This window comes from Lithobates pipiens, unplaced genomic scaffold (genome assembly GCF_037356315.1).
Source record: "Lithobates pipiens isolate NorthernLeopardFrog02 unplaced genomic scaffold, aLitPip1_a1.2 Scaffold_18, whole genome shotgun sequence".
Lineage (NCBI taxonomy): Eukaryota > Metazoa > Chordata > Amphibia > Anura > Ranidae > Lithobates > Lithobates pipiens.
This window is the reverse complement of record NW_027507758.1, coordinates 488,543,023-489,119,738: the sequence shown is the minus strand read 5'-3', so window position 1 is coordinate 489,119,738 and position 576,716 is coordinate 488,543,023. Positions and strand designations below refer to the sequence as shown.

At 43.8% G+C, this 576,716-nt stretch overlaps 2 protein-coding genes across 12 annotated transcripts in view; both read left to right on the top strand.

Annotated features, from left to right (window-relative positions):
- Positions 1–95,621, top strand: part of TRIP12 (thyroid hormone receptor interactor 12) — a 200,965-nt gene extending 105,344 nt beyond the window's left edge. For 2 of the 11 annotated variants that reach the window (XM_077488552.1, XM_077488550.1), the window contains 37 exons: positions 783–916; positions 3,344–3,427; positions 5,961–6,056; positions 19,226–19,374; positions 19,564–19,599; positions 27,690–27,785; positions 27,888–27,980; positions 28,088–28,249; positions 30,090–30,158; positions 31,257–31,422; positions 33,590–33,707; positions 33,892–34,048; positions 41,375–41,447; positions 43,665–43,893; positions 46,279–46,397; positions 46,606–46,810; positions 47,022–47,122; positions 51,992–52,166; positions 52,297–52,438; positions 53,219–53,410; positions 53,838–53,989; positions 56,127–56,284; positions 56,960–57,033; positions 60,592–60,791; positions 60,980–61,107; positions 62,130–62,281; positions 64,087–64,229; positions 65,305–65,461; positions 69,159–69,257; positions 69,493–69,607; positions 71,917–72,071; positions 73,682–73,846; positions 77,362–77,526; positions 83,623–83,736; positions 84,344–84,438; positions 85,729–85,832; positions 94,209–95,621. In XM_077488552.1, coding sequence (XP_077344678.1) covers positions 783–916; positions 3,344–3,427; positions 5,961–6,056; positions 19,226–19,374; positions 19,564–19,599; positions 27,690–27,785; positions 27,888–27,980; positions 28,088–28,249; positions 30,090–30,158; positions 31,257–31,422; positions 33,590–33,707; positions 33,892–34,048; positions 41,375–41,447; positions 43,665–43,893; positions 46,279–46,397; positions 46,606–46,810; positions 47,022–47,122; positions 51,992–52,166; positions 52,297–52,438; positions 53,219–53,410; positions 53,838–53,989; positions 56,127–56,284; positions 56,960–57,033; positions 60,592–60,791; positions 60,980–61,107; positions 62,130–62,281; positions 64,087–64,229; positions 65,305–65,461; positions 69,159–69,257; positions 69,493–69,607; positions 71,917–72,071; positions 73,682–73,846; positions 77,362–77,526; positions 83,623–83,736; positions 84,344–84,438; positions 85,729–85,832; positions 94,209–94,405 — 4,969 coding nt within the window. In that variant the 3' untranslated portion in view covers positions 94,406–95,621. Of the gene's footprint in view, positions 1–782; positions 917–3,301; positions 3,428–5,960; positions 6,057–19,225; positions 19,375–19,563; positions 19,600–27,689; positions 27,786–27,887; positions 27,981–28,087; positions 28,250–30,089; positions 30,159–31,256; positions 31,423–33,589; positions 33,708–33,891; positions 34,049–41,293; positions 41,448–43,631; positions 43,894–46,278; positions 46,398–46,605; positions 46,811–47,021; positions 47,123–51,991; positions 52,167–52,296; positions 52,439–53,218; positions 53,411–53,837; positions 53,990–56,126; positions 56,285–56,959; positions 57,034–60,591; positions 60,792–60,979; positions 61,108–62,129; positions 62,282–64,086; positions 64,230–65,304; positions 65,462–69,158; positions 69,258–69,492; positions 69,608–71,916; positions 72,072–73,681; positions 73,847–77,361; positions 77,527–83,622; positions 83,737–84,343; positions 84,439–85,728; positions 85,833–94,208 lie in introns of all 11 variants that reach the window. The other 9 variants (XM_077488551.1, XM_077488545.1, XM_077488549.1 and 6 more) reach the window with 7 other exon arrangements.
- A 62,792-nt stretch (positions 95,622–158,413) lies between these two features.
- DNER (delta/notch like EGF repeat containing) lies at positions 158,414–512,413 on the top strand. The gene is made up of 13 exons (XM_077488540.1): positions 158,414–158,667; positions 355,593–355,874; positions 384,625–384,719; positions 388,389–388,555; positions 397,485–397,630; positions 417,409–417,562; positions 418,143–418,256; positions 427,078–427,302; positions 477,805–477,927; positions 489,736–489,849; positions 495,934–496,065; positions 496,302–496,548; positions 511,412–512,413. The coding sequence occupies exons 1-13, from the start codon at positions 158,536–158,538 to the stop codon at positions 511,521–511,523; spliced, it is 2,043 nt and encodes a 680-aa protein (XP_077344666.1). The 5' UTR covers positions 158,414–158,535; the 3' UTR covers positions 511,524–512,413.
- Positions 512,414–576,716: the final 64,303 nt, after the last annotated feature.

The following is a 576,716-nucleotide window of genomic DNA, read 5'->3' as shown; positions in this document are numbered from 1 at the left end:
TACTCCCCACGCTAGCGGCCGAGAAAGGGTTAAAACCGCCAGAAATATGCCGCAATAGCGGCGTTTTGCCGTTGGTATTACAGCGCTGCCCCATTGATTTCAATGGGGAGCAGCGGTGGAGGAGCGGTAAACAAAGAAGCTGCTGGCAGGACTTTTCCCTGACGTTCTGCCAGCGCACTGCTGCAGTGTGAAAGCCCTCGGGGCTTTCACACTACAGACAATGGTGCAGCTTTTTTAGGGCGGATTGCAGGCTCTATTTCTAACGCTATAGCGCCTGCAAAACGCCCTGGCGTGAAAGGGGTCTAAGGAGCAGGGCTCTCTGATTCCTACTGTTTTAAAGTGTATTGTAGTTGTACTGTCTACCCTCAAGTTGTAAAACGCTGCATAAACTATCGGAGCTATATAAATCCCGCATCATAATTATGATTAGCTGTCATTGGAATTCAGTATTCATTGAATGACATCACAATTGTGTGCCGCATTCTGCACCAATCCGAATTGTGAATGCAGCGTTATACATTCCCATCAGCATTATGGTCCCCTAACTTCACAGCATATCTTTGAAAGCACAGAATAACATTGTATATGTATTTGTGTGGAAGCTCTGAATAGGGTTTATTTAATTTTTTTTAATGCTCAATTGACACCACTTTGTGTAACCAACTAAGTTTTAGCTTCTGCTTACGTCCCACTACAGTAGTAAACATGTTGTTTTTGACCTTAAAGTACAATTCTGGGTAGAAATAATATCTACCCCCACCCCCCCCTTACTTTTCCCTTAGTCGGCGAGGCTCTGGCCCGACCAAGCGAGCTGCAGCTGAAGCTCGCCGACAGGAGAAGATGGCTGATCCTGATAACCAAGAGGGTGCTAATTCTTCGGCTGCACGTACAGATGATACCACCCAGGGAGCTGCAGGTACAATGTCAAGTGTGTCGGTTCTGTAATGATCTGATGTTTTTTCTAAATATTAACAAGTGAAAAATTGCTACACCCTATATGTGAAGTTATCTGGTGCAAGATAATAAGTATAGCTAGAGAGCACACTATCAAAATAGAATTCTGACATTCCTGTTCTACATGAAAACATTTCTGCTAGAAAACTGCTTCAAACCCCCAAACAGTGTATAATTTTTTTTTTTTTTTTTAAGCAGAGGACCTAGAGAATAAAATAGTGGGTGTTACATGTTTTTATGCTTGGTTAGGTTTTTTTCCTGGCTGTTTTAGCAGTTACAGCAACTCCCCCCCCCCCCCCCCCCCTCCTTCTTTTTTTTTTTTTTTTTTTTTTTTTTCCTTTTTAGTTAAAAGGTTTTACGTAGAAGCTGATAATTTTAAGCACCCCTCTCATTGTTGAATGGTTTGTCTCAACTCTCTAAGGCTATGTTTAGCTATGCAGCAAGGTTTCCACACCCCCCAAAAAATCTATTTTTGGCAAGCTTCGCTGATGTGTTTGAAAGGCAGTGAGGAGTAGATATCATTCTTCCTCACCTCCTGTTTAAACCCCATAAGTGGCACACACACACACCGCACCTACGTGCATTGCATGTGGTTGTAGGGTGTTGGTGGCACTTTCGCATTCCCTTGAATGGGTCAGTTAGCAGTGGTTCTGTCCGCTAAATGTTGAATAGGTCATTAATAAAAAAATATATAATCTAATACAGTTCCGATACAGCCAACAAGATAGTAAACAGAGCTCGTGATCAAAGAGTTTTACATAGCAGCCTGCATGAAGCTGTCACTTATAACAGATGTGTAAAGGTGGTAGTAAGATGTGGGTGATGCATACAGGTTACAAAGCATCTAAGTAACCTAACCAGCATTCTCATATGCAATTAAATGTGTGCATAGCATTACATAAGAGATACATTTGCTTTCCGTAAGCAATGCACATGTTCAATTCCTGTAACCTCTCTGCTGTTGTAGTTGGTAAGTTGAGATCCATTTAACAGGAACTGCATGTTTTTAATGTGCCAACAGCAAGTCTAAATGAGCCCTTACTGCCACTTTTGCCTGACAGCTTGGTCTGGTAAAGCAAGTAGAAAAAACCAGGCTGGACCAACAGATGAAAGTTAAAGTGGTTGTAAACCTCTGAAATGAAAAATTATCAGTGCATATCCCTCCAAGTATGCACTTGCCTCAATCCAAAGCACAGAGTGTGACTTGATTCCTCTATCTGCATGACTTACTTCTGACGATTCATGCCGACGCCACAGAATATCTGGAGATGGGGGGGGGGGGCCCAGTACACAGTGACAGCCTCTGCTGTGCATGGTTCCCCATGCAACTGTATAGTTTTGGGGGGGTCTTTTTCCTCCACTCAGGTCTCATGATACACTCGGCTCTCCTCTCTGTGCTGTGTGATAGCAGATCACTGCCCACTTCCTGCTGGAAGTTGAAAAATTGCTTTTGATCTGTGTGTTTTTAGGAGGCTGAAAAGAGGGGCCACAGATACAACCTAGATAGGATTGGTTTCATTTGTGTATTACCTGAAGCTAGTCAGTTTTAAAGGTTTTCAACCACTTTAAAGAAAAAGCTTAAAGAAACCATACAGCCAACACATCTAAGAACTGGTAAGCCGTAATGCATAATTTTTTATTTTTTGGTTTTAGGACAGTTTCACAGTAAGTGGTCGTTTTTTTTTCTAGTTGACCATACTTTAATGTATGTTTTAGTTCCAAATCACACTATTACGGTGCAGGAAGCCACATGTGATTCGGACAAGAAACACTGTTAAAATCTCATGCGATTCTTTACATTATGATTTTAGCTATTCATTATTTTTTTTTAGGCTCAAATCGCACTGCACCCGCATGAAAGGTGCGGGCACTTTTTTTTTTTTTTTTTTCTTCCTGTAGTGAAATCGGATCGCAAGGGTGTTTTGGGGTGTCATTAACATAGATACCCGCAGCTGTTCCCATGAACAGAGTATGACTAATGTGGTATGGGAAATGCACCAGAATCACTTCAAATTCCGCACCACATCAGTGTGAACCAGCACTTATCCTGTTTTGCTGGAAAAAAAATGAAGTCCTATGCTCTTGTGACCCAAGACTGTAAACTTTCAGTGTTCTAACTAGATTGACCAGAAATTTGCTGCACAAACAGCATTACAAGTGTCAGGTGTGATGTTACCTACCAAAGGTTTTCGTGTTACTACAAGACTTGGATGCCTTACATTTCAGACCTTTCATTCATAGTGTGTGTTTGTGCGTGTGTGTGTGTGTGTGAGATATATGTATTATAAAGGACAAGCTAAATTAGCTTTTAATTATATTGTAATAGCATGACTTACAACTTTAACAGGAGCAACAGGCGAAAGGTCTTCATCTCTTCTCTCCCCTCCAGCCTCTAGCTCTGTAGCTGGTGCTGTGGGGATGACTACATCTGGAGAAAGTGAGAGCGATGACTCTGAAATGGGGCGGCTACAAGGTAACCACACACAATGCATTCCTATACCCAGCCACACATTTAAATATAAATGCAGATAATAGGCAATGTTAACACTATGGCGGAAATTCAGTAACACCCTAACACCTACTTTTCTGGTGGCCCTTTTAAAATGGCATGCGCCAGATTAAAAAAAAATCTTACCATCGGTTTTGATCGCTTTACTGGCACAATGTGATGTAATCTGGTAGTTCTTAATGGAACTAAAATTTTAAAAAGAATAACTACCAATTTGTATGTAACAAATGCAGAGGTACAATGAAATTCTAGAGTGCCTTGGACACTCCTTATGAATTCCCCTGCATGTGTGTTTTCTGTGGTTTATGGTTTTGTCAACAATTAACATAATTTTTTTTGTGGAAAGGGAGTCCTAACTCCCGAGTGTCTTGCACAAGTACTTTAAGTAACACCACATTTCACCTAATAAAGCACTTTGCTCAAAAATTCCTTGCAAATAAAATGCCTTAGAATGGTGTTAAGTACACCTACCCTGTCATTGATTTAGTAATCCACACACAGATGTATTTATATTACAGCACAGTCAACCCACTGATTACGCCTATGTACATATGGAAACAGAAGGTGCAGTGGGGTACACCCCCCCCCCCCAAAGCAAGCTCAGAGAATAGTATGGCTGCATACACATGGCACGCTATTCTTGTATGACAGAGCAAAGCATTGTTTTTTTTTGATCATATAAGGGTAATGATCAACCTAGAACTAGCACACTTACAAATTTAGTTTGCTGTTTTTCTGGCATGTTTGGAAATCTGACTGTATGAAGTTGTTCCCCATAGGGTTGGGAGTGATGTTTTTTTTTTTTTTTTTACCAGCTTTTACTCTATTGGCCTTAACCTGAGAAGTTTTACAGTAAAGCTAAAACATCTTCAAGGGTAAGGTCACCTTTGGGAACATGTTCCCACTCCTGAAGCATTTCGTATCTAGTGACAGCAAGCGGTGGATCTTCTCCCCCCAGCTCACTGTCACGATTTTAAAAAAAAACAAAACAAAAAACACAGCTGTGCAGGACTCTGCTCGCCCAGCTGCGTCATTCATTCAGCGTTTTTAGAATAGGAAACTACAAATACAAAAGGCTTTTTGTGGCTGTAGGCTTGTAGTTCTCAATGAACTACTAGAGTGCTATTGAGCTCATTGTTTACCGGCCTGCTAGTATGAGGTACGAGCAGACAGATAAACTGACATGTCTGCAGGAGTCTTGCATGGGACCCATAATCTTCTGATTGTGGGTGCAATGCTTTCCAGGCTCCTAGTGTTTAAATTTTTTATTTTTTTTTAAATACACATTTTTGTGCCTGCAAAAAGATAGATATATATATATATATATATATATATATCTATCAAAAATTTAGTTATTGCAGGTTACCAATCATTGGATGTGCTGGCTGCATTAGTTTTCTTTTTTGACCTTTTGTCAATTAGTTTTCACCTGGTGATCTGGCCAGTAAAACACCTCTTGCATTGGCAGGCCTACACTCTGGATAAATAGACAGAGACGCCTTTTGGACAACAGAATTCAGTCTGGAGGAAGTGTTAGATGTATGACCAGATTTAGATGCATTAAAAACCAAGCTCTGGCTAGGCAGTTACAGTAGCAGCTTTTTTTGTTCCCCTTTTGCTATAAAGGTTTTACAAAAATAAATAAGTGTTGACAGCGGAATCCCTCTCCTACAGAGCCATTGTGTTCTCTTGGTGGGGAGGGGGAGCCATACCTGCCGGGAGAAGTCTATGATTGTTGTTAGCGGCTATACCAACCACTAGCAATAATGTGCAACGTCTAGCAGGCTGGTTGTACCCAAGTTGATACATTTAGCCTGCCCGTACATGGTTCGAATGTTCAGCAATAACTGTCCAAGATTCAAACAGTCTATGGCCAGCTTTAGATATTTGAGACAAACCACATCTGCAGGATAGCTTGTTCCGTTGAAAATCGGACTCACTGGCTGGATTACCAGGTAAAAATAAAACCCTAAGGAAAACTAATACAGCCATCACATCTAAGAATTGCCAATCTGCAATATGTCTGCTTTTTGGTTTAATCCTGCTTTAAAATCACTACAATGGTTATACAACTTGGTCATATGAGCAGCCTAAATTTCTTATCAATGAGCTACAGTTAACACTTGCTAGTAATTTTCAGATCGTTAGGGTAGTCAGATCAGTGAGTAATTTGTTGTTCTATCATTGTCTAAATCATTGCACAAAAACATGGTCATTTAAATAAAGTTCAGCTCCTGTTGATTTGATTTATAAAGTAATAATTTAGTTAAAGGTTTCATTATAGCAGCAACCAGCACCATAGTTCTTACATTCAAGGAAAACGGACAATTTAGGTGTTTTAAGTTCTAAATATTGAATCTGATCAGTTTCAGAAGTCCCTTTTTTGTAATTCTTATAAATTAATGTTTAAGCTATACACTGCATTGGACTGTATCTTCAATGCTTCCAGGTTGATTACCTTCAAATGTTAACTATATCAATATCCTCAATCTTGCAGCTCTTCTGGAGGCACGTGGTCTCCCACCTCATTTGTTTGGCCCCCTTGGACCTCGCATGTCTCAGCTCTTCCATCGGACAATTGGAAGTGGTGCAAGTAAGTTTTCGATCATATTTCTAGAGAGATTATAGGGAATTCAATAAAGCAGTTACGACAGGTTCTATTTTATTTTTTTATTTTTTTGTATGACCAGTTTAAAACCTAATTAACCAGTTGCCGACCGCCGCACGACGATGTACGTCGACAGCATGGCACGGGCAGGCATATTGGCGTACATGTACGTCCCTTGCCTCCCGCGGGTCGGGGGCCCGATCGGGCCCCCGCCCGGTGCCTGCGGCGGTCGGTTTTCGTCCGGGAGCGATCCGGGACGAGGGGGCAGCCATTCATTCATGGCCACCCCCACGCGATCGCTCCCGACGAATAGGAATCCCCCGTGACATCACTTCCTCTCCTGTAATGTAAACACAGGAGAGGAAGTGATGTATTCTCTCCTCCGTGTCGGTATTTTTCGTTCCGACACGGAGGAGAGCGGATCGGTGAGTTGCACCAACACTCTACACACACACAGTAGAACATGCCAGGCACACTCACACCCCCCCTTTACCCCCCGATCACCCCCCCAATTACCCCTGCCCCCCAGTCACAGTGACACCAATGTCATTTTTTTTTTTTTTTTTGCATTGGTGTCATTTGTGACTGTAATAACTGTTAGGGCAGTTAGGGTTAGCCCCCTTTAGTTCTAATGTACCCCCCTAACCCCCCCAATAAAGGTTTAACCCCGTGATCACCCCCCGTCGCCAGTGTCACTAAGGCTGGGTTCACATTGCAGCGGTTTATGAGAACGAATGTGATTCGCACCGCACTGCAGTGCAAATCACATCCGATCTCTGTGCGATTCGAGTTCAGCCATTCGCCGCACCCGCCGCAAATTCGCACGGGACCCTTTTTTTGGCCCGCAGCAGAATCGGATCGCATGGGTGTTCACACCATGCGATCCGAGTTTGCAGATCGCACTGCGATATGCGAACTGATCTGGGGGTGTCAGTAACATTTCACTGACACTCCCAGCAGTCCGCATAGGGCAGTGTGAACTGCCGCCGGGAGGCATGCGATGCGGGAACCCGCCGCGGATTCGCGGCGTTTCCGCATCGCTCCAGTGTGAACCCAGCCTAATAAGCGATCATTTTTCTGATCGCCGTATTAGTGTCACAGGTGACGCTAGTTAGGCAGGTAGGTATTTAGGTTCGCCGCAGCTTTTTATAGCGCCAGGGACCCCCATATACTACCGCATAAAGCCCCCTGATTGCCCCCTAGTTAACCCTTTCACCAGTGATCACCATATAACTGTTACAGGTGACGCTGGTTGGTTAGTTATTTTTTTATAGTTTCAGGGCACCCGCCATTTATTACCTAATAAAGGTTTAACCCCCTGATCACCCGGCGGGTGTCATTTGTGACTAATAACTGTTAGGGCAGTTAGGGTTAGCCCCCTTTAGTTCTAAGGTACCCCCCTAACCCCCCCAATAAAGGTTTAACCCCGTGATCACCCCCCGTCGCCAGTGTCACTAAGGCTGGGTTCACATTGCAGCGGTTTATGAGAACGGATGTGATTCGCACCGCACTGCAGTGCAAATCACATCCGATCTCTGTGCGATTCGAGTTCAGCTATACAGATAGTATGGCTGAATTCGTGTCGCACCCGCCGCACCCTCGCACGGGACCCTTTTTTTGGTCCGCAGCAGAATCGGATCGCATGGGTGTTCACACCATGCGATCCAAGTTTGCAGATCGCACTGCGATATGCGAACTGATCTGGGGGTGTCATTAACATTTCACTGACACTCCCAGCAGTTCGCATAGGGCAGTGTGAACTGCCGCCGGGAGGCATGCGATGCGGGAACCCGCCGCGCATTCGTGGCGTTCCCGCATCGCTCCAGTGTGAACCCAGCCTAATAAGCGATCGTTTTTCTGATCGCTGTATTAGTGTCACAGGTGACGCTAGTTAGGCAGGTAGGTATTTAGGTTCGCCGCAGCTTTTTATAGCGCCAGGGACCCCCATATACTACCGCATAAAGCCCCCTGATTGCCCCCTAGTTAACCCTTTCACCAGTGATCACCATATAACTGTTACAGGTGACGCTGGTTGGTTAGTTATTTTTTTATAGTTTCAGGGCACCCGCCATTTATTACCTAGTCTCACTAGTGTACCCCTAAATTTAGGGGTGTCTACTTTCCAAAATGGGGTCATTTGGGGGGGTTTGTGCCATCTTGGCATTTTATGGCCTTCAAAACTGTAACGCCCTTAGAAAGCCTGAAGGCGGTGCTTGGTTTTCGGGGCCCCGTACGCGGCTAGGCTCCCAAAAAGTCCCACATATGTGGTATCCCCGTACTCAGGAGAAGCAGCAGAATTTATTTTGGGGTGTCATTTCACATATGCCCATGGCATGCGTGAGCAATATATCATTTAGTGACAACTTTGTGAGAAAAAAAAAAAAAAAAAAAGTTTGTAATTTTCCCGCAACTTGTGGCAAAATATAAAATATTCCATGAACTCAACATGCCTCTCAGCAAATAGCTTGGGGTGTCTACTTTCTAAAATGGGGTCATTTGTGGGGGTTTTGTGCCATCTTGGCATTTTATGGCCTTCAAAACTGTAATAGGTAGTGAGAAGTGAACTCAAAAATTTACGCCCTTAGAAAGCCTGAAGGCGGTGCTTGGTTTTCGGGGCCCCGTACGCGGCTAGGCTCCCAAAAAGTCCCACATATGTGGTATCCCCGTACTCAGGAGAAGCAGCAGAATTTATTTTGGGGTGTCATTTCACATATGCCCATAGCATGTGTGAGCAATATATCATTTAGTGACAACTTTGTGTAAAAAAAAAAAAAAAAATTTTTTTTTGTCATTATTCAATCGCTTGAGGCAAAAAAATAAAATATTCAATGGGCTCAACATGCCTCTTATCAATTTCCTTAGGGGGTCTACTTTCCAAAATGGGGTCATTTGGGGGGGTTTTGTACTGCCCTGCCAATTTAGCACCTCAAGAAATGAGATAGGCAGTCGTAAACTAAAAGCTGTGTAAATTCCAGAAAACGTACCTTAGTTTGTAGATGTGACAACTTTTGCGCAAACCAATAAATATACAATTATTGACTTTTTTTTTACCAAAGACATGTGGCTGAATACATTTTGGCCTAAATGTATGACTAAAATTGAGTTTATTGGATTTTTCTAATAACAAAAAGTAGAAAATATCATTTTTTTTCAAAATTTGCGGTCTTTTTACGTTTATATCGCAAAAAATAAAAATCGCAGAGGCAATCAAATACCATCAAAAGAAAGCTCTATTTGTGGGAAGAAAAGGACGCAAATTTTGTTTGGGTACAACATTGCATGACCGCGCAATTACCAGTTAAAGCAGCGCAGTGCCAAAGTGTAAAAAGACCTCTGGTCATTTACCAGCAAAATGGTCCGGTCTGAAAGTGGTTAAAGAGAAGTCATGTGCGCTTTCATTGGGGCATCCTGCTCTGGTTAGCCTAATGGCAACTCCTTTGGCTCCCCCAATGGCAGATGTTTATGACTGATTCTCATTTGGGCATAAACCCATATACAAAATCCATGTAAGAAGGAAAAAGATGCTCCAATAGTATAAAACCTTATAAACTGCTTTATTAGTAATTAAAATTACACTTACATTCTGACGATTAAAAAGCAATTGGAAACAATCGCTGCTGCAAATGGCAACCGCGCTTACGGGAATTTCATCACTCATGACGTCTTCCAGGGTTGTGAACATGACTGCTTCTCACACAGGTCTTCCTGATTGTAATGATTTCAGCTTCATAGAAAGCGACGAGTGAGTACCAGCCCCATTCAACTACCGGACTTGAGATTCGCCTTTCGTGCTCACAGTAGCTGCTGAGCTTCGATCTGTGAAAGCGTGCACTTTGTATGCTTGGGTAGGGAATGAAGCTGAGTGCTCATGCGTGAGATGCTGGGGCAGCTTGAAAAGCCTCATTTTGTAATGACTACATAATATACTGGGGAAGCTGTAATGTATAGGGGTTTTAGTTGCAAATGTCATTGAAGGTGACCTAACCTTTTCACAGGACCGGTAATATGTCATTTGTTGCTATAATGCTCTCTTCTGACAGTGTACTAGCTAGCAAGGAGCTGAACATGCACCGAGGACAGAGTACCTGTGATATGGAGACTCCAACCTCGGTTGCCATGCGAGAGCTTTATGTACACACTCACAAAAGTCTACAGAGTGTCTGAGCACATCTATGATTTCAGGGGCATTTGTTCCTACCTTTTTATTTTTTTATATCTTTTTATTAGAAACTTTTGTCATACAATAGCACAGTCAACTAGCAAAAAAAATAACAAAGTACAAAATATCAACACTTTAGGTGTTACAGTTGTCACACGACAACATGCGGCCTAAACTACACCAAACTCTCCAAGGTATCCGCATAGACAGCAAATAAACTATTTAGTGAGGAGTAGGCATCAGAAGAGTTCACGAGCAGCCGAGTTGTGCGCCCTGGGTAAACGCCACCCAGTGCACAAAGTAGCAATGGGGAGCATGACTATCCCTCTTGTGATAACGCTAGGAGGGACCTCAGCATAACAGGCACTGGGCCCTGCCAGAATGGACCCTCCAGTTTGATTGGAACACCCACCAGTCTCGGGTTTAAATCAGCAGTGTTGCTGTTCTGCATAAGAGCAGTCCAAACACCCATTCCCCACCAAACAATGGGGTGAAATGGTTGGCAAGTATAAGGCCTCGTTCACTCAAAGCGGATGCGCACAGAGGAGTCCACCAGCTCAGCAGGAGATCTCTCCATTGATCTCTGCTGAGCTGGTGGATAACGGGTCCGTCTCTGCCCACTGAGGGGGCCTGTCAGAGTGCCGCTCATTCCTATGGAGGGATCGGGTGAAAACTGACAGCATGTCTGTTTTCATCAGATCTCATCCGATCCGCCAGGACGGATGCACACTTATCGCCATACGTCTGATTTTAGCGGATCGGATTTCAGCGGACATGGTCACCGCTGACATCTGTCACTCCATAGACCTGCATGGAGTGTCCGTTGAGGTCCGCCTAAAAAAACTGACAGGCAGACCTGAATGGTATGTGTGAAAGGGGTCTTTAAAGTGAAAGAAACCAAAATAGACAATATAAAACAAGGAAGAATAAAATAAAATAGAGTTCAGATATGAATTCACTCTTGACAGCCTAGGTTACAAGAAGCAATCCCACCAATTAAGAAAAAAGGGGGTCTCTCACGGCAAGACCTGTGAAGACGAATTACCCAGTTGGCATCGCTCAATCCATTTCCTGTCAGAGGGGTGAAGGGGCACGCATGATGGAGAGGCTCGGGATCCTGAAATGTCCAAGTGGCCCAAATAGAGTAGAATCTATCATATTTATCTTTGCATGTAGCCATCCATTCCTCTGCCTTGATGATGTTCGTCGCCACCCGTACCCAGTCCGAGTGCCTAGGGACCTGAGCCCTAATTATATGGGAATTAGATAGGAATCTGCAGCATTGAGAAGGTGCAGCAAGATGCTTTTCTTATAATGGCTAAGAGGAATTGACGAGAAATACATCAGTGAATCTGGAACATCAATGTCCAAAATTTTAATTTGAGCTCGAATCTCTATCCAAAAAGGGTGCAATTTAGGACACCTGCACCAGTTGTTTAGGAAGTTGCCATGCTGATCACAAGTCCTTCAACGGGTGTCCAGCATGGAATAGATGAGCCAACTTAGAGAGGACTCTAAGGCCGCGTACACACGGGCGGACTGTTCGCCCAACTTTGTCCGCTGAACAGTGTTTGGGCGGACAGTCCGCTCGTGTGTGGGCTTTCAGCGGACAGTTTCAGCGGACAGTTTGACGGACAAAGTCTTTCGGAAATTCCGAAAAACTGTCCGCTGAAACTTTGTTTGAGCGAACAGTCCGCCCGTGTGTAGGCTACTTTCGAAATGAGCAAACTGTTCCCGCTCGGAGGGAAGTCTGCTCATTACGAGCGCGTGTGCAGGTAGGCGGGGCCCGCGACGGAGACGTTGCGGGCTCCGCCGCCTGGAATGGACTTAAAGGGGAACCCCAACGCCAAAAAAAATCGGCGTGGGGGTCCCCCCAAAGTCCACAACAGACCCTTGTCCGAGCACGCTACCCGGCCGGCCAGGAAAGGGGGGCGAGCGAGCGCGCCCCCCCTCCTGAGCCGTACCAGGCCGCGTGCCCTCAACATGGGGGGTGCCTTGGGGAAGGGGGGGCCACGCCCCATGGTATATGTCACATGGGTTGGTCACATGGGTTGATGTCACATGGTGACCCCGCCCCCATACGATGTCATAGTCCCCATGTGACATCAACCCATGTGACCAACCCATGTGACATATACCATGTGACACCGCCCCATTGTCACTATATAAGTGGCAGCGCAGGGCGGCTCTGGCATTCCGGCCGGAGAGAGCGTCGTGTCAACATCTCCTGGAGAAGAAGAACAACAAGAAGAAGAAGAAGAACGGAAGGTGGCGACGGCGACAGAAGACCGGGCCACCGCCTGCAAAAGAGCTATAAGAAGGCGCGGTGGCCCGGCAGAAGAACGGAAGGCGGCGGCGACAGAAGACCGGGCCACCGCCTGTAAAAGAGCTACAAGAAGGCGCGGTGGCCCGGCAGAAGAACCGAAGAGGGGGACAAGACCCCCGAAGTCGGGAGAAGAGGCCGGCGGCGGGGAGGAAGAAAGCCGGACTCCTCCGCTAGTAAAAGAGCTACAAGAAGATAGCGGAGGAGTCCGGCGAGAAGACCCCCGAAGACGGAAGACCCCCGGAGCTGTGCAATAAAATATTTTTTCTCGTGTGTTGTTTTTTTTTTGGGGTACTTTTATTTTACAGGTGAATGGGTAGGGGTACATTGTACCCCATACTCATTCACATAGGGTGGGGGGCCGGTATCCGGGGGCCCCCTTCTTAAAGGGGGCTCCCGGATTCCGATAAGCCCCCCCGCCCGCAGACCCCGACAACCAACGGCCAGGGTTGTCGGGAAGAGGCCCTTGTCCTCATCAACATGGGGACAAGGTGCTTTGGGGTGGGGGGCCGCGTGGCCCCCCCTTCCCCAAGGCACCCCCCATGTTGAGGGCACGCGGCCTGGTACGGCTCAGGAGGGGGGGCGCGCTCGCTCGCCCCCCTTTCCTGGCCGGCCGGGTAGCATGCTCGGACAAGGGTCTGTTGTGGACTTTGGGGGGACCCCCACGCCGATTTTTTTCGGCGTTGGGGTTCCCCTTTAAGTCCATTCCAGGCGGCGGAGCCCGCGACGTCTCCGTCGCGGGCCCCGCCTACCTGCACACGCGCTCGAAATGGGCGGACTTGCCTCCGCCTTACGTGGGCGAGTCCGTTCATTTCAAAAGTTGAGCGAACTGTTTGGCAAACAGTTCGCTGAAACAGTCCGCTCGTGTGTGGGCAAGTCCGCTCATGCAAATTTTGAGCGGACTGTTTGCCGAAACTGTTTGACGAACAAGGTTGGGCGAACAGTCCGCGCGTGTGTACGCGGCCTAAGAGGACATGTGAGCTGTTTATAGCTATTTTTCCACCATCTTAATATCATCAGAGCTGGAATGAGTTAAGTGGTATAAGTGGTCAAGTTACTTTTCAGAAAAATCATGCTGCACGTCTCACTCCCATTCTCGTATGCATAAAGGCTTCCTGGGATTCTCCTCAGACTGGAGCAGTTTATAAAGCACTGAAATAGAATGCGGGACAGTGGCATTCGTAGCGCACAACTTCTCGGAGGGTGTAACTGAGCATGGGAGTTATCGGACCATGAACAAAGTGATGGAGTTGCTTGTATTGCCAAGCATCCACAGAAAATCTGCCATATTGCTCTCACAGAGAAGGGTTAGGGGAACATCAATGGTGTACCCCCCTTTGCATTAACCCCAGGAGGTCCCGCAATAACTGTTTTCTGTTACTGATATATTGATTTTTCTATGTCTGTTTGACAGGGCTCAGCCCCCCCCCCCCCCCCCCCCCCCCCCATCGTGTTGGGTCTGTAAACCTGAAAGTTGAGCACACGTTCATTTTAAAAATGATGGTGGGGGGGTGGCTTTTTCCGAAGAGGCCGGGCTCTAAGTGCAGCGCCATGAACGTCCAGGAGGACACACGGCAGGCAAAGACAAGAAAACCACAGCTGGGACAGTCTCTCCTCCTGATGATGAGGCGGGAACAAACAATTTGCACACAGGGACACAGGAACTGTGGGATAAATGAGGGTTGCAAGCTGGCATTCCCAGTACAGGAAGGACACTTCCCCCCCCCCCCCCCCCCCCAGCACTAGGCTGAACTTTTATAGCGGCTTTTAATGTCATGACTATATTCAGCTATTAAGTGCAATTGTATAGTGCCTCTGTTTTTGTGCTTAGGACTATGCCTGCTAAAAGACACCACAAAGACCAAAAAGGTACTAAAGATTTCACTCCCAGGCGCTACAATCTCGAGTCGTGCTTCCACGCTGTCATCCTTGCCTGAATTACCAATTATGGCAAGCCAGGGTGAGCCATTGGAACAAATTGATGGTGCAACTGCTTCTCACATCTCAGCCCCTGTATACTTGACTGAAGATGTCCTTTCCTCCACCCTATAGGGTCTGGAAGGAAGATTAGTGGCATTAATCGCATCCTCCATTCAAATGGATAGGAAGCGTGCTAGATCCCCCCCTCCCCCACTTCAGACCCCTTGCAGTGGACACAGGATGAGTTGTTACCCTCAGGCGATCCGAAGGAAAAACCAGAGGAAACAATGGTAGATGAACCTTTCAGCCTCACAATCTGAGAAGTTGCTGATACAATCTTAAGGGGATGGTTTGTTCTACTTTCATGCTATCCCTTACGGAGTCTCCTGTAAGTTCGGTTTTTTTTCCTTGGGTTCCTTGAAACTTTCTCAGCCTTTACATGCGTTTCCTGTCCATGCATTATTAGAACAGCTTATTTTTGCTGAATGGAATCACCCGGATAAGCATTTTCTCCCTCCTAAGATTTTCAGTTCTCGATCCCCTGGAGGAGAAATTATCCAAAAAATTGAAAGTACCGGCAGTTTCCAGTGTAGACAATGCACAAATGCTTAAGGATCCAGCAGATAAAACGTGGGAATCCCTGTAAAAATCTTTTTCCATGGCAGATGCCATTACTCAGCCTGCAGTCGCTGCAATAGACGTCTGTCAATCCCTAAAGGACCAATTTAGACAGGCCCTTAAAGTGGCTGTAAACCCTTACAAACCACTTTGACCTACAGGTAAGCCTAGATTAAGGTTTACCTGTAGGTCCAAGAAATATCTCCCAAACCTATACGGTTTAGGAGATATTTGCTCGAAGACGGGCACTGCTATCTACGGCGCATGCGCCGTAGACAGCGGTGCACTGAGCAGGGCATCGTCGATGACGAAGATGCCTGTGCAATGCCGCGCGTCTCTGCTCCCGTGCGCGGGAGTGACGTCATCGCTGCTCCGGCGAATCACAGCGCCGGAGCAGCGAGACCCAACAAGAAGATGGACGCTCAGAACTACAGGGGACAGCAGTGACTTCGCTGGCTCCTGTGTCAGGTAAGTGACACATAATGGAATACTATGCAATGCATAGTAGTCCATTATGCTTTGCCTTTGCAGGGAATGAAAGAGGAAGTAAACTCGTCAGGGTTTACTTCCTCTTTAAAGAGGTTCCTGCACAACAAGCCCGGGGATTGGCTGAACTACCAAAGGCATTATGCTTTGCCATAGATGCCATTAAAGATTCTATTTATTAGGCATCCCACCTTACACTTATCCTTGTACATATGCGTAGAATCCTGTAGTTAAAAAAAATTGGTCAGCCAAAGCACCATGTAAAAACCTCCTAACTGGGTTCCCCTTTCATGGGGAGCGGCTTTTTGGAGAAGATTTGGACAAATATATCCAAACAATTTCTAGTGGGAAAAGTACTCTCTTGCCAATCAAAAGAAAGTCTAAACGCCCTTCATTTAAACAGGCTCTTTCCCCTGCACCAGGGGCTACACACTATAGGCAGTGGCAACGGCTTCTGCCGTCAGACTCTAGAAGAGAAGAACCTAAGGGTCAGACACAGGCTCAAAAGAAGTCCTGGGGTCAGAAACCTGCAAAGCAGAATCCTAAAGCCTCATCATGAAGAGGCAAACCCCCTCACCAAGGTGGGGGGGGGGTGTAAGACTTCTGCAGTTTTCAGAAGTCTGGCAAGAAAGAGGAAATTCAGGACAGATGTGTCATCTCCACGGTAACGCTGGAATTTCAGGACTTTCCACCGCCTCGTTTCCTGAGGTCAAGTGTTCCCAAAGATCCAGAGAAAAGACCATCTCTGTTTCAGGTACTAGACTATTTAATATCTCAAGGGGTGCTCATAGAGATCCCCACAAAAGAGCAAGGTTTGGGGTTTTATGTAAATCTTTTTATGGTACCAAAACCAAATTGAGATGTCAGACCCATTCTAGATATAAAAAATCTAAATCCGTTCCTAAAGATACGCACCTTTTGCATGGAGGCAATCGGGTCAGTCGTTTCTATCCTTCTAGGAGAACTTCTGTCATCTATCGACATCAGGGATGTATAGCTGCATGTTCCTATATTTCCTGCTCACCAAAAGTTTCTGCTGTTCGAGTTGGAACAGCAGCATTTCCATTTTGTAGCCCTGCCCTTCGGGCTAGCCACAGCACCCCGGGTGTTCACAAAAATGCTGGCCCCAACTCTAGCCAGGTTAAGGGCATAGGGCATAACAGTTGTAGTGTACCTAGATGATCTATTGCTAATAGACCAGTTGGCTCTTTGGAGCAAAGCATACGCATTACAACCAGTTACCTGAAACGTTTGGGTTGGATTCTCAACCTAGAGGAATCTTCCTTAATACAAATAAAGACTGGAGTACTTTGGTCTGATCATGGACATGGCACAGGAAAAGGTGTTCTTGCCTCAGACAAAGATCAACTCTATAAGAGAGCTGGTGCGGATGGTCAGGTCAAAAGGCGATCCCTTAATTTGCCTTTGCATGAGGTTGCTAGGAACCATGGTGGCTTCATTCAAAGCGGTTCCCTATGCCCAGTTCCATTCAAGAGTGTTGCAAAACAGTATCCTGTACGCTTGGAACAAAACAATTCAAGCTTTAGACTTGCCAATGCGGCTGTCCCCAAGCCTGTCACAAAGCCTCAGTTAGTCGTTACTAACTCAGAATCTGCTGAAAGGAAAATCTTTCAGACCAGTTATCTGGAAAGTGGTAATGACAGATGCCAGCCTTTAAAGCTGGGGAGCAGTACTAGAAAAGACAACTGTCCGAAAGAACCTTTCCCATCAATATCCTAGAGATTCGGGCAGTGCGTCTGGCTCTGGAGGCCTGGACGTCCAGGTTACGGGATTGTCCTGTCAGGATCCAATCCGACAATGCCACAGCTGTGGCCTATATCAATCACCAAGGGGGCACCAAGAGTCTCTCAGCACAGAGAGAGGTGAAACACATTCTAACTTGGTACTCTGCTCAGTTTATGAATGAACAGGAGCCTCTGTCTCCTGTTCATTCATCTTTAGTGCTGAGAAAGGCAATGGGGAATGTGTCCTCAGTCCTTTTCTCTCAAAGGGGGGATGTCAGGCTTCTGTTTAGACCCGTAAACATCTCACCAAAGCCCCCAAAAAATATTTTAAAAAGTGGTGCAAAGTGCCATCTTCCTGGAAATGTAAAGGTTGGCATATCTGGGGTGTCGTGGGCTTTTCAGCACTTTTTGTAACTTTGCAAAGATGTCATCTGGTTTTCTGTACATTCTTATTGGCTCTCGTGTGTACTAACAATCAGATTATCGTATTATCGATTAGAAAGCAGTATTTTTCATCTGATTTTAGGGATGCACCGAATTGGTTTTTTGGTGCCGAAACCGATACCGAAAATGAAAAATACACTAGACCGAAAACCAATACCGAAACTGCACCGATACCGAAAATGACTGTTTTAAAAAAATATTTTTATACAGGAGATGGTCAGAGATTGGGGACATGGTACAGGAGGTGGTCAGAGGCTGGGGACATGGTACAGGAGGTGGTCAGAGGCTGGGGACATGGTACAGGAGGTGGTCAGAGGCTGGGGACATGGTACAGGAGGTGGTCAGAGGCTGGGGACACGGTACAGGAGGTGGTCAGAGGCTGGGGACACGGTACAGGAGGTGGTCAGAGGCTGGGGACACGGTACAGGAGGTGGTCAGAGGCTGGGGACACGGTACAGGAGGTGGTCAGAGGCTGGGGACACGGTACAGGAGGTGGTCAGAGGCTGGCGACACGGTACAGGAGGTGGTCAGAGACTGGCGACACGGTACAGGAGGTGGTCAGAGACTGGCGACACGGTACAGGAGGTGGTCAGAGACTGGCGACACGGTACAGGAGGTGGTCAGAGACTGGCGACACGGTACAGGAGGTGGTCAGAGACTGGCGACACGGTACAGGAGGTGGTCAGAGACTGGCGACACGGTACAGGAGGTGGTCAGAGACTGGCGACACGGTACAGGAGGTGGTCAGAGACTGGCGACACGGTACAGGAGGTGGTCAGAGACTGGCGACACGATAAAAGAGATAAGTGCAGCCAGTGTTTCCCCCAGTGATGCAGCCAGCTATGCCCCTCTGCAGTGAAGAGAGCCGTCTGGTTGAATAGAGCGCCGGGAACATCACAGCTTTAATTTCAATAGCTGTGTGTTCCCCGTCGCGCGCCGTCACACACAGCCCCTCCCCCTTGTCCAGGCACTTTGATAGACAGATCACCCGTCCAATCTGGACAGGTGATCTGTCTATCAAAGTAACCCCGGACAAGGGGGAGGGGCTGTGTGTGACGGCGCGCGACGGGGAACACACAGCTATTGAAATTAAAGCTGTGATGTTCCCGGCACTCTATTCAACCAGACGGCTCTCTTCACTGCAGAGGGGCATCGCTGGCTGCATCAGTCCTGCGCTATTCACTCCCATCATGGGAGGCACCAGGGGCGGGGCGGGGGCGGAGTTCCGCCCCAGGCCCCGCCCCATTTTCCGCTCAATTATCGGCCGTTTTTTCCTTTCGGCAAATTGCCGAAAAGGGCATTTTCGGCCGATATGTTTCGGCCGCCGAAATTTCGGTGCATCCCTGTCTGATTTTCTGATTGTGTGTATGTGCCTTAAGTTGCTGCTGTTTAATGGGTTTTGGAGGGTGGTGCAGGTTTATAGGCACATTGAGGAAATTGGTTTTTCATTTTCTTGCAGGCTCCAAGGCTCAACAACTGCTACAAGGTCTTCAAGCCACAGATGAGAGTCAACAGCTTCAAGCAGTCATTGAGATGTGCCAACTGCTGGTGATGGGAAATGAAGAGACTCTTGGAGGGTTCCCAGTAAAGAATGTAGTGCCCGCACTGGTAAGATGGAAATTTAATTTTAAGCCGCGCACCTTTTTTAATTTTACATTTTTATATTTTCTATGGGATGTTCATTTCCCCTATTTGAATCCTTGCACAAGATTTGTCTGGGAGGAGAAGTGGGACTTGCATACATTTGTTGCAAAACCAGTGCTGCTGATATTTGAATGCGGTTTTCTGTCCTTTCAGATCACTTTGCTGCAGATGGAGCACAACTTTGACATTGTAAGTACTGTAATGCCAGACCTGCTGAAGCAGGTACCTTTTTGTAAGTTTTACACCCCTTTCACACTGAGGTGGTTTTCAGGTGTTTTGGCGCTAGAAATAGCACCTATAAAGCACCTGAAAAGCGCTTCTCATTCAATTCAGTGTGACTCTTCACACTGGGGCAGTGCACTTGTGGATGTTAGGGAAAAGTCCTGCAAGCAGCATCTTTGGGGCAATTTGGGAGCGCTGCATTTAGCTCTCCCTAAACTCCCTGACCATTGAAATGAATGGAAAGCGCCACAACACGGGTGCTTTTAACTCCTTTGGGGTGAAAAGCTCTGTTTTGCTAAAGCGCCGCTAAAAAGAGCGGTGCTGCTGCCGCCCCAGTGTGAAAAGGGGTCTTGGGTTTTGGTGTACTTTATATTGACAAAGCTTGTGCACTTGGAAATAAAATAGCTTGCGTCACTAAATGCAGATTTCATTTCATGTTGCACAAACATCAATGCAGATTGCAACGTTTAGGCCTCATGCACACTGGACGTTATAAAAAAAAAAAAACAGCAGTAGCATTGGCTGTAGAAAGTTGTAGCTGTAGAATGATTGATTTTTTCAGTGTTTTTTTTTGGAAAACTATACTCCCACTAAAGCTTAGAAAAAAAACAAAAACGCTCGTAAACACTGATTTGCCACTTGTTCTGGGGTGTTTTTTTTTCCCTTTTTTTGCTGTGTCAAAGCAATAAGTGCAACAAGATCCTGATGTATGTTTGACCTTTATTAGCTAATATTTGAGCACAAAATGAGAAATGGTTAACAGTATGATGCAAAGGATTTGGCGTGCCATCAATATATTTTAAGGGATATTGACACAACCGATATTAACATCAGTAAACCATACATGAGACAGGAACACCTAGGAACAGTCCAAGCCAGTTTGGTCTGCTCTTTTACTAAGCAAGACTGCAAACCGTTTCAGTGCAGTGGGCTTTGTACAGCAACCCCATAGTGTAAAAAAACCCATCTCCTTGTCCCTGCAGAATAGTTCAAACAAACTATCACTAGAGTCTGCTGGGCCTCAGCTACATCCAGTATACAGCACTGTATTCCGGGTGTGGGACAAGACCTTCCTGCCTCAGACACAGAACAAAATGGCGTTGGCTGTGTGGCTTTTAGCCATTTGTGGGCAGTTTTGTATTTTATCAATTAATACAAAGCTTCCTCAGATTGGCAGAGTCGGAAAGGCAGGCTAATGATGTCATAATCTCCGGCCACACATGTTGGGGAAGGAAATTTGGGCTAAGTTGGTCCACATTAAATATTTTAAAGTGAAAGTAAAGATGCAGATCAACTTTCACACTAAAGATGTGGGGTTGAGGCTTCATTCTATGCAAAGCTCAAGGCTCTGGGAGCCAAACCAGAGCTTATTTAAAACTGATTTTTCTCAACATCGAACACAAACCTTGGAGCCCCTAGCCACGTTTAGGTGAGAAGCCTAGGTGACACACATACACCATCCATGTTCCTACCAGCTAGTGCCTCAAAAAAAAATTCCATCCAATTTGCGGTGGTTGCATGCGATACCAGAAAGGGAAACCTTCCTCCAAGAATTTGTAATGGACGTCATTTTTTTATCTATGAGCAGAACAGATGCAGCATTATCCCATAAAAACATATACATAGACTATAAAATGGAACACTATATTTACCCTTGAAACTTTTTAGCATCTGTATAAAATACTTTTATTGTATTAGCTTTTAGTTCAGTGAATGCCCCAACTCTAGCGCTATTTTACTTGACTTCTGCAGTTTATAGATGACACTGTCTACTAGAAGATGAGGAGTGAAGTGTGTCCCTTTTGAGTCAGCTGTGTGTGTAATCTGAGATACCAGTATTCAGATCTTAGCACAGTAGGCAACTGACTTTTTGAAATTCTAGAGTACTGGATGTGCACTTGCTGTTCCAACTTTTGGCTGAAGAATTTATATGTACATTTTCATATCCCCCTTTACTACAAAGAAGAAGAAAATAAACTGTTATGTTGCTTTTTACAAAATTGTTGTTAAATAATATCTTTAACAAATTGTAAGTGTGTTTGTTTTTTTTTTTTGTTTTTTTTTATTACCCCAACACTTCATATTCTTGATATGTGCCTGCTGTATCATGTACTTGTATGAGAGAGTATCCTGTTCTTTTTGTATTGCTTCCTTTGTGTGAAATCCCTAGTGTTCCTGTTAGTGCCTATGCTTTCCCTTTTTCAAAAACTGACTACATGAAGCAGGAGAGCACACAGTGGTCAGTTCTCTAGCTATGCTGGAAACTGTACTCTCCTCCATTGATCAGGCTTGCAAGCTTGTTTTACAAGGTGATCATTTACAATCACTTTAAGGTTAAAAGAATAAACGTTTGCCTTACATTTGTACGAGGTCTGAAAGCATTATTAAAGCAGAACCAAACTATCTCAATCAGCGTTAAGTATATTTAATTATAATGTTCCAGCCTTAGTAAATAGGAAGGTATTTTATATACACTTGTTTTAGGGCTAAAACAACTAATCGACATAATCACATATAAAAAGAATTGTCAAATATTTTCATAATCGGTCAGTTGTCTTGCATATAGAATGCATTTATTTGTTTACACAACCAGAAATACAGTTCAGCACACATACAGCTCAGTACACCATCCATACGTGTCAATAATGGCCCAAGACTTTGTGAACGTGTGGGGAGCAATGCCTCATGGAACATGTAGTTCTAGGCAGAAGGAGAAAGTGATTCTAGCTCTCTCCCCCTTGTATCATTACCTGATCCAGATCTTGATCTAGCGCTGTATCTGTGCAGCAGCAGCACTGCTTTGTCTCTTCTCACAGGACTCTGCTGCTGTCAATCACAGCCTGCGAGTAGGTAGCAGGGGGGCGGATCCAAAACTCGCTGTGTCTCAACAGAAGCACACAATGTGGCTAGGTATTGAGCCTGCACAAGTAACCCCATAGCAAGCAGCTTGCTGTAGGGGCATTCTGAAGGCAGGAGGAGCCAGAAGCGTTGGGGATCCCAGAAAAGGAGAAACGGGGCTGCTCTGTGCAAAACTATTGCAGAGAGCAGGTAAGTATGGCATGTTTGTTTAACCACTTGCCGACCGCCTCACGCCGATGTACGTCATCAGAATGGCACGGGCAGGCATAAGCACATATATGTACGTCCTTTGCCTCCCGCGGGTCGGGGGCCCGATCGGGCCCCCGCCCGGTGCCTGCGGCGGTCGGTTTTCGTTCGGGAGCGATCCCGGACGAGGGGACGGCCATTCATTCATGGCCACCCCCTCGCGATCGCTCCCGACGAATGGAAATCCCCGGTGACATCACTTCCTCTCCTGTAATGTAAACACAGGAGAGGAAGTGATGTATTCTCTCCTCCGTGTCGGTATTTTTCGTTCCGACACGGAGGAGAGCGGATCAGTGAGTTGCACCAACACATCCCACACACAGTAGAACATGCCAGGCACACTCACACCCCCCCTTTACCCCCCGATCACCCCCCCAATTACCCCTGCCCCCCAGTCACAGTGACACCAATGTCATTTTTTTTTTTTTTTTTTTTTTTTTTGCATTGGTGTCATTTGTGACTGTAATAACTGTTAGGGCAGTTAGGGTTAGCCCCCTTTAGTTCTAATGTACCCCCCTAACCCCCCCAATAAAGGTTTAACCCCGTGATCACCCCCCGTCGCCAGTGTCACTAAGGCTGGGTTCACATTGCAGCGGTTTATGAGAACGAATGTGATTCGCACCGCACTGCAGTGCAAATCACATCCGATCTCTGTGCGATTCGAGTTCAGCCATTCGCCGCACCCGCCGCACCCGCCACACCCGCCGCACCCGCCGCAAATTCGCACGGGACCCTTTTTTTGGCCCGCAGCAGAATCGGATCGCATGGGTGTTCACACCATGCGATCCGAGTTTGCAGATCGCACTGCGATATGCGAACTGATCTGGGGGTGTCAGTAACATTTCACTGACACTCCCAGCAGTTCGCATAGGGCAGTGTGAACTGCCGCCGGGAGGCATGCGATGCGGGAACCCGCCGCGGATTCGCGGCGTTTCCGCATCGCTCCAGTGTGAACCCAGCCTAATAAGCGATCATTTTTCTGATCGCCGTATTAGTGTCACAGGTGACGCTAGTTAGGCAGGTAGGTATTTAGGTTCGCCGCAGCTTTTTATAGCGCTAGGGACCCCCATATACTACCGCATAAAGCCCCCTGATTGCCCCCTAGTTAACCCTTTCACCAGTGATCACCATATAACTGTTACAGGTGACGCTGGTTGGTTAGTTATTTTTTTATAGTTTCAGGGCACCCGCCATTTATTACCTAATAAAGGTTTAACCCCCTGATCACCCGGCAGGTGTCATTTGTGACTAATAACTGTTAGGGCAGTTAGGGTTAGCCCCCTTTAGTTCTAAGGTACCCCCCTAACCCCCCAATAAAGGTTTAACCCCGTGATCACCCCCCGTCGCCAGTGTCACTAAGGCTGGGTTCACATTGCAGCGGTTTATGAGAACGGATGTGATTCGCACCGCACTGCAGTGCAAATCACATCCGATCTCTGTGCGATTCGAGTTCAGCTATACAGATAGTATGGCTGAATTCGTGTCGCACCCGCCGCAAACTCGCACGGGACCCTTTTTTTGGTCCGCAGCAGAATCGGATCGCATGGGTGTTCACACCATGCGATCCAAGTTTGCAGATCGCACTGCGATATGCGAACTGATCTGGGGGTGTCATTAACATTTCACTGACACTCCCAGCAGTTCGCATAGGGCAGTGTGAACTGCCGCCGGGAGGCATGCGATGCGGGAACCCGCCGGCATTCGTGGCGTTCCCGCATCGCTCCAGTGTGAACCCAGCCTAATAAGCGATCGTTTTTCTGATCGCTGTATTAGTGTCACAGGTGACGCTAGTTAGGCAGGTAGGTATTTAGGTTCGCCGCAGCTTTTTATAGCGCCAGGGACCCCCATATACTACCGCATAAAGCCCCCTGATTGCCCCCTAGTTAACCCTTTCACCAGTGATCACCATATAACTGTTACAGGTGACGCTGGTTGGTTAGTTATTTTTTTATAGTTTCAGGGCACCCGCCATTTATTACCTAGTCTCACTAGTGTACCCCTAAATTTAGGGGTGTCTACTTTCTAAAATGGGGTCATTTGGGGGGGGGGGGTTTGTGCCATCTTGGCATTTTATGGCCTTCAAAACTGTAACGCCCTTAGAAAGCCTGAAGGCGGTGCTTGGTTTTTGGGGCCCCGTACGCGGCTAGGCTCCCAAAAAGTCCCACATATGTGGTATCCCCGTACTCAGGAGAAGCAGCAGAATTTATTTTGGGGTGTCATTTCACATATGCCCATGGCATGCGTGAGCAATATATCATTTAGTGACAACTTTGTGAAAAAAAAAAAAAGTTTGTAATTTTCCCGCAACTTGTGGCAAAATATAAAATATTCCATGGACTCAACATGCCTCTCAGCAAATAGCTTGGGGTGTCTACTTTCTAAAATGGGGTCATTTGTGGGGGTTTTGTGCCATCTTGGCATTTTATGGCCTTCAAAACTGTAATAGGTAGTGAGAAGTGAACTCAAAAAATTACGCCCTTAGAAAGCCTGAAGGCGGTGCTTGGTTTTCGGGGCCCCGTACGCGGCTAGGCTCCCAAAAAGTCCCACATATGTGGTATCCCCGTACTCAGGAGAAGCAGCAGAATTTATTTTGGGGTGTCATTTCACATATGCCCATGGCATGCATGAGCAATATATCATTTAGTGACAACTTTGTGAAAAAAAAAAAAAAAAAAAAAAGTTTGTAATTTTCCCGCAACTTGTGGCAAAATATAAAATATTCCATGGACTCAACATGCCTCTCAGCAAATAGCTTGGGGTGTCTACTTTCTAAAATGGGGTCATTTGTGGGGGTTTTGTGCCATCTTGGCATTTTATGGCCTTCAAAACTGTAATAGGTAGTGAGGCGTGAAATCAAAAATTGACGCCCTTAGAAAGCCTGAAGGCGGTGCTTGGTTTTCGGGGCCCTGTACGCGGCTAGGCTCCCAAAAAGTCCCACATATGTGGTATCCCCGTACTCAGGAGAAGCAGCAGAATTTATTTTGGGGTGTCATTTCACATACGCCCATAGCATGTGTGAGCAATATATCATTTAGTGACAACTTTGTGTAAAAAAAAAAAAAAAATTTTTTTTTTGTCATTATTCAATCGCTTGAGGCAAAAAAATAAAATATTCAATGGGCTCAACATGCCTCTTATCAATTTCCTTAGGGGGTCTACTTTCCAAAATGGGGTCATTTGGGGGGGTTTTGTACTGCCCTGTCATTTTAGCACCTCAAGAAATGAGATAGGCAGTCGTAAACTAAAAGCTGCGTAAATTCCAGAAAACGTACCTTAGTTTGTAGATGTGACAACTTTTGCGCAAACCAATAAATATACAATTATTGACTTTTTTTTTACCAAAGACGTGGCTGAATACATTTTGTCCTAAATGTATGACTAAAATTGAGTTTATTGGATTTTTCTAATAACAAAAAGTAGAAAATATCATTTTTTTTCAAAATTTGCGGTCTTTTTACGTTTATATCGCAAAAAATAAAAATCGCAGAGGCAATCAAATACCATCAAAAGAAAGCTCTATTTGTGGGAAGAAAAGGACGCAAATTTTGTTTGGGTACAACATTGCATGACCGCGCAATTACCAGTTAAAGCAGCGCAGTGCCAAAGTGTAAAAAGACCTCTGGTCATTTACCAGCAAAATGGTCCGGTCTGAAAGTGGTTAAAAGAAAAAAAAAAATCCAATGTTTACCATAACTTTAAGGGCTCTGTGCAGGGATGATCAGCATCTGAACCCAGAGAGGCTGGAAGATGATAGACTGGAGGTAATATAAGGCATTACAATCAAATTTTTAAGTAAAAGTTTACCAGTATTGTGCATATTTAAAATGATTATATTCATAAAAAAAAGCCTCAGACTTTTAATACAAGTTATATCCCCCTCCACCCTTCATTTAGCTTCATGGTTGACTCTGAGTTTAAATACCCATATATCCTATATTGGGGTATACTTATTTATACATATGATATAAGATATACATATATATATATATATATGATTACGTTCTCTTTTTCACAGTATAAATTAAATTAAATTGTCCCCCCTATGGTAGTTATCTGCTGTGTGTTTGTTTTTGTTTTTTTTACTATAAAGGGCTAGTTTTTGTTTGACTCCATCATGACCGATCCAAAAAGCATGATCCTGCTACTAAATGTTTTAGTGACCACAGGCACAGGGTAGCCTGTATAAAGCTACCTGCCTAATGATACAGGAGTCTGTCTTGCATAATATTATAATGCATGCATTTCTTAAAATCTCGGTTAAAATTTCGGTTATTAAAGGTTGCGTCTGGTACATATCCGATCAAAATTTTTATAGTGTGTGTGTGTGTGCGCATTTATATATTATCTTTTCTGTTCTCAGAGAAGACTGGATATTTTGTTCCTCAACCATATAGCTGGTTATATGTACCAAACCATTTATTTTTTTAAACATTACATAATGACTAATTCTTACACCACACTAACTGGTCAAGAAATCGATTTGTTTTCTGGTTTGTGGCCTAGGCTAAAATGTCATGCATCCCATGAGTCCTCATTGTGTTTTTGTTTTTTCTCCTTTCCTCTGGAGGAGGGTAGTGGGGGGTTTTCTCACCCTGTCTGCATGCTTGAACGAAGGGTAGATGGCTTCCAGGAATTAAATGCTACATGGATCATCTGCTCTTACTCACTCAAGGTGGCCATGACTTGAAATGCTCGGGGGGGGGGGGGGGGGGTCGTTAGGTGTTCAGTGTTTGCGTGATTTCTCAACAATATAATGAATGGAGTCAGGGCAGGGTAAGTTTGCTTTGAATATTAAAGTGAATTAATAACCATTTCAGTTTGTGGTGCTCAAATACAGTTAAGTTCCACTTTAAAGCAATTGTAGACTAATTGTACGTAGAATGTCGTTTGGGCTGTATCCATTTTGTTCCATCTAGAAATAAGACATGTGTCTGGTATTATTTTATTTTTAGATGAACCATGCATGTCGAGCCTTAACCTATATGATGGAGGCACTGCCAAGGTCCTCTGCAGTGGTGGTTGATGCGATCCCTGTGTTTTTAGAGAAGGTAGGGGTTTATCTGTCCTTCCATATCTGGAATAGACTGCATTGGGCCTGACATAAATGGCTAGATTACACTTTTTTTTTTTCTTTTTTCAATGTGTTAAAGTTGCAGGTCATTCAGTGTATAGATGTAGCAGAACAGGCTCTCACTGCTCTGGAAATGTTATCCCGTAGGCACAGTAAAGCCATCCTACAAGCTGTAAGTATGACTCTCTGCTACTTACAATTTTGTGCTGCCTTAGCGGTCATCTGGGCTTGTATTTGTATACCAAAATGTGCACATATTAATGGGCTTTTCATTTACAGGGAGGACTTGCTGATTGCCTCCTTTATCTAGAGTTCTTCAGCATCAATGCTCAGAGGAATGCTTTAGCCATAGCAGCCAACTGCTGCCAGAGCATCAGTCCAGATGAGTTCCACTTTGTTGCTGACTCTTTGCCACTGCTAACACAGAGATTGACCCATCAGGTGAGAAACTGTAATGTTGCTACTGTGTAATAATTGTGTTTTGACTATAAGCCAGCAGTAAAATATACATATTAACAAAAGTCAAATTATTAAACTGCCAATAGGTTGTTTTAATAAAGTGTTTAATTCGGAGATCCTATAATATGTCCAGCACCCAAAAAGGAAATGTTTAATTTAAATGAAAAGTTGTTCAAAATTAAAAAAAAAAAATAATTCTTCCTTGAAATCTTTGCCTGGTCGTATTTCAGTTTCATCATCTTTGGACATCTTGATTGCTAGGCTTGGGTAGATTTAACTCCTATTGCATGTGCACAGGGCTAAGTCCTTTCCGCACCAAGGCATGCAGAGAAAGTACACCAAGTCTGGCATGTGCCGCTAAGTGTACATTTAGTTAAAAAAGTAACTTTTATTGCAAAAAAAGACATCATATATACGAACGCCCACCCACCAGCAAACTTCAACACTTTACTATAGTTTAATATAGAACTTCGTCATGGGATGGAACTTCCCACTGCTGACTTTATGAAGTTCTCAAACTGGGACTCAGTTGCCTCCTCATCATTGGGGAAGCATGTGGCATTGTAATAGTATAAGGGTGCCTGCTGTATAAACTAGGTGGGTGTTTTTGTTTCTTTTTTCAGAAGTAGGTTCTTTCACTTCGTGAGCCTGTTGTGGGTCATAAAAAGTATTTAAGTGAACAATATTCCCAAAGCTTCTTTTGGTATCTGCAGGTGCATTTTTTTTTTTTTTTTTTTTTTTAATCGTTCTTTTCTTCTGATTAAGGAGACCATTGGTTTTAGGCTGGCCATACACACTTCGAATCTCTGCCAAGATTTGAATAATGGGCAGGCTGAATGTACCAAGTTGATCTATCGACCAGCCTGCCAGTTTCATTTGCGTCTATCGCAAGCGGCCGCTAGTGATAATTGGGCTTCTCACAATGTAAACGACTTCCCCTGCCCTTCACCCCACCACCACCCACCCATGGTTACAGGAAAGAAATTTGCTCCATGTATGGCCCGCCTTACAAACCACATCTCGGTTTCCCTCTTTGCCTATGTCCTGTACTGTATTCCAAGATCTGGAATTCACAGGCAAGTTGAAATTAATCTTTTTGTGTGGAGAGCAGACAGTAACCATAGTTTGTCTTTTCTATGTGGTAGGGCACTTTCAAACTAAACTTTTTTGTTACAGAACGAAAGTAATTGACAAAGTTGGCGTTTGGTTGCTGTCATTCATTCCATGTCTACCATGGTATATTTATAAACGTTCTGGTATTTAAGTGGTTGAAGCAAGTTTACAGCTTCTTCTGTAGCAGTGAACCAATGGTATTGATTCTTAGAGCAAGTGAAAGGCGTTCAGGTAAAAGTAGTCCAATCGGCTCTAGAACCACCTAATCACACTTGTGGTGCTATGAAGGTGCATAATGGTTCCTAGACTCTTCCATTCCTCCAGGTAGCCTGGGACGGTGGTAAAGTGCTGCAACATTCAAAGCAGTTTATTGGGGAGCATCCTATCCCCCCTGCGATTAAATGAACCTAAAAGCCTTGTGTATTGCGTCTCTTCTAAGTTCAGAGCTGTCATTCCCCTGCTGCTGTAGCTAGGGTTTAAAAAAAAAAGGCTGTGCAAGCTGTGTTTTCAAACTCTGTGTGCATTAGATTAGGCCTTATGTGTTTAAAGAATTGCTAACCGTTAACTGTTACATAATTCCTAAAAAATTTGGTAAGAAGAACCCTTTACTGTGACATCTATTTTGTTTATGCTGATCTTTCTGCTATTTCATGAAGTCATTTTCAAGTACTGCCTAATAAAGGATCTTTTCCTATTCTTTCTGTTGTAGGATAAGAAATCTGTGGAAAGCACTTGCCTATGTTTTGCACGTCTGGTAGATAACTTCCAGCATGAAGAGGTAATGGCACCAAGGCAGTAACTAAATATTTATTTTTTCTAAGACGTATGCAACATTTTGAGAAAAATGTTTTCAAAGAAATTGAGCGTGCCGATTTTTGGAACAAAAAGTCAACTTCACACTCGATCACAAAAAGGATTTTTTATAAAGTAAATGCTGTAAACTGGTTTAGTAGCGAGAAACTAACATCCTGCACTCGCACCTCAGATCAGCCTCAATTCCTGCAAACTATACTGCCCTGCTCGCCTGCCCCCGCGGCTGTACCGCGCCCTGCTCGCCTGCCCCCGCGGCTGTACCGCGCCCTGCTCGCCTGCCCCCGCGGCTGTACCGCGCCCTGCTCGCCTGCCCCAACAAAGTTCACAGAAGCTTTAACAGTAAAGCCTTTTTTTCTGAGACTGGTAGTGGCAATCAAGTGAGTCATCTTCCTCCAGATGGTGGGCGGGGCTAGCAGGACTGTAATTGGCTTTATCAGTGGCCAAGACAGTCCTCCTCCTGGTAACAGGGAGCACATCCCCCCCACCCACCTCAGCACAAATGTACCAAATCTCTTCCCCATCACAAAAGCTGATGATCGCAGCTACAGCGAAGTTAAAGAACCAATGTTTCCTATCTTTTACAATGTGTGGGGGTGCAGTGCCCCTCTCGCTGCAGGTGCGGTGTCGGGAATTCTGAAATTAGAATGCATTAGTGTCTCACTGACACTTCCCTCTGGTTATGAGGAAGGAGTCAAGTGCTAGCAAAAGAGACTTTGCGTGCTGCCACTTGCCGGGGGTTGCCTACCCTTGATCTAAGAAATACTACCATCTTGTATTAAAATCCTAATGCTCTTAGTCTCTGCTATCCACTGCAAGGATTTTGTTTCCTTTTGCATACTTTGTGGGAATATGTCCATAGAGCACAGTGTCAATACAGAGTGACTATGTGTAACATAGCTGGTTTCATTGTTGCTACTTTACATGTTGTGCACTATTCGTTGCAGCAGATTTTTTCACATGCAAAAAAATGTGGGTGATAATTTCTATAGAGGCTTGCTGCTTTATACATTGATATATCATTAAAGCATTTATGAGACTCTACTGTTGTCACCTTTTTATCCAGAATCTGCTCCAACAAGTGGCTTCCAGAGATCTGCTCACCAACATCCAGCAGCTTCTAGTAGTAACACCTCCGATCCTGAGCTCGGGCATGTTCATCATGGTGGTCCGAATGTTCTCTTTGATGTGTTCCAACTGCCCCACGCTGGCCGTGCAGCTTATGAAGCAGAGTAGGTTTCTTTTGACCTCAATGCATTCTTGTAGTTTTTATTTATTTTTATGAAACATGTATACATGGGGTATATATTGGTTTATTCTGTTTTTTTGGTTGCGGAAATCTTACAGCCCAAGAAAAATGTAAAAACTTCATCCTTGCACTAGGGCCACTCCACAGCATACCACGCGGGTTAATTTTTTTTTTTTTTTTTTAGTCTTGTGGCAGAGCCTTAAGGAGTAAAAATCTTAGCTTCCCCCAGCACTGCATATGGTTCCCTGCATCTGCTCTGTAAGCTGTAGCTGCCTACAGTCACAAGGCAGCCTCCTCTATTGGTGAATTCTACATGATGATGCTGAGGCTTTTTCCAGACTGTAGCTTTTGGGCTGAAGGAGGAGTACTGGAGCGAGGGATCAATTAAGTTATACTGTATGGCCTGTTTTGAACCCCCCTAGAAATAATGAGCAATAAACCCATGCAGTGTAGATTGGAGAATCCACTGCAAGGGTGGATTTTTAAAATTTTCCTGGAGGTTGGTTTTAAAGCTGAAATTAAAGACTCTTCCCCTGAACCCATATACAGCTGCTTGGGCTTACTGTGCCGCCATCTTCACCTGTGACATCATTGGGCGACAGATGTGTTCAATTGCAGTCCGTCTCCCCCCCCCCCCCCCCCCCCCCCACACTTTGAATAGAATTATGTGCAGTGCTCCTGTTGCCTCCTGGACTATGCATGTAACTTGTACCAAGGGCACAATGATGTTATTCGCCTAGCCAATCACAGGGGAACACAATCACAGGGGAACAAAAACTTTTCTAAGTAAAAGACAAGAAAAGGCAACAAAGACAACAAAAAAATGTATTTAAGTAGCTGAGGAGCCGAGCGGGGTTGGGATCAAGAGGATAAAAGTTTAATTACGAGGATGAAAATTCACTTTAAGGCAGATTTAAAATACGCAATTGAATGCAGCTTACAGCAGAGTTCAGTGAGAGAGGGAGAACATCACATCACAAAGAACCATTCAGTTGTGTTGACATGCTCATGTGCTTACCAGGGATCTGCTGATAGGAGGAAAGAGCAGATTGACAGATGAGATCATCGGGACTATATTTCTCCTTTTTGTTTTCCAATCACATGCTGGGGGAAGGGGGGTACTGTAAGTGCTCAAAGTGGTGTTCCAGCTGGACCCATGTTTATTAAAAGTCAGCAGCTGCAAAAAGTGTAGCTGCTGACTTTTAATACACACATTCACCTGACCCACGGTCCACCGATGCGGCTGCCCAAAGCCTCCATTCTCTCCCCCGCCTGTCCGTGGAACACTCATTGCAAGTGCGGGCACCCAGGTGCGCACTGCACATTTGCAAGTCACACTGCGCATACTGAATGGCCCGGGCAATCTTCGGTGACCCGTCCCAGAAGATTGCAGGGAGAGAGGAGGAGTCGCCTGGATGGCACGGGCCGAAGTGGGAGCTGGGTACTTGTCAAAAAAGACATGCCAGATGTGGTATGTCAGGATATCTTAAAGCGGAAGTTCCACTTTTGGGGAAGAGAAAAATCCAGTCTGGGAGACTGAAGTGTTGTGCAACAAAATACAGGACAGGATTGACAGAAATACCAATTTTGAGTAGGTATGTATTTCATTTTTAGTTTGCCTGCAGTTCAGCTTTCATAAAGCGAATGCTATGGCATATTTTGTGAGTAGTGTTTAAAGGGTTTTTATAGTTGAAATGAGTTTGGACCCTACATTTTGAGTAAATATTTTCTGACATATAGCAGTTTATTTTTTTCCTAAATGATGATTTTAGCTTTGTAGCAGAGTAGGCAGCTTTTCTTTTCCTACTGATTTGGAGCTGTGATGGTCTCTTGGGCATTCACCAGTGGTATTCAGCTTCATTTTATTTATCTGAAATAAAAAAAAAAAAACCTGTCTTATTAATGAGTATTATGACCTCACTAACATTCTACTGTCAGTCTAATTTAAGCACAACTTGTAAAATCCATGGACTTGTTCAATTAAGCTTTGGCAATTAAACCTGGAAGCTGATTGGTTTCTGTGCACAACTGCACCATATTTTGCACTCTGCAGTTTTGGTAAATCTCCCCCAATATGTGTCTAGTAAAAGCTCAGTAGCTGCAGATTGTCTGCATATTCTGAATGAAAACCCCTTGTTTTCTCTTTTCAGATATAGCAGAAACTCTGCACTTCCTTTTATGCGGGGCCTCAAATGGTAGTTGCCTGGAGCAAATTGACCTGGTCCCCCGAAGCCCCCAGGAGCTGTATGAACTCACCTCCCTCATATGGTAAGTTCTGCTTGTTTCATTGCCTGCTATTGAATCATTAAGTTTATAGGATTGCTTTTGTGTTGTACTGTCAACTGTGAGGCTTTAGTAGCTGAGCTCCTGGTGTGTTTGCTGGAGTCAAGATGCAAGATTTTAATAGGCACTTCTTGTCTTGACTGATACCATTATTGATATATTTTTTCAGTGAGTTGATGCCATGCTTGCCGAAGGAAGGAATATTTGCAGTTGACACAATGTTAAAGAAAGGAAGTGCCCAAAATACAGATGGAGCAATTTGGCAGTGGCGGGATGACCGCGGTCTCTGGCACCCATACAGCCGAATTGATAGTCGCATCATTGAGGTAATACGATTTCTGTGTCTCATAGTCAGTAATGTTGCTGTTTTACCCCCAGTCAACACCCCTAAATGTCTGTCATGTCTAGTTTTGCATGAATTTGCATGACCAATTTCATGTACGCTGTGTGTGTATAGATAGATAATTATTTATTATAATCTGTGTGTGTAATATATATTAATATGTATATATGGATATAAATAAAATATCCTTGTTGAATGTACTGGGTATATTTTTATATAGCCATTTAAGTAGTGAATCTGCTGTAATTTGTTTAAAGGTTATGGCTGCTGCTGTTTTACCTTATTTGTTTAACCTTTTTCTTTTCTTTGTTTTTAACCTTGTACTTTTCTCTGAGCTCTCGCATGGATGAATGCATGTTAGAAACATATATAAAGACTCTGCAATAAGTTTATGAAAACTGGTGTGTTTATATAACAGCTATAGGATATTTGTCACAGCATTAACTCTACAAGAAGCCTGTGATAGAAGCTGCTATTCTGACACAGGTTTGTTTGCTAGGTCTGGATGTGACATTACATCAATGCTGAATAGGCTCAGCTTCACTGTACCAGGATTTCCATTCTGCCCAGGAGACAAAATGGCATCTCTCCTCATCCGAGAGATAAACCAAGTAATAGTTGGGCTGACATGTATAAACCAGTATATGTTTTCCCCCAGTAACCTTTTCAAGTTCCCACTTTGGGCAATTTCAATCAATTCAAATATTTTTTTTTAACCACCTCCAGCTCTTTGGACACATCTGTACAAAATCAGTAGCAAATGGTTATACCAGAATCATTGCTACAGCAGCCCCTCCCTAACTGGGGAGCCTGGAAGTGACTAGAGTTTCATTACTTCCGGTTTAGATTCTTTGCTTTACTGGCCAGGGAGGCAGCCAATCTGTGTTTGATTGGCTTCCTTAAAGGGCGAAGAAGGGATCATGGGTCTAACAGACCCCAGATCTCTCAATAAAGAGTACCTATCGCTGCTCAAGCAAATGTTCATCTATTGTTATGGCAGTTAAGTGAATTTTTTTTCAAAAAAGTAAATATTTTTATGAGTGCAGTAATTCTAGGGCCTGAGCTCATGTTTAACTCTAAAGTGGTAACCTGTAAAAGGCTTTTTATTTTTTATTTTTGGTATCATATTTTGTCGACGTTTTTGTAGGGGTGTGTAATTTTAAATCTTAACATGTTTGGTACTTTTTTTTTTTTTTTTTTTTTTTTACTTGGCATAACAATCTTATATATTACCAAGAATTTAGTTGGGGGTTCTATTGTGTTTTTGTGTGCACTGAAATGCATTTAAGTGTATTTTTTTTTTTTTTTACTGAAAATTTGCATGTGATAAAATATTGTAGCAACCACCATTTTTTTTTTTTCTCCAGGCCCTCTGCTTTCAGTAAATGTTTGGGGGTTCTAAGTAATTTTCTTGCAAAGAAATGCACATTTTATTTATTTTTATGCATGTATATGAAAAATGTCGTCATTGCCCTGGGCAGCAAGTTCTTAGTGTAAAAAAAAAAAAAAGTCTGCTGTGGCCTCCTTATAACTGTACACCACTTTTCATAAGCCAAGTAGAGTGCTGTAGTTTTTATGTGAGAGTTTGGAAGACATTTTTAACTATTCTTGTTTAGGATGTGTGAAGGCTTGTTACTCTGTTATGACATTGGGTGATGTATTGTCCTCTTTGGGTGCTGATGGAGACTTCTGCACATGTTTAACCCTCTTCCTTCTTTTATTTTTTTTATTTTTTTTCTGCCACTTCACGATTCAGCTGAAAATGTATCCTAGGAAAGGCAGCAGCTATAAATACTGTAACTGACTTTTATCCAGTGTCCAGTGTCCTTACCAGGGCTTGTGCATCACTAGCCTACAGGTTTCCATTGCAGGCATCCTAACTGGGCAGCTGGCTATGCTGCTTTCGGCTTCACAATCAGCTGCTAACCAAGCATACAGAAGATGCGCTGCTCTTTGTGAAAGTCCTGCTGTCTTCTGGGACCTGTCCCAGAAGACTGCAGGAGGGGGACATTTTCTGGGGAAAACGCCTAGGCGATCCAGCGGAAGTGGGAGCCGTTACCTGTGCAAACTAGGCATGATCTTCTGATAGCCGAATATGGCGGGGTGGAGGGATGCGTTTAGTAAAGCGGAACTTCCCCTTTTGGGTGGCTTTCTGCTTTTAAAGCAGAAGCTTAGAGGAAAACTTGATTGTACGGTACAGGGCACAGGCTGACAATTCATAAATCCTGGGTTATAGGCTGGCACCTTCAGGTAATTGGACTGTCACAAAGCTTTTGAAAAAGATGTCACCATCCCCAACATATCCTGTCACCTCTTGCTCTGGGGAAAACTCTTGGAATGTTACATTTCAATTCACTTTCAGTACTAATGGAGTGGTAAAATGGGGACAATTAAAGTGTATCCTACTCCAATATTTCATATTCCTGATGTGTCTGTTTTGGCATGTACTTCTATGAAAAATTCCATGAAGGGTCGTGTTCTTTTTTTGTATTGCTTCCTGCCAGTCCCCCTGCTTTCCTATTTCAAACTGACAGCCTAAAGGCAGTGACGGAACTACCAGGGTCGCAGAGGTCACACTTGCAACCGGGCCCTGGAGTTCCATCACTGTTGCCAACCTCCCATTATCTTTGTTACGGGGGGGGGAGAGAGAAACAGCCAGATTTTCCATTCCGTAGGACAGGAGAATCGGCCTGTAGAGACTGGTGGCTGCAGCTCAGGCAATTGTCTGTGGCAGCCCAGCGAGCTACTCCCCCCTCCCCGCACAGACTGGAGAGGAGTACAACCTCAACCTCCCCCTGCATCTCCTATCCCTGGCGTGCAGCTGTGAGAGGATGTGTGGGCAGGAAATATGAAAAACAGCAGCCGGCTACATATTCCTGGCTATGTCAGATGCCTGAGCCACAATCTACCTGCCTCGGCCCTGTTGTGTGAGTGAGCAGTGCAATATGCTGTGATCTGCCCCCATCTCCCCCCTCAGTTTCACATCCATCCGGAAGATAGGATGACAAACTGACAGGCGGTCCATTTCCATTCGACTTCCCCACAAAGAACTGGGCTGTGTCCTTGTTAGCTCTGCATAGCGACACAGACCTGTCATCCACCTGCTCAGTAGTGGTGATGCTGCATAGCCTTCTCTGTTGACATGCCGGTCAGGATTCTATCCAGGTGATGCCTCCCAGTTGATCAAAGCCCCCACCTTACTGGCAAGGAGTCCACATGGCTGCTGAACATATGGTTGATTATAAATGTGATTGTGCTCTTGATTCCATTACTGTGTTTTTAGATCTGGCTGGATCACATCGCCTGGATCACATCCCAATTTGCGTATTAACAGAGAAGGCTATGCAGCATTACCACTGCTAGGTGACCGTTTGGGGCTCAGCTGTCTTCAACCAATAGTGCCAGCCTTCCCTTGCATGCACCCATCAGCTCCATAATGTAACTGGCACTGAGTCTTAATAGACAGCCACCGCTGCTGTAGAGGCAGACACCAGACCAGCGCTGTCAATGGCTGGGGACCTCCACAAGTGCAACCCTTGGTAGTTCTGACACTGCATCAGACCCTTATATGGCATTTCCTGGTGACATATCTCTTGCTTTCTGCCACCTTAGAGGGGTCCCACGATGGTAGGAAGTGGGCCCATTGCCAGAGCATGTTAAAGAATCCTCCTGCAAGACTGTAAAAAGTGGCCCCGGGATCAGTGGTTGGGGGGTGGGGGTGCTGCGGCACCGTGTATTGGTCTTTCAAGGTTTCTTGCACCACAGTGCCCCGAGGGTTCTGGTTACGCCTCTGCCCCAAAGCATAAAAGCACATCCATTTCAGCATGCTCAGTTTACTTGTTTGCCTTTTACCTGGGAGCTTAGCGTATTCTGTTTCTTCCTCCTGTTTACCGGCCCCCCTGCAATCTCCACCCCAAGCTCTCTAAGTGGCAAACTAAATGGGTTGTTTTACAAGGTGAGGGTTCACATACTGTGCTGAGTGCTGTGCACAGTACGGTGCTGATAAGTATTGCATCTTACCAAGAAAAAATTGAGCAAGCAAGCTGTAACTTGCAGGATGTACTGGCCAATTGGTCTGTAGTCAGTGGTACAAAAATCAACTACCTATGATTTTAACTAACTTTTTCAGGTCCAAAATGAACATGGCAGCACCTAGAGAGAAATGTAATGTGAAAGAGCATAGGGCATAATTGACCACTTCCCGACCGGCACACGCCGATGTACGTCGGCAGAATGGCACAGGCAGGCAAATTGACGTACATGTACGTCCATTTGAAATTGCCGCTCTGCCATCGTGTGCACGGCAGCGGCACGCGCCGGTCGGGACCCCCGTGAGTCCGGTCGCGGGTCCCGCGGACTCTATCGCCGCGGGGATACCCGTGATCGGCTCACGAGGAGGCTGAACGGGGAGATGCGGATGTAAACAGCATCTCCCTGTTCTGCCTAGCAACAAGTGACACTGATCTCTGCTTCCTGTGATTGGAGCAGAGATCCGTGTTCACTAACACACAGCCACGCCCCCACAGTTAATAACACGCCCCTAGGACACACTTAACCCCTACACTGCCACCCCCTAGTTAACCCCTTCACTGCCAATGTCATTTACACAGGAATTCTGTGCATTTGTATAGCACTGATTGCTGTATAAATGACAATGGTCCCAAAAATGTCCACTGTGTCCTCCATAATGTCGCAGTCACAAAAGTAATTATTAATAAAAATGCCACAAACGCTGTAAATTTTGCGCAAACCAATGATCGCTTATTGCGATTTTTTTTTAATTTTTTTTTTTGCGCAAAAGATAAAAACTGATGGGGTGATCAAATGCCACCAAAAGAAAGCTCTAATTTGTGGGCGGAAAAAGGATGCCAATTTTGTTTGGGAGCCACGTTGCACAACCGTACAATTGTCGGTTAAAGCGACGCAGTGTCGCAAAAAGTGCACTGGTCTTAAGCCAGCAAAATGGTCCGGTCTGAAAGTGGTTAACCACTTGCTTACTGGGCACTTAAACCCCCCTCAGTCCCAGACCAATTTTCAGCTTTCAGCCCTGATGCACTTTGAATGACAATTGCGCGGTCATACAACACTGTACCCAAATGAAATTTTTATCATTTTTTTTCCCACAAATAGAGCTTTCTTTTGGTGGTATTTAATTACAGCTCGGAGTTTTATTTTTTGCTAAACAAACAAAAAAAGATGCAAAAAAAAAATCATGTTTAATAGTTTGTTATAAAATTTTGCAAACAGGTCATTTTTCTCCTTCATTGAAGTGCGCTGATGAGGCGGCACTGATGGGCTGCATTGGTGGGCTCTGATGGGCTGCATTGGTGGGCACTGATGGGCTGCATTGGTGGGCACTGATAAGGTGGCACAGATAAGGTGGCACGGATGAGTGGCACGGATGGGTGGCACTAAGGGGCACTGATAGGTACCACTGATAGATGGGACTGATGGGCGGCACTGCTGGGCACTGGTAGATGACACTGATGGGCACGGATATGTGGCACTGGGGTGCAGCACCGTTGAGGCAGATTGTGGGCACTGCTGGGTGGCACTGTGGGCACTGCTGGGTGGCACTGCTGGGCACTGGTAGATGACACTGATGGGCACGGATATGTGGCACGGGGTGCAGCACAGTTGAGGCAGATTGTGGGCACTGCTGGGTGGCACTGTGGGCACTGCTGGGTGGCACTTATATTTTATTAAAGTAGCACTGGCAGGGGGCAGGTGGGCACTGGCAGGAGGCAGGTGGGCACTGGCAGGGCTGGCCGTGATCGGGACTGATGCCGGCTCCGTTGCATCACATGATCAGCTGTCATTGGCTGACAGGTGATCACGTAATAAGGGGTCGGGATCGACCCCTTGCTCGGATCAGTGATCACGCGAGTCTCATAGACTCGCCGATCACAGAGCGCGCCGCGCGCGCCCCTCAAGGGGCGTGCAGGCCGCTCATGCACGGGACGACGTCAATAGACGTAGTCCCGGCAAAGGAGGTCCGCGCTGTAGCCGTCATTCGGCTATAGCGCGGATCTCAAGTGGTTAAGTTCCTGTTTCTCCAAGGGAAAAGTGCAAAACGGATCCATGATGAAATTTCACAAACTTTGGGTAACAGTGGCCCTTCATATGCAACATTGGGTCGTCCATTTTAGAACTGCCCATTTCGGTGTTGAAAGTGAGAAACCCAGTAGAAGGCCTGTTTGTCCCTGTGCCTGCAAAATACAAAAGCTTTGTGATCCACTTTGCTGCAAGCTTTCTAATTTCCAAGTTGTTGTGGATAATGGCACCAACTCTCACGTGATATTCCCAGATAAGTAGCAATATTTTTGGCTGATATTTGGCCGTCCTCCATGATCTGACTTTCACATTTACTGGCACAGAAACAAACAGGCCTTGCACTGGGTTTCTCACTTTCAACACTAAAATTACCAGTTTTAAAATTGGCAACCCAACGTTTAACTGTTGCATTTGAAGAGTCACTGTCACACAAAGTTTGTGACATTTCATCATTTGCTTTGCACCTTTCCCTTGAAGAAACTGGAGCTAGATTATGGTCCTATGCTCTTCACCATTGAATTTTCCTGGAGGTGTTGCCATGTTCCCTTTGAACCTGAATAAGAAAGAAGTTAAAATCATAGTTGATTTTTGCAACACTGAATATAGACAAATTGGCCAGTACACCCTGCAGTTTACAGCTTCCTTGCTAAAAAAAAATTCTGGGTAAGGGTCGGTTCACACTGCAGGCGATGCGAGGCGACACCGACTTGCCTCGCCGCGACCTCAGCGGCAACTTGCAGATGACTTCTGTATAGAAGTCAATGCAAGTCGCCCGAAAGTAGTACAGGAACCTTTTTTCTGAGTCGGAGCGACTCGAGTCGCTCCTCTCATAACGGTTCCATTGTACAGAACGGGGGGCGACTTGTCAGATCGAGGCAAGTCGTGTCGCCTCGCATCGCCCGCAGTGTGAACCGGCTCTTAGGCTCAGTACTTATCAGCACTCTCTCTCGTATACTGTTAAAGCTTGAAAGAAGATCCAAAGAGAAATTTCCTTGAGATACTTCAAATAAACCGTACTGTGCTGTAATTCAGTGGAATTGCATTCTTTTACTTAAGCTGAACTATGGAGCTATGAGCACCCAAAGGGGACAAAGCGGATCCTAACATTGTGCGTGATGAAGTTTTGTGTTTTCTATTCAAGGATTATCTCTCTGTTTTATATCTGTGTTCTCAGGCAGCCCATCAGGTTGGTGAGGATGAGATAAGTTTGTCTACACTGGGGCGTGTTTATACTATTGATTTTAATTCTATGCAGCAAATCAACGAGGATACCGGAACAGCACGCGCCATTCAGAGAAAACCTAACCCCCTAGCCAATGCAAACACTAGTAAGTATCTACCAAGTCTTTCATTTCTATTTGTTTAGTTATAAAATTGTATTTTTGAAATTCTTTGTCAATCTGATCTTCTTTTAATGTCAAACACACCTTTGGTTAGAAGTGCAGCACAGTAATAAGACATATTGCCTTGATGAGTGGTCTAGTTTTTTTTTATACCGCTAAACCCATACGCCAAGTTCCCCTTTTTCTATACTTCTAATTGGCTGGCTGCTTTGTCATGAGAGCAGACCATCCAAACATTCTCCTATGGAAAGTATGTACATCAGCATGGAACCCCCATGCATTCTGATAGCTGTAGAGTAAGAGTTCCTCTGTTGCTTAGAAAGTACATGGTTTGGAAGGAATGCCTTTTAAAAAAAAAAAATAATAATAATAATAATTCCAGTTTTGCAGTCAAGTTTTAGAAAACCCCACATTGTTTGTGTTCCCATTTACACAGTATACCTAAACAAACTAACAAAATTATGGGTTTAGGGATTTTTAAACTGAAGACTGTTTGGAGGACTGCAAAGATTTGACAATTTCTGTGATTCTGTCCCCACATTGACTGTGGACATACTCTTCCTCATTACCATACAGCTGACAATGAGATATGCTAGCAGAGTACAGAATGATTTATGGCAAATTAAGCTCCCTAGCCCACTCGTAGACCATCCTTTTTAAATAGGATTTTTCAGTGCTGGAGTTAATGTTAAGCTACAAGATTGTTGTAAAGGAGAACATGTAATAAATATAAGGTGGGTTTCCCAATTTTGCTGCAAAAGTGGAAATACACTTTATTGTTTTAGTCTTTAACATGAATTTTGTTTCTTTGTTAGTAAACTTTAAACCCCCATTCATCATGAGCTTTTTTTTTCTGCTTCAAAATCACTTTGCTCACTTGTAGATGCAGGCTAAAAAAGGGACCAAGTTAACAGTGCTACTCTAATGCCTCGTACACACGAGCGGAATGTCCGACAGAAAAAGTCAGACGGAAGCTTTTCATCGTATATTCCGATCGTGTGTATGCTTCATCAGACATTTTTTTTTTTTTTTTCAAAAATTCTGATGGACCTAGAAATAGAACACGTTCTAAATATTTCTGATGGAACCAATTCCCATCGGGAAAACCTCTGTCTGTATGCTGTTCCGATGGACCAAAAACAACGCATGCTCTGAAGCAAGTACGAGACAGAAGCTATTGGTTGCTTACTATTGAACTTCCTTTTTCTAGTCCCGTTGTACGTCACCGTGTTCTTGATGGTCGGACTTTGGTGTGATTGTGTGTAGGCAAGACAGTTTCAGCGCAATTCCATCGGAAAAATCAATTTATTCCGATGAGAAAACCGGTTGTGTGTATAGGGCATAGGGGCCTGTTCACACCTGCAGGGGCACCTTATGGTCAATGTAGAGTGTGCTCACTGGTGTGCGTTGTGTAGGAGGAGTGTGATTGTTATTCTCCAGTGTTTAACTTTAGGTTGCTTTCACACTGCTCCATGCCTTGCTTCTGGTGCATTTTGTCCTGTGAAAAAAGGACATGTGACTCAAAAGGCGAAAGTGCCTTTTTAATGCATTTTGTTTACTGCGTCTAAATGCAGCATGCAGGACTTTTAAAAACACAACTGACCCGCAACTGACTGGTATGAATAGTTCCATAGGATTTTAATGGTCATGCATTTTTCTTCAGCTTTTGGTAAGGCAAAAATGGAAGTAAAACTGATTAGTAAGAAACGGGCCTTACTGAAATGTCACAAAATTACACTTGAATTTTTTGCAGTGCATTGACACGTGTTTGCTCATTGTTCTGCAAAAAATTAGCAGACATGCTGCATTTTTTAGACCACACAGACCCGGCACTTAAACCTGTGTTGGTCAACACTGTTCAGTACAACTCAGTGTACTTGGTGTGATAGAGTCCAAAAGGAAGATCAAGCTGCCATCAAAGTGCAGTAAAAAAATATTTGCTTCTTTCATTATTCATTTAGCCAGAACTGATAGCTTGGTTGTTGGTGAGCTACTGAGGTTCAGTGGCGTGTTCTATCCTCCAAAGGTATGGTTTTCTTACCTTCACTGTACACCCATACAGCAGGGGTGCATTAATGTCAACATAATGTATGTATAGATTTTGTGTGTGTATATATATATAATATAATCTCTGTGTGTGTATATTATGAGATATTATTTTTGCTGCAGTGGGCTTTCCTGACGGAGTAGCTTTGCTTCCAGGTGGACATTCTGAGCTAAAAAGAGATGACGCCAGAGCGCAGCTGATGAAAGAAGACCCAGAGCTGGCCAAATCTTTTATTAAGACCTTGTTTGGAGTGCTTTATGAAGTGTACAGCTCCTCTGCGGGGCCTGCTGTCAGACACAAGTGCCTTAGAGCAATCCTTAGGATCATTTATTTTGCTGATGCTGAACTCCTAAAAGATGTTTTAAAGAACCACGCTGTGTCCAGGTAGGAAGCAAAATTTCAGTAGACTTTTTTTTTATTTTTTATTTTTTTGTGGTAAATTCATGTTCATTCCTGTTTCTTTTAGCACTGATGGCGTGTTTGTTTCTATAAACTATTGGCTCTTAAGAGCTCATTCACACAGGCATCTAATATGTATGGCCTCTTTGTTTCAAATGGTCCTACATGGAGAATCAAAGGGGCCACACACACAGCTATACCTACAAATGAAAATGTGTGCCTAGTTTAGCAGTGTACAAAAAAGACACAGCTTTTTCTAGAACTGCACATATAAGTATACGAACTTGTGTGTGCATACAACTGTAAAGTCATTGTAAAGATTTGTACATGTCTAAATGCATGTAGACGCAAGTACTTTAGGTATGTATTTTATAGGGTTGCACCGATATTATCAGTATCTGTGCCGATACCGAGTATTTGCACAAGTATCGGTACTTGTGCAAATGCTCCAATACCTGAAATGGATGCTTTCAGGCTCGGTTCGTTGAGCCGTCAGTGAGTCTCACCAGTGTTGAAATGGTATGGTAATTGTAGCTGTCAACAAACCAACCAAAAAAAAAAGCAGCCGCAATGTTTATTAAAGAGGAGCTGCACCTTTCAAAATTTTAATCAGCAGCTACAAATACTGCAGCTGCTGACTTTTAATAAATGAACACTTACCTGTTACAGGGTCCAGCGATGTCGGCAACAGATGACGAGCAATCGCTCGTCTCTCAGCTGCCCATGCTGCCATCCTCTGTCAGGGAGTCCGGAACTGAAGTGTTGCGGCTTCACTGCTCTGTTCCCTACTGCGCATGCGTGAGTCACGCTGCACATCTCCAATGGTCCCCACTGTGTGTTTCCCAGAACACAATGGGGGGGGGGGGGGGGGCGGCGGCATCTGTGGCTAGCTTGTCCCAGAAGTAGGTGCAGATACCTGGATTATGCATGTATCTGCAGCCCCCTCCCCCCTGAAAGGTGCCAGTTGTGGCACCGGTGGGGGGGGGGGGGTTCCGATGAGCAGACCTTCCACTTTATGGTGGAGATCCGCTTTAACATTGCTCAGCCCTGAAATGCTAAAATAAAAAAACATTGTCTTTTTGTGTAATTCTGTTTCTTCATCTGTAGATCAAAGGGATGGACACATTTTCTTCTGATTAACCCCTTAATAACCCTTAATTTACTCTAATTGGCCTCAACTCCCTATTCTCCTCCATTTAATTGTTTTCCTGCTTTTTTTTTTTTTTTTTTTTTTTCTTTGTGTCCATTTTATAAACGATAAGCCATTGGGCGGCACAGTGGTGTAATGGTTGGCAGTCTCGCCTAGCAGTAAAAAGGGTCGCTGGTTCAAATCCCAACCAGGACACTACCTGCCTGGAGTTTGCATGTTCTCCCTGTGCCTGCTTGGTTTTTCCAGTTTCCTCCCACTCTCCAAAGACATGCAGGTAGGTTAATTGGCTTCTGTCCAAAATTGTCCCTAGTATATGAATGGGAACCTTGGATTGTGGGCTCCTTCAGGGTAAGGACCAATGAGAGTGTGCAATGTACAGGGATAGGGGCAATTGTAGACACCCACTCAAGTTCAACTGGATGGACTGGTGTCTTTATTCTACCTTACTAACTATGTAATTAAAACTTTTTTGTTTTGTTTGCGTATTTACCGAATATATATACACTTACACATGTCACATTGAAAAAGTGCTTAATTAAAAAAAAAAATGAATTTGTAAATAACTTTTCAATGCTTTGTACCATTGACAGCTCAAGTTAAAACAAAGCAGTTGCAGTAGATATTGGCGTGTACTAAAAATATAGGTAGTTGTACTCATTGTGAAAAAAAAAAAAATGGTATAGGTGCATCCCTAGTATTTTATGCAGTATCTACTACTAAATCTGCCAGCAAGAAACTGCAGAAAATACTCGCGTCAGTGTGAATGAAACCTAAAAATGGTAGTTCTGTGTTGCCTACCACTTTCACATCTGTCCGCTGTCCTTTAAAAATTTGGATTGCTATTTGTTTCACAGCCTTTGCTATATAGATTCTTTCCATGTATTGGCAATTTTTTTTTTACCATTTTTTTTTTTTTATTGTTTTTAATGTTCTAATTGTGCAATTACCCACCTGGATATTCCTTTTGAGAAAAGTAGGACAACTAAACCAATAGAGTGTGTGTGCTCTAATATTGATCCTTGATGTCAAATATCTGTGTTGGCTGTATGAATTAGCCCTGTTCCTGCTGCTGTATTTCTAGTGCAGAATATTACAATCCCCCCCATTTTTAAAACTTATTTTGAACCTAGAGATGTGCAGTATGAGAATGAGCCCTATTTAGATTTTTTTCTGGTTGTGTTTAACAGGTGTTTTTTTTTTTTTTTTTCCTTCCTTTTCAGTCATATTGCTTCTATGTTGTCAAGCCAAGACCTCAAAATTGTGGTGCGAGCTCTTCAGATGGCAGAGATATTAATGCAGAAATTGCCAGACATATTCAGTGTGTATTTCAGGAGAGAAGGTATAAAAATTATCTGCTCAGTTTGTGGGTGGGCGGTGGATATTGTCTTTCTTTCTAATTCGGTTTGTGTAATGCTAAGATCATGAGATCTATATAGAGATGGATATCTCAATTTTTTTTTTTTTATAAATTCTTTTTAACTCCAGTGTAACTGTAGGTCTTCTGTATGTCTTGCATATTTTTGTACTTAACACTGTCTCTCTCCCAGGTGTGATGCACCAAGTGAAGAATTTGGCTGAATCTGAGACGCTGCTAACAAGCCCTCCAAAGGTCTGCACCAATGGCTCTGGCTCTCTAGCCGGTGCTGCCATCATCAATACTGGAACTGGTAGTGCAGCTGGGAATGCAGCTGCTGACCTTGGTTCACCCAGCCTCCAGCACCGAGATGACTCGCTAGACCTCAGTCCACAAGGGTAAGGGAAGCTTGTCAATCGCCTTTCCAACTAGCAAATTCAGCTAATGAAAGTTTTAAGCTAATAGTTTTATTTGTACTCATTCGATATGTAAGAAACCGATCTACATTGGTATTTCCCACCATCTAGGCAAGGGATTGAGAAATTACATATGGAAAAAACACGCTTTTTTTTTTTTCTTTGTATATTAAATACTTGTTATCTCCTATAGGCGACTTAGTGATGTCTTAAAAAGAAAAAGACTGCCTAAACGTGGGCCAAGGAGGCCTAAGTACTCCCCTCCTCGAGATGAAGATAAAGCTGACAATCAAGGTACACATTTATTCGATTTTTTTACTACTGTACTGGTTTTAAGATGTCTTATTTGTGCTCCTCTCCGAGGTCCGAGCTGATTGCCCAGCAAGTCACCTCACGCATGCGCAGTGCGTGCCCGGCTGTGAAGCCACAGCCGGGTGCCCACAGTGCCAATGCTGGCACCACAGAGGAGGGGGAGACTAGACGAGTGAGGCTTTGTTCCCCGCATTACTGGACCCTGGGACAGGTAAGTGTTAGATTATTAAAAGTCAGCAGCTGCAGTATTTGTAGCTGCTGACTTTTAATTTTTTTTTTTTTATTGGAACTCTAAGCCCAGCATTTAGAGGACAAAAAAAAAAACCACCTGGTTTGCATTTTTGAGAGGAGTTTTCTGGCAGAAAAAAACGCTAAACGGCTGTACATAAACGCTCCTATATAAGCTTTTTTTCCTGCTAAGGGAACTTGCGTACTTTTTTTTTTTTTTTTTAAGCCCAGTGTGCATGGACCTTTTTTTTAAAGGTGTTTTTTTTTTTTTTTTTTTCTCCTATTCATTCGGTGCTGGCTTTACACCGATTAGCCACTGATTGACCATTAGGCAGCATTTGCTTTGTTTTTGACTGCAGAAGTAATATAATGTAATGAAGTGCGATTATATAATTTCTTCCCTCAGCTCATTTTCATGCAAATTATCTAATTTTGGCTCCCAGTTTTGCCCACCCTGATTTGAGTACAGCTGTACAAAAGATTGCCAAGGGTTGAAGTCAAATTTTGGGTACTTGCATAAAAAAGTACTGCAGCTGCTGACTTTTACACCCGAAGCTGACCCGTGTCTCAGCTCCGAGTGGAGGCGCCGGCATTGCTAATAAGGGAATCGGGAAGTTAATCCTTCAGGTTCCCTACTGCGCCATGCGCAAGTCGTGCTGTGTGTTCTGAGTGGTCCCTGCAATCTTCTGGGACCCATGTGTCTCCCAGAAGATCTGACTGCCTATTGCCCTAGCAGTTTCCGCATTCGCAACCCTCAGTGTGTACATTGCAACCAGGCCACACTTTGTGAGGTTGTCCTGTAACGTTGCTTCGAGCACTGGATCCTGTGTTGGGAGGCTCACTTTGGCATGAAGTGCATGCTTTACAGTTCCAGGGCTGTGGTCTATCTCTCTAGTTCCCAGACCCTGAAGACCCATTTGGAGGTATGCCCGCTGTGATGCGTGAAGCCTGAACCTCTAGTAGGGCCAGTGTTATGGATAAGGCAAGACAGGCTTTCCCTTTCAGCCTTTTGGCTGACCTATTCCCACCCACCTTTTTAGCTGAAAACTCAAAGCATGTTGCTCTCCTGCTGCCGTCTATAGAGACAGCTACAGGGTCAGTGCCTTGGTTATAGCCGTTCCTGTATCTGGACATGCCAAGCCCCATCCAGTCTGAACTGCACTCTGTGAATACTCCACTGGAGATCCCCTAAATTGGCAGTGACAAATCAGACGCAAGGTATTTGGGGAAAAAAGGGCCACTTAACGTGCTTCCTGCAGATGGCCTATAGGAGTTTCTAAACCTTGCTCAGTGACGATAGCTGCTCATTTGTCCTGGTATTTATTATTACCATTTGTATGTATAATTATAGGACATTCGGGAGTTTGGTGAGATTGTAAGATATGACATGTTTATTTATGTAAAAGGCTTACCATGTTATCTTGTATAAATTTAAATTTATATTGCAGTTACGACTTCAACGTATTATAACTAAATTCTTTGTGATATCGGGCAATCGCAGTGCATATAATCAATTAGCTCAAACCATTACATTGTCTTGTGCCGAACCTCTCTCGGTATGACTTGAGGGGAACAAGGGAGTAGTTTGCAAGTAGAGGGTTAACATTTTGAGAGAGTCTGTGCTGACAAAACTCATGACATGCAGGGTCTAGTGTTGGTGTACCTGTCTGTGTATTGGAGATCCTTGTGCTGAATAGGAGACTAGCTTGTATATCAGGTAGTTTGCAAGCTTTCTGCCTAGCATGTGGTTACATGTTAAATGCTGATTGTTTACCTAGGTCTGTAAGTATATATCCACTTCAGTATTAAACATATTACGTCTGTTATAGCCGCTAGCAATAATCACTGTGTTCTCCCGGTGGAGATGGTTTCCAGTACCCCTGCTGGGAGAACACAATGAGATTCCCCTGTCAACACTGTGATGGGGAAATTAACTCAATTTCTTTACTGCAACCCGTGGTTTGCTCCATCTATGGCCAGTTTTGGAGAAGATAAGACTGTTTGAGTGTCTTTCCAGTTGTTGGTGGGGGAACGTTTAAGCCTTGAGTGGAGTACTGGTGTAAAAAATTGAGGTTTGAAACACTACACTGGATGGTGTCTTTCCTGCAGGATTTGATTGACATTTTGATTTATAGAGTGTATTATAAGTCACTACTTCACAAACATTATTTCATACAGCGTGGCTTCTGATTTAGTTATCTGTTTTATTTGAGGGTGAAAGTTATTACAGCAGTAGTGTAATATTTCATCATCTAGAATATTGTGACAGAGTACTTTTTTTGTAGTGTGGAGTTGGGTTTATATGTCTGTTGGCAGTTCTGTTTGCTGCATTCTTACCCACCCCTCAATTTGTTTGTGGACATCCCAATCTATAAATAAGTCCTGTACAGTACAATTATGACATTAAATGAGATCCTTATTCTCCAAAAATAATCCATGCCCATACACTGCTTAATGGCTCCTGTAATTCATTTTCCATGAAATTGATTCTTACTGTTTATCTGCCTCCTTGTAACGTCCTCCACAAGCGGTCAAACCTCTCCCTTTCCCCCCTTTTGTTTCTTAGAAGCAAGCAGCGGCCATTAGTTGCGATTGCATTAACTGTTCTATGCATGCTACGAAGTCCCTAGTTCTTACAAGCAAGAGACGGTGGCTACTTTCCTACATACAGCTAGACTATGGAGAAGGAATGTAGCCACCCTCTAAGAGGAAGTTGGCTGGCTTGCAAGGGGTCAAGTCCAACGAGGGGCATGCCACCTCAAGGACATTTTGATTTTAGTTACCATTTATATTTTTGCTCCACAAGGGAGTAGCTATCGCTATCTTCCTGGTGCTCTGACAGGAGGAGTGTGCTCTGCTACACAGCAGCTATGCTGCACACCCCTCACATTTGCTTTCTATTCACAGAATACATTGAATAGGTTCATATGCTACAAAGCCTTTCCTGATTGGGCGAGAGGAGTAGCAGACAGTGGCTGCAAACAATGGTCCAGTGTCGGTATGGCAGAAGTATAGCGACAACAATACGCTCTGTAAAATAATGTAAATAGTAAATGGATAGTAGCGTGCAGTGGCATTTTAATTCAATTCCTAGATTAACTATTTCTGCAGATTCAACCCCCCCCCCAGTTCAGCAGAATTAATTTTTAAAAGTGATGCTTGTCACATTGACAGTTCCTCTGTAAGGGGTGTTCAGTTTATTTAAATTTGTTTCATGCAAGTCAAGCAGGGTGCCTGAACATTGTGTTGAAATGATACATTGGACATTTTTGTAGCTGAAAGTATATTGACCTATATGTAGAGCTGCACGATTAATCATTAAAAAATCGCAATCTCAATTCAACCCACCCAGGTGCGTGTTATATGCCGATAAATACGGTATATCCAAATAACACGCCGGAGCTCATGTCCACCTCACACAGCCACAAAGGCAAGATAATTCTTGTTGGGCAGTGTATTTAGTGTTTGGACAAACACTTAAGCCTCGTACACACGGTTTGATTGTTGGCAGGGGATTGTCTGTTGGCAGACTGTTGTCCTAAAATCTTACCGTTGGTACACTCCTTTTGACAATTGTCCAATTTTCTGCCAACAAATGTTGGCTGACAGGCTAGTAAATTTTTGGCAGACAACGGTTTGACTTCAGATTTTCGTATGGTCGGTACACAAATCTGTCACATTGGAGTGCACCGCTGCAAAGTAATCACTTCTCCTAAGAACAGCTGTCTCCGCAGTCAGGCAGGGTGCTGGCTCTGTTTGCAACAGAGATAATGGAAGAAATAGAATGCTGGATAGATAAAAATGGATATCAAAGCATCACAGGGCAATACAGACTGACTGCACAGCTGCTGACACATTTCACGCCAGATATGGTGCTTGGTCATCCGTCACACTAGTTGAAAGTACAGACACGCATGCTCGGAATCAACAAACACGAAAAATAGCAGAAGGGGCCAAAAGGGTGGCACTTGAGCTGAAATTCCTCGTAGTACGTCACTGTGTTCCATGCACAACAATTGTATACAATTAGTATGCAAGACAAGATCCTGACACACTCCCTTTTGAGAAAAATCGGACACTCGGTTGGCCAACAATCGTACGAGTGTGTACGAGGCTTTAGACTGAATTTTAATGTTTCAAAGAATGACAGGCAAAATGGTCAGCATGTTCACTTCATCAAATCTGGCCCTCTTTGAAAAAAGTTTGGACACCCCTGCCCTAGAGAATAAAATGGCAGTCCTTGAAATATTTTATGTTCAACGGTATTTGCGCAGCGGTCTTTCAAACGCAATTTTTTGGGGAAAAAATACACTTCAACTAATTAAAAAACGAAACAGTGAAGTTAGCCCAATTTTTTTGTATAATATGAAAGATGTTACGCAGAGGTTCGCGATCTAAGTAAAAAATTGTGATTCTCGTTTTATCCAGAATCATGTAGCTCTATCTATATGTAAACTACCAAATAATTATGATGTGATCGGTGCTAGAGAATAAAGCTGCACACTATGTTCCAGATGCAGGATACATATTTTGTTAACACGTGTAGCACATTTTTGGCTTAATTTATTTTCTATTTTTTTTTTCTTTTTAACTTTTTTCATTTTTGTTCCATATTTTTTTCAGCAAAAAGCCCAACAGCCACACAGTCTCCAAAATCCTCATTTTTGGCCAGCTTAAACCCTAAAACCTGGGGTAGGTTGAGCGCACAGTCAAATAGCAACAATATTGAGCCAGCGAGAACAGCAGGTGTAAGCGGGTTGGCAAGAACGGCTTCCAAAGACACCATCTCAAATAACAGGTACAGCAGACCTATAATACATCCTTAGATGTTGTACAGTGGCATCCTTTTTTCGACATCTAGATTTGTCATGTTCGTTCATTTTGAAACCTAATATGTTCTCGACCCTTGCATTTCTCTTTCTACCCAGAGAGAGAATACGTAGCTGGATAAAGGAGCAGGCACATAAGTTTGTGGAAAGCTATTTTAGTTCTGAAAATATGGATGGCAGCAACCCTGCACTTAATGTACTACAGAGACTTTGCAACGCCACAGAACAGCTCAATCTTCAGGTACTTAAATGCCACTAACAAGAATATGACATATTTTAATCATTTCAAGTTGTTTGCCTAAGAGTCAAGTGTTTAATATTGCTGTTTCCAGCCTGTAAAGGGATGAATATTTCTTGTTTACCAAGTAGTCACTCCTAATATGTTCAGCTTTAACTTCTATCCTGCCAGTGCACCGATCGCATGACTGAATAGGAAATATATATGTACTGACCAGGCTAAATAAACATCCCAATTGTGACAGTCTGTGGGCCACTGCACCTTTATGTGACTAGTGTGTGGAAACCTATGGAAAACCAATGAAATTGGGGATGTAGATACCAAAGACTTGACGCAGGCTGTAGTTTGTAAATAGTTTATTCCATGCATTTGGGTGAGGCCAATAAAAAAAAAAATAATCCTATTGCCTTTTTTGTTGGATTTAGGACAGTCTCCAGTTCAGTTATTAGCGTTAAAAGTGTAAGAACTGGAAAAAATGTAACTTAAAATCAAATGTGCACCATATACATTTCAGGGGTCCTGTAAAGAATACCAAGCTTGTAGTGGATCTTTAAATGGGAAAAGTCACTCATTAATTATTGAGGGTAACAAATGTTATATTAAAATATTGCAAATATTGTTTTTTGTACCAGTGACAAAGGCTTGTACTCTCAATTTTTGCTGCCACAACATTGTATATTTTTTTATCTTTTAATGTTCTGTATTTTTTTTTTTTTTTGTGCTTGTTCATGGTTTCTGTTAAGTCCCCCCACACTAACGTTTTATTTTTACACGGAATTTCAGGTGGACGGTGGTGTTGAGTGCCTTGTAGAAATCCGTAGCATAGTCTCTGAGTCTGATGTTTCCTCATTTGAAATCCAGCACAGTGGGTTTGTGAAACAGCTACTCTTGTATCTGACATCCAAAAGTGAAAAGGATATTGTAAGCAGAGATATCCGGCTGAAGAGGTTCCTGCACGTTTTTTTTGGTTCCCCGGTAAGTAACCAAATCACCATTTGACTTCACTGCGGTATATATGTGCAGGACCAGCTATGTGGTGAAGACCAGCACTTCACCACGGGTCTGTATAATTAACTTTTTATTGACTACAGGATAAATAAATATGGTGCAACTCCACTAACTCGTTTCAGCCAGTAGAGGTCTTTGCTTTGTGTTTTACCAATTCAATACTCTGCAAAAAAAAATAAAAAATTGACCCTGGCTAACAATTCACGTTAAAAACACATTATGGAAGCATCACTACCTCGCTAAGGCTCTTCTGTAGGGCAGAAATACCTGGAGGAGCTGAACTTGGCAGGATCTTAGAGGCTGCAACAGAGTATGAGATTGTTCAGTAAAATGATTTCTTAGTACATTTAGATAGAACTAAAGAAATAATGTGTAATTACGTCGTCTTTTCCAGCTTCCTGGAGAAGAACAAATTGGAAGAGTAGATCCAACAGAAAGTGGCCATTTGCTGGCACTAGTGCACAAGATGAACAACTGCCTCAGTCAGATGGAGCAATTCCCAGTCAAAGTGCATGATTTTCCCAGTGGAAATGGGACGGGGAGCAGGTACGTGTATCTGTAAAATATAAACCTCACCCTACTCATGAAATGAAAGCTCCCCTAGGGGGCTGCTGTGATAGTCTCCAGCTCCCTGTTTCAAATCTATTTCCATGTGTTTTGCCTGTATTGTTAGACTTAAAGCGGTTGTTACCCTAAAAAAAACAAATGGATCCTGTTTTGTTTTCTTTTTTTTTTTTTTTTAAAGCTTGAATAACACCACAGTACTTGCGCTGTCTAATTTCGCCCCTTGTATAATCTAAATGACCTGGCTGATCCTGCCTGGTGCTGCCTTCCCTTCTGGAAACTGACCACGGTTTATCATGGCCGCTGAGCCCTGACACCGTAGTCAGTTTACGTGCCTCCATCATCCACTGTCCACCTCTCCCTCTCCTTGCCTGTTAGCTTTTGTCAGTGCCTGCCCCTCCCCTCCAACTAAAATTAGCTAATTTAATACAATCCCCTATGTTCCATAATATTATGTGCCCACTCTGTGTTAGTAAAAAAAAGCCACTTTATACCTTATTTCAGAGTGCTGCTCGGTGCTCATGTGACCATCCACTGCTCTCTTCCACTCCTCCTGGCTGACGTCAGTGGGGGATTCTCAGCCCCTCCTGCTGTAGCTGTAAGATCAGGGAGGAGAGCAGCAGGCAGTCTTGTAAGTGCTGAGCAGCTATCAGAAATGAGGTAAAACTTAATTATTATTTTTTTTATAAAATGCATACACTGGGCACATAGTGTTATAGAACATAGGGGATTGTATGAAGAGAACAAAGTGGCTTTACAAACACTTTAAGATTTCATTAGTGGATTACCTTGAGTAGCACAGATATGTTTCATAACTCTTCATAAATGCTGGTTGAGGAGGGGAGGCAAGAGGGCAATGCACATGGCAAACAATCAAAATTCATTATATACTCCCCTGACTTCAGGAAAATGAAATCTTATTGGATGTTCTGAGTTACTGCATTTTTGTATTACTGTTATACATGCATTTTATGTCACTAACAGTTTGTACAGTGCCTTACAAAGTACAGTTAGGCTTCATGTACACGAGACATTTTTGCAAGCTTTCCTGAACATTTTTACGCAACCGATAGTAACCCATGTTTAAAACGTCCGTTTTGGCGCATTTCTATGCGTCGTATTGCATTTAGAAATGTTGTGGGGTTCTTTTTTATTTTTTTTTAATTTATTTTTTTACCCAAAAATGAAAAACTCCTGTAAACGAAAGGTGGCTAAACGCGAGTTACCGCATTTACAAGCATTTGGCGTTTCAAATGCCTCTGAACATCTGTCCTGAACACACTTTTTTTTTTTTTTCAAAGAAATGCTTCTAAATTCAACTGACTATAAACGACCCTGTGTGCATGTACTGATAAGATAACATCCGTTTGCCAGCAGCAGTGTACATGAGGCCTTATAATACAATTCAATGTGAGAGCTTACAATCTAATAGAGATAGCCAAGCGATACAAAGGTAATACATGTGAGGAATGAGCTGATGGAGGCAGTAGTGGTATTTGTTTTAGTATTATTTTTGTAAAATAAATGTTACTATTCATAATCCCTTTCCTACTCATTGTTCTGGAAATGTTATCAATAGGCAACTCCTATTCTATTGATTAGTGGTTCCAAATGAAAGTCTTACTAATCCCACAACAGTAAAAATCAGTCTGTTTTTATCCTGCAATCACGCTTACTATATTCAATGTGGAACCAAAGGGGTTAATCCTATGCATTGTGTAAAAAGGCCTTTTGAGCCTGTCTTCTCTGATCCTCCCATTTCATTGTCCCCAGTCCATCTGTTGATAGAACAGAGCCCTAGGCGGCGCTCTGAACATACTCAGTTTGTTGTGTATTGCTAGAGAATTTGTTTTTTTTGTGAGGGTGCATGTTATATAGGCGTTCTATAGACAGGCTAATTTCTAATCGCGACTTGAAAGAATGCAAACGTAATCAAAACCTTATTAGTGCTGTGTGCACAATGAGTTTAGTGTACAATTCATAGGCAAAGCATACAAAATAGAATACAGTTATATACAGAAGATGCTATTTATTTTACATCATATTGGTGAACAGAGAAAACAGGGACTGTTGAGGTAAGGTAATATTCAGCAGTGCTAACATTTTAAAATCTTTTCAGGGGGTCACAGGCTCTGAAGTTTTTCAATACACACCAGCTGAAATGTCAGCTTCAGAGACATCCTGACTGTACCAATGTAAAGCAATGGAAAGGTGGACCTGTAAAAATTGACCCTCTGGCTCTTGTGCAAGCAATAGAAAGATATCTTGTGGTCAGAGGTGAGTCTTCAATTTACATGTTTTTTTTTTTTTTTTATATAAATCTATAAACATTGCATGATTTATAATAAGTGTCATGAGTGAACAGGAAAAAAAAATTAAGTATTGGGCTTCATGCACACAGCAATACAGTGTGCAGGAACCCATGTAATGACAATCCAGGGACCCACAGCCGCCACATACAGCAGCCTCATCTTATGTGTCTCAAAATGTAGCGACAGCCAGTTCTGGAAAATTTAATTTAGCAGGTCGTGTGCTGGGAGTTGTGCAAATCACCTGCTTGTGTACGGATTTATGCTCCAAATGCAGATAGCGTGCTTTTTGAACATACGTTGGTGTGCATTCTAGCACACAGCTGCCTCATCTAATCCACCTCAGTGGGACAATGTATGCAGCAGCAGCGGGTCCCAGCAATGTCATTACATGGGCTCTGCACACTGTACAGCCGTGTGCATGATACTCGAGTGATTGTTTTGCATTATGTACTTTTCAAGACTTTTTGTATATTTAAGTCTCTAAGCTTATCAAAAATGTGCCCCCCCCCCCCCCCCCCCCCCAAATTATTTCAGGTTTATTTTAAAAGGGCATAGTTGTGGAAAGGTTCAAATTTGTTTTATGACTGTATACAATATAAAGCTTGCAAGTTATATTGTTTCAATTGTACTCGTTTTTTAGGCTATGGCAGAGTGCGGGAGGATGATGAGGACAGTGATGATGATGGCTCAGATGAAGAGATCGATGAGTCCTTGGTAAAAAAAAATATAAATATCTTATTTTCATGGTAGATGATGGTAGCAATTTTTTTTTTCCTGCCTGTGTATGAATAAAGTAAAAAATATATATTTTATTCATTGAGGAACACCTAAGTTAATCGGATTCTTAAACTGTTGGGTTATACTGCGGCCTACAGGAAAAATGGACACGTGCAACAAAACAGTTGCTGACCGCATATGAACATTCTGTTCAAAGCTGTCTTTTTTTTTTTTTTTTTTTTTTGCTAGTGTCTTCAGGAAATTGGATGCTTTTTTTTTTTTTCCCCCAGCTCTGCTGTTCTCTGTTCATTTGAAAAATGTTCTGCTATAAACAGCCGCTGGTTGATTCATGTCGGATAAGTTAAATCCTGGAAGTCTCTCCAGTAAGTTAACAAGTGCAGAAGTTTCCTTTTATGCTCTTGGTACGACTTTTCTACAAAGCTAAGGCATTGAGGGTTTTGGGCAGGGTTATCCTGCACTTGCCAATGGCTTTTTTGTTGCCACTTTTCCTGTAGGTGGCAGTAAAACCTGAGTCTAAAAATTCCTCTCTCTCTCAAACTCCGAAGAAAGGGATTCGGCTGTGAATAGAAAAAATCCTATTGTATATTCTTGGCTTATTATAATGGTGCCTCCACTGGCAAAATCATTGAATCAGCTAGAATGTGGTTTTTAAATAGAATTATAAACTGTTTCGTTGTGTGTGTATAAAAACAGTCACCCTGATGTAGGTATTGTCCTCATGTGTTAATATTTAAAAAGCAATCTCTTTCTGTTTCATTTTAATCCTATAGTGTGCAAGGGGGGCAGTCATATTTGCTCATTACAGTTCTCTAATAATATAGGTCTTGGCTAGCTTACTGAAAGCAATTCATTTTCTGTTTGGTTGTTACCTGGTGCAGTTAAACAGGGAGGCTGAATGAGTTGGAGTCAAAGGACTTCTTCAAATCTCTATACTTATTGCAGTAACAAATATGGAATCGAAAGACCACTAATAGGATTATTAAGCCTTGGCATTGTGCATGTTTACGTTGCTCTGTTTCACCATTCCCCTTTGGATTTTCACTTATCCCAAAAAGATTCTCTAACTCTACTAGGTGGGAAAAGTTTGCAAAAAAAGTGGGCTATTCCTGTGGTTGATGCTGCTGTCTGTCCTAAAGAAACATTTTGCTGTACCTATTGAAGATGTTCCATCTGAGATGAACTTAAAGGTTTTGTTTACCATGTTAAGCTCCGCCCTACAAACGGCTCTCACTGCCATTTCAACTCGCAGCAACTGCCTCCTGCTCTGCTTTTCTGTGTAGATGTCTTGATACATGCCATGAGTCAAATATCCAGAATGGCTCTAATCTTAAGTCATATGTGCAGAATCCTATGGCTAAGGACTTGCCTCCTCAGGAGCACCTAGATCCTCAATGTAGAGCACCTCCAACTTTGAAGCCTAAGTTCAGCCGTTCCTTTCGGCACAAGGCTTGGCCAACAAAGGCCACCAAGCCCTCTTGCCAATGAAGGGATGTCTTCATGCCTAAGAGTGGGAGGACATCTGTTACAGTTTGTGTAATTTAAGGGTCACAGATGTCCCAGGCGTGGGTTCATTCAGCAGTTTTAAGAGTACAAGATAAGCGTTCAGAACTCTACTGCCTCATTGCTTTATTTGTAAATCGCCAAAAACTGCCCAATGGCAGTCAGTTTTTACTGAAGGCTCTGAACCAGGTCTTGTCCCAGGAAGTGTTTGGTACCATGAACAGGTTTGTTGTAGCAGTACTGGTACAAAGGCCAGCGGAGGTATTTGCCCTATTCTGAACCTAAAATTCCTTCACATTCTTCTGCATACCAAAATGTTGTATGCAGTCTACAGTGTGAGTAATCGCCTCTTGGAGACGAGGGGAACACGTGGCATCTGTGGACAACCAAGATGCCTATCTGCATGATCCCATTTACCTCATCTCGCCAGCAATTTTCTAGGCTTTGCAGTGGCAAAAGACCACTTCCAGTTTGTTGCAAAGAAAAAGAACTGCTGCTCTAGGTACATATATTGAGCCTGAATATAACCTCTGAGTGCCAGCCCGGCCTGCCTCTGTGGTAAACTTGAAGAAAAAAAACTGATGCACATCCAGAAGTACCGATTTTGCCTTTTTATTGATCACTGTGGTAACACCATAGATGCCAACCTAGTCACATAGATGCGTTTCACACATTCATTCTGTGCTTAATCATAACCTACGTGACTCTGTTGGTGTCTTTGGTGTTACCACGTTGATCAATAAAAAGGCAATTGGTACCCCTGGATGTGCAGCTGTTTTTTTTTTTTCTTCCAGTTTATTGCTGTGCCCTTCAGCCTGTCCCCTGCTCCTGGGGTGTTCATTTGATTGCCCTTCTCAGAACTCGGGACATCCAGGTGACAGACTATCTAGCTGACCAACGCCTGAAAGATTCATCTTCATTACAACTCTTAGCAAATATCCAAAAGACAATTTAGCGGTTTTAGGCTTTCAGGTGGGTGATCAACTTTGAAAAATCTGTTCTCCAGCTTTTGCTATGCCTAGAATGTGAGAGTCCTGATCCTGGATACTTCTCAGACAAAGGTGCTTCTTTAGCAGAAAATAAAAATCTTTCTCTAAAAGCTCATGCTACTCTCGCAGTGAGTTGCCATGAGAGTTCTGGGTATAATAATGCCGAGCTTCTAGGCAGTACCTTTTTAGCCCAATTCCAATCAAGAACTCTCCAGCTTAACATTGTCAGAATTGAAAATATATATATTTTTTTTTTCTTGGATCTATCAATGCTCCTATCCTCCCAAACAAGAAACTTGTTGGCCCGGTGGATCACCACTTCAACTCTAATGGGTGGAAAATCATTCCTTCCTTTCAATTAGACTGATTCCCTGATTGTTCTTTCCTCAGTACCCTGCTTCACAATCTACCACTGTACGGTGGATAAGGAATTTGACTATTGGAGTTTATGCTTAAAAAAAATCAATCCTCTGTCCATTCCACCAGATCTGTTTGAGTATCCTGCAACCTTAGGCACCAAGCCTCTGTCGTTCAACGCTGTAAGGACACCACCTGTTCATACTCTTTCAAAGTGGTGGATGTCCAATCCTCTGTGAATGCAGCTTTTCGCTCCACAAGGTACTTGCAGCAACACTCTTAACCAAGGTCTTTTACTCATAGTTCAGTTGCTGCCCAACCTTGAATTCATTGCTTTAAGACATTGCTTGATGTATGAATACGTTTCCTGTGTCCTGTACTGGACTCTAACATATGGAATTTACAATTCCTGTTTAAAGCGGAGTTCCAGCCTGAAATTTTTTTTTCTTTTTACATTTTCCCAGTCCTGTGCCGCCTGTTCATAAGATACACACTGTAGTAATTACTCAAGATATAATATTGTAGATGGTATTAAATTCTATTTAAATATACGCTTTTGGTTGTAATTTGATAATCCTGAATGTGTTAACAAAATATCAAAATGTTTTCTTTAAGAGGGTCATTGAAGTGTGTGTTTGTTTGTTTTTGTTTTTTTTATGGTTAACCCTTTCAGTGTTCTGATTTACAGGCTGCTCAGTTCTTAAATTCAGGAAATGTAAGGCACAGACTCCAGTTTTATATTGGAGATCACCCGCTGCCTTACAACATGACTGTTTACCAAGCTGTGAGACAGTATAGCATTCAAACTGAAGAGGAGAGGGAATCGACAGATGATGAAAGTAATCCATTAGGAAGAGCTGGCATCTGGACCAAGACACACACTATTTGGTATGTAATTCTGCAACATGCATTGCTAAATAAAGACTGCTGACTGCTTACCCTGAGAATAAGGTGTAAAGGGTAGACATTAATGTTACTGTTGTAAGAAAAAAAATATGTATTTTCTGTGCTTTATAGAAAAAAGTATGCTTGCATTTCTTCAATAGAAACAAAGCTTATATCTTTATTGCTTGCAGGTACAAACCAGTAAGGGAGGAGGAAGAGAGCACAAAAGACACCGTAGGGGGCAAGAGGGGTCGTGCCCAAACTGCACCAACCAAAACATCCCCTAGGAATTCAAAGAAACATGATGAATTGTGGCATGGTAATGTTAAGCTTTAGTGTGAGACTTGAGGGGGTTGATTACACTTCTAGAGTAAAGTCGGGTACACACAGAGTGTTTTTTTTTTTTTTTTTTTTTTTTTTTTTTTTGAACAATCCAGCGGGTTGCATGGAAAAAGTTTTCAGCTTCGGTCGGAGCTGCTGAGTCTAGCGATCTCCCCTGCTCAGTTGTTGTGTTCTGTCAGAACACTATGATCAATGAGCTCTGCCATTGGCTGAAGATCGCTGATTGGGAGTTGGTCGGATGCTGGTTTTCCAGCACGCACACGCACGTCCGACAGATGCTGTCCAAACAGCCAGCTTCTGTCAGGCAGATTGTCGGACAGTTTTTTTTTGTTTTTTAACAGAAAAATGTCTCCCGACATTCTGTCCATGTGTACAGGCCTTAAGTTTGCCTAATTCTAAAGATTAACTTTATTTTTTTAAAGTGGATAGGGTAAAGCATGTTTTGTTCTGGAAGTGTTTTGTTCTTAAAAGCACCTGAGTTGTTTATCAATTTAAACTAGGTTTTCTTTGTGTCCTTGAAAGTAGCTTTACCTTTTTATTTTATTTTTTCATTTTGAATAGAGCAGGGGAGAATTATAACCCCTGTCAGTTTTTTGCCATCTGTGTCCCTTTGGGGAGATTTTTCCTTCACTTCCTGTTCCATAGCCAAAATAGGAAGTGAGAGGAAATCCCTGATTGCCACCAGAACGAGCGTCTCTGATGGAAGGTTTCCCTTTCTTTTTTTTCTTTTTTTTTACTGTTCTGCTGACAACCCAGAATTTGTGGTGTTTTTATTTTATTTTTTTTTTCACTTTCAGTGACAACGGTAAACGTGACAAATATAAGAGTGAATCTCCCAATTGAAACAGACAACCATAAAAACCTGACAGGTGTTCTAATCCCTCTCCACTGTCCAAAACGAGAAATAATGTTTTGCCTTTTAGTTGGCCTTTAGTTATACTATAGTTATGCTGCTAACTTTTAATTTTTTTAGTTATTTTTATTTTTTTTACTTTTCAGATGGAATTTGTCCAAAAGTGTCTAACCCTTTAGATAATTACCTCATACCTACCCCTCCTGAAAATATCACCTTTGATGACCCATCCCTTGATGTGGTGATCCTTCTACGAGTTCTACATGCCATTAGCCGATACTGGTATTATTTGTATGATGTAAGTTTTGTATATTACCAAAAATGCATATATTTTTTGTCTGTCAGATAATTTAAATCCATCAAACTTTGCGCTGTGGTCTTCCTTACATTGTATTGCTTGTGTAAGCTCGTTCACAGAAATGGTGTATTGGTTTGTTGCATCTGTAAGAATTCTGTGTAGGAAATAGACCCTTTTAGCCAATTTATTGAAACTGAAGAAATATGTAACAAAAGTAGTAAAGTCTATGGTGTCCAGTCAGATTTCCTTTTATTAAAATTAAATAAGAAGAAATCTCATTCGGTCGTGATAGGCTGCCACTTTTGTGCCCTGCTTCCTGTTTACCAGCTTACCTTGCTAGGTCCTAAGCCTTCCATTATATTTTTGTTTTGCATAGAAAACAGTCCTGATCATGCGTAGCTTTAAATTGCAGACTTAAAAAAGGTTATCCATGGAGAAGTAAAAAGTATGTGGACTATAAAAAGAAGCTTATATTAAAGAGGAAGTAAACCCTTCCAAACAACTTGGACCTATAGGTAAGCCTAGATTAAGGCTTACCTGTAGGTCCAAGCAATATCTCCTAAACCTATATGGTTTAGGAGATATTTGCCCGAAAATGGGCACCGCTGTCTACGGCGCATGCGCCGTAGACAGCGGCGCGCATGCGCACTAAGGCCGGGTTCACACCGCTGCGATGCGGGAACGCCGCGAATCCGCAGCGTTTTCCCGCATCGCACGACTCCCGCCGGCAGTTCACACTGCCCTATGCGAACGGCTGGGAGTGTCAATGATATGTTAATGACACCCCCAGATCCGATCGCATATCGCAGTGCGATCCGCCGACTCGCACAAGAATCGGATCGCATGGTGTGAACGCCCATGCGATCCGATTCTGTTGCGGACGAAAAAAAGGGTCCCGTGCGAGTTTGCTGCGGGACCGCTGCGAGTTCAGCCATACTATCTGTATGGCTGAACTCGCAGCGCTACGGAGATCGGATGTGATTTGCGGTGCGAATCACATCCGGATCTCCCCCCGCAGCAGTGTGAACCCAGCCTTAATGCGGCAAATCCAAGAATGGATTTGCCAAATTTGTCGACTCCCGTGCGCATGCGCGGGAGTGACGTCTTCGCGGCTTCGCCGTATGACAGCGGCGGAGCTGCGAGGCGCGACTCCCGTGCGCATGCGCGGGAGTGACGTCATCGCGGTTGCGCCGCTGTGATTCGTCGGAGCTGCGAGACGCCACAAGCAACATGGATGCGGCGGACTACAGGGGACAGCGGCGACTTCGCTGGCTCCTGTGTCAGGTAAGTGACACATAATGAGCTACTATGCGATGCATAGTAGTCCATTATGCTTTACCTTTGCAGGGAAAAAAAGAGGAAGTAAACCCATTAGGGTTTACTTCCTCTTTAAGGAAATATGGAGGATGCTATTTCCATTCTTAGACTGTTATGCTGATCTGGTGGCTTTAATAAGGTACAAACCTGAAACAAGTATACATATCGGGTGTTCTAAATTTATTGAAACCAGGCAGACAGACTAGTATTCTAAGGAGAAGATTAATTTTAAGGTGGTTTTAAAGAGAACTTTAGCATCCCTTTTGTAAACAGAGCAGTTATGTGTAATTTACAGATTGCAAAAAGGAGAAAATGTGCCATTGCTGGCCAGTAAGTTGTTGCATCACTCATAAAACACAAGTAAAACGGAATGTTTGGAAATCACAGCACAAAAATAAGCTGTGTAGATGGATGATTGAGGCATTGTCATCCATTATGTAGTTACATCGTTTTAATGTTATTGTATTTGTTCTAACTTTGCTTTCCAGAATGCCCTTTGTAAAGAGATAATCCCCACAGCTGAATTTATCAATAGTAAACTGACTGCAAAGGCGAACAGGCAGCTGCAGGATCCTCTGGTCATTATGACGGGAAACATTCCCACCTGGTTAACAGAGCTGGGGAAAAGTTGGTAAGAAAACGCCCTGCAGATTTTTTGTTTTCTGCTGCTTCGGACACAGTACCACCACACACTCTCTTCTGAATGAGGTACCAGGAAGAGATCCAGTGTCCTGGCATAATTATAAAAACCCTTTATGGTAATGTAAGCTAAGATTTTTGTATCCCTATAGCTTGCAAAGTTCTAAGAAATTGTGTAAGGCCACAAGCAGTATTATATATTGGGTAACGCTCTAAATTTATCCCCAGTTAAAGGGAGGCATAGAAAAATTCTGTAGAAATTGTCTCAATGATATTGAATACAGCCCTTGCATTTAGCCGTTCAATTTGGCCATGTATGATAACTAGGTAAAGTGTCCCCCTTCCACATAAAGGATAGTTTTTTTGTGGTTATTGAGGGGTTGTTTGTTTAGGATGGAGTTAATATAGATTGTGGTGCAGAACTGAGATGATATTGGAGGAGTTGTGAGCTGCAATTAGGGCAGCATTGTCTGTATCGGGGTGGTGAATTCAAACTGGTTCATGGATGTATGTCAGCATTGGGGTGAAGGTGTACAAGGAAGAAAGAATGTAACCCTTAGTTAGGAAGGGGACTGTCCAGGAAAGGACTGCTTCCCTGCCCAGTCCACCCCTGGATGTATGTCATCAGGGAGCTTGGAGGAGATGTGTGGTCGTATGAAGGCATTCCGGACGGTGCTTAGAGGTACATGTGTTGGTAGGGAGTGGAAATAAAGGTGCTGGGTCAGGGGAAGTCGTGTGGGACAGTTTTTTTGAGTTGTGAACGGGTGTTAGAGCATGAAAATGGCACGTTAAGCATGCTATCTTTTTTTGGGAATTGGGGTGAAAGTGGCTGAGGGTCAAACAAATAAAGTAAGCCCTACTGGAGGCAGTAGGGCTTGCCTGGTAAATTAGGGATTTGCATATTCTATTAAAACCAATGTTTCTATTCTGTACCAATGTGTTTTAGGTTAGTAGGCCTTACATTTTCATATGTCTGAACAGCAGCTTTTACTGCATGACATTTTAACTAAGAATTAAAGGAAGCTAAGTGATCAAGTGAATTAAATATTGTGTATTTTTATTTTTAGTCCGTTTTTCTTTCCATTCGATACGAGGCAAATGTTGTTCTACGTGACTGCATTTGACAGAGATCGTGCAATGCAGAGGCTGCTGGACACAAACCCTGAGATAAACCAATCAGATTCTCAGGACAGCAGAGTGGCCCCAAGACTGGACAGGAAAAAAGTAGGTTAAGGGTGTTTGGTTTTGGGTTGTAACCTCTTAACATCCTGGGGGCTGGGAAAAATCTCAAAGGGTCTGAGTATGTCCTGAGTTCAAATTTTTATTTTATATCTGATTAACAAAAAAGAAACTATCTGGGCTGCAATTGGTGTCCTCCTAAAAAATTGTATTTGTGTATAATAAATACATTTTCCTGAACTGTGGACACAGCTTTGAGACACAACTCGGGACTATCCTGCTGCCTACAGGAGAAATGCATGTCAGGCATGTAGAAAATTGAAGGCCAGTCCCTTGTGGCTATAACCCCCACATCACACCAGCTGTGGTGTAGCTAGTGGTTCAAAAATAAAGCCATGACATATGATGGGAGGGGAGTTATGTCCTTCAGTGGACAAGAAAAGGATTTTACGAGTACAGACTAAATTTGTTTATTTCTATTTTCCATTGAGAAACACAGCTTTTATAATGGGAAACCTATTGGACACAACTCCTTGAGGTTAATCAGTACCAGTACCAAAAAAAAAAAAGGTTGTTGGTCTCAAAGCAACTTTGTCTTTATGTAAAATAAAATGCAGAATCTCACAAGACAATGCAGGTAATTCAGAGGCACATCTAGCTGGAGTGATAGGCACAAGAAAAGCTATGAGATTACAAAGTCAAGAAAATGTTCCCAATGGGTTCAAATTTGGGGCATTTGTAACACTGAATTCACTATATTTAAATCCCACGGTTGGAATGGGAACGGACTTTTGCTATTAGCACGTAAAAAAATGGACAGAACAGACCCCTGAATTTCGCTGGTGCTAATTTCCAATTGTTCTACCACCCATCAAGTAAAGAGTTAAAGCTGGAGGATGTAGGCAAAACTATCTTGTAATCTTTGAATACTACCTACTGCATCCATGCATTGAATATGTGAGCTTTTCTCCACGAAAACCAGACATGTTGAAATTTTTTGACAAAATCCTCTGAAAGGATAATGTTATAAAATGTTTGGGGTTAATAAATACATCAAAGGATGATGAAATGCCCACACGGAACGTGTTTAGGCTTAAAAGAAGCTAGTACAGACACCGTGGCAGAGGAGGGAACCATTAAGTCATCTAACTTTAAATTAGAACATGCAGTGTCAATTAGAAAGAGAATTTTCTTTGTTTTGGTGAAACTGCTGATTTAAATTAAGCATGATGGTTCTTCTGCTCTAAGGAAGGAAGGGGCTCCATGTCTGACAATGTGTTCTCTGTAGGATCCCACAAAATCAGAAATATTGGGCTGGGGAAGGTGGCAGGTAATGGAGTAATTCCTTGCAGGACAGTGGAAAATATATTGTAAATAACTGCAGACAGAGCAGATTCTAACTGAGGTTTGTGAGAATTATAAAAGTCACATTTGCCTGTGCCAAGCACAACCTAGAAAGTATCATTTTTTTTTTTTATATATTTAATACCGCAGACCTGAGCATTTTATACATAATTAGATTGATTTAGTGATTCATATACCATATCTGACTGATGCCCTTGGTAGCTGGAAATCGCTGAAATAGACACCGCTTCTCCAGTGATCTCCATTTGTTTCTGGGTCCTGCACTAAGCTGCTGTACTTCTAAATTCTGAACACAGGAGCTCGGTCACTTTTTTCACTTGTACTATGATTGGACAAGGTGGAGAGACAGGGCGGTGACATTACTTTTGTGTGGCTACCCTAGAATCTCAAGAGATACATTTCCAAAATTGTCCGGATTTCCTTTTACATGCACAGAATCGTGTGGCAAAAAGCGCTTCACACACATTCCTTTTCAATGAATACATCTGGAGAGTCACTTGACCAATTCTTCCTCTGTGGAAGTTAAAAGGGAAGGGTTTACTTCCACAGAGGAAGCTCTCAAAATCCTCCCTCGGGAGCCTATAGCTCTGCACAATGCAGAGCTCCTATTTACCCAGGAATTGGTTTTCCAAATCTAAGTTCAACCCTTCTTTTTAGCGCAAGACTTGGGCCACAGAGCCCACCAAATCTTCCCCAAAGCCCTCTTCCTAATGAAGAGGCACCCTTACTCCTAAGAGTGGGCTATGTCTGTTTGTTTGCTTCTCTGAATCGCGGAGGATCCAGACAGGTTCAAAACTCTAACCCCGCACCGCTTTCTTTCAAAGAAACCAAAGCCCAACAGGGATTTTTAGACTTAAAATCCCTCAACAAATACCTTCAAATTCCAAAATTTGCATGGAATCTGCTGGGCTGGTAATTGCCATGTATTACCCAGTTTTTAGAGTGGTATCTGTAGACATCCAAGATGCTTATGTTCATGTCCCATTTTTTTCACCTCATCTGTGCTTTGCAGTGGCACACAATTGCTTCAGTTTCGTCACATTGCCTTTTGAATGGTTATCTGCTCTCGGAGTTTTCACAAAAGTCCTACCACCTCTTCTTAGCCTTCCCCCCGAACTCAGGACATCCAGATCACGGGTCATCTAGAAGACCTTCTTTTCTTGTTGTTAACTGTCCATACAACACCTACCAGGACCTTTCCTCAGCATTGCTCTTCCATAAGGTAGCCTTTATTGTGGCCATCACTTTGAAAAGATTTGAGTTACCAGCATTGTCCTGTGTTTTTTTTTTTTTATTTATTTATTTATTTATTTATTTTTTTCTCCTAAAGTTGTCTTTGCTTTTTACGTTGGTATCCTGTTACCTTCCCTTTGTCCCACACAGTTCTCTCCGACACTGTTCTTACATCATTACCTGAATGTGGTGAGGGACTTTCAGTCTGCCTTGCACCTGCTGCATTTTTTAGGAAGACTTAAATTTTTGTTATTCTAGACGACTATTCCTAAACGAGATTTTGCGGCTTCCAGATACACCTTGTTGGAGGCGATTTTCACAGGTTGCTGTGCAAACCTTTTCTTTCTTTCTTTCTTTCTTTCTTTCTTTCTTTCTTTCTTTCTTTCTTTCTTTCTTTCTTTCTTTCTTTCTTTCTTTCTTTTTTTCTTTTTTTTTTCTCCTCAAATTCCATTCTCCACTGGTCGGCTAATGCCAAATAAATGCTTTTCATCATCGGGCCTCTTTGGTGGGACGATTCCAGGCTGTGACCTGGTCTTCTGTATATACAAATTCTAAGTTCTACAAGACAGATGTCTCTGCATCACTAAAGTTCATAGGTTCCGCAAGAAGCTATTTAATGGCATTTTCCCTTTTTTTTTTTTTTTTTTTTTTTTTTTTTTTAAGATAGATGATGGTGAAAAAAAACGTCTTTACTCTCTGTGTAAATCCTTTTGTGGGAGTCCACTGAGGCACACAGTTCCCTCCCCTCATATGCTATCATTCTGTGTTTGAAATGTTTGCTACAATTGATAAAATGTGAGGGGTTAAAGCTTCTAGGGGACTGGCCTTCAGTTTGTGCCTAGTGTCCATTTCTCCTATAGACAGAAGTATAAACCTAGGTTTCTTATACTCAAGCTGTGTGCCACAATGGATTTTAAGAGAGTTTTTTACAGTCGGTTCAAAAATCCAGTTTTACATCAGGTTTCTTGACATTTCTCGACCCACTGATTTTGACAAGACTTTTTTTTTTTTTTTTTAAACCTTCTTAACAAAGCCTAGTCTTAAATTTCATATTGGGTGAAGGCCATTTTATTTTAATTTCCTTAAAATTGGTTCTCTGTCAAAGTATTTTTATTGTGTTTTTTTTTTTTTTTTTTTTTTTTAGCGCACTGTGAATAGAGATGAGCTCCTAAAGCAGGCAGAATCTGTTATGCAAGATTTGGGTAGCTCCCGAGCCATGCTGGAGATTCAGTATGAGAATGAAGTAAGTATCATTTTATCATAAGGAATCTTCTTGCATTTATGGTAAATAGGGGACATTAACTGCCTTAATTGTGCTGCAAGCCTACTGTCAGCATTGTGTCTTAACCCCTTAACGTTCTGCTCCACCGTTTGGTAGCACACATTTTGAGTCACGCTAACTCATTGAGAAATGTGGACTTTAAAGGGTTAATATCTGGATTCAGCATGTTGCAATTTACACTGTATATCCTTTTTAGGTTGGGACTGGACTGGGACCCACTTTGGAGTTTTATGCACTTGTATCTCAGGAATTACAAAGAGCTGACCTCGGTCTATGGAGAGGAGAAGAGGTTACACTTCCCAATCCTAAAGGTAAACCAGTCATGTACTGCTTGTCTTAAATCACATTTTATACAGTCCTAAATAAAATCCTCTCTCCATTTAAAAAAAAAAAGCAAAGATGGCCAGAAAGGAGGACATCCAATAAGTGCATACCATTGTCACTCCGACCACCACCCCCCCAATGAAAATGTGCACCACCTTAACCACTTAAAGACCAGCCTCATTTTGAGATTTTGGTGTTTACATGTTTGTTTTGTTTTTTGCTAGAAAATTACTTAGAACCCTCAAAAATTATATATTTTTTTCTAACACCCTAGAGAATAAAATGGCAGTTATTGCAATACTTTTTTTCACACCGTATTTGTGCAGTGGTCTTACATGCGCACTTTTTTGGGGGAAAAATCTTTTTTGAAAGAAAAAAAAAACAGTAAAATTAAGCAAATTTTTTTTATATTAAAGCTAATGTTACACCGATTAAATTGATACCCAACATGTCTTGCTTCAAAATTGCGCCCGCTCGTGGAATGGCGTCAAACTTTTACCCTCAAAAATCTCCATAGGCGATTTTTAAAAAATTCTGCAGGTTGCATGTTTTGAGTTACAGAGGAGGTCTAGGGCTGACCACCACTTTCATCTGCAAGCATTACTCACGTATGTGTTCACTTCTGCGAGCGAACTTGACGGGGCGTTTTCATTTTTTATTTTTTTTCTTATTTATTTTCCTTGTTTTTATTTATTTTTACACTGTTTTAAAAAAAAATCTATTTGGGTCACTTTTATTCCTATCACAATGAATGTAAACATCCCTTGTAATGTGAAAAAGCATGAACGGTCCTCTTAAATATGAGATCTGGTGTCAGTCCTCAGATCTCATATTTGGACTTAAATGCAATAAAAAAAAAAGTTATTTGAAAAAATGACATTGGAAAAAAAATGTGCCTTTTAAGAGGTAGGGGTCGAACTGACGTTTTGACATCGCTTCCACCCTGCTATGGTATGGAGACAGGTGGGGGGCCATCTTGCCCTCACTTGTATCCATACCAAGCAGGAGACAGGACCCGATCACCTCCACCGCTACCAATGGCTCCGGTAAGCAGCGGAGGGGGGTGGCGCCTCTCCCGCCACCGATTAATGATGATCTCGTGGCGAATCCACCGCAGAGACCACAGTTATCGTAAACACGACCGGCGCCTTTTATCTAGATGGCAGCTCACCTCCTCATAGAATGTTTTATAGATTGGTTTGGCAAGAACAATTCTTCATGAATCTATGCTGAGGAGAAGAATAAATACACATGTGCACAACAGAATTTGATTGCATACAAATTGAAACTCCTAAGGCTTGACCTCATATTATATGGTTTTGGTAAATCTGCAGGAAAAAAATCAGCAGAAAATCTGATAGTGTGTATAGGGCTTAATAAATCATTGGGACCAGATGGTTTGCACCCGAGGGTACTTGGGGAACTCAAGTAATTGTCAGACCGTTGTTCCTCATTTTTAGTGACAGTCTACTGAATGGAATGGTACCAGCTGATTGGAGAAAAGCCAATGTAGCACCAATATAAAAAGGGCCCAAAACACATCCCTGGAAATTAGACCAGTTAACCTCACATCAATAGTATGCAAGCTCTTGGAGGGGATGATAAGGAACTATATAAAAGATTTTAGTAATGAAAACAGTATCATTAGCACTAATCGGCATGGATTCATGAAGAATTGTTCTTGCCAAACCAATCTATAACATTCTATGAGGAGGTGGGCTGCCATCTAGATAAAAGAAGGCATGTAGACGTGGTGTATCTGGACTTTTCAAAAGCATTTGACACAGTTCCCCATTAATGTTTACTGTACAATGTAAGGTCCGTTGGCATGGACCATAGGGTGAGTACATTAATTGAAAACTGGCTTACAAGGGTGACTTCAGGGGGTGGTGATAAATGGGGAGTACTCAAAATGGTCAGGGGTTGCTAGTGGGGTCCCCCAGTGTTCTGTGCTGGGACCAATCCTACTTTTTCACAGAAGGGAGTTTAATAAGACACTCATTAAAATTGGAAGGAAAGCGGTTTAACCTTGAACTGCGTAGAGGGTTCTTTACTGTAAGAGTGGCAAGAATGTGGCATTCCCATCCACAGGCGGTGGTTTCAGTGGGGGGCATCGATAGTTTCAAAAAACTATTAGATAAGCACTTGAACGACCATAACATACAGGATATACAATGAAATACTGACATCACACACATGGGTTGGACGTGTTTTTTTTTTTTTTTTTTCCCCAACCTCACTATGTAACTATGTAACATGGTTTCCTTTTAACACCACTAAGACCTCTTGTTTTCAGGAAGCCAAGACGGGACCAAGTACATTCACAACCTGCAGGGTCTGTTTGCTCTGCCCTTTGGTCGGACAGCTAAGCCAGCACATATCGCCAAGGTGAAAATGAAGTTCCGGTTTCTTGGCAAATTAATGGCTAAAGCCATCATGGACTTCAGACTAGTAAGTATCTCATTTGTATTCAGCATGTGGGATACAGGATGGCTAGAAAGTAGGGCAAAAAAAAATTGATAATTGAATTTCCTAATTGTATGTAGAGCACCCAGAAATGCTTGCCAATGGGGGGCCTGACAGTCACTGCTCTCCGTAGTCTGAGAAATGAGTGATTGGTGGCCATGTGACTCCTCAGTTCTGGGGGGGGCAGGCAGGAGATGTGATGGGGAAAGAAAATCCATCACACCCTCTAGTAAAAGCACCACACAAAGTACGCAAAAACACTGGCTAGGAACACATTTACTCTTTTGATCACCCTAGATGTTTAACCCCTTCCCAGCCAGTGTCAGTACAGTGACTGCGCATATTTTTAGCACTGATCACTGTATTAGTATTATACTGGTTCCGACAAGGTCTAAAGTGTCAGTGTCCGATTTGTCTGCCGCAATATCGCAGTCCCGCTATAAGTGGCTAATCGCCGCTGTTACTATTAAAATTGTATTTCTTCCTAAACTTAAGCCAATATGCATTCTGCTACATATTTTTGTTATAGCATCTAGAAATGGAGGGATATACTGAAATTTTAATTTAAAATAAATAAATAAAATTAATTGGATATGTTATAGCAAAAAGTGAAAAATAGTGTTTTGTTTTGTTTTTTCAAAATAGTCTAGTTTTTTTTTAATAGCCCAAAAAATAAAAATGCAGTGGTGATCAAATGCCACCAAAAAAAGCTCTATTTATGGAGGAAAAAAAATTACGTTTTACTTGGGCATAGTGTTGCATGACCACGCAATTGTCAGTTAAAATAAAGCTGTGCCGTATTGAAAAAAAATGACCTGGTCTACAAAATAGGGGATACATTTATAGCATTTTTATTTAGGGTTTTTTTTGGCGGTGAGCAACAATTTTCTTTTCTTTTTTTTCTTTTTTTTTTCTTTTTTTATCATGACTGCAGCGGACAGATCAGACACTTTTGACACTTTTTTTTTTTTTTTTTTTTGGGGGGACCAGTGACATTTATACAGCAATCGGAGCTAAAATTATCCATTGATTACTGTATAAATGTCACTGGCAGGGAAGGGGTTAACACTAGGGGGCAATCAAGGAGTTAACTGTTCCCTAGGTGTGTTCTAACTGGGGGGGGGGGGGGGAGAGAGATTGGACTGACTAGGGGAGGAGACCATGTGCTCCTACTAAGTAGGAACAATAATCGATCTGTTTCTACTCCCCTGAAAGAACTGGGACTTGTGTGTTTTCAATACACAGATCCCGGTTCTTGCTCTGTCACGTGCGATCAGGGGTGCCCGGCAGTTATCGTGCCCACCAGGCACGCGCATCGGCTCCAGGGACACGCTGCGGGCGCATGACGGCTAAAGCGCCTTAAAGAGCCGATGTACAGCTATGACGGCTCGTGCAGGGGAGCCAACCTGCCGCAGTATAACTGCAAAATGGTTAAAGACAAATGTAGAAATATTCTTCTGTCGTTAATATTTTTTGACTGTCCCATTCACTGCCCGTTAACTTTAGTTATCCTGGTGTTTTTTCCTATGCCACTTGTCATACACTGTCCTGGTTTATATGTCATTTAAATGACTGAGTTGACACATTTCTTATAGGTGGACATTCCTCTTGGACTCCCATTCTATAAGTGGATGTTACGGCAGGAATCATCCTTGGCCTCCCATGATTTGTCACACGTGGATCCAATTGTTGCAAAATCTGTTTACCACCTGGAAGAAATAGTGAGGCAAAAGAAGAGACTGGAACTAGACAAGTCACAGGTAACTAACTAGACCATTAGGGCCTATAGCGTCCTGTAGATTTATTGAGCATAGTTAAAAATAGGATAAGAAATCAATGTCCCCTGGCTCAACATGGTTTACAATGAGTGGATTTTACAGCCTGGACATTCAGGCCACAGGGTGGAAAAGTATACACTGAGAATAGTAATCAAATTATGGTAGGTCAACTTTGGGGTAGGGGCGTGGTTTTTGGTCAATCGTTAGAGGGGTAGTTTTTGTCTTGTTGTGATATCCAGAACTAAATAAAAATAAACTTCTTTTGGATAGAATGAGCTAAGTGTTTTTTTTTTTTTTGTTTTTTTTTTTTAAACTCCAGTCGTGTTTGTGGTCTATTTTTATTTTTTTTAATTTTATTTTTTTTGCCATCTGTGTCCCCATTAGAAGATTTTCCCTCTGTCTCTCTTCTGGGGAAAGCTCAATTTCTTTATTTTATTATTTTTTTTTCCACTTTCGATGATCATGGTAAACATGACAAGTGGAGAGGGACAATTTTTCCGATGGAGGCACAGATAGCAAAATAAAAACCTGACGGGTGTTCTAATCTCCACTCGCTCTAAAAGTTTTGTCTTTTAATCATTTACTTAATGTTACTCAAGAGCCTACATGTTTTGCTGTTCAGTTAATGCTTAAATCTGGTTTTCCTTCTACCTGTAAGTTAACTGCTACTTCATATTTCAGTACAGGTTTCCTTTACCTTGATTAATTGAAAAAAAAAAAAAAAATCTGTTCTCCCGATTGTACAGTACTGGTAGCCATAGCGGGTGGGTTACATGCCACTAACTTCAGGTTACTGGGCACTGGGGGGAAAAAAAAATCTTTGCTCATACAACCTCAACCACTCCATGGGTCTTTAGTGTTTTGCTAGTGTGTCTAGGTGATGAACCTCCTCTACTATTCAAGCTTCTAAACTATTTATTTTTATATTATTATTTTTTTTCTTCACTACTTCAACTGACTCTTATCAGGATCCAACTGCTCTGGGTTTCTCACTGGAGTTGATACTCCTTATCAACATTCTGGAACGGAGAGCCATAAGACTGACTGTCCTATACATTCACCCAGTTAGGATGTAGTTGGACATCAGCTGTGGCCGACATAAACCACCAAGGGGCTACCAGAAGTCATGCAGCCCTGAAGGAAACAGGCCCAATTCTCTCCTGGGCAAGGACCACATTACAACTCTGTTAATTACCTATGGGTAAGGGAAAATTGGCAAGCGGACTTCTGAGTTGCTAACACCCGGACTCAGGGGTGTGGTCCCTCTATCTGGAGATCCTCTGTCAGAAATAGGGAAAACCAGATGTGGATATCATGGCCTCCAAATTCAACAATAAACTTTATAGGTTTATTGCCAGTTCCAGAGATCCCCAGGTTCTTGGAGTGGAAGCCCTGGTGATTCCTTGGTCCACGTTTTGGACTTGTGTGTATTCCCTTTTTAGTGAGGATTCTTTTTTGATACTCCGCAGCATAGAGGAAGAACAAATTCCAGTCAAATCTCATCACTTACAATTGGCCCAGGAGAACTTGGTACACCGACATAGACTTGTTTTGCACTTGGCCTCTTCAAAATGGGTAAGACTTTTTGTCACAAGGCACTTTTCCAATCTGCTTATGGCAGGTCTGTTGAAACAAAGGTCCTAAAAGATAGGGACATCTTTCCCACGTAAGGCAAGAAAAACTACCTCTTGTCAGCTCTACCATCGCACCTGAAAGGCATACTTTGGTGCAAAATCAGTCCCTGGGAATAGTTTATCCTTCGCATTCTATTCTTACTCCAGCCTGGCCTGGATCAGCACCTGGCCCTTAGTACTCCTAAAGGGACAGGTTTTTGCCTTATCCGTTCTATTCCAGAAACCTTGGGTTTCGATCTGTCTTGTCGAGACCTTTGTACAGGGACTTGTTCACATCAACCCACCACTTGGACCACCTGTTTCTCCCTGGTGTCATAATCCTGGTAATTTCAGTTCTTCAATGACTTCCTTTTGAGACAATCTGGGATATCCCGCCACTGGGGGATCTCACAAGAAATGTTTCCTTTATGGTGGTCATTACCTCCATAAGGTGCATCTTTGAGTTGACGGCTCCCTCCTGGAAGGAACCTCTACTTGTCTTTCATAGGGACAAGATTATCCAGAAACCCAGACCAACCTTCCTTTCCCTTCATTTCACTTTGAGTGTAATCTACTTACCCATGTCCTGCCCTGTAGCATGCAAGTGCGTTTTCACTCCACTGCCTGGATGTGGTTAGAGTAGTTAGGATCCATCTAGGTGCAACATCTTTCTTCAGAATTCCTTCCCTTTTTGGCCTCACCTGAATGTCCCCAAGAAGGTATACCCTGCTCCTCCATTGCTAAGTGGCCCAGGCAGCTAATTTTTATAGCTTATGCCCTCAAAGTTCTTCCTTCCATATCTGGGCCCATTCTAACAGACCTGTTAATTCGTGGGCTTTTCAATATCGCGCATCTATTAGGTTTGAACGGCTGCCACCTAGTCTTCTGTTCATACCTTCTCAAAGGTTTACCAGGCAGATACCCAGACCAATGCTGAATTGAGCTTTGGCCACATGGTGCTTTAAACTGTCATCTTGAGTGTTTTGGTCTGCTGACATATTTTCTGTGGGCCTGTTTGCTATGTTGCACATCCCACAGTTTTTTGCTTGGGGACATCAAATGGCTACTAAAAGGACTAAGTTCTGTACTGTACAATTAGGATAATAGGAATTTTGACTTCCTTTATTTCATATCTTGGAGTACAGGACACTGGTCCCCAATCTCTGGCTCTCCTTATTGCTTGCTACAAAACTTGAAGTCTCATGGAGTGTGTAAAGTTATGAGGATACACTCTTGGCGTATCCAGTTACCTGACGGTAGCAGCTTATAACCCATGGTCTGACTACACGTTTTTTACTGTACTTTTCCTAAATATGGCATTTACACCTAAGTCCAAATTTAAATTTTTCTGCTCACGCGCTGACTGACTTTTTTTTTTTTTTTTTTTTTCCAACTTTTTTAAAATTGAGATCAGAATGACAAACCTGCAGCCAGAAGTGTTCTATAAGTCAGCAGTGGAAGCACCCTGTATTAAATTATTATTATTTTTTTTTTTTGAGGGGGGGGGGGTTATTTTTTTGTAAATTTAAATGGCAATATAGCAGACCAGTAATGGCTATAGAGAACAAATCAACAGGTTCCTTTTAAAGGAACCCTATCTTCTCATACTCCTTTCCTTCACTCTGCTGCTGCAACCACTAAGAGCAATAAAAATGTTCTAGCATAGAGGAGTATGGGATCAGTGTTGACCTTACACAGGGCAGTCTGCCATGGCTCCCTGTTGCTGTAAAGAGTGATGATGGAATAAAAGGTAGGTGCAGGCTGGTTCATGTTAGACTACATAGCACTAGGTGGCACTTGTGTTTTGATGAATTATTTGCTTTGGCACAAGTTCATTTAATGTGTTGTGTGTTTTTTTTTGTTTTTTTTGTTAAATATATATAGACCAAAGAGAGTCTGCAGTTTGCACTAGAAAATTTGAATATGAATGGCTGCTCTGTGGAAGATCTGGGACTGGATTTTACACTGCCAGGCTTTCCCAATATTGAACTGAAGAAAGGAGGAAAAGACATACCTGTCACAATTCACAACCTGGATGAGTATGTACGGGTAAGTAAAAAGGACATGAGAACGGTCTAAGGTAAATCTGAAGCAAATTAGCCGACACAGCAGTAAAAGTTATTTTCTGATCATTAAAATGTGACCTTAAAGGCGTGGTAAATGGAAGTTATTAAAACAGAACTATACTCCTCTCCGGCGATGCTACCTTGTTTCCACCAGCATCTTCACCTGGTCATTTTCTGGTTTTGGGATTTTGGCCCATCTTTGGCTGTGCCAGGATGATGCAACTCTCTCATACGTACACACGTTTATTCATCCTGTCAGGTGCCAAAGTTGTACAAAGCTGTGCATGCACTGTAAACCAATGATACACAAATAATCGCCCTCACACCTGCGTACCACCACTGTGCTCGTGTATGAATAAAAACTATAGGTGAATTTAATAACTACAGCTGCCACTATAAACTAAATGTGCAATCAATATTCCTCTTAAATAGAATGGAAATAGTGGCGCTAAGAAAATCAGTGTGTGCACCACTGACTGTAAAGTGCAAAGTGCTTTGAAATATAAATTATCTGACAATAAATAGATAAGGCATATGCAATAAATGAATCAGAAAAAATATATAAACACCCCCTCTTAAATGATGAGTAAACAAACCGTTCATATCAGTAAACTTTTCAATGGATGAAGGCAAATCAATCAAAAGGTGATGATGATCTTCCAAAAACACTTCCACCACATCACAGTGCTTGTGACTCCACTCCCCTTATGCTCTCGCACTCACCTTACACTTTTGTGTTTGGCTAAAAGCGCTTTGACCCTCTTTTCATGGGGGTTTGAAATAAGGGTTTCCAAATTCCAATCGTAAACAGATGCGTATCTCTTTGGCCATCCTTGTAATAAACTCCACATGCAAATAAAATAAATGCTTCCGATAGTGTAATAAAGCAGCATCTTCACCTGGTCATTTTCTGAGTTTGGGATTTTGGCCCATCTTGTTTGGCTGTGCTAAGTCAGGTGCCAAAGTTGTTCAAAGCTGTGCATGCATTGTACATTGTGAAATTTGCAAACAAGCGGGTAAGAATCCTATCTTATTACAGTACATGACTAAAGGCTTGTATTGATAGACTTTGCATTATAAAATGGCTACCTTCAGGTGAATGGACCTTCAGGTGAATGGACACTGGAAAATTTTACAAGGGTCTTACCTAGTGCATGTTCCTGCAACTCCACGCTATCTGAGACTCCATTATTTTTTTTTATTTTTTATTTTGCCAGTGTCCTTAGGTGATTGTGAGAAGCTAGACTGTAATGGGCACTGGATCCTGCCATAGATGCTAAACTTGTCACATAGTTGCAATGGCTATATTTGGCTGCAGGGTACTATACCAGGCAAGGGCTATGGTCCATCTCCATGGTCCTCAGAACCTTAAGAAACTTTCAAGGGTATGCCCCATCCTGACAGGTGAAGTCTGGACTCTTAACAGGCCCTGAATAAGGGAAAACATAACAGTGTTTCCCTGTAATTTGGACTGTTCCTGACTATAGATAATTGACTGTCTTTTCCCATCCCGACTTGGTTTCTGGCATGTTCACTGAAGTTCCTCCAGTATTCGGCTACAGAAATACAGCCAAGGAACACAGTTAGCACCTGGATTATAGCAGCTCCTGTAGTCCAGACATGTAAACTTCATGTCATCCTGATCCATTCTGTGAGCACTCCAATGGGTTACCTTAGCAATGGTGGATCACTGGTGCAAGGGAGCCAGAACAGAGGGGTAGAATAACGCATGGCCTGCTGATGTTCTACAGCATTGGTGCCCAACATTTTGAAGATAGAGGGCCACTTAAGCGACATGGTAACCAGTCGTGGGCCACAATGAGCGGAGCGGGCATTTGACAGGTCCGTGTCCACTCCACATATGCAGAATGGACACAATCCGCTCTATTCTATGGGCCCGCTGATCCAATCAGATGGACGGGGACGGATTTCCTTTGTTTTTTTTGTTTTTTTTTAAGCGGATTAAATTGGAGGTAGGCGGGTGTAAATGAACAATACACCCTGCTGCTCCGTAGAGGTGAAAGGAGTGGGACCGATCATGTGAAAGGGGCCCAAGGCTGCTTTCACATTAATTTGCTGCAGTTTACCAGCACCGTGGGTGCGGCGTAGTGAGACTGTGGCTTTCCTGTGGGTTACCTGCACTTTTCCATAGAATCCTATTATATCCTGCAGGTACGATGCACTTTCTTGAATGCGCACCAAACCTGTAGATAATAACAGAAGCCTATGGCTCGGTGCAGGTCACCAGCCTGCGCACTATGCGGCACCTGTTGATCAGTTTGAAAGTAGACCAGTAACCACTGCAGACAGATATGCCCATAAATATACTGTGATTTTAGTAATAAAATTACTTTTAATAACAGTCTTTCATTCAGGTATTGCTGGCTGTTGCTGTCCCAGGCGGATGCATTTGGTCACTCCATCACTCCACCTGTGACAGGAGCCAGTGCTATACAGGAAGCATCAGCTTATGCGGCTCTGCTCTGCAGCCGCTTGCTTCCTCTACTGCCAGCTTCATTCAAAACACAGATGCTTTGGGATGGCGGATTGGCAAAGCTACGCTCTGGGCTTGCCAACCCGCCATCCCAGAACATGAGGTCGCCAGGCAACATCGGAGGGCTCTGTGGGCCATATACTGGTTGGGAACCCCTGTTCTACATAAAACACAAAACATTGCTCAGGTTGATAGCTGCTCCCTTGTTCTCTCTCCACCCACCCAACTCTGTTACTGAATCAGAGATTGACCCTCCAAACTATAGATAAAACCACCACTGTAAGGCAAGCATTCTTCACATTTTTCACCAATCTAAGAAGCTGAGTTTCCAGTGACCCCCCCACACCCCCAAATTAGCAGGGGTTCCTTGAGGCCTGTAACTTCAAAAGTTCCTCTGGGGTAATGAGGTCTAGAGCATGTCATTTACCAAGTCTCTAAAATGTCTTGTATCCTTGTGCATATGCTCAGAACTTTGTGGTTAAAAGCTTGATCTGCTGTACTTGAAAGAGGCACCTTTTACCCATGCTTTGACAATAAATGCCTAAATTAATCAAGGAAGTCACTAGGAGAAAAGTGCTATTAATGACGGGCCATTTTTTGCAATGCCGAACTGCGTTACTTTGACAATTGCACGGTCGTATGCCACTATACCCTAATAAAATTGATGTCCTCTATTTCCCACCAATAGAGCTTTCTTTTGGTGGTATTTGATCACCTCTGCGGTTTTTATTTTTTGCTCTTTGAACAAAGACCAACCATTTTGAAATAAAACCTTTATTATTTTCTGCTATGAGACATTCCTAATAAATTAAAAAAATCAAATTTCTTCATCCGTTTATGCCAGTATGTATTCTGCTGCATATATTTAATTTAAAAAATCCCAATAAGCGTGTAATGGTTTGCACAAAAGTTATAGCGTGTACAGAATAGGGGATTTATGGGATTTTTATTTTATTTTTTTTACTATTCATGATGGTGATCAGCGATTTTATTTATTTATTTTTCTTCCCCCGTTTGTGTAGCGCCACGAGTATGCGCTATGTATTCAAATTTAGTTTTTGCTCAAAACTATAGTGAGTTTTGGGGCTAATTGTGCTAAATTGTACTTTGGCATCAGTTTGGCTGGGCTGTATAGAAGTTCTGCCTGGTCATAGGTAGGGTTGTACACCTGTGGGAGGCTTTAGAACGCAGTCTGGTTGGACGCATTGGGTACCAATCTCTATCTCGGCGCCAATCGGTGGGCGCGTTTGTCTCGCTGCGTAATCCGGGAAAGGGTACTTAAGGTGCCGAAGTCATGTGGTTCTGGGTTCCGGTCCAGAAGTTGTTGCTAACTCAGTGGTCCTGGTCCTCCTGACCAGCCCCCAGGGGCCCTCATGGCCTGTGGTGTGGATCCATCCGTTTCTGAGCCTCGGAACTGGCTAATCCGAGGCGCAGTAACTGGAAGGAGCATTCTAAGGTGTTCCGGTGCCGTTTTGGAGAGGCCCAGCAACTACACGCGACCAGGGGAGGACTCTTGAGTAAGAGAGCCATGCACAATGCTGGCTGCTTGGTAAGAGCCTGGAAGCTGAGCTGCCATGGACATTGATGGAATCCACAATTCTTACAGTATCTCTGGACCGGCTGAAAGATTCTGGTACGGTAAGAAAAGTTCCTACTTCTACCCTTCCAGTTGTAACTAAGTTTCCAACCAAGTCTGTGTGAGAGACTTTGAAAAGCTAGAATTACCTGTTTGCTGCTAAACCCAAACTTAAGGATTTATCCAACAGTTAAAGAATCCAGTTGCCAGTGGCTATTCCCTGGATTGTGTACAGAGAGAGACATTTTTTTTTTTTTTTTTTTAAGTCAGCAGTTCCAATCACCTGAGCTAAACTTTACCCTGATACCCTCTATTCCCAACTTGGAGACTGGGTTTGTTCAACCATTTTATGCAAAATAAAAATCCTAACAAGGAATTCAAGTGTTGGTCTCTACAGTTACTGGGTCATCAACCCTGGGAACCCCTAGACAAGAACGAGTACGAGCTGGAGGAGGTAATCGGTAAGCCCAGAAAAATTCAGCAGCTCCTTCGGGGGTTAGTGCTACATTTGCTAAGACCATTTTTGTTTTTATTTGGTCTTGGCTAATAACTGCCATTAGGGATTATGGAAGAAACCGGGAGGGCCAAGCTAGGACTGAACTAAGTAGCCCAGAAGGGAAAACGGGGGAAGAAAAACAGTTGCTTAGTAAATAAGTTGTAGAGGTTGAAAACCACCACTAGACTGCAAAACATTGATAGCCTGGTGCAGTTCAATACAACACATAAAAGTGAAACGGAACAAGTTTGATTTTTTTTTTTTTTTTCCTTTTTTTTTTATTACTTTATGTTGTGCACGTTTGACAGTTCCCATCTTCTTTTGTGTATGCTGTGTTCGGTGTATAATCTTGGATGCAGACCCAAGCTAGATTCTTCATTCCTCCTGAAGATTGCCTATTTAAGGTCCCACATGAGTAACCTTAGATCCAAAAGGACCCCTCAGCTGCTTGCTTCTGCTTGAGCATTTTGGCCTCATGATAGCCTCCTTTTGAGGCATTTCCCTTTGCCTAGTTTCACTTCAGGTCCCTTAAGCTAGACATCCTTACGTGAAACAAATATATTCACACACTGCACAAACAACAGATGCCAATCTTAATTGATGTTGGAGTTTATACCTGGTCTTCAGCAGAGCCGGGTTTCCCCATCAGCGTTATGAAACGGAGAGCCATTAGTCTATCCCTACAACACCGGTGCCCCCTTCTACAAGGTCACCCTGTTCCTCTGCTGTCCACATGCCTTGTGTGTACAGCTGATAGGTAGACTTCCTAAACCCAACAATGTCTAGACCCAGGGGGGATGGCCTTTGCTCCCCAAGATCTTCAAGCAACTCTGTAAAAGGTGAGGCAACCAAGATGTGGACATCATGACCACCAGATTTAACAGACTGAAAAGATTTGTAGCCAGTACCAGGGATACTTTGGCATTTTGAGGTAGATGTCCTGGTGATTCCTTGGGCTCCATGCCGGCTGAGATATGCTTTCCCTCAATGATTCTTCCTAAACAAAAATAAATAAATTAAGATTCCTGCTTCCATACAAGAGTTGTGAATGCAGGACTCTCCCTGCTGCACTATTGTATTCTGACAGCGGGGACCAGCTAATGACTGACTTGGGTCAGAGGTGTGCATTCACCTAAAGGCAATGCTAAAGCGTTGAGGCAGTTTGTGAGACCGGTTGTTTACAAGGTTAAAGATTGGGTCGTACATTTCTTTTTTGGCTGCACTAAAGTAGTGCTGGGACAGATTAAGACCTGATGCTGGTCACTTCTCAATTCTTTGTTTAGAGGGAAGAGCTGTCTCCTCTTTATCAATACATTTGTCTCAGATCTTTGTAAACGGTGACACTTGGCTTCCCCAGGAATACAGATGCACTTCTGTTGCAGAGACTTGGCTAAAGGGGAGGCAGCTCTATTTATGATATATTGTCGCTAATTTGCTTGAATGTCACATTTTAATTTCTCTGTCAAGTCACAGCTTTCAGATTGGTTCCATTAATCTCTCAATTTGTTTTCAGCTTGTTATTTATTGGGCGCTGAATGAAGGAGTTTCCCGACAGTTTGACTCGTTCAGAGATGGTTTTGAATCAGTCTTCCCACTTAACCACCTGCAGTATTTTTACCCAGAGGAGGTTTGTAATTTTTTCTTTTACTTGTGGTTCAGTACGTTAGCCTGGTTTGTGCTTGTCACTTTTAACACACAGCAGGATCAACAGACTAAAAGTGGTTTTGCGCCTCTTATTTGTTTGACATGCATAAAGTGTGTTTGTTTGTTTTTTTTTGTTATAAAAAAAGTAATTTCTGCAATATAAATGTGAATATTATGTGTGATATTTCCATATTAGAATAACAGTATAAGCTGTACTTTTTTTTTAAATTGCTAGCAAAATTCCATTCTAACCCTAGTAAGGGAGTATGAAAGCTTTTGGCAGTGTAATAAGATTATGTAAATGTAGTGTTGCAGTGATGATTCATCGTTCCATAAACCATAATTTTGTTTTCCCCAAAAAAGAAAAATGGTTTGCGGTGTCGTTTTAAACCTCCCCCTTACTCGGTATTAGTGTAAATAAAAGTATTTGCTTAATTTTCTTATGTCAATGAAATTTGTCATATCTCTTACATATTGCATTGTCTGAGACATTGTTAACTAATGGTAAATGTTGAGTGCATGTTTACATTTTGGGTAATGACCATAGAACTGTCAAACACCTTTTTTTTTTTTTCTCTTTTTTTTTAAAGTTGGATCAGCTGTTATGTGGCAGCAAGTCTGATCCTTGGGATGTTAAAACTCTGATGGAGTGCTGTAGGCCGGACCATGGATATACGCATGACAGGTCAGTAGCAAAACTTCGTACTCGTCACATTTGGTGTAAACATAATTATGAAGTGAAAGGAAAATGATTAAATCATTTTCAAAAGTTTTTACAAATATCTGAAAAGTGTGGCGTGCATTTGTATTTAGCCCCTTTACGCTCTACCTAAACTCACAACGGGCAAGGAGTGCATTAATCGGAAGCCACAGACTCCTGTAGTAACTGGAGGAGCTGCAGAGATCCACAGCTCAGGTGGGAGAATATGTCCACAGGACAACAGAGTCGCCTACTCCACAAATCTGGCCTTTATGGAAGAGGTGGCAAAAAAGCCATAAGAACAGTTGCAGTTTGCAAGAAGCCATGCAGGGGACACTGCAAACATGTGGAAGAAGGTGCTCTGGTCAGATGAGATCAAAAGAGAACTTTTTGGCCTAAAAGCAAAACACTGTGTGGTGGGAATCTAACACTGCACATCCTCCTAACACACCATCCTCACAATGTAACATGTTGGTGGCAGCATCATGTTGTGGAGATTCCTTTCTTTAGCAGGGACAAAGCTATACTGGGCAATCTTAGAAGAAAACCTGTTGGAGTCTGCAAAAGGCTTGAGACTGGGGTGCAGGTTTCCCTTCCAGCAGGACAACGACCCTAAACCTATAGCCAGAGCTACAATGGACCATTTAGCTCAAAGCATATTCATGTGTTAGAATAGCCCAGTCAAAGTCCAGACCTAAATCCAATTGAGAATCCGTGGCAAGACTTAAAAATTGCTATTCAGACGCTCGCTCTCCATCTAATCTGACAGAGCTTGAGCTATTTTGCAAAGAATGGGCAAAAATTCACTCTCTAGATGTGCAAAGCTGGTAGAGACATCCCCAAAAATACCTGCAGCTGTACGGTTCGGGTCAACGGAACATCTGAATCTATTTTGTCTACTACTTTCACTGTTGGACATTCTACAATCATTGGTTCAGAGACTGACTGCTATTATTTTGCCATTTTTTTTTTTTACATATAATTTTTTTTTCTTTTTTCACTTATTTTTATTTGGCAGCATGATATACGTTGTGCATGCTGTCATCGAGTAGTTCTTTCCACTACTAACCTTATTGGGCTAACAAGTCATTTAAATTTGTCACTTCACATTTGTTTTTCTAGCGCTGCATTTTTGGTTACACATAGTTATTTGACTTGGTTTGTTTGTATGCCAGCTACTGGTTTGTGCCATTCACTGTAATTATTACATTGTAAGTTTGTTAGGTAGCGCAGTGTTTTCCCACTTTTCCTCTAATACAAATTTTTGTTTTGCAGTCGAGCTGTGAAATTCCTGTTTGAAATTCTCAGTAGTTTTGATAAGGAGCAGCAGAGGTTATTCCTGCAGTTTGTCACAGGGAGTCCAAGACTGCCAGTTGGAGGTAAGACCTGATCTGTTGTGTTGTCTGTATCATTAATATTTAACAGATTCGAGAGAATCTGCCTGCATTCATATTTCTGTGTGTCTGTACTTAATAAGTATGTTTGTGTGCAAGGGCGTTTTTAGATCTGCACATTTTACTGTTCATTAAAAGAAAGCTTCTACCCCATTTTTCTGCAAAAAATATGCCTTGAAGAGTTTATGAAAGATCTGGTAGTTCTTTATAACATATTTTTGTTTTTATTTTTACTATGTATTAAAGGTACAGTTTGTGGTTTGTTTGTTTTTTTTGTTAATTTTTGTATTTATTTTTTCTTGACTCTTAAGGCAATCTTTAGCAAAACCCACTTTGATTATTTTTTAGAACACATGAGAGTACTTGAAAGAATGTGCACATGAACGACATATGTTCTATGTTGCCTGCACTGTAACTCTGTATTCATGCTGCTGTGGGTTTTTCCTTATCTTTACATTATCTCGGCAGGAACCATATAATCAACTAATATATACACCAAGCTTGTTCATGTTTTTTATGGACAGGGAAAGCTTTAGCTTTATTTTTATATACTGTTACAGTAGCTATTTTTACACATTTCTAAACGTTTCATCATTTTCTTTCTGAACACCTCTCCACAGCTGGACAGACGAGGCAAAAAAAAAATGCTGTTCCCAAATTTCATCCATTTAACCTCTTTGCACTGAGCTCTCCCAAATATGTGGGCTTTTGGCGGCTGGGCCTTGGCGTCGAGCAGCAGCATATTTGCGTGCATTAGCACAGTGACCGTCTCACGGACAGTTCCCAATCGCCGTTTGCAATCTGCACTTTTCCAATCATGTGACAGCCAGTCACGGTGGTCACTTGGCCATAAGTCACGCCACAGCAAACCCCTCAAAGGGCCAGCAGTAGCTGGCACTAAGTGTTTAAGAGACCCTGCAAGTACAGAAAAAATTACCAGTTACACTTACAGGTAACAGTGTTTCTGGTAAGTCTTCCAGGATGGCACCCTGAGAAATGACTGGTCCCACCTGACAGGAAACACAACAAAAAGGTTAAAACCCCCGCCCCTCCCTGAGCTTCTCAGTTGTGAAAAAGTATTGACCCCCACCAGTGCACGAGAGTGAAACGCCTCAAACCTCCACACACAACCAACATACCAAAAGAGCCGGTGAGTAGTAGGCCTGCCGTCCCGGAAGACTTCCCAGAAACACCATTACCAGTAAGTGTAACTGGTCATTTTCTCAAGACGTCCAGAACGGCACCCTGAGTGAACAGCAAGTAGCTCAGGCCTACCTTAGGGCAGGACAACAGCTTGTAGAACCATCCTATCAAATGCCAGATCCTGAGGTGACAGCAACTCTACCCTGTAATGTCTCAGGAAGGTGCTCTGGCTTGTCAATGTAACTGTTCTGCATATTTGCTCCACGATGCTCCAGCCCTTTCTGCCCAAGTGGTCGCCAGAGACCAAGTGGAATGTGCTTTAAGATCATTCGAGGCTGCCCTACCAGCCTGATCATAGGCTAAAGTAATAGTCTGCTTGATATATCTTTCTATGGAGGCTTTAGACACTTGCTGACCCTTCTTCTGGCCTGAAAAATTAACGAATGGCTGGACCTTCTAAACTTTTACGTTGTCAAAATAAGTCAGACAATGTCTGACCTCTAATCAATAAAAGGAACTTTCTCTCTTGTTCTGAGGTTTGGTGCAAATAGAAGGAAGGACAATCTCTTGAGTTCCATGGCACTTTGAGGCTACCTTCGGGAGATACAGGGGGTCCTTCCCAAGTACAACCATGTCATTAAATAATAGAAAAAAGGGCTCTTTTATTGACAGTCTGAATGTCACTTATCCTCCTGGCTGTTGAAACCATCAGCAGGAAGGCTGTCTTTAGGGTAAGCAACCTAAGAGGGATAAGAGCCAACAGTGCCCTGGTTAGGGCTTTCGAGACTAACGTAAGGTTCCAGGGCAGACACTTGCTTATCTGCACTGGGGACGATCTATCTCTAGCGGACAAGAACCTTTTTAATCATCTTGGTCGCCAGCCCCTGATCCGCACCATCCTGAATAAAGTGCAGGATGGCAGGGATCTCTTGTTGCCTGTTAGCAGCGCGAGAAGACTCCTCTGGCTTTTGCATAAATATGCCTGGTAACCAGCTTCCTACTTAAAAGAAGGGTGTCTATTTCTCTCTCGGAACACCCCCTTTTTCGCAGGCTTGCCCTTTAAAGAGCCAAGCCATCAGCCTGAAGAAGCTGGGATCTGGGTGGCAGACTGGGCCCTGAAGGAGAAGGTCCTGCCTTCTGAGGGGGAGCTATGGACCAATTTCCCAGGGAAGGGAACTGGGTCCACGTGGGCCACCATGGGGGTGACCTCTGAGAGACTTGGCTTCTGCAGTATCTTCGGTATCAGAACTAAGGGGGGAAATGCATATGCCAAGCGGAAGTTCCAAACCTGGGCCAGCGCGTCTGCCCCCTCTGAACCCCTTGAGAGAGAGAGAGTGTGAGAAGTTCCTTCTGGGGGCAAATATCGATCTCTGGTTTGCTGAAGTGCCAGCACATAAAGGAGAACACTTTTGAGGTTCAATTCCCACCCCCCCAGTGAATCAGCTGCTGAGCTGAGGTTGTCTGCTTCAACATTGTATGCCCCCTTTTATATGTACTGCTGAAATTGTGGGGATTCACTGCTCTGCCCACACTAAGACTTCCAGAGCCAGGGTCTGAAGAGCACGAGATCTGGAACCTCCTTGACAATTCAGGAATGCTACCGCGGTTTCGTTGTCGGAAAGGATCTGGACCTCTCGGCCCGTGATTCTTTCCTCAAAAGCCTTTAAGGCCTCTCTGACAGCGAAGAGTTCTCGGAAGTTGGAGGAAGCACTCCTGACTCTGGTTCCAGGCGCCGTGGGCCCCCCCCCCCAGGCACTTGCATCCGTTGTTATCCTGAGGGTTTGGAGTTGGGCCCAAAGATGGCCCTCCTGCAGCCTCTGAGGATGGAGCCACCACACCTCTGCCAGGATCTTTGTAAACGCTCTCGGACTGGCTGCCAGTCCAAAGGGTAGGGCAGAGGACTGCCAGTGCTGCACTCCCTGCTCCGAGGGGATCGTGAACCTTAGAAAAATCTGGTGCTCTGGGAAGATAGGGATGTGAAGATGGGCATCCTTCAAGTGTTTTGTTACCATAAATGCGTTCTTCAGAAGGTGCTTTCTGAGAGTATAGACGCTTTCTATGCAGAAGCTTTTGTAGCGCAGGAACGTATTTAGCCTTCTTTGTATTATAATGTGGCGGTATTTTCCCGAGGGCTTTGGGACTATGAAGATGTGGGAGTAAAATCCCTGTCTGCACTGTCCTGCTCAGACTGGTACTTTGACCTCCTGGTCTGCCAGCTGTCTGACACTGCAAGATACCCACTGCTTTCTGAGGGTCCCTGGGTTAAAAGGAAACTTGGGAGGAGAGAAACTCCAATCTGTATCCCTCTTGCAATTGGGAGGATGTTACTTGGAGTAATCCTTTCCCATTGAGAAAGTGGAAAAGTAATCCCCCTACCCATTACATCACTTGGTATCCTTGTCAGCAGAGAGGAGAAGACCTCCCTTCTGCTTGCCCTTGCTGACCCCCCCCCCCAAAAAAAACCTATGAACAGTAGTTTTTTTTTTTTTTTTTTTTAAATCTCCAAACCGGGTTTTAGCCTGGGGGTCTCAAAAACTTTCCTCTATCCCTTTTAGGTTTAATGTGAAATTTCTTGACTTTCTCTGTAGACCTAGAAAGGGCCTGATCCAACCCAGTCCTGAAGAGCAGGGAACCCCCAAATGGAAGACCACACAGCCGAGTCTTAGAGTTTTCTTCATCCCAGGTCTTGACCCACAAGGCTCTCCTTGCAGAATTCAAAAGGGCATCAGTCTTGGCGGTTGTACGCACCATCTCGACTGCTGCATCTGTCAGATAGGCTACTGCCCCCTACCAATCCCCTTTAAGCGTCCAAGATCTGTTTGGACTTAGAGATTCGTGACACATGATCCATTCGTTTGGCGATCCACTTGGCTGTTCCTCGCCACACAAGCCGAAGCCAAGGCATGACTCAGCCGCTGCGTTGGCTTCCCAGGCCCTCCGCAGGAGGGTCTCGGCTCGTCAATCTGTCTGGTCCATGATGGTTGCCTGCATTTTCAAATGAGGTCAGGCTGCTTGGACACCTGAGACAGGGAAGCATCTAATCTAGGTGTCTTTAAAGAACCTTTCTTCCTCTTCCTGCTTGAAGGGGCACCTACGTTTCCATGTTTTAAACTTCAAAAGTTTTCTTTCAGGCTCCTTCCACTTCCTCGTGAGAATATCTTTAAGGGCTTGGTGACCTGGGAGAACCTTGGACTGGGGCTTAACCAAGCCTCTCTACATTCTGTCCTGGGAAGACACTTGGGCTTGCAGGTTCCTGCATCTCCTCTGACGCATATGATGCCCTAAGGAGGCCCTCCATATCGTCGGCCGAAAAAAAGTCTGCCGGTTCTGGAGTCCTCCTCCTGCTGTCTACTAAGCCCTTGTCAGAAAAACTGACCAGGAGCTTCAGCCTTTTGCCTCCTCAGAGTCCTGAGAGGGAAGAGAAAAATCCTACCGGACCCAAAAAGCATGGGGAAACAGTCAAGAACTGAGGAGCGCAGGGATTTTAATCTTTGATTGTGTTTCCTGTCAGGTGGGACCAGTCCTCTCTCAGGGTGCCGTCCTGGAAGACGACTTATCTTTTCTCATCTTTTCAGAAATGTACTCTGCTCCTGGCTTTTAACACTATTTTTTGTTCATCCCTGCACCTTCTTTGAGTTAACTTTTCAAACATGGGAATGCCGAGCCTAGCCATTGTGTTCTTGGATACATTCAGCCTGCCCATACCTGGTTTGAATCTCGGACAGTTTCTGCTGAGCCGGCTGAGATTGGAACAGTCTATGGCTGGCTTAAAGGGGTTTTAAAGGTAAACGTTTTTTCACCTTAATGCCTTCTATGCATTAACCACTTCAGGACCGCCGTATTGCCATTGTACGTCAGCACAATGGCACAGGCAGGCACAATCACGTACATCTACGTGATTGCCTTCCAGCGGGTGGGGGGTCCGATCGGACCCCCTCCCGCTGTTTACGGCGGTCCGATTCGGTCCAGGAGCGCTCCGTGATGAGGGGATGGCCGTTGGTTTTCGGCCACCCCCTCTGGATCGCTCCTGGCCAATGAGAAGCTTCCTCCCCTGTGTATTGTTTACACAGGAAGGAGGAAGTGATGTCATTCTCCTCGGGGCGGTCTTTTTGACCGGACTACGAGGAGAAGACTAAAAGTAAGTGTGCACCAACACTACACTGACATGTAGGTACACACAGGCACACAAACCCCCCCCGATCCCCCCCCGCCCCCCCTCCCCCCCCAGTCACAGTGTCACTGATTGCATTGATCATTTCTTTACTGATCAATGCATTCAGTGTCAGTTGTGACAGTAAAAACTGTCAGGACAGTTAGTGTTAGGTCCAGGGTAGCCCCCTATCACCCCCCAATAAAGATTTAACCCCCTGATTGCCCCTAGAGTTAACCCTTTCACCCCCTTTTGCCAGTGTCACTAAGCGATCATTTTTCTGATCGCTGCATGTGTCGCTAGGTAGCTAGTTATTTTTTTAGGTTCACCGCCAGGTTTTTATATCGCTAGGTACCCCGATATACTACCCAATAATGTTTTTAACCCCCTGATTGCCGCTAGTTAACCCTTTCACCCCCTTTTGCCAGTGTCACTAAGCGATCGTTTTTCTGATCGCTGCATTAGTGTCGCTACAGTCGCTAGGTAGCTAGTTATTTTTTTAGGTTCACCGCCAGGTTTTTATAGCGCTAGGTACCCCGATATACTACCCAATAATGGTTTTAACCCCCTGATTGCCGCTAGTTAACCCTTTCACCCCCTTTTGCCAGTGTCACTAAGCGATCATTTTTCTGATCGCTGCATGTGTCGCTAGGTAGCTAGTTATTTTTTTAGGTTCACCGCCAGGTTTTTATATCGCTAGGTACCCCGATATACTACCCAATAATGGTTTTAACCCCCTGATTGCCGCTAGTTAACCCTTTCACCCCCTTTTGCCAGTGTCACTAAGCGATCGTTTTTCTGATCGCTGCATTAGTGTCGCTACAGTCGCTAGGTAGCTAGTTATTTTTTTAGGTTCACCGCCAGGATTTTATAGCGCTAGGTACCCCGATATTCTACCCAATAATGGTTTTAACCCCCTGATTTCCGCTAGTTAACCCTTTCACCCCCTTTTGCCAGTGTCACTAAGCGATAATTTTTCTGAGCGCTGCATCAGTGTCGCTAGTGTCGCTAGGTAGCTAGTTATTTTTTTAGGTTCACCGCCAGGTTTTTATAGCGCTAGGTACCCCAATAATGGTTTTAACCCCCTGATTGCTGCTAGTTAACCCTTTCACCCCCTTTCACCAGCGATCACAGTATAAGTGTCACTGGTGACGCTGGTTAGCCAGTTAGTTATTTAGGTTCCCCGTCAGGATTTTATATAGCGCCAGGGACCCCCATATACTACCTAATAAAAATTTGAACCCCCTGATTGCCCCTAGTTAACCCTTTCACCACTGATCACCGTATAAGTGTTACGGGTGACTCTGGTTAGTTTGTTTTTTATAGCATTTTATATTCAAATCCGGAAGGCAGTGCTTGGTTTTCGGGGTCCCGTACGTGGCTAGGCTCCCAAAAAGTCCCCCACATGTGGTATCCCCGTACTCGGGAGAAGCAGCAGAATTTATTTTGGGGTGTAATTTGACTTCTGCCCATAGCATGTGTGAGAAATATATCATTTAGTGACAACTTTGTGCAAAAAAAAAAAAAGTTTGTAATATTCCCGCAACTTTTGGCAAAATATAAAATATTCCATGGACTCAACATGCCTCTCAGTAAATAGCTTGGGGTGTCTACTTTCCAAAATGGGGTCATTTGGGGGGGTTTTGTGCTATTTTGGCATTTTATGGCCTTCGAAACTGTGATAGGTAGTGAGGAGTTAAATCAAAAATTTGCACCCTTAGAAATCCTGAAGGTGGTGATTGGTTTTCGGGGTGCCGTGCGCGACTAGACTCCCAAAAAGTCCCACACATGTGGTATCCCCATACTCGGGAGAAGTAGCGGAATATATTTTGGGGTGCAATTCCACATATAACCATGGCATGTGTGAGCAATATATCATTTAGTGACAACTTTTTGTAAAAAAAATATATATTTTTTTTTTTTGTCATTATTCAATCCCTTAGGACAAAAAAAATAAATATTCAATGGGCTCAACATACCCATCAGCAATTTCCTTGGGGTGTCTACTTTCCAAAATGGGGTCATTTGGGGGGGATTTGTACTGCCCTGCCATTTTAGCACCTCAAGAAATGAGATCGGCAGTCATAAATTAAAAGCTGTGTAAATTCCAGAAAATGTACTCTAGTTTGTAGACGCTATAACTTTTGCGCAAACCAAAAAATATCCGCTTATTGACATTTTTTTTACTAAAGACATGTGGCTGAATAAATTTTGCCCTCAATGTATGACTAAAATTTAGTTTATTCGATTTTTCTTATAACAAAAAGAAGAAAATATCTTTTTTTTTCAAAATTTTCGCTCTTTTTCCATTTATATCGCAAAAAAAAAAAATCGCAGAGGCAATCAAATACCATCAAAAGAAAGCTCTATTTGTGGGAAGAAAAGGACGCAAATTTCGTTTGGGTGCAATATTGCATGACCGCGCAATTACCAGTTAAAGCAGCGCAGTGCGAAATTGCAAAAAGACCTCTGGTCCTTAAGGTGTTTATTGGTCCGGAGCTGAAGTGGTTAAGGTGAAAAAACATCTGACAATACCGACTCCCCAGACCCCTCGAAAGTCCCGAGCTTGCCCCTGACATCCTCTTCGCCATTGATTGGCTAGAGTGGATGGACTGAAAGCAGCGCAGCCATTGGCTCGCACTGCTGTCAATCACATCCAATGACACGGCGCCCGGGGCCGAGTGATACAGTGAGCGCCTACGGCCGCTAGCTGTATCACGGGAGCGCGCCCGAAAGCACTCCACACTATGCGAGGGAGCTCGCATGAAGTTGTGGAGTCCTTGCGGGAGGGAGCCGAGACATCTGCCGAGGGACCCCAGAAGAGCAGGTTCGGGGCCACTCTGTGCAAAACGAGCTGCACAGTGGAGGTAAGTATAACATGTTATTTAAAAAAAAAATTGCCTTTAGTGATCCTTTAAGTTTTATAAATGCATTCAAAAGTATATCTAACAGACCAAAAGTTATTAAATGGAAGATGTTAATTTAAGATTTCCTTACACTTTAAGCATTTCAGGTTGATGTTGTGGTAACCTGTCCTAACCAACTTGTTCTTCCTGTTTCATTCGTAGGCTTCCGGGCCTTGAACCCTCCTCTCACCATAGTCCGCAAGACCTTCGAATCTACCGAAAACCCAGACGATTTCCTGCCCTCTGTTATGACCTGCGTCAACTACCTTAAGTTGCCAGACTATTCTAGCATTGATATTATGCGCGAGAAACTGTTAATCGCTGCACGTGAAGGGCAACAGTCATTCCATCTTTCCTGATCCACAAACTTACCATGGAGCCCACTACAAAGGAAAATACATCACGAGTACTTTTTTTCTAAAAGTATCAGCAGAGTCAAGGCGGCAAAGCCCTCCTTGCTGTAGAGAAAACTGATGCAGATTATTACAAGCTCATCCAAAAATTACAAAAAAAATAAAAATAAAAAAAGACAAAAGATGTGCTAGCTCCATTAAATTACCCCTGGACGCCTAAACTGATCAGGCTTGAAAATCCATGACATGTTTGTTTAGAAAGTTTTTCTTCTGCTTAAATTATCCTTTATTTGAAGAGTGAAGTTTTTAAATTGCTTTGCCGTGTGACTTTAAAAGAGGAGGGATGTTGAAAACAATATCCAAAAAAAGGAAGGGATGTTTTTGAAGCTGGAAAAAAATAAATATTGCTGTGCAGTTTAAAAATCCCCGTCTGTGTGTATCCATCTAGCTAAATACACAAGATCTCACCCTCCACCAGTTGTACCCATTGCAATGCAGATTCTGCCTACAAGTACATGGGAGTGGGGGGGTGGGGGACGCAAAGCCTGTTCTTTAAAGAAAAAAAGTCTAGTTATTTAGTTGGGTGTTTTTCTCACTTGACGCAGCTTCCCTGATAACTTTTTTTTATGTGCAATTTTGTTTCCTGCGTCTGCAGATTTGATGGCAAGAAGCCTCATTGTTAGTTTTCATGAAGCCCCGCCTCTAAAGACTAGTTGGAGACTTGAGGTGGTTGTTAGCTGGCGCTCTCCAGAAGTGCATGGTGCTGCTGGTCAGTGTGGCAGCAGAGAGTCCATGGTTTATACTGGCCTTTTTACAGGATCCATTAAACTGTTTACACAGTATATACAGAACTGAGTGTTTGTTTTTTTGTTTTCTTTGATTTGTTTCAAATGTAAAACTTAAAGGAAACGTGGCTGGCCTGTATTTATTGTAATACAGCCATAGCATTTCAATTTAATGTACATTTTAAAAAAAATATAAAAAATACAGTTAAATGCCCTGTTTAATTTTCTTTCTTCTTCAGATTATTATTATTATATTTTTTTTAAGATTTTTTTTTTCCTGGTTCTTTGGGAAGGGGGGGATGGAAAATATTTTGACAAATGAAAGCAAATGTTCTCAATGTCCTGTTCTATGTGCTGATTTCTCAGATCTGCAATAATCTTCATCAGGTTCATGTTTTTACCTGAATATAAATAAAGCAGAAAAAAAGTTTGCTTCACGCATGTTTCTTCCTGAATTTAAATACCATTCTACTGTACTTGTGCATTGTCCAGGTTCATATTTAAAAAGAAATCCAGCTGAAAAGTAACCTTTTGTTTGTCTACTAAATTCAACCAGAGTGCTTCAAGGTTTGAGTTGGTTGTTTCCAGGGTGCTTTAAACATGCTTCCTGTCTGTGTTCACACTAGAAGACAACATATGGTTTTATTAAGAGAACACTGTTATACCTTGTGACAGTTTGCTTATGTACATAGGACACCATAGAATACAAGTGAAGCTGGCCATAGATGATTCGTTTTTACTTTTTTCATTCAACCAGTGGGCTGAGGGGAAAAAAAAAAACGAATGGATTCCTCCATCCGCACAAGCAAAGTAGATGAAGGCATCTTCCATCACTGAGAACATTCTCTTATGACCGTGGGACTTACCGCTATCAGAATACACTAATCAATGGCTGATCGAAAAAGGTTTTCCAACATTCCAATTCAACAGAAGTCAGTCTATCGATCAGTTTTTGGATCAAAATTTGACAGGTCTGTGCTGAACCGGGCAAATTTTGATCCATCTATGGCCAACTTAAATCTTGCTTGAAGTTTTTTGATTTTTTTTTTCAGGATCCATTCGAAATGTTTTCTTTGGGTACAGTTCTCTAATCTGTCCATTATGTGGACTTAACTCCATTTTGTTGAGAAAAAAAACAGTCCCCTCCGGGTGATCTATGTACATTGCAAGGATTTTAACAAATTTTGTACCAGATTCTTACTTTTGTTTTGGAAAAATGGCAGTTTGTATGTGAGTCTGTGTGGAAGTGATTTTTTTTTTTTTAATATAAATTGACTGCCTCTGCGAGTCTGTGAGGAAAGCTGCAGGGTCTGCATCCCTTTAGACTTGATTTCCTTTTGGGAGTATTTCACCAAAAACATTTTTGTTGCAGGGGGTGCTCAAAATCTGATTTGTATCTTAGTGTAGACTTCTGGGAAAATCAGTAAGCAAATCGCACAAGCCGGACATTTCTGGGGGAATGCCTCCCAGGTAGCCATATTGGATTGCATTTTACAGAAAATTGCAGAGCTGCAGATTAAAAGGTAAAGGTATTTTTATTAACATTTGGTTACACTATGACTTGGTATAATTGTATATGCATTTATTTATTTCATGTGCTAACTTTTTTCATTTGCTATTTTTTTTTTTTTTTCTCCAATAAAACCGGGTAGCGCTTTAAAAATTAGAACATGCATTTAATTTTTACAAATTGCTACCCCCTATTTTGTAGGGTGTACCTACCTAGCACATGTAGGAGCTCCTTTTACCATCAGAACAGTAAGAGGCTATATGCATTCCTTAGAGATTTTAGTCGACATTGACTTCATAGCATCATACTTCTATAGATTTTTATTGGCAAATTCAGGCATGTTATTCTGACTCTTATCTGCATGTTACTGCAGGAATTGAAGATGGTTCACAGTGGGCAATATTCTTTCAATCATCAATTGTTCAGTTTTGGTGTTCACATGCCTTTTGTAACCTACTTTTACCTTGTCTCAGCTGGTGTGATCTTCTGCCCATCCTGTTCATGTGCATTTAGTGATGCCATTCCTACACGAGCCTATAAAGATTTTCACCCAGAAAACGTCAATTCACTGGATGTACTTGTTTCTGGCTTTTCACTGTATCCAAAACTTTGGTTTTGGATAGAGTGGAGAGGGATTAGAACACTGTTCAGTTTTTATTGCTGTCTGTACCCATGTTAAGAAGATTCACCCTCTCAATTTGTCCTGTTTACCATTGAATGTAAAAGTAACACAATTCCAAATTTTGGCCTTTCCCCAGAAAAATAGTGGAGATCTTCCAATGGGGACACTAGTTCTGGTGACCTGGGGGGGGGGGGGGGGCTCAGGAATTCCTTTTACATTCACTTCCTGTCCCATAGCCAAATAGGAAGTGAGAGAGAGTCCCTGCAAATGAAATCTCCACAATGGAACACCAATAAAGAAGAAAAATCTGCCAGCGGTTATTGCCTATGGTTCTACTTTAAATCGTACCTCTCGCAGAACAAATCGTAGTCATAGACTTTGGTTTTTGGCTGTTTGCAGGTGTTTCTAATACAGTGGCTATATATAGTGCAGCATTTTATGAGCTACATTACATTACATTAAATTAAAGTTGACAAATTGGTTGGTACTATTCCACAAAAAATAACCCACATTTCTCTGAAATATCTTGAAACGGACCAAAATAATTGGCATCCATCATTGTTTGTTTGTTCCATATTTAATAAGAATGACTGACTGCTTTTGAGTTTTAATTCATCAGAATATTTAAAACAAATGAAAATGGCATGAACATAAATGAGACCCTTAACCTAATATTTTGCTGCACAACTTTTCGAGACAATCACTGGCAATTGCTGTTGCTCTCAATGAGACATTTTGTGCCGATCGGATTGTGTTGTTGGAAAATCTGATCATGTGTGGGCTCCATCAGACTTTTTCCGTTGGAATTTCTGACACACAGTTTGAAAGCTGGATCTAAAATTTTCTGATAACAAAATCCGCTTGTTTACATTCCGATTGTGTGTAGACAATTCCGGCGGACAAAGTGCCACACATGCTCAGAATAAATTACGAGACTAAAGCTATTTGCTACTAGCACATTTATAGTCCCCTCGCACGTGTTCTATGTCACCGCGTTCAGAACAATTGGATTTTCCAACAACTTTGTGCGACCATGTGTATGAAAGGCAAGTTTGGGTCAAAATGGGTCGGAAAAAAATCTGACAGATTTTGTTGTCGGAAAGTCCATCCGTGTGTATGGGGGCATTAGTTTGGGCCACACTTAAGCTAGCGATTTCAGTGATCTCAACTTTGAAGGATGCCTTCTGCAGACTGCATGTTTCAGCTCTTTCCATAGATTTTTGATAGGCTACAGATATCAGAGCTTCCATAAGGTCATGTTAGAATAGTCCTATGTTTTTTTGTTTTTTGTTTAACGGTTTGTTTTGCAAATTGTCCTGTTTTTAAAACGGTTGTATAGTCTTTTTTTATAAGTTTAACCTACAGGTGTTTTATTTTTATTTATTTTTTTACCTGTAGGTAAAAAAAAAACCTAAACCTGTACAGTTTAGGAGATATTACCCTCGCGATGCGCACAGGGGATTCTCGGCTGAAAGTCCGGCAGACGCCGGACCCTGCCGGAAGGAAATCTCCCGCGCGCATGCACTGGAGTGACGATATCGCGGCTCTGGCCACTCACAGCACCGGAGCCGCGATACCCAGAAGGCACGCCGAGGGAACATGTTGGCTCATTTGGCGTGGATTGGGCCAAAGGTTGGGGCCTCGTTCTAAGGTAAGTGTTTCATAATGACTTTCCCTTGCAGGTCAGAAAAAGTCAGGTCTTACTCCCGCTTTAAGGACCCTTGGCAAGTAAATAAAACTGAGCTTTCTGACACTGGCGCTATGTTTCACTTTAAAATTCTTTGATAGTTTGGATTTTACTGTATCCTGCACAGATGCGAAGGACACTGCCAGATGCAGTAAAGCCAGCCCAAAGCTTAACTGAGACTCCCTCTAGTAAATTCGGTGTTCTTTGCTTTAAAAGCTTTGTTTTTTGTTTTCATTTTCATCTGTAAACAGCTGACATGAAAGCTTAAAAAAAAAAAAAAAAAATATCCAGTTTTGTTTCATCTGTCCTGAGTGCATTCTCCCAGAAGCATTGCATTTCCATGTGCATTTTGGCAATTTCCAGTCTGGCTTTGTTTTCTTTCAACAGTGGAGTCCTCCTGGTTCTTCATCGTTTGAGCCCATTTACTCTGCACTGGATGGTGCAATCAGACACTGATGTACCTTCATGTTGGATTTCCGCTTGTATCTCTGTTGGACGTTTTTCTGATCTACCGTTGTCTATATTTCTGTTCAATCTGGGGATTTAGCTTTTGTGGTCATGTCCAGGGAGGTTGGCTACATTTCCATGAACTTATAACTACTTCATATTTTGCAACCGTATTCACAAAACCGTTAAGCTGCTTGGCTGGAGATGGTATTACCTTTTGATCTCCTCCTTTTTCCTGGTCCATTGGGGTGCACACAATATCAGACAGCAAAGTATCTATTTTTCTCTATTTAAATAGGCTTAATGACTGATTACAAGATTGAAGACATGTATGATTAATTGTAGAAAACTGTTTCAATTGTCACTATAGTCCAGTTATTTATGATCTTTTCTAGGGATACCAACAAATCTACCCAGGCCTTTTCACCATATCTTTTTACAATAAGCCAAAGTTTATCTTTTTTCAGACTTTTATTTTTTGCTGTAAACATGCAGCTATAAATGAAATGATCCCTTTTAATTTCATAACCTTTCAGGAGGAAAGAAGATTTGTTTCAATAAGCTGTACGAGGAGTACTAACAAATCTGTCCACGTCTATCTGCAATGCTGAAAAGTTTGTATGATAGTTGGATATACGGTACACTCATTAAAAAAAAAAAAGATTATCACGATGTGGCCTTTCGGTTCTCTGTTGCTTTAGAATTCACAAACAATACATGAGCATGTAGTCTTAAAGTGGTTGTAAAATCAGGTTTTTTATCTTAATGCATTCTTTACATTAAGATAAAAAGCCTTCTGTGTGCAGCAGCTCCACTAATACTTACCTGAGCCCTCTCTAGCTCCAGCGATGTTGTAGGAATGTCCAGGCCGTCTGGCGCTCCCCTCCCTGGCTGAGAGAGCAGCACAGCGCTATTGGCTCCCACTGTTGTCAAAGTATGTCAGCCAATGTGAATAAAAAGGGGGCAGGGCCAGGCCAGAGCGCACCTCTGTGTCTGAATGGATACAGGGAGCTGTGACTCGGCACGGGTGCCCCCATAGCAAGCTGCTTGCTGTGGGGGCACCCAACAAGAGGGAGGGACCAGGACAACCACAGAGGGACCTGAGAAGAGGAGGATCTGGGCTGCTCTGTGAAAATTCACTGCAGTTTTTTTTTTTTTAAACATGTTTTGTATTTTTTTTTATTAAAAAAAGTCTTTACGGTCACTTTAACGTGTGTTCAAGAGTGGTCTTTCAACTTCTATGTCGTTTCCAAACTATAGACTTAGGATGGCTCTAGAATCAGTATGGTGTTTTTACTGGAAGCATCTTGGATATGAGGGTGGACATTACCAGAAATTCAAGTATAACTCAAGTTAAAACTTTTTTTTTTTTTTTCCTTTTGTATAGAGGAGGGGGAGGGGGGAGTAGAACACTGTACATTTTTATTGCTGTCTGGGCCCCCGTTAAGGAAATGCTTTCTCCATTTATCTCGTTTACCATTATTGAAAGTAAAAGGAAAATACCAATGTTTGGGTTGTCCCCAGAAAAGTAATAGCGGTGAAATCTTCCAAAGGGACACTAGTTCTGGTGACCGGGGGGGCAAGGAATTCCCTCAATTTGTAGGGATTGCTGCACATGCTGTTTGGTTATGAGACAGGAAGTGGGGGGTGGTGGTAATCTGATGGGGTTTATAACCCTCCCTTACTCTAACCAAAATGGGAAGAAAAAAAAGTTAGAACTATAGGCAAAATTTAACTAAATTCCAGCTGATTACCTGCTCTCAAGGCAGTTATCCTGTGATGTTTGGGCAATGAACATCTCACATCTATAGGTGTCTTTAAAGAGACACTATTCTCAATTAGTTTATATTTTTGTACAAATATCATTGTTCATTTGATAATGCATTTTACTCTTTTCACCCATCTATAAAATGTGTGGGCAGACCTTTTATTTACGGTTTCTCTAGCCCCGGAATGCAAGAAGAAAGCACTGTTCACAATGTTTCTCTTGCAGAGCTGCTATGTTCAGATTTGCAACATTATACAGTATTACCATACTTGTATGTAACAAATATCGCATAAGATACTCATCCAATGATGCATTTGACTTGGTCCACCAGCCATTCCTCCTATGCATTGACCAACATATAGATGCCGAAAAAAGTAGACGACCCTCATGATCAGTAAGAAGATGAGTAGCATCCTTTACGATTCTCATAATTTCTCAAGGTGTTGGCTCCGTAGGGGTTTTATGCTCTCCCTCCTCTGCATCCGACCAGCCTAGGCCTGCCTAATTGACCCCACTCTTTTTATTTTATTTTTATTTTAATTGACCTCCCTTTCTTTTCCTTTTCCACCATCTTATCTTTTTCACCTGCCCCTTGGACCCCCCTTTCAAATACCCAGTCTAAGGCTTGTTTCCATCAATTCTTTGCGGTTCATTCCACATCTCTGCCCCTTATGCCTAGGCACCCTGTGTTGACCCCCAACTTTGGTCGGAGAGCCCCAGCTGATCAATAGTACTTTCCTTTAAAATGTATTGCATGTTTGTACCTGTTCATGCTGCTTCACTAAGCCTACTTTTGGTATCCCCTTGGTGGGAATGTTCCTTTTGTATTTTTCTACATTCCAATAAAAATATTGTTCCAGAAGTCTTTACAGCCAAAGATGTTGCTAAGCAGATACTCTAGAAAAGCTTCAAACTCACAGCTATTCCATTGCAGCTGCTTTTCGGTGTCCATTATACAGTCTGTCATTTTCTGACTGTCTAATAGCAGGAGACATCTGTCTTAACTACATCAATTTTTAGGATTTCGTGAATTGGCAGGACTCTAACATTTTAGTTCTCACTGCTGTGTCAGGGTTTGTAGATTTTAATGGTGCTATTAGCATTTTTATGTAGGCAATTTGCTGGGTCAACATTGATTTTGGGTGTTCTCTTCATATGGCAAAAGTGGAGGAGATATTTTCAGGCACAAATTTTGATTTTACTGGCCAAAAATCAGCTGCTACACAAATTACACTTTGCTAAAGTGCACCTAAGCAAATATAAAAATTCAGAATAAACAGTGTACATGAAAACCAATGCTAGAGAGTCTCACTACTGCCCAGTGTGTAGGTCTACTGCCTCTCCCTTCTCCTGCAGGTCATGTTGCAATATATTTTAGTGTCAAGGATGACTAGATGTAATCCTGTGTGAACAGTGAGGCTCCATGCCAGTTCCCTTGGCAGAAAAAAATGCTCATATAGAGCATTTTTATACTCCTGCTTTTTGTTTGTTCTTTTGTCGGAAAGCTCCAATCAAAAGCGTGTTTTTTTTTTTTTTTTGTTTTTTTGGGGGTTTGTGTTGTTGTTTTTTTTTTTGTTGTTTTTTTTTTTCTGCTTCTAAAGGCTGAGCTTAAAGTAGACCTGTAAATGTCATGTGCATGGACACATATGATAACACTGAGCTGCTTATACAGGCAAAACTCCTGTAGAAGCAGCCATTTTTAGGCCAGTGTGCATGGATCCTTATAATGGTCACTTGTGCATAGAACACTTCGGGCCATAATGATAAACTTTAATAGTCTCTAGATTGTGTTTTTTATATATATCTTTCATAACCATTTGGTTTAGTTACCTTATGGAATTAAATATGTCCTATTATCTTTGCTTTAATGTGGTCTGAAATGTATAACATTTTTAAGGTCCACGTCAGTGTAGTGATAATTCACTGATGTGTAAGGGTATGTAAATATGGGTGTTTGTACCTCCTGGTCACTGTGAAGCTGTAGTTGCTACACTTTTATTGTAAAAGTAGACAACATGGATGGCTGTTGGTATGAAAGCATTTGAAGACGAAGGCATAATTCACACTGGCACTGTGACGCTTGCGTTTAGAGGACGTTTTTATGTCCTGTATTTTTCAGCTGCGCCGGTCACATTTTGTCATTTTACAACCAAAAACATGTATTTTATTGGGATTTTATGTGATGAACTAACCCAAAGTGGCACATAATTAAGTGGAAGGAAAATTATAAAAGGTTTTCCAAATAACTGAAAAGTGTGGCATGCATTTGTATTCAGCCCCCTTTCAATCTAGTGGAACCAATTGCCTTCAGAAGTTACCTAATTTGTAAATAGAGTCCTCCCATGTGTAATTTAATCGAAGTATAAATACAGCTGTTCTGTGAAGCCCTCAGAGGTTTGTTGGAGAAAACCACATCATGAAGGCAAAGGAACTCATCAGACAGGTCAGGATCAAGTTGTGGAGAAGTTTAAGGCTGAGTTCACCTTTATGTTAATTGGATACGGGTTTCTCTGCATCCAATTTGCATAGCAGGAGATTGTCTCAGTGGAGCAGATGCAAATTGCACAGGAGCCCTGTGCATCTTGGTCCGTTTCAGGTCTGACTTCAGCCCAAAAATTCTGGCTGAAACGGTGAGTGGAGATGCACCAGACTTCTGCTGTGAGCCACTGGGATCTCCAGTGTGAACCCAGCCGTAAGCAGGGTTGGGTTATTAAAAAAAAATAAAAAAAAAATTCCAAGATTTGAATATCTCGCAGAGCACTGTTCAATCCATCTGAAAATGGTATGGTACAATTGCAAACCTACCAAGACATGGCCATCCACCTCAACTGACAGGCCAGGAAAGAAGAGCATTAATCAGAGAAGTAGCCAAGTGGCCCATGGTAACTCTGGAGGAGCTGCAGAGATCCACAGTTCAGGTGGGGTAATCGGTCTGCAGGACAACTATTAGTTGCGCACTCCACAGATCTGGCCTTTATGGAAAAGTGGCAAGAAGAAAGCCATAAAAAGACCTGTTTACAGTTTGCGAGAAGCCACGTGGGGGACACAGAAAACGTGGAAAAGGGTGCTCTGGTCAGATGAGTCCAAACTTGAACTTTTTAGGCCAAAAGCAAAAGGCTATGTGTGGCGGAAAACGAACACACCATGTTGTGGAGATGCTTCTCTTCAACAGGGACAGGGGAGCTGGTCAGAGTTGTTGGGAATATGGATGGAGCCCAATACAGGGCAATCTTAGAAGAAAACCTGTTATGCCCCATAAATTCTGCCACCAAAAGTCCGATGTGAGCATTTGGTCGGAAATTCCGACCGTGTGTATGTTCCTACAGCCAGAGCTACAATGGAGTAGTTTAGATTAAAGTATATTCAGGTGTTGGAAGGGCCCAGTCAAAGTCCAGACCTAAATCCAATTGAGAATCTGTGGCAAGACTTGAAAATTACTGTTCAGATTCTCTCCATCCGACAGCTTCAGCTCCAGAGGTGGTCGTGAGCTTCAATGCTCCAGGGTATACATATGACCAGGCTACTGCTGTCTGGATCACAGTATAATGGGCCAACAGCTACCCTGTAACTGCGCAGGAGTAGGTCTGTGTTGGAATGTCTCCCAGCTCTTCAGGACTGGTAAATATGGCTCTCCCTGCCTCAGTGGGGTGAGTGACTGGGCATTCCCCGGGGGGTCGATTTGGGGGCCACCTCACCTCCCTATCTTCTCTCCCAAGTCCCTATCACCCCTCCTTCCCCCCTCTGAGGGGGGTGGCTGCGGGCGGTGTGTGTGTTCGCTGGTTTCTCACCTGTGGGGGTCCCGGTCTGGGGGGTTCCAAAAGTGTTTGTGGAGGGTGTTCTGGCTGTAGGCAGGCAACACATTTCTAGTTTTGTTCTGTCACCGCATGGCGGTGTCCGGTGGCCATCTTGGATGTGGGAAAGCCTGTATTCCCCTGGTGAGCTTCAGCAGCCATCTTCTTTAGGATCTCCCATTTAGTTTAGTTGGCGGCCATTTTCTTGAAGCCTTGAGCGCTCTTTTCTCCGCAGTCCTCTTGTGGCAGCATAACATGTGCTCTCACTTGCTGTTTCCTGTGTCCACTGTGTACAGGACGCTGGATGGCTCCTTGCTGAACGCTGAAGCTAGCTCTGCAGAATGTTTTACCGCTGTTACAAGCAGCTGCTGCTGACAGTTTTCTCCTCTCTGCAACTGGGAACCTCCTAGGGACTACAGGCACTGCTAGTGGCATTCACAGAACACCCCAGGGTGGTGAGTCTAGCGCTAAGTAGCCCCCCCACGCGGTGGCAGCAGGAGGGTGGGACCTTCACTGTCCTAAGTCCCCTTGCAGGTAGCAGAGAGGCTAGGGTCAGCATGGCTTCAGAAACTGGTGTTTCTTCCCCCAAAATCGAGGCTATAGCAACCTGGTCACCTGCTGTTAGCTCGGTGCGCATGGACACCCTGACGGCGGTCCTTGACTCCTATGTTGCTAAGATAGAGGTGGCACATGGAAGGAAAGGTGCATGTAAGAGGCCCCTGCCCCCCCCCCCCCGTCCTCTGGGGAGAGCTCTGATGCAGACTCTGGCCCTGCTGCAGCTGGTGGCACCTGCTCTGACCTATCAGATGTGGCTGACCAGGACCATTCAGACAGTGAGGATGATTCCCCATCCGGGTGCGAGAAAGCGCTTGTTGGAGCACTTATCACAGCTATGCATGATACCCTGAAGATCCAGGAGCCAGTGGATCCCTCTGCTGATGTACCGGTCCCTTTTGGGTCCCGCAAGCCAGCACGTTCACCTAAGGCGTTCTTGTATTTGACTTATTTTGACAAATTCATCTACAGGGAATGGGGTCACCCGCAACTGACCTTTTCGGTCCCCAAAAATTTGGCGGTGAGTTACCCCTTTGAGGAAAGCCTTCTCAAAAAGTGGTCGGCTCCTCCGGTCGTGGACCCCCTAGTATCTAGGTTAAATAAAGTAACCACGATCCCGGTTGAGGGGACTCCTGCATTCAAGGATCCCGCCGATAGGAAGACCGAGGCCGTGGCTCGTTCCTTATTTACGGTTGTGGGGTCAGCTGTGCAACCTGTATTGGCATCCGCACTGGTGTCGCAGACACTGACTGAGTGGACAAAACTTTTGCACAGCGAATTGGGAGAGCAGAACGCCTCCCCCGTCTGCGTGGAGCAAGCTGACCAACTAGTGCAAGGCCTTAAGTATGTTTGTGACGCGGCCCTGGATACTCTCCCCCTTATCCAGGGCTTCAGTGTCAGTTGTTGTGCTGCGGCGCCTAATTTGGCTGAAATGCTGGTCTGCTGACCAGGCATCCAAGAAAGCCCTGACGGGATCTCCCCTTCCTTGGCGAGCGGATCTTTGGAGCCTCGTTGGATGACATTATTAAGAATGCCACTGGTGGTAAGAGTACACTACTCCCACAGGCCAAGGAGCCTCGCCGCAAGCAAGGGCCCTCTTTTTCTGCTAACAATCGGCTTTTTCGTCCGCCCGGTGCTTCAGCAAAACGCCCCCAGCCTGACAGGACGTCCACGGACGGTCAGAAGCATCCCTGGAACCACAAGCCTGCGGCCAAAAGTAAGGGACTTGCTGAATCAGGGGGTAATTGTACCTGTTCCGGAATCGGAATGCTTCCAGGGGTTCTACTCAAATCTGTTTGTGGTTCCCAAGGAGGAGGGGGTACGTCCAATCTTGGAGTTAAAAGCCCTCAAGCACTTTGTAAAGGTGCAGAGGTTCAGAATGGAATCAGTTCGCTCAGTTGTTGCTGCACCCTATCAAGGGCACTTTCTGGCGTCCTTGGACATCCAGGATGCCTACCTGCACATACCCATTTGCCTTCGGCATCAAAAATGTTTGCGTTTGGCAGTAGGGGAAGCCCACTACCAGTTTGTGGCTCTTCCTTTTGGCCTGGCATCAGCCCCCCCGAGTCTTTACCAAAGTACTGGCTCCAGTACTGGCGTTGCTGCGACAACACGGGATCGCTATCGTGGGTTACCTAGACGATCTCCTCCTGAGAGCATCTTCTGCCTCAGAATTAGAGGAGGATGTGGCGATCACCATGCAGACTCTGCGAGAACTTTGGTGGCTGTTGAACCTAAAGAAGTCGGTGGTTGCACCGACCCAGCGTCTGGACTATTGGACTCCAGGGAAGCGAGGGTCTTCCTCCCCTTGGACAAATTGCAGACTCTCAGATCTGCGGTTAAACTATTGATGAACCACAAGTGGTCGTTGATCTGCTTTTGCAGGCGAGTGCTGGGGCTCATGGTAGCCTCCTTCGAGGCGGTACCTTATACCCAGTTCCACACCAGAGTCCTGTAAAAGGAGATATTGACAAATTGGGACAAATCTCCATTGTCCCTGGATCGGCAGATCCAGGTGAGCCAGCCAGTCAGGGACTCCCTGATCTGGTGGTTGAGGTCCCCGGTGATTCAGTCCGGAAAATCGTTTCTTCCTCTGAAATGGACGGTGATCACTATGGATGCCAGTCTATCCAGCTGGGGTGGAGTGACGGGGATTCAGTCAGCTCAGGGCCTCTGGTCGACGGAAGAGTCCAAGTTGCCGATCAATCTGCTTTAATTGAGAGCGATCAGGCTGTGTCTTCACACATGGTCTATGTGTCTTCTGGGGCGTCTGACCAGGATACAGTCAGACAACGCCACGGCTGTGGCGTACATAAATCACCAAGGGGGAACAAGAAGCTCAGCCGCTGCTCGGGAGGTCGCTCACATACTTCGGTGGGCAGAGCAATACGTTCCGGCCCTGTCGGCCATTTACATCCTTGGGGTGGAAAATTGGCAGGCGGACTGAGTTGACAGATGCTAGACCCAGGAGAATGGGCATTGCATATTCAGGCTGCTGTGCTTGAAGTGGGGCACACCAGATGTGGATCTATTGGCCTCCCGTCTCAATCGGAAGGTGCCAAGATTCGTGTCCAGGACAAGAGATCCATGGGCGGATGTGTTGGTGGCTCCGTGGGATCGGTACCAGCTGATCTACGCCTTTCCTCCACTGAAACTGTTGCCATGTCTGCTTCGCAGAGTGGAAGTCGAGGGGATTCCAGTAATCCTGGTTGCCCCGGATTGGTCTCAGCGGCCCTAGTACGCAGACCTGGTGCGCCTGATGGCAGACACTCCCTGGCGACTGCCACTGCGAGAGGACCTCCTATCTCAAGGTCCAATCTTTCACCCTGCTTTACCATCGCTGGCTTTAACGGCATGGCTATTGAGAGCCAGGTGCTGAGGAACCAGGGTCTGTCGGACTCGGTGATTCCAACTATGTTGAGGGCACGGAAATCTTCTTCACGGAAGATATACCATCGTACCTGGAAGGCCTACATCTCCATATGTGAGGAGAAAGGATGGCATCTGCGCTCCTTTTCTATATCCAGGATCCTGCTGTTTCTTCAGCAAGGAGTAGACCAGAGGTTGGCATTAAGCACCATTTAAGGGACACATTTCAGCCTTGGTTGTCTTTTTTTTTTTTTTCTCCAACAACCACTGGCGTCTCACTCATTAGTGAGTACCTTTTGTTCATGGGGTACGACATGCGTCCACCGTTACCCCCATGGAATTTGAACCTGGTGTTGCCGGCGCTTCAGAAGCCACCGTTTGAGAATATCGGGGAGATTCCCCTGTTGACCCTTTCACAGAAGGTGGTCTTTCTAGTGGCCATCACATCGGCCAGGAGGGTTTCGAAATTGTCCTGCAAGTCGCTTTATCTGGTCATCCACGGGGATAAGGTGGTGTTGTGTCCGCAACCGTCCTTTCTACCAAAGGTGGTTTCGGCTTTTCATATCAATGAGGACATTGTATTACCATCGTTGTGTCCTAAGCTGAAGCACCCCAAGGAGGTGGCCCTTCACGCTCTCGACCTGGTTAGGGCTCTGAAGGTGTACTTATCTGCCACGGCTCCCTTTTGGCTGTTTGTTTCGGTGGCTGGTCCAAAGAAAGGCATGGCGGTCTTTTCGGCCAACATTTCCAAGTTGATCAGACAAATTGTAGTCCAAGCCTATGCCTTGAAGGGGCAGGTGCCCCCCTTTCCAGTCATGGCCCACTCTACAAGAGCAATTGGAACGTCTTGGGCCTTCCGACACCAATCGTCTGTCGCTCAGGGGTGTAAGGTGGCGACCTGATCGTCTGTCCATACGTTTACCAAGTTCTACAAGGTAGACGTCAGTGCATCGGCGGCTGCCTGTTTTGGCCCGCAAAGTTTTGCGTGCGGCCATGTAGTTGCAATTGAGGTGTGTTTTTTTTTTTTTTTTTTCTGGTTTTTCGATAAAAAAAAAACGCAGTACTGTTTGGTTAATGCACTATTGCATTACTTCTGCAACATGCGGTCTTGGGGATCACTCCTGTTGAGGATACCCGGTTATGTGGTGGAATTTTTCCACACACTGCCGTTTTTTTTTATTTTTTTGTGGTTCAGTTTCACTAGTTCCCATTTGCCATGGTGGATGAAGTTTTTTATGCTGTTTTTTCCCCACCCCTCGTTTGGCACTGCTTGGCGACATCCCATTTAGTTACAGAGAGGAGCTGTGTCAGTCTGTGAATATAAGAGAAAATAGGATTTTTTTGTACTCGCCGTAAAATACTTTTCTCTCTAATTCACCTACACAGCACCCACCCCCTCCTTTTGTTTTCTACGTTATACTGCTTGTTGATGTACTGAGGCTGCTGGGAGAAGTGAGGAGGGTTGACAGCACAGGGTCCCGCCCGCCTGGGGTGGGATTTAAAGTTCTGTGTATTGTATTGTGTAACAATTTTGCCTAGTTCTCCTAATGGCAGGCTATACAACCCATTTAGTTACAGAGGAGCTGTGTCGGTCGGTGAATTACAGAGAAAAGGATTTTACGGTGAGTACAAAAAAAAAAATCCTATATTTATTTATTTTTTTAGACCTAAAGTCTGTTCTCATCCATTGGAATGCACAGGGATTCTCCAGGTATAAAAAAAAAAAACGTTTTCATAGTTGAACTCTTTTATCTAATAAAAACTGCAGCAACCTTAGAGAATACAGACCCTTTAAAGAGGAAGTAAACCCTGATGGGTTTACTTCCTCTTTCATTCCCTGCAAAGGCAAAGCATAATGGACTACTGTGCATCGCATAGTAGTCCCATTATGTGTCACTTACCTGACACAGGAACCAGCGAAGTCACCGCTGTCCCCTGTAGTCCGGCGCATCCATGTTGTCGGTGGGGTCTCGCAGCTCCGCCGCTGTCATTTGGCGAAGCCGCGATGACGTCACTCCCGCGCATGCGCCCGGGAGCCGACACGTGCGGCAGCTCCGTTCTTGGAAATGCCGCGCTCAGTGCGACTGCGTGCCGCTGTCTACGGCGCATGCGCCGTAGACAGCGGTGCCTGTCTTCGGGGCAAATATCTCCTAATCCGTATAGGTTTAGGAGATATTTCTTGGATCTACAGGTAAGCCTTAATCTAGGCTTACCTGTAGGTCAAAGTGTGTTGTAAGGGTTTACAACAACTTTAAATTGTGTTGCTGTGGTGGCCTGGCACAGATAGAATGATGATGAGAATAACAAGTATGAGGTCTAGTAGCTTTTCTTTAATTTAATACTAAAAGGAAACCAAGAGAAGTATGGGAATGGTAATTGACCTGTTTTTCAAGGGCTGTTATCCAGTTACTTGTTTTCACTACTTGGTTATTCACTTGACAAGTGTGTATATCAGGTGTCCTAATACTCCAATGACTACACATTTCAGGGCTGCCATCCCAAACCTAATAAACATGTATGTGTAAACACAACAATGTCTGCACGTCAACAATGACAGATCCTATATTTCTATCATGACAGGGTCGCTTCAGGGTGAACTCCAGCCAAAACCTACAGTTGTCCTCATAAGTTTACATACCTTGGCAGAATTCAATTTCTTGGCCATTTTTCAGAGAATATGAATGATGAAACAAAAAACATTTTTTTTTTTTTTTTTTAGCTCATGGTTAGTGTTGGCTGAAGCCGTTTATTATCAATCAACTGTGTTTACTCTTTTTTTAAATCATAATGACAACAGAAACTACCCAAATCACCCTGATCAAAAGTTTACACACCCTGGTGATTTTGGCCTGATGACATGCATATAAGTTGACACAAATGGGGTTTGCATGGCTAATAAAGGTAACCATCCTTGCCTGTGATCTGTTTGCTTGTAATTAGTGTGTGTGTGTGTGTGTGTGTGTGTGTGTGTGTGTGTGTGTGTGTGTGTGTGTATATATATATATATATATATATATATATATATAATTAGTCAATGAGTTTCTGGACTCCTGAAAGCCCCTTGCCTCTTTCATCCAGTGCTGCACTGACGTTTCTGGATTCTAAATCATGGGGAAAGAAAAAGAATTGTCAAAGGATCTGGGTGGGAAAGGTAGCTGAACTGTATAAAACATGAAAAGTATATAAAAAGATATACAGGGGGCATGGCCTGGCACCGGACTAAGATGGCTGCCTGATCAGCGTGGTCTGACATCTAGGGCTAGCAGTTCAGCTTGCATAAGCAAAACAGCGGTGATCTAGCAACAAGGAGATGGCACGAGAGGAGTAGCTCCACCACCCGCTCTCAGGCGGAACAAACCACGCAGCTAACCTGGACTCCATTCCGGAGATGTTCTGGTCCCAACATGCATGCACACAGGCCTACACACAGACCTGTACGCAGGCCTTGACTCCGCTTCTGAGTCGTGATGCAGTGAGTCACCTCACCCAGCCCAGTACCCTCAATCCTGGGACCTCCCGAACAGCACCAGGTATGCTGCACAGCCGTCCCCACTCCTTAGCATGCCAGACCTTTAACTAGTAGCGCTAGACATTAAAAACATCTTGACCGCCACCATTTCAGACCTCAAGACTGACCTTAAAGCAGTAGCCTCCCGTCTAGAGACTGGAATCTGCCACCTTGACACATGGCACAGCCACAAGGCAAGTACAGCAGGTCACAGACTCCCATGCACAGCACCTCATTGAGATGCACCGCCACATGGAGGACTTGGACAATAGGGGGAGCAGATGCAATTTGCGCATCAGGGGGATCCTGAAATCTATAGATACCCCCCCAATTGCAACCAACAGTGTGGGAAATCTGTAATACTCTCCTTGGCAGACCCCCTGATGCCCCCATAGAAATGTAGAGGTGCCACAGGGTCCAGAGGTCGAGATGGGACCCTCCCAGGGACACAGTATGCTGCTTAGTGAGCTACACCTAGAAAAAGGACATATTACGCCTAGCCTGTAACCACGGGCAACTGCAGCATGGAGGCTTGACGATTCAAATATTCCAGGATCTATCGGCCATTATGCTACAGCACAGACGAGAGCTCCTCCCCCTTCTCCACGTTCTGCGAGACAGCTGTATTATATATCGCTGGAAATACTCATTCTGTCTGGCTGTGACAGTGGGAAACCGCACAGCTCTCCTACGTACGCCAATGGATCTACGCGCTTTTTGTGACATCCTGGGTATCCCGGTGGTTGCTATGCCCGAATGGTACAGTTCATTTATGCAACCTGAACCCTGGATCTCCACAAACCAAGGAGCGCCCCCCCCCCACGCTCGCAATCGCCAGAGATGCCGCAGATCCTCCAACTTGCCAAGGAGACACGCAGATGAAATCACGGACCGTGATCTGAGATCCTCGCCCTCCTTGGCTTATCAGAAGACAGCACATTGAACTCATGCCGCAGACTTTGTGAGTAGCTTCACCCTCTACACCTTAATGCACCCCCTGTTGGCATGTTTGTCACCACCTCAGTTCCTACGTTTATCCCGTTATGTTGGCTCTTTACTGGGACCCCTGCTGATGATCAACTGTTTCTGATGCCCTGCAGACAGCTTCAGGGCCGGGCTCTGAATTTATGCACGTTACCTACTGACATACCGCTCACTGCCCCTGAACTGGTACACATTTACATCCTGAAGAATGTTTTTTTTTTTTTTTTTTTTCATTGGCCTGTTGCATGTTTTTAGCCCCAAAAGGCCCATCTGTCATTGATGCATTATGTTTTGTTGTTTGCCTTTTTTTTTTTTTTTTTTTTTCCTTTTCGTTTTGCTCTCCTTCAGGCCTGGACTGCAAGATGAAGAACCACATGGGAAACTTCCTCAGTTGAAGGGATAGATCTCTGGCTCATGGGCCTCTTGCAAGGTTTTCTTTTTCTAATTCTTTTTGAAACCCTTTTACTAGTTGAACCCAAACTAAAGAATGTAGTTTAAAGGTGCAGATTTTGTGCTCTGCAGTTATGCCTCACCAATTTCTAGATATGATGAGTATCGCTTAAATTCCTTGCAACGTTGATGTGTAACGTATGGTTCAAAGTATCTCATAATGTTGTGATTATGTTTCTGACATGCAGGATTTGTAACTACTGACTGCTTTTGGTGGTATGCGACAATTCACACATCACAGGAACCAACCACTGGAGAGAGGGGATCCCTGTGTGAATAGGCAATTTGACAGGGCCCTGCGGGAGGGAATGTCGGGGCCTTACATAAAGACTGTCTTTGGCCCCCAGCTGTCCACCCCTGATTACAGGGCGATGGATTGCGAGAGGGACAATTGACCCATCATGCTCCTGGGGGCGCTGGAATCCCTAACTGCGAAGTCCTCATAACGATGCCCTGATGGGTGAGCTCAACTTTGGGTCCCCTCGAGTCCAATTTAATACTAGACTATGTAAAGTGTTAGTCATGCAAGTCACGGGTGAATAGAAGCGGTAATTCAGACAACCAAAGGATCATTCACTTAGACCATGGCCTGCGGGCACTGAGGTCATTATGTTTTAACATATACCTCCCATTTGAGGAATCCCAACGGGATCCTAACGCAGTCCAAAACTTCATGTCTATTGTAGCTACAGAACGCTCTTTTTTGCCCTCAAACCTAAACTTGGAAGCCTGACAACAAGTCCGATACTTACTAAGGAGGTCACCTCTCGTACACTATTTTACAAGTTGTTTTATTGTGTGTTAGCCCTAGTTTTTTGATATTGCTTATATTCTGGTGCTAGACTCTTACCCCAACTTTGAGCAGCAGGTACCCCTTTGAAGTGGTGATCCTATCACCTCGCACTCACCCTCCCCCCCCTTTTTTTTTTTTTTTCTCTTTTTTTCCTCTTCTTTTCCCTCCCTTTTTCCTTCCCTCCCTCACCTCCTTCACTGCCCTCTCCAGCTCCACGTATCCTTGGTTATCCATGGATAAGATTATCTCAACGTAGCCACTCTACAAAGTAGAACACATCGATCAACCCAACACGCTCAGCTCCCCTCTCTTAAAATGTATTCTATTAACGCTAAAGGATTGAACATCCCGGAAAAATGCAGCAGTGTCCTTGCAGAAGCACACAGACTTAGGGCTCAAATCCTTTTTATCCAAGAAACACACTTTAAAGCTAATTCAACACCACGCTTCCATAAAGACCCGTATCCCACGGCATATCACGCTGTCTGCCCGGACTCTAAGATTAAGGGAGTCTCTATATTGCTCTCTAAATCCTTACTGTTTGACATCAAAGACCAGATACTAGGCCCAGGGGGCAGATTCGTTTTCCTGAAGGGTCTATGGACAAACAGACCAGTGACATTAGCCAACATCTACTGCCCTAACATCGGGCAAGTCATATTTATGCGGGAGGTCGTTATGAAAGTCACACTTTTTCACACAAGCCTGCTAATTTTAGGGGGCGATTTCAAGATACCTCAACTGATACCTCCTCTCTCCCATACTCTGCCCTACGCCAAATTAAGCTCCAACTTGCATCCCTGACATTGTATGATACCTGGATAACTATCTCCAAGACGAGGACTACGCCTTCCCCCCTCCACACAATAAGTACTCATGATTGGACTACCTATTTGCGACACAAGCGGACCTTTCGTACCTTCATAGCGCTATTGAGAGCATTACGTTATCGGACCATCACCCTATCCCTGCCACCCTGCGATTTCCTGAAGTAGTGACCTCCACCAACACTTGGAACCTGGATGCATCTTCTTGTGGACCCTGGAGACTTGGCAAATCTTAGACAGGAGCTGGGGGCCTTCTTCACAATGACACACTGGATACTTCCCCTTTGATACAATGGGAGGCTCATACGTGCATCATTAGAGGCCATTTGCTTTCGGCCTCAGCACAGAGAAAGAAAGCACGACAAGCTCTGGTAAAAGCACTTTCCGACAAAGTACGTACTCTGGAGGCCCAGCAAAACGCACATTAGCACTTGCAACATCGCAGGAATTAATAAGCACGTTCCTTTCTACTAGAAGAACTCTTCAAAAGGGCGCCGACATATTCTCTTGACTCAAAAACTGTAACAAGCCAGATAGGCTATTGGCTAGAGCCACTCAACAACGCAAATTAGCCTCCACGATCCATCACATTGTGGACTCCTTAGGCAGGTCATATACTAAAAACGAAGACGTTGCTCGCCAATTCAATTCCTTTTACAGCAAGCTATACAACCTAAGTTTGGGAGAGACAGACCAAACTGCGCGGTTGAACTGGCAGGAATTGATTGAGCAGATCACTCACTGGCCCTAGAGCAATGATGGCGAACCTTGGCACCCCAGATGTTTTGGAACTACATTTCCCATGATGCTCCACTACACTGCAAAGTGCAGGAGCATCATGGGAAATGTAGTTCCAAAACATCTGGGGTGCCAAGGTTCGCCATCACTGCCCTAGAGGCTCCTCTGACTCTAGAGGAATTTCTAGAGGCACTTAAATCCACAAAACCAGCAAAAGCCCAGGCCTGGAACGGCTTTACAGCCCTATATTATAAGACCTTCCCAGACATTCTGGTGTCACATTTTCTCAAAGCATTCAATTCACTCCCCACCACTCCCTGCAACTCAAACAGACTCCTGGAAGCTTATATTGCTGTCATCCCCAAAGAAGGGAAAGACCCTGCCAATGTTACTAGCTATCGCCCAATCGCTCTCCTTAACGTGGACATCAAGCTCTTTGCAAGAATTCTGGCAAACCGCTTGTTTCACCACATCACGGCTTGGGTGGGCCTGGACCAGGTAGGCTTTGTCCCTGGAAGAGAAGCCAGGGACAATGCCATTAAGGCCATGAACCTGCATGCCTGGCTTACCGCCTCTCAACAGGAGGGCTTCTTTCTGGCAATGGACGCAGAGAAAGGGTTTGACAGAGTGTCGTGGGACTACATAGATGCTGTCGTGACCTCGCTGGGGCTTAGACCCCATATGCAGGCGTTGATCTTATCATTATATGCTACTCCCAGAGCTCGGGTCAAGGTTAATTGCCATCTGTCGGGTGCCTTCGCCATCCATAATGGAACCAGATGGGTGCCTCCTTTCCCCCTTGCTTTATATACTAACATTAGAGCCCCTATTACATTGCATACGAGCCAACCCAGATATCAAGGGTGTCCAGATACAGGAACGGTAATTTTAAGATCGCAGCTTTTGCGGACGAAGTCCTGCTTTTTATTTCCTCACCGCTGACATCCCTGCCCAATCTCCTACATACGCTGGAACACTTCAAACTCCTAATCTTAAGATAAACTATTCTAAATCCTTTGCGTTAAATATATCCCTATCCACGGAAATGGCCAAGCAATGTCAACTTAATTTCCCCTTTCATTGAAAAACGGATGCCATAACCTACCTGGGCATCAAACTTCCTGTCGATTTAACAGAACTTTACAGTATAAAGTTCCAGCAGGAACTACATAATATACGACAAGATCTCCAAAAATGGCATAAACTGACCATCTCCTGGTTTGGAAGAGCGTCCATTCTTAAAATGACGATCCTGCCCCGGCTGCTATATAAAATGCAAACAGTACATGTTCGCTTACCACCCTCCTTCTTTAAACTTTATAAGTCAATATGTAGGACCTTCCTTTGGTGTAAGAAACCCCCACAGATAAGCTGGGAGAAATTGGTGCTTCCCAAAGCGAGTGGAGGAATTGGGCTTCCTGATCTCCAATGCTATTACGGTATGGGCGGTCCATTTAGTGCGAATCGTCGATTGACGTCTACATAACAGATGTAAAGACTGGGTCACTCTAGAATACCTGGTGATGAATTCAGATCTATGTCATACTCCCTGGCTCTCTAAAAGACATGTCTCGACACAAGCCTTAGCCCATCCCTTGGTAGGAGCCACCTTACACAAATTTGTTAGGGTATGCATGGTACATGCAGTCTCAGCTAACCTTTGCCCCATCACTCCAGTCAGAAGTAACCCAGACTTTCCCTCAGTATTACCAGGCTCTTTTTTGAAAGCTGAATGGTCACACGAGGAAATGTTAGATAAATATTTCTTTAAAAGAGGCTGCTTCTTACGACAAACTGACCACGCTAAGCTCTCTAATACGGGTACATTCCTGGTCTGGTCCCACCTCCAGCTTAAACATTACTTAGCTGACCCGACCCGCAAACAAAGTTTTACAAAACTACCCACAACCATGGAATCGCTCTGCACTTGTTCATCCCCCACAATGCTTTGTCATCTCCATGCTCTATCTGTCGTTATTCGAAGAACCCTCCACACTCCTGCGCTCGGAACACTCCTACTGTGAATCTGCGCTGGGCTCTGAGATAGTCGAAGAGAGCTGGGGCTGCATTTACCTGTACATTCATAAAGGGTCCCTGAATGTGTCTGTTCAGGAGAATGGCTATAAACTGAAAACCCAATGGTATAGAACACTGGAACTGATAGACAAATTCTCCCCCTCTGTCTCTGACCTCCACTGGCGGTGTGGTACAGAGACGGGCACATTCCTCCATATTTGGGCCTGCCCATCACTCCAACCATTCTGGCGTAGAGTACACGACCTGACAAAACAAGTGTCACTACTCCCACTGGACTTCAGCCCTGCGCAATATCTCTTGCATCTAACTAAACTTCCTAAAAAACTTTACTATAAGTCTGTTGTCATGCACATGATTAACGCTGCAAGGATGTGTATACTGACCCACTGGCGGTCCACAGCTCTGCCTCCCGTCCCTGAATGGCTTAACAGAATAAACCGTGTCGCCAAGATGGAGGACCTGATTGCATCTCCAAATTCACGACCACCTGAGAAACCTGGATATCCTTCAAAAGTTCCCAATCATACCAAGATCTTAAAGTGGAGGGCCACCCTGAAAAAAAAAGAGCATTAATATTAAAAAAAGAAGAAAAAAAACATAAAAAAAAAGAAATTTTTTACCTGGTCAGAAATCGCTGTTGCTAGGTAGTCTTCCTAATCTGTCTGTCTTCCTGCTCCTCGGTGATCTCCGGTCTTCTAGGTAATGGGGCGCACTGTGTTCTGGGAACTGTGTGTTCCCTAACACAGCGCGTCCCATTCACAAAGCACCGCGTGACTCGCGCATGCGCAGTAGGAAATGGGCAGTGAAGCCACAAGGCTCCACTGCCTGTTTCTCTTAGTACGAATGGCGGTGCTGGGACCCGAGAGCCGAGGGACATGTCTGCCTCAGCGGCCGACATTGCGGGTGCCCTGGAGAGGTAAGTCTCCTTATTAAAAGTCAGCAGCTACTTTTTTATTTTTTTTATTTTTTTAGCTGCTGATTTAAAAAAAAAATTTTTTTTTATAGCTGAAGCACCGCTTTAAGACAGCTTTGACTTAAAGGGGTTGTAAAGGTAAAAGTTTTTTTTCACCTTAATGCATTCTATGCATTAAGGTGAAAAACATCTGACAGTACTAGCGCCCCGTTATACTTACCTGACCCCTCGAAAGTCCTGCGCTCGTCCCCGACATCCTCTTCGCCGATCAGCCTGTCCGCTGATTAGGTACAGTGGATGTATTGAAAGCAGTGCAGCCATTGGCTCGCGCTGCTGTCAATCACATCCAATGATGTGGCGCGCCAGGGGGCGGGGCTGAGTGATACAGCGAGCTGCTATAGCCGCCGGCTGTATCGCGGGAGCGCACCCGCAAGGACTCCACACCATGCGAGGGAGCTTGCATGAAGGTGAGAAGTACTTGCGGAGGGGGAGCCGAGACAGCTGCCGAGGGACCCCAGAAGACCAGGTTCGGGGCCACTCTGTGCAAAACGAGCTGCAACAGTGGAGGTAAGTATAACATGTTTGTTATTTAAAAAAAATAAAAAAGAATTCCTTTACAACCCCTTTAACTCCTAATTGGGGTGAACCCACCCTTGTTATTGAAGCAAAATCTAAATTCAAACCCAGTTGTGACATATTTAAGGGTAATGAGCACTATAAGTTGGAGAGAGTGGTTGGTGTGGACCTCTCCTCATCCGCACTCCCCTTTTTTCTTTTTTTTTTTGCTCTTACCCCATTGTCTCCCCCCCTACCCACATTCCCCAACCTCTCTCCCTTTTCCTCCTTACTCTCCTCCCCTCCCTACCTCCTCTGTTTAAACTCTATAACCAAGAAGTGGAAAAATGAGGGGTTCCGTTGAAACCAAACCGTGATCGCATCCTCGCTCGCAGTAGCAGCATAATCCAACAATGTAAAACTGCCATGCAGCAATGTAAAAAAATAAAATAAAAAAAATCAAGCACCTCATGAACGCCTGTCAGCTGCTGCTATACCACTCGTTGAAAAGTAATCCACCACAGATCACTTTTCAGAGGGCAGTAAGCATTACCGCAAATGTGAAAGAAACTTGAAACACATCATCCATTTCACACTCATTACCATCCAGGTCCCTTCAAATTATATCACAGGTGACCATTTCCCAACTTGCAGATGAAAGACCCTACTCCAAAAGATATCACTGCCAGTTACTCCCCCCACCTGCTGATTGATATCCCTCCATGAAAACCCTCACACCCCCTTGCTGACAGACCTCTCCCCACCCTGTCCCCACACACCCTCTCTCCTGCTGACCTATGGATGGAGGAATCACTCCTGCAGTGTTTGTGTTCTGCCAGTGGGGAGCCTTCCCTACCCACACAATACAATGTTCAGTGTTGCTAACTATAGCTGGCAGCACTGACTGTTTTGGGAAAAACCTGACAGGCTGGTTGTGCTCAATTCGATTAATAGATTGACTTGTGTACAAACAGCTAGCCCAGACATAGATCGACTATGCCTGGTCTCTGCTTAATTGGCTTAATTTCAATCCATGTATGGTCCGCTTAACCACCACGCTGTCCCTAAACATCCTTCCATGAACCTTTACATTCTTCCTTCCCAAATTCCTTCATCCTCCTCACCTATACATAGTGCCCGCTGTCATACCCTCCACACTTCTCTCCTATACATAGTTCTCACTGTCATACCCTCCACACTCCACTCATACATACTGCTCACTGTCATACCATCCACACTCCTCTCCTGTATGTACTGCTCACTGTCATACCCACCACACTCCTTTCCTGTATGTACTGCTCACTGTCATACCCTCCACACTCCTCTCCTGTATGCACTGCTCACTGTCATACCCTCCACACTCCTCTCCTGTATGCACTGCTCACTGTCATACCCTCCACACTCTTCTCCTATACATAGTACCCACTGTTATACCCTCCACATTCCTCTCCCTCACCTGCGCATACTTCCCACTTTTATACCATCCATACTCCACCCCTATACCTCTTACCCACAAAAACAGTTCTTATTAGTACTCATTTAATTTTGTGATTACTACTGTGATGTATAGAGGAACACAGGGGATGTCAGCTACTCTAAATATACCACTTGTAAAAAAAATTGTCCCTGAAAATATTTTTTAAATGTTGGCAACTACACACTTGGGCACTGCCCAATAGCCACCGGGTCAGTAGGGGGCCCCTTGAGAGGCTCCTGTGATAATAAACTTTGCTAACATTACTACTTTTTAGAGGCCCTGAGGTAGGTTATGCCATAATGTACTAGTATGCACAGTGGCGTAACTAGAACCCTCAGGGCCCCGATGCAAGAAACCACGGTGCCCCCCCCCCCCCCCCCCCCACCACCACCTCCGGACCAAAGCTCTTTTCTCCAAGCCTGGTGGCGGAACACCAGGGCCCAGTCACAAGTGGGTGGCTGCATATAAAAGGAACAGATTTCTCCATTTCCCCCCACTTCTGCTCCTCTCCCACCCATAGGCATTCAGCAGCTGCAGGAGGAAAATGGAGAGATCGTTGCCTCTATGTCAGTGTTTCACAATCTTTTTCCAGTCAGGGCACCCTTGAAATATACCCCTAGGTGAATGGGGCGGCACTCCAACCCCCCTGCAACTGTGTGCATTGCATGCAGTTGCAGCATAGTGATGATGCATTTAAGGGGTTAAAACAGGTGGTCAGTAGGCAACATATTGCCTCTCTACCGGCTGTCAAATGCCTCTGAAAAGCTATCTGAGCATGGATCGATTTTCGGAGGAACAGCATTTTACATAAAATGTGCATACATACATGTAAACATACACACACACATGCATAATACGCACACATATACTATACTATAATATATATATATATATATATATATATATATATATATATATATATATATATATATTAGGGCTGTTACTGATTAAAATTTTCGTGTTCGATTAATCGATTTTTTTAATCGACTAATTTTGATTAATTATAATGCACATACAGATCCAACTACTTTTAGCTGATCTCCTTGCTTTGCAACTCTGCATTAGTCAGTGGTAAATGTGGTATACACTATATACAATCACCCGACACTAGTTTGTTTCTACAATCCATGACTTAACATCACAGTTTACACTAATACTTTTTAAATTCAAACTGTAAGTCATTTTTTTTTCACAGTAGCATGACAATCCCTCCACCTCTGGTCTAACTAATCACTCTCACCTTATGGCATGGACCCCTGTGCAAACAGGTGGTCATGTAAGCGGGTATCAAAAGGGTTAACACGGACCATAAACTTCTCTCATGTCTCCTTAGATCTCAGCAAGGACGCCAGGTCATGGGTAGAAAGAAAAGATCGAAGTGCTCACCGCTTAAGTATAAGATTCAATTTTTGTGTTCAAACACAAACTACTCACATAAAGATGATAAAAACACAGCATGTAAAGCCGTCAACCGTGTTAGTTCTGTAGGGCAGCAGTGGGTGACGTCATGCGTAGCTCCTCCCCCATACGTGTTACGTTCAATCAGAACTTCGATATCACCGGATTCCTCCCCCCTTCCCTTCGTTAGCAGACGGAGGCACTTGGGGAAGGGGGGAGGAGTCCGGTGACGTTGATGTGCGTGACATCACCGAATCTCAGACGGAACTCCTTGAAGAACCGGAAGCCAGCGGAGAGAGGAGAGTATTTTGATCGATTTTTAATCTTTAATTTCCACAGCCCTAATATATATTATAATCAGGTGTTTCAAACCCCCCCTCCCCCCGCTGTAATTCAGGGGCCCGGTGCCCCAAAAGGGACCAGACACCTAAATATGGGAGTGGCCATGGATAGATTCATGCTATGCTATGCATAAATCTATCCATTGGTCATAGAGGGGGTGGCTGGAGAGAGGGCGCACCCGTGTGCCCTTTTGGACGCACCACCACTGATAAACACATGCACATTCACATACATACATACATACATACATACATACATACATGCACACTCACATGCATGAATGCATACATGCATATATGAACACACCCACCCACATACATGCGCACACACACATGCGCACCCACACACATATATACACATCCACACATGCATGCACACACACACATGCACACACATACATGCGCACACATACATGCGCACACACATACATGCACACACACACATATCAACACAAATACAGGAGTAGATAGTCTTATAAAAAAACGACAGTGCTTTACCTTGGCTCTTCCTGCCGGGTACTGCACTGTAGGGGGAGACAAAGAGCACACACTGTGCTTTCACTTTAGCCTAACGTGAGGAGCTCCCTGCACAGTGCCGATTTCAGTTTGGCTGATGATTGGGGAGCTCCTCTCAGCCTCCCCCCTATGGAAGAGTAAAGGGGGCCCTCAAGGGCCCCCTGCAGCAAGGGGCCCGGTCACCATGGGGATCTCGGCGACCCCTATAATTCCGCCACTGAGTATGCACAACATATTAGCACATTAGGGTACACTTACCTGTCAGACTGAGCCCTCCAGCGCTGCAATCAATCTGATGGTCCCGGCTGCTTCCAACTTCACTCGGTCTTCCTTCCGGGTTCTGTGCCTTTAGTCACTTGCCTTGGCCGGGCTGCGTTGCTGTCACTCCCACACATACTTGTGTGCATCCTCTCCCTCTCCCTCTCCCTCCCTCTCTCTCTCTCATATCCTCCCTCTCTCTCTCTCATATCCTCCCTCTCTCTCTCTCATATCCTCCCTCTCTCTCTCTCATATCCTCCCTCTCTCTCTCTCTCATATCCTCCCTCTCTCTCATCCTCCCTCCCTTATTTTTATAAAAAGTCCCACCAAAATCCTCAGCACCAGGCCCATGATGTTCATAATCCGGCCCTGGAAGCAGACAGCAACTAGTCAAGTCAAGTCTCTGCATGTCTCACAGAGAGCACACAAGTATCAACATTATGTTTTGTAACATGAGCTGTGTGAGCCAGAAGCATGGCTCCTGAAAGTATGAGTGACTCATCAGAGCACATTAGGTTCATGAGTTGTGTGTGAGTTAGAGCAGTATAACTCCTAATCTATGAGTGACTCATCAGAGCACATTAGGTTCATGAGTTGTGTGCGTTAGCAGAGCAGTATAACTCCTGAATCTATGAGTGACTCACCAGGTCACATTAGATTCATGAGCTGCTGTGAGAAGTCTTTGAATGAGGCTTGGTTCACATTGGTGCGATTATTTGGGAAACCCTGCAGTTCAAGCATCGCACCTGACACACAGGCAGTTCACACTGCCCTATGCGATTGCGAACTGCTGGAAGTGACAATACAAGGTTAATGACACCCCCAGATCGGTTTGCATATCATAGTGCAAACTGTCAATTTGGGCAGGAATCAAGTCACATGGGTGTGTGAACACCCATGCGATTCGATTCTGGTGTGGACCAAAAAAAGGGTCCTGCATGACCCTGATCCAAATGTGAGGCAAATTCAGCCATACAAATCTGTATGGCTGAATTTGCATTGCACAGATATCGCATGCGATTTTCACAGATGTCGCACAGCACACTGAACACAGCACTGTGTGAATGCAGCCTAAATTAGAGAGCACACAATCCTTCTGTATTTTAAAATGTGCTGTGCATATATGAGCCAGCAGCATGATTCTTGAATCTATGAATGACTCAGTCTAGAGAGCTCAAATTCAGTCTAATGAATCATTAGCTGTGTGCGAGTCAGCAAGACTCTTTGAATGACTCACAGGTATACAATACAATAGCAAATGTTAACAATTATTGTATACAACAGGTATCTTTTTTTTTTTTTTTTTTTTTTTTTTTTTGCTGTATTGCAGAGTTTATAGAATAGTTATTGCAGCAAAATAAAGTTACTTAACATCTAATATGCTTACTCTACTGACTGAGTATATCAGAGGACTGTCATTATCCAATCATATATCCTTAATCTTAGGTTTGAAGAAATGAGTCGTGAGTCGATTCAGTGATTCAATTCATTTCACTGAACTGAGCCAAATGAATCGACTCACTAAAATGAATCACTCTGCCCAAGTCTAAGCCCACGTACACGCGGTCGGAGATTTCCACAACCAAATCCGTCGGATTTTGCCTGTCGGATTTTGTCCGTCGGATATTGTCCGAAACTGTTGCATACACACGGTCGGGCCAATTTGGCAAAAAATCCGATCTTTCAGAACGTGATGACGTAATTTCATTATGGGACTACGTTCAGGCTAGTATCCAATAGCTTTGATGTAGGAATTTGATCTGAGCATGCGTGGCACTTGGTCCGATCAAAATTCTCTACACATGATCGGAATATGTCCGACCGGCCCAGTTGGTCGGGAAATATTTCCAACATGTTGGAAAATTGGGTCTGACGGAGATTCGGACGGAATCAATCCGATGCATACCACACACAGTCGGATTATCTGATGACACGGTCCGATAAGACGCATTCCAACGGATTCTCCGACCGTGTGTACGCGGCATAAGACACTTGAACTGGAAATGATATCTGGCCACTGCACATCTCACATGCCTCTGGTGCTCCGTACATGGAAGTATGAGTGGGCCGGTCGATTGATACCAACTGGTCCTCCTGCTGAACTGTCCCTGGGACTGTCTGCATGGACTTCATCTTAAACCTTTTGATGTGTATGAACACATTAGATTCCTTCAAACTGAAACAGGCCAGAAGGCTCCTGCCTTAAGTACTAGAAACTGGGGAGAAAAGCCCCCAGATGATTCTATGTTTCCGGCATTACTGGCATAGTGGCCTTGTAGCAGTTTAAAAATCTTGCAAACAATTTCTCTTCTGAGATCTGTTGAATCGATTGTCATCCAAACCCTCCAGAAGGAGGCTACAAACAACTTCACTCAGGCTCCCTGGTCCCAACTGGAAGAGACTGGTTAGATGCACCTTCAAAAAGACTTTCCAGCCATCTTAGCAGCTTGCTCTGGTCTTGAATTCATGTCAAAACACCACTGTGATCTGTTAAATCTGCAGCCTGTCCTATAAGATTTGGCCTTCTGCACCTTCTGAAGTTCAGTAGGCTTGAGTGAAAGATGGCGGCTTCCTCGTACTAGTCTGTGGCCACCGTCCAGACTTTTCCTCCTGTCACTCCCTTAATTGTGCTGTTCAGCGTTTGGCCAAACAATAACCTCCCATTATAGGAAATGTCAAAGGTTTGTGTAGAAGTTCTGTCTGCCCTCCAGTGGCCGGAACCACAATGCTTTAATAGCTGTGAGTGCAGTGAGTGCGACAGCGCTTGTACTAGGTCTATCAAGAGCATCAACCAAAAGTCAGTTGCCAGGTTCCACACTTTCCTACTGTGCCAAATCTTGCAGTTTCCAGTGTTGAATATAAAGTTAACTCTATTGCTGGTTGGTAGGGAAAATCTGTCACTGTATAGATTCTGTGCAAGCCTGATGGCCAGATCACCACAATTTCGGTTCCAGGTGTGTTTCTGCATGAGTGTTTTTGATGCATTCTCAATGCGTTTTGCCACTTTCCAGATGTGTTCCATTCAGAAACAATGCAACATTCTACTTTTGTTGACTGCACTAGAATGCGCTGTACTGGTGTGAACTAGGTAATTGGAATCAAAGTTAGACACTTTCCATGTGTTATTGATGCAGAATAAAAACGCACTGGACTGCATCTGGTGTGAACAAGTCCACTTTCTCATCCATAGGATCTCTGAAGGTAATAGAGTTATAAAAAGGCAAAGACACTTGCTGCATCCACCCCTGGAAGTGCAGTGCACAAACATACATCAGCCATCCTATTTGGATAAAGCTTAGAGAACTTGTTACTGTAAATTGGTCTTCTGATGAGGTCTGTGTCATCCTTCATCAACGAGCGCTTTATGCTCTATCGTGGGAAAAGACCATCCTCCATCAATGTCGCGTACACGCGATCGGAATTCTCGTCAAAAAATGTGCTTATGGTTTTTCCGTCAGATTTCCGATGGAATTCCGCTCAAACTGTCTTGCCTACACATGGTCACACCAAATTCCGACCGCCAAGAACTCGGTGACATACAACACATACAACGGGACTAGAAAAAGGAATTTCAATACCTAGTAGCCACTAGCTTCCATCTCGTAGTTGAATCTGAGCATGCGTGAGTTTTTACGCATTGGAATTGCATACACACGATCGGAATTTCCAATAGAAAGTTTTTCCATCGGGAAAATTGAGAACATGCTATCAAATTTCTCCTGCCGGGAATTCAGCCAGCTAAATTCCGATGGAGCATACACACGGTCGCATTTTCCGATGAAAAACTCTCATCGGTCTTTCGCTGGCTGAAATTCTGATCGTGTGTACGTGGCATTAGAATTTTGCACAAACCACATCCTTGTGAGACAACCTGTGCAATTTCATTTCTCTGCCACTACAGATTGCATGCCTGCCCAAAATGCACCTTGAGCTTGGCAAGGCATTTTCTATCATGCTGGCATAAACGTACAGTGCCTTGCGAAAGTATTCGGCCCCCTTGAACTTTTCAACCTTTTGCCACATTTCAGGCTTCAAACATAAAGATATAAAATTTTAATTTTTTGTGAAGAATCACCAACAAGTGGGACACAATTGTGAAGTGGAACAAAATCTATTGGATATTTTAAACTTTTTTAGCAAATAAAAAACGGAAAAGTGGTGCGTGCAAAATTATTCGGCCCCTTTACTTTCAGTGCAGCAAACTCACTCCAGAAGTTCAGCGAGGATCTCTGAATGATCCAATGTTGTCCTAAATGACTGATGGTGATAAATAGAATCCACCTGTGTGTAATCAAGTCTCTGTATAAATGCACCTGCTCTGTATAAATGCACACTTTTTTTTTTTTTTTTTTTTTTTTGGAGGGAGGGTTAAAGAAATTAGGGAGTATAAGTAATTTTTTTGTAATGTATTTATATGTGCTTAAATGTAAAACTGTTTATTAAAGCTAATGAAAAGAAAAACAAAAATTTGCCATAATGATGTCAAAAGGAGCTAGCGGAGATATGAACATTGAGTTGATTACACCCCGCGAGGATAAAGTAACAGACTGAGATGGCAAGAAAAAAATAAATAAATAAAAAATAAATAAATAAATGCACCTGCTCTGTGATAGTCTCAGGGTTCTGTTGAAAGTGCAGAGAGCGTCATGAAGACCAAGGAACACACCAGGCAGGTCCGTAATACTGTTGTGGAGAAGTTTAAAGCCGGATTTGGATACAAAAAGATTTCCCAAGCTTTAAACATCCCAAGGAGCACTGTGCAAGTGATCATTTTGAAATGGAAGGAGTATCAGACCACTGCAAATCTACCAAGACCTGGCTGTCCCTCTAAACTTTCAGCTCAGACAAGGAGAAGACTGATCAGAGATGCAGCCAAGAGGCCCATGATCACTCTGGATGAACTGCAGAGAGCTACAGCTGAGGTGGGAGAGTCTGTCCATAGGACAACAATCAGTCGCACACTGCACAATTCTGGCCTTTATGGAAGAGCGGCAAGAAGAAAGCCATTTCTCAAAGATATCCATAAAATGTCTCGTCTAAAGTTTGCCACAAGCCACCTGGGAGACACACCAAACATGTGGAAGAAGGTGCTCTGGTCAGATGAAACCAAAATCGAACTTTTTGCCCACAATGCAAAACGATATGTTTGGCGTAAAAGCAACACAGCTCATCACCCTCAACACACCATCCCTACTGTCAAACATGGTGGTAGCAGCATCATGGTTTGGGCCTGCTTTTCTTCAGCAGGGACAGGGAAGATGGTTAAAATTGTGGGGAAGATGGATGCAGCCAAATACAGGACCATTCTGGATGAAAACCTGTTGGAGTCTGCAGAAGACCTGAAACTGGGACGGAGATTTATCTTCCAACAAGACAATGATCCCAAACATACAGCAAAATCTACAAAGGAATGGTTCACAAATAAACGTATCCAGGTGTTAGAATGGCCAAGTCAAAGTCCAGACCTGAATCCAATCGAGAATCTGTGGAAAGAGCTGAAAACTGCTGTCCACAAACGCTCTCCATCCAACCTCACTGAGCTCGAGCTGTTTTGCAAGGAAGAATGGGCAAGAATTTCAGTCTCTCGATGTGCAAAACTGATAGAGACATACCCCAAGCGACTTGCAGCTGTAATCGCAGCAAAAGGTGGCTCTACAAAGTATTAACGCAAGGGGGCCGAATAATTTTGCACGCCCCACTTTTCATTTTTTTATTAATTAAAAAAGTTTCAAAAATCCAATAGATTTCGTTCCACTTCACAATTGTGTCCCACTTGTTGGTGATTCTTCACAAAAAATAAAAATTTTATATCTTTATGTTTGAAGCCTGAAATGTGGCAAAAGGTTGAAAAGTTCAAGGGGGCCGAATACTTTCGCAAGGCACTGTATGTGGCAATTTGCTGGATCCTGTTCTTTCACAGGGTAAGTGGAACCAACGCCTTTAGAGTGTATTGACCACATGCTTAATGAATGTGACAACCTGTTAGGTGTCGTCATCCATTGATCATTGGCGGGTCTTATGTTTTTTGGAGCATTTGCGTTCAGGGTTTCTGCTCCTAAAATAATGCAAAACACCTTAATTTGCATATTTTCATTGGGCACTCTTTTAAGAGCCATGTCCCACGTCGCCCCCTCCTACCTTTGCCAATCTTCAGTGCCACTAACAGGTGTGACAAGCTCATATTTGCACAAAATATAAGGAGAAAAACATATTACCTCTCATCAAAAACCAGGTACCCTGTCTCTTTAAGACCCATCTGCCTTCATCCACTCACTTTAAAGTATCAGCAGGTGAGCTTCAGGCACCATTTACAAAGGCAGACAACAGACACAGTTAGAGTCTGAGACAAAAAACAGAAGTACAAAGCAAGCTAGGGCAGCACATCCAGAGAAAGACAGGAGACTCAGTCAGAATCTGAGGTAAGTCCTTTACCTGTCAGGACTGTAGAGAGAGAGAGGGAGAGAAGCCCTGCCAACTGCAGATCTCCAAGATCATTGCATGACGTCTGGCAGTTCCCATCCTGTGCTGCCCATCTCCCTGCCCCCTGTGACACCATTCACAGCCTCTCTCAGACTGACAATAAAGCCAGGAGAGCAGTGTGCTGCATATAAAAACACAGGAAAAAAAAAAACAAGAGATAGGCAATGATGACATTGCAGAGCTCTTATAATACCACACCTGTACAAAATCAATGCTGTTTAAGCATAATTTTGCCCACAAGCTTGGCACAAGGCACCCAGTTTTTAGAGGGATTTACCTTCGGCATTCAGGGTCTTCCAACTCCATGAGAGGTTGAACATGGAGGGGCAGGTTTGGAAGGGTGGATGCAGCAAACAAATGACTTATCAACTGCAATCAACAGGTAGCCTGGAGCATACCAAAAAAGAACATCTTAGTTGGGAGAGAGGCTGCCTCTTATTTAGCTAGATACGGGTGGTCATGTGGAACTCCGGAGGAGGTGTTAACACATTGTGTGCTGACGTGAGGTGGGCCAGGAAGAAGTGTTTAATTCAGGGCAAGGCAGAAAAATGCTTAAAAAATACTGATGCACATGCAGCTGCCCCTCTGCCAACACTGGTTGGGGGGGAGGGGGGACACTCGCTGTCACTTCTATGTGAACATTTAAATATTTACAGATCCTTGACATGCAGCACATGAGCTTTGAAACAAGCCACCATTGATCTCTGTGGCTGCAGGGACTACTGTGGAGAAATTCATTCTCAAAACTCTCACAACATCTTAGCCTAAACCAGGCATGTCCAAAGTCCGGCCCGCGGGCCAATCGCGGCCCGCGTTCCGGTTTCGGACGGCCCGTCTGGTCATGTTCACATATCTATCTTTTGTGGCCCCCAACGAATCCCCGATCGCCGGGGGCCACAAAAGATAGATATGCTGGCTGCCATGGAGGGGGCAGGACGAGTGCCGTGGATACAGGACAGCGTCCTGTGTAAAAGGAAGTCCCGTCCTGTGCTGCCATTGGACAACCGTTTTGTCCATCACAGGAGGCGGGACTTTCAATTAAAGAGGCCGTCATAGAAACAGGAGTTTCTCCTGTATGTCTGTCGGTGCTCGTCCCGCCCCCCTCCCTGTCTCCTCCAACGCTGCAGAGGGACATGAATCAGGCTGCACTGATCGCAATGGTGAGTCTGCATTCATGGAAATGTGTGGGCTGCATTCATGGAAATGTGTGGGCTGCATTCATGGAAATGTGTGGGCTGCATTCATGGAAATGTGTGGGCTGCATTCATGGAAATGTGTGGGCTGCATTCATGGCAATATGGGGGCTGCATTCATGGCAATATGGGGGCTGCATTCATGGCAATATGGGGGCTGCATTCATGGCAATATGGGGGCTGCATTCATGGCAATGTGAGGGCTGCATTCATGGCAATGTGGGGGCTGCATTCATGGCAATGTGGGGGCTGCATTCATGGCAATGTGGGGGGCTGCATTCATGGCAATACGGGGGAGGCTGCATTCATGACAATACGCTGGGGGCTGCATTTATGGCAATACGCTGGGGGCTGCATTTATGGCAATACGCTGGGGGCTGCATTCATGGCAATACGCTGGGGGCTGCATTCATGGCAATACGCTGGGGGCTGCATTCATGGCAATACGCTGGGGGCTGCATTCATGGCAATACGCTGGGGGCTGCATTCATGGCAATGTGGGGGCTGCATTCATGGCAATGTGGGGGCTGCATTCATGGCAATGTGGGGGCTGCATTCATGGCAATGTGGGGGCTGCATTCATGGCAATGTGGGGGGCTGCATTCATGGCAATGTGGGGGGCTGCATTCATGGCAATGTGGGGGGCTGCATTCATGGCAATGTGGGGGGCTGCATTCATGGCAATACGCTGGGGGCTGCATTCATGGCAATGTGGGGGCTGCATTCATGGCAATGTGGGGGCTGCATTCATGGCAATGTGGGGGCTGCATTCATGGCAATGTGGGGGGCTGCATTCATGGCAATACGGGGGAGGCTGCATTCATGACAATACGCTGGGGGCTGCATTCATGGCAATACGCTGGGGGCTGCATTCATGGCAATACGCTGGGGGCTGCATTCATGGCAATACGCTGGGGGCTGAATTCATGGCAATACGCTGGGGGCTGCATTCATGGCAATACGCTGGGGGCTGCATTCATGGCAATACGCTGGGGGCTGCATTCATGGCAATACGCTGGGGGCTGAATTCATGGCAATACGCTGGGGGCTGAATTCATGGCAATACGCTGGGGGCTGCATTCATGGCAATACGCTGGGGGCTGCAGATGGGCACTGACCCTTATTTTGCTTCACATGTCTATTTAAAATGTAAAATTTTTTATTTTTTTTCCTGAGACTTCCTTTTTAAAGTTAAGGTGTGTGGTATAAGCCGATTAAATACAGTATATCCAAATAACACACCCGAGCTCATCTGTTCACCACACACAGCACAAAGGCAAGAGAATTCTTGTTGGGCCGTGTATTAGTGCTCGGATGAACACACTTAGACAGAATTTTAATGGTTTAAAGAATGTCAAGCAAAATGGTCGGCCCTCGAGCATGTTCACTTCATCAAATCTGGCCCTCTTTGAAAAAAGTTTGGACACCCCTGGCCTAAACCCTCTCAGCAGTGACTATGGAGTCTTCCACCTTTTTAATGTTATGTAAACATGGCATAGGAGGGAGGGGAAACCAAGCTGAGCTGCTAAGAACTTGGAGGATGAACTGCTCTACAGTACTGCTGCTTCAGAGGTTAGTGAGTGCTTGTTTTAAAGCTCATTTACTGCTTGTTAATATTATGTAAAAAATTTGAATGTTCACAGCCTGGTCATTGGTTTGCTGTAAGCTTTTGAAAACAAGTATGCAGCACAAGGGCCTACCTAACATTATTTATATCCAAGCAGGTTTTTAAATATAAAAAAAATCAGAAAACTCTAAAACTCTAAGACATTGGATATATTTTCCCCCTCCTTTTAAGCACAACGTAATCTATAACTAGCTTTCTGGGTTACGGCAATACATACAAATTATTGATATACAAGCAGAAATTTTTTTTTTGTTTATACTTTCCTTATCTATAATTATGTATATCAGCAGCCTAGTTATATGTTAAACTGTGAAGACAGAGACAGGCAAAAAGGGTGGCTATTTCCTCCAAACTGCAAAGGAACACTGACAGCTGCTGGAGTGCTCTTTATTCTGCTTTCATCTTGGTGTGATGGTAGAATGGAAAGAGCCCATCTGTATACATTGTCCTAAAACAGATGAACAGTTTTTTAACTGGGATTACTTTGTATTCATAGTTTAGCTCTGCAGGAAATGCAAGAGCAACCTAATGTGGTTTATTCTTGGATTTGCTGAGCAGTCCACCACACCAGCATGACATCCTGCCAAACGGAACTGTCTGCTTAGAAATCAATAAGTGAAATTATAGGGATGTCTTAATGCATGCCACCAGTGTAAAGGGCAAAGGTATATAAATGAAAGGCATGTGCAATGCTGTCAAGGAGAATATATACACCTATGTTTATTGCTTTTATTAAAAAAAAAAAAAAACCTCCCTGAACTTAAAAAAAAAACATAATCCAACATATGACACTATAAAACAAGATTATTGTAATATATGTATGGTGGGTATATAAATGATTATATTCTTCAATAAAGAAGTCCTATAATTAACCACTTTAAGACCGCCCGCCGTCATTTGACGGCAGCAGATTGGCACTTCTGGGTGAATCACCGTAGCCACAGTGCCCGCTGCGGTCGGATTCGTTACAGAACCGATCAGTCTTCAAGTCCAGGCCAATGATTTCTGGCCTGGACCTGCTGATCAGTTCTGGCGAATGAAATGCCTCCCCTGCCTGTAAGTGTAAGGCAGGGGAGGCACCAGTACAGTGATCAGTGAAAAATCTGAAAACTGCACTTGGTGACACTGTGACAGGGAGTGAAGGGGTGAACGGGGGGGGGGGGGGGGGAATCAGGAGGGTGGAAAGTGTGCCTACATGTACTGGTGTTAGTGTAGTGTTGTGAAACTCACTGTGAGGCCGCGTACACACGCGGGGACTATTCGCTCAACTTTGTCCGCTGAACAGTGTTTCGGCAGACAGTCCGCTCGTGTGTGGGCTTTCAGCGGACAGTTTCAGCGGACAGTCTGCTGAACAAAGTTTTTCGGAAATTCCGAAAAACTGTCCAGTTTCAGCGAACAGTCCCCTCGTGTGTAGGCTTGTTCGTCAAACTAAGTTCCGCGCATGCTCAGAAAGGATTTACACGCCGAAGTTTGCATTGCAGTGTATAGGACGTCGTTTTCTAGTCCCATCGTACGTGCCGTTCACGTCATCGCGCACGGTTTCAGCGGACTGTTCGTTCGTCGTGTGTGGGCAAGTCCGTCCAGGCTAATTTTGAGCGGACTGTCCGCTGAAACTGTTTGACGGACAAAGTTGAGCGAACAGTCCCCGCGTGTGTACGCGGCCTTAGAAGTCCTCTCTCTTCTCTCTTGAAAGGAAAAGAGTTCCACGAGGGGAGATGACGTTGCTTCCCCTTCCTGGGCATGCCCTCCGATCAATCTCTTTTTTTCGTTCAGCCCACAGGCTGCATGAAAAAAAAGAACATTACAATATATGCCCAACAAGGACCAGCAATGTACTGATATGTCTGTTTATATCGCAAAAAATAAAAACCCCAGAGGTGATCAAATACCACCAAAAGAAAGCTCTATTTGTGGGGAAAAAAAGTACGCAAATTTAGTTTGGGTACAGCATTGCATGACCATGCAATTACCAGTTAAAGCAGCGCAGTGCCAAATCGTAAAAAGTGCTCTGGTCAGGAAGGGGGTAAAACCTTCTGGGGCTGAAGGGGTTAAGTGTAGTAAGCCACACATGTTCCATGTATCTGCCTGCAGGCAGTCCCATTTATGTCTATTGGGACACAGCTACTGCTTTCAATCTGACATGCATGCAGGTGTGGGTACATTGCCTTCAAAATCACATTGTTTGTTTTGCACCCGCATGCATGTTAAATTGGGAGCAGTGACTGTGTCCCAATAGAAATGAATGGGACATCTGTGCATCCCATGTGGGCAAATGTGGCTCTTCACATGGATGAATGCCTACACTTAAACCATGCTCTAAATCATGCACTGCAATGTCCTGGAGCTCTCCAGCGAACACTGACATCTTTAGCCCAGTAGCTTACAGATACTATTGATCCTGTGGGCAGAGCACGGCGTACAGGGGTGGACAGGCAGAGTAGGTAACATTAAGCCCTCCTTCACAACAATGCGATTTGACAGTTCAAAATCGCATGACAAGTTGCACCCTATTTTCGGCAATGAAACCATTCAAATCATTGTGACTGAAAACGGTTCCTGCACTAATTTTCTGTGGTTTTAGTGTGACTTGCATTGGCTTCTGTTAAATGAAGTCACAAGCCACAATTTAATCGGAGATCCAAATTGCACTGATCTGCGGCTTTGAAATCTCGTTGGTATAGCGCAATTTTAAAACTGCACTGGTGTGGACCACGGCTAATGCAGAAGAAACTGTTGCTGGCCATGCACTATACGAAAAATCGTGCAAACCCAATTTTGAAAAACGAACGGTCGGCCGTGAGCGCAAACGATGCTGCCATCATGTAATGACCAATAAATAGTTCAGTGGACATAAATAAATGTGTTGTATGTTCGTTTTTTTACATATACCTAGTGCAGACATTAACCCAAAAACATTAACCTTTCAATTTATCGTTCGTTCGGCAGAAAATTTCCAAACTTGTCCTTCGTTTTTTTTCGGCTCAAAAACTTCCAAACGATCATCAATTTTGTGCCCATTAACTGGCCAAAAAAATGAACAAACAGTCTAATGACCGAATTTCGGACGATTTTTGGTATAGTGTATGGCCAGCGTTAGAATGTCTCTTCTGCATTAAAGATCCTGCCTGTTTGCATTTTTTTATTTTTTTTATTTTAAGCACAAAAGTTCTTTAATAAGTATGCCCATGTAAACGAGGCCTAGAAATTAGCAATTAAGAATATGAACTCCAATACAGTAGAACTCCTGCCAAAAATATCAAGACAAAATGAAGAGCCTAATAAAAATAAATACAATAAAACCAGTTCTTGCTACACTATTCACCTTCAACCCAGAGATTGTTCCTGCAGTACTTTTTTGTGGCATTGGGTGTCCTCAGTCCGATCACCAGCATCAATCAACCCACTTCCTCTAAACCCAGGTTGTGCTGGACCCGCCACAGTCTGTAAATAGACAATCAAAGAAGAAGCAGCGGAGCGTTGATATCATCTCTTTATCATTCATCTTTCTATTACTCTGTCTGCTTTTTGCCGGCACATGAACTTATTGGCTCTTTGTACTGTTTTCTCCTCACAGCCCCTATTTACACCTGAGAGTTTTGTTGCGTGACAATGCTAAGGCTAAAGAATCCCATTATTTTCCAGTGTGCCAGTTTACATCTATGTGTTCTGTCACTTTCCGCTTATTACGTGAAGCTCAAAAAAGTACATGAGCTTTTTTGGGGGCAGAATTGTGTTTTTGGCCCTAGACTTGAATGGGAACACCTGGAAAACATGCTTTTCCAGCACTCCCCTTTCAAATCCAAGGCACAAAAAAAAAACCCTTGCACTGGGGCCCCAAAGACTGCAAGGGTTAAATGTCCAATAAGTTTAGGAAGTAGAATGCTCCAGCATTGGCCTCTTCTCAACCACTGTGCTGTGGGAGCAATTCCTTGATATCATTATGTACATTGCAGGGCTATTATGTGGAGCCCATGAGTTTGTGACAGCAGCAGAGAACCGCTTAGTGAGTAGGTTGCAGGTGACCAGTCGAGTAGATCAAGGGAGCCTGCTCGAGCAAGTAAACAGTGTGTAATACAACCTCTTCCACAACCCCTTGGGCTTAAAGGATAACGAAACCCAAGAGCAAAAATTTAATCCGTTGCAGCTTCCAGTCCTTAGATCTGGTGGCCTGTTGATCTTGCCAGAAATGCTGTATCCTTGTCATTTCTTGTGAACCATACAATATCTTCCTTACTATCTTCTGTAAGCTACCAATTGTCCTGCCCCAGTGTAATAAAGCTGAAGCGATACAGACATATTTCTTGTCCACATCAGGTCCTGAGGAAGGTCACGTGCTCAGTGAGCGAAACATGTAGACATGATTACAGCACTCTGCCTGGGGTCAGCCACCGATGGTAATCTTTCCATCATGCCGCTCCTCCAAAAGCCGCTACGGCCACACTAGAGCTGAGAGGAGAAATGCAGCTGGGAAGGACGGCACTATATTTCTAAGGAGTATGACAGCTGAGCCCACACAGGATACTGAATCTCTACAGGAGTGGTGAGCTTGAAATTTAAAACCATGACTGGAGTGTTCCATGTAGCAGTATGTCTAGAAGAGAAAGAACAGAACAAAAAATATAGCTTTAAACAGTGGTCATGAGAAACTGATACGGAGTGTAGTATCCAAGCCTACAGGTTATCAGAAGCCACTGGACTACATTGAAAAAACAGCAGATGTAAGAAAAAAAGGTATGTACCAAGAAGGATACCAAACAATAATATCTGCTTCAACTAGGGACACCATAACTGGGTTAGCAGGCAACAAAATAAGGTCAGCTTTCAAATTAAAGATAAAAGAAAAATGGTATTGATTGTTAAAAGAGGGAAGAGTAAAAGAGAAGCCGAGGAGGGAGAAGGAGGAAATAAAAAGGGAGGGGGACTAAAATAAAAAGATACTTCTTCATTGGAAGATCCCGGACTTGATTGGGATCTCAGACATTAGTAGAAATAAAGGAGTCAAAGTCAGAAGAATACTGTCCTCATACATTTGTGTGAGTCAGATTTGTCCTCATCCCATGCAATCAGACGTTCTAGGAACTCAATCTTGTCCAACTCACAAGCCCATTCAGCCATCGATGGAGCCTTGGTCTGGCGCCAATGCCTGGCTATTACTGAGTGAGCCGCTGTGATAAAGTGCCTAAGTTTCTTTTAATTGGTCTATAAGAGCCTGATAACATGGACAGCACTGTAATCTGAGGTTCATTTGGGATTTTATCTCCAACTAATTTACCAAACAAGTGTAATATTTTATGCCAAAATGGGAGAAATTTTCGGACAGGTGCCCCAAATATGGATCATGGTGCCAGGCTCCTGCAAACCTCGCCAGCAAGTATTTTGTCCCAATCCATATAATCCAATGATACTTGCAGTTCCTGTTCCCATTTTGAAAGAAATGGCAGCGGGTTAGGGTAGGACTCCCTCAAGAAGATCTGGTATAACTTCCGAAAAGTGTGTGGTCCGGTCTAGAAGATTGAGATTTAAAAGCAATGCAAGGTCTATAAAGGGCCTTGTACTAATGTTTCAGCTGTGTACACTCTAGCCATGCGCGCAATGAGCTATGGCAAGAGGACAGTATCTGGTAAAGGGAAAGAGAACAAGAGTCCGACCACAAAGGGTATGACTTTAAAAGAGGACAGTTTTGGTGATGCCAGTGGAGAAAGTTAGAGCTAGTCTGACCAACGCTCCTGGAAGTAGATACCACTACTTAAAGAGGAAGTAAACCCTGATGAGTTTACTTCCTCTTTCATTCCCTGCAAAGGTAAAGCATATCGGACTACTATGCATCACATAGTAGTCCATTATGTGTCACTTACCTTACTCAGGAGCCAGCGATGTCACTGCTGTCCCCTGTAGTCCGGGGCATCCATTTTCTCGGTGGGTCTCGCTGCTCCGCCGCTGTCATTCGGCGATGACGTCACTCCCGCGCATGTGCACACGGGAGCCGCCACGCGCAGCATGCGCCGTAGACAGCGGTGCCTGTCTTTCGGCAAATATCTCCTAAACCGTGTAGGTTTAGGAGATATTTCTTGGACCTACAGGTAAGCCTTAATCTAGGGTTTACAACCACTTTAAGTGATCTTGCTTCTGGGTCCTGTGGTAAGTGACTGGCCTGTTGCATGCTAAACACAGGAAATTGGCCATTTAGAGAATGCTTTGTGATTTTTTTTAAATGAATGCAAAGTGTTCTCTGGATGAGGGGGAGTGGTCAGGGTGGTGAGATCACGCAAGTGAGATCACGCACTCCACTTCATCCAATTGAAACGCATTAATTCAGAAAATGCAAAGCATTCTCTGAATAGTGCAGTGCTGAGGGCCAACCTCCTGCCTTCACAATGCTGAAGGCCAGCCACTCAGCATGGGCCCTGAAAGCAAGTGACCACTGGATAAACTGTTACTGTTTCAGAAATGTCGATCTTCCAGGGCCAGGTATGGTAAATATATAGTTACATTGGTCCAAGCTGGACCAATGTAACGATGTAAAAATATACCATGCCTGCAATTCTTCTTTAATGTATCAATGAATACAGAGCTACAATAACTGATGTCGTTGTAACTTGATAAAAGACTGATTACTTAGACTATGAATAGTGATTGCTGATTGGCACCTAAAACTGAAGCTATCACTGTTTATTGTGGGTGATATCAATCTGTCAATGACATCTATCATGTCTTTGTTAGAATAATGCATGCAGTTTTACATCATGAAGGAAACTGACAATACAAGTCTGGCCAAAGTTCCACGTGGAAATAATTGTGTTAAAATAAGAGCTTGTTAAGGGAAAAAAAATCAATTGTGCAGGGTTGCACAGTTCAGCAGATTTAAATCATACCATGTGGTGTTTTCATTAGTTAAGCTTTCAACTCTTCTGCTCCTGCCACCCACATCAACCAGCACTGGTTGGTGGAGCACACACACCAGCGATCATATATCAAACCTCTTCCAGGAAAGGAGACATTTGCAAAGCTTGATTATCCTGCAGGAAAGCAAGACTTCCGGCTTGAGTTGCTGCCTCTGCACTTCATCCTAGCTCATTGACATGTACATGTGAAGGAGTGCCCAGCACACACAGCTCTGTTTATCATTGGTGGGCCTGGGGCAGCACAGCAAAAGGGACTGCGCTCTGCTTGAGGTTATGTGTTTCTTTGTTAGTTCCATCCAGTGACCACTGAATACTTGTGTCTGAACCCAGAAACAGAAGGGAAAGAGGGGGTTATTGCATTCTCTGACATTTTGATAAAATATTTGTAAAAAAATGTTAGTAAACAGAAGTTGCATATATCCAATATAAATGGAATTTACACATCACTATCCAGGCGCTTCTGCAAGTAAAGTTTCTACTGTATTGTAAAGCTGGCCAACAACTACATTATGTAGGGTCTGTCATATATACATTAGAAGGAAGGCCATCATTTTACATTGTTTTGGTAAATATTAAGTAGGTTATACAGTACAATCTGATTGTAACATGTGGCCAACCTGAGGGGCTCATGCACGTTGGTGTATCGGGGCAACTATTAAAGCTCATGATGCCCCATATAGGAAATTAGGTGAAAATTTCACCCTCTCAAACTATAGATTAAAAAAAAAAAAAAAAGAAAAAAGGAAGCATACTTGGGCACTCAGAGGAGAAGAATGGATTGCAGATAGCCATTTATGCCAGGTGTCCTTTGTTGCTAGAGCATAGACGGCTATTGCCCGCAGCTATCCTCCATTGCTAGGGATGCAGGTAGCTATTGCTGCCAGGCATTCTTCATTGTTAGGATGCAGGTAGCTATTGCTACCAGGAGTCCTTTTTTTGGTAGGACACCGATGGCTATTGCCTCCTGGTATCCTCCTTTGCTAAGCCACTGGTTGCAGGCATTCTTCGTTGCTAGGATACAGGCAGCTATTCCCTCCTACTGTCCTTCATTGCTAACACAAATATGTTTGTACAGTACATACTGTATACTGTAAAATACAGCCACTACATAGGACCATGGAAGCAGATTTTTCTATTTTTATTTTACAAATCTGAATGCAGTGAAACTTTACTGATTTAAAGGCTAAGTTCAACTTTAGGGAAAAAATAATAAATGCACTTTTTTCGCAGGGAATAAATGTGCATTTGTTTTTTTTTCCACGGGAACCTGAAAAACATTTCAACTGTGATTAGTGGATTGTCAGGCTCCTGAACACTCTCCTTCCAACTTTCTGCTCGTACATCCGTATGGAGTTTCAGTTAAAAAGCTGGAGGAAGTGTGAATGGGCTACGAGTGTGCTGATCTATTGAGAATTACAAGTCCGTCTGCTGCGGTGGAAGATGGAACTTGTAGTTTAGTCATTCACAGATCTCTGTGAATGAATAACATGGTTGTGTGAGTGAAGCCCCATACAGCCGCTCTGATTTTAAATGTGACAGTCGCTGCAGGGGGGGAAAGAACCCCCGCTCCCTGTCACAGGAATCAGGCTTAGGAGGTGAGAGAAAGGGATGGGTGTTGGAACATGTTACAGTCCACATTCTAAATACTGGCGTAAGGCCCCTTACACATGGATGATCCAATCAGGTCCACTTGTCAGTTTTTCAGATGGATATGATCAGATGGTCCATTCATCCCTATGGACAGGTGGCTGTAAGTTGCCTTGTGCCCATTTAAACCTGCCTATCTCCAGGTCCGCAAAAAAAAAAAAAAAGAATGGGGATCTGTTCTCTCCTGTTTGGACAGATCAGATTGGGGTAGTCCGGTATAAGTCTATATACTCCTGAGGGCCCATAGAGCAGAATGGGCTTTGTTCATGTCCTCTCTGCAGAAACTGAGCGGACATGGATGCGTCATCTGCCCACTCTGTGTATTTTTACTTGAATCTTGGTGCACTTTGTATATTTCCTCCAGATCTGAGCAGTAATCCAGTGTGCATGTTGCCTCTGTGCAGGAGCTTCCTGTAATAAAGACCAGTCACTGCTGCTCTCTCTCTTTGAGCAGGGGGACTGGTCTTGTCTCGGCCTTCTCCTTTAGTTTTTTTGCAGGCAGCCTGTAGTTGGTGGGGCCCAGATCTGCTCTCTGCAAAGTCCATGTACTGTACAGCACAGTGATGATGTCACTGCTACATTTACAAGTTAATATCTGGGTTTGCAAAGACAATTGGTGCACACAAAGTGGATTTATATCCTTTGTGGCTGTTGGGGAATATATTTAGAGTGAAGTTTTTTTCAATGTCATGAGTTCAGCTTTAATACATTTCAGCTTATCGGTCCTTGGATATGGTGGCTGTATTTGTTGAACATTTTCAGCAAATACAGGAAATACCTGTTGATTTTGCCAGAAATGCAGTCCTTGTAACCTTCTTGAAAACTGCAAGCAAAAAATGTGTAAGTTCTGTATATAATTGTATTCTGTTTTATATGTATTGCACTATGCCCTCACGGTGCACACAGCACTAATAATGTTTTCAGTACATGTTTTGCATTCTTTCGAGTCCTGATTAGAATTAGCCTGCCTATGTAAAGCCCTTTGTTACCATAAATGTACAATTGTAATATTAATGTGATACCTACGTAATCATGTGTATAAAACCCTTCAAATGCGTCATAATAAAGGAGAACAGTTATTTGGAAAGATGCTGAGCGTATCTTTTGTGTCTGTTCCCTACTGCAGTAGTTATTATTAATTTGGAACCACTAATCAATAAGAGGATAGGAGTTGCCTAGCTATAAAATATCCATTTCATTTATCATTGGTTATTCTTCTGTAAACTACTAATCTCTTCACAACCCATGTAATTGTAGCGCTACCTGGTTAGCTGGTTAAAATGGTTTTTCAGTTCTTTGCCTCAAACTCTTCAAGGGCCTCAACATCTCTGACACACCAGGTTGAGCAGAAAAAACAAGCAAATAATTCCTATCACCCAATAATAGTACTATCTTGAAAACAGGAGCTAAAGCAGTTAACGGGGGTAAATTTAGGCTGTTCATACATTATATAATTTTCCTTTAGATTTACCAAAACCATATAATGAAGTCAAACCTAGTCACTTTCAATTTGTATGAAATCAGATTGGCCCTTGCACTACATAGTTGAAGGTAGATCTAAAGGATATTGAATAAGAAAATTGTATAATATATTGCCGGTTTAATATAATATTTGTAGCACTGACCCCCGAAGGAGATGCTGGTTTGATTAGGCTTACCGTTACCTTCTTGACCTCTTCTCCATCTAGGGGTTCCCGTGGAAGATGGCCCAAAGAAATGTGGAAACTGACACTGAATCTTCTTTTGGGTTATTTATTTGAACCATAAAAAGAGTCTTTAGACAAGGGTAGAGGGTTAGAAATAAGCTCAGGTACTTTAGACTGCAAAAATGGAAAGTCTCTTCTAGGAAAAATCCAGAGAGTAGCAACCGTTTCACAGCTGGATTTTACAACCCCAGGATAGACCTTCTCTCACTAGGCCTAGCAGCCGATAGGATGTTAAGTAAAGTCTCTGCCACAGACTTGAGCGTAGAATATTTGAGAAAAGTCTCTGCCACAGACTTGAGCGTTACTGAGGGACATAGACAAATTTAAAGAGCTATCATACGGTACCAGTATCTCTCAGCCGATCCAGCGATACTGTATGAGTGTAGATCCATGTAGTGTCCTTCAACTAAGCCTCCAGGCTCCTTCAGAGAAGCCAGCCTTGCGCATGGCCTTCTCCTGAAGAGTCCTCCCCTGGGATTTCTCCAGTTGCTGGGCCTCTCCCTTTGGATGAGACAGCACTGGACCACCTTTGGATCAATAGGCCCTGAAATCCATTCAGGCCTGTCCCTGCAGTTGCGCTGCCTCAGGCTAGCCAGCCCCGAGACTCGAATTGCATGGTTCCGCACCATAGGCCAGGAGGGCCATGGGGGCTGGTCAGGAGGACCAGAACCAAACAGACAGAAAATATTCTCTTGACAGAACCCCTGGCCCACGTGATGTCAGTACCTTAAATACCACCTCCCGGAATGCACAGCAGGAAAACACGCCCAGTGGGCTGGTTCCGAAAGAACAGTGGCATTCAATACACCCAGCTAGACTGCGTTCTCAACCTTGGCGGCAGTGACAGACACCTGCGGTCAAGGAGAACCCAGTGCAACCCAGCTGGACTGGTACTGAAACCAGAAATTTAGAAAATTAGCCCCAGTTAACTGTGAAAAAACCATAGTGCCTGCTCGTTAGAATCCAGCGCCACATATTACTCAGTAAAAGTGATAGCGAAGCAATTACAAATACGTTGGCAGTTCTGGCAACATGGTTTAGAATGTAGAATGGCTAACCATGAGGGCTAGGCATAAATGGCATAAGACACTCAGATCGGCATCAACAGTAGCAGTGTCACCTAAAGTACAGCAGAGGGCAGTAATGAGACTTGATCTAACAATACTGGAGCTATACTGCGAGTGTGCACTGATGGAGGCTGTGCTATGCCTAAACCATTTTGGTATACATGGTCAAGACTGAACAGCATAAACATAGAAGAGAAAATGAGGGAAACCTGCAAGATGGATGATAGGGGCAGTCCTTAAAGTTGATCTTCTGCGGGTTAATGTTGGCATCCTTTTAGGTGTGGTATGGACTTGAAGGTAACGAGGTACAGAACTGCTACAGAGGGGTGTGGATTAGATGCTATAATTGTTCTGCTCGTAGTTGCTTGGATACTGTTAACAGTACAAAGTGGGCCAGTGGCCCTCTCACTAACTCCCAGAGGTAGTAGTAGGTTCTTGCAATGGAAGAGGCTCCTTCAGTCCTATTCTGGTGCAACTGCAACTCAAACAGCCAGAGTGGGGAATCTGGTGGACACTCCGGTTTCTCGGCAGAAATCCTGCAAGGTGAACAAGTCTGCTGATTCCTCGGTGATCTTGTTCTAAACATCAGGCACTTTAGGCCCAGCTCTGGCTCCTGCTTACACAGATATGCCTGGATGCATGGACTTCAATGGTGCCAAGAGAGCTGGCTTTCTCGAGCAATTCAAAAATTATCTTTATGTACCTCCTCCTACTTGCAGTCTACTGGGGCCTGTAGTTCAGAGAGTCAGCTATACCAATGCATGGCTGCAACCTCAGACTACATCTCCCAGGATTCCAGGCGCTCTGCATTGGGGTCTGTGGGTTCACTAGATTTAGATTCCCCCTGCTGGCTGGAGGAGGGTCATGCAATGCAACGCTAACATCACAAAGGGGAAGAAAAACAATAAGGGCCAGTTCACATCAGATGCAGTTCCGTGCAGTTCCGTTTTTTTCTGCACCAATACAGTCAATTCTGGTCAGTTTCTGCACCAGAAACTGACCGGAAGCTGACCAAAAACTGACTGCATGGTGTGAACTAGAGCCATTGGAATACATGGAAAACGCTGTGCATGCATTTTTAGTACAGAAAAAAAGAACACGGAACTGAATTGAACTGTATCTGGTGTGAACTGGCCCTAAATGAGAGCACTGTTTCCTTCTCCATGCTGTTGTAGCCTGGTACCTGGCTACATAATGGAAGTGAACAAAGACATGTTGGAAGTCCAGCCTGGGTGGCAATCATGGCTCCCCCCATTGATACATTGGAGGGGTAGATGTAACCACCCAGGAACAGGAGATGTATTATTTGTATTTTTACCAGACAATAATAAATATATATATACCGTGTATATATAAGCATACATACAGGGGTTCTTAAAAAGGTTTCTGCACTTTTTTAAACTAGGTTAGAGCACTTTTTTTTTTAAACTAAGTTACATTTATAAAAGTGAGGAAACTTTTTGAAGACTCCTCGTATATGCACTTTTCTTTGTGGATTTTGATCTGCTTTATCAATGCATAAGAAGCACATGATAGACTATTCACTATGGTGGCGACTGTTCTTCCCACATAAAGCTATGCTACTCAGAACAGTTTACTATAAGGATATCCTATCTATAATGTATCTGTTTTCAGGACCTACTGGGGCACACATCTGAAATGGCACCCCTGAATTACTATGTAATACTTATGCCGTGTACACACGATCAAACAATCCGGTGGAAAAGTCCAGGGTGTGTAGGCTCCGGCGGACTTTTTTTTACCCAAAAGTCCGGCGGACTAAGATTGGAGTTTTGCACATCAATCTGTCCGCCAGACTCGCATTTCGGCAGACAGTACGGCCGTGTGTGTGCCAGTCCGCCGTACTTTTGAAATGAACGGACTTTTCCCGCCCGGAGAAAAGTCTGCTCATTTTGAGCGCGGCTCCAGGTAGCTGGGACCAGCGAAGGAAGTGTCGCTGGCCCCGTCACCTGGTATGGACTTAAAGGGGAATCCCTACGCCAAAAAAAACGGCGTGGGGGTCCCCCCCTAGGTCCATATCAGACCCTTATCCGAGCACGCTACCCGCCCCCCCCTCCTGAGCCATACCAGGCCGCGTGCCCTCAACATGGGGGGTGCCTTGGGGAAGGGGGGGGGCACAGCCCCCCACCTCAAAGCACCTTGTCCCCATGTTGATGAGGACAAGGGCCTCTTCCCAACAACCCTGGCCGTTGGTTGTCGGGGTCTGCGGGCGGGGGGGCTTATCGGAATCCGCAAGCCTCCTTTAATAAGGGGGCCCCCAGATACCGGCCCCCCCCCACCCTATGTGAATGATTATAGGGTACAATGTACCCCTACCCATTCACCTGTGAAAAAAAAAAAAAAAACACAACACACAAGGGTTAAAATAGTTTATTGCACAGCTCCGGGGGTCTTCTTCCGTCTTCAGGGGTCTTCTCACCGGACTCCTCCGCTATCTTCAGCTAGCTCTTTTACTAGCGGAGGAGCCTGGCTTTCTTCTTCGCCGCTGCCCTCTTCTTCCGACTTCGGGGGTCTTGTCCCCCTCTTCGGGGGGTCTTGTCCCCCTCTTCGGTTCTTCTTGCCGGACCACCGCACCTTCTTCTAGCTCTTTCACAAGCGGTGGCCCAGTCTTCTGTCGCTGTCGCCGTCTTCTGTTCTTCTCTTCTGGAGCTGTTGCCTCGTCGCTGTCTCTGGTCACTATGACAGGACACGTGGCATGCGGCGGCTTATATAAGGACATCGCCGGATGATGTCCCCGCCCATTATGTTGTCACAGTCCCAGAGGATGCTGGGACTGTGACATCATCCAGCGATGTCCCTATATAAGTCGCCGCACGCCGCGTGTCCTGTCATAGTGACCAGAGACAGCGACGAGGCAACATCTCCAGAAGAGAAGAACAGAAGACGACGACAGCGGCAACGGCGACAGAAGACCGGGCCACCGCTTGTAAAAGAGCTAGAAGGCGCGGTAGCCCGGCAAGAAGAACCGAAGAGGGGGACAAGACCCCCGAAGTCGGAAGAAGAGGGCGGCGGCGAAGAAGAAAGCCGGGCTCCTCCGCTAGTAAAAGAGCTAGCAGAAGATAGCGGAGGAGTCTGGCGAGAAGACAACCGAAGACGGAAGAAGACCCTTGGAGCTGTGCAATAAACTATTTTAACCCTTGTGTGTTGTGTTTTTTTACATTTTTTTCACAGGTGAATGGGTAGGGGTACATTGTGCCCCATACTCATTTACATAGGGTGGGGGGCCGGTATCCGGGGTCCCCCTTATTAAAGGGGGATTCCGATAAGCCCCCCACCCGCATACCCCGACAACCAACGGCCAGGGTTGTCGGGAAGAGTCCCTTGTCCTCATCAACATGGGGACAAGATGCTTTGGGGTGGGGGGGCCGTATGGCCCCCCTTCCCCAAGGCACGCCCCCATGTTGAGGGCACACGGCCTGGCACGGCTCAGGAGGGGGGGCACTCGCTCGTCCCCACTCCCTTTCCTGGCCGGCTCGGTAGCGTGCTTGGATAAGGGTCTGACATGGACCTATGGGAGGACCCCCACGCCGTTTTTTCGGTGTAGGGATTCCCCTTTAAGTCCATACCAGGTGATGGGGCCAGCGACGCCTCCTTCACTGGTTCCGGCTACCTGGAGCCATGCTCAAAATTAATGGACTTTCCTCCGTGTATGTGGGCGAGTCCATTCATTTTAAAAGTACGGCGGACTTAGTCCGCAGGACCTAGTCCGCCGCAAAAGTGCCGTGTGTGGGCAGGTAGCTAGTTCGGAAAGTCCGTCGGACAGTCCGGCGGTTTGTTCGCCAGACTAAGTCCGTCGGATAGTCTGATACGTGTGTACGAGGCATAAGAATACCACATTTGTCCTATATGTCTGTTATGGTGGAGGGCTCTTTTATGTCTGTCAGTGTCATGTGACATGTTGAAGGAGGGGGGGATGTTGACTTAAAACTGAATTAAATTATCCTATCCTTTACAGCCAAGGAAACTGCCATCTTAGCCTCTGCAGTTGCCATAGTGTTGCACATGTGATCAGTTATGACACTAGCCAAATGGCTTGACAATTCAGTTGAGAGCTCAGATAACTGTGACAGTTATCATTCACGGCATTACTTTCTAAGGATTACATATCCAGTGGTACCTTGCTGCCAGTAAGTAGCAACTCCTGTACTGAGTCCGCCTCCTGAAGATCCTCTTCTGAGCGCCTCTGAAGTTCAGAAGGCAGGCTCTGTGAAAGGTGTGACATAGCAGTGCCAATTCACAGGACATGGTGAATATGTACAGTATCACGGAATTCAAGAAAGTAAATATGTGGGGATGTTCACGAACTTCAAGATTGTTCAGAATAATATAAGTAGGCTGCAAATAATGGAAATACATAATGAAAAATGAATGTATGATTTTACATTTTGGTCATAAATGTACTTTGGGGTTCTTTGGTAGTACAGCTTGTTTTAGTATGCCACCCTAAGCAATAACCCGTAGGTGGGTTCTCTATAGTAATAACCGCTCTGGTGTAAGATGGGTTTGCTGGGCCCTTCCACATTCCTATACAGATGGCAAGAATCGGGGTGTACTCTTTTTATGATCTCCCCTACCCAAATCAAATATTGGGAATCTTAGCAGGCATTCCATGGATACATGACAGAATAAACTTCACTACACTTTCTGAGTTTTTTGGGTGATACTTATTCTAGACATGAACATGTTGGTGCCTTGAAAAAGCTTGTTTTACCCTTGGTGTAGTTTTAATTAAGGGGTACCTTCCATGAGGATGGATGGGTTGCATTTTGCAGGTTGTTGGCTGACATTCAGTGTTCTTGATTATTGAACATCGAGGCAGTACAGTGGCATAGTGGTTAGCACCTCTGCCTTACACCACTAGGGTGCTCCATTTCAATCTCGCCAGAACACTATCTGCATTGATTTTGAATGTTCTCTCTGTGCTTACTTGGGTTCACTCCCACACTCCAATGACATGCTGGTAAGTGTATTGGCCCCTTAGTATGTGGGTACAAATTGGCCGGACACACATTTTCACATGCTGCATGTCAGTCCCAAACTGAGAAATCAGGATTGAATAAAGACCTGGCCATCTACCTCCTATAAAATTGTTCAAGAATGTTCTATAGAAAAAGGGTTTCCAGTGTTTTAGACATGGCCCACAGAATCACTGAGAGTCATATATGACTGCATGGATATTGTACAGAAAGTCAGAAATAGGTTCTAGATGTAAGGTATCTTTTGTTTGGGTTGTGTTCCCCTAAGGGGGTCACAAAAAGCTGTTGTAAGTACTTGGGGATTCTCACATATGCAGAGTGAGGGATTTTGGGGTGATCTGGTTAAAGGGAAAAACTGACAGTTTCCCCATGAATATTAAGTCATTATATGGCACTCAGAATCCAGATGCTCAAATAGATCTTGGTTGGGAAAGAACCTTCAACCCTGACTACGAATACTGTGGCTCTGAACAGGGGCGGATCCAGAGCCTAGTCTCGGGAGGGGCGCTGCCAGAAAATATGTTTTTTTGGGGTAAATTTATCAGGGAAATGGCTGGTGTTAGTCAATCATCACGGCACCATGGTTGTTATGGTGTCAGGATGATTGAAGCGCATTACTATTATTACATTGTTATAAAAAATTAAATGGCTCAACTCACCATAATGCGGAATCAGTGGGAGCCCCGAGCGTGTCACCTGCCACACATTGCGGATTGTCACTTGCCACGTCGCCTGTCACCAGATGCAGATTGTCACTTACCACGTCCCATGCCACACGATGCAGATTGTCACTTGCCATGTCACCTGTCATCAGATGCAGATTGTCACTTGCCACGTCCCATGCCACAAGTTGCAGATTGTAACTTGCCATGTCCCATGCCACACGATGCAAATTGTCACTTGCAACGTCCCATGCCACACAATGCAGATTGTCACTTGCCACATCCCATGCCACACGATGCAGATTGTCATTTGCCTTGTCCCATGCCGCATGATGCAGATTGTCACTTGCCACGTCCCATGCCACATGATGCAGATTGTCACTTGCCTGCTATAATTATCTCTTGCTCTGTCCCAGGCAGCAGATTACCAGTCAAGCAGCAGAGAGATGAATTAATCTCTCTGCTGCCGCGGCTGCCTGCACAGTGAGGGCGGAACTGCAGGGATGCAGGATGGGCGTTGGGCGGTGAGAGATGATGTAATCTCTCTGCTCCCCTGCCCGCCGGCTCCCTGATTGGCCAGCAGTCGCTCACACACTGTCACAGAGCCAGGCTGCCCGCGGAGCCACCCGCCTAACCCACCTGCAAAAGAGGGGTGAAAAAAGCAGGAAGCAGCCAGCAGGTGTCCATGAGTTGTTCTTGTGAAACAGGACACGCTTGTTACATAGAAAATATGGTTGAAAAAAAGACATTAGTCTATCCAGTTCAACCAACATATAAAAAAAAACACACACAAATAAAAAAAAAACCCCATATAAACTATCCCATACTCACAGTTGATCCAGAGGAAGGCAAAAAAAATCCCACTAAAGCATGATCCAATTTTCTCCAGCTGGGGGAAAACTATTCCTTCCTGATCCCCAAGAGGCAGTCAGATATTCCTGGATCAACCTTACCTACAGTATAAATGTTAGTATGCAGTTATATTTTGTGCATTTAGGAAAGAATCTAGGCCTTAAAGCAATCTGCTGAGCTGGACAGAGTCAGCTCTAGAGGGAGTCTGTTCCACATTTTCATTCCTCATTTTCACAGCTCTTACTGTGAAGAAGCCTTTCTGTATTTGGAGATGGAATCTCTTTTCCTACAGTTGTAAAGATTGGCCCCTTGTCCTCTGTAATGACTTTAAAGTTAATAAGGGATATGGTAAAGTATGTGGTCAAGTCCAGGATTAACCAATATTCAAATTATGGCACCAACGTCCTCTAAAAATGGATACAAAGAACAATAGGTAGGAGATACAGGACTTTATAGGTGCATTTAGTAGAGATCCATATGGTACAATCAGTTAAAAAAGAGTATTTATTAAATCACATAGAAAAAAATAAAAACATTTCATAGAGTACATCAGCATCCATTGAACATAAAGGACACAACTTTTTGAGTTACATTGCTGTCTGTTTCCACCGTCTTAATTCAACATGTTTCGCCATGGGGCTTTTTCAGGAAAAGGCGTGGTGTCATAGCTATTGAATGAATAAGCAAACACATATCAAAAGCTATACATAAATACATGTGTATAAACAATAAGTACATCTTTAACTAAATAGAGAAATATATACCAATGCATACCCCCAATCCTGGCAAGGGTTCTCCAGAAAACGGGTTCCTACTTCAAATGCAAACAAACATAGAGGAGGAGTCTGTTCAAGTGGCCCTGCGTGCCCAACTGACTAATTTCTGATTGCCTACATATTCCAGATCTCCTGCAGGGAGGGTGTATCATCATAAAAAATATGATGGGTACAAGAAAATAGTGCTCCAGGCGATCCAGCCAGGCTGCAAACCATGAAACAAATGATCAGATGGGGTGCACGCCCTGTCACTGCTGCAGGAACATGTGAAGAGAAGACGAAAGGAATGGCTGCACTCCCGATTCAATGCAATAAATGTATTTTCCAGGAGATCATAAAAACAGGCACCTTTTTCTGCCTTGCCATATGCCTGTATATCTGTTTTTATGATCTGGAAATACATTTATTGCATCGAATTGGGAGTGCAGCTATTCCTTTCGCCTTCGCTACACAAAAACTCCTGTGCTTCGGAGTGGGCCCAAAGACATTGATATGCTATAATATCATCCTGGCTTGCGTGGATAAGTCTAATTTTCTGCCCGCATAAGACTGGAGAAGTCTGCAAAAACTCAAACCACAAAACAAAAGAGAGAGGGCGCACCGACCTAGTGCATTATCCTAAAACCATAATTTTATTATAAAGGTGGTAAGGATTATACTCACAGTATAAGAATTGCATCAAAGCTCATCCAGTCCACAGTACATCATAACATGTGACAGGAGACAGTGCAGATCGAGTAGGCTAACACGTGTCAAGGGCTAGGACTGGATGCTGGAGTGAGAGGACGTGTGTGGGCTTACTCCCTTCTCTATCCCTGAAGCATCTGTTTGCTGTGACCTATGATGCGAGCGGTGGCAGCCGCTGATAGCAGGTGAAGCCACCGGTTTCTTGGCTCCGTGCAGGGGGAGACGAAGCTGCATCCAAACAATCCCGAGTGCAGCGGTGGGAAGTTTGGCGAGAATTGGTGTGTCACGTGCACAACGATGCCAGACCTGTACAGCGGGTGGTGGCTCACCGACGTGGCTTTCAAAAGTGCATAAGACAAATGGACCGCTGAGGAAGAGACCCAACGAACAAGGTGTAGGCCAGGCTTGGCACTATTAGGATACTGGCCATGACAAGAAAAAGAAGAGAGGAACAACCACATCAGGAGAACTCGGGGTCACAAGCACAGTGCATTGCTGAAGATAAAAGGATCCAGGCGGCACTAGCGGCTAAGTTAAAGCAGTTTGCTCATACCCCTGTTCAGACACCAACAAAAGGAGGATAGCAGACACAAGCCAGAGCACAGCTGGGAGCTCCTTCAGATAGAAAGAGCCAAGGACAAACAATAGAAGCATCAGGGACAAAAACTGTAAGTAACAGGGGGATGGAAGGAGAAATCCCTGAGCCTATGTCTGAGCCAACCCCTGATCTCGGCCCGTTGCTAGAGGAAGAACCGACATTAAAAGACATCTTATAAGCAGTCAATGCATGTAAATTTTCTTATTATCATTGGTGAGTCATGGCTTGCAAAAGACATCTGAAAGGACAACAGCTCTAGAGGGGAGGCTTAGTGCAGAAGAGGATGACTTGTACCGTTAAAAAAGGAGAAAAAAGCCATGAGAGAACAAATGGGTATACATGTGTCAAAAATGGAAGAGATGGAAAATAGACTGCGCAGGAACATGTGAGGGTGGTGGATCTCTCGGAACAAGGGTCTCAATCCCATATTGTTCTCAGAGAAATGGTTAATGGAAATATTTGCGAAAGACACTTTTTCAACACCTTTCTCAATAGAGCACACAGAGTCCCTTTTAGAGCACCGCCACTGGGAGGATACCCTAGGTCACTACTTCTGAAGCTTCTCAATTACAAAGATAAGGTTACCCTGCTGCAAAAAAACTGAGAAATGGGGAACATCCTCTATAATGGAGTAAGGATCTCTATGTATCCAGATTTACAGAAGCGAAGGGCCGAGTTCATAGAAATTAAACATAGCCTACAAAAGTTCAAAGTCACATATGCTTTTCTGTACCCAGCACGACTACGAGTAACAGCTCTGGGGGGACCCAGTTTTTTGATTTGACAGCTGGAGCAGCATTTTGGCTGGAAGACAATAAGAAGAGGCTTCAGGCAAATTGAAATATAGATATTTGGACTGTATTTGTTGTTTATTGATAAGCTTAATGCACTCAATAGGCGGTGGAGTAGGGAGCCACACTTGAGAAGAAGGAATCAATGAATGAGTGGGGTTTTTCTTCTAAAAAGCTTTCTTTTTATATATTTTTTGGAAGTTTGGGGGGGGGGGGGGGCAGGAGGGGGGAGAGTTAGAGGATTAGTAAAACAACAAAACTGTGTGTATCACCGGGCTGGTACGGGAAGTATGGGATGGTCACAAGAAAAGCCCCCAGGGCAAACCTAGATAGGTGTTGGGTGGGATTGGGAGGGAGGAGGGGTGGGGGGGTAGTGGAGAGTAGAGTCACAATTCACTCACTAAGTATGGAAAAGTGTAAAATGGGTGTAAGTTTGATAATATTGCAAATTCTGGAGGGCGTCACATCAAAAGGGGATTTACCAGTGGTGGCTGGTGCTCAAATTTTTTTTTTTTGGGGGGGGGCGCAAACAAACTGAAAAAAAAAAACATCAATTGCAGCCTCACTGTGCCCATCAAACGCAGCCACTGTGCCATCAATTGCCGCCCCCGTGCCCATCAATTACCGACACCGTGCCCATCAATAGCCGCCACTGTGCCCATCAAATGCAGCCACTGTGCCATCAAATGCTCCCACTGTGCCCATTGAATGCTGCCACTGTGCCCCCCCCCCCCACTCGCCATCTGCCCGACACTTACCCTGTCTCGGTGGGGCAGCAGGTGACGGGCGGTGTGACATGCTCCCCCAAGTCCTTAATGTCTTCTTCTTCTCCCGTCCTCTCCTATGATTGGACGCCTGATAGGGACTGGATCTCTTGTTTGGTAGACCCATCGTTGCAGGCATCGGATCTCTGAACAGACGCCTAGGTCAATGGGTGGACGATCAAATACAACCCCTAGTGAGTGATCTACAAGGGTATATTAGAGACACTAAACATCTCCTTATAAAATTGAACAATTTCACATGAAAGCCAAATTATAAGTGAGTTACATATGATGTATCTAGCCTGTACTCATCCATCCACCATTCCCTGGGCATACAAGCGGTTTCATTTTTTTTTTAAAAGATCAGGCCAGTTTTCTCTCATACTGCAGGATTTAATGTACCCATGGGCATAGCATAAGGGGTTGCAGGGGTCACAATCGCAACCCCGCCCCTAGCTCCAGGGGGCCCCTGCAGCCTGCAGCAGGTTTAGGAGTGTGTCTATGGGAATGTTTGACTATTCTTCGAGAAACGCATTTGTGAGGTCAGGCACTGATGTTGAACGAGAAGGCCTAGCTCGCAGTCTCCACTCTAATTCATCCTAAGGGTGTTCTATTGGGTTGAGGTCAGGACTCTATGCAGGCAAGTCAAGTTTCTCCACCCCAAAGTCGCTCATCCATGTCTTTATGGACCTTGATTTTGTGCACTGGTCCAAATGATGTGGGGTTGCTTTTCAAGGGTTGGGCTTGGCCCCTTAGTTCCAGTGAACGGATAAGGCATCAGCATACCAAGACATTCTGGAAAATGTCATGCTCTCAACTTTGTGGGAACAGTTTGGGTATGGCCCCTTCCTGTTCCAAAATGATTGCGCACCCATGGGCGTAGCATAAGGGGTTGCAAGGGTCACAATCGCAACCACGCTTCTAGCTCCAGGGGGCCCCTGCAGCCTCCCTGTCATATTATCATATCCTCCACAAAATCCAGCTCCGATCTGCCTTAGGGCCCCACAGCCACGGTCCAATACTGGGCTTCCACTTTGCCTTCCACAGTCCACACCCCTCTGTTCTCATTGGCTGGGGAGAAGCTGTGAGACATTTTCTGAATGGAGAGGAGCATGAGGTGAGAACAACCCAGGATGGGGAAGTGTCTGTGTTGTGGGCTGGCAACATGGAATGGTAACCAAGCTCAGCGAGTTAAGAGGAGGAGAGTGCCGTACTGTAGCCACGATGGGACTGATGTCACTGGTGAGGTAAGATACCGCTCAGTGTATTCTAGTCACTAGTTGGGATTCTCTGTAACCCCCCCACCCGGGGATGTTTGCTTACCCCACTTCCCTGACAACGGGGGAAAAGACACGCACCTCCAGGAGGTGACCATCCCCCAAAACCTGCCAATACTGATGGAGAAACCTTCAGAAAGTGCTAAAACCCCGGAAGGGTTGCAGGCTCCAGATTTCATGTCTTGTGGCTTTGCCCCCCCCAGATCTAAGTCCCCCCCCCAAAAGCCCCCTTACCACCCCCTCCACCCTGGATGCTATGTCCGGCTGCTGAGCTCCTTTCCCATTACAGCACTCTATACTGGTTCTCCTCCGTAGGGCTGAAATCACATTCCTTTACAACACAGCCAGTCAGCCATGATCTGCATAGGGTGTATTTGCCTACTGCAACTACACTGCCATACCAACCATATAATTTCACAGGTCAGAACGGCAACATAAAAGCCAGATACGCCCTATGAAGACTGATAGGCTGCGTGTAAAGGAATGTGATTTCAGCCCTGTGTATTGTGGGAGGGAGCTGTTTACAGTGCTGGAATGGGAAAGGAGCTCTGCCAAATGACCTGCCGGGGTCCCTGCCCTCTGATTCTCCAGGGGTGATCCCTGTCCTCTAATATAAGGAGGAACTCTGAGAACTCTAAACTCTTAAGCCACTTTGGGTATCTTGGCGTGTGGTGGGTGTATCTGCAAACATGGCTGAAGTGGTGGGTAGAGTGGGGGGGGGGGGCAGGCAACTTTTGCATCGGGGCTCACAAGCTTCAAGCTACACCTGTGAATGTACCTATCAGAGGAACACTCTGCAAAAGAGAAGTGTTTTCGATATTCCATCTCAATACTAGAAAACTGGAGGAGGACTTAAATTTGAGTGGGATGTGTCCCACTTTTATGATTGAAGTATTTACTAACCCAGGGGTCTTTTCAGTTCCATTTAACCTTTCCCCGATAAATTCCACTCTTGCATATTCTGCACATCGAGTGCATACACATATATTTTTAACTCAGTTTCTTACACTGCGTCACAGAGCATGAGGATAGTCCTCAAAATACTTTAGCCTATTGGATCTGCACTTTCTCATGTCACATGTTTTGATGTACTGTGGACTTTGATGCAATTGTCATTCTGTGAGCATAGTACCTACCACTTTTACATAATAAAGTTATGGTTTTGGGATAATGCACTAGGTTGGTGTGCCCTCTCTCGTTTGTGGACGGCACACTGTCCATTGGGAGCGCAATGCGCATGCACCGTTGTCATCACCGGCACTGCTAAACTAAATATCTCCTAAATGGTGCATGTTTAGGAGATATTTACTGTACCTACAGGTAATCCTTATTATAGGCCTACCTGTAGGCATAAATAAAAAAAAGCCTTTACTACCACTTTAATCGCCTCTTCTAATCAGTTCAGCGTGTGAGAGAGAGCTGAGGGCTGTTAGACACTGGTGAGCTGTGGTGATCTCTTCTTTTGACCCCTTGGAGCAGGTAGTTTGTGATATGTTTCAGACATTGAATAAGTTGTGCTCTTTCTAACAAAATATGTTTTTGTTTGCCTTTTAGAAAAAGAAAAAGACAGTTAGTGCGGCAGTGTCAGGAAGATCCTGCCAGCAACAGAGGATCCAGACCTGCTGGTGCACGATCACGGGTGACAATGCGCATGCACGTGCACATGCCCATTAGTGCCAGGCGGGCTATTTAAACCTGACTGACACATGTGAACTTTGCTAACTGCTCTACAGCATTCTGTGTGTTTCTTGCTTATCTGAAATATGTTCCTGTGTTTATCTGGCTTGCCTGTGACCACCATGCTTATCAGCCTGTACCTGACCCCCGGCCTGTCTGAGTACTCTTCTGTCTGCTCCTCTGGTCCTTCTGCTGCCCGCCTGATAACTGACCCGGCTTGCCTGACCTTCCTAAGACCCCTTTCACACTGGGGGCACTTTGCAGGCGGTAGAGTGCTAAAAATAGCGCCTGCAAAGTGCCCTGAAAGAGCCGCTCCTCACACTCTAGGGCTTTCACACTGGAGCGGTGCACTGGCAGGACGGTAAAAAAAAGTCCTGCTAGCAGCATCTTTGGAGCGGTGAAGGAGCAGTGTGTATACCGCTCCTGCCCATTGAAATGAATGGGGGAGCACGGCTATACCGCTGGCAAAGCGCAGCTGGAAAAGTGCCGCTGCAGCAGCGATTTGTCTGTCTGCTTATCCAGCTTCTTCCAGGTTCCTGTTCCTGCCCGCACCGGGTACCAGTCTGCTGTGCCTGTCTGCTTATCCAGCTTGTTCCAGGTTCTTGTTCCTGCCCGCTCCGGGTACCAGCCTGTTGTGCCTGTCTGCTGATCCAGCTTGTTCCAGGTTCTTGTTTCTGCCCGCTCCGGGTACCAGCCTGCTGTGCCTGTCTGCTTATCCAGCTTGTTTCAGGTTCTTGTTCCTGCCCGTTCCAGGTACCAGCCTGCTGTGCCTGTCTGCTGATCCAGCTTGTTCCAGGTTCTTGTTCCTGCCCGCTCCAGGTACCAGCCTGCTGTGCCTGTCTGCTTATCCAGCTCGTTCCAGGTTCTTGTTCCTGCCCGCTCCAGGTACCAGCCTGCTGTCCCAGTTCCTGTCTTCTACCTCCTGCAAGGAATCTCTTGAACTTTTGGACTGACCTCCTGCTGTTGATCCTGCCAGGCACTCCTACTACTCCTCACTCCTGTGCTTCCTGTTTATCCTATCAGGGGCCTCAAGTTGGAGGTGTAAGAGAGGCCTTCTGCTGCATTTCGGGGCTCACCTACTAGGTACATAACAGGCAGGCTAGTGACCTAAATACCAATATATAATATGTATCATTATACAGTATATCAATCATTGTAAAGAGGTACAGCAAGTATAGAATATACCTCCTCATTGAGGGGGTGGGGGATGGGAATATTACCTGATTATAAAACACAAGTAGTCAGGTATCACAATGGACCTCCTATAACCTGAATGGCAGCTACAGTGGGGGTGATAATAAAGGTATGGGTAGGAATCATGGAGTACACTTACCTGTGATTAGAAGGAGCTGTCATAGTAGATACAATGACCCCCCACCATCCCTCATGTCCCCCCACATCTCCAGGAGGATAAAGGAATCCATTCCCCATCCCTCTGCCTCCTCCCCCTCCCCTCGCCTGTCACTCAGCGGGTTGTTATGGTAACAGGAGCCGGGCTGGTAGCAGCTCAGTGATCGCAGCATCCATCCAGAGCGGGGAGCGGGTACCAGGAGCTCAGCCACCGCCACCACCGGACCGCACACACCGACACACCGGGCCGCACTCATGCCTCCTCCCAGGACCCCGCCACCTCTGTCCGTCCTCACCTTCCTTCTCCTCTCCGGGCTACTGCTGGTCTCCGCCGACCTCCCCGGGGGACCGTGCGGGGAAGGAGCGTGCGACATCGGCGACACTCAGGTACGATAGAGGACCGACACCGACACCATACATCCCGGCGACCGGCTCACCCCACACCCAACCACCTCCCCTATAAAACTACACAGGGCACTGATAGCTGATCGATTAGTGCTAGCTGACAGGTGATAGGTAATAGAACCTAGATAGGAGATATAGATATATAATAGAAATGTGATAGATGATAGGTGATAGACAATAGATAGGTGACAGGTGATAGGCAATAGAGACTAGACAGGAAATATAGATATATAATAGAAATGTGATAGGTGATACATGATAAATAGGTGACAGACAATAGAAAGATGACAGGTGGTTATACATTTATGATAGATTATAGATAGGTGATAGAGGTGTAAATGTATAATAGACTATAGTTGGGTTATAGAGTATAGATAAGTATAACCTAGACAATAGGTGACAGGTGATAGATTTTATATTTTATATATATATATATATCTATATATATATATATATATATATATATATATATATATTCTATCACCTGACGTCTATCTATTGTCTAGGTTATACTTATCTATACTCTATAACCTAACTATAATCTATTATACATTTACACCTCTATCACCTATCTATAATCTAATATATATATATATACAGATCGATCTATCTATCTATATGATAGATTTTTAGATAGCTGATAGAGATATAAATGTATAATAGATTATTGGGTTATAGAGTATAGATAAATATAACCTAGACAATAGATAGGTGACAGGTGGTAGATTATAGATAGGTGATAGATACAAAATAGATAGATATATATAATATAGATATATGATGGCTTATAGATATATTATTGATACACCAAAAAGTGGAGCGCACACTGTTGGCACTAAATAATTCCTGTATAATATAATAATATGATAGATTATAGAGATATGATAGAGTATTGATAAATTATAGATTTTAGTTATGTGATGGACTATAGATATGTTACAGATAGATCAAAGACGAACTGTTGGCACTATTTAAATCCTGTATAATGTAATTATATAATAGATTTCAGAGATATGAGAGATTATAGATATATGATAGATTATTGATATATGATGAATCATAGATATGCAATACATAGATCATAGATAAAGTAGTGAGTAAAAACTGTTGGTGCTCCATAAGTCCTGTATAATATGATAGATTTTATATATATATATATATATATATATATATATATATATATATATATAAATTAAAAAAAAATAGATTTTATATATACATATAGATATATAAGCAAATATAGATTATTAGTATATAACTGATGATAGATAGATCATGTATTGTATTGGCATTGTTACCTGTACATATCATCAATGGATTTTTATGGCTAATGATTATTATACGGTGTCCATGGGTTCCACATATATGCCAGTATTTGGTAATGAAAAGTTAACCCATGCCATGCCTCTAGATTGCTATGGTCACATGGCCTCTAGCTTGGTGACATTGTGTGTTATGTGTGACATTCAGCTGCCAGCTCTTGCTCACCTCTCCCCAGAGAAGTGCCGGAAAGAACTATATAGTATACTGTATGATATAAGTGTGGATGGGTTGTACATGGATGTCTTCTATGACCCATCTTCCCTATTCTCAGGCATAGATTTATGGCTGCTTTGTAGTCTCCTGCCACCGAGGGGACCTTGTGTTTTTTTTTGGCAGATAAAAGTACAAGGTTTTCCATCTTGGAAGAAAGGATGGAGCATGGCTGTCATTAGTGTTCTAATTCTTGGGTGTTGTGTTGTTGTGATGGTCATATTTACAAATAAATAAGATTATAAAGAAGAAAGGATTGTAGTTGAGAGGCATAGATGAAGGCTTTCTTGTGTTTGTTCTCTAGAAGTGTATGCGGTGTTGGATCCAGCAGCAGCAATGTATCACAGTGTGGTTATCACGCTTCTATCAAGTGCCAATGTCTGAAAATAACAATCACAGCTAGAAGCTCACGTGGGGAATATGTGTCAATGAATGGATTACTCATACACCTGTGATTAAACCGATCTCGTGCACAAACGTACAAATGACAAGGATCACATGTCTTTGTTCAGCTCGTAATGCTTCAGATATGGCCTAGACACCAATGGATGTGTTTTATTTTCAGATCTCTGCATTTTCAAAATGGGCTTCATGTACAATGTCATTCAGTATAATAAGTGTGTGTGTGTTTTTTGTTGTGCCTTACTAGAAGGATTCAATGAGATGAGCTTTTTTACAAACAAAGAAGAGCACCACTGCTTTGTTACCAATGTCCTCTGTTGGCAGTTCAATTATGGCTCATTGAATATGTTTGGATTAGTGTGGGCTTCATATTGAGTGCCAGGTGTCATCAGTTGGTGGCAGGTTGGCGATTTGTACCAGCAATGTGGTAATTTTAACAGAATACCATGCCAGATGTAGCCTAGGATTCTAGCAGATGAGTGTCTGATGTAGAGTTTGACTATGCCACTTTTCTCTCCCTTTATGTATATACTCTACATACTCAAGATCTGAAGGTAAATGCTTGCTTGAAAGAGCCAAAATATCACATGGTGTTGCAGTAGTTTTTCACCTACACATGATGTGCACACTGCTATTAAATACTCATTGTGACTGCACTGGGCTCTAAATGCTACAGGCAATACTTGTACGCTCTATGTTCTGCTTGTGTGGCAGGAGTACTACATTAATATGGCTTGCTATAGGCAGAATGATTTCATCTTGTCCATAGAATTTGTCATTTACGTGTAGTGGTATTTTGGTAGAATGCTTCTATACAAGGTCCTATTGTTTCAGCTTTCTTTTTTTCTAATTCGTATTCTCAGTTCAATATTTTTGTTGAAAGGTTTAAATGAATTACAGTTAGATAAGATGAACAGGCAGTCCAACATCATGTTCAATGTGCAATACCTTTAGACGTTATATATGTCGAATAGCTTCTATCTGTATGGATCTTCACCCAGTCTTTGTTGGGTACCAATATAAATGAAATGAAGAAACAGCAAAAATAAGGGAGAGCCATAGACAATGAAGAACGGTTGAGGTCGGGGGATAGAAAATATTGCATCCACAGTGGCCATTTTTTAAAGAAAGCCACTCTGCCATTCAATATGGCAGTCATTTATCATTAAGAATCATCCATGCTACTCTATATATAACCTCCTGAGAGTGTAGGTTGGTGGACTTCCATGCCTTCACTATGGTCTTTTTAAATTGTAATTTGTAAAAGCTGTAAAGAGTCAGACCAGCCAAAATTATATTTCAGCTATAGGTGGAGTCTATTGGGCTAAATGGCCCACTGCCTTCTTATATTGTTTCAGAGATTCCAGTATGGTAGTGACAAGTATCTGTCATAGTCCCTGGCTCTGCTTGTCTGTTTTGGAATTTGTGACGTTCCAACCCACATTTGGGTGTCGCCATTCTTCCATTCCTCTCATTAATGTGGAATCCAGGAGGAAGAGCGGAAACTCCTTGAATTGACAGCAGCAGGTCTGCTAACACAGAAATGTAAGTATAACTAAAGTCAAAACTTTCTTTTTAGTTTTGGATAGAGTGGTGAGGAATTACAACCCCTGTTAGGTTGTTGTTACAGTCTATCTCTACTGGATGCACTGTACTTATTTGCCCTGGCGACAACTTTAACTGGAATGGATAGTAGCAACATTTTGATATGTCACGGAACAGAATGTAAGAAGAAATCCTCTAGGGGACTCTTGTTCTAGGGACAACTATCTAAGGGAGGTCCACTGCATAGACATTTTCTCCCACGTCCAGTTTTAGCTATTGGACTGGAGGTGAAGGCGAATAAATCTTCCTAGTAGGGTTTTAACTAATCTTATTTTGCCTGCAATAAAAATGTATTGGCTGTAGATATACTTTAAGTGCAGGGATATTGCCACTGAACAGAAAGTCTGGCCAGAAGTTGTCTTCATTGAAGAATTGTAGGCAAAAAAGCCATATCTTCAACCTGGAAACAAGGCTATGTGACTCAACTATGCATAAAAACATAGGAACTGGGGTGCAGAAAAATGGCAGCAGGTGTTCTGGATTGATGAGCTAAAATTTAAAATATCTGGCTGTAGCAGGAGGCAGTTTGTTACCTGAAGGGCTGGAGAGCGGAACAAAAATGAGTGTCTGCAGGCAACACTGAAGCATGGTGGAGCTTTCTTGCAAGTTTGGGGCTGCATTTCTGCAAATAGAGTTGGAGATTTGGTCAGTATCAATGGTGTCCTCAATGCTGAGAAATATAGGCGGATCTTTTCCATCATGCCATACCATCAGGAAGGCATGTGATTGGCCCCAAATTTATTTTGCAGGACAATGACCCTAAACATACAGCCAAAGTCATTAAGAACTATGTTCATCGAAAAGAATAACAAGGAATCATGGGAGTAATGGTTTGGCCCCCACGGAGCTCTGATCTATACATCATCAAGCCTGTCTGGGATTACATGAAGAGACAGAAGCATTTGAGGCAGCCTACATTCACAGATCTGTGGTTAGTTCTCCAAGATGTTTGGAACAACCTACCTGCCAAGTTCCTTCAAAACTATGTGCAAGTGTATCTTGAAGAATTGATGCTGTTTTGAAGGCAAAGTGTGGTCACACCAAATATTGATTATATTTGGATTTCTCTTCTGTTCATCTATTTTCCATGTTGTTAGTTGATAAAAAAACAAACTATTAACACTTCTGTTTCAGAAAGCATTCCTAATTTACAGCATTTTTTTCACACCTGCCTAAAACCTTTGCACAATAGTGTAATTTGTACTCCATATACTGTTAGATAAATCCTCTAAAGTTGCCTATAGATGAATTAAAATTCAGCAAGGGACCGGATGACTTTGGATCCATCTGTGGCTGTTCTAACCATCGACTTTCGTCAAACGGGCCTGCTGTAGCCAATCAGTCAACCACTGACAATGGCCAACCATTGCAGAGGCGTTGTAACAGCTGGCTGCTGTCATTGCATAAATTGCATCTCAATTGCACAACAAAAGATGGCACAATCCACCATTTGAGACAAACTTTATTGTATTAAAATAAGGTACATGTATGCGAAAGATCATTAATGCTTTTCACAATAAATAGGACTTACTCATAAAATGATTATAGAGTTGATTCTGGTAATGAGGCCCTGCGCTGTGACTTATATAGTGACAATGGGGCGGGGTCACATGGTATATGTCACATGGGTTGATGTCACATGGTGACCCCGCCCCCTTACGATGTCATAGTCCCCATGTGACATCAACCCATGTGACCAACCCATGTGACATATACCATGTGACCCCGCCCCATTGTCACTATATAAGTGACCGCACAGCGCGTCCCCGGCATTCCGGCCGGAGAGCTCGTCGAGTCAACATCTCCAGGAGAAGAACAAGAAGAACAAGAAGAAGAACACGAACGGAAGGCGGCGACGGCGACAGAAGACCGGGCCACCGCCTGTAAAAGAGCTACAAGAAGGCGCGGTGGCCCGGCAGAAGAACCGAAGGCGGCGACAGAAGAACGGAAGACGGCGACAGAAGACCGGGCCACCGGACCAGGCGCGGTGGCCCGGCAGAAGAACCGAAGAGGGGGACAAGACCCCCGAAGTCGGGAGAAGAGGCCGGCGGCGGGGAGGAAGAAAGCCGGACTCCTCCGCTGGCAAAAGAGCTACACACACATAGCGGAGGAGTCCGGCGAGAAGACCCCCGAAGACGGAAGACCCCCGGCTGTGCAATAAAATATTTTTTCCCCCTGTGTTGTGTTTTTATTTGTACTTTATTTCACAGGTGAATGGGTAGGGGTACATTGTACCCCATACTCATTCACATAGGGTGGGGGGCCGGTATCCGGGGGCCCCCTTCTTAAAGGGGGCTCCCGGATTCCGATAAGCCCCCCGCCCGCAGACCCCGACAACCAACGGCCAGGGTTGTCGGGAAGAGGCCCTTGTCCTCATCAACATGGGGACAAGGTGCTTTGGGGTGGGGGGGCCGCGCGGCCCCCCCCTTCCCCAAGGCACCCCCCCATGTTGAGGGCACGCGGCCTGGTACGGCTCAGGAGGGGGGGCGCGCTCGCTCGCCCCCCTTTCCTGGCCGGCCGGGTAGCGTGCTCGGACAAGGGTCTGGTGTGGACTTGGGGGGAACCCCCACGCCGATTTTTTTCGGCGTTGGGGTTCCCCTTTAAGCTCATTCCAGGCGGCGGAGCCCGCGACGTCTCCTTCGCGGGCCCCGCCTACCTGTACACGCGCTCGAAATGGGCGGACTTTCCGAGCGGGAACAGTCCGCTCATTTCGAAAGTACAGCGGACAGGCCCACACACGGGCGGACTGTTCGCTCAAACACAGTTTCAGCGGACAGTTTTTCGGAATTTCCGAAAGACTTTGTCCGTCCAACTGTCCGCTCAAACTGTCCGCTGAAAGCCCACACACGAGCGGACTGTCCGCCCAAACACTGTTCAGCGGACAAGGTTGGGCGAACAGTCCGCCCGTGTGTACGCGGCCTGACAGTCCATACAGCAGATAGATGGTGAAATATACAGCACAGCTAATGTGTTTCACACCTTCCCTAGTGCTTAGTCATAGCTATGCAGGAGACAGGGACAGTCTAAGCCCTTGTACACACGGTCGGACATTCCGGTGGAAAATGTTCGATCAGACCGTGTTGTCGGATAATCCGACTGTGTGTGGGCTTCATCTGACTTTTTCCGTCGGATTGTCCGACCAACAAAGTTTGAGAGCTGGATCAAAAAATTTTCCGACAACATGATCCGATCGGACAAAGAGAATTTCCAATCAGACAAAGTGCCACGCATGCTCAGATCAAATTCCTAGACCAAAGCTATTGGCTACTAACGTAGTCCCGTCGTAACTAAATAACGTCATCACGTTACGAACGATTGGATTTTCCGACAACTTTGTCCGACCGTGTGTATGCAACATCAGTTTCGGACAAAATCCGACGGATTTTGTTGTCGGAATGTCCGACCGTGTGTACAAGGGTTAAAAAGTTTTTTCCTCCACTTTTATTCAGCAGCGCAGTAAACAAGCATAGGTTTCAATATAGGAGGGCTTTGTACAGTGAGTAAGTCCATAGCATAAAACAAAACATCTGCATCTCCAAGCCACTAACTAAACTCAAATCCACGCTTGACTAACAGTGTCTCCTAATGGGTTTTTAGTGTTTTGTCAGCAGTCAGCCTTTTCACCCAGCAGCAGGTTCTCATAGCACAGAAAAACACACAGAACCCTGAGCATCAGTCAGCTCACACAAAAAACCTGTGGATAGCTGAGAGTAATAACAAGATAAGATGGTAAGAATGGAGATTATATCCCGCCAAAAGCTCTACAAAGCTGTCCAGGACCCAGACCATAAAAGTTTGTTTTTTCTATAGTAGACACAAATGCTGAAACCCCTCACATGGGTAGGTAGGAAACCTAGAAGGCATGTATACACCATTCAAAATCATGCCAGCCACTGCCTCACAACCAGGATAAAGCAGACCTGGCCAGCCAGGTTTGCTGAATGCAGATGTGCTGAAAAGGGACATGCTAATTGTAGGTAGGAGGCTGGAGTGAGCAGAGGAATGACCTCATCAGTCTAATTGTGCTCCTTCACTGTCCTGTCAGCAGGCTGAGAATAGAGAATACCATTCTATTATTTCTTTCTGTAACAAAGTGATGCTATCTGCCTGGCAGTATGGTAGGGATGTGTACATTTTAGGACTGGATGGGGAGAAATATAAACCCAATATACAATAAAAGCAGATCCCTTATATGTACTACATCTACATTATAGAAAATTCACCCTGGGTCTTTGAGTGAGGTCAGCACAGTTTAGCCAATAAACGTAGCAGCAGTAAATACAGTATAGAAATAGAAATTGAAGTTATAAATAATGCATGCATTGATGTCACCAACAAATGGCAATTTGTAAGGGATACATATACATGAAATAGTGGTACATAAATGTAATAGCAATCATATAACACACAGGCATCTGGTGTATTGACACATTTCGCGAGACCCAGCTCGCTCTTCAGGAGTGGATGCGTGTAAAATGTACCTAGAATGAAAGAATATAAATTGGATGTATAACATAATATTGATTATATAGGCACAGGGTAAGACGGGCCTTGATACAAGAAACCCCATACTCACCACTGAACAAGACCAAAACAGTGGATGTACAGCTTCCAGAAGGCGGCAGCAGGTGTCTCACCAGGGAGCTGAGGAGGTGGAGCCAGACATACCCCACCCAGGGCCAAATGGAGGGCAAGCACGGCATGGATAGAAAATATGTATCCCTGGAGGTCTCACTTTGTCCATGGAAGATATTGGCTGTAACATAAATATGCATGTCAGACAATCTAAAGTAAGGCTGCTTTCACACTGGGGCGGTATTCAGGCGTTACAGCGCTAAAAATAGCGCCTGTGTAGCGCCTGAAAAAAACCGGCCCCTTTCACACGATGCGCTGGCAGGACGGTGAAAAAAGTCCTGCTAGCCGCATCTTTGGAGCGGTGAAGGAGCGGTGTATTCACCGCTCCTAAACCGCTCCTACCCATTGAAATCAATGGGACACCGCGGCAATACCGCCGGCAAAGTGCCGCTGCAGCGGGCGGGTTTAACCCTTTTTCGGCCGCTAGCGGGGGTAAAAACCACCCCGCTAGCGCCCGCAGACCGCCGCTAAAACGACGGTAAAGCGCCGCTAAAAATAGCGGCACTTTACCGCCGCCGCCGCTCCCGCCCCAGTGTGAAAGCAGCCTAACAGAGTAAGGTCAGTATATGATAACATATATGTGTCTATGTATAAATGAAAGGCCTGAGCCAAAGATGGTAAGGACATGGAGACTGTAGGGGAGAGTGGTAAAGAGATACCAAAAGCTAACAAGAGTGAGAGTGAAGAAATGGCAGAAGAGCAAAGAAAGAAAAGAAAGTAAAAAATGAGATGAAATGCAAGTGTGTAATGAAACCTGTAATGTCAAACACAGGCTTGGAATGGGTGCTCAGAGTGAGCCATGTAAAAACACGTGAGTATACCTAAACGCAGTGAATATGTAGATGTATGAGTGGTAAGTCACAGCATGCGACTTCCACAGGTATCAGTATCCTCAGTGAAAAGAACAGAGAAACCCATGCCATGCTGAACCTCCGATATATATTATGAAGACACCCATTTAGCCCAAACCTGGTCTGTATTCACCCTTGCTATTACATACGCACATGCATGTATATTGCTTTTTGATTATGTATTAGCTGTTTATTTTCCAACATATAATTTACACCTCAGTATAGACATATACCCCAGTCCATCTGGTGTGCAGTTTCTTTGCTGGTGGTGGTGTTATTTGTTTTGTTTTGGGAGCCGCGATGTGTATCCAAGGTGGTTTCTTGTCTCCTGCTTTCCCCGCCTGCTTTTTGAGCGGGTGGGGCCACCTACACATCGGCGCCATGTATATGCGCCAGCTGAGTGACATCCATGACCCCGCGGCATTAGCGTGGCTGGATGTATTGTGTCATCTGGATGATTCAGGGGAGTGCCTGCGCCCACGCAGCTTCTGATGATGGTGGGAGCTCACTTGTCAGTCATCCAAACATGGCATTTGGGGCGGAGCCTCTCAAGCTCTTCCGGGGGTATATATCGGAGGCTCAGCATGGCGTGGATTTCTCCGTTCTTTTCACTGAGGGTGCTCATACCTGTGGAAGTTTTGGTAATGTTAAGTGGTGAGTCCGCTGTTTTGGTATGGAGTATGGGGTTTCTTGTATCAAAGCCCCTCTTACCCTGTGCCTATATAATCAATATTAAGTTATACATCCAATTTATATTCTTTCATTACCAGGTACATTGTAGATGCATTCACCCCTGAAGAGTGAGCTGGGTCTTGCAAAATGTGTCGGTACACTAGATGCCTGTGTGATTGCTATTACATTTATTTACTACTATTTCATTTATATGTATCCCTTATGAATTTACTTTTGTTGGTGACATCAATGCATTTATTATTTCTACTTGAATTAAAAATGTTATACTGTATTTACTGTTGCTACGTCTATTGGCTAAACTGTGCCCACCTCACTCATAGTCCCAGGGCGAATTTTCTGTTTTGTTGCATATTTCAGGGATAGAGGTTTGTCACTGGTGACACCAGACCTTTCTCTTTTTCTGCATCTATATTATATATCTAGCTGTTCAGATTTAAATTTACTTTCAGTTTTAGCACTATTCTGATTTCTCAGAGTTGCCAAATATATTTAGACCACAATGCTGGCTTCAAACAAACCAAAAATAGCCAGGCATAAAAAATGTGCTTGTTAGAGTTCCAGTAATATTTGGCCAGAAACTAGTCACCTGGCAAACAGGACTATGATGAAGATGCAAAAAGTAAAGCCTCTGATGAAGGAGGTATGCCACCAAAATGATATACTGATTGTTGAATTCATTTATATGGCAAGTTCCCACTTGTTAATTCAAGCAATGTTGTAATTGTACCATTTGTGGAGCAACCCTGTGACAAATTTTATTAGAGATCAGCATCTTCTAGTGAGCTGAAACTAACAACTAGGGTTCTATGAAATCCTAGGGTCCCTCCAGAGATTGCTAGAGGCTCCTAGCAGTGACTAAGTCCTGCCTTTCAGATAAGTGACAGTTGGCAATAATTATCTTTTATCTATCTGTGTGGGGGTCATTCTTTACAATGACCCCCAATGTAAGGAGCAATCTTTCCTTTAACTACCAATGTAAAGAGCATTTATTCCGCTGACCATCAATGTAAGGAGCACTGTTCCTGCTGACTACCAGTATAAAGGGCCCTTCTCTCACTGACCATCAGTGTAGGGGGTCTTCTCCCATTGATCACCAGGGTAAGAAGCATTCTTCCTTCTCACTATTAGTGTAATGGGGTCCTTCTCCCACCGACCACCAATGCAAGGTACATTCTTACCTCTCATTATGAGTGTATTGAGGCCCTTCTCTCAGTTACCATCAATGTAAGGGGGCCCTTCACCTAATGACTACCAAGGTAATGAGCATACTACCCTCTCACTATCAGTGTAATGAGGCCTTCTCTCACTGACCATCAGTGTCTGAGGGGCTCTTCTCCCAATGTCCATTGTACAGAGCATTCTTCCCTCTCACTGTCAGTGTAATGGGGCCCTTCTTTCACTTGCCATCAGTGTAAGGGGGCTCTTCTCCCAGTGACCACCAGTGTAAGGAGATATCTTCCCTTTCACTATCAGTTTAATGAGACGCTTCTCTCACTTACCATCAGGGTACCAATCCAAGGGGGCCCTTCTACACTGACCACCATTGTAATAGAGTATTTTACTGATCATGAGTGGATAGGGACACTTTTTCCTTTTTTTCCTTTTTTCCAGCCAGTAAAACACTTCCAGTTTTGAGGATGTCTCCACTCCATTGAAAGAGCGACTGAGATACCCTTGGGCAGCAGTATTATCAATCTGGCGAGAGGGAAGTGTTAAATAGACTTTTTGAGCAGCTACAGCTTTTTTTTTTTTTCCTTTTAGATAAAGGTTTTAGGCCGCGTACACACGCACGGACTGTTCGCCCAACTTTGTCCGTCCAACAGTTTCGGCAAACAGTCCGCTCAAACTTAGCATGGACGGACATGGCCACACACGACGGACGAACAGTTTGCTGAAACCGTGCGCGATGACGTGAACGGCACGTACGACGGGACGAAAAATACGACGTCCTATACACTGCATTATAGCTTTCGGCGTGAAAATCCTTTCTGAGCATGCGCGCAACTTTGTTTGACGAACAAGCCTACACACGAGCGGACTGTTCGCTGAAACAAGGTTTCAGCGGACAGTTTTACGGAATTTCCGAAAAACCTTGTCCGTCCAACTGTCCGCTGAAACTGTCCGCTGAAAGCCCACACACGAGCGGACTGTCCGCCCAAACACTGTTCAGCGGACAAAGTTGGACGAACAGTCCGCCCGTGTGTACGCGGCCTTACATGAATGAATAAAGGCTGACCATTGTAAGTACCCCCGTCAGTGTTAAAGGGTTTGTTGCAACCCTCTAACTGCGACTTTGTTTGGACAGCTTTATTAACATTATCAACTATGTAACAATGTAGCTTGGTATGTTAAAGGAAATTTAAAAATAACAGACTTATTGGCTGGATCACCAGGTGGTAAAAAAAAAAGAAGGAAAACATCCTAAAAAAGAGAAAAGAAAAAGGAAATGAATGCAGTGACCACAACAAAGGATTGGTAAGCTTCAGTATAGTACATTTTTGTTTAAGGGTTTAATACTGCTTTAATACATACAGAAGAAATATGTAACATATTTAATTAATGTAGTGATTTCCATAGCTTCTCTTTAAAAAAAAAAAAACAATGCTTTTCCTTGGCCACACCACAGTCTGCCTTAAAGAGGAAGTAAACCCCTTCAAACCACTTTGACCTACAGGTAAGCCTAGATTAAGGCTTACCTGTAGGTCCAAGCAATATCTCCTAAACCTATATGGTTTAGGAGATATTTGCCTGAAAATGGGCACCGCTGTCTACGGCGCATGCGCCGTAGACAGCGGCGCGCAGGCGCACTAAATGCGGCAAATCCAAGAATGGATTTGCCTAATTTGTCGACTCCCGTGCGCATGCGCGGGAGTGATGTCATCGCGGCTTCGCCGAATGGCAGAGGCGGAGCTGCGAGACGCGACTCCCGTGCGCATGCGCGGGAGTGACGTCATCGCGGCTTCGCCGCTGTCATTGGTCGGAGCTGCGAGACGCCACCAGCAAGATGGATGCGGCGGACTACAGGGATCAGCGGCGACTTCGCTGGCTCCTGTGTCAGGTAAGTGACACATAATGAGCTACTATGCGATGCATAGTAGTCCATTATGCTTTACCTTTGCAGGGAAAAAAAGAGGAAGTAAACCCATCAGGGTTTACTTCCTCTTTAAATTGTTACTAAACCCACAACAGTAAAGTCAGTCTGTATATGCAGTAAAGCATGCTTGTTACACTCACTGTAGAACCTAAGGGGTTAATCCTGTGCATTGTGTAGAAAGCCTGTTTAAGCCTGTCTTCTCTAATCCTCCCATTCTTTTAAAGTCTCCAATCCATCTCCTGATAGAACAGACCCTGGGGGACACTCTGCACATGCTCAGTTTGGTGTGTATTGCTAGGGAGTTTTTTTTTTCTTGGGAGAGTGAATGTGATCAGTACAGGGCTAATCAGCACTGTCCAGACAGAGAAGGTGAGGGGTCATGCAGCCTCATAGGACAGTCAGAGGAGAATGAAAACTCCTACAAGCTTTAACCAGTGCTGGGCTCACAGTCACAAGACTGCTATATACTGCTGATGAGAAAAGGTATTTAGCAGTTTATATTTACTAAAATAAGTGCATTTCCATGCTCTGTATACTGTGGGAGACCAGATATAGTGAATGCAGGCTCCTGTGTTTAGTAACACTTTAAGATACAATCATAATGCATCTGAAAGACCCAAATCAACTTGATGTGAAACCTTGTTCAGTTTACCTAGTAGAGTAGTGAAGTCTTACCGACTTCTCATCTGCAGGCCGCTGTATATTACTGATAAAAGGTCACAGCGAAATAACTGTATGCAAATGTCATCATGAAATGTCATCAACCAACAAGAGAGTTCTGTGTTATATTATAGTGCGCTGTTATTTGCCACGTTAATAAACAAAGGATGGGCTGGAAATGCCCATTTGGCTATAAATATATTTTATTTTTTAGGGAAGACCAGGAAAGCATCTCCTGTGTTATATCGAAATTTCTTTAGAGACAGAGAAGAATTTATTAAAACTGAATCTGGAGCAACTGTGCATGACAACCTATCAGCTTCTATTTTTCATTTTTAAAGATTAAGTGAACAAGTTGAACATAGAAGCTGATTGGTTGCCATGCACGTCTGCTCCCAGATTCAGTTTGCTGTAGTTTCGACAGATCCCCCTCATTGTCTCCAGAGCCACCTTTAGAATGTAACTACCATGTCGCTCACACCACCTCTATAGGACGTGGTACAGGTAACACCTGCACTAGTGTGTTTACTGAACAAAGCTCCCTGCTGCCAATCTATTTAAGGGCAAACATGCTGTTTATGTTGCTGTGCCCACAAGAGACAAAGGGACAGCTGATACTGAAGGTACGTAGTAAATATGTGATCATCTAGGCTGGTCTATAGAGGGACTAGAACTCAGTATAGATGCTTAGCTGTTTAAAACGGAACTCCAGGTACATAATTGTAAGCTGTTAGGAGGAGTACTATATATCCAAATCCCATTGCAAGTAATCCTGCCAATATCCAGTCACTAAATATATACGTAAAGTAAGCTACCTGCTTAGTAATGGATCAAGGAGATTTTAAAAAGTATGTAGGCAACTAAGACTTTAGTCCAAATAGTGTAATTTTACACCGTGCTAATAATAAATAAATATCTATAAAACTGGAGCGATTAATCCAAGTGATATAAACAAGGAAAAAAGTGTAATAATAAAATATAATTGCGCAACATATATATTATTATGTGCATTGCATGAACTTATCCAAAAAACAAAATGAAATAAAAAGAAATATGAATATGTGCAAGAAAAAAAGTCCTTATAATGAAATAAAAACAAAAGTCCAAAAAAACAATCATCAAGAAAGATAATCCACCACCAAATAGTCATGCAGAACTTCTAATGGCACTCCACACCAAGTGAGTAGGGACGTTTACCAGATGGTAGAGACCACCTATCACTAGGATGGTTAGGTAAGGAGGCAGAAACAACCTCTGCAAGGTATATGAAACTTGGAATCCTCTGGGACACTCCACTGATAAACCAAATCCTCTATAGTAATCACGCTCACAGCGGGATCACAGCAGGGTCAATATGGCCAAATATGGCTTTAAAGGAAAACTCCAATAGTGTAATACTGTTTAAGTATTTATTGAAAAAAAGAAAGCCAATTGGCTATTTACAATATATAAAATGCAAACTCGCATGTATAAAAAGATCTGACGGCAAATACTAAAAGCAATCACCCGGACCTCCGGGTCACGTGGGGCGCGATGGCGTCAGCGCGTAGCTCCACCGACATGTTTATATATGTATATTTAAAGTGGTTGTAAACCCTAGCAAAAAAAAAAAAAAACCTGCAAGACAAAAGCATAATGAGCTAGTATGCATAGCATTGGAATTGGAATTCCTGTTAAAAAACATTTTCTCCTTGGCAGGTTCAGTGGTGGCAATTGGGGTATGTCAGTCCTTTAGAGACCTTTTGAAACAGGTACTCAAGGTGTTCCCTGAACAGCAGGCCCAGGGTTGTGAACAAGCAAGCTATCCCTTGTGAAACGTCTACCATTGCCTGTATCTGTCTGACCCTCTTGACAAAAAAGATGATATTGAGATAATTTGGAGTTCCAGTGTGTGACCAATTCCTTGTCTTGTAGGCCCAGGAGTTAGCTGAGCTGCCAACGGCTTTGTGTTTTGCAGTTAACGCAATCAGAGATTCTATTCTTCAAACCTCTCGCCTTACGCTTGGGTTGGTACATATGCGTAAATCTTATGGTTGAAAAGTTGGTAACCCAAAGCACCATGCAAAAAGCTCCTGGCTGCTTTTCCTTTCCGTGGTGAAAAGCTTGTTTGGATAAATATATCCAGAAAATATCAAGTGGGAAAAGTACCAGTTGGTAGTTAAGAAAAAGAGTAAACATCCCTCAAATGGGCTCTTTCTCCAGTGCCAGGGGCATCAGCCTCCAGGCAGTCGCAACGGCCTCCACCATCAGGTTCAAGAGGTAAACCTCAGGGTCAACCCCAGGGACAAAAGAAGTCCTGGGGGGGGGGAACCCACAAGACAGAAAACTAAAGCCTCTTTATGAAGGGGCGCCCCCGCTCGAGTGGGGAGAAGACTGCAGTTCTCAAAGGTCTGGCAGGAAGAATTTCGGGACAGATGGGTGGTCTCCACAATAGCTCTAGGTTACAAACTAGAGTTCCAAGAATTCCCGTCTCCTTGTTTCCTCAGGTCAAATGTCCCCAAAGATCCAGAGAAAAAGAAGTCTCTCTTCCTGCTGATCCACCTCTGGCATCCAGCCCACATGCTTGTATGTGATATATGTGATGTAGGTGATGTATGTATTGTCACATATAAGCATATGGAATGAATGTGAAATCATGAGCTTAGGTCAGGGGCATCTTCTGAAAGCAGTGGGCCTGCGTGCAAAAGCATAAATTGGGCCCCCGCAGCTGAGAAAAAGTGGTTGGGTGTGATTTTCATTGCGCTGAATACTGGCTGTGGCTTAAAGTGGTTGTAAACCCTTACAAACCACTTTGACCTACAGGTAAGCCTAGATTAAGGCTTACCTGTAGGTCCAAGCAATATCTCCTAAACCTATATGGTTTAGGAGATATTTGCCCGAAAACGGGCACCGCTGTCTACGGCGCATGCGCCATAGACAGCGGCGCGCAGGCGCACTGAGCGCGGCATTTCCAAGAATGGAGCTGCCGCGCGCGTCGACTCCCGTGCGCATGCGCGGGAGTGACGTCATCGCGGCTTCGCCGAATGACAGCGGCGAAGCTGCGAGACCCCACCAACAAGATGGATGCGGCGGACTACAGGGGACAGCGGCGACTTCGCTGGCTCCTGTGTCAGGTAAGTGACACATAATGGGCTACTATGCGATGCATAGTAGTCCATTATGCTTTGCCTTTGCAGGGAATGAAAGAGGAAGTAAACTCATCAGGGTTTACTTCCTCTTTAAAGGGACACAGAGCGCCGGGGGGTACAGTAATAAGTGATGAAAAGGTTCAGGAATCATTTCAACAAAGTTCCCAGAAGCTCAACAGTAATTCCACAAACTGTCACCTGATTGTGGTTTTCTCAATCACACTGAAATCCCTTCTTTCTGAGATTGGTAGTGGAAACCAAATGCGTCATCTTCCTACAGATGGTGGGCGGGGCTAGCAGGACTGTGATTGGCTTTAGCAGTGGCCAATGACAGTCCTCCTCCTCCTGGAAACACAAACTTCCCCCCCTAGCAGAACTGCACCCAATCTCTTCCCCATCACAAAAGCTGACGATCACAACTACAGAAAAGTTAGAGAACCAAACAATGTTTCCCATATTTTACAATGTGTGGGGGCGCAGTGCAACCCCCCCCCCCCCCCCCCCCCCCAGTGCAGGTGCAGCATGGGGAATTCTGAGATTGGAGTGCATTATTGTCTCACTGACACTTCCCTGCGCTGCTCTGCTGATGGGGAGGGAGCCGAGTGCTGGCAAAAGAGGCTTTGCATGCCGCTTGTGGCACCAGTGCCAGGGGTTACCCTGATCTAACCCATTCACCTGTAACCTGTAATGCTGACCTTGTGGAATCAAAATGCTATTTTATCAGTGAACGAGTTAAATGCAATGTTGCGGTTTGAAGTGTTGCTGACCTTGGTGATTGTGGAATACAAGAGGCGAGGTTTGTACCTATTTATAGTAGCACAATCAAGCACAGGCTTTATAGGAAGCTGCCCAATACAGTCTCCAGTCTCAGTTGTACAAGATGAAAGGTACACATCTTGCAGATCTTCCAAGGATGGACAGGGAGAGAAGCATAGCACACTTCCCCTGGAGATGTGCGATATTGCTGTCTTCTATCTCTGCCTGCGTACCACGTATGTAAAGACTTGATTATACCCTGTCTTTTAAGTGAACTCCAGTGAGGCCATGTGGAGCAGACTAACAAGCGTGTGCTATTATTTGTCTGGCTGCTGCTGATTAGATTTTTTTTTTTTGCAACAGAAAAGAAGGCCAGCAGCACTGGGGTCTGTGCTATACAGAATCTATGCTGACCTAGCCTACTAAAATTACTCAGAGTAACACACAGTAATCCGAAATCATTATTCTCCCCTCTTTATCCAGTGTATGAATGCTTACATGAGTCCTCTGCCCCAGATGTTTCCTTTATCCTCCACCTTCTCATCTTTTTTCTTGATTTTAGTCCTTTATTTCTACGCTTCCCTCTTATTCTATGCTACTATAAGGGCAATACAGTAATTTAGAGGTTTAGTATTCAAGGCATCCCAACCTGGGTTTGTGTCAGTTTCCTCCCACGCTCCAGAAGCCTGCTGATAAGGTAATTGGCTCCTGTCTACATTGGCCCTGATATGTGTATGTACTGTATGTAAGATTGGGACCTTAGATTGTATGCTTCTGGATATCAGGGACTGATGTGAATGTTACATAATATGAAAAACACTGTGTAAATGGTTGCACTATAAATACCTGTAAAAATAAAACACTATTATGACCTTCTGTGCAGTTATCACTACCTTTTGTTCTTCCTTGAACCTTCTCCTAAGCCCTGCATCATTTTCAGCTTGACCAGATCCATATTTTGTAAAGCTATACTCACACTATGGATTGTTTGCCGCCGCCCCCAAAAAATATATCACCAGCCACCACTGGTCCGTGCTCACATTGTTCTGGGCCAAAGCCCACTTATGTCATCACCTCTGCCTTACACAGATGCATAGCGTGCCAAGTCCAACTGAACCATGCCAAAGCCCACCTCCAGTCCAGGGCATGGTACACAAAACCAACCTTTTTCAACCAGGGTGCATTCTGGGGTTTTCAGGCGTGCCTTGGCAAAATTTACGTAAATTGCCCAAAAATTGTAACAAGCCAGTGCCAAATCTCCTTTTTTGTTACACAAAGCCATTTGTTTTAATGGTGCGGAATTACAACTATGGAAACTGTGTGGGCCAACAGCCGGCATCTTAACAACTGGTGACATCATTGGTTGGTAAGGAGGACATCAGGCACAGCGTCCTTGTTTGCTCCTCCCTGTCAACACTGGGGTCAGTGTTAGCTGAGTGAGGGAAAGAAGTTGAAATATTAGTCAGTACCAGTGTGCAAGGGTTTATTGCTTTGTAAAAATCACCTCTAATGTTGAGTATCCTACATGTGTGGATGCTGCTGTGACATGTAAAACTATTAGTTACATTTTTTACATTTTAGAATGGGGTGCCTCAAGATTGTGCTGAATTTAAGTACCTTGACTGAAAAAAGTGAGAAACACTGCACTAAGCTATGCCTGAGCACAGTACAGAGCGATCACACTAGTCAAATGAACTGGACTTCGGGGGTAAAATGTACTCAGGCACGATATGGATCGCCTACTTTGAGTAAACCCTCAATGAAAGTGTTCATCACCTAAGGCAGCCATTGTGTACCTGACCCAGAGTGCCCCACATAGAGGGTCTGCAATAACAATATCTTTGTTGCCCACAGTTGTCTGCTAGGTTCTAATTACGTTTTTTTTTTCCAAGCGGTGATCAATTCATTAACCACTTGTTACATAATACATAGTTACATAGTAGGTGAGGTTAAAAAAAGACACAAGTCCATCAAGTCCAACCTATGTGTGTGATTATGTGTCAGTATTGCATTGTATATCCCTGTATGTTGCAGTCATTCAGGAGCTTATCTAATAGTTTATGGAAACTATCAATGCCCCCACCACCGCCTGTGAAAGGGAATTCCACATCCTTGTCGCTCTTACAGTAAAGAACCCTCTATGTAGTTTAAGGTTAAACCTTCTTCTAATTTTAATGAGTGGCTACAAGTCTTGTCAAACTCCCTTCTGCGAAAAGGTTTTATCCTTATTGTAGGGTCACCCCTATGGTATTTGTATAATGAAATCATATCCCCTCTCAAGAGTCTCAGCTCCAGAGAGAATAAGTTCAGTGGTCGCAACCTTTCCTAATAACTAATATCCTCCAGACCCTATATTAGCTTTGTTTCCCTTCTTTGTACTCTAGGTGCGGCCGGACCAGAGTCTTGTACAGCGGGAGAATTATCGTTTTATCCCGGGAGTTGATCCCCTTTTTAATGCATGCCAACAGGGCCGCTGATAGGCCAGTACAGCTGACCCTGTTGTACCGGGCCCGACCAGCAGGGGGGCCCGGGCAACCTGAACAGAGAACTAATGTAAAAAAAAAAAAGAAAAAAAAATCCTCCAGCCACCATGACCAAACGTTGTTCCAACCAACAACAAACCGCCCCTACCCCACCAAATCTTTTTATTTTTTTATTCCAATAGCTCAACGTGTCTACGTAGGTGGTGGCAGGGGAAGGGACTATTTCTCCTATATCGGGTGCGGAAGAATGTCAGAATCTCTCTTCCGTGCCCGCGTCCTCTATAGTGCCTTCCCTGGCCCACGGAGTGATTCCTCCTCCTCTGCTCTGTTCTTCACTTGGCCTGAGAGAAGAAGCAGTGAGGCGAGTGGCGGCGCCGGCGGGGGAGAAGAAAAAAAAGAGGCATCTGACCAGAATAGTTTGTGGGCACTTGCAGTTCAGTCCAGGCAGCAGCAGGATCAGGGAGGAAGTGACTCCTGGGGCTCGGCTAACACAGGTATGTGCTTGCTGGGGGGGGGGGGGGGGGGGGAGGATTCAAGATCCATTACTACTGCAGCAGCATCTATACATTATGGCATTGGCGGCATGGGTGGAACTGTCTGCAGGTAGTACATGCATTATGGGCCATAAAACATGTGCTGCTTGCAGACAGTGCCACCCATGCCGCCAATGCCACAATGTGCTGCAGGCAGTGCCACCCTTGATGCTAATGCCATAACACATGTGCTGCCTGCAGAGACAGTGCCCCCCATGCCACCAATGGCATTATTGGCAGCATGGGTGGCACTGTCTGCAGCACAATATGGCATTGGCGGCATGGGTGACACTTTCGTCAGGCAGCACATGCGTTATGGCATTAGTGTCATGGGTGGCACTGTCTGCAGCACATTACAGCATGGGTGGCACTGTCTGCAGCACAATATGGCTTTGGCGGCATGGGTGCCACTGTCTGCAGGTAGCACATGCGCATGTGCTGCCTGCAGAGACAGTGCCACCCATGCTGCCAATGACGTAATGTGCTGCAGAGACCGTTTCAAGGCGGGGTCTGGGGAGGGGCCAGGGGTGGAGTCTGAGGTGGGGCTGAAGGAGGGACCAGGGGTGGAGCTGAAGGGGGCCCCATCAGGTAGGCTGTACGGGGCCCCATGATTTCTATCAGCGGCCCTGCATGCCAATATGCTGTTTGCTTTGTTAGCAGAAGCTTGGCCATTGCTTAGCCATTGCTGAGCCTATCATCTACTAGGACCCCCGGGTCCATTTCCATCCTAGGTTCCCCCAGAGGTTCTCCCCCAGTGTAAAGATTGCATTCATATTTTTGCCACCCAAATGCATTATTTTACATTTTTCTACATTGAACCTCATTTTAATGTAGTTTCTCACCCCATTAATTTGTTCAGATGTTTTTGCAAGGTTTCCACATCCTGCGGAGAAGTTATTCCCCTGATTAGCTTAGTATCATCCACAAATACAGAAATTGAACTGTTTACCCCATCCACCAGGTCGTTTATGAACAAATTAAACAGGATTGGTCCCAACACAGAACCCTGGGGGACCCCACTACCCACCCCTGACCATTCCAAGTACTCCCCATTTATCACCACCCTCTGAACTTGCCCTTGTAGCCAGTTTTCAATCCATGTACTCACCCTATGGTCCATGCCAAATGGACCTTATTTTGTACTGGAAGCATTTATGGGGAACTGTGTCAAATGCTTTTGCAAAATCCAGATATACCACGTCCCCCAATTCCCACGTGAAGACTGAGGAGAAGAATAAATTCAGTACTTTCGCCATCTCCCCATCCTTTGTAACCAGATGTCCTTCCTCATTCTTTATGGGGCCAATATGGCCTGTCCTCCCTTTTTTACTGTTTACATTCTTAAATAATTTTTTTGGATTTTTTTTGCCCTCCTCCACTATGTGTCTTACATTTCCCTTACATTTCTTGTTGCATTCTTTATAAAGTCTGAATGCTGATGATGATCCTTCAACCTTGTATTTTTTGAAGGACTTCACCTTTGCTTTTACATGCAGTTTTACATTGTAGTTAAGCCATCCAGGACTTTTGTTTGCTCTTTTAAATTTATTACCCAATGGGATGCATTGGCTAATGCCCTTATTTAATATGCTCTTAAAGCAAACCCATCTCTCCTCCGTGTTCTTTGTTCCTAAGATTATATCCCAATTTAAGCCTTCTAGCAAGATTCGTAGTTTAGGGAAGTTGGCTCTTTTGAAATGCAGTGTCTTTGTATTCCCCTTATGTTTCCTATTTTTGTGATTTATACTAAAGCCAATTGACCTGTGATTACTGTTACCTAAATTGCCCCATATTTCCACATCCGTGATCAGGTCTGTATTGTTGGTAATCAGTAGATTCATTAACGCTTTATTTCTAGTTGATGCATCTACCATCTGACCCATAAAATTGTCCTGCAAGACATTTAGGAACTGGCGAGCCTTAGATGAATGCACGGTTCCCTCCACCCAGTCTGTGTCTGGATAGTTAAAATCCTCCATTATGATGACACTTCCCATCCTTGCTGCTAATTCAAATTGTGATAGGAGATCTGTCTCCCCTTACTCCCTCAGGTTAGGGGGCCTATAGCATACTCCCAGTATTATTTTCCCCTTATCTTCATCCCCTTTGGAGCTCTACCCATAAGGATTCCACCTCCTCCCTAGCTCCCCTAGTGATGGCATCTCTCGCATTCACTTGTACATTATTCTTGATATATAGGCATACCCCTCCCCCTTTTTTACCCTCTCTATCCTTGCGATAAAGGGTATACCCTTGAATGTTTGCCAGCCAATCATGAGAGCTGTTGAACCAGGTCTATGAAATTCCCACAAAATCCAAATCCTCCTTGTACAACAGTATCTCTAGTTCACCCATCTTGTCCGCCAGGCTCCTGGCATTGGTGAACATGCCACATAGTTTAGACTGGTCGCATATTATCCTCTTATTGGGTGTTCCGAGATTGCAACTAGGACTAGCTCCTCATTTAGGTGCAGTCTGTCCCTTCTATAGTACCGGCAGGGGCGTAACTATAGGGGGTGCAGCAGTTGCGACCGCAACCGGGCCCTGTGATGCAGGGGGCCCATGCAGCCCCCTCTACATATGGCCGGCAGCAGCATAGGCAGCTAGGGGTACCAGTGCACCATGCAAACGGGTGGCTGGAGGTGGAGGGTGACTAGCAGAGCTCCATGCTCGACTATCGCACTGGCTGCTCTTTAGTTGTGCATTCCCCGCATAACCTGTGTCCTCGGCCGGCTCCTCAGAGTACCCCTCTCCTGCTCCATGCATTGCTGCTCAGCCCGATGTCTGTTCTCCCCAGCTAGAGTCCTGCCCCCCCCCCCCGAGTCCGGCCCACACTGCACCGCATACTTCTCCCGGGTAAACAAACTTTAAGCACACAGATGCAGTGCAGCCCTATGAGAGCCCCCCGGAGGACACTGCAGGCTTGTCTGCCAGCCCCCCTCCTCCCCCGTCATACACAGATGATGAAAGGTCTTTCTGGGAGATATGCCGATCGCCCGTCCAGCACACTGGATGGAGCCCAGGCCAACATGGGTGAGTGCGCGGCCTACAGCTTGGTCGTGGTGAGTGAGAGGACCCCATCCCCCACACACCATTACTTACCCCTCCATCTCCCCCTGGGGGCAGGGACCCCTTCTCACGTGGGGACATGCCCAGCAGCAGGTACGATCACGGGAGGCTGTCATATGACTGCCTCCCAGAACTAACCACCCACGCTATAGCGGTCATTCAGCTAGCGGTCGGCAAGTAGTTAAAATATATGTCCAGCTAATTTTTTTTTACATTTTTTATAAAATTGGGAAGGAGTAAAAGCTCTGTCAATATTTTACAGCTATCTAAGGCTCTGTTGGAGATATTCCCCTTAAAGTGTTACTAAATCCACAACAGTAAAAGTAGTCTGTATATGTAGTAAAGCACGCTTGCTATACTCACTGTGGAACCTAAGGGGTTAATGTCTTCTCTAATCCACCCCTTCCTCCCCTTCTTCCACAGTCCCCAATCTATTTGCTGATAGAACAGAGCCTTGGGGGCAAGCTACACATGCTCAGTTTGGTTAGTATTGCTGGAGAGTTTTTTTTTTCCTTGGGAGAATGCATGTTATCAGCACAAGGCCAATCAGCACTGTCCAGACAGAGGGTCCTGCAGCCGCCTAGGACAATCAAAGTAGAATGAAAACTCCTCCTACAAGCTTTAACCAGACACTGATAGAAGTCACAAGACTGCTGATGAGAAACAGTGTTTAGCAGTTTGTATTTACTAAAATGATTGCATTTCCATGTTCTGTGTAGTGTGGGAGACCAGCTATAGTGAATGCAGGGTCCTGGGTTTAGTAACACAATGTCCCAGTAATAATGGCTTCACCAGACAGAGTAAGGGAATGTCTACAACAAGGGCTGGTGGGTTCTAGCTTTCCCATACTCTGTGTTGCTGTTGTGGAAATTTTCCCTTGTTGAGGCTGGTTTCCCACCACTTGTGTTGTGTTTATGCATTGATGTCCGTTTTTCTCTTAACAGGTTGCATGCCTGTACATTTTTTTTTTCACTGTGAAAGCCAAAACTTTATTTTTTATTTTTGAATGTGTGTCACATTGCATTACAATGTCCTATAATGTGTTACAGCTCATTTAAATGCAGCATGTTCCATATCTGTCTAGCACACACCAGTGTGGCATGTTGGTGTGAACTGGGTCTATTTTAAGATAAGAAAAGGCTGCGTTTCGCCTGCTATCGCTCCTCGATTGGACATGCTGCGTAGAAATGCAGAAACGCAGCGCAACACAAAGAAGCAGAATTTGAATTGCCATGTGAAATGCTGAATTAAAGTCAATGAGATTTTGCTGATCTGCGTTTTACAATGCTCGCTGCCATGAGCCCTAATTCTGCTGATGGCTATTTGAAGTCTACTGAGGACTGTATCTACCTATTACGTTATTTTCTATCTTGTTTCTAAAATATTGAAATAATCCAAATTAGAACAGCAGCATCCTCTTAAAAAAAAAACACAAAATATACTTTGCATGAACGGACATGTTTTGTGATGTCACTGGTCTCCTGTGAGTGGATCAGCTGCATTAGTATTGCCTTAGCACACAAAATAGTGATTTGGCGATTTGGCATTGACTATCCTTTAAAAAACACAATCCCTGTGGAAAATCTGATACCGCTGTGAGAGGCGGACTGTTTAGATGCTTAATAGTTTGCATTTTGTTGTTTTCCTCCTTCAATACGTCTGCAAGAGTAATTGCACATGACTTATTTTTAATTACAATCTAATGGAAATGGCAATTTAACGAAGCCGAGATGAGAGCCTGGGATCTTACACATCTCTCTGGAATAAGTGTTTTGGGGCTGCTTCTGATTAGTTGTGACAGTGCGGCGAAGTGAAGACATGTAATTTCCCACCTGTTTTGTGAAAATCTCTCAGATAACACAATGAGGATTATTTTAAACTCTGAGCTACATCCTTTGTATTGTCAATGGTTGCAAAAATTATGTTAAAGCTGAACTCCAGGATAGTAATAAAATGGATCTAATAGTAGGGCAAAACAATTGTTTTTTTGTTTTTTTCCTAAACTTGTACAGTTTTGTCAGAACTCACCGTGTAAAGCCCAGTGATGCCATCACTGCATACAGGAAGAATCTCCGATACATGGGCACCATAAGGATGGATCTCATCATCAATGACATCACTTCCTGTTAGTGTAGTTGATGGTTCAGACTGAGAGTCTCATACTCCCGGGTCCAACCATCACAGCAAGCAGCAACGTAATTCATAGTTGCCAATATTGTAAAAAAAAGTATAGGGGCACTTTTTTTGTCTGTAGGCAGTGTTATTATAATTAGGGGGCAGGGCATTTGTTTTTAGGCGTCGTGTAATGGGTGCACAGCAAAGATGGGCGTGGCTTAAACGAAATCTTGGGCGTGGCTTAAAGGGGATGTGGTTCAAGTCTGGGATGAACGAGGGAGAATACATCAGTGGAGTCCCTCCTTACATCAGGTGTCCCCAGGCAGCGGAGTCTCTTCTTACATCAGTGTCCCCAGGCAGCAGAGCCCCTTCTTACATCAGGTATCCCCAGGCACTTCAGTTCCTCCTTACATCGGGTGTCCCCAGGAAGTGACGTCCCTCCTTACATCAGAGTCCCTCCTTAGGTATCTAAAAAGAGATACCAGCGCACAGATATATTATATTAGTTGGGTCCGCTGCAGTCAAAGTAACCCCTTTAAATGGGCTATAAAATATTTTTATATATGGAATATGTGGACTACTCCTCCTTACATCAGGGGTCCCCAGTGGAGTTCCATTTATATCAGTGTCCCCAGGCAGTGGAGTCCATCTGACATCATTGTCCCCAGTGGAGTCCCTCTTACATCAGTGTCCCCAGGCAATGGAGTCCCTCCTTACATCAGTGTCCCCAGGCAGTGGAGTCCCTCCTTACATCAGGTGTCCCCAGGCAGTGGAGTTCCTCCTTACATCAGGTGTCCCTGGTGGAGTCCCTCTTACATCAGTGTCCCCAGACAGTGGAGCCCCTCTTACATCAGTGTCCCCAGTGGAGTCCCTCTTACATCAGGTGTCCCCAGGCAGTGGAGTCCCTCCTGGCATCAGTGTCCCCAGTGGAGTCCCTCCATACATCAGTATCCCTAGGCAGTGAAGTCCCTCCTTACATCAGTGTCCCCAGTGGAGGCCTTCTTATATCAGTGTCCCCAGTGTAGTCACAAGTCCTTAAATCAGGTGTCCCCAGGCAGCGGAGTCCCTCTTACATCAGTTGTCCCCAGGCAGTGGAGTCCCGAGTCCTTACATCAGTGTCCCCAGTGGAGCCCCTTGGCTTTGCCTCTCGCCTCTCGTAGGCCACCAATCTTAATAACTGGATGGGTGGACTGCTTAACATGAAACAAATGAGTATTAGAAGGCTATATATGGAAGCTGTACTCCACAATAGTAAAATATTTTCTAATTATGTAGCGTTGGCTCCTGAAGAGCATGCACTATGTGTTTTTGAAATTTACTGATAAATCTAAACAGCAGTTTGGTTTGGGTCTGATTGCTCCAAATTTTGACCTCAGCATCAGTCTGACTAGACTACAGGGTGTTCTGCCTGGCCATGGGGGGCACTGTCACTTCTGGCAGGCATGGTAACACAGTCTGGTTGGGTGCTTTAAGGTTACTTTCTCTCGGAGTCAGCCCAGTGGGAGTGTCACTTTTGCTGTGCCTTCTGGGAGAGGGTACTTAAGATGCGGTTGTCTCGTGTTCGGGGTTCCGGTCCAGAAGTATGTTCTGATTGCATGGTCCTGGACCTCCTGACCAGCCCCCATGACGCCTATGGCCTGGGGTGCGGATCCACCCAACTTTACGTCTTGGGGGCTGGCTAGACCAAGGCGAGGAAACTAAAGGAAGGATTCGGAGGTGGTCCGGGTGCTGTCTCAGGTTGTGGAGAGGCCCAGCAACTTCAAAGTTATCCAGGGGAAGACTCTTCGGGAGAAGGCCACGCAAGGGTTGGCTTCTCAACAAGAGCCTAGTAAAGCTGAAGGACCTAAGCAAATCCAATCTTGTGCGATATCGCCCGGACCGGCTGCAAGATACTGGTACCACACGAGCGTTCTACAGGTTTTCAAGTTTCCTTGCACATGTTCTATAACAAAGTCTGTGGCAGAGACTTGTTCCTGACTCAAGCACCCTGTTGGCTGCTAGGCCTGGTGATAGAAGGACTATCCAATTAGGGTGAAGATCCAGCTGTGAATGGCTATTCTCTTGATTTATTCAAAGTAAGAGAGTTCTTCTATATTGTCTTTGACACTAATGCCGACCATACACGAATTTTAAAAGAATTTTCTTTCAAAAATCGATCTAAGAATTTTTGTATGAATTTCGCACCATTAGTGGGCTGTAGCAACAGCTGATTTTCGTGTGGAAATTAAATTTGAGGAATCGGACATGTTGGAAATTTTTTGAAAAACAAACGATTTTCTAATCAATGATGGGAGAATCGTGCAAGAAATGTAATAAGAAAAGAAAATTTACAGAGAGAAGAGATTCCCGGCCACGAAAATTATTTTCTGTAGCAACATGAGGTGAAATTGGAGGCATGGTCGGCCGAATTTCGAAAATCAATGGTGGCATCATCGGATCACAAAAAAAACTAATTTTCTGATTTTGAAAAGAAAATTTGTTCGAAATTTGACCATGTATGGCCTGCATTAGAGTACCTGGACTTTTCACCTAAACCCTCTGATCCTATACTGAGAGACTGTTGTTAACTACGTTTTTTGCAAATAAAAATCCCTTCAAGTGGAGCTGCCGTCAGTCTCTGCAGTTTTTGGGCCATCTACCTCGGCCCCTAGATGCATACGAGGTGAGGAAGATAACGGTAAGCCCATTAAAATCAGCTGCTCCTTCAGTGCTACAATTATAAGAGTCATGTGTATTCTTCCTTGAATCTTGGTGTACTTGGTGTATTTCTTCCAAATCTGTGCAGTAATCCAGAGTGAAACTTTACCTCTATGTAAGAGCTTCTTGTAATAAAGACCGGTCACTGCTGCTCTCTCTGCTTGTGCTGGGTGACTGGCCTTGTCTCCGCCCCCTTATGTAGTTTTCAGCAGGCAGCCTGTAGTGGGTGGTGCCTGCTGGGCCCCTCATACAGGTCTTCTGTCCACACAGACTATGCACAGTACAGTGATAATGTTGCTGCTACTTTTACAAGGTAATACCTGGGTCTGAAAAGGCATTTGGCGCACACAAAGTGGATTTATATTATTTTTCCTATTAAAGAAAATATTTAGAATGTAATTAAAGGCAATCGTTTTTTTTTTTTCATTTTGGATAGCGTAAGGGAAAGTTATCCCCCTTATCAGTTTTCTTTTTTTCCATCTGTGTCCCATTGGGGAGATTTGCCTTCACTTCCTGTTTCATAAACAAAACAGGAAATGAGAGGAAATCCCTCCAAAGAGGGGGTCACCAGTGTCATCAGAACTAGTATCCCTATTGGAAGATTTCCCCACTGTAACTGTGATTTTCTTTTATTTTAATTTTCGATGATAATGGTAAACAGGACAAATAGAGAGGGTGAATCTCCCTAACGAGGGCACAGACGGCAATAAGCACTGACAGGTGTTCTAATCTCTACATTATCAAAAATGAAGAAAAAAAGTTTTGCTTTTAGCTACACTAGAGCGAGAGCAATAATTCTAGTACTAGGCCTTCTCTGTAACTCTAAATGTAATGTAATTTATAAAAAATGTTAAAGCATCGCCTATGGAGATTTTTAAGCACCGAAGTTTGCGCATTCCACGAGTGTGCATGATTTTTAAACATGACATGTTAGGGCCGGTTCACACTGCAGGCGCGGCGAGGCGTCTCCGACTTGCCTCGCCGCGACCTGCGGCGACCTCAGCGGCGACTTGCAGAGGACTTCTGTATAGAAGTCAATGCAAGTCGCCCCCGAAGTCGCCCAGAAGTAGTACAGGAACCTTTTTTCTGAGTCGGAGCGACTCGAGTCGCTCCTCTCAGAACGGTTCCATTGTACAGAACGGGGGCGACTTGCGGGAGCGAGGCGAGGCGAGTCGTGACGCCTCGCATCGCCCGCTGTGTGAACCGGCCCTTAGGTATCTATTTACTTGGCATAATATCATCTTTCATAATATACAAAAAAATTGGGTTATCTTTAGTGTTTATTTTTTTTTATATTCATGAAAGTATTTTTACAAAAAAAGTGTGAAAATTTGCTGCGCAATTACTGTGTAACATAAAAAGATGCAACGTAAAAAGATGCAACGGCCACCATTTTATTCCCTAAGATGTCTGCCCAAACAAAATATATAATGTTTGGGGGTTCTGAGTAGTTTTCTAACATCTTATACACATAAACCCATGTATTTCCCTGTAGTTAAGAGGACTGGGCTGGAAGGGTTTGTATGAAACTGCAGTGAGAGGCACACCTCCACTGCAGCATTTTTATTGGCCAGCTGGGGTACTTTACAGCTGGGGCTAATGGTACTTTACCATTGGTCCAAGACTCCAAGCTGTCTATTGAGCTCCCTCACTCTTACAAGAAGTGAGGATAGCCACTGTGAGCTCAACCTCTCAGTCTGCTGCAGAGTGTGCCAGCTTGTATTTAAACTGGCTGCTCTGTATGTAGCTTCTGACAAGCTGCGCAAGGAGCCTGGTGTCTCCGGAACTATAGATCGTAGGAGTCCCAAATTTACCAGTGGCTAGGACTAGGCTACCTACCCCCCAAATTTTGGGTCTCTGTGCCTCAACCCTTAATGCTCGATTTTTTATTTTTTTTTCATGTTCATGGCAGGTGATGCTCTACATCACCTGCCTCCTCTGACTGCATGTGCCTAGTCTATCTGACTGACTCTCTGGAAAGCTCCCAGAGCAAAGTAGGGAAGATTTAAGCACACCACTATCGACCAGAGAGACCCGCTGCCTGTGGCAGTCTCTACCCAGTCCCTGCACCATGCTGTAATACTCACACTGTCCTCTCCTTGCTTCCGCTGCCTCTCAGGAAAGCCTTCTTCTAGCTTCTTCTGTGGTAAGATCCTTCCAGGCCAGCCACCTGAGCCCCGGCCCTAGGTAGAGATCCTCTCTGGCAGGGGCCCCTCGAGAGCCACCGACTGTCTCCATCAGCACTCCATCTCCATCCTCCACCGACTCCCTTGCTGGCATGGCTCATCCATATTTAAGGGTTGGCTTAGTCCCCTGCCAGGCCCACTGCCCAGGAATTGGCCAAGCTCCCTTAAACATACAAGACAGCCCTCCTAGCTTCCGCCCACTATCCAAACTTCCAGATGCTGGTGGAGGTACCCTGTTTCCCCGATAGTAAGACACCCCCGATTGTAAGACGTATCGGGAGTTTCAGAGGGGTCGGCTAATATAAGCCGTACCCCGAAAGTAAGACATATGTCTTACTTTCGGGGAAACACGGGGGTATTGCCGCCTCCCTCTCATCTAGCTGCGCGCCGCCTCCTGCCCACGTCCGCACCGTCCCCCTCTCCATACGTCGCCGCGTCTGCCATTTCCCTCTGATCTTAATGAGCGCCGCCTCCTGCCCACGCCTGAGCCGTCCCCCTCTCCATACGTCGCCGCGTCTGCCATTTCCCTCTGATCTTAATGAGCGCCGCCTCCTGCCCACGCCTGAGCCGTCCCCCTCTCCATAAGTCACCGCGCCGTCCCCTGCACTTGTCACTGCCGCCTCCTGCTTAAAATACGGTAATGCACACAGTATTAATCATACATCGGTAAAACATACACACTGGCATACTGGGGTATCATCTGCTGTATGTAACCCAGTGGGTATCAGCAGGTGTCACACTGGATTAAATACAGCAGGTGGTACTGTATCACACATAAATCTGTTTTATCTTCCAGTATTCCACTGTTCGTTCTTACCATTTTTCATTGTTTTACATGTTATGCAATGTTGTAACAAGACATTCTTGGCACTTCCTTTTATAAAACTGTTTTGTGGTGAATACAATACTGTTCAGGTTGTTAATAAATGTTAATTTTATGGTTAAAACAAAAAATTCGACAATTTTTTTCCAATATAAGACATACCCCAAAAGTAAGACATAGTGGGGCTTTTGGGGATAAAAAGAAAGTAAGACACTGTCTTACTTTCGGGGAAACACGGTACCAGAGAGATGCCTGGATGATTCGCCCAGCCTTCAACTCTAGTAACCCTGACCCAATTACAGACTCACAGGGTTTAAACATGTGTCAAGATATTTTTAACTACTATGACACTAGTAGCACACTAGAAGGTGCTACGTACACATTTAAAGTGGTTGTAAACCCTTACAAATCACTTTGACCTACAGGTAAGACCTACAGGTAAGCCTAGATTAAAGCTTACCTGTAGGTCCCAGAAATATCTCCTAAACCTATACGGTTTAGGAGATATTTACCTGAAGACAGTCACCGCTGTCTACGGCGCATGCGCCAAAGACAGCAGCGCGCAGGGGCACTGGGCAAGCCGCAGATCACGGCGATATGCTGCGAATGTCGGCTTCCGTGCGCATGCGCGGGAGTGACGTCATCGCTGCTCCGACGAATCACAGCGCCAGAGCAGCGAGACCCACTGAGACCCAACAAAAAGATGGACCCTCGGAACTACAGGGGACAGCGGTGACTTCGCTGGCTCCTGTGTCAGGTAAGCGACACATAATGGACTACTATGCAATGCATAGTAGTCCATTATGCTTTACCTTTGCAGGGAATCAAAGAGGAAGTAAACCCATCAGGGTTTACTTCCTCTTTAATATTAGTTCTGCCTGGAGTTCAGCTTTAAGTTGTGTTTTATCTTTATGAACTTTTTAATGCAGATCATGGAGTTAAATAGACAAAACATTAAAATTATTATATAGTAGAGTTTTTAATAACATTAAAAAACACAAACAGTATCTCACAAAAGTGAGTACACCCCCTCACACTTTTGTAAATATTTTATTATATCTTTTCATGTGACAACACTGAAGAAATTACATTTTGCTACAATGTAAAGTAGTGAGTGTACAGCTTTTATAACAGTGTAAATTTGCTTTCCCTTCAAAATAACTCAACACACAGTCATTAATGTCTAAACTGCTGGCAACAAAAGTGAGTACACCCCTAAGTAAAAATGTCCAAATTGGGCCCAAAGTGTCAATATTTTGTGTGGCCACCATTATTTTCCAGCACTGCCTTAACCCTCTTGGGCATGGAGTTCACCAGATCTTCACAGGTTGCCACTGCAGTCCTCTTCCACTCATCCATGATGACATCATGGAGTTGGTGGATGTTAGAGACCTTGCGCTCATCCACCTTCTGTTTGAGGATGCCCCACAGATGCTCAAAAGGGTTTAGGTCTGGAGACATGCTTGGCCAGTTCATCGCCTTTACCTTAAGCTTCTTTAGCAAGGCAGTTGGAGGTGTCTTGGAGGTGTGTTTGGGGTCCTTATGTTGGAATACTGCCCGGTGGCCCAGTCTCCAAAGGGAGGGGATCATGCTCTGCTTCAGTATGTCACAGTACATGTTGGCATTCATGGTTCCCTCAATGAACTGTAGCTCTCCAGTGCTGGCAGCACTCATGCAGCCCCCGACCATGACACTTCCACCACCATGCTTGACTGTAGGCACACTTGTCTTTGTACTCCTCCCCTGGTTGCCGCCACACGCGCTTGACACCATCTGAACCAAATAAGTTTATCTTGATCTCATCAGACCACAGGACATTGTTTCAGTAATCCATGTCTTTAGTCTGCTTGTCTTCAGCAAGCTGTTTACAGGCTTTCTTGTGCATTATCTTTAGAAGAGGCTTCCTTCTGGGACAACAGCCATGCAGACCAATGGGATTTGTATGGTCTGATTACTGACAGGCTGGCCCCCCACCCCTTCAACCTCTGCAGCAATGTTGGCAGCACTCATACTTCTATTTCCCAAAGACAACCTCTGGATATGACGCTAAGCATTCTTCTTTGGTTGACCATGGCAAGGCTTGTTCTGAGTAGAACCTGTCCTGTTAAACCACTGTATGGTCTTGGCCACCATACTGTAGATCAGTTTCAGGGTCTTGGCAATCTTCTTGTAGCCTAGGCCATCTTTGTGTATAGCAGCAATTCTTTTTTTCACATCCTCACGGAGTTCTTTGCCATGAGGTGCCATGTTGAATTTCCAGTGACCAGTATGAGAGAGTGAGAGCGATAACACTAAATTTAACACAACTGCTCCCCATTTACACCGGAGACCTTGTAACACTAACGTGTCACATGACATCGGGGAGGGAAAATGGTTAATTTGGCCCAATTTGGACATTTTCACTTAGGGGTGTAGTCAATTTTGTTGCCAGTGGTTTAGACAATAATGGCTGTGTGTTGAGTTATTTTGAGGGCAGCAAATTTACACTGTTATACAAGCTGTACACTCACTACTATTCATTGTAGCAAATTGTAATTTCTTCAGTGTTGTCACATAAAAAGCTAAAATTAAATATTTACAAAAATGTGAGGGGTGTACTCTTTTTTGTGAGATACTGTATTCAGAAATGTTTAGTTTCAAACTCATTAGAACTGAAAAGAATTTCAATATACTGTGTAGCGATCTTGAGATGTAACTGCACCTTTGAATATAATATACTGTACAGCAGGGGTCTCCAAACTTTCTAAACAAAGGGCCAGTTTACCGTCCTTTAGGCTGGATTCACACCTATGCATTTTTAGTGCTTTTTGCATTTTGTAGATTTGCACTACAGTCCATTCAACATGGATTCCTATGGAACATGTTCTGTAGTGCAAATCTGCAAAATGCAAAAAGCACAAAAAATGCATTGGTGTGAATCCAGCCTTAGACTTTGGAGGTGGGTCGGACTGTCGTTTGTTTCAGTGAGGGTAATTGTTCACCATCGTTGGTGTCATTGGGATAAATTGTGCCCTATCGTAAGTGTCTTTGGGAGGAATTGTGCTCCACTGTTGGTGTCATTGGGAGGGATTGTGCCCCATTGTTGGTATCAGTGGATGAAATAGTGCCCCAAGGGCTGGATAAAAGCAAGTAATGGGCCGCATCTGGCCCCCGGACCGTTGTTTGGAGACCACTGATATAGATGGTACAGTGGGCTGAGCATTGTATGCATGTTGTAAATGCAGTTGGTGTGAACAAGCCCTTAAAATGCAGTCCTTGAAAATGGAACAGTACCTAGGGCTGAAGGAAGCAATCTATGGGCATAATGTTATCAGTCTGTTGCAGGAGGCATTTCCTCAGTAATATTGTTGCGGGTCATCAGATGAGAGGCTGAAACAGAGAACTGATCTTTGTGAGGCAACATGTAAACATAGGCGAGTACCGCACAAGCATCAGGATTTACATGATTATGTTATTTCTGACCCAGCATCAGTAGAGGAAATAGATGCTGGCTCTTGATAATAAAATCTGCAACATTGTCCTAAATTACCTACCAGTATTGTCCAAAGATCCAGTTTATGCTCAGATGTTTCCAAAAGAGGTCAAGAATATATCCTGTAGAGCCCCCACCTTAGGCGAAACGCTATTCCAAGATACTATCATTTATTAATTGTAACACTAGACATCTGCTATATATTATCCCTTGCAAATCACGTCAGATTCAGTGTGTTGGTCAGACGACCCACAGGTTGCGGGATCGTCTTCATGACCATCTGTACGATTTAGAAAAAAAAAAAACACAATACTAATGTTGCTAGGCATTTGAATGAGAAGCAACATAAGAATGTGTCTTACTTTGTTATTCAAGCTGTAGAACAGATAGTTTTGCTAGGGGAGGGGACAAATTCTGGATTTTGTGCAAAAAGAGGTATATTGGATATTTTACTTTAATAATTGAAAGCCAGCTGGCTTTCATTTTGAATGGGACGTTTCCAAATTTTACAAGTAAATATCCATATACACTCATTTAGATTCCCATCTGAAAATGTATGATTTATGCCGAGTGTGTTCTAGTCTTCATATTGGTCCTATGGGTCACTTTTCATTATTATCATCATGATCATCACTTTCACAGCCCCTGTACACACGGTTGGAGATTTTGCCAACCAAATCCGTCGGATTTTGCCTGTCGGATTTAGTCCGACGGATTGTGTCCGAAACTGTTGCATACACACGGTCGGGCCAAGTTGGCGAAAAATACGATCTTTCAGAACGTGATGACGTAATTTCGTTTACGATGGGACTACATTCAGGCTAGTAGCCAATAGCTTTGATGTAGGAATTTGATCTGAGCATGCGTGGCACTTGGTCCGATGAAAATGCTCTACACATGATCGGATTAGGTCCGTCCGGCCCAGTTGGTCGGGAAATATTTCCAACATGTTGGAAAATTGGGTCGGACGGAGATTCGAACGGAATCAGTCCGATGCATACCACACACAGTCGGATTATCTGACGACACGGTCCGATAAGACGCATTCCGACAGATTCTCCGACAGTGTGTACAAGGGCTTAGAGATTAGCCTGGAGGTGCTGATATTTGTATATATTGGGACATTTCAGTATTTCACTTTTGTAGAGTTTCCCTTTATAATATTGTACTTCACAAAGTCCAATGTAGGGTTTATGTGGGTAACCGTGCCAATTATTCCTCATTTATCTTTTGTTCTGGATATTTGTTTTTGATATTTATTTTGTTACTTTTCACTTTACTCTTCATTTTTTGCATTTTTCTATTTTTCAATTATTACATATCCAGCATGGTCCCTATTTGTTGGATTTTTCATAACTGGAGAAAAGCATTCATTATATAAGAGATGAACCATAAAGGAAAGCATCAAACTTTCCAATATCATTGCTGCGGACATCCCAAAACGTGTAAATAGAAAGATCCCCTAACAAGGAAATCACAGCGGGACTTTTAAGGCAGACCAAAATATGAGTAAAAAATATATTACAAATTTATTCACAAAAATAATACACAAAATCGTTTTACACGACAGTATAAAAATCCATACATATATCAATGCGTGGAATCATACATGTAAATATATAGTCTGCACAACATCAAAGGTTTCATATATGATTTTATAACGTGAACTCCAAAATGCCTGACATGTTTCAGGAAAACATTCCCTTCTTTAGAGGCATATCTAATGCCACGTACACACGTAGCCGACTATCCTGCGGACTTAGTCCGACGGACTTCCCGCCGGACTGTCCGCCGGACTTTCCGAACGGGCTACTTGCCCACACACGGCACTTTTTCAGCGGACTAATACGGCGTACTAAGTCTGCCGTACTAGCCACCGTACTTTTGAAATGAACGGACTTGCCCACACACGCGGAGGAAAGTCCGCTCATTTTGAGCGCGTCTCCTGGTAGGCGGGGCCCGCCAAGGAGACGTCGCTGGCCCCGCCACCTGCTATGGACTTAAAGGGGAACCCCAACCCCGAAAAAATCGGCGTGGGGTCCCCCCGGGTCCACATCAGACCCTTGTCCGAGCACGCTACCCGGGCGGCCAGGAAAGGGGGGGCGAGCGAGCGCCCCCGCCCTCCTGAGCCATACCAGGCCGCGTGCCCTCAACATGGGGGGTGCCTTGGGGAAGGGGGGCTACGCGCCCCCCCCACCCCAAAGCACCTTGTCCCCATGTTGATGAGGACAAGGGCCTCTTCCCGACAACCCTGGCCGTTGGTTGTCGGGGTCTGCGGGCAGGGGGCTTATTGGAATCCGGGAGCCCCCTTTAATAAGGGGGCCCCCGGATACCGGCCCCCCACCCTATGTGAATGAGTATGGGGTACAATGTACCCCTACCCATTCACCTGTAAAATAAAGTAAAAAAAAACACAACACACAAGAGTTAAAAGAGTTTATTGCACAGCTCCGGGGGTCTTCTCGCCGGACTCCTCCGCTATCTTCTTCTAGCTCTTTTGCTAGCGGAGGAGCCCGGCTTTCTTCCTCGACGCCGCCGCCCTCTTCTTCCAACTTTGGGGGTCTTGTCCCCCTCTTCGGTTCTTCTTGCCGGGCCACCGGTCTTCTGTCGCCGCTGTCGTTGTCGCCGCCTTCTGTTCTCTTCTTCTCTTCAGATGTTGACTCGTTGCATCCTCCGTTCACAATGACGGGGACGCTGCGCGCGGCGACTTATATAGGGACATCATCGGATAAAAGGGGCGCCCGGATTCCGATAAGCCCCCCGCCCACAGACCCCGAGAGAGAGACCACAGAGGCCTGGTATGGCTCAGGAGAGGGGGGGGCGCTCGCTCGTCCCCCCTTTCCTGGCCGGCCGGGTAGCGTGCTCGGACAAGGGTCTGATGTGGACCTGGGAGGGACCCCCACACCGATTTTTTGGCGTTGGGGTTCCCCTTTAAGTCCATACCAGGTGGCGGGGTCAGCGATGCATCCTTCGTGGGCCCCGCCTACCTGGAGACGTGCTCAAAATGAGCGGACTTTTCTCCGGGCGGGAAAAGTCCGTTCATTTCAAAAGTACGGCGGACTGGCATACGCACGACCGGATTGTCCGCCGAAATGCAAGTCCGGCGGGAAGATTGGAGTGCAAAACTACTTTCTAAGTCTGCCGTACTTTCGGGTCAAAAAAGTCCGCCGGAGGCTACACACGGGGGGATTGTCCGGCGGACTTGAGTTTGCCGGACTTTTCCACCCGATTGTTTGATCGTGTGTACGCGGCATAAGGAGAACAAATAGCTGTAATCATTTATTTGTAATTGAACCAAACTACTGAGAATAAATCTCATATCAAGAGTAAATAGTTGTGTGTGAATATATATATATATATATATATATATATATAAAAATGTATATCAAAAATGTTGTCTGCCAGAATTATTGATAGATCACCCAACGGAGATCAACAGCCAGAAAGTGCTAGGGACCCATAGGTGGCCCGCATCACATCCGCACATAGGTCTTATATTGTGATGCTGGGGGAACAGACTATCTCAATGTGTGGTGTCTAGGCAGTTGAACAGCACCAACCACATGGGATGGTAATAATTAAACATTCAATTGTTTTATTTTCCGTTTATTGCAAAGTAATTTATGTTTTCATGTGTGTATACATCTACTGATACATATTTGTATATGGTTTATACATTTTTTGTTTTCTTAACATCGTTTACCGATGTAGTTTAATCCAAATTGGCAAAACTCATGATTATTTGTAATTATATTTTGTCTATCATGTTTTTATTTTTTTGGATTTTATACATGTGGTACTTCCTTGTTAATGGATATTTATCTGTGAAAGCTTAAAGCCAATCTTGCAGCATTCTGGTCTCAATTGGTTCCATGATCAACAAAGGGTTACGACTATCTATGTGAAGACTTTGGTTTCAGCTGTTTCCATTGCCTTCCATTGCCATTGAGTGGACTTGAATCTTGGCATGATTGTGTGAGTGTGAACATGTATGATAATTAAGTCTTTTGTTACTTGTGTGTGTGTGTATATATATATATATATATATATATATATATATATATATATATATACATCATTGTTATTCATTTGTCATTTAGCTATAATTAAGCACCGGTAGGTGTGAAGTGGTGTGAAACACATCAGATGTGCTTTTTATTCCTATTTTTATTCAGATTTTTGTATGGACTATGTTCTCAATAAAGGTATTCATTTGGAGTGTGGCCATCTGGACTTTTTTTTGCTAATGTGCTGGCTCTTGATGATGCCCTATCAAAGATGGCGTTGACCTTCAGGGGAAATTAAGAAGAATGCATTGTTAGGGGGAAAAGTACTATGATCTCCTTGAGAGGTAACACATACTTAAAGTGTTACTAATCCGACAACAGTAAACTCAGTCTGTACATGCCGTAAAGCATGCATGTTATACTCACTGAGGAACCTAAGGGGTCAATCCTCTGCATTGTGTAAAAAGTCTGTTTGATTCTGTCTTCTCTGATCCTCCCCTTCTTCCACAGACCCCAAACCATCTCCTGATAGAAAAGAGGCTAGTGGAGCTGCACATGCTCAGATTGGTGTGTATTGCTAGAGGTTTTTTTCTTGGGAGGGTGCATGTGATCAGCACATGGCCAATTAGCACTGTCTGACAGCCTCATAGGACAATCAGGGGAGAATGAAAACTCCTCCTACAAGCTTTAACCGATAAATATAGGCTTTCACCATGTCAGATAGTATAGTGAGTTTGCCACATCTCTGTATGTATAGAAAGGTCGTTTGCACCCCCCAAAAAAATTGGGACTTTAAATTGGCAAAGACACTGAAAATTGATTAAAAGATCTGAATTTATTCTACAAATAACATGTAAATTCTATAAAAAAAAAAGCATCTAAACATGATGATTGTGAAAACAGACATTGACAAAGACATGATTACCATAAAAATAAAAAACACAAAGATATATTATCTTGCAATAAATTGTATGATACATTTATAGAGTAAATATCACTCCATTGTCCGGTAGTATTTTCCACTGTCCGACATCCGGGATAAGTTCTAGTGGTACCCAACGTGTTTCAGGTTTTAGATTCCTTTCATCAGCGGTAAATATATAGGAAGATTTATATTCTGATAAACAGAAAAATATAGTATAGTTTATAATGCAGGACCACAGTTTTAACAGGCATAGTAAGCATTGTGCTATTTCAAAAGAGGGAGAAAAGGGGGCAATAATTTACCAGAGCGGATTATTCCATTAAGGGAAAGGAGAACAAAAAGAGAGAAAAGGAAGGAAGGAATAAAAAACAACCTACCAAAAATAAGGTGAGTGGCATCATATTCAAGCAAGTGTGGTAATATTGCAGCAAGAGTAACTGATGGCACTGGCAGAGGATGGCCCCTGAAAAGGTTTAGATTAAACCTGGGCGGTTTGAATATTGGTCCACCCCGCGGGGAGGATATATAGTCCTAAACCCTCCGGATAGTGATTTAAGGTGGGCATAGATATCAGACTGTATGAAAAGTTGGGAGAAAAAATATTCACAGATTAAGCTCATCATTCATTTTAAATGCCCCGATTTTGCTCCCAGTAGACCCTATGTACTAGTCACTATTTACCTTCTAGTCATGAACAAAGGATCTCGCAGTATCAATAGGTTCAGGATTCAAGTCAAAATCCTCTATTAGTAGTGTGGCTGCAATAAGAGATCCACCTTCGTTTGTTCTGACTGAAAAATAGAGTAAGGGAGCTCTGAACGCATGGTTTAAGGTGCTTTTTATCTAGTCCAAACCTCCCACACAGAGAAACTCTGTGTGGGATTGTCAGTCAAGCAATAGTGAGTAGCCTAGTAAATTCCTGTGTCCGGCACCATCTTAAATAGACAAAGCTAATCCACAGTAACTGCGGACCTTGTCAGTATGGATGGTGTGTCTCACAGACCCCTGAACACAGGTATTTATTGTGTTCAGTAAATACGTTTATTTATTTATAATGAAAGTTATTTATAATAAATGTTAGTGGTGATTTATGCTTTGGCTGCCCGTTTTTTGTCTTTCTATTCTGCTCTGGTCACATGTTGGTCTCTTTCTTTTTACTGGCACATTTCCTTTTCTGTGGACTGAACTTTGAGACTTACACACACTATGTTTGCCCTATTCACTGTTATATTGCTTATTACCTATTTTGATTTCATTTATCACTACATGTATAGTATACTTAAACTTCTTTTTATAGCAACTACTTTGGGCGCCATCATGGATTGCCCACCTACATTGAAGCCATTCCTGTTTGTCCCCTTGCGTTCTTGCTGAGTCATACTTCCACAGCTCCCGGATGAGACCCCCCCTGACAGTCACCATTTGGAAATGTTATCATATCTATTCTTAGCTGATTTGTAAGTATCAGAGCCCCTCTAGCGGCTTTTGAGGTTGGCCTTACCCTATATATAACAAAATACCATTAGGTATATTATATGCCTTATGTTTTATCTTACAGATACTATACATGCATTTACTCCTGAAGAGTGAACAAGTCATGAAACATGTTGAGTTTATGGATGCAATTTTTGTTTTAAAGCAGGGGTAAACCCAGTTTCAAAAAACACTTACATTCCCGGCATGCTGGAAATGCTAACTTTCACATTGGTTGTGCTCTCAACCAAACTCTCAACCAAACTTTCAAACCATCCAATGTCTGGTTTCATAACTGATCACATGTGCGGCATTATGGCAGTTGAAGAATCATTAGAGGCCAAGATGGCAGCTTCCTTGACTGAAAACGATAGAAGGGTTTACTTCCACTTTAATTATCTTTTGCCAGTTGGATTGTATATGGTCAACACTATATTCAATTATGTATGAAATGCATATGGAACAGTTATTCATTGGTCGTATGTGTTGTACCTCATTTAACCACTTGAGATCCGTGCTATAGCCAAATGACGGCTACAGCGCGGATCTCCTTTTCCGGGACAACGTCAATAGACGTAGTCCCGTGCACGAGCGCCCTGCGCGCCCCCTGAGGGGCGCGCGCGGCGCGCTCTGTGATCGGCGAGTCTACGAGACTCGCCTGATCACCGATCCGTGCAAGGGGTCGATCCCGACCCCTTATCACGTGATCAGATGTCAGCCAATGACAGCTGATCATGTGATATAATGGAGCCGGTAATCGGCTATTATTCCTCCTCGCGCTGTCAGCCGATCACCGGCCAGCCCTGCTAGTGCCCACCTGCCCCCTGCCAGTGCCCACCTGCCCCCTGCCAGTGCCACATTAAAAAAAGTAAGTGCCCCCCGTCAGTGCCACCCAGCAGTGCCCATAGTGCCACCCAGCAGTGCCCACAGTGCCACCCAGCAGTGCCTACAGTGCCACCCAGCAGTGCCCACAATCTGCCTCAATAAAGGTGCTGCACCCCAGTGCCACATATCCGTGCCCATCAGTGTCATCTATCAGTGGCCAGCAGTGCCGCCCATCAGTGCCCAGCAGTGCCACCTATCAGAGCCACCTATTAGTGCCACCTATCAGTGCCCATCAGTCCCATCTATCAGTGGTACCTATCAGTGCCCATCCGTGCCACCCATCCGTGCCACCCATCTGTGCCACCCATCCATGCCACCTTATCTGTGCCCATCTTTGCCCATCAGTGCCGCCTTATCTGTGCCCATCGGTGCCGCCTTATCTGTGCCTATTAGTGCCGCCTTAACTATGCCTATCAGTGCCCACCAGTGCAGCCTATCAGTGCCCACCAATGCAGCCTATCAGTGCCCACCAATGCAGCCCATCAGTGCCCACCAGTGCAGCCTATCAGTGCCGCCTCATCAGCGCACTTCAATGAAGGAGAAAAATGACCCGTTTGCAAAATTTTATAACAAACTATTAAACATGATTTTTTTTATTTTTATTTTTTTTGCATCTTTTTTTGTTTGTTTAGCAAAAAAAAAAACTCAGAGCTGTAATTAAATACCACCAAAAGAAAGCTCTATTTGTGGGAAAAAAATGATAAAAATTTCATTTGGGTACAGTGTTGTATGTCCGCGCAATTGTCATTCAAAGTGCATCAGCGCTGAAAGCTGAAAATTGGTCTGGGACTGAGGGGGGTTTAAGTGCCCAGTAAGCAAGTGGTTAAAGTCCCAGGACAAATAAATTGGTTGTATGGAGATACAATGGAGAAAGTAGACTGCACCTACCTGTAAACCTCATAGTAAATTGTCATTTAGTGGACTGCCTATTATGGCCTATTCACACCAGCAGGTGCACTGTGTGCTCTGTATAATGCTTGTGTGTATCATACGTTGTTACACTGCATCACACTGTTAACTTTAGTGTAATGTCACAAAATTACATTTTGTTCTTTTCTACATGCCACAACTCATTGTGATGCATTGTAGTTGATTGCAATGCACTGCGCTGTGTAAACATATAGCTTGTTCTATTTTTTTTCAGTGCACACCAACGCAGCACCTTGATGTGAACTAATGGGACATAAGGAAAATTGCCTTGTCTATGTAGCCCAATACATATGGCGTAAATAGGCCCTTAGGCGGTTTCCCAGTGAAAGAATAATACAGTAGATGATTGCAGTGATTGGTTGTAATTCTTTATTTTTAACAGCATCTCTGTTCAATACAACATTCCACTTTCCCGTATTGTCATAATTCCAGATATCTTTAGCTAGAAGGATAAAATGGGCCTCTTTCCCTTCTACTGAATACCAGTAAATCTCATGCCATGTCATATTACATATAATAGAGATGTCTGTAAATATCATCAGTAATACAGACTGATGGATCGCCCAGTCCTTGAGGTTTACAATTTTGTTTTTTCATCAAGTCTTGTAATTGTTTTCCAGTCAGCATTTCATACATGTTTCTGATTTCACAGCTAAACATTTCTTTCCTTTTTGCAACCATAGCATCCTCAGCATCGCCTCTAAAAATAAAAGTCACTATATCCTCCTGTCAGCTAATGCTTCCAGTGTTACCCAAGGGCTTGTGTTCTGAATGCTCATTTACCTGAGCTGATTTATTTAACCCATTTCTCTGCCGTTGCTGTATACAGCCGTGGCCAATAGTTTTGAGAATGACACAAGTATTCATTTTCACAAAGTCTGCTGCCTCAGTGTTTATGGTGGCAATTTGCATAGACTCCAGAATGTTATGAAGAGTGATCAGATAAATAAATGCAAGTTCCTTTTTGTCATGAAAATGAACTTAGTCCCATAAAAAAAAAATTCCACTGCATTTGTGAAGAAGGCTTCAGGGCACCCAAGAAAGTCCAGCAAGCTCCAGGACCATCTCCTACAGTTCAGCTGCGGGATTGGGGCACCACCCAACGCAGAGCTTGCTCAGGAATGGCGGCAGGCAGGTGTGAGTGCATCTGCACGGCCTGGCATCAAGAAGGATGGCCTGGCATCAAGAAGGGCAGCAAAGAAGCCACTTCTCTCCAGGAAAAACATCAAGGACAGACTGATATTCTACAGAAGGTACAGGGATTGGACTTCGGAGGACTGGGGTAAAGTAATTTTCTCTGATGAGTCCCCTTTCCTATTGTTTTGGGCTTCTGGAAAAAACCTTGCCCTGAGAAGAAAAGGTGAGCGCTACCCATCAGTCCTGTGTCATGCCAACAGTAAAGCATCCTGAGAACATTTATGTGTGGGGTTGCTTCTTAGCCAAGGGAGAGGGCTCACTCATAATTTTGCTTAAGAACACAGCCATGAATGAAGAATGGTACAAAAACATTGTCCGAGAGCAACGTCTTTCAACCATCCAAGAATAGTTTGGTGAGGAACAATGCCTTTTCCAGCATGATGGAGCACCTTGCCATATGGCAAAAGTAATAACTAAGTTTCTTGGGGAACAAAACTCTGACATTTTGGGTCCATGGCCAGGAAACTCCCCAGACCCTAATCCCATTGAGAACTTGTGGTCAATCCTCAAGAGGGGGGTGAACAAAAAAATACAAATTCTGACAAACTCCAAGCATTAATTATGCAAGAATGGGCTGCCATTAGGCAGGATGTGGCCTAGAAGTTGATTGACAGCATGGCAGGGCGAATGGCAGAGGTCTTAAAAAAGAAAGGTCAACACTTCATATCTTGTCAATAAAAGCCTTTGACACTTATGAAATGCTTGTAATTATACTTCAGTATACCATAGTAACATCTGACAAAAAGATCTAAAAACACTGAAGCAGCAGACTGTGAAAATAAATATTTGTGCCATTGTCAAAACTTTTGGCCATGGCTGTACATGTGTTAGGAAAGAAGTGAACAGCATTACTTTTCACAGTGCTGTGTTTTTCCACCCTGCTTTATATGCATCTTTAGACTGAGAATGCTTTTATTGCTGTCCATGCTTTCGTGCACTGGTGACAACTTCTTCCTCCTTTTCTTGTGTGGGTGTCACTGGAACAGCAAGTGAGGGGAAATCTCCCCAGTGGTTTAACAGACCAAAATAAACTCTGATAGAAATTTTAAAGAGGAATTCCAGGCATGGATGTTTTATACATGGTTACATGGCCAAGCTTGGACCAATGAAACTGTGTATGTACCGTACCTGGATGATATCCCTGGAAGCTGTAAATCACTAAAGTGCATACCGCTACTCCAGTGATCTCCACTTGCTTCCGGGTCCCATGCTGAGCATTTGCCCTGCGACATTGTGAACGTAGGAGGTCAGCAGCTCAGCATGGGGGGCATTCAGAAATGCTTTGTAACTTCTGAATAAGGCAAAGTGTTCTCTGATTGGATAAGGTGGATTACATATTTATCTATTTCCTGAATCCAGTCCCCAGTGGTAGGAGGGTTGGATGAATCCAAACAGGAGGCTATCAGCCTACACCTTATAAAAAAAGAGATCTCATAATAGCCACTGCCTGATCATATTCCAGGCTATTAGAATTTACATATCCCAAGAGGCACAAAGCGGGATCTGGAGTCAACGCGGTATCATATAAAGAATTTAACAAATCCAGTACTTTCCGCCAATACCGAAAATCTCCAAAAGAGATGTGCCAGGAGATTGGGCACATCTTGCACATTCAGAACTTTCTCTCATGCCTACCCTATGCAGCAACTCTGGAGTACTATAGGCCCTATAGAAAACGAAAACTTGAATCACTCTGTGAGTAGGAAATATTGAGACAAGCTGTAATATTTGATCCCATATATTCCCTAGGGCCTCAGTGATATCTGCCTATACACCCTAGCAGGTAATAAGGCAGTACAACTGGTCCCATTGTACTGGGCCCAGACGTCATCAACTAAACAGGAGAGCCCAGGGCAACTATATTGTTAATTTCTTCCTAAATGAAGAAATGGATTTTAGTAGACCACACTGCCACTCCTACTTGTTTGCCAGGGCTTTACATTACATTTCCCTGGGTCCCATCAAGTCAACAGGAAGTGGGACTTTTTTTTCGAGGTGAGGTGTAGGGAGGTAAAGTCAGCGTCACTTTTTCTCCATACACAGGGAAGGGGAGGGGGGTAGGGGGCTCAGTCAGGTAGGCTGTACAGGGCCCCATGATTTTTAATAACAGCACTGCACCCTAGTTAATAAGTTCTTTAGTACTACTTGTTCTAACACTTCAAATTCATTCAGAGCATTCTCTAAATGGTTACAGTGCTGTGCGGCTGACCTCCTGTGTTCACAATGAAACAGGCCAATCACTGAGCACAAGACCTGGAAGCAAGTGGACACCACTGGTGTAGCAGTGTCTACTTTCGTGTTTTCCAGCTTTCAGGGACATCAGCCAGGTACAGCTGGAATTCTTTAGCTTTGGTATGCAGGCACTGTTCAGCCGACAGTTTTCTGCCCCGTTCTTTAAATTTTTCAGTCAAAGTATGTCAGGTGGAGCAGTTGAAGGATATCAGGTGGACTGATGCGGACATGGCCACCCATTGATCAAAACATTGTCCAGTTATTAGGAGTGTGGGGAAATTCAGTGTATGGCTGGCTATATGATGGAAACTGCACAGTGGCAAAGGGTCTGCACAGTGGAAGTGATTGTTGCCCTCCCTATCCTGGGCAGTTGTATGACTCATATAGGGATGCTGGATCACAGTAATGTGCACCTTACTTTCCAAATCTTTTCAAAACAAATCACTTTTCAGAGGTCAGTAGAGCAATGGCTATCGGGCATTTTTTCACATATATATAAATTCGGTAGTCCATTTTCTATCTTATGGTTTATTGTATTTTGCTGAACTAGTTTGCATGTAAGCAGTTATGGATTTTTTACCCTTAGTTCTATTTTAATTGATTTTTGTTGTTCATTTGGAGTTATTACATATTTCACCTTTTATACAACCCAGTGGGGTATTGTATTAAAGTGTTACTAAACACATAACAGTATATAGTCTGTATATGCAGTAAAGCATGCTTGTTATACTCATTTTGGAACCTAAGAGGTTAATCCTCTGCATTGTGTAAAAAGGCTGTTTTATCCTGTATGCACAGATCCTCCTCTTCTTGCATTTTCTCCAAAACATCTCTGGATAAGATAGTCAGTGGAGTCAGTCTACACATGCTCAGTTTGGTGTGTATGGCTAGAGAGGTTTATTTATTTATTTTTTGGGGAGAGTGCATGTGATCAGCACAGGGCCAATCAGCACTGTCCAGACAGAGGGTCAGGGGTCCTGCATCCTTATAGAACATTAATGGCAAGCTTTAACCAGACACTGATAGACGTCTTTACTAAAATGATTACATTTCCATGCTCTGTGTACTGTGGGAAACCAGATATAGTGAATGAAGGGTTTAGGAACACTTTAAGGCTGCAAGGGAGGCACATCTTTTTTGCACATGGCCTTTTAGTTTTTTTGACTTTTTGGATCTCCTGTTGGTTATCCAGCGTGTTACCATTTATTTCTTATTTAATTATTTATTTTTGGGCCCAGGTCTGACACCGGATGGCGATTTTGGCAATGGAAGTCCGGTGTTCCCATTTGATGTGTTTCTGTTTGGCCCCCGTCATTGGAAGTGATGTTTACCCTGCAGTATCTTCAGTGACGCCCACTGACTATTGAGGCTGGAGATCACTTCCAGCCTCTCTAGAGGATTGGGGCCCACTCTGCTTTTTCTCTGCGAAAAAGGATGTGAGCCACATACACCTCCCAGCACTGGTAGTGATGGCTGAAGGTAGTGGCTGGAATGCACGCTCCGGCCGGACATCTGTTTTTTTTGTTACCGTGCATTCCACAGAAGTGCCGTCCTTGGATTTAATTTGCTGTCCAGCATTGTGGCCACAAACCCCAATTTCACTCATATTTTCCCTACGATGAGGGTTTTTTATTTCTTCCTTTATTGTGACAGCCTCTTTTGCAATACTCAAATTTTACAATACCCATTTGGTATGTATATAACATAATTCACATGTTTGTATTACTATTGGATTGAATGCCACTAATGCTAACAAAGAGGCCATAGATTTGTAAAGCGATTTTAATGCTAGTATATGTGTTTTATAACGTGACATTTATGTACAATTTGATCTAACATGACTAAGATTTCATGTCATCCATGCCCATCGGTGAGAGATGCTCATTTGGGGCATCATGTGATATGATCAATATGCTATTTAAAGATCACTTATGTACCATCCAAAGTTGGCTCAAGGATCCCCCTTGAAACGCATCAATCATTTGGATGGTCTTCTCATGCTTGGGACTTGTCTAGGTGACCAGGTCACTTCCAGTACACTGTGGACTTTGATGTGCTTTATTTCCAATGTTGTTTGTGAGTATACACCTGTCTTTTTATACAAATAAAGCTACCACAAAGGTAATGCGCTAGGTTGGTGCATCCTCTTTGTTTTTGCAATATTCAGGAGTTGATACTGCCACCTCCTGAATGACTATTTTTTGGACAGTTGAATGGGCATTTTATATGTAAATACTAGACATGTGCAGAGTGAAATATTTTGTTTCAGAATTTCGTTTTCGTCCGAAAAATACATTTATTTAGTTACTCCCGAAATTTGTTTTTATTTATTTAGTTTTTCGTTAAAAAATTGCATTCGTCTGAAAATCCACATGAATTACGGTCAAATCTGTCTTTGAAGGCTTATGGTCTCTGTCGAATGTATAAAGAAAATTCGACGGAGCTGCTAAACTCTATATAGCATACTTCGTGTGAACTTTAGAACCCTATTAAAGTCTATGGGACTCCAACGTTCAAAATCTAAAGTGCTAATTTTAAAGGCTAATATGCAAGTTACTGTCCTAAAAAGTGTTTGGGGACCTGAGTCCTGCCCAAACGGGATATGTATCAATGCAAAAAAAAGTATGCAATTTACTGTCCTAAAAAGTGTTTGGGGACCTGGGTCCTGCCCAACGGGACATGTATCAATGCAAAAAAAAGTTTTAAAAACGGGCGTTTTTTCGGGAGCAGTGATTTTAATAATGATTAAAGTGAAACAATAAAAGTGTAATATTCTTTTAGATTTCGTACCTGGGGGGTGTCTATAATATGCCTGTGAAGGGGCGGATGTTTCCTGTGCTTAGAACTGTCCCTGCACAAAGTGTAATTTCTGCAGGAAAAAAAGTTTATTTAAAATCACTCGCGGCTATAATGAATTGTCGGCTTCCGTAATACAGAGAACACTCATTGAAAGTCATTGATAAAAAAAAAAAGCGTGGTGTTCCCCCAAATTCAATTACCAGGCCCTTCAGGTCTGGTATGGATATTAAGGGGAACCCTGCGTCAAATTAAAAAAAAAATTGGCGTGGGGTTCCCCCTAAATATCTATACCAGACCCTACAGGTCTGGTATGGATATTAAGGGGAACCCCGCGTCAATTGAAAAAAAAATTTACGTGGGGGTCCCCTAAAAATCCACACCAGACCCTTTATCTGAGCACGCAACCTGGCAGGCCGCAGGAAAAGAGGGGGGATGAGAGAGCGCCCCCCCTCCTGAACCGTACCAGGCCACATGCCCACAACATTGGGAGGATGCTTTGGGGTCCCCCCAAAGCACCATGTCCCCATGTTGATGTGTCCCCACAACCCTGGCCGGTGGTTTTGGGGGTCTGCGGGCAGGGGCTTATCAGAATCTGGAAGCCCCCTTTAACAAGGGGACCCCCAGATCCCGCCCCCCTGTTTGAAATGGTAAGGGGGTACAAAAGTACCCCTACCATTTCACAAAGAAAGTGTAAAAAATAGTTAGATAAGACACACTTTAGAAAAAGTCCTTTATTAAAAATAAAAAAAATAAAAAGAGATTCCAGCGGTGGTAATCCACTCTTGCTATCCAGCGGCGGATGATCATCTCTCCGGGGTTCAGCGATGGTGATTTGATCTCAAAATTGTCAGATGTGTCCGCCATAATGTCCCAGTCCCGATAAAAATCGCAGATCGCTGCCATTACTAGTAAAAAATAAAAAAATAATAATAAAAAAGCCATAAAACTATCCCCTATTTTGTAGACGCTATAACTTTTGTGCAAATCAATCTATATACGCTTATTGCAATTTTTTTTAACAAAAATATGTAGAATACGTATCGGCCTAAACTAAGGAAAAAAAAGTTTTTTTATATATTTTTTGGGAATATTTATTATAGAAAAAAGTAAAAAATAATGCATTTTTTTTTTAATTGTCACTCTTTTTTTATAGGGCAAAAAATAAAAACCACAGAGGTGATCCAATACCACCAAAAGAAAGCTCTATTTGCGGGAAAAAAAGGACGTCAATTTTGTTTGGGTGCAGCTGTGCACAACCGCGCATTTTGTCAGTTAAAGCGATGCAGTGCCGAATTGCAAAAAGTGCTCTGGTCAGGAAGGGTGTAAAATCTTCCGGGGCTGAAGTGGTTAAATACACTTTATAATAATACTTGATGACTCTGTATGAAGGGTCTTATCTAAGCATTTTCTGTTATGGGTTGACAATAATCTGTTCCAGTCTTCCGGTTTCTCTTCCACATGTCAATGACGACACTCATTGCACAGGTATACTTTGCTGTTGTGACTATTAGTAAGCCCATTCAGAGGAATGACGTGCAACTGCTGCTGAGACAAGTGCATTTAGAGAAGAGACTAAAGGAGATCAGCAGCACTGAGATTCAAAACAGGATGAAAAAAAAAAAAAAGGTGAAAACACTATTTTCTAAAAGATCAAAAAAAAATTCTTTAGCAGAATAAATGTCATATTTTTGACTTTTTGCTATAAAACATATCCAATATAAAAAAAAAAGAAATAAAATGTATTCAGAAATTTAGGTCTGCTACATGTCTTTGGTAAAAAAAAAATCTCAATAAACGTGTATTAATTGGTCTCCATGAAAGTTATAGCATCTACAAATTACTGTATATATACTGGAATTTAAAAAACAATAATTATTTACTAGTAATGGTGGCAATCAGCGACTTATAGTAGGACTATGATAGAGTGCCAGGCAATCTGATACTAAGGTGGACCATAGATAAACCATGTATGGACAGGCTGAATGTACCAAGTTGATCGATTGATCAACTTGGGTACAACCAGTCTGCCAGATCTTACATGTGATTATTGCTAGCAGCATAGCTGCTAGCAATAATTACTGCCTTCTCCCGGTGGGGACGGCTTTCCTCACCCCTCCGCCAGAAGAATACAATGACTCGGCAGGAGGGATTCCCCTGTCAACACTGTCTGTGTTGATAGGGGAATCAAGCAAATTTCTTTCCTGCAACCCGTCGTTGCAGGAAAGAAACTCACATTGTGACATTGTGTATACCTTGCTCAACTGACGCTGAGTGGGAACTGACTAACTGCCACGAACATCTCCAGTGACACTAATACAGTTATCAGTGCTAATAATATGCACTATCACTGTACTAATTTCACTGGATAGGAAAGGGTTAACATCTGGGGCAATCAAAGGGTTATCTGTGTGCCTAGTAATGTGTAAACTGTTTACTGTGGTGCTTTTAGAGATGTGACGGTTTTTACTCCCTGCTTTGCTTTGTTTACCAAGACAGATCTCTCTCCTGTCATCCGCTCCACCTATCAGTGGGCCACGGCCGCAAATCATTGGCCAGGACCCACTAATTGGCATGTGCCGGACCCAGGGACAGCACAGCTGGGTTGGCGGGTGGGCGCACACGCATGCGCCCTCTACCTGGAAATAACTGATCATGTATACATATGATTCTGCTCAGAAAACCCACACTGTAGCAAATTTGGCCTAGTGCGCATGGCACAGCCGATACCCCTAGGGATGTTTGAATGAAATAGACCAGTCCGTAAAAAGTTATGTCTGTTATATTTGTGATATATTATATTTTGTTATATACTATATTGTTCTAATCTATATGATGATGGTTGTATGCAACGTTGTTTCCTGCCAACACCATAACTAAACTCTACTAGGGGTTGTCTATTACATACAATACTGTTGTACATCATTAGTTATTTTAGTTTTGCAGTTACTGTGTGGCTCTCCTATCTGCTACCACTATTGCTATATTCCACTAGGGGATGCACACCTAATTGCAACTTACGTACATACCTACTCCCATACCACACACATTACACCTTTTCCTTTAATATATGGTCCACAATGGCTGCCCTGGTATCCGGCGCGTGGGAGACTTGCACGATCCCATGGTTTTTTTGGGATGCGTGCAGTCTCTCAGCCCAGCCGGTGAGGTCCCCATACTTCGCCATGGTGTGTTTGCGCTCCAGCTTGGAGCGCATACGCCAGGCTACCTGCGCGCCGTGACGTCATGACGTGGGACCATTGCGGGCGTTTCATCAGAGGTCTCACAGCGGCAGGATAGGAGGTAGCCATCGGCGCCTCCACCAGCCCCATCAGCTTTAGCTTTGAAGGCGGCTTATCGCCGCCTACTCACAGCTGATTACTATTACCCTTGTGGGTTTTATAAGGCATGCACAGACTGCGTTCAGTATGCTGCCTGGTGCATTCCGCTTTGGATCTCTGCATACTTTCATTGACTGGGTGAGATATTACAATATTTACTTTACTTCCATTGATGCTCCTATCCATGTACTCTCCAACATACTTATTATCTTTATATACTCTCCCTGTTGTTTGGACGCTGTTCCACTCTATGCTGGTGTTATACTGGGATAGGCTACAAGGTTAGCTTCCCAGCTGAGACCTTGCTACCACAGCAGCCTTGGACATTATTGGCTGATCATCTGCATTCCCCCTAGTGCAAATTGGTCTACCCCACATCAGGCACAGCCCTATATATTGTGGCACTCTCAACACCATTAGACCTGCATCCCCTATTGGTGCTTATTGGTATTTGGTTTTGGTTGGTATGTATTGCTTATTTATTTATAAATTTTATGTACCACTAATTATGATTTCTCTGCAAGCTTTCTGCACGTATTGATCTATATCATGTTGTACTAATTTAATTATATTTATACTTCTAGACTATGTACATACGAGACAAAATACATGCCTAGGAAAAAGGACGGTCGGTCCGAAACATGTCGGCATTTTTCTCAAAATATACATAAGTCGCAAGTCCAATGTTTACACTATAAATATTTGGTCTAGTAATCTTTCATGCATTGCCACTATCATGTTTTTTTTATCATACATGTATGTTATACATTTTGATGAATACATTTATTGTATCATACTTTTTTATGGACTGGTCTATTTCATTCAAACATCCCTAGGGGTATCGGCTGTGCCATGAACACTAGGCTAAATTTTTGAGCATTGTTTTCATTGGGATGTGAATGACCAGCCCAGTGTCGATCGCCAGCTTGCACAAATTATTTTGACACTGTAGCAGTAAAACTACACTGTGTGGTCAGCAAGTGGTTAATTTCCCCCCCATCAACGATGTCATGCTCTCTTGTGCTATTCAGTTCCCAGAACATTCTTAGATAAAAGCACTTCTAATGAACATTTACTCTAAAAAGTGGACACTTCAGTTAAAGTATACAATTGTATGCAATGGATTTGATTCGCAGTAAGGACTCTCTTTATGGAGTTAATATGTTCTCCCGTTATTTGTATGGGTTTCCTCTGAGTGCTTTCACAACTCATAACAATCTGGTGCAGTAATTAACTTTCATACAAAAATAGTTCCATGTTTTTCTGTGCATGCATATTACAGTGCTACGGACATTAAATTGTAAACTCTGTCAGCTGTGGCTTCTAAATCTGAGCCAATATTAATCACTGCACTGCTCTGCTCATTGCACAGTGCTGAGACACCCAAAGGGTTGATGTTTCCTCAAACCAGCAATTACTACAGGCCAGAAAAATGTTTCAGCACCCATTTCTCAGCACATGCGATTGCCCCCCATATCCATGCATCCGGCCTTTTGCTGGATGCATGAATTCCAATACAGGGGGTGTTTTTCAGAGGCACTGATTAGAGCCAGAGGATCTTATAGGCTTCAAAATAGGGTGGGCTTGGGGAACAGAAAATGCGATCGGAGCCCACCTAGGTTTGTTACAATAGTGAATGAAAAGTCAGGAAGCGGGTCTGAGACCCGTCACCCAATTGGCTATCCTATGTGATGCCTAGGGGGAAGGAAGGCGATGCAAAGCTGATGGAGGAAAGGACAAAGGAGTCTCTGCCCAATGCCTGCTGCCCATTGCCTGATGCTGGCTGCCTGATGTCCGATGCCTGCTGCTTGCTGTCTAGATGGGGTAAGTGCTGGATTGACCGACAGACAGCGGGGGGTGATTGTTTACAGCCCCCCCAAAAAATGCCACTGGCATAGACCTATCCTGCTTGTCCCTCCTGATGGTTATAGATAGATATAGATACAGTATATATATATATATATATATATATATATATATATATATATATACACTGTATCTACATATGAATATATATATATATATATACATATGTAGCGCCCTCTACCTTTGGTAGGTGCTTAATAGTGTTTTTCTGACAGTGTAGGATATAGAGAAAGGCAAATTTGGCCATGACCGTGTCCTTTTACGAGGCCCGGTTGTTTATTCAGGATTGGGAGTGTCAGAATAGAAGGGGGTGTGGCTGCCTACACTTGAGCTCAGGGATACCTCCTCTGCTTGACATTGGATTGTGCTGGAAAGAGAGGATGGGCTGAGACCTGAGTGGCAGGAAACCCATGAGAGAGAATTGACCAATGGTTAATTCATATGGTCAAGGGGAGGTCTCTCATAAAAGAGGGGGGGTCACATGCTCTGGGGTGAGAGAAGTTAGAGGTACGAGGCTTAAGGCCCAGGAATTCAGAGATCCTGGAGCCGGGTAGCAGGAGGCTATTCCAGGGAGGCCGAAAGTCTGTCCCCTGGAGAGGAAGTCAGCATGTAGCGCTGGAGAAATACCGGACATCCCCATGCGGGGGATGTGCCGGGCAGCATTGGAGTAGGAGGAAGTAGGAGCTAAGCGGAGAAAGAAGACTGGGTAATCGACTTTCTGTGAGTAGAACATGGACTGTTGATTGGGAGAGAGCAACGTGAGTGCAAATCCAGTGGAGCATGCATTTGGCATGCTAACTGCAGGAATGTCCACCAGAGCTGTTGCCCTTGAATTCAACATTCATTTCTCTACGATAAGCCATCTCCAAAGGCGTTTCAGAGAATTTGGCAGTACATCCAACCGGCCTCACAACCACAGGCCACTTGTAAACACACTAACCCAGGACCTCCACATCCAGCATCTTCACCTCCAAGATCGTCTGAGACCAGCCACCCGGACAGCTGCTGCAACAATTGGTTTGCATAACCAAAGAATTTCTTCACAAACTTTCAGAAACCGTCTCAGGAAAGCTCATCTGCATGCTTGTCATCCTCATCGGGGTCTCGACCTGACTTCAGTTTGTCATCGTAACCGACTTGAGTGGGCAAATGTTCACATTCAATGGCGTCTGGCACTTTGTAGAGGTTTAATCCCGGTTTTCACTGTACAGGGCAAACAGCGTGTATGGTGTCGTGTGGGTGAGTGGTTTGCTGATATCAATGTTGTGGATTGAGTGGCCCATGGTGTCGGTGGGGTTATGGTATGGGCAGGCATATGCTATGGACAACAAACACAGGTGCATTTTATTGATAGCTATTTGAATGCACAGACATACCGTGATGAGATCCTGAGAACCATTGTTGTGCCATTCATCCATGACCATCACCTCATGTTGCAGCATGATATTGCATGGCTCCATGTTGCAAGGATCTATAAACAATTCCTGGAAGCTGAAAACATCCCAGTTCTTGCATGGCCAGCATACTCACCGGACATGTCACCCATTGAGCATGTTTGGGATGCTCTGGATTGGCGTATACGACGACAATTCTGCAAATGAGCAAATTTCAGTTGTTTTGGATTTGATTACATTATTGAATAATTTTTATTATTACTTGTTATATTATAAATTTTATCATACCCGGGATGTCTGCTAGACTCTGGTTTGAACAGATTTAAGAGAGTTATTCCTGAGAATTGCAGGCCTACAATATAAAATGCCAAATTTCCATGCAAAATAATTGTACCGCTTTCAGCACCTAAAATCAGAACTAATCATACCGCCAGGGAGGTTAACTGACAATTGCGCGGTCATGCGACCTGGCTCCCAAACAAAATTGGCATCCTTTTTTTCCCACAAATAGAGCTTTCTTTTGGTGGTATTTGATCATCCCTGCGGTTTTTATTTTTTGCGCTATAAACAAAAATAGAGCGACAATTTTGAAAAAAATGCATTATTTTTTTACTTAACCAGTGGGTGGCAGTGTAGGGGTTAAGTGTTCCTAGGGGTGTGTTACTAACTGTGGTGGGCTGGGCTTTCATATATTTGTTCATAATGAATGTCTTTTTGGCAGACAATTTGGGCCTCCTATTATTTCAGCTGTACTTTTTTGGGTTAACTGTAAAGGTGTATTCTGGGTTATGATTAACCACTTCAGCCCAGGAAGGGTTTACCCCCTTAGTGACCAGGCCGTTTTTTGCAATACGCCACTGCGTCGCTTTAACTGACAATTGCATGGTCATGCAATGCTGTACTCAAACAAAATTTATGTATTTTTTCCCCTACAAATAGAGCTTTCTTTTGGTGGTATTTGATCACCTCTGCAGTTTTTATTTTTTGGCAGATCTGTGTGCCTGCTATAGCCTTTAACCCCCCTAGCGGTAATCCCGAGTCTGGCTCAGGTTAGGAATTTACTGATAGGAGCGGTAACCCCGAGCCAGACTCGGGATGGCTTCGCTCGATGCAGGGCAGGACACAGGGAGAGTTACTTACCTTCTCCCCTGGATCCAGCCATGTCCTCCGCGCTGTGTGATCGAGCTGTCCTCCGCTCGATTCACAGTGCCGAATGCCGCCGAGCTCCGTTCCCTGCGACGTTACGGCGCACGGGAGCGGAGAACGGCGGCAAATTTAAAAAAATAATAACACACAAAACACACACAGCACTGTAATCTTACAGATTACAGTACTGTATTAAAAAATACACATCCCCTTTGTCCCTAGTGGTCTGTGCAGTGCCCCGCATGCACTTTTATATTATAAATACTGTTTTTTCTGCCTGGAATTTGGAGATTGTCCATAGCAACCAAAAAGTGTCCCTTTTTCAGTGTTTTAGGATTTGATTACATTATTGAATAATTTTTATTATTCTTTATTGTATTATAAACTTTATCATACCCGGGATGTCTGCTAGACTGGTTTGAAGAGATTTAAGAGCGTTATTCCTAAGAATTACAGGACTACAAAATAAAAGCCAGATTTCCGTGCAAAATAATTGTACCGCTTTCAGCACTTTATTCCAGACTGAATCATCCCGCTAGGAAGGTTAAAGGGACCGCCGCACCAGTATGGCGATTCGTGCAGCCAAGCCAACCTGCCATAGTATAACCTTGGCAGCTGGTGGGCAAGCGGTTAAGCAAATAATTTTTATGTAATGTGTTAACCATGCTGCTGTCTTGTTGTGTCCTTTTATGTGGATTTTATACAATAAAGCAATTTTTTTCTGAAGTTTGGAGTGCAGTTAACACTTCTTACATATCCTCTGCTATGCCCAAGTCACGGAGTGATCCAGCATTCTGTGATTCAGAAAGGGGATCATATGTTTCACCTGGAACGCTGTTTGTTCTTTGATTATCGGCTATAGTGAAAATTCACCCTAACCCATAAAGACAATAAACATATGAAGTTGAAATGTTAACCCTCACCCTACCAAACATTTGCTAAATCTACAGCTACAAATAAACATGAGACAGACTTGTTTTCATGTTACAGGGTTCCACTCAGTAAGAAAATATACACCCACCATCTGTTAGAGAAATAGCAAAGAGGGACGGAGATAAAGATAAAGTAGTGTATTTATTACACCACTTTGTGTCAGGATCACTCCAGTGGTTCAGAGTGCTCTGTCTTTTTGGCTCCCAGCACTCTTTCCTGGAATGTGGGCATTAATAACACTGGAAGAGCTGGTAAAGTAGGGATCCCAGATTAAAGTTAGGCAGTAGATTTATGACCTTTTGTGAGAATACCCCGCAGATTAGGCCATGGTTTTATGGCCTGTGTTCATTAAGGGGTTAAAGATGTGTGGGAGGGAACCTTTTTCCTTTAAAACTTATTGATCAATGTTGGGGTGGTAGGGTCCATGTAATAATCAGTTGCATTAGCTAAGCTCAATAACTAATCTTCATTTTCTTAGGAATGTGGAAGGACAAGCAATATAATAATGAGGTGTAATTAGGCAGAGTTAAGTGAGCAATTTGTTCCAGATGAAGGCACTGGCTTAGGTTTAAGCTGCATACTTGTGTTTAAGTGTGGCCCAGAATGCTAATATTGTTAATTTTTACACAAATTAACAAAAATCCATATTAGTTTACTATACATCAAAAAGCCTGTGGGGGTATCCTGGAAGACCTGGATAGAACTTAGAGGGCAGGCCACCAGCCACTTAGCGTACAGTTGGTTCTTAAGGAGGCCTGCCCTTTTAGGTATCTTCTAATTTTGCTACAACATGGTAAGCTTAATTGGTTCAGAGGAAACATAGATTGGGGCCCTTCTATTCAGATCCCTACTATTTAGGTAAGCAAAATACATTATGTTGACATGGGGAAGTCAACAATAGATATTGCATTTCCAATAAAGAGAAAACAAATACAATACAGGTTTGATATCAGTGAAAGAGGACATGTATCAACTTCTGTCTCAAATAAAGTGGACAAATGTTGAGCCATCAGTGTTTTTTTAGGTTACTGAATGGAGAAATGGAGGAAAGGGTCAACAGAGAATGCCACTGTTGTAACTTATTTGTGAGATGTAGGTCTTTCCAATGGATTTACATTATAGTAGGAGTTAAATCTAGTAGTAGATAAAGCCTTTGTCAATGGGCTTTTGTTCACTTCAGTGGGTTTTAGCATCCGCATACCATCTATGGTATGCATAGGTCAATTGCAGGTCAGAAGATGGTCAACTGCAGGTCAAATCCACCAGTCAGTGAATACTAAATGATCTCAGACGTGTCCCAGACAGATGTCAAACTGATAGCCTCTTAATTTAAAGCCTAAGGGTCCTTTCACACGGGGCGGATCAGTTCTGATCCGCCCCGTGGATATCCGTTTGCTCAGCGGGGATCACTCCGCCGATCCCCGCTGAGCAGGGAGATGACAGGTCCGTCTCTGCACACTGTGCAGGGACGGACCTGTCACAGCGCCGCTCTCCCCTATGGGAGATCAGATGACGACGGACCGCAGTGCCCGTCGTCACCCGATCCGATCCGCAGACGGATGGAAAAATAGCTTTTTCCTCCGTTACACTTTTTCGGATCGGTGCGGGTCGGATGTCAGCGGACATGTCACCGCTGACATCCGACGCTCCATAGAGCTCTATGGAGCACCCGTTCAGGTCCGCCTGAAAAACTGACAGGCGGGCCTGAACGGGACGTCAGTGTGAAAGGGTCCTAAGGGGTTGATTTACTAAGACTGGAGAGTGCAAAATCTGGCACAGCTGTACATGGTAGCCAATCAACTTCTAACTTTAGCTTGTTCAATTAGGCTTTTATAAAAAAAAATCCCGGAAGCTGATTGGTTTCTATGCAGAGCTGCACCAGATTTTGCACTCTCCAGTTCTAGTAAATCAACCTCTAAGGTAGATACAATGCAGCTTCTATGAATAAAAAGTACTCTCTAAATGGAGAGAGTGGACATTGCAATAATCCACTTGTCATTCAGAGATCCAGTTTCATTCATAGAAGCTGTAGTACAGAACCAGTAGATATGTGTGTGGGGGGTTCAGGGACAGAGGAATCAGCACAAGGGACACATCCTACTGACTGTAAGTTATGTCCCTTGTGCTGATCTTTCTGTTTTTCATTTTAGCTACACTTGGACTTTAAAGTGGAATTATATCAGTGGCGGCTTGTAGTATATTTTTTCTTGGGGGGGGAGGCAGCAAACAATGCTCCCACAGCTCCCATGAGGACCTTCACAGACTGTATTAGTTATCTAAATTAGGGTTCTGCACCCCGAGCCCACCCTTTTTGAAGCGTATTAGAGCCTCTGGCTCTAATCACGTGTTTAAAAAAAATACCCCCCCATTGAAATCCATGCATCTGATGCCCTGCATGTAGATTAGGGGGCCAAAAGGGTGGGCTCGGGGTGCATGGATAGGGGGCACCCCTAATGAATGGGCCACCCCTGTATTATATCATCACAAAAAATGGGCCGTAGGAGCTTCCAGGTTTTTTTTATCAAAGCTTAACTTAACAAGCTGAAGTTAGAAGCTGATTGTTACAATGCACAGCTGCACCAGATTCTGAGTGCTCCAGTTTTAGTAAATCTCCCCCACAGTGGCTAAGTGGTTTGCACATCCGCCTAGCAGTACTAGGGTCATCGTTTCAAATCCCAACGATGACACTACCTGCCTGGAGTTTACATGTTCTCCCTGTGCCTGTGTAGGTTACCTCTGGGTAATCTAGTTTCCTCCCACACTCCAAAGACATGATGGTGGGTTAATTGGCCCTAGTATGTGTATAAATGTGATTTAGGGACCTTAGATTGTAAGCTCCTTGAGGGCCGGGACTGCTGTGAATCTAAAGCGATGTGTAAATTGACAGTGCTATAGTACCTGTAATAAATAAATACATTTTTAAAATTTGTAGTTTTTTTTATGATTTAACTGGACTTGTTCTGTAATTTCGAAGATGTTTCACCACTCATCCATGTAGTTTCCTCAGTGCAGTTTTTTAATTAAGAAATACATTTAGATGAGTAGTAAAACCTCTCGAACATTACAGCATAGGTGTTGGTAAATGTGGATAGCTGAAACTTTACCTGAATTAATGGGGACCTTCACAGACTGTATTAGTTATCTAAATCAGCCTTTTTCAACCAGGGTGCCCGGGTTTCTTCAGGGGAGCCTTGGCAAAATGCCTAAAATTGTTCAAAAAATTTAAACAAGCCAGCAGGTGGATGAAGCCTGTGTTTTAGTTACACAAAGCCACAGGTTTTCATTATGCACCATTATGACTTTCACTGGCATCCTAACAACCAATCATGTCATCAGTTGATAAGGAAGATGTCTGTTGCTTCCACAGCATTTTTGTTTGACCCTCCTCTGCCCCTCTCCCTCAGCACTGGGGTCACATTAGCTGACTGATGGAGAGAAATTGAGGGAGAAGAGAAACAAAAGAATACAAGTTAGTACCAGTGTGCAAAAGTGTATTTGCTTTGGAAAACTAAATCACCTCTAGCGTTGGGTGTCCTATTGTTTTGGATAGAGGTCGACCGATATATCGGCCGATATTTGCCGTTTTTTAAATAATCGGCATCGGCCGATTGTGCTGATAAAAAGCCGATTTAGAACTACAGCGGGACTTTGAATGACTTCTGTATAGAAGTCAGTGTGAGTTGCCTGAGTCGTCATAAAAACACTTTCCTTCTCTCTGGGCAGACTGCCAAGAAAAGAACTAAATGATACAATGTTTACACTTCAATGAATGAAGTCATCTCTGTGTGTAGAAGTTCTCAGTTTAACCATTTAAAGACTAAATCTTTTCTGACACTTGTTGCTTACAAGTAAAAATCCTGTATTTTCTGCCAGAAAATCACTATTTTTTTTAGCAGAGATCCTAGGGAATAAAATAGCGGTTGTTGCAATATTTTATGTCACACGGCATTTGCACAGAGGTCTTTCAAATGCATTTTTTTTTGGGAAAAAAATACACTATTTAAAAATAAAATAAAAACAGTAAAGTTAGCCCATTTTTTTTTTTCGTCCAAAAGTTTTGACTACCTGTTTTTATTTAATACATAGGTTTTTTTTTTTTTTAATCTAAATCATACATACAAGTAAACTGATTGGAGGTTTTTTTTGTTTAATAAATGTTTAAATGTAAGAAATTTTCTGTATCACTTATGAAGGCCGCTTTCACACTGGAGCGTTGATGGTAAAACGCAAGTTTTAGCGGCTCTTTACCATCATTTTAGCGGTGCTATTTGGCTGCTAGTTGGGAACATATAACCCAGCTAGCGGCCAAGGAAGAGGTTAAATGCACCCATGAAGCACTGCTGCCAAATCGCATTGCAGGCGCTTCGGCAGGGGTGCCCATTCATATCAATGGGCAGTAGTGGTGGAGGAGCGGTATACACCACTCCAAACGTGCTGCTTGAAGGACTTTTTTTTAAGATCCTGCCAGCGCATCGCCTCAGTGTGAAAGCACTCTGTCTTTCACACAGACTGCAGGGGAGCCATTTTGCAGGCACTTTACAGGCGCTATTTTTAGCCCAAAAGCGCCTGAAAAACGCCCCAATGGGAAAGGTGTGTTAGATCAAGGGGGATTAAAAAAAAAATAATAATAAACAAAAAAGGAAAAAAAATAAATAAATAAAATAAAATCGGCCTAACATATCGGCCCAAAAAAAAATCGGCATCATATATCGGCTATCGGCCGCCATGATTTCTAAATATCGGCATCGGCATCGGCCAGAGAAAAACCCATATCGGTCGACCTCTAGTTTTGGACCCGAACTAGAAAAGCTCTGTACCTTGTTTCTGTCCCCCTGGCCAAATTAATCCTTAATATAAGAGTGTGCACACTTGAAGTCAGACACTGACACACACTTGTTTCAGTATTCAGATAGATATTCTTTTTATTTCCTGAACTCCGGCTGATATACCATAAGCTGGATATCTTACTTTCAAATCAAAAATTAGATAAAAGACAGCGTGTACAAACCACAAATTATACATATTCATTATTGTGACGAAGGATAAGCTTTTTAGCTGGGTCATGCCTTAAAAAGGTAACAGCAAACTACGGTAGCTAAAATAGAGTCTTGTTCTCAGCCCCTTCTTCCTCTTGGGTGTAGTCTCACGGTGCTGAGAACAGGCGCAATCTCCTTTTTGACGTTGCTCTTTTTTAACCCTTGTAGTTTTGTTTCACATGAAGGGAGAAGCTGGCAGACATCTTAATTATGATTAAATGAGTACGATTAAGGTTGATAGCTGATAATGAAAGATAAGCACTTATATCTATAAGAGTACCAGAAATAGGCATTTCACTTATAACACTCATGATTACATCCATTACACTATGTGAGGATGTTGTTGCATTATGATAATAATAATTAATAATTATGTAAAACCATTAGAATGAAAACTCCTACAAGCTTTAACCAGACACAGATAGAAGTAACAAGACTGCTCTGACTTTTGATGAGAAAAGGTATTTAGCAGTTTATATTTAATAAAACTATTGCATTTCTATGTTCTGTGTGCTGGAGACCAGATATAATGCATTCAGGATCCTGGGTTTAGTAACACTTTAAACATTGGAAGGAAACACATACTGGACAATGTCTGTTTCATGTATCGCATGTATATGTGCATGCTGGTTCTTTGGTTTTTGTATGGACACCCACATATATAAAAACCAATTACATCTGGTGGCCCAGTTTCTACTAGTATGTCCTGTGCTACGTTTGTAGACCACAAGGTCCTTTATATAATAGTTTAGATGAATTTAGACGGCCTTATTTCATTCTTATTCTGTAAAGGCACTTAACGAGAAAGGGGATTGTTTTACACAACGAAATAAGCATCCAAAGAATTTTCTAATCTTCTTAAAAAACAAATGAGTGGCCTGCTCAGAATACCATTATTGTGTTAAACTTGAAAGGCCCCAGAGCTGTGTATGTACTGGAAAGGAACGCTTGTTTTTACAAGTCTCGTACAAGTGATCAGATGCATATATTCCATGTGGGATGCAATAGACTAAGACAGAGGTATAAATTAATAATGTCCTTCATGTTGTCAGCGTGGGTTGTCTTCCCTATTATAGTGACATTTTTTTCTGCTGTGATATCCAGGCAGCACCAACCGTAGAGACATGACTGATGGTATATGTGGGTTAGAAAATCTGCAGGCTGAAACATTTTCATGTTGTGAAAGAAAATTACTTGATTTGCTTACTCAATAAGTAGATATTAACATTTACCTGCCATTTAATGGCAGACGGTATGCAGCAAAGGAGCAGTGTAGGGAAGGTAAGTACTGCAATTATTTCAAGGCTTTTATGTATTTCAAAGGAGGGTGGGTGCAATATTAAAGTATATGTAAAGGTAAAACTTTTTTCCCTCACATATAGATTCCATCTAACTTAGATTAGGTTAAGGGAAATCTCTCCAACAAATGGCAAAAAACATGTTTTTTAACCCTATTTTGCACGTTTACATTGGACCAGCTTAGCACAATGTAAATATGCATATGCAAAAACCTGTGGGAAAGCTGTAAATCACTGTAGTAGCTCACCCTACTTTCTGCATAGTAACCACAGGGGGTGGTTCACTTGGCATGGCTGCCATTCTGAGATTGTCTTGCATTCATCTCACAATATAGCTTGGACTACTACAGTGATTTACAGCTTCTATAGAGGTCGGTCAGGCATCACAAATGCATATTTATATTACACAAAGCTGCTCCAATGTACGTATGCCAAATATAACATCCTTGGAGTTCAGCTTTAAATTGGAGTAGTATGTAGAAATAGAAAGTGAATATCAATCTGCGCAATCTCGTGAAATAAAGTGGTGTAAGCAAATTTTGAATAATTAATAATAGCTGCTATCACTAACAAGTGTTCTCACTTCACTTAAAAGGTGCAAATAATCAATAGACAGTGCTGTGCTATAAAAAACATCAATAACAATAAAAGTGTAAAAATGGTAATCAATAAAAATATATTGCTGAAAGTTCATATATAGCATCTGTGACTGATTGAAGTGAATTCAAAAAATCAATACATCAACGGTGCAAAAATCCAAAATGCTTGTGTTTTCCTCCACCAGTATCACAGGCTGCTCACCTCACATCTGAAAAAATGTAATTGCTATGCCCTGGGGTAGCAATAACACCCTGAATATTTACGTGCCACATCCTAGTAATAGATTCATTTTACTTGAGGAAAAATGGACTTTAAAGGCACTTTTGAAAAATATAAACAATAAAAACATCTGAGTCAAATCAGCAGTGTTCTCCTCTGGGGATAACAGAGAGGGCTGGCTGGTAATCACTTATTCACATGGGGTAAAAACCCTGATCATCTCACCAAATATGATGGATATGCAAAAAAAGGAAGGCAGAATCTAGTGCTCTCTGTTTAAAATGTTTATTAATATATAAAAAAGGTAAGGTACTGTATAAACTCACAAAGATGGCGCTGTAAGCCATGCAAGCTCAAAACACATTTCACACACAATAGGTCTCAAGATGGCCACGATGTAACGTCAATACGTAGGCTCTGCCCCTAGACGCGTATCGTCAAAGCATTGACTTTTCCAGTAACTGATGATATGCGTCTAGCCTGCGTATTGATGTTACATTGAGGCCATCTTGAGACCTATTGTGTCTGAAATGTGTGCTATTCAATGTCTGTTGATTAGTTTGTAGAAATAGTTTTGTGTTCAGGAACTACTGTATCAGCATTTGTGATAGGCCTGTAAGTTTACACTCACCAAATCTGTTTGGGCTACCGTCATGTGTTTGAGTGGAAGGTGCCTAAAATACCATGTTCTGGGTACTTGAAATTCATGCCGTAATGCCTCAAAGATTTGAAGATGTCTTCTGTATACAGCTGGTATAGATATTCAATCCAAAATTTTACCCAGCAGTTACACTTTGTGAGTATAAAGAATTCAGGTAATTGATGTGCCAAAGGAGGAGTTGATGAACAGTATGAAGGCACCATATTGTATTTTTTTGTAGGTATTAGCTACAAATTTAGGTGATATATTAAGTACAGTAATCCCTGGAGTAGAGAGAACACGTTTTCCACAAAATAAATAACTGAAAAGTTATGTTGCTGTAGCTGTGTTATTAGCTTGTGGGCACAACCACCAGTGAACATAAACCAGCTGTGAGCAATATAATATAAGTAACTAGTCCACCTTTGCTATCCGGTAGCAGCAATGTCTTTAATGATATTTACAGGAGTTTAGATTCCCAGTGAAAGCAGTGTAAAGAACGTCTTGGGATTAACACTGGTGAATTAAAATGGATATACAGGAGGCAGGGCAGAAATGTAATCTTGTAAAATGCATCCTACCCAACAAGTTTAGTCGTAGCTTTGACCAGGACAAATAGTGTCTTTGAAGACTTTACTTACTGGGGACAAGTTATTCTCAAAGTGACATTCCAATGGCGATGGTATTTCAATACCCAATTTCCAAAATTTTTCTACAATTTTAAGAGGGGATGTAAGGTCAATATGGTCCACCAACTGGGGGTCTATGGGAAATATTGTAGATTTGCCTTAATTTACAGCCTGAAAACCACCCAAACATATGTATTATTTGAATTATCCAAGTATAATAAGATATCATAAGCTTAAAAAAATGTTTTTTTTTCCATAGACAGCTCACCTGCTGAGACACATCAGAAAATAAATGAATGCCACATATGTGACATTTGTGTCTTTTCTGATTAGGTGCCTTTTTTTCCGCCATCTTGTAATGGAAGAAAAACAGACCTATGTATTCCCTATGGGTAGCTGGCTGTAAACAGATGAATGTCCATTTATATCCATTTACAGTACATCCATTCCTTTCCGTTCAGGTCAGACAAACCTGAATGGACCTGGATGTAAATGGATACACATCCATTTACATCCAGTCATCCATAGCAAGTTCGTTTTTGATCTGTTTAATCATGGGTCAAAAATAAACTGATGAAATAGACTTGTAAAAGAGGAAATATGCATTATATCTGTATTCAGTCATTTCTGAAATGCATTTAATTAGCAAGAAGAATATGAAGTAGAGGCAGCAACCAGAATTTAGTGGTAAGCAGCATAGCATAGAGCTCTTGTTCTAGAATATATGGTCCAGTTTAGCAAGTGTGGTTTACCACCAGTGTATTAGGCATTATCCTGAGACACCATGTAACTATTACGAACTTTTTAGCCCCTTTGTAGTCATACTGTATATATTTTTTTAATTTGTAAAGTTTAATATGGACTTCATAAGTATAAAATATATGCATTTCGCAAGATGTTTGACTGTAACTGGATTTTATTTTTATCTGCATTTCCAAGTCCATGCTATATTCATTTTCATGAAGGTTTTTTGATCGTGTGACAGTTGAAATTGACCTGTCATAAGGAATTAATGTTTTCTGCTTCAGAAGCAGAATAAAGTAAAGCTACTTCTAAATGTTATAGTTGCCGTTTGAGTGAGATTTCCAGTGACATTTTGCTGCAGAGGATGAGCACTTATACATGCAGACGGGCTATAACTGCCACCATTAACTGCCCACTAGACAAAACCATAGGTGCACCTACTATTGATTATTAAATATACAATGATATTTGGAATGATAAAAAGTAAAATTAGATATAGGGATGCAGGTCAGGAAATTACTTTGGCAGATAGTAATAATAATGAATTAAAGAGCTCTATCCTTACAGAGGTAGTAAACCGCTTAAGAAAAAAAAACTTGCAAGACAATGGCATAATGTGCTAGTATGCATCACATACTAGCAAATTATGAAATACTCTACAGCGAAGCTCCCGCAGCCCGACCCAGTCCGCGCTGAGGGGGCTGACATGTTACCTCGCCGTTTCTTCCGGGGTCGCTGGCTCCAGCGATGACATCACTCCTCCATTCTGGCACGATATGCCGAATCTTCACTACGACGTCAGCGGCTGCATGTAGGCTGAATATCTGCTAAACCATGTAGGTTTAGCAGATATTCATTTTACCTACAGGTAGGCCTTATTATAGGCTTACCTGTAGGTAAAAATGTCAAAGCTTTAAAATAGGACCCTTTAAATAATATTTACTGTATAAAGCAAATGTGTTCTCTTGAGTAATTTTTTTATTTCTACAGCAAAATGTAGAACATCACCATTGGCCCACAAAACCATACCGTATTTGCCGGTGTATAAGGCGACCAGGCATATAAGACGACAAAAACGCTTTTAAAACTGTACTTACCGTATAAGACGACCCGGCTTTCGAGGCTTCATATTTCTTCCTTCTTCCTGCATTTGCTGGAGCCAATCACGGCGAGCGATGTATTCTATTAATGAATACAAAGCCTGCTTGGATTGGCAGAGGCTGTAACATCATCAGCCCGCGCCTCTCTGACTCTCCAAGCCAATCCGAGCAGGCTACAGAGTAGCCTGCTCGGATTGGCAGAGGTCGTTACTCCAATCCGAGCAGGCTTTGTATTCATTTGAATACATCGCTCACCAGGATTGGCTCAGCGGTATATACTGTATGTAGCCGAAGCTACATACAGTATTACCGAACACCAAGCAGCCATCCGAGGGGCTGACCCGGCGTATAAGACGACCCCTGCTTTTTGGCCAATTTTTTTACATGTAAAAGGTCGTCTTATACGCCAGAAAATACGGTAATTTGTTTTAAAAGGATATATATATTTTTTTTATATTTACTATGTTTAGAACTAAAATACAGAAATATTAAACACAACTTTTTCTTTTCCAAATGTACTTTAAATATAGTAACTTTTTTTGATTATTTGAAATGTACCACCTGCAGACAGGAGATGGAGTTCTATGCAAATCCATATGTTCTTTGAATCTTCTCCTTTCAGGAAGACACTACAAATATACTTGAATAACTCAGAAAATGCAAGCATGTAGTGCTGGACTTTCCTATTAGAAAGTCCAGCATGCTTTTTGCACCATGAATGCATCCTACATTAACCTTAAATTTTCCAGTTTGGGAAAAAATCGATTTGCTTTTTAAAGTGTATGTGTGGGCATAATCAAAAAAAAAAAACATTCAGTACAGCTTTTCAGTAAATGCACAATTCCCTATATTATATTTTTTTATTTTAAAAGCTGAATACTGAAAAATACTTGAAGATCAAGCCTGAAATGCCGTCAGTACCTAACTTCCTGTACAAAGCTAAGAATACTGCCACTGCTAAACAACAGCAGACAGCTGTTAAGGGAGGGGAGCCAGTCCTCATAGTTGTGAAGATGAAGAGAGGAGGTTGTTCTGTAGTCCAGCAGAGAAGAACAATACTGCTTGGGATTTCATTGGAGCAATTGCAGTACTGGCAGGATTATTAGGCATTATTCTGTACAATGTGCATGCCTAGGAGGGCTGTACTGAACAGTAGTGAGAATCACTTGCCAGTTTGAGAGTCCCTAAAAGCTAGTCATAAAATTTAACATTAAAAACAGAGTACGTTAAAAATGTTGAGCCCTTACAGTACCTTTATTTTATGGCAAATTTCCATTGGCTACTTGAGTGTACCTATCCCCAGGAGGCTTCATGTATTATATAATTAATTGTATTACCCATGACATGAACACATCACAAGGGAATATTAATAAACTTGTCCTCACAATGATATAATCCTCAGATCCTAGCTGTGCATGGTTATGGAAGGCTTTTTTTAAGCTAAGTGATTGAACTGAATGTGTATGCAAATAAGGCTCCTGAATAGGATAGGAAACCCAAGTATAGCTAGGTATACTGTTATATTTTCGGTAAAAAGGAACTGAACTTTGGAAGTTGCATCTAAACAAAGGACTAGTCACCAGTATTGCCTGCGGTCCCCCTGTAGGCAGGGCCTAATCATTGTACTGGAGAATTGAGTACACAAACACATGGAACTTAAGGTGATTGTAAAGGTTCTTAAAAAAATAAATAAATAAACATCATACTTACCTGTTCTGTGCAATGGTTTTACACAGAGTGGCTCCGATCCTCCTCTTCTGGGTTTCCTCGCCTGCGCTCTGGGCTCCTCCTCTTTTCTGTATGCCACTACCGGAAGCCGCTTTCTATCATGGCACACATGCAGGCTCGATCCCAAGCCGTGATGTGTGTGTCTATTGACACATACCGTGTGACTAGTCCCCACCAACCCACGCTCCGTCGTTGCTGGATTTGATTGACAGCAGCAGGTGCCAATGGCTCCCACTGCTCCCATTGAGTTCAGTGAGGAGCACAGTGCTGGATTGAGATTGGGCTAAGGTAAGTATTTAGGGGGGCTGGAGGGGGAGAGCTGCACATACATTTTTTTTTTTTACCTTAAAGCGTTTGTTAACCCATATATATGAAACCATACCAGCCCCTCTATTAGAGGTTAACATAGCCCACTATGTCCTTAGTTTTACAAAATGAGTGTTGTAAATACCTAATTTCAACTGTCTTCAGGCCGGTGACATGACTCGCATCCGTTTTCCAGCTCTGATGGATGGCTTCTGAGGGAGGGGCCATGATCTCCCTCTGACGTCAACCGTGGAGATCACATTACCACTCATCTCCTCCGCAGAAGCCCTGTTTCAAAGCTGTAAAGCGGATGCGAGTCATGTGACTGGCCTGAAGACAGCTCAAATTAGGTATTTACAGTGCTTGTTTTGTAAAACTAATGACATAGTGTGCTATGCCAGCCTCTCATAGAGAGGCTAGCCGTGAAAATGTTATGATTTTATTTTACCAGCAATATCGGGGGGGGGGGGGCGGGCGGGGCCTGGGCTGGAGACAGACAGAGGCAGATGACAGGGAGGAAGGAGGGGGTGAGGGGGAGAGAGGAGAGCAGAGTGGACAGTGTATGATAGAGGGACGCACTTAGAACACGGTCATCAGGGCGAAGCTACTCTGGTTTCGTGGTCTATTTAGAGAGGGCATACAGGAAGTGCAATGTTCAGGTTTTTTTTTACAGTTTAGAGGGGGACAGATTACACAACACAAGCACTGTGCTGTGTGATCTGTTTTAAGGGACCAGAATCTACTTTTTTTGGGGGGGGGGGGTTAGCAAACACTTTAAAGCAGAGAATGCATTAGGGTAAAAAACCTGAAGCCTTTACAAACACTTTAAACTTTGTCTATATTGTATAAATTTAACGGCCACAGAAATAAGACAACTTACAGCAATAGCACTGCATATGTAGCAGATCATACACTTCTTCAGACAAAAAGAGTGCACTGTTTATTGACAAGGCACTTTCCAAGAATAATATCAGGCATTTACATACCACACACTGCCAGAGGCAGGATATAATATAGCCAGAGGCGGGATATAATATAGCCAGAGGCGGGATATAATATAGCTTCTTCACACTGCAATCCCCAATTGTCCCTGCAGGTATCCAGCTGCCAATAGGAGACTGTTCCAGAGGAAACACCACACTCTTTCCCTCTTCAATGGGTACCTCTTCCTAATACTATTTCTACTGTGTCCTTATGTTACGCCCACACTGTGGGTACACCAAATGATGCAGAATTCCACTATTTATGGAATCCTCAATCAAGATGGTTCCCCTAATCTCGCAGAATTTCACTAACCAATAGTACTACCATCTTCCCCAAGGTGGCTGCCTGGAGTCCATAGCAAAAGAAAATGAGTTTTCAATGGGCTCCTGCCAGCCTGAAGAAATAGCACAATGCCACCTTTAGCTTAACAAATATACAGCCTCCACCTGCCCACACCCCTGCAGCTGAATTTTTCCCTATTACTGACTTACAATTCCTTGTTCAGCACTGTAGATCTGTGTTGAGGTGGCTATCATGGTAGAGGTAGGGCTTTGCCTCCTCATGTCAGGGCCTCCAGAAAGGAGAACAGTGAGCAGCACAGCAGTGCTGTTCATTTTATACATGGAGGTAAAAAACCTTCAGTGTGCAGTTCCCCGCTCAGCCCTCCCTTATACTCACCTGAGCCTGATCCCGACCCAGCAATGTGCACAGGAGCTGAAGCTCTACTGAGTCTCTCCCTCCTCGTTGGCTTAGACACAGTAGCGGTAGTTAATTACAGGCAATGAGGAGGGAGCAGGGGGCAGAGCCAAGCCATGCTCTGTGTGTCTCATAAACACACAAAGGCGGCTTGGGAGTGAGCACACGTGTGCCTCCAGAGCAAGCAGCTTGCTATAGGGTCACTTAAAAGGGATGAGGGGCCAGGAGCGCCACAGGAGGAGGATCGGGGCTGCTCTGTGCAAAACCACTGCACAGAGCAGGTAAGTATGACATGTTTGTTATTTTAATAGAAAAAAAATTGAACCTTTAAAAATGATTTCAGTTCCACTTTGGGTATCTAAACCAAAGGACAATAATTTAATATGTATCAGTTGAATGGTTCATTGATGTGTTGGATGCATTTTTTTTTTCCAGGCTTTATTTTTTTGTTGCATTTAGTGATCCTGCCAGTAATGCATTTCTTGTCCTAGGCTGACAATGCTGACTCACTGTATTGTATTTATAGATTGATTGCCATAAGACATGACTTCAGAATACCGCCTCCTTCATCTCTATAGCAGCTGCATCAACTCACTATAAAATCAAGACAGTCATCCAGTTTTTTTTTTTTTTTACCCCATCACTCAGCATGATGTACAAATTACCCAGGATTCCTGTCATTCATGAGAGACCTAGCCTGGCCCTTCTCCCTGTATAGGTGTCCCATAATTTGCAAGACAACCATCAAGTGATTGTAAACCCTCTTTTTTTTAATAATAAGTATGTCGTACATACATTCTCAGTGCAATAGCTTTGCACAGAGCAGCCCCAATCCTCCTCTTCTGTGGTCCCCCACCGTTGTTCCTGGCTCCTCCTGTTTAGTCGCCTCAATAGGAAACTGCTTCCTGTGGGTGAACTTGTACAGGCTCGATCCCAAGCTGCGCTACCTGTGTCTGACACATACAGTGCAGCTTGCCCCCCCCCCCACTTCCTCGTCACAGGATTTGATTGACAGCAGCAGGAACCAATGGCTCCCACTGTTATCAATCTGTCTTGTGAGGCTGCTCTTGGGCACAGTGCTGATTCGAGATCTGGCTCAGGTAAGTATAATTCAGGGCTGGGGGGGCATCCTGTCACACATACATTTTTTTTATTTAATGCAGAGAATGCATTAAAGCGGTGTTCCGCCCACCGCTGTAAAAATTAAAAGTCAGCAGCTACGCATACTGCAGCTGCTGGCTTTTACTAATAGGACACTTACGTGTCCTGGAGTCCAGCGATGTAGGTACGGCAGCTGATGTTTTCATCAGCTCTCGGGTGCATGCAGTTGCCATTGCGAGTAAGGAAACCCAGCAGTGTAGCCTTACGGCTTCACGCCAGCTAGCCTACTGCACATGCACGAGGCTCCACTTCTCTCTCCTACTGACCTGGCGGCAGGGATAGCAGGAGGGAGCTGAGCGGTGATGCCATGGGCTGCGGCCTGGACTCCCTGGAGAGGGAACAGGGTACCTGTCAAAGCCAGGTATCCACTCCCCCCGAAAGGTGCCAAATGTGGATCCTGGGGGGGGGGGGGGAGAGAAGACAAATCAGCAGATGTTCCACTTTTGGGTGGAACTCTGTTTTAGGCTGGGTTCACACCGCTGCGGGGGGAGAACCGGATGTGATTCGCACAGCAAATCACATCCGATCTCCGTAGCGCTGCGAGTTCAGCCATACAGATAGTATGGCTGAACTCGCAGCGGTCCCGCAGCAAACTCGCACGGGACCCTTTTTTGGGTCCGCAACAGAATCGGATCGCATGGGGGTTCACACCATGCGATCCGATTCCTGTGCGAGTCGGCAGATCGCACTGCGATATGCCGACGGATCTGGGGGTGTCATTAACATAACATTGACACCCCCAGCCATCCGCATAGGGCAGTGTGAACTGCCGGCGGGAGGTATGCGATGCGGGAAAACGCCGCGGATTCGCGGAGTTCCCGCATCGCAGCAATGTGAACCTAGCCTTAAGGTAAAAAACCTGAAGCCTTTGGAACCACTCCAAGTTCTTTATTGTTTAGGCAGATACTGCTGGTCAGTAACTTTCCTGATCCAGCAATTAGCTTCCCTACGCAGATTTACACAGGGAAGTTATATTTTGAGTGGATTCGAGGTTCTGAAACCCTGATGGGGGGGGGTGTATTTTTTGACCCCTTGAAACACGGAAGTTTTTTTTGTATAAAATAAGTGAATTTGGGCTCTTGTCCTTTGGTCTGGTTTTTCTTCCATTGGTGTGAGTTTTTCTTCTAGTAACCTGCTTGGGGTAACCAATAGAGGGGAGCCTTGTCTGTTGTGAGCAGCCTAACCTGAGCCAGTGAGCTCTCTGAATGTTTCACCACTTATTATTATTATTATACAGGATTTATATAGTTTGCGCAGCGCTTTACAACATCGGGGAAGACAGTACAATTAGAATACAATTCAATACAGGAGGGATCAGCGGGCCCTGCTCATTAGAGCTTACAATCTAGAAGGGAGGGTCAAGTGGAACAAAGGGTAGTAGCTGTGGTGGATGATCAGATGGACAAAATACAGTTGTTAGGTGTGGGTAGGGTAGGCTTCTCTGATAAGGAGGGTTTTCATGGATTGTCTAAAAGATAATAGAGTAGGAGATAGATGGACAGATTGGGTTAAGGAGCTCCATAGGCTTGGAGAGACTCTGGAATAGTCCTCTAGACAAGCATGGGAGGAGGTGATGAGTGATCTAGAGAGCAGGAGGTCTTGAGAGGAACGAAGAGAACGATTAGGTTGGTATTTTGAGACTAGGCTAGTGATGTAGCTGGGGGCAGAGTTGTGGATTGCTTTGTAGGTAGTTGTTAGTATTTTTAATTTAATTTGTTGGGTGAGCGGAAGAAAGTGGAGAGCTTGACAGAGAGGAGTAGCAGAGACAGAGCGATTGGTAAAGTGGATGAGTCTGGCAGCAGAATTCATGATAGACTGAAGGGGGGGATAGAGTATGCAGAGGTAAGCCAATGAGAAGAGAATTGCAGTAGTCGAGGCGAGAGATGACCAAGGAGTGAATTAAGAGCTTTGTCGTGTCATTGGTTAGAAAGGGGCGTTTGTATGAACTCGCATCAAAGTCCCAGTGTCTCATGGAAGCTGTCCAAACAAAAGCCTTATGTCATATGCTATGAAAAACATTTCTACTCATTATTTATCAAACATTGTTCAAATATGACAAAATAGTAATACATGGGGAGGATGCCATTCCATCTTCTAAGTATTCTGCAACCCCAGTGTCATATGCGAGGATATGAATAAGGCCAGATAGCTTAATTCGCCTTCCTATCAAAGCACAACAAACTCATTTAACTTCTTAACTTTATTTGTAAAAGCGTTTGTAGATGAGTTTGTAGATGCTGTAGGGTGTTGAGAGAGAGCTTCTCTATGTGGAATGCTTATCCAGGAAGGAGTTAAAAAAACAGAATGCTTACTGCAAGATTTGTCAGGATGAACTTATAGAGCCTCCCATGAGTAAAAAAAGAATGGGACTGGGGTAAACAGGAAAAGAAACAGGGAGAAACAAACTAATGCATTTAGACAAGGAGTGGGCTAATCCATTCTCTCTACCAGAGAATTGAAAGGTTAATATGGCTCTAGTAGATCAGAAAGGTAAACTCTGCAAAAAGAGATAGGGCAAGCAAACTAGGGACCCTTGTTCCATGGTACTAAGCAATATGCAATGTATACTATAATATACAACAATGTAAGCTATTTATTTTTATTTTTCTAACATGTCCTTTATAAGGAAAGACAGTACAGTTGAATTAAAGAACAAGCATCCACCAGTGACAGACTATGATCAAGTTAACCGCTTGCCGACCAGTCTCCTGTCATTTTACTGCGGCAGTTCGGCACGATCGGGATAGCAGGTGCACGCATGTGCCTGCTGCACTGCGAGGGGTGCCCATGCTCATGGCCAATGGTCGCATTGACCGCCGGCCACCAGCGATTGCGGGCACGAGAGGCAGAACACGGAAGTGTGTGTGTAAACACGCAAATCCCTGTTCTGATCTGTGAAGAGGGACAGATCGTGTGTTCCTAATAGCTAGGAATCACGATCTGTCATTTCCTCTAGTCATTCCCCTCCCCCTACAGTTATAAACATGTAGCAGGGAACACAGTTAACCCCTTCATCGCCCCTAGTGTTAACCCCTTCCCTGCCAGTGACATTTTTTTTTTTAAAGCACAAGTTTATTGGTAGAAAAAAGTTACAATCAATGTGGTTACAGTACAAATCATGCAGTACGTCAAAAAGAACATCAGGTACATACCACCGAACACAATACCGAAATTGACTATTATACGCGACATTGTGATGTTTGACGCCATCCAGTCTGGATTACGTAAATGCGTTCCATCATCTTCCCACATGTGCTTACATATCTAATTGTTGGTTTACTGGTTGAAGCAATGTTCCTTGGCAACTCAGGATAGTCTTAACTTCCCTGATAGGTGTGTACAGGTATCTGTCTACTCAACACATGTATCCAGGCTGTTCAGCTACCTATCCCAAATCCTATTATATTTGCTGGGTCATCCTCGGTGCCTATAGATTACTTTCTTATATGACAGATGGTAATATTTATTTCCTCAATCCAAGCCGGAGTGTAGGGGGTGCGGATCACATCCAGTGTCTCGCCAACAGCTTTCTCGCACCAAATAAAGTTTCGTGCAGGAAAGTGGCCAGGTACTTGTCAATATTAGTAGATATTAGAGTGTATGTCCCCCATATGGGAGACTATATATACAAACAAATAGTGATGACAGTGCGATATTACCTAATACATACGTAAAACTCAAAATTTGTTTCTTTATATACAGTCTCTCTCACAGGAGGTGAATTATGAGTTTTACGTATGTATTAGATGATATCGCACTGTCATCACTATTTGTTTGTATATATAGTATCCCATATGGGGGACATACACCCTAATATTAACTTTTAGGGATTGCGCGGTTCTTCTTTTCTTTCTTTACATCCACACATATAAACTGCAGCAGTATTGAATTTTCTATAATTTTTTCACATTATTCTGTAGCGCGATTTCTTCCTTTTTCCACTTGTCAATATTAGCATCCGGAAGTAGGCCTAGCACCCAGGGCTTCGGGTCTAGTTGTAGCGGTGAGCCCATGTGGTCACGAAGGAACGTGATAACTTGTGCCTAGTATGTTTGGATCACTGGGCAGGACCATATTAGATGGTAAAATGTACATGGTCGACCAGCACATCTGGGACACACCAGGCTACAGTTGGGGTGGTATTTAGTAATTTTCATTGGGGTTAGATATGATTTGTGAATAATATATAGTTGGGTCAGGCACTCAGACAACCTGAGAGAGGCTCTCTTGGTGTTCTCCAGTATCTCATCCCAGTCTGACTCTTCTAAGGGGCCGCCAGTGGCATTTTTACAGTAATCGGTGCATTTTCATAGCACTGATCGCTGTATAAATGCCAATCGTCCCAAAAATGTGTCAAAAGTGTCCGATGTGTCCACCATAATGTCTCAGTCCTGATAAAATCAGATCGCCGCCATTACTAGTAAAAAAATAAAAAAATAATAAGAAAAATGCTATAAATCTGTCTCCAATTTTGTAGATGCTATAACTTTTGTGCAAACCAATCAATATATGCTTATTGCGATTTTTTTTACCAAAAATATGTAGAAGAATACATATTGGCTTAAACTGAGAAAAAATTTGCTTTTTAAAAAAAGAAAAATGGGGGTATTTATTATAGCAAAAGTACAAAATATTGGGGGATATTTAGGAAAGGCAAATCTACTTTGCAGTACAAGTGCACTTGAAAGTGCACAGAAAGTGCACTTGGAAGTGCAGGCGCTCTAAATCTAAGGGGTAGAAATGAAATGAGTAGAAGCTCTGCTGATTTTATCATCCAATCATTTGCAAGCTAAAATGCTGTTTTTTATTTTCCTTGCATGTCCCCCTCGGATCTACAGCGACTTTACTTCCAAGTGCTCTTTAAGTGCACTTTCAAGTGCAATTGCAGTGCAAAGTGGATTTTCCTTTAGTGAATAACCCCCCTTGTGTTTTTTTTTTTCAAAATGTCGCTCTTTTTTTGTTTATAGCGCAAAAAATGCAGAGGTGATCAAATACCACCAAGAGAAAGCTCTAATTGTGGGAAAAAAAGGACGTTTTGGTGCAGCGTCACACGACCACGCAATTGTCAGTTAAAGCGACGCAGTGCTGAATCGCAAAAAATGGCCTGGTCATTCAGCAGCCAAATCTTCCGGGGGTGTAGTGGTTAAAATCCATAATATCAAAGAGGAAATGTAGAGTAACATAATATATAACTGTCATTCTATGAATGCATAAAAATATTTATTGCCTCTATAACATGGTACCTTGTAGCCAATTTTGTCTTTGTGAGTTGTCATTAAACTGAAGAGGTTATGGATTTCACTTTGTGTCAGTGTGGTTTGCCAAAAATTGGGAAAAGGGATGGGAAGAGGAGGGGGGGGTTAATAGGGGGAGTAGAAAGGTTTTGGGGTAAGTTGGGGTCCGATAGAATAGGAAGGAATTTCAGAGAGGGGAGGGTTGTTTAGAGATGAAGGAGAAGGTAGGGGGAGTCTACTACACAACCCAGTCATGTAGGTCTTGAGGCCAGACTGTGAAGCAGTGCCTCATCATTAAACTGGCTATAGGTGGATCCAAATTTGTTCAGCAGGGACTTCTGTGAAACAAGAAAAAAAAAAAATAATTTGGTTATTGGCTACAGTGCTGATCAATGTCACAGCGGGGAAGATTCCTCCATCCACCTTGCTTGTGTGGCTGATCGGGAAAAAAGTAGGGTAGAGAGACTGGGCATGTTTACGCCCTGTGTACAATGGTGAAGTATTTTTGTAGCATGCCCAGAGTCTGCAACTAGCTAATGTTTACTGAGATCCAACTGAAATCACCAGGTATGTGCTTGCATAAAAGGCCGGTTATGTAACATCCAGCCATGGTCTTCAACAATTAATATCCCTCGTCACATCTTTTCTGATGCAGTATCCTACCATACTATAGTTATACCATTACAAGTATAAAACAGACTACTAGATCTCCTAGCAGCTCAAAAGAATGAGCTGGCTGTCTTTTGCTTATTACATTATTTACTTTCTGACATTAAACTTAAATCCCCTGTGAGACAATACCTAAAAGTGACTTTTAGAGTCTCAAGGACAAAAAGACAGTCATAGCTCCCACGAGAGTGTGTGAGATTTTGCTAAGTCCTGATATATCAGCCTCACAGTATGTGTACCATTTATTAGTAGATTGTTACAGATAGACAAACTCTTTTTTTTTAGAGTCTCTAGAGGGGCTATTCCCAATCTCCATTGATGCTTTAGACCGGATGTGGCTTGGCCTTAAGCCATGGTGCTGCATGAGAAACTGAAAACAAGCTATATTAGCAGATCACTGTATCACATGAAATATGTGGTCCACTGAGGCTGTAGAAATTCTACTATAGTTGAGAATTATGGTAAAGTTCAAACTCCATATTGTTATTTGTAACTGTGGGAAAATAATTATTATGAGGACCATCTACCAAGAGGTTAATAATGTTTTAATTAAGATTCTGGTAATGTAACAGTAAGATGTGTTTGCGGTATCTTTTGTTGGTTTTAGTATTAGGTTTGTTCCTAGTTTACATAATCATGTTAAGCAAGAGCTTGTTTATAAGCTTGTTCATAGCAGTCTGTAAAGTTAGATTGCCACGCCAAAAAATATAGACATTGCAGCTCTGTGTCATGGAGACCACAAATAGAATAACATAGGCCTTGATTTTTTATGCTATGTTATGGCACCCATCGATAGACTACTTTTTCCCCCCTGGCTTTGATGAGTCCCTCCTGGAACCCTAAACACTGGTTGGTAGGCGTTCCTATATCTTAAACTTTCCTCTTCCCTGAGCTCCCCTGGGATTCTCTCCTTATCCCTTCCCTACCTTCCTCTCCCTCCAGTTCTATAAGTTCAACACTTTGAAATTATTATTTGTCACCACTATAACCATTTCCATTGGTAGCTGCTGCTACTGGTAGCTCAATTATACCTCCTTGATGTTGCGAGATACCCAGTCCTACCCAATACATGACCAGTGGTGTCTAATGTCTATTAACCAAAATATACAGATGTTCACACATTGTTTCGTTTTGAATGCACCTTCTCAAAAAACAGACGGCGGATCAGATGGCACCAAATGGAAATGGACAGGCAGTCCATTTCCATCCGATCACACCATAGACGAGAGCGGGCTTTGTCTGTGTCCGCTGTGCATTGTGGAGCGGACACAGCCCTTTTACCCGCCTGCTTAGAGTGAATGAGCAGGGAAATCCCCCGCTGAGCAAGCGGATCCCGCTTCATGGAGGCGCTCATGTGAAAGGGCCTTACTATGAAAACAAAATAGACCCCCTGCTGTAAAGCTGTCTTTTTACTAGTATAATTGGTCCTAATTTGTTTGTTTTAAGAATGGTTGATTTTCTAATCAACATTTGTTTTCGATGGGAAAATTTGAAGGGACAGGATGGAAAAAAAATTCTCGAAGGAACACATTCTAATAATTTGGTGTTTTCATTCATTAAAGTAAATTCTATCCAAAATGAAATGTAAAAAGCAAACAAAATAATATTTTTAAATGGCATTCATCAAGCCGTCAAATGTATTGAGAATTCTCGTACAAAATTTCCAAACGAATGTTTGTGCGAATGTTCATTCAATAGTCTACTGGTGTATGGCCAGCTTGGTGTAGTCTACTGGTGTATGGCCAAATGATGGTTGGCAGAAAATAAATTAAATTACGCAAATGGAAAATCGCACTCTGTCACTCTGCCACCAAAACAAAAGATTCATGCACACACGGTTACAATAGCTTTAATTCACTCACCAGAATTCTGCTATACACAGAGTTAAACTGCCCTGTAAAAATAAACCAGAAAAGCCCTAACAATGCGCTGGACTTTCTAGAACCCCAGACCCCCTCACCCCCCCAAAAAAAACTCCCTCCTCCCTGTCCCACATTCGCCTTTTGCTTACATCTTCCTTGCCCACTGCCCTGCCCTTACTGCATACCTCCTAGCTTATCCTCCACCCCCTGGGTCTACCTTGTCATCTCCAGCCTCCCCTTTATACTTTCTTGTCTCCTTCCACATCCCAACTCTCAATCTCCCCTTCCATCTCTATCCTCCTGCTCCCCCCCACCACATAAACAGCAGCTCTAGGCCCCTACCCCAATATAGGCCCATGCTAGTGGCTTATCAGTATCTATGTGCTCCATCTTGAAGGAAGAGGAGCCCTCAGTACACTGCACACATTGAGGACCTGGCTCCAATCACAGGATCTGTTCTACTCATAAAGATCTTCAGTGTCCGGGAGCTGCAGGCAGCTGTCTGGGGGAGGGGCTCTGATGTCATCTAACCAGCAGGAGCTCGGGAGGTTGTGCTTTGTCCATCATGTAATGTGCTGTATCCATGTATCCACTATGTAATGTGCTGTATCCATGTATCCACTAAGCAATGTGCTGTATCCATGTATCCACCATGTAATGTGCTGTATCCATGTATCCACCATGTAATGTGCTGTGCCCACCATGTGATGTACTGTGCTTTGCCCCCCCCCCCATGTAACATACTCTGCTGGGCCACACATGTAATGTGCTATTACCCCCCCCATGTAATGTACTATGCTGTGCCCCCCACAGACTCACCCCTCACTCTCTCTCACTCCCTTCTCTCTTTCACCCCCTTTCTGTCTCTTTCACCCTCTGTTTCCCTTTTTTTTCACCCTCTTTCTCTCTCTCTCTCTCATCTCCTCTCTTTTTCATTCACCCCTTTTCTCTCCCCCCCCCCCTCATCTCCTCTCTTTAAGCTCTCTCTCTCTCTATCAACCCCCCCCCTCTCTCTCAACCCCTCTCTCTCATCCTCTCTCTCTCTCTCTTTAATTGAATTTGTTGTTTGTGTTTTCATTTTACTTTCTTTCTTAAAAAGGCCCACCAGAATCCTCAGCAGCAGGCCCATGATGCTCTTAAACTTGCTCTGACCCCCTTATTAATCCTCCTCCCTCTTCCTCCTTCTCTGAATTACTCTTCACATTCATTCCCCACAGTCTATAAATACGATAGCATGGGCATGGCTATGGCCAGATCACTCTCAAGACCTACACTTTGTACAAGTACTGAAGTTGAAGGTCAGCTTTACCATATGCCCATGAGTCTCTAATAGAGCTGTTATATATCTTTGTACAATCTGTAAAAAACATATGAATAAGAATGTGTCTGCATCCTGCTTGATTCATAACCCATAACAAATAAAGAATAAGAGTAAGAAAAAAATAAATGGATCCCATCAGATGACTTTCCATTCCATGTGTTGTAGTTTTGTTTCTCCATACTATCACAGATGTCAGCCTGGGAGCATAATTTATAAGGTTATAAGGTTGGGGCACATTAAAAAACTGAGTGTGGCAAAATTGTTTAAGGGACAAGAGTGTACACATAGGCAAGGAATTATGTATGCACACAAAAAGATGATTGACTTATTTGGAAGACTGTATGGAAAATGTGGAAAATTGGCAATTGGGCAGTCCATAGTTATGTCACCCTGGGTATGCCATAATTTCTGCACATAACAATAACCTTCAATATGTGCTAGTAAAAATCTATGCAAAAGAATTCCTAAGATATTGATAAACTAATGAACTTGATTATTACTATTACTCCTTTTTTTCTGAAACAATATCATGAATTAAGTAATTACATAACATCATATACCAACTGCTAATATAAATTTATAAAGCCAAATAGCAGATTGCTTGTGAAATAAATTTGAAAAAAAAAAAAGAAACTGACAAATATGCTAATCTGATTTAGACAGCAGATTAACTAAATTCGATATAAATGAATGAGTGGTTTTATATATTTGTAGTTTGTAAGATGATTAACTACATACAGCATTTCTAGATAGCAATGTGCATTAACTCGTTACATTTTATCACATAATAGAAGACATTCGATTTAATTCATCATAATGAATGAGTCATTTTATTTTCGGATAATATTTTTAACAAATATACAGCTATAAATGAGGATGGAATAAGATTTTTTTTTTTTTTTTTTTTAGCCATATGAATAAAAACATTTTATTTTAATATGAATAAAGTAAGGATTTGTTAATACTTTAAAGGGAAATCCCCTTTTAGACATTTATCACCAGAGCAAGTATCCCCATTGGAAAATTTCTCCTCTATTAATTTTATTAAACAAATATAAAAAGAAAACATTTGATATAAAAAAGATCACAGTAGAGGCCAGCGGTCACTATACAAAAGGATAGATGCCTCTACATGTTTCACCACAATCGTGGCTTCTTCTGGAGCTTTTGTAGGACCTTATTACATTACCACATTTTATGAAGGCCATGGTTCCAAGGAGTCAGGCCTGATTCACACCTATGCATTTTTAGTGCTTTTTGCATTTTGCAGATTTGCAGTACAGTCCATTTAACATTGTTTCCTATGGAACACGTTCTGTAGTACAAATATGCAAAAAGCACTAAAAATGCATAGGTGTGAATCCAGCCTAAGAGCCCGTCAAGAGCTCTAATGAGGTTTTGTCTGTGTGCCAAAAATAACCCTGTATTCACACCCTTTTATATCGGGAAGTTTGACAAATTGGTGGACTGCTGTTTAATCCCTGGAAAGCTTTGGCATAGAAAGATTTGTCAGTACGCCTGAACCATCCTAGGACGGCCTGCTTCACTTTGTTATCAGTGCACCACAGAAAGATTAATCTCTTGTGCAATGTCACTACAGGTTATGCGTCTATTATCCAACATCAGGTGTTCCATATGCTGAATGTTCACGGGAATTCCTGGTATGGGCTGGGAACCACCATGGCTGGAACCGTCACTTTGAAAAATGTATACCATTCAAATGTCTTACTGCAGCTGCAACCGTCTCATCACCGTACTGCGCTTGAAGTCTTCTGTAGATATCCACGGGTTTTAAGCCTTCGTTCACCACACTCTGTTCCATGCATGCACTAACACTGTTGTCTGACATCTTGATTAACGGTCTCTGGACTGGCCCCTGACATGTGTGCCGCCTAACAGTAATAGGATATACTTGCCACCTACTACTGCGTGCACCGCCACGCTAGCATCCCTTTTTATACTTGTAAAATTAAAAGTTCTGGTTTGGTTGAACCTGGATTCCTCAGATTTATCAATATTCCCCTAAAATAAAATTGAATAAATGAAACATTTTAGACATGCTGTCTGTGAAATTTATGAAGAATATTTTTTAGCTCCAGAAAGGTTGGTAACTACAACTGCTATTGCACCATCTATTGCAATTTGTTTGTTGGGCTTGGTGGACACATTAGCACTCAAAAATGTGATCCGTACTCTACTCACATTGCTCCTGTACTATGCTCGCAAAGTGATTATCTTATCATGGAAGAAAACGCCGGCTCCTACCCTCATGGCCTGGAAGGCATTGATTAACAAGGCTCTACTGCTGTATGAAGCTACATATCTCAGTAGAGGGGTACCAGATAAGTTTAAAAAGCTGTGGGGTGGCTGGATAGATGATAATTCACCTGCATCAGAATAATTGCCTCCTGGTGAATATATGGCGGGTAGTGAGGCTTGTGTAAGCCTAGATGGGAACCTATAACCTCTTTTACTATTGTTATTTGGGGATATCATACTGTATATAATGATTGTACATTGTATATGTCCTCCTCCTCCCCCCCCCCCTTTTTTCCCCTCCTTTACTATGGTTTAATCTGGAAGGGTTTCTGATGTCTGTTATTATTTGGTATGGGAGTTGCATTGTACACTGGTGCTGGGAATTGTAGTGCTGAATGTTTATTATGTTCAATGTTTGTATGTTTAAAAAACCTTTAATAAAAAGAATTTACAAAAAAAAAAAATATCTCCAGAAAAATATGTTACCCGTTGATGCAGCGTTGACCAGTTGACTGCAACATTGATCCACTGAAAAGTACTGTGGTTAAAGCAAAAGTTCATTGTCTTGTACACAAGGGAAAATGGACATGATTTACAAGGTTTACTGTTTTTTTTTTTCTTTCCCATCTCATGTTCCCAGAGATCACAGCAGTCCCTTAACAAGCGCCACTAAGTAGAGTCACTTGTCAAAATGACAATCTCTTTTTTATTTAAAGACATAAGTATTTTTGCACTCTGAGGACCTACTCTGTTTACTGTTATGTACTATAGCTCTGATATGCGCACAAATGAGTGATGTGTAGAACCAGTGTAATATAGGTGTAAAAATAGAATTGCCTTGGGCTCACCAACTGCAGTAGTAATATCAGACCTATTAGCCCGAATAGCTATTGCTCTAAACAAGCTGATCTTGTTGTCTGAGAAACATAAGAGCCATGCTTTCTTAACCTCCCTGGTGGTATGATTATTTCAGATTTTAGGTGCTGAAAGCTGTACCATTATTTTGCATGAAAATTTGGCGTTTTATATTGTAGGCCTGTAATTCTTAGGAATAACTCACTTAAATCTGTCCAAACCAGAGTCTAGTAGACATCCCGGGTATGATAAAGTTTCAAAAATGAAATCATAAATTATAATATAATAAATAACTCTAAATAATTATACAAATAATAATAATATAACAATAGCAACGCTCGCAGGGAATGGAGCCCAGCGATGTGATAGATCGAGCGAAGGACGGCTCCAGGATCCAGGGTACAATGTAATTAAGTTCCCAAGTTTAGCTGGTAAAAAACAAAACAAATTGGTGAATAGCAGCCTACACTATGTCCTGATACAAGACATATAAACATTAAACTTCCAAGGTGTACATGTGATATAACCTTATGCCAAAAATATATATGTAAATATAAACAACAAATACACATGCAAAATGATCACATTAAAAAAAAATATAACATATAAATAATGTGCGAGTATCGTGAAATAACAAAATCATAGACACTTATAATGAATGCCCATACATTGACTTCATGTGAGTGTCCATACACAGACCAATCCAAGGTGATACAATCTCGTGAGCAATTACCCCTTGCCAGTGTTTGGTGGAAAAGACTTGTTCACAAACAAATCTGCTACAAGCCCCACACTGTGATCAAAAAATACCTAAGACCCTCAAACTAAGAGTGGTCATAAGAGATTTTAACAGGTAGGTTTTGCCTTGTGAACATGCAGCACTTCTCCAGGTCCTCCTCACAATCACAGGGCACTCAAGACAGTAAAAAGCTCTACTATTCAGGATTCTCCACTCAATTAAGCTCAAGACAAAGGAAGCGCTCCTCATAGTATAAAACCCTTTAAACCATGTTATTTACAAAACCAATGCACCCACAGCATACTGTAAAAGCTTAACTGTGTAACGCTACTGTTTTCTCTCTCTGTGGCTACTGAGGTATGATGGCCTCACCTGTATAGTATTTAGGAGCAGATGTAGAATCAGTGTGATCAGGACAGGATCTCTAACAAGCGCTGTGCCTCCACTCAATTGGGGCTTGTGAATAGTGAGTGAAATCCCAATTGAGAAATATATCTCCACATAGACAGTAATCCACACAGCATTGTATTTGAAAGTCCATGTATTGAAGAAATAGCATTTAGTGAACCGTCCAACATAAGGTATTTTCCAAACAGGAACATGAAATCATTAACAGTTTCTATGTATGTCTCAGTGAGGTGAAGCTGCAGCACTTACACAGTTGGTTCTCTTTTAGCAGGAATTCACCCTTCTCCTTGTGCCACATGTCCCTCTCTCCACCCACTTACCCACAAAATGTCCCTCTCTCCACCCATTTACCCACAAAACCTCTGCTCTTCTTGATGACCTCATTCTTGGTGAGAGAGAGAGAGGGCACAGCAGCCATATTGGAAAAGACCAAACACTGCATAACAAGAGTATACACTTGGTAAATGGGCAAAGAAATTATCATATCACATTCTCCCCCTGCTGAAAATCCTCCCGACCCGGCAAGGATATACAATCAAAACAACAAAACATAGCAAAAGTTAACATCGTTGTAGCCTTCTGCAGACCACTTCTCCAGAAGCAATCTATTATAGAGATTACAGAGATTAGCTGCAAAGGAAATATGGTTAGTAACAAATAGGCATCATGCTAACAAGTCTAGAATGAGCTGCAATCATGTCCATCAGAACATAGTACATACTGTAGTTCTGTACAGCATACTAGGGTCTTCCCAAAGTGTCATAAGTAAACACTGGTGGTGGTTGTCGAACACGATATCCTCTCCTCAAGCCCTCAGGCATTAGTCCAGATAACTCTGGAACAGCATTAGTGAGAAAACTTGGTGCTCCAACCATGCCTGGAACTGTAGGCCCAAACAGGAGTAGCTGGGTTCAGACCTTCCCTCTGAGGAAGGCCCCCATCAGTAATAGGTGAAGGAACCTGTACAGGACACTCTGGTGGAGGTGCAAACCAGTCAGTGTCATCACTTTGGTCTCCACGGTGTGCACAAGGCACATCATTAGAATCTGTAACAATATCAGATTGTGGCTCCTCATCAGCAGTAGAAACTTGTGGTACTTGAAGCAAGTGATTCCTATGCCAGGTTATAACTTCAAACAACTCATTTCGCCAGTGATCAGCTAATTTATATTTGGCTGAAAGTCCCAAATTGTGGAGAAGCACTTTATCACCAGGTTGTAGGTCTTTGTAATGAACTTTGGCATCAAAACACCTTTTATTGGAAGAATTAATTTTTGCTGTATTTTCCTCAGCCATTTGATAGGCCTCTTTTAAACTCTGTTTAAACTCGTGCCACATACTGGTAGTGATTTCTATTTTCCACTCCATCAGTAGACACACCCAACTGAATGTCAATAGGGAGATGGGCTTCTCTCCCAAACCATAGCTCCAACATGTGGGTTCCAGGTTTGCTTAGCACAATTAGGGAGGGTACCCAAGATGTTCAACAAGGTGCGATTGAAACGTTCAGGGAGAGCATTACCGTCTGGATGATAAGGTGCGGCTCTTGTCAATGTTAAGCAATGTTAACAGCTCTTTAATTAGCTTTTCAATTAACTTTCAAAGTCCTGCCCCTGGTCAGAGTGAAGTCGATTTGGCAATCCATAATGAACTAAAAACTTTTCCCACAACACTTTAGCTACAGTTACTGCTTTCTGATCTTTGGTGGGATAGGCTTGAGCATATCGAATATAGTGATCAGTCCCAATCAAAACATTTCCCACACCACTGCTGTCATTGTCAATACACAAAAAGTCCATACACACTAAATCCATTGGACCAGAACTTTTCAAGTGTTCCACAGGAGCAGCTTGAGTAAGGCAAAGTTTTCTGTGGCAGACATCTCACACAACGGTGGCAATAGTGGACAACAGATTCTCTCATTCGATGCCAAAAGAAATAGTATTGGATTAGTCCGTAGGTTTTTTCAACTCCTAGATGTCCATGTTGGTCATGCAAACTTCTCAAAACAGATTTTCTGTAGACTTGAGGGAGCACTAGCTGTATATTTCCAGGATGATCATGAAACAAATGTACCCTGTATAAAAGTCCATCAATTATTTTGAGTTTATCCCATTCTTTAAGATAGTGGGTACTCTGCTCAGGTAGGGTTTTTCTCATCTAATTAGGATCTTTGCAGAAAACAGATTCTCTAAGGCCGCGTACACACGCGGGGACTGTTCGCTCAACTTTGTTCGTCAAACAGTTTCAGCGGACAGTCCGCTCAAAATTAGCATGGACGGACTTGGCCACACACGACGAACGAACAGTCCGCTGAAACCGTGCGCGATGACGTACGTCACGTACGACGGGACTAGAAATAGGAGGTCCAAGACACAGCAAAGCACCCTTTGGGCTCCTTCTGCTGACTTTGCGTTAGTAGAAGTTTGGTTAGAGACGATTTGCGCTTTTCAGACTTCAGCTTAATTTGTCCGTTCGCTGCGGCGCAGTCTACCTGTGAGGTTTGTATCTGTCTTTCGGTACGCGTGGATCAGTTGTACCTGTTATTAGGCGCTTCTGGTCCGCTCGTTTCTGGGTTTCAGGTCGTTCTTCATAGGTCTGGCTGTTCTTCAGTGCGTTCAGTTGAGCTTGTCTGTCCAGCCGACTGTTTCAAAGCCATGGAGTGTGGACGTACTCGGGAACGAGTTCGTGCTATATGGGGGCTTGGTGTTGGGGTTAATACTTTGACCCGAGCCCAGTCTGTGAACAGGGTGAGGAGGAGTTCATGGACAAAGAATTGGTTGCGCCAGCGTGACTAATTCTCGCATATGTCTTTACTCCGTGAGATCCGTGAGAATAATCCTGATGATTTCAGGAATTATCTCAGGATGACGGACCCCGTTTTTCACCGTCTGCTGGCTTTGCTGACCCCTTATATCAGCAGGCAGGATACCTGCATGCGGCAAGCCATCACTCCGGAGCAGAGGCTCGTCTCCACGTTGCGCTACTTGGCGACAGGGAGAAGCCTTCAGGACCTCAAGTTCTCGACAGGCATCTCCCCCCAGGCTCTGGGGATCATTATTCCAGAGACCTGTTCTGCCATTATTCGGGTCCTGCAGAAGGAATATATGAAGGTAAGTTTGTTCTTTTAATATTGCATTATATGCATTATATGCATTGTATGTTTGTATTCATTTCATCATGACTTTTAATATCCATGACAGGAATATGATGTGAATGTCCCCTTTATATGAATGCATGCATTTTTTGTTTTTTTCTTTAAATGTTTTTTTTTTTTGTGTCTTTTTTTTAGCTTTTTACCTTTTTTGTGTATACACCCTGTGTGTGGAGAGAGAGAGAGAGAGAGAGAGATATAGAGATATATAGAGATATATAGATAGAGATATATATATAGAGATATATATAGAGATATATAGAGATATATAGATATAGAGATATATATATAGAGATATATAGAGATATAGAGATATATAGAGATATAGAGATATATAGAGATATAGAGATATATAGAGATATATAGAGATATAGATATGGATTGTCAACTCATTAATTATTCCCCCCACTCAAATTGGTTGCAGGTGTTGTATACTTAGTAATTAGTCCCCCCCACCCCACTCAAATTGGTTGCAGGTGTTGTATACTTAGTAATTAGTCCCCCCCACCCCACTCAAATTGGTTGCAGGTGTTGTATACTTAGTAATTAGTCCCCCCCACCCCACTCAAATTGGTTGCAGGTGTTGTATACTTAGTAATTAGTCCCCCCCACCCCACTCAAATTGGTTGCAGGTGTTGTATACTTAGTAATTAGTCCCCCCCACCCCACTTACCCACCTAATTTATGTCCCCTGGTCCATCAGAGGGCTGATTAATCTGTGAATTGGTCCGCCTACTTTTTTTTTGGCAGAAAACAAATTTGCAATATTTCTGTTTAACTGTTGTTCCAAAATGTTTTTGAATTTTATTTGTTATGAATTGTTTTTATTTAATGACTAATTTTTTTTGTGTTTCATGTGTTTGACTCCCCAGCTTCCTTCAACGCCACAGGAATGGCAGACTGTGGCTTCCCAGTTCGCTGCTCGTTGGGACTTCCCCAACTGCGGAGGGGCCATCGACGGGAAACATGTGAGGATTGTGCCCCCACCCCATTCGGGGTCCTACTATTGGAATTATAAGGGGTTCCATAGTGTGGTGCTAATGGCGGTGGTGTCGGCACAATGTGACTTTCTTTATGTGGATGTGGGGAAGAACGGCCGGATGTCTGACGGAGGAGTCTTTAGGCAGACCGAGTTCTGCCACCATCTTACCACTGGTGGCCTGGACTTGCCACCAGATGCCGAGAATGTGGAGGGGCTCCCGTTTGTTTTTCTGGCTGATGAAGCGTTCGGTCTGAGTGAACATCTCATGAGACCCTTCCCCCAAAGGACCCTCACCCCGGAGAGGAGGATTTTTAATTACCGGCTGGCCAGAGCAAGAAGGGTTGTGGAGAGTGCCTTTGGCATTATGGCCAGCCGGTTCCGTCTGTTACTGACAGCCATCAACCTGGCAGAATATAAACTGAACTATGTTATTCTGTGCTGCTGCATTCTGCACAATTTTCTAAGGAAATTTTCAGGTAACCAGTACCTGCAGCCTATTGGGCCTGAGGCCGGACTCAGGCTTCCAGAACTGACAGGGCTGGATCATGCCCTTCCTGGCTTAGCCCCCCGAAAAGGGGCTTAGATTCTCCCTAAAACATCGATCATGTTCTTCATTCCCTGCCTCATAGTAATCAGTTCTCTTTGTATGTTGAGAATCTGGTTCTCCATACGGTCAATCTGCCCATTCCAGGCCATGATGTCACCAATTAGCCTCTGGGCACTGTCCGTGGAAAATGGCTCCGCGGCTTCTCCAACCACAACCAGATCATCACCTAAAAACATGTGTAGATAAAAAATTGGTTAAAATATACAGCCATTAATTGTTTACCTTAAGCTGGGTTGTCAGACACTCACTTTCACTTTGTGGGGTGTGTAACTCCACCTGCTCTTCCTCCTCCACATCTAGCCCTGGGCTGGGCTCATCCAGTGGAGCTACAGAGCTTGGTCCAGCGGAGGATACCGAGCTTGGCTGCTCCCTCGAGGACACTGGGCTGGGCAGCTCCAATACTGATGCGGGGCTGGGGCTAAGTGCCCAATCAGGCTGGCGAGGTCGGGGGGTCCTGGGCTGCTCCGCCTCTTGTCTGAGTCTTTGTTCCCCTATGAGAATGAAAAAAAAAAAAAATATATACTTTTAAGCATAGTGATATTTGAGTTCAGAAATTTGAATATGAAACATTGGTTTGAAGTGTTGTAAAATTATTAGCTGGTTATTACAAGATCCTAGTTTAATACATCCTTAAAATGACTTTTTTTTAGTTAGGCTGTGTTCAGACTGCTGCGATGTGTGAACGCTGCAAATCTACTGTGGTTTCACGCATCGCATGCGCAGTTCGCACTGCCCTATGTGACCTGCTGGGAGTATCAGTGTAAAGTTTTATTGACACCTCCAAATTAGTTCTCATTTCACAGTGCAATCTTTAAACTCGGACAGGAATCGGACCACATGGTGTGAACACCCATGTGATCCGATTCGGCTGTGGACTAAAAAAAGGGCCATGTACAAGTTTGGGCCAGATGCGATGCAAATTCAGCCATACTATATGCATGGCTGAAATCGCATCACACAGAGATCACATGTGATTTGCACTGCAGTGCGGTGCAAATCACATTTGATCTCGTACATTGCAGCAATGTGAACCTAGCCTTTAACCAAACTGTGATACTGTATATCTTTTGTCCAAGTTTCACAGACGGACACACTCGAATCATCGCCTGGAGTACCTGTGTGTGATTATGTCAAAAATGTTCTATGATGGCCCAAACTACACTTATAAAAGTTTCCTAGTCCAGATGTTGAACCAGCATTTTATCTATCTATCTCATTTTTTTAATTGAGTCTACATTGCACTGAATAAATTTATAAAACTTTAGTAAAAATGTATATCCTATAAACTGAGCGTGACAATTCAGTTTATCATGAACAATACCAAAAAAATAATAACTAATTAAAATCTAATCCAACACCAGATAAATTTACACCATACACAAATTCATGCTATTTACGCCCACATATACGAACAACCATATGCGCTCATTACAAGAACTATTAACTACACGAACAATCAAATCCGCCAGATTTACATAAACTACCTACACGAACGATTACGATCTAATCCGCCAGATTTACATACACCGCCTACACGAACGATTACGATCAAATCCGCCAGTTTCATACACTACCTACACGAACGATTACGATAAAATCCGCCAGATTTACATACACTATCTACACGAGCGATTACGATCAAATCCGCCAGACTTTCAATGCCTACACGAACGATTATGTCCGACAGTCACGAGAAACGCGGAGTTTACTCACTTTTTTTCAGGACCTTTTTGATGCGGTAATATTGGTCTGGCTCCCTGGACTTGATGTCCGACCATCGTTTCCGGAGCTGGTCCTTGCCTCTTCGTACCCCAAATTTCATCTCCAAGGCTGTGACTACCTCATCCAAGATGGCGCTTTTCCGGACATTAGGTTTTGGGTAAGGGCCATGTTCCCCATCATAATCCTCCCTTTTTAAGATAGCCACCATCTCCACCATCTCTTCAAAGGCCATATTGGTGGCCTTATATCTCCTCCTTGCTCCTGAAGCATGGGGCCCATGGCTTTCCTCCGCGCTGCTCACGCTGCTCCTAGAATTTGCGTCCGCCATTTTCTCCTCTCATTCACCCACAGCGGAACGAGGGTAAAAGGGGCGGGGAAACACGGTCGAAAGGAACGTCAGGGGCGGGCGACGCAGGCGGAGCCTGAGCGCATGCGCTGTATATAAAGCGTTACCATGAGGCCGTACGCTTGTCCGAACGGAAGCAGCGAGTGCTACACGCGACGGTAAGATAGTTATCATTTTATTTTATTGTGTATATTGAAATTCAATCTTATTGATGTTTAATTGATTTTTATGTGGGTTGGTGGTTGAGTGGGCTTGGTGTTTTGTGTGGTAGTGTGGGGGTGGAGGTGGGTGTATAGGGGGGTGGGGGTAGTGTGTGTGTGTGTGTGTGTGTGTATGGGGCAGTAGTGTGTGTAGAGTGTTTGTGTGTGTGGGAGGGGCAGTGTGTGTGTGTGTGTGTGGGGCAGTAGTGTGTGTAGTGTGTGTGTGTGTGTGTGTGTGTGGGGGGGGGGGTAGTGTGTGTGTGTGTGTATGTGTATGGGGCAGTAGTGTGTGTAGAGTGTGTGTGTGTGTGTGGGGGGGGGAGTGTTTGTGTGTGTGGGAGGGGTAGTGTGTGTGTGGGAGGGGTAGTGTGTGTGTGTGTGTGTGTGTGTGTGTGTGTGTGTGTGTGTGTGTGTGTGTGGGGGGGGGGGGGTAGTGTGTGTGTATGTGGGGGGGGCGGTAGTGTGTGTGTGGGGGGTAGCGTGTGTAGTAGTGTGTGTCTCGCCTACATTGTCACAATATAGTGTGCATTTGGTCTGACTTTTTTTTTTATTATTTTTTTTTTTTTTTTCAGAAAATGCAAAGGTATACTGCAGACCCCTTTAAGGAGGAGGCCTTCCTCTCAACATTTCTCGATTTAGTGGAGTCGCACAGCAATCTGTGGGATACAAAACACCCCCAATATCCAAGCCGTGCTGCCCGGAAGAAGACACTGGAGACAGTTTTGGCGTTTGTGAAAACCCGAGTCCCCCAGGCAGACACTGACTTTGTGAACGCCAAAATTAAGAACCTGCGTAGTGTGTATAGGCGGGAGCAAAGAAAGATCCTACAGTCCCAAACATCAGGAGCAGCAGCAGGTCAGGTCTATGTACCTAAGCTGTGGTATTATGACAGGCTGCGTTTTCTGGATGACACGTCAGAAGCCAGGCCGTCACTTTCGACTCTTCCGTCTACCCGTCCCTCCACCCTTCCCTCCGCCTCAGGTGAGCCATCCCTGGAAGATCCAGACCCTTCCTTGCTGGACGAAGTTGATGCGCCCAGCTGGAGCCAGGTATATTTTATTTTCTAAAGTTTGGATTGCTCAAATATTAATGATGTCAAGTTCAATGTTTGAATTGCTTCCAAATCTAGGATTTCATCACAAATTAAATTAGATATAAGGATACAGTAGTTTACACAAATGTGGCTCAAATCTTGGTGAACTGATGGAAAAATGATGGTGTCAAAATGATAGCCTTTTGTATTTCAAGACAAATGTATTTGCAAGTGAGAACTGTAAAATTGTTAGTGATTTATGATTTCTAAATATAGACATATTTTAGTTATTGATTTCTTTGTTTTTTTACACAGGATGAGCTCACCCAGGAGGAGGCCGGGACCAGTGGTATGGAGGAGGAGGCCGGGACCAGCCACACACAAGAGCTAGCTGGGCCCAGCAGGAGTCGGACTGAAAGCCAGGTCCCTCCCCTCCGCCTAGCCAGCAAAAGGCCCAGGAGGATGACCCGTACAGAGGAGGAGTCCTTGGTGCTGATACAGCAAGCCACACAAATTTTGTCCAAACCCCCCAATCCGGAGGAGGCCTATGGCACTTATCTGGCTAGCAAGCTACAAGAAATGGACAAACCACAGCGAAACTTGTGTGAGGCAATCTTTTTTGATGCCATCCAACGGGGTCTGAAGGGTGAGCTCACACCCACCACTAAGCTTTACAACACAGACCCTACTGCTCCTCCTCCTCCTCCTCCTCCTCCTCCTACCACAACTCCACCACCAGAGGCGCAGCCTCCAGCGACGCGTGGAGGGAAGGCTAGACGGAAGAGTCGCAAGTGACTGCCTGGCTTCAGTCTGCTCTGAAAGAAGACGCAGGCTGTTGTAGTACCACAGTCTGGGGACATAGATCTCATCTGCTGCTGTTCCTGGTCTTTGGGATTCTAGGACCTGGTTGTGCTCCCTATGTACATGCTACGCAGGTTCGGAATTTTGGTGTCCACTCACTTGATGTGTGCCTGGGGGACAAAAGGCTTCACAAACGTCAAAATTGTCTCCAGTGTTGCCTCCCTCTTGATTTATTTTGGTTCTGAGGAAAAATAAAAATGTATTATTTCCAAAAAATCTTGTATATATTTTTTTTTTTTTTCAATATTTTTGTATAATTTTGGCTTAAAAAACAAACTTTATTTGTGAGTAGGCAGATACATGTCAAAAGACTCTGGGGGTTATTTACAAAACACACGTTCATGTAAATATGCTAACTTCAAGTGCAATTTTTAAAGCACTGCAAGTGCACTTGGAAGTGCAGTCGCTGTAAATTTGAGGCTTAACATTTGAAATGAGGGGAAGCTCTGCTGATTTTGAACATGCAATCATGTGTAAGCTAAAATGCTGGTTTGGGTATCTATCTATCTATATATCTATCTATCTATCTATCTATCTATCTATCTATCTATCTATCTATCTATCTATCTATCTAACTATCTATCTATCTATCTCTACTTGCATAGTCCTGCTTGGCCCAAAAAAATGCAAGTCCATCTTGTTTCAAACCCCCCACCCAAAAAAAAAAATATGACAATAGTAGTTCCAAAAATATATAGTAATAGATAAATTCTATTTTTTTTTCTGAAATAAATATATATATATATATATATATATCTCAATTTTTGTTTTTTTTTTATTTTATATATATTTTTTTTTTAAGATAGACACACACATATATATATATATATATATATATATATATATTATATTATATTATATTATATTATATATATATATATATATATATATATATATATATATATATATATATATATATATATATATATATATATATATATATATATATATATATATATATATATATATATATATTTTCTTTTTTTTTCATAGGGTTTTTTTTTTTTTGTTTTTTTTTTCATTTGGAATATATTTTTTCTATAATTGGAAGATTAATCATAGGATGAGGATGAATAAAAACATGTAGTATAACTCTGTGTGAATATAAGCAGCAAAGCTACTTCACTTTTCTTGCATTACGAAGAAGAAAAGAACGGGCTATATTAAAAAACCACAAAATTAGCAGCATGACGAATATGCTAGCTTCAATACGAACACTAGTTTTACAAGACCGAGCGCTTCCGCCCTGTAAATTCTTTCTGAGTATGCGCGGAACTTAGTTTGACGCACAAGCCTACACACGAGCGGACTGTTCGCTGAAACAAAGTTTCAGCGGACAGTTTTTCGGAAATTCCGAAAAACTTTGTTCAGCAGACTGTTCGCTGAAACTGTCCGCTGAAAGCCCACACACGAGCGGACTGTCCGCTGAAACACTGTTCAGCGGACAAAGTTGAGCGAACAGTCCCCGCGTGTGTACGCGGCCTAACATCTCTGATTACTGGATCTCTCTTTTGTAGAAGGATCATATCTTTCTCTTGCAGCTGGATGTTTTCTGGTACCCGTAAAGCGGTGGGGCAGCAATACATGTTTGGGATACACTCTTCACCAGCTCCCAAGGAGTCAATAACTCGTAAATCAGAGAACACAGTATTGGGGGTTATTTACTAAAGGAAAATCCACTTAGCACTGCAAGTGCACTTGAAAGTGCACTTGGAAGTAAAGTTGTCGTAGATCCAAGGGGGACATGCAATGAAAATAAAAAACAGTATTTTAGCTTGCACGTGATTGGATGATAAAATCAGCAGAGCTTCCACTCATTTCAGATCTACCCCTTAGATTTAGAGCGACTGCACTTCCAAGTGCACTTGTAGTGCAAAGTGGATTTGCCTTTCGTAAATAACCACAATTGTTTCCTTGTACAGCAGCTGTAGCACAGTAGGCAGCCACAACAGGCCCAGGTACTTCCTCCCATTCACTTTCTTCTAAGTTCACTGACAACCCAGGACTTCTAGAGTGAGAATCAGCCCCAATATTTTTGGGCCCTGGCTTGTGCTTGAGAGTGAATTGGTAATTAGATAAGGCAGCAAGCCACCTATGACCAGTTTAGCTGTAGTCAAAACATAACATGGTGAAGGTTATATATGATATTAGTGACTCGGTTTAGATATACTTTAAAGCAGAGTGCAACTCAAAAGTGGAACTTCCACTTATCCCTAACTCCTTAACTCCTCCCCCACTCCGGCGCCACATTTGGCACCTTTCCCAACTGGAGATCCCGCTGTGTCATACAAGTGATTACTGATGATAATCCCAGCTTTACACTGGTGGTCCTTGACATGGTGGTCGCATGGTGGTCCCTGACAAGCGTCACTGGTGGTCCCCGACATGGTGGTCCCTGACAAGCGGCACTGGTGGTCCATGACATGGTGGTCCCTGACATGCTGCACTGGTGGTCCCTGACATGGTGGTCCCTGACTGGTGGTCCCTGACATGGTGGTTCCTGACATTCGGCACTGGTGGTCCCTGACATGATGCACAGGTGGTCCCTGACATGGTGGTCCCTGACATTCAGCACTGGTGGTCCCCGACATGGTGGTCCATGACAAGCGGCACTGGTGGTCCATGACAAACGGCACTGGTAATCCCTGACAAGCGGCACTGATGGTCCCTGACATGCTGCACTGGTGGTCCCTGACATGCTGCACTGGTGGTTCCTGACATTCGGCACTGGTGGACACTGATAAGCTGCACTGGTTTGCATTTATATTAAATGCATTAAATTTATTAATTTCATATAAATGTATTTATTAAATGCATTCAATTAATATTATATTAATATGCATTTATATTAAAATGCTTTGCATTTTTAAGGCTGTAACCTATCATACCGTGTGTTATGTATAGCTTGCTGGCTGCAGAATGAGGGGTGTGATTTATGTTGATATGGGTGAGTACTAATGGGGGGGATTTTTTGAAAATCCCGGAGTTCTGCTTTAACCTTAGTTCACTATTTAGTGAGTCACTGACCTAGAGTAAGCATGTGTAATTTGAAAATGCTTGTTGTAGGTCAATTCATTTTTAAAAACGTGTCAGCAATGGCATCACCCCTCTTCCTACTTAGACAGGTTACTTTTACATTTTTTTCTTTGAATTTTGTTGGTCTCACTCGGCAGATGTATTTCTACTATTTACAATTACAGCATTCTGTGACAGCATTTGATTTGTAGAACAGAAAAGGGCAGCAGCTGACCACCATCAATAACCTGCTTTATGTGTGAAATGCCACTTGAGGACGTACTGAAGCTTGGCTATTTCCGGATATGTAGGATTGTGCCATAAGGTGCTAAAACTAGTATACCTTGTAACCCCCTGCAATTTTTTAGCCTTATGCTACTCTTTATGCATCAGCCTATCAGTGGGAAAAGATCTATTGGGCTTAGCAAAGGAGTGGGATTCCAATCTATCGGGCTAGGAATTTGAGTTAACAAAGTGGAGAACTATAGTCAAAATAACATCACTGGGCAGCAATGTGTTTTCTAGCAGGATGGGACATAATCTATCACCATTTTCTGAAGTTGTGTGGCCATATAATATAACCAAGGGTGTGGGTGTGCCCCCCGCAGTCTTTGGGTGTTGAAGTTACCCTAGCCTTTTCCAGGGAGAATCCTGTTTCCATAAAAGGGAACGAGAGTTTACCGTACAGAAAGGTTTAAGGGGAATGACCACTACAAGAGAATTGTGTAAAAGGTAAGGGCATGAGTATCGTGTTAGCTAAATTGGAACGGCTGATCAAAGAGAGACATCATTTCTGCCATAGCTTTATTTTATCTATTTTATAAGTAAAGGGTTAATATTTAGCCCCCAAAACCCTGTGACCTCCCTGAAAATCACTATACCAAGGTATTTAAAGTTGAAAACAACAGGTCCTGGAAAAGATGGAAGGCAAGGTGCTGGGCCATCTATCAATTAATGGTCAGGCTCAAGTATGAGCCAAACTCCCCTACAACATCCATCACACCCCGCAATAAGGAAGTAATGTCCTCCAACAAAAGTAGCATATTGTCTGCATATAATAGAAGTTTTTCACACACTTCATCATACTGAAAGCCCTGAACAGACGCAGAGGCCTGAACATGTGTGGCCAGTGGCTCCATCGCCAGGGCAAACAGTAAAGACGAGAGAGGACAACCCTATTGAGTGCCTTGGCCCAGGGAAAATTAGGTTGACACCAAACCTCCTGCGTGGGTTGCAAAACCTTTCCATTTTCATTACATATCTTATATTAGAACTAGTGACATCACCACTGGATGTTTGTGTTTCCCTAAGCAATGTACATGGACTATGGCTGGGGGTCGGGGCCAGCAGGGTGGTGTACATAGGTTTCTAAAAAAAATTACAGCACCGAACTTCAGTACTCCTTGAGAGGAGTTATGGAAGTACCAAAATGCTTTAATTAATTTAAATCAGCCTGGATGGGTGGATGTTCCTAGGCAAGCTGTATTTACATGCAGACTAACCTAGGTAAAACCCATATGTGATACTGAGTCTCCAGGATTGAAAGAAGTGAATTCCAATGAATGAAAGTGGTGGGCCATGGACAGCAAGGCTGGGTAGGAAAAGGCTAGATGATGCTGAATGTCCTTCAGCCAGAAAATGAGGCAGGCTCATTGTGAATTGTTGCAGCTTCTAATGCATGCTGTGAGAATCTTAGATTGTGCAGTGAAATCAGAGAAAGTGCAGAAGTAAAAGAGAAGTCCAGCTTTATGACCATGTTTCATGTTACACCCATGTTTTGGGTTTAACATAAAACATGGTCACAGTCTACAGCCCCCATCCTCAAACCACCCCCCTTAAAGAATCCAGGGGTTCTTCTCTGTGCTGGCTCCTGTTGTTATTTGAATTTGGTGTTGCTGTGCAAGGCTGCCCCCACACAGCTACATTACTTATTCACAGAGTTTTGTGAATGAAAATACTACAAGTCCCATCTTCCACCACAGCAGTAGTTCCTAATGAAACACTTGAAGTCCATTGATACTTCCTCCATTTCCATAACAGAAGGTTGGAACCTCAGCTCTGACCTTCAGCTGGAGGAATAGTATGCAATGCTTTGCAGGCTCCAATGCAAACAATTAGTAAAAGCAATCAATATGGGTGCATTTATTATTTTTTTGCATAGGTGGACTATGACTTTAAAGTAGTTATAAAGGCAAAAGGTTTTTTATCTTAATGCATAGAATGTGTGTAGCAGCCTCCCCAGCAACCTCCAATTACCTACCCGAACCCCATCTCTCTCCAGCGATGTCCCTGAGTGTCTTAACCTGTCCAGGACTCTCCTCCTGATTGGCTGGGACACAGCATAGGCACCATAGGCTCCTGCGGCTGTCAATCAAAGTTATGTAGCCAATCAGAAGATAGGGGGAGCGGGGTTGGGTCGGGGCTCTGTGTCTGAATGAACACATGGAGCTGTGGCTTGGCTTGGGTCCCCCCATAACAAGCTAATTGCTGTTTGGGCACTGACAAGAGGGAGGGGCCAGGAGCAGCAATGAGGGACCTGACAAGAGGGGGATCTGGATTGCTCTGTGCCAGACCAACTGCATAGAGCAGGAGGGTTTAACATGTTAGTTGTTTTTTTTAACTTTACAATCACTTTAACCACTTCCCGACCAGCGCACGACGATGTACGTCGACAGAATGGCACGGGCAGGCATATTGGCGTACATGTACGTCCAATATTCGTTGCCGCCGTGCCATCGAGAGCGCGCCGCCGGCGGCGCGCTCCCGCGCTGGTCGGGACCCCCGTGAGTCCGGTCGCGGGACCCGCGGACTCGATCGCCGCGGGCATCCCCGCGATCGTCTCACGGAGCGGCCGAATGGAGGAAATGCTGTATAAACAACATTTTTCCATTCTGCCTAGCAACTAGTGACGCTGATCTCTGCTCCATGTGATTGGAGCAGAGATCAGTGTACACTAAATGAAAGCCCAACCCCCCCACAGTTAGTAACACACCCCTAGGAACACTTAACCCCTACACTGCCACCCACTGGTTAACCCTTTCACTGCCAGTGTCATTTACACAGGAATCACTGCATTTATATAGCAGTGATTACTGTATAAATGGCAATGATCCCAAAAATGTGTCAAAAATGTCCGATGGGTCCCCCACAATGTCGCAGTCACAATAAAAATCGCAGATCGCCGCCATTACTAGTAAAAAAAAAAATAATAAAAAATTATTAATAAAAATGCTATAAAACTATCCCTATTTTGTAAACGCTATAACTTTTGCGCAAACCAATCAATAATCGCTTATTGCGATTTTTTTTACCAAAAATATGTAGAAGAATACGTATCGGCCTAAACTGAGGGAAAAAAATGTTTTTTTATATATTTTTGGGGGATATTTATTATTACAAAAAGTAAAAAATAATGCGTTTTTTTCAAAATTATCGCTCTATTTTTGTTTATAGCGCAAAAAATAAAAACCGCAGGGGTGATCAAATACCACCAAAAGAAAGCTCTATTTGTGGGAAAAAAAGGACGTTAATTTTGTTTGGGAGCCACGTCGCACGACCGCGCAATTGTCAGTTAAAGCGACGCAGTGCCGAATCGCAAAAAGTGGTCTGGTCTTTGACCAGCAAATTGGTCCGGTCTGAAAGTGGTTAAGTGAACATGGGCATTTGCAAGCATCATGGGACTCAGAGGATATCTAAACCCAGAAACAAAGTGTAATATACTATAGCCAATCAGCTTTTTGATGTGGTGGCTTCATTCATTTTCATTTTGTCAGGCTATACATTTTATGCAAGTGCAAAAAATAAGTTCCCAGAATTCCAATGTCCTTGTGACTTCTTGTGGACGAACTGAAATCTCAAACAGTGGGGTTGATTTACTAAAACTGGAAAATACAAAATCTGGTACAGTTCCACATAGGGACTGATTTGCTTCCAGCTTTGTTTGTCAAAGCTTAAAGTGGAGGGCCACCCTAAAATAAAAAAAAGTATATTCTTAAAAAAAATTGGGGGGGGGGGGGGGGGCGACATCACAGGCTCGCTGGACAGGCAATTGTCCTTATTAAAAGTCAGCAGGAACGCCCCTTTAAAGTGTTGCTAAACCCACAACAGTAAAATCAGATTGTGTATGCAGTAAAACATGCTTCTTATACTCAATTTGGAACCTAAGGGGTTAATCCCCTGCATTGTTTAAAAAGGCTGTTTGATCCTTTCTTCTCTGATCCTCCCCCTCTTCTACTGTCCTCAACTTCTCTCAAGATAGTACAGAGGGCATTGTCACCTTAGTGTGTTACAGTCAGGATCAGCAGGTGCAAATAAAGGGAAAAATCCTAAAAAGGAAACAAATGCAGCCACCACATCTAAGATTCTGTTCACATCTGCACATTCTGGAAACGCGCACAGTGCCTGTTCCTGGAACACGCAAAAAATGCGAGTTGCACTTGTGGCGCCATTAACTGTTAATGGCCCCCCAAATGTGGCAAGCAAAAAATGCGACAAATGCAGTAAAACGTGTCGTAAAAAACATGCAAACCAGAACTCAGGAAAAAGCTACATGAGCTACTTTGCCATGTCTGTCATGTGTAAGGAAGTCTATTGAGATTCAAAAAAGCCAGATGTGAATGGGGCCTAAGAACTAGTAATCTGCATGCTATATAATGTGTATTCTTGGGTTTAGATACACTAATGCCCCGTACACACGATTGTTTTTTCCGACAATAAATGTGGGATGTGAGCTTGTTGGCTGAAAGTCCGACCGTGTGTATGCTCCATCAAGCATTTGTTGGCCGACTTTCCGCCAACAAATGTTGGCTAGCAGGTTCTCAAATTTTCCGCCAACAAAACTTTGTTGTCAGAATTTCCGATTGTGTGTACACAAGTCCGACGCACAAATTTTCACACATGCTCAGAATCAAGCAGAAGGAGCCGCACTGGCTAATGAACTTCCTTTTTCTTGGCTCGTCGTACGTCTTGTACATCACCACGTTCCCACGTTCGTAAATGTTGGCCAACATTTGTGTGACCGTGTGTATGCAAGACAAGTTGAAGTGAGCATCCTTCAAACAAAAATCCACAGTTTTGTTGTCGGAAAGTCTGATCTTGTGAATGTACTCAGGCATGTATACCCCAGCAGCTCATTTTTGTGTATGTTAGCAAATAGTATTTCCATTTTCCAGTAGTATTTCTATGTTGAAAGATATGTATTTTCAATTACCATAGACTTAGTTAGAATGCATAACCCGAGGAACTCACATTAGCCCACAAGCAATTTCAGGTGCAGGTCTTTTGGGACACCAGTTAGTGTTGGTTCAGGTCTGGAGTTTGATGGCATGCTGTGTGAACTTGGCATCTGCTATGCTTCTTTTCACCGCTGGCTGTCCCATAAGGCACCAAGGTTAGGGAACAACATCACTGCAAGCACAGCCTGATAGGGGAGCATATTTAGTGGCCAATCAGGTGAAAAATGAAAGTGGGTTCCCTTTGGCCAAAAATATACCTGTTGTAATGGGTGGTTTTAAAGCTCAGATGATATCATAAACATCAGTCATTTTTGGAAAGATTTTTTTTAAATATACTAATCATAATTATTGGCATCAGCATGGAGTACTTATATTTATAAGTAATCTTGTTGCAAGGCTTACATCGCTCCCAGCCTACAGATTTTTCTAAGTAAGAGGACAAGCGCCTCTGGCAGCAAAATGTTGATTCAGAAATTAGCTCATGAAACATTTAACAGGCTGCAGAACAACAGGAGCATATTATCGCTTTGTAGAACTCTCTAGCCAATTTGCGTTTGACAGTCACTGACATAGAGGGTCAAGATTCTTTAGAAGTATGTTTTTTTTTATTATACCCATACCTATACATTTGGTCTTTTTGAGCATTTTTACTAATGTTTTGCATTAAATCAGAAGTCTCCATAAACTTGGAGATTATGGCACATTTACCTTACAAGAGTGCGCTCCTCCAGTGCTTGTCCCCCACTGCCTCCATCTCCTCTGCTGCTACTTCCAGGTCCCTCGTTGTCCTCTTCAGCTATTGGGTGGCCTTTGATGATGTAGCGCGTGCACATGTGCACAGGAGTTACATAATCTGTGGCACCTGGTTTAGGAATAGGATGCTGTGTACACTTTCCTGTGAAAAGCCCATACAGCCCTGATGCCCAACCTGAGACCCAGTGGCACATTCTGTGCAGCCTTCGGGGTTCCTGCAAACATTGATCTGTGTTTTCCTCCTGCCTGTTATTGCAGTTACATCTAGCAGCATCATGAAACATATCTGAAATCTATCACCTGAACCATGTCCCTAGTCTCCAGCAGCATCTACTATAGCATGTTTACAGTCTCTGACAGTATGAGCTATATCTATAATTCTGTTTGGTTTAACCCCACCCTGGAAGAGCTGTACTCCTTGCCCAATATGCAACCATGGTCCCCTGGAGGTATTTAAAATCTGAACAACCTCTTTACAGTGCAGGGATTCACACAACTGCGAGAAGAGGTCCCCCCCTACCTACCTACTTTATTACTATCAGCTATGCTATGCGGTACAAATGCAATTCGCCTCTTTGAATACCCCCCTTACAAATGACCCCCCTTGAAAAACTATTAAGACCATCTGACTCTACCAAATTAATCTCTGAATATTATTCTGTGCTTATAGTTGACTCTAATCCCAGGTTCACTACTGCTCAATCTAAATGGGTCCCCCTAGATGCATCGCTTACGGAATAAGATTGGACTGAATTCAGAGACAACTACAAGACTTTAGTTACAGTATTTCATCCAGAGATTGAATTATTCAGCTTATGATATTTCATCATACTCACCTTACTCCTGTGCGATTACATAACATGAGTTTACGCCCCATGGCTGAGTGTTTTAGGGGGTGTGGTCTCCTTGATGGTTTTCTTCATTGTTTTGGTCCTGTAATTCACCAGTTCTGGAGAAGCGTTGGCGCATTTCTGTCTTCCACACTGAGTATACCCAATTTTATGAACATTGAACTTAAAAAAACTTTTGGGAATATTTGGGGACCTCATAATCTCCAAGTATGCTAAACGGTTACTGCACATTCTTTATTTCTTTGCTAAGAAAGTCATTTTATTATCCTGGAAAGGGTCTGTTTTGTCTATGTTGACTTCTTTGCTGAAGCTTATTAATGCTTATCTTCCCTTGTAGAGACTTACATTTGAGGTAAGAAAAAAAAAAACTATTTGAAAAAATATGGAGCAGGTGGATTTCTAACCCTATCACTTTTGACCTATCTAGATCCAAGAAACTGAATTTATGGCTTTACCCTCCTGACGTAGTTTAACTATATCTTCGCACTTGAGTACCCAAACACATTGTATCATTATGATGTGACTTATGTAAAAGTTTTTTTTTTTTCTCTTACGAGACTTGTGAGACACTGCAATGTTGCTGCTGTTGTTTTTGCTAGTGTATATTGTGTTTTTTTTTGTTTTTTTTTTTTGTTTTTTTTTGTGAACTTTGTGTTTTTCATGTACACTGTTGAAAAATTTAAAACAAAATAAAAAATATATATTTTTAAAAACATCAAAATAGGGAGGTTCCCCCTCCATCCATGTGTGGATGGAAACACAGTGAACACAGGTTCACTCCAGTTGTCTCAACGCCACCAACACTATGTTTGAAATAAGCCCATCATGCCTAATGACTAGTCCTAAGGTCATTGTACATTGTATTGTCTTTTATTATATTTTTTTAAATTAAAAAATACTTTCTTGCAAACTGAAAATCCTTCATCAGTAAATTATTTTTTTATGGAAAATTACTTACAGAACATTATCAGAGAAAAGCATCTACTACCGTGTTTCCCCGAAAGTAAGACAGTGTCTTACTTTCTTTTTATCCCCAAAAGCCCCACTATGTCTTACTTTCGGGGTATGTCTTATATTGGAAAAAAATTGTCGAATTTTTTGTTTTAACCATAAAATTAACATTTATTAACAACCTGAACAGTATTGTATTCACCACAAAACAGTTTTATAAAAGGAAGTGCCAAGAATGTCTTGTTACAACATTGCATAACATGTAAAACAATGAAAAATGGTAAGAACGAACAGTGGAATACTGGAGGATAAAACAGATTTATGTGTGATACAGTACCACCTGCTGTATTTAATCCAGTGTGACACCTGCTGATACCCACTGGGTTACATACAGCAGATGATACCCCAGTATGCCAGTGTGTATGTTTTACTGATGTATGATTAATACTGTGTGCATTACCATATTTTAAGCAGGAGGCGGCAGTGACAAGTGCAGGGGACGGCGCGGTGACGTATGGAGAGGGGGACGGCTCAGGCGTGGGCAGGAGGCGGCGCTCATTAAGATCAGAGGGAAATGGCAGACGCGGCGACGTATGGAGAGGGGGACGGTGCGGACGTGGGCAGGAGGCGGCGCTCATTAAGATCAGAGGGAAATGGCAGACGCGGCGACGTATGGAGAGGGGGACGGTGCGGACGTGGGCAGGAGGCGGCGCGCAGCTAGATGAGAGGGAGGCGGCAATACCCCCGTGTTTCCCCGAAAGTAAGACATATGTCTTACTTTCGGGGTACGGCTTATATTAGCCGACCCCTCTGAAACTCCCGATACGTCTTACAATCGGGGGTGTCTTACTATCGGGGAAACAGGGTATGCAGAAAAATATGGCTTTAGGCCACTGATGTACATCACTGAAATGGGGGTCAAATAAGAGATATTTGCTAAAAATGGAGGTGAAATGCCTTAGCAGAGACACTGGTCATAAACTGGCCATAAAGGGTTAGTTTATATTTTTATAAAAAATGCAAAAACAAAATGTAAATTTTTTTTTTTTTTTAATTCAAAGGTGAACTAATGCCGCGTACACACGACCGGACTTTTCGACTTGGTCCAGCGGACTGGAATCCGTCGGACAATTCGATTGTGTGTGGGCTCCAGTCGACTTTTTCTTCCCAAAAGTCCGGCGGACCTAGAAATAAAACTTGCTTCAAATCTTTCCGACGGACTCGAGTCCGGTCGAAAAATCCTGTCGTCTGTTTGCTAGTCCGGCAGACTAAAACCGAAGCTAGGTCAGCTATTGGCTACTGGCTATGAACTTCCTTGTTCTATGTTATCACGTTCAAATCCGTCTGACTTTTGTAGTCCGTTCGTTTGAAAGTCCGGCGGACCTCAGCTGCAAAGTCCGTAGGATTGCCCGCCGGACCATGTTCGTCAAAGTCTGGTCGTGTGTACACGGCATTACACTTATCCATGGAGGTAAGTGCAGCAGGGCTTAGAGGGGTCCCTGCTGCACCTATCTCCATGTATGATACAGTTTGTGCCTGCAGCCCAGTACAGTGGTTCTGGGGGTTGAAAACTGTCCTGTTCTTCCTCTTCTTTCCCTAAGGATGCCATCAGAGGGGTTCTGATTAGTCAGTACATTCAAGTGCTGGCGCTTACCAAGCAGATCTGCTGTGATCTGTCCTGGCATCACTAGGGAAAAAAAGAACAGCAACTTTTTCAAACCCCAGGACTGTTGCACTAGGCTGCATGGACAGCGAAACTGTATTATCCATAGAAAATATGAACTTACACTTTAAAGAGACTCTGTGATGGAAAAAACCAACTGCAGTTATAAACATTTAGCCCAACAAATTGCTGTTATATGAGACAGGTATTCCTTAACCACTTCCCACCCGGCCAATGTATATATACGGCCGGGTGGGAGCCGCCTGCTCCTGATAGGACGTTCAGGAACGTCATTCAGGAGCAGCGGGATTGCGCGCGCGCCCGCGCAGCGGCGCGATCCCGATGTGCTCGTGTCACCCGGACACGGCACATCTCAGATCGGCAGGAGGGCTCTGTGATTGGCCCTCCTGATCACATGACGGCCGTGTCCAATCACGGCCGTCATGTGATGTAAACAAACAGCCGGTTGCTAGGCAATCGGCTCTCCTCTCCTCACACGGAAGTCACCGCTGAGAAGAGGAGAGCAGAACGCTGCAGCCGGCTGATGATCAGTGAGTATGGGCTGCTTTTCACAGCTTTTTACTCACTGATCATCAGTGTAGTGTAAACACACAACACACCACACAGTGAAAACACAGTCCCCACATATGTCCCCAAAACACACATGTCCCCAAAACATACATGTCCCCAAATAATAAAAACACATGTCCCTAATAATAAAAACATGTCCCCCACATATGTCCCACTAAAATCACATGTCCCAATGATTATCTGCACACATATGTACGTGATCACCTGCACACATATGTACATGATCATTTGCGTACATATGTCCGTGATCACACAAACCAATTATTATACACTTAACGGAATTTTTTTTACCAAAAACATGTAGCAGAATACATTTTGGCTTAAATTTATGACAAAATTTGATTTTATTGGATTTCTTTTCAAATAGAAAAAAGAAAATATTGTTTTTTTCCCAAATTTCCGCTTTTTTTGCGCTTATATCGCAAAAAAAAAAAACGGAGTCGTGAATAAATAACACCAAAATAAAGCTCTATTTGTGCGAACAAAATGATAACAATTTCATTTGGGTACAGTGTAGCATGACCGCGCAATTGTCACTGAAAGCGCTAGAGCGCTGAAAGCTGAAAATTGGGCTGGGAAGGAAGGGGGTGAAAGTGCCCTGTATTGAAGTGGTTAAGGATCTCTCTGCCCAGCTTTAGGTTCTTCTTTCTTTCTTTCAGATAAATTGTCCCATGAAACAGTGACAAGTCATCCTTGGCTTTATTTTTTCCCAAAGTACATGACATTGTTTATCACCAGAGGTTGAATGCCGCCCCAGAGTATATTATTTAACAGTATTTTCAGAGAAAATGTATTGATTTGGGAGAGAAAGAATGTAGCTGGCATTAGATGTCACTGAAGAAATTACGTTTTGCCAATATGTTATAAGAGATTACGATTCTGACTGAATGTGAATTTATAAATATTTGAGCAGCATACAAATAAGCCTGCATAGTAATAAATGTGTGTTCTGTGGAGACCAAGAAATGCTAGATGCTAATATAAATATTGTATCATACTGCAGTATTCTTCAAACTAAGAAGAGATATATGGTCATATTAGGATCTCATGATAATAATCAATAGATTGACAATGTATTTGGGCTTATCTGTTCCATGGTGATTTTGGAGTGGACTGTATAGTTCTGTAGCCTGCACCTTAGGGACTGAATTACAGTATTTGTATTTTAAATGTGGCTCGTAGGCCCCTTTCACACTGGGTCGTTTTGCAGGCGCTATTGCGCTAAAAATAGCGCCTGCAAACCGAACTGAAACAGCCGCTGCTGTCTCTCCAACGTGAAAACCCCAAGGGCTAGCAGGACGGTAAAAAAAGTCCTGCTAGCAGCATCTTTGGAGCGGAGTATACACTGCTCCTGCCCATTGAAATCAATGGGGCAGCACGGCTATACCGCTGGCAAGGCGCCTCTGCAGAGGCACTTTGCGGTGGCTTTTAACCCTTTCTCGGCCGAATAGCGCAGAAAATCCGCTCGTAAAGCGCCGCTAAAAATAGCGGCGCTTTACCGCAGATGCACCTCCCACCCCAGTGTGAAAGGGGCCTTAGGATCATACAATTAATTGTATGCATTTCTATTCTATGTCATCTGGATCAGTTCAATTAGCAGGTTTAATTGTCAGTGGCATCTTTAGGCCCAGGCTCTCTGGGTTTAAGCCTATAAGCCATTAAGTGGTTGGTTTATAAGAATTGGCATCCCCATTGGCACCCAGTGAAAGTGCATAAACATTCATTCTGTGTGAATGGGGCAAAGAAAAAAAAACTTGTAAATAGGTTATATCCTATGTTGTTCAAATGTAAATCATTGATTTTAAACAGAAAATACTGCATTTGATCACTAGATGGAACTAAGTAATAAGGAATTTCCTATATTACTCAGTTAAATCTAGTGGCCAAATGTGGTATTTTCAGTTGAAAATCAATCATTTACATTAAAACAGCACAGGATATATCCTGTTTACATTCTCTATTTGTTATTTTTTCCCCCATTCACACAGAACAAATAAACATGCACTTTCAGTGGGCAGATGGCTATGAGAATTATATATAGCTCAACCCCTATGTCTGGTTGGGACTTAAAGAGTAAGAGTAACCCTAGGCCCAGTGCCAGCAAACCTCTGGTTTACCCTGTCCATGACCCTGCATTGACCCCCTAGCATTATATGTATAGCACCCTCCTAGTTAGAGAAGGTTGCTAGGTAAATTTAGTTAATCTCCCCCCTAAACAGTGAAGCAGGGGCTTATTGCTCTATCCTGCTCAGTGCTACACAGGTTGCTAGTTTGTTTGCTTCCCCTTGCATTCTGAAAGGTCCTAGAATTACAGTGGGAGGAAGAATGGGAGAAAAGCTTGTATAATCATGAGAATCCAGCCAATCCCTGGAGAGGTATGTCCAGAAGATGGTTAGAGAGACCATAACTAGCCTGAAGCACCAGAACAGGCTGTCTTTGGATCCTGGGTGAGCCTGCTGGAGTCGGCTCAGATGTTGCTGCGGGATCATCAAGGTCCTAAGTCCCAGCCATGGCTTTGGCTGGGGGAACCTATTACGAAAAAGTCTTGAGTTTCCTGTTCTTTCAGACTAGAGAAAAAATCTAGGGAATACCAGGTGAAGGCCAGATGGAAGAGGGTTCAGTGGTTGTGGTAATGTGAGTCTGATTCTCCCTTGCTAAAAAGCACTCAGTGGATATAAGAAGGTGGAAGCTGACTGAGCTATCTAACTTACTTAAAGTGAATGTAAACCTTCACATATAACCAGTGAAGTGAACAGCCTCAAATGATACACAGGGATGAAGCAAATTCTCCTACATACGTTTTACATGTATATCTGCTGTCCCCAACTTTATATACTGTTTAGAAAGTGCACATCTTGTTAGAATTTTCACTCCCTGATTCTGCATTGTTAGAGAAGTCTTGGGTTACACTGGGAGACAGCTGATTGGAGGAAAGGCACCCCCCCCCCCCCCCAGATAGGCAGAGACTTTAAGACTTCAAGAGCTCTGCAGTGAGTAAAGCACCCTTCCTGACACAAAATTCAGCCTGGTTTTATCACGTGTCAGAGAACTTGTCATATGTCCTCATGCTGATAACAGAAGAAAGGAGAAGGAGAAATCCACAGGACATAGTGCATTGAAGAGAGATTAGAAAACTCTGCAGATATATGTGCCCAGCTCAAATTCTGCAGATATATGTGCTCAGCTTTAACCCTTTCACTGCTCCCTTTTGTACACTCAGGTGGCCAGACCATTTTTGCAATTTTTCCTTTGCTTTTTTATTTTTCACTTATTTCATAATTTGTGAAAGACCCCACCTGTATTGAGTTCATAAATAACAAATACTTATAACTTTTAAATTGCGCCATTTTCGCGAAATTGTGAAAACTAAACAGACGCAAAAGTGTAAATATCCAAATTTCTCTAAAAATCTGAAGGTTTTAATTTTTCCCTTACAGCTTTCAAAATTAGTGAAAAGACCCCAAAAACAATATATATTTTCTGAAAGCATATGACCTCTAGAATAAAAGGAAGGTGCTACTGATTTTTTAGACCCTGCGGTATTTGCGCAAATGTTTATCGAACCAATATATTGGCAAAAAATACACTAAAACCATTATTAGCAGATAAAAACACAGCGAATTTCACAAAATTCCTGCTGAATTCCTACTAAATATACAAGCTCACCCTGTATGGATTTAATAAATAACAAATATTTTTACATTTTAAATTGCGCTTTTTTGAAAAATGGTGAAAATTGAATGGACCCAAAAATTTCTCTAAAAATCTGTAGGTTTTCATTTTTCACTTACAGCTTTCAGAATTTGAAAAGACCCCTCAAAAAAGCACATGACCTGTAGAATAAAAAAAGTGCTACTGATTTTTTGGGCCCTGAAATAATTGCGCAAATGTAACATTCATCAGATCGCTATTTTCACTAAAAATACACTAAAATCATTAATATTGCACATAAACACAACATAACTTACAAAATTCCTGCTAAATTAGTACTAATGCATCGTTCACATGTGGCATACTAAAGTGTACACCCATGGAGGGCCATGTTTACTCACACAGGGATGCACAGGTGTACCGTGTTCAGCAACGAAACAGCCCAATCCAGCAAAGAGAGGGCCAAATCCAACAGGGACATCCCCATATATTCATTAAAGTGACATTCCAATCCAGCAAAGAAACAACACCATATAGCAAAGAGACAATAACATCCCAATCCAACACAGAGACAGGCACAGCACAGCCACACACCAGCAATATTGTCAATTAATTTACCAAAAATGTGATGTCTAATAACTTGTTTCAAGTCCACATTGAGCATTCAGGCAGGCTACTTTTAGCTCAGCTGTTCCAGGCGGCTGAGCTGCGACTGGTGCCCAAACCAGCATCTGATCTGCAGGGAGAGGAGGAGTGCAGATGATGACTTTGCCTTCACCTCTTTCAGGCTGCAGCGGGAACTAGATTAGCTGCATCAGCCTCCCTGCTAAAGCAATAGTATACAGAGGGTGCTTCTACCTCACTGTCTCTGGCAGAGGTGCTGGAAACCGGTCTGGCACATTCCACCAGAAAAAAAACCCTGGCTGTTACTATACAGAAAGTTAAAAACTCGTTGGTTTGGGAGCCCAGGCCCGTAACAACGAGTTACACTTGCCACTAAACAGCAGCAACAACTCCTTGGTTGGGACCCATGCCCCCTCAGGATGCCCGGGCCCCCTACATTTGTATGAGCTGTCCCCCCACCACACGTATGACGGGACTACAAAAAGGAAGTTCAATAGTCAGTAGCCAATAGCTTCCATCTCGTAGTTGAATCTGAGCATGCGCGATTTTTGGCGTGTCAGAATTGCATACACATGATCGGAATTTCCGATAGAAAGTTTTTCCGTTGGGAAAATTGAGAACATGCTATCAATTTTTGGCTGGCGGAAATTCGGACAACTAAATTCCAATGGAGCATACACACGGTCGCATTTTCCGATGAAAAGCTCTCAATTGTCTTTTTCTGGCCGGAAATCCGATCATGTGTACGTGGCATTAGGGTGTGAAATGCAGGGAATTTCCACCCACAAAAGTGTAATGTGTGTAACTTTTATGTAAACCCTCACCTTGTAAAACAACCCATTCAGTTTAGAATACCAGCACAGCTAGAGAGCTGACTATGGTGTGCTCTTATACTTTTTAATAAAAAAAGCAGAGCGACTGGCAGGCACAACAGAAAACAACACAAAAAAAACAGGAAGCAATACAAAGAGAACAGGATACATTTTATGCAAGTACATGGTACAGCAGGCACATATCAGGAATATTAAATGTTGGGTTTACAGATTCTTTAAGCAAGTGTGCATAGATAGAGAGAGGCTCCGTTAATGGACTCAGTAGGGTAATTATGATAGGTTACTGTGGGTTACTGCCCTTCCCATTTAGCTTTTTGCTCCTTGCATTGTTTATTGAATTAAATCTATAGTTCTCAAAACACAGCTGAGAGGCACAATTAGTAATTTAGGTTTTCTTGAGTGTGAAATTAGAATGTGTTGCAGTACAAAATGTCTGTTTTATGTACATTGTTAGTAATATCTGGATAATGATAGTCCCAGTAACAATAATAAAACTGTAGTTTATACAACTAGACAAATAAGACCTACTCAACATTTTAATCAATAAAGGTATAAACAGAAAATATATTCTCCTGTTCTGGTGCGGAGTAGCTTAGTGTAAAGTGATCATGCATGCCTCACTGCCTAGACCGACTAGGGGATGTCTGAAATGCTATATAAAAAAGGAAAAGGAAGGCGCTTGGCCTGATGCATGAATTGTTTAAAAAAGGAGTTTATTACAAACAAAATAGGTATATACAGAGAAATACTACATATTCGTACATATAAAAAAATAATAATGTTAAACACTTGGTAGATTGATATAAGGTGATATTCATACAGGGGATAATCAAATAATTGGCTAACGTGTTTCTAGGATTTTCCTCTTCATCAGAGCCTTAAAGAGCCAAATCTGATCTGTGTGTTAAAATATGTATAGGTAGACAGAGGAGGCTGAGTGGGTAGTGTAGCACAACATAGGTGGTATAGCTTTGCAGGTGGATTCTCCTTTGCTGCAGGAATTATCCTTCCACATCACAGAGCTCTAAATTGAATAAACACCAAACAGATATAGAGACAGGTGGAATTGCAGATGCTAATGCGGGTCCGCAGATGGGGATAGGGAACAAACAAGACAAGGAGAGGATGGATGGATAAGGCTGAAAGGCAAAGGTAAGGGTAACAGGATCTCAGGAGAATGGGTACAGGTACAGGGATCAGGTTCAGAAACAGGATTAGGTTCAGGATCAGGTTCAGAGCTCACAGAGTCAGGGTGCAAGGAAGTTACCAAGGCAAAGTGTGTGTGTAATTTGCCCAGTATTTATACACATCTCCTGCAATCAGGCTCAGGTGATGCCTGATTGCAGGAGATGATGTCAGCTCCACACTGCCAGGAACCACCTATTGGTAGGTGCCAGTACTGTGGCCCAAAGATCAAATAATATCACCAGCTGGAAAGAGCTCCCCTGACAGTTCCAGACTGTCAAGAGACACCCGCTGGTGGATCTCAGTACTGCACACCCAATGTCTAACAATGTTGCCAGCAAGAGGAACCATTCCTGACAGTACCCCCCATAAAGGAGCGGCCTCTGGACGCTCCAACTAGCCGCTGCTGGGAAAAGTCCAAGACATCAAGCCAGGCAATGGGCAGAGGCATATAACACTGTGCAAGAAAAAAGTCCAAGGCATCAAGCCAGGCAGCGGGCAGAGTCAAACCAAGCTGGGCATGACGAAAGTTCAAAGCATCAAGCCAGGCAACGGGCCAAGTCACTCCAAGCTGGTCATATGGAAGGTCCATGGCTTTAAACCGGGCAACAGGCAGAGGCACCTCAGGCTGGGCATCGGGCAGCTACACATCAAGCTTTGGCAGTGAGCAGTGGTACATCGAGCCGGGCAATGGGCACATCGAGCTGTGCAGCGGGCACCTCAAGCTGGGCAGCAGGCATAAACATAACAAGCTGGGCAGTAGGCACATCAAACTGGGTAGAAGGCACAGGAACCTCAAGCTGGGTAGCAGGCACACCAAGCTGGGCAGCAGGCACGGGCATATCAAACTGGGCAGCAGGCACGGGCACATCAAGCTGGGCAGCAGGCACATCAAGCTGGGCAGCAGGCTTTGGGTCATCTGGCAGGGCAGCAGAGACGAGGAAGGTGAATTAAAGGCAGGATAAGTGCAGGGAGTAGAAACAGGGTATTGGTATTTGGTGGGAAGCAGAATGTACTGGGCTGAAACTGAGGTTGCTATGGGTGATGGGGGAAAAAACACTTGAGCAGGCAGGTGTCTGGTAGCAGAATCGGTTTGTTGTGGGCTGGCTGAGACTGATTGTAATATATTAGACCATGCTTACAGCACTGGTTGGACAAAGAACGGTTCACATGCTGCCTGTCTAATCAGGGTCTGTACTGAGTTAATACACTCTATGAGCACTTGTTGAGGACAAGCTGAATAGTGCTCAAAAAAGTCTGCAGAATCATCCTCTAACGACCACACCAGAGACTCTACCTGATCAGCACTGAAAGGGAGAGAAAAATCATCACAGTCCTTTGGAACACAGGACAGGGCTAGCTCAGCACACATTTGGATTAAAGGCTTCACATCCCCAAACAACATACAGCCCTGATCAACCAGGGAGTGAGCCAAATGGATGATCTCTAGCAGCGGGTAACTGGTCCACTCTTTCACTGTCTGGTGGAGATATTCGCCACTCTCTGATGCCAGCAGAGCATAATAAGAAATCACATTAGGTTTCATCTCAGCAAAACCAACAGAACCCAGATGGTTCCCCTGTGCAACCACTTCTGGTCAGGGATGGCCTTGGTATACTGTCACGTATCAGGTGTGACCAGAACTGTGTGGCCGGCAACAGAGGAACAAAACGCATTTAAGGTGAAAATATTATGATTTATTAAAGATAAGTGAAAATATATAAATACAACCACCCCCAATATCACACAGTGCACAACAACCAATACCAAGCAGAGACCCACAAATAATCACAGTCAGACAAGTATATACAATAATAGGGGAATGCCAGAATCATAAACATAGCCAGGCCAGGGTCATCAATGGGAGGTCAGCGCATGGGGACAGGGAACAAACAGAACAAGGAGAGGATAGATGGATAAGGCTGAAAGGGAAAGGTAAGGGTAAAATGATCACAGGAGGGATGGGTACAGGTACAAGGCTCAGGGTACAGGTACAGGGATCAAGTTCAGAAACAGGATCAGGTTCAGAGCTCACAGAGTCAGGGCACAAGGAAGATACCAAGGGTGTGTGTGTGTATGTGTGTGTGCTTTGCTGGGTATTTATACACATCTCCTGCATTCAGGCTCAGGTGATACCTGATCGCAGGAGATGATGTTGGCTCCACACTGCCAGGAACCACCCAGATCAAATAATATCACCAGCCAGAGAGATCTCCCCTGACAGTTCCAGACTGTCAGGAAACACCCGCTGGTGAACATCAGTGCTGCACACCCAACTACCGCACCTCACGATCACTGCCCAGAGTGTACCCAGATTTGCTGTTGGAGTGGTAATTCTGGAATTTTTTTCTTATCCATCACTACTTCCTAAAATGTGGGGATATGTTTACGCTTGGCCCAATGGGGAAGAAATGAGGACTTAAGCTTAAAGTCCATGTGTATGATCTGTTTTTCCATAAAATCCATAAGTTCTGTTTCCATGGTTACGTCCTCACAAGCCCATTCTAAGTACAGACTCTCCAAGTCTAAGAGAGCAGTATCCACATCTTGAGGATTCCTGTCTGATAGGGCACTCACAGTTGGGGATGACATCTTTAATGATAATTTTGGAAGAGTGAAATATCGCTTAAGGGTGAGATTCCTCACAGATTTATTGAGGTCTACGAAAATTTCAAAGAGGTTCAGGGGATTTTTGGGGACAAAATGTAAACCTTTGCGTTGGACATTTAGCTCTGTTGGTCAGTGGCATTGTAGATGATAGGGTTGTCTGGTGGTTGAGCATGGTTCATGCTTTTCTTGTCATTGATATCTTTATTTCTGTTGGCATCACTCTTCAAATGCTTTTTTGGTTGTTGTTCCCTGGCTCCAGAGGGCATTCCTGGGCCCGTTTCCCCGCCTGATTTTTTGGCCCATTTGGTTCCACTATTAGAAGGAACATTGTAAGAAGTTCCCATTGGCCTATTTCCATGGGGTAGCCCCCCCTCTATGTTTCCCTTGTGCAGGATTGATCACATTCCTACTGTTGTCTTGGTGGTAATTGTTGTGAGACCCTCCCTTGGTCCTCTGCCTGTTATTGTTTCTCCAATTACCATAGGTGTGATGTGATGGTGTTCTACGGTATTCGTTGTTGAGTGTATGTGTCTTAGGATGATATATATGTGTATGGGTGTTTCTTTTTCCATTCAAACTCTCGCCCATGTAGATAGTCTAATCTATCGCTTTCAAATTTGCCAGGTTTCAAAGCTGACCATCTGGTCATTCATTTTCTTATTCCAGTTGTCAAAGGATGTTAGTGCTACACTACCCACCCAGCCTCCTCGATATACCTATACATATTTTAACACAGATCAGATTTGGCTCTTTAAGGCTCTGATGAAGAGGAAAACCCTTGAAACGTGTTAGCCAATCATTCGATTATCCCCTGTATGGATATCACCTTATATCAATCTACCAAGTGTTTAACATTGCTTCTATTCATATGTACGAATACGTAGTATTTCTCTATATATACCTATTTTGTTTGTAATAAACTCCTTTTTTAAACGATTCATGCTTCAGGCCACACGCCTTCCTTTTCCTTTTTTATTTAACATTTTAATCAATGGTCTAGACCTGGAGGTTTATATCATTTAAGTTGATTATTTATTTGTTGTAGATGTAAAATATTATAGAGTGCTTTCCACATGAGGAGACCTTTTTTTTTCATTTATTTTTACAGACTGTTTTTCAGTTCAGTTTGATGTCAAAGCTTTCAATTTCAAACTATTATTAGAAGCAAAATAAGCAGGAAGTATGGCAAGATGAAAATCTATTATTTTGCTGATGCATATAAATAACTCCCTGTGTCTTATATGTGGATAGGATTATGCTTTATAAAACTTAACCCTGTGATGTGATTAAAAGTTTTACAGAGCAGTCAACAAGGCTCCCCTCCTCTCCACTAGCTCCAAAACCTTCCCTGAGACCTTGTTTATGTGGTGCTCCAGTAATAGGAATGTTCATCTTCACATGGCCATGTTGCTTCCTGGTGATGTGGACACTTCCATCAGCATAGTCCCATGGCATAATGACATCACCAAAAGGGTGGTACGACTGGATTGCAGTAGTGGATTACCCGTCTTCACTCCCAAAAGTGGCTCCAGCAAAGCACTGTGTAAAGCACTGCTTTGGTTTTATTTATTCTTTTTTTTAGCTGAGGGATGGGAGGATTAATTTTGGGATTTAAAGACACTGTCACAATTGCTCACTCTGGACAAAATGACAGTGCCATTGTGAAGCTTACAACCTACCCCTGGTATACTCACCTTATCAGTGCTCCCTCGCTGTTTCTGCCTCTGTGTGTGCCAGTGACAAAACTGGATTGGTCGGGGTACAGGAGCATGTGAATTCTTCTTATGTGACAGTGCTCATGTCTAGCAACCATTGCTAGGGCCAAACGCTGTCACATCACATGACTGGGGGAGTCAAGATGGGGCATGTGTAAGATAGCCCAGTTTTTCCTTGTGAAAGAAGATTTTTTGGTCATCTTTGTTTCAAATTTTTCTCTGTTTCATATTGTGATTTATTTGATAGGTAATGTATGGGTCTCAGCCTAATGGCCTATACACATGATCTGAAAACTGGACGAAAAATACCGCTTTTGACCTGATCGTACGATAATCGGATCGTTAGTACAGAGCTTTCATCCGATATTATTCGATGGGACAAGCACAAAACTTTTCCTTGTACAGTACCAGATCGTACGATTTTCATTAAGTCAGAAAAGTTTGTCGTCCGAAAATACAATACAATACAAATACATTACAACACATGAAATAACTTCCGTTTTTTTTTCTCTGTCGTACGAGAATTTTCGTGACTTTAGTAACCTATTTAATTTCTACTTGCGACTAGTAAGCGAAAAAGGTAGACAATCTGTTGTCCGATTTTCGGATCATGTGTACGGGGCATAAGGAAACCCTCTGTCAGAACCCTTGCAAAATACCCAGTGCTTTCAGGTATTGGTAAGCATATGACCTCTTTTCAGGATCTAGAGCTTGGGCTTGAGTAGCTAGTCACTGGCCCTGGACACGTTTATGTGAGGCAGGGAGGGATAACATCAATCCTGTGCAAGTTTGGACAAAGTCCTATGCAGGCTTTGACTTCTGACTTAGATGGAGGAACATAGTGTTGAGAGAGCCCTGGGGAATGTGAATGTAATTGGGTCAATGTAACTTTGTTTTATATAGGTATGCATCACAACTTGAATCATACATAACTGCATGAACACAGTTTTAACACATGGATTACTGGTCCATATTCATCTCAAATCAGCCTTGCTTCACGTCTCAAATCCAAATCCATAAATCTATTCATCCAAGAATAGATATAGCTGCATACACACAATCAGATTTAATACAGATTTTAGGACTATATTTAGCCTCAGCAAAATGTCACTGTTCACTGTGCATCTCCTCCTCTCATCTGCATTACCGCAGTTGATTTAGCTGTTAATTTTTAAGAAGAAGTGTGCATTGCACAATACAAATTTCAGGTTGGCAATTGGCAGTGGTCAGCCTGCAGAACATATCACAGCACTGCAGACACTGGTTTACAATGTTGCCAGTAACCACTTCACATCTGCCTAACTACTTAGCAGGCTTCCAGGATGGTTTGTTGGTTGATTTCAGAGAAGTAGAATGGGACATGGCTCTACAATTTTCTGCCTCTTTAACATGCTATCAATTTGTTAAAATTACATAATGGATGTCACATAGATATTATCAGGACCAGTTTTCTAATTTATGGAAGTGAATGAGGTGCCACATAAATCTGTAAACTGGCTGCTCTATTATCTGAGGATTAGGACAGTATCCTCAGCCACTTTCAATTCCTATTATAAGCTATATGAAACTTTTTTTGTAATTGCATATTTTCTTCCGAGCAGTATATATAGAAACAAAATGCAATCACAAACGAATAGCTGAATGTTGCACTTTGTATGGAGTTCTTCCATAAAAAAAAAAATCGAAAAAGACTTTCATGGTTGTAAAATATCCAGGCTAGCTAGCATCAGTGTTTTAGTGATTTGACTTTCTGCCTTAAGTCTCTCTTTAAAATGATTACAGCAATTGACATTTACAAAAAAATTATGTAAAAAGAAGACTAAAAGCTACTGATCAGACTACTTAATACTTTGCTCTCAATTCTCTTTCTAACATCTCCTTGTTGATGCTGGTTGCAGCACATACAGTAGCTTCCCAACATTGTGTCTTAATTATATCATTATTACATGTCCTGGGAAAATGACAGTTCATTTTAATTATATCAGAACAGAGAGCAAACAAGATCTGTGGCCTGTTTTCCCTCCATCTGTTCCATTGGAACCGAGTTATAAAAAATACAGCAAAGTGAAGCTGTTGTTTATCATGGTGTGCTATTGTCTTTCTTCCATCCAACGTTTGAGAACGAAGGCTGATGTGATGACTGTGAGAACTGTGAGAGCTTGTTTTGATAGCAAACCTTAGAATATTGTCAGCAGATTCATTTGCTCATACTCCTAGGTGGGTGTATTCCTCTTCAATCGTTTTCCGATTATTCACAGAATGTTTAATTTGGGCAAGTTAGGCAAATACTGACCTCAGTCTGTAGTGTTGCGCTAACCTCGTATACCTCCCTTTAGCATGCCACTATTGGTCACTATCCTAATCATGGACTGATATGGCAACAACTGTAGAGAAGAAGTTAATTTAAAGCCAAAAATTGTTTTTGGCTATAAAAAGCTCTGTAGGTTCCAGGAGCTGGGAGGGAACTCTGTAGACAAGAAATAGTCCGCTCTAGGAGCCAGCGTTAAACACCTGCTGACAGATTTATAGGACGATCTCTAGGAGAGGTAAACTTTCAGGAAGATTCCAAAGAAATTTAAAAAAATTCAGTGCAGTCAAAATACATTTTGAATGAAAAGCTTTACATATTTTGAAATTGTGCTTTGCTCTTGAATCCATCTTTAAATCAATTTTTTTTGTTTCAAATATTTTTATTGAGATAATATAAGCATGCATATAACAAAATACAGAAGAAAGTTCAGACAAGAGGCAAAGCAATATACATCTTCAATGCTTTGGATTAATAATCAATCAAAACGTAAAAGAACATCAGATGAAAATACAGAACAAATTATAGAAAAGTACACAGATGTAGTTTTGAACTCAACTATAGAGAAGAGTTGTATAGATAGTAATGCAAAACCTATCTTATATATAGGTGTTGCAGGGGGGTTGGTCCCCGATCACTCACCCTTTTGGGGCGCAATCTGTGAGTGGGGGGGAGCAACCAGCAAAATCATAGACTAAACAAAACAACAAAAAAAAAAGAAAAGGAAAAAAAGGAGCTCAACAGGGATAAGGAGGGATATCGGTGGTGGCAACAGAATAGGTGACGACCCGTCTGAGGCCTATAAGGCAGGCGAGGACAACAAGTAGCAATTGTAGTGTTGAAGTTTCGCCGTTTTGAAGCCGAGATCAGGTTAAAAGGGTAGAAAGTATGGGTGGCGCAATAAAGTGGTAACAATCACTATTGTAACAGGGGTAAAGAAGTTTTGGGAGTAGGTCACCTCCTAGTAAGGTATGGGGATGAAAAGAGTAATTAGTTGATAAGCAGAACTAGAGGGTAAGAACATATCTAAGTCTTAAATATGGAGATACAGTGTTTATTCTTAATCTTTAAAATTCAAAAGTACCATATGATATTAGATGGGATGGGACATAGGAGTAGTAGATTGAGTGGAGGAGCGGAAATGAAGCCAACATGCCCAGGTAGCTGAAAATTTGGAGTGTCTATCTTGGGCTTGATGTATAAGCCTTTCCATTTCCGCAGTCCTATCGACTTGGTGGTACCATTCGTCGAGAGTAGGGGGTGTAGAAGATTTCCAATGTCTGGGAATGCATAACGTGGCTGAGTTGATCAGATGGAAGGATAACGATTTATGATAAGTGCGTTGTGCTAAGGGTGTGTGATGCAGTAAATATTGTGTTGGAGAAAAGGTCAGCTGGTGCGTCGTTATTTGTACTATTTTGTCATGAATTCCTGTCCAAAACGGTTGAAGTAGGGGACAATCCCACCAGATGTGTAGGAAAGATCCAACATCGGTCCCACATCTCCAGCATGTGGGTTGGACCTCAGGGAACAGTTTGTGTATTCTATCTGGGGTGCGGTACCACCGTGAACAAAGTTTATATCTGTTTTCTTGTACCGAAACATTAACGGTGCCTTTATGGGTGTGTCTTTAAATCAATTTTTACTGAAATTTCTAATCTGGTTGCAGCCAGATCTCTTTAATTATTGGCATATCTAATGTATTATCATTCCTTCACTTCTGATCCTTATGCTAACTTGAAGGTACATTTTCATTCAATATGACCAAATATCATCCCAAGTTTGCCTATGCCTATGTTCAGAATGTAAACCATGGTTAGATATAAAAGAGACTACAAAAAACAAATCATTGCAATAGCGGAAAAGACAAATCTCTCTTTTTATTGCAAGTTGGCTACGCAGCTTTGGCATTGGAAATACTAGTTGAACCAAGGAGTGGCTGCATTGAAAAAAAAAATATTTAAAGGAAGATTTTTATAATTAAAAGGAAATGTTTTACTATTTTTTTTAATTGGGGTTTGTAGTACTGGTTACAGTGAGAAGAGATAGACACATCGATAAAACATCAGTCAAATGTGAAGGGTATTATTATAACATCACAAATTTTACAAATAAAATATATTTGAAAAAAGCTTTTTTTGTTGTGACTATATTGTAGACAAGGTTCCACTGAGAACATCGATAGAAGTAGTCATCTATGGTTAGCCTTTTGTCCTTATGTTATACTAAGTCTCGTTAAAGCTTACTCCTGTCCCACTTATGTTAACCTTGTCTGCGCCCCCCCCCCCCCCCATACTGCCATCTTGACATATATAATTGAAGGTTTTGTCAAATGCGTCTTTGTAATGAAATGTGTTCCCATTTTCCTTTTACATTCACCATATGCGCATTGTCATTTTAGGCAGTTTGTGTGCTTTTATAATTATCTGCATCTGTTGTTATGATGTACTCCATATCTCTTGGAAGGTATCATGTCTCATAGTTAACTTTATGTGATGTTGTATTGAAATCACCTGTAACGACAGTCATATATTGAGTGATGTTCACAAGCAATGCAGCAGATAACCTAGCCGAAAGCAAATTTGTATTTTTCTTTTTTTTTTATATCTGCCCCATGCTTTATAAAAAAAGGGAAAAAAATGTAGCTCTGGCAGCAGAACCCACCTTGTCTCCAAGCTGTCTCCCTCAGACTAGTTTCTACTTCGTTGGTCCTCTTCCACATCTCGTGTGTGACCAGGGTGTATAGGACAAATCTCCTGGGGGTATATCACCACAGCGGCCTAGAATCACAGTACAATACTGCAATGGGCCAAACCAACTTGATAATGTCAGCACCGCTTTCTGCAGTGTTGACTGAAGGAGTTTGATGGCACACACAGAAGGGCGGGATTTCCAGATATTGCTAGTTTTCAGATATTTAAACTAAAGAATAAAGATGATAATATGCAAAATAAAACTAGGCTTATTCACACTGTACGTGTTCTTAAAAACACATATACTTTCATAGAAAAATGCACTATGCAGTATATACCCTTGGTATTTAGATAATTTCTAGTTCTGTCTCTTCTCTAATTATGAACTTTAAAATGCATGTAAAACACATTTAATTGTGTTTAAATTGCATATACAAGCATTTAATTTATTCCAGGGGATGCTAACAGTGTATGTAAAATGCTGCATTCTGCTAATTGAAAAAAGGGGCAGTTGAAATGATATATTTTTGATTATCTTTGTGTTTTACCCATATTGTGAAATACAATGAGAAGTAAATAGTATGGTCTATATAGGTGTAGCACCCTCTTGTATTCTAGAATAGGATGAACATAGTTTTTGTTAGTGTAGGTAAATTTAGGCTTGGCCGGCAGCCAGGTCTGTATTTAATCTGGATCAGGGTGAGTGATCCAGGGAGGCTGGATGACTCATCAAGCAGCATCTCTGGTACCTCCCCCTACTTGCTGGAAACTTGGAGAAGTTTACAGAAGAATGGAAAGGAGGTTAGGAGGAGCTGCCTGGAGTATTGGGAGTATTGAGAAGGAGGAGGTGACCTCAGGTCTGGGGCTTGGGTGCTGGAGGGATCCCCTAACAACACATGGAGGAGCCCTGTCCAGAGGCACGGGAGCGGGGGTGAGGATAGCAGGAGCCAGCTAGCACATCTGGGAGATCTTCAGGGAGAAGGCAGCTGGGTGGCTGGTGAGTGTGGCAGTCTGGGAGGTCTGTGGGACATAGCTGGGAGGGCTGGTGAGGGGGGCAGCTGTGGCAAGGTGGGCTGGCAGTGCCTGAGGAGGTGGTGCTGAGATCAGTCTACACAACCAAAGGGGCCCGCAGTCCTGCTTGTAAAAAGGCTTTTGCTTGATCTGGAGTGCCTTCCCAGATCAACTAAACAGTGTTCTAGCTGGGTCTTAGTTGTTCGGCAAGCAGGTGATGTGCTAGAAGAAGAGGAGTGTACATAGAGAGTGTATATCGGTGAAGTGTCCGTGTCCCTAAAGAGACTTTGTTCCAGTCGGGTTGGCATCACATAATATCCCTATCCCCATCCAAGTTTATTAACCCCTAAATAAAAAACAGAGTTGCTGGACTGTTTTCCTGTCTTGGTTTGGCTTTTGGGGGTTCAGTGTACATGGCTATGCAGGATGTGGGATCCCTATTCACTGGCGGCACCTACAGGGGATGCACCACATACGAAAGAAATCTTAAAATGTAAACCTAATATATTAAAAACTCAAAAATGCAAAACATGCACAAAGACCTATAAACTAATAAAGCAGAGAGAACACAGCAGACCAATATTTGTAAATGAGCAAGACAGATTGGTTTCTGCAATGTATATAAGGTCGCAAATAGTAATGTTTGTATTTAAATCATATAAACAGGCACAGCAGATGATCTGTTATGCTGTCAGTCGCAGCGAAACATGTGAAAATCCCACATCTGCTATTCTTTTTCCATATGATTTTCAGATGGAAATAACTTGCTATTTCTATATTTGTCTATTTTGCTAAGGAGTCATAAACAGAATATCTAGAGTTCTTTTCCACTACTCTCTGTTATACCCATATACCTGATTTATACAGCCAAAGCATCTCAGAGACATCTACAGTGCAAATATAATATAAATGCATGAAGCCACTGATCATATCCAATATGTTTAAATAAATCGATATACATTACTTTTATTCCTGTTTATGTTCATTTATTGTTGTTGGAGATATAAAATTTCCCGATGAATACAAAAAAGCAAGTAGGGTATGCATCCTGCATTTGACACCATAGCAATTTACTAACAAGTACTCAGGTCTATAGCCTTGCAGGTCTCTCTGTGGGCATGCATGCAAGATCAACGAATATAAATGTCTTAATGTTGCACCATATAAATACATTTGACAGCAGCCTATGGGGATACCAGACAGGCAGTTAGTAGAAATGTCTCTGTACTCTAGCTGTACACTGTCATTGTTCTACATAGCCCATAAGGCTTTGTGCTAATGAAAATCTGTAACGATTCTATCATTCTAGAAAATATGATTCGAATCACCTTAGATTATAATAATGTAGTGCAGACAATGGTACAGAGATGAAACATTATATCCTCTCAAACATACTACATTCACTGAAAATACTGATAATCGCGATGAGCAAACGAATCATAATTCTTTCTATCTCTACTACAGAACCCAAATTTGCCTTACCAGTGCAAGTCTGATCCACAAATCAAAGATGTTTCTTTTTAAGGCTTCTTTATATTTCCTGACATTCTACCCCCTTTCTAGGTTTGGGAATTATGAAAATGATAATTTATTTGCTCCTAACAGGGCATCCCTTTCCCTATATGTTTTTCTTTTACAATCTGAGCATGCCAAGCATGGAAGCAGATCCATTCTGGCATGGTCAATTTGCATGGTCATGGTTTTCATGGTCAGTTTGCATAACGGAGCATCTCTCTTGGTGTATATTATTATTATACATGATTTATATAGTGTGCAGGACACTGTGCTCACGCACAATAGGGTTGATTTACTAAACCTGGACAATGCAAAATCTGGTGCAGCTGTGCATGGTAACCAATCAGCTTCTAACTTAAGCTTGTTCAATTACATTTTGTCTAGAGACACGCCTCCCACTGTGAGAGAGGCTGTGGATTCCCGTGACTTACAAATGAATTTTCACTTTGTGTTATCTCATTCACTAAGATAAGTGAAAATTCACTTGGAAAGTTAACATGCTCTATTCACTGTGTATCATTCGTTTCCCTAGCCTTGCCTTTTAAGGCTGCATTCACACCTGGGCATTTGAATCGTGGGCAGAATCTTGGCAAATCTTTCAAAATTCTCTGCTAAAATTATACATTGCACAACGTGAATTTCTAAAGCCATTCATTTCAATGGCACCTAAAAATGCAGTGGGTTTCTGCAGCGACTGTCACGTGATAAAACACTCTGCAGTTGCTGCTAACCACATCGTGCAAGGCTTTGGGCAACAAGCTTCACGTGATGCGGTTTGCCACAATTGAAGTGCAATTTAATATGTGAAAATTGAGGCAGAACCATACTGCGTTTTTAGGTGCCATTAAAATTAATGGCATCTGAAATTCATGTTGTGCAATTTGTCATTTTAGCAGAGCGTTTTGAAATCGCGGGCAGAATCATGGTGATTTTGCCCACGAGTCAAAACACCCAGGTGTGAATGCTGCCTAAATGAGTCCTTTAATAAGGCTGTTTGGAATGTCTGTATAACTGAACTGGTTCAATATAGCGTTTTTATTTAGACAAAGAAGTACCTCTGCGCTACCTGTATGTAAACTATGTGTGCATACAAAGTGTAAAAAATATTGAACAGGTTGTTGCAACACCTAATGTGTTCCCACAGGGAATGAACCAAGTAATGAATTAAACCAAGTAGAGTTGTGCAGCCTATAATACAAAGTGTCATAAAATTGCCTTATCTATAATGGTTATCTAAAGTGATAATAATATAGAAACACATCTGTATAGAAATCAAATAAAGTGAAAAAGTCCAAAACCAAAGAACATCAGTGCTTGATTTTTAATAAGTAACAAGTCTAAAGTCTTCTATTGTAATACGTAAGCCTCATACATTTTCCGCAGCCAAAACGTCAGACTTTTGTCTGAAGGGCGTTGGCCAGGAACTTGTTTTGCATACAAATGGCAAGGAATTGTCAGCCAACAAACACGAACGTAGTAACGTAATAGACGTAATACGAGCTGATAAAGAGGAAGTTCAATTGTCAGGCACCACCCTTTGGACTCTTTCTGCTAATTTCATGTTAGTAGAAGTTTGGCCTATTTGCGCTTTTCATTTTGCACTTCTTATTTTGTGCTTTTCAGTTAGTTTCTGAGTGGCCGTTCGTAAACCAGCCATGTTGCGGAATTGGAGGAGATAACGTGTTATTTATTATTGGCCTTGGAGTTATTGCTTTGACCCAAGTCCAGTCCAGGAATAGGAGGAAGAGGATTTCTTGGACCAAAAATTGGTTGCTTTATTAATCGTGACCAATTATGTCATATGCCTTTGCTGCGGGAGCGCCAGGAGAATAATCCAGATGATTTTTGGAATTATATCCGGATGACAGACCCCTGCTTTCACCAATTCTTGGCATTATTGACCCCCCCATATTAAGAAGCAGGACACATGCATGAGGCTTTTATTTTATTTTTTTGGTTGAATAATAATAATTTGATTTGGTATATTTTCTATATTTTTGGATGCATAGAATGCACTTTTTGGTTAGGTTATATTGGCAGATGACATGTCTAATTTTTATTTGTTTTATTTTTTTAATGCACAATAAAAAAATTGTGGAGAATAATACTTGGCTATGCGTTTTACTTCAAATGACGGTTTGGGAGTAGGCAGGTACAGTGGTGTGAAAAAGTGTTTGCCCACTTCCTCATTCCCTGTTCCTTTGCATGTTTGTCACACTTAAGTGTTTTGGAACATCAAACCAATTTAAACAATAGTCAAGGACAACACAAGTAAACACAAAATGCAATTTGTAAATGAAGGTGTTTATTATTAAAGGTGAAAAAAAATCCAAACCATCATGGCCCTGTGTGAAAAAGTGATTGCCCCCTTGTTAAAACATACTATAACTGTGGTTGTCCACACCTGAGTTCAATTTCTCTAGCCACACCCAGGCCTGATTATTGCCACACCTGTTCACAATCAAGGCATCACTTAAATAGGAGCTGCTTGACACAGTAAGGTCCACCAGAAGATCCTTAAAAGCTACACATCATGCCGAGACCCAAAGAAATTCAGGAACAATTGAGAAAGAAAGTAATTGAGGTCTATCAGTCTGGAAAGGGTTATAAAGCCATTTCCAAAGCTTTGGGAATCCAGCGAACCACAGTGAGAGCCATTATCCACAAATGGCGAAGACATGGAACAGTGGTGAACCTTCCCAGGAGTGGCCGGCCGCCCAAAATTACCCCAAGAGCGCAGCGACGACTCATCTAAGAGGTCACAAAAGACCCCACAACAACGTCCAAGGAACTGCAGGCCTCACTTGCCTCAGTTAAGGTCAGCGTTCATGCATCCACCATTAGGAAAAGACTGGGCAAAAATGGCCTGCATGGCAGAGTTCCAAGGAGAAAACCACTGCTGAGCAAAAAGAACATCAAAGCTCGTCTCAATTTCTCCACAACACATCTTGATGATCCCCAAGACTTTTGGGACAACATTCTGTGGACTGATGAGACAAAAGTGGAACTCTTTGGAAGGTGTGTGTCCAAGTATATCTGGCGTAGAAGGAACACTGCATTTCATAAAAAGAACATTATACCAACAGTAAAATATGGTGGTGATAGTGTGATGGTCTGGGGCTGTTTTGCTGCTTCAGGACCTGGAAGACTTGCCGTGATAAAAGGAACTATGAATTCTGCTGTCTACCAAGAGATCCTGAAGGAGAATGTCCGACCATCTGTTCGTGTACTCAAGCTGAAACGAACTTGGGTTCTGCAGCAGGACAATGATCCTAAACACACCAGCAAGTCCACCACCGAATGGCTGAAGAAAAACAAAATGAAGACTTTGGAGTGGCCTAGCCAAAGTCCTGACCTGAATCTTATTGAGATGTTGTGGTATGACCTTAAAAAGGCCGTTCATGCTCGAAAACCCTCTAATGTAACTGAATTAGGACAATTCTGCAAAGATGAGTGGGCCAAAATTCCTCCAGGACGCTGTAAAAGCCTCATTGCACGTTATCGCAAACGCTTGTTTGCAGTTGTTGCTGCTAAGGGTGGCCCAACCAGTTATTAGGTTTAGGGGGCAATCACTTTTTCACACAGGGTCATGATGGTTTGGATTTTTTTTTTACCTTTAATAATAAACACCTTCATTTACAAATTGCATTTTGTGTTTATTTGTGTTGTCCTTGACTATTGTTTAAATTGGTTTGATGTTCCGAAACACTTAAGTGTGACAAACATGCAAAGGAACAGGAAATGAGGAAGGGGGCAAACACTTTTTCACACCACTGTACATTTAAAAAATAAAATGTCAAATTAACAAGGGACACCAACATAGTTGTATCTTTGATCTTAAAAACTACAGGATAATGGTGTTGTGGTAACTTGACCAAAAAATAAAAAAAACATAATAATATTATTCTTGATATCACTATAAAAAAAAGCCTTTCTAAATATGTTTGGCAGAACTCTGTCAGTATTACCAACAAAGCAGCTTCATTATTATCCCATTAAAGAAGAAGAGAATGTGCGCTGCATTTCGACATTTCATAATTTGCTGTGTCATGAATGCTAATTCTCCATTAGGAATGCTAGTTTTACAAGACCGACCGATTCTAGCTCATCCTTGCTTTCCAGCATGCGTGTTTGTACTTTGGACTTTTGTGCGATGAACTTGTGTACACACACTTGGTAAATCCGACAAAAGACCGCTGTCTGCAGAAAATTTATAAACCTGCCATCCAACATTTGTTCACAGAATGTTGGCCAACAATTGTCTGATGGAGCATACAAATGGTCGGATTTTCCGCCAACAGCCTGTCATCACACAATTCCCAGAGGAAAATCCAATCCTGTGTACAAGGCTTTAGAAATAGTCCATACTTTGATACAAGTAAATCCACGTATGATGATGAAAAACCATATAGTCTGCTTCCAAATCCATTAAACACCTCCATGCTCACAGAACTCTCACCTTCATAAATATCCAAATACGCCAAATAATCAAACTTGATAGATGATATAGTTATTCGCGAATCCAAGCGCTCTCTTAATCCTCCCAAACTAACTTGTTCTAAGATGGGGTGCTGGTCTCTTTAAGGCACTGATAGATGAGCTCCCCAGCATGTTAGGACAAAGCATAAAGTGTCTCCCATAGTGTAGTATTTAAATAACACTAATTTATTTGATTAAAATAACACTAAGCCCTTGTACACACGGTCGGACATTCCGACGGAAAATGTCCGATTGGACCGCATTGTCGGATAATCCGGCCGTGTGTGGGCTCCATCTGACTTTTTCCGTCGGAATGTCCGACCAACAAAGTTTGAGAGCTGGATATAACATTTTCGACAACATGATCCGATTGGACTTTGTCCGTTCGTTTGTAGAGAATTCCGATCGGACAAAGGGCCACGCATGCTCAGATCAACTTACGAGACCAAAGCTATTGGCTACTAGCCTGAACGTAGTCCCGTCGTAAGAAACGTCATCACGTTCAGAACAACCGGATTTTCCGACAACTTTGTCCGACTGTGTGTATGCAACACCAGTTTCGGACAAAATCCATCGGAAAAAATCTGACGGATTTTGTGGTCAGAATGTCTGACCGTGTGTACAAGGGCTTACATCTTACAAGTCATATAAGAGGCCAACACATTGAGTATTTTAACTATTTGGATGCATTTTTATTACTTCTTTTATGTAAGAGTTCTGTGAGTATGGAGGTGTTTAATGGAGGTGGAAGCACACTACATGGTTTTTCATCATTATACGTGGATTTATTCGTACTAAGGACGTGGACTATTTCTATGTATCACAATTGAAGACTATAGATTTGTCACTTATTATACATACAGGACTGATGTTCTTTGGTTGCAGACTTTATTTGAATTTTTTTACAGATGTGTTTATATATTATTATCACTTTAGATAACCATTATGGATGCAATTTTATGACACCTTGCATTATAGGCTGCGCAACTCCATTTACACTACTTAGTTAATAGTTTTTATATATTCGTCAAAGACTGGAACTATAGTTGATCAACCTGACTTGGCACTGGACAAATAGACAATGTGTTATACATATATTTGATTTTTATAATACATTCCCCTTATGTTCTGCTCAGACCTAGGACAATATTCTTAAAGGATATCACATGCTAACAATATGTGAATCTTTCTGATGTTCAGATGCAGCAATGGGTTTTGGGGGCATTGTAGGAAAGACAAGAGTTATTGCTTACTGTCAAGCATCTGCCAAATAGAGCTGATGGGTAAATGTTCTGTAATACTGAGAACCTGGTGCTCATGCTGAGACTCTGACATCACTTTACATCAGTGGTAGAGATCTCACAAATTTGCTGATTGCACTGGTATCTGAAATTCAAAGCTTGCCTAGAGAGAGAAAAGAGATCAATCAATGCAACCAGAGAAAGAGGTGACGCAGGATGATGCTGATACATTTCTTTTAAGTCACTCAGAGAAGCATTGAAGTATGATAGTGTGATAGGTATCGTTAAACAATGAGGAAAAATAGTTGAAGAAAATCTTGGCAATCCATACCGAGCAAATGAGTACTTACAGATATAGGCAGCAGAATTATATGCCTGCACACATGACCTCTTAAGCCTCTCTTATGGTTTTGACTGGCTATCGCATTGGCCCCTAATTAATGATTGATGTGATTGTGTTGGAAACATTAGACCAGCCTTTCTCAGCCAGGGTTCTGTGGAACCATAGGGTTCCTCCTGAGATTGCTAGTGGTTTCTTGACTATGACTAACTGACCTCCCAGCTAATGGTACATACATAGTTCCAAGTCATAATTCCAAGTCCAAGGACAGCAGAGCCAGCGACATGACACTAATGATTTTTTTAGTTCCTTTTGAGGGTAACATTGTTCCCACTGACCACCAGTGTAGAAGCATTGATAGTCCCAATGATTTTTTTAGCTGAGGTTTTCTGAGACCTAACATTTATTTTAAGGGTTCCTCTGGGGTAAAAAGTTTGAGAATGGCTGTATTGGACTATAAACTGTATGGGGGAAGGCATGATGTTAATAGTTCAGTATTCTCTGTAAAGCACCAAAGTATATGTTGGCCGGATTAAAATAACCTGAAACTAAATTACAAAACAACAAAGGAAAGTGTTATCCCTGACACACTTATAAATTATATTCAATGTTGTAAAATTGTGTTTAAAGTGTTAGTTTACATTTACAGAAAAAACGTAAACGTAAACCAACAATGGATACCCCCCACCCCGTGTGCTTATCTCTGGGGTTACCAAGATGTCAGCATCCACTCCAGTGGTCCAGGGATTTGAAATCCCCACTCTTCTTCCTTTTCTGTCATCACTTTCACTGACCAGATAGATTCTGATTGGTCAGCACTGGTCACAGTGACGGTGCTGAGCAGTCAGAATCAACTTGGTCCACCCCTGAAGTGCTGATGGAGTAGGAAAATAGCATGGGTTTTTAAATCCCCGTACCGCTGAAGCGGCTTAGGAAGTGCTGACAACTCGGGAACCCCGGAGGTAAGTACAGCGGGGACAATGGGTGGGGAAAGTGTATTAAGTAGGATGGAAGGGGGGGGGGGGTGGAAGTTGTCTAGTGTTAGTTCACTTTTAGTTCACGTTTACAATTTTTCTGCAAGATGGTGACCAGTGACCACACATGTTTATTGATCTCTAGGACAGCATAATTAGAGGTTCTCGTTTGCCTACTGGCTTGTCAATTGCCTCCTGCTACTTTTAATGCCCAGGGATGCAGAATCTGCCTACAGCAACATTTTTTTATATCATAAATTACTGTGAGGGGGAAAGGGCACTTTAGGTATAAAAAAGTAGATTGCTACTGCAATGATGAGAATAGTTTATTGAAATGGAAATATGAGTCAGAGATACATGTTCAGGTGAGGGAAAAACTTGAAGGTAGTCCTTTAAAATGATGCTAGGCTAGTGATCCAAATTATACATATGTCACAGGGTCTTGTTTAAAGTTGACAAAACTTACCATTTGTTAATACATCCTAACATCATGCTTAGTAGATTCATGAAATAAGTATCATCAACCAATAACCCTTTGCTGTTTTCAACTTATTTCAACGTACTACAGCACCTGCTACTTATTCTTGCTGCCAGGATAGTCTCTATATAGACAATGAAGGCCCCTTGACTGTAGCTGCTAGGAAGACTCCTGAGCACAATGAGTGGACCAGGTGCAGTCTGGCTCCCCACATCTACACTTATGTTTGGATCTGGAGCTGTCTCCCACATTACACTGTCTCTGCCTGCGGACCTTCATTGTACAAAACAGAGAGAATACTTGGTTTCTGTGGTAACTGCTTTGTCAGCGATGTCTGTGTATCTAACAAATCCGGACGCTCTTCACTATGCAGACAAAGGCATCTCGATTTAGCAGCGTTTCTGCAGCTGAGCCTATCGGCAGAAACATAGCAGAGCGACAAAGATCAAGATGTGTACAAAAAAAAAAAAAAAGCAAGTAGAGATAAAGAGTTATATGAAATCATAAAATGTTTGTGAGCTAGTGTATAGAATAGATCATCATCAGCATCTGAGGATTATTTCTTGCTTTAGATTGCCTACAAATCAATTGGGCAGTAGATCTGTAAACAGGAGCATGCTTGACCAAACATTCCTGGTTATATCAGTGGAGAAGACACGGGCAAGAGACACTGCCACCTACAGAAGGTTGGGACACTTGCAAACAAAAAAAGGTTAAGGCTGGGTTCACACTACCTTCGCATGTGGCTCACAGCAGGGGTTCGGCACATCCCCGTTTCAGGTCTGATTTCAACCCAAAATTTTGGCTGAATTCGGATCTGAAATGGACTAAAAGACACACAGGGCTCCGGTGCAAATTTGCACCATAGCCGCAGCAGAGATATGTGAACAAGCTCCATAGAGAGCTGGTCAAAATCTCCTGCTATTGTGAATTGGATGCAGGGAAATCCGCATCCAATTCGCAATAGTGTGAACCCAGCCTAAAGCAAGTCCCTGTATAACCCCACCTTTAACTATCATGCTTCAATTTTTGCTAGAAGATTGGATGCCTTTTGCTCAGCTCCGCCAACTATGCCAACTATAATTTTGCCAACCCTAATAGTCTAATTTTTAGTTTTATTTTTTTCTCTGACTTCAATCAAAATACTTGGTGCACCTTTAATATTTTCTCCTCTAAATCACTTGCTTGAGCTAGTCTCCACACAGCCTTGGTCTAGATTGGTGTGTCCTTAGAAGCATCTTTGTAGGCTGTAACTGACCCCTACTATTCTGGAAGATTGTGGGGCTAGCCTGGAATGTGGTAGTGGCCTCTGCACTGTGGCGCTTTCCAGACCTTTGTATTAGCTGCCGAGGACTTTCTAGCTCAAGAGCTATAGTACAGTCTCTGCTGTCACCCTGTCTCTGAAACTTTACTTAGTAAGTAAACCTGGTTGGGCTGAAGCATTATGAGCTACCTCATTGTTGTACAGTTGAACATTTTTAAAAGCCTCCCCCCACTGCTAAACACCCAGGTGTTTACACCATCAGTTAGGTGAAGTGTTGCGCAATTATGCTTTGAGTGCTTTCTCCTGCCATTCAGCCTATAAGAAACACCCTCCAGTTGCTGACCATGCTTCTGCTGCTCATGCTTCTGAAGCACCACATTGAACATCTGGTCTTGTTCCACTGCCTGCCAACATTGACTTGGTTACCTTTTAGCCACCTGAAACCCTCATCAGCACCTGATGCTTGAGATTTCAGGCCTTGTCTCACTTTCGGCCTTATTGTTTTCTTTTACTTGGTGAAAAATATCTTCACAGAGGACAGTTCCATTGCAACCAGTGACCTCAGCCCATACTCCCCTATTGGTTTTAGGAGCCCTTACTCTGTATCCTCAGAAGGAGCAAATCCTGGGAATCCTCATGTTATGTTGTGGTTGGAGTCTCCAGCTCCATCAGGTCAGGCTGAGGCCTCCCCATGTCCACAAGGACCTCCATGTCCACGAGGAACTTTTTTTATTACCTTTTTCCCAATTACCAGCGCAATCTGCTTGCAGAGACTTTAAGTGTGCTCCCCTACCCTCCCGTCAAAATTTTGCTCTGATCCTTCTGGATCTTTATCTTAGAGTAATACTAATGTCTTGTTTTTTGTGTGTAAAAATAATAAACATGTCAATACTTAAAAAATATCTGAAACCAGCGTGCTAAAAATTATATAAAAAAACAGACCTATTAGCACACTACTCAGCGCTTCAGGATGAGCTAACTTTAAATTGATATATAAAATATGTCAATAAAAAGGTGCAAAATTATGAATATAAACCACAGCTGCTGCTTTCTTTCAAGATAATATTACAAAATATATAAAAAGTTTTAATCCTGACAACAAGAGTCCACTGTCTATATATAGCAGTGCATAATTTTACACTTTCATTCAAAGTGACTTCTTCCAGTGCCCAGGAAATTATGGTGATCGGAAACAGTTCTACTTGTGAAAAAAAGGAAGGGATACAAAACAGCTTCCACCCCAACGATCCACCTCTTGTGTTCCAAACGAAACCCCTTTTGGGGATGCACTCACCAAATCACTGAGAATCTGAGCCTTCACAATACCAAAACAAACTCCTCCTTGGCCACTAGATGTCTCTGCTGCTAGTATGGGGGTCCAATATATCTCATAAAAAGAGTAAAGTATACGAACATAGCGTGATAGTGCTTTAAAACATTTATTGTAAACCACCCACAATACAAATATGCGTACCAAAAAGAATAATATAACAATCGCTCAAAATTATTGTGTACTGTGCCTTTTTCCAGGGTCCAGTATATCCAAGGAACAGTGGACGTCCGCTATGTGTATCTGCGGTTCACTTCCTGATGCCCTGGTTGTCAACCAGGGCATCAGATTCAGCAAGTGAACCGCAGATACACGTAGCGGACGTCCGCTGTTCCTTGGATATACTGGACCCGGAAAAAGGCACAGTACACGATAATTTTGAGCAATTGTTATATTATTCTTTTTGGTACGCATATTTGTATTGTGGGTGGTTTACAATAAATGTTTTAAAGCACTATCACGCTATGTTCGTATACTTTACTCTTTTTATGAGATATATTGGACCCCCATACTAGCAGCAGAGACATCTAGTGGCCAAGGAGGAGTTAGTTTTGGTATTGTGAAGGCTCAGATTCTCAGTGATTTGGTGAGTGCATCCCCAAAAGGGGTTTCGTTTGGAACACAAGAGGTGGATCGTGGGGTGGAAACTGTTTTGTATCCCTTCCTTTTTTTCACAAGTAGAACTGTTTCCGATCACCATCATTTCCTGGGCACTGGAAGAAGTCACTTTGAATGAAAGTGTAAAATTATGCGCTGCTATATATAGACAGTGGACTCTTGTTGTCAGGATTACAACTTTTTAGATATATTTTGTAATAATGTCAATACTTACGTGCTGTGTTTAGTGGTTTTACACAGAGCAGCCTCGATCCTCCTCTTCTTGGGTCCCTCACAGGCCCTTCTGGCCCCTCCCTAAGCCCGACCCCTCTCTCCCCTCATCGGCTTACCGACTTTGATTGACAGAAGCGGCAGCCAATGGCCCTCAGCTGCTGTCTCCAATGAGGAGTGAGAGTCATGGGCAGTCGAGTCTCTCCTGCAACATTGCTGGCTCAGGTAAGTATTTGGGGAGCTAAGGGAGTTGCTACACACAGAAGTTTTTTTTTATCTTAATGCATTAAGATAAAAAAAAAGCTTCTGCCTTTACAACTACTTTAAAGTGCCTGGGGCCCTGTTATCATCTCTGATTCAGATTCCAAGGCCTTACAGTCTACCTCTGAAGAGGCTGATTTTGAGCCACCTGTGAATGACTTACAAGGGGTTGTTTCTTACCTGATGGATGCAGTACACACTGTTCTGCATTTAGAGGATCAGCCTGCTATTCTAAGCCTAACGTCTTTTAGAGTTCTAACAACTTCAAAGACCTGCTCACTGCACCTGATTTAAGCTATTCCTCTATGAGCACTGGAAATAACCTATAGGAACCTACATTCCTCCAGAAAATGTGATGGAGCTTTTTCCCTTTCAAAGATAATTTTTTGCAAAGTGGTCTCTGCCCACTGTAAACACTATAGCAATCCACCTTATCAAGCATACAACTAAATGGGTTGATTGTGTTCTAATTGAACAAGCCGAAGTTAGAAGCTGATTGGCTACCATGCAAAGATGAACCAGATTTTGTACTATCCAGTTTTAATAAATCAGCCCTTTTGACTACATGCTTAGAATTTTATTGTTATGTTACATAGTTACATATAGTTACACACAGTAATAGGTGAGGTTGAAAAAAGACACAAGTCCATCAAGTCCAACCTAAGTGTGTGATTATATGTCAGTATTACATTGTATATCCCTGTATGTTGCGGTCGTCAGGTGCTTATCTAATAGTTTTTTGAAACTATCGACTCTCCCCGCTAATACCACCACCTGTGGAAGGCAATTCCACATCTTTGCCACTCTTATAGTAAAGAACCCTCTACGTAGTTTAAGGTTAAACCTTATTTCTTCTAATTTTAATGAGTGGCCATGTGTCTTGTTAAACTCACTTCCGCAAAAAAGTTTTATCCCTATTGTGGGGTCACCAGTACAGTATTTGTAAATTCAAATCATATCCCCTCTCAAGTGTCTCTTCTCCATGGAGAATAAGTTCAGTGCTCACAACCTTTCCTCATAACTAATATTCCTCCAGACACTTTATTTGCTTTGTTGCCCTTCTTTGTACTTGCTCCATTTCCAGTACATCCTTCCTGAGGACCGGTGCCCAAAACTGGACAGCATACTATGGGTGTGGCTGATTTTGCCATACAAATGCATTATTTTACATTTTTCTACATTAAACCTCATTTGCCATGTAGTTGCCCACCCCATTCATTTGTTCAGATCTTTTTGGAAGGTTTTCACATCCTGCTGAGAAATTTTTGCCCTGCTTAGCTCAGTGTCATCCGCAAATACAGAGATTGAACTGATCCTGATCCTGTTGTTTATGAACAAATTAAATAGGATTGGTCCCAGCACAGAACCATGGGGGACCCCACCACCCACCCCTAACCATTTTGAGTACTCCCCATGTATCACCACCCTCTGAACTAACCCTTGTAGCCAGTTTTCAATCCATGTACTCACCCTATGGTCCATGCCAATGGAACTTATTTTATACAGTAAATGTTTATAAGGAACTGTGTCAATTGCTTTTGCAAAATCCAGATATAGCACATATACGGGCCTTCCTTTATCTGGATGGCAACTCACCTCCTCATAGAAGGTTAATAGATTGGTTTGGCAAGAACGATTCTTAGTGAATCCATGCTGATTACTGCTAATGATACCATTCTCATTACTAAAATGTTGTATATAGTCCCTTATCATCCCCTCCAAGAGCTTGCATACTATTGATGTTAGGCTAACTGGTGTGTAATTCCCGTGGATGTTTTTTGAGCCTTTTATAAATATTGGTGCTACATTGGCTTTTCTCCAAGCAGCTGGTACCATTCCAGTCAGTAGACTGTCAGTAAAAATTAGGAATAATAGTCTGGCAATTACTTGACTGAGTTCCCCAAGTACCCTTGGGTGCAAGCCATCTGATCCCAGTGATTTATTAATGTTAAGTTTCCCAAGCCTAATTTTTATTCTGTCCTCTGTTACCCATGGATGTGCTTCCTGTGATGTGTCATGAGGATAAACACTGCAGTTTTGGTTACTGAAGTCCCCCGATTCCCTCGTGAAGACTGAGGAGAATAATAAATTCAGTACCTTCACCATCTCCCCATCCTTTGTCCTTCCTCATTCTTTATGGGGCTAATATGATCTGTCCCACTTTTGAACTGTTTACATACTTAAAAAATTTCTTGTGATTTCTTTTTTTTTGCTTTCCTCCGCTATGTGTCTTTCATGTTCTATCTTAGCCGCCCTAATTGCACCCTTACATTTCTTGTTGCATTCTTTATAAAGTCTGAATGCTGATGATGATCCCTCAACCTTATATTTTTTGAAGGCCTTCTCCTTTGCTTTTGTATGCATTTTTATATTGGAGTTAAGCCATCCAGGTCTTTTGTTAGCTATTTTACATTTATTACCCAATGGGATGCATTTGCTAATGCCCTTATTTAATATGAAAACCCATCTCTCCTCCGTGTTCGTTGTTCCAATGATTTTATCCCAATTTGTGCCTTTTAGCAAGGTTCACAGTTTAGGGAACTTGGCTCTTTTGAAATTCAGTGTCTTTGTATTCCCCTTATGTTTCCTATAGTGTGATTTATACTGAAGCCAATTGACCTGTGATCTCTGTTTCCTAAATAGCCCTGTATTTCAACATCTGTGATCAGGTCTGTATTGTTGGTAATCAGTAGATCCAGTATTTTATTACACACAAACTTTATTTCTAGTTTGTGTATCTACCATCTGAACCATGAAATTGTCCTGCAAGACATGTAGGAACTGGCGAGCCTTAGACGAATGCATGGTTCCCTCCGCCCAGTCTATGTCTGTATAATTAAAATTGATACCACTTCCCATCCTTGCTGCTAATCCAAATTGTGATAGGAGGTCCGTCTCCCCCTCCTCCCTCAGGTTAGGGGACCTATAGCATACTCCCAGTATTATTTTCCCCTTAGCTTCATCCCTTTGGAGTTCTACCCATAAGGATTCCACCTCCTCCCTAGCTCCCTTAGTGATGTCATCTCTCATATTCACTTGTACATTATTCTTCATATATAGGCAAACCCCTTCCCCTTTTTACCCTCTCTATCCCTGCAATAAAGGGTATACCCTTGAATGGTAGCCAGCCAATCATAAGAGCTGTTGAACCAGGTTTCTGAAATTCCCACAAAATCCAAATCCTCCTCGTATAACAGTATCGTTAGTTCACCCATCTTGTCCGCCAGGCTCCTGGCATTGGTGAACATGCCACGTAGTTTAGACCAGTCACATACTATACTTACTATCCTCTTATTGGGTGTTCCGAGATTGCAACTAGGACTTGTTACTATGCTTACCTTGGGTTTTGTGCTTTAGTCAACCTACCACTAATGCCCCCAATACTACCCTCTGGAATATGTTCTGCTCTGACTATCTCTATGGAACATGTGACTTGGTTGCCCTTCAAATGAAGAGGTCTCTTCAGACCAGCTCCTGACAATAGTGTTAGCAATGGACAATAAGATGTTGCAGTGTGGTTAAAGTTGTCATGATAAAACTGAGCACACCTGTCAAGTGACGAGTCACCCTTCAAAGCCAAAGCTTGTCAAAGCATCTCAAGTTGTACAAAATGTGCTCTTCTGACACCAGTCTCACACATCTAAATGTAGACATAAAGAAGTAGCAACGTACGCAGAAATGACAGTCCTAAGATTACCATGTTTTGGTCCATGGAAAACTGAATAGTATGAGGGAGATGTTGCAACATGGTTAGATTTTTGTGATTTATTCATAATAAGAATGGGAAAACAGAACCAGAATTTGATTTACATACATAATGAGAACCAAAATCCGTTTCTTCCATCTGGAAACTAAGGTATGTTTTAAATCATCCAAAGTGAAATTTTATGTAATTTGCTCCCTTTATAAAAGCACCTAAATTATGTTTCTGTCGCAAAGTATTTTTAAGGAAGCGTTACAAAGTAAAGAAATTTTTTTTTTTTAATAAATAGAAAAAAAATAAAAGAATCTGAGGGAAGAAGGCAACAAAGGATTTAATAGAAAATAATTAGGGATAACGAGATTAAGCTCGTATTTATTTATTTTTAATAGGTTCACAATTAATACAGAACATTAATTCAGTAATAATGGCAACAAATGCGGCTTTTATCCAAAAATGAATGAAGAGAAGGACAGAGTTGTCACACTAACAATTTAGCACTGCAAATTACAGTGGAAGACTGGCTCTCCCAGTGTAATAAACAGGGCTCTGCAGTGTGTGCTTCTACCTCACCGCATCCTCTCCACCACAACGCCCAAGGTGCTAGCCTCAACTGCCTCAGCCCAGTCCTGACCATATAACATCAGATCTGTATAGTGTGACTTGCAGGTTATCCAAAGAAAGACAGGAAGGACACGTTGTTCTGACTCCCAACTGCTTTGTCAAAGTTTCCAATTCCATTTGTTTGTAAGAACGGTATTTTACCATTTTTTCTGTTTCATAAAACGAGTTTCTGCATCAGGTGCTCACTGTTCTTTTGTTATTTTAGCATATAATTTCCACCTCAAAATCAATACAGAACTGCAACGAAAGGCTAGTACAAATGTTGGAAACTGGTTAGCATATTCCTTTGCTGTTTCAGCATGATAAGACAGAGCAAATATTAACATTATGGTAACCAAAATTCTTTCTTCCATTTAAAAACTAAAATTGCGTATAACTCATCAAAGTCTAAATTGTATTATGTGTTTTGGCGCTTTCATAAAGGCAATAGAATTTTATTTCTAAAACAAAGCATGCAGAAAAATAAAGGATGTAGAAAATTGTGTACTTTTTATGGGGCATTAAAAACAAAGGAAATTGACAAAAAAAAGGCTGACACACAAATAGTAAACAAAGCCATTTTTTTCACATTTACAGTAGTTTTGTTGGAAGTGATGTTTTTTGCAGGTTAAACTACAATTCTTTATTTTGCACATAAGCAGTACCAAATACATAGTAAAATTATTGTTAAAATGTTTATAGCCCTCATTTGGGCCTCCTCAAATGGGATATTGAGCTAAACCTGTAGGTAAGTAGGAAAAGGCTCCGTTCACCCTAGTGTGATTTTTGATGTGACTTGAGTTGCACAGAATCGCATTACAATGGAACTCAAGTTGTTTTCAATGGTGCCCATTCACCTCAATGCAACTCAGCACAGCACAATTTTGGAAAAGGTTCCTGCACTACTTTGGTGTGATTCCAGGATGATTTTTGCCCCTTGGAATATGCAAACCCCTTCAAAGTAGCATCCAAGTTGCATCCAGGCTGCACTATAGTATCACACTGAAAGTCAGATCAAAATCGGATTGAAGCAGTGTGAAACTAGCCTTAGTGGAAGAGTGAGTTTGATAAAAAAAAGTTGGCAGTGCCTCCACCCAGCACAAGGCCTTTGTTGGCAAAGGGGATTCTCTTTCTGGGAAAGTAACCAGTGATCTAATCAACTTAAAGCGGTTCTTCACCCTAAAGGGGAAGTTCCGCTAGTATTATCCCTCCCCCCCTCCGGTGCCACAATCGGCACCTTTCGGGGGGGAGGGGGGTGCAGTTACCTGGATAATCCAGGTATCTGCACCCACTTCCGGCCAGACCGCCGCATGGCTCTGCCCACCCCCGCATGGCTCCCCCCCCCATTGTGTTCTGGGAAACACACAGTTCCCAGAGACACAGCGGGGGACCATAAGAGAAGCGCAGCGCAACTCGCGCATGCGCAGTAGGGAACCGGGCAGTGAAGCCCTCATGCTTCACTTCCCGATTCCCTGACAGAGGATGGCGGCGGTGGCTGCAGCGAGACGAGCGATCGCTCGTTATCTGCCGCCGACATCGCTGGAACCTGGGACAGGTAAGTGGGATATTATTAAAAGTCAGCAGCTGCAATATTAGTAGCTGCTGGCTTTTAATATTTTTTTTTTAGGTGCAGCTCCTCTTTAATTGGGAGAAGAACTTCTGCAGCCAGCATATAATGTTAACCATAAGTGTGTAGATACAGACTAGTATGGGAATAGAATGAGGTTTATATAACAATGAGTATGGGGTACATGGTACCCCTACCCATTCACCTGAGGGAAAAAGCGTTAATAAAAAAAAAACACAACACAGGTTTTTAACCACTTGCTTACTGGGCACTTAAACCCCCCTCAGTCCCAGACCAATTTTCAGCTTTCAGCGCTGATGCACTTTGAGTGACAATTACGCGGTCATACAACACTGTACCCAAATGAAATTTTTATCATTTTTTTCCCACAAATAGAGCTTTCTTTTGGTGGTATTTAGTTACAGCTCGGAGTTTTATTTTTTGCTAAACAAACAAAAAAAGATGCAAAAAAAAAAAAAAAAATCATGTTTTAATAGTTTGTTATAAAATTTTGCAAACGGGTCATTTTTCTCCTTCATTGAAGTGCGCTGATTAGGCGGCACTGATAGGCTGCATTGGTGGGCACTGATGGGCTGCATTGGTGGGCACTGATGGGCTGCATTGGTGGGCACTGATAGGCTGCACCGGTGGGCACTGATAGGCATAGTTAAGGCGGCACTAATAGGCACAGATAAGGCGGCACCGATGGGCACAGATAAGGCGGCACTGATGGGCAAAGATGGGCACAGATAAGATGGCACGGATGGGTGGCACGGATGGGTGGCACGGATGGGCACTGATAGGTACCACAGATAGATGGGACTGATGGGCACTGATAGGTGGCACTGATAGGTGGCTCTGATAGGTGGCACTGCTGGGCACTGATGGGCGGCACTGCTGGGCACAGATGGGCGGCACTGCTGGGCACTGATGGGCGGCACTGGGGTGCAGCACCTTTGAGGCAGATTGGGTGGCACTGTGGGTGGCACTGTGGGTGGCACTGTGGGGTGGCACTGTGGGTGGCACTGTGGGTGGCACTGTGGGTGGCACTGTGGGCACTATGGGCACTGACGGGGGGCACTGACGGGGGGCACTTACTTTTGCTTTTATTTTATTTCAGGATGGCACTGCGGGAGGCAGGTGGGCACAGGCAGGTGGCAGGTGGTCCCTTGTATTGATGGCCGTGATCGGGACTGATGTCCCGATCACGGCCGCCGGCGATCGGCTTTTTTTTTCTCTCCTCGCGCTGTCAGCGCGAGGAGGAATAATAGCCGATTACCGGCTCCGTTCTATCACATGATCAGCTGTCATTGGCTGACAGCTGATCACGTGATAAGGGGTCGGGATCGACCCCTTACACGGATCGGTGATCAGGCGAGTCTCACGGACTCGCCGATCACAGAGCGCGCCGCGCGCGCCCCTCAGGGGGCGCGCAGGCCGCTCGTAACCGGGACGACGTCAATAGACGTAGTCCCGGAAATGTAGGTCCGCGCTAATGCCGTCATTTGGCAATAGCGCGGATCTGTAGTGGTTAAAGTACTTTATTAGACAGCTTCGGGGGTCTTCTTCCGACTTCTCCTCCGCTATCTTCTGCTCTTTTAACGCTCTTTTACTAGCAGAGGAGCCTGGCTTTCTCCTTCGTCGTCACAGTCCGGGGGTCTTCTTCCGACTTCGGGGGTCTTCTTCCGATTTCAGGGGTCTTGTCCCGCTATTCGCTTCTTCTGTCGGGCCTCCGCTATCTTCTTACAGCTCTTTTACTAGCGTTGGCCGGTCTTGTTGCTGTCACTGTCGCCGCCTTCTTCCTTTTCTTCTCTTCTTCTGATGCAACACTCTCTCATCGGCCGTAATGGCAGGGACGCGTTGTGCGGCGACTTATATAGGCATAAGGGGCGGGTCACCGGGTGATGTCACATGGTGACCCCGCCCCTTATGATGTCACAGTCCCGGAGGATGCTGGGACTGAGACATCATAAGGGGCGGGGTCACCATGTGACATCACCCGGTGACCCCACCCCTTATGCCTATATAAGTCGACGCACAACGCGTCCCTGCCATTATGGCCGGAGAGAGCGTTGTGTCAACATCGGAAGAAGAGAAGAAGAAGGAAGAAGAAGAAGGTGGCGTCCGCGACAAGACCGGGCCAACGCTAGTAGTAAAAGAGCTGTAAGAAGATAGCGAAGGCCCGGCAGAAGAAGTGTAGAGCGGGACAAGACCCCCGATGTCAGAAAAAGACCCCCAAAGTCGGAAGAAGACCCCCAGACGGCGGCGACGACGAAGAAGAAAGCCAGGCTCCTCCGCTAGCAAAAGAGCGGCAAAAGAGCAGAAGATGGTGGAGGAGACCAGCAAGAAGACCCCGAAGACGGAAGAAGACCCCCCGAGCTATCTAATATAGTACTTTAAAAACCTGTGTTGTGTATTTTTATTAACACTTTTTCCCCCAGGTGAATGGGAAGGGGTACATAATACCCCATACTCATTCACATAAGGTGGGGGGCCAGAATCTGGGGGTCCCCTTATTAAAGGGGGCTCCCGGATTCCGATAAGCCCCCCACCCACAGACCCCGACAACCAACAGCCAGGGTTGTCGGAAAGAGGACCTTCTCCACATCAACATGGGGACAAGGTACTTTGGTGTGGGGGGGCCGCAGAGCGCCCCCTTCCCCACAGCACCCACCCCCCATGTTGAGGGCACATGGCCTGGTACGGTTCAGGAGGGGGGCCACTCGCTCGTCCCCACCCACTTTCCTGACCGGCCCGGGCTGCATGCTCAGATAAGGGTCTGGTATGGACTTTGGGGGGACCCCCACGCTGTTTTTTTGCTGTAGGGGTTCCCCTTTAAATCCATACCAGGCGACGAGGCTTGCAAGGTGTTGATGGAGGCGGCGACATTGACTTCCTTCGCTAGTCCAGTCTACCTGGATTTACGTTCAAAAGGAACGGACTTTACTCTGTGTGTGGGCAAGTCCGTTCATTTCAAAAGTCCGGTCGTGTGTGGGCGTGTGTAGGCAGGTCTGCTCGTTCGGAAAGTCCGGCGGACCTCTGCTGCAAAGTCCGGCGGCTTGTCAGCCGGACTAAGTCCGCCGGATAGTCTGATCGTCTGTACACGGCATAATAGTACATGCATCCATGTACAAACAGGTAGTATCAGCAAAGGGGCAGACAGGAGTCCTGGTGGAATTGTGCACAGACAGCATCCTGCAGTATACTCAGGTGTATATATAGTTAATAATAAAGATACCTCCAGATAATTTTTGCAGAAGAGCTAATTTTCAGGGGCCCCTGAAGATGATCACTCTTTAAGGTCTGTCTTGTGGTCAAAGACTCAAAGAACACAGAATCAACCTATCTACTTCATATCTTAATCTGGCCATACATTATACAATTTTCTTATTCAATTTACTTTACATTTACCTTCTCTATGTAGTGCAAGGGCCTGCCTAATTGCATACAAATTGAAAATGTTTGGGTTTGACCTCATAAAATATATGGTTTTGGTAAATTTAAAGGAAAATTGTTCAAGAAAACTCTATAATGTATGGGCACTGGCCAGCCTTAGTCCCTAGTAGCTTCTAATCTGCCATTCAAACTACGTATGGGCTGTTAGATGTTTAACCTGGCTTTAGCCTATGCTGGCTAACACTAGCTATAGAATCTCAGACCAAAAATGTCAGGGTTAACAAGTATAATAGAAGCTGCATATAAACTCTGTTGCAATTACCAGGTTAACCTACTGACATACAGCAAGGTGACCACAACACTGTGTCACGGACCTAACTATCTTGTATAGTGTATGTAAAATAACAACAAAGGGACAGATATACAGTATCTCACAAAAGTGAGTACATATTTTATTATATCTTTTCATGTGACAACCCTGAAGAAATTACACTTTGCTACAATGTAAAGTAGTGAGTGTACAGCTTGTATAACAGTGTAAATTTTCTGTCCCCTCAAAATAACTCACACAGCCATTAATATGTAAATCACTGGCAACAAAAGTGAGTACACCCCTAAGTGAAAATGTCCAAATTGGGCCCATTTAGCCATTTTCCCTCCCAGGTGTCATGTGATTCGTTAGTGTTAAATTTGGTGTGATCGCTCTCACTCTCTCATACTGGTCACTGGCAGTTCAACATGGCCCCTCATGGCAAAGAACTCTCTGAAGATCTGAAAAAAATAATTGTTGCACTTCATAAAGATGGCCTAAGTTATAAGAAGTTTGCCAAACCCTGAAACTGAGCTGCAGCACGGTGGCCAAGAGCATACAGCGGTTTAACAGGACAGTTTCCACTCAGAACAGGCCTCTCCATGGTCAACCAAAGAAGTTGAGTGCACATACTCAGTGTTATATCCGGAGGTTGTCTTTGGGAAATAGACGTTTGAGTGCTGCTAGCATTGCTGCAGAGATTGAAGGGGTGGGGGGTCAGCCTGTCAGGTCTCAGACCCTACGCTGCACACTGCATCAAATTGGTCTGCATGGCTGTCATCCCAGAAAGAAGCCTCTTCTAAAGATGATGCACAAGAAAGCCCGCAAACAGTTTGCTGAAGACAAGCAGACTAAGGACATGGATTACTAAAACCATGTCCTGTGGTCTAATGAGACCAAGATAAACGTATTTGGTTCAGATGGTGTCAAGCATGTGTGGCGGCAACCAGGTGAGGAGTATAAAGACAAGTGTGTCTTGCCTGCAGTCAAGCATGGTGGTGGGAGTGTCGTGGTCTGGGGCTGCATGAGTGCTGCCAGCACTGGGGAGCTACAATTCATTGAGGGAACCATGAATGCCAACATGTACTGTGACATACTGAAGCAGAGCATGATCCCCTCCCTTTGGAGACTGGGCTGCAGGGCAGCATTCCAACATGATAACGACCCCAAACACACCTCCAAGATGACCACTGCCTTGCTAAAGAAGCTGAGGGTAAAGGTGATGGACTGGCCAAGCATGTCTCCAGACCTAAACCCTATTGAGCCTCTGTGGGGCATCCTGAAATGGAAGGTGGAGGAGCGCAAGGTCTCTAACATCCACCAGCTCTGTGATGTCATCATGGAGGAGTGGCAGAGGACTCCAGTGGCAACCTGTTAAGCTCTGGTGAACTCCATGCACAAGAGGATTAAGGCAGTGCTGGAAAATAATGGTGGCCACAAAAAAATATTAACACTTGTGGCCCAATTTGGACATTTTGTTTCCAGCGGTTCAGACATTAATGGCTGTGTGTTGAGTTATTTTGAGAAGACAGCAAATTTACACTGTTATACAAGCTGTACACTCACTACTTTACATTGTAGCAAAGTGTCATATCTTCAGTGTTGTCACATGAAAAGATATAATAGAATATTTACAAAAATGTGAGATACTGTACCTCTGTCACTAGTCTCTCTCTGTCACTAGTCTCTCTCTCTCTCTCTCTCTCTCTCTCTCTATATATATATATATATATATATATATATATACATATATATATATATATATATATATATATATATATACATACATATACATATATATATATATATATATATATATATATATATATATATATATATATATATAACCAGAAGCTATGTGCCAAACCATTAAATATAAGGACACCTGCCTAATAATTCTGATATGGATCAACAGCAGCTCCTCCAAAGTAGGGCATGTGGTCCCAGACTCTCCCTCCTCCACTTTCTCCCTCCTGGGTTTCCAACCCAGCCACCCAGAGACAGGAAGTCTCTTGCACATAGCATCACAGCTATTTAAAAATAAAGGCAATAGAGGGCAGCAGATTCCTACATGTTTTTGTGAATGAACCCTGGAAATGCTGTCTGAAAATGTAGAGGCTCCTCCTGTACCAGATATGAACAGTTGCATCTTGAACACTATTACCAGAAGTGGGAATGTCTGTAAAGGGACTGCCTCCTAGGGGTTCTGAGGGGCCCCTTTAATCAGGGTTTAAACATTATAAGCAAAAGTTGATTTAGACCACAGGAAGAAAAGTGAAGTTATGATTTGTATGCATGCACAAAGCTTTTTTCATTCACCCCAAAACTTAATTTAAATCTGATGAAGGAGGCCCCTAAAAAAAAACACAAAGCATGTTAGATTTTCATATAATATAAATGATAAATTATATGTTGATTCCACTACTTGTTTGATGCTTTCCTTCATGTATTTCTGGAACAGGCAATTCATATCTACAGGCATTTTAGACTTTCATGAAAATACTGTTGAAAGGCAGTTTGAAATGATGAAAGAGAAAAACAAATCAGGGGTGTAGAAGTAGATCTGCGTGCCAGTACTATCTGTCAGAAGAGCATAGACTATTACAGATCTTTCAGTATCTCTTCCTTTATGCACTGTTTTTGAATAATATCAGTACATTTATTACAGTTAAGTTATAGTTAGCTTCACTGGTCCTTTAAATAGAAAAATAATCTTTTTGAAACAGTTCTATCTATTAGAGCATGGGTCTCCAAACTATGACCCTCCAGTTGTTGAGGAACTACATTTCCTATCAGGTCTAGTCTAGTCATGTCTGTGAATGTCAGAGTTTTACAGTACCTCATGGGACATGGTTGATCTCGCCACGGCAAAGTTACTCGGAAGTTTGTCTCTCATCCTCCTTCACCCGCAGCTGAGCCATTCACAAAGCGCGGCGCGCTTTGTGTATGCAGGCGGTTTCACTGCTGGTTCCCCTTACAAGAAAATGGAGGTGGCAGCACCAGAGAGCTAATAAAAAAATTGGCTCAGGTGAAGACACCGCTGGATTTGTGGACAAGAAAGTGTCCTAATATTAATTGTATTGAAGATGCTGACTTTTAATTTTTTTCAGAAGGAACCTGGAGCTCCTGTTTAAGTAAGTAAGTACATCTGTTCTTACTATTTTCATTTAGCTTCCTGCAACAAATACCTGTTGAAGTAAAGACTGCTTTATGCAGCTTCCTAATATGGGGTGACAACATTGCTGCACTGCTCCTGAATTTTAGCAGGGTTGTCAATCATGTAGGCAGTTCTTGCTTACAATATAATGGGATGAGAAGATGCTGCAGGGGTGTGGTTATCAGCATTGTCACTGCTTATTTGCAAGCCTGTAACTTGTCAGTCAGTAACTGGCCGCCCTTAGCCATGCCCACAACTGCTTGCTTGGTAGCACTGTCTCTACTGTTGAAATTCTCCATCTGCAAGGTGGAGTTAAGAAGGATTCAGCTCACTCAAGACTTGTGCATTACATAGTTACTGGATTTGGAATGTGTTTTAAAGTGTCATAGAGGACCTTTATATTTGCTCTAGGTTTTTATGTTCTTATATATTTTTATACTTAATTTTTATTACATTTACAATGTATTTTATATATGTAATATTTATTATAAACACAATCTTTGTTTTACAATTTAAGTAAGGATTCTTAAAGCACTATGGGTTAGCTAAAGAGGCAGGACAGCAGACAGATCTTTTTTTGCAGCTTTCTTTGTCTCATTGAACCATGGCGCAGTCAGCATAGGTGAAAGTGACACATTGCTTCACATGTGTAAAGTATACTAGAGCATCATCTACTGGCTGGATAAGAAAGTAAATACAATTAATATACAGTATGTTTACTTGTCTAAGAAAGATACAAATATTTTTAAATTTACATTTTAGCCCTGATCATTATAAAGAAATGATTACAAAACCACTATGCATCCCGCTTAAGCTGTTTGTCTGTTTGCTTGGACCTTATTTTCACTGTCATTGTATGACAACAAGTGCAGTCTGCTCAACAAAATCTAATTAAACGCTTCTGTTGTCTCTTAACAAAACATTTGGAAAGCTCCCATGCTTTTGACATCCCATCTTGTTTCCTGGCTATTTTCTCTATGTCCACATGTAATTTTACACTTCTTCAAGCAGGAGCTCTGTATACCAGTTTTTTTTCTTGCCAAGGCATTTTACTACCGCAACACAGGTCATGTAGACGATGTGTTAATAAAATATGGTCACGCTTCTTACTGTCATTACATTTAAATGGAGGTACGATTGTCAACGTATAGTTCAAATGAGATCTACATTATTAAAAAGAAATATAGATTTTACCCTTTATGAGAGATCATTGAAGCCTACATACCTACACTAAATTTAGCCAAGCCAGTAGGTGTCTGTTTAGTTGACTATGACTCTGTGATTATTGTGCTTACTATGACTCTGTAATTATTGTGCTTACATTTTTACATTGTTCTTTACGGGGGACCAGTGTCCAGACTATGGGTATTAAAGTATTTAAATATGAAAATCTTTAAATAAGGCCGCGTACACACGGGCGGACTGTTCGCCCAACTTTGTTCGTCAAACAATCCGACAAACAGTCCGCTCAAAATTTGCATGAGTGGACTTGACCACACACGATGAACGAACAGTCCGCTGAAAGCGTGCGCGATGATGTGAACGGCACGTACGACGGGACGAGAAATTCGACGTCCAATACACTGCAATGCAACCTTCGCCGTGTAAATCCTTTCTGAGCATGCGCGAAACTTAGTTTGTCGAACAAGCCTACACACGAGCGGACTGTCCGCTGAAACGAAGTTTCAGCGGACTGTCTTACGGAAATTCCGAAAAACTTTGTTCGTCAGACTGTCCGCTGAAACTGTCCGCTGAAGCCCACACACGAGCGGACTGTCTGCTGAAACACTGTTCAGCGGACAAAGTTGGGCGAACAGTCTGCCCGTGTGTACGCGGCCTAAGCCTTCACTAACCTCTGTAGCTGCATATACTATGAACTAATTCATCCTCCAAGATCACAGCAAAGAGAACCCGGCCTCTGTCAGTTTCTAACAGCTTACAAACCTGCTGTTTACATTAGAACGAAGGCAGGCAGCATTACTGTCAGAGAAAGCAAGGGGAGATGAGATGTGATTTCAGTGCCTGTGTTGTGAATTTGAAGATGAATTTCTCCACACTGTGTATGCCATAGCTCCCAACTCTCCCTGATTTCAAGGAGCTGTCCCTGATTTGGAACAAAATCCCTCTGTCCCTTTTTCCTCCTCATTTGCCTCTCATTTTGGTCTGATCTATATAGTTGTAAATACAATGCACTATTTATCTTTCACAGTGCTAAAACGTTCACCCAGTTTCTAAATTGTGTCAGATACGGCGGCTCCTGCACATGTGTGGACATGACACACATCGCTGGAGCTCGCAAACCCGGAAGAAACACCGGGGGGAAGATGTCAGCCATCTCAGTGGCGGGCGCCGCTGGATGGGCTTCTTTATAAGGTAAGTATTTCATAATTTGCTAGTATGCAGTGCTTACTAGCACATTATGCCATTTTTTGTATTTTTCAGCAGTTTATAACCGCTTTAATGGCATCTCAACATACTTTGCTCAGGTACATGCATTTTAGAAGACTAATTAATGCCCTGTACACACGATACGATTTTCTGACAACAAAATCCATGTTTTTTTTTCTCCAATGAATGTTGGCTCAAACTTGTCTTGCATACACACTGTGGGTCACACAAATATTGACGGAAATTCCGAACGTCAAGAACGTGGTAACGTACAACAGGTATGCCGAACTGAGAAAAATTAAGTTCAATAGCCAGTGCGGCTCTTCTGCTTGATTCCAAGCATGCGTGGAACTTTGTGCATCGGAATTGTGTACACACCAGATCTCAAATTTTGTGTGTCGGAAATTCCGATGAAGCCTACACACGGTCGGAATTTCCGACAACAAGCTCCCATCATACATTTTCCATTGGAAAATCCTATTGTGTGTAGGGGGCATAATGCCCCGTACATACAGTCGGACATTCCGACGACAAAATCCATTGTTTTTTTTTCTGACGGATTTTGGCCCAAACTTGTCTTGCATACACACGGTCGCACAAAGTTGTCAGAAAATCCGATCGAATTTAAACGATCGGATTTTGTTGTTGGAAATTTTTAGGTCCAGCTCTCAAACTTAGTGTGTTGGAAATTCCAACGGAAAAAGTCAGATGGAGCCCACACACGATCAAATTTTCCAATTTTCCGACAACAAGATCCGATCGAACATTTTCAATTGAACAGTCTGACAGCGTGTACAGGGCATAAGAATGCAGGGTAACAAAGTACCGTGTGTTCTGGTGCAGTGCGTTAAAAAAAAAAAAAAAAAGTGCAAGCATGTATTTGCCATTATTATAGTATATTGGGCAGCCCATTCAAATGAAGTGCTTGTTGTCCTGTAAAAAATGCGCATAAGGACTGCATGTGAATTTATTACTTCACCTTAAGGTTTAGGTTGAGGTTCATTTTAAAGCTCTTTTAGGCTAGGTTCACATTGCTGCGATGCGGGAACGCCGCGAATCCGCGGCGTTTTCCCGCATCGCATACCTCCCGCCGGCAGTTCACACTGCCCTATGCGGACGGCTGGGGGTGTCAATGTTATGTTAATGACACCCCCAGATCCGTCGGCATATCGCAGTGCGATCTGCCGACTCGCACAGGAATCGGATCGCATGGTGTGAACCCCCATGCGATCCGATTCCGTTGCGGACCCAAAAAAGGGTCCCGTGCGAGTTTGCTGCGGGACCGCTGCGAGTTCAGCCATACTATCTGTATGGCTGAACTCGCAGCGCTACGGAGATCGGATGTGATTTGCTGTGCGAATCACATCCGGTTCTCCCCCCGCAGCGGTGTGTGAACCCAGCCTTATTGGTAGCCAAGAATATGTAAATTGTTTACTGCCCAAAGTTTTTATCTTTTTTTAATCCTTTTCTTTAGGCTCCCTTCAAACATATGCATTGCATTAGCCACCATGAGACAAGCATTGTTATCCATGTTACAACAGTAATGCACAGCTCTTAGCATTGTGTAATGCATTGCATTCTTTTAGAATGGCGCCCCAGTTTACATGTAGAGTAGGTGCCAATTGATCAACAATGCATTGTCAGGATGCTTAAGCTAAATGCATTTTTTTGTTAAGTGATTCGATTTTAATTTTTTAAAACCCATTTTTATGTTTTTTGTACTTAAAGTGGTTGTAAACCTCAGTCATGGCATCTGAGCAATGCACATATATCTGTAGTGTTTACTAATCTCTCTCCAAAGCCCTGAGTGTCATTTTTCTCTGGGGCTTCCTTCCTCTGTTATAAGCATGAGTCACTTCTGAGAAGTGTTCCCAGCACATGAGATAAAATTTGTGTAAGGGAGGGAGCTCAGAACAGAGCTTGTTTATTCACAACACAGTTATTTTGCTGTGTGGAGAAGGGTGTGTTCCTTTCCTCCAATCAGCTCTCACACACTGTAACTGCAGCCTCTCAACCCCCTCCTCTCTGCTCCTGACAGATGAAGAAAGGTTTTAACAATTTTCTGCCCTTTTGAGGGGGTGTAGGGAAGAGAAGACTGCAGATAAACAAGTAAAACCTATGTAGGAGGATTTGTTTTATCTCTGTGTATCATCTGAGGCTGTTCACTCACTTCCCTGGGTATATGTGATGGTTTACAACCATTTTAAAGGAGAAGTATGGGCAAAGCCCTGAATCACAGGATCCATAGGAGCTGGCCCAGGCTCTGAAAAGATCCCGACCATATCATCAGGATCGACCCTGAACCCTGGACCAACACCTGGCTCAGCCTCTCAGTGATATTCTGAGAGCCTGAGCCAGTCCATCCCAATCACTCCACAGCCCAGCCCTCCAGTGAGCGCTAGAGGGGAGAGCAGATTGCCGCTGACTTAGTCACATCTCTCTTTTCAGAGCAGAGGGGGAGAACTGAGTGATCAGTGGTGTTTGATTGCTCAGTTCTCACTGCAGAGCCTGCAGGGGACAGATGCAGTATCGGCTCGATGCTGCCTCCACCTAGGTGAGTATAATTATTATTTTTTTAAATCTTGAATTTCTCTTATTGCTATCATAAGGGGGCTAACAAGCTCCTAATGTGAAAGCATTGACAGGTAGCAGGTACTCTTTATGGAGACAATGGGGTTCAGTTAGAGTCCAAGTGTCTCCCCCTACCCTCTTCTCTACAGCTGGTCAAGCACAGACTGTGCGAACAAGCACTGTGCACCTGGCTTTGTAGCTGGGATTTTGACAACTTGATCCTGGAAACGCTGAGAACTGAGCACTTCTGGGTTTACACTGTGCAGCAAAGATGGGGGATTTCGTAAGCTCGACCTTGTATGCACACTCCTTCCTGCCTCACTGCAGGTTTCAGATGTGTACCCCTTTATTATATTCATAAGAAGGCCAGGTATCTTCCAGTATAGCAGATGAAAACTAAAGACTGCCTCCAATAGAAGCAGACTCTCCAGTCTACAGATAAATGAACATTCTCACTCTACTGTCTGCCACCGACAAAATCATTATTTCAGTTTTTAAAAGAGTCTGAAGAGTTAAACCTCCTGACAATTTCCTATATCTCTTTGGGCTTCTGTCAGAGAGATAACTTTGCTTAAGGTCTACACATCTGTCATGTCTATTGTGTGGGGTTCCCACTCTCCTTGTTGAATTTCTCTTGTATATATATTACAGAGGTTACTACAAATAGTGATCAGGAGCAACCAGAACTCACAGAAGGTTAGTAACAGAATCAGGAATTGCTGGCGAAAGATCCGTGTTGCCATTTCAAGACATATAGGAAGCTAGAGACTGATTTAGCCTAACTATCCCTGTGACCCTTTAAATGTGATGTTGAAAACTGTTGGTGGAACCCATCTGTGTGCAGCAGCCCCATCAGCTTCCCTAATACTTACCTGAGCCCATTTCTATCCAGCGATGTTGCACGAATGCTTTGGCTGTCCGGGACTCTCCCTCCTAAATGGCTGAGACAAAACAGCAGTGACATGGGATCCCGCTGCTGTCAATCAAAATCAGTTAGCCAATTGGGAGAGAGGAGGGGGGGGGGGGGCAGGGCCAAACTATGGCTCCATGTCTGAATGCACACATGGAGCTGTAGTTCAGCTTGGGTGCCCCATAGTAAGCTGCTTGTTGTGGGGGCACTCCTCAGGAGGGGGGAGCCAGGAGAGCCAGCGAGGGACCCAAGAAGAGGAGGATCGGGGCTGCTCTGTGCAAAACCATATCACAGAGCAGGTAAGTATAGCATGCTTATTATTTTTAAAGAAAAACAAAATGCGACTTTAGTATCACTTTAAGCCTGGCACACGCTAATAGGTTTTTTATAACCCAGGAAGGCATATTTTTGGGTGGGGACGCTGTTGTATACAGTCACTTTACTGACAATCAATAAATACAGCCTGAGGAGCTAAGTTTTAGAGTGCAGCTGTTATTTTCTCATATATGTATATATATATATATATATCTGTGTGTGTTTGTATATATGTATGTGTATATGTATATATCTCTTACAAACTATAATATTCAGTGAGCCATTATCTATTACGCTTTTAATATAGGTTACTATCTTTCATAAGAAAACAATGACATGACTAGTGTAGTCTGAATGTTCCCCTTATACTATTCCTTATCTATTAGAAACGAGACCACACCATAGGTTGGAGTAAACTGGCCACAACAGCCTTTATTAAACATAACTAAAATTACTCCAATAACTTGTAAATATGAAAATATATAAATATATAAATATATATATAAATATATAAATATAAATAACTTTATTAACATTAAACCACATTTAAATTAACATTAACTGCCCATTCTGGTGATCTCTGACGGTGACCACACTTAAGCCAATACCCAATCACTGCGGTACACCTGACCAACTTCCCAAAGGCCTCCACCTGTGACCGGTCGGAGACAACTTCCGCCAGTGAACATAACCGTATTCCCTCCAACGTTCAGGAATACCCAGAGGGGCCGATCGTTAGATGAGCCCCCCACACCCTCAGATCCCTTCTGAGTACCTGTCTACCGTCAGAAACCACCAGAAAACACACCGCCAACACGAAAAACTTTCAGCTGCCGTGACAACCGATGAAACCTGCAAAAGAAGAAAAAGACCAGCAACAAAACACCACAAAACAAACACATAACAATAGGGCGGGAGGGTGGGAAAAACTGCCTCCTCTGTGTCACACTGGGCTCCGAATGATTCCTTAAAGCCACACCTCTCCCTTTTATGTGACCCCTCCCCTACACTGAACTTGTTTCCTGCAAACCTTTTCCTGAACTCCACCCATAAAGCTTAACCCTCTGTGTCCCTCATCCACACTGTCATGTCCAGCACTCCTTATATCATTGCATTCATAATCCGTGCTTCTCTTGACTAGTGTAGTCTGAATGTTCCCCTTATACTATTCCTTATCTATTAGAAACGAGACCACACCATAGGTTGGAGTAAACTGGCCACAACAGCCTTTATTAAACATAACTAAAATTACTCCAATAACTTGTAAATATGAAAATATATAAATATATAAATATATATATAAATATATAAATATAAATAACTTTATTAACATTAAACCACATTTAAATTAACATTAACTGCCCATTCTGGTGATCTCTGACGGTGACCACACTTAAGCCAATACCCAATCACTGCGGTACACCTGACCAACTTCCCAAAGGCCTCCACCTGTGACCGGTCGGAGACAACTTCCGCCAGTGAACATAACCGTATTCCCTCCAACGTTCAGGAATACCCAGAGGGGCCGATCGTTAGATGAGCCCCCCACACCCTCAGATCCCTTCTGAGTACCTGTCTACCGTCAGAAACCACCAGAAAACACACCGCCACAGCCCGAAAGGGTGACCCCCTCAACCTTGAGGGCCGCCCCACACCCGAAGAGCTTTCTGTATGCCCTCCTGTAAGCCAAAGGACCAGAGGTCAATCCCCACATCCGATAGATGAACGCCATCCCGCCTAAGATAAAGCCCTACATTCACCTCCAATTCCCTGTGTCTTACCACAATGCCCCCGTTCTGCACTACAAACCGCCCAACAACCTTATTAACCCTAATCCTGGTTTTCTCAAGGCTGGCTAAAGACCTGGCCCCCCGCCACACCGTTCTGGCCACAATGTCTGACCACACCAAAATGGTGCCCGGGAAAAGGACTCGCATGCGCAACACATCAGCCTTGATATCCGCCAAAATGTCCTTCACTTTTCGAACTCCCAGGTCATTGCCCCCCGCATGAACGACCAGCACATCCGGGGGCCTATCCCTCAAAGCGAAACGCTCCACCTCCCTCATGACACGCTCCCACCTCATGCCCGGGAAACCCAACCACATCACCCTAGCTACCTCCCTGGGGATACCTAATTGCCTGCCTGCTGGTAGAGAATCACCTCTCCTGGCCCCCCAGCAGACGTACGAATGCCCCAGGATCCAAACGAGGCGTTGAGAACCTCCATCTGGAATGAAAACAAGAGAAATAACACAACAACCAAAGGAATGTTACAAGCACAGTCCTCCCCCCCATAAATCCCACAGCAAACAACCCCCAGCCGCACCATCCTTACCCCAGTAGCAACTGCGGCCGGACATAGGACCGGAACCTCCGGGACTCCCATCTACCAATCCGGCGAACCACCGCCTCCTCCAGCCCACATCGAGCCGCCTCCGTGGCCGCCCCAATCCGAAAAGAGTGGGACGCGTAGTCCCGCTCATCCAAACCCACCGCCCTCAGGCATTGCCGAAAGACCGACACAAACTGAAAACGGGATAGAAAAGAGCCCTCCTCGTGCACCAAAAAGGGGCCCGCCCTCCCAGGCCGCACCGCCCGGAAAGCCCGTACCGCCGCCACCGGGCACACTACCGAGCCCGGCAGGGCGAGCAGCGTAATCGCCACTCCCTTGCCCCGTTGATCAGTCTTAGACCTACGCAACCGTATACTCACCCGATCCGCAACCACCTGCACGTCCTGATCCAACAGACCCCCAGCCACCCGTTTTGAGCGACACACCAACTCCCCAATCCTAAAAGCCCCATAAAACGCCAGCGAAAACGCTGCCGTAAACAGGACGGTCTCGTAAGCAGACGAGCAAACGTCCACCAGCCGAGAACAAATTGCCACCAGATTGTCAAATGACACCGGCCGGCGCGCATCCCTACCCTTCCAATCCCTCCTGTACCCCTTCAACGTTTGCCTCACCCAAAAATCCTTCGTCCCGTCCGGCTCCCCCCACAGTTTGAACAAAAAGGCCAACCCCGCCAGCTTCCGCTCAATAGATGCGGGAGACAGGCCCGTCTCAATGTTCCGGGCAACCCAGTACAATACCACCCAGCGCCGGTCGGAGCCCCGACCAGCCACTCCAACCTCCCGCAGGAACGCCCACCATTCCGCCCACACTCTAGAGTAAGCGGACCATGTAGCCTCACTCAACGACCTTTTTAACCAACCTGCGGCGATTCCAAGGGAAGTTCCCACATCCACCCGGGGCATGGCGCCCCCGACTCCTCCGCTCCCGGCGCCAGCTGCCGGAACTTGTCCCACTGAAAACGAGAGAGCGAGTCAGCCAAAGAATTCTCCACCCCAGGTATGTGCACAGCATAAACGTAAACATTGAGCCGCAAACATCGAAAGACCAGGTGTCGCAGCAGCCGGATGACCGGGGGGGAAGAAGCAGTCATCCGATTGAGGACCTGGACCACCCCCATGTTATCGCAATTGATGCGCAACTTCAAATTACGAAACTCCGCCCCCCATAACTCCAATGCCACCACTATCGGGAACAATTCTAGCAAAACCAAATTGCCCAACAACCCCGCAACCTCCCATGAGCGTGGCCAAGGTTCCGCACTCCACCGACCCCGGAAAAATGCCCCATAACCCGTTGAGCCAGCCGCGTCAGTAACCAACTCCACATCGAAGTTGCTCACTGGCCCCGACATCCACATAGCCCGCCCATTATACGACTCCAAAAATTCATGCCAAGCCCGCAGGTCCTCCCGGTGTTCCCTTCGCAAACGCACGAAGTGGGTAGGGGCGGTTACCCCGGCAGTGGCCCCCGACAGCCGTCGGCAGAACACACGGCCCATAGGGATGATCCGGCAAGCGAAATTCAGCTTGCCCAACAGGGACTGCAGGGCCCGAAGCTGAACCTTCGGCCGGCCCTGCATGCCTGCCAACTCCGCCTGCAGATCCCGTAATTTATTCTCTGGCAATCGACACTCCATTGCCACAGAATCAATCACGATTCCCAGAAAACTCAATTCCGTCACCGGGCCCTCCGTCTTATCCCCCGCCAACGGCACCCCGAACCTGCCCGCAATGTGCTGCAACGTGGACAGAAGAATCGCACACACACTGGAGGCAGGCGGGCCCACGCACAGAAAATCATCCAAATAGTGGATGACCGACTCCAGGCCCGAAACATCTCTCACCACCCATTCCAAGAATGAACTAAAAGCTTCAAAGTAGGCGCATGAAATGGAACAACCCATGGGCAGGCACAAGTCCACATAAAACTTGCCCCGCCAATGGCATCCCAACAGCCGGAAGCTGTCCGGGTGGACCGGCAGAAGGCGAAACGCCGATTCCACATCCGCCTTGGCCATGAGAGCCCCACGACCATACCGCCTGACCCACCGTACCGCCGCGTCAAAAGAAGTGTAGGAAACCGTACACGCCTCCGGGTCAATGAAATCATTGACCGACCCCCCTTTCGGAAAAGACAGGTGATGAATCAAGCGAAACTTCCCCGGCTCCTTCTTAGGAACTACACCCAACGGGGAGACCACCAGGTCCCCCCACGGCTGCACTTCGAAAGGGCCACCCATCCGGCCCAGCGCCACCTCTTTACCCAATTTTTCATCCACAACCCCCGGGTGATCTAAAGCCGATCGCAAATTCCTGGCCAACGGCGGCACCCCTCCCAAAGAACAGGGAATCCTAAAACCGTCCCGAAAACCCAGAATTAACCCACGCGCCGCCGCACCATCCGGATACCTATTTAGGAAAGGAAGCATCCTTCCCAGGTTCACCGGCGTCATCCCTTTTGTGACCGGCGGCACTGGCACGCTGACCTTTTTTGAAACAGCGAGACAGGGGGTGGGTGCCGCCGCACCCGGAGCACTCATGCTTGAAGCGGCACGCGCCTCCGAATTTACAAGCCCCTTCATTAAAGGGCCAGCACACCCCCCACTTCTTTCCGGCCGGCAGTCCCGAGGAAGACGCACTCCCGGCCCCCCCCTGAAGAAACGGAGTGGGGGCCCGCGGAGCAGACATAAGCCTCATCCAGAGGCTTATGTCCTTGTGATCCCACCGCAGGTCAGCCCGCACTGCCTTACGCTGACGAAACTGCTCATCATAGCGCAGCCAAGCCAGCCCTCCATACACTCGGTGAGCCTCCCCAATCGCGTCCAGGTAACAAAATAACGCCGAGCAATGCTCGGGGTTCTTTTCCCCTATCACGCTAGCCAATATAGCGAACGCCTGAAGCCAATTTGCAAATGTGCGCGGGATCAGCCGATACCTACGTTTTTCCTCGTCGTCCTTCTTGGAACTGTCCGGCTTAACCCTGTCCAAATTAAATTTCTCGAGGGGGAGCAAGGAGAAAATCTCCACATACTCACCCTTGCCGATCTTGTCCCGCACCTCCTGCTTCAAATGCGCCCCCAATGGGCCTTCGAAACAAACATAGACTTCGCACCGGGCAGCATCCGCGATCCTAACCAGGTCAGACCGCGCCCCCGGGTCCGCGGGCACCGGGGGGACCCCCGGGCCCACAGCCCCCGCATCCGTGCTCCCCGACACCGCGGCAGGCGGTGCATCCCGCGCAGGAATGACCTCCGCCCCCCCGGCCCCCCCCACAGTACCCATCCAGGGGGCCACCTGAGGCGACCCGGAGCCCCCAGCAAACTTACCAACCAGGGCCTGCAGCCCCCCCAACAGCTCCTGCAACTGACCTGACGGCCCCCCCGGGGCCACAGGCCCCGCCCCCTGCGCTGAACCTGCCGCAACCCCCCCCACTACATCCCGGGATCCCGTGGGCACCGCACCCCCCTGCGCCACCCCCATCAGATCCCGCAAGGCATCCGCCAGCAATGTAGACTCCCGCAACTTACCCGGGCCCCCAGGGGCCTCGGCGACCGGTACCGGTCCGGGTGTAGAAAAGGACCCCTCCTCCTCCTGGGACAGCTCGCTCTCCGAACCGACCTCTCCAACGCGCACCGGGGACGCGGCAATCCCCCTGTGCTCCGCGCGGTCCATCCGGTCCCTGCGATCCGGGACTGCAGGCAATGTCCTCCTCCCCCCGCCGCCCCCGGCATGCCGGCGTCTAAAACCAGCCCTGCCAGGCACCTTGGCAGCCTTCTGCGACCCACCCTCCCCCCCCTCCGGCACGCGACCCCCCCGGAGCGCCCCCCTCCCCCCCACCGCGCGGATGCTGGCCCCAGACCCAGCCTGCCGCAGATCCCCCGCCACGTGCACCCCCCCCCCTTGGCCTGCCGACCCAGAGCCATCCACACTCCCCCCCACCTCCACCGGGCCCCGTGCGGTCCCGGCGCCATTTGCATGCGGCCGTGAAGCCCCGCCCCCCTCCGTTCGGCGGCGTAACGACCGCCCGGACCGGGGGGAGCCGATAACCTGTCGTTTTGCCGGGGGGACCGATCGGTCCACCCCCGGGCTCCGGGAGTCACGAGGCGGCCGAGGAGTAGGCCCAGGAGAAAAACGCGCCGGAGGCCGAGACCTCCGCGCGCGCAGTGGAACCTCACCTGTCCCGCCGCCGTCCACATCGCCGTCCGTCAGGTCACCCACACGTTCCCGCAGCCAGTCCGCACCGTGCACCTCCGCCGCCCGTCGCAGCCGCGCGAAGAGTCCCTCGAGGTCCGCCATAGCAGAGGAGCAGCGAAAAAACTGCCTCCTCTGTGTCACACTGGGCTCCGAATGATTCCTTAAAGCCACACCTCTCCCTTTTATGTGACCCCTCCCCTACACTGAACTTGTTTCCTGCAAACCTTTTCCTGAACTCCACCCATAAAGCTTAACCCTCTGTGTCCCTCATCCACACTGTCATGTCCAGCACTCCTTATATCATTGCATTCATAATCCGTGCTTCTCTAGAAATGTGATTTTGACATTTTTAATTTGTGGCTTAAACATCACAGACAATTATAATAGTCAAGTTATTTTTCATAGTGCGCAAAACAAATGCATAGCACTTTGTTGATAAATTGTCCTTTTAAGGACTCTGAAGAGACATGTAAAGCTTTTATTGTGGTGTCTCTATAATATCCCCCTGTGAAGGTCATGCTATTTGCAGTGTGTTTGGCTGTGTACTTCTCTTGCATTGTAATGTACACACGAGGGAGCAGAACAAGGGAGCCGACTAGCTCTCCATCACTTCATCTCTTCTATGATCATTATCTGCCATCTCATTATTTTCCCTTCAATGTTATAGCAAACTGAAGGCCCAAAAATTGGAAACTGAAAGGGTAGCATTCACTCCAGGCACTAACATCTTCACGTCTGCTCTTTAAGGATGTCTGCTCTATTTATTCCAGAAACCACATTTATGGGTCATTTATGAACATAATCTAGTCCAGTATGTAAATGCACAATGTTGATATTACTATTTTTTTTTAGAGCTGAACTTCAGGCAAACAGCAATACCTTTAATGCATGTATGTGCTCTACTTTATCTGCCAAGTGATTTGTAATTCTCATTTGACACTCTTGTGACCTAGAAAACTATGCCAGAAAGCATAGCCAGAACCTGAATCTCCCACTGCTTAGACTGCCTTAGAGAAGGAAGGAGGGGGAGGGGGGGGGGGGAATCATGGGAGTGCCATCCTATGCTATGGGGCTGTGTGTTTCTATTGATGTGCACAGTGCAAGGCCACTGTTAAAAATCATGGGGCCCAGTATAGTCTATCTGACGGGGACCCTTCTGCCCTGCCCTCGACCCCACCCCTGGCCCTGCCCTGATCTGCCCTGACCCCGCCTCGAAATAAAAGGCAGTTTGTTTGTCATGTACATATGCGTGAGGGACCAAAATGTGCATTCGCAATTGTGCATAAGCACAAAGGAGTTGGGGATAGTTTAAATTCCTTTAAAAAAAAATCTTTTTTTTTAATAAAAAATGTACACGATGTCTTTAAATTATAATTTTTTATTTATTTTTTTAGGAATGAACATCCCTTGTGATAGCATGGGCCATTACAGGTCCTTTTTATGGAGAGATCTGGGGTCTTTTAGACCCCATATCAGTCCTCCAGCCTCCAAAGCAGTTCAGGTGTGTAGTGTTAATGTGTGCTGTGCTACGCGTGCATTAATGTGCATTATTTCATAATTTTTGTCCGGTCTAGTGCACAGTAGTGCATCTCAATACATTGTGGCATGCTGCCCATAACACATGTCCTGCACTGTCTCTATGGAATCACTCCCTTCTCTTGTGATCAAGATTCAGTAGTATTCAGAGAGAAAACAATTCCATAGAGGTAGGTGCATAGAGGTAGGTGGAAGGTTCTCTGCCACTGAAGCAACAATCTCCCACCTGACATCAGCCTGAGAGGAAGCGGCTTCTCTGATAAATTACACTGTTCTTGAATATTGTGAGAAAACAGGAATTCATTCATACAGACTTGTATGGTGACTGGGAGGTACAATGTAAGCTCTACTCCTCTGCTCTGACCCTATCGCTGCATACCAGTATCTCTATACCTATCTGTCCTCCTCAGTTCAGGACCTCCAGGATTCTGCTGGCTTCTTCTTCCTGTAGGACACTGGCCAGGACTAATTGAGTAACGAGGTGGCCTGATGTACATGTGCCCCGAAAATTAAGAAGAAGTTCCTCCATTACGCTCAACTCCTGGGCCCCTATGTTGACCCGATGAGGCCCATGAAAATTTAATTACATCCCCCCATAAGCAGGTAGGAAGGGGGATACGTTTAGCAAGCTCTACTTTTTTAATTTAGTAATGAACTGTAATGTTGCCCGACACCCCTGTGGAGCTGATGGGGCTTGGCATGGTATAACAGGGCCGGTTGTACTGCCCTATCGGTGGCCCTGGCACAGTGTAAGGAGTCACAACTTAAGTCCCTGCATGCAAGGGTGGCTCCATAGGATCATGCAAGAGAAAAGAGCCACCCTGAAACAGAAAAACTGGGGCAGCGGTCATGGCACTGGATCATTGGCAAGAATTAAATGATAAAGATGCTGCATACTCAGTGATGACATTAACTGTTGAAAGTGCTAAAAGTGTTTGTTACCCCAAAACATCATATTCCTGATATGTGGCTGCTGTACCATGTACGGTACTTGTATGAAAAAGTATCCTGTTCTCATTGGATTGCTTTGTTTGTGTGAAATCTCTGGTGTTCCTGCCAGTCCCTCTGCGCTACTTTTTTTTAAAACTGACCACACTAAGCAGGAGAGCACAACTTGGTCAGCTCTGTAGGAATGCTGGGAACTCAGAGAATAGTGGTAGGGGGCGCTAGTATATCAGTTAATAGACTAAAACATATAATCATACAATCAGGTTAAATAAAGTGCTCAGTGCAAACATTCCATATACAACAATAAACATAAGTGAATATATTATTTTAAAAGTCCATAAATTCTTCTGTGATAAATACCTGTGGTAAATTTCCAAAACTTGCCACCATCACCATAAACAGATATGAGAAGTTGCACCAGATGTGTGTTTGTTTGTGGGTCTTTGCACTTGCTTCCATGATCACTGGGGATGAACCAGGGTAGCTTTCCAAGTAAGGCTTCATATACATGGCTGCTGGTAAATGGACATTCAGTGGCAGTTGGATGCTTTTTTCAGCTGCCCCTAAACTCATCCAATGTTATCTTATGTGTACTGCTGACATCTGTCGATATCTGATCTGATCCTGTCTGCCAAATCTAGACCGATGTTGACCCTATTTTCCATCCGTATGGAGAATTGGATCTGAGAGTATCCAATGGAACTGGACAGGCGGCCCGTTTCCATCCGACCGTCCCATAGAGAATAGCGAGCTTTGTCTGTGTATGCTCTGCATCAGCGGAGAGGACACGGACCTGTCATCTGCCTGCTCAGCAAGGATCAGTGGATCAATCTCCCCCGATGAGCAAGCGGAGTCTGTGTGAAAGGCTCAAATTTTAACCGATTCAGCAAGAATCGGTCGAAATTCTAGTCAATAATGACCAGCTTAAAAAAAACATAGCATACATTTCATTTGCATGAGAACATATACAAATCACTCATCCGATCGTTCGATGGGGCCTTCATGGACTCCACTGATTTTTAACAACTTTTCATTCGAGTAACATATGGATTTTTTTTCCCTGTAGAATGAATGCTCTTTTTCTGGTTTCAGTTTGACAATTGCATTCACAAAGGACTAGCTATGATTTTTCTCAGCCGGGAATTAAAGTGGTTGTAAACCCTTCCCCACAACTTTGTCCCATGTAAATCAGCATAAAAAACCCTAATGAGCACTGCTTGTAGATATCTCCTTACTTGCTTAGTATTGTTGTAATCCTTTTTGTTCTGTAGAATGAAGTCACTGAGCATGCCCAGATCTCCCCTAATTTACGGCACACTCTCTATGTCTTATCTATCTGTTATCAGGACTTCCTAGGCACACTACTTAACTCCCAGGAGACTTCAGAATCATTCAGAGCTTCCTCCTAAACACCATGTAACCTCACATACAGTCTAAACTTGGCCATTACTGCCGTCTTATCAGCTGACGCTGATAAGTCTGACAAAGGTAAACATTAGACATGGGCACAAGTAAATACTATGAAATAAACAAGTAAGCTATGAACAGGGAAGCAGGGTTGCCATAGAAACATTGGATTGAGAAGGAGGCTTGGTTAACAGTACAGGAAGTGCTCAATGTAAGGGCGGAAATACACTCCACTGTGGACTCAGAAAACAATAAGATGGTGCTGCCTAACCCCTGGAAACAAGTTTTTTAAAGTTTCTTTAAACAGTAAGTAATATGCGATTTGGGCTGGATTACAGTGGCTATAGTCCTAGATAATTACTTATTATAATGGACTAAATTAAAATAAGCATCAGAGTGGGAGAGTTTACTTCCTCTTTAATTTAACTATTAGAAATTTGTTAGTTCCTATTACATTCAACAAACATTTTCCATCATCATCCTTCAATTTTTTTCTGAAAAGGACAATTTTCTAACAAAATTCTACAGGTATAAAACCAAGTTTAAAAGCGCTAATATATAAAAGTGGTGAAAGGGAAAATTGAGGCATTTCCCATATAAGTGGAATTGTTTAAGTGATGTTTTAAAAGTAAATCCATTGAATGTTTTAAAAGCAAATCCATTGAAAGAACAATGGGCAGCTGCTAGATTTTATTACTCTATTACCCCAAACAGTGCCAGGATTGGGCTTCTGGTTTTGTGTGCCACTGCCGTAGTGCATCATGTTTGCTGCTGCTGGTTACCTGGGCTCCTTCTGCGGAATGTTTTATTCCTTAACGTCATTAAAAAATCACCCGTGGCAGAATTCTGTAGAGAAAATCATCAAAATGTCTACAGAAACAGGTTAAGACTATTTAGGAGGAAGCTTCTCGTGGGTTTTCTTTAAAGAAAAGATCATATATAAACTTCCTCCTTTGTCACCTCTGGAAATGGGACAGTAATTGGTTTTTACTCTACTGGGTGCAGCAGGTGTTGTTGTGCTGTAGATACCTAAACTGTTTACTGGGTGTCTGATTTTACGGCTCAGCACAGAAAGGTGAACGATCAGAGAATGCAGGCTGCGGTAAAGCCAGCCATAGATTGAAATTGAATTGAATTTGGCCGGTTCACCAAACCAGATACATTTTGATTCTTGTATGGGATATTTGGCTGTGCACAAGTCGATCTACCGATGGATTTGTGTAGAACCAGCCTGTCGGATTTACCCAAACGATCACTGCCACTGGCAAAAGCGCAGGGTGAGTAATTCCCCCATCCACATCGAACTGTGTGCATGGGGGATAGGTTCATTTTTTTTTTCCGTTCAACCAACTGTTTTAAAAAATAAAACATATATGGACAGCCTTATGTAGGCTATACATGGGTCAAATTCCGAATGAATTTTCGTTAGAAAAATCAAAAATATTGTGCGTTTTGTGATCCGATGGTGCCACCATTGATTTCCAAATTCGACCAACCAATCCTTCAATTTCACATCATGTTGCTAATGAAAATAATTTTTGTGGCCGGGAATCTTCTTTTGTTTCCTACATGGGTCAAATTCCGAATGAATTTTCGTTAGAAAAATCAAAAATATTGTGCGTTTTGTGATCCGATGGTGCCACCATTGATTTCCAAATTCGACCAACCAATTCTTCAATTTCACATCATGTTGCTAATGAAAATAATTTTTGTGGCCGGGAATCTTCTTTTGTTTCCTACATGGGTCAAATTCCGAATGAATTTTCGTTAGAAAAATCAAAAATATTGTGCGTTTTGTGATCCGATGGTGCCACCATTGATTTCCAAATTCGACCAACCAATCCTTCAATTTTACATCAAGTTGCTAATGAAAATAATTTTTGTGGCCAGGAATCTTCTTTTCTTTCCGGAAGTCTTCTTTTCTTTCTGGGAATTTTCTTTTCTTGTACTCATGCGCATTTCTTGTTCCATTAAATTTCTCACGATTCTCCCATCATTGATTAAAAAATTGTGCGTTTTTCAAAAAAATGTCAGCATGCCCAATGACTCAAATTTGATGTCCTCATGGAAGTCAGTTGTTGCAGCGGCCCAATAATGGTGCAAAATTTGAATGTAAATTCTAAAAAAAGCTTTTCGAAAGAAAATCATTTTGGAATTTGACCCATGTATGGCCTGCCTTAGTGTTATGACTGCATATGTGCATATTGAATATCCACATTTCTGTACCCAGCAAGGCTGAGATTGCTGCCCTTTAAAGAAGAAGTAAACTCTGCTAAAAAAAAAAAAATGTCCCCTTTCCCTGCAAAGTAAAGACATAATGTGCTAGTATGCATCACATACTAGCACATTATGTGACACTTACCTGCAAACAAAGCCAGTGCCCTCCCCGCTGCAGGCCGCATCTATCTTTGCCCGTCTTCCTTCCGGGCCACGGACTTCGGCTGTGTGACTGCTCGGAGCTACGTGACGTCACATCCGACCGTCATACCACTTGTTCCTCAAAAAACGTCACGGTCGCTTTAGAGTGCATACACAGATGACATCATTGGCACAATATACAGTAAATGTCTCCTAAACGGCGCACGTTTAGGAGATATTTACAGTACCTATAGGTAAGCCTTATTCTAGGCTTACCTATAGGTACAAATTACACAGGCAGGTTTACAAACTCTTTAAGCTGGCCAAGCATGGATAGAATTTTGTTTGCAAAAATGTGATTTAGAATGATTATTCAACTTTCTAATTGTTAATGGGGGGCAAATCGACAGTTGTTTTCAACCTTAATGACAAAGAAAATCTTAGGTTGCAGAATAGAACATTTAGAAACGGTAAATATGTTTTTTGTTCAGGAGATTCCATTCATTCCACAATCGAGTGTAAAAACCAAAGGAAATTTTTGAACGATATTTGTCAAGTCTCTGTTGGCGTTATCAAATGTTTTGACAAGCTTTTTCATACAAATGTACAATTTAGCTCATGGAGCAGAATTCACAATATTTAATCTATAGCAGTATATCCATACACTCAGCAGTTATTGTAACCTAGTGTTTCTGCCCCCAATCTGACATCTTTAATCACAAAAGTGACTGCCATTAGAGGGTACAGCAGAGTATATATAATGAGGCCACCCGAGGAGAATATATGCAGCAGCATAGGTCATTTCAGCAAAGTGAAAAGTGATGCCACCCAGAACAGTCTATCGGAATATTCCTTAGAAATATACTTATCCACTACATTATATATAACTGGCGCCTCCATATATTACACACAAAAATATTGTAATAAAAATTACAAATACGGACTAATGTGTAGATACAAAGATTATTTAATAAAAAATGGCTGGGTTCTTCTGAGCAATCATCTGGTGCATGAAGGAGCAGAGAGCATAGCACAGCTCACACCTCCTCCCAGTACTGTGTTTCCCCCCGGTACGGTGGAGGGGGAAACACAGTACTTGTACACAAGTCAGGGAATTGTACAAAATAGGCAGGGGGGAGAACAATCATTTGTGTTTAGGATGTTTGTGGAGGAGGGGTGATGGAGGGCTATTTGTGCTGGTGTGAAGAATAATGGGGATTTGGGGGGGGTGGGGGGTTGGAAGCATTTTTGTCCTGGGGGGTGGGGAGGATTTGTGTTATAAGTTGGAATCAGGTGGGATTGCGGTAGGGAGATAGTATTTCTACTAGGAAGGGTAATTTGGAGAAAGTTGATCTAGGAGGAGGGGTTTGGGGGAATTTGGCTTAAGAGGGGGGATAGGAGAGAGAGGATTTGTGCTGGGAGGGGGGACTGGGGGTTGTGCTAGGAGGGGGAGGGGGCTTGGGGGAATTTGTGCTGCTATGAGGGGGGATTGGGGGAGGATTTATGCTTAGAGATGGGATTTGGATGGGGTTTTTTGACTGGGAGGGGGGATCTGTGCTAGGATAGGAAATTTGAGAAGAATGAGTAAGTGTGCTAGAAGGGGTGATTTTCTTGGATGAGGGAGATTTTTGCTAGGAGAGGGCAGTTGGGGTGTTATTTGAGGTGGGGTTGGGGGGTAAAGATTTGTGCTGAGAGAGTGGATTTGAACCTAGGAAAAGGGGGAATTTTTGCATTTTTGTTTGTAGAGAGTTTTGGCTTGCAGAAAGAATTTGTTACGGTGGTGAGTGTGCTCATTACTGCTGTGTTTTTTTTTTCTTACAGGGAGGAATTTATGCTGTGACAGAATGCTCACACTTGGTGGGGTGGGGCCACCATTTGTCATCTTCACCTTAGGCGCTAGATGACCTTGTCCCAGCATTGCCCATACTACACACAGGGCAAAAAACAGATCTCCTCCTCCCCACACAGCACTTAGCTGAGATCGGATTCCCTTAAAGTGATTATAAAATATTGCTTTATTAAAAATAAAAATAAAAACATGTTATAATTACCTGCTCTGTTGCAGTGGATATGCACAGAGCAGCCTGGATCCTCCTCTTCTGTGGTCCCTCTTCACTGCTCCTGCCCCCTCCCTCCTGGCCAGCAGCTTGCTATGGGGGAACTTGAGCCGAGTCTGAGCTCCATGTATCCATTCAGACACAGAGCCCCAACACTGTCCTATCTCTCCCCTAATTGGCTAGCTGACTTTGATTGACAGCCGTGGCAGCCAATGGCACTGTGGCTGTGCCCCAGCCAATCAAGAGGAGAGTCCCAGATGGCCAAGGTAATCGTGGACATCTCTTGAGAGAGATGGGGCTCAGGGTAAGTATTAGGGGGTGCTGGGGGGCCTGCTACACACAAAAGGCTTTTTTGTTTCAAGGCAAAGAATGCATTAAGATAAAAAAAACCTTTTGCCTTTACAACTCCCTTAAAGCCACAGCCTCAATCATCACAGTGTATAGCTGGCTGCTATGTTGTAGTTCTGACCTGTGAAATTGACAGATTGGAATGGCAGCACAGCTACACACTTTTCAGATCGAGGCTGTGTCTATAAGGGAATCCAATCTCTTGTTCTGTGTGGGGAAGGGGAAGAAGAGGTTGGCTGACTGCCCAGGCTGTGTGCAGTGTGGGGATGGGTGGAGGAGCTCTGCTGAGTGCTCTGGCACCTGTAACCCTGTCCTTTACCCTGTTGTCTCCCTGTACCCTATCCTGCTGACCCCTGTACATTGCCCTGGTGGTGACCCCTGACTCCTGCTGATCCCTTTACACTGCCCTTTTGACCACTGTCCTCTGCCCTGCTGACCCATCTTCTGCCCTGATGACCCCTGTTCTCCATCTTGCTGACCCCTATCCTCTGCCCTATTAACCCCCTGTACATATCCCTGATAACTTCCCATCTTGCCTACTGACCCCCTATACACTTCCCTAATGACTCTTGTACACTCCCCTACTGACCTCCCATCCTCTTCCCTGCTGACCCCCTGTACACTACCCTGTTGCCCCCTGTCTACTGACCTGCTAACCTTTGCCCTACAAACTAATGGTCTCTGCATTCTGCTGTACAAACTGCAGACTTTATTCTCTACTCTGCTGACCCCTGTACACTACCCTACTGACTTCAATACACTGCCCTTATAACCTTGCATCCTCTGCCCCCCTGACATTTTTTACTACACCTTCACATCAGACAGTACAGATCCAGCCCTGCCGTACAATCTTTCTACAATCATCTTTAGGTTTACTTAGGTTTATAAGGACCTGCCATATCTATCCAATCAAGCAGTTTGCACTACATAGTTGTTGGTAACTCTAAAAGAGATTGTACAATCGATTAGTAATGTGTTTGGTGAACTTTAGTCCTAGCCAAATTATATATTAGGCAGTTGAGAAAAATAGACAGCCTAATAGATGAATAACCACTTAAGTGGTATACGCAATTAAGGGTGCCATGCATGATGCTATATATACAGTATCTCACAAAAGTGAGTACACCCCTCATATTTTTGTAAATATTTTATTATATCTTTTCATGTGACAACACTGAAGAAATGACACCTTGCTACAATGTAAAGTAGTGAGTGTACAGCTTGCATAACCGTGTAAATTTGCTGTTCCCTCAAGATAACTCAACACATAGCCATTAATGTCTAAACTGCTGGCAACAAAAGTGAGTACATCCCTAAGTGAAAATATCCAAATTGGGCCCAAAGTGTCAATATTTTGTGTGGCCACCATTATTTTCCAGCACTGCCTTAACCCTCTTGTGCATGGAGTTCACCAAAGCTTCACAGGTTGCCACTGGAGTCCTCTTCCATGACAGCATCACAGAGCTGGTGGATGTTAAAGACTTTGCACTCCTCCACCATCCATTCGAGGATGCCTCACAGATGCTCAAAAGGGTTTAGGTTTTTGAGACATGCTTGGCCAGTCCATCACCTTTACCCTCAGCTTCTTTAGCAAGTGGTCATCTTGGGGGTGTGTTTTGGGTCGTTATCATGTTGGAATACTGCCCTGCGGCCCAGTCTCTGTAGGGAGGGGATCATGCTCTGCTTTAGTATGTCATAGTGCATGTTGGCATTCATGGTTCCCTCAATGAACTGTAGCTCCCCAGTTCCGGCAGCACTCATGCAGCCCCAGACCATGACATTTCCACCACCATGCTTGACTGTAGGCAAGAGAGACTTGTCTTTGTACTCCTCCTCACCTGGTTGCCGCCACACACGCTTGACACAATCTGAATAAAATTATTTTATCTTGGTCTCCTTAGACCACAGGACATGGTTCCAGTAATCCATGTCCTCAGTCTGCTTGTCTTCAGCAAACTGTTTGCGGCTTTCTTGTGCATCATCTTTAGAAGAGGCTTCCTTCTGGGATGACATCCATGCAGACCAATTTTATGCAGTGTGCAGCGTATGGTCTGAGCCCTAAGGCCCCTTTCACACTGGGGCGGTGGGTGCATCAGTGGTAAAGTGCCGCTGATTTTATCGGCACTTTACAGTCAATTTCGCGGCGCTATTCGGCCGCTAGCGGGATGCATTTACCCCCGCTAGTGGCCGAGAAAGGGTTAAAAACCAGCCGCAAAAGGGTTAAAACCACCGCAAAGCGCTGCTGCAGCAGCGCTATGCCGGTGGTATAGCCGTTCTGCCCCATTGATTTCAATGGGCAGGAGCGGTGTATACACCACTGCTTCACTGCTCCAAAGATGCTGCTAGCAGGATTTTTTTTAGCATCCTGCCAGTGCACCACTCCAGTGTGAAAGCCCTTGGGGCTTTCACATTGGAGAGACAGCAGCGGCTCTTTTAGGGAGCTTTGCAGGTGCTATTTTTAGCACTGTAGCGCCTGCAACTGCAAAGCGCCCCAGTGTGAAAGGCGTCTAACAGACTGACCCCCCACCCCTTCAACCTCTGCAGCAATGCTGGCAGCACTCATATGTCGTTTTCCTAAAGACAATCTCTGGATATGATACTGAGCACATGCACTCAACTTCTTGGTCGACCATGGTGAGGCTTGTTCTGAGAGGATTCTGTCCTGTTAAACCACTGTATGGTCTTGGCCACTGTGCTGCAGCTCATTTTCAGGGCTTTGGCAATCTTCTTAAAGCCTAGGCCATCTTTATGTAGAGCAACAATTCTTTTTTTCAGATCCTCAGAGTTGCCATGAGGTGCCATGTTGAACTTCCAGTGAACAGTAAGAGAGAGTGAGAGTGATAACATCAAATTTAACACATCTGCTCCCCATTCATACCTGAGAGCTTGTAACACTAAGGAGTCATATGACACCAGGGGAGGAAAATGGCTAATTGGGCCCAATTAGGACATTTCCACTTAGGGGTGTACTCACCAATAGTTTAGACATTGCTGTGTGTTGAGTTAGTTACATACCTTTTCATAAATGTAGCTACTGTGCAAATGTTGCCTTATTGCAGTGTTTCGATTCAATACTAATAACTGCAGCACAACTCTGACATAAACTGTAAGTTTACCTTTTCAGTAAAACTTCTATGGCAAACTAAGACCCTTCATGCTCCCCAGCCCCTGGTCCCTGTTGTACTTACCTCTGTGGGTGATGAGCTGTCAGTGCCCACACAGCTAGTGCAGTGGTCTGGAGATTTGAAATCCCTGCTCTTGTTTCCCTTTGGTTTGCAGGGCTTTTAAGACAGATCTGAGTGATTCTGATTAGTCAGCACCAGCACAGAGCATTGCTCGGCTCTGTCCCGGAAGACCTGCATAGAAAAGAGGGAGAAGAGTGGTAATTTTAATCCCTGGACCGCTGATCATCTGTGTGGGCAATGATAGCTCATTAGCAATAAATATAATGCAGCACTGCATTATATTTATCGCTTATGATTGGTGGATTTATATATCAATCCTGAATGCTAGTTGGTTAAATTTAGTCTGTTTAGGTTTTAGGTTTTATTAGCCCAGACTTTCTTTATTGTTTTAAGCTCACAGCTTACCCCCATGGAGGTAAGTACAACAGGGAGGGAAGTGGGGAAGGTGTACATTGTTAGTTTATCTTTTCATTTTTTTCTAAAAAGGTGACTTTATACTTTAAAGAAAATGAAAATAATCATTGCTGTGCAGTTAACATTAAAAAAGCAGCTTGTGACCTAATGGGCCCCCTCCAGATCCCAGGGTTGCCCAATGAGGTGGTGGCCAGTCTTGAGGCCCCCTTCACGGACAAAGAATTGGCGATAACTATTGCATCCTTTCCTAACGGGAAATCGCCGGGACCGGATGGCCCTAGAAATAGAACATGTTTCAAATCTGTCCAACGGACTCAATTCCTATCGGGAAAACCGTCCGTCTGTATGCTGGTCCGACGGACCAAATATGACACAAGGGAAGCTATTGGCTACTGGCTATTGAACTTCCTTTTTTAGTCCCGGACTTTCGAATGGACTTAGTCCATTTGGGTGTGGGCAAGTCCGTTCGTTTGGAAGGTCCGTCGGAACTCCAGCGAAAGTTCCTCGGGAAGACCATCAGACCTAGTCTGCCGGAAAGTCCGGTCGTGTGTACGCGGCATAACAGGTTTTCTTCTAAGATTGCCCTGTATTTGGTTCCATCCATCTTCCCATCAACTCTGACCAGCTTCCCTGTCCCTGCTGAAGAAAAGCAACCCCACAACATGATGCCGCCACATCCATGTTTCACAGTGCGGGTGGTGTGTTCAGGGTGATGTGCAGTGTTAGTTTTCTGTCACACATAGCGTTTTGCCTTTAGGCCAAAAAGTTCAGTTTTGGTCTCATCTGACCAGAGTACCTTCTACTACCAGTTTGCTGTGTCCCCCACATGGCTTCTCGCAAACTGCAAATGGGACTTCTTATGGCTTTCTTTCAACAATGGCTTTCTTTATGCCACTCTTCCAAAAAGGCCAGATTTTTGGAGCGCACAACTAATTGTTGTCATGTTTCACATGCTTGTGATATGCCTTTAAATGTTATATGTATTATTCGGCCCCTGGTCCCTCCCCTTCCTGTATCTCAGCTTATTCTGTATAGTTAGCCCCACCCTTTGTTCATTCTTCCAGTAATTCATTTCTGTACACATGTGAACTTGATCACATTATGATCTTTTGACCTATCCAATGTTCATTGTTGTAAGATCCTCACAGTTTATGGATTAAACTTCACAAGATCAACAAGTTGTCGTCTGGATCGAGTCACTGTCTTTTTACCCAAATAAGATTGGGGTTATCGACATCTCAACACAACTAACTGTAAGTTATGAAGATCACACGTTCAATGCTTAGATTGGAGAGGCAGAACAGTCAAAAGATCATTAGAAAGATCAATCAATACATCCTTAGAAAGATCAGTCAATACATCCTTAGAAAGATCAGTCAATACATCCTTAGGAAGATCAGTCAATACATCCTTAGGAAGATCAATCAATGATCTGATTTTTGCTAGCTCTGGAACCACTGTGAGAGGTTATATGGACACTGAAAATAGCAGCTATCAGTCAGTGCAGCCATTAATACACAAGTCTGTATGTGTGTCTGCCAGCAAGTCTCAGCATAGCACTCATCAGCCACAGGACAATATTACTGCTGTGAATGTTCATACAAACAGCTTATACACTGCCTCTGTATGCATCAGCACATGGCATTTGTCTGTGTGATCTTATAAGAGAGTCAGAGTAAACCTTTTTTAAACTGCAGCCTAAGAAACATGATCTCAGACACAGGAAATTTATACATTTCTCTGCTGCTAAAAACTGTACTATAAACCCCCTCCTTGTTAACAAGATGTTTCAGCAAGACAATATGCAATCTGGGGATGCACAGCCAGGTTTAGTACTCCTTCCAGGTGAGGAATTAAACCCTGAATCAAACCAAAGGGAATAACGCTTAACAAAACCAACCTGGAAAGTGCCAGAGAATCTTAAAGCTGACAAAGAAGAGCTGCAGTTTAACATCAATGACTTATGGTCTAATACTGTTAAATGCATGTTTGCTCTCTCCCAAAAATCTCATGAGCCATTACAACTAGAGGGTCCTATCAAGCAATTGAATGCTGCTTATGAGAGTTATCAAAGACTGTATGTTAAATATACTGATCTCATATACTAAATATACTGATTTAATGGTGCAAACAAAGACAAAGGCAGAAATGAGAATAACACGGCTTCATGAATCCAGATCTTATCGCTCTGCATCTACTAGACGCTCCACAAGATCATCCAAATCCCTACAATCAAGATCTTTTGCACTCAGTCAACAACTCATAAAGGCCCGTGCAGATGCTGAAGCTTCAAAAATTCAGGCAGCTTTCAACCAAAAGAAAGCAGAGAAAGAAACTGAAGCCACATGCCAGAAAGCAGAGAAAGAAGCTGAAGCTGCATGCCAGAAATCAGAGAACGAAGCTGAAGCCGCACGCCAGAAAACAGAGAACGAAGCTAAAGCTGCATGCCAGAAAGCAGAAATGGATGCTTTGGAAAAACAATGTAAGTATGCCACAGCCATGGCAAGGTTAAGGGTCTTAGAACAAACCACTAGTGAAAGCGAAAGAGACAAGAGTTGCAGACACTCAGTTGTGTCTTATGCCTCAGATTCTTCACATACCTCTCCAGAACGTCAACTCCCTGTCACAGCAACCAAAGCACTCAATCAAAGTCTCTTATGTGCACCTACTGTACCTCAAGACAATTTGACTCTATATCTTTCAATGCACCACACTGCAGCATCTCAGCAAGCAGCAGACACTGGCATACATATAACAGACTGTCCACCTTACTTTGGCACTAACCAAGTACCTTGTGGCAAGCACACTAATCTACAGCTACAAACCAACATGCCTTCGCACCAACATATGTTCCCAAGTCACTTAATGTCAATGCACCAGCCATCACAACTAACTAACATGTCACAGTTTGCTAAATACATGCTCTGCAGAGAGTTCACCAAGACAGGCTTCACCAAGTTTGATGACAAGCCTGAAAATTACAGAGGGTAGAAATCCACCTTTAAGGCCACTATGAGTGACCTAGACATCAATGTCACAGAGGAATTAGATCTACTCATCAGATGGCTAGGTCCCCAGTCAACTGAATGCATCAAGAGGCTCAAAGCAGTTCATATTGACAACCCCACTGCAGGCTTTAATGCTGCTTGGGACAGACTTAAATGTACCTATGGCAGCCCAGACGCCATTGAAGATGCCCTATTCAAAAGGTTGCAAAGCTTCCCAAATATTTCTTCTAGAGACAATCTAAAGTTTAAAGAATTCAGCGATGTTCTATTAGCAATTCAACTTGCTAAGGCCGACATCAACTTACCTGGTCTCAGTTACCTTGACACTGTTCGTGGGCATCAACCCTATTGTTCTCAAGCTACCATATGGTATTCAAGAAAAATGGGCAGCGCTTGGATCAAAGTAAAAGGAAACTCATAAAGTTGCCTTCCCTACTTTTTCCTACTTCTGCAAGTTTATCAAAAGAATTGTAGACACTAAGAATGACCCAAGTTTCTCCTATGGTAACTGTAACCCTCTCAGTTCACCCTCTCCAGGACCTATGAACAGACGTATGGCACACAGAGACCATAAAGGTCCAGTGTTAGTGAAAAGGACTAATGTTCTACCTGCACCTGCTACAATTCTCTAAAAGACTGATCAAAACAAGAAAATTGAGAACCAAAATCGTCAATGTCTGATACATGACAAACCACATTCACTTAAGAAATGTATCGGCTTTAGAAAGAAAACTCTACAAGAACGTAAGGAACTTTTAAAGAAATTTGGAGTCTGCTACAAATGCTGTGCCTCCACAGAACACTTTGCAAAGGACTGTAAAGCTATCATCAAATGTATAGAGTGTGACAGTGATGACCATGTGCAAGCTCTTCATCAATATCCGCACAACCCTACTACACTCACAAACAATCTTCCTGAGGCAAAGCAAGGCGGGGAGCGCACAGATCAAACAGCACCTTCCACCTCAGTGTTCTCTACATGTACAGAAGTCTGTAGAGAAGGACAAACCCTGTGAAAAGATTTGCTTGATTTGTGTATACCCCAAAGGCCAACCTGGATGAGCAGAGCAACAGATCTCTTGCAAGAATACAGTTTTTTGAACTGTTGAACATAACAGGAGATGCTCTACCTTATACCCTGAGCACTTGTGTCAGCACTACAGAAGTCTTAGGTAGGAGAGCCAGCAGTCTTATAGTTGCTTCCATGAATAACAATGTGGAAATATTCTTGCCCATTATCACTGAGTGCAACCAAATCCAAAGCAACAAAGAGGAGATCCCTACTCCTGATGATACCTTTCACCATTCTCACTTGAAGGACATAGCCGACCAAATACCAGCCTTCGGCAAAAGTGCTGATATCCTGCTGTTATTTGGTCAAGACATCTTAAGGGTGCACAAGGTTCATCAGCAAATCAATAGTCCACATCATGCACCATATGCTGAGTGTCTGGATCTAGGCTGGGTCGTTATAGGCAATGTCTGTCGAGAAAAAGGCAAAAGGTCTTACTCAGTCTCTTCCTTTAAAACACATGTCCTGTCAAACGGACGGACTACTTGTTCTGTACAACGACCACGTCAATATAATGTGAAAGATAGACTGTTTGAAAAAGGTGCACAACGGCACTTCATGCAAGATGATAAGGAAGCCCTTAATGTCTGAGATGACAATATTGGCAACACAGTGTTTGAAGTAACCACTTAAGACCAGGAGTTGGCAGCAAGCATGGAAGACAAAGGATTCTTGAAAACCATGAGTAAAGAGTTCTACCAAGATGATTCCAGCAGTTGGGTAGCACCTGTACCATTTTGTATCACAAGAAAGAGACTACCAAATAACAGAGTGCAATGCATTAGGAAGTTTTCCAAGCCTGAACAATGGCACTATGTTCCCACTAGCCTCAACCCCGCTGATCGCGGCAGTTGTGCAGTACCTACTACTGCATTTATGGACACATCATAGCTATCTCCACTAGTACTCTTGAATGATAAGCTCATCTCAAGATCTACAGATTCTCATCGCAACTATTGGCCTATGGGTCTTATTACAAAGTCTATGTCAAGTATTGATGGAAAAGTATGGAAAGTAGAAGTTAAAGTAATGAAAGAAGGTTCTGCACACCTTTACTTCAGGTCTATAAAGGAACTAGTACTACTTTTGCCAAAAGAAGAAGACAAGTCATCAACCTGATTCCATGGGAGGTATGAAGGATTGATGCATGTTGCTGCCTTCTCCTCTGAAGATGGATATTTCCTTGTCACAGCCTGGACCTTCGAGACCAACATCTGCAAGTATATGTTAATGTTTGCATTGTTTCCCTTGTTCTTCCCTTCCCTTTTGTTTTGTAGGTGTTCTTGGAAAGAACTTCAGTACTTATGTTTGGACTTGGACTAGGTTGTTAATAATCAAAATCATAGATTTCGACGGCGAGTATCATGTTTCACATGCTTGTGATATGCCTTTAAATGTTACATGTATTATTCGGTCCCTGGTCCCTCCCCTTCCTGTATCTCAGCTTATTCTGTATAGTTAGCCCCACCCTTTGTTAATTCTCCCAGTAATGCATTTCTGCACACATGTGGACTGGATCACATTGATCTTTTGACCTATCCTATGTTCATTGTTGTAAGATCCTCACAGTTTATGGATTAAACTTCACAAGATCAACAAGGTGTTGTCTAGATCGAGTCACTGTCTGTTTATCCAAATAAGATTGGGGTTATCGACATCTCAACACAACTAACTGTAAGTTACGAAGATCACATCTTCAATGCTTAGATTGGAGAGAACAGTTGTCCTGTCTGAGCTGTGGATCTCTGCAGCTCCTTTGGAGTTACCATGGGCCTCTTGGCTGCATCTCTGATTAACGCTCTCCTTGCCCGGCTTGTCAGTTTAGGTGGATGGCCATGTCTTGGTAAGTTTGCAGTTACTCTGCCATACTCTTTCCATTTTTGGATGATGGATTGAACAGTGCTCCGTGAGATGTTCAAAGTTTGGAATATTTTTTTTTATAACCTAACCCTGCTTTAAACTTCTCCACAACTTTATCGCTGACCTGTCTGGTGTGTTCATTGGCCTTTATGATGCTGTTTGTTCACTGAGGTTCTCTAACATACCTCTGAGGGCTTCACAGAACAGCTGTATTTATACTGAGATTAAATTACACATAGGTAGACTCTAAATACTAATTAGGTGACTTTTGAAGGCAATTGGTTCCACTAGATTTTAGTTAGGGGTATCAGAGTAAAGGGGGCTGAACACAAATGCACACCACACTTTTCAGATATTTATTTGTAAAAAAATTTGAAAACCATTTATAATTTTCCTTCCACCTCACAATTATGTTCCACTTTGTGTTGGTCTATCACCTAAAATCCTAGTAAAATACATTTACATTCTTGGTTATAACAAGACAAAATGTGGAAAATTTCAAGGGGTATGAATACTTTTTCAAGGCACTGTATGTATACAGATTTGAATAAAATAAAACTTCAGTTATGTATTTGCCAGCAGCTATATTTATTTCATACATGGTTATTTAAAAAAAAAAAAAAAAAACAGCTAACAGCAGTTTATTCGTCGAAAACCCAGGTATTGTTATAGTAAATGAATGCACCCCACTTAGTCCCCTCACCCCATTTCTGCCTCCAGGGTCCCCTGTGTAGGCAGACTGGCACTGTACACCATTCCTCATCTCTTCGGACCTTCTATGTTACCAGCAGTTTTCTATAATAGAGAAAGGTATTATGAATTTACCAGTGAATTACGATCATTGTGTTGTCCAGGTTTTTAATTTGGGAATAACGAAATTAAACAATTAAAACAAATTTAGTTTCATTTGGCTACATGAGATATTTAAATTGGCTGCAGTAGCTAATCTGCCCCTAGCTAGCTGGTGATCACCCAGAAAGTTATATCTGCAAACAGATTGTAAAGATATGCAATGCTGGATTAGCATAACTGCAACATATAATTTAATGGGCAATTTAAATGAAGATATAAACTCAGAAACAATTACTGAATAGCAGCCAGTGACAGATATATGGCTGGGTGGTAAAATTATATACACATAACTAGTTTTAATTCTGCATGATACAGATTAAACATTAAAGTGGAAAGCAATGAATGCAGTCATGAAGTGAAATTCCTATCAGAGTTAGAAAGGTGCTGATACGACAAAGAGAAGCTGTACAGCTCACAGAGATTAAATTGAACAAACCAGCGTAATGTTACAAAGGGGTGACAACATCAAGGTGATGCACAGAGTTCTGGCTTCGAAGGAAATCAGTATAAGAATGTGGGTCAACAAGTCATTTCTGAAAGCTAAACTGCGATTCAAAAATATGGTGGCTGCTATTGATGATTTCCTTCTGAAAAATACTTTTTGCATGGCAGTCCCTGACTCCAATCTTTTCTGATTTACTAAACTGGAACAAGTGAAGAAAGTACAGTCAGAACTCCTTGAAGGCATAGTTCATCTTTACTGCAAAAAACTGCCTTTGCAGATAAGGTATTTCTGTACTGTACTGCTTTGGCTAAAATTGCACACTGCCTTTGCTATAGGTATAGGCCATCTACTTACCTCACGAAGCCTGAGTGGAAAACTCCCAGGATGTTGCTAAAATTGGGCAAGCTGTTACTGTTCACTTTAACCTTCACATGAGTGAGCTCTTTCTCTGATTTAAACTCCCTCACATGCGCTTTCTCTCTCCTGATGCCATAGTTCTGACCTCAGAGATCGAGAGCTTACTCCTGTGATGCTGGGCCTTTTTTAGCTACATCCTTAGCTACATCCTGGGACTTTTCCTGTGAGGCTTCAAGAGGTGCGTGAATGTCCTATACTTTTAGCAAGGGCAGTATTCAACTTTAGTCAAAGCAGCACAGCTTGGTTTTATCTACAGACACCCCTTATCTGCATAGGTAGTTTTTTTGGTAAAGGTGATCTTACCCTTTAAATACATTTTTGTATTGTCCAGTGACTCCAAACTTATAGAAGCTAATGAAAAGAAACAACAGTCGGCCAGGTATAAATATCAGAGGGAATGCTCAGCCATGGTAATCTGTTTTATGTTTGAGTCAAGGCACCAAGCAAATCAAGGTGGCTAATATCTTATTTCAGCAGTAATCTTCATATTTATTATTAACAGGAGATGGATCCAAATAGTCAGTGTTAGTGGCACTAGAGTTGGGTGACCAGCTCAAGCAGAGCAAAACTTCGGCCTGAACATCGCCTGTTTGCCCGTGCGGAGAACACCCGAATTTGTGGGGCGTGATGCACAGTGCATTCTAAGCCCTGATTGGGTAAAGCCTTGCTGTGTTAAGAAGCAAGCTTTGTTACGAAGCAGACCAGGAATCTGATGAGTCATCAGCTGTTAACAAGTAAAGAAGGGACACAAAGAGAGGTGGAAAGGTGCTGCTCACACCAAAAGTACAAAAAAAAAAGAAAAAATTCCCCAAAGTGGGGTTTTTAGGCAGCAAAGTAGAATAATTGATGCAATGTTAAATGAAAAAAGTAATTATTTATTTATAGTATCAAAAAGCATGACATGAGCATTAAAACAACATGAGCTCCAGTAGGAAATAAAAACGACACTGAAAGTACACATGCAGACAAAGAATTTTTCATAGCAACATTGGTAATAAAAATGCTGACAATTTTTGAAAAATTATTCTGACACGTTTCAACCCAGAATGCAAGGGTCTTCTTCAGAGGTTTAGTCTGCTAAAAAAGATATAGTATGGGTACACATGTCAAAATTATGTGCACACAGTAACAGATAAATTAGATGCCGTACAGTGCAAACATGTGGTATAGTTACCCAATTGTGTATATTTCACCGGAAGAGTACTTCCTACATGGAGATCCTTTAAAAACCTTTTCTCTCCTTGGGTAGCTCCAAGACACTCCACATCCGCATGAACCAGACTGGGATAGTAATCAGGCAATATGACTTACGAGAAGTCAAACTCAAGATAACCCCCCCAGAAAGACAGATCGAGCGGCGATTGAGTAGGGGGCAAATCACACCTGTGACAGAGATCTCTGTCACATGACAAAGATAGCATCTACAACTCTATAATATCTGTTTGCTCTCCTGGACTGACCAGCAGCTCTTTGATACTTTGCCTTTATTGCCAGAGCTGAGACCAAGTTCTGTATGAGACAGGGTTACTGGTTAGCTGCCTTTTGCTTAATGGGTGGAAATCAAGGATTGATTGCCAAATAACAGGTATTATGTTCCATGTTTTCATAGTACATGTTAAAGAGGAGCTGCACCTTTAAAAAAAAATATTAAAAGCCAGCAGCTACAAATATTGCAGCTGCTGACTTTTAATAAATGGACACTTACCTGTCCCAGGGTCCAGCGATGTCGGCGGCAGATGATGAGCAAACGCTCGTCTCTCGGCTGCCCCCGCCGCCATCCTCTGTTAGGGAATCGGGAAGTGAAGCATTGTGGCTTCACTGCCCGGGTTCCCTACTGCGCATGCGCGAGTCGTGCTGCGCCTCTCCACTGGTCCGTGCTGTGTCCTGGGAACTGTGCATTTCCCAGAACACAACGGGGCGTGGGGCATCTGCGGCTAGCTAGTCCCGGAAGTGTGTGCAAATACCTGGATTATCCAGGTATCTGCACCCCCTCCCCCCTGAAAGGTGCCAATTGTGGCACCGGAGGGGGAGAGGGATCAGATGAGCGGACCTCCCACTTCAGGGTGAAGTTCCGCTTTAAGGTAGATCCCCATTGAGGAGATTTCCCTTCACTTTTTGTCTCATAGTTAAACAGGAAGTAAGAGGAAACCTTTCCAAAATGAAGGAATCCCTAGTTGTCACCAGAATTGGTGTCCCCATTGGAAGGTTTCCCCTCCATTCCTGTTCTGATTCTTTAAAATTTGTCAACATTGACATGAACTCAGTTGAAAATCAGCACCCCATTCCGAAGTAAAGACATACAAAAAGAAAAAAATAAGTGCTGAAACCTCCTCTTAAAATAATTATCCATACGACGTCATCAATTAAAAAAAAAATTATATGCTGTATAAAATGTATATATTCGAAAAAATAGACATCCTTTAAAAACATGAAATATTTATCACAGCTTATTAAGAGCCCGTTCAATAGACATAGTAATTCCTTCCCAGGAAATGATGTAACTTGCACTTATGTATAGAAATGAGCTCACTATGCACAGGGCAATATATCACATGAGCGAGGATGTACACAACCCGACACGTTTCGCCATGTTGGCTTCTTCAAGAACTTGGAGGGGAATGATACAATAGAGTTAAATGAGTATGTATTGACTTTAGGAGAGCCACTGAAGGTGTTACACATTCCTGCAAGAGCAGTCAGGCACAGGACTGGGTGCCTAGAGACACATGCTTGGTTGACATACAGGTCAGACAGAGGAGCCTCACCAAGGGGCCACAGGTTCAGTCTACCACATAAGGGTTAGCAGTCCAGGCTATGGAATCCAAAGGTTATAAAGAAAGGCACTAAGAAAACTTGTGTTTGAGGTATATACAAGTCCCAGTGACAAATATGGTATACAAGGTGTCTTATGTCCAACAAAAGGGACGCCACTGCTGATCTATTCACAGCTACTGCAGAGTCCCAGTTGCCCGCTTTCCAAAGTACCTTCAAAGAAAGACCCAGTATTACATGGTATATAATAAAATATTTTTTTTATATTTTTTAAATTCATGATGTTGTATGGATAAATATTCCAATGCCCTGTACACAATGCCAGTTTTCCCGTCGGAATAAACTCTGAAGGTTTTTCCGACAGAAGTCTGATGGAATTCCGCTGAAGCTGTCACCGATCACACCAAATTCAACACAGTACAACGGGACTAGAAAAGGGAAGTTCAATAGCCAGTAGCCAATAGCTTCCATCTCGTACTTGCTTCAGAGCATACGTCCTTTTTGATATGTCGGAACAGCATACAGACGAGCGGTTTTCACGATAGGAATTGGTTCAGTTGGAAAAATTTAGAACATGTTCTCTTTCTAGGTCCGTCAGCATTTTCGACGTAAAAAGTCAGATGGGGCATACACACGATCGGAATATATGATGAAAAACTGCTGTCTGACTTTTTCTGTCTTAAATTCCGCTCGTGTGTACACGGCATAAGAGGGGGTTTCAGCACTTATAAAGTCCCAATCCTTTTACTTTCTGAATGTCTGATTCTTTGATAGTAGACTTAAAGGGTATATTCTCCCAAATAATTTTTTCTTTGTGTGTGTTCCCATATATGTGTTTTATAAATCACAGTCTTTATCATTTTAATGTACGTCTTCCTTCTAAAATACTTGATTGATCCTTCCAGTTCTTCCTTGTTGTAAACTGACCACACAAAGCACAAAAGCTCATCTGTGCTTGCGTGGTCAGTTTGCATTCTTTGACTGGGCATTTAGAGGTACAGACAGGACACTGTGCAAACACACAGCATGCCTGTATTGGGTAGTTTGTTCAGCCGACAACCCCACCCAAAATTTCAGTGCAGCAGTGGCACTACATTATCAGCCCAAACAAAAAACACAGGTGCTCACTGGCAGATCAACATGTCTTTTCTATTTGCAGCATTTTTAAAGGGATAAAACACTGTGAAATGTGCATGTATTAAAAAGCTGTATTGAATATAATTTTATTTTGCGCCTGTCTTGTTTTGGAGAAATGTTAACCTGATTATCCTGAAAAATCCTAATCCTAAAAATCCTGATTATAGCAAACTGCATTGGCTTTATGTTTTACATTTTCCTACATAGTGTTAGCAGATTATTAATTGATTTATTTGCTTGAAATTATTCTTTAAAACGTTTTAGCAGCACCATAAATTACAATGTACGTGTTCTTTTTATAGCCCCCTTACCTGTTAAAGAGGAAGTAAACCCTGATGAGTTTACTTCCTCTTTCATTCCCTGCAAAAGCAAAGCATAATGGACTACTATGCATCGCATAGTAGCCCATTATGTGTCACTTACCTGACACAGGAGCCAGCGATGTCAACGCTGTCCCCTGTAGTCCGGCGCATCCATCTTTTCGGTGGGGTCTCGCAGCTCCGCCGCTGTCATTTGGCGGAGCTGCGATGACGTCACTCCCACGCATGCGCACGGGAGCCGACACGCGCGGCAGCTCCGTTGTTGGAAATGCCGCGCTCAGTGCGCCTGCGCGCCGCTGTCTACGGCGCATGTCTTCGGGCAAATATCTCCTAAACCGTATAGGTTTAGGAGATATTTCTTGGACCTACAGGTAAGCCTTAATCTAGGCTTACCTGTAGGTCAAAGTGGTTTGTAAGGGTTTACAACCACTTTAAGATGGCTTGTCTTCAATTCACATACTCCCTTGCCCAGCAGATCCAGCATTGTCCTGCAATGCATTGTTCAGTTTTCACACACCGGGACGTGCACCACTATCTTGCTTCTTTATAGTGATTGTGAGCCGACTGTGTCTTTGGACTTCAAGCAGCTGGCTCCTGATGGGGCATGCCAGCACTGCCCATGGCCACGGTGTGAGCCCAATTCATGTAGCCTCCTGGGATATACCTCCCGGGGATATCTCAGGAAGCTGTAGAAGAAGCTGCACATCATTCTCACCTAGTTGTGGCTGGATAAAACATATAAAATTTAAACAAAGCCCAAAAATCTGCAGATTATATTGTTTGGGGGGAAGAGGAGTGCAGAGTTAATTTCCACATAAATTAGTGTTTCAAAACTTTCTTTTGATGTTAGCTCCAACAATTTTCATAAGTGCCTCCAACACACGCATCTCAGAAAACACTTACCATAGCTAAACTGTTTCTCAGCCTCCGAAAGAGAAAGAACCAAAGGGAAGATATAATATTCAAGAAGACTCATGCCTGTGCAGGATGGGGAAAGGAAAAGATTGAGTCAATTAGTTTCAGCCAAGTAAAAAACTCCTTTGGGATCTCCATCTGGAGGGGGAATGGCGGCACAATTTATGTTAGTCATTAGGAAGAGGACGTATATTGGTGTTAGGGGAGGGAATGGGTGCTCACATTCACCGAATGACAAACCTTTTTCATATCAGACGCTTTCTCTGCCAGTAGCTTCCATTTATTTGAGAAATCCTCTCAACCATTTGTAGTATTGCTCTTTCTTTTTCCTATCATTGCAGGCAGATTTTCGTTAGTTACAAGTGCTCCTCAGAGAACGTTCTCAATTCTTCCAACACTCTCAGTGATCTTCAAAAACTATGGTAGAGTGGAAAGTGGTATATTTTATTTAGAGGTTCTCTTTAACAGATGAAACTGTACAGGGGCTGTGGATATCTGCATAGTTTGATGGCAGCATTGTCACTATACTCTAAACACAGATTCTGATCAATTCATCTTTTAACATTCTGCCATATTTACATCTAAGAATGGAGTGACTAGGGTGTTATTTGCGGTTGTAGCTGGGGTAATTACAGTTTAATGTTTCAACGACGGTAGTTTTATTTGTTTTATAATTACAAATAAAGATCTAAAGATAGTTTTATATTTAAGATACAATAATAATTTAGTTTATTCAACATGAAATGGAGCTTAGTTATGTAGCATGAGGCTGTATATTCTGCAATATTTACATTTTTGGTAAGCTCATCCAATGAATCCAAGCTCTGCAAGCTGAGATAACATGCTCTGGCAATGTTAATGTTTTAATTAAATAAAAGAACATGAGTATTTCTCTATCTATGTGTGATTAACCTAAAATTGGTTCTGATATCGCTGTTTTACTAACTTGACAGTTTATTATTCTAAATAGGGAACCTTCATTTTGTTTGCAAATATTAAAGATTCTACCAGCAAGAACAAGTTCTTTACATTTATTATTATTATTATTATTCAGGATTTATATAGCGCCAGCAATTTACGCAGCGCTTTACAATATAAAAAGGAGACAATACAGTTACAATAAAATACAAGAGGATTAAGAGGGCCCTGCTCAAAAGAGTTTACAATCTAATAGGGTGGGGCAGGTGGTACAAAAGGTTATAACTGTCGGGAATGAGCTGATGGAAGTGGTAGGAGATTAGTTTGAGACGTGATAGGCTTCCCTGAATAGATGAGTTTTCAGGGATCGCCTGAAGGTAGCAAGAGTAGGGGATAGCCGGACCAGTGGAGGTAGCGAGTTCCAGAGGATGGGAGAGGCTCTGGAGAAATCTTGGAGACGAGCATGGGAGGAGGAGACGAGAGAACTTGAGAGTAGGAGGTCTTGAGAAGAACGGAGGGGACGGTTTGGGTGATATGTGGAGACAAGATTGGTGATGTAGCTCGGGGCAGAGCACCTGTCATTTCAGATCTATCATGGCAACGCCTGTTAGCGGGCATCCACTCACCTGCTGCCACCAAGTTCCTCACTTGTTATGTCACTGCCACATCATCTGCCGTCCCATTGAAGTAAATGGGACTGTCGGTGAGTCAACAGCAGGTCAGAGGGGGAGCCGCTGCGGGACAGAAATTACAGTTACTCTTTAAAAATTAGGATTTAAATCAAGCCTTTTTACTAGTGATTTAAATCATGATTTAAATTGTGATTTAAATCGACTTGAATCAAATCCACCGTGTTTAGCAGTATACAAAACATGTAGGAGACAGCTGCATCCAAGGGCATACGTACTGTATTCTTCTGGAAATAACTATGACGTTCCTTCAACAAAGGTTTGGTGACTGCATCGGCAGTCATCTCCTCTGACGGGCAGTATTGAATGTCAATAACACTTTGCTCTTGATTGTCCCTCGGTAGGTGATACTTGACATTGATGTGTTTGGTTCTAGGATTGACCCTTTCTGATTGCATAAGCTTTATACATCCCTGGTTGTCTTCAAAAAATGGGAATTGGTTTTGACATGTCTACCTCAATGTCCACAAAAAGTTGACAAATACACATCGCTTCTTCACATGCGTGTGCTGCTGCAATGTACTCTGCTTCAGTTTAAGAAAGAGCAACAGTTTCTTGCTTTCGACTAGTCCTACTTATGGTTCCTTTTCCATACTGGAAGATGAATCTACTTGTGGATTTGCGGTCTGTGCAGTCCCCAGCCCAATCAGCATCCACATATCTGACCAGTTTTGGATCTGATGTTGCTGGTAAACGTAACTTCATCCAAATTGTTCCTTTGAGGTACTGTATCTCTCTTTTTACTGCCTTCCATTCACCCTGACAGGGAGCTGAGACTTTCCTGCATAGCATGCCCACTGTTGCGGCTATGTCTGGTCTTGTCACCATAGCAACATATAGCAGGTTACTGATTGCTCTGTGATACATGTCATTGTTGGGTAGCAAGTTTTCTGCTTCATTGCTCTTTAGCTAGCCTGGTTCCATAGGAGTTTTCACTTCCTTTGCATCTTGCATATGGAATTGTTCCAGGATATCGGAGATTTTATGAAATTGGTTGAGAAGATAACTTCTATTTCCTTCTCTCTCTATTTGGATTCCCAAATAGTAGCTAATGTTCACTAGCTCTTTGATTTAAAAAAACAAAACATTCAGCTTGTGAACTATCTGATTGTAATCCCCATCTTGTTCAAAACAAGTTCTAATGTCATCAATATAGATAAGGATATATATCCATCTGTCTTCTTGATTCTTGGAGTAGAGACAGGGGTCTGCTTTACTTCTTGAGAATCCCTCTCTTGTAAGCACTTTTTTCACGTTCTCATTCTACATACTTGCAGATTGCTTAAGACTGTAGATGCTCTTCTGAAGTTTACACACAAGGTTATCTCCTTGGTCATACATTGGTGGTTGCACCATGTAGAGGTCTTCCCTTGTGTCTCCATATAGGAAAGCAGTTTTAATGTCTAGGTGTTTGACTTGCATGGCTTCCCGGCTGCAACGCTAAGAAGAGCTCTGAAAGAGGAGTGTTTTACGACGAGAGAGAACGTTTCATCATAATCTTCACCAAATTTCTGGGAGTAGCCATTGGCAACTATTCTGGCTTTGTATTTGTGGATATTCCCTTCTGCATATGACTTTACTTTGAAAGTCCACTGTCCTGGTTTTATTTTCTTGAAGTGACTTTAATTCTTCTGCTGCTTTTCTCCATTTATTGGCTTCACGTTTTTACAGTTTTTCTATGTCGTCCCAGGATGTTGGTTCAAGTATGCTGTGTGTTTTGAAAGTGTATATAGGTTGCAGGGTGGTATCCCCATTGTAGTCCACGTGGATCTTCTGATTGCAGGCAGTTCAGTAGGCTCTGGTGGGGAACTTGATTTAGGCATCGTGAGTTCCACCTCTTGTCCAGACACCTGCACAGGTTTGCTTTGATTGACCTTTTCTTCTGGTTTGTTGGGCATATTCCCTTCAAAGCTTTCAGAGATTTGTGTTTGTGGTAATGGGCTGTAACCCTTTGTTTGCCTGCTGTAGCCTACTAGAATGCCCTCTATGGCTCTGTTCTCCAGCTTGGATCGCTTCTCACTTGGAATATAGGCATATGCTTTACATCCAAACACTCTAATGTGCCCCATGTTAGGCTTTGATCCATGCCACATTTCAAATGGACTTTTAATGGTTCTTGAGGGTAGTCTGTTCTGTAGGTAGGTTGCAGTCATGACTGCTTCTCCAAAGTACTTGTGAGGTAGCTTGGCTTTCTCAACTCTTATAGAAATGCATCTGGCCATTTCTATAAGAGTGCAATTTTTCCTTTCTGCTACATTGTTTTATTCAAGAGTGTATAGTGTGGTTGTCTGGTGTACTATTCCTTGTCTCTTCAGATATGAGGCCACTTCTTTGTTTATGTACTCTCCTCCACTGTGAGTGCATATTATTCCTAGTTTGCATTGGAATTTGTGGCTAGACATGGCAACAAACTCTTGAAGTTTCTCAGATAAATAGTTGTGTACCTGGAATAATCATCAGTGAAAGTCAGTAGATATCTGTTTCCGCCTGACGTGGGAGTTTTAATTGGACCGCACACATCACTGTGTATGAGCTGCAGGGGGTGGATAGTTTTTCTTTGAGATGCTTGTGGAAGGGGAGCACATGTCCCTTTTGCTTCAATACAGCATTAGCATTTCATAAGCACTTTGCAAGGCATTATTGTCAAATCTTCTGATGAGCTTCTCTTTATAATGTCCTGTATATCTTCTGGACTTCTGTGCCCCAGTCGCATGTGCCATAAGTGAATACATTTGCTATGTAGGTCATTAGAGACTATATTGGCTTGCTGGTCTGTGATGATGAGCCTGTATAAGTGATCATCCATTTCCTTTTGCGAGGAATCGCTTATTATTGTGAATTGTGCATTCATCACCCTAGAGCTTAACTGTGAGACTGTGGTTTGCAAGACTTTTCACTGATAGAAGGCTGTCTTCTAGTTCTGGAACATGCAGCACTTTCTTACAAGGATACTGTGCTTGCCTTGCGGTGTTCAGGAAGCCATGACCTTTACCTTTGGCAGTGATTCTTTTCCCGTTTGCTAGGAAAACTTTGTCTTTTGCACTGTTATCAGTGTTTGTAAAGAAGGTATTATCGCTAGTCATGTGGCTTGTTGCTCCTGAGTCTATGTGGCTTGCCTCTCTGTGCCACTCCATGATGTGTCTGCAGTTTCCTTTGTGGTTGCTTTGACTCTTTCTTTTGTGGATAGCTTTATCTTTTGCTGCTCGGCTTTCCAGATAGAACAGTTCTTTTTTAACTGGCTGGTCCTTTTACAGGCTTTGTGCCTTTGTATATCTTAAGAGCTTTGTCATAATGGAGCATATTTTCTTTCCTTCTGTCATATTCATCGATTAATTTTCCCTTTGACATATTACAGTGTCAGCTCCTGCTTGGATCTGGTTTTTAAAGCGTTAATAAGAGCAGTATATTTCTCTGGAAGGCTGCAGAGGAGCAGGGCAACAATATGGTTATCTTTGATGTCCTCTCTAATGGCGCGCAGATGCTCCATTATCTCTAGCATAGCTTTCACATAGTAACACATTTGCTGGCCTTCTTCTAGTGTCATCTTGTACAGTTTTCTTAAAGCGGTTGTATACCCGCTGAATTATTATTTTTTTAACTCACCTGCAAAGGAAAAGGCATAATGAGCTAGTATGCACCGCATACTAGCTCATTATGAAATACTTAACTTAGAATGAGGCCCCGACATCTGGCCCGATCCATGCCGAGGGAGCTGACATGTTCCCTCAGCGTTTCTTCCGGGTATTGCGGCTCCGGCGCTGTGAGTGGCCGGAGCCGCGATATCGTCACTCCCGCGCATGCGCACGGGAGATTTCTTCCCAGCAGGGTCCGGAGTCTGCTGGACTTCCAGCCGAGAATCCCCTGTGCGCATGTGCCGCTGCAGTCAGCGGCGCATTGCGAGGGGAATATTTTTTTTCACCTACAGGTAAGCCTTATTATAGGCTTTCCTGTAGGTAAAAGTACCTAAATCGACTATACAACCACTTTAATAGAAATAGCTTACTATTTAGACTTGACTGCTCATGCAGCATATTTTGTAATGAAGTCCACATACCTTTGGCCGTTTTCTCTGTTATGTGAATAAGCTGGTCATCTTCCACTAGAACGCTTATAATAACTTTTGTCTGCCTATCTTTCCTATCCCATTCCTCCGTCTCTCCTTTGTAGATCTGTCTGTATTCACCACTTGCCACAAGTCATCCTTGGTGAGAAACACTTCTAGTTTAAACTTCCACAACTGGTAATTTGCATTGTTCAGCTTTACAATTACAAACTTCACATTTAAAACACTTGCCATCTTTCCGTAGCTTGTATACAGTACTCTCTTTCCAGTGGCTGGGTGCTGCTGGGCTTGCTGCTGGGTGCCTGGGACCCATAACCTGTTGTGCAGAGTGTTGCTATAAGCACCAGAAGCTTCTAGGATACAGTAATATGGCTTTACTTTCATGGAGAAATATCAGAACATGTCTTTGTCATGGAAACAGAAACAGGAAGAGAACAACATACAACTGCACAGAGAGGAAAGCAAACACTTCCTCGTATTACATTACCATGGAATACACTATATAACACTGCAGTGTCAACTGCTGGATAGAAAGGTATAATGCATATATATATATATATATATATATATATATATATATATATATATATATATACATACATACATGCCTAAACAAGATTACTTTAGATGCTTATTTTGCACAGGATCTTCTTGTCAGAAACCATGAATCAGGCCGTGACAGAAGTACAGTTAAATCACACTTGTTTAATAATAAAAGTAAAAAGAACAAACGTAGTCAAAACATAGTCAAAGTTCAGTAATAGGAATGGAAAGTCAGCCAAGCCAGAAGTCAGGGATTAATGTAGTGGAACAGCAAGCATGATCTGGAGCCAGAAGGGTGTGTCAGCAAAGCAAGTCTTGAACAGGATCACAGGAGATAGTTTCTGTGATGTTGACTATGCGAAGGCAGAGATCCTGTGGATTGGATGACTTAAGTAGGCAGGACTGACGAGCAGGATATCATCAACAGCTGAGTAACTGTGGAGAGATAGAAGCTGGCAATTAGCCAATAGCTGAGTGGCCAGCACAGAGAAGGAAGGGCTGAGCACAGCCCTGACACTTCTGCTAACTCTGACAGCAAGAGTCTGCATTCCAGGTAGAAAGCACGCATATACCAGTGTGAATGAAGCATAATGCCGTGTACACACGACCGGACTTTCCGCCAGACTAAGTCCGACGGTCTTCCCGACTGACTTTTCAGTGGCGTTTTGACGGACTTTCCGAACAAATGGACTTGGCCACACACAATCACACCAAAGTCTGACGGATTTGAACGTGATGAAGTAAGACCGGACTAGCATAAGGAAGTTCATAGCCAGTAGCCAATAGCTGCCCTAGCGTTGGGTTTTTGTCCGTTGGACTAGCATACAGACAAATTGATTTTTCCACCGGACTCAAGTTCGTCTGAAAGATTTTAAACATGTTCTAAATCTATAGTTCGTCTGATTTTTCGACAGCAAAGGTCCGATGAAGCCCACACATGGTTGAATTGTCTGACGGATTCGTCCCATTGGGCCTTTGCTGTCGAAAAGTCTGGCCGTGTGTACACAGCATTAGAGACAGAGATAGATTTTTTTTTTTTTTATATATATATAAGCAAAATTGATTTGGCAGACAGTTACCAAAAAGACTAAGATCACTTGAAACGATTTGAAACTGTGTTTCCATACACTTAGCCTTGCAAAACGCTACGTGCATATGTGTTCAAATCCCCATGCAGGATCATCTTAGTGTTGGTGGGCCCTCCAAGTCAGGATTTAGTTTTACTACTGACAGCTTAAATAATTGTTTGCTAGACTTCACCTTTCAAGGTCAGGCAACCTGCTGCATTCCACCTTTATCAGACCTTTGACTAAAAGTAATGGATTTGCTGGTAGATCCTTTGTAAGTGGCGTGCCAAATGAAACTCCAGACAAACTCTTGTCTAGAGTCGAAAAAGGTTAGAACCTGAGTTAGGCTTTAATTTGCTGTATGTGTCCTCCCTTGGGAGATTTCTCTCAGGCACAAAATCTTCCCAAAGCAACGGGAAATTCAAACATCGATGGTTATTACCCCAAACACTTTACCATAGTAAAACAATTCTCTTTATGTTTTGTTTTGGTGACAACTGTCAATCTGTGGACTTTTGCTCAATTACTTAACCTGTCAGGGATTCTAACACCCCCCCCCCCCCGATGTTCTGATGAAATGGGGAAAACTGATGTGAAAGGGACTTATTTCGATATAATGCAGGGACTACAATGTGAAGAGGGAACCTCATGTGGAATGGGGATTTCAGCATGTGGCACCAAAGAGAGGATGACATCATCATTCAGTGCAAATGTCAGTGTCCTCCAGCCCAATAAATACAGTTTAATACTGGGGCGCCTCAGGAATTTGCATACTTTTAGAGGGTGCTGTGACTAAACATTTTGAGAGACACTGGCCTAATACATGTGCTTTTTGCACCAGCCATATAGAGATGCAAGGAAATAGAGTTCCCTGTGCACTCCTTCACCATCTCCACACTACCCAAAAGTAATGTCAGATGTTGGACTGGGTGGCCTTGTGCTTTTTATCAACCAGACTAACTACAACTCCGGGTTTTGACTTGTGGAAAATAAGTGCTCCAAGTGAATAGGGCATATGGGATCCCTTCTTCTCTGTCATAGACTGTTAGTAACTTATACATAGCCAGGGAGAGACAAAAAAACAGGCAGAGCTAGCTGGAGGAGATAAAATTAAGGTGTGTTGACAGTATGCCCCCCTGACTTTCTTTTATTGCACCCCTAGATCAGACAGGCTATATGTGCAGTTGCATCTACCATCCAGGCTATACAATACCTAAAACGATTTTGAATGGTCAGTTTCACATTGATCACTTACTAGCATGTAAGCTCTAAATTTGCCAGTTCATGGGTATCATCTGAGAATCTTTTAAGGGTGACACAATATATTGATAATGCAAATATTAGTGCATGTTAATTCCTGTTCAGACAGGTTTTTCAAGAGAAAAAGCATCTGTTGAGTATATTTGGAGTTAATGTTATTTTAATGATAACTTGCTTTATCTATTTTTTCCTCTAGTTTGTCGGGGACCCATGTGAAGAGAATCCTTGCATCCATGGAAACTGCAGTGTCCACGGGGATGGTTACTTGTGTATCTGCAAAGATGGGTTTACAGGGGTGAACTGTGACTCTCTACTTCTGGACACCACAGAAACCACTATCACCGAAATGCCAGAATTTCAGCAGACCACTTTAGAGCCCACAATAGAAGCTCCTCAATCTCCAGCTGTAATGGTACTTCCAACATGGAGACCACGTGTGGGACAAAAGGTGACAACTCTTCAGTGGGATGAAGTACAGGTGAGCGATGGCCATCATAATGCTAGTGCAATTGATTTGACAGTAATCTATGAACAATGCTTTTCATAATTTTAATCACTCCATAGTATATTGGGAATTTGTATTAAGTGAAAACATTTCTTTTTTTTCTATCATTTACAATGTATGTGATTTTATGTAAATATTAAAGGGGAATTCAATCTTATACCATGGTTTCACAATAGTGTCAGAATATCAGTGGTTTCAGCCAAGCTATACCAAGATAAAAGCTAACATACCTTGTCCAGGTCAACTTTTTTGTAGCCTGCAGCCTGCAGCCTGCAACTCAACATGACTACCTTTGCCTCTCAGTCGTCTTCTGACTTCTTTTGTCCCTGCAAAATTAGATATTAGGCTCAGTTCACAAACCTAGCACACCAAGATAGGAAAACTTTAAAAAAAAGTTTTCAGCTGGGTCCAATCTGATTTGAAAATTACAGTCATGTGGCTAAATTAAAGATTTCTTAACTTTTAGACAACTGGAGGAATCAATAAAAATACCCTTTTTATAGTGAAAGTTAAAAATCCCTTTATTAGTATTTGTATACAAAAAGGAGTTTTGTTCATTGGACACCTCTCCTGGGGCTGCCATGACTCTTTTCCGCTACTCTTCTGTCAGCCTTCCGCAGCAATTTCTATGTTAACTAAATGCATTCTTGGCCTAGTTATTGTGGGGCACGGTGTTTCTAAGAACTGTGACTATTAAAGTCCCCTGTTAGGTTTAGTATGCAACAGTTTGTGCAGAAAAATAATATTTTAGGAATGAAAATATAAATGTAGTGCTACCTCCAGAGGAACCATGGTTGTTCGAGTCCTCTGTTCTCATTGACAATGACTCTCTAGGCAGCACCACATTTTCTGACATACTGAGGCTGAAAGAATTTATGTTTATTTGGGTGGCATGCCCAGCAAACCAATTAATGGTGACAATGAACCATGGCAATTGCAATAATAATAATAATTTACAAACTGGTTATTGTCAAACCTATTTTCACAGGGTACCCAAAATGTGACTAAAGGGGGGCAAAGTCTAAACCTCATAGGCCCTGGAATATTGGGGAGCCCTACATTTAGATTATTTATACTCAGGAGCTAAAAATCACAGTGCCCACCCCCCCCCCCCTCCCACTGGCCAGAGTGGTATATCTGTTGGTGGCAAACCACAGGGCCCAAGATAGAATTGGAGCACTCTTGAATATCATTTATTTAATATCAAAGGAAGGAGGAGTAATCCTCAAAACAAACCCCTGGGGGTCTCAAATTAGGTAGTGTTGTCCCTTAAATTGGAGCATAGTAAGGATGGTGGTCAACGGCCTCTGTCAGGTACAACCATTCAGTCCTGATCTGTTGACACAGGGAGCATTAGCACTCAGCAGCAAACTAGAAACTTCTTCTGGCTCTCCATGGGTAAAACTGTTCTAGAGTCTGAGTTTCCCATCCTTTTCCTCCTCCTGCAGCTGCCCAGCTACTGTAACTTGTAGCCCCACACACTCTCCTCTGTACAGCACTTCCGTTTTTGGAGACTACATTGTCCCTGCAGCTTCCAAAGCTGGAGAGTGGACTTCTCCTCCTCCAGCTGTGCCTACAGCCAGTCACAGTCCCCCTATTCTCCTCTACAGACTGTGGACAGCCTGCTCCCAGCAACGTTCCTCCTCCATTTTTTCACCTCCCCAGGCATGGCAAGGATACCTGCGGCTGGGAAGAGAAAGAGAGCAGTCCTTGTGGGTGGTCCTGTCACAGCCAAGCAGAGGCCTAAACACAGGCACTGTTGGTTCTTCTGGGCTACACAAATTGGATCTTTGGGTCTTCTGATAAAAAACAGCCTAGGCAGCTCGCAAACCTTCCAGATACAACCTAAAATGTATGTCAAGGCATAATAAAAAATAAAAAAAATAAACATATATAGTACATCTCTGCAATATCTGGTCATTTCATGTGTTCTATCACTCTATAGACCCTGCAACTGCAGAAAAATGTGTTGTGGGATGACAACACAACATTTGTGTGGACTGAGGGATGTCAGCTGATGAATAGATTCAATATCTAATATTCTTGTATCTCAAGGGCATTTCCGGATGAATAGCATTGATAGTCAGGCTGACCTAAAACAAAGTGTGAGTTTATTGTCACACAGTTGGTATCATAAATACAATGTAAAAAGTATAATAGTTCAGTTCAGTGTAGGTAAAAATATATGAAATAGAATAAATATTTATAAATCTGTAATAAGCTTATGAAAGCATTTATGCTTAATGGCTGCTGCCTTCTGTCTCTGTGCTGTCTTGTGTAACCAAAAAGAAGCAGGAGATGACGCTCTTACGCCCTGTATACGCGGTCAGACTTTCCAGACTTTACTTTATAAATCCACCAGATTTTTTCCAACAGATTTTGTCCGAAACTGGTGTTGCATACAGACGGTCGGACAAATTTATCGGAAAATCCGGAACGTGGTGACGTTCATTGTGTACGATGGGACTACATAGAGGCTAGTAGCCAATAGCTTTGGTCTTGTAATTTGATCTGAGCATGCGCGGCACTTTATCCGTCGGAATTCTCTACAAACGATTGATAAAAGTCAGAACGGATTTTTTTGTTGGAAAATTTTAGATCCTGCTCTCAAATTTTTTCCGTCCGAATTTCCGACAGAAAAAGTCCGATAGAGCCCACACACGATCAGATTTTACGACAATATAATCGGATCGAACCTTTTCCCTCTGAATTTCCGACCGTGTGTACAGGGCATTAGACTTCTGAGAGAATTCAGCTGTTCCAACTTGTCAGTGTGTTCGTGTGAATATGTCTGTGTCATCTCTCTTAGTGGGTGTGTGTGTGTCTGTCTGACCTTCAATCTCGAAGCGTTGGCTTTATATGTTACATGTGAACATCATAACCTCACAAAAACTTAGAACCTTGTATGGCACACATTCATTTCTGCTAATGTCAGCAATATGCTATACAAAAGGAGATACTAACTCAGAGTGTCATATATAGGGTTTGATTGACAATCCCATATGTAACACTTGTAGTAATGTGCTGATCATGTAATGTCATATAACCAAACATCTACTAATATGAACACATATTACTAACTTTAACTACATTAAGTAACTATATACTAATACTTATTAATATGACTGAGACTACACTAAACTAACTTAACAGGATATAAACAAATATGTATTATTACTCTAGCTACGTACATAGGTGTCTATTTTTGTCTTCTCATGACATTCTATACCAAGATACCTTATATGTCATTCTCATACACCAGAAACTTCTAGCAATACTCGCTTTATTTGAAGAATCATATCAAATCAATTGATCAAGGTCATTCACACATACCATATTTATTATGACTAATCATAAAACGAAATATGTTTTGCAAGCTTGCCATGAATATAATATAACACCTATAAGTGCTGAATTATGAATTTGGAATACTATTCTAACATCAGCCCAACCCCGTTCTCTATTGCTAAACTAACCAGCCAACCCCACTCTTTAAAGGCTAATCATTCCACTATAACAGTGGTCATCAACCCTGTCCTCAGGACCCACTAACAGGCCAGATTTGCAAGATAAATTGAAATACATCACAGGTGATATAATTTTCTGCTCAGTGATTGCAGTATTCTAGTCTGCATCTCCTCAAGGTAATACATAAAACCTGGCCTGTTAGTGGGCCCTGAGCACAGGGTTGATGGCCACTGTTAAGACCTAGAAGGGCCGTTTTAGATAACACAGGAAGTGCTCATAGGACACAGTACAACTCCGATTTTGTGATAAGACCAACAGTTTTTTCTTCTTTTCACATAAAATTATTTCAATGGTAGAAAACATGAATGGGAGGGAGCCAGGAGATGCAGGGATTTAAAACAGTTTCCTGGTAAACTAAGGCTGAGGGCTGTAAAGAGTACCTTGATGTCGTAAATCTCCCAAGATTCCTTCGAAAAACGTCCCAAAGGGAGCAAGCCAGAGAAGGTCATTGTTAAGGTTTACATACACTTTGGGAGATTAGTGTAATTGGGCTCTCATAAAACTTTACATCCCCTGGCTCTGCAGTACATGCTCTGCTGTAATGTATGCATAATCCAGAACATACGATTTTAGAAAATTGTTGGTAGTCATGAACAAAACTGGAAGTCATGAAAGTTATGTTATCAGGTACTATGACTGTATTAACAGATCTCTGTACAGTCAACTCATCTGCCTTCTGTGTTCAAAATGCTGCACAAAGTATTTCTATTCCAACTTCACAGCTCAAGTATTTCATTTAAATAACCTTAAATCGAAACTGAAGGCATGTAACAAAAGACTGTGAGCAGAAAGGCTATTATCACAGAAGGAACATGCAATGTCTATTCTGCAATAAAATATACCTACCTGCCTGCTATCTGTCTCTGTTTGCTGTATGGACTTTATTTATTCATTAAAGGTATTACATTGGAGTGCGGCTGTCCGAACTTTTTTCATTTTGCGTATGAGGCTTAAAGTGTTTTTCCACTTTTGCAGCCAAAATGGGATAAGGACTACTTTATATTTTTTACATGTTCCCATTAACATAGCATAACTTCAAAAATTTTTGCTTACCTTCTGAAGTGCTTTTTACTTGCTTAATCACTTCCCGTCTGCCCTATAACAGTTTTACTGCTATGGGATGACTCTATTGGGCAGAATCACATATACTGTATATACGCGATCCTGCACTTCCACCTGGGGGTGTGCGCATTCGCGCTGCTGACAGGCCGCTTATGCTGTGAATATTTGCAGCAAAAGCTGGTCTGCGGGTGCTGGGCACTCAGTGTCCTCCAACACCCACCAATCACTGGCAATACACAAAGAACTGAGATATGCCTATGTGAACAAGGCATATCTGCGTTCTGACAGGGGGGAAGGAATGGATTCTGTTACTGCAAAACAGCGACTAGAATCCATTACTTCCCCTAATGAAAGCACCACACCGTACGCACAAAAAACACTGGCTAGGCACACAGTTAACCCCTTGATTGCCCTAGATGTTTAACTCATTCCCACTCAGTGTCATTAGTACAGTGACAGTGCATATTTTTAGCACTGATCAGAGTATTAGTGTCACTGGTACCTGTAAAGTGTCAGAAGTGTCAGTTAGTGTCTGATTGTCCACTGCAATATCGCAGTCCCGCTATAAGTTACTGATCGCCGTCATTACTAGTATTAAAAACATAAATATATCCCATATTTTGTATCGTTCGTGTAAACCAATCAATATACGCTTATTGGGTTTTTCTTTTACCAAAAACATGTAGCAGAATACATATTGGCCTAAATTGATGAAGAAATTAAAGAAATTTGATTTTTTTTAATTGTTTTATTGGATATGTTTTATACCAGAAAGTTAAAAAAAAGTTTTTTTTTAAATTGTGGATCTTTTTTTGTTTATAGCACAAAAAATAAAAGCGCAGTGGTGATCAAATACCACCAAAAAAAGGCATACATTTTATTTGTTTACAGTGTCGAACGACCGTGCAATTGTCAAACTAGCGCAGTGCCATATCCCAAAAAATTGACCTGGTCATGAATGGGGGTAAATCTTCCAGAGGTCAAGTGGTTAAAAACATATCAAGCTCTCTCTGCTTTGTAGTGTTTAAAAGAGGGCAATGAAGAAATGTTTAACATAATTAACACTGTCTGTCCTGTGATGGCAGCTTTTCATTATCAGTTGTAAAGCAATTTTTTGCAGGCAAAGGAAGGCTGGTGTTGGCATTTCAATCATCATGGCACCATGGTTGATATGGTGGCAGGGTGATTGAAGCGCATTGTTTCTATTGTTACATTGTAATATATAATGAAGTGGTTCAACTCACCATAATGCAGAATCAGTGGGAGCCCTGGGCCTGTCACTTTTCACATCACCTGCCACCATTTCCAGATTATCACTTGCCACTATTTTCAGATTGCCACATCACTTGCCACCATTTGCAGATTATCACTTGTCACCATTAGCAGATTGTCACTTGCCACCATTAGGACATTGTCACTTGCCACATCACTTGCCACCATTAGGACATTGTCATTTGCCACATCACTTGCCACCATTTGCAGATTATCACTTGCCACATCACTTGCCACCATTAGTAGAATGCCACTTGCCATATCATTTGGCACATCACTTGCAGATTATCACTTTCTACGTCACTTGCCACCATTAGCAGATTGTCACTTGCCACCATTTGCAGATTGTCACTTGCCACCATTAGCACATTGCCACTTGCCACATCACTTGCCACCATTAGCAGATTGTCACGTGCCACATCACTTGCCACCATTTGCAGATTGTCACTTGCCACGTCACTTGCCACATCACTTGCCACCATTTACAGATTGTCACTTGCCACATCACTTGCCACTATTAGCAGATTGTCACTTGCCATGCCAGCTAGCGCCACCAAAAGTGCATTATCGCTGCATTGGTGGCAGGCTGGCATCACAGGCCCATTTAGTGAGGGCAGGAGAATGGAGATGTGTGGCGGGCAGTGAGAGATAATGTCATCTCTCTGCTCCCTGCCGCACATCGCTCCCACATTGAAGTGGCCCGGCTGTGAAGGCGGAAGAGCGGTGACGGGCACACAGAGAAGGATATTGTCATCTCTGATCATCCGCCCAATCATATCTCCTCCACCTCCAATGCAGCCGTGAACCGCCCGCTCGTCTCTCCTCCACCTCCAATGCCGCAGCCTCGACCTGCTGAAACTTGGGGCTATGGGCTCCACATTCGGGGCTCCAGCCTCGATAGTCACACCCTGGTGACGCCTATGGCCGTGTGCCTGGTCTTGTCTCCACCCCGTCCTATAGTTTTCTACAGGCAGCCTGTAGTGAGTGGAGCCTGCTGGGTGCCTTCCACAGCTCTGGTCTCTGTACAGGCTATGTATAGCACACTGATGTCACTGCTACTTTATATGTTAATCAGGGACGTCTTTAACACAGGCCAAAAGGGGCAGCTGCCACGGGCGCAGTCATTGTTGTGGGGCCCAAAGCAGCTGCCCCTTGAGTCCACAAATAGTTGATAAATGGATTTGGGAGAGCCCAAGAATATGTTTGCCCAGGGTCCAATCAATATTAAAAATGGCCCTGATGGCAATACCTGGGGCTTGCAAAGGCATTTTAGGACACACAAAGTACATTTATATCTGTTGTAGCTATTGAACAATATTTAAATTCAAAATGTTCCTGCCTCAAGTTCAACTTTATGAGATAGTGATAATCAGTCGCCTTCCTTGCTTCATGAAAACCTATCCCCTTGTACAACAGGATCATCATATGGTGCACACAGTAGCTCAGTGGATTGATTCATGTGTTTGCGTTTGTTGAATAAAAGATTTACGCTATGGGGAGGTGATTTGTCTTCCTTTGTTTGAGCTGTTCCTTGCTGAAAGGTTTGTTACCCGTATTATATTCAAAGGGAGCTGAGTAGGATCAGCGCTACATCGCCTAATAAGGCACAAAATCCTTTCAGTAAAATAATATATATAACTAAGGTGAGGGCATTCTCCAGCTGTTGGGACAATTTGGTTCAAGGAAGCATGTTTTTATGATGGGGGATCACAAAGAGTTCTGAGGACTTTTTTACTGATCTGCAATTACAGGGAAGAAAAGCCATGGACTTAATAATCTTGTTCACTTTGTGGATTTTTTATTTATTTATTGTTTTGTACTATTTTGATAGCGTGGTTTGAACAATCGTTTGGTAATTGCTTATGTTTTATGTTATTATAGGAATTTTTGTTTTATATTTTATTTCACACTGATTTACTGTAGCAGAATCAGCTGATTTAAATTATTTTCTTTTGTTAGCACAGAAACATATTATATATATATTCTTTAGAATTACCCTGTTATTTGAAAAAAAATTCAATATGAATTGATTATAATACACCTCAAATTGAAATGTAATTAAAGAATAATTAGGGAACTAATTAAGCTTGGAGACTTAATCTCCTAATTATGTGTGTAAGTGGTGCAGGGAAAATCACCAATATTTCTTTGGGGACCCGTTTATGATTTATTGTAATCACTTCAAATTACACTGTTTAATGTTACCTAAACGACTAGCTATGGTAATAGTTTTCCTGTACCAACAGAAATGTAGTCCATGAGGGCACTTATGTCATGTGGCTGTGTTCTTTCACAATATATAAGCTATAGGTGGTAAAAGGCTTCCCCTAAACTATGAATTGGTGATAGGATCCATTAGACTAGTGGTGGTCCATTCGTTAGGACCGCCCCCTCTGTCCTCAGCTGCCACATCCTAATTAATGCTCTATGATCCACATGCCGCCACCCCCTATTCATGCCTCTGGTCCCTTTCAGAAGGGTAACTGAATTACAGTGGCGGGGGTGTTTTTTTAAGCACCTGATTAGAGCCAGAGGCTCTAATAGGCTTCAAAATAGGGTGGTTTTGGGTCACAGAGCATTACGCCATGAGTCCACCCAGGTGTTACAACAGCAAATTAATATTCGCTGTTGCAACACTGATCCTCCTCCCAGCAAATTGGGAAGCTGATCTGATGCTCATCACCCGATTGTCTGAAAGGACGCCTAGGAGGAGGGGAGGAGACGCACGGCAGAAGTGAGGAGGAGGAGACACAGCAGCCAATGCCCGATGCCCACCGCAGCCTGATGTCCGCCGATGTCCCGATCCCTGCCGCTGCCCGATTTGCCCGCCACTGCCCCGATCCCCGCCACTGCCCGATGTGTCTGCTGCTGGCTGATCCCCAATCCCTGCCACTGCCCGATGTGCCCACCACTGCCCGATGTGCCCGCCGCTGCCCAATCCCCAATCCCCACCGCTGCCCGATGTGCCCACCACTGCCCGATCCCCAATCCCCGCCACTGCCCGATGTGCCCGCCTCTGCCCTGATCCCTGGCACTGCCCGATGTGCCCGCCACTGCTTGATCACCGATTCTGCCCGTTGTGGCCTCCGCCTAGGTGGGGTAAGTACCAGTGGACCAGCAGACAAGGGGGGTTTGAGCTGCGGTGCAGGGGGGGTGGTTGTTTGCCACCCCCCCAAACAAAACACCACCAGCGACCACTGTATTAGATACCATACTAGTTAAATTAAGCTCAATAATCTGCCACCTTTTAAGGACATACAGTAGAAAGTGGCGTTCCATTATCTGTACTCTTCAGCCTCCAATGGGGAAGACATGGATCAGTCCAAGTCACTTTTTCTTTAAGGCCCCTTTCACACATGCGGACGATATGTCCGTATTTCATCCATCCGTTTGCGGATGAAATACAGGCATACATTCATCCCTATGGGATAGCGGGTGTCTGCGGATGAACATCCGCAGACACCCGATTTCGTCCGCCTCCGCTACTGTCCGATTCTGCAGACGGAGGAAAATCCTATTTTTCTATCCGTCTGCAGAGCAGATCGGATGAACACGGACAGACGGTCCGTGCACATCCGATCCCCATAGAGGAGAGCGGAGAGCTGACAGGGCGGTCCCCGCACAGTGTGCGGAGACCGCCCTGTCCGCAGCCAACTCAGCGGGGACAACGGAGCGATCCCCGCTGAGCAAGCGGATCATCACGGGGCGGATCATTACTGATCCATCTCGTGTGAAAGGGGCCTAAGGACCACTATTATAAATAAAAACATTTTAATCTGATGACTGTGTGTGCACAACACTTGTAAATATAATAATATTTGAATCTCAGATTTTTTTTATTTTTACTTGCTTTATGTTTTTTTCTGCCCTTTAACATGCAGACCAAGCTGTCCTGTCTCTCCAAAAGCGAAAGGGGTTGGAACAAATTATACCTATGCCGGAGAATTTTAAACAGTTTTTTTTTATTTTTTTTAAATAGAGAATTTCAACAATGTGAATATAAGCTACAATATTAGCCTAAAATATAAGCTAAGAATATAAGCTTCCCTGATTTTTGTTTGTTCAAGTCTTGATCATTTCGCTTAAGGCTCAGTTTCCACTATTGCAACCTCAAAGTTGGGTGGTTTTGCCGCGATTTTACCGTAATTTTGTTGCTGCGACTTGAAGCAATGCCTGTGTATTCTTAAGGTCTATGGACCTCAATTCGCATCAAAGTGGGACCAAGGTAATGCAGGGACTACTTTGAAGTCCCTGTGACTTGAAATCACACAGATATGAACAGTACTCATTGGAAATCATGGGGTATGACTCGTCATGCGACTTTGCAGTCCCAAGTCGCATGACAAGTCGCTCTAGTAGAAACTGAGCCTAACTGCTTGGATTGCATTTAGATGCCAATAAAATATAAATAAAAACATATTGAAAATGCTTTCTTTAAATGTATTTGCATACAGTTGTAGTAATACATAATTTTTCAAGATAGAGGCCCAGTAATATGTCCATAGTTTGCAGATGTCCCTTCCCCCTGTCAGTAATGCTTGGCTTAATTACTTGTAGGAAATAATGCTGTTAAAGTGCTATGCTATACAGTAAGTGACCTGAAAAGATTGAAATAGAATTGTGTTCCTCTTCAGAAAGATTGTTCTTCTATATTGCAGCATTATACCCTAATGGATCTATTATGAGACCTTCCATGGAATGTCATTTTCTGCTTTTGTAACATACTACTATTCTGATAAACTGTGTTTTCCTTCCTTGTATCAAAATAGAATATAAGCTTTTCCACTTTTGTTATATTCAGAGTATGTTTCTTTGTATGTTTTTTCATTGTCTTTATCCTGGGTTTGTACTCAAATTGAAGAAAGTAATTCACGTATATTTCAACTTCCTCTACTTCCTCTACCAACTTAGATTGCAAGCTATATCAAATAGTCTAGTCCTTTCTTATTCCTTAATCAATTATTACGACTTGCCAATTTTAAGTTCTCAAGTAATGTGCATCACTCCCTCTCACGTCCTATAATAAATACCTTCACTTACTACATCCCTGATACATTAAGTGCCGGCTCACACCAGCGTACTGTGCAAGATCGCATGTGATTTGCACTGCACTGCGATTTCAGCCATACACACAGTATGGCTGATATCTCATCACATTCAGACCAAACACTCACAGGACCCTTTTTTGGTCCGCACCCAATGCGATCCGATTCATGTCTGAACTGTCAGTTCGCAGTGCGATATGGAAGTGGATTTGGGGGTGCCATTAACATTGTATTGACACTCCCAGCCATTCACATATGGCAATGTGAACTGCTGTGCGAGTCAGGTGCGATGCGGGAAACCACAGTGGATTTGCAGGGTTCCCGCATTGCATTAGTGTGAACTGGCCTAACAGATTATATGTGTAGCGCTACACCCGAAGGAGCCGCTTTGTAATTTCAAGTTCTCTATTCTGCCCCTCGACTCCATGATCAACCTCAGCCCCTCTGGCATACTCAGTTAAATGAAAGTCACTGCAAGCACGGTATAAGGACATGAGTAGAGATAGTGGGGAAACAAATAGTGTAGCGCTGGTGAGTGAATAAAAAAATTGAATATTAAAGAGTAATAGTAGTGAAACTAGTACTATACCACATACAAGTGACAAAATGTATAAAGATGCGTGAACCAAAATACAAGTATTAGTTCGCTAAATACACAATATATGTATAAGGGCACACAACTCTTAGTGGATATCAGTGACTAAAATGTAAGTCCCAGCAAAAACAGTCCACGTGTTGGGTAATGAACAAGTATCGATGTTGGTCTTCCCAACGAAAAGATCAGGCAACCCACAATTCAGTTGGACCGGGGACAACGACTTGTCTGGAGTAATTTCAGAAAAAATAAATACTCTTACCAGAGAGAATGGACTCATCTGTCATATGACAGTGGGTCAACTGCGCTTGTAATCCCAAGTGATGTCAATCGGGTATTGTGAGTTGATGGTAGTTCACGTAAATCGCTGCGCTGTCTCCGGATTACACGGACTTCCAGTGTTGGAGGCTGTAACGTGCGTCTCCCGGGTCGACAGGGTCCAGTTATTCGCATTGGGGTGCCACCCCAAGTGCAGTGAATGTTCAAAAAAAGAGAGGAAAAAAAGGCTCCAAATGGTGCAGGTCAGACGGTAACCATTGGGTTTATTTAAGAAAGGTCATAAGAACCATGACATAAAAGCAACATGTGATCACAAAATAAAATAAAACATAAAAAAGCAATGTGGGGTGCCAAATGCAAGTCCGACGCGTTTCGACAACAAAAGGTTTTCAACAGGGGCATATTGTAACCCTCCACATTGCTACTAAATTTATAAACTAACCCATATCCGGTCCGCCTATTAACCACTTGCCGACCGCCGCACGACGATATACGTCGGCAGAATGGCACGGGCAGGCATATGGGCGTATATATAAGTCCCTGCCTTCCCGCGGGTGGGGGGCCCGATCGGGCCCCCCCGGTGCCTGCGGCGGTCGGCATTCGTTCGGGAGCGATCCGGGATGAGGGGGCGGCCATTCATTCATGGCCACCCCCTCGCGATCGCTCCCGACGAATAGAAATGCTCCGTGACATCACTTCCTCTCCTCACAGGAGAGGAAGTGATGTGATCTCTCCTCCGTGTCGGTATTTTTCGTTCCGGCACCGAGGAGAGAGGATCGGTGAGTTGCACCAACACACCACACGTACAGTAGAACATGCCAGGCACACTCACACCCCCCCCTTTACCCCCCGATCACCCCCCCAATTACCCCTGCCCCCCCCAGTCACAGTGACACCAATTGCATTTTTTTTTTTGCATTGGTGTCATTTGTGACTGTAATAACTGTTAGGGCAGTTAGGGTTAGCCCCCTTTAGTTCTAATGTGCCCCCCTAACCCCCCCAATAAAGGTTTAACCCCGTGATCACCCCCCGTCGCCAGTGTCACTAAGGCTGGGTTCACATTGCAGCGGTTTATGAGAACGAATGTGATTCGCACCGCACTGCAGTGCAAATCACATCCGATCTCTGTGCGATTCGAGTTCAGCCATACAGATAGTATGGCTGAATTCGCGCCGCACCCGCCGCAAATTCGCACGGGACCCTTTTTTTGGTCCGCAGCAGAATCGGATCGCATGGGTGTTCACACCATGCGATCCGAGTTTGCAGATCGCACTGCGATATGCGAACTGATCTGGGGGTGTCATTAACATTTCACTGACACTCCCAGCAGTTCGCATAGGGCAGTGTGAACTGCCGCCGGGAGGCATGCGATGCGGGAACCCGCCGCGGATTCGTGGCGTTCCCGCATCGCTCCAGTGTGAACCCAGCCTAATAAGCGATCTTTTTTCTGATCGCTGTATTAGTGTCACAGGTGACGCTAGTTAGGCAGGTAGGTATTTAGGTTCGCCGCAACTTTTTATAGCGCCAGGGACCCCCATATACTACCGCATAAAGCCCCCTGATTGCCCCCTAGTTAACCCTTTCACCAGTGATCACCATATAACTGTTACAGGTGACGCTGGTTGGTTAGTTATTTTTTTATAGTTTCAGGGCACCCGCCATTTATTACCTAATAAAGGTTTAACCCCCTGATCACCCAGCGGGTGTCATTTGTGACTGTAATAACTGTTAGGGCAGTTAGGGTTAGCCCCCTTTAGTTCTAAGGTACCCCCCTAACCCCCCCAATAAAGGTTTAACCCCGTGATCACCCCCCGTCGCCAGTGTCACTAAGACTGGGTTCACATTGCAGCGGTTTGAGAACGGATGTGATTCGCACTGCAGTGCAAATCACATCCGATCTCTGTGCGATTCGAGTTCAGCCATACAGATAGTATGGCTGAATTCGTGTCGCACCCGCCGCACCCGCCGCAAACTCGCACGGGACCCTTTTTTTGGTCCGCAGCAGAATCGCATGGGTGTTCACACCACTAAATTTAGGGGTGTCTACTTTCCAAAATGGGGTCATTTGGGGGGCGTTTGTGCCATCTTGGCATTTTATGGCCTTCAAAACTGTAACGCCCTTAGAAAGCCTGAAGGCGGTGCTTGGTTTTCGGGGCCCCGTACGCGGCTAGGCTCCCAAAAAGTCCCACATATGTGGTATCCCCTTACTCAGGAGAAGCAGCAGAATTTATTTTGGCGTGTCATTTCACATATGCCCATGGCATGCGTGAGCAATATATCATTTAGTGACAACTTTGTGAAAAAAATAAATAAAAAAAAAAGTTTGTAATTTTCCCGCATATTGTGGCAAAATATAAAATATTCCATGGACTCAACATGCCTCTCAGCAAATAGCTTGGGGTGTCTACTTTCTAAAATGGGGTCATTTGTGGGGGTTTTGTGCCATCTTGGCATTTTATGGCCTTCAAAACTGTAATAGGTAGTGAGGAGTGAAGTCAAATATTTACGCCCTTAGAAAACCTGAAGGCGGTTCTTGGCTTTCGGGGCCCCGTACGCAGCTAGGCTCCCAAAAAATCCCACACATGTGGTATCCCCGTACTCAGGAGAAGCAGCAGAATTTATTTTGGGGTGTCATTTCACATATGCCCATAGCATGTGTGAGCAATATGTCAATTAGTGACAACTTTGTGTAAAAAAAAAAAAAAAAAATTTTTTTGTCATTATTCAATCGCTTGAGGCAAAAAAATAAAATATTCAATGGGCTCAACATGCCACTTATCAATTTCCTTAGGGGGTCTACTTTCCAAAATGGGGTCATTTGGGGGGGTTTTGTACTGCCCTGCCATTTTAGCACCTCAAGAAATGAGATAGGCAGTCGTAAACTAAAAGCTGCGTAAATTCCAGAAAACGTACCTTAGTTTGTAGATGTGACAACTTTTGCGCAAACCAATAAATATACAGTTATTGACTTTTTTTTTACCAAAGACATGTGGCTGAATACATTTTGGCCTAAATGTATGACTAAAATTGAGTTTATTGGATTTTTCTAATAACAAAAAGTAGAAAATATCATTTTTTTTCAAAATTTGCGGTCTTTTTCCATTTATATCGCAAAAAATAAAAATCGCAGAGGCAATCAAATACCATCAAAAGAAATCTCTATTTGTGGGAAGAAAAGGACGCAAATTTTGTTTGGGTACAACATTGCATGACCGCGCAATTACCAGTTAAAGCAGCGCAGTGCCAAATTGTAAAAAGACCTCTGGTCATTTACCAGCAAAATGGTCCGGTCTGAAAGTGGTTAAGGGGTGGAACCGGAATTAAAGTCAAGGTGTGTGCAAGGTAGTCGTCCAATGGGTACACATCATGGACGGTCCGCCCTGCACATCATAACCAATGGGTGTCAGGCCATCAATCTCACATTCACTATATAAACACAGATGAACTCCATTATAAAAATATATATAAACACCATAATCTCAAATGATACAGTTAAAGCACTCACGGCTGAGTCTAAAATTCCACGTCTCACCCTCATTCTATATCCCAAGGGATGTTTTTGCCAGTGCAGTTATACATCATCCATCGGAGCATGTGGGGACATGGAAAGTTGTAGGGATGGCTAGGGTATGGTGTTGCATTAACTGAAAAGTAATTCTTAAATAAAAAAGGAGCAAGGGTTTCTGCGTAGCAACTGTAAGGGTGATCATTAGTCATGACTCCTCAACCGGCTAGCGTTAGGGCCCAATAACATTGTTGGCATGCTAGAGGACAGTCAATAAGGCCTGCAGGCAACTATATAGCTATAAAGTAGCTTTGCAGTCCGTTTCTAAGGGCTCAGGCTCTAATAGTAGCAACAAGTCATGCCTGCAAGGACCTCTCAACAAACCTGGCAACACAGTAGCTGTGGTCTCTGTGGTTAGGTGTCTGCTCACTCTTGATTACAAAGAAGTCTTTATCCTGGCAGTCAATGGCTTTTTCCCTCTACGCTGAGGTCACAGCTCTGCAATGTTTCTCAAGTGGCTCAGTCTCTTTGTCTATTGGATGGTCAAGACATCATGGTCCTCTCACTACCTCTACCCACACTGCACTAACTACCCGGAGAAATTTTTGTTTGGGAAATGTCTGCTCTTTGCTCCCTCTTTAAGCAGGACTCTAAAGTAGTCATGGGTTAGAGCCCATGGCCTCCGATGAGTAGCACTTCTGAGGGGACTACATATCCCAGTGTGCTTTGCTTTATTATCAGGTGGAGGGGAGAAAGAGCATCTGCACTCCAGTCCTCTTCCTTTTTAATAGGTCTTGTCGCTGCTGATGGGGGGGAGGAGTAGTGCACTCCTTCGAGTGTTCCCAGCCATTTAAAAATGTTAGCACTATAATTAAAACTTTTTGGATCTGTTTTTATGCCTCTAGTACCTTATTATTGAAAAGGTTGTCACCTTATAAAATGTATTTATCATCATGAGCCCAAGATCTCCTTCAAGGATTTATGTAACTTTAGTATATATTTTTGTCTGGGCCCACATAGTTTGCTCTCGTTTTCTGAGCTCCAGATAACTTGTTTGCAGGAACAGAAACTTCTGGGGGAGTGCCAATGGTAAACCTGCTGGGATGAGGAAGTTGTGGCAGTGACTATAGTAAAATGGTCAGAGGTGTTTATATTTAGTTCCATGGAAACATGGGTAATTCAATACACATACACATGTGGAAGCTAAAAGTTGGTGATTGGATGGCCCCCATGCAGTTGATTCATTGATTTTGTGGTTATGGTGTGTAACATCAGGACTTTGCATTTAAGTGAATGACATGTAAAGTGTTGGAAAATAATTGTTTGCATCACTCACTAAGCAGTGAACCTGCAGGGTTGCCAACTGCACACATGTGTCAGGCTGAAAAAAAGATTTCGGTGACATATGTGAGACATATTTCCTCCACAAAGTATATTCTGTTTATTGCCTTTAACATCAGCCTCTGTGCCAAAATAGCTGAGATTCTACAACAGTGGTTCCCAACCTTTTTTCATTTGTTTACCCCTGGGCAGCCTATTCCCTTTTTCACCCTCCCTTTTTACCCTATTCAGTCAGTTCCATTCTGTGCCAAATGGTGGAGGGGGCCAAATTTCACAAACATTGGGAGCGGGGATGGTTGAAAAAACCTGAGCCTACTTTGCTCTCGATCGGCTGTGTGTAATGCACAGAATGCAGGGGTCAGGAGTAAGCAACAGGCAGAGTGCAAGGGTCAGGAGTAATGAAAGCAAATAATGCAAAGCTTAAATCTAAATAAAGCGCCTTCTAAGTAAAGTACCTCCCAAGCAAAAATCCCCCCTTCTCCCAATACAACCACTCCCACCAGCCACCATGACAGATCCACCTCAAGCACAAATACCCCCCTTCCTCCTTAAATTGAAAGTGAAATGCATACAGTATATGAAAGTATGAATGAATAAAGTAGAAATGATCGTATAAATATATGAACATGCATGTATGCTGTGTACGTGCTTCCTCATCTTTGTCCTCTTGCTATATCAAAGTGAAAATTCAGCTGAGCCCCAGGCTTCACAATGACCTCCTGAGTGTTGTGTATAGGTGTCACAGTAAGTAGAGGAGAGAAGTGCAGCCCTCCTGGCCCTGTCCTCTGATCCGATGGAGCCCTAAAAGTGCTAGAACATGCAGAGGAAAGAGCACACAGTCTACAACTCTTTCTTGCTCTAACCTCCTCCCTAGTGTTGGCTCTCCTCTCCATTGACAATGCCAGCATTGACAGAGTGACTCACATGAGTGAGGGAAATTCCTGTTTACAAAGATTGCATGCCCCTGAGATTTTACATTGAGAGTCTCAGAGACAGTAAGTGAATCAAAAAGGCAATATTGTCAGGCGATTCACGTAACTTCTCATGTACATTACCCTCTGAAGCCTCATGCTGATTAGTAACAAAGTGACACATTTGTTATGCCATTGCTGTTTTCATCATTTTTAGTATTTTTCACCCACCCCTGTTTTTGTTTTTATTTTATCGGCTACTTTTCAGTAAAGAAAAGAAACAAAAGCCAGTAGTATATCCATTCGCTTTTACTAAACAAGAACACTGTGCATACAAACGGCTTACAATTATAGGAAAACAATACAGGTCATGCATGCGTACGTACATACATACATGCACATGCTAACTATCCTTTTTCATCAATAAATATTGGTAATGGTAATTGTATGTATGCAGTAAGGGTGCACTTAAAGTTACTTAGCTTTCATTATTGCTGGTCCTGAATCTCCTTATTGGAGTTGTAAACCCCATTCATGAAATCTGACCTGGGCACATATATCTGTAGTGTTTACTTATCTCTCTCCAAAGCTCTGCGTCCTGTGTCTTTCTGCTGCTCTGTTCCTCTGTTATTAGCATGATAACTTCTGACAAGCTCCCCAGCACACAAGATAAGAGCAGCTTGAAATTTGTGTTGGGGAGGGAACTTAGAGATAGATACAGCTCTGCAAGTTTCTTCGTTCCTCTGATGTGGAAGGGGGGGGGGGGGGGGAGGGGGTTTGGTGTGCCTTTCCTTCAATCAGCTCTCACAAAGTGTATGCCCAGACTCCATACCAACTCCTATGTGGTGCTGAAAGAGGAAGAAAAATTTGTAACATGATGTGCACTTTCTAAAGAATGTAGAAAGGGAAAGACTGCAGATATATTATTATTATTTAAGGTACTTATATAGCACCATTAATTTACGCAGAGCTTTACATATACATTGTACATTAACATCAGTCCCTACCCTCAAGGAGCTTACAATCTAAGGTCCCTAACTCACATTCATATACTAGGGCCAATTTAGACAGAAGCCAATTAACCTACCAGCATGTTTTTGGAGTGTGGGAGGAAACCGGAGTACCCGGTGGAAATCCATGCAGGCATAGGGAGAACATGAAAACTCCAGGCAGGTAGTGTCATGGTTGGTATTTAAACCAGCAACCCTTTTTACTGCTAGGCAAGAGTGCTAACCACTACACCACTGTGCCACCCAATGCAAGTAAAACGTATATGAGAGGGTTTACAAACACTTTAATTTAAAGCGGAAGTATGCTCACCCCCACTCCAGTGCTGTGTTGTCCTGGAGCTCCATCAACAGTCACTGACATCCTTGGCTGGTCTTCTTCCAGGTTCTGATCCTTGCCCTTTTTGATTGGCTGAGCTGAGACAATGTCACTCTCGCACATGTGCAGGAGTTCATTCATCTGGGCAGATGCCAAAATTGTACACTGCAGACAAGCAGGTAAGAAACTTTAATGCAGAAGAGACATGGCATGGGGTTGATTTACTAAGGCAAATAAACTGTGCACTTTGCAAGTGCAGTTGCACTCTGCAATGGCATTTGCTCCAGAGCTTAGTAAATGAGGTGAAGCTTCACTTTGTGGCAGAACTTTCCCTCATTTCCCATCATCCAGCTCCCAAGCTCCAGAGAAAATGCCTTTGCAAAGTGCACAGTCTATTTGCCTCTGCCTATATATCTCTCCTGCATTAAAAAAAACCTGACTGTTCGCATTTTTATTAATAATTAAAATGTCATTTTGACAGATACTTTTCTCATGAGAAAATGTAGCTTATTGTTCTTGAAACAAGTTGTTGGTCTGGATAATTGCATATGCACATCTTATGTATACACTATATTACTATGTTCTGCCCTTGATTTCTGTGACCACATGGAAAATAAAGAGCACAATCTTAATTACTAATGATATTCACAATAGATACAACTGGCTTTCATATTTTCACCACAAGAAGGTGTTTCGGTCTTTTGGCAAAGTTCATGAAAAATAGGTCTTGCTCTCCACGGCTCCTGTGGTCTTCCATCATTCCCCTCATCATTAAAGTGTAACTTCACTCTCTCAATCAAAGTTTGACTATTTTTAATTTGTATGCTGCTAGCACTAGTAAATAGATTGGAAGGTATATTATATTTACTTGTTTTAAACTTTTTTCTTTCATTTCTTTACTTAGTTCCTGGTTTCCTTTGCCTAGGCAAAGGATGTCATACATCCCAGGGGTCTTTGGGGGGGATAGGTTTTCTCAGTTAAAGTGATACTAAAGTCTTATCATGTCATACTTACCTCCTCCCTCTGCAGTGGTTTTGCACAGAGAAGCCTGGATCCTCCTCTTCTTGGGTCCCACTTCGACTCTCCTGGCCCCTCCTCCCTGATTAATGCCCCCACAGCAAGCGGCTTGCTATGGGGGCAGCTGAGCCGCAGTTCTGTGTGACCATTCAGACACGGGGCCCTGGTTAGGACCCACCCCTCTCTCTCCCCATTGGCTGACGGACTTTGACAGCACCAGGAGCCAATGGCGCTCTGCTGCTGTCTCCGCCAATGAGGAGGAGAGTCTTGGGCAGCCGAATGTCAAAAAAACATTATGGGGTCCCCTCGAAAATCCATACTAGATCCTTATACAAGCATGTAGCCCGGCAGGCCAGGAAAGGGGGGGCGAGCAAACGTCCCCCCCCCCCGAATCCATACCAGGCCACATGCCCTCAACATGAGGGCATGAACTTTGGAGTAAGGGCACACCAGGTTATCGGAATCTGGAAGCCCCCTTTAAGAAGGTACATAGTACCCCTACTCATTCACCAAAAAAGAGTAGTGTAAATAAAGACAGGAGCCAGTTTTTGACAAGACCTTTTATATAAAAAAGTTTGAAATAAAAACAATGTTCCCCGGTGTAGATGCGTCAAATCACAATGAACGCCGGCCACTGTCCTGGAAAAAAATCCATGCTGACTCCCACCGAATGACAGCTCCACTGCCTCCCGCTGTCAAATAAACTAGGGAGCAGGGCCAGTAGATAATGTCACCGCTCCCACTTGTGATGTCATTGACCGGGGCATGCTGAAAGCAGAAAAAACGCTTAAAACTGGCTGCTAGGAGTGTTTTTCATAGAACCTTCAGTTTTGCTGCTACATACATTTTTTTACCTGAGATTCTCTCTTAGGTCTTTAACTCCCCTGGCAGTATTCCTGAGTCTGGCTCGGGGTGGAATTTTTATACCAAAAGTGGTAACCCGGAGCCAGACTCGGGACCGCATCGCTGGATCCAGGAGGACGTTTACTTACCTTCTCCCTCGGATCCAGCGATGTCCCCCCGCTGTATGAGCGAGCCGTGTCTCGCTCGATCTATCACGGAGCTGATCTCCATTCCCTGCGAGTGTTATGACGCACGGGGACGGAGATCGGCGCCAAATTCAAAAAGTGAAACACTCACTATACATACAGTATAATGTAATCTTACAGATTACATTGCTGTATGTAATTATTTCACATCCTCTTTGTCCCTAGTGGTCTGCCCAGTGTCCTGCATGCAGTTTTATATAATAAAAACTGTTCTTTATGCCTGGAAACTGGAGATTGTCCATAGCAACCAAAACTGTCCCTTTACATCAAAAATTATTTTAGACCAGCTAGAAAACAGCGATAATAAATTGTAATCACTCGCAGAATTGAGCGATAGCGATTTGTGGGGAGATCCGTCATCAAATATTGAAAAGTAATGACAGTGACAATTCTGCAGCTGAGCAAATTTCAGTATTTTTGATTTGCTTACATTATTGAATAATTTTTATTATTGTTATATTATTATTTGGTACAATTATTTATAATTATTTATTATATTATAATTTATGATTTCATTTTTCAAACTTAATCATACCCGGGATGTCTGCTAGACTCTGGTTTGGACAGATTTAAGTGAGTTATTGCTAAGAATTACAGGACTACAATATAAAACGCCAAATTTTCATGCAAAATAATTGTACCGCTTTTAGCACCTAAAATCCGAAATAATCGTACCGCCAGGGAGGTTAAGTGTACAGTTCCTTTAAGAACATGAAGAGTTTTTTTTTCTGTCAGAGAAAAAGTAGATAACCTCTCCAAGTGCCTCCATTGTTAGCCTGTGAGGTCTCTGTGTGTGTGGAAACCCAGCCTTTGAGTTGTCTGATTAGCTTTCCCTAGGTTTTCAAGGCACAGCTTACATTGAAAAATGATGTGTTGTCCAAAGACGGGATTTGTTGCACCAAATAGAAGCGAGCAGCTCTCCAAGCAGTGGTAGAAAGTCCTATTCAAAGCAAATCAATTGAGGAGGGAGTCCCCTTGCCCCAGCAGTGGTGGTGTGTGTGTGTGGAGGTTTACCACTTTCTCTTCAAAAAAATTCACAAGCAAATGCCTGCGGCTCTAAGCTTTTTAAATATAATCTGCTGTTTAAACACAACAATTGGGAAACTGTTTTATTTAAACAACCTTTTGAAAGATGCTTTTATTCCGAGCAGCAGTTTTGTTTAGCTTTCATGAAGTGATTTGATGTCCGCGGAACACAGAGATTTATACACCCGATGATGAATCATTTCACCCTTGTGTGGTTTCCATTTCTTATCATTATCCATATTCAGAGAAGGTAGGTAAATTTTGCTAGCAGTATAATTTAAACGCACCATTACAGCCCTGAATACAGTCAGCAATTAACAACAGGGAAAGAGCTCAGATAACATAAAAGAGTGAAAGAAAAGAAAAAAAATAAATGAAGTCAAAGTCGGTAGGTCAGTGGTGTCCCAATCTCTCCTTTACAGAGACTTGACACTTTATCCAAAATCCATTGTTCTCTGAGAAGATGAGTTCCTGATGATGTCTCAGCTCCCATATTGCCACAGGGGTAATGATACTGTATTATTAAGGGTATTTTCAGATAGTAATATTTGAAGCACCCATATGTTTCCCATATGTTTTAAAGGGTGTTCTGAGTGCATTCTAAAAGCTAGCGTGGCCCCTTTCTTCAACTTATGCCTCATTACCCATCATGGGGCTAAAGACGACCATAGATGGTGCAATCGCTTGATTCCCCTATCAACACAGCCGGTGTTGATGGGGGAATCCCTCCCACTGAGCTATTGTATTCTCCTAGCGGGGGGGGGGGGGGGGAGCAGGGAACTGTCCCTGCCAGAAGAACACACAAACTGGTTGTACCCAAGTCGACCCAATCAGCCTGCCCATAGATGGTTCAAATCTCGGCCAGTTCCTACTGAATCGGCTGAGATTCGAACCATCTATGGCCGGCTTAAGACTTCTCTATTGTTTCAGAAGTGTAAAACTGATACCCCTACTCTCTCTGGAGGAGTGGGAAGATGTGGTTGCTCAAAATACTAAACTGATGATGTCTGCTAGGGATAAATTTATCCAACTGAAAGACTTCCCTTAAAACTAAGCCCTCCAGTGGTGTGCTGTCACAACTGACAGGGCTTCCATCTTCACCTAGTCTTCCTACCAAGTTTGTGGGCTCTCACAGTTTGAATGGCGAAGCTGTGATGATGTCACTCCTGTGCATGGGCAAGGGAGTCATGGACTGTGGCACAGATCTCTGAGCGAATGGCTTGAGTATGTGTCAGTGATGTCAAACAGTGGATATCTCCTAAACAGTGCACAATTAGGAGATACTACCTACAGGTAAATTTTATTATATGCTTATCTATAGGTACAACTGTCACAAGCAGTGTTTACTATGACTTTAAAAAAGAAAAAAAAGGAAAAGCTAGAGATATTAAATATGTACTCCGGCATACGCACATACAGCTCCTCCGTCTCAACTATAGTTGACAATGATAACCTCACAGGTTCTAACCCTTTTCCTTTCATGGAAAAATAAGATTCCCCTCAATTTACAACCTGAAAGGATGCAACTGAATATCTCCACTGCAAATAAAAATCTGAAAATATGACAGATATCCCCTCCCTTCCCTACTTTTTTCAAAACTAAAAAGTAAAGGTTTTGGATGGAATTGGACTTGTTGCAGTGACATATGAGAGAGTCACACTGGCCTAGGACAGAAAACAGAGAGAAAGGCGCCTCTAAGTGTAGAATTAAACACAATTTAATAGCACATACAATGGGAAACTCACATAGGTGGGATAAAAAAAGGCACATCAGTGGATAAGGTCCCAGAAGAGGTCATCGGCAGACAGTCAACTCCTGTAGTTCCATCACTGTAAAGCACTTGCACTCACTGTCCGTCACCGCTGTATGGAAAGCCAGCCATGCGGCTAGGAATGCAGATGGTAGGATAGCATGGAAGGGTGACATCCCCGGGATGCGACGCTTTTCATGAGCGTGAGTGCTGCAGATGGTATGGCAGCCATGCTCCTTTTTCAAGCTGATCAATAGGACTATAACAACTGGATATATAGCAAATACAGGGGGAGAAGCCAAGGTAAAAACGGGATCATATATAAATATTGGGATAAATCCGTAGAAAAGCACAGGGACTGGTAAATTCAGGATTAAAACCAGTCAATTGCAAATGAAATACATATGAAAAGGGGGGAACACCAATACATATGGAACATAATGCATCATAAATAAGAAAGTTAATTGACACTGGTTAAGAACATATAAATGGTACAAAGTATACGCTGCATGATACATAGAAGGAAAAAGAAATAAAGTGAAGATGGGGTCATGGTGAAGGGGTGGGGGTGGGGGGGTGATGGGGAGAGAGAGGAATAATACATTTGTACAAAAAATCTAAATTAAATAAATAACATGATCAGTTGAAGTGACATTGTTCTGACAATAATGTATTTAATATAAAATAACAATATACTGTAATTATAAAAGGGGGAAGAATAAGATATTTTTGTAGAGTACAATGATGTGAGATAAGAAATACAATTTATTACAATTAAAATTAAAATTGAAAATGTAATAATATAATGGTTTCACAAGAATAGGATATTACTGATGATTACACAAAGAGTATCTGGCCAGACTAGAACAAAGCACCATAAATTCAACACTTGACCACAAGTGTGGGACTTTAGGATAGTAGGGCTATAAAGTTGGTAGCCAGGGAGCATAGAGAAGAAGTCATTTAATTCTAGGTCTACCAATACTTACAAAAAAACTTAAAATAAACATAAATATGAATGGATGTGATAATAAAAACAAATATAAAAATGATTGTTAATTTATGTATATACATATGTAATATAAGAGAAGAACTGTATTAAATAATGGTACAAAATGAAAACAGGCTAGAGGATAGTAGCGATTTTGATTCCTTCATTCAAACCTCCTGTCAAGAGAACATCAAGATTATAAATCCAGAAGGTTTCCCTAGCACACAGTTTCTGAAATCATTCAGCTACAGGGAGAGATCTGGGTATCTGCTCGATCACCGACACTTGGAGTCCGACAGGGGATTTTGGTGGACCTCCAAAATGTGTTATGGGACACTATGGTGATCCTCTCCTTCTTCAATGAATCTTCTATGTTTATCGAATCTCCACCTAAGAGCACGGAGCATCACGGAGCATCATTTACTATAGACTTTTATGGACTTTGTGACTTATCTGTGGGGAATCAATAATAATACTAGTGTTTGCACCTTGATATATTTTTTGTGTTTACTGGTCTAGGACAGTCGCATATCGCTGATGTGTAAAACAGCAAAGAAAAATGGCTGAACTACATGAACAATTTCTATGTAATACTGTTGAGCTATGTAAGCTCTTGTTTGATGAAATTTCTCCTGTGATTGGCAAGCAGTTCATCAATTTATAATTAGCAAGGAAGGTGCATTTGGAAAGAGCAATACATCTGCAACTCCGACTTCTGTTTTATCATAATGCTAGAGAAGGTTTTTAATTAGGTCCCAAATGGGCTATCTGAGCTGAGTTCTGAGGAATTTCTTTGTACTGGTACATACGTATCTTCAAAGCCATTAAGGATCTGCTAGCCCATGATTTGCCTTAAAGAGGACCTGACATAAGGTATACGTTAACATGCATGATAAATATTGTGTCATTGTAAGACATCCCATGCATGACTCCATTTTTCTTCCTTCCACTATGGGTGGAAGAAAAAAAAAAGCACTTGATTCCCCCCATTGACACAGCCCGTGTTGATGGGGAATGCCTCCAGCTGCACTATTATTTTCTGCTGGCAGGGGGCACAGAAACCCCAGCTGGGAAAACACAATGATTACTGCTAGTGGCTATAGTCACCGGCAGTAATCACATGTAAAAAATCAGACATGCTGGTTGTACCCAAGTCCATTGATGTATTGACTTGGGTACAATGAGCCTGCCCATGCATGGATCAAAATACTACCACTACTTGCTGAACTGTCAAAAATGTCAATCCATGTATCCATGCTGGCTTACAGCGGTAGTAAAGTCCGCTTTGTGATTTTTATGTACAGGTAAGCTTATTATAAGGCTTACCTGTAGGTAAAATTAATAGCACCTAAACATGAACTGTTTAGGAGATATTCACCCTGGATGCAGGAGGTGACGTCACAATATGCTGGACCTTCAGAGCTTCGCGCAGGAGCCGAGGGCTCCCACACGCATGCGTGTGAGTGAAATTATTGCGACTGCAGCCACTCATACAGCCAGAGCTGGGAAGAAAGACTTGGGAAAGATGGAAGTCCTGTCAGTGGTGACAGCATGCTGTTGGAGGGCTTTGTTCTAAGGCAGTGATGGCGAACCTCGGCACCCCAGATGTTTTGGAACTACATTTCCCATGATGCTCCTGCACTCTGTAGTGTAGTCGAGCATCATGGGAAATGTAGTTCCAAAACATCTGGGGTGCCAAGGTTCGCCATCACTGTTCTAAGGTAAGTGTTTCATAATGTGCTAGTGTGCTAGATATATACTAGCACATTATGCAATTTCCTTACAGGTGTTTTTTTATTTTATTTTAACTGCCGCTGTTTACTACCGCTTTAACACTTCCAGATATATATTACCTTTCACAGAAATTAGTCTACTCCTCCTGATAATTCTTACATCTGCTTTTTTCCAGAGCGATTGAAGGATTTAGCCATTTTTGTTCAGGCTTTATTCAGGGTCAGTGTTAATTTTGGCAGCAAATTTCGACTTATTTTTAGTCTTATGCCCTGTGCACACGGTCGGACTTTCCGACGGAAAAGGTCCGATCGGATTATGTTGTTGGAAAATCCAATCGTGTGTGGGCTCTATCTGACTTTTTCCGTCGGAAATCCCGACGGAAAAAGTTTGAGACAGACGAAAAACAAGCTCTGGACTGCCGCACTCTTCAGAAGACCACTTTCTTTTATTAGAAAATCACATCACAGCTCAACAAACACAGTGAACAAGGAAAAATTGCTGAAGTTTCGCACTAGTTGTAGTGCTTATTCATCTGCTATGAATAAGCACTAAAGCTAGTGCGAAACGTCTGCAATTTTTCCTTGTTCGCTGTGTTTGTTGAGCTGTGTTGTGATTTTCTAATAAAAGAAAGTGGTCTTCTGAAGAGTGCGGCAGTCCAGAGCTTGTTATTCGTCTGTTGCTAGTGGTAATAGCCAGCACCTGTGGCTTCCCAGCCGAAGAGACAGTTTACAGCCTTCATGTGTGCTCCTGGAGCGGTGAGATCCCTTCTCCTTCATATTACAATTTCTGGAAAAAGTTTGAGAGCTGGAACAAAATTTTTCCAACAACAAAATCCAATCGGACTTTTTCCGATTGTTTGAAGAGAATTCCGAAGGACAAAGTGCCACGCATGCTCAGATTCAATTACGAGATCAAAGCTATTGGCTACTAGCCTCTACGTAGTCCCTTCGTACGCAACAAACGTCACCTTGTTCCGAATGAGTGGATTTTCTGACAACTTTGTCTGACTGTTTGTATGCAACACAGGTTTCGGCCCGAATCCATCCTAAAAAATCTGACGGATTTTGTGGTCGGAATGCCCGACTGTGTGTACAAGGCATTAGTCTTAGGACTAAAATGGCATTTTAGTTTTAGTCCCATTTTAGTCTTCTGCAATTGTTTTAGTTTTAGTAGTATTTAGTAGACTAAATCTCCAGTACATTTTAGTCAACTAAAAAACTAAAATCTAATGGGTGTAATTCAATTGTAATGCGTTAGTTAACAATTCTCTACAATTTGCAAACTCATTATATACTGCTGGAGTGAAAAATCGAATATGTTATTTATTATTACATTGAGGCATGAACATGCACTACAGAACAGTGTTAATTCTGAAGTAAAATTTTAATTTAGTTTTACTGTTAGTCTTTTGACTAAAATGGCATTTTAGTTTTAGTCCCATTTTAGTCTTTTGACTAAAATGCCATTTTTGTTTTAGTCGTATTTTAGTAATTTCAGTTGTTTTAGTTTGAGTTGTATTTTAGTTGACTAAAATAATATTCATTTAGTCGACTAAAATATTTTAGTCATTTTAGTCAACGAAATTAACACTGTTCAGGGTCAGGATCTACTTCCTGCCCTGCCATACTGATGCCTCTGCAGTTCTTGGTTATGCTTACAAATGTTTGACACAGATTTGCCGTTTCCTACATCCTCTCACCTTGCGAATTGCTAGAAGTTTACAGTGTTATAGTCCTGTTAGTGGGGGAGAGGAGGCAGAGGAAATGCTTTCTCCTGCCCGCAGCAGAGTAATGACATCATCTCAGCCTAGGCAAAGTCACTGAAGAATGGCTTTTTAATGCTAAGAGGTGGAGCTTTTCTGAAAAATGTCACTTTTTACCTGGAATCTCTGAGCATACTACTTCTCGTCTTATTCTGCCACTGAGAGTGACAAATGGCAGCTTCAGTTGTTTATTGTGATATGTCAAGAATGTATTCCTTCACAGTTACTGAAAGGTCAGCTCAAAGTAGCCAGATTGTAAATGTGTCTGCTGTGCAACTTTCAGGAATGAAGGATGATAGACAACAATTCAGACACTTGCTTTTCCTTTCATACCTGCTCATTGAAGTATTAGTTGCAGTCTGATTCATTGCTACAGACTAACCCCTAGGTGGTTCCTTTACTGCGTTCCACCTTGACATGATTTCTTGAGTTGCTATAGGAAGCTATTATGTTATATGACGTCTAGCTGGAGTGGGCGTAAGGTCCGTAAAAATAGCTTTATAATGGTTTTATTTTCCTGTCATTGCAGGTGATTGCAGACGTTGCATGTGGAAATGCCAGTTCTAATACCTCCTCAGGTGGGCGGCTGGTGACATTTGAAGTTCCAGAGAACACATCAGTGAAGTAAGTTTTGATATACAACGCTCATATGTTAAAGCCGAACTCCAGGCAGATATAAAAGACACCTATTAATCTACCTCTGTATTCATTAAAGCGGAGTTGCAGGCTGTTTTCAGTTTATTAAAAGTTGAAAGCAACAAAAAGCATAGCTGCTGACTTTTAATAAACAGACACTGACCTGTCCCACAGTCCAGTGATGTGGCCGCCCAAAGCCTTGCTACTCTCCCCCTCTCCACGGTGCCACCATAGAAACTGTGGTCACCCGGCCGTGACAGCTTGCGGGTTCACGGCTGGGCGCACACTGCGCATGCACATGCGCAAGTTGCGCTGCACTCTCTGAGTGGACAGGCAATCTTCTGGGACCTGTGACTTGTCCCAGAGATTGCTGAGAGGGAGGGGCCACCTATGGGGAGAGGAGGAGTCACCTAGGCTGACTGAAGTCAGAAGCAGGAAGTGGAACAGGAAGTCCCTCTCAAAACTTGGCACCCACCCGCCCCCCCCCCCCAAAAAAAAACTTACATGCCAAATGTGGCATGTAAAGGGGCGAGGAGTGCTTAAAGCAGAAGTTCCACTTTTGGATGGAACTCCGCTTTAATAAAGCATAGCATTTATTATTATATTCAAGCAGTGTATATACCTGGATCTGACTTGGTATCAGTCTAGTGCAATCCCTGTACAGCAGAGGCAGACTGGGAGATGTAGAGCATAGATCGGAGAAGGATAGCAGGGGGCAGTCATGTGATCACACACTAAATGTCAGAGTGGGATTTCAGCTCTTCCGTCTGTAGTGTATAGATCGGAGAAGGAGAGGGGCGGGCGGTCATGTGACTGGAGATCGGCAAGGTGAAATAAGGTATTTAGCAGAAGAATTTAAAAACACCACAGACACGATGTGGTACATCTTGTCATAGCAGAGGGGCTGGCAGTGATTGTGAGCATTGCCTTTACAACACTTTAACTATACAGAATCATTGACAACATTTTCTTATTTATGTTTGGCAAGGTTGGTCCAGAGGAGCTACAGAGGAAGTTCAGTTCAGGAAACTCCCTCAGATGGTTATAGGAAACCTTGTGTTTCATTCTTGTGTACACTAGCAAGCAGCATATTAAAAGAGAAGTACGGCCAAAGAGTTTTTGGTCATACTTCTTTTGTGGGTCACTTTTACTCTTCTTTGACCCAGAGTCAGCTTATAGCGGGTTATAGTGGGCTATTGGTTGCCTATCAACTGACGTCACAGAGCCAATCCAGGCTCTGGAAGGATCCCTGCCTGATTGACAGCAGGCTCTCAGAATACAACTGAGATTGGAAGTCAGCTGCCTTATTCCCCTCTCCAGCCCATCCTAGAGAAGCACAGCGGAGGGCAGTGACTTCCAGTGACTTCACTCTGCTTTAAACAGACCAAGAACTGAGTGATCAATGGTCATGTGATTTCTCAGTACTTAGTCTTAGAACTGATAGTGCAGCATTGAAGTGAGTATGGATGTTTATTATTTTCTTCTATAACCCTCAGACCTCTCCTTTAAGGCTTCTTCCCCTGGGTTCACGTTGGACTTTTGCTTGTTTTGAGTTGTTTTGGCAGAGGGAGGGGTGCTATGGGAAACATAGAAAAGTTTGATCAGCATGAGCAGTTATGTTTGCCCAGCACGTTACTGGCTGCTGAAGTTGGATGTAGCTTTTCAGATTGCCAGCAGTTGGTGAACTCACATAGTTTATTAAGTAAAGCAGTCCAAATGGCAACGTTAAGTCAGTGATACAAAAATAACCAACAATTAGGAATCACAATCATCTTTCACTTTAGTAAACTGAACTGTTGGCCTGGATATATGGTTTTCCCAGGATTCGGGTGTCATCTGCGGAGACATTCTTTACCTTTTTGATGCAGAATAAGGAACAAATTGTTTACCATGCCTGCATTTTTTCAGCATAATCAGCAGGTTCTGGTGTTCCAAGTGAGGACTGACAGATGTCTCACCTCCTGTTTTCAGCATCTGCCAGTCTATAAACAGCTTTAGATTCAGAAGGTACTAGAACCTGGGGAACTGGGGGTGCAATATGTTAAATCTTTGTGCAGCCTGCTGGGTGGCTATGTATGTAAGAGATGGCAGTAGCAGTTATGTTAGGGAATAACTAAATTCAAGAAAGAAAAATGTATTATATTGCAGATACGTGGTTGCTGCTTTATTATTAAATTTTTTTTTTTCTGGGTGGTAGTGATTCCACGTCATTGCACAGCATTCTCAGAAAGTACAAAAATTACCATTGATTTTGCCAGAAATGTGTTGTCCTTGTCCCTTCGAGTAATGCTGCATACACACGACTGGACTCTCCGGCAGACTTGGTCCAGTGGACTGGAATCCGTCAGACAATTACATTGTGTGTGGGCTCCAGCAGACTTTTTTCCCCCAAAAATCAGATGGACTTAGAAATAAAACATGTTTCAAATCTATCCGATGGACTCAAGTCTAAAAATCGGGACAACCGTTCGTCTGTTTGCTAGTCCGACGCACCAAATACGATGCAAAGGTAGCTACTGGCTATTGAACTTTGCTAGTCCCATTTACATTATACGTCCAAAACTAACGGACTCTCGAAAGGAAGTCTGTTTCGTTCAGAAAGTCCATCGGACCTCCGCCGAAAGTCCGTCGGGAAGACCGTCGGACCTAGTCCGTCGAAAAGTCCGGTCATGTGTACACGGCATAAGAAGCACTCTTGGAATAAAAAAAAGTTATTTTCCTTCTGTGAATGGTTACTCATCCATGCCTCATTTCTTGAACATGAACAAAGGCAGACATGTTTGAAGCGCAGTCTAGATGGCAGCCATGGCTCTCTATGTAGATATAGTGGTGGACTGAGTGTAGCCACCCATGGATAAGTAGTGTTATATTTTCAGGATTACCAGGTGAGAATAAAGAAAAAGCCTGAAAAATTTAAACAAATGCAACCTCATCTAGGGATTGGTAAACATCAATATATCAAACACTGTTTAAAAGAGAAGTATGGGGTATGTAAAAAAGATTTAAAAAAAAACGTTATACTCACCCAGGAGGGTGCAGCATCAGTCAATCACCGGCTCGCTGTTCTGCCCCTCCAGCACTCACTAGAGCACTGATCTGGGGAGGAAAGGGAGCAACTGGCTCAGTCTCCCAGGGGCACAGCTGAGAGGCTGAGCCAGCTGCCGATCCAGGCATCTGGGTGGATCCTGACTGTAAAGTTGAGACCTTTCTCCAGCCTGGACTGGCTGAGGGATATCAGCTGACAGCGGGTTTTAGCCGGCTGTAGTCTGAAAAGGGATCACAGGAGTGCAGAACAAACTGCACTCCTGTGATCCATAGGAGACGTATGGCCAAAAAAGCTTTGCCATAACTACTGCTTCCCTCTGCTGCTTCTGTGTTGTCCTTTCTTGTTCAAAATAATCTTTTGTTTAGAAGATCACTCCCTGGGAAGGCTCTAGAAACATTTTTGTATTTTAATTGCAACTACATTTTTGACATATGAAAATGATAAGAAAAACAGGTGTTTTGCCAAAAAAATAAAAAAAAATAGGTCGCTATCTTGTTTGTATGCTGTATGCCTGGAGTGGAATTTATCCAGGTTGTCAGCATCCTTGCTAACTTTTCATCTGACAATTAGATGTGACAAGCTGATACCTTCCTGTGTTCTTGGATCCCTAGAATCTCCCAGGATGCTACTGCTTTGCTTATTCTGCTATGGAAAGTGACAGCTGTAGGCTTCAACCAGTGTTCCCTTATAGACGGCCGGAGTGTCACTCTACTGCAAGCTCCAGGAGGCCTTGTCTTTCCAGAAGAAATGCTGACTCTTGGAAACAATCATTTCATTGGTATGTAGGCTACTGTCCACATTTTACTGTATGCCATTATGTTGGGGTCTTTTTTGTATCCCTTCCTACTTGTTTCTCACACAAATAGTTTTGTGGGGTCTTTGTGATTTACTGTCATAGGCAGCACTCTGTAAAAACTGGAAAGTAAAAATCTGAAAATAGAAATCAAGTTCATACTCATGGTCATCTGAATGATTCATAGCAACACAGTTTAATACAGTAAACATTCTTTATGCATTGAGAGATATAGGTCGTCATGTGCAGAGTGAAGGTGGCACTATGTTAAACAATAATGCCCTGTACACATGGTCTGACTTTCTGACGGAAAATGTGCGATCGGATCTTGTTGTCGGAAAATCCGATCGTGTGTGGGCTCCACCTGACTTTTTCCGTCTGAATTTCCGACACACAAATTTTGAGAGCAGGATCTAAAATTTTCCGACAACAAAATCCGATCATTTAAAGACAATTCCGATGGAGAAAGTGCCACGCATGCTCAGAATAAATTACCAGACGAAAGCTATTGGCTACTGCCCTCTTTATAGTCCCGTCGTACGTATTCTACGTGACTGCGTTCTGAACGATCGGATTTTCCGACAACTTTGTGCGACCGTGTGTATGCAAGACAAGTTTGGGCCAAAATCTGTGGGAACAAATCTGATGGATTTTGTTGTTGGAATGCCCGACCGTGTGTACAGGGCATGACAGGTATACATCCAAGCAGTTTTACCCACCAAAGGTTGTACATGACACACGCTTCTCATTGCTCAGAGATAGCATGTAAAATATGTATATCAATTATAAGAGAACTTCTACACATCAGACATTGTTGGAAACTTTTTGTACCAATTCTAATTATTTTGTGTCTTGTCACCTGAATAATCTGGAAACTACCTTCTTTGCTTAAAGTGGAGCTTTACCCATAACAAATTGATAAAAATAATGTTCTCTAGCAAGGAACAAACATTCCACATTAATAATTATTCTACCAAAATTAGTGTGTGCTGTACATTGTGTCCAGCATTGCTCCTGTTTCAACTTGCTGGAGGCTGCCATTTTGCTGAAGCCCAGAGCCCAAGAACAGCAGTAAATCAGCAAATAGAACTAAACCCATTGATTTAAAGGTTTCAAAAAACAGTTAGATTCCTGGAATGCCAGGATTGCTAACTGTAATATTTTCTTGTGTCCTTAACCAAACTGTCAAACCATCAATTGACTGGTGTCATAACTAATAACAGGCGCAGCATCATAGCAGTTGCAGATAAAGCAGAAACAGCTTCCTTGGCTGTAAAGGATAGGAGGGTTTAATTCCACTTTAGGGCTGTCAGCAGATTGGCCTCTACAAGCTCAGCATTTTTTCTAAAAATGGAGAGCAATTGAGCATGTTCAGAACAGGGTGAGACAGTGAGGGTGGATTTACTAAAGGCAAAAAGGCTGTGCACTTTGCAAAGTGCAGTTGCACGCTGCAAGAGCAGTTGCTACCAGCATTAATTTTGTCAACTAAAACATTTTAGTTGACTAAGTGAATACTATTTTAGTCGACTAAAATACGACTAAAACTAAAACAATTGAGATGACTAAAATATGATTAAAACTAAAATGGCATTTTAGTCAAAAGACTAAAATGGGGCTAAAACTAAAATTACATTTTAGTCAAAAGACTAATGCCCTGTACACACGGTTGGAAATTCCGATGGAAAAAGTCATATCGGATTATGTTGTCAGAAAATCTGATCGTGTGTGGGCTCTATCAAACTTTTTCTTTCAGATTTTCCGACGCACAAAGTTTGAGAGCAGGATCTAAAATTTTCCGACAACAAAATCCGATCGCATAAATTTCGATCTTGTGTAGACGATTCTGACGGACAAAGTGCCACGCATGCTCAGAATAAACTAAAGCCGCGTACACACGGGCGGACTGTCTGGCCAACTAAGTCCGTCAGACAATCCGACGAACAGTCCGTCCTACTTTTGAATGAACGGACTTGACCACACACGATGAACAGACAGTCCGTTGAAAGCTTGCGCGATGACGTGTACAGCACGTACGACGGGACTAGAAATACGACGTCCAATACACTGCAATGCAACCTTCGGCCGTGTATATCCTTTCTGAGCATGCGCCATACTTAGTCCGTCCAACTTGCCTACTCACGAGCGGACTGTCCGCTGAAACCAAAGTTGGACGGACAATATTACGGAAATTCCGAAATACTTAGTCCGCCAGACTGTCCGCTGAAAAAGTCAGCTGAAGCCCACACACGAGCGGACTGTCCGCTGAAATGTGTTTCAGCGGACTAAGTTGGACAGACAGTCCGCCCGTGTGTACGCGGCCTAAGAGACGAAAGCTATTGGCTACTGGCCCATTTATAGTCCCGACATACGTGTTGTACATCACCTCGTTCAGAACGATCGGATTTTCCACCAACTTTGTGCGACCGTGTGTATGCAACACAAGTTTCGGATAAAATCCGTCTGAAAAAATCTGACGGATTTTGTGGTCGGAATGTCCGACCGTGTGTACAAGGCATCAGACTAAAACTAAATTGAAATTTGACTTCAAAATGAACACTGATCTGTAGTGCATGTTCATACCTCAATACCTTAAATAATATATGAGATTTTTCACTCCAGCGGTATATAATGAGTTTGGAAATTGTAGAGAAATGTTAACTAATGCATTACAATTTAATTACACCTATTAGATTTTAGATGACTAAAATTAGTTTTAGTCAACAAAAAAATACTGGAGATTTTAGTCGACTAAAACGTAGGACATTTCGGTAAACTAAAATGTACTGGAGATTTAGTCGACTAAATACGACTAAAACTAAAACAATTGCAGAAGACTAAAATGGGACTAAAACTAAAATGCCATTTTAGTCCTAAGACTGATGCTGCCTACACGCGATTGGAAATTCCACCAGCAAAAGTCCGATGAGAGCCTTTGGTTGGAAAATGCGACCGTGTGTATGCTCCCTTCGACAAAAGATTGAGAGCAGGTTCTCTATTTTTCAGTCGGAAAAAGTTCTGATCGGAAATTCTGATCGTCTGTAGCAATTCCGACGCGCAAAATTCCTACGCATGCTCGAAAACAATTCAACGCATGCTCTGAAGCATTGAACTTAATTTTCTCGGCTCGTCGTAGTGTTGTACGTCACGGCATTCTTGGCAATCGAAAGTTCAGAGAACTTTTGTGTGACTGTGTGTATGCAAGCCAAGCTTGAGCGGAATTCTGTCAGAAAAACCATCCAAGATTTTTCTGACGGAAATTCGGCTCGTGTGTACGGGGCATAAGACTAAAACTGAATCGAAAATTTGCTCCCAGAATTAACACTGGTTGCTACAAAGCTTAGTAAATGAGTAGAATCTCTGCTGACTTCCATCATCCAATCATGTGCAAGAAAAAATGCTGTTTTTTTATTTATTTTCCTTGCTCTCGATTGGGTATTTTTTGCAAAGCTAAGCCTTATCTCATCTACCAAGCTCTGGAGCAGCGCAAATCTTTTTACCTTTAGTAAATCAACCCAGTGTATTCCTGAATTTTAAACAGTATAGGCACTAATTTTTAATGATTTACATAGCTATACCTGCAAAAGAAGCCAGCCTGAGGTGATCTAGCAGGACTTCATTTTCTGACTAAAGTTCCAGTTTACGTAAAAATTTGAAAATAAAACAGAGAACTCCTAAAACAACCTTTATTTGGTAACCAGTGGAAAGTCCCAATGTCATTATTGTCAGTGAACCTGCAAAAACTCCCAAACCTAGTCAATCTTAATACAAAAGAATGTATTACATATTGAATGATCCTCCTCCGAAATATCCCACAGTGTAATTAAAAGACAAGTTTGACAATGTTGTTTTTAAAATGACCGGGAGGTGAAGTCCCATAGAACCTGTCCTGGTAGTGTGTCCAATATAATAAAATGGACCTATGAGCAAATATGAGCACTGATGATAGTCCCAAATCAATGATGACGGACCTTCCAGCAATTCAATGATGTCAGTGAGCATTGACATTGTTGATTTGTTGGAAGGTATATCTGCTTATGTGGGTAGTATATTGAATATGGAAACTTCGAACACTACCTGGTTGGAGAAATCATGCTACCTGTAGATGCAAGATAAAACACAGAAGAATGTGCATCTAAGTGTAGTGGATATTGGACACTTATTAAAAAACAACAAATGGCAGTTCACATAAAATCAATAAAAATATGCTTATCATTGATGATAAGTCCTGGTCTCAGCAAAGGCAAGACATCAGGGCATTCAAACAGGATTGACAGATGTGGAATCTGCAACAGCTGAGAAGGGCATCAGAGGGGTCCAGTCTAAGTGCAGCATTATAGATAATGTGGATAGCACTAGACAGTTGGCCAATCGCTCAGAAACAGCTGGGAAGTGCATGAAGTGGAAGATAGTGGTGATAGTTGATCAGTTTAGCAGCTGTCTGAGTCAAAATCCAAAGCATACTGCTGATATCTGAGTTGTATATGGTGTCCAGGCAATCAGGAAGCCAAGAAGGGATGTCAAGGGGGCGTGGCTACACATTTTGAGGTCTGCCTCTTTGTCAAGCCTTGAGGCTTGAGTGAGTTGCCAATTGTCCTGTGCTATCCGCATTACCTTTACTATTATGCTGCACTTAGATTGGTGCCCTTCTCAGCTGTTACAGGTTCCACATCTGTCAATCCTGTGTGTATGCCCTGATGCCTTGCCTTTGTTGAGACCTGGACCTATGATTGAAGATAAGCATATTTGTACTGATTTTATGTGAGTTGTCATTTGTTGTTTTTTTAATAACTGTACGACTTCCAGTACACTTTGCACAATCTGTGTTCTATCTGCAATTATAGAGATCTCTTCAGCCTCCTGGAGGTGCTGCTTAAAGATGTTCTGGATTCAGCAAAAACGTATCCCCACAAGCTATAAGGATCTGTTTATGGAACTATACACCACAGACTTCTCTGGACATTTTTATATGTTTCTCTGAATTCCCATATGCAGTTGTGGTCTAAGAACCCTAGTTATCCCTTTGTACCATTGTCTTTGTGTAATTTTACTATTCATATATGTTATGTCCTGTTTTGCTGTTGATTTATTATTTTATTTTGTGACATAATGGTTTCCCAGCCCTGATGCAGTCCTTTACTACATTTCCATTTATTAAGTTACACTTTGGCCTTCAGAACCTTAAAACACAGTGGACCATACAAGGGACCTTCTACAAACCTAAACAAGCAGCAAGGGTTTTTCTTAGAAAGCAGTGGCTTCCTTCATTGAATAGCCTATGAACCAAATTCTGGTTTTTATAGTAGACTTATAAAGAAGAGTGGTATTTAGTATAAGCAATGCCTCCACTCTCACTATCGTTGTATTGATCTTTATAGAGTGTCCTCTACCAGGCAATGTAGACTTGTACTGCCTTTCATTTGTCAACTATCTGTTCAACCCTGGACTGGTAGAGGCACAAGCTAGAAATAGTTTTCTAATCTTTTGATTGTGCCACACTGCTCTTTATTAGTGACTCTGCTGCCTCCTAAACAAAGTAAAAAAAAATCTCCTTGCAAAAGAAGACTACAGGTCTATCCCTCTACCTGTGATTGGTATCTATGCTCTCTTGAAGACCTAAGCTGTATAAAGAATCTTCTGCATCTGACACACTTCTGCCACTCTATGTCACTACAGGACCTAGTAATAATTTAAAGTGTTACTAAACCCACAACAGTAAAATCAGTCACTGTGGAACCTAAGGGCTTAATCCTCTCCATTGTGTAAAACGGCGGTTTGATCCCGTCTTCAGCCAACAAACTTGTCTCCAACATTTCCCGTCGGAAAGTTTGACCATCTGTACGCGGCATAAAGCCTCGTACACGCGGTTTGATTGTTGGACGGCCAATCGTCTGATTTTTGTCAAAAGGGCATGTGCAGGATTTTGTATAGCATACTAACTATCCACAAATTGCCGTTTGGCAAACACAAACGTAGTGACGTACTATGAGGGTATAAAGACGAAGTTAATTTCTCAAGCGCCAGCCTTTGGGCCCCTTCTGCTAATTTCATGTTAGTAGAAGTTTGGTTAGCATTGATTCATGATTTTCAGATTATACAAAACAAATTCTTTTTAAAATACGTTTGGCATCAGTTGCACCAGCAAAGCAGCTTCATTATTGTCCCATTAAAGAAGATGAGAATTTTGACACTTCATCAATTAATAATAATAATTGCCGCATCATGAATATTAATTCTAGATCACGAACAGTAGTTTACAAGACCAAACTCTTCCCAGTCGTTCATTGATTCCAAGCATGCGTGTTTGTACTTTAGACTTTTGTGTGACGGATTTCTGTACTGACCATCCAAAAATCAGACGTTGAGTTCACATCAGACAAAAATGTTATCGCCTGCACATCCAGCTTTTGTCTGATGTAAAAGGAAAATCGTCTGTCAAATGCACCATACTACGATCCGAAAATCCGCAGACAGCTCGTCTTTAGACTTTTCCCTTCTGATTTTCGTCCAACAATCAGACTGTGTTCGAGGCTAAAAACACTGTTACTTGTGTTCCTGAAACATGCTGTCGCTCACATGCATAAAGCTAATGTAAAAAATGGCAGTGCTAAGAATACATCAAACAATTATATTGAAAACTGTCTTCAAAAGTTGTATGTGACAGGTGGTGTGAAAATCAGTAAGAAAGAAAGCTACACAGTAGAGTCTACTGCAGTCTTATGGCCTGTACACAGAATCCGAAAATGGGACGAAAAATACCGATTTCGAAGCGATCATGTGATAATCAGATTGTTAGTACAGAGCTTTCGAGAGCCGATTGCGACAGTTCATCTGACATTATCCGATCGGGCAAGCACAAAAAAAATTCTCGTACGATACCAGATTGTACAATTTTCGTTTAACTAGTACAGTTGTTGTGCGAAAATACAATAGAAATACACTACAACACAAGACACTACATCTGATTTTTTATTCTGTCGTATGACAATTTCTCGTAACTTTAGTAACCTCTCCATTTTCAATATGGGACTTGCATGCAAAAAAAAAAAATGGACGTTCTGTTGTCCGATTTTTGGATGGTGTGTATGGACCATAAGGCCTGATTCACACATATGCATTTTTAGTGCTTTTTGCATTTTGCAGATTTGAACTACAGACCATTTAACATGGATTCCTATGGAACACGTTCTGTAGTGCAAATCTGCAAAATGCAAAAAGCACTAAAAATGCATAGGTGTGAATCCAGCCTTACTGAACTTGTATAGAGCAGTGCCTCCTGTTGTTGCAGGGAATTAGGCTGGATTCACACCTATGCAGTTTTAGTGCTTTTTGCATTTTGCAGATTTGCACTACAGTCCATTTAACATGGTTTCCTATGGAACACGTTCTGTAGTACAAATCTGCAAAATGCAAAGAGCACTAAAACTGCATAGGTTTGAATCCAGCCTTAGGCCGCGTACACACGGGCGGACTGTTCGTCCAACTTTGTCCGCTGAACAGTGTTTCAGCGGACAGTCCGTTCGTGTGTGGGCTTCAGCGGACAGTTTCAGCGGACAGTCTGACGAACAAAGTTTTTCGGAATTTCCGTAAGACTGTCCGCTGAAACTTGGTTTGAGCGAACAGTCCGCTCGTGTGTAGGCTTGTTCGGCAAACGAAGTCTCGCGCATGCTCAGAAAGAATTTACACGGCGAAGGTTCCATTGCAGTGTATCGGACGCCGAATTTCTCGTCCCGTCGTACGTGCCGTTCACGTCATCGCGCAAGTTTTCAGCGGACTGTTCGTTCGTCGTGTGTGGTCAAGTCCGCTCATGCAAATTTTGAACGGACTGTTTGTCAAACTGTTTGACGAACCTAGTTGGGCGGACAGTCCGCCCGTGTGTACGCGGCCTTACAGATTAAGGTAAGCTGAGTAAGGCTGGGTTCACACCGCTGCGGCAGCGAGAACCGGATGTGATTCGCACCGCACTGCAGTGCAAATCACATCCGATCTCTGTGTGATGCGAGTTCAGCCATACAGATAGTATGGCTGAATTCGCATCGCACCCGCCGCAAACTCGCACGGGACCCTTTTTTTTGGTCCGCAGCAGAATCGGATCGCATGGGTGTTCACACCATGCGATCCGATTCCTGTCCGAGTTTGAAGATCGCACTGCGATATGCGGACTGATCTGGGGGTGTCATTAACATTTCACTGACACTCCCAGCAGTCCGCATAGGGCAGTGTGAACTGCCGGCGGGAGGCATGCGATGCGGGAAAACGCAGCAGATTCGCGGCGTTCCCGCATCGCTCCGGTGTGAACCTAGCCTAAAACTTCTGATTTAAGCACAGCTGTACTGTTTACTTGATAGCATTAGTAGTTCATTGATTACTCTCACTTGTTTGGTGTTGCTCATTAAATCATTTGAAAGAGCAATAGAAAATGTGTGTAAATCATAGGCATGCACACAGGGTGTGCCAGATGTGCACCCCCTAATCACCACATGTGCATTAGCATTATCCTGGTGCGGCACCAGGTGGGTGATTGGGGGTGCCAGTGACCAGTGTAAATGCCTGGAGTATATTAAATGCTAGGTTAAACTTTAATAACACGTTACACCAGTATTTATATGCTCCCAATCAACTGTCTCCCACCACCAGAGCCGCCTCCCTGTGACAGCAGGTGGCATTCACGTGTGTTTCAGATTTAGTGTGCACACGCTAATGCAATAGGCTGCGCATGCTCATGGTGTAAATTGTTAAAAATAGAACTTTATTTTTATTATTATTATTAGATCATATGTTAGAATCCATATGTACCGTACATAAATCCCAACATATGTTTGCTGACTTCTGTATATATATATTTGTAAATGTAGTAGTCGAGAATCCTTTAGCCCAGATATTCCATAACATGCTAACAATCCCGATTCCATTTTAGGTTTTGTGAATGATTCTGTGAGTAAATGCATTGTGGCCTTACGTCTCGTTGTGGTAGTTAAAGTCACTGATTGCGCACCAGAAGGCAGCAGCCCAGAAGCTCCACAGTGCTATGGCAAGGGGGAATGTTTTACTAGGAAGACTGAGGTGAGTGGAACAATGTGGAATTTGTAAGCATTTATTTTACAGCTTAAAATCTATTGATTGTGCTGTAGTATGCAGTAAGTGTTTGTAAACCCTAAAAATGATATCTCCTTCGATCTGTAAAATTATACCACTGGAAGCATTTTGATAAGTGCAACAAATACCTGTTTCCTGACAGAAATCTTGTCAGCTGATTACTTTATATTCTTTCTACCTATATTGCACCCTAAGGCCCCATGCACACTTGTAGGCAGGTACAGTCTATATTCTCCACTGCAGGTGGCGCTCAACCACAGTGGTATTGCAGGGGAGAGAAAGTCAATGGTTCCTCTGTGGTTTTCAGGGTCACTGGGGAAGCTATCTGATTGAATGCTGCCACCCCATGTGACTCTAGCAGCCATCTCGGGTGCTAATGTGGGTTGGCTCTCCACTTGGGTCCGGACCAACCCACATTGTGCCCCTCGTGACAGAAGCTGTCAACACATCTGAGACCTGCTTTGCTACACAATGATACATGCCATAAGTGTTCCTGGTCAGGTGCTTTCCTGGGTCTGTTGTGAATTACTGGATTCTGCATTGATACTAGACATGTGTGGTTCGTTTTGCTCCGAAATCTAAATTCGGACAAATTTTTTGTTATTCGGAAATTCAGATGTATCTGAATATCCAAATTACAATAGTAACAAATCTAAACGAATCTGAAATAACAAAACAAAATTCATCCGAAATCGAATTTGAAAGCTAAAATAGAATCAAATAGAATAGCATATAAAAGACTAGAGTAATGCCAAGTAGAATTTTGAAAAAGAAAGAATAAAACAAAACAGAATTGAAAATAGATCAGGAATAAGGGGGGGAATAGATCAGAAAATTGAATAGAAAGAAAAGAATAGAATAGAATAGAAAATAATAGAGTAAAACAGAACAGAATAGAAAAAAATAGAGTAAAACAGAACAAAACTGAATAGAAAATAAAATAATAGAATAGAAATTAAGGGAATAGAATAGATCAGAATACATCGGTAGATAGATAGAATAATAAAAACAACTGAATAGAATAAAATAGAAAGAATATAACCTTCATCTGAAATTCGAATTAAATTTGAATGCGAATGCTGATTTTGAATCGAATTTGAATTGAAAACGAATAATGGAACAAACGGAATTACAAAAACCAATTTAAGGAATTAACTAAATGAAATTATTTAAATAGTGAATCGAATCATTCTGCACATGTCCAAAGAGTCCAAGAGTCTGTAATTACTGCCGCAGCACAACGCTGCACCTCCCCACATACTGGATGTTTAACCCGGGTGCATTAAGGTGTGGGTAGAAGCCCCATCTAGACACAGCAACTTTCAGGCTCTCACCAAGTTTTACAGGATGCCAGCAGCAGGGCTGGAGGCCCACTGCTAAATGCCAGAGCCTCGTGCAGTGGGGTTTAAAGCCAACTGTGCAAAAGGTCTTATTATTTACATTATTCCCAGCTATATCTGTGCACTGAAAAGCAGCTCCCATCTATGTTATAGAGGAAGGCAATAATCCTGTCCTAGGGTGACAAGCTGTTTCTCCATAGATAGAGTACAGTGAGTTAGCATTGTTATTCTAGGACAGGTGGTGTGCAACTGGAACGATCGCCAGGTGAAAATAAGAGAAAAACCTAATAAAAAAAAAAATGAATAAAATAATACAGACACCACATAAAAGAACTGGTAAGCTGAAATATATAATATTTTTTTTGGAAGTGGAAATAAATTCACAGAAATGCTCACCTCCTCATTCCAGTGATGCGACCATTAATTCCTCGCTAGGCGCTGCCATCCTCTCCCTGGCTACTTCCAGGTGCCAGGTTTTCAGCCTCTCAATTGACCGGTTGGGGAATGACATCATGCTTGCAGTGGGCATTCAATAGAATACTGCAAGCAGGCAGTTACATGTTTGTTATTGCAGAAGAGGTATTGTATATAGGGTGACCACGTGTCCCGGATTGCCCAGGACAGTCCCACATTTTGCAGGTCTGTCCCCGGTACAGGGCACTTTCATTCTTGGACAATACAGTGTCCCGGAATTAAACTGACATAGCCACCCTGCACAGTGCATTCTGTGTCCTGATTGGGTAACAGCTGGTCGTTAAGGTCATCGAGTCCGCGGGTCACGCTGTATGCAGCAGGCGCGCATGCACCCGCTAGCCCTGCCAATTAAAGGGGACGTACAGGTATGCCCATTTGCCCACCGCTGCCATTGTGCCAATGTATATTTGCGTGCAGCGGTTGGCAAGTGATTAAACAAGGGGACACGGTACTTTGGGATGAGAGTGTTGTGTCTTTTCTCACACATGCCCCCCCCCCCGACCCCAAAGCACATCCCCTCATATTGATGGCATAAGGCCTGGTATGGTTCAGGAGGGGGGTCTGCTCACTCGTCCCCCCTTTTTTTTGACCTGAAAGGCTGCTTGCTTGGATAAGGGTCTGGTATAGATTTTTTTTTTTTGTTTGTTTGTTTTTTTGATGTGGGTTTCCCCTTAAAATCCATACCAGACTGATATGGAATGGGGAGGACCCCACACCATATTTTTTATTTATTTTTTGCTGGCAATTGCAACCGCGAGACAATTTAAATGTGATTTGACTTTTCTTTTTGTTTTTTTGTTTTTTTTCCCCAGATATGTCATTTTTGGTGCAGCAGGTTCTCTGCATGCTACAGATATGCCACTTTACAGACAGACTAAGGGGACCCCTGTGATGTACACTAAGGGGGTTATTTACGAAAGGCAAATCCACTTTGCACTGCAAGTACACTTGGAAGTGCAGTCGCTGTAAATCTGAGGGGTAGATCTGAAATGAAGGGAAACTCTGCTGATTTTATCATCCAATCATGTGCAAGCTAAAATGCTGTTTATTTTCCTTGCATGTCCCCCTCAGATCTACAGCAACTTCACTTCCAAGTGCACTTGCAGTGCAAAGTGGATTTTCCTTTAGTAAATAACCCCCTAAGTGACTTAGTTAAAGCAGGTGCACATTGTATACCACCTGTCTAAACTGGTAACCAGTGTTTGTTTGTTTTTTCCAAAAATTGGCAAAAAAGGTATCAAAAATGATTTTTTTTAGTGGGGAGGGGTTGTTGTCCCTGAATGGTAGTTTGGAAATGTGGTAACCCTAATTGCATGTCTCTTCTACAATAAAGAGCTCCTTCTCGCAGTTTTTTATTAGTCGGGTTTTTCTTTCTCAAAAATTATTTTCTCTCTATACAAGTCAATAGGGTTTAAGCAGGTGAATTCAGCTTAGAAGGAAGTTCAATTCAGATCAACAGACGATCGAGTGCAGGTCAAAAGCACCTGTCAATGAACTCTGATCTCAGAAGTGTCTCAAACTGATGCCAAACACAGGCTGAATGCCCCCGAAAACTCACAGATACATCCTCACACTGCAGTGGTTGAGCTGAATTTTCTTGGACACCAACACACGTGTATAGTGTGAACAGGACACATAAAAAACAATTATATCCATTGTAGCATGTTTACAGTATATAGCTTGCGTTGTCAGCTCAGCGGACATAGGGGGTTATTTACGAAAGGCAATTCCACTTTGCACTTCAAGTGAACTTGGAAGAAAAGTCACTGTAGATCCTGGGGGACATGCAAGGAAAATAAAAAACATCATTTTAGCTTCCATATGTTTGAATGATAAAATCAGCAGAGCTTCCCCTCATTTCAGATCTACCCCTTAGATTTAGATCGACTGCACTTCCAAGTGCACTTGCAGTGCAAAGTGGATTTGCCTTTCATAAATAACCCCCATAGTGTGAACTAGCCCTTACATATGCCCAATTCTTTGAAAACATTTTCAAACCTAATGCTTTGCATAGTATGGTTTTTAGGCCTGATTCGCACCTATGCATTTTTAGTGCTTTTTGCATTTTGCAGATTTGCACTACAGTCCATTTAACATGGAACACGTTCTGTAGTGCAAATCTGCAAAATGCAAAAAGCACTAAAAATGCATTGGTGCGAATCAGGCCTTAGCCCCTGTACACACGGTCAGAGATTTCCACAACCAAATCCGTCGGATTTTGCCCATCGGATTTTGTCCGTCGGATCTTGTCCGAAACTGTTGCATACACACAGTCAGACAAAGATGGCGAAAAATCCGATCTTTCAGAACATGATGACGTAATTTCGTAATTACGATGGGACTACATTCAGGCTAGTAGCCAATAGCTTTGATGTAGGAATTTGATCTGAGCATGCGTGGCACTTGGTCCGATCAAAATTCTCTACACATGATCGGAGTATGTCCGACCGGCCCAGTTGGTCGGGAAATATTTCCAACATGTTGGAAAATTGGGTCTGACGGATATTCCGACGGAATTAATCCTATGCATACCACACACAGTCGGATTATCCGACGACACGGTCCGATAAGACACATTCCGACGGATTTTGCGACCGTGTGTACAAGGGCTTAGAGTGTAACAAGGACCTTGTTTACCAGTGTATGTTAAATAAGAGCTGTCTAAGGCTGGATACACACCTATGCATTTTTTGTGCTTTTTGCATTTTGAAGATTTGCACTACAGAACGAGTTCCATAGGAAACCATGTTAAATCGACTGTAGTGCAAATCTGAAAAATACAAAAAGCACTAAACGTGCATAGGTGTGAATCCAGCCTAAGGCAGTGATAGCGGACCTTGGTAATCCAGATGTTTTAGAACTACATTTACCATGATGCTCATGCACTCTGCAGTGTAGGTGAGCATCATGGGAAATGTAGTTGCAAAACATCTGGGGTGCCAAGGTTCGCCATCACTTGTCTAAGCCTGATACCAATCACGCCTGCACTGGAAGATAGCAGAGAATAAATGTAAAAGTAACAAGGGACAGTAGACAGTGGATGGGTGTGCAGTCATCTGATCACAGGACAATCTATTTTTTAACCATCATTTTATTATCGTTAAATAATTCAGAGTAAGTTACCCTGCCAAAATAAAAAATGTAACGTGTGATACCAGGCAGAATGAAGAGCTTGTGTTGTGTAAATAATGTATAATGTGAAACCAGGCATGGTGAACAGTGTGTAATTGTTCGGTTGAACGTGTCAAACTTTGTTTTTTTTCCAACTTTTCGGTGATTAATGATGCTACTATGCTACCAATGTACTGGAAATAATCTAAAGCTGGTCATATGCGCATCAAAGGTCTTCTGGTTCATGGTGAAATGGCTGAAATTTGCTCTGCAATTGTCCCTGCTGGCATTATCTGAAATAACAAAAGTTGATTTTTCAGTTGCCTTTTGACAAAAGGAATTGAGTGGAATATTGTTGGCCAAACAGCTCCTGCATACAATCCAATGCAGGAACTTGACTAAAAGATTTGTCAACCTTGCTCAGTTAACCCGTTTTAAATACAAAAAAAAAAAATGCATGACAGGTTTAAATGGCCACAGCAGACCTTTTATTAACAAACGAATAAATAACATAAATTAAAACAGTTCAATGCACCCAGGAAGGGGTCTTTGGGTGTCCTTAAGGCACACTTTATAATTGTAATCAGTCATGTCCTCAGCCTCACCCCGACGGGCTCGAAGATGTTACAACCTCGCACCTTCTCACCTTTTCCCACACGGGACCAAGCTCTTGGTATAACCACCAATAACCAACCAGGTGGGAGCGTACCTCCAATTTTGTAACAATACTGTATAGTTACACACTGACCCCCCAAATGTTTTTTATTTTATTTTTTATAAGTACCTGCTTCTAAATTAATAACCAGAAAATATTACCCTACAACCCCTAATACCCCAGTAACTCAGAATACAAGGAGGGAAGTTTCCTCTTCGCTTGAACATTTCTGAATCGACACCCAGCATCCCTTGTACAAACCACCCTTGCGGCTCCTCCATGCCCATCTGACCTTCAGCCTTCAATAAGGTAAGAACTACACCCCTTTACCACTAAACTACCAAGATTTAACCCTTCTCGAACCAGTTCCTTACTTTAGCCATGGTCACCCTCTGTCCATTCTCTTCTCTGGGTTGTCCTGTTCGGGTATTCTAACAACCACATCATCCTGCGATTTAGCACAACAACCTGGTGACCTCACTTTTCTATAATGCCATTAGCAATTCAGCTTGGTCACCTCTTCTCCCTCAGACTGTTATGCCCCATACACACGGTCAGATTTTCCGACAGAAAATGTGCGACTGGATCATGTTGTCGGAAAATCCGACCATGTGTGGGCTCCATCTGACTTTTTTTCCGTCTGATTTTCCGACGCACAAAGTTTGAGAGCAGGATCTAAAATTTTCCGACAACAAAATCCGATCGTATAAATTCCAGTCGTGTGTAGACAATTCCGATGGACAAAGTGACATGCATGCTCAGAATAAACTAAGATGAAAGCTATTGGCTACTGGCCCGTTTATAGTCCCGACATACATGTTTGACAAAACCTCTGTAGCGGATGACATTTGGGATCAAATGTCACACGCATTGTAAATTTCGTTTTTGACTTCAGGACAATAAAGGTTCTGAGGGTTAATTATTATAGGTAGGCCTAACACCGGACTGGCCAGGCTATGTTTAGAAGTTCTGCCTGGTCATGTGAGCGGTGAGGTGTACATGACAGGCTAGAACCAAGTCTGGTTGGATGTTTTGGTATCGGCCCTCTCGGAGCCAATCAGTGGGAGTGCCGGGGCCGGCTGAGGAGTCTGGAAGGGGGTACTTAAGCGGGTGTGGGTCACGTGTTCGGGGTTCCGGAGTTGTTTGTGAGACCCGTGTGGTCTGTTCTGGTTCCGGGACCAGGGTAGCCCCGTCAGGGGTCCCAGTCACATGGTGTTTGACATCTCGCAACATGTTCCTGTCAGTGGCCCCTGGTAGACCCGTCTGGTCTGGGGTGGGGATCCATCCGTTCCCGAGTCTCGGAACCGGCTGGTCTGAGGTGCTTTAACTGAGGGAGGATTCAAAGTGTCCGGGTGTGCTCTCGGCTTGGAGGCATACCACAGCTCGTGGAAGTGACCGGGGGAGGACTCTTCGGAGGAGGGCCGGCAAGTGGCATCCCGAGAAGTGCCTGGTTACTGAGTTGGGAAGGACATTGACGAGTTCACACTTTTCCAGTACCACAAAGGAAGCGGAAAACGTTCCAGGTATGGTTGGAAAAAGGTTCCTGTATACTCCCAGTTGATTGTCCAAGTTTTGAGTCAACGTGCTGACTGCCATGATCTCTGGCTAGAGATCTGTTCAGCTTTGAAGTGCCCAGCTGTGAGTGGCTACTCTCTGGGTGGAAATAGAGACTGTGTTAAACCTGCAGTTCAAGGTACCTGAGTTCTTCACCCGTGCCCTCTGTTCCCTAAAGAGACTGTGTTTGTGAAAGTTCTACTGCAAAATAATCCTTTGAAAAAGTACTTCATTTGTGTCAGTGTACAAGTCCTTGGGTATCAACCCTGGGAACCCCTAGACGTGGAGGAGCAGGCCAGGAGAAGGTAATCGGTAAGCCCATTCAGTCAAGGCCGCCCTGCAACGGGTTATGGCCGCTACACCTCGTTCAGAACGATCAGATTTTCCAACAACTTTGTGCGACCATGTGTATTCAACACAAGTTTCAGCCAAAATCCGTCGTAAAAAATCTGACGGATTTTGTGGTTGGAATGTCCGACCGTGTGGATGGGAAATCATTATGTAATAAGGGAGTAGCAGTAGACCAATGAGGCCATCTCTCTTCACTCTCCTTTTGTTGGCAAGTTCCTTATCAGTGCATGCAGCAGACCCTGATAGGCTCAGTAATGACCTTCCCTTTCCAGTTTGAGTGTTGAACAGATGCCGGGAGGCTAACAAGTGCTTAAGTTAGTTGCATTTATAAGCATATTTAATGATTTTTAATGAATTCATAACTAAATTATATAGTTATTTTACATTTGGCTTTGGTTCAGCTTTAAAATTTGCATCCTCCATTGAATATGGCGGGCTTACTTGGTCATGCTGCATTATAAAGGGACAGGTGCCCAAACCTAGAAAAGATTCTTTGAATTCAGCTTAGTATTTCTTGCCTGTTCTTATAAGTACACGGTTAATTCATATTTTATTGTTGTGATAAAAAAGCTACTTTAGGTTAATCTTCAAAGCTGTTTAGAAGAGAAACAGATTTAGCATGATAGTGATAGTAGGGATTAATCTTGGCGAGCCTGATGGCTGAATTTCACTATGCGCTATCAGTAATCTTGTTATTTCTGATGGTTTTTGCCAAGGCAGAATTATACCTTCTGCTGGAGCCTACATAAACATATCCCAAATAACATAGAAATGCAGCCAAGCTTCTCAGCGTTTCATTATGCTGTGGTAAAGAGACGTATTTCTAACAATACTCCTTCCTATCTGCCTGCCGTCATAAAAGAAGAAATATGTCTAAGAACTCTCCTCTCTATGGAAGCTGTAATAACACTTTGTTACAATATCTAAGAGGCTGCACAGCTAAAATATGTTAGTTCACCGTTGCACAACCCTTTGCTAAAATTCCACTGATTGCAATGTCAGCAAAACTACATCCATTATGCTTTAAAGCTGGCCTCAAGAGAACCAAATCCTCACATTAAGAAAAGTACAGACAGCCATCTTGTGCAACTGAATCCATATGTCTTTCTTAGTAATCTTAGGTGTCCCTAGTTTATTCATAATCTTCCTTCTTATATATATACCTTGACTTCTGAAATTAATTTGTATGGAGTTTTCAGGCAATGAACTGAGAGGAGTTGGAGTATAAAAGCACAGGCATTGATTACACTTTCTCGGAGCAAGCCACCCCCTCACTTCCCACTGCGACCTGCCATTTCTATGGTTACTAGAATGTCACCCTAGTCCATCGCATTTCTGTGTTGGGAATAAAGACTTAGGATCGGGTTATCTGCAGGGCAGGATGAAGGAGGAAGAGATGGTGGAAAGATGGTGAATTAGAGTGGAGATTGTGAGCCTGACCACCTCGTCCACATCAGTGCCTGACCTCACAAATGCACTTTAAGAATGGTCAAACATACAGCACACTCCAAAATCTTATAAAAAGCCAATAGGAAGTCTGCAAATATTCACCTCCTCTCCAGCAAGGAGATGTCTGCAAGCTCCCTTGCTGGCACAGACATGTTCTCCCCAGTTACTTCCAGGTGTGGTGTCGAGTTCATTCATTGAAGCATTAAAATGTACATTCTAAATGTAACACACTGCATTGTTACTGATTGCAGGTTGCTAAATGGCCACAAGGTGGCAGTACTCTGCAGTTTAGTTGGCACAGGATCTAGTATAGCAATGCTAAAAATGTGCTGCAAGAAGGATGTCTTCACTCAGATAAGCTGTAACTGAACTACAGATCCCAAGGGAGTGAGCAAAGGGGCAGGAGCCTATAAAAAGAAAAGCCTGGAAACCTTCAGGCAAAGAAAAGAGGAAACTCGGAGAGAGTCGAGATGTGTGAGAAAAGGTGGTGCTGACCTAGGAGCCCACCGGCCGGATTGGATTGGGCTGGAGAATGGAGAAATTGATTTTCAGATCGCAGATCATACAAAGAGGCAGGATAGTCGATCCTGCAGGCAGACAGATTGGGTCATCGCCATGAACACTACATCATCCATGGGAGTACAGAGAGGAAGGGGGCCCTCCCCAGCAGCAAGGCAATCACTTTGCACCACTGCATTGGAAAGCTGGGTGAGAGGGTTTCTAGCCCATACCACACCACCGCGTGCAACAAGTTTATTTGTTGTTGTTGCCAGTTACTTAAGCCAGTATCTCTTACAACACAGATCGCCACATAGAGACACAAACTCCATAGCACAATCAGTGCTGCAGCCTATCTATATTATACTAGCTGTCCCTTGATGTACTGCACACAGGATACCAGCTTAAAGGCTTTCTGCTTCTCATAGGCAAGAACCCTTAATGTGTTCCACTTCAGGCCTATTCTACCCAGGGAAGCAACAAGTTCCACAAGTCAAGTTTGGCACTTAAAGGGACACATTTCTGCTAAATCTTGCCCCCACTCCTTCTCAGCATAAACAAGCTTCATAAATTTCCTGATGTCTTTAAAATGACTTCCCAGTTTGTCACACTGAGAAAAGCAGAACTCTGCCTGTTGCCACTGTTTCTGGGGAAGTTATATTTTCTATAAAAAAGGGGACTACACCTCCGCAGTGCACAAAAGTAAGGGCTTCATCGAGCTGGCAGAAGGGTCTTTCCCATATTGGGTGTTTGGCTCTTTATGGGACATGATTCTTACCAAAACCCTCAGAAAGTTAAACCCTGGCTCTGGTTACTGAGAGGCGCAGGCAGGGCAGGACTTAGGGTGGTGGGGGCCCACCCTAAGTCACTTTTGGCCCTATCTTCTATACATTACCGTATTTATCGGCGTATAACACGCGCCCCAAGTTTAGGAGGGACGTTTTGAGGAAAAAACTTTAAAAAAATGTAAGCGCCCATCAATATAGTCTGCTCAGTGTCCATCTGCAGCCTTGCCCATCCATCTGCAGTGTCATTGCAGTCTTGAATGGAATTAAAAATGGCGCCACCGAGATACCGGGTCCTGTGTATCTCTGTGGCTCTCGGGTCCTCTCTGCGGCTCTCGGGTCCTCTCGCAGTCCCTGTGTTATGTGAGTGGAGCCGAGCTGAGTACACACGGCTATGTATCTCGGCGGGGCCCCCTATTGGGTGGGGCCCATGGGCTTGAGCCCAGTCAAGCCCAATGGTAAGTCCTGCCCTGGGCGCGAGCTAGCTCAATATTCTTGTTCTCTTTCTTTCTGCTCGTTTGGGGAAATCTTCTCGGTGGGAGAGCTACTGTTTAAGATCTGAGTCATCCGCAGGACAATTGGGTCTATTTAAAGTGGCACTGTTCTGTGTTATATTTCTTACTTTTTATATGTGGTTCATTTTTGTGCCTATACTACTGCCCATCTGACACATATATATATATATATATATATATATATATATATATATATATATATATATATATATATTACTAAATCATTCTTCATCTAAAGTGGTGTGCTCATTTTTTGTGTAATGACCAAAGTGACATCTGACTAGTTTCACAGTGGTGTCAGCATGGGTTGTGTCTCACCCAGGGCTCAGAAGTGAACAGGGGACCCATTATACTCAACGGCTCCTGATGGGGTAGTGCTACATAAAGAAGAGTGCAAACATGCAGGTACATTTGTTTTATTGTAGAAGAGACATAGCATATGTCCTCTTCAATAAAGAGCCTGTCTGCTTGCATTTTTTTTTTCTTCTTTTCCCTTCAGTTCGGCTTCAAAGACCCTGGCTTTGAAATGGCTCAGGAAAAGTTAATTGCTGCTGTGTCTAGATGTCTAGGATGACTGCACACTATACACTAACGATCCTTGTGCCCTGTAGTCTATCTCAATAGGTTTTCCTTTTCCTGTTTCTTTTCCAGTATTCAGGAGAGGGCAGATTATCTGCAAGTTGAGAACTAAACATAGCTGATGCTAGAGTAACTGAGCACAGCATTTGTTCTTGGTTTGCTGTCTGATAGAGCAGGTAGTAACATCAACCTCATGCTGACTGCCCTATGGCAGTTCCATTGCTATAGGGGCAGCAGCTGTGCACCGGATCACATATATATATATATATATATATATATATATATATATATATATATATATATATATATATATATATATAATGTAGCGATGACACTTTGGACAAGGTGTCTGTCATGTACAAATTTAGTTTTTGCCTCAGAACAGTAAAGGGGTTCTGAGGGTTAATTGTGTAGGTTTAACTTTGACATCAGTTTGGCTGGGCTGTGTTAGAGTTCTGCCTGGTCATGTGTACAGTTAGGTGCACATGGCAGGCTCAGAACCAGGCCTGGTTGGACACTTTAGGTATCAGCTTTCCCTGGAGCCAATCAGTGGGTGCGCCTGGCCCCGCTGAGGAGTCTGGGGATGGGTACTTAAGATGTTGAAGTCACATGTTCAGGGTTCATTCATGAGGCCTATTACTGATTCTGGACCGGGGTAGCCCCACGAGGGGTGCCGGTCCAGAATGGCGTGTTTCGCTCCGCAACATGCTTCGGTTGGCTAACCCCAATAGACCTGCCTGGTCTGTGGTAAGCATCCATCTGTTCCCGAGTCTCAGAACCGGCTGGTCCAAGGCGCAGTAACTGAGGGAGGATTCAAGGCATCCGGGTGTGCTCTCGGCTTGGAGGGGCACCGCAGCTTGTGTAAGCGACCGGGGGAGGACTCTTCGAAGGAGGGCCAACAAGTGGGCATCCCGAGAAGTGCCTGGTTGCTGGGTTGTGATGGACATCAGCGAATCCACGCTTTTTTCAGTACTGCCAAGGAGACAGAACGTTCCAGGTACTGAGGAAATGGTTCCTGTTCACTTTCTGCTACAAATTACTCAAGGTCAGAGATTTTACAAGTTCTGGATCAAAGTGCTGACTGCCATAATCTCTGGCTAGAGATTTGTTCAGCATTGGAGTGCCCAGCTGCGACTGGCTACTCTGTGGGTGGTATTAGAGACTTTCTGATAATTAGCAGTTCAAGGTGCCTGAGTTTCTTCACCCTTACCCTCTGTTCCCATACAAGACTGTGTTTGTTGGATGTTACCCCTGCAAATAAAAACCTTTCTAAAGGACTTTTATGGTGTCAGCGTCCAAAGTTGTTGGGTACTAACCCTGAGAACCCCTAGACGTGGAAGAACCAGCCAAGCGGAGGTAACCGGTAAGCCCAAAAGTTAAGGCCGCCCTGCCAAGGGTTATGGCCGCTACATATATATATATATATATATATATATATATATATATATATATATATATATATATACACACGTTATCCAGCTCTACTGGGTAGGGGGCGTGCATGCGTGCCACCGGCTCCTTGCTCCTGCTGTGATTATACACAGCGGGAGTTGATCAGCGGGTACCTTGGACACGATGTCTGCCAGCACCCACTGATCATTCATTACACAGGCAGAACGGAAATTTGCTATGAAAACAAGGCAGATGAAAACAAGGATCCATGCCTTCCCCTACTAAAAGCACTTCCAACATTACACAAACACTAGCTAGGCACACAGTTAACCCTTAAATAGCCCCGATGTTAACCCCTTCTCAGCCAGTGTCATTAGTACAGTGACCGTGCATATTTGTTAGCATTGATCACTGTATTTGTGTCACTGGTCCCCAAAAAGTGTCAATTAGTGTCAGAATGTTTGACGCAGTATAGCAGTCTGGCTAAAAGTCGCTGCTCGCCATTACTAGCAATAAATAAATAAAAATTCCATAAATATATGCCATAGTTTGTAGACACTATGACGTTTGCGCAAAACCAATCAAAATCAAAATATGCTTATTGGGGTTTTTTATACCAGAAATATGTCGGAGAATTCATATTGACCTAAATTGAAAATTTTTTCCCCATTGTTTTATTAGATATGTTTTACAGCAGAAAGTAAAAAATATATATTTTTATTTTTTCTAAATTCTCAGTCTTTTTTGCTTATAGCATAAAATATAAGAAACGCCCACCCCATCCAGAAAAAAGACAGTGAAAGGAGAAGCCTGAGCTCATCTCTCTAACACTCTTTGACTCTTCTTTGTGTTCCACTTATGCTGCTTGCATATACAGCACTGTGCAACAATTTTAGGCAGGTGTGAAAAAATGCTGTCAATTAAAAATGCTTTCAGAAATAGAAGTGTTACTAGTTTATTTTTTGCAATTAACCAGATGGAAAGTAAATGAACAGAAGACAAATCCAAATAAAATCAATATTTGGTATGACCACCCCTTGCTTTCAAAACAGCATTGATTCTTCTAAGTACACTTGTACACAATTTTTGAAGGAACTGAGCAGGTAGGTTGTTCCAAAAATCTTGACGAACGAACCTCAGATCTTCTATGGTTTAGGCTGCCTCAAATCCTTCTTTCTCTTTGCGTAGTCCCAGACAGACTGGATGTTAAGATCAGGGTTCCCTGGGGGCCCAAATCATCATGTCCCGGACTGCTTGTTCTTCTTTACGCTGAAGATAGTTCCTAATGGCTTTGGCTGTATGTTTGGGGTCGCTGTTCTGCTGCAGAATAAGTTTGGGGCAAATCACACTCCTTCCTGATGGTATGGCATGATGGATACGTTTCTGCCTGTATTTCTCTGAATGGATGTAGCCACTGCTGCTCTTTCCTAAAATGCTTACAGACTGGTTGTCATCCTAAGGCTTGAAAAATTTTGAGTCTCAGCCACGGAACAAATATGCCACTCAGGAATTGACTTGAACTGTGATATATTTGTTCCAATATAGCAGCAATGCTTAGACTCGGTTCACACTGGGACGACTTGTCAAGCGATGTAGCCGCCTGACAAGTTGCGTTCCGTTCTGTACAATGGAACCGTTCTAATAGGAGCGACTCAAGTCGCTCCGACTTAGAAAAAGGTTCCTGTACTACTTTGAGGGCGACTTGCATTGACTTCTATACAGAAGTCGTTTTGCAAGTCGCCGCTGCTGTCGTGTGCAGGTCACACTGCAAGTATTTTTCCCAGCAGAGGTTTACTTTAAAAGTATAAGAATTATGTTTTTTCCAGAATCATACTCACCTAGGTGGATGCAGCATCCGCATGATGCTACATCTTTCCTCTGCTGGCTCAAACTTTTAGAACCAAGTGGCCCGCTAAGAGGCTGAACCGAGTGGCAGTCCAGGCATGTGGGCAGGTCCCGACCATATGGTCGCGATCTTTCCCCAGCCTGAACCAGCTCTGTGACATCAGCCGACAGTGGGCTTTAGCCCGCTGTCTTCTGAAAACAGGTCACAGGAGTGCAGAACGAACTGCACTCCTGTGATCCATAGGAGAACTACAGCCAAAGGAGCTTTGGTTGTACTTTTCCTTTTAATCTCTTGTAGGGTGGTGCACCAGTAGCCAACAACAATTGCTTTGCTTGAGGGGGCAAGTATGAAACTAAATTATGGTACTCACTGAACTTTCCTGCTAGCTAGTGAGTGTTGAGTCTACTGATAGGTGCGCTCGAAGAGACATAGAATGGAGCAGACATCTCCTTAATTGTCCTGGATGGGGATTTACTCGAAAAGGGTTCAGAATAAGGGAGACTAAGCATAAGTTCTTCCCAATAGCCATATGTCTTCTAAATACACATCTTTGGAGGTTTAGAGGTAAATTATTCTGCCGCATTGTATGCTTTGGTTTCTGTGATTTATCCCTTCTCTAGATTCTAATTTACCTCTGCCAGTCCCATTTAATTTCCAGCTCTGAAGATGTGTAGATTCCATATCAATGAAAAGAAGTGTTAACCCTTTGTTTGACCCTTGTGCTGTAAATCATAAAAAGACATTGCTGACAACTATGCCCTACAAGAAGATTAATGGACGTGCTTTTACCGAATGCAACTCACACATAGTCAAACACACACATCTCTAGCGGTGACTCTAATCAGATTAAAGCAACTTTTTATTAAAAAGCCATCCTCGTTATCATGTGAAAGGTTTATTTATCTCCCCGAGGTATTAACGTTCTTTGTTACAGATATTGGGAATAGGTCTCGGAAAATTAAATCTTGCTTGTAATGCTTCTGTGTACTGATACAAAAGACTAGGAAGTATACTTGCCAAATAAAGTTATTTATCTTGTGTAGCATGAAGAGATGTAAAATGATAATAGAGTAACTAGTTCATAGCAATTAGGAATTATATGACAGGTAGGGTTCACAAAATGGAACAAACATTAAGCTCAGCTGCAGGTCTTGCTGTCAGGTTGTATACCCCACTATTAGCTGCCAATCTGCGTCAACCAAAACGTTAAAAAAATCAAAAGGAATGGGATGGGTCATTTGATCAATTATCAACTGACATCATCACTTACCACTTTCAGACATCTTGAAAGAGGAACTACAAGAAGTACTATTTATATCTAATCCCAATGTAGTTTCAGAGAAACTCACAGTCACTGTTTCGAGGGCATTGTGTCTCTAAGGGTCATCAAGGTATATAGCATTTAAAAAATTCAATATGACTTTATGGTTTCCCCACAAACCAGAAGATACACAAAGGAAAGAGATGATGGGGAAACCAGAATTTACATAATTATCTCCCTTCTTCCTCTAGGGGGCTGTAATCAGACTCCAGCACAAACTAATTACTTTAGCTGTTGAGTTGGCCTGGCATATATTAATGACCACAAACAAAGGACCACTTTAGTTAAAAGAAGATAAGTTTTATTCATAGTCAAATTAGAACATTCCTAAAATATATCTTATATATAAAAAACTAACAATTCATACACAAAACCACCAAATACAAAGCTCTTGTTACAGTAAATATTCCTGTGCGCAGCAACCATAGGCTAATGCCACAGTAGAGTATCTTGGAATAATGAGCTTTACGTGTTTTACGATAAATAACACTTCTTGCCTGGGCAGCTTATTTAAGTAATCATCATCAAGGGCAATATTCATCAAGTACCAAAATATGTGCTATAGTATAAGCACATAGTCATATAAATGCATTTGGTTTATCCAGTGTTTTTTCCTAACAAACATTTGCAGCACATGTCATTTTTGTAAATGTAATTTATTAAAAATACCTTATCATTTCAATGTGTAGTTAACTATAATTTTCTGTAACTAAAAAAATTTCAAGAACCATGGCAACAGTATTTGTGTGCAATCCTTTTTTCCCCCCTAATGTTTTTGGATCATTGCTTTTCCCAAAAGTCTGCACAGAGCTGTACCCTGTTGTCATTTTAAATGCAAATTTTTCACATTTGACTGGAGTGTAGCAAAACGACATACCGGTAATTGCCTAACAGAAGGCATCACGTTATGGCTGTTTATACCTGCATCTCTTCTCAAAGTTTCTAATGTGTGCCTCAGGGGCCCTCATTCCCAGGTGTGATCAGCATGCAAATTCCAAACTAAAACTTCAAATCTAAGCTCTGGTAGCCCCCTCAACTGACTGCAATCTACAAACTTCTCTTTTGATCCCTCAGGCACACTCATTAAACTGTGGGAGGCGGGGGAGGTGCAAGGTCTTTGAAAAAACATGGAGATATACACAGCAATTCATCCTCAAAATTCACGCAGAAATCCTGAAGTCCTTCAAGTCTCCAAGCCTTCAAATATCTGAGAAGCTCTTATTAGCCTTATCCCCCATCCCAGCCTGTCACTTTTGGGCCTAATCTTCTAGGGCACACGTTACTGCAACATACTCATTTATATATGTTTTGCAGCCCAACACATGGCACTGTCTTGTCTTGTGGTGTACTGCCTCATACAAAATGGTGCTTGTCCATTTTTTTGGTATGCTAACCTGGGGAACTGAGCTTCGAGGAAAGGACTTGGAAGGACTTGAGTGCCCCTGCTGTGAACTTTGAGAATGAATTTAAGCACCTGTAGGCAGGTGCAGTCTACTTGCTCCACTGCAGGTGCTGCTCTTCCACAGCGGCACCACAGTTGGAGAGGAGTGAAGGGGAACATAGTTCTTCTATGGTTTTCTGGGTCACTGGGGAAGCACCGGATTGGATGCCCCATGTCACTCCAGCAGTCATCTTTGGTCAGACAGAGCCTGCGTTAGACCCTGGTATGCTTTTTGATGAGTTGGTAGAGTAAGGACAGGTACCCTGCATGTTAAGGACAGCACAAGTGACAGAAAAAAGGTTCTGGGGGGGAAGGGGGAAAGCATAGGGCCACAATTCCTTTGGACACCTTCCCATTTGGGGCACTGGAGGGCCAGGCCACATTCCGGCTGATACCTGACATCTTCACATCATTGTAATTCATGAGTGTACCCAGTTGGGCAGGCCTTCCTCTGGGTTATTGTGAACTTGTCTGTGTGAGTTAATGCCACCACACGCGCTGCACCCCACCTACATGCCTGCAACAAAACAAGTAAGTTAGGGCTTGTTGTTAAAGCAACTTTACTGCTTGATAAGAATAGGTGAGTATTTGAATCTCCATTGCCTAGGTAGAGGCTTATTTTTAAATCCTAAAGAAAATTAATATTTTCTTGAAAAAATTTGGAGCTGGTGTGCTATAAAGCTGGAATGATATGATGTTCATGATTAGCATTGTGAAATGATATATTATAATAGTGCAGTGCTGAAATAGCAAAAAAGTGTAAATGCGTAATGCATCTCTCATGTGTATAACTCAATGTAAACAATCAAGTGCATTGTGCAAAATACAAAAAATTCCAAAAATTTAAATGTCCAGTTCATAAAATAAAAAGTAGAATCCTACAGCAGCAAAAAAGAAAGAAAAATCCCAGTGCAATCACGATGGTTATGGATGATGGCAATAACAGTTCATGTATTATTCACCCATGTGTGGACAACCACCAAAGGAGATGTAGCGCTTACTGAAACACGTGGACTTAGATACTGTAGTACTGAGCCAACCACACTTATGCAGAGCAGGAGTATTGTGCTTAGAATGCAATTCTGGAGGTATCACATCTCAATCTCACAATAGGATCACCTTTCACTTTAACATGGCATATATTCCATTGGATCATAAAAATACAGAAAGCCTCCACATAGTGTAAAACTGTAGCAGTGAAATATTTTTAAAAAGGTTGAACACTTAAATCATATCCAAGATAAAATTTCCTGTTATAATATCCAGCAGGAGACAGACATCTAGAATGCAAGACATCATCTGGAGTATGTGTCCACCCTGGTCATTGCGTGTATAACTTAGTGTAGTAATTAGGCTAATTAGCTAGCAAAATGGGAGTTAGGCCATACAAATCGTTTGAATGTGTTGGGTAATATGGCGTCACAACATGCGTCTCACACCTCACTTTCAGTTGTGCTGTATGCGATGCATGCCTCACCATCGATGTGGCAACGGCGTATGAGCCGCTCCGATGACCATACCGTGCATACGTTGGGAATAATCCAACAGGCACATCATTTGTCAACTCCAAATAAAAGGAAGCGAATCGCGCAATGGCCAAAACTTGGCTGATACAGGTCAACCCAAGCCTCATTGTGTTCATGATCACATTCAGTAAGTGTAAACATAAAATATTGAATCTCATTTCTCTCATTAAGCTGCATATTGGTACAGATAACATAAAACACCATGAAAATAAAACATGAAATTATAAAAGCAATACGGCCTTATTCAAGTACGCCTGTGGCTTAAAAGGGCCCATGGCATATACTGCATATATACTACCTATATTGATACATAACGGTAGCATATAAAAAGAAAAAGGTAATGCGATACAGATAATTAATATAAAGTGATTTCTTTAGTAGACTAGCAACATGGACCTAGGCTTTATTAGTAAATGAGTTAATGTCCCACTCCTTGTTTATACTGTGGGGGGGAGTAGGACCTTAACTCATAAATCCAGTATGTTTCTAATTTGAGAAAAGCCACATCTATCTGAACCACCTCGTCATGGGGGAGCATATTTATTGATAATCAAGAACTAGAGCCTTTGGTATCTTTAATATCTTTAATATCCGTACCGTACCGTACCGTAAATAATGGTACCATAACAGCGCTGCACTGTTATAATTTTTATTTCACAATGGGTTGTCACTTGTAGTGGGAGCAGCTATACGTTTGTTATATTGATTTAGCGTGGTATTTTTTCACTGTATTTAACATGATTAGCATTGGCTGCTAAGAAAAAACTCCTATAATTTCTGCTATCAATTGACCTATTAATGTCATATTGCTACTGCACTTTTTTTGCTTCCCTTCTTCTGCCTTTTTCCAATCCCTATGTTTCTATACCATCTATATTAAATCTCTATATCCCTCTCTCTGTTCAAAGGAGACCTATTCCTGCCATTGTGAAGAAGGTTACATTGGCACCTACTGTGAGGAGTTTGATGCCTGCCACAGTCACCCCTGTATGAATAATGCCACATGCAGTGACCTCCCGCAGAGACATGATGGGAATAATGCAACCTGCTCTTGCTTGCCTGGTATGTGTATTGTGCAAACTTTAATAGCCAGTGGCGGCCCGTCCATTAGGGCCACCCAAGTGCCACCCCCTCTATCCATGGCCGCCGCCCCCATGCTTTATCCAGTCCATTGCCCCTTTCAGGACAGCAGGCGCATGAATTACAGCAGTGGGGGTGTTTTTTTTAAGTGCCTGATTAGAGCCAGAGACTCTAGGTGTTACAACAGGGAATGAATATTCGCTATTGAAACACTGATCCTCAATCCAGCCAATCAGAAGCAGGTTTGAGACCAGTTTTCCAATTGCCCGAAAAGAGAAGAGTCCCAATTGGCCGTCAAGAAGAAGGGAGGAAACAGAAAAGATGCCGCCAAGCAGGGGAAGCCACCGGTGATGCCCGGATGAAGCGATGACTACCCTAGATGGGGTAAGTGCTCCAGACCCAACCGACTGGGGGGGGTACTGTTTGCCACCCCCCCCCCAAAAAAATTACCACCGGCTGCCACTGATAGCAGCCATTACTAACAATGCAGACTGAAAGTATACACTGTTATTGAATGTATCAGTTTTCTTTTGGTTTATTGGTGTTTATGTTCTCTGTTCAGGCTACATTGGTGAATTCTGTGAGTCTATGGTGGATCACTGCACCCCTCAGCCATGCAGGAATGGAGCCACATGTGTGACCAGCGCCAGCGGCTTCAGCTGCCAATGTCCTGACGGTAAGTTCCTCTGTACCAGACCTGGGCAAATTAAGGCCCAAGGACCACATCTGGCCCTTTGGATGTCCCTGTGCGGCCCTCAATGCTTCCACTGTCAGCATGCCTCTCTGAGCCTGTCAGCTTCCTCACTGAGAAAGCCGACAAGCTCAGAGAAGCAAACCTTATGGTGAGTTGCAAGAACTTCCACCCCAAGTTAAAAATTACGCAGCCACGAAGCAAAGTATCACAGCTGCGGCATGTGAGCAGCCTCGTCTGGCTGTTATTTTACAGTCTGCTTGGGTGATTCAGCCACCCATTTTTAGCACCCCCTGACCGCTTGCCTAAAATACCTACTTCATGAGCAGTTGCATCTATTATTCTTAGCTAAAGGTCTTTGTTTTCTATATGTTTACGTACTTACAGAGCTTCACGGGTCCAACATAATATTGAAAAGAATTAAGCTTGGCCATTCACAACAGTCCCGGCCCCATTGTAAAATTAACTGTCCACCCCTGCTCTGTACAGTGACACCTATGTTTAGTTGCATGACAGCAACAAGGTATAGAGATGTTTGAGAAAAGGTAAATGCTGTCTTGTATGGGCGGCTACATCATATTGATAGAATAACTATGGGGCAAAATTAACATGTATTCATTTATACCCCATCTATTAACTACTTTTGATGATGAATGAGCAGTTCAAAACAGGTATCATGTAAGGGACAATACAAACTGCCGTTCAAGAGCCACAAATGTGCATCAACAGAGCTCTTGCATCTTCTGTCTCATTTGAACATTATTTAAGTGGATTCATACAGAAAGAAAAGTTAGCAACTGTCCATATAAATTAAATTTGTGGGAACCTTCCATTGCATTAACGTACAGTAAATTGTGTTTTACCATAGAAGAAGAGCACCCCTACACTTAAGTGCAGAAGGGGCCAACAAACCCAAACTGCAGCACACCACAACACACATGTGCCTAATTAAAAATATGCTATAGTATGCTACAGGGCTGGGTTATTTGCCCGTTGTCTTGCCTTGATAGCTCTTTCAAAATATTAGCTAGGTAGGCAACTAATGGTCTGACTCATGCATGCAGGTGATGAGTTATTAACCTTAATTTCTCCACAGTTACATGTTAAAGACATTAGGATTCACCCTAGAGTTCTGTAACATTTATGACCCTGTTAATGAATCTAACGTATATCTAAAGCCAACATTTTTATTTTAGTTTTTGGGTTAAAATGTGGAAGGGCTTTCAACTCAGGTTTTTATTGCTACATATGTACTGTATGTGTCCTCTCTGGGAATATTCACTTTTCTGTTTGTTTTGGTGACCATTGTCACTGGGACACAAAGTAAGCTAAAATGCAAAATCTTGAATTGTCACCAGAACAGGAGAAGAGGGCAGGTGTTCCAATGTGAACACCTGTTGTAGTTACAACTTCCTAAAGGTATACATAGTGATTGTACATTTACAAACTACAAGTGCATATCTCCAAAAAAATATGTACACCTTTTCAATCATTAAAGTGGTTGTAAACCATTACAACCACTTTAATTTACAGGTAAGCCTAGATTAAGGGCGCGTACACACGGGCGGATTGTCTGCCCAACTTAGTCCGCTGAAACGTGTTTCAGCGGACAATCCGCTCGTGTGTGGGCTTCAGCGGACTTTTTCAGCGGACAGTCTGGCGGACTAAGTCTTTCGGAATTTCCGTAATTTTGTCCGTCCAAACTTGGTTTCAGCGGACAGTCCGCTCGTGTGTAGGCATGTTGGACGGACTAAGTATGGCGCATGCTCAGAAAGGATTTACACGCCGAAGGTTGCATTGCAGTGTATTGGACGTCGAATTTCTAGTCCCGTTGTACGTGCCGTACACGTCATCGCGCAAGCTTTCGGCGGACTGTCTGCTCATCGTGTGTGGTCAAGTCCGTTCATTCAAAAGTAGGACGGATTGTCTGTCGGATTGTCTGACGAACTTAGTTGGCCAGACAATCCGCCCGTGTGTACGCGGCCTAAGGCTTACCTGTAGGTGCAAGTAATATCTCCCAAACCTAAAATGTTTAGGAGATACTTGCAGAAATAGCAGCACCGATGTCTGAGCACTGAGCGTGGTGTTTCTAACGGCGATCATGCCGTTAGTGGCGGCACCAGCATGCATGCCAGTCACAGCGCCGGACGTCACTTGGGGATAGATTACGGCGTCGGAGGAGGCGAACAAAGGCTGATGCAGGGGCTTCGATCTCAGGTAAGTAATTCATAATGAGCTAGTATTCTATGCATACTAGCTCATTATGCCTTTGTCTTGCAGGGTGTATTTTTTTTTCATAGGCTTTACTTCCTCTTTAATTAAATCCCAGTGCTAAATATATCATAATGAATAAAGTGCTTCCACACTTAATTGCGGGATGACATCACTTCCTGTAGCTCCACCCAGCTGTGTTTCAATGTAATGTCATATATAAAGATACTGTATCTCACAAAACTGAGTACACCCCTCTTACTTTTGTAACTATTTTATTATATCTTTTCATGTGACAACACTGAAGAAATTACACTTTGCTACAATGTAAAGTACTGAGTGTACAGCTTGTATAATAGTGCAAATTTGCTGTCCCCTCAAAATAAACTCAACACACAGCCATTAATGTCTAAACCGCTGGCAACAAAAGTGAGTACACCCCTAAGTGAAAATATCCAAATTGGGCCCAAAGGTTCAATATTTTGTGTGGCCACCATTATTTTCCAGCACTGCCTTAACCCTCTTGGGCATGGAGTTCATCAGAGCTTCACAGGTTGTCACTGGAGTCCTCTTCCACTCCTCCATGGTGACATCACGGAGTTGGTGGATGTTAGAGACCTTGCACTCATCCACCTTCCATTTGAGGATGCCTCACAAATGCTCAATAGGGTTTAGTTCTGGAGACATTCTTGGTCAGTTCATCACCTTTACCCTCAGCTTCTTTAGCAAAGCAGTTGTCGTCTTGGAGGTATGTTTGGGGTCCTTATGTTGGAATACTGCCCTGTGGCCCAGTCTCCAAAGGGAGGGGGATAATGCTCTGCTTCAGTATGTCACAGTGCATGTTGGAATTCATGGTTCCCTCAGTGAACTGTAGTTCCCCAGTCCCCAGTGACGGCAGCACTGATGCAGTCCCAAACCATGACACTCCCACCACCATGCTTGACTTTAGGCAAGACACACTTGTCTTTGTACTCCTCACCTGGTTGCCGCCACACACGCTTGACACCAGCTGAACCAAATAAGTTTATTTACATTGTTCCAGTAATCCTTGTCCTTAGTCTGCTTGTCTTCAGCAAACTGTTTGCAGGCTTTCTTGTGCATTATCTTTAGAAGAGGATTCTTTCTGGGATGACAGCCATGCAAACCAATTTGATGCAGTGTGCGTCTGGTCTGAGCACTGACAAGCTGGCCCCCGCACCCCTTCAACCTCTGCAGCAGTGCTGGCAGCACTCATACGTCTATTTCCCAAAGACAACCTCTGGATATGACGCTGAGTATGTGCACTCAACTTCTTTGGTTGACCATGGTGAGTCCTGTTCTAAATGGGACCTTTCCTGTTAAACCACTGTATGGTCTTGGCCACCATACTGCAGCTCAGTTTCAGGGTCTTGCCAATCTTGTTATAGCCTAGGCCATCTTTGTGTAGAGCAGCAATTCTTTCTTTCAGATCCTCAGGCAGTTCTTTGGCATGAGGTACCATGTTTAACTTCCAGTGACTAGTATGAGAGAGTGAGAGCAATAACACCAAATTTAACACACCTGCTCCCCAATCACATATGAGACCTTGTAACACTAATGAGTAGCATGACACCGGGGAGGGAAAATGGCTAATTGGGCCCAATTTGGACATTTTCACTTAGGGGTGTAGACACTTTTGTTGCCAGTAGTTTAGACAATAATGGCTGTGTTGAGTTATTTTGAGGGGTCAGCAAATTGACACTGTTACACGCTGTACACTCACTACTTTACATTGTAGCAAAGTGTCATTTCTTCAGTGTTGTCACATACATGAAAAGATCAAATTAAATATTTACAAAAAATGTGAAGGGTGTACTCACTTTTGTGAGATACTGTGTGTGTGTGTGTATAAATATATATAGCACTTTAATGACACTGATCAATTAATCAATTTATTTTGACATATGCACAAGCGCAATTGTACAATTACTATAGAAGACAAAGTTTTGGTGTTAGAACACAGCAGCTACGGGGGTTATTGTATGTTTCCAAAAGCATGGCTGCTTTTGTAATTTATTTAAAGCTAGACATACCCTTATTGAAATTCAGTAGAATTTCAATTAGTGTGTGGCTGTATCTGCATGACAGAAGTCAATTGTTTCATCAACTTTTGTCAAAAGGATGTGATGAAAATTTTTTCCAATCAGTGGATACAGCCAATTGGTAGCCAATCAGCTGCAGATCACTGTATCCTAACAACAGCAGAGAAGGGGGGCTGCTGTTAGAATACAATTTCACAATGAGGGGATTCCTCCATAGACCTCATTTATTTTCATTCAGTCCTCTGGCTGAACAACAAAAAAACGAAAGTTTTTTGTTCAACCCAGTGGGCTGAATGAAAAAAACTGACAGATCTCTGTAATAACACAGTCGATTTTAGCGTGGCAATCTCCCCTCGCTGTGCTATTGTATTCTGACAGGGGAGCTGCCCCCCCCCCAACCAATGGATTGCCAGATGCTGGTCGGACACTGGTTTTCCAGCATGCCTGTTTGACAGAAGACAGTCATAAGACTGGCCTCTGTCAGACAGAGAACTGTACACACAGGCCAAAAGTCATCCGGTTCCTGCTGGACCAACCGTTTTCACACGATTTTTGGGCTGTGTTTACCCAACCTCCCTAACAGAGGATTCCCCTCACTTTGGAGAAATGTTTTCTCACTTCCTGTTGTATATGTGGGACAGTAAGTGAAGGGAAATCACCCCCATAGGACACATGTAACCAAAAAAATCTGGCTTGTTTTAAACCCTACCTATCCAAAACAAGAAAAATTATTCTGCCCTAAAGCGGTAGTAAACACTGAATTTGTACACACAGGTAAGCTTAAAGTAAGTCTTGCCTGTAGGTATGATGAATATCTCCTAAACTTGTGCATGGGCAGTGATGCTCTGCATTAGGTCACACTGAATGCAGAGCACCATGCTGCAATAATGACTGCAGTGCACATATGCAGGAAGGACATCAATGTGGCTCGCCCATTCAAAAGGCTAAAGAATGCGAACCTGAAGGTTGAAAGAGTGCAGACAATGGTAACAGCACAGCGCTGGATGGCTTTGTTCTAAAAGTAATAAGATAATAAAGGCATCAGTACATTAGGATATACCACTGCGGGGGGGGGGGGGGTAAAAAAATATAGTTTTTAAAGGGCAAGACAAGGAGTTTTTAAAGGACAAGACACTTTTGGTGACATTGTCCTTTAATAAATCCCCCAGCCTTCTGATTGCAGGCAGCTTGAATTTCATGTTCAGGGGTCAAGCTCGGAGACCAGTTACTATAGCAGTAGTGGACTCCCACGAACAGCAGGATAGGTACACAGGCAGTCACCCTAGCTGATGATATGGGCTCGCCTGAGCTGCGGAGTCTAAGTACTAATCGGTGTTCACCAGAGCTCCTGATGTTGTAGAGGGATTTTGCTGCGGGTTAGTACCAGGTGACGGTCCTAAGGATCGCCCCACCAGGAGGTGAGCAGGCTGGGGTCCAGTAGCAGATAAGCATCAAAACAGAAGCATAGTCAGTAAACAAGCCAAAGGTCAGTAACAAGTAGTTGCAGATTGGGATCCGGCAGAAGCTTTGTCAAGGAAAAAGCCAAGGGTCGATAACGAGTGTCGTATGGACAGCAGAATGGAAGACAAGAGCAAGGTACTGGCTGAAGAGAGCATAATAATCTGGAAAGTGCAGAGGCATGGCTTAAATCAGGAAGTTCATAGGAGGAGCAAAGAGTTCAAGGTTCAAGACAAACCAGGTTCAAAGCAAGATCATCCAAAGAATTGTTCAGGGAACTGCCCAACATTCTAGGTTGCTCAACAAGAAGGGGCCAATCCCATGATTAAGTCGATATGACGAAACATATCGGGGCGTGGCTGTACAGCAATCACTTTTAACATTTGACGCTGCACATTGGACTAGGTAATGGAGATCCAATCCGAGCCTGAGGAGCGGGTGAGAGTGAATCTTTGTCTGCACACCTTTGGTTTAGCCGTGACCACTATACACCGCTGCAAATATCTGTTTGAAGAGCTGCTGTGATTTTATTTTTGCTTACTATGAATTCATTTGATGTGAGTGCAATAATCAAAGGTTTCTGAGTGTTTTAATTAAACTGGTTTTAACATTATCACACTATTTGGAGCACTTTATTATTTACATGTGGATAAATCCGGATTGAGGCTCATGGCTGGATATTGGAGTTCACTTAACCCCTCTTTGTGTGGTTGAAAGTGTATAAGCCAAGCACGAGAGCGCGAGGCATTTAAAGTTGGTGAGAGGGTTTTCTGAAGGGAGCGGAATCACTTGCACATATTGGTGTGGTGGAAGAAATAAGATGACACTATACAAAATGATCAATATTGGAAGAATTAGTTTATGGACAGTTTTTTCATAATTAACTTAAGATTTGTTTTCACACTTATCACAGGGTGGTTAATATTTATGAATACATTTTTATTAATATTGATGTATTTTTCACTGCAATTTTGTGTTTTTAGCGCCACTATTTTTTCACTACCTCATCTTTGATAGAAGTAAAAATACGGTTCACATTATTTTATTATTTAAAGTGGCAGCTACATTGTATAGGTATATATATACTCTAGAGGCGCAGTGGTGAGACTTCAAGTGTGGGCATTTGTTATTTGCTGACCATCAGTTTGGAAGAAGAGACGTTGCCGGACACACACATCTGCATTCAAATTCAGTTTCTTACATTGGGCTTATACCTATCTTTAGCCCGGATCTAGCAATTGTACCGCTGACACGTTCCCAGGTCCCAGTTGGCCCACTTTCAAAAGCAGCCATACTCTGAGCAACCCCTGAAGGCTAAGTAGGATTACCCACGATTACCCCAAAAAAAAAAGAATGGGGCTGTGGAACACATGCATGGAATGAAGAACTAAAATTCTTTAATATCTTCATAATCTGCAGAAGTCCCTTATGTCAGATAGCTTGCAGTTTGTGTAAGTCCTGGGGTACACTTACATATCAGTGGTCTGTATAATGTATTTGGTTTTATCATGGAATGGGAGGAATTGGCTAGGAATTAGAGATGTTCCTTCTGTGATCTTGAAGAGGAGCTTGAGTACTTTATTCCAAATGGAAAAATAAATGATGATAATGAGGCTCTGTGGGTGGGGAAAGCAGATTGTGGAAAATGTTTCCAGGCAGTGCTTTGCTTATTGGACATTATATAATACATGATATTTTGAAGGATTTCACAATGAACTGTAGCTCATATCTTACTAGTTAAAAAGATGAAGTTGTCGTGTGTCTTGCCAGTGGTGTTTCAGTATAAAAGCAATGTTCCCAGAAGTGCCTGCACACAGTTTAGCTGTAGGATGTTTTTTTCTAAAAAGCTGGAAGAAAGCCGCGAGTAAAGAAAATGAAGCTTCAGAGACCTTAGATCTCTTTTCAGAGCCAGAGCTGCTGTGCACATACGGCTTTGCTTCAGATGTTAATCAAAGCTGTACCAGACCAAAGCTGTGGGCAGAGTAACCCATGTACATAGGACATAGGATTAAATATTTGATACACTTCATGTCAAATACAAACTATCTGATACAGTGACAAGCTGCACTCTGTGGATGGACCATGTGCAAAGGCGATATAACAGACATGCTTAGAACCACCCGTTCAACATCTCCAACAAAGATCTCCACCAAAAACAGTTTTTGGCTCGATGTTAATGGAATTGGGTTAAAATCAACAGCAAAATAACATAACGTCAAGCTATGTGTTTACGGGTTTACATTTTTTCTGGAATCTAGGGAAGAGAATGGGTAGAAGGCTTACTATTGACAACTGTATTGTGTTTGTAAAAGCTACTGTGTTGCCAAGAACCTTCTGAAGCATGACATTGTCTGAGTCAGGCTTCATTTCCTGCTACAGAACTTAATATAACATTTGTTTTCGGCCAAAAACAAAAAGCAGATGTAAAATCATACGTGTCATTGCAGTGCCATAGCACTGTAAATTTCCTCCAGTGATATCCTTTGCTTTGCATGCACCACAATTTTATCTTAACAAAAGTAGCAGCAATCAAGTCAGAATGGATCAAAGAGTAAACATTAATTGTCTCATTGTTCTTAATTTTCTTAATGCTTGTCCAACCCCAGCATAAAAGTCCTACGTATGGCAGGAGGCTGCAGCTAATGGCCACTGCTCTCTGCAGTAAGTGCGGTAATCTTTGTATGGCGGTCCAACATGCCACCTCCATTATGTCATTACTACAGTACTACAATCAGCAATGTTTGTTCTCTGATGATTGCAGCACTGTAATGTTGATAAGGTGGGGAGGCATTTTGAACCACAATTCAAAGACCACGCTCCTACACAGAGAGTAATTTAGTCATTTAGAAAGGACTTTAGCTGCGGCCTCCTGCCCCGCATAAGACTTTTCATCATTAAGAATCTTGAGACTATTAACACTTTTACTCTTTTATCCTGACTTTATTGCTATCACTTTTTGTAAGGCAATATTGGGCTTTAGCTATCTCTGTAAGTAAAATGCATGAATAGGAGACAGCTTTAATGAATGTACATTGTGACAAACCTTGACTCTCTGGTGTCTGTTATATCTTTATCAGGCTTTGTAGGTTCATTCTGTGAGGAGAAAGTAGATCCATGCTCTACATCCCCATGTCTCAATAACGGGAGCTGTTTCTCTACTGGCCTGTCATTCTCCTGTCGATGTAGCCCGGGATACACAGGTCCAACCTGCGCCCAACTAGTGGACTTTTGTGCTCTGAGCCCCTGTGCTCATGGAATCTGCCGCAGCATTGGGACAAGTTACAAATGTCTTTGCATACCAGGTAAGCTATTACATAAATTCAGGCTATTAAGATACCTGTAGGAAGGCATGAAAGATAATTTGACATATCAGCAAAGACCAAATAGGAACATAAGTGAATGAATGATTGAGCAGAATAGGTTGACTGTTACATTTATAGCATTCAACCACTTGCTGAAATGCCCATACACAGGAATAGCAAAGCATTAGAAGAGATCATTCCTTAACACTTTGCTGTTTATGTGCAGTTGATGTGCAGAATGAAGGTTCCATGAATGTCTGATCAGCTTTTAACATACAATTGCATCCCTGTGTATGGGTACTATTAGTTATTGAATCATACTGTAGAAAGTCAATACAGAGAACACTGGTGATGTGCATTAATCCCTAGAAACCAATCCGTCTTCAGTTTAAGACACATATAATTAGATCTGATTTCAAGGACAAAGAATCACTGACTCATCAGTCGTCAGCTATAGTGGACTAATGAAAGCTGATCACAAGCAAGTCCCCACGCTATCATAAGATGGTTGCTAAATGGAATGGAAGGGTAATTAACCTGTAACATGTTTTAAATATTCTGCAAATTTAAAATGTATAATATTTTTCTGGCTACCTAAACAAAATAAATCTAAATGAGATGCTACAATGTGAAAACAAACCCCAAAAATGAGAAACTGCAACACTACAATAAAAAGCTCCTATAGTATAATAATTTAACACATAAAGAATAACTAAAATATTGTTCAAACCACACAAACTAAAATAAAAACAACAATACATTAAAAAAAATCCATGAAGCGAACACGACTATTCAATCAGTGGCGTTTCTTTCCATTAATTGCCAATCAGTGAAAAAGTCCACAGAAATCCTTGTGATCCCCCATTATTAAACCATGCTGCCTTAACCAAAGCGATGTAGAAAACTCTCGCCTTAGTTATATCCTTTCTATTATAGCAAGGATATAGTACTAATTAGGCAATACAGCTCTGTTCCTCCTTTGGAAATCTTTGATTGTAATACAGGCAATAAACCTTTCAACATGGGTCAGCTGAATTGCTCAAAGAAGGAAAGACAAATCAGCTCCTTGTAGTGTAACTCTTTCATTCAGCAATCAAATGAACAAATCTACTTGCGGAGTTTTCCAAAGAGGTCGTTTTTCAGGAGTAGGCGAAACTTCAAAGATTATAATGATTTCAGCACCCAATCAAGAATTGAACTGATATATTTATTGAGAAGGTTTATAATAACATAGTTGGCAACATTGTAAAAAAAAAATTCAGGACACTTTTTTGGTAGTAGGCGGAGTTGTGTTCTAATTAGGGGGCGGGACATGCGGTTATAGGCGTGGCATAGGAATAGGATAAAATGCGGCGCGCTACACACGCTACGGCAATATATGGGCGTGGTTTACATAAAATAGTGGGCGTGGCTTGCATGGAGTGTGGCTCAAAGGGGTGTGGTTAGTATCTGAGATGAATGCGGGATGGAGAGGGAAAGGGGGGGAGGGATGGAGGGACAGCAGCCCCCCCAATCCTACACCACAATAGCAATGTGTTTTCCAGAGTTTGACAATCAGCAGATAAAGATACTCCAAATACCTGGTGTTAGCGCTTCAATCATCCCGGCGCCATGATTGTTATGGTGTCAGGATGATTGAAGCGCATTATTTCTATTATTACATTGTAATATGAAATGAAATCATTCAACTCACCATAATGCAGAATCAGTGGGAGCCATGAGCGCGTCACTAGCCACGTTGCCTGCCACCAGATGCCATCAGGTGCCCCATCAGAGCAGCCTTCCTCACATCTGGTGTCCATCAGAGCAGCATTCCTCACATCTGGTGTCCATCAGAGCAGCATTCCTCACATCTGGTGTCCATCAGAGCAGCCTTCCTCACATCTGGTGTCCATCAGCGGAGCCCCTCCTAACATCTGGTGCCCCTCTGACATCCAGACTCTGACTGCGCCCCTCTGACATCCAGACTCTGACTGCGCCCCTCTGACATCCAGACTTACTGGTGCCCCCTCTGACATCCACAGACTGGCCCCCTCTGACATCCACAGACTGGCCCCCTCTGACATCCACAGACTGGCCCCCTCTGACATCCCATCCACAGACTGGCCCCCTCTGACATGACATCCCATCCACAGACTGGCCCCCTCTGACATCCCATCCACAGACTGGCCCCCTCTGACATCCCATCCACAGACTGGCCCCCTCTGACATCCCATCCACAGACTGGCCCCCTCTGACATCCCATCCACAGACTGGCCCCCTCTGACATCCCATCCACAGACTGGCCCCCTCTGACATCCCATCCACAGACTGGCCCCCTCTGACATCCCATCCACAGACTGGCCCCCTCTGACATGACATCCACAGACTGGCCCCCTCTGACATCCCATCCACAGACTGGCCCCCTCTGACATCCCATCCACAGACTGGCCCCCTCTGACATCCCATCCACAGACTGGCCCCCTCTGACATGACATCCACAGACTGGCCCCCTCTGACATCCCATCCACAGACTGGCCCCCTCTGACATGACATCCACAGACTGGCCCCCTCTGACATCCCATCCACAGACTGGCCCCCTCTGACATGACATCCACAGACTGGCCCCCTCTGACATGACATCCCATCCACAGACTGCCCCCCCTCTGACATGACATCCCATCCACAGACTGGCCCCCTTCTGACATGACATCCCATCCACAGACTGCCCCCCCTCTGACATGACATCCCATCCACAGACTGCCCCCCCTCTGACATGACATCCCGTCCACAGACTGCCCCCCCTCTGAAATGACATCCCATCCACAGACTGGCCCCCCCCTGACATGACATCCCATCCACAGACTGCCCCCTCTGCCATCCCATCCACAGACTGCCCCCTCTGCCATCCCATCCACAGACTGGCCCCGACATACCGTCCTTCACGTTGCCGCACCGCGCGGAGACTAACTTTGAACTGTGGCGCCGCCCACTGCACATTACACAAACACTGGCAGCGGGGGAGGGCGCAGGTTCTCTATTGAAGACCAGCTTCTGATCCTCTTAAAAATGCCGGCCGCCGACCTCGAACAAACCGAATTTCCCAGGACATTTCCCGGGACAAAATTAATTCGGGACAAATGTCCTAATCCCGGGAATGTCCCGGGAAATTCGGGACAGTTGGCAACTATGTAATAAGGCTAATATTATGAGGTTAACAGGAAGTAGCCATGATAGGAAGAAGAATTAAGTAGAGAACATGGAAAGGGGTTTAAGATATAAACAAAAGAATATAAGGATGTGGCTTTTATTACTAATATAAATATCAAATTCATGTTTATGTTTTTTATTTTATCATAGTATAATTTTTGTTATAAAGTATGCGGATATATACTCATAATTTAAAAATCTTGAATGCAGTATTAAAGGGGAACTGCAGTCACACTCGCATACATACATTGTAAATATCTTTGCCATTCTGAAGCTTCCCTCCAACTACTTTGCATATTATTTTATATATAATGTGATTCTGTAATTGCCAAATATGCTGCAGAAATCTCCCTCCACCGAGTCTGGCTGCAACTAATTTAACTGTGGGCAGCTGAAGCTGCTGCCTGTTCACTTCCTGGATTTACACAGACACAGAGGCACACCTCCAGCTCTGCAGCTCTCATTGCCTCTTTTATGACTCTTCCTTCCTGGCAAACTGAGAGAGAGGGAGAGAGTTGTGCATGATATCATAAGCCTAGGCTTTTTACCAGACAAGAAAGAGGAAGTGGGCTGTATAAGATATTTACTGGGAGAAAACTATCTTAAGTTAAAAGTTAAAACAACAAGGGCAGAGGATTTAATAGATGGATAGATGAAAAATGACTGAAGTTCCACTTTAAGTGGCCTTAGTGTGTTGTGAATTGTAGTAATTTTGTACATGAAAGATCATCTTGTCCTTGCCCCTGTTGCACTAAGGCTACTTTCATACTGAAGGCATTTTTCAGTTTTAGTGCTAAAAATAGTGCTTGAAAACTGCCTCCCATGCCACCCCAATGTGAAAGCCCGAGTGCTTTCACACTGGGGCAGTAGGCTTGTGGGACGTCACAAAAAGTCCTGCAAGCAACACCTTTTGAGCGGTTTGGGAGCACTGCATCCAGTGCTCCTAAACTGCCCCTGCCCATTGGAATGAAGGACCTGAAAAGCAATTCGGAAGCATGGCAACACGTGCGGTTTTAACCCTTTCTTCGGCAGCTAGTGGGGGTAAAATGAGTGACGCTTTACTGCTAAGGCAGCACGGCCCCAATTTGAAAGTAGCTTTTATTATGCAAAATGTATAACATGCTCAAAGCGCTTGTGCCCAGATAATCAAACATTTTCTAGTGTGATTTGTTAGCTAATAAATAGCTAATTTTCCTTCTTAATAAAGTTATTTTTCAGGCTTTACATTCTCAGTGGACCAGTGGTGGCTGGTGGGGTTTTTATTTTGGGGGGGGTACAGCAAACAACCCCCCCGGCCGCCGGCGGAGTGGCACTAGCACAACTGCCACCTACCCCCCACCCCCAGGTGGCACGACACTGCACTAACATGAATCTATCCACTGCACATAGAGAGTGGCAAGGAGAGAGGGGCGGAGCCCAGGCGCCCCTATAATGGACGGGCTGCCACTGCAGTGGACTGTACTGATTCTACTCCTTCATATACATATGGGTAGGCTTTGCCCCTGCCCTATCTCAGGACCGGTTATACTATAAGAGTAGGTCTCCTCCCTGCCCACAGCATTCTCGTAACTTAGAATCACTGCGCAGCCCTTTTTTTTGTTTTTGTTTCGGGAAGGACCTATATGCTGTCCTGCTTTCATCAGGAAAGGAAAATTACCATTAGGCAAGTACAAAATTTTACTCATTCCTAACACAACATGACAGCATATTGTATGGGATGTACCAACTCACCAGAGGACAAGGGTGGGTACTGCTGAAGTGTTTGAGTTGAGGATTAGATCTATCTCCACTAACGACTGAGATGTATTGTAGTTAAGGCTGCTGGGTCCACAAGAATGGACCCCCAGCGTGTTGAATGTAGACCAGGTCATAGTTTACATATTAAATCTGGAGGGACTCCTTTGGAGTTCCATCCATGGATGCGCAATTAGTTTGGAAGAGCAGTCTCTGCCCTTATCTGATAGATTTGTCCTAGCCATCTAGGCCCTTTGACTGACTTGATCCGCACCCCTGCGATTGTCTTTGTTAGACAGTGCTTGTCCTCTGATGTTGTTTTTCTCCTTGAAGAAGGGCCAATTCTATGTCTCACTTCAAACTTGAATCTATTTTCAATGTTTGTGGTACTTCAAACACTTTAGTTTGGATATGCCAGAAGGACGATATTCTAACCCAGGTTGCAAGAGATTCCAACCTTTGTATAATGTTGAGGAAGAGACTAGAGCCATTTTGCCTGATAATTTTAGCAACAAGGTATTTTATAGTTTGACACTTGGATGTCCAAGATCCTTCTAGATTAGCCATACAAAAATACTTATTCCGTGTTACTAGTCATATTGAGGATGTCTTATTCCTCTGAATGGAGAGCGAGACAATGTGTCTCACACTATTTGGAAGACCCCAGGGGGAAAGAATAATCTGCCTAGGTCTTTCGAAATTGGTTGCCAAGATATGCAACCGTTACTGGATCCCAGAGAGTGAGGACACGACGTTTCATCTATCCTTTAATGCTGTCTCTAGGCTTACTAGTATACAATTAAATCCTTACAGCAAGGAACAGATAATTCCATCCTTTAAATTCTGTAGGGTTTTCTTGTATCTAATGTACTTGAAGTCTGGAGTAGGCGCTCTGACCTCCATAGGATTTCAAAGACTAAAAGTTGAGACCTCCACTTCTTGGTCTCCAGCATCTAGATATAACTTGTATGAATTTGGAAGATACCATTGACCACGCTGTATGAGGTGTTGGATCTCAGGAAGGAGAATAGGAGGTTCTCGGATGTAAGACTGTAACCATGGATATCATGGCCTGCAAGCCACAGGGCAATTATTGTTATCACCATCGAACGGCTGCGAATCCAGATTAGGATCCTGGAGACTTAGGTTTGTTCAATATACATATTGGCTAATCTGCAGACCCAGCTGGCTTTCATTCGTTTCTCTGCTTCCATCTCTGGGAAGCCACCCAGGTTACTGTCAGACCAATATCTTGATATCCTTACTTGTTGCCAATCCCTTGACCAGCTTGTTGGTTTGGAGACTGTCCCTTGTCATTCAACGGCTTTTGTACCTTACGCCGTCTGGCAGTAAGTTCTAGAAAACCCTAACCCAACATGCTGTTAGACCTGACTGGGAGATACCTCAACAGAAGTCAACAGACGTTGACTAGTTTTGCATTCCTTCTTGACAGCGAAGATAGGTCTTCCCCATTTTGCTGAGTTTTGCAGCATAGTTGAGGCTCTTTTGTTGCATTTCGGAAAGACTTCGGTCTACGACTAATTCTGACTTTTGGACCCTTGTCCTCCATTGGCACGAATACCCAGCGAGTAACAACTTGTGATGATTGGTATGCCTAATAGCTGATATGCTGAAAGATTAGTTAGCTTAGCTACCTCCCCAAAAGGGGACTTGTCTCTTCCGTGGAGTCACTGTTCCTGGTGCAGGAAGTAAGTCTTTCCGTACTACAAAACCAGTTAATACAGTTGTCAATCTTCCTTGGGCCCCTCAGACAACATGGGTTACTACAGGCTACTTTACTGCTCTTGCAACCGTGGGATGCAGCCAATGGGAAAGAGCTATTTGTTCAAGATACTTATACTGTTGCTCTCTCTGGGGGTAACTTTGTTGTATTTTTTCAGAAATTCAGAACTGCTTCCCGGTAGGTCATTGTTGTAATGAGATTAGTTGGTCTCTAGATGATGGCTCCTCCCTACTTGATCACAGTCTGGAGGAAATGGAGGAAATGAATTGAATTGGCAGAGAGGAATGGAATATTCCATTGGCTTCCTTAATGCACAGGACCCACGGATCCTAAGCTCAAATTTACACATAACTCTGTCAGCTGTCAGCTGACCCTACTGGCTGGCTTGGGTTTAGGCAAATAGATGATTATTGATTCTTTATTCTCCTCTATAGTCCTCCCAGGTTTAACCTGTCATATATTCCTTGTCACTTTGCCTTTTGGCTATCCTCTGGTCAATGGCGATTAACATAAGGGATTAATCCTCCATCCTCCTTCTAGATATCACCAGATCCGACTTGAACAGTCACCACTCTTAAAAGTGGTATGTGTTTACTTGTGGGATGAGCCATAAGGGTTCACTTACCCCAATGATTACTGGAGAAACAGTATACATCTTGTATCCGCACTGGCTGAACTGCACCATTGGCTACTCCACTTTCAATCTAGGATCCGCCATCATAGAGAGTTTATCACTGACCAGAGCTCTGCTTTCATCCTGTCTGGGGTCCTGACAGTCTGGCTACCGAAGTGAGCTCAATTGCAGGTCACAAAACACTACTTAATAGTAGTATGAACCTTCTTCATCTCCATTTGCTGTCCCAGGGTCTCTGCTTTTGAGGCAGAGGTACCCTTTAGATGACTGAATAGCTTAGTATCTGAGTTCCATACAGTCAGTTTGGGTTAAAGTATCCACATTTTTCTTCTGATATGCCAACTTGCCATAGCAATTTCCCAGAAGCAAGTTAAGGCTGACCCCTCTGGCTGGTCTGATAAAGACTCCCTGGCCAACTGCTTCTGCAGTAGAGGTTGCCTTTAAATAAACCCAGTTGTTTGATTAGGCTTGATATGGAACCATTAGTGACTGTAGGCTTCTGAGTGTCTGCCCATTTGTCCCTGCCTCTGGCCTGCAACTTTGTTTTGCATTTTAGCCGACACACCAGTCACCACCAGACCACTATGATTATTGTAGAGATTTCTTGATCTACCTCTTCTGGCAGTTAAATACATAGTGGTTCCTTCCGGGCTTCAGAGGGCCTGTCCCTTGTTGCAGAAGCAGGTTGACTGGTTTTGGCTTGAGGGCTGGAGAGATTTACACTCATAGTATGCCCATAATGTGCACTATTTTAGAATATAGCATATACCTACCTGCCCTCAACTTAGTTAAAGTTGATGATCTCTAGAAAGGCTGATTGCTACTGGTCCACATATGAGCTGAAAGCCTGGAGCCATGCCTGGGAGTATTTTCCATCAGTAGTAACAACTACAAACCACATATCTCTCTGTGGGGGTACCACAACTAACACAAGCAATCTACATATTGCTACAGGTACTATGGAAATGCAACTAAGCAGATCTTGACTTTTATTTTAGTACCAAGGTCAGCATGTAAATGCATAGAAATAAACACATAGCAGTCACTCATACTGTAGAGTTAATGTAATCGCAGGCAAGCAGTGCAAGTTAATAGTCTGACAATAAGCACTAGCGGGCTAACCTACCTTAGACACATGTACCGCCAAGGATCATACCACAACCAAGGATCAATACACAGTAAGCTCAGCCTGCAGGGCCAGGTCCTGCATTAATAGGAAAGGACTCGGTATCACCTGTTATCAGTCTAAGCATTAGCAATACTGCAGACACAGACTTCAACCTGTGAAACATTAGTAAACAGAGTGGCCCTATGGACAGCCAATAAGATTCGCATGTGTGATATATGCTTTTCAGAAATGCAAACTAACAGCATACCAGCAGACAATAAGTCAAGCCTGTAGGGCCAGGCTTTGCTCAGTTAATAGGAAGGCTTAAGCCCAGCACAGCACACCTGGTATCAGCATTAGCAGTATTGCAGACACAAACCACAACCTTTCAGAGATGCAAGCTTAACAACATACTTGCAGCAGTAACTGAATTTTATTGATTTGTGCACCATGTGGTGCCTTACCAGGTGCATGCTTCATGACCAAACAGAAAGTCCAATGAATGTCCATTCACAGCATCATGATAAAGGAGCAATCCCTAAAGACCAGATGCCCTCACCCCCTTGCTTCCTGGATCCTGAGGGGGGGAGGTCTCCCCCATAGAGGCGTTCATGTCTGCCTGTACAGTGGGGAGCTTCGACAGAGAGACTTGAACCTGTGCGGCTTGGCCAGAAGCGTCTGGCAAGGTGAGGGAAAAATTAAAAACCCTGCTTTCAGCAGTAGCATAAGAGGCTGTAGCAGTGAGGGAAAAAAAAGAGAAAGCTGCAGGCAGGGAGGAGACCTACTCTTATAGTATAACCAGTCCTAAAGTAGAAACGGGGACGAAGCCTAGACATATGTATATGCTGTCATGCTGTGTCAGGAAAATATGATTTGATCACACCCCCTCTGAGGTTAGAAAAATATGATTTGATCCCACCCTGTCTGAGGTTAGAAAAGTATTGCCGCATACACACGATCGGAATTCTCGTCGGAAAAAGCTCTGATAGTTTTCCCGACGGAATTCCGACGGAATTCGGCTCAAGCTGTCTTGCCTACACACGGTCACATCACATTCCGATCATTTATAACATGGTGACGTACAACACGTATGACGTGACTAGAAAAAGGAAGTTCAATAGCCTGTAGCCAATAGCTTCTGTCTCGTAGTTGAATCTGAGCATGCGTGATTTTTGGCGTGTCGGAATTTCATACACACGATCGGAATTACCGATAGAAAGTTTTTCTGTCTGGAAAATTGAGAACATGCTTTCAATTTTTGGCTGGCGGAAATTCGGACAGCTAAATTCCGATGGAGCATACACACGGTCGCATTTTCCGATGAAAAGCTCTCATCGGTCTTTTTCTATCCGGAATTACGATCGTGCGTACGCGGCATTAGATTTTATCCCACCCTGTCTGAGGTTAGAAAAGTATGATTTGATCCCACCCTGTCTGAGGTTAGAAAAGTATGATTTGATCCCACCCCTCTGAGGTTGGAAAAATATGATTTGAACCCACCCTCTATGAGGTTAGAAAAGTATGATTTGAGCCCACCTGCTCTGAGCTTTCAAAAGTATCCCCACCCGATCTAAGGTTAGAAATATGCAATCTCTCTGAGGGCTGTGTTAGGCACAGGCACAGACACCGCTGGCAAGAGAGTAGATCAAGTATAAGTGGAGACAGCAGTGCCTGTTGTACTGACAATTTTGTCTTTTTAGGGGTTTTGCAACCCCTAGTAGATTCTCTGCAGTGTACGTTTAGTAAACCGCTGACAAATCCAGCTGCAAGAATGTTAATGTTGAGGAGACACGTCACCAACTTTAAAAATTGCAGGTAAAAGTACAGAAATGTCAAGTATTTTACTTCCAATACATTTATTTTTTATTTTTTAGCTAGTCATATTAACGATAGAAAGTTCCTCTCATGCTCTTAAGTTGAAAAGTCAAGTATTTAAATACTTACTTGCCGTTTTTCCTTTTCATAAACATTTTTTCATTGATTTAAGTTGTGCCTCTGAACTTGCTAGCAAATTTGACTACTTCATGATTAGTCAATTCCTAGCACAGCCTCCTCCCTCCTTGCATGGCATAGCCTACATGTCTTCTGGGAATGTCCAGTTACTGTTAATTCTGGCCCAGCTGCTCTGCTCCTCCACCCATTTTCCTACAATGTACTTAACCTATGATGTAGCTGGTGGGGAATGAGCAAAGAGGCATAGTATAGAGCAGTGGTAGTCAACCTATGAGCTAAAGGGGGCCTCAAATACAGCCCAACACCAAAGGGCCGTACATAATAATCAATACATGTAATGCTTGATAGATCTGTCAGAACTACAGAGGAAATGAGGGTCAGAGAGTGTGGGCACTCTACATTTTTGGCCGGGGATATGCTGCAGAAGACAATATGAAACAGGAAACATGTTACATGAGGCTTGTACAGATCAATGCTATTACCCTATTCAAGGTTCCCACGACCTACCAGTACTACAAAAAAACCTTAAAGTGTTACTAAACCCACAGCAGTAAAATCAGTCTGTATATGCAGTAAAGCATGCTTGATATACTCACTGTAAAACCTAAGGGGTTAATCCTCTGCATTGTGTAAAAAGGCTGTTTGATCCTATCTTCTCTGATCCTCGCTTCTTCCATTGTCCCCAATCCATCTCCTGATAGAACAGAGGCTAGATGACAATCTCCAAATGCTCAGTTTGGTGTGTAATGCTAGAGAGTTGTTTTATTTTTCTTGGGAGAGTGCATGTGATCAGCACAGGATCAATCAGCACTGTCCAGACAGAGGGTCAGGGGTCCTGCAGCCTCATGGGACAATCAGGGGAGAATGAAAACTCCTCCTACAAGCTTTAACCAGACACGGATAGAAAAGTTATTTAGCAGTTTATATTTACTAAAATAATTGAATTTCCATGTTCTGTGTGCTGTGGGAGACCAGATATAGTGAATGCAAGGTGCTGGGTTTAGTAACACTTTAACAATGGTTTTGGGTAGAGTTGATCTTTCATTTTCATCATTATAATATTAAGGTTTGTGATGTCCAAATGCTTTTCATTGTACAAGAACAGAAACCTTTAAGGCATCCTATTTACAAATCCCTAGGTTGCAGTATCATTATATAACCAAGGCATATGCAACTGATATTTGCTTTTTACAGCATTTAAATGAAAAATCTGGATCTACTCCTACAGGCTTTGAGGTAGATTTTATTACAAATCCAGTATGTGGGTAGAGACTTAGCAGCCAGGTCCCATTAATAAAAGTTGCAGTATGATATTTGTTGTGCTTCCTACGCACACTACTCCGCTATTATTTCATATATTAAATCTGTAATGCTGGTATTTAAGCTTCTGTAAAAATTCTGTTTCTAATAGCAATTTGGTTGCCAACTATACTGCAAGCTTATTAAAGCTACTTGTCGTGTTCAGCTCAACACAAAACAAAGCCAAGTCCTCTAGTGCAAATTGAGCACCTGCAGAGAAGCAAGGACCACTTTGAACGTAGATGAAACAAGATGAGCAATTCAAAAAATGCTTGGGTGAAAGGTGAAGTTTACTGCCTAAAGTATTGGAGCATACACATGCCAAGCAGTAAAATGAAAACGTGCATTGATATTCAACTGAAATTATTATTACAGGCAAAAATAACTCCAGGCAAATACAGTGCTGTGAAAAAGTATTTGCCCCCTTCCTGATTTTGTATTTTATTGCATATTTCTCAAAACCTAAATGATTCAGATCAACAAACTAATTTTATTATTACACAAAGATAACCTGAGTAAATCTAAGATGCAGTTTTTAAATTATTATTTCATTTATTAAGGGAAAAACCCTGTGTCAAACCTGCCTGGCCCTATGTGAAAAAGTAATTGCCCTCTCCCATGCTGAATCATAAATGAACTGTGATTAACCACAACGTTATGGAAAGCTGATTTAAATTTCACTTGCCACACCCAGGCCTAATTACTGCCAGACCTGTTGAATAAGGAAATCACATAAATAGAAGCTGTCTGACAAAATGAAACACACTAACAGATCACAATAAGCCACACATCCTGCCACAATGTCTAAAAAAAATCAAGAACAGATTAGAAACAAAGTAATGTACATGTATAGGTCTAGGAAGGGTTTCAAAGCCATTTTTAATGCCACGTACACACGATCGAAATTTCAGCCAGCAAAAGACCGATGAGAGCTTTTCATTGGAAAATGCGACCGTGTGTATGCCCCATCAGAATATAGCTGGCCGAATTCCCGCCAGCAAAAATTTGAGAGCAAATTCCGATTGTGTGTATGCAATTCCGACGCGCAAAAACTCACGCATTCTGAGATTTAACTAGGAGATGGAAGCTATTGGCTACTGGGTATTGAATTTCCTTAATCTAGTCCTATCGTACGTGTTGTACCTCACTGCATTCTTGACGGTCGGAATTTGGTGTGACTGTGTGTATGCAAGACAGCTTGAGCGAAATCCTGTTGGAATTCTGTCGAGAAAACCATCAGAGCTTTTTCCAACCAAAATTCCAATTGTGTGTACGTGGCATAAGGCTTTGGAACTCGGGAAGAGAGAGCCATTATCCACAAATGGAGATAACTTGGAACAGTGGGAAACCTTCCCAGCAGTAGCCTGCCTACAAAAATTACTCCAAGAGCAATGATAACGACTCATCCAGGAGGTCATAAAAGAACCCAAAACAAGATCTAAAGAAATGCAGGCCTCACTTGCCTCAGTCAGGTAAGTTCAGTGTTAATGATTCAACAATAAAAAAGAGACTAGGCAAAAAACACATCCATGGGAGAGTTCCAAGGCCAAAGCCACTGCTGACCAAAAAGAACACAAAGGCTTATTTCACATTTACCAAAAAACATCTTGATTTTCCCAAAGACTTATGCCCTGTACACACGACCGGTTTTTCCGTCAGAATAAACCCAGAAGGTTTTTCCGATGGAGTTCCGCTGAAACTATCGTGCGTACACACGATCACACCAAAGTCCGGTCATCAAGAACGTGGTGACGTACAGCATGTACGGTGGGACTAGAAAAAGGAAGTTCAATACCCAATGCGCCACCCTTTGGGCTCCTTCTGCTAATCTCGTGTTAGTAGGAATTTGGTGAAAGACGATTTGCGCTTTTCAGACTCCAGCTTTTTCAGATTGTTTTACTGCTGTTCAGTTTGTGCTTGTGGGTTTGTATCTGGTTTTCAGTCAGTTCGTATCTGTTTTTCATTGTGTTCTGGTTCGCTCGTTGCTGACCTTGTTGTTCTTCAGTGTGTTCTGTTAAGTTCGTTCTGACCAGCCAACCGTATTGAAACCATGGTACGTACTTGTCGTAGAGTTCGTGCTGTGTGGGGGCTTGGTGTTGGTGTTTATACTTTGACCCAAGCCCAGTCCATGAACAGGGGAGGAGGATTTCATGGACCAAGAATTGGTTACTCCAGCGTGACCAATTCTCGCACATGCCTTTGCTTCATGAGATCCAGGAGAATAATCCTGATGATTTTTCACCATCTGTTGGCTTTGATCACCCCTTATATCAGCAGGCAGGATACCTGCATGTGGCAAGCCATCACTCCAGAGCAGGGCTAGTCGCCATCTTGCGGTACTTGGCGACTGGGAGAAGCCTGCAGGACCTTAAGTTCTCAACAGCCATTTCCCCCCAGGCTCTGGGGATCATTATTCCAGAGACCCATTCTGCCATCATTCAGGTCCTGCAGAAGGACTATATTAAGGTAAGTTTTCTCCTTAACATCACATTATATGTGTTTAATGTTTTCTAATGTATTGTATTTATTTGATCATTCCCTAATTACCATGATTGGAATATGCTGTGAATGTCCCCTTTATCCTCATGCATGCTGGAAGCTTTTAATGCTCCTTTTTTGGCCTACATGCATATTTACCTTCACTAACCTCCCCAGCATGCTATCCTGGGCCCATATACACCTATAGCCTGTCCCTTAACAATGTATATTGTCAGCTCCATTGTACTGCTTTCCCCGAAACACCCCCTAAAATGTGCCCAAATGTTATATGTGTCCTTAAATTCAGGCAGAGTGCTGGAGGCTTTTTTTTTGGGCTTCCAAAGTCACCTCAAACCCTTCCTCCCCATACAATTTTATCAATGGGCCATCAGAGGGGGTGAGGAATCTAATAAGTGGGCCTTATATTTTTGTCTTTAAATACTCCTTAAAATAAATGTTATATTGATGTTGACCAAGAATGTTTGTGTCTAATCTGCTTGCAGTGTTATGTGCAAAAGTACCTATATTTTTTTTTTTCTTGTTTGACTCCACAGTTTCCTTCCACGCCACAGGAATGGCAGACTGCGGCCTCCCATTTTGCTGACCATTGGGATTTTCCCAACTGTGGAGGGACTATAGATGGGACACATGTCCACAATGTGCCACCACCCCATTCGGGGTCTTACTATTATAACTATTAGGGGTCTAATAGTGTAGTGTTAATGGCGGTGGTGTCGGCACACTATGAGTTCCTCTATGTGGACGTGGGGAAGAATGGCCGGATGGAGGATAGAGGAGTCTTTGCCCAGAAGGAGTTTTTCCAGCGTCTCCAGACTGGTGGCCTGGCATTGCCACCTTATGCAGATAACATGGAATGACTCCCCTTTGTCTTTATTGCAGATGAAGCCTTCGGTCTGGGCGAGCCCCTGATGAGTATATCTTTATAAGGGTATCGGCGCAAAATATTTGAATAAAAATGAAAATTAAAACAGCCAAACAGATATGTGTGCATATATATATATACCCACATATATGCTTGGTACCCAATTGAATTTTGTCTCTGCTGCAGTCAAAACAAGCCTGCTCTACTCGTGAGTGGACTGAGATAAACAAATATATATATATATATATATATATATATATATATATATATATATATATATATATAAATGGACTGCGCCAACTAATTTAAAAAATTTGATTTTCCTATTATTATGTATCACCACTTCTATGTAAAAGAACGTGACATTCCTATTATTATATATCACCACTTCTATTTGAAACCATGAACCTTGATACCGAATGCTAGTACCACAGTGCCTTGTTATAAAACCTTAGACCCGCTGCACATATGTCACACAAGCCAACATATAAATGCAAATCTACTAATAACAAACATAATAATTAAAAAAACCATAGACCCAATTATAGTGAAGGCATGGTGAAAACAACCATTCAAAAATGATATACTATATATCACTTCTGCTGTGAATGAAATAATGTAAAAAAGCAATTATATCACAAGTGAAAAAGTCCAGCAAAACAATCTCATACGTGTTTCCAAGTGACTGATGTATCACAAATCTGGATAGCCCCAGTGAGTGGTCAGCCTCCTTTTCCAGAGAGGACCGGAGCGAAAATGGAGCTGGGAGGAATGTAGAGGAGGGCTGGGCATGACAGTGTGTCAAGTGACACACTAAGGGGTGGGGTTTTAGAGCAGGTAGGCGGAGGAAAAAGGAAGGGGAGCGGCCATATAAAAAGAGGGCGGAGTCACGAACGGGCAGTCGGAAGGGAGGACGCGCGAGGAGGCAGTTTTTTCACTGCTCCTCGTTTTTTCACCTGGAAGATGGCGGACACGGCGGCGTTGCTGGAGCAGCTCCGAGCGGCGGCGGCATCCAGAGGGCCCGATTGGTTGCAGCGGCAGGTCGCGGCGGTGCTGGCGGACACGGACGGACGGCGGGACATTGGCGGACGGGCTGGAGAGGACGGCGCGGCAACACGCGGCAGGATCTCAAGGCCGCCATCAAGGTACTCTCCCGGGGCTATAGCGGGGCCTTCCCGGGGGGCCAGGAGTCCGAGGGGGGATCAATCGGTGCCGCCAGCAAAGAGGAGCCAGACTGCTTTCCCGGCGGGGCCTGGACGGCCTGCACGCCGCGGCCCCGTGACAGGGGGCGGGGCCACGGGCCTACATGGCGCCGCTTCCCCGGGGGTGAGGAGGGGAAGATCCCCGACCATGTCGTCCCCGGTGGCTCTGCACGAGCCAAGGGGAAGAAGCAGCCACACAGCCAGGAGCCCTGCTGGGGATGGGGACTTGTGGGTGGGGGGGGGATCGGGACTCTGCATTGGTGTCGCCCCCAGCAGCTCTGCACGAGCTGAGGGGGAGGGGTGGGAGGTCCGCACGGGACTCTGCTAGGAAGGGGAGGGAGCCGGGCCCGGTGGTAGCTGGACCAGTCACCCCTGCAGCTCTGCACAAGCCGAAGGGAGTCCGTGGCAGGAGGTCATGCAGCGTGCAGAAGAGGAAGCAGCCGGCGGCCACCGGGCAGGCCGCGTCAGGCACCCCGGCGGCTTTGCACGAGCCGCGGGGGGGGTCACCTGGGAAGCGTCAGCTCCTGCCTCTGTGGATCATGCTCGTGGGTCTCTGGATGGCACAGTGGGTGGGCGGACGCCGCCGTGTGCAAGGGGACAGGACTTTCGCGGCAGGAGTGGTGCCAGGGCCGGCCCACCTGCGTGCTCGGAGGGAGGACTGTGTCGTCGCTTGGCCGGCTCGGCGCCGGCGGAAGATCGGGCCGGGGCGCGGAGGCGCCCGGCGTCCAGGAGCCCCTCCCCGGAGGGGCTGCCGCTCATCGAGAGTCAAGATGCTGGGAGTCGGTCGGAGGGCGAATTATCGGATGAAGCGGAGGAGCAAGCGGCGGGGGAGGTCAGCGCTGCGGCTGTTGGAGCGGCGCCCAGTCAGCCCGGTAAGTCACATGAAAATGTTGATTTTGCTAATGTGTTGCGGGGTTTGTTGGGTGGGGCTGCTGTGCGGGGGGGGCGGCTGTGTCTCCCGCTACGCTGTTGGCGGGTCCTGTCCAACCGCGGGTGGGGAGTGGGGCAGCGGTACCGGGTGCCGGGGGTCCGTTACTGGCGTTGCTGGAGGGTCTGCGGGCTTTGGTGGGCCAGTTCGAGGGTGGTCAGGGGGCCGCGCCGGCTGAGTCACCCCCGGGCGGGTCCGCGGCGGGCGTGGTGCCGGCCGCCGGCGGTGTGCAGGGCCCCTCCTCCGCGGAGATGCAGACGGTCCAGGCGGCGGTGCAAGCAGCGGAGAAGGTGAGTGCGGCAGTGTCAGGGACCATGGAGACCGCTGGGAGAGCCGACATCGTGCGGATCGCGGATGCGGCGCACTGCGAGGTGTATGTGTGCTTCGAGGGACCGTTAGGAGCCCACTTGAAGCAGGATGTCCGGGACAAAATTTGGAAAGGGGAGTATGTGGAGATTTTCTCCTTGCTGCCTCTTGAGAAGTTTAATCTGGACAGGGTGAAACCGGACGACACGAAGAAGGAGGACGAAGAAAAAAGGCGTTACCGCCTGATTCCGCGGACATTTGCCAATTGGCTCCAAGCCTTCGCTATCTTTGCAAGTGTAGTCGGTGAGAAGAACCCCGAACACTGTTCGACGTTATTTTGTTACATGGACGCCATCGGGGAGGAGTATCGTGTTTACGGGGGCTCTGCATGGCTGCGCTATGACGAGCAGTTTCGACAGCGCAGGGCGGTACGCCCGGCCTTGCGCTGGGATCATAAGGATATTAGCCTCTGGATGCGGCTAATGGCGTCGGCTAGGGCCCCGCCTCAGTCTTTTCAAGGGGGGGCCGGGGGTAGCAACTCCTCGGGATCGCCGGCCGGAAAAAAGTGGGGAGTGTGCTGGCAGTTCAACGAGGGCTCTTGCAAGTTCGGCGGTGGCTGCAGATTTAAGCACGAATGTTCGGGATGCGGGGGGACACATGCCCTCGCTAAGTGCTTCAAGAAGGGAAAGCGTGCCGGTGAGCCTGCGCACAAGAGGGACGACTCTGGTGATGTGGGTAAGGATGCTGCCTTTTCTAAATAGATACCCGGATAGAGCGGCGGCGAGGTTGATCGACGCTGGATTTCAGGACGGTTTTAGGATCCCGTGTACATTGACTGTGATTCCCCCGGTTGCGAGTAATTTGAAGTCGGCTATGCAGCACCCGACGGTGGTCTCTGAGAAGTTGGCAAAGGAGGTGGCGTTCGGAAGGATGGCGGGGCCGTTCGCTCAGGTTCTTTTCGACGATTTGGTGGTGTCCCCGCTGGGGGTGGTTCCCAAGAAGGAGCCAAACAAGTTTAGATTGATACACCACTTGTCATTCCCAAAAGGGGGTTCGTGAACGATTTCATCGACCCCGAGGCCTGCACGGTTTCTTACACCTCGTTTGACGCGGCGTTCCGATGGGTTCGCCGTTATGGCCAGGGGGCGCTGATGGCTAAGGCTGACGTGGAGTCGACGTTTCGGCTGTTGCCGGTGCACCCCGATAGTTTTCATTTGCTGGGTTGTTATTGGCAGGGATGCTTTTACGTAGATAGATGTTTGCCCATGGGCTGTTCGGTTTCTTGTGCTGTGTTTGAAGCATTTAGTTCCTTTTTGGAGTGGGTGGTGCGGGACGTGGCTGGCTTGGATTCCGTCATCCATTACTTGGATGATTTTCTCTGCGTGGGCCCTCCGTCGTCCAATGTGTGTGCGATTTTGTTGTCCACGTTGCAACACATTGCGGCGAAGTTTGGTGTGCCGTTGGCGGCCGACAAAACGGAGGGCCCGCGGACGGAGTTGAGTTTCCTGGGCATTGTGATCGACTCCGTGGCTATGGAGTGCAGGTTGCCAGAAGGGAAGCTCAGGGATTTGCAGGCGGAGATTAGGGCGGTTCATGGTTGTAAGAAGGTTCAGTTACGTGCTTTGCAATCTCTGTTGGGCAAGTTGAACTTTGCTTGCCGTATCATTCCCATGGGGAGGGTTTTCTGTCGGCGGCTGTCGGCCGCTACGGCAGGTGTGAGGACTCCGACGCACTTTATTCGGCTGAGTAGGGAGCATAGGGAGGACTTCCGGATTTGGTGTTTGTTCCTTTCTGAGTACAACGGCAGGTCAGTGTGGATGTCGGGCCCGGTGAGCAACTTCGACGTGGACTTGGTTACTGACGCCGTGGGATCTACGGGATACGGAGCGTTTTTTCAAGGAAGTTGGAGTGCTGCGCCGTGGCCTCAATCGTGGGTGGAGGCAGGTTTCTTAGGGAATTTGGTGCTGTTGGAACTGTTTCCAGTGGTGCTGTCTTTGGAATTGTGGGGGCAGGCATGCCAGAACCTGAAACTGCGTTTGAATTGCGACAACATGGGTGTAGTGCAGGTTATCAATAGCATGTCGGCGTCTTCGCCGCCTGTCATACGTTTGATGCGACAGTTGGTGTTGCGCTGCTTGCAATTAAATGTTTTTATCTATGCTGTACATATTCCGGGAGTGGATAACACCCTTGCTGATTCTTTGTCTCGCTTCCAGTGGGACAAGTTCAGGGCCCTGGCGCCGGAGGCAGACAAGGAGGGAGTGCCGTGCCCGGATTGGATCTGGGAATTGGCGTTGGAATCGTCGCACGGTGGATACAACGATCAGTGAGTATGTCCACGTGGTCGGCGTACCTGAAGGTATGGCAGGAGTGGTCGGAGTTCATTTTGGAGTCGGAGGGTTGTGGGGGCGGGACCGATTTTCGGCTGCTGGTTTTGTACTTTGTTTCCAGGAATATGGAGGCGGGGAAGTCCGCTTCGGCGATTGACAAGAAGATGGCGGGCATAGCGTTTTGGTTTAAGCTGCGGGGTATGTCAGATTTGACTAAGGATTTTTGGGTGCGGCAAGCCCTGAAGGGGTACAGGAAGGGGCACAGGAGGCAGGATGGGAGGCGGCCTATTACGTTTGTGAATTTGTTGATGCTGGGGGAGCAACTGGAGTCGGTGTGTTCCTCGATTTATGAGGTTGTTTTGTTTTTGGCGGCTTTTTCGTTGGCCTTTTTTGGGGCATTTCGCATTAGCGAATTGGTGAGCCCTTCCCGGCGGATGGTGGGTGGATTGGGTAACCAGGATGTCGAGGTGTTTGCGGATAAGGTGTCGGTGCGGCTGCGGAGGTCGAAAACCAATCAAAGGGGAGTGGGAGTGCAGTTGGGTTTGTACGCTATCCCGGGGTGTGCGGTGTGCCCTGTGCGGACGGTGGGGAAGTTTGCCCGGGTGAGACCCGCAGGAGAGGGGCCTTTCTTGGTACATGAGGATGGGTCACACCTGTCGAAGTTCCAGTTCGTGGCAGTGTTGCGCAAATGTTTGGGGAGGATGGGCATGGACAGTTCCGCATACGCCTCACACTCCTTCTGCATTGTGGCGGCCACTGAGGCTGCCAGGTGTGGGTTGGATGAGGCTGCGGTGCGCAGGTTGGGTAGATGGGAATCTAAGCGATTCCGCTCTTACATTCGGCCTCAGTTGATCTGTGATAAAAAAAAAAAAAAAAAAAAAAGAGTGTTGCACACGGCTACGGGTACCGGGGGTTTTTGTGTGTGTTGGTGCTGTTGGGGATACGGGGATGTTATTGGTTCGCTGACAGTTGGGTTATGTTTTGTCTTTTCAGATGGAGGGCCTCCATGCCTCATCTGGATCCTGGGGCATTCTTATGTTTGTTGGGGTGCCCGGAGGGGGGACGCAAGACCAGGTGGGAGACAGTTGGGTATCTCTAGGAGGGAGGCGGTGATACGGTGGCTGGGCAAGCCGGGTATGTTGTGGGGCGGGGTGGTCCCGGAGGTGGAGCGTTATGCGAGGATGGACAGGCCACCGGACGTATTGGTGATCCATGCAGGGGGCAATGACTTGGGAGTGCGGACTGTCAGGGACCTGATAGCGGACATCAAGTCTGATCTAGTGTACTTGCACGCGGCCTTCCCGGATACATTGATACTCTGGTCAGACATGGTGGCGCGGACTGCTTGGCGCATGGCTCGGTCGGTGTATAGGCTGAATAAGGCGCGAATTCGGGTGAATAAAGTGGTCGGGCGCTTTCTGGCCCGGGATGGGGGGTTGGTGATTCGCCATAAAGAGCTGGAGATTAATGTGGTTCTCTATTTACGGAGGGATGGGGTCCACCTCACTGACGTGGGTATCGACCTTTGGTCTCTGGGGCTGCAGGAGGGTATTAGGGCGGCCCTGCGGGTGTGGAGGTGCCATCATGGGTGAGGTTTCAACCCTTCAGGCTGTGGCGGTATTTATTGTTGGTCAGTGACGGTAGCATAAAAAGAGGTGGTTAAGTAGGTGGGGGGCTCATCGGGAGATGGCCCCTCCGGTGTGTACATCAATTTTTTATGTTAATGGTTTTGTTGCACTGCGGGAAAAGTGGTTGTCTCCGAGCGGCACAGCTGGAGGCCGGTAAGGTGGTGGTAAAGGTCCCGCAGTGCCCCCTGGTGTGTATACAGATATGTATACTTGGAAAAAGTAGCTCCGTCACTGACCAACAGAAATTTGGGTAAAACATGTTGTTTATCATATGTTGTTTATCATATGTGGTTTCCACACGTTGTGGAAAATGTTTAGGATATTAAAATTAAAATTTGGAGTTTTATTTGTTTTGTTTTAATAAAGACTGTTGTGGCCATTTTACTCCAAAAGCATGGTGTGGTCTCTTAATGGTAAGGGTTTAAGGGTTAGGACTCGGAGTAAAAGGGTCGGTTACAACAGAGTGAGTCATATCTGGGCTACACTAGTCAAGAGAGGACCGGAGCGAAAATGGAGCTGGGAGGAATGTAGAGGAGGGCTGGGCATGACAGTGTGTCAAGTGACACACTAAGGGGTGGGGTTTTAGAGCAGGTAGGCGGAGGAAAAAGGAAGGGGAGCGGCCATATAAAAAGAGGGCGGAGTCACGAACGGGCATTCGGAAGGGAGGACGCGCGAGGAGGCAGTTTTTCCCACCCACCCTCCCTAGTTGGTTGTGTTTTAGTTTTGGATGTTCTAATGGTTTGTTTGTCATTTCAGGTTGGATCATTGTGGGTCATCACGACAGCGGTGGGGTTGGCGGTATTTATTGTTGGTCAGTGACGGTAGCATAAAAAGAGGTGGTTAAGTAGGTGGGGGGCTCATCGGGAGATGGCCCCTCCGGTGTGTACATCAAATTTTTGATGTTAATGGTTTTGTTGCACTGCGGGAAAAGTGGTTGTCTCCGAGCGGCACAGCTGGAGGCCAGTAAGGTGGTGGTAAAGGTCCCGCAGTGCCCCCTGGTGTGTATACAGATATGTATACTTGGAAAAAGTAGCTCCGTCACTGACCAACAGAAATTTGGGTAAAACATGTTGTTTATCATATGTTGTTTATCATATGTGGTTTCCACACGTTGTGGAAAATGTTTAGGATATTAAAATTAAAATTTGGAGTTTTATTTGTTTTGTTTTAATAAAGCCTGTTGTGGCCATTTTACTCCAAAAGCATGGTGTGGTCTCTTAATGGTAAGGGTTTAAGGGTTAGGACTCGGAGTAAAAGGGTCGGTTACAACAGAGTGAGTCATATCTGGGCTACACTAGTCATGTTGTTTAATAGTGCAGCTAAATATCACCCTTTTTTTGATTCCACCACCACTTATAAATTGGCCACTCACCAAAAACAGGTGAATTTGCGCCTTTGGTTTATTGGTTGGGTAACCACTCCAAGCCCTGGATCTCTCTGCACCCTCTCCAGATGGTATATTAGGCAGATGAATATCCCGCTCTCAGGAAAAAATGAATTGCCATCATGGTGTAGTAAGTTTAAACTTCATTTATTTTAAAATTGTAATAAAAATAATGCACTCACATATTATTGTGCCTTAAGCCTGCCCTAAACTGTTCCAGCCGTGTGTGTAAGGACCGCTGTATTGGCGTGCGTTCCCCTGTGTACTTTCGCGCGTTCCACTCCTCGCTCCCGTTAGGCAGGAAGTGACATCAAAAACTCCCAGCAGCCTCGAGCCATCAGTCACTTGGAAACACTTATAAGATTGTTTTGCTGGACTTTTTCACTTGTGATATAATTGCTTTTTTACATTATTTTACTCACAGCAGAAGTGATATATAGTATATCATTTTTGAATGGTTGTTTTAACTATAATTGGGTCTATGTTTTTTTAATTATTATTTTTGTTATTAGTAGATTTGCATTTATATGTTGGTTTGTGTGACATATGTGCAGAGGGTCTAAGGTTTTATAACAAGGCACTGTGGTACTAGCATTCAGTATCAAGGTTCATGGTTTCAAATAGAAGTGGTGGTATATGATAATAGGAATATTGGTATATTGGTGCATTCCATTTATATATATTTGAGCACCTGATGAGGCCGTTCCCCCAAAGGACCCTCACCATGGAGAGGAGGGTTTTTAACTAACGGCTGACCAGAGCGAGAAGAGCCGTTGAGAATACCTTCGGGATAATGGCCAGCTGGTTCTGCCTGTTTCTGACAGCAGTCCATATGGCGGACTGTAAAATCAACCATATCATCCTATGCTGCTGCATACTGCACAATTATTTAAGAAACAATTCACAGAATTATATAGCCTCAGTCGGGCCTGAAGCCGGACTTATTACAGAGAATTCCCTGACGGGCCTGGATACTGCCCGTACTGGCTTGGCCCCCCAAAGCGCCCGTGAAGTTAGGGAGAAATATGTTAATTATTTTATGGGTAGGGGGCCATTGCAATGCCAGACAATGTATAATTTTTATTAATAAAAAAAATTATCAGATAAAATCTAGAAATTTCTTTATTGCTTGCTTTTCTTTTTGGCTGTCTCCTAGGCTCTCCTAGTGCACTTGTAGTGCCAAGTGGATTTTCCATTGTCACTGTAAACACAAAATTACTTACAAAACTGGTATTGAGCATTGAAAGAAGAAGCCACACGTTGTTGTTTCTCAAAATTTTTACTCTGTGCACATTCACATGTGCGTTTGGAAAATGTCCAAATGGGTAATGTCAACATGTGCTATCTCCCATCATGGGGGATCAATGGACGTGTTTTGGGGGTGCAACCCCTTCCTCTCACCTACTAGTTACGAGGAAGGGGTTGCACCCACAAAACGCGTACATTGAGATCCCCTGATGGCAGATGTTGACCTTCAAAATTTGGCTCTTAAAATGTAGAAAAAAATATTTTTTTAGGGAGTCCAACATATGGGAAAATGGATGTGATTTGCCAAAAATTTAGATTCTCCCCAACACATCTATCATGTTCTTCATTTGTTGTTCCATAACATTCAGTTTATTTGGAATATTGTTGATTTCCCCATTCCACAGCATGATGTTGTGAATGAGCCTTTGGGCGCTTGCCCTAGTGAAAGGTTCAGCTTCTTGTTCCACAACCAGCACATCACCTAAAAATTGGTTCAAAAACATGTATTTAGAAATATGCAGGCATACATAGACTACCTGAAGCTGGGGTGTCAGACACTCACCTGTTTGGGTGACCATCTCGCCCACTTCCTCCACCTCTCCTTCCTCCAGATCCTCGGAGGGCTTGGGCTGATTTCCCAATCTTGTTGGCGATATGGAGGGTCCCTGGTGTCCTCTGAGTGGTGTCCTCTGAGTCTTTTCTCCCCTATGAGAATGAAAGAAAAGGTATACTTAGCACACAGATATTTGAGTCCAGAACTAGGAATATGAAACATTGCTTGGAAGTGGTGTTCAATTGTCTGTTTGGGCAGAGATGCAAGTTGAAGACATGATTAATTCATTCATTCCCCATCAAATCATTCTCTGCAGCTATTACCTTTTGTACCACCACCCCCTCCCTTTTAGAATGTAAGCTCTACGAGCAGGGCCCTCCCGTACCTTTTGTATTGTACTGTAATTGTGTTGTCCCCCCTATACATTGTAAAGCGCTGTGTAAACTGTTGGCGCTATATAAATCATTGATAATAATAATAATAATTCCCTTTTAACCAAGCTGGAATACTTACCTTTTTTGGCCAAGTTTCACAGATGGAGACACCCCAAGTATCCACTGGAGTGTGGGTCACCCTAAAAAATGTGCTCTGGTGTCCCACACTAGTGCTCCTGAGTCCAGATGTGTAAACAGCTGCTGAGTGTCCTCTCCTTACATTCCACTGAATCAAGTTTGCAAGTCATACTAGTTTCAAAGACATCTAGACAACGATGTCCTAAACTTATTTTAATAAGACAAATTATGACAAACCCTGTATCAGCTAAAAACATTGTATTTATTTGCAAACGAATTATGTTTCCTACGAACGATTACTGTGCCCACGAACACGAAAGTAGCCATTTAAAACTGTACAACAGTAAAGAAAAGCACATGGAGCAGCATTTAAATTATTAATAATAATAATAGGAAGACACAACAAGTACTTACTTTTTTGAAGCACTTTCTTTATTCTTCTATACTGAGACAGTTTTCTTAATTGGTCTTTGGAGCGTCATACCCCAAAAATTCTGCTGCAGAGTCTTCACAACTTTTGTCATAATATTGGCCTTGTGCAAATTTGGCTGGGTGTATAGTCCATGTTTCCCATCATAATCGTTCCTCCGCAAGATGTCCACCATCTCCACCATTTCTTCAAAGGCCATATTGGAGGCCTCAAATCTCCTCCTCAGGGATCATGTAGTTTTGGGCTCCGGGCTTTCCTCCTTGTTACTGGAATACTTTCCAACCACCTGCTGTGTCTCCACCATGTTGCTACTTCTGTGCACTGAAGAGAGAAGGGGCGGGGAATATTCGTGAAAAAGAACATCAGGGGCGTGCTACACAGGTGGAGTTTTAATGGATGCCCAGTGTATATAAAGCTAACACACATGTGTCGTATGTACGATCTGTGTGTGGAGGAAGGATAAACGGAAGTGGCGAGGGTGCTAAACGAAGGTAAAATTTGAACTTGGCTCATCACAGTGGCCTATACTGCTTCAAGATTGAGGCCTCTAATGGGATAAGATAATGGGATAAGATAATGAGAGTTTAGGCTGACAAACAAGCCAGGAGGTCATCGCTGGAGAAACTTCTGGAATTTGTGAAGACTCGGGTCCCCGATGCAAACATGAAGTTTTTGGAAAATAAATTGGGATCTTGAGGAACATGTATAAGAAGGTACTTAATAAGATCCACAAATCATTCCGATCAGGAGCATCAGCAGAGAATGTTTATGTCCCCAGGCTGTGGTACTTCAACAAACTGCAGTTTCTGGATGACCAGACTGAAGCCAGGGAATCTCTTTTGACCCTTCCCTGCAGCCTTCCCTCCACCATTCCCTTAACCCCAGCAGAGGCTGACAAGGAACAACCTGGGCCTTCCATCCTGGAAGAAGTGGATGCGCCCAGCTGGAGCCAGGTATATTATTTTTTGACATATATATTGTCCTAATATTAATGCTGTTAACTAGATGTTATAATTGGTTACAAATCAATGATTTTATCCAAAAAATTATGTTTACATATCGCTAGACAGTAGCGGACAAAAATGTTTGGGACTAGCTTAAAAAATGCTGGGGTCAGAATGATAGTTTTTCTATTAATTAACATTCAATTTGAAAGTCATGAGCTGAAAATTGTGTGTGAACGATGAAGCAAAAACTACAACTATGTCCCTTTTTTATACACAGGATGAGCTCAGCTAGGAGGAGGGTCTGCAAAGCGCCAGCCAGGAGGAGGCCGTGCCCAGTGGCGGCCAGGAGGAGGCCGTGCCCAGTGGCAGCCAGGAGGTGGCTGGGCCCAGTAGGAGCCTCACCCAATCCCAGGTGCCTCACCACCAAAAGGCCCAGGAAGGGGACAGTGACGGAGGAGGCAGCATTGGGCCTCATTAGGGAAGCCAGCGATTTCCTCAGGAGCCCCCCCAATGCTGAAGAGGCCTATGGCTGCTATTTAGCCACCAGGTTGCTGGAATTGGAGAAGGGCCAAGCCTCCTCTGTGAAGGAATTTTTTATGATGCCCTTCAGAAGGGGTTGATGGGCCAGCTGACTGAGAACAGCCACATATATGAGCAAGCCTATCCCCCTCCTCCTCCTCCTCCTCCTCCTGCCATAAGTCCACCAGCAGAGCCACAGCCTCCAAGGAAGCCTGCAGGGAAGCGTGGAGGGAAGTCAATAAAGTGATGGCCTGGGTTACATAGTTACATAGTTAGTAAGGTTGAATAAAGACACCAGTCCATCCAGTTCAACCTGAGTGAGTGTCTACAATTGTCCATATCCTTGTACATCACATGCTCACATTGGTCCCTGCCCTCGAGGAGCCCACAATACAAGGTCCCCATTCATATACTAGGGCCAATTTTGGACACAAACCAATTAGCCTACCTGCATGTCTTTGGAGTGTGGGAGGAAACTGGAGTACCCGGAGGAAACCCACGCAGGCACAGGGAGAACATGCAAACTCCAGGCAGGTAGTGTCGTGGTTGGAATTCGAACCAGTGACCCTTCTTACTGCTAGGTAAGAGTGCTACCCACTATACCACTGTTCAGTCTGGTCTGACAGAAGATGCAGGCTGGTGTAGTACCACCTGCTGCTTGTTCCTGATCTCTGGGATTCCTGGACCAGGTTGTGCTCGCTATTATACAATTTTCTTTTCCACTGACTTGTTGATGTGTGCCCTGGGGGCCAAAAGGCTTTTAAAATTCCAAAAGTTTTCCAGCGTTGACTTCCTCTTTATTTTGTTACCCAGAATAAATGGAGATTTTATTTTCACAAAATACTTTCCTATGTGTTTTTATTCAAAAAGGCCAGTTTGTTTGTGAGTAGGCAGGTACATTTAAAAAAGACAATGTCAAATTAACAAGGGACAACAACCTCCTTGAGATTAATAAAAAATATAAGATAATAATGTTGTTGTGGTAACTTGACACTCCAAAAAAATCAAATTATATGGAGATCACTAGAAAATAATTTTTAAGTAATTGTAAAATAAATATTGATGAAATAAAAAATTATGAAAGATGAGTATAAAAAATAATTGTAAACATTAGTATGGAGATCGGGCTTTTAAAAAATAGAATATTATTCATGAGATGAGGATAAATAATGAAGAAATCAGTTTGTGAGAATATGAGCAGCAAAACAACTTCATTCTTCTAGCATTATAAAGAAGAAAAGAATGCGCTACATTAAAAGATCACAGAATTAGCAGCGTGAGGAATGTGCTAGCACCAATACGAATGCTAGTTTTACCACACTGAGCGCTTCGGTCTCATACTTGCTTCAGAGCATGTATCGTTTTTGGTCCGTTGGAACAGCATACAGACGAGCGGTTTTCCCGATAGGAATTGGTTACGTCGGAAATATTTAGAACATGTTCTATTTCTAGGTCCATCAGAATTTTTGACGTAAAAAGTCCAATGAGGCATACACACGATCGGAATATACGATTAAAAGCTTCCGTCTGACTTTTTCTGTCGGACATTCTGCTTGTGAGTACGTGGCATTAGGCAAATATTCTGTGGACTGATGAGACAAAAATGTAACTTTTTGGAAGGTGTGTGTCCCATTACATCTGTCATAAACCTAATACAGCATTTCATAACAAGAGCAGCTTCAGGACCTGGACGACTCCCCATAATTGATGGAATCATGAATTCTGAGCTCTACTAGAAAATCCTAAAGGAAAATGTCTGTCCATCAGTTCGTGACCTCAAGCTCAAGTGCACTTGGGTTGGCAGGACAATGATCCGAAACACAACGGCAAGTCCACCTCCAAATGGTTCAAACAAAGCAAAATTTAGGTTTTGGAGTGGCCTAGTCAAAGCCTTGACTTAAATCCAATTGAGATGCTTTATCATGACCTTACACAGGCCGTTCATGCTGGGAAACCCTCCAATGTGGCTGAATTAAAACAATTCTGCAAAATTGCTCCACAGCAATGTGAAAGACTCATTGCCAGTTATTGGAAACGCTTCATTGCAGTTGTTGCCACTAAGGGTGGCACAACCAGTTATTAGGTTTAGGGGGCAATTACTTTCACATAAAGCCAGGCAAGTTTGGACAGCTTTTTTGCCTTAATAATGAAACCATCATTTAAAAACTGCATTTTGTATTTACTCAGATTATCTTTGTGTACTAATAAAATGTGTTTGATAATCTGACTCATGTAAGTGTGACAAATGTACAAAAAAAAGAAAAATCAGAAAGGGGGCAAGTACTTTATCAAAGCATTGTATTTTGCAAAACTAAAATTGCCTTTAAAATCAGTGTATCTAATGCTAGTATAAATTCCTGAAATGTTTCTTCATCTAGGCAGCAGAATAGACATAGGGTAAAGGTGATGCACTCGGAGTCAGTGACAACTCTATAGCATTACATAGTGCTGATATTCTAACATGTTTCAGGCACTGTTGGCAAGGGGGAGGTTTTAAAAGCACAATTACAGCTTGAGCAAAAAATGCTTAATTGGATCTCCAAGCAGCCCATAAACATAAAAAGCAGCCCTGGCTGCTATACTGACCTCCACTCTTGAGCTGTCTCACACACTTACCTGGTTACTGATCCTGCATTGCTCTTCTTATAGGTTGAATTATACTCCTCATAATTCAAACCACTTTCTATGAGACTAAGGCCGCGTACACACGCGGGGACTGTTCGCCCAACTTTGTCCGCTGAACAGTATTTCGGCGGACAGTCCGCTCGTGTGTGGGCTTTCAGCGGACAGTTTCAGCGAACAGTCCGCTGAACAAGGTTTTTCGGAAATTCCGAAAAACTGTCCGCTGAAACTTTGTTTCAGCGAACAGTCCCCTCGTGTGTAGGCTTGTTCGTCAAACTAAGTTCCGCGCATGCTCAGAAAGGATTTACACACCGAAAGTTATAATGCAGTGTATAGGACGTCGTATTTTTCGTCCCGTCGTACGTGCCGTTCACGTCATCGCGCACGGTTTCAGCAAACTGTTCGTTCGTCGTGTGTGGCCATGTCCGTCCATGCTAATTTTGAGCGGACTGTTTGCTGAAACTGTTTGACGGACAAAGTTGGGCGAACAGTCCCCGCGTGTGTACGCGGCCTAAGGCATTACAACTAAAGGCAATTTTTATTTAATTTTTTTGGACAGAGAGAAGGTGGATTAGAACACCCATCAATTTGTATTGCTGTCTGTGCCCCCATCAGGGAGATCCACCCTCTCTAACTGTCCTGTTTACTGTTATCATTGAAAGTGAAAATAAATGAAAATCCCAAATTTTGGGTTGTTCCCAGAAAAGGAGTAGAGAGCAAATCTTTCAATGGGGAGACTAATTCTGGTGACCTGGGGGACCCCGAGGCATTCCTTTAATCTGCAGAGATTTCCTCTCACTTCCTGTTTTAGCTATGGGCCAGGAAGTGAAGCGAAATCTCCCCAATGGGACATAGATGGCAAACAATAAACGGACAGTGATTAGGATCCCCTATTACGCTGTCCAAAATAAAAAAATATGTTTTAACTGTAGTCCTACTTTAAGGCTTCGCCTGCACTTGACTCAGGAAAATGCTGCTGCGAGTGGTGGCACATATTTTTGTGGTGCTGCCCTCCGCAACAGTAAGGATCTGCTCACCACTGGAGGAGAAAGTGTGTGAAGATAGAGATATATCTATAGCTATCTCTCTCTCTCTCTCTCTCTATATATATATATATATATATATATATATAATATTATTATTCTAATTATTATTATAATACTTTTTTTTATAAAGCTGTGAGGAAAAGACCCAAGTTCATCAGTTCCTGTTAGCTCCATAAACTCGTGCTTTGTCAGGTCTAATCTCTGATGTGTAAATCAGTATAGATTTACATTTTAACTGCCAACCTTTCTAGTGTTTTTATCTTTATTTATTTTTTTGCTGGTAGGTTGACTCTTGTCTCAATCATGTGCCATGTGAGGTAAGGATTTTAGATTGTAAGCTCCTTGGGGGCAGGGACTAATATATAAATCACTAGATAAAGTGTTTGTGTTATGTAAATACCTATGACAAATGAAAAAAAAGTCTGTAAATATTTCAAGTGTTGATGCGCCATAGTAAGAGTACATTCTTGTTGCTAACTAGTTCTCATCTCAGAAAGTTGGGAGGTCATTGACTTCTCATTTACATATTTATTTTTTTGAGCAAATCAAGGACGATTTTTGGGTCTAAGGATATTTTCTGCTGTACTAGAAGCTTGTATTTCATGAAAGAAATCCTAAACTGACAACCTGAGAAGTTTGCCAGTGAAATCAAGGACTTTTCAAAGATCTCAAAGCCCAGTATTCTGTTTTGATCAAACCAGCAGGAAGCCAGATGCATTAAGATTTCTGTCTGATTTTACCGTCAAACAGAATAAGTCCATAGTCTTTTGGTTTCACCGGAAGGCGCTACGACCTTGAGTGACCTTTTTATTCTCAGTTGACTTCTGAAAGTGACAGATTTTTATTTTATTTATGACATGACCATTAGTTTTATATGTAATAGGAGCACATTTTAACTACCTGAGAAGTCATATGAATTTATTTTAGCTACTGGAGAATTCATATGAACACTGTAAGAGCATACCTGAGAAAAAAAAACATAAGATTAGAAGAAGCTATTATAAAGCAATATAAAGATGATGGAGGGAGTCTGCAATATTGAAGGAAAGGCCATTACATTTAAAGTATAGGACTTCCCTGTATTAGTGGATGAAGTACGATAGCTGTTATACTGGGTTCCTATAGTAGTTATAGCAATCATTCACTAAATCCTCTGTTCATTTATTTATATGGCACTGATATATCACACAGAATTATAGGTCTCATATCGGTCCATAGAGGTACAGAATTTCTGTCTTAAAAGAGGAACGCGACACGTACTGTAGATGATTGATAAAATGAAAAACCTAAATAAATATCAGCAAGCATTTTAAAGGATTCAGGCATAGACTCCATGGTTTATATTCTTAGTTAGAGACTGTAGGGTGACAGAGATGTCACAATGAGAATAATACAATATCATTTAAAGCGGTATTAAACCCAAAACCAAAAATCTAATATATTTCAGATTACCAATCAGCAAATGTGGTAACTGCATTCATTTTCTTTTTTAGGCTTTCCCCCCTCTGTTTTCACCTAGTGATCTGGCCAGTAGCACACCTCCTGCATTAGAGTGTCCCCACTATGGATGAAAAAGCACAGGGCGCACCTTTGGAGAGCAGCATTGTCAGTCTGGGGAGGGGCGTGTTACTAGCAGATTTAGCTAAACTATGCCCACATACTTTGCTAATAAGTGTCCCTTGTTCCCAAACTCAAAAAGTTGGGAGGTATGAAGTACCCCAGTGGTAAATGGTTTACATCAACAATCTAACTGATACATATGCAGGAGAGCTTGTTCTGTTGAAAAACAGACTAAAGGCCCATACACACGATCAGACTTTTTGACAACAAACATGCAAATTAGCTGTTTTGGAGCAACATCCGACCGTGTGTACGCTCCATCGGACAAACTTTTTTGGTTTTAATCGGACTTTTGTTGGCTGTTCTTTTTCATTGGTTCTGAGCATGCGTGTTTGTACTTTGTACAAAAGTCCTATGGTTTTCTGTACACACGATCAGACTTTGCTCCATCTGACTTTTGTTGCCAGAAAGTTTGTCCGTTCGCACAACCAACAAAAGTCCAATGAAAAACGAAAAAGTTTGTCCGATGGAGCATACACACGGTCAGATGTTGCTCCAAAACAGCTAATTTGCATGTTTGGTGTCAGAAAGTCCGATCGTGTGTACGGGCCTTAAGAACTGGTAAGCTGCAATATAACAAATGTTTACTTTAGGGTTTAATACCACTTTAAATTTTTTCCCTTTATTTTCACCTGGTGATCTGGCCAGTAATTCACTCCTTGTCTTAGGGGGTCCCCACTTTGGATGAAGGAGCAATAGAGAACCCTTTGAACAGCAGTTTAAATGTGTCAGTCTGGTGAGAGGGTAGTGTTAAGGCCCGTACACACGATCAGACTTTTTGACAACAAACATGCAAATTAGCTGTTTTGGAGCAACAACCGAACGTGTGTACGCTCCATCGGACAAACTTTTTCGGTTTTCATCTGACTTTTGTTGGCTGTGCGAACGGACAAACTTTTTGACAACATAAGTCTGATGGAGAAAAGTTTGATCGTGTGTACACAAAACCATTGTACAAAGTACAAATACGCATGCTCAGAACCAATGGAAAAGATCAGACAACAATACAGAAGTTAACCAAAGGTGGCGCTGGAGTAATTGAATGTCCTCTTTTGAAGCATCGTCAGTACGTTGAAACGTCACTACGTTCGTGTTTGTTGCCTAAAAAGTAAGATTGTGTGTATGCAATACAAACTTACGGCCAACGCCCTTTGTACAAAAGTCCACGGGAAAGTTTGTACAAAGTCTGATCGTGTGTATGAGGCTTTAGATGCACTAGCAGATTAAAGCCCCATACACACTATCAGATTTTCTGTTGATTTTTGTCTTCAGATTTGCCAAAACCATGTAGTGCAAGGACCTGCCTGATTGCACACACACTGAAACTCCTAAGGTTTGACCTCATATTATATGGTTTTGGTAACTCTGAAGGAAAAAAATCAGTAGAAAATCTGATAGTGTGAATGGGGCTTTAGATGGACTTGACCAACAAATTTAAGCCAAACTCCAGCTATCACTTTTTCATTTCAATAAATTTTTATTAGTTTATAAAGGATATACAAAGGTGAGTGGTACAGGACATGTTGACTTTTACAATTGTAATTAACAGTCAATGTAATAGAGGGAGGGAAGAGGGGAAAGGGAAAGAAAGGGTGAAAAAGAAACGGGTAAGTAGGTGGTTACATAAACAATAATGCAAACACTGGTTACTACACAGGATACATCTTATCAGGGTTAAGATCTAGTTCACAGAATTCTTATATTTGTTGGTCCAAATTTTCCATTGCTTATCAAATAGATCGCACTTCAATGCATTTATGGCAAGAGCACGCTCTATAGTGTGGTGTTGGTTCACTCTTCTAATCAGGTCAGAGATGTTTACCGTCATGGCAGTTTTCCAATGTTGTAATATCATGGATCTAGCAGAAAGAAGGATGTTGGAAATAACAATCCACATATCATGCGGAAATTGTTCAATACCCATATGTAAAATTCCTAGGGATGGATTGGGGCGAGTGACAATACCCGTGAGCGATGTTATAAGTTGGAAAACTTGATTCCAGTAACTAACCAAGTTGGGACACTCCCAAAACATGTGCAGTAGATGTCCTAGCTGTCCACAATTTCTCCAACATGTATTTTGGGCAGATGGAAAAAATGTTGCCAGTCTACACGGTGTGTATTGCCACCTGTTAATTATTCTAATAGTCATTGCCCAATGATTAATAGAACGGGAGGCTTTTTGGATTTCTCGAAATGTGGTTGTCCACTGATCATCTGTAAATGATTTCCCTAAATCCGTCTCCCATTTAGCAATCAGTTTTGTTTTCACAAAAGATTGTTTAGCATGTAGAAGGGAGTAAAAAAGCGAAATGCCTTTCCTGGTGGGGCGTTCTCGAGTTAAGAAGTTCCAAGCACTGGATGGCATTGTTATAGTAGGGGGAGGGTTACGTTTTAAAAAATGTGCCACTTGGATACATGTAAACTGGTACTTATTGGGGAGATTGTATTGAGCCATAATCTGTGTGCTGGAAAGAGCTGAACCATTAGACAATAGGTCTTGGATGGTATGTATACCGTGGTTGGGGAACTGTTTTAGGGACAGCATAGGGATTTTATGCTCGAGCAGGCTAAGCGGAAATTTGTATTCCACAGCATTTTGAGAGTTATGGGTATGATGTATGAAGAACCTCCATGCTTGTAGGGAGGCTATAAGGGTGGGAACCATGGAATGGAGAGCCCAGGGTTTCCAGACATCACTCGCGAGTAATGCCACTAGATCTGGTATTGGGGCTATATGCCTTTCCAGCTCAACCCAAGGTTTTGAACCAGTGTTGGAGTTGGTCTAGTCTAGATGCCCATAAATAATCAGAAACTTCAATCAGTCCTACTCCACCTACTCGGTTATGCGGAATCAGGTTGCTAGGAGAGCAGCGAGCTTTTTTACCATTCCATATGAATTTCCACAGAGTAGTAGACAAGGTTTTAAGGAAATGGGTTGGGATAGGTATAGGTATGGATCTGAACATATACAATATGAGAGGGAGAACCAACATCTTACATGCTGCCAATCTGCCCATCCAGGATAATTCGGTCTTGGCTATACATTTGAGCGTTTCATCTATCTTTAGAAGCAAAGACTTAATATTGACGGAGACTAGAGTTTTCGTGGAATTAGTAATTGTTATACCTAAGTAGGGTATGCCATCTTCTTTCCATACATATGGAAGAGTGGTTTGAAGTTGGAGTTTGATACGTTTGTCAATTCCTAAATCTAGAATCAATGATTTGGCGAAGTTAACTTTATAGTACGAAATCTCACCAAAGTTTTTTAAAGTTTCATGGACTAAGGGGAGAGATCTGGTCGGGTTTGTCAGCATCAGTACAACGTCATCGGCAAACAGGTTAATAACGTGGTTACGAGATCCTAACACGTGTCCAGCAATATCGGCCTAGGATCTAATGGCCTCCGCCAGAGGCTCTATCATAAGGTTAAAAATGGTTGGAGATAATGGACACCCCTGACGAGTGCCATTAGAAATAGGGAAAGGTGTAGAAAGCATTCCAGCTGTTAAGACTTGGGCGGATGGATTGGAATATAAAGCCAACATTGCGTTAGAGATAAAACCTTGAAAGCCAAATTTTTGTAGAACTTCCTTCATATAACACCACTCCACCCTATCAAACGCCTTCTCTGCGTCTATGGAGAGCAGCAGAGAAGGAGTTTTAGTTAAATTAGCATAATGAACAATGTCAATAATACGTCTTGTAGCATCAGAAGTTTGTCTCCCCCTGATGAAGCCCATCTGGTCGCTTTTAATTAAAGAAGGCATAAACTCTGATAGTCTAAGGGCGATAAGTTTGGCGTAGATCTTTATATCTGTGTTCAGGAGAGAAATAGGTCTAAAATTACTAGGGGTAGTGGGATCTTTACCAGGTTTGGGTATAGTGGTCACGTATGCTTTTAACATTTCATTTGGAAAGGATGCTGAGTGTGCTGCCTGTGTGAACATCTTTTGGAGATATGTGGAAAGAATAGTAGAAAAGGTTTTAAAATATTCATTATTTAGTCCATCAGGACCTGGGGATTTCCCATGAGGGAGTGAAGTAATGACTGATGTTATTTCATGGTTTGTGAACGGTGAATTCAGCAATTCAAGCTGTGATTCTGAGAGTTTAGGGAGATCTAAATCTTTGAGAAAATTCTGTATTTTGGGAACAGTGGGTAGAGGAGTGTGGGGGTCGGTGTTAAGGTTGTAAAGCTCACTATAATATTGTGCAAATTGGTTTGCGATTTCTTGAGGATTGATTACTTTATGAAGGGATGTAGGGTGTATCAGATGGGAAATCCTAGTTTTGGTGCGTATTGCTCTAATCCTATTGGCAAGGTATTTACCTGCTCTATTCGCACAGGCATAGGTACGTAACTTCAAGCGTCTAAGGTAGAAATCATAGTTTTGGGCCAAGTGATCTCTCAATTTTTCTCTAAGAGAGGTTATTTGGGTAGTCCGCTGGTGAGAGGGAGATGCTTTGTTGAGGGTTTCTAAATTGTGGATATCGGAAGTAATGGAGTCTATGGTTGCAGTATACTTTTTTTAGCTCTAGCTCCTAGCTGGATAAGGACGCCTCTAATAAACGCTTTGTGGGCGTTCCAGAGTGTGAAGGGACTCTCTACTGAATGTTCATTTTGTTGGAAATATGTTTTAAGGGTTTGAGAAATCAGTTCTTTGGTATCGGGGTCCTGTAGTAATCTAACACTGCAGCGCCAGATGGGTGAAGAGGGAGAGACACCCTTCTCATGAATAGAAAGTGATATGGCAGAATGGTCAGACCACGTAATATCATGTATCTCAGAGGATGAAACATTTTGTAAGGTCCATTGATCGGACAAAAAAAAGTCTATTCTGGAATAAGACCCATGTACATGGGAGAAGAAGGTAAAGTCTTTCTCGTTGCCATGTGTGCATCGCCAGACGTCGTACAGTTTTTCAGAGTGCAGGATCGTATTTAGGCAGGTGTTGTTGTTGCGTTTAGCATTAGAAGTGTCAAGTTGTGGGTCGACAATAAGGTTAAAATCGCCACAAAGAATGAGACTGCCGTATTGGATAGGTTGTATTTTACGGAGTAGTCTATTTAAAAACCTAATCTGTCGGGTGTTTGGAGCATATAAAGATACAATGGTGTACGGTTTAGAATTAATATCACCCTGAAGAATAATATAGCGACCATTGTCGGCTGTGATGGATTTCTTGAGATGGAAGGAGACCGTGTCACGGATGGCAAGAAGGACACCTCCGCTTTTTTTATTCGGGTTATTTGCCAGGAATATATGTGGGTAGTTTTTATGTGTACATTTAGGATGGTTGTCCTGTTGAAAATGAGTTTCCTGTACACATAAAATATCCGCTTTTAATTTCTGAGCTTCTGTCCACAGCGAGTAGCGTTTCACAGGGTGGTTGAGGCCTTTGGCATTAATGGAAACAAAGGTAATGGTCATTTTTCAGGTAAGAAAAAAAGATGTGTAAGTGTACTCACAGAATCCTTCGAGAATTATTAGAGTCATCTGAGCTCCAGGAGATTGACAGAAGAGATGCCGCTATGGTATTTAGAGATGTAGTAGAACAGGGGATGAAGAGTCCATCACGTGTAGGTCCAGTGCTAATGGAACAAAGGGTGCAGCTATCACTTTTTAATTATTTACAGTGACATTTTTTTTTCTTTTTGGATGAAGGTTTTTCATGAATGAATAAAAGCTGATAATTTTAAGCACCCCTGACAGTGGCTCAACTGCTAAGGTCTCTTTGACATTGGTGGCAGTGTCTACCACTCTCTGAAAAGCAAGCACCGTGATGGGTGCCTTTTCAATTATTGTATCAGTTAAGGCCCATACACACGATCAGACTTTTTGACAACAAACATGCAAATTAGCTGTTTTGGAGCAACATCTGACCGTGGGTACGCTCCATCGGACAAACTTTTCCGGTTTTCGTCTGACTTTTGTTGGCTGTGCGAACGGACAAACTTTCTGGCAACAAAAGTCAGATGGAGCAAAGTCTGATCGTGTGTACACAAAACCATAGGACTTTTGTACAAAGTACAAACACGCATGCTCAGAACCAATGCAAAAGATCAGACAACAATACAGAAATTGACCAAAGGTGGCGGTAAAGAGCAGAAAAAAACACGTGATTTGGTGAGTTGTCTGAAAAAGTCCTGCTGTGTGTATGCAAGTTCTCGGCCGATGCCCTTTGTACAAAAATCCACAGGAAAGTTTGTACAATGTCCGATAGTGTGTATGAGGGTTTAGATTGTCATATAGCTGGCAGGCATTCAGAAGGTGATCCTACCATCTCGTGAATGTTTTTTTTTAAAATTGTTTAAGGAGGTCTATAGATAAAAACAAACTGTGAAGCCCTGACTAAAGTGGAATAATGTCCTTGCTATAGGTGTAGACTATTTACGTACCCCCTGATGCCTGACTGGTATACTCCCAGGATTTTGCTACGCCATTGCTAATAGAGGCCTAGTTGTTACTACGCATCTTCACCATCACATGAAACAAACTCTTGAAGCTTGATGAACGAGCAAAAACACTTGTAAAACACCTGTAATATGCCTGAAAAAGGAATATGAATTAGTAGCCATTGTGGACTTTCTCACAAGTGTCTAGGCATACTCTCTTAGCCTCACAGGAGCCAGCATATCTGGAGTCAGCCTAACCTGCCCACTCCTGGTTCTGATTACTGGATTACATTGATGTGTCATCATGGGGTATGTTATGCAGGGACCATGTGCAATGATTAAAAAATTCATGGATTCCTGGAAGTAAATGCTGCATGAATCATCTGCCCTTACTCAAAATGGCCATAGCCAGAAATGCTAGGGGGTGTTTTTCAAAGTGATTTCTCAGCAAAATAAAGTATGGAGATATGGATGGATGGGGAAGGTTGCTCTGAATATTAAAAATGAATTTAATAGTCTTTTTGATTTGAGGTGCTCAGCTGCAATTTAGTTCAACTTTAAAGTGCACTTTTCTGGTGGATGCCCACAGGCATAATATTATAGAAAGGAGGCACACACTTGCATATGCTTAGTATGTTGAGTTAGTTTTTCTATGTGGGTAGGAAATATACATCTTTTTAAAGAAGAAAAACTAAAACAGTTTTTGATTATTTTGATTTGTTAGATGGCACATTATTTACTAGGGAAGAGGGAGATGTATGCATGACAGCCATAGAGCGGGCGCTTTCGTCCGGGAGGCCGTCCCTGGACGTCCTGTTGTTTAATTCCGCAATGTGCGCCGCCGCAGGCACGCATCGGGGAAGTTCTGTGTTTGCCGTGTCCCCCGGAGACAGGCAAACACAGATCACTGTAAACGGCCAATCACAGCGGCCGTTTACAGCACGATCGGCGTGTCCAATGTGAGATGATCTCATATGTAAACATATGAGATCATCTCTCAGCGCCGCTCTCCCTCCTCACACAGACAGCGTGTGAGAGGGGAGAGATGAACGGCTGCAGCGGCCGTGAGTGTATAAAAAAAAAAAAAAGTTAAAAAAAGTGCCATCTGCCCCAGTGCCATCCTGCCCCAGTGCCATCCGCCCCAGTGCCATCCACCCCAGTGCTATCTGTCCCCAGTGCCACCTGTTGTCAGTGCCATTTGTCCCCAGTGCCATCTGTCATCAGTGCCACATAGTGCCATCTGTCATCAGTGCCACGTGTCATCAGTGCCACGTATAAGTGCCACGTGTCATCAGTGCCACGTATAAGTGCCATCTGTCATCAGTGCCACATATTAGTGCCATCTGTCATCAGTGCCACGTGTCATCAGTGCCACGTATAAGTGTCATCATTGCCATGTATCAGTGCCATCTGTCATCAGTGCCACGTGTCATTGTCCTGGTGCTCCAGGGCCTTCAAAAGTGTAATAGGTAGTCAACAAGTTAGATGTGTAATTTATGCTCCTAGAACACGTGACGGCGCTCCCTGCATGTTAGGCCTCTCTATGTGGCCAGGCTGTGAAAAAGTCCCACACATGTGGTATTGTAATACTCAGGAGGAGTAGCAGAATTTTTTTGGGGGTGTCATTTGTGGTATACACATGCCATGTGAGAGAAAAAACCTATTACAATGACAATTTTGTGGAAAAAAATAAAAAAAATTAAAAATCTTAATTTTGCAAAGAATTGTGGGAAAAAAATGACAACATCAAAAAGCTCACCATGCCTCTTACTAAATACCTTGGAATGTCTACTTTCCAAAAAGGGGTCATTTGGGGGGTTATTTGTACTTTCCTGACTTGTTCGGGTCACAAGAAGCGAGATAGGCCACCAGTACATCAGATGTGATAAATTTTGTGTGATTCGCACCACATCTTGTAGACTCTCTAACTTTCACAAAGACCAAATAATATCCACTAATTTGGGTTATTTTTACCAAAGATATGTAGCAGTATAAATTGTGGCCAAAATTTATGAAGAAAAATTAATAATTTGCATAATTCTGTCACAGAAACAAAGAAATATGCGTTTTTTTTCAAAATTTTCAGTCTTTTTTCATTTATAGCGCAAAAAATAAAAACCCCAGAGGTGATCAAATACCACCAAAAGAAAGCTCTATTTGTGGGAAAAAAAGGACAAAAAATTCATTTGGGTACAGTGTTGCATGAGTAATTGTCATTCAAAGTGTGAGAGCACCGAAAGCTGAAAATTGGTCTGGGCAGGAAGGGTGTTTAAGTGCCCAGTAAGCGAGGGGTTAATTTTTTTATTTTTTTACAAATGCTCACCAAAATATTTCAGTGTTATCATTGCAATATTTTCAACTTTTGTGAATAGGTTACATTCATGACAGCTGAGATTACTACTGATTTGTAATTGGCTATGGCTAATCACATGATACAGGGTGCTGTGATTAGCCCAGGTACCATGTTATAGCCGTGGGCTAATCACAGATCATTCTACAGGAAACGCAGCTGTTATGAGTTAAGAATTCATAACAACTTGTGATCCTGTGATCTAGGACACAGCGGTTGCGTGAGCCGCACGATGTGCCTAATCCGGAACAGGCTGGATGATGTACGTGTGTTATGGTTTGATAAAGGGGCCCTCCTTTCTGCCCTGAAACATGTAGCCACATCCCCTCCACTTCCTGACTTCACCCAGCAGTGAGAGGTGCTGTTTTGGAGCAGCAGCCATCTTGCCACTTCTGGAAGCTGCTGATGATTATGTTCCAGCCTGAAGTCTGACAGCTTCACTTCCTTCAAGAACTCTGCTTTAAGCAGCCACCTGCCTGCTGAGCTCTGCAGCCTCACGGTGATCCTATGAAGGTCTATATGGGTCTATGACAGGCCTCAATCTACCTTTATCTAGTGAGTGCATGTTAATTGTTTTTTATGACTTTTTAATGAAAAAAGGAAAGACTGGGGCTGCCCCAAGCATACCCCTCGCCAGAAGTGGAGGATTTTGGACTATTTCAGTACCCAACGATTAAGGCAAAGATATATTTAAAATAACATTTATTAATAGAAAAACATGATTAAAAACAATGGAGTGAAAACCATATTCACAATACAATCAATAGTTACAGCCGTGCATAATGTTTCAAAGTTGTAGAGGAGATGTTGATGAACCCCAATATTGACATAGGGTACCAGATATAATGAATCTTGGTAACAGTTCTCCACATGTTTTGCAGCATATGCTGCTTCTTCAGGAGTAGCCAATCATTGTTATCTGTATGGTACATCATATTCATAATTCCATGTTTGAATGACAAAAACAAAAAAGCAATAATTACATTTGTATTTTTAATAGTTAATGTAAGGTTATTGTAAATTTATGGGGAAAAAAATCATACATTGCTTACCTGGAAAAGCTATGGCTGCCAAACAGCACAATAGAGGCACCCGAAGGTAATTCCCCCCATGGCGGACATGGAAGACACTGTGGAACGCTGTGTTCTAGATTTCCAAAATTCCTGGATAGTATAAACTATAAAGCGTTATAGAAAATGGTTGAAAACCTAAAAGATATGGGAATAAACAAGTAGAAAAGAGAGCAGAGAAAGAATCTGAAAAAACAAAAGAGAAGGAAGAAGGAAGAAAGAGGGGAGAAGTAGGGGGATGGGGGATGAATAGAGGGAAAGAGAAGGGGGAGGGAAGAATGAAAAGGAAGAGGAGGAAGGGGGAAAAGGAAGAAATGGAGTGGAGAAAAGAGGAAGGGAAAGGAAGAAAATTCCACCCCCTTGTGTTTTTTATATGTCATCCAGCCTGCCTGTGCTGGCCGCTCGCAGTAAATGCACTGTGGGTGGTCAACAAGTGGTTGATAATTGTGTCCTTGGCCCAGGCAGCAGCAGGGTAATCCAATATTTATGTGATTGGTCTGGAGCAGAAGGAGAGAGGGGAGGAGTGTTTCTGCCCCTGGCTGTCTCCAGGGTTATAGATGATGTACCTGGTCTACCAGGTCTACCTGGTTCCTACCCTCTCAGCTTGTGTAGACATTTTTGCCAAAAGTAAGGATATGGATTATTTGGTGCCTTGCTTTTCTTTGTGATGGAGACCTGCAGTGCACAACTAGCCCTGGAGCCAGTAAGTCAACACTACACTAGGGTACAGGGCTGGAACAAGGGGTGGGTGGGCATCCAGGGGGATCAGCTACCCTGTGTGCAGTGTTTTAATGTAGGGGAGAGGGGGTGGGGGAATGCCATGTGCTAAGTAAATCAGTAGCAGTAGACACCAGTAATATTTTGTGACATTACTATGCTGATCTGGATTGTGGCTAAATATGGGTGCAACATGAAAGATGCCCAGAAAGATGGAGTTCTCTTTTTTCTTGCGTATGTGGCCCAACCAAAATCAGAAGGTGTGATCTGTTTTGATGACTGAGTTGCCTGCTTCCATTATGCAAATAATTGTTTGAATAATAATTTATACAAAATGACAATCTGATGTCAGTACTAGTACAAATGCAGGCCACATTCCTGATATTACAGCAGGAGTAATTGAAGAGAAGAAGTTGTATAGTTGAAGAGATGATGTCACATGTAATCACATAATTGTGGCTCGGAGACCCTGCTCTAATGTGACATTGTACCTTCACTTTCCAATGTAACCTTTCAGAAACGACTCCATCATGAATGGATTGTTCTTGCCAGTATTCAACATTACCGTACATTGTTCTTGTCATTTAACCCCTGCTGTTGCTAGCGATTGTGTTTTGTGGCTCCCTCATACAGCCCTTTGGTAAGAAAGGTTGCTCAGTTAGTCTTTGTGCTGGTTTGCAGATTTGCTCATGAGAAGAATGTTAAGCAGGATGGATTAGTAGAAAAGCTTGCTTGCATTGTGGGGGCTCAACCTCGTAAGAAGCAGGACCCCAATATTAACATTCAGTGGTCACATAACTGTGCTGTTACTTTATAGGTCAAAAAGTGTGACGTATCTGCATTGTGAAAGCTGCCATTTTCAGACAAAAAAGCATGCAATACCAGGTCTGTCTTTTGTGCTTTCAGAGATGTTGCTTACGGTTCTGTCTCTGGTAGAGATTCAGTATGAAAGCAAGGGAAATTATAGGACTTGTTCCATCTAGTGGACATGGGAGATATTTTCATTTTATATGTAGAAAATGTAGGTACCCCCAACAGGAAGGAAACCTGCATTGAAAGAACCGCCATTGCTGACATCTTTCTGAAAGAGCCCAGTTGTCTCGGGTCTCTTTTGTTGAGAAAAAAACACCCCTTCTGGGTGATCTATGTACTTTACAAGGATTTTAACAAACTTTGTTGCAGGGTCCTATCTTTTGTTATTCTGAAGAAATCACTGTGTGTTTGTCTGTGCCCGTGTGCAAAAGTGAGTCTAATGGGAGTGATTTCATAATTATGAACCAGCTGCTGCACCTGCAAAGCTCTGATGAGGAAAATTGCTGGGCCTGCATCCCCCTTTAGATTGAATTTCCTATTGGGAGTATCTTACCAAAAATAACATTTTTGTTGCAGGAGATGCCTGAAATCTGACTTGTATCTTAGTGTAGACTTCAGGGAAAATCAGTAAACCAATCACACAAGCAGATCTGGGGGGCATTCTGTACACATTTTGTGTACAGAACATCTCCAGGTAGCCATATTTCATAGCATTTCACAGAACATTACAGAGCTCCAGATTAAAAAGGAAAGGTAATTTTTATTAACATTCAATTACAACATGACTTGCGTCTCAATTGTATATGCTATATTATTTGTTTTTATCTGCTATTTTTTTCCACAAAAGTGGAGTTACCCTTTAAAGGCATTGTAAACCTTCCTACCTGCACCTGCATACGATGTGTATTGATCATGTAGTTTCATAGTGTCCTTTGTTGCCCTGTATGCAGTAAATCTTCCCATTCAAGTGTCAGGCCGCGTACACACGCGCGGACTGTTCGCCCAACTTTGTCCGTCCAACAGTTTCGGCAAACAGTCCGCTCAAACTTAGCATGGACGGACATGGCCACACACGACGGACGAACAGTTTGCTGAAACCGTGCGCGATGACGTGAACGGCACGTACGACGGGACGAAAAATACGACGTCCTATACACTGCATTATAGCTTTCGGCGTGAAAATCCTTTCTGAGCATGCGCGCAACTTTGTTTGACGAACAAGCCTACACACGAGCGGGCTGTTCGCTGAAACAAGGTTTCAGCGGACAGTTTTTCGGAAATTCCGAAAAACCTTGTCCGTCCAACTGTCCGCTGAAACTGTCCGCTGAAAGCCCACACACGAGCGGACTGTCCGCCCAAACACTGTTCAGCGGACAAAGTTGGGCGAACAGTCCGCCCGTGTGTACGCGGCCTCAGAGGTTTCTGTTTGTGTTGAAACATGAGGCATGTGGCATGGCACTGCAGCAGGTTATCATATGACGTCTGTTTGTAGTAAGAGAACTAACATTTCCTGTGAAGAAACTATATATCCCACAATCTCTCAGTCTAGTGTTCTGTGGGTGAGAGCTACGCAGTAATGAGATCTGACACAGACACAAACAGGCAGAGCATTCACAGAAAGTTTACCATGAAGTGTTACATCACATTAGCACTCCCACATTTGTGGTGCAACACAGAGCAAATGGACAGGCATGGATCCATCACAGTGTAACCCGAAACAAGAAGTTGCCTGTCCCTCTAGAGAATAGGGACAAGCTAGATAAATTAATATATGGACATAGGGAAATTGATCAGTCATAATACTACAAATTTCATCCACAAGGTGTGAGCCTATCATTACAAAGTAAAGTAAACAAAAAACATAGGGAATATAACTACACTAAGTAAAACACACTACATTCGTTAAAACAATGCAAAAAAGTGTAGAATGTCAAATACAGATTAACTAGAAGGTGGAAGCTTTTCCCAAGAAAAGGCAGGCAGAGGACAAAGAACTAGGCAGCAGCATTCATTGTGGTTTCTCTGCAGCTGATCCTTCTCCATTACTGCCTTACCATGCCTTATTATGCACTGTGTATCTTTGTGGAGACAGCCATCTTGGTAGAGACATGGCTTTTCTTCTTCAAACTAGAGCCTCCAGCAAGGAAAACAATGAGCAGTGCTATAGTGACATCACCAAATCTCATGAGACCAGCCATTAGACACAGCAGTGATTTATTCTGGCCATCCAGGGATTGAGGTTTGGCTGGTTCAGCAAGGACCAGCTAAATTTTGATCCGTGTATGGTAAGGGTGGTTGTACAGAAGTCAATCTATTGATCAACTTCTATACAACTGCCTTGTTGGAAAATGTCCTGCTTAGTGAGAAGGATTTCCCCATACACCTAAATGTGTGTTTGGGGGAATTGGGTCATTTTTGTTTGTTCAACCCACTATCTGAATAAAAAAATGAATCATCTATGGACTGCCTTAGATGATCTTACGCAGATGACATACAGCTATAAGGTGCCTAGCCATGCTCACATACCAAGAAGTGCATTGCTATCTAGGAAAATTTTCATGCTTAAGTTCAGGTCCACAGCGTATACTTTGTGTTTTAGACCCCTTTCACACTGGGGCGTTTTTCAGGTGTGTTTCAGGCGCTTTAGCGTTAAAAAAAAGCGCTTGAAAGAACCCTCATCTGCAATCCCAGTGTGAAAGCCCAAGTGCTTTAGGAGCCCTTTCACACTGCCAGCACCCGAAAAATGCGGGTAAACTAGCGGCGTTTTACCCGCGTTTTTCAAGTGCTGGCTGGGCTCTTTTAACCCCTGCTAGTGGCCAAATAAAGGGTTAAAAGTGCCCAGGCATTTTGCATGCGTTTCCCATTGATTTCAGTGGGAAGGGGCGCTTTCGGAGCGATGTATTCACCACTCCAAAAGCATTGCAAAGAAGCTGCTTGCAGGACTTTTTTTGACGCCCTGCCAGCACAGCGCCTCAGTGTGAAAGCACTCGGGCTTTCACATTGGGATTGCAGATGAGGCTTCTTTCAGGCGCTTTACAGGCACTTTTTTTTAACGCTATTCAGCAATCCAAATGTTGACATAAAAATTTACTTTTCAACCTGTAAGCACTGCCTATCCTTTAGCAATCACTTTTAACAACTTCAATCACTGTGTGCCTTTTTAGATCCCATTCACACCTGAGCGTTTTGTAGCTTGACGCCTGAAGCTACAAAACGCTGGAGGGGAAAAAATCCATTATTCTCAATGGAGATGGTTCACATCTCCACTCCAAGTCGCCTGAAGCCCTACGCCTGAAGCTCAAACAAGTTCCGGACCCTTTTTTGTCGCGCGAATCGGGCTGATTTGGGCGTTTTTCTTCTTTTAACATTGGTGACCTTTTGCCCTGCACAAATTCGCAGCAAAACGCGGTAAAAACCGCTGCGAATCGCGGTAAAAAACACTGCAAAAACGCTACGCTCAGGTGTGAATGCAGCCTCAGAGTCCATTCACACAGGAGCAACTTTGGATCCGACTTGAAGTCGCCCCAAGTTGCCTCAAGTCACGCAACATGATAAAATCAATGTAAGTGAATGAGAGCCGTCTTAGGCCGCGTACACACGGGCGGACTGTTCGCCCAACTTAGTCCGCTGAACAGTGTTTCAGCGGACAGTCTGCTCGTGTGTGGGCTTCAGCGGACAGTTTCAGCAGACAGTCTGACGAACAAAGTTTTTCGGAATTTCCGTAAGACAGTCCGCTGAAACTTGGTTTCAGCGGACAGTCCGCTCGTGTGTAGGCTTGTTCGACAAACTAAGTTTCGCGCATGCTCAGAAAGGATTTACACGGCGAAGGTTGCATTGCAGTGTATTGGACGTCGAATTTCTCGTCCCGTCGTACGTGCCGTTCACGTCATCGCGCACGCTTTCAGCGGACTGTTCGTTCATCGTGTGTGGTCAAGTCCGTTCATGCAAATTTTGAGCGGACTGTTTGTCGGATTGTTTGACGAACAAAGTTGGGCGAACAGTCCGCCCGTGTGTACGCGGCCTTAATGTACACTACTGAAGTTGCTCCGACTTCAGAAAAGGTTCCTGTACGACTTCAATCCGACTTCTAGGTGACTTGTACCCATTGATTTCAATAGAAGTTGCCTCCAAGTCGGATCCCCTGTCTTAACTGAAGCAACTTTCCAGGAAGTAAAAATAATTTTCTAGGCAAACCCCTCCCTCCCACACAGCTGATTATTATGTGATTGGCCACTGGTAAAGTCCCCTGTCCTGGAAGCAACTTCAAGTTGCCTTGTAAGTTGCCTCAAGTCGTGCTGTGATTCATACTCAAGTCGTGTCCAAGTTGCCTCCCAAAGTCTCTCTCAAAGTCGTGTTGCCCCTGTGTGAATGGACCCTTAGTGCCTCACCTGATGCTTTATGTGGTACATGAATGAGTATACATCTCAGGTTATATTGCGCCAAGCAAGGAATCATGATATCACATGTAGGACATTTCCTCTAGTAAGAGTGTTTCTAGTGGGAGGGAGAGGAGGGGTATTCCAATAATGGACAGATTAGGACAGTTTTTTTTTATGCTGATGTTGCGGTTGGACCAATGCAGAGGGCAGCCAGATGTAACACTGAGGTTCCAGTGGCAAGTTCTCTGGATTTGTTGATCATATTCAAAAGTCATGGCAATTTTGTGGCACAACATGGAAGTTGGTCTTGGGAGATTCTTCTAAAGGCTCGTACACACAATCCAATTGTTGCCATGGGATTGTGTGATGACAGACTGTTGGCCTAAAATCATGAGCATTAGTATGCTCCTTCAGACAATTGTCTAACTTTCGGACAATAAATGTTGGATGGCAAGCTAGTATGTTTTTGGCGGACAACTGTCAGATTTTCGTATCGTCTGTACACAAGTCCGTCTCACAAAAGTCCAAAAGTACCAACATGAATGCTTGGAATCAATGCTCACCAAACACAACATTAGCAGAAGGTGCCCTAAGGGTGGAGCTCAAGAGCTGAAATTAAACGTAGTATATCACTATGTTTGTGTTGGCCGAAATTGTGTGTCGTTAGTATGCAAGACAAGATCCAGGCACACGCCCTTTTGACAAAAGTCTGATGCTCTGTTGACCAACAATCTGATCATGTGTACCAGGCTTAAGGCTCGGTTCACACTGGTGTGACATAGGCTCCGATTTGTGAGAGAACAAGTCTCCTGACATGTTAAATTAAATGTTTCCTTATGAGAGCTGTCTTAACTGATCCGACACAAGTCGCTTCGACTTTTGAAAAGGTTTCCACACTATTTTGATCCAACTTTGATAAAACTTAAATTGCACAGAGTGTAAAATGTCACAACAAAGTCATATCAGACCTGGTTCACACTGGTACGACATACGCTCGTACTTTGGGAGCTCATGTCGCATGACATGTGGTGGTTTCCTTTGAGAGCCATCTTAACTGGTCTGAGACTAGTAGGTCTGACTTTAAAAAAGGTTCCTGCACTACTTTGGTCCAACTTTGGTCCGTTTTCAGCCCATTGAATATCATTGAAGTTGGATCAAAGTTGGATCCTTGTCCTAACCCTCTGCCTTCCGACATGGTGATTACAGCAGCAGGAAAAGGAGTTTATGTCATACTGGGATTATTTTGATTGGTCAAAGGACAAGTCAGACTATCTGAAAGTTGGAGCAAAATCGTATCCAGTTAATTCAAGTCGGATGGAAGTAGGACCGATGTTGCAGGCCAAAGTCAGATAGACAATAGTCATGTAATACCAGTGTGAACCCCACTCAAAGTCATATTCCAAAATTGCACTGGAAGTCATGTGACTTTAATGTCAGAGCAGTGTGAACCTAGGCTAAATGTGTTTTTACCAACTTAGGCTCCATTCACACTTGTGCAACTTGTCATGCATCTTTGGACATCAAAGTTGCATTCCCTATGTTTTCCAATGATAACCATTCATATATGCACGACTTAAAGTTGCAGCAACTTCAAAGTAGTTCATGCACTACAGTGCCTTGAAAATGTATTCATACCCCTTGAAATTTTCCACATTTTGTCATGTTACAAACAAAAACTTAAATGTATTTTATTGGGATTTTATCTGATAGACCAACACAAAGTGGCACATAATTGTAAGTGAAAGGAAAATAATGAATGGTTTTCAATTTTTTTTTACAAATAAATATGTGAAAAATGTAACAGTTTTTTTCATTTTTGATTTTCTAGTGCATTCCGGTGCGTTTTGAATGTGTTTTACCACGTTCCAGTATGGTACAGGAAAAATGCAGCATGTTCTACTTTTTTTTCTGGAACTGGAATGCTCTGGAAATGATCGCACTGGTGTGAACAATGCCGCTGGAAACCATATAACGTACTTTCCATTTTTTTGATGCAGAAGAAAATGCACTGGACTGCATGTGGTGTTAACTGGCCTTTAGTCCATTAGGCTGTATTAGCTCTTAATCAATTAGGTGCAGAGTAGATACAATTTTTTTTTTAATTTCTCTGCACACAATTGGATGTTCATGGTAAGCTCAGAGTTACACAGGTTGTATGTGAATAATGTACTTTTTTTGTGAATTACCTCAATTCTGTGAGGCCAGGACGATGACAGACCATTGGCTGTCAGCCTTCAGGTGACCTTTGACCTTCTGATTGTCTCAGCATGGCAGCTTCCATATTTTCTATTCCCAAGGGTTCCTTTTAAGTTCTGTTCCATTTGCTAATTATGTCTCTTTGAAGTCTAATTGCTTCTTGCTGATGTGGGCTTAGATAAGAAATTCTTATTGTGTGTTATACTTTGTTCTGGTATAAAAACATATCAATGTCCACAAAATATGGAATTTGAATTTGAATGTCCTCCTTTTTATAGGATACCATGGCCTGTATTGTGAGGAGGAATACAACGAGTGTCTGTCAGCCCCGTGCCAGAATGGAGCAACTTGTAAGGACCTGGTTAATGAATATCAGTGTGTATGTGCACCTGAATATGAAGGTAAATTATGACTCCTTATCAACACTACTGTCTCACCAGATTTTTTACATCTTTCTTACACAGGTTAATCGGCATTGGTGTAGCATTTTTAACTTTAATTTCAGTTTAAATTTTGCAAGTAATCGTTTTGCCTAAAATGCTTGCTATTACCATCTTTCATTATCATTTTGAAAAGCCTCTCTTGTGTCCCTCTCGGATTCAGCTTGACTTTGGTAAGCTGGGTTCACATCTATGCGGTTGATGTGGTTTTCAGGTGCGTTTTGTGTTTTTGAATATGCAGTTTTTTTATGCATTTTGCATTTTTTTTACTCTTTAACAAACTGCGTATAGCTAGTTGATGAGGAGCAGACCGGGAAGTTGACCGCCATGTCCTTCAAAAACCAGTGAGTTATCATCAGCTGTCTGTGGGCATCCCCACTGACAGCTGAATGTAAATGCAAGCATTGACGGCAATAAAGGCCCTTCAGGTATGAATTTTAAGGGGGGAACTTCAGGCCAAAATTTTTTTTTAATGGCATTGGGTCCCTTCAAAATCCATACCAGACACTTATCCAAGCATGCAGCCTGGCAGGTCAGGAAAGGGAGGGGGATGAGCGAGCACCCCCCCCCCCCCCCTCTGAACCATTCCTGGCCACATGCCCTCAACATAGAAGGAATTCTTTGAGATGGGGGGGGGCTCTGCCCTCCCCATTTCAATGCAACCTGTCCCCATGTTAATAGGGACAAAGGCCTCTTCCGCACAGCCCTGGCTGTTTTTTGACAGTTTTTTTATTTTTTATTGCCGGTAAGTCTTGTTTTTACATTCAGCAGTCAGTGGGGAAGCCTGCTGACAGCTGATGGCTCATTGATTGTTAAGGATGCGGGGACCAGCGTCCTGGCCCTCTCCTAAACAACCAGCTATACACTGTTAGGTAAAGAGAAAAAAAAACGCATGTAAAAAAGGCCTGAAAAATGAAACACTTGCATTTTTGGTGCAAGTTCATTGAAGTCTATTTCGCAGAAAAAGGAATCTGCTGCGGGAAAAAAGTCCCTGACCCTTTCCAATGCATAGAAAAATGCATAGGTGATAACATATACCATAGGAAACCATGTTAAATGGACTTTAGTGCATTTCTGCAAACTGCAAAACGCCCTAAAAAAAATGCATAGGCCACTGACTTTGTTTGAGACAAATTTGCATGGGAAGCGATCCCCTACCTCACTCCCTTTCCAAAGTGTATTAATTCTTAGTGACTCCACCGGAAGGCTTCATTTTACTTTGGATCCGTAAATGCGAAGCCAACCTCAATAAAACCTTCTCGTGCTGAATGATTATCCAATTCGCTCTGAAGTCCTCCATATGCACCCACATTCAAGAGAGCAATTTCAAATTACTTACCAGATGGTACTGCACACCTTCAGTTGTATGCCAATAGTCCCCTGAAGCTTTGCATCGCTGTTGGAGGTGCCGGGAAAAACGGGGGACGATCCTCCATACTGTTTGGTTCTGTCCAAAATTGTATCATTTTCGGAAAGAAGTGCAGAGAGTTTCCCAAAAGTTTACAGACTATCCGGTTCCAAACGGTGCCTTTTTCCTTCTCCACTGTTCAGATATCCCTGTCAACGTTTACAAGAAGTCGGTCCTTCGTCATCTACTTGATGCCACCAAAGCCTGCATTGCGCAGAGATGGAGGGACCCAACCCCCCCCCCCCCATGCTCTATCTTGTTATGGCTCAATATAGTAAAGGACGTCAACAGGATGGAGGACCTGATACTGACTGCTCAGAATAAAAGAGAACAGTACTCCAAAACATGGCTCCATTGGAACATGTTTGTGTTCTCTGATGAAAGCATGGCTCTAATGGATAACTGTTCTTGAGACTGACCTTCACTTGGCCTTTCACTGGCTCTTCTCTTGCTGGCCCAGCAACTCCTCCCCCCCTTTTTTTTTGTTCCCTCCCCCTTCTTCCTTCCTACTCTTCTTACTCGCTCTTACTATCCCTGACCCTCTCTTGCTCTCTGTATAAAGCAAAAAAACGTTGTGTCCCACCTGCGCTGCGGTCACCATTGTGCAAGGGGGAGAGCCACTGGATGGGAAACCTCCCTATTACAATTATGGACTCCTGCAGGTCTTCCCTCCGGAAGTCTGTTGTTACTGTTGGTTGTCTTAAGGGAGATATTTCTCATGTTATGGCCCTCTGCTACCGTGGAGGGGAGCCTTTGATCCAGACTTTATGATCCCTTTCACCCTCTACATGATTTTTACTTATTTTCCGTATGACATATTGGTTGCAGAATATTGTATCTCTTTTCTACTTGATCTCCCTCTGTGATTTAATCTTGTTATTGACCATGTTTGTATGCGGTCTATGGGACACTTTGATCATTAAATTAAGAATTTGAAAAGGAAATGCATAGATGTGAACCTAGTCTAATTGGAACTTTGCCTGACTTCATGGGTAAGCAATTGCAACTGCTTATCCAATGTCTAACAATGCCTCCTTGGCCACTAAGCCACTCTTAGTTCCACTGACACTTGACACGTGATTGGAGCTTTCAGCAGATTCCTGTAGCAAGAATCTGTGGATTCCTAGATGCAGAGATACTTAAGTGAGTTCAATAAAAGACCACATAGAAGAGTTTTTTGCTAGAAGAAAAAATATATTTTAAGGAACAGTCAGCATGGATTATGTGTTGGTAGTGTCAATGGAAGAAAAAATGTCCCTGCATTGGTGGTTTCATGGAAAAGAAAAACTATCCCTACACCAATGGAAGAAACACCACTACAAAGCTTCACCTCCACCCCCAGTACAGAGCTCTTTGCTCACCCTCTCCTTCCTCACTATAAAGCCCCCCCCCCCCTTTGTAACAGAGCTTCCACTCCTCTCAGTACACAGAGTCCCCCCTTCTCCCTCTTCCAAGTACACAGAGCCCCCCCCCCCCCCCCCCAAGTACACACACTTTATCAGGAAGCTCACTAATCCATCTATTTCTCCATGCTTTATTTTCTTAAGAAATAACTTTGAAAAACATTAACTTCCTGGAATCCATCTGCCCTTAGCTCAGACATGTAGGCAGGAGGATGTGCTTAGTTGATTCTTAGTTCTTCCTCCAGAAGAAAGAGAAAAAAAATGCCCATGAAGATTCCTGGGATATATGGCATGATTTTGGTCTAGGCCAGAAACAAGAAAGCAATTGAAGAAATGTAGAAAAAGAACTGTTTAAAAAAAGGAAATATAATATACCTTCCTATATATTTACTCTAGCAGCATAAGGATTCAAAATAGTTAACATTTGATTAGGATAGTTTAGTTCTGCTTTAACATGATTGCTGTGTGTTAGTACATGAGCCTTAATATGCATTTCATTAAGACACCAAAACACACCAAAAATGGTACATGAACTATTTCTGGTAGAGCACCACAATGCATGCCCATTGCGCACATTAATGAGCACATTACTGCAATAGAGTGAATGGGCCATAAATGACAGCCAATCTTAGATTTATGTGATGACTCAGTAAATGTTCTTGTTTTTTTTTTATGTATTAAAATTTAAACACTTGAAACAGAATTTAAATGTACTGGCCAGATTAAATAATGATAAGAGAAACAACAAAGCAGGTTCCATGGTAGATCGACCCATCAATGATTAGTGAGCTGTGAGCAATTGCCTGGAGGAGTAGAGGCAGACTTCAGTCTTTCTTCCTGATAGATGGGGGCACTGACTGGTGACTGGCTCTATTGCCTGTCTTTGCATAGTAGAATGAAAAGCTTTCCTACTCATTAGAGATGTTTTTAATGCATTAGTTCACTGCTAGAGGGCAGTGTCTCACATGGAGATCAATCACACTGATCGGATGACAGTCTTATTAGCACAGTATTGACCACCGCTGGATGCTTGTTTTACTTTATTAGAAGAGAGCCTTGCTGTAGTCGTTAGCAGGAGCCGAAAGTGATTTTCAGTAACACATTGTTAAGTGATTGCTAAGAAGCAGTTGGGAAAAAAGTGGAGGTCAGAAAAAACACTCATATATTAAATAATGATTTAAATGATCTTGCCTATTATTTGTGGCCAGATGGCAGCAATGACTTTGCTGAGAGCAGATTTGACTTTTTTAATTTATCCCTTGAGAGTCTAATTAGTCTTAAATCCAATGTGTGCACTCAACATAAAAATGATGGAAGGATGACAGCTATTCATTGGCATTTTAAAAAGGGAAATCTTTGGCCCGTGTACACATTAAATTAGGGGGTCAGCAATCTATCAATTGCGAGCTACCAATCGATCATGGCCAGGTGACTGGTAAATCGCATCTTCAGCTTGTCGACCAGTCGTCCACAGAGCATCAAATACAGTGCAGTCCTATATAGGCAGTGGGACTATTTCTGTTGATGCAGCAGAACCGAAGCTGGCTGCTGAGGGAGCAGGTGATCGCATCAGCCAATACCTTTTCTGTAGTTGCGCCTGCAGTCCCAGGCGGAGTGATATTACCTTCACTCCGCCTCTTATCCTAGGTAGTAGAATCCAGAGCGGCGGCAGCAGTAGCTACAAGGCAGAAAGAAGAATAGCAGAAAGTAGACTCTCCTCTGTCCTGTCTTACACAAAATGAACTGGGCATAATAGCATAGGGGCTCAGGACGCTAAGGGCTTGTTTACAATTGTTGTTTGGCGGAAGCAAAACCACATAGTTGGGCTGTGTTTTTACCACCCCCATTTAGCTTTGTAGCCTCCAGAAGCCTAATAGTGACCTCCAGAGTCAGGGATAGCTGACATCATTCTATGTAAAGTGGGTTACAAGGCATGGTTAGTGTAATGCAAGGTAGATTAATGGGCGCCAGACACTTCTTGAATGCAAAGAGATTTATTTTCTCTGGAACTGTGGGAGAGAGGGTTTAGGGCCAGGACACCCTTTAGTAGTTGCAATGTTAATTGGCAGACTCTAAAGCCCCGTACACACGAGAGGACTTATGTCCGACAGACTTCTGAAGGAGTTCCGTCGGAGTTCTGCTGGAATTCCGACGGAGTTCTGACAGACTTTTCGGCCGAGCGGACTTGGCCACACACGATCACACTAAACTCCGACGGATTCGAACGTGATGACGTACGACTCGGCTCGAATAAGGAAGTTCATAGCCAGTAGCCAATAACTGCCCTAGCGTCGGTTTTAGTCCGTCGGAGTAGCATACACACGAGCGGAGTTTTCGAAGGGGACCGGGTCCGGCGGAGTTCCTTCGGGAAAATTTGAAGCATGTTCCATATTCTAAAGTCCTTCAGACTTTGGCGAGTCAAAAGTCCGTTGCAGCCCACACACGATCGGATAGTCTGACGGACTCAGTCCTTCGGACTTTGGATGTTGAAAAGTCCGCTCGTGTGTACGCGGCATAAGACTTCTATAGGTAGATAGCCATGCAGGGAAAGGCACTCAGCTGGACACCACATCTGCATGTGTAGACACGCTGTCTCCTATAGCAACAATCTTGAACAGTTTCTAACAAAGGTTATAATGGACTCTTTCACTTCCTCTACAATCTCCTATTGTAGATCTTCACTCTACTGAGCTCCCAGTCTTTCTCACTAGACTTGCTGATCCACTGCCACTAGATCTCCTGGGCTCTTCCAACCTTTTCTCTCGGTATCTTCCTCAAGCGTCACCCCCTCATTCCTGCTGGGTCCCAAACTTGGCATCCAAGATACTCCTCAAGCGTCACCCCACTGGCCTGCTCGGTCCCTGGCTTAGCACAAAAGACTGCTTTGCAAGAGTCACCTCCGCTGGCTGGGTCCCTGGCTTGGCACACCTGCTGAAGTTTCCCAATTCTTCACCGCCCCTGGTTGGTGAGAATACTGCTCTGGCACTTGCTTCAGCTACTCACAGTGGTCCCTGGTAACAAGGTGCATGGCCCCTTAGTGGTGACAGCCTCCCCTGTACCTCCGACCACGTCAGGTTCTCCGGCCGGCAGAACCGTCATTTCTGGTTGGACTGCAAGCTGCAACACCAACCCTATGCTGCTCTCTTGCTTCTGGATAGGCCCTCAGACAGCTTAGCAGCCAGATGTCCCTCAGGCTCTGGCCTAGCAGCCCGGGCAGCACAACACACATCCACCCAGACAGCCACCCAGGTGGCACAGAACCCTGATAACCTGACCTCACCCAAATAAATAGGTTCTCCTAGCAGGCCAAGGGACCCAAGAAGATCCCTACCCATTGGCTGAGATACCCAATCTATTCATAATCTGTCCTTACAATGCCCTTGTCTTATCTAATGCCACCAGATACCCGGGCATCTATTGACAGAAGAGAGAAGTGCAGCAATTCCAGAATTAGGGTGGAATCAATTTATCTCCTATCAATTGGCCAAAAAAACTATACCTGGCAGGTAAATTTACTAGCAATCCTGCCTAAACATCAGGGTGCTTCAGCTGCTGTGACTAGGGTTGTACAGATTATACAGATGGTATTATACACTTTGTCACACTTGGTGTGTGTAGTGTCTGTCAAGCGTTGCCCAAGTGAGTGAGGCCACTCGCAGGTGCAGTACAGTGACCAAGGGGTTAAATCAGACAGTGAGGATGCATTGTATTAACTCCCCACCACCTGCTTTAAACCCCTTGGTCTCACACAAGCATGCAGTTCCAGGGCACTTGCAGAGTGGCCCCATTTTTTTGAATGGGTCACACTTGACTGGCGGTAGTACCTGCTGAAAGTGACAGTGGAGTACAAAAATCAGAGTGTGTTTAACAGGTGATTAAGAGATGATATGTTGCCTTTTCACCACCTGAGTTATACTGAAAATTGCTGTGCAGTGCACTTGATTGCAGGCAATTATAGGTTTAAATCACGCGGCAGGGTGGATGGGGAATTGTGCCCAGTGATCTTTGACTTCTCCCATGATGTTCAGGTAGCTCTCTAAAAACTGACGTTTTTAGACGCTGGTTTCTAGCTATCAAGTTAAATCGTTCAGGAGAGGTTAAACAACGTTCTGTGTACATGAAGCCTAAGTTGCCTACCCCCATGTTAAAGAAAATATCTATAAAATGTTCTCCTTGTAATACTCTACTTCAGTCCAACTTAACTGTATAAACCCCTACAATTGGGAGGAGGCTGACCATAGCCAGACTTCTTCCAATCAGCTAACTGATAATGAACACCACATTCAGTAGGGACACTACCATGGTAGTAGTTGCCATTTTGGCACAAGTGGCATGGTATCAAAGTGAGTGGAGGGGAGCAGAAGGATTCAGTCCTTACATCAAACTCATACTTCTTTTCCATAGTAATTGCTTTGAGTATCAGAGAGGATGAGTGGTACTGACTCTGCTAGTGGATCTAGCTGATCTAGTCATTTTTGTATACATACAGCAGTACTAGTATGCTCATTACTGCAGGGACTGCCTGTTCATGTCTGGAAGTTGTGCCCAAAAAAAGCCTACAGGAGGCAAATGACTAGTCACAGCATTGCCTATGGTCACTCCATAGCCGATCTTTCCCTTTTACTAATGTAGCACCCTCCTAGGTAGGTGCTAGAAGAGAGTATAGTTGTTGGTCTTCCTGCTTACCAGGAAGATAGGTAAAACGTAGAGTGCCTTCTGCCTACCAGAGAGCCGGATCTATTGGTTAGGTCTGCTCATTGTGCTCAGGTGCAGCTCAGCTTGTTTGACTGTCCCTCACTGGTCCAATAGGGAGGCATATTGTACAGTGGGAAAGGACATGACAAGTGAGTGCACAGGCTTTGTTACAGTCCTGGCAATTGGCAGAGGAAAAGTGCTGCATTGCATGTTGGGATATGTTGGTATATAAGCCCAGGGTACATATGTTCAGGGTTAGCCTAGAAGTCTAAGCCCTTGTACACACGGTCGGACATTCTGACAACCAAATCCGTTGGATTTTGTCTGACAGATTTTGTCCGAAACTGTTGCATACACACGGTCGGATAAAGTTGTCGGAAAATCCGATTGTACATAACGTGATGACGTTATTTCGTTACGACGGGAATACGTTCAGGCTAGTAGCCAATAGCTTTGGTCTAGGAATTTGATCTGAGCATGCATGGCACTTTGTCCGTCGGAGTAGGCTACACATGATCGGAGTATGTCCGATCGGAGCATTTTGTCGGAAAATTTTACCGGCAAGTTGGAAAAGTTGGTCCGTCGGATATTCCGACGGAAACAGTCCGATGGAGACCACACACAGTCGGAATATCCGACAAAACGGTCCGAAAGGACACATTCCGTTGGAATCTCCGACCGTGTGTACAAGGGCTTAGAGTCTCTCACCCATATACTGCACCCACTCCTTATGGGAAGGAAAAGTCGACAGACTTCCAATACCTAAGTATCACTCTCCAAGCTTGAAAAAGGGCTCTAGTCACCGTAAGCTAATCCTTTAATATAAAGTTTGTACCAGTCACCTGGTAACCCTTCCGGCCTAGGCGTCTTGTTGGAGCGAGAGCTTAAAGCCTGTTCTATTTCAGGGATAGAAAGTGTTTAATCCAGTTGAAATTCTTCAATTTTTAAGTTCAGTTCCACAAAGGGATTGGGTGTGTAGCCAGAGGGTGAGCTGTTTTTTTTTTTTTTGTTTTTTTTTAAATGCGTTATTTGATCAACATTTTAATTGTGCTTAACAGTTTTCTTATATAGCGTAAAAGTGTGAGAAAATATTGTAGTTTTAATGTAAACAGTAAAGATGTGATTACTATAATTATTAATTGACATCATCTGCGTTCCATTCCCACATTACAATGGGGTTGCCTGTTATATTTTAGGAGGTGCCAGTAAACATATCAATAGGGGGAGAATGGTCTGAGGACCGGCACATTTATTTAGCTGCTACGCACGCATTTTCATGAGGCGGCGTCTGCCCCTAGATGCGCAATGTGAGAGGTTCGATGAACAGGCTTTGATATATCTGTTTGATGTTTATTTGTAGTCGTTTCATTATGTAGATTAATGCAAAGATATGATGGAGACAAAGAAAACAGGCTGGGAGCCAGGAGACATATTGAGGCTTTAAAGGAATAAAGCACATTAACATAAGAAGGACGGAGGAGATATTATGCTGGCACACTTCAGCTCACTGAATTTATTTACCACAGAAATTGAAATCTGGGTTTACAAACTATTCCAGTGTTTATTTAAAGTGTGTCAACAGCAGTGATTTGGTAATATGGACTCAGCTCGAGAAATTTTCATGCTTCTCATTTGTCTGTAGTGTGTTTCTAAATGCACACATTTGTGTCTCCTCTGCAGCTGCTGTTTAGCTATTCCTAACTTTTGGGCTATAAAAATAGAAAAAAAAAATCAAGAAAATTCTTTAAATGCTTTAAAAAAGTTGCAATTACAATTTCCCTAGAGATGAAAGAAACTGATTTGCAGCATTCTTCACACCTTAAAAAAAAGTTCACTCTTGTTTTTTCAATAGAATAAACTCAGGTTTTACCAAATAGCCTAAAATGTAACAGAGTCACCTAGAGTATCATAAGGGCAGCCAGAAACAGATAATAGAAACCCCCGGAGGCTACACTACCTTAGGCCCTGGAGTGACTTTGCTAGGTCCAAGTCTGCCTGCAGAACTATACTATTCCAGGAAGGTAGAAACTGACAAAGTCTATATAAGTACTTTGAGACAAGATGGAGCGATCTCCAAAAACAGGAAAATAATTATTTCGTAGGTGTACTAATGGTGATGCTGAGGGGCTTCCAGATACCCCCAGTTCAAGAGAATGGGAGATGAAAGAGGAACTCTGGTGGAAATTACGTGGAAAAGGGTTTAACAGTAATGAAAGAACAAGCAAGTTCAGGGAGAAGTTAGGTGGATCTGGGGTAATAGGGCAATCCAGGATAGGTGAAATGGCACTGCACATTGATATACTGAAAAAGTGCAGCAATGTCTAAGAAACTGGAGGGCAAACTATGTTAGCTAGAGGCTTAAGCGTCGGCAATCCCACTCTGTATGGCTGAGGATGAGAAGTATGGCTTAAGATTCTAATGCTCAGGCTGCACTAGAAGGCGAGTGTCTCTTAACTCAACACTCTAGCCTGGATGTCCATTCTCTTACCTACTCTGGTGCTAATTGCCTCGAACCTCCCTGAGCAGCTCACTGACTTTCTCTCCACTCCTCTTCTCAGGCCGCATAGACCCCTGGGAACTGTAGTTTCGTTATTGCTTGGATGTAGTGATGCTTGTACTTAGGGAAACTACATCTCCTACAGTCCTTTACTTAACCCCTCCTCCTCATAGTTCGACGTCGGCCAATTCGGGAGGACATAAAGAGTCAATAGAGGTATAGCTAACGGACATGCCAGGCCTTGTTGTCCCACAATGATAACTCAAGGGGCCCAATGTAGCCAGCCCTGGCTACATTGGTTAAACATAATTATGGTAAAATATGTCCATATGGCTTGGAAAAATTACCATGTACATACTTAAATAGATATCCACATTTACTGTATGCTTGACAGTACCTTATTGCTGTGTGTGCAGACTTTCTTTCAGTTTTTGAGGCATTACCTCCAATCAAGGATCTCATGTGCCATCTTGTTAAGTAGGAGAACCAAAGATGGTTTTGTTGTCCCTAATCTCCTCTCCTACTACAGATTACCTCAGCATTCAGAATTCAGTACCAAACTGTTCTATCCCCTAAAACAAACTAAACTATTGAATTTTAATCCTGCACATCCATGCCCATTTCTTTGGTTGGTTGTGCAAAGAACAATAACCATCTCATTCATACCTTACGTTCAGGTGAACCTAAAGGACAATTTGACAGAGCCTTCAGCTCCCGTCTGAGAGCTCTGTGGGGCATTTGCTGTTCTGTCTCCCTTCAGGCTTGCCTTTTTCTGCACTGCCTGTGTGTAGAGGTGGTCATTTTAGTATAGGAACAGGGCTTTGCTTTCTCATGCCTTGCACTACAGGTTCTCAGGTACATCTTTATCTCCAGCAAGAACAGTGAGAAGCACAGTAGTGACAACTCCAAACCTCATGAGACTAGCAGTCAGAGGCAGCAGTGCCCCAGTCCTCACACAGCAGATAAATAGCTATTGCACAGCACATGTAGATTGTTTAAGGTACTATTTATGCATCATTAACAATTCTAGATGTTCCCAATAAGGTAGCAGATCTCCAACTTTCTGGGTCCAGGTCCACTTACACTAAAGAAAATAGTGGAAATTTTCTAACAAATCTAGTAGCCAATAAAGTGCATCCAGGGTAAAAGGATTTAGGTCTGTGACAGGTGCTGACAGGCATATTCATTGTACAAAGCCTGGGTACACTGCATTAATATGGATGAGTGGTTTTCAAGTTAATCTCACAGTGAATAGAGGATTCTACAACTACTGATATGACAGACATAGTGCTTGACAAGAGAAAACGGTTCTCTTCTATGGAACGATTTATAAAATATAAATATTAGTTCATATATGTGTATTGCAGAGGATCACTTATGCTTCATGAGCAATATTAAAAGAACATTACAGTTATTTTTCATTTATTTATACAAATTGAGTTTAGTTTCAAATATACAGACCCTATTGAATGTCAAACCCTACAGGAGCCAGGCATAGTTGTTGTAGTTTCATCCTATTATTCAATATTTATGATTTTCTTTCTTTCTTACAGCTGCACCAGATTTTGCACTCTCCAGTTTTAGTAAATCAACCCCATTGTGTTATATTTGGGGGAACATAAAACAATAGTGTTGCATTCTGGGTGCATACTTCATAATTTGACAATACTTGACCATCTAGAAAAAACATACCATCTGGTTACATAAATATTATATTACGGTAAAGTGAATTAACTGCTAAATGTTACAGTTTCTTGTGCTTCCAGGGCGTCACTGCGAACTATACAAGGACCCCTGTTTGAATGTGACTTGCCAAAATGGAGGGACTTGTGACAGTGAAGGACAGAATGCCACCTGTGTGTGTGCTTCTGGGTTTATGGGTGAGTAAGCTTTGGAATGTCCAGGTAAAAAAGCTAGTCTTTATGTTAGCGTATTTTATTCACTATATTTGTTGATTAGCTGTCATATAAAGTATCTAACAAAAGTGAGTACACCCCTCGCACTTTTGTAAATATATTATATTTTCATGTGACAACACTGAAGAAATGACAGTTTGCTACAATGTAAAGTAGTGTACAGCATCTCACAAAAGTGAGTACACCCCTCACATTTTTGTAAATATGTTATTATACCTTTTCATGTGACAACACTGAAGAAATTACACTTTGCTACAAAGTAAAGCAGTGAGTGTACAGCTTGTATAACAGTGTAAATTTGCTGCACCCTCAAAATAACTCAACACACAGCCATTAATGTCTAAACCGCTGGCAACAAAAGTGAGTACACCCCTAGGTGAAAATGTCCAAATTGGGCCCAAAGTGTCAATATTTTCTGTGGCCACCATTATTTTCCAGCACTGCATTAATCCCCTAGGGCATGGAGTTCACCAGAGCTTCACAGGCTGCCACTGGAGTCCTTTTCCACTCCTCCATGATGACATCATGGAGTTGGTGGATGTTAGAGACCTTGCGTTCATCCACCTTCCGTTTTGAGGATGCCCCACAGATGCTCAATAGGGTTTAGGCCTGGAGACATGCTTGGCCAGTTCATCACCTTTACCCTCAGCTTCTTTAGCAAGGCAGTTGTCGTCTTGGAGGTGTGTTTGTGGTCCTTATGTTGGAATACTGCCCGGTGGCCCAGTCTCCAAAGGGAGGGGATCATGCTCTGCTTCAGTATGTCACAGTACATGTTGGCATTCATGGTTCCCACAATGAATTGTAGCTCCCCAGTGCTGGCATCACTCATGCAGCCCCCGATCATGACACTCCTACCACCATGCTTGCCTTTAGGCAAGACACACTTGTCTTTGTACTCCTCACCTGGTTGCCACCACACACGCTTGACACTATTTGAACCAAATAAGTTTATCTTGGTCTCATCAGACCACAGGACAGGGTTCCAGTAATCCATGTCCTTAGTCTGCTTGTCTTCAGCAACCTGTTTGCGGATTTTCTTGTGCATTGTCTTTAGAAGAGGCTTCCTTCTGGGACAACAGCCATGCAGACCAATTTGATGCAGTGTGCGGCATATGGTCTGAGCCCTGACAGGCTGACCCCCCACCTCTTTAACCTCTGCAGCAATGCTGGCAGCACTCATACGTCTATTTCCCAAAGACAACCTCTGGATATGACGCTGAGCACGTGCAACTTCTTTGGTTGACCATGGCGAGGCCTGTTCTGAGTGGAACCTTTGCTGTTAAACCACAGTTTGGTCTTGGCCACCATACTGCAGCTCAATTTCAGGGTCTTGGCAATCTTCTCATAGCCTAGGCCATCTTTGTGTATAGCAGCAATTCTTTTTTTTCAGATCCTCAGAATTCTTTGCATTGAGGTGTCATGTTGAACTTCCAGTGACCAGTATGAGAGAGTGAGAGCAACAACACCAAATTTAACACACCTGCTCCCCAGACCTGAGACCTTGCAACACTAACGAGACACATTACAACAGGGAGGGAAATTGGCTAATTGGGCCCAATTTGGACATTTTCACTTGAGTGTAGTCACTTTTGTTGCCAGTGGTTTAGAAAATAACGGCTGTGTGTGAGTTATTTTGAGGGGACAGCAAATTTACATTGTTATACAAGCTGTACAATCACTACTTTACATTGTAGTAAAGTATAATTTCTTCAGTGTTGTAACATAAAAAGATAAAATAAAATATTTACAAAAATGTGAGGGGTGTACTCACTTTTGTGAGATATTGTATTACTAAATAAGTCTCCACGCTATTGCTGAATGACCAGTTGGGTTTGTGGACATTAGCAAATGCTTTTTATTTTAGTGATCACTAATATATGTGGTACGGACACGTGCATACTATTTGACCAAAATTGTGTGGACACCTGACCATCACACCTACACTATATGGTCCGATGCATATGGACACACATCCAAATTAATTCAGGTATTGCCGGTGAAAGTTACTGTTAATCGCATAGCATACAAGGACAAGTGTGCATATACAACCTTATGGCAACACTTTGGGGGAGGCCTTTTTAACAGAAATGCTCTCTTGTCATTAAAGGGATGAGACAGACCATTTAACACTGCCAGGGCTTCTTATAATGATCAGCTTTTATTTGCAGTGCACTGAACAAGTATTCATACCCCTTAAAATTTTCTGCGTTTTGTCATGTTACAACCAAAAACGTAAATGTATTTTATTGGGATTTTATGTGATAGACCAACAAAGTGGCAAATAATTGTGAAGCGGAAGGAAAATGATAAATGGTTTTCAATTTTTTTTACAAATAAATATGTGAAAAGTCTGGCGTGCATTTGTATTCAGCCCCCCTGAGTCAACACTTTGTGTAGAACCACCTTTCGCTGCAATTACAGCTGCAAGTCTTTTTGGGTATATCTCTACCAGATGTGCACATCGAAAGAGTGACATTTTTGCCCATTCTACTTTACAAAATAGCTCAAGCTCTGTCAGATTGGGGGGAGAGCATCTGCGAACAGCAATTTTCAAGTCTTGCCACAGATTCTCAATTGGATTTAGGTCTGGACGTTGACTGGGCCATTCTAAAGCCTTGCACACACGATCAGAGAATCCGTCGGAATGTGTCCTATCGGACCGTGTTGTCGGATAATCCGACTGTGTGTGGTATGCATCGAAATGTTTCCGTCGGAATATCCGTCGGACCCAAATTTCCAACTTGTTGGAAATATTTCCCGACCAACTGGTTCGATCGGACATACTCCGATCATGTGTAGAGAATTTTGATCGGACCAAGTGCCACGCATGCTCAGATCAAATTCCTACATCAAAGCTACTGGCTACTAGCCTGAATGTAGTCCCATCGTAACGAAATTACGTCATCACGTTCAGAAAGATCGGATTTTTCGACAACTTAGTCCGACCATGTGTATGCAACAGTTTCGGACAAAATCCGACGGATTTGGCTGTCGAAATCTCCGACCGTGTGTACAGGGGCTAACACATGAATATGCTTTGATCTAAACCATTCCAATGTAGCTCAGGCTGTATGTTTAGGGTCATTGTCCTGCTGGAAGGTGAACTTCCGCCCTAGTCTCAAGTCTTTTGCAGACTCTAACAGGTTTTCTTCTAAGATTGCCCAGTATTTGGCTCCATCCATCTTCCCATCAACTTTGTCCAGCTTCCCTGTCCCTGCTAAGGAAAAGCATCCCCACAACATGATGCTGCCACCACCATGTTGTGCTTAGGTTGTGCTGTATTACATAGTTACATAGTAGGTGAGGTTGAAAAAAGACACAAGTCCATCAAGTCCAACCTATTGGTTTTCTGCCACATATAGCATTTTGCTTTTAGGCCAAAAAGTTAAATTTTGGTCTCATCTGACCCCCACATGGCTTCTCGCAAGCTGTAAGCGGGGCTTCTTATGTCTTTCTTTAAACAATGGTTTTCTTCTTGCCACTCTTCCATAAAGGCCAGATTTGTGGAGAGCACGACTAATAGTTGCCCTGTGAACAGATTCTCCCACCTGAGCTGTGGATCTCTGCAGCTTCTCCAGAGTTACCATGGGCCTCTTGGCTGCTTCTCTGATTAATGCTCTCCTTGCCTGGCCTGTCAGTTTAGGTGGACGGCTATGACTTGGTAGGTTAGCAGTTGTGCCATACTCCTTCCATTTTTGGATGAGGGATTGAACAGTTCTCTGTGAGATGTTCAAAGCTTGGGATATTTTTTTTATACCAGTAACAAAGAGATGGCCCCTATCCATTAGAATTCAGGTGCTCCTACTATGGAGACACTCATAAATTTAGTAGTGTTAGGACTTCAAGCAATACACAGGGTGCCATGAAGAGGCCATGCAGCTCATGACACCAATGATGGGGCGCTTTTCCTTCCTCTGATACCAAGGAGGAGGCATTATTCCTCCCACTAATAACAATGATGGGGCACTAATAATACTCCTACTGACTACAGGCACCATACCATTTTTTTTCTTAATGTCTACTAGCCACAGTCCGCCTAACCCCCCAGTATAAAATACATTTAAAACAGCCCCTTGTTTAGAAAGTTTGGAGACCTCTGATCAGAGTGGTCTCTGTATAATACAGGAGGTGTGTTACTTGCCAGGTCATCAGGGGGCAACAGAGGGGGAAAGCCGAAACATTAGAAAATGAATACAAGTGCTACATTTAAAGTGTTACTGTATATGCAGTAAAGCATGCTTGTTATACTCACTGTGGAACCGAAGGGGTTAATCCTCCTCATTGGGTAAAAGGCTGTTTGATCCTGTCTTCTCTGATCCTTCCCTTCTTTCACAGTCCCCAAACCATCTCCTAATAGAACAGAGCATTGGGAGGCAAGCTGCACGTGCTCAGTTTGGTGTGTATTGCTAGAGTTTTTTTTTTTCTTGGGAGAGTGCATGTGATCAGCACAGGTCCAATCAGCACTGTACAGACAGAGGGTCAGGGGTCCTGCAGCCTCATAGGACAACCATGGAAGAATAAAAATTCTTCATACAAGCTTTTTCCAGACACTGATGGAAGTCACAAGACTGCTATATACTACCAATGAGAAAAGGTATTTAGCAGTTTATATTTACTAAACCTATTGCATTTTCATGTTCTGTGTACTGTGGGAGACCAGATAGATATAGTTAGTGAATGCAAGGTACTGGGTTTAGTAACACTTTAATTGTTAGTAAACAATTAATGGGTTTAATACCACTTTAAGGATAATGTGAATGGCACTTGCAAGCCATGTCTTCTTATCAAACATCAAAACCTAACTCCACAGAACCTCTTTTGGCTGAATGGGCACAAATTCCCGCGGAGACAAAAATTTAAAGAAAGCATTCCAACAAGACTGAAAGCTAAATTTGGAGAGGTAGAACTCAATATTAATGCCTATGGTTTTTGAATGGGATGTCCAACAAGCTCATATAGGTGTGAAGATCAGGTATCCATAAACCTTTGACCATATACAATTACAGGACTCACGTAATGAGTGCACAGGTCCAAAAGGTGTGGGTTTTGTTTGCTTCCATCACATAATCAATGATCTGCAGATACTCTCATGCAAAGCTGAAGAAATGTCATCTTGGTCCTGCATAATACCAACTACAGTCTGGTGCTGTCAGATGAAATATATATAATAAGATGAAAAACATATTATACACGGTCACTCTATAATTCTTATATATTCACTACACGCCCACATAATTATATGAGGCATGAATTTTAATGAATTATTTTTTTTTTTTTTATAATTGTTTTATTATGTTATATTAAGTAGTACAAAAATAATGAAAAGTGGCTAAAGCACCTCCTCAGGGGTGAAGCTAAATTAACAATTATAGTACAGTAAAGTAAATTCATAAACAACCATACGGTGTGCGACCCAAGCACTAGAATATGCTAAAATGCAGGATAATATAATAACCCTGAAAGTAACAGATTCTTCTTTCAAGAATTAGCCCTTGTACACATGATTGGAGATTCCGTCGGAATGTGTCCGATCGGAGCATTTTGTCGGATATTCCGACTGTGTGTGGTATGCATCGGACTGTTTCCGTCAGAATATCCGTCGGACCAAATTTTCCAACTTGCCGGAAATATTTTCCGACAAAATGCTCTGATCGGACATACTCCGATCATGTGTAGAGAATTCCGATCGGACAAAGTGCCACGCATGCTCAGATCAAATTCCTACATCAAAGCTATTGGCTACTAGCCTGAACGTAGTCCCATCATAACGAAATGACGTCATCACGTTCTGAAAGATCGGATTTTCTGACAACTTTGTCCGACCTTGTGTATGCAACAGTTTCGGACAAGACGGATTTGGTTGTCGGAATGTCCGACCGTGTGTACAAGGGCTAAGAGACATCCTACAGCAATAATAGGGATAAGTCATATTTTCATAAGTACATCGGCACAAAAAACAAAGGAAAATTATTTCTAATATAATGAGAACAATATACAGATGTCTGAACCAGGAATGATTTAGGTGAACAATACCTTGTTTCTTTTCAGGGTTGGAGTGTGAGGTCGATATAAACGAATGTGAGAGTAATCCATGTCATCATAGTGGTACCTGTGTAGATCAACCAAATGGATACATTTGTCACTGTCCACATGGCTGGGTTGGAGCCACCTGTGAGATCCGTAAGTATTTACCAAGTATGTAATTTTAAACTGTGCCTACTAAGGTTACATTCACATGGATCACACAGCCAGGACTGGATAGACAGAAAGACAAATTCATTATCAGATAAAACAGCTCCCAAATATGTACTTTATCTGTGAATATGGATGAGCTTAGCTTTAAAAGCCCATAGTGAATGTTCTAAACTCTAATAAATGTATTCTGAATAATGTCTTTTTACCATTTCCGGGAACAGATCTGCAGTGGAAAGCTGGACACATGGCAGAAAGCCTGACAAACATGCCCCGTCACTCCCTCTACATAATAATAGGAGCTCTGTGCGTTGCTTTTGTACTCATGCTCATCATCTTAATTGTGGGCATCTGCAGAATTAGTCGAATTGAGTACCAGGGATCCTCCCGACCTGCCTATGAAGAATTCTACAACTGTAGGAGCATTGACAGTGAGTTTAGCAGCGCTATTGCATCAATTCGACATGCACGGTAAGAGTGAGAGCTGGACCTAGGTGGCATTTCTTTTTCTTTTTAATAATAAATCATAATCATATGCATGATGCAAGTGAAAAACAGTGTTTGCCATACTGGGGAATTACAGAGGGGAAAAAATAATTATTTGTTCCCCTGCATATTTTGTAAGTTTGCCCACTTACAAAGAAATGAAGGATCTATAATTTTTATCATAGGTGTATTTAAAATGCTAGAGACAAAATATCAACAAAAAATCCAGAAAAAAACACATGATACAAATGTTATAAATTGAGTGCAGTTCAGTGAGTAAATTAAGTATTTGGTCCCCAAGCAAAACATGACTTAGTATTTGGTGGAAAAACCCTTGTTGGCAAACACAGAGGTAAGACGTTTCTTGTAGTTGGTTACCAGGTTTTCACATATCTCAGGAGGGATGTTGGTCCACTGTTCTTTACAGATCTTCTCTAAATCCTTAAGGTTTCCTGGCTGTCACTTGGCAACTCAAAGTTTCAGCTTCCTCTATACATTTTCTATAGGATTAAGGTCTGGAGACTGGCTAGACCACTCCATGACCTTAATGTGCTTCTTCTTGAGCCATTCCTTTGTTGTCTTGGCGGTACGTTTTGGGTCATTGTCATACTGGAAGACCCATCCACGACCCATCTTCAGTGTTCTGGCTGAGGGAAGAAGGTTCTCATCCAAGATTTTATAATACATGGCCCCGTCCAATGGTGCCCTTAATGCGGCAAAGTCAGTCTGTACCTTTAGCAGAGTAACAGCCCCGAAGCATAATGTTTCCACCTCTGTGCTTGACTGTAGGGATGGTGTTCTTAGGGTCATAATCAGCATTTTCCTTCCTCCAAACATGGTGAGTCGAGTGGCAAAGAGCAAAATTTTGGTCTCAACTGACCACAGCACTTTCTCCCAATGATTCTCTGAATCATTTAGATATTCATTGGCAAACTTCAGATGGGCCTGTACATGTGCCTTCTTGAGGAGGGGGACCTTGCGGGCGCTGCAGGATTTCAATCCATGGCGGCGTATTGTGTTACCAATGTTTGTTTTTTTTTGACTGTGGTCCCAACTGCCTTGAGATCATTCATAAGTTCCTCTAGTGTAGTTCTCGGCTGATCCCTCACTTTTCTCATGATCATCCTTACCCCATGAGGCAAAATCTTGCATGGAGCTCCAGACAGAGGGTGATTGATGGTTATTTTGTATTTACTCTATTTGCGAATAATCGCTCCAACAGTTGTCTCCTTCTCACCAAGCTTCTTGCTGATGGTCTTATAGCCCATTCCAGCTTTGTGCAGGTCTAAAATCTTGTCCCTGACGTCCTTTGACATCTCTTTGGTCTTGCCCATGATGGTGAGGTTTGAATAGAAGAAAGGTGTCTTCTATACACATAACGAGTTGTCTTTAGGAGCACCTTCTTAAATTGGCAGGATTAATCTGTGTATCACATGAGCACATACTGTAGACAGTTTATGGGAGCCAGAATTGTTGTGATATGGCAGTGCTAAGTAAGGGTTTCGAAAGTGTGGTAATTGCCGTAATTATACCTAGCTGGTCTTTGTTAGGTATATAGAAATAACATTTTAATCACAACAAGAATTATTGTTGGTTGGCAGGGGATCAAATATATATTTTACTCACAGAACAGCAATTCAATTTATAACATTTGTATCATGTGTTTTTTTCTGGATTTTTGGTTGATATTCTGTCTCTATCGTTTAAAATAACAATTATAGACCCTTCATTTCTTCGTAAATGGGCAAACTTACTAACTCTGCATGGGATCAAATAATGATTTTAGTCACTGTATATGCAACCAGCATAAGTTTTACTATGTCTTGTTACCACCTAGAGCAGGGGTGTCCAAACTTTTTTCAAAGAGGGCCAGATTTGATGAAGTGAACATGCTCGAGGGCCGACCATTTTGCTTGACATTCTTTAAACCATTAAAATTCAGTCTAAGTGTGTTCATCCGAGCACTAATACACGGCCCAACAAGAATTCTCTTGCCTTTGTGCTGTGTGTGGTGAACAGATGAGCTCGGGTGTGTTATTTGGATATACTGTATTTAATCGGCTTATACCACACACCTTAACTTTAAAAAGGAAGTCTCAGGAAAAAAAAATAAAAAAATCTTACATTTTAAATAAAGACATGTGAAGCAAAATAAGGGTCAGTGCCCATCTGCAGCCCCCAGCGTATTGCCATGAATGCAGCCCCCAGCGTATTGCCATGAATGCAGCCCCCAGCGTATGGCCATGAATGCAGCCCCCAGCGTATGGCCATGAATGCAGCCCCCAGCGTATGGCCATGAATGCAGCCCCCAGCGTATGGCCATGAATGCAGCCCCCAGCGTATGGCCATGAATGCAGCCCCCAGCGTATGGCCATGAATGCAGCCCCCAGCGTATGGCCATGAATGCAGCCCCCAGCGTATGGCCATGAATGCAGCCCCCAGCGTATTGCCATGAATGCAGCCCCCAGCGTATTGCCATGAATGCAGCCCCCAGCGTATGGCCATGAATGCAGCCCCCAGCGTATTGCCATGAATGCAGCCCCCAGCGTATTGCCATGAATGCAGCCCCCAGCGTATGGCCATGAATGCAGCCCCCAGCGTATGGCCATGAATGCAGCCCCCAGCGTATTGCCATGAATGCAGCCCCCAGCGTATGGCCATGAATGCAGCCCCCAGCGTATGGCCATGAATGCAGCCCCCAGTGTATGGCCATGAATGCAGCCCCCAGCGTATGGCCATGAATGCAGCCCCCAGCGTATGGCCATGAATGCAGCCCCCAGCGTATGGCCATGAATGCAGCCCCCAGCGTATGGCCATGAATGCAGCCCCCAGCGTATTGCCATGAATGCAGCCCCCAGCGTATTGCCATGAATTCAGCCCCCAGCGTATTGCCATGAATTCAGCCCCCAGCGTATTGCCATGAATGCAGCCCCCAGCGTATTGCCATGAATGCAGCCTCCACCGTATTGCCATGAATGCAGCCTCCACCGTATTGCCATGAATGCAGCCTCCACCGTATTGCCATGAATGCAGCCCCCACATTGCCAGGAATGCAGCCCCCACATTGCCAGGAATGCAGCCCCCACATTGCCATGAATGCAGCCCCCACATTGCCATGAATGCAGCCCCCACATTGCTATGAATGCAGCCCACACGTTGCCAGGAATGCAGCCCCCACATTGCCAGGAATGCAGCCCCCACATTGCCAGGAATGCAGCCCCCACATTGCCAGGAATGCAGCCCCCACATTGCCAGGAATGCAGCCCCCACATTGCTATGAATGCAGCCCCCACATTGCCATGAATGCAGCCCCCACATTGCCATGAATGCAGCCCCCATATTGCCATGAATGCAGCCCCCATATTGCCATGAATGCAGCCCACACATTTCCATGAATTCAGACTCACCATTACCATCAGTGCAGCCTGATTCATGTCCTCTGCAGCCTTGGAGGAGACAGGGAGGGGGGCGGGACGAGCACCGACAGACATACAGGAGAAACTCCTGTTTCTATCGACGGCCTCTTTAATTGAAAGTCCCGCCTCCTGTGATGGACAAAACGGTTGTCCAATGGCAGCACAGGACGGGACTTCCTTTTACACAGGATGCTGTCCTGTATCCACGGCACTCGTCCTGCCCCCTCCATGGCAGCCAGCATATCTATCTTTTGTGGCCCCCGGTGATCGGGGATTCGTTGGGGGCCACAAAAGATAGATATGTGAACATGACCAGACGGGCCGTCCGAAACCGGAACGCGGGCCGCGATTGGCCCGCGGGCCGGACTTTGGACATGCCTGACCTAGAGTATATTTGAGAAAAATAAATCTCCATGGTGATACAGCCCATGAAGGACCTTGGCCCCCTAATGGCAGCTGATATTTACCTTCAAATTCCATGAAAATAACTTTCTATCCAGTTCACACAGGGCCTTTGCAACCCAAAGGAATCAAACAAATGTATTTAATCTTCTAGATCACATCATATCTGATTGGATACTTGTGGAAGCACTTCCACTTCCTTCTACTTAATACATGAGTACCATCATGTTTACGTTATGGTCCATGACTTTTGTCTAAAGCTGGTCGTACTTCGATCAAAGTTTAGCAGGGATCACCAAATTTTGATCAGTGTGTGGCTTTCCCTTGCTAGATTGAGGGAGCTGCCCCCCCATCCGGAACCATACCAGGTCACATGCCCTCAACATGGGGGGGGATGCTTTGGGACAGGGGAACTCTGCCCCCCTAAAGCACCATATGGGGACAAGGGCCTCTTCCCCACAACTCTAGCCTGTGATTGTGGGAGTCAGTGGGCAGTGGGCTTATCGGAATCTGGAAGCCCCCCTTTAAAAAGGGGGCCCCAGATCCTGCTCCCCCCTATGTGAATGAGTATGGGGTGCATACCTCCACTCATTCTCCCAAAAGAAAGTGTATTGTAAAAAAGCACAGGAGGCAGTTTTTGACAAGACCTTCGTTAAAAATTATAAAAATGTAGATCCCACGTCAGTCACGATGCCCGCCGCCACCTCCACCCTGAGAAAAAAAAGGTCCGCACTAACAAAGGGGTAGGGGCCACCTGGTGACATCAGCAGTGGCCCCGGGCTTTCATTTATTTAGTAGCAGGAGGCGGCGGAGCTGTCTTTTGTAATAAAGGACTTGTCAAAAACTTTTGTCATGTTTTATTCACTTTTACCACAATTTTTTTTTGGGGGGGGGGGGGCTGGGATCTGGGGGCCCTCTTGTTATGTCCCTGCACATGTGTGTGTGTGTGTGTGTATATGTATATATATATATATATATATATATATACACATATACACACACACACACACACACACACACACACACACACACACACATATATATATATATATATATATATATATATATATATATGTATATAAATTCTTCCTCATGTAACCAAATAATTTAACGTACGTAAGCTTAGAAGGCAAACAATAAAAAAAAAGGTAATTCTACAGGAGAATCTTTGTATTCAACAATGGGTTAATGAGTGTTCCTTTTCTTGCTGGAGGAATTCTTGTATTTTTCAAAAAATGGTTTCCTAATGTATGGGATATTACACCAAAGATATATATATATATATATATATATATATATATATATATATATATATATATATATATATATATATATATATATATTTATATATATATATTCATTTATTTTTTTGCTGTTAATACCATTTCCTGCAGAGATTCCCACAAAAGTAAATTTTCCTCCAGCATGAATGGGTTTATGTACATATCTTAACATATGTGATCTATTTTTTGATGGTTTTACTTCTCAATTATGCTTTTAGATATCTAAGTATATATTCCTTCACGGCAATTCCAAATGTCATGAAATGTACACATTTAAGTACCGTAATAATCTGGGTTTTATTGTTTAAGTTGTATCAACTAAAGGAAATCATCATGACATCTATGAAGATCTTGGTTTCAGCAGATCTATTACAGTTTTAATCAGAGTCAAGATGCGATTTTTAACAGGAGTCTGTTAATTTGTTAATATTTAATTTGTTATTTTTATCAGTCAAGCCCACTTTGTATGAATTGGCATGTATATATAAGCAATTGTCATTTGCGCAAAGATTTAACTGAGTAAGCACCATTAGTTACGGTGTGAAACATGTTAGCCATCTACTTCATCTTTTGCTGTATGGATTTTTACCAATAAAGATATTATTGTTGGAGTGCGGCCATCCGTATTCAAATTTTCTTTGTATGCCACTTGCATACTTAGCCAGCACCTACACTTGACGGGGGAGGAGATTTTGTGGATCAGACACCTGGAGCGCGGTTTTCCTGTTTCCTTGTTGAAGAGAGCTTTCAGATTCCAATAAGTCACCCCGCCCTATACCCCTCACAACCATATGCCAGGGTTGTGGGGAGAAGGCCCCACTGGGCTTGCCCCCCCCCCCCTTTCCTGGCCTGACAGGCTGCATGCTCCTATAAGGTAAGGGATTTTGACCCTATGTCAGTTCTTTTTAAATTTTGATGTGGGGTTCCCCTTCATATTAATACCAGACCCAAAGGGACTGGTATGGATTGGGGGGACCCCCATGCTGTGTTTTGTTTTGCACAATTCTTTTATTGACGGCAATGGTTTTACTTTAACATTCAGCTGTCGGCGAGGAACCACACTGACAGCTGATGACTCATCCGTTGTTAAGGACGCAGTGGCTGGCTTCCCAGCCTGCTCCTCAACAACCAGCTATTCACTGATTGTTAGGGTTGGCAGTGGCCCTGCTCCTTAACGCTTACACACTGTGATAAACACTGTTAAACATCGGCAAAAAACGCTAAAATATTAGTGTTTTTATCCAGTGTTCTTTTAGCAGTGTAGCACTGTCCCTGTAGGGCTTGCTGAGTGTTGACTTCATAGGCCTCTCACTGGTTACCTGCAGCTGGTTGCTAAGGGTCTCCACATGGTTGCTAGGGATTTCCACTTGTCCCACCCTTGCCCGTTACTCAATGACCAGTCCAAGGTGCTTGGAGTTTTTTTGTATTTTATTTTGGAACTTGGATGGGAGAAGGCATTAGTGGGATACTCCAACTGGAACTATTCACAATGGATGAGGACAACTCTCACTTGGCTTTACCGGATTATTTGTGGAAGCAGTCACACTGCTTTACCATACTGCCACATGTATGAAGGAATTAAGTCTTCTTGCTCTCACTAGCAGTAGACCCGATGCACTATATTATCCTCAGGATACTCTCGAGCATCCCCTTTACTGACACCCGTCCACTGACTCTTCTAGCTGAAGGGGGCGACCCTCACTTGTCAGGCCCCAAAGACACAGATCTGTACTCAAAGCAGGCAGAATCAGATCCCTCCTGGTGTCTCCCTTCCAGTCAGCTCTGCAGTCAGCTCTGCAGGACCTCTGGATTCAGCTTCTCTCTAGGTCCTCGGGTCGACCACCCAAGGCCACAGGACCACCTCCATGGAGGAGAGGGCAGCCACCCCCTCCCTCCTGGACTCTGCTCCCCGGCTCAACTAACCCTAAGCATATGTACCTTGGACTTTTATACAGTATTCCAACATGCAATGCAGCACTTTTCCGCTTCCAATTGGCAGGACTGTAACCAAGCCTGTGCACTTACCTGTCAGGTCCCCTCCCATTGTCCGATATGCCTACCTATTGGACCAGTGAGGGACAGTCAAACAAGCTGAGCTGCACCTGAGCACAATGAGCAGACCTAACCAATAGATCCCACTCTCTGGGCAGAGAGCACTCTAAGGCCGCGTACACACGGGCGGACTGTCTGACGGACAATCCGCTCGTGTGTGGGCTTCAGCGGACTTTTTCAGCGGACAGTCTGGCGGACTAAGGCCGCGTACACACGGGCGGACTGTCTGGCCAACTAAGTCCGTCAGACAATCCGACAGACAGTCCGTCCTACTTTTGAATGAACGGACTTGACCACACACGACGAACAGACAGTCCGCTGAAAGCTTGCGCGATGACGTGTACAGCACGTACGACGGGACTAGAAATACGACGTCCAATACACTGCAATGCAACCTTCGGCCGTGTAAATCCTTTCTGAGCATGCGCCATACTTAGTCCGTCCAACTTGCCTACACACGAGCGGACTGTCCGCTGAAACCAAAGTTGGACGGACAATGTTACGGAAATTCCGAAAGACTTAGTCCGCCAGACTGTCCGCTGAAAAAGTCCGCTGAAGCCCACACACGAGCGGACTGTCCGCTAAAACACGTTTCAGCGGACCAAGTCCGTCAGACAGTCCGCCCGTGTGTACGCGGCCTAAGTCTTTCGGAATTTCCGTAATATTGTCTGTCCAACTTTGGTTTCAGCGGACAGTCCGCTCGTGTGTAGGCAAGTTGGACGGACTAAGTATGGCGCATGCTCAGAAAGGATTTACACGGCCGAAGGTTGCATTGCAGTGTATTGGACGTCGTATTTCTAGTCCCGTCGTACGCGCTGTACACGTCATTGTGCAAGCTTTCAGCGGACTGTCTGTTCATCGTGTGTGGTCAAGTCCGTTCATTCAAAAGTAGGACGGACTGTCTGTCGGATTGTCTGACGGACTTAGTTGGCCAGACAGTCCGCCCGTGTGTACGCGGCCTTAGTTTTACCTGACCATCTTCCTGGTCAGCAGGAAGAACAAAACTATACTCTTTTCTAGCACCTACCTAGGAGGGTGCTACAGCAGTTTTTAGCTTTCCAGTGTGCAAAAATCCTAAGTTATCCCATCATTTCGCTTTGTATATGTATATTTTAATAATGTGGCGTTTCACTCAGCTAGAGCCTGGTTATATTTGCTTACTTTTAAAAAAAATTCCATAGTAGATTTGGTTAATAACCTACAATCACTCTGTTCTCCTTTTTTTTTGTTGCAAATATAAGTTTTATTCCGAATTTTCACACATATAGGGTAGAGTCCCCAAACAAGAAAGTACAACATAGACAGTGAAGGACGCAGCCTCCCGAGTGTGCATCACAGTAACAGAAAGTACAATTACCAGCCTTGCATTACATTGTAAATAGTGAGTGGACCCCACATGTATCACTCCCTCGGCCGATTTCGGTGGGAGGGCCAAAGACATACCAAGGCCGATTAACATCTCCAGGCCCGGACCCGCAGACAGAGGTCAAGGCCATTGTGAGCAGGCAATAGGTTGCAACCATAAGAAAAGGTATAAAGTGAGCGCACAAACAGGAGAAAGAGGGGGGGACAAGAGATGTGGGAAGGGGAGTGGGATAGGATAGGGAAGCAGTGAGAAGAGAGGAGGGGGGGTTTGAGGAAAGAGGGGAGTAAGGGAAGGAGGGACAGGGAATAGATTTGGAAAGAGGAATGGAGGCGATTCAGAGTTCCCCCCATGGACGCCTGTTGACTGGCACATCTCCACTTAACGCTCAAAAAGGTTTCTGCCTTCTGTCGAGTACACAAACGCATTCCAAAGAGACCAGGTCTTTCGGTAAACTTCCTGCCTATCTTGGGCAGTCATGATCAAATCCTCCATTTTGTTAATATCTTCCACCCTCCGTAGCCACATTGCCACGGAGGGGGGAGTTTGTTGCTTCCAGAGCAGAGGGATACAAGATTTGTCCGCATTGGTGAGATGGCGCAGTATTGACCGTGCATATATCTTAGGGGGCAGATCCGATACATGTAAGAGGAAGAACGCTGGGTCATTCGGGATCTGCCACTCCGTGAATTTTTGGGCTATGTTTCGGACAGCTGTCCAAAAGTCAGAGAGCTTGGGGCAGGACCAAAAAACATGCAGGATCGTACCTCCTGCCTCCCCACAACGCCAGCAACATGCAGACGCGTCCGGGAAGATAAGGTGAAGGCGGCTGGGAGTCAGGTACCATCTCGTGAGGATTTTATAATTCAGCTCCTGTGTTTTGGTGCATATTGAGGATTTCAGGGCGAACCTCAGAACCCGTGCAATTTGCGCGAGTGTGAAGGTGCGATCCAGATCCCCCTCCCATTTCGCGAGACTAGAGATACGGTGCGTTTGTGGTGGGGTATTCAATAATACATACATTTTAGAGAGAAGTCGGGAGATGGGTTCCATGCCAGATAAGTATTCCTCAAACACGGTCAGCGGTCTGGAATAAGCCGTAGGGTTCAGGATGGACTGTAGAAAGTGATGTAGACGCGCGGCGTTCCAGAAATCCAGACCATAGAGACCCCTGTGGTCCATAAGGTCACCAATAGAGACCCAGCCGTCACGTGCTACAAACTGATGGGCCCTAGTAAGGTTGGAGTCCCGTAGCCGCCTAAACTGCGTGGTCGGTAGACCCGGCAGGAAGCTAGGGTTACCAAGGATCGGTGTCAGTGGCGACGCCGCAGTCGTCAGGGAGTACCGCAACACCACCTTCTCACTCTGGTAGAGAGTGTTGCCTATAAGGGGGTGAGCTTTCACCTCCCTCGGCAACGCGGCCCTGCACCAGAGAGCAGACTGCAATGGAGCCGGACATTGGTGTTGCTCAATTTGGACCCATAATTTGGTGGTGAGGTTGCGACCCCAATCAATCACTCTACTCAAATGGGAGGCGCTGTAATACTGCCCGACGTCCGGTAACGCCACACCTCCGCATCGTTTTGGGAGGGATAGTTGGGAACGCGGTATCCGAGGCTGCTTCTGTGCCCAGACAAAACGGGTAAACAGGGCCTGTACCTGTCTAAAATATGCAGTGGGGATTTTGATCTGTAAAGTCTGAAACAGATATAAAAATTTAGGCAAAATGCACATTTTCAGTAAATTACATCTACCGAACCAGGAATGTGTCCCCTTGTGCCAAGAGTCCAAAAGCAGCCGCGTCTTAGTAAGTAAGGGGGGGAAATTACATGTGTATAGGTCCGAAAGGTCTGGAGGAATGCTATTGCCTAGGTAAGTCAGGGCGGTCGTCGTCCACTTGAAATGGAAGCTGGATCGCAAAGGGGGGGGGGATCGTGGTGGTACCAGTATCCCCATGGCTTCTGATTTGGTGAAGTTAATCTTTAGGTTAGATAACCTCCCGTACACCTCAAACTCCTTGAGCAGGTTTGGTAAGGAAATGCTGGGGTTAGTCAATGTGAAAAGCATATCGTCGGCATAAGCCGAAAGTTTATGTTGCGCGTCTTCTGTTCTCCTTTTATGGTAGGCCTCTGAGATGCTTTTCTATATAATGGTAAAAGCAAAAAAGAGGGTATATACAGTGCCTTGAAAAAGTATTTATACCCCTTGAAATTTTACACATTTTGTCATGTTACATCCAAAAACGTAAATGTATTTTATTGGGATTTTATGTGATAGACCAACACAAAGTGACACATAATTGTGACGTGAAAGGAAAATGATAAATGGTTTTCAATTATTTTGACAAATAAATATGTGAAAAGTGTGGCATGCATTTGTATTCAGCCCATGAGTCAATTCTTTGTAGAACCACTTTTCGCTGCAATTACAGCTGCAAGTCTTTTTGGGGATGTCTCTACTAGCTTTGCACATCTAAAGAGTGACATGTGTGCCCATTCTTCTTTGAAAAATAGGTCAAGCTCTGTCAGATTGGATGGAGAATGTTTGTGAACAGCAATTTTCAAGTCTTGCCACAGATTCTCAATTGGATTTAGGTATGCACTTTGACTGGGCCATTCAAAATTTTTGCCCATTCTTCTTTGCCAAACAGCTCAAGCTCTGTCCGATTGGGTAGAGAGCATCTGTAAACAGCAATTTTCAAGTCTTGCCATAGATTTTCAATTGGATTCAGGTCTGGACTTTGACTGGGCCATTCTAACACATGAATATACTTTGATTTAAACCTTTCCATTGTAGCTCTGGCTGTATGTTTAGGGTCTTTGTCCTGGTGGAAGGTGAACCTCCGCCCCAGTCTCAAGTCTCTTGCAGACTCTAACAGGTTTTCTTCTAAGATTGCCCTGTATTTGACTCCATCCATCTTCCCAACAATTCTGACTAGCTTCCCTGTCCCTGCTGAAGAAAAGCATCCCCACAACATGATGCTGCCACCATCATGTTTCAAGGTGGGCATGGTGTGTTCGGGGTGATGTGCAGTATTCGTTTTCCGCCACCCATAAGGTTTTGCTTTTAGGCCAAAAAGTAACATTTTGGTCTCTTCTGACCAGAGCACCTTCTTCTACATATTTGCTGTGTCCTCCACATAGCTTCTCGCAAACTGAAATCGGGACTTGTTATGGCTTTCTTTCAACAATGGCTTTCTTATTGCCACTCTTTCATAATAGCTAAATTTGTGTAGTGCATGACTAATAGTTGTCCTGTGGACAGATTCTCCCACCTGAGCTGTGGATCTCTGCAGCTCCTCCAGAGTTACCATGGGCATCTTGGCTGCTTCTCTGATTAATGCACTCCTTGCCTGGCCTGTCAGTTTAGATGGATGTCTTGGTAGGTTTGCAGTTGTGCCATACTCTTTCCATTCTCGGATGATGGATTGAACATTGCTCTGTGAGATGTTCAAAGCTTGGGATATTTTTTATAACCTAACCCTGCTTTCAAACCTCTCCACAACTTTATCCCTGACCCGTCTGGAGTGTTCCTTGGCCTTTATGATGCTGTTTGTTCACTAATGCCACGTACACACGATCAGACTATCCGACGGACTTGGTCTGGCAGACCAGAGTCCGCCGGACAATCCGCCCATGTGTGGGCTTCGGCTGACTTTTTCTTTCCAAAAGTCCGGCGGACTTAGAAAGAAGTTTTGACTCAAAATTTACTCGGTAGTCTGGCGGACAATCTGGCCGTCTGTGTGCTAGTCCGCCAGACTTTTGAAATGAACGGACTTGCCCACACATGGAGAAAAGTCTGTTCATTTTGAACGCGGCTCCAGGTAGACGAGACTAGCGAAGGTGGTCAGTGTCGCCACCTCCATCTGATTGACACTTCGCTGGCCCCGTCACCTGGTATGGACTTAAAGGATAAGCCCTATGCCGAAAAAACTGTGTGGGGTCCCCCCCACAGTCCATTACAGACCTGCCATAGTCCCACCATAGTCCGGCGGTTTGTCCCCCGGACCTAGTCCACCGGAAAAGTCCGGTCGTGTGTGGGCAGGTCCGCTCGTTCGGAAAGTCCGGCGGACCTCTGCTGCAAAGTCCGGCGGATAGTCCGATCATGTGTACATGGCATAAGGCTCACTAACAAACCTCTGAGGGCTTCACAGAACAGCTGTATTTAAATTGAGATTACATTACACACAGGTGGACTCTACTTACTAACTAGGTCACTTCTGAAGGCAATTGGTTCCACTAGATTTTAGTTAGGGGTATCAGAGTAAAGGGGGCTGAATACAAATGCACTCCAGACTTTTGACATATTTATTTGTAAAAAACTGTTGAAAACGAATTATCATTTTCCTTCCACTTCACAATTATGTGCCACTTTGTGTTGGTCTATCAGTGGTCCCCAACCTTTTTGGCCCCAGGGACCGACATTGTGTTTGAAAATTGTGCCAAGGCCCGGGGGGGGGGGGGGGGGTCTGGGTGACGATGTGGCTTTTTTTGTGCCCAGTTTGTCAGGAGATGGCTAGTGTTAGCACTTCAATCATCACAACACCATGGTTAATATGGTGTCAGGATGATTGAAGTGCATTATTTTTATTATTATATTTTAATATAAAATTAAATAGTTCAACTCACCATAATGCAGAATCTGCCACCAGATGCAGCTTGTCACTTGCCACTAGATGCAGCTTGCCACGGTGCCTATGACCAGATTACCACTTGCCACATCGCCTGCCACCAGATGCAGATTTCCACTTGCCACATTGCATGCTACCAGATGCAGATTGCCACATGCCACCAGATGCAGATTGCCACAGTCACATGCCACCAGATGCAGATTGCCACATGCCATCAGATGCAGATTGCCGCATGCCATCAGATGCAGATTGCCACATGCCACCAGATGCAGATTGCCACAGTTACATGCCACCAGATGCAGATTGCACATGCCACCAGATGCAACCTCTTAAATGCAAATTGTCACTAAGCACAGAGGCAGTGCAGTGGAGTGGTGGGTTCTGTGTGTGAGAGAACACCGGTGTTGCGGGGCGGGCTGTGAGAGATGATGTAATCTCTCTGCTCCCCCGCTTCACCTCCAACAGTATACCGGCCGGGCTGTGTGGGCGGAACAGCAGTGATGCGGGCGGGCTGTGGGAGATGATGTCATCTCTCTGCTCACCTGCTTCACCCCCAGCAGTGTAGCAGCAGGGCTGTGTAGTGTAGCGGCAGGGCTGTGTGGGCGGAAGTGCGGTGACCTCTCTGCTCGCCGTCGCCGCTGCTGCACCTCAGATAGTGTAAACTTCGTGGCCCGGCTGTAAACAGGCTACAGCCTGGTAGTGGACTGAGGCCCGGGGGTTGGAGACCCCTGGTCTATCACATACAATCCCAATAAAATTATTCCCCCTCCCCCAATCCCAAACATGGTGATGTTTACTCCCACTAATGAAATAAAAATGTACACTCCCACTGGCCACATTTCAGCTCCCCTAAAGTCTGAAGGACATTAAACCAGCTCTTTGTTTAGAAGGTTTGGAGACCCCTTGGTTTACATCATCTAAGCCAGAGCAAAGTCACTTGACTATAACTTAGTGATGGATGTCTTAATAGGTATAAAATCTCTGACAATTCTACTGCTGCTGTATATTGTGACATGTCAGGAATGTATTCATACAAGACTTCTAAACCTACTGAAAGGTCAACTTTCACATTTGTATTGACAGCATGTGCAATTACAATGAGGTAGTGTGATAGCTAATAGAAATGGTATAGACATAGTAAAATAACAGTAATGTACAGTACTTTAGTATTTGGAAAAGTATTGTAATACTATTTACAAAGTTGACGTAGTCATGGTTCTGCCTTATAATACATGTTACTTGTCAAAAAAGATATAGACATAGCTGATCTCCATCTGAATATGCTAGCTGCCTAGCTGTCACTTTTTTTTAGTACAGTTTCTAAATGGTAATAAGTATCAGTAATAAGTGTCAGTAACATAAGATCCTGAAACGCAAACCAGCATGACAGCCAGGCCACTGTATTTTTCAGAAGGCAGTCAGTAATGGTTGTGCATTGCTGTCACACTAAAGGATTTCAACTTATGAAGTCCATACATTTGACAATCAGCTAATAAATTGCTATACTTACTGTCATACTGGCCCATTTTAAGAAATAACAAAAATGTAAATATTGATAATGTTTCTTTATTAAATGAGCTGATTTTTTTTCAGGGAAGGTCTTAAACAAGCTTTCTCCTAAATAATCTGCACGTCAATAGGCAACTTAATACATATTGTCCAGTCACTGTCCATTTATTTGCTGTTGTTTCTTTTTCATCAGGTTTGGCAAAAAGGCTCGGCCGGCGATGTATGAGGCCACTCCGGTAACATACGAAGATTACAGCCCAGATGACAAACCTCTCGTGACACTGATTAAAACCAAGGATTTGTAGTCCACCCAGTGCCCTTATTACATAAATGCCGGAAGAGGGTTGCAACCAGCTTTTAAAAGGATGAAATACTTAAACTGACTAATTCTTTTTGAGATACAGAAAAATGAATCTGAGACATGCTACTCCTTTGCGGGATTCATTCATTCCATGCATTCTTCAGGGCACAGTTCTGTGCAGCTGTGAATTAACCCCTTTCCTGCAAGAGGAGGCTTGTAGGCCTTACTGGCAATGAATGGGTTAAATCTGTTGGAAGTCAGTCCTAAAATTATTGGCAGAATTTCCCCCCTTGTGTTAGCAATGTTACAGTCTGAACAGTATGCTGGCATTATCTGTAGAGTTAGGAGACGTATATAATACATCATTTATCCGTTGATAAGCATATTGAGAGTCTATGATGTTTGTGTTGTGAAACAAAGTAATCCAAGCCAGTGGTTCAGTCTCTCTAACCAGAATTGACTAGACTTGTTATTTGTCCTTCTTCCTCATATTTTTTTTTTTTTTAATTTGGCTTTCCCTCTCTGCATGGTTCGTTAGCAATAATCCTGCCTTGTTTTTTTAGAAAGTTGCTCTCAAGTCGATGTCCCGGTCCATAATTTTGTTGTGTTGGTAAAAAGCGGCTCCTGTACAAGTTGACAAGAAGCAGATTAGAACTAGACTGAGCTCTTTTTTTTTTTTCTCAGACACGCAAGGTTTTTCTATATTGTGAATAAGGCTTCTTCTCCTCCTTCCAGATACTGGTTTCCTACAGAAGGAATCTGCTTTTTAGCTCGTGGATTGCATTGTGCTGTATAATTCTTTCTATGTGATAGGCATTTTATTTCTTTGTTATAGACTTTTTCAGCTTTGTTCTTGGAAACTCCAGATATTCTGAATAAATGTTATGAAAAAACTTCCAGGGCTCACTGTTTTTTTCTTGCATGTAAAAAGTTGTAGCTTTTACCAACTGGGCGGTAGAGTAATACTCGGCAATGAGTGGAGGCAGCCTGTCTTCCAAATCACTGGAGGTGACCCTCTGTCACAATAGTTTGCTTACTTTCTGCAAATCTTAATGCATATACTATCTCTGTTAGCCCTCCTAATTGATCCTTGACCATATCAACTGTATTGCTCAAAAATTTTGGGGGTGCAAACTGAAACATTCTGAAAAAAAAAAAATCAATTGCAGCCTCACTGTGCCATCAAATGCAGCCACTCTGCCTTTAATTGCAGACACTGTGTCCATCAAATGCAGCCACCGTGCCCATCAAATGCAGCCAATGTGCCCATCAAATGTAGCCACTGTGCCTTCAATTGCAGCCACTGTGCCAACAATTGCAGCCACTGTGCCCATCAAATGCAGCCACTGTGCCCATCATATGCAGCCACTGTGCCCCAACAAATGCAGCCACTGTGCCCCATCAATTGCAGCCCCATCATATGCAGCCACTGTGCCCCATCATATGCAGCCACTGTGCCCATCAAATGCAGCCACTGTGCTCATCATATGCAGCCACTGCGCTCCATCAAATGCAGCCACTGTACCCATCTTATGCAGCCACACTGTGCCAATCATATGCGGCCTCACTGTGCCAATAATATGCATTCCCACTCACTGTGCCTGTAATATGCAGCAGCCTGTACAGTATGGAGGGACAGATGATGTATACCTGCAGTCAGGGATGATGGAGGAAGGTCTCTATATGCAGGAAGGAACGTGTGTGTATACAGCTATATATATGTGTGTGTGTGTGTATGTATGTATATATATATATATATATATATATATATACAAACACAGTTGTTTGACTACAGGACAGGAAGGATCTCTCTCTCTCTCTCTCTCTCTCTCTCTCTGCTGCTCGTCATGCCTGGGCCCAGTCTTCACTGGCTGCTCTGGTGGGGAGAAGTGGGGAAATGACTACTATAGAGAGCTGAACACTAACCATCTGGATAGAAGCAGTAGTGGAAATGTGCATAAATGTTATTGTGTTGAATATGACCAAATTAAAAAATATATAACATGTGAGATGTGATTGTATCTGTAATGTACGCCTATGCGGAGCGGCAGCTGTCTGGGAAAATCATCAACAAATTAATTCAGCAAGATCATTCATCAAGGGCCAGCCAATATCAGATCAAGCCATGTCCACAGTCCACCTCAGCTAGCCCCAGCTAAGTAACTTGCCGTCTGTTCCATCAGGGAGTGTTGTCCGAGTGGTGGGGAAACTGGACGTGTAGCTGCTGACTATTAATATTAGGGCACTTACCTGCCCTGGGATCCAGCGATGTTCTAACCCATTTTTCAATCAACTATCAGGTGTTGACGCCACCAACTTGACTATCCATCTTCACAGCCTGTTTCCTACTGCTCATGAGCTTTGGGAATGGGCCGGCTGCGGGGAAAGGAGGAGGGGGCCAAAATTCCGGCTCAGTTAGCTGTGGCAAAGTGGGAGCAGCCCAAATATCAAGCAATTGAGCTGCAACTTTTAAAATGACTTGCTAATCTATTGCTAGACTTGCCAGTCTTGACAAGGTTGCTGCACAATTGCAAGTCCACATTGCATGACTCCATATCAACTTTCAGACAAGCGGAGCTTTCCCTTTTGGGTGGAGCTCTGCTTTAATGCAGATATCTTTCCAATCTCAAACTTTAGTCTTAACAAGTATACAGAGGATATACAATGCAATCAAAATAAATCACAATGAATCAAACAGTAATAACCAATATGCCCCAGACCTAACCAATAGGCCCCTTCAGACTGAATTGAAATTCAGACACGGCCGCCAGCCATCGATGCCCAGTAGCATCCAGCTGACAGTAGGTACATCAGAGGATTATTATCCATCTTCACTATGAAAGATGCTCTGTACAGGTAATCTTTAAACTTGTCTACTACAGCCCACTTTAAGGCCAGAAACTCCAGCTTGAGCACAGAATAATTATTTTCAAACAAGGTCAAACTTCGACTCACATATGCTATAGGCTAAAGCTCATGGTCCTGTTCCTGGTATAGAACCCTGCCGAACCCTTCCCAGCTGGCATCCACATGAAGCTTGTATGGCTTGGCTGGGTCTGCACAGGCCAGTACCGGTGCTTCTGTGAGGCCTTACTTGAGGTGATGGAAAGCTTTCTCACACTGAGGGATCCACTGCTCTTTTATAAACTCCATTGACTTCTGAGCCCCATGCCTGAACTTGCAGTCTTCGCGCCCCACCTCATTCTTAAGCAACTCATTATGTGGCAATATTTGCAAAGTTCACCACAAATCTCCGATAATAAGAGCAGAACCCCAGGAAAGACCTCAATTCAGTCACGGTTCTTGGTGGGGGCCGGGGAGTACTCATTTCAGCTTCTTTGGGTCTGTAGCAATGCCTTTGGCAGAAACAACATGCCATAGGTAGGTGACAGAAGTTTGATAGAACTGACATTTTTCCAAGGACAACTTCAGCCCCTCTTCATGAAGCCTCTCAAAAACTTTCTCGAACCTTACTTCATGCTCCTCGAAGGTCCTTCCAAAAACAATGTTGTAGTCCAAGTACACCAGGACCTCCATCAGGTTCATGTCACCAACCAGCTTCTGGAATGTAGCCGAAGCCCCTGACAATCCCTGGGGCATCCTGTTGAACTCGAAGAACCCCAACAGGCAAATGAATGCCATAGTAGATACATAGTTATGTAGCACTACCCCTGAAGGAGCTGTTTGTTAGATTTGGGCTTACCGTTACCTTCTGTTCTACTCGCTTCACGTCTAGGGGTGTCCCGTGGTAAATGGCCCAGTAACTTGAGAGACTGACAACAGATCCACTTGAATGGATTTTATTTGCAAAAATGTAGACAATGAACAGTCTCTTAAATTGGGATCAGGGGGTTGGAAAGGAAGTTCAGGTACTCTTAGAGTCAAAGTCAAAATGTTGAAGAACTTGCTTACTTTGACTGCATCCAGAGAATAGCCATTTGCAACTGGATGTTCACTCAAGTTGGACAGTCCTTCTCTCACAAGGCCTAGCAGCCAACAAGGTGCTTACTCAGGAACAAGTCTCTGCCACAGACGTTGTTGTAGAACACATAAGGAAACGAAACTGGAAGAACACTCGTAGGATACCTGGATCTTTCTGCCAGCTTGGAGATATCCATGAGACCGGATTCTTTTGGGTACTCCAGCCCTTCCAGGCTCTTACTAAGAAACCAACCCGTACGTGGTCTTCTTCTGAAGAGTCCTCCTCTGCAATGCTTGAAGTCACTGGGTCTCTCCCAAACCAGAGATGGCACCCAACACCTCAGCATCCTCCTTTAGTTTCCTTGCCTCGGGCTAGCCAGCCCCGAGACATCATGATCGGGTAGATCCGCACCCTAGACCATAGCCTTCCTGGGGGCTGGTTAGGAGGACCAGGACCATGAAATCAGTACATCATTCTGGATCGGAACCCCGAACCATGTGATGTTCACATCTTAAATACCCTCTCCCAGAAAGCACAGTAAGAGCGCCACTCCCACTGGGCGGGCTCCGAGAGATAGTAACTTAAGTACCTAACCAGATCATAGTTCCATGCCTGCCAGAAGAGACAGTGCCCCATGTGGCTAGGCTGAACATCTCACAGTCCAGTCAGACTGATGCTGAAGTCCAAATTTAGACAATTGTACCCAAACCAAACTGCAGTTTAGGTATAACCTTAACTTTGAAAAACGCATAGCGCGTGCTCTTCAGGAGCTGCCGCTACAGTTATATAGTATGTGAGGTTGAAAAAAGACACAAGTCCAACCTATGTGTGTGATTATATGTCAGTATCACATTGTATATCCCTGTATGATGCGGTCGTTCAGGTGCTTATCTAATAGTTTTTTTAAACTATCAATGCTCCCTGATGAGACCACTGCCTGTGGAAGCGACTTCCACATCCTTGCCGCTCTTAAAGCCATCTTCTCCATATCATTAGAGTGCATAGGGATTTGGTAGTATCCACTCTTCAAGTCCAATACACTGAACCACTTTGCCCCAGACAAACACTGAAGGGCATTTTTAATATGAGGGGTGGTGTACTGATCAGGCGAGGTCTTCTTGTTGTTGATGCAGAAATGCCTCCCGTCAAAAATGCCCCTGATGGGTCATGGGCAACAAACTTCACTCCAGCTGATATGTTGATCAGCTGGCGTGACGTCAACAGATCGTCAGAGGCATTATCTGATGCTATGCAAACAGCGGGGGAATATAGTTGTCAGGTTAAGCCTTGCTGTTGCGGGGTGGGTTGTGGATGTGTTGAAGAGTGGATTTTGTGTGTGTTGCAACCCGCCCTTACACACAGGCAAAACCAGCTGTTCAACACACAAAATCCATCTTGCAACACATACAAAATCTACCCTTCAGAACATGGAAAACCAGCCCTGCTACAGCAAGGCACAATCTGACAAGTACAGTCTCCCTGTGTGCATATCTTTGAATACTGTCTCCTGTCAAAAAATGCCTCAGACGATCTGCGCATGCGCTGTGTTTACGTCACGCAAGTTGATCAACATATCAGCTAGAGGGACGTTTGGTTCTGCGCATGAGCAGTCCCATCAGGGCAATTTTTCGACGGGAGGCATTTACTCGATAGAACACTGGCAGCAAGGGTATTACTTGAGCCTTGACCCCTTCTGCCAAACTCACAATGTTCTTCTGAAAGCAGGCTGGTATAGCCACTCTCCAGTCCAGCAAGGCATGGATGCAATCCAGGCTGAACTCGGTTCTCATGTTGAAGAGATAGGCCCCTTGCTTTGAGACTCCTTCCTCACCGGCTGCTGTACTTCCCTTTGAGTCCACTCGCTTACAGATATCTCCACCACTGTACACAACTCCAGTCGGCTACCTTGCTCTTGACCCCACACAGCTGCTGCAGCTGGGTCCATTCACTCTTCATCTCTTGGTTTATCACACTGCTTGCTAGGGCCAACAACGAGGGGTATCCCGGACGAGCCCCCATATGTAGCACCACCCCCGTAAGGGCCACTGGAAGAGAACTGTCAGGTTGCCCTGACCTTGCAAGCCTCCAGACACATTTGACACCATGGGTTCGGACATAATTTAAACAAAGAATACAATTGCAAAATACACCAGACTATAGCAAATCAAATTAGTATTTTACTAAGGATTATTAAGTCAACAGAGAGAAAGGAATGTTAAAGTATAGTATATAGAGGATATACAATGCAAGGGAAATCACAATAAATCAAACAGTAACAACCAATAGGCCCTAGAAGAATCTATTACCCCAGGTATAAAAGAGAGGAGAAAGACCTATCTGTGTCAAGCTGCTCCCTTTCAAATCTTAATGCCATGGACCAGAAAGTAAACAGCACAATTTCTAAGATCACAATTTGTTAGAAATGCAATAAGTCTGAGTAAGTTCCCCCTAATGCGCACAAATGTTATGAACTGAGTCCTTTATGTGGGGAGGAGAGAAGAGGAGTGAAGCCCTTGTACCGTAGGTGTTCAGAATCTTCATCTAGCTCAACAAGTGCCCAGACAGGTTGCTGTGCAATGGTGATCGGCAATAAGGTGTCTGCATGCAGTGTCTTTTGTAAGATTTACTCAGGTTGGGCTTCTGCCTGTTCACCAATCCTGATGATACCAAAGCTCAAGGAAATAGGATGTCCTGGAACAGGCTCTTGAAGAATCTGCAACCAGTAAAGGGTGCTTGAGAGTGGACCCCGATAGTCACTCAGTTAAAGAATTATTAAAGAACCTTGTTAAAGAATGTCCCATGATGACACAGGCAGACTAGTCAGCACCTGGCTAAACATAGTAAACGCATATCACAAGTGGAGTCTTTCCCAGTTGTTCGGGAAGGCTTACCTGATTTACAGGCAAAATCCGTTGGTTTGTCTGATCCACGAGGTACTCACTGGGGAAGGGCAGGGGTGCCGTATTGGGAGTACAGCACCGTGGCTTCTTCCCTGTTTTTCCTTGTCATCATTGCAGCAATGCAAATGAGGATTAAACTGGAGGTGACCCAGAATTGCTTACAAGATGATTAGCAGGAGCTCTCTGAAGTGCATCTGTTCACATGACAATTGTAGCCACACCAAAAAAATATATATACATGTTTAATGTTTGTTATAACATTAAAGTGTTACTAAACCAACAACAGTAAAATCAGTCTGTATATGCAGTAAAGCTTGCTTGTTATACTCACTATGGAACCTAAAGGGTTAATCCTCCGCAGTGTGTAAAAAGGCTGTTTGATCCTGTCTTCTTTAATCCTCTCATTCTTCAATTGTCCCCAATCAATCTGCTCATAGAACAGAGCCCTAGGAGGCACGCTGCACATGCTCAGTTTGGCGTGTATTGCTAGAGAGTTTTTTTTTCTTTGGGAGGGTGCATGTGATCAGCACAGGGCCAATTAGCACTTTCCAGACAGAAAGTCAGGGGTCATGCAGCCTTAAAGAACAGTCAGAGGAGAATGAAAACTCCTACAAGCTTTATCCAGTGCTTGGCCGGACACCAATAGTGAAGTCACAAGACTGCTATATACTGCTGATGAGAAAAGATATTTAGCAGTTTATAATTACTGCACAAAATACTTTATTGAAAGAAAACAGCAGAGAAGAAAACCTTCATCTTTCTTTTACACAAGGTGTTGTAGGTGCACAATTGGCTTAATTTAAGGAAGCATGTATAGAAAAGCTTACAATTCTTCATAAAAAATACAAAAATGAGAAATATTTGTGTTATGCTTTAGTAAGAATATGAAGATTTAATTCTTGTGTGCTATGTTCATACTGGTTCTTTGAAACTGGGGATTTGTGCATTTGTGGTATGCTTGAGGGTCCATGCACACTGAGCTTAAAAAAAAACACCAGTTCCTTGGCAGAAATAAATGCTCACAGAGTGTTTTTGTACAGGCGTTTGGGAGCTTTTAGCATTTTTTTCTGCCATTAACGTACTCTCAAAAATGCAATCCAGGAGAGTTTTTTTTTATGCCTCTAATGGTTGAGCTTAAAATATAGCTTTAAATGCAGTGGTGGCTGGCAAACAAACCTGCCCCCCTCACTCGCACAACCATGAGGTAAATCATAGAGATACCATAGTCCAGGAGATGCAGTGTACCTCCTTAGACCTAAAGTGGACCTTCACTCTCCTGAGTCCCAATCAACACTGATTATTTTTAATCCTCATGCTGCTAGCGTTACTAAAATGAAAGGAAAGTATTTACTTGTTTTAAACTTTATTTTTTAACATTTCTTCAGTTACTTCCTGGTTTCTTGCCTAGGCAAATTATGTCTTACATCCCAGGAGTCTTCAGGAGTGGAGAGGGGGTTTTCTCAGCTAAGCACACTCTCCTGCATAAATGCGAGAACTGAGGCCCGATGGATTCAAGGAAGTAAATGCTACATGAATCATTTGCCCTTACTCAAGATGGCCAAGGCAAGAAATGCTAGGGGAGTGTTTTTCAAAGTGTTTTTTCAACAAAATAAAACATAGAGCTATGGATGGATGGGGGAGTTTGCTTTGAATATTAAAAATGAATGAAATAGTTTGTGGTGCTCAGATGCAGTGGAGATCTGCTTTAACTCACAGTGTGCCTTCACTTTTTACAAAGGAGCTGACAAAGTAAAAGCTCTAAAACATGTATTGCAACACACCTGAAAACACATGGCAATCCATGTTAACACATGTTTTCAAGTGCATCTGGAGATAATAAGCTCTTGCAACAGAATGCCTTTTTATAATCCGGTATTCCCTTCTTGTGTCACTCTATTACCTTTTTATACATATTGTTTCTTTTATATGAACTTCACGCTATCAGCTAAAAAGGAACTTTTATATGCAGAATATGGGGAACCATTCTTTTTTTGTGTTTTCTTTCTACCCATTCTCACAGGCTTTGCCCCTTATAGTAGATAAATTAGTGAAGGAATCTTTTTGCTGTTCTACTAATTCTGTAGCATTGTACAAATGCCATGAATGTAAACTAAAGACTTTTCTTGATCATACATCACGGGACACAGGAGCTTCATTACATAGTGGGTTATATAGGCACCTCTGGTGATTGGACACTGGTTGACCCCAATTAAGGAGAATTCCTCCCCTATATAACCCCTCCCATCTGGGAGGCACCTCAGTTTTTTCGCCAGTGTCTATGGTGATGGTCACGTAAAACTTTAGCTCTATGAAGATCCCTGCGAGGGCCTAAGGGCTACAATAAACCGGATCCATACCTCGGGCCGATATTTGACTCCCAAGATGGTATGGTACCCGGGCCTCGTCAGCCGAAGAAGCGAGGTTTTGCCTGTAAGTCCTCTGCATTGGACAGTACTGTTTATACAGAGCGCACGAAAGTTTCTGGCAGAGCTTTCTACATGGCCCAGGTGGGAGGTTCTTCCGAGAAGGAAACCCAGATATACCTGAAGGTTGGCTAACAATACCCACCGTGATGGGTGAAGGCTGGAATTTGTCTGGTTCAGCAATTCCTGCGGCGGGGACAGGTAAGGGAAGTTATCCTGTATATTTAATTATATGAATGGATTTCTTCATTGTGAGTAGTTGTATGTCTTACCTGGTTTCCACCACTAGAGGGAGTAAGAGCAGCCTGATGCATACTTACATGCCTTTTCAATACACATGCTCAGTGAAAGCCTGATTCTCCAGCTAACTCACGTCTCCATTGCAGTCCCTGCCACAAATAAGGTAAACACTTCAGGGGTCCCACGCAGCTCCGTTTTTGGGTTCTCCTTCCCCCCCTGGATTCCGCGGTCCTCGTGCACGCGCGCGGGCGTGCTCCCGGCCTAATGGAGGAGGGGGGGTGTGGTTGCGAGCCGTGCACGTCGGTGTGCACGGCGCTGTACTGCGCAGGCGCCAGGCGGCAGTTTTAAAAGCCCAGAGCGTCAGGGGGCTGTAATTGGAGACACAGGAGCTGTGGGCAGTAAGCATCCGTGGGGATTGGATCCAGGCAAACCTAGACACCTACTCAGCATCAGGTTGTGCAATTTAAGCATAGATATTATTGTGAGACTTTAAGCACAACAGTGATTGCACTTGTACTAGTACCTCTGCTTTGTAGCCTAGTACTATGTCTCCTCGTAAGAGGGTCTCAGGGGGAGGTAAGAAGGGCACTGGTAAATCACCCCCTAGGTCCAGGGGTTCCAAAAGTGCCTGTAAATTACCATCCCCCCCTGCAAGACTGGAGCCAGCCTCTCAAGACGAGTCAGTGCCCCTGTCGGGTTTTGCAGCCTCTCCTAATGTCGCAGCCCCGGTTTATGTCACTGAGGACTCCCTTAGGGCTACATTGGAGGGTTTTGAAGGGAGAATCATGAATTTTATTTCTGCTTCCCTAAAAGATAGCAGGAAAAGGGGTAGATCCCCTCCCTCTGCTGATATCCCTCTCTCAGATGATTCTTTTGAAAATGAGGAGGGATCCCTATCTTTGGATAGGGATCATGAGCAGTCGGATGAGTCAGAGGAAGAGGAGATAGTCCCCTCCTCCCAGGCGCTCAGAAAACAGGTGCAGTATTATACTGAATTGGTGCATACCACATTCAGAATGCCTGCTGCTGAAGTCGCTACGTCCTCTGTCTCTTCCCTGGGAGTCAGGAAAGCCCCACAGACTGCCTATTCCTTCCCAATTCATCCTTTAATGGATAAATTGATGTATGAGGATTGGGGACATCCCGATAAACTGTTTGCTCCTCCTAAAAGGTTTTCTATGCATTATCCTGTGGAGGAAAGTTTCACCAAGAAGTGGGGGGTCCCATCTGTCGATGCGGCTGTTTCTTGTGTAAATAAGAACCTAACTTGTCCTTTGGATAATGCGCAGGTATTCAAGGATCCAACTGATAAAAAGCTGGAAACCTTATTAAAAGCCTCCTTTTCCATGGCTGGCACTGTGGTGCAACCTACAGTCGCAGCCGTGGGGTTGTGTCAGTTCCTCAAGGAACAGGTTAAACAGATGCTTGGGCTCCTTCCCAGTGAGGAAGTAGAAAATTATACAGAATTGCCTCACATTCTGTGTTTCATAATTGATGCGATTTTGGATTCCGTCCAACAAGCATCACGTTTGTCTCTCATGTTGGTTCACATGCGAAGGGCCCTATGGCTAAAGAATTGGGCAGCTGAGCTGTCATGCAAGAAGCATTTGACTGGGTTCCCGTTTAAAGGGGAGCGTTTGTTTGGAGAAGAACTAGATAAGTTCATCCAAAATATTTCAGGAGGAAAATCTACTCTCCTTCCAGTCAAAAAGAGCAAGCGTCCTTCATTCAGGCGTGCTCTCTCTCCCGAAGCATCAAGCTCTAAACAGTGGCGACGGCCTTCTCAGTCCTCCTCTACCAGAAAGGCTCAAGGCCAAGCCCAGGGACAGAAAAAGACTTGGGGGCGAAAGCCTGCCAAGCAGAGCCCAAAAACTTCCTTGTGAAGGGGCGCCCCCGCTCGGCAGAGTGGGGGGAAGGCTCCTGCAGTTTGCAGGCGCCTGGCGGGAAGAGATCCAGGACAAGTGGGTGATCTCTTCAGTATCTCTGGGCTACAAGCTAGAGTTTCAGGAGATTCCACCTTCTCGTTTCCTAAGGTCAAGGATCCACAGGGATCCAGTAAAGCAAAAACCGCTATTTCTGGCCTTAGATCAGTTACTATCCCAGGGTGTGATAGTAGAAGTGAACCCGAAAGATCAGGGTTCGGGGTTTTACTCAAATCTCTTCACCGTTCCAAAACCAAGTGGAAGTGTCAGACCTATCTTGGATCTGAAAGACCTGAACCGGTTTTTACACATCCGGTCCTTCCGAATGCAGTCAATCCGCACTGTGGTCTCCTCCCTGCAAGGAGGAGAATTCATGGCATCAATAGATATCAAGGATGCATATCTCCATGTGCCAATTTTTCCCGCACACCAAAAATTCCTAAGGTTCGCAATAGAGCGGCGCCATTTTCAATTTGTGGCCTTGCCGTTCTGGCTTGCTACAGCCCCTCAAGTCTTCACAAAGATTCTAGACCCTCTCTTAGCAAACTTAAGAGCTCAGGGCATAGCCGTCATGGCTTAACTAGACGACTTGCTTCTCAAGGAGAAAACTGCAGTGTTCCTAAGTCGCAGCGTCACCAAAACGCTAGAACACCTAGAACGCCTAGGTTGGATTATAAACCTAGAAAAGTCGTCCCTACAACCGACTACCAGGTTGGAATACCTAGCTATGATCATCGACACCGCTCAGGGCAGGGTGTTTCTTCCAAGGCTAAAAGCCTTGGCCATTGGGGATCTGGTGCGCCTGATTCTGGGCAGAAGATCCTCCTCCATTCGGTTGTGCATGAGACTGTTAGGGAAGATGGTCGCCTCCTTCGAGGCCGTCCCATTCGCCCAGTTCCATTCAAGGCCTTTACAAGGATGCATCCTTGCGGCTTGGAACAGGAAGCCCCAATCTCTGGATCTTCCTATGCGTCTATCCCCAGGGACACGCAAGAGTCTTGTCTGGTGGTTACAAACCAAGAATTTGCTGGGCAAAACCTTTCTTCCTCTCTCATGGAAGATTATCACAACAGATGCCAGCCTGACAGGCTGGGGAGCTGTATTTGAGGAAACATGCTCGCAGGGGAAATGGTCTGAGACCGAGAATCTACTGCCCATAAATATCTTAGAGATCCGGGCAGTTTACATGGCACTCATGGAGTGGTCTTACAGACTGCGAGGTTTCCCAGTTCGGGTTCAGTCCGACAATGCCACCGCAGTGGCTTATATCAATCACCAGGGCGGTACCAGAAGTCTGGTGGCCCAAAAAGAGGTGAATCGCATACTTGTCTGGGCAGAAAAGCATGTTCCGTGTCTTTCTGCAGTCTTCATCCCAGGAGTGGAGAATTGGCAGGCAGATTTTCTCAGCCGCCAGCAGTTGTGCCCAGGAGAATGGGCTCTGCACCCCGACGTGTTTCAGAACATATGTCACAAGTGGGGGAGTACTCCAGACATAGATCTGTTTGCTTCCAGGTTCAACAGGAAGCTGGACAAGTTTGTGTCAAGGACAAGAGATGCACTTGCTCAGGGGTCAGATGCTCTGACAGTTCCCTGGGATCAGTACAATCTGATCTATGCCTTCCCTCCGAGCCCGCTTCTGTCGCGGTTCCTGGGAAGGGTCAAGAGGGAGACAAAGTCGGTCCTCTTGGTGGCCTCGGCTTGGCCCAGGCGACCATGGTACGCAGAAATCATAAAGTTGGCAGTAGGCAGGCCATGGACCTTCCCTCTCCGGCCAGATCTGCTCTCACAGGGTCCAATCTACCATCCTGCTTTACGCAGTCTGAATTTGACGGTCTGGCTGCTGAGACCCACATTCTGAGAGACCGTGGCCTTTCGGGGCCAGTCCTTTCTACTCTGGTCAATGCCAGAAAGCCGGCCTCCAGACTTGTTTATTACAAGATCTGGAGGACATATGTTTCCTGGTGTGAACTCAGGAAATGGCATCCTAGAAAGTATGTCATTAACAGAATCTTGGCCTTTCTCCAGTCAGGCCTGGAAATGAATTTGGCCATAAGCACTATCAAAGTGCAGATTTCGGCCCTGTCGGTATTTTTTCAAAAACTGCTTGCATCACATTCCCTAGTACGGGCTTTTATCCAGGGGGCTATGCGGACAAAACCGCCAGTTAAACCTCCGGTATGCCCATGGGATCTGAATTTGGTTCTCTCGGCCTTACAGGGGCAACCATTTGAACCTTTACACCTGGCTTCTTTAGCTCTCCTGACTAAAAAGCTGGTCTTCTTAGTAGCCATATCTACGGCTAGAAGAGTATCAGAGTTGGCAGCTCTTTCCAGTAAGGAGCCGTATTTAATTATCCATAAGGACCGGGTGGTCATGCGTCCCAACAGGTCCTTTCTGCCTAAGGTGGTTTCGGGTTTCCATTTGAATCAGGATGTAATCCTACCATCCTTTTTTCCGGACCCTCAATCCACAGAAGAATCTTTACACACTTTAGATGTGGTTAGAGCAATCAGTATTTATCTTCAAGCAACTACTCAGATAAGAAAAACTGATTGTTTATTTATTCTGCCGTGAGGCCCTAGAAAGGGCCAGGCGGCGTCAAAATCCACTCTCTCAAGATGGATCAGGCAAGTTATCTCTCAGGCCTATGGTTTAAAGGGGAAGATTCCTCCTTTTCGGGTGAAAGCGCACTCTACTAGGGCTGTTAGTGCTTCTTGGGCAGTGCATCACCAGGCCTCCCTGGCTCAGATTTGTAAGGCTGCGACTTGGTCATCAGTCCACACATTCACCAGATTCTATCAGGTGGATGTCAGAGGGCAAGAGGATATCGCCTTCGGGCGCAGTGTACTGCAGGCTGCAGTTTAGGTCCTCCGGTCCCTGGCGGCCTATATTTATGATCTGTGTCTCCCTCCCCTCAATCTGAGCATTGCTATGGGACATCCCACTATGTAATGAAGCTCCTGTGTCCCGTGATGTATGATCAAGAAAATTGGATTTTTATATACAGCTTACCTGTAAAATCCTTTTCTTGAGAGTACATCACGGGACACAGGGCTCCCGCCCCTCTTGGGTTTTACGTGGTTTCTTATTGCTTTGCTACAAAACTGAGGTGCCTCCCAGATGGGAGGGGTTATATAGGGGAGGAATTCTCCTTAATTGGGGTCAACCAGTGTCCAATCACCAGAGGTGCCTATATAACCCACTATGTAATGAAGCTCCTGTGTCCCGTGATGTACTCTCAAGAAAAGGATTTTACAGGTAAGCTGTATATAAAAATCCCATTTTTATTGTGTATAAACATACTTACCTAGGAGGAAAAAATACTAATAAGCTCCTGAAAAAGCATCATATCACGAAATACGTTGAGCTTGCAGCTTTAAAACATTATCTTACTCCCACTCTGCTGTAGGAATATACCAGGGGTTGCTACAATACTGACCCTGGTCTAGTGGTTAGAGTTGAATGTGCTGGTTATTGTTTACATGAGTCTTTATTACTTTTCTATGTTTTTTTTGTTATTAATAATTTAAAGAAATGTAATACTGGTACCTGTAAAGTTCATGATTCCTCCCAAATGCACAAACTCTAGTTATTAGGATGTGGTACTTTTTGCCACCACTTATACACCCACAGCACCATCCTGTGGTGGTGTAATCCATTAATTTATCCACCTTCACATAGAGACACAGTGCAGACAAAGCAATGGTAAGTCAGTAATGGGGAAAAGGTCAGCTGCGGTGAGACAATAAATGTTACAGATGACGAGCCCTTTGCCTGCCATTTTTTGGGTACTGCTTCCAGAGAAAAGTTGCTTTTTAATGATAGACTACTTTATAAAGGGGATCATTATCTTCTCTCCACTGCCTCAGAACACCACTACAAAAACTTCACTGTGCACCTGCATTTATATATTTTTTGAACCCCTTTCCACAGCCTCCCTGTATGTTAAGTGGATTAATATACTAGGAGACAGGGTCGGGCATTTCACTCATATGACTGCTGTGATTGGCTGTCACATGATTGAAAGCTCCTGATCGCAAGTATGCATCCGGAGCTTTCCGTGACAGTTTAGTTACTGTGCTGGGTTTGCGCAGGGAGTGCGTTCTCAGCACAGTAATCTGTTTAACTATAGAAGCATATATGCAGCTGACCTTCAGAGAGGCCATATAACTGCATAGTGGGTAGGATAGGGACAGATCTGCCGCTGGCTAGGGGCAGTTGGACTAGTATAGGGTTAGGAGCTTGTGGAGAGGGACAGGAAAGGGACTGTTGCTGTGTATCAAGTAGTAGCCTTGCTGTTTAAGGACCTGGTTGCCGGTGTGCCTTCCAGTCCCCTCCCCTGCTGGATGCTGTTGGGTGTCTACAGTATGTATGAATGTGAGTTAGGGACCTTAGATTGTAAGCTGCTTGAGGGTAGGGACTGATGTAAATGTATAATATATATGTAAAGTGCTGCATAAATTGTGCTATATATATATATATATATATATATATATATATACCTGAAATAATAATAATAATAGAGTGTATACTGTTACTCCTTGTTTGGTTCCTTGTAAGTGTTATGGTCCGGGGTGTCCATGGTTGCAGAGTTGCTGTATTCTCTCAACATTACAATGGTAATACACATTGGTGCATCAACCAGTCTCCATTAGAGTTGGGCCAAACATCCCCCAGTTCGGTTCGCACCAGAGCTCTCGAACATTGCAAAGGTATGTACCCAAACCGCGAACCCTATTAAAGTACATGGGACTTGCTCAAATCAAATCAATCAATCAAAAGTGCCCATTTGGAAAGCTTACAGTGCCTTGCGAAAGTATTCGGCCCCCTTGAACTTTTCAACCTTTTGCCACATTTCAGGCTTCAAACATAAAGATATAAAATTTAAATTTTTTGTGAAGATTCACCAACAAGTGGGACACAATTGTGAAGTGTAACGAAATCTATTGGATATTTTAAACTTTTTTAGCAAGTAAAAACTGAAAAGTGGTGCGTGCAAAATTATTTTGCCACTTTACTTTCAGTGCAGCAAACTCACTTCAGAAGTTCAACGAGGATCTCTGAATGATCCAATGTTGTCCTAAATGACTGATGGTGATAAATAGAATCCACCTGTGTGTAATCAAGCCTCTGTATAAATGCACCTGCTCTGTGATAGTCTCAGGGTTCTGTTGAAAGCGCAGAGAGCATCATGAAGACCAAGGAACACACCAGGCAGGTCCGTAATACTTTTGTGGAGAAGTTTAAAGCCAGATTTGAATACAAAAATATTTCTCAAGCTTTAAACATCCCAAGGAGCACTGTGCAAGCGATCATTTTGAAATGGAAGGAGTATCAGACCACTGCAAATCTACCAAGACCTGGTCGTCCCTCTAAACTTTCAGCTCAGACAAGGAGAAGACTGATCAGAGATGCAGCCAAGAGGCCCATGATCACTCTGGATGAACTGCAGAGAACTACAGCTGAGGTGGGAGAATCTGTCCATAGGACAACAATCAGTCATACACTGCACAAATCTGGCCTTTATGGAAGAGTGACAAGAAGAAAGCCCTTTTCTCAAAGATATCCATAAAAAGTCTCGTCTAAAGTTTGCCACAAGCCACCTGGGAGACACACCAAACATGTGGAAGAAGGTGCTCTGGTCAGATGAAACCAAAATCGAACTTTTTGCCCACAATGCAAAACGATATGTCTGGCGTAAAAGCAACACAGCTCATCACCCTCAACACACCATCCCCACTGTCAAACATGGTGGTGGCAGCATCATTGTTTGGGCCTGCTTTTCTTCAGCAGGGACAGGGAAGATGGTTAAAACTGAGGGGAAGATGGATGCAGCCAAATACAGGACGATTCTGGATGAAAACCTGTTGGAGTCTGCAAAAGACCTGGAACTGGGACGGAGATTTATCTTCCAACAAGACTATTAACCCAACCATACAGCAAAATCTACAAAGGAATGGTTCATAAATAAAAGTATCCAGGTGTTAGAATGGCCAAGTCAAAGTCCAGACCTGAATCCAATCGAGAATCTGTGGAAAGAGCTGAAAACTGCTGTTCACAAACGCTCTCCATCCAACCTCACTGAGCTCGAGCTGTTTTGCAAGGAAGAATGGGCAAGAATTTCAGTCCCTCGATGTGCAAAACTGATAGAGACATACCCCAAGCGACTTGCAGCTGTAATCGCAGCAAAAGGTGGCTCTACAAAGTATTAATGCAAGGGGGCCGAATAATTTTGCACGCCCCACTTTTAATTTTTTTATTAGTTAAAAAAGTTTCAAAAATCCATTCGATTTCGTTCCACTTCACAATTGTGTCCCACTTGTTGGTGATTCTTCACAAAAAATAAAATTTTTATATCTTTATGTTTGAAGCCTGAAATGTGGCAAAAGGTTGAAAAGTTCAAGGGGGCCGAATACTTTCGCAAAGCACTGTATATGCTAGGTATTGGCCATAAAAAAGGTATAGGGGCCCATGTACTGTCCTGGGGGACATATAAATGCATTTTTTTTTTTTAAAAGATAGTTTTTAAATGAACAGTGATTTTATTGATGCTTAAGTGAAACAATAAAAATGAAAATTCCATTAAACATAGTGCCTGTGGGGTCCCCTTAGTCTGCCTGTAAAGTGGCGCATCTGTACCATGTAAAGAACCTGCTGCAGTAAAACTGACATATATAAAAAAAAAAATATGACATTTAAAAGCTTTTTTTCTCTAGTCGTCTGTCCAGGACAGCACTAGAGAGATAGGCTCCACCTCCAGAGGCAGGAAACACAAACCAGATCTTTAAAGGGCGGTCTCCGTCCCTTCCCCTTCAGTCTTTGTGTTTCCTCCACCGGAGGAGGATGCTGGATCAGGAGCTCCCCTTCCCCTGACGGTGGGATAGCCCATAAGAGACGGGGAAGGTGTTCGGATTACCTGTTGGTAAACTGACTTTTTTGAAGTCCTCCGGTCGGGTTGACTGCAGCTTCGAACCGGCGTTCTCCTTCTGACAATAGGTTCAAAATTGGGCGCGAAGTCAGGTGGGGGGCGGGCACAGGCTTCGAGTTCCGGCCTGTGCGTCACAGGAGGAGGATAGAGGACTTCCGGCAATCCACTACCGGTTCCGGGTCGCGCGGCGAGCGTGGACGTTCGGGACCTTGGCGGCTATTTTAAAAAGCTGCAGCCACGAGGCGTTCGCGCTGCATCGCTTTATCGCCATTACGAAGGGAAGCCTCCAGGCGGTTAGGCGTGTGCTTCAAGCGTTTGTGCTGCATTGCTTTATCGCCATTACGAAGGGAAGCCTCCAGGCGTGTTCCGATCGAAATGGATGCAGTGGAGAGTGGCAGTGGAGCCGAACCAGCTCAGGTAGGCAAACACAGAGGTGTCTTGTACCTACAGGGCTGGGAGAGAGGGGGGGGGGAGTAATGGACTAATCAATGCATAGGCATTTTGAAATGGTCCAGGTGTATTTTTCCTCCCTCCCTCTCTCAAACAGGATCCGGACTAAAGAGTCTTGCGAATCCTGTTAGCGGTTGGTGGGGTGCACATAGGTGTTTGGTGAAGGCGTCCTATTTTGCTAAAGGTTTCACTGACGTTGGCTTGTCTGTTTTTTCCCTTCCTTCTTTTCTCCTTCTCTTGCCTTAGGCTCTGCCCAAAGAACCAGAGAGGTCAGGGGGGAAGAAGAGATGTCCTTCATGTATGAATAAATTAAAAGAAGGATGGTCTAAGCCCCTTTGTAAACCATGCATAGACAAATTGGTCTATAAGGAAGCTACGGGAGCTTGTAAGGATTTGATTTCTGGAGTACAGAAAGAAATGGAGTCCATCAAAGCAATGTTAGCGAACCTTGAAACCCCAAAACCAGCCGCAGTTCCCTCTGCTTCCACCCCAGTAGTAGGTGACGAATCGGAGGAGGAGGAACTTGATTCTCTGGATGGCCTAAGTGAGGCGGCATCATCCAGAGATGTTCCTGTTCAAGGGTCAAGCTCTCCCAGATACAGGCTCTCACTCGAGGAGGTTGATGCCTTACTGGGGGTAATTTATGAGACGCTCGAAATCAGAGAGGAGCCAGTCTCCCTGTCCTTGCATGACCGGATGTATCAGACCCTAAAAACTGATTCAGTTAGGGTCTTTCCGGTTCATAGCACACTGATAGACTCAATCAAAAAAGAGTGGGAGGAGCCAGAGAAAAAGTTATTTTTCCCTAAAAGCATGAAGCGGAGATTCCCCTTCAGCGAGGACCCCTCTTGTGTTTGGAATAAAGTGCCCAAGGTAGACGCAGCTTTTTCCCAGTGTGCAAAGTCAACAGATCTCGCCTTTGAAGACATGGGTGTTCTAAAGGAACCCATGGATAAAAGGATGGAGGTACTATTAAAGAGGTCATGGGAAGTAACCATGAATAACTTAAAACCTGCAATGGCCACGACAATAGTGGCTCGCAACTTGGAGGTCTGGCTGGAACAATTACAAGGCCACTTGGAAGGGGGGACCTCCAGAAAGGAAATTCTGGATTCCCTTCCTATGCTACATAAAGCAGCAGGCTATATAGCAGATGCCTCTGCGGAGTCTGTTAAATTGTCAGCCAGGACCGCTGCCCTCGTAAATTCATCGCGCAGGGCACTTTGGCTGAAGTCTTGGTCGGGAGACTCGGCCTCAAAAGTGAGGTTATGTGGCATCCCCTTTGAGGGAGACCTTCTGTTCGGGCAGGACCTTGAGAAAGTCCTGGACCGTACTGCGGACAAGAAGAAGGCTTTTCCTGTCAAATCTAAGAAGACTACAGGTAAACGCTTTTTTCGTCCTCAAAGGCAGGGACAGTCACAAGGACAGACCTCTAAGGAGTCAACTCCTAAGAAAAAGTGGATGGGAGGAAAACAGAAAAGCAATCTCTTTTCCTCTTCTAAAAAAAAACACTAAATCCCAGTGACGAGGTTCCTGTGGGGGGGAGACTGGGGCAGTTCCTCCCACAGTGGGAATACGCTACCCCAAATCCTTTTATCCTGAGGATCATCAGGGAGGGTTACAAAATACAGTTCAGACACGTCCCACCTGCAAGGATGTGTCTGACCAAACCTCCCAAAGACCCCCAGAAAGCGTCAGCTTTGCTGTCGCAAATTGGCGATTTAATAGATCAGAGGGTTCTAGTGCCAGTTCCGCCACAGGAAATAAATCACGGTTTCTATTCACACGTGTTTGTAGTAAGGAAACCGTCAGGCAAATTCCGGTTGATCTTGAATCTGAAGTTACTGAACAAGTGGGTAACTTACAGGAAATTCCGGATGGAAACAATTTTTACAGTGAGATCAGTACTCCCTCCAAATTGTTTCATGGCCTCTCTCGATCTAAGGGACGCGTATCTTCACATCCCAATTCGAGAAGACTCTCAAAAGTATTTGAGGATAGCGATTCTTTGGGGAAGTCAGATTCGATACCTCCAATTCAGGGCCCTGCCATTCGGTCTGTCTTCTTCCCCCAGGATTTTCACCAAGGTCCTGGCAGAAGCATTGGCTCCCCTAAGACTGAAAGGGATCGACTGTCATACCGTACTTGGACGACCTTTTATTCTTTGCCCCCTCAAAACTCCAACTGCAGGGAGATCTGAGGGTAGCTATCTCTTGCCTAAAAAGGCTGGGGTGGTTGATAAACCAAGAGAAGTCACACCTGATACCAACACAGGCCTTACAGTATCTAGGTTTTCTGGTGGATTCAGTGTCACAGAAAGTCTTCCTCACAGAGGAAAAAGTGATAAAGGTGAAAGAGATGGTAACCTTCTTGCAGTCCAATCAGACAATTTCCATCAGGTCAGCTATGGCAGGGTTGGGCCTATTGGTGGCAACAATCCCTGCAGTTCCTTGGGCAAGAGCTCATTTCAGGTGTCTCCAGGCCAATATTCTGAGCAGCTGGGACGGGACACAAGAGTCCCTGGACGGGACTATCCATCTATCCTCAAAGACCAAAAGGTCTCTTTGGTGGTGGAAGAGAGAAGAGAACCTAGTACGGGGTCTTTGGTGGTCTCCTCCAGTGTCTGTTCGCATCACCACGGATGCCAGTGCTTGGGGCTGGGGGGCCCACTTGGGGTCGAAGGTAGCCCAAGGATGCTGGGGGAAGACACAGTCCCAGAGGTCAGCCAATTGGAGGGAGTTGCAGGCAGTCTGGGAAGCCTTAAGGGTGTTCGCCAGGGATCTGAAGGACCACCATGTACAGGTCCTCTCGGACAGTATAGTGGCGGTTTCCTACCTAAACAAGCAGGGAGGAACAAGATGCCCGTCCTTGATCAAGCTAACAAGTACGATCATGCATTGGGCAGAAGAAAACCTAAAATCGGTTTCAGCGGTCCATCTAAAAGGGGTGGACAACCACCTGGCGGACTTTCTGAGTCGACACCGGGTGTACGAATCAGAATGGTCACTAAACAGGGAGATTTTCCAGATGTTAGTGCGCAAATGGGGTCTTCCGGAAGTGGACTTGTTCGCCAGGAAAGCGAACACCCAGGTCCCAGTATACTTCTCCCTAGAGAGGGAGGCAGGGGCAAAAGGGATAGACGCTTTGGCACAAAGCTGGGCTTTTCACATTTGCTACGCCTTCCCCCCATTCAAGCTAATTCCTCTAGTCCTGAGGAAATTTTTGCAGGAACAGACCACATTGATACTAGTGGTTCCGTATTGGCCGAAGAGACCATGGTTCTCGGTGCTGCTGGGCCTGACAGACGAACCTCCCCTCATACTGCCCGAGAGAGAGGATCTGCTGTCTCAGGGTCCAGTTCTGTTACAAGACCCTAAAATTATCGGCCTGGCGTCTGAAGAGAGTCTCTTGAAGTCTAAGGGACTCTCAGATAGGGTAATTAAAACACTTCTTTCTAGTAGGAAGAAGGTAACCCAAGCAATTTATGTTAAGTACTGGAAAGTTTTTTGTTCATGGTTGGACACTAAAAAGGTGTCTATAAGTATCCCGACAGTCTTGGAATTTTTACAAGACGGTGTGGATAAGGGACTGGCCATTAGTACCTTAAAGGTACAAATTGCGGCCCTGTCTGTTTTTTTGGATCAACCTCTGGCGATAGACCCGCTAGTTAGCAGGTTCTTTAAGGGGTTGACCAGGATTAAACCTGTTCCTTTCAAAATTTTACCCAAATGGGACCTGTCAATTGTGTTACAGGGATGGGTAAAAAAGTCTCTGGAAGAAGAACCTTCCCTGAGATGGATCACGCTTAAAACGGTGTCCCTAGTGGCTATTTCCACAGCCAGACACATTAGCGAGCTTCAGGCACTTTCGGTGAAAGAGCCGTTTTTACAAATTTTTAAGGATAGGCTGGTGTTGCGCATGGACCCTGGGTTTTTACCCAAAGTAGTGACAAAATTCCACAGAACACAGGAAATTATTTTGCCTTCGTTCTGTGGGTCTCCCACTAATCCTAAGGAGGTAGAGTTCAGCCAACTGGATGTGAGAGCCTGTGTCTTACAATATCTGGAGATGTCAAAAAACATTAGAAAATCAGATGCATTATTTGTTTTACATGCGGGTAAAAAATTGGGGTCACAAGCTTCAAAAAATACAATTGCAAGGTGGATCAAACAAGCTATTGTAGAAGCCTACAAAGGAATGAAAATGGAATGTCCTTTTTCCCCCATGGCTCACTCCATACGGGCGCTATCGACCTCATGGGCAGAGCGAGCTGGAGCAACACCAGAACAAATTTGTCGAGCAGCAACTTGGTCAAGCTACTCGACGTTTATGAAGCATTGCAGATTGGAGCTTATCTCAGCGCAAGACCAGGCGTTTGGGAGAAAGGTCCTTCAAGCGGTAGTCCCCCCCTAATCTGGTAAGTTCTCGTTGATCCTCTCTAGTGCTGTCCTGGACAGACGACTAAAGAAAACGAGAGTTAGACTTACGGGTAACTCTGTTTCTAGGAGTCGTCCAGGACAGCATGGATTCCCTCCCTATATGCTGTTATAATGCTGGACAAGTGTTTTTGTCGTTACAGAAGCCGTTTCCGGGGAAGTTCTCGTTTACAAGACTGAAGGGGAAGGGACGGAGACCGCCCTTTAAAGATCTGGTTTGTGTTTCCTGCCTCTGGAGGTGGAGCCTATCTCTCTAGTGCTGTCCTGGACGACTCCTAGAAACAGAGTTACCGGTAAGTCTAACTCTCGTTTTTATTTGCTAAACAACAACTTGGGGAGCCTGTCTGTATGATGAGACCACAATTTAGTTCACTCGGAATAAGATTAGAGATTTTTTGGATAAATTCTATTGTCTCTTTTTCAGACTTTGGATGGAAATAACACATTTTTTGCACCACAGTGAGCAAGCCTTATGTGAAGAGGCCAAATTATAGTGCGCTCAGGCCAAGATTAATGATTTTTTTAGATAAAGTCTGGTGTCTCTTTCGCAGACGTTGGATAGAAGTAACAGGTGTGAAAAAATTGGGCTTTGAGTGCCTTCACACTGTAACCCTATAGAGGTACTCTTGAAGAAAAATATTTTTATTTTCTTAACAGAACATACAAAAACATGTCCAAAAATAACCTCAAAAGAGAAGTTTGAAAATAAATTTACAAAAAGAATTTGGAAATTGCTTTCTTATTTCATCTTGCCGCCTTCTTCCTCCTCTTCTGCTCTTCGTATATCCAATACATTTGTAGCACCCTGGGGTTTAGTCACTGATGCTCCTCACAAATGTACTTGCCAGTAGTAGTTACCCTGGTTAATTGTTAGAGATGCATTCGTTTCTCCCAAAGTTTGGCCTGGTTGTACTTTTCTACCTATAGGTGACCAGGCACTTGGTGGTATTAGATATGAGAAGGTCAACTCAAGGTCAGATTATGGGTATATAGGGTATCTCAGCCAATGGGCAGGGGTTTTCTTGAATCCCTTAGCTTGCTGGGAGAGCCTATATATTCGGGTGAAGTCAGGTGATCTATGTTCTGTGCCACCTGGACGGCTGTCTGGATGGACATGTGTTGTGTGGCGTGGGCTGCTAGGCCAGAGATTGGGCCTATCCCGGGGGGCATCTGGCTGCTAGGCTGTGTGAGGGCCTATCCAGAAGTGGGAGAGCAGCGCAGGGTTGGGATTGCGACTTGCAGTCCAACCAGAAGGGACGGTGATGCTGGCCGGAGAGCCTGTCAGTAGTGGGAGGAGGAAGGGAGGCTGTCACCGCAAAGGGACCAACCATCTTATTACCAGGGACCACAGTGAGTAACTGAAGCAAGTACCAGCACAGCATTCTCACCGAACAGGCACAGTGGAGAATCGGGAAACTTCAGGTTGGTGATCAAGTCAGGGTCTCAACCAGCGGAGGTGACGCTTGCAGAGCAGCCTTGTGAGTCAAGCCAGTCAGCAGGGATGAAGCTTGAGAAGTATCTGGAGTGCCAAACTAGGCACCCAGCAGGGAAACATGGGTGACGCTTGAGGGGGATACCACCGCAAAGATTGGAGGAGCTCAAGGGATTCAGAGTTAGTGAATCACAGGGTCTAGTGGGAGACTGGAAGTTCAGTATTGAAGAACTGCAAGAGGCAGTTGTAGTGAAGCTGAAGGAACTGTTACGTTTGAGTTAAGAACTGTTAAAGACTGTTGCCATAGGAGACAGCATTCCTGCATGTGCAGATGTGGCACCTTGCTGGGGTCTTTCCCTGCACGGCTGTCCACCTGTTGAAGTCTCTGAGTCTACCAATTGAATCTACAGCTACTTAAGGGTGCCCTGCCCCTAACCCTCTTTCCCCCAAAAATGTAAAAAAGGACTGTCAAGAGGAATAAAATCTCTGGCACCCAATAACTTTGTCCACCTTGCACCCACTATGCCTTACAACCCACTACATACAGAAGGATGTCAGCTATCTTTGGCCTGGAAAGTTCTCATAAGACTGGACAAGGCCAGAGATCTTGCTACACTAGGTATCCCTTGTATTCCATACTCCACTTCACTTTCACCATTACTGGCTTACCTGTAAGGCCATTACCCACTTCACGCAAAATCACGTACCTGTACATCATTTTGTTGAAGTGGTTGTACCAGGGTGACACCTGCAGCCAGAGGCATCACCCTGGTATAGTTTTTTAGAGCTAGCGGTTGACTTTCAAGCGATAACAACTGATGAGGCTAATGAGCCACTTACCCGTTATCACATGCAGCAGGAGGGGACCCCCCCTCCCACCGCTCTGCTCGGGTCTCCTGTCCCACCGGGAGACCCCGAGCGACCAGCCGCCACGTCCTTTGGCTGGCCGGAATCCCAAACAAAGTCAGAATCGGCTTTGATCAGGTCTCAGATGTAGTAAGCCGGAAGCAACATCACTTCAGGTTTACTCGCAGCCAACGGGGCAGATTCTAAAAAATTTAAGGTATTCAAAAACGCATATTTTGGCGTTCTGAATACTTTGAAGTGCAGAGAAGGGGTTTGGGGTCTTTTAAACCCCAGATCCTGCCATAAAGAGTACCTGTCACTGCCTATTACTGTCACCAGGGATGTTTACATTTCTTGTGGCAGCAATAAAAGTGATCCTAATTTTTTTTTTTAAAGGTAAAAATAACAAAAACTTAAGTAGTAAAAAGTTTGTCGCCATTCCACGAATGCATGCAATTTTAAAGTGTAACATGTTAGGTATCGATTTACTCAGTATAAAATAATCTTTCACAATATGCAAAAAAATTGACTAACTTTACTGTTCAGTTTTTTTAAATTCAGTGAACTGTTTTTTTCCCCAAAAAATTGTGTTTGAAAGACCTTTGCGCAAATATAGGATGACATAAAAATGACCGGCATGTTATTCTCTAGCTTCTTTGCTAAAAAATTACATACAGTATAATGGTCGGGGGTTCTAAGTAATTTTTCTAACACAAAATATTGATTTTAACTTGTAAACAACAAGTGTCAGAAATACGCTTGGTCTTGAAATGGTTAAGGAATGGTTTTGGGTTTGGTGGCAAATTCATTCTACCGCTGAAGCCGCTGCTGATCTACAGACCAGTGAAAGGAAGAAAAAATTTCCTTGCGGAATGCTCTGAGAACACACTGCCAGAGAGCAGGAAATGGCTAGAGATACTCTTGATAAAAGCAAGAATTGGCCTTTCTGTAAAAAATTGAAAGTATATGCACCTTCACACTGTAACCCTATAGAGGTACTTTTGACGAAAGCAAGAATTGGCCTTTCTCTAAAAAAAAAACAAATTGCACCTGTCAAACAGGTGTGGAAAAATTGGGCTTTGGGTGTTCCTGGTGCCTTCACATTGTAACCCTTTAGAGGTACTCTTGATGAAAGCAAGAATTGGCCTTGCTGTAAAAAAAATGAAATTATATTCACCTTTGGTTCTTGGGTGTTACTTGTGCCCATGAAACCTATACCAAAAATGATTTCAAATCAACACCCACAAAGCTTGACTTGACTTGACTAAGCAGCCTAGACAGTCTTGCAGAGTCTCCAGATCCCAAAAAAATGTAATCCACGACACTGGCATCAGGGGCTTGATAGCTGCAATGACTGCTCATTTGGAAAACACGCTGCATGCAGAGCAGCTCAGCAGCTTAATTGCATACTGGGCAAGTTCTGGCCAGTGGTCTATTCTCATGATCCAATAACCAAGTGGATCATCTACTAAAAAGCTCTCCATGTGTGTTTTCATCCCTAGATAATCGTCCCCCATATGCAGACACTGTCGAAGGGGTGTGGAAGCTGACAGCCCTGGGCGCTGAGGACTAAAATATTTTTTAAATGCATCACTAAGGCGGCCCTCTTCCATGAGACTTTTCTATGAGACTGTAACCTAAGGCCGCGTACACACGCGCGGACTGTTCGCCCAACTTTGTCCGTCCAACAGTTTCGGCAAACAGTCCGCTCAAACTTAGCATGGACGGACATGGCCACACACGACGGACGAACAGTTTGCTGAAACCGTGCGCGATGACGTGAACGGCACGTACGACGGGACGAAAAATACGACGTCCTATACACTGCAATGCAACCTTCCGACGTGGAAATCCTTTCTGAGCATGCGCGAGACTTAGTTGGCCGAACAAGCCTACACACGAGCGAACAGTCCGCTGAAACCTTGTTTCAGCGGACAGTTTTTCGGAATTTCCGTAAGACCTTGTTCGTCCAACTGTCCGCTGAAACTGTCCGCTGAAGCCCCACACACGAGCGGACTGTCCGCCCAAACACTGTTCAGCGGACAAGGTTGGGCGAACAGTCCGCGCGTGTGTACGCGGCCTAACAGAGTCTGGACAGGTGTTACATAAACTCCTCTTTAAGGTGTCCTCAATATATTTCATCCTATGCTCCCTCTGCGAGGGCAAGATCATTTCCGAGACGTTCCCCTTGTAACAGTGGTCAAGGAGGGTTGCCAACCAATAATGATCCTTCTCCTTGATACCACGAATTTTCGGGTCCTTTCGCAGGCTTGGAAGAATAAGGGAGCCCATGCACCACAAGTTTGCGGAGGCATGAGATGAGTCCTCAGGGTCACTGAGGATTACACTATCAGGAACTGCCTCCTCCGAGCCACATATTACTTCCAAGGTTTATCTGCTTCAATGCCTCCAAAACTGCCAAAATTCTTCTTCTGCTCCCTCTCCTCTTGTGTGTTCTGTGACGTTGCAAGAATGGTGTCTGCATAAAGCGGGCCTTGAGAGGAAAGAAAGTCCTCCTCTTCCTCCCACTGCTCTGCCTCGAGTGCCCTGTCCATAATGACACGCAGAGTCTGCTCCACTGATGCATGCATTATCACGGGTCACTGTCCTTATGGCCTCCTCAAATGGTGACAGTACAGTGCATGCATCCTTTATCAGCAGCCATTGGCATGGGGGAAAAAAAAGACAAGCTCCCCTGAGCCTGTTCTTGTGCCACACTCACACTGATACTCGTTGATGGTCCTATGCTGCATGTGCAGTCGCTGCAACATTGCCAAAATTGAGTTTCACCTGGTGGGCATGTCACAAATCAAGCATGTTATGGGCAGGTGGAATTCCTGCAGATTTTTAGCTAACTGAACACTGGATGTGTATGACCACCTGAAATGGCTACATACTCTTATGGCCTGCCTTAGAAGAAACCTGGGTACCTGTATAAGAAATGCTGCACCACCAAACTGAGGACATGTGCCAGGCATGGCGCATGTGTCAATTTTCCCTGTCAAAGGGCAGACAGATGGTTATTGCAATTATCTCACACCACCACTCCTGGCTCAAGCTTCTGTGGTGTGAACCACCTCTGGGTGTGTTCCTGCATTGCTGAAAAGAATCTCTGCTCCAGTGTGGCTCCTGTCCCCTAGACAGACCAGTGTCATTGCTTGGGTCATCTGCTGGTGGCACTGTTGTTTTTAACTCCAAAGGGTTTTTAACTCCAAAGCAAGTGTCTCCCAGCAGATGGACATACAGGTAATCAGGCTGAACCTGATCTGGACTGCTGGGAGTATATAAGCCCGCCCTTCACTGAGGCTCATTTCCGAGCATGCGCTCTGCCAATGGTGATGACAGGCACGCTCCTTTTTCAAGCCTGAGCTGACGATTTGCACCCACAGGAGATAAGGCTATCGAACCACCGCTGCAACCCAGCCAGCGCAAAGACTCACCTCACAGGACTCCATGATATGCTTCACTTCACTTACCATGATATAAGTGTTTTTATGCCTTGTTATAATAAATGTCATACAGTTTACTTCAGTGGCGCTTCTATCTTTTGTTTTACATGTTCCTGGAGTTTTTGCTTCTGCTTCCCCTAAAAGGTTTGCCCTAAGTACAGAACTGTTCCACATTCTAAACATTGGACTATCATCCGTTGCCTGGACATAGACTTATTCCCCCTATCTACAGTGCCCACAGGCCCCACTCAGACTGCTGACCCCTGATTGAGTGGTTTTACCCCCTTATCCCCTGTCAGACCAAGCATTTTTTGTAACAGCTTGCACCAGTATCACCCTATTGAAGGACTTGTGACACCCTTTGCATTACCATCATCCCTGTCAGTTGAGGCTGCTGAGAGGTCATGAGATATAGCTGGGGTAGACCTGAAAGGTGAGAAGTGAGCAGGAGCAGAATTGTGTCTCTTTTGTGTGGCTTTTAGGTGCTCTTGCCAAAGGTCTGAGTGGTAGGAGGTTAAATACTTTTGCAAGCATGTGGTACCCAAATGGTTGGTGTTTTTTCTACGCTTGATCTGCATGCAGCAGGCATTGCAAACTGCAAGAGTGCAATCAGCTGCACATGTTGTATAAAGGCCCACACAGCTGAGCTGTATGAAGTGAACTGGTAGATAACAGCTCCACAATCTGATGGAATATGGTGGCTCCTCTCTACTGTTCCATGATGGCTGCCTCTGGAGGACATCCTGCTTAGTTGGGGTTGTGCCTCCACCTCACTTTCTTCTTCTGCGCTATCCGGCACCCAAGTCTTTATCCCCTCCAACCTCATCATCACTGGAGCCAACTTGGCAATACCCTGCGGCTGGGGGAAGATAACTGCCAATTTGTTGTTTATCAGTGTCCTCCCCTCTCCCATGTAGCCTCATGTTACTCCCTTCCTCAACCTCAGAACCAGCATCAGAATAAAGTAATGCCTGTGCATTATCAAGAAGCATGTGGCTGACGCTGTGTTCAAATAATTCAGCTGACTCCTCTCTGCCTGGGGCTATGGCAGGAGTAGCTGTGGACAAGGAGGCAGAATAAGCTGCTCTGACAGCTCCTGTTGACTGTGCGCTAGTCTCAGCTTGGGTGATAGAGGATGAGGATGGTTTAGTAAGCCAGTTCACCACCTTTTCTGCATGCTGTGGCTGGATAGCACAGGCAACATCACTAAACAGAGACATAGGTGCCCTGCCTGAGGACAGACCTCGTCCACCTATGCCTGTGGACATAGATACTTCTGGCCCCCTCATAGTCTGCCTCTCCTTGTTGCCCCCCAGACATGATGGGGGAGCTTATTACCCGAATGTAATAGATACTGGGAAATGTGTAATTGGATGCACTTTATTCAATTAAAAAGTAGTGTTTAGTGCATTTAAATTGAGGCCGCTGACAGAAATATAAAAACTATTTAAAAATGGGGGAACAACAGTGTCGTAGTCAGAAAAACTGCAGCTGACAATTTCAAAAAAGGGGGCAGGCATGGGACAAAAAACAAACAAACAAACACAGCAACCAAAAAAAAGGGGGGTTATACAGCACTATACAACACTAAAAGTTATGTAATGCTGTGTTAAACACTGCACCACACTAACACTACACACACTACACTATACTCACAGTATACTGACACTACACTGGTACACTACACTATGCTCATACTACCCTACACTATACTCACACTACATTAACTCTGAACTAACACACTATACTCAGATTACACTTATGCTGCGTACACACGATCTGACTGTCCGGCGGACAAACCGCCGGAAAGTCTGCCGGACTTTCCGAACGAGCCGACCTGCCCACACACAACCGGACTTTTCCAGCGGACCTAGTCTGCCGGACTTTTGAAATGAACGGACTTGCCCACACAAGGAGGCAAGTCCGTTCATTTTGAATGCGGCTCCAGGTAGCCGGGTCTAGCGAAGGAAGTCAATGTCGCCGCCTTCGGCGGCGAGATTGACACGTTGCTGTCCCGTCACCTGGTATGGACTTAAAGGGGAAGCCCTATGCCGAAAAAAACGCGTGGGGGTCCCCCCAAAGTCCATATAAGACCCTTATCCGAGCACGCAGCCCGGCCGGTCAGGAAAAGGGGCGGGGACGAGCGAATGCCCCCCCTCCTGAGCCGTACCAGGCCGTGTGCCCTCAACATGGGGGGGTGACCCAACCAAAGCACCTTGTCCCCATGTTGATGAGGACAAGGGCCTCTTCCCGACAACCAACTTGTCGGGGGTCTGCAGGCGGGGGGCTTATCGGAATCCGGGAGCCCCCTTTAATAAGGGTGCCCCCAGATACTGGCCCCCCCACCTTATGTGAATGAATATGGGGTACGATGTACAATGTAATGTAAAAAAAAAACACCACACAAGGGTTTAAAATAATTTATTGCACAGCTCCGGGGGGCTTCTTCCGTCTTGGGGGGTCTTTTCACCAGACTCCTCCGCTATCTTTTTCCAGCTTTTTTACTAGCGGTGGCCCCGGTCTTCTATCATCGCCGCCTTCTCTTCTTCTTGTTCTTCTTGTTGTTCTTCTTCTTCCTTGAGATGTTGACTCGATGCTCTCTCTGGCTGCAATGACAGGGATGCAGTGTGCGGCGACTTATATAGGGACATCACTGGGTGGTGTCCCCGCCCCTTATGATGTCACAGTCCCAGAGGATGCTGGGACTGTGACATCATAATGAGCGGTGATAGAAGACCGGGCCACCGCTAGTAAAATAGCTGGAAGAAGGCGCAGAGGCCCGGCAAGAAGAACCGAAGAGGGGGACAAGACCCCCAAAGTCGGAAGAAGAGGCGGCGGCAACAGAATACCGGGCCACCGCTAGTAAAATAGCTGGAAGAAGGCGCAGAGGCCCGGCAAGAAGAACCGAAGAGGGGGACAAGACCCCCAAAGTCCGAAGAAGAGGCGGCGGCGACAGAAGACCGGGCCACCGCTAGTAAAAGAGTTAAAGGAAGAAAGCGGAGGCCGGCAAGAAGAACCAAAGAGGGAGACAATGCCCCGGAAGAGGGGGACAAGACCCCCGAAGTCGAAAGAAGACCCCTGGGCGGCGACGATGAAGAAAGCCGGGCTCCTCCACTAGTAAAACAGCTAGCAGAATATAGCGGAGGAGTCCGGCGAGAAGACCCCCAAGACGGAAGAAGACCCCCGGAGCTGTGCAATAAATTATTTTAAACCCTTGTGTGGTGTTTTTTTTTTACATTTTTCTTAGCAGGTGAATGGGTAGGGGTACATTGTACCCCATATTCATTCACATAGAGTGGGGGGCCGGTATCTGGGGGCCCCCTTATTAAAGGGGGCTCCCGGATTCCGATAAGTCCCCCACCCGCAGACCTGACAACCAACGGCCAGGGTTGTCGGGAAGAGTTTCTTGTCCTCATCAACATAGGGACAAGGTGCTTTGGGGTGGGGGGCCCCCCCTTCCCCAAAGCACCCCCCATGTTGAGGGCACGCGGCCTGGTATGGCTCAGGAGGGGGGGCACTTGCTTGTCCCCACCTCCTTTCCTGACCGGCCGGGCTGCATGCTCGAATAAGGGTCTTATATGGACTTTGGGGAGACCCCCACGCTGTTTTTTCAGTGTAGCTTCCCCTTTAAGTCCATACCAGGTGACGGTGCCAGCGACGTGTCAATATTGCCACCGTAGGCGGCGACATTGACTTCCTTCGCTAGTCCCGGTTACCTGGAGCCACTTTCAAAATGAACGGACTTTCCTCCGTGTGCGGGAAAGTCCGTTAATTTCAAAAGTACGACAGACTAGCACATATAGGGCTGGATTGTTCGCCGGACTCGCAGTCCAGCGGACAGTTTTTGAGTCAAAACTACTTTCTAAGTCCGCCGGAGCCCACACACGAGCGGATTGTCCGGTGGATAGTCTGATCGTGTGTATGCGGCATAACACTACACTGAGTCACAATAACACACTAACTTGCTAGTAGCAAACAGAACCCTGCTCTATCTATCTCCACTACTGTGAGAAGGAACCTTTTATAGTGTGGGGTGGGACTATGAGCACTGAGCCATGATTGGGCAATGTCATCATCATGACTTAATGTTCAATCATGGCACTGATTGGACTCTGTATCCTGATTGGGCAAAGCCTTGCATTTGACCAGTGGTCAGGTGCAGTGCTTCATCCAATTAGGGCCCTAGAATGCACTGTGCAGTGCATTGTGGGGTGCTCGGTGGGCGAACATTTTGCAGAGTGTCCTGCAAATTCGGGTATTTGCTGAACGGCCAAACAGGCGATGTTTGGGCCAAACTTTTTTTTGGCTCAAACTGTTCGCCCAACTCTAGTCTCTGTGTGAGTTCTCTTTCCCCGGGGGTAGTGAGCTTGGGCCACACCTACATGTTTATTACAAAACATGCTTAACATACTTAACCTTATTTTCCATTGTACGGCTTTTTTTTATTAGTTTATTCCTCTTTTCCTAACAAATGATGTTACTCTGTGATTTATGACTTTGAAGAGTAAACACCTAGCCAGTAAATTGTGTTCAGACTTTATCTTGAGGAAACGAAAGCACGGAAATTTGTTAGAAGCCTTAGATCTGATGGTGGCAGCTCACCTAAATGTATTATCTACTTTCTTGTACGTGAATCTAGTACTAAATATATTGCAAGGTCCTTTTAGTTGGGTTTACCGTACTTATTATGTTCTGTGTTCGTATGATGAATTATTTGCATTCCCCTGGAATAAATCTTTTTTTAGAGAGCAAAATAAATCTGCCTTTGCTACAAGCAACAGAACAATGAAGCTTAATGCAATTAAAAGGAATCAAGAAACTGCAATGCTTGTTAAATTTATTGGAGTATATTACTGTAGTGGTGCCCCCATGGGGTCGCTGCATGTTTCAGCATCCACACATCATGGTCAGACATCTATTTTAGGCATACTTTCTTCAGTCAATAAACGGTCTCTTGATTGTTTTGTTGTTTTTATTAGGGGATGGGGAAAAGGGACATGGGATGCCCAAAGGATAAATCTTTCTTGGAAGAATAAAGGTAGTTAAATCCAAATTGACAGTCTCTGCTACTTCACATCTCCTCCAGCACACTACTTGAGATCACTTTCTTTCCTCCACTGTACAATTCTAGATCCCTGTCACTGTTAGCACATAGCTAGGCCTCACTCCGAATAAATCTTAACATTTTCCTAGTAGCCATTTGTAGGCGGGGGTCTGCAGTCCCCTCTGTGGTAGCAACCATTTTAGATGAAAAGAATAATTGTGCTAACTGACCCTTGGTGGACTACTGCCCTCAGCATGTCCAATGCAAATCCTGCCAACCCTCCTGGCTGCAGAAATTTGACTTCAACAACACCACAGTATCTCCCTCTGACTCCACATACAATCCTGGCATGTCTCTCCCAGAGCTTCACACTGTCCCCGGCATGGATCCCTCCTGAATTACTTTCCTGGCCATGTTCCCCGCTGTCTACCTCTTGCTCTTGTTCCAGGACACCTCTCAATAACCGTGTAAAGAGAGGCTCCCTCCCAGCTGCTGAGCTCCAGGCCCAAGGTACATGCCCCCCCCCCCCCCAGAAAAGAGGTCCCTCAAGGACCACCACAGCCTAACATGGCGCCAACTCAGTTCTTCTTCTTCCACCCGACAAGTCCTCCCACAACAGGTTGACCATGGGTATATATAGGAGGCCTGCCCCCTGCCAATCCTAGTTGGGGATTGAACAGGGCTCCCAAATACACCCCATGTCACTCCAACCCTCTGCCCTGCCTCTTTTCCAGAACTTTCTCAATTGAAACAGAGGAGGCGCCAGAGAGATGAGGTACATGTCAGTCACCTGGTGCTACACTAAAACCACTCCTAGCTCACAGCCAGGCCTGCCTAAATTTTTTTTTTATTATTTATAACAGGGAAACTGGTCCACCGGGACCACAATATAAAGGTAAGACGGTAGTTATCATACATGTCATAATACATCAACAAAAGTCCATCTCTCCTTGACATCACGATACTGACTAGCAATCCAGGCCTGGATCATCACTTAAGTGGGTATTGTTAGTAGGATTGCTGAGGTCCTATTTGAGCTGAAAGGGATCTGGGATCCCTGAGGAGTGAGAGGTGCTAGATTCTTTGGTCCTGTGGTTTCAGTCTCCCCTCTGGTTTTCATTTTTATCATAAAGTAAAGAACCTGAAAGGTGGTGTAGTACTGCTAGGAAAGAGGAAATAATAGGGGGGGGGGGGGGGGAGAAAATGTTTTTTAAACACGGGTTTGGTCTGCCGTTTCTTTGGGGTTAGTTGTTTCCTACTTGTCTATCCCAAAGGCCAAGTTCGGTTGTATGTGGTATGTGGCTTGGGTGTGGTGTCTAGTTCCTGAGTCTCCTTCCCTTCTCAGAGTATCTAAATGCATTCCATGCCTGCCACGTCTTGGAATAAGTCTCCTGGTGATGCTGGCTGGTGAGGTCCTCCATCCTGCCAATATCATCTACTTTGTGGAGCCATTGGGATACGGATGGCGAGTGTGGGGATTTCCAGTTCAATGGGATGCAGGCTTTCACTGCATTTAAAAGGTGTTGGATCACGGATTTCTTGTATATTCGGGTTGGTGTTTCCGTTGCATGTAGGAGCAAGTATGCCAGTTTGTTCGGCACCATCCGCTCAGTGAACAACTGAGTTATTCGCCGCACTTCTGTCCAGAAGTGCCGCAGCCGGGGGCAGGACCAGAAAATGTGATGGATGGTGCCCTCTCCCGTTTGGCACCTCCAACAGCAGTCAGAGGCCGTTGGGAAGAGTTTGTGCAAAAGGGTTGGAGTTCTGTACCAGCGTGTGAGGATCTTGTAGTTTGTTTCCTGGGTTCTGGTGCATAGGGAGGATTTATGAGTGAGGTTAATGATGCGTTGTGTTTCCTGGGCCGTAAAGTGGCAGTCTAGGTCTCTTTCCCATTTAAGAAGGCTTGGGAGTTGGTGCTCCCCTGGTGGTTCAATCAACATGGCGTATGATAGTGAGAGTGTGTGTGTAATTGTCCCAGTCTCTGTACAAATCTCTTCTAGGTTGTGAGGGGTCATTATGAGTCCCGGGGGGGGGGGGGGGGGCGGGAGACTGTTAAGGAAGTGACTGAGTTCCAGAGCCCTCATAAAATCTAGTTTATACCGCCCACCCGGATCCACCAGTTCCCTATGTGTCCTCCACCTTCCCATGGTGCTGAAATGAGATGCTTGGTACATTCCCGCAACCCGGAGATCAATAAATTTCTTGTCCTGTAGACCTGGTTCAAATTGGGGGTGACCAATGATGGGTCTTAACAGAGAGTTACTAGTTAGAGGGCCGGATTTTGACACTATTTGTGCGCAAATGCTGGTAGTGTTGTGTAGCACCAGCGTGTTCTGTGGCGTGGTATGTCGTATTGGTCCTGTTCCAATCGCTTCCACAACTTGACATCACCATGTTGGCACCAATCATTTAGCCTACTGAGGTGGGCTGCATGATAGTAAACCCTGATGGCCAGTCCCCCTTGGGATTTAGGATGGGAAAGTAGTCTCCTACTCAGGCGTGGGTGTTTCCCAGCCCAAAGGAAGCGTGAAAAGACTTGTTTAAAATAATTACTGGGAATGCGGATCGGAAGCACCTGGAGGAGGTAGAGGAACAGGGGCAATATTGTCATTTTAAGGATATTGAAGTGGCCAAGCCATGAATGAATGCCTCCATTCCATCCGTCTAATAACTTTTGCACCGTTTTCAACAGCGGGGGGGAGTTGAGTTTGAATAATTGGGATAGTGAAGTTGGTATGTAAGTGCCCAGATATTTCAGGGCTGAGTCATCCATTTTAGGTTAATACTGTCCTTAAGTCGTTGTAGTTGGTGTTGTGCGACCCCTTTACCCATGGCTTCTGCTTTGGCAAAATTGATCTTTAAATTGGAGAGGTGACCGTAGATGTTGAATTCTTGTAACAAGTTTGGCAGTGAGATCGTGGGGTTTGAGAGGGAAAACATGAGGTCATCCGCATAGGCTGAGACCTTGTGCTTCGTCTCGTTAATTCCAATCCCAGAGATGTCCGGTTTAAGTTGGACATGGCACAAAAAGGGCTCCAGTGTCAGGGCAAATAGCAGGGGCGATAAGGGGCATCCCTGCCTGGTCCCGTTAGTTATCTGAAATGACTCAGAAAGGACTCCATTTGCCCTCACCCTGGCTGACGGTGCCGTGTATGCCGCAGTCACCCAGCGTAACATTCTGTCTCCCAAACCCACGTGCCGCAATGTCTCAAACATAAACCCCCAGTTAACTTGGTCGAACGCCTTCTCTGCGTCTGTTCCCAGGAATACGCTTGGCGTTTTGTGACTGATCGCGATCTGGATAAGGTTGATGACTTTGGTGGTTGTAGTCACGGGCCTTCCTAGTAGGGATGAAGCCTACTTGGTCTAAGTGGATAAGATGGGGTAGATTATGTTGTAACCTGGAGGCTAAAATTTTGGTGAAGATTTTAAGGTCAGTGTTCAGAAGGGAGATAGGGCGGTAGCTTTTGCATTGGGCTGGGTCTTTACCGTCCTTAGGAATTATAGAGATTTGTGCTTTTAACGTTGTGGAGTGTTGTCCCCCGTTCCAAGACTGTTAAACAGGGTCACCATTTGTTGGCCTAGGTTTGGGAGGAGATTTTTATAGTAGGCGACGGTCAGCCCGTCTGGACCCAGGGCTTTTCCCAACTTCGCATCTTTTAGGGCCATCTGGACCTCAGGTAGTGTAATGTGTTTCTCCAGGAGTTCCTGAGTCTCCTTTGATAGTGAAGGCATTTGGGATGTTCCTAAGTAGTTAGTCATTTCGTCATACGTAGGCGAGTGAGAGGTCAGGTTATAAAGGGAGCTATAGTAATTCCTACACTCCTGTGAAATATGATGGGGTAGTGACTGTTTCTGTCCTGAGGTATTTAAAATATGTGGGATATAGGATGTTACTCGTTGCATCTGCAAAGTCTGGGCCAATAATCTCCCACATTTGTTCCTCGATTCATACGCCTTCCTGCGGCATATCTGCAATACCGCTTTGGCCTTAAACTGTAGGTCAGTTATTTGTGACCGGACCATATTGAGGTCGATTCCCAGGCTTTTGGTCGGAGCAACTTTGTGGGCCAGCTCCAGGTCGCGGAGCTTAGTGTGTAATAGAACTAGCTGTGCTGTCCGTGCTTGTTTCAGTCTGGCTCCATGTTTAATAAGGACCCCCCTAATCACCGCTTTGTGAGCTTCCCAGATTATTCCCAGGTCACTACCTGGGGTGTTGTTAGTGTCTACGTACTACGTCGGACATAACCGCCTGGTCTTGTAAAAGACTTTCATTAAGTCACCAATGTGGTTGCTGTCTCGCTTTTGTATCCGATAAGGTGTATCGCATACTGACCGGGGCGTGGTCTGACCATTGGGTGAGTAGAAGGACAGAGCCGCAGGAGGACCCCACGGCCTTCCCTACACACCCTTGGCAGAATATGGTAGGTAATGAAATAAATACCGGTATTAATGTACACTTAATGCAATACAACAAAACAGAACTGTGCATTTCAATGAAAATAAAAAACATAAAAAATTCTCATTTAGCCAAGAAATGTATTAACCACTAATAAAGTTACTAAGTCATAACATCCAGCATATTGGCATGCCTTGCTGGAAACGGCACTGCATTGTGCAGCATAACTCCTAAGCACAAACCCCACCCCTGCCCCTGGCTTGGGGGTCATCAATCCCGCTCAATCTCCTGCCATTGTGGGCAACAGTCCCCAAGGGTGCTGGGTAGATCCGGGGTAACCCTCCCCGCTGCTGCAAGTTAAGGTTATAAACCAGGGGTGGGGGGGGTAGCGGCGGCCTCCTGGCCAATAGTCCAGCTGGGGTGATCAGACAACCGGGAGCCCACAGACTCCTTGACAGTTGTTAAGCCCTAGCTGTGGAATCCTTTCAGATTACTTCAGCCCTCCTGTCAAACTCCACAAGAGGGGGTGACTCCCCTCCCCTGGTTCCGGAGCACACAGAGGGTACTTGAGGGCTTCCGATTTCTCCCCCTTAGGTCAGGGCCACAAAGGCGCCAAAGTTTTGCTTGCTGATAAAGCAACTGAAGCAGTTGTGAACCCCACCCCCCCAGTCGGCACCCGCTCAGTGTTCACAGTAAAAGGCGACATCCCTCCCACAGCCATGGGGGAAGTACTGTGCCTCGCAGCAGCACAAGGTGTAGAAAAATATGTTCCCGGGCAGGACTAGAGGTTCCCCAATCCCTCCCCATGGGCAGACACATGGTGCAGGGTCCTCGGGTCCTCAGCCTGAACAGTCCCTGCTGGGGTAGCCACCACAGGAGGGGCAGTCCGTGAGGACTATTGACGAGTAAAGTGGTGGGGGGCAGGTAGACCCAAAAAAGAAAAAAAAGGGGGGTGTCTCGGCATGAAAGGTTTAGGGCGTTCGCCGCTTGGGGAGACCATGAAGGGGCAGGCAGTGGGGCAAGTGTCCGGGAGAGGTGGCCAAAGGCCTACTCACGTGGAGCGCCTCTGGATCCCGATTGGCATCTCTGTCTGCTGCTATACTGGCGAAGCGGAAGGGGGCCGCGGTTTGCCACGGCTCCCGATCTTCCCAGCTGACGTGGAAGTAACTGTAGTCAATCAGGGACTTGAATCGGCTCAGTTTCCAGAAATTGGAACAAGGCTGGAAGGTCCGTTGGTGTAAGTAGTGTGAAGGAGTCTGCGTCTCTGCGGAATGTCACTGACAACGGGTAGCCCCAGCGCTAAGACAGCCCGAGTTGTTTGGCCAGATCTAATAGCGGACGGAGGAGAGATCTGCGACTTAGGGTCGATCTGGAAAGATCTTGTAAAATCTTGACTTGTGACCCGTTCACCTCTGTGTCTCCCCGTTCCCGTGCTCGCCAGAGGATATCTTCCTTCTGGGTAAAATGGTGGAGCCTGCAGATTATGTCCCTGGGTCTGCTTGGATCAGTAGGTCGAGGGCCAAGCGCTCTATGCGCTCTGTCCAGAATTATGTCGGCTTCTGGGTCTTCCAGCACCTCCCGGAAAATCCCTCTGACCATGTCGCCCACATGCTCCATCTCGGATGTCTCAGGAACTCCCTGGAGCCGCTTCATTGTCCTCGAGGTGGAGCTGTAGGGCTATCGCTGCATCCCTGTTCTGGTCCTGGGAACGTTCAAGGATCGACACCCGCACTTCTAGCGATGTCAGCGAAGTTTCACCGGTGGATACCCTATCCGCCAGGGAGGAAACCTCACCTCTAACTTCCTGGATGTCCCGTCTGTGCATCTCCTCAAGACGTAGGATCAGGGCCTCTATGGCTGACTGGGTAGGGAGGGCCTGCAGCATCTCTCTGATGTCCTGATGTCCTGATCAAGCAGGATGGCCTCCGGTGGCTGATGGTGAGCCATTCCCATCTGTTGGTGGGCAGAAAGGTCATCCGTGGGGCCCGCTGATGTAGTCTGGTTGCTTGGCATGTGATTGCTAGACTCCGCTGCGCGGCCTGTTTGTATGGCGCTGTGCGCGGGGCCTCGTGGTGCCGTCGCTCGTAAATGTCTGAAATAGCGTTAAATCTCACCCGTATTTTTGCCACTGGGGGTCCCTCGTGCCGTTGCTCTAGTCTTATACTTCTTGGAAGAGCTCATACCGGTATTCTGAGCTAATTTCGCCGAAGTATGAGGGATCAGGGCGGGAGCTCCGATAGAAAGCTGCCTCACTCGGCCATGTTCAAGCCATGCCCCCAGGCCTGCCTAAATTTACCTGCACTGACAGTAAAACACAAACACTACTCTAGCACCTACCTACCTAAGGTAGAGGGTGCTACACTGCTAATCTTTAGTAAAAGCCAACAAAAAAGCAACTTGTATGGATCAAAGTTTGAGAAAATAAAGTATAGACAGGGCTGCTGTTAGAAATCACAGAGCCCCGTACAGACTACCTGACAGCCCCCCCACTGAAAATAGCAAAACAATATTTTCACTAAAAATACACAAAAATCATTATTACCGAATACAATATAGCTTACTAATTTCCTGCCAAATCTTAAAGATATAACAGTATTGTGTTAATAAATACATTTCTATGTCTAAAAGAGGTATTGAAGCTTATTCACATGGGTACTGTGGCATGTACAGTGTTAGCCAGAGCATCATTCCTGTAATTGCCCTCCCCCCACCACACCAATCACTCTCCCTGTTTTGCCTGAGCCCCCCTGTGTGCCTGGGCCTCATACAGAAGGACTGGTGTTACCCCCCTATCGGCAGACCTGAGCATAGATGTCTGTAGTATGTAACCAGGTTCATTTTGGCTATGCCTATCTACTAGCACAATAATTTAAGTTTCATATCATTCATATATATATATACCATATATGGAAAGTGGACGTAAAGAGAATCTTTGAATAATGTACTGTAACACTATACTGGCATCCTCTCCTCTCTGCAGCCAAAAGAATGTAAGTTTTCACACACTATTAGGGGATGTATGGATGTTTATTCTAAAGCCTGGTACACAGTAACAGTTGTTTTTTTCATTCAACCCAGTGGACAGAATGAAGAAAAAAACGGAAGAGCTCGGGAGGAGCCCCTGTACTAACTATTCAATGTTAGTACATCACTCTCCCCCATTGAGCTATCGTGTTGTGATAGGGGGACGCGCCCCCCCCGACAGAACACATCTGCCAGCGCTCTCAGGCATTGGCTGAGAACGCTGATCGGGTGCCATTTAGCAGACCTTTTTCGGTCATGCCTCTTTTTTGGCTAGCTTCTGTCAAATTGGCTTGCCAGTTTATATTGAACCCGTCGATGCCACCCGATATTCAGTGTGTACAGCCCTTAGGGATGAGCTTCGTGTTCGAGTTGAACATATGTTAGACTCGAACATCGGCTGTTCACCCGTTCGGCGAATTCCGAACGTTATGGGCCGTTCGCGCCAAATTCGTGTGGCGCTCACGGCCCACAATGCACTGCAATGGCGCAGTGCATTGCTGGCTCATGATTGGCCAAGCATGCACTGTGACCCCGCATACTTGGCCAATCACAGCGCCGGCAGCGAGGAGAGCCATGATTGGCCACAGGCAGGAAGCCTGTGGCCAATCATAGCTCAGGCTGTGTAGTACACGCCCCACACTATATAAGACCGCCAGCGCGGCGGCCTTGTGTAGTGTGTTGGCGTCTGTAGCAGTTAGTGGGTGTTCTGTGTACCTTCAACACAGTATACACCGATTTTTCGTTCTTGCTCTTCTGTAGTGGTTGTTGTCTGCGTGCCCTGACCGCAGTATACACCGCTATATTCACCTATATAGCTAGCGATATATCTATATTTTATAATAGAGCTTGCAGTCAGTGTTAGGAGATTGTGCGTGCTGTCTGCGTGCTCTGAACCCAGCATACACCGCTATATCCACCTATATAGCAAACTATCTTGCTCGTTTTAAATAGAGCTTGCAGTCAGTTGTAGGAGCTTGTACGTGCTGTCTGCGTGCTCTGAACCCAGTATACACCGCTATATCCACCTATATAGCAAACTCTCTTGCTCGTTTTAAATAGAGCTTGCAGTCAGTTGTAGGAGCTTGTGCGTGCCGTCTGCGTGCTCTGAACCCAGTATACACCGCTATATCCACCTACATAGCTCTTCTCTATTTGAGCCATCTGCCATCTGCAGGAGTTAGTGGAAGTTGTGTGTGCCTCCAGCACAATATAGACTACCCAATTGCTCAATTGCTGGTTTTCCCAACTCCCTTCAGGCCATTACCATGTCTGGAAGGCCAGCAAGGAGAGGCAGACAGGCGCGAGCCGATAAAAGAGGGCAAGCAGGCTCTGTGTCTAGAGACAACAGTGCTGGTCGTGGACACGGTGCATCGTCATCATCAGCACGTGGTCATGGGACACGCTTGTCCTTCTTTTCGGCAGCTGGACATGTTGAGCCGCAACATGCCAACGACTTGGTAGAGTGGATGACCAAGCCCTCTTCATCCTCCTCATCCTCTCTCACCCAGGCTCAGGGTACTAGCAAAGCAGCTGCCAACGCATCGTCTTCCCTCTCAATGTCATCATCAGTGACTCCTTCCCTAGACCCACCAAGTCCTCCTGAGGAGTCTCCTGAACTCTTTGAGCACAGTGTTGGGTACATGCTCTAGGAGGATGCCCAGAGTTTTGTAGGCTCTGATGATGATACTCAGCTAGAGGAAGGCAGTAGCGTGAATGCAGAGAGAGGGGATGCTCAAGAAGGACAGCAATCTGGCAGTCATGTTCCACAAGCTGCAGCATACTGCCAGGTTTGCTCCAGCGATGAAGAGGGAGGGGATGATGAGGGCACTGACTTCACGTGGGTGCCTGGTAGGAGAGAGGAGGAGGAGGAGGCACATGTCCAACGAGGCAGGATGCCCTCCGGGGGCCAGCTTAGGGGCAGCACACTGACTGAATCACACCGCAGAGCTCCGCCTGTGCAGGGCGCTGCCTCTGCGCGTTAAAAAGTCTAAAGTCTAAAAGTTCTTTGGTGTGGGCCTTTTTTGAGACGAGTGCATCAGATCGCACCGCTGCTATTTGCAACATATGTCTCAAGCGTATCTCGCATGGCCAAAATATCAGCCGCTTGGGCACCACATGCTTGACCAGACATATGTTGACCTGCCATGCAGCTCATTGGCAAGCGTACCTCAAAGACCCACATCAAAGAACAAAGCGGACCTCTCCTTGCTCCTCATCAGCTGGGATCTCCAACCCCACTAGACCTTTGGTCCTTTCTGAAACCTGCTCTGAGAGGAATGAAGGTGTACAATTAGGTGTGTCACAGCCAAGTGCTTCCGGGCACTCTGCTAGCAGTACACCTACGTCCAATTATAGCAGGCAAATGTACCTGCCCCAGTTGCTGGACCGGCAAAAGAAGTTCACTCTCAGCCATCCACATGCCCAGCGGTTGAATGCTAGCTTAGCTAAATTGCTAGCACTTCACCCGCTGCCTTTTCAGTTGGTAGACTCGGCCCCCTTCCGTGAGTTTGTACAATGTGCGGTTCCTCAGTGGCAGGTCCCCAAATGCCACTTTTTCTCACGGAAGGCGATTCTGGCTCTCTACCGGCATGTGGAAGGCAATGTCCTTGCCTCGCTGGACAGGGCGGTCAGCGGTAAGGTGCATATTACTGCTGACTCATGGCCAAGCAGGCATGGACAGGGACGTTACCTGTCTTTCACGGCCCATTGGGTCACTCTTCTGGCAGCTGGGAAGGATGCAGGACAAGGTGCAGTAGTTTTGGAGGTTGTTCCGCCATCACACCTCCAAAATGCTACTATTGGTTGTGACACACCTCTCTCCTCCACCCCCTCCTCTTCTTCTTCCTCCATGGCCTCTTCCAGTGCTCTGTCCTTAGAACCAGCGGTGCTCTGTAGGCGTTCCAGGGGCTACGTAAGTACACAGGCAAAACAACGCCATGCTGTGCTTGCGCTGGTTTGTTTGGGGGACAGGAGCCACACTGGGGCGGATGTTTTGTCAGCTCTGCAGGGGCAGGCCGAGAGGTGGTTGACGCCACGCCAGCTTAAGCCAGGAATGGTGGTTTGCGACAATGGCACCAACCTCCTCTCCGCGGTCCGACAGGGACAACTGACCCATGTGCCCTGTGTGGCTCACGCCCTTAACCTGGTGGTGCAGCGGTTCTTGGGCAGGTACCCAGGCTTACAGGATGTCCTGAAGCAGGCCAGGAAAGTCTGTGTGCATTTCCGCCGATCATTTAATGCCTGTGCTCGGCTGGCTGAGCTCCAAAAGGAGTTGAACCTGCCCAAGAACCACCTTATATGTGACATGCCCACCAGGTGGAACTCAACGTTGTCCATGCTGCAGCGGCTGCACACGCAGCAGAGGGCCATCAATGAGTACCTGTGCGACTACGGCACCAGGACAGGGTCAGGGGAGCTCGGTTTTTTCTCACCACGCCAGTGGGGCATGATCAGGGATGCATGCACTGTCCTGTCACCATTTGAGGAGGCCACAAGGATGGTGAGCAGTGACAGTGCATGCATCAGTGACACTGTACCTCTTTTCCACCTCTTGGAGCATACGCTTGCGTGGAATAATGGACAGGGCACTTGAGGCAGAACAGAGGCAGGAAGAGGAGGACTTCCTTGCCTCTCAAGGCCCCCTTTATCCAGACAGTGTTCCTGCTGTGCCACCCATCACACAGGAAGAGGATGAGGAGGAGGAGGAGGAGGAGGAGGATGATTGTGTCAGCATGGAGGTGGAGGCTGGCACTCAGCATCAGCAGCAGCAGCAGTCTTGTAGGGATGATTTACAGTCCCAAGAAACCCGTGGACTTGTACGTGGCTGGGAGGAGGTAGCTGCGGATCATGTTGTCCTTAGTGACCCAGAGGACTCCGGACCGAATGCCTCAGCTAACCTATGCTGCATGGCCTCCCTGATCCTGCAAAGCCTGCGGAAGGATCCTCGTATTCTTCGGATCAAGGAGAGGGACCATTACTGGCTGGCCACTCTCCTTGATCCACGGTACAAGGGTAAGGTTGCCGACCTTATCTTGCCGTTGCAGAGGGAGCAGAGGATGAGACATCTCCGGGAGGCCTTGCAGAAAGGTCTGTGCAACGCGTTCCCAGAGACTGGGAGGTTACAAACTCCTGGTCCTGGACAACGTGTTGCTGAGGCATCGGTCAGAAGGAGCGTTGGAGAAGGTGGCCATCTGACCGATGCTTTCAGACAATTTTTTAGTCCGCAGCCCCAAGGTATGATCGGTTCCAGCAACCATCGCCAGCGTCTGATTTACATGGTGCAGGAATACCTAGGGGCAAGGTCAGACTTGAACACCTTTCCCACCGAAAATCCTCTGGCTTACTGGGTCTTGAGGATGGATCACTGGCCAGAGCTTGCACAGTATGCAATTGAGCTACTGGCCTGTCCTGCATCCAGCGTTCTTTCGGAACGCACCTTCAGTGCTGCTGGTGGCTTTGTTACTGATCACAGGGTGCGCCTGTCCACCGAATCAGTTGATCGACTGACCTTCATCAAGATGAATCAGTCTTGGATCACCCACAGCTAACAAGCACCTGAAGCTGATGTAACTGAATAATTTTTTTTGAAATATCACATCCCTTCAAGACTGCCTATACTGATGCTGAGTGACTGTCCTGTCATGTTGATTGTCTATCCTCTTCCTCCTCCACTGATATGTTGGTTGAACATTTCTGGTTCTGGGTGATGCCATCAGCCCAATTTTTCTGCCCCTGTTTAACAGGGGCGTTTAATTACAATTTTTGATGCAATGCTTTGCAGCAGGGCTAATTCCTGCACTACAACTAGAGTATATGGGAGAGGTTGCAGTGTCGTGGCACCAGCACCAGTGCCTAAGGCCCAATTTTTTCCCCATGTTTAACAGGGGCGTTTAATTACAAATTTTTGATGCAATGCTTTGCAGCAGGGCTAATTCCTGCACTAAAACTAGAGTATATGGGAGAGGTTGCAGTGTCGTGGCACCAGCACCAGTCCCTAAGGCCCAATTTTTCTGCCCCTGTTTAACAGGGGCATTTAATTACAATTTTTGATGCAATGCTTTGCAGCAGGGCTAATTCCTGCACTAAAACTAGAGTATATGGGAGAGGTTGCAGTGTCGTGGCACCAGCACCAGTGCCTAAGGCCCAATTTTTCTGCCCCTGTTTAACAGGGACATGTAATTACAATTCTTTATATCATATTTCACAGGAGGGCCCGTTCCTGTGCCCACCCAAAGTAACTGTGAGGACTTATAGTGTTGTGGCACCAGCACCACAACCACCAAAGGTCAATTTTTCTACCACTGTTCAACAATGGCATGTAATTACAATTCTTGATATAATCGTTCACAGCAGGGCGCTCCAGCGCCCACCAAGAGTCACTTTGAGGGCTTACAATGTTGTGGCAAAACCAACACCTTGTTCCGCCATTTCTGCAGAGCATATAGGGCAGGCCCCTACTTTCAAACATCCAACTTACAAACATCTCCTACTTGCAAACGGAAGGAGACAACAGCAAGTGAGATGAAAAAAGACGGACGGCAAAACAAATTGTACAGGGGTGATAACCCTTCCCTATGTTTTCCAAAAAGATTAAAAATAGTTTTTTTGACTGGAGCTACACTTTAAAAATGTACCAGTTGAAAATTACAAACAGATTCAACTTAACACAACAAACCTACACAGTCCCTGTCTTGTTTGCACCGCCTGTAAACTGCTGTTCTGAGTATATAGGGCCTGGGGGCCACACTTATTTCCTTTTTTTAATATGGGTACGGGGTTCCCCTTAATATGCGTACAAGACCCAAATAGGCTGGTAATGGGCAGGGAGGGCTACCCATGCCATTTTTCTCAATGATTTTCAACCATATTGCAGGAACCAGATATAACATTAAAACCGCAAGCAGTTTTAAATGACGTTATTTCCGTTAAATGTAATTTTGTGCAGGGACTGTTCTAAACACGGGAAACACGTAGCACTTTACAGGCATACTACAGACACCCCCCCATGCACGATATTTAAAGGAATATTTAATATGGTAACATGTTTACCAAGTACTCACGTACCTTTATTAAGCTTATAATAAAAACATCTATAAGATGGCAAAAACTACAACAAAATGGTGGGAGAACAGGGATTCAGCAGAAGACCATGCTAAAATTCCCCTCACAAAAGAAAACAAAATTCCAAATAAACTTGAGCCTCGCTTTATATCAGAGTGCCCATCAATATCCCCCTTACATCAGAGTCTCCCTTACATCAGATTTACCATTACATGAAAGCCACATCGGAGTCCTTCCTTACATTAGAGGGCCAGGCAAAATCTTGCAGTGGGCCATATTTGACACATGGGCTGTATTCTGGAGACCCCTGTTCTAAAAGACTGAGAAACAGTTTAATCCCAGAAAAGTGACTTATGCTTAATAGTAAAACATTAACAGCTGGGGGATTTGTACATTAAAAATTGAGAAATCGGGGGGGGGGCGTGACCGGAAGCCGACCTCTATGAGCGTGTGAGCCTTCAGCTCCCTATCAGCCCACAGCTACACGATTAGCTCGGGGTTTATTTCTGCGCCCGCACTTGGGAGGCACCAGGAGAACCCGCTCCACTAGACCCCAGGGATCATCCCAACCCCCGCCATGCTCCGCTGGGACCATCTGGGGCTATCTTATGGCCCCTATCATGCCGGCCGGTGGGAGAGCCAAAATGGCGCCAGCGCCCTCTGCCATCTCCTCCATGTGGACACTGCTTCAAGGAGAACAGGCTCCAACACATCTACGGAACTCCTCAAGGATCACCGGCCACACCACCAGGCCCCGCCGGAGCGTCCTGAACACAGTGCACGGACACCTTCCCTAGGCTATTGCGTACAGCTTCGGATCCAGGGATTGCAGCAGAGGCTCCCAGTTCACCACCCTTGCCGGAGGAGTCAGAGGACTTCCCCCCTCTGCCGGGTCCACAGCATCCGTGCAGTGCAGAGACCATCCCGGTCAGCGGGGAGCACTACATGCCCCAGCAGATCCAGGGCCTGGTCCCAGCCATGCCAAAGGCCCATAGACAATCTCGCCCCAGAAGCTTGCCCACACAGGGGAGGACATAGACTTTCCAACTACCTATGCCCAGGCAGTCAGCTCCCCCAGCTTAACAGACACAGAGGGCCCATATGGGCGGACGCCATTACAGCCCCAGTGGGGGAGGGATGTATGGAGCCCCCAGCCACAGCATGTAGCACTGATCCACAGTGCACCCCCCCTCCATCACCAGCTGCCACCCCCGACCGCCAATCTACCCCACAACAGGGAACTCGAGACCCCCCTGACCAGTCACCCCCCTCATGGCATGCCTATCTCCAAGCCATCCCTACTAAAAAGGACTTTAAACAATTAATTGAAGATGTCAAATCCACCTCCCGAGCCGAAATCCAAGCACTTCAAACTAACTTTAAGCACCTGGCTGATAGGGTGGAGATGGCTGAGGAGGAGATACAGGAAACTAAATTGGCAGTACATCGCACCCAGCTGCAGAGTGCAGACCATCGCATACTTTTAAGAGACCTGCAACGCCAGGTGGAGGACCTGGACAATAGAGGCCACAGGAACAATATTCGCATCCACTGCCTCCCTCAATCGGAGGGACCAGAAGATCTACAAGACACCCTGCAAACTTTATTTAACGACCTCCTAGGAAATCCTCTGGACAATCCTATAGAAATGGATAGGGCTCACTGTGCCCTTACGCCCTAAGGGAGCGACCTCCAAGCCACGGGATATTATATGCAAAGTCAACTCATATCCGCTGAAAGAGGAGGTCATGCAAAAAGCCGGGAAAGTGACCTTCAACAATACGCAACTCCAGCTTTATCCGGACCTTTCGTGGATTACTCTACAAAAACGCAACCCCTCCTCCTCTTGCTGCAGGAAAAGGACATAGTATACCCTTGGGGTTTCCCCTTCAGCCTGACGGCATGAAAAGAAGGACAGTCAGCAGTACTTTGATACCCTGAAGACCTGGAGGCCTTTTGTGATACACTGGGCCTCCCTGTTCCCCGGCCCCTAGGACTGGGACTTAGTGGCTACTCCACCCCCCTCCCACGACTTGGCAGAGGGTCCCTCCAACCAAGCGTTCCCATGCTCAAGGCACCCCCCCATAAGGCCGCTAAACCAAAGAAAGGCTGACGAGGGCAGGTTCCTTATACCCGCCTCTCTTAGCCTAGGGACACACATTTTCAAGGCCTGGTCCAAGTTATCGCACAATTACCCCCATAGGCCATTTATAGCCACTTGTTTGCATAGCATATTGGGTGCTTCTTAGTGAAGTCTTCGAGAGTGGTTGACTTTCCACTCATTGTAACCCCCCCCCCCCCCCCGTAGACTACCCCCTAAAGTTCAGTTTGTGAGCAAATTTGCTTCTCCACCACTGTTACTGATTTACAGTTGTAATACTTCTCTACATCCCTCGGACCTGTTGTTCTCACTTCTAGTCGGACTTCTAGTCGGACGGACCTATTGGAACTTACTCCTGCTTTTTGCAGGTTATTCAGAACTGCCTAGCGAAGTATACCAGTTTTAGTATGTGTAACACTAACCTGTTTTCTGTTTCTATTTTCCCTTCTACCACTCCCCCCGGCTCTCCCCATCACATGGGTAACCAACTGGACCTCCCTGGATTCTCTGCAATCTCCTCAAGCTAGTGGTGTGGGTCAGATAAGTACCTTTGTCGTTTGCATTTACCCATCACCATGGCTAAGGTAATGACATTAAATGTAAACGGGTTGAACTCTAATAGGAAGAGACAGCTGGCGCTCACAGAATTCAGGCACTTCCGGAGCAGATATTATTATGGTCCAGGAGACTCACTTTAATAAGGGAGACTCCTTTGCGTTCACGTCCAGACGCTACCCTGAAATATATCAGGCATTCAATCCTGTAAGTGGGCGGGAGTAGCCATCCTTTTCAAACAGGGGTCGTCCTTTCAATGCCTAGAATCATGCATAAACCCGAAGGGACACTATATTATATTACGCGGTCGCTGGCAGACTCAAATGCTTATCCTGTGTACTCTCTATGCCCCAAACACTCAACAGATCAACTTCCTCACTAAGGTACTCGCACGACTGTTCCGAACCCCCAATGAGTATCTGGTAGTGGGGGGGGGACTTTAATCTTTCCCACTCCTCAGTACACGACCGCCACACCGTGAACCCCACACGCACCCAAACTAGAACGTCTAGAGACTCAAAACTCTTTAGGCAGCTCACTAGACGCCATGCTTTCTTTGACTCTTGGGGGGCTCTACATCCGGGAGAGAGTCAATACACATTTTACTCGGCTCCTCACCGCACCCACACCTGTATCGATTACCTGTTTGTCAATAATGCGACGCTTCGAGCCATAGATGGGTCGAGGATCCTTCCATTTTCCTGGTCAGATCATGCCCCTGTCCTTATAACACTGGATCTGGAGACCCCCCAACCATAAACCCTGTCATTGGCAGCTAAATACTTTCCTCCTACAACATCCCCCCTCTAAGGCTGAGTTAGAAACTACGCTGAAGCTTTACTTCCTTGAAAATACCTCCCCTGATATATCTCCCTCCACACTCTGGGAAGCCCACAAGGCAGTCCTCTGAGGCCGATGTCTGCCACTCACCTCTGCCATGAAGAAAAATGCAATAGCCATCAGGCATCGGACTGAGAGGGACCTTAGGTCATTAGAAAGGACCCTACAGGTTGCCCCATCACTATTGTTTTCCTCAGAGTGATGATTAAAGACCTTGCGATAGGCCAGGTTGAAAAGGCGCTACGAAGACTGAAGCAGCTCTACTACAATAATGGTAACAAGGCACACTCCCTCTTGGACCGTAAACTAGCTGAGAGCAAGAAACAATCTTCACCCCATCAAATTAAGGACAAAGAGGGGGCTCTGGTCTCTCATTCCCACGACATTGTGCAGACTTTTGGGGATTTCTATGCCACGCTATACAGTAACACTGATATCCCTCACAATCCCCCCTCTCCTGACCTGACTGATCAACTAACCCAGTATCTGGAACATAGTGGGATCCCCCGGCTACAGCCCTTGGATCTCCTTTCTCTCAATACCTCCATATCCGAGGAGGAACTCACCTCGGTCATCAAAACCATCCCAGCACACAAATCCCCAGGCCCAGATTGCTTCCCCTACGAGTATTACAAGACCTTCCTCCCGATCCTACTGCCGCACATGCATAAACTTTTCAACGCTTTTCTTCACCAAACGCCCATACCCTCGGATATGCAGAGATCATTTCTAACATTAATTCCAAAACCGGATAAGGACCCTTCCCTCTGCGCAAGCTATAGGCCGATTGCACTTCTGAATTCACACCTGAAAATTTTTTAACAAGCTTCTGTTCATGCGATTAAACGCGATACTGCCATCCCTAATACATAAGGACCAGGTGGGCTTTGTCCCTCTCCGCCAAACGGTAGACAATACTAGATGGGTCATCGACCTGATAGATGTGGCAAACAGGGATGGTCAGGCATCTTTAGTTTTGGGTCTGGACGCAGAAAAGGCTTTTGGCCATCTAGGGTGGCCCTTCTTGTTCGCCACATTAAAATACATGGGATTTAGGGGACCCACCAGGGGTGTCCATTATCCCCCTTATTATTTGCACTATGCGTGGAGCCCCTGGTCGGCGTCCATCCGCGGTAACCCAAACATCCAAGGTATATCGGTCAGAGGGAGGGAATTTAAACTAGCGCTATTCACAGATGACATTATACTTACCCTCACTCAACCTAGGATTTCACTACCCAACCTACATGCTGAATTGGATAGATATAGAGTTCTCTCTGGATATAAAATCAATGCGTCCAAATCGGAAGCACTCCCAATCAATACCCCGAGGTACAACACCTACAGCGATGCTTCCTGTATCACTGGAAGTCCGTAGCCCTGAAATATCTGGGGGTTCAAATCACACCATCTTACTCATCCCTATACCAAGCTAATCCCCCCCCCCCCCTTCCTTTCACATCAGAGACCTCTTACAGAAATGGAAAATGCACATTTCTCTTCTGGGCAGAATTGCAACGGTAAAAATGCAGAGGTGGATCCTGAGAGACTCCTGGCGTCAATGACCTTACTTAGATCATTGTGGCGTAAACTCTCTCGAAACCATAGGCTCAGCTCGGAGATGTCGCCTCTAACCTCCTTTCTATATAATCCGAAAATGCCCGTGGGCCTCACACGCCAGATGTCTCTTCCCTGGGCAACACGGGATCTCTTTCATTTTGGTCACCTATTAGACCCTAGATCCCGTAAATTGCTATCTTTCACCCAATTACATGACAAATATGACTTGCCTCGCCAGGTATTTTATGGTTATCTGCAAATACGGCACTACGCACATTCCATAGCCCCGAGTTTGGTTCTCTGCGCCATTCCCCTTCGAGAGCATAATCCTAGAGGGTAAAGCACGCCGAGGCTTGATATCTAAAATATACCAGCTGCTCAACTCCTACTCTATCGACATTCAGGGCAAACATACATACTTGCTCTGTTGGGAGAGGGCGCTGGGGCAGGAATTCCCGGAAACAACATGGCAGGTGATATGGTCCCAGGCAGCAAAAAGTTCCTATTGTACTTTATACAAGGAGAATGCGTATAAAATTTTGTACTTTTGGTATTTAATGCCGGATAGACTCCATGCTATATACCTTTCCTGCACAGATAGATGCTGGCGCTTCCGTAGAGACAGGGGCACCCTTCTACATGTGTACTGGAGCTGTCCCAAGATTGTACCATTTTTGACAGACACTCAGCTCCTGCTGTCTCGTCTTTTGGGGGTCCAGATTCCCCTGTCCCCAAAACTATTTTTACTAGGGGCCTCGCTTCCTAGGATCTCTAAACCCTCCAAAAAGTTTCTGAGACACATCCTTACAGCTGCCCGATGTTTAGTTGCTCTACATTGGAAGAGACAGGCCCCCCCCCCTCCCAGGAGGACCTGTACACTAGAATAAAGGATGAAGAAGCCATGGAAAAAATGACGGCCAGGTTGCAGGACAGGTTGGAAATGCATAATATGATCTGGGACGAATGGCACCGCCATGAGGATCCACCGTGAGCCAGAGGGGGGACTCCCACCCTCACGCCCCACCCACCCCCTCCCCCTATTTTTCCCCTTCTTCATTTTCCTTCTTTCTACTCTATATGTTTTTTTTTTTGTCGCCCCCACTCCCCTAATCCCTGATCTCTCTTGATCTGGAGAGGGATGCTGATAGTTCATTTTTGGAACAAGCCACTTTATACAGTACCACAAACTCGAGCACTTACGTTTCAGAACATCCTATGCTGTTATTAAGTTTGTACTGGTTAAATCTCTGTTCTAGCATTACATGTATGTCACAATGCTCAGGCTTTGTTCAACTGCTTTATGATAACTTAAATAAAACGTTATTTGAAAAAAAAAAATGGATAAATCAATTATTAAAGCTAAAAAGTGTTTTCTTTGAGTTGTCCTTTAAAGTGTTTGTAAACCTCAGACATGAAATCTAAACAAAGCATTTCTCTCTACAGTGTGTATTTGTCTCTATCCAGAGCACTAAGTGCAATTTTTGTCTGCTGCTTAGATTCTCTGCTATCAGCCTGAATCACTTCTGACAGGTTTTCCTGACACCAAGAGAAAAATGGTGACAGGAGAGGGACCTCCAGCTGATTAACAGCCTCAGCTCTGTTCCTTTGTGCTAATGAAATGTGTCCATTCCCTCCAATCAGCTCTCAGAGCTTGAATATATTGGTTATTTTACTAACTTCGTTTTGGAATTTGTTTAGTGCCGTTTCAGAATTAGTTTATTTTGGTTTAGTTCTTGTTAAATTTTGTTTTGTTTATTAGTTTCCTAACTAATTCCAAATTTTTAGAACGATTCAAAATTTTGGATCAGTCAAAACATGATTGACTAATTTGAATTCTGTGAGAAGAATAGCTGTTTGTTAAGCAGCGTGATGGGAAGCCGGCCATCACATCCTTAACAACCAATGACTCATCAGCTGTCAGCCGGGCTTCCCCACCTACAGCTGAAATGTAAACATGGCCATGCCTGTAATAGAAAATTCAGAAAAAAAACAGCGTTGGGTTCGCCCCTTCAAACCATACCATGCCCTTTGGGTCTGATATGGATTCTAAGGCGAACCTAAGGTGAACCCCATGCCAAAATAGTAAAAAAAAAAAAAACGGCATGGGTCCCCCCCAAAGTCCATACCAGGCTTTTCCTCACTCACATCTGACAGACGCGAGTAGAGGAGAGCTGATCAGCGGCTCTCCTGACAGGGGAGTCTGCACTAATTGTTTATCAGCGCAGCCCCACCCCCGTGGATGACCACACTGGACCACCAGGGATGCCTCCAGGCCGACCAGGGTGCCCACCACACATTGATGACCAGGTATGCCCCCCATGGTCATCAGGGATACCACACAGTGCCCTAAAAGATGCCAACCAGTGCCCACAAATGGTGCCAGTCAGTGCCCACTATGAATGCCTGCCAGATGTCTCCTCATCAGTGCCACCCATCAGTGTCCATCATGGCCACCTACCAGTGCCCATCCATGCCACCTATCAGTGTTACCAATAATTACCCATCAGTGCAATCTTTCAGTGCCCATCAGTGCCGCCTATGAGTGACCATCAATGCCGCCTATCAATTCCCATCAGTGCTGCATACCAGTGCCACCTATTAGTGCCCATCATCAATGCCACCTCATTGGTGCCACCTCATCAGTGCTGCCTTATCAGTGCCTGTCAGTACAGCCTCATCAGTGCCCGTCGGTAAAGGAGAAAACGTACTTACCGGTATTTACAAAATGTTATAACAGAAACAAAGAAAAACTTTTATTTTTTTCTAAATTTTCTGTCTTTGTTTATTTGCTGCACAAAAAATAAAAACCCCAGCAGTGATCAAATACCACCAAAAGAAAGCTCTATTTGTGGGAACAAATTGATAAAAAATTTGTTTAGGTACAGTGTAGCATGACTGCGCAATTGTCATTCAAAATGCGACAGCGCTGAAAGCTAAAAATTGGCTTGGGCAGGAAGGGGTGAAAGTGCCTGGTATTGCAGTAGTTTTAGTGGGGTTCCCCTTATGCCGTGTACACATGACTGGACTTGCCGGCAGAAAAGGTCAGACGGAATCATTTCTTTGGATATTCCGATTGTGTGTGGGCTTCATCAGACTTTTTTTTTTCAAAAATTCAGACGGACCTAGAAATAGAACATGTTTTAAATCTTTCCGACTCAATTCCTATCGGGAAAACCGTTCGTCTGTATGCTATTCCGATAGACCAAAAACAATGCAAGGGCAGCTATTGGCTACTGAACTTCCCTTTCTAGTCCTGTTGTACGTCATTGCGTCCTAAACGAATGGACTTTAGTGTGATCGTGTGTAGGCAAGTCCATTTCAGCAGAACTCCTTCTGAACTCTGTCGAAAAGACCATCAGAGTTTATTCTGATGGAAAGTCCGGTCGTGTGTACACGGCATTAGATTTTTTTTTTTGCCGTGGATTTCCCTTAAGCCGCGTACACACGGGCGGACTGTATGGCCAACTTAGTCCGTCAGACAATCCGACGGACAGTCTGTCCTACTTTCGAATGAACGGACTTGACCACACACGGATGCACAAACAGTCCGTCGAAAGTTTGCGCGATGACGTGTACAGCACGTACGACGGGACTAGAAATAGGAAGTCCAATACACAGCAATGCAACCTTTCGCCGTGTAAATCCTTTCTGAGCATGCGCCATACTTAGTCCGTCGAACTAGCCTACTCACGAGCGGACTGTCCGCTGAAACCAAAGTACGACGGACAATATTATGGAAATTCCGAAATACTTAGTCCGCCAGACTGCACGCTGAAAAAGTCCGCTGAAGCCCACACACGAGCGGACTGTCCGCTGAAATGTGTTTCGACGGACTAAGTTGGCCAGACAGTCCGCCCGTGTGTACGCGGCTTTAGAATCTGCACCAGACTGGAAGGGCCTGGTATGGATTGGGGAGGGGGGGGGGCACACTATTTTTTCAGAATCTTCCATTTCTGGCATGGTTTTGTTTACATTTCAGCTGTCAGTGGGGAAGCCCGCTGACAGCTGATGAGTCATCGGTTGTTAAGGATGGCCCGCTGCTTAACAACCAGCTTTTCTTCACACAGAATTCGGATCGGTCAATCATCTTTTGACCGATCCGAATTCTTAACGTCCTGAAAATTTGTAATTCATTTGAAAATGAATACATTTCAACTAAATTCCTTACTATTTCATTTGAAGATTTGGATGTATCTGATTGGATGTACCCTGTTTCCCCGAAAATAAGACCTAGCGTCATTGTCGGTGATGGCTGCAATATAAGCCCTACTGCCCAAATAAGCCCTACCCTGTTTCCCCGAAAATAAGCCCTAGACCTACAAGGTCTTTAACTAGGGCTTATTTGGGGCGTAGGGCTTATATTGCAGCCATCACCGACAATCACGCTAGGTCTTATTTTCGGGGAAACAGGGTAATTCATCTGAATTTGTATTCAGACCTAAACGAATTGCACATGTCCAGTAGAGCAGAGAGGGCTGTAAAAAAGCAGATGCAACTTATGGAGGTTATGGCTGCAATATAAGCCCTACCGCCCTACCCTGTTTCCCAGAAAATAAGCCCTAGACCTACAAGGTCTTTAACTAGGGCTTATTTGGGGGGTAGGGCTTATATTATATACCCTACCCTCTAATTAAATAATAATTTTTATACTCACACCTCAGTAGAATCTTCAGGTGGAAACCTAAATCTAAAAATCTTGAAGTAAAATCAAGTCTCACATGTTATTACTTCCAATTAATGACTAATGACCCGGGCCGCTGAAACAACTGCGAGCAACCATGGAGGTAAGTACAGTGGGGATCGGAGATGGGGGATGAGGAGAGTGTCTTAGTGTGTTAGTTCACTTTTACATTTTTTTTTGGAAAGATGAATTAACCCTTTAAATAACTGTAAAGTCCCCCTCCGACAGAGAGATCTGTGCTCAAAGAGTTGCTTGCCAGGATACAAGGGGGATCCTGCTTTTAATGCCATACAAGGTCATGGAGGAAAATCTCAGTCTCCCGTTAAAGGGATTGTAAAGTCAGAAGGTTATTTATCTTAATGCATTTTATGCATTGATAAAAAGCCTTCTGTGTGCATCAGCCCCCCTAAGTCCCCTTAATACTTACCTGAGCCCATCTCTATCCAGTGATGTTGCAGGAGTGTCTTGGCTGCCCGAGACTCTCCCTCCTCATTAGCTGTGTGGTGCCACTGGCTGCTGTAATAAAATTGCCGGGCCTCTGCTTTCTTCTTCCAACAATTTTACTAGCGTTGACCCGGTCTTCTGTCGCCTCATACTCATTCACACAGGGTAGGGGGCCGGAATCTGGAGGCCCCCTTATTAAAGGGGGCTCCAGGATTCTGATAAGCTCCCCGACTGCAGACCCCGACAACCAACGGCCAGGGTTGTCGGGAAGCCTTGTCCTCATCAACATGGGGACAAGGTGCTTTGGGGTGGGGGGGGCCCATGTTGAGGGCACGCGGCCTGGTATGGCTCAGGAGGGGGAGGGCGCTTTCTCTTCCCCACCCCCTTCCCTGACTGGCCGTGCTGCGTACTCTGATAAGGGTCTGCTATGGACTTTGGGGGGACCCCCACGCCTTTTTATTGGATTAGGGCTTCCCCTTTAAATCCATACCAGGCGACGGGGCTAGCGAGGTGTCAATTTCGCTGATGGAGGCGGCGACATTCACTTCCTTCACTAGCCCCGTCTACCTGGAGCCATGTTCAAAATGAACAGATTTTTCTCCTTTGTGTGGGCAAGTCCGTTCATTTCAAAAGTCCAGCGGACTCCCGCCATAGTCCGGTCATGTGTGGTCAGGTCCGCTCATTCGGAAAGTCTGGCGGACCTCCGCTGCAAAGTCCAGCGGGTTGTCCGCCGGACTAAGTCCGCCTGATAGTCCAATCGTGTGTATGCGGCATTACACCTTTTGTACTGGCATACACCAAAATTTATGTGACTATAATGTTAATTTCCTCTAGATGGCACATGTGTGCTTACTTGTTCATTTATTTCCCCCATCATGCATTATTACATGCTGGCTTCCAGTTTTTCTTACATTTAAAGGAGATGGAAAAGTGCCGTCTAACTAAGGTTTAAAGTGCTTTTTGAGTGTAAAGTAAGCCATCTAAGAATCTTCAAGCTACAAACCACTCTCTTATCTCACAAGCAGGCAAAAGTGGTATGTAGATTTATTTCTGTCTAGTTATTTAGTTTCAAGTCATGTTTGTTTTAAATGTAATTCACTGTGTCTGTTGATTTGTCCTTCATATTTGTTCTTTTTATTTAGTTCTAAGAAAAGATGAGCCCGATGTTTGATTCGAACGTAAGTTTAACTCGAACATTGAGTGTTCGCCTGTTCTCCGAGCAGCGAACATTATGCGGTGTTCGCAGCAAATTCGAAAGCCGCGGAACACCGTTAAAGTCTATGGGACAAACCAAAATGCTTTTCATGTGACACCACTGAAGAAATTACACTTTGCTACAATGTAAAGAAGTGAGTGTACAGCTTGTATAACAGTGTAAATTTGCTGTCCCCTCAAAATAACTCAACACACAGCCATTAATGTCTAAACCGCTGGCAACAAAAGTGAGTACATTTCCTCAGTGTTGTCACATGAAAAGATATAATAAAATATTTAAAAAATGTGAGGGGTGTGCTCACTTTTGTGAGATACTGTATATGCAATTTATTGCCATAAAAAGTGTTTGGGGACCTGGGTCCTGCCCCAGGAGACATGTATCAATGCAAAAAAAAGTTTTAAAAACTGACTTTTTTTGGGAGCAGTGATTTTAATAATGCTTAAAGTAAAACAATAAAAATGAAATATTCCTTTAAATATCATGTCTGGGGGGTGTCTATAGTAAGCCTGTGAAGTGGCACAGTTTTGCCATGTTTAGAACGGTACCACAGCATAATGACATTTCTAAAGGAAAAAAGTAATTTAAAATAGATGACGGCTGTAATTAATGGTCGGGTCTCGGCAATATAGATAAAACCTTTTGGGTCTGGTATGAATATTAAGGGGAACCCCCGAACTAAAAATTTAAAAAAAATTGAGTATACTCTAGTTTTTCAGTGGGGACAACACTTCATAGGTCTCTGGGGCCCCCAAGAATACAACCAAACATAACGTGGTAAGGGGAGCAACCTGTCGCTGAGTGCACCGCATGGTTATACTTCCAGACCATTTCAGCCAAGTAATGGGTCCATCTGATTGTTTTCTCATGGGCCAGTCCCCTCAACAGTTGTATCAGGGTACGATTAAATCTCTCACATACTCCGTTACCTAGTGGGTGGTACGGTGTCATATGTATCTTCTTGAAACCTAAGAAACTACATCACACCTGGAAGAACTCACTTTCAAAGTAGGGGCTTTGATCAGAATGTATTTTCTGAGGGCAGCTGTAAAGGAGATAAAAGTAAGCTTCTATATTGTTTGAGCTGCAGTCTTTGCAGTCTAGTCATGAATTGGCAAGGCTACTGCAAACTTGGTAAAGTGGTCCACCATAACAAGCACATGACGATATCCATCACCCGATGTGTCCAGGGTTGAGAAAATCAACTGTTCGCACTTCCAATGGGGCAGATGTGCTCCAAGTCATGGAAGGCACCTGGGCTTCAGCCCCCTTCATCACTGAGCATACCAAACACTGCTGACATACTTGCTCAATTAACTGCAAGAGCCCCACACACATAGCTTGCATTTTGAACCATGCAAATATCTTGTAAATACTGCAATGTCCTCCTTCCACATGAATTCTTTCTGCCACTGGTCGAGCTTGGGCCCCTAACAGTGCGACCTGCCAGGTTAGTGATGAGTCATGGGAGAACATTATCCTGTGATACAATATGCCATCACTCAAGACCAGACCACTCACTCAACAGTTTCTGGAACCCTTTTTGACCTTTATCTTCTACTAAGCCAGCGCCATAGATGACCCCGTGGACAATCACGGGGTCATCCTTCTGCATTTCTGCCCAGTTGTACTCTCCCAGTACCTGGATGAGGTTAACCCGTGGCCTACTCTTAGGTCTTGCCCCCATTAAGGGTGGAATCTCTTCTTCAGTCCCCCCCTTCAGACCTCGCTGTGGTTGTACTGATGGGTGCCGTGATAGGTCATTGGCCACCTGGTTACATTTTCCTGGGTGGTAATGAAGGGAAAAGTCAAATTTCCCTAGAGGTGCCACCCATCTTTGTTCCAGAGCACCAAGTTTGGCTGTCTGGAGTTATACTAAGGGGTTGTTATTTGTCCAGACTTCAGACCTAACACCTATGAGATACTTTGTGAAACATTCTGTGACAGCCCACACTAATGCTAACAGTCCCAGCTTGAAGGAGCTGTAGTTTGCAGTGTTTCTCTGGGTTGCATGAAGGCTGTGACTTGCATAAGCAATAACCCTTTCCTCACCATCTTGCAATTGTGAGAGCACGGCCCCCAGGTCCTGGTTACTGGCATCAGACCGTAGCCAGAAGGGAAGAGAGAAATCAGCAAAAGCCAGTACAGGGGCTGATGTTAACTGCTGCTTTAAGACGTCAAACGCTTCTTGCTGTTCTGGTCCCCATTCCACCTTCTTGTGGCCCCCTTTCTGGTCTACTCCTTTTGTAAGTTCTGGAGTGGAGCAGCATGATGAGCGTAGTGCTTGATGAAACATCGACAGTACCCTTCTAACCCTAGAAAAGCTCTAGCTTCAGTCACAGTTGTCGGGGGCTTTCCACTCCTGTATGACCTTGATCTTCTCTAGGTTGGGATGCACTCCTTGTTTGGAGATGACATGTCTCACGTTTAAACAGGTGGCATTTCTTTGGTTTAAGCTTCAACCCATACTGGTGTAGCCGGGCTAGCACAGCATCTAGGTGGGCAAGGTGTTCTTCAAAGGTGGCAGAGAACACCACTATATCATCTGGATAAATCAGGATGCTATCTAAGTTCATGTCTCCCAATGCTCCATTGTCCTCTGGAAGGTAGCCGATAATTTTTTTTCTATTTTTTTCAGCCGGTGCATTGTTCAACTTGAAAGGCATCCTTTTGAACTGCCATAGGAGTGATGAAAACAGTTTTTGGGCGATTGGCATTGGTGACAGGGATCTGCCAATACCCACTGGCAAGGTCAAGTGTAGAAAAGAACTTGGCTTTCCTTGGGCAGCTAGGCACTCTTCAATTCGTGACAGAGGATAAGCATCTCTAGTAGTGACAGCATTCAACCGGCTTTAATCTACACAGAAACGGAGGGTGCCGTCCTTTTTCCGCACTAAGACAATGGGAGCTGCCCATGGGCTCTTGCCGTCTTCAATTACACCTTGTTGCATCATTTGTTCCAACATATGCTTGAATTCCTGATAAAGATGAGGAGGTATGCTTCTGTAGCACTCCTGGAAAGGTGTTAATTCTCTCGTGGAGATCTCATGTTCAATCCCATTGCCACAGCCCAGGTCAAAATCCCCCTTTGAAAACACCACTGACCATCTATCCAAGCTTTACTGCTTCCACTGAACTTCTGGAGCTCTATGTGGTCCACTCTAGAAGCGATCACACCTGTAATTAGGGCCAGTTCTCCCACTGGTATCCCTGGGGGCAGGCGAGGTGGAGTCATTTTGGTTTTACGCATCCTAACACAGTGCCTTGTCAAACTACTGTGAGGGTTCTAGCAACGAACAGCGCCATATCTGAGGGTAAGGTTTCATGTACACAGGATGTTTTTACAACCTCCCCTGAACGATTTAACTTGACAGATAATCCATGTTTAAAACCTCAGTTTTGCCGTGTTTACATACCGCATTTGCGTTTAGAAGCATTTGAAAAAAAACATTTTTTCCCTTCAAAATAGCCAAAGAAAAATGAAAACCACCTGTAAACGAAACGTGACTAAACGCAAGTTACCACGTTTAGCCGCATTTGGCATCTGAAACGTTGGAAACTTCGGCGTCTGAACTCATTTTTTTGCCTTTCGAAGAAAAGCCTATAAATGCAATTGCCTAAAAACGTCATTAAACAAACCTGTGTACATTTACACATAAGATAACATTGGGTGAGTTCAGGGGCATTTGAAAAAAGCATCCAACTGCCTCTGAATGTCCATTTACCAGCAGCAGTGTACATGAGGCCTAAGGGTTCCACTAGGACTGGGTCACCTTGCAGCCGATGGCAAAATCCAACATTCATGGGAAGGGCAAGCTCTTGGCAGGGAGGAATTATGATTTCTGTCCTGAAGGGAACCCTCACAACTTCAGCTTTTTCCTTGACGTTTGCTCTTATTGAGGTAGAGTCTTTAGTGTTTCCAAGGCATGAAGCAGTTTTCTGACCTCCTTAGGTGGTCCCAAGTGGGTAGGGCAATGTTTCAAAAGCTCAGATTTCAGGCCCTGGATAATATTCATGCCCAATATAACCCGCTGTTCTCTTTTGCCAGACGCTCGTGTGACCACCACACCTTTTTGGCCAAGGTCCTGGCCCTACAGTTTTACTTTTTATCCAGATAATTCTGACCACTTCTATGGGAAGTTCATTGGCAGCTGTCAGTGAGATCCATGGAGTATACTGACTCATTTTTTTCTTTGGGAAGTACCGGTGGAACAAAGGTTCTGGTAGAATAGTGACTTGCGACCCATTATCAAAGAGGCACTCAACCTCCTGGCCTTCAAAGTATCCGTGCACCACAGGGCAATCAACCACCATGTCCTCTGTGTGTGACTGGGGAGTCATTCCACTGGGCCACTCCACTGCCTGACTCTTAGTGGTGGGGCGCTCTGGGTTTAATGGCTCCCTCTGTATTCTATCAGGGCAGTCTCTCAAGCAATGGCCTTTTTTCTGACAGCCCCAAAATGGGGAGAGTGACCTGTCTCGTCTAGATTCACTTCCCTTGGATTGTCTTGTTTGCGCTTCAGCGTGGCTAGTTCCATCTGGAACTAAGCCATCCCTTCTGTCAGTTTATGGATGGCCGCCTCCTATGGAGCAGTTCATTCAGTTTCTACTGATTTATATGGTTTATCGCCTATGCTGGCCACGAGGACGTCCGTACTGGCACGTCTCTGCTCTAAACACACGATAGCTGCCTCTAATAATTTGTGGAATTTTAAATGTGGGTCACTTCTATCTGTCCTTTTCTTGTAACTTTTCCCTGACGTTGTCAGACAGAAGCCCATCAACAAACTGATCCTTCAGCCATCTGTCTATGTGACTCCACCCAGTGTGTCCTGGTCGCCGCCTCTCCTTGCGGCAGCTCTTGGCTGCTATAACCTGCAATTCCAGAGCATACTGTGGAATGGATTCTCCCTCTCTCTACTTCCTACTGAGAAAGCAAGCCCCAAGTTCCCCCAATGCAACCCTTGGAGTGTACACTGCTTTCCTGACCTGCTGGGCTTCATGCTCGGATAAGGGTCTGGTATGGATTTTGGGGGGGCCCACGCTGTTTTTTTTTGGCATGGGGTTCCCCTTAAAATCCATACAAGACCCTGGTATGCATTAGGGAGGGGGGACCCCACACTGTTTTTGTCTTCTTCAGTTTTAATTTCCGGCATTTTTTTTTTACATTCAGCTGTCAGTGGGGAACCCACTGACAGCTGATGAGTCATCTGTTATTGACGATTCGGTGGCCGGCGATAAATTACCACATGAAAAAATGCAGTAGTTACCGCTCAATCAAACAAACACTGCATCTGTTATTTAACGCAAAATTCTTAGTAAATTGCACTTTAAAACTGATTTAATGCAAGCTCTACTGCATTTTATTAATGAACTCTTAATGAATTGACCCCAAAGTCCCTCTGTCTCTCATTTTGGTCTGATCTATATAGTTGTATCTTTCCCAGTAAGGCTGCATTCACACGTTCACTAGCAGGAACAGTTGTCTGCGCTCATGTTGCGTGTTGCATAGGGATAGCTCGGTCACCTAAATAGGCTCCTTTTCAGGATCTCACTTGATTTTTAAAGGCGCAGTTTGCTGCGATTGCTGTGCTAATGTGACGGCCATGTATTTTGGAATCAAATCTCAAAGTGTGACTGATTACACCCCTGTGCAGGGGCATCGCTAGGGGGTGGCTATTGGTGCTATAGCCCTGAGTCTCTTGCCGCAGGGTCCCTGCCTAACCAGCGGGTTGCGGCCATTGTGGTGGGCAGACTGGCTGCATGAGAGAGGCGGAGGAGAGGAGAGAAGCGAGTGGGCGAACGAGTAGAGATGACATCATCTCTTACTGCCCACCACACATCAGTGCTCTTCCATCCTTACAGCGCAGTGGAGGTCATATGCTTCCTGTCATCGGTGGAGCTCCCCTTTGCAGCCAGATCCCCTTGCTTCAGTGTCAGAGGTGCAGTAGGGAGCAGTGAGATGACATCATTTCTCACTGCCCGCCCCGCATCACCTCTCTCCTGCCCTTTACTAAATGGACCAGTGCTGCCAGCCTGTCGCCAATGCAGTGTCAATGCACTGGCTGGCATGGCAAGTGACAATCCACATCAGTTATCAAGTGGCAACCAACATCTGGTGGCCGGTGATGTGGCAAGTGAAAATAAGCAAATGGTGGCAGGAGATGTGGCAAGAGACAATCTGAAAATGGTGGCAGGAGACATGGCAATCTGCAAATGGTGGCAGGAGACGTGGCAAGTGACAATCTGCAAATGGTGGCAGGAGACGTGGCAAGTGACAATCTACACATGGTGGCAGGTGATGTGGCAAGTGACAATCCTCAAATGG

Bases quoted from the DNA above. Each gene is read 5' to 3' on its own strand.
- DNER (XM_077488540.1), top strand. From the start codon at position 158,536: ATGCCTCCTCCCAGGACCCCGCCACCTCTGTCCGTCCTCACCTTCCTT. The intron at 384,720-388,388 runs GTAAGTTTTGAT...TTGGATCCCTAG, and splicing joins CCAGAGAACACATCAGTGAA to AATCTCCCAGGATGCTACTG. The intron at 477,928-489,735 runs GTAAATTATGAC...TTGTGCTTCCAG, and splicing joins ATGTGCACCTGAATATGAAG to GGCGTCACTGCGAACTATAC.